The sequence below is a fragment of the Bufo bufo genome, chromosome 3 (genome assembly GCF_905171765.1).
Source record: "Bufo bufo chromosome 3, aBufBuf1.1, whole genome shotgun sequence".
NCBI classification, from domain to species: domain Eukaryota; kingdom Metazoa; phylum Chordata; class Amphibia; order Anura; family Bufonidae; genus Bufo; species Bufo bufo.
Genome location: NC_053391.1, coordinates 118,875,856 through 119,452,571, shown reverse-complemented (window position 1 = coordinate 119,452,571; position 576,716 = coordinate 118,875,856). Strand labels below are relative to the sequence as shown.

Below are 576,716 nucleotides of genomic sequence, written 5' to 3'. Positions count from 1 at the left end.
TGTTGTGATTGATGCCGAATGTGGTCTGGCATTATCTTGTTGAAAAATGCAGGGTCTTCCCTGAAAGAGCTGACGTCTGGATGGGAGCATATGTTGTTCTAGAACCTGAATATATTTTTCTGCATTGATGGTGCCTTTCCAGACATGCAAGCTGCCACTGCCACACGCACTCATGCAACCCCATACCATCAGAGATGCAGGCTTCTGAACTGAGCGTTGATAACAACTTGGGTTGTCCTTGTCCTCTTTGGTCCGGATGACATGGCGTCCCAGATTTCCAAAAAGAACTTCGAATCGTGACTCGTCTGACCACAGAACAGTCTTCCATTTTGCCACACTCCATTTTAAATGATCCCTGGCCCAGTAAAAACGCCTGAGCTTGTGGATCTTGCTTAGAAATGGCTTCTTATTTGCACTGTAGAGTTTCAGCTGGCAACGGTGGATGGCACGGTGGATTGTGTTCACTGACAATGGTTTCTGGAAGTATTCCTGAGCCCATTCTGTGATTTCCTTTACAGTAGCATTCCTGTTTGTGGTGCAGTGTCGTTTAAGGGCCCGGAGATCACGGGCATCCAGTATGGTTTTACGGCCTTGACCCTTACGCACAGAGATTGTTCCAGATTCTCTGAATCTTCGGATGATGTTATGCACTGTTGATGATGATAGATGCAAAGTCTTTGCAATTTTTCGCTGGGTAACACCTTTCTGATATTGCTCCACTATCTTTCTGCGCAACATTGTGGGAATTAGTGATCCTCTACCCATCTTGGCTTCTGAGAGACACTGCCACTCTGAGAAGCTCTTTTTATACCCAATCATGTTGCCAATTGACCTAATTAGTGTTAATTGGTCTTCCAGCTCTTCGTTATGCTCAAATTTACTTTTTCCAGCCTCTTATTGCTACTTGTCCCAACTTTTTTGGGATTTGTTGACACCGTGAAAATTGGAATCAACGTATTTTTTCTTTAAAATTATACATTTACTTGGATTAAACGTTTGATCTGTCATCTACGTTCTATTACAAATAAAATATTGACATTTGCCATCTCCACATCATTGCATTCAGTTTTTATTCACAATTTGTTTAGTGTGCCAACTTTTTGGGAATCCGGTTTGTATGTTTCTATATATCCATATACCCCATCTATCTAAATTCTATTAATTTATCCCATCTATCTATTTATCTATCTATATTTCTATCTACATATCTATGTATCAATTACCTATCTATCTATCTATCTATCTATCTATCTATCTATTCTGTCTATATACAGACATGTCAGGACATGTCCTAATATAAAGTCTATTCATATATCTATCCATCTAATCTATCTGTTATCCATCTATGTATCTAAACAACCATATACCCCATCTATCTAAAATGTATCTATCAATTTATCTACCTATCTATCCATCAATTATCTATCTATCTTTCTAGCTACCTATCTATAGTCTATCTTTCCATCTATCTGTTATCTATCTATCTATCCATTTTATCCAGACAACTGTCTATCTATCCATTTATCTATCCAACTATCTATCTATCTATCCTGCTTTCTGTTATTTATCTATCTATGTATCTATACATCCATATACCCTATCTATCTAAATTCTATCTATCCTTCTATCTATCTATCTATCTATCTATCTATCTATCTATCAATTATCTATCTTTCTATCTACCTATCTATAGTCTATCTATCCATCTACCTGTTTTCTATCTATCAATTATCTATCTTTCTATCTACTTATCTATAGTCTATCTTTCCAGCTATATATTTATAGTGCTTGATATTAAAATTTATATTGCTTGATATTAAATTTATAGTGCTTGATATTAAAATGTTATATTGCTTGATATTACATTTATATTGCTTGATATTCAATTTATATACTGTTGTGCACTGTCACAGATGTCCTAAGACATATCCTAGACAACCAACCTCCAACACTCTGTGTCAATACACACCTTAGTATTTCTCTGTGCCAACCATCCCCACCACTCTGTGGCAATACACACCGCAATGTTGCAAAATTGTATTCATTTAAAATGTTTACACAATACAAATTTTCAAAAATGTTGTACAATATGCTGTAAAAATTTGAAAATGATCAATTTATCTGTATATCTATCTACCCCAATCTAACGTTTCAATAGATAAATATTTTATCTATCTACCTATCAATCCATCTAACTATGTATCCATTTATCTATCTATCTTTCTATCTAGTTCTAACCATCTAGCTACTATAACATGGTGTCACGGGGTTCCGAAGGTGCACTTGGTCCCCCATTTCCCGCAGACCTGTTGCTTAGCTTTGGGAATAGGGATCTGTGCTTGACCTCATTCCCAGGGCGGCTTTGCTGGCTGGCTTCCTGCTCCTAATCTGCCTTGAGCGCCGAGCTGATCACTCGGTGCTCTACTGGTTGGTCTGTCGGTCATGTGACGCTGGCCACGTCACATGACCCTCACTCCCCACTATAAATACAGGCAGCCTGCTGGTCACAGGTTGCCTGTTAATTTCTAGGTTCCTGGCTATCTGTTGGACTACTGAATACTTACCTGATCCTGTTCCCTGACGATCCTCTGCCTGCTCCTCCTGTACTGCGCATCCATCCTGGTATTGTGACCTCGGCTCCCACCTGACTACTCTCTTAGGACTCCTCTTGTACTTCGCTACTCTCCTGGTATTTGACCCCGGCTTCTCCTGACCATTCTTTGCTTAATCCGTTGTACTGCGTAGCTCTCTTGGTTCTGACCCGGTCCGTTCATGTTCCGTATTTTGTCTTGTCTGTCTTCCCTGCACATATCCTAAGTTAGGGACTGCCGTCCAGTTGTCCCCTGTCATCAGGACTCGTGAGGCAAGTAGGCAGGGCCAGGGGTGAAGGTGGAGCGCAGTGGTCACTACCCTTCCCCCTGTGTGTGTGTGGATGTGACCGTTACACATGGCTATCTATCAAACATCTATTTATCTTTCTATCTAACTGTCTGTCTTTCTATCTTTCTTTCTATTATCTATCTTTCTATCTATCTATCCATTTTATCTAACAATTTATCCATTTATCTATCTTTCTATCTATCCATCTATTTAACAATTTATCCATTTTTTTGTCTAGCTACCACATATCTATTTATCTAATTATCTGCCAATCTATTTTAGCTATCTATTTATCTAGCTGCTAATATCTATCTAACGTCCAATCTTTCTATCTATTTTCCTATCAATCTATCCATTTATCTAACAATGTATCCATTTATCTATCTATTTCTAAACATCTAGCTACTATAACATCAATCTATCTATCAAACATCTATTTATCTTTCTATCTATCTAACTGGCTGTCTATCTATCAAATTATCTATCTTTCTTTCTATCTATTATCTATCCATCTTTCTATCTATTATCTGTCTTTCTATCTATTTTATCTATCTATTTATCTAGCTTCTAATATCTATCTAACGTCCAATCTTTCTATCTATTTTCCTATCAATCTATCCGTTTATCTAACAATGTATCCATTTATCTATCTTTCTAGCTATTTCTAACCATCTAGCCATCAAAATGATCAATTTATCCGTATATCTATCTACCCCAATCTAACGTTTCAATAGATAAATATTTTATCTATCTACCTATCAATCTAACAATTTATCCATTTAGCTATCTATCTTTCTATCTATTTCTAACCATCTAGCTACTATAACAGGGCTATCTATCAAACATCTGTCTATTTACCTTTCTATCTATCAAACATCTATTTATTTATCTTTCTATCTATCTAACTGGCTGTCTTTCTATCTTTCTTTATATCTATTATCTATCTTTCTATCCATTTATCTAGCAATTTATCCATTTATCTATCTTTTATCTAGCTACCACATATCTATTTATCTAATTATCTACCAATCTATTTTATCTATCTATTTATATAGCTTCTAATATCGATCTAACGTCCAATCTTTCTATCTATTTTCCTATTAATCTATCCATTTATCTAACAATTTATCCATTTATCTGTCTTTCTATCTATCTTTCTATCAATTTTTCTATCTATCCAGCTATCTAACAATTTATCCATTTATCTATCTATGATCAATTTATCTGTATATCCGTATATCAGACAAACCCCACCACTCTGTCAATACACACAGCAATGTTGCAAAGTTGTATTCATTTGAAATGTTTACACAATTCAAAATTTCAAAGTGCTGTACAATATGCTGTAAAAATTTCAAAATGATCAATTTATCAGTATATCTATCTATATTTCTATCCTTTTATCTATTTATCTTTCTATCAAACATCTATTTATCTTTCTATCTAACCGTCTATCTTTCCACTATCTTTCATATCTATTTATCTATCAATTTATCTGTCTATCTACATATCTAGCTATCTACCTATTTGCCTATTTATCTAACAATTTGTCTAGACATCTATCTATCTATCTATCAATTTATCTATGAACAATCTAACTATCTACCAATCTATCTATTTTATCTATCTATCCATTCTGTCTATCTGTCTTTCTATCTTTCTATCTATTATCTATCTTTCCATTATCTTTCTATCTATAACATATCTATTTATCTATCTATCAATTTATCAATCAACAACCTATCTATCTATACTAACTATTTATCTAGCTTCCAACAGCTATCAATTTATCTATCTATGTATGCATATATCTATGTACAGTACAGACCAAAAGTTTGGACACACCTTCTCATTCAAAGAGTTTTCTTTATTTTCATGACTATGAAGGCATCAAAACTATGAATTAACACATGTGGAATTATATACATAACAAACAAGTGTGAAACAACTGAAAATATGTCATATTCTAGGTTCTTCAAAGTAGCCACCTTTTGCTTAGATTACTGCTTTCCACACTCTTGGCATTCTCTTGATGAGCTTCAAGAGGTAGTCCCCTGAAATGGTCTTCCAACAGTCTTGAAGGAGTTCCCAGAGATGCTTAGCACTTGTTGGCCCTTTTGCCTTCACTCTGCGGTCCAGCTCACCCCAAACCATCTCGATTGGGTTCAGGTCCGGTGACTGTGGAGGCCAGGTCATATGGCGCAGCACCCCATCACTCTCCTTCATGGTCAAATAGCCCTTACTTTCAAAGTTTTCCCAATTTTTCGGCTGACTGACTGACCTTCATTTCTTAAAGTAATGATGGCCACTCGTTTTTCTTTACTTAGCTGCTTTTTTCTTGCCATAATACAAATTCTAACAGTCTATTCAGTAGGACTATCAGCTGTGTATCCACCTGACTTCTCCTCAACGCCACTGATGGTCCCAACCTCATTTATAAGGCAAGAAATCCCACTTATTAAACCTGACAGGGCACACCTGTGAAGTGAAAACCATTTCAGGGGACTACCTCTTGAAGCTCATCAAGAGAATGCCAAAAGTGTGCAGAGCAGTAATCAAAGCAAAAGGTGGCTACTTTGAAGAACCTAGAATATCACATATTTTCAGTTGTTTCACCCTTGCTTGTTATGTATATAATTCCACATGTGTTAATTCATAGTTTTGATGCCTTCAGTGTGAATCTACAATTTTCATAGTCATGAAAATAAAGAAAACTCTTTGAATGAGAAGGTGTGTCCAAACTTTGGTCTGTACTGTATACGTATATCTATTTATAAAGCTTCTAATATCTATCTAAGTTGATCTATTTATCTATGTATACGCATATCTATTTATCAAGCTTCTAATATCTTTCTAACGACATATCTTTCTATCTAGCGATCTATCTATAACACGGCTATCTATCAAACATCTATTTATCTTTCTATCTAACTGTCTATCTTTCCACTATCTTTCTATCACATATCTATTTATCTAACAATTTATCTATCAACAATCTATCTAAATATCTGCCAATTTATTTATCTAGCTTCTAATATCTATCTAACAGCCTATCTTTCTATCTATCTTTCTAAATTTGAAGTACACAGTTTTCCCGAAGCTATTAAATCCCAGCAAGTTATTAAAAGCCTATGAAGCCATTAATAAAAGCGTATGAATCGCACAAATCTCTTAGAATCTTTAAAAGCTCTGGCGATCATTTTGTACAAACACCTTTCTTATTCCAAATTTTTGCACTGCTCTGAATAAGGTTCAACGACTCCATAAGAACCGATAGTGGCTGACTATACATTGTGGACGTATAAACTTGGCAGGTGTTTGTACAAAATGATAGGTAGATAGCTAGATATGTAGATAGATAGATAAATAGATATGTGATAGATAGAAAGATAGTGGAAAGATAGACGGTTAGATAGAAAGATAAATAGATGTTTGATAGAAAGAAAGATAAATAGATAGATTGATAGAAGGATAGAAAGATAGATAGATATACGGATAAATTGATCATTTTTACATTTTTACAGCATATTGTACAACACTTTGAAATTTTGAGTTGTGTAAACATTTCAAATGAATACAACTTTGCACCATTGCTTTGTGTATTGACAGAGTGGTGGGGTTTGTCGGATATACGGATATACGGATAAATTGATCATAGATAAATGGATAAATTGTTAGCTGGATAGATAGAAAGATAGACAGATAAATGGATAAATTGTTAGATAAATGGATAGATTGATAGGAAAATAGATAGAAAGATTGGACTTTAGATAGATATTAGAAGCTATATAAATAGATAGTTAAAATAGATTGGTAGATAATTAGATAAATAGATATGTGGTAGCTAGACAAAAAAAATGCATACATTGTTAGATAGATAGTTAGATAGAAAGATTGATAGAAAGATAGATAAAGGGATAAATTGTTGGAGAAAATTATAGAAAGATAGATAATAGATATAAAGAAAGCTAGAAAGACAGCCAGTTAAATAGATAGAAAGATAAATAGATGTTTGATAGATAGAAAGGTAAATAGACAGATGTTTGATAGATAGCCCTGTTATAGTAGCTAGATGGTTAGAAATAGATAGAAAGGACGGGGCGTGGCCTGGACGTCTGCAGAGATGGCGGCGTGATTCCTGAGCTCCGCTGCTCTTACTCCTAAATCGGGCCAAATTCGCTTACAGCGGCGCGTCACATGGGGAAAAAGTTACCCCTAAAAAAGCCCACTACCCACCCGTTCTCCCGAGGGGAAAGAACCCTGGATACCTACCTTACCCGCGGCTCCCAGCTCCCGTCTTCCCAGAGCGGCCTTCTCCAGCGGTCAGTCACAGGCGCCATTGCAGTGCCGGCGGCTCCTGCCTTCTCTGTCACGGCAGGTGAGCACAGGGACGCGATAGCAGGGGAATCTTCTCTTTGCCCCCTGGCTGTGGATTTTGTGCCGGTTCGGCCCATAGACGCCCCTGACCTGGGCCTGGAGTCCCCTGGCTGGTTACAGGGCTCCCAGTGTATAACCACCAACATGCCGCCCAAAACGGCACCTAAGCAGGCCAGACAGCCTGCGGCTACGCCGGCACGCCGCCGAGAGTGGGGAGACAGCCCTGATATTGAGGCAGACACAGCTTCTGTCCCTTTGCACCCTCCTGAAGAAATAAATGTTTGGAGCCAACGTACAGCTTCTGGGGATGAGAATGGAGATGATCCCCCTTGTGCCTCCCAAGATATGAAATCTCTGCAGCAAGCATTACAGCAGATGCCCACAAAAGAGGATTTTAAAGTAATGGTGGCCGGGATGCATGATGCCTTTAAAGCCGAAATTTCCTCTCTAAGAGTGGACTTTCAGCAAGTGTATGCTCGTGTAGATCAAATTAAATCGGAGCATGATGACACCAGAAGATATGTGTCTAAATTACAGTCTATTATAGCCACTCAATCCCAAGCTATTAAAGAGAATACTAATCATCTGGAAGATCTGGACAACAGAGGACGCCGTAATAATATACGGGTTAGGGGTCTGCTGGAATCGGAATCTGATGAGGACTTGGACATTATATTGAACAAACTGTTTAATCTGATTTTGGCGCCCCAAACACCGCTGGCCATTAAACTTGATAGGGCCCACAGAGCGCTTAGGCCGAAAAATACTACGTCACAACCACGAGATGTGATCTGCTGCCTACATGACTTCCGCCTGAAAGAATCCATTATGGCCAAAGCGCGCACCTTAAGTATGATCTCTTTTAAAGGCTCAAGTGTCCACCTATACCAGGACTTATCTTGGCTGACCCTACAGAAAAGGAGAAACCTTCAACCTCTCTTAGCATGTTTGAAAGATCTCAAAATCCCATACCGTTGGGGCTTTCCCTTTGCCTTGATTGCTACGAAGAATGGCAAGTCCTCTGTATTGCGCACACACGCGGACCTATCCCGTTTTTGTTCCTCTTTGGGCCTTAACACTCCGGTCCTTGATAATTGGGAGATCCCAGACCCTCCCTCAGCTCCTGCTCCATCATGGCACACAGTCCAGCGGAAAAGAAACCGACCTCCATCCGAACTGGGAGCATCTGGATCTCCCCTTCGTGACGCGCCTCCTTGAAAGTTTATTTTTGAGGGATTGAACCCTTCTGAGGCCTTCAGATGACTATTTTTTGAGCAGCAGCTCTTAGAATTAGTGCAATTGTTTTCATTGCATTGTTTCTCTCTTTTTTTTAATCTATTTTGTCTCAGGTATTCCCTGAGTTACCATTCTGGCCTCGCCTGTTATGGCGTCCAGTCAGGTCCCTACCAACAGGATTCTATTTGTTGCCCTCTCTCTTTCCTTCACTCTAGATCTTGAGGTGGGACAGATGTGGGCTTTATTTTTCATTTTTGCTCACGTTATATTGAGTCTTGACTGGGTGATCACACCCATTGTTCAGAATTATATATCATGTTCTTTGTCGTATATGTTGTCCTTTGTCTTTCCCTTTTCCCTTATGTCTCTTCCTCCTAGGTTCCTTATTGATGTTACGCTGAGACGAGTTTCAGTATATGGAGAAGGATGATCATTGAGGGGTCCCTCTCTGGTCATTGGCAAGTATTGTTACACCACATACACTCATGATTAAGTGCATTTCCTTGAACGTTAAAGGTCTCAACTCTAACGCAAAGCGACGTCTAGCTCTCACTGAATGCAAATCTCAAAGGGCAGACGTTGTTTTCCTGCAGGAGACGCATTTTGACAGAGAGGGCTCCTTTAAGTTTGCGGCCAGATCCTATCCTATGAATATATTCAGCCAGTGCTGACACAAAAACTGCTGGGGTTGCTATTCTTTTATCTACTACCTGTCCTATACAAGTTGAATCCACACGGATTGATGGTCATGGTAGATATGTAATACTCCAGGCCTCCCTCCACGGTACCCCACTTATTTTATGCAATATTTATGCCCCAAATTCGAACCAGATCCCATTTCTGAAGAGGGTTTTTCGGGAACTAGAAGAATATTTGCCGGCAGCGCTTGTTATAGGCAGAGATTTTAATGTCGCTTTTTCAGAGTATTGGTATAGATTGACCCTCGGAAACGCACCACCGTCTAGAGCCCAGCGGAAATTATCACGCCTCTTTAGAAAGCTCATTAGACAATAGGCTCTGTATGATCTGTGGAGGGTCATATTCGTTTTATTCCCACCCTCACAGGACTCATACTCGTATAGATTATTTCTTTGGGAATACACCTGCCCTTAGGATGTTGACAGATACTGAATTAGGAAATAGCACGTGGTCATACCACGCGCCAATCTCTGTCACGTTTAATCCAAGGGGTGCTCGTCCTAGAGTATGCCACTGGCGACTTAATGAATCTTTACTAACCAAATTGCCGACTAGACAGGAATTGGGAAGTTCCTTGGAGGAATATTTTGCCTTTAATCAACCCTCGGCCCCGTCTGTAGCTATCCTGTGGGAAGCACATAAGGCCGTTTTCAGAGGCAAGTGTATTAGTGTAAGCACTAGATTGAAAAGGGATTACAATCTCCGTTATAATAACTCCCTTGCCCAATTAAAACAATTAGAAGCCCGTTTAGGGACTCATCGCTCCTGTCACTTGCTACGGCGTATAGTACTCCTCCGTGCTCGATTACGTGAAATGGCTTTTGAAAAAACTGGTAAACTCCTATTGTACTCGCGTCAACGGTTTTATATGTGGGGGAATAAATCTCACACTATCTTAGTCCGTCAGTTGCGGGAGTCAACCGCGACTACTACTCCAATGTCCCTGAGAACGAGCAGTGGAGACATGGTGTACGACCCCAAAGCGATACTTGACCAATTTCAGAAATACTATGCTTCTTTATACTCCCTTACACCACAGACACCCTCCGACCTAGTTGATTGCCAGACACTATTTGACTCTTTTTTGGCTCAGAGTAGTATACCCAAACTATCATCAGAAGCAGGGTCTGTGCTTAATGCCCAGATCACGACTGAGGAGATTCAAGGTGTAATTTCCCAGTTACCTAATGGCAAGTCACCTGGGCCGGATGGGTTACCCTATTCTTACTACAAGACTTTTTCATCTCTTCTCATACCCCATTTATGTAAGCTTTTTAACTCATTCTTACAAGGTACAGCTATACCAGAAACCATGCTTCATTCCCATATAACTCTCATTCCGAAACCGAGAAGAGACCCCCTAGATTGCGCAAATTACCGCCCTATTGCTCTTCTAAATTCTGATTTGAAAATATTCACCAAGCTATTGGCAGATAGGTTGGCGTATTGGCTCCCGCGATTGATACACTGAGATCAGGTTGGCTTTGTGAGGGGCCGTCAGGGTGGGGATAACACGAGAAGACTTATCAATCTGATAGATATTGTCAATAGGAAACATCAACAGGCATTATTATTGAGCCTAGACGCTGAAAAAGCGTTTGATCGCTTAAGCTGGCCGTTTATGTTTTCCACCCTGTGGGCCTTTGGATTCTCTGGTCCCTTTCTCTCAGCCCTCCACTCATTATATAGCCATCCTACAGCGACAATTTAAATTACCATATGCAAACTCAGCTCCTTTCCCGATTAAAAACGGCACCAGGCAGGGATGTCTGCTTTCCCCTCTCCTGTTTGTGCTGTGCATTGAACTCTTAGCCGCAGCAGTCAGGTCCCACCCGGATATTCATGGAATCATGGTTAACCAAGTTGAATATAAGATATCACTATTTGCGGATGATGTTCTGCTTACTTTATCAGACCTACATATTACTCTGCCCAACTTATTTGGTTTGTTAACACTGTATAGTCGGCTTTCCGGATATAAGATTAACTCCTCGAAAACAGAAGCCCTTCCCTTGAACTTACCAGCGGCTGTACTAGCTACGTTAAGGTCTAACTATCGTTTCCGTTGGCAAGATGCTGCCTTGCGTTATTTAGGTGTGAATCTAGCGGCAGCGTATTCTTCTATATACTCCCATAATTTCCCCGCCCTTTTTCAAGAACTTAGGCGTCTGATGGCTAAATGGATGTTTCTTCCCATATCCATGTTTGGCCGCATAGCGGCAGTTAAAATGTCAATTTTGCCAAAACTGCTCTACCTATTTGAGACCCTCCCGGTACATGTACCAAGGACGGAACTACGAGCATTGCAGGCTGGTATATTTAAATTCATATGGAATGGGAAGAGACATAGGATAGCTAGTAGTACCCGTATGGCCCTGAAATCTCAAGGGGGGTTGGCAGTTCCAGACATTACCAAATATTATTGGGCCACGCATCTTAGACGGATACCAGCATGGTCTAAACTCTACGCTTATTCCAGGTGGATGGAAATTGAAAAATTGTGGATTGCTCCGATACATCCTAGCTCTTTGTTGTGGTCCCCAATTCCCCACGTTCAATTACCAGAATTATTAGGACCAATGCTACATACGTACAAAATATGGCAATTTTGTAAACACTGTTTCTCCCTGGTTTCCGAGAAATCCTCCATGACATCTTTTCTGTTTACACCGCTTTTCAATGCTGGATCAAAAGTCTCCTTTTTTAAACCTTGGTTTTCCAAGAAAATGTTTAGGTTTGCGGATATGATTGATTATAGAACACTACAATTACTTTCATTTGATGAGCTTAGAAGTTCTAGGTCACTTACGGAAGTTAGATATCAGTATTTGCAAATCCAGCATTTGTTCACTACATTGTTTCACTCAAAACAGGTATCTGTCCCCACGTCTTTTGAAAAGACATGTAAGCTCTCGGAGTCTACTAAGGGTCTTATATCTGAAATATATGTGCTCCTCTCCTCTCCGGCCTCTCCTGCATCTGTCCGTCATTCATACATGTCTAAGTGGGAATCGCTCTTACACCGTTCTATTTCAGTAGATGATTGGGGGTTAATTTGGCAGAGAGCTGTGATGACGTCAACGTGTGCTATTCATAGAGAGAACACTTACAAAATAATGATGTTTTGGTACCACACCCCACAGTTATTACATAAGTTTAACCCTGATGTTTCGGATCGTTGTTGGAGATGCAACACGGAGGAGGGATCACATATTCATATCTTCTGGGAATGCCAGATTCTAACTCCATTCTGGATTATGGTACAGGAAGTTCTATACAGCTTGTTTGAAATAAGATTTCCCTTAGACCCTTACATATATTTGCTGAATATTCCACACATACCTTTGAAGAAACACCTATTAAAGTTAATGTTATACATCTTGACTGCGGCTAGACGTTTGCTGGCAAGATTCTGGAAAAGGATAGATTGCCCATCACGGGCTGAACTCATAAATAGTGTATTAGAAGTCAGACGCCTCGAACATATGTCGGCTACATTGCTTGCCTCGGTGGATAAATTTGACCGGGTTTGGAAGCAATGGGCCATAGTGTTTGATGTCTCAAACTGAATGAATCTACACCTTACCCTACCCATCCTAACCCTAATGTGTCAAGTCTTTTCATTCCCCTTTGTATGTCCAAATCCTCCTTATAGTAAATTTTGTATAACTCTGCATAGTTAAAGGACTTCTGTCACCCCACTAAAGTCTTTTTTTTTTTTTGGGCTAGTTAAATTACTTATATTGCGACATATGAAAATATAATGGTCTTACTTACTTTGATTCAGCAGTTTCTTCTAAAAACAAAGTTTTATAATATGTAAAATAGGTCTCTACCAGCAAGTAGGGCGGCTACTTGCTGGTAGCAGCTGCAGAAAACCGCCCCCTCGTCGTGTTGATTGACAGGGCCAGCCGGGATCTCCTCCTCCAGCCAGCCCTGTCGGCATTTCAAAAATCGCGAGCCTGTGTTCATTCGGCGCAGGCGCTCTGAGATGAGGAGGCTCGCCTCCTCAGCACTCCCTCAGTGCACCTGCGCCGATGACGTCTTCTATTTCGGTGAGGTCATCGGCGCAGGCGCACTGAGGGAGTTCTGAGGAGGCGAGCCTCCTCATCTCAGAGCGCCTGCGCCGAATGAACACAGGCGCGCGATTTTTGAAATGCCGACAGGGCTGGCCGGAGGAGGAGATCCCGGCTGGCCCTGTCAATCAACACGACGAGGGGGCGGTTTTCTGCAGCTGCTACCAGCAAGTAGCCGCCCTACTTGCTGGTAGAGACCTAATTTACATATTATAAAACTTCGTTTTTAGAAGAAACTGCTGAATCAAAGTAAGTAAGACCATTATATTTTCATATATCGCATTATAAGTAATTTAACTAGCCCAAAAAAAAAAAAATGACTTTAGTGGGGTGACAGAAGCCCTTTAAAGCGAAAAATAGAAACTTTGTTACTTTAGTAGCCTGTAGGCTTTTATTACAGTACTACTCATCTATGACCATTGTGTATGTACTTTCTCAGACTTATCAATGTAGAGATATACATACACAAAAATATGATGTATGCTAATTTTTTCTTTGCTGTTCAAATGACTTCAGTTATATCTTTGTATCAGGAATAATGTACTCCAAAGTCATGCTTTTTTTTTGTATGTACATGTTTATTCTTGGAAAAAATCGTCAATAAAAAGACAATTGATAAAAATAAAAAAAATAGATAGAAAGATAGATAGCTAAATGGATAAATTGTTAGATAGATTGATAGGTAGATAGATAAAATATTTATCTATTGAAACGTTAGATTGGGGTAGGTAGATATATGGATAAATTGATCATTTTGATAGCTAGATGGTTAGAAATAGCTAGAAAGATAGAAAGACAGATAGATAAATGGATACATTCTTAGATAAACAGATAGATTGATAGGAAAATAGATAGAAAGATTGGACGTTAGATAGATATTAGAAGCTAGATAAATAGATAGATAAAATAGATAGAAAGACAGATAATAAATAGAAAGATGGATAGATAATAGATAGAAAGAAAGACAGCCAGTTAGATAGATAGAAAGATAAATAGATGTTTGATAGATAGCCATGTTATAGTAGCTAGATGGTTAGAAATAGATAGAAAGATAGATAGATAAATGGATACATTGTTAGATAAATGGATAGATTGATAGGAAAATAGATAGAAAGATCGGACGTTAGATAGATATTAGCAGCTAGATAAATAGATAAGATAAAATAGATTGGCAGATAATTAGATAAATACATATGTGGTAGCTAGACAAAAAAATGGATACATTGTTAGCTAGATGGATAGATAGAAAGATTGATAGAAAGATAGATAAATCAATAAATTGTTAGATAAAATGGATAGATAGATAGATAGATAATAGATAGAAAGAAAGATAGAAAGCCAGCCAGTTAGATAGATAGAAAGATGTTTGATAAATAGCCATGTTATAGTAGCTAGATGGTTAGAACTAGATAGAAAGATAAATAGCTAAATGGATAAATTGTTAGATGGATTGTTAGGTAGATAGATAAAATATTTATCTATTGAAACGTTAGATTGGGGTAGATAGATATACGGATAAATTGATCATTTTGATATTTTTACAGCATATTGTACAACATTTTAGAAAATTTGTATTGTGTAAACATTTTAAATGAATACAACTTTGCAACATTGCGGTGTGTATTGCCACAGAGTGGTGGGGATGGTTGGCACAGAGAAATACTAAGGTGTGTATTGACACAGAGTGTTGGGGGTTGGTTGTGTAGGATATGTCTTAGGACATCTGTGACAGTGCACAACAGTATATAAATTTAATATCAAGCAATATAAATGTAATATCAAGCAATATAACATTTTAATATCAAGCACTATAAATTTAATATCAAGCAATATAAATTTTAATATCAATCAAGCACTATAAATATAGATAGCTGGAAAGATAGACTATAGATAAGTAGATAGAAAGATAGATAGATAATTGATAGATAGAAAACAGGTAGATTGATAGATAGACTATAGATAGGAAGATAGAAAGATAGATAATTGATAGATAAATAGAAGGATAGATAGAATTTAGATAGATAGGGTATATGGATGTATAGATAGATAGATAGATAGATAACAGATAGATGGATAGATAAATGGATAGATAACAGATAGCTGGATAGATAGATAGACAGTTGTCTGGATAAAATGGATTGATAGATAGATATATGGATAGATAGATAGATAACAGATAGATGGAAAGATAGACTATAGATAGGTAGCTAGAAAGATAGATAGATAATTGATAGATAGATGATAGATAGGTAGATACATTGATAGATACATTTTAGATAGATGTGGTATATGGTTGTTTAGATACATAGATAGATAACAGATAGATGGATAGATATATGAATAGACTTTATATTAGGACATGTCCTGACATATCTGTAGATAGATAGATAGATAATTGATACATAGATATGTAGATAGAAATATAGATAGATAAATAGATAGAATTTAGATAGATGGGGTATATGGATGTATAGAAAGATAGATATATAGATTAATGGATAGATAGATAACAGATAGATGGAAAGCTAGACTATAGATAGGTAGATAGATAATTGATAGATAGAAGGATAGATAGGTAGATAAATTAATAGATAGAATTCAGATAGATGGGGTATATGATAGATAGATAGATAGATAAATGGAAAGATAGATAGCTAGAAAGATATACTATAGATAAGTAGATAGATAGAAAACAGATAGACTATAGATAGGTAGATAGAAAGATAGATAGATAGATAATAGATAAATAGAAGGATAGATAGAATTTAGATAGATGGGGTATATGGATGTATAGATACATAGGTAGATAACAGATAGCTGGATAGATAGATAGTTGGATAGATAACAGATAGATGGATAGATAGATAGATAGACAGTTGTCTGGATAAAATGGATTGCTAGATAGATAACAGAGAGATGGATAGATAGACTATAGAGAGGTAGATAGAAAGATAATTGATAAATAGATAGAAGGATGTATGATGAACTAACCCGTTTGTTTACAAATATCAGGTTTATCGAGGGTTTGATGTCAAAATCTCTAGTTAGCTGTCAGGAAGCTCTCAAACCTCAACATCCTGCTTACAGTAGGCTTTTGTCTTCATTTGTAAACTGCCGGGCATTAGCAATAATCTGAGAAGGATGTCCATGGAGGCTAATATCAAGCACTATATATACATTTAATATCAAGTAATATAAATTTAATATCAAGCAGTATAAATTTTAATATCAAACACTATAAATTTAATATCAAGCCATATAAATTTAATATCAAGCAATATAAAAGGGGCGGGGTATCTGTATAAAAGGGGGCGTGGTACCTGTCACTTTGCAGTTTGACGAAACATATACCCTCTTACTACTCATGTCCATCCAGGTTCCTCATCTGGCCCTGATCCTGCCCATGTCCGCCCACGTCAGCCATCTGGGCCTCATCCTGCCCATGTCCGGCCACGTCAGCCATCTGGGCCTCATCCTGGCCATGTCCGCCAACGTCAGCCACCTGGGCCTCATCCTGGCCATGTCCACCCAGGTTCCTCATCTAGCCCTGATCCTGGCAATGTCCGCCCACGTCAGCCATCTGGACCTCATCCTGGCCATGTCCGCCCAGGTCAATTATATGGCCCTGATCCTGCCCATGTCCAAACAGGTCAATCATATGGGCCTGATCCTGGGCAGGTCCGCCAAGGTTATTCATATGGGCAAGGATCCTTGACAAGAGACCTTTTTGACTTATAATTTTTGAAAATGTTATTATTTATTTAATGTTATTTGTATTTATGTTGTCTAGACAGGGATTGTCTTTGTATTTTGTTTGGGGGGGCAAGGGTTTCAGTAAATACTTTATTGGAAAAAATCACTTGTCTTCAGTAATTTATTGTGAGACAAATTACATTAAACAGGTAAACACATTTCAACATAATAACATAGACACACACAATACTCCTAGTACTATCACTTTAATGATCACTAAACTTGCTTAATTATCAATATTTAAATAAGGTATTAGAAGGTTTTTGGGACCATAGATCAACTAGATTATTGATTTTTAATACAGTCAACTTTTAAAAGCATCTTTATAATTTATATTTAATGTCAATATTTTTATGGCCAAAAACCTCAGCCCGCAAGCCCACGTCAAGGGTCCTCATTCTCTTGAGAGTCCCTGTACTCAACTACAACATAAATTTCATATTCTATCTGAAAAATAAAAAAAAACTAACGAGAACAGAAGAAATCAAACACTGCCACGAATAGCGTCCATCTGCCATGGCAAGGACCCCTCTGGGCTGAAAAAGTAGTCTGCATAGAGTTCCCGAACTGCAATGCCTGCAGTCCAAGGTCGTCTATGCAGGGTCCTATCCAAACCCAAAACTGATGATGTAGGAAATTCTTCCATGTCAACATAAGAGGAAGCCTCGTGAATCCTGGTGAAGTTGTGTAGAACAACACAAGCTTGAATCACCAGGGTAGCATTCTCCGGATCCATTTGTATGGATGACAAAAACACCCTCTACTTGCTAGAGAGTATTCCGAATGCGCACTCAACATACCGACGGGCACGAGTCAACCGGTAGTTGAAAATACGCCCCCTGAGATCCAAACCACGCTTTGGGAAGGGTCGCATAACATTGTAAGTCAATGCAAACCCTTCATCCGCCACGATCACAAATGGAGCCGGGGGACCAGAATATCCGGCCAGTCTTCTGGACTCGGGCAGGGCAAGCAGGTTGGCACGAAGCCGCTCACCCATTCTAGAAGCACTAAAGACGCGAGCATCTGCAGTGCTTCCATAGGCCCCGATATCAACCATTATAAACTGGTAGTTACTGTCAGCAACAGCCATGAGCACTACCGAAAAGTATTGCTTATAATTGAAGATTCAGGACCCTAAGTGAGGAGGCTTCTTCATACGAATGTGCTTGCCATCCATTGCCCCTATGCAGTTTGGAAACTGCGCAGCAAAATTGAAGCCCTCAGCGATTCGAAACCAATCGTCCGCCTTGGGCTGTGGCATCACTGTCTCTCGGAGTTGCTGCCAGATGACATGACAAGTGTGACGCACAATCCGAGAAATCGTTGAGGTTCCCAAAAGAAACTCAAAATGCAGGAATGCAAATGAGTTCCCAGTTGCCAGGAATCTGTAGACAAAAACAAAAGAGGTGACATCATTAATTTGCCCAAAATTAGTCACATCATGAACATGGTTCATATAATGGTTGTAAGTAGACATGCAGTATGTTACACATTCTATGTCCATTTCGTAGACTATCATTTTATCCACAAAATCGTTTAACATCCGATAAATACTTTCAACAATCGGGGTGTGGGCCCAACTCCTACAAGCTATGTTACGCCTATTGTGGTGAACCCATTTCCATGCTGAATGTATGGGAAACGTAGAATGATGTGACCACTCAGCAGGATGATGGCGTTGGCATACACCAAACTTAAAAGCTATAAATACAGGACTACCGTTCATCTTTGCATGTTATTTGTCTGGGAAACAGAAATAAAGGAAATTGACAATGGCAGAAATTAAGAAGGGCCAAAAACTGGTAACTAGAGCTAACATTTACACATGTCTAAGAACAGCCAGTTTAAGAACCATGTTACTCACAAGATAAGCAGTACACATTACTGTTAAAAAATAAATCACTACATATAGCTTACCTCAACGTGACAATGAGCCTTTCCTCAGGAGTAATGCTGCGCCTCATATTGGTGTCCATGAAGGTAAGGACAGTACGTAGAGACAACAGCAAGCAATCAAAGGTAGACACTGACATCCGACAGAACGCAAAGAACTTCTCTGGATCTGGCGAAGATCTGCGTAGAGGGTATGGAAGTGTCCTTTCCTGTACCGTTGGGAAACAATGGGATGGACCCAAAATCTCCTCCTTCTACTCGGTTCATCATCCAAAGGAATGGACCGCTGTCCCCATCGCCGAGAAATAAGCCAGTGCAGTAGGACCTCATCCTCTGAGTCATCCGCCATGGTGAAACCAAGACCCAAACTGAGAAGCAAAGATCAACAAAGCCAAGGAATCAAATTAAACTCTGTACCCTGGAAACACTGCAGAAAATGGCCACCAAACACTGAAATGACCAGCATATATATACCTGTATCCTGGGTGTGGATAGTAAAATTACACAATTTCCTGCTTCAGTTTTTTTTGCGGTTAGCAAAAAAAACGGAAGACACACGGAAACAAAAAACGGAACAACGGATCCACAATTTGCGGACTGCAAAAAAGGGAAAACACACTAAAACACAACGGAAAATAAAAACGGAACAACGGATCCGCAATTTGCGGACCGCAAAACACATACGGTCGTGTGAATGAGGCCTAAACTGTATTTAGCACAGTTAAGTCCTGCAGATCCAGCCAGATTTAATTATGAGAATTCTATTAGTATGGTGTGGAAGTATTGCCTTTTATGAATAACCAATCAAATCATTAGTTTCACTTTCCACCCCTTTGGTGGTGTGCCAGATATGTCTGTGATTATCTGTAATGTTATAAAGATGTATGCTTGCATGGAATAAATTAGAGAGGATTTAATTCAGCAGTGTGTCTGTGTCAGCTCTCTGAGCGGTCAAATTAGAACCCCGACAATCATAGAGGTGGGGGTTTTGCCTCAACAGTAGTGGTACCTCATACAGGGGCATAGGAGCCACTGTTCCTGTGGTCAGTACAAGGACATCCCTTTTGTCTTTGTACACAAAGAGGTATTCCGATTATATAAAGTTATCCTCTATCCACAGGATTGGGAATAAGGCCCCTTTCACACGGGCGAGTATTCCGCGCGGATGCGATGCGTGTTGAACGCATTGCACCTGCACTGAATCCTGACCCATTCATTTCTATGGGGCTGTTCACATGAGAGGTGATTTTCACGTATCACTTGTGCATTGCGTGAAAATCGCAGCATGCTCCTCTTTGTGCGTTTTTCACGTAACGCAGGCCCCATAGAAATGAATGGGGTTGCGTGAAAATCGCAAGCATCAGCAAGCAATTGCAGATGCTGTGCTATTTTCACGCACGGTTGCTAGGAGACGATCGGGATGAAGACCCGATCATTATTATTTTCCCTTATAACATGGTTATAAGGGAAAATAATAGCATTCTGAATACAGAATGCAAAGTACAATAGGGCTGGAGGGGTTAAAAAAATAAATAAATAATTAAACTCACCTTAATCCACTTGCTCGCGCAGCCCGGCTTCTCTTCTGTCTTCTTTTTTGCTGTGTGCAGGACGCAGGACGTCACTCCGGTCATCACATGGTCCGTCACATGATCTTTTACCATGGTGATGGATCATGTGATGACTGGAGTGACGTCACCAAAGGTCCTTTTCCTGCACACAGCAAAAAAGAAGACAGAAGAGATGCCGGCTGCACGAGCAAGTGGATTAAGGTGAGTTTAATTTTATTTTTATTTTTTTTAACCCCTCCAGTGCTATTGTACTATGCATTCTGTATTCAGAATGCTATTATTTGCCCTTATAACCATGTTATAAGGGAAAATAATACAATCTACCCAGCACCTAAGCCAAACTCGAGCTTCTGTGAAGAAGTTCGGGTTTGGGTACCAAACATGCCGATTTGCGAGTGCAAAAAGCATTACAATGTTTTGCACTCGCACGGAAAAATCGCACATGTTCCCGCAACGCACCCGCACCTTTTCCCGCAATGCCCGTGTGAAAGAGGCCTAACTATTAGATCAGTGGAGGTCCTACCGCTAAGACCCCAGGATCACTAAAACGGGGGCCCCCTACCCTGTGCAGCCCCCAAAATGAACAGAGCAGAAGGCCAGCTATGTACAACGCCCCTGGGCCTTCAGCTACAATGAATATCATGATATTAGTGGCGTTCATTTGCATAGTGGTAGCACAGCGCATGCAAACCCTAAGGCTCTGATAAGAAACAACTGAAGACTTGTATACATCAAACTTGGAAACCTTGTTTGAAATGCAGTCATACTTCTAAAGGCCTGGTGCTCGTGTTAGCTGAAGTAGTGTTTGCTTGCCAGAGGCTTATTGTGTGTGCTCCAGCAGCTACGTAAGTAAATATATCAGAAGGGTATTAACCATTAATCAGCTTTAGGCCTCATGCACACGACCGTTGTTTGCTTCCGCGTCCGTTCCGACGATTTTAGCGTTTCAGGTGCGGACCCATTCATTTCTATGGAGCCGTTGAAAATGCGGATAGTGCACCGTTTGCCATCCGCGTCCGTGATCCGTAGTTCAGGTCCATCAAAAAAATATAACCTGTCCTATTATTTCCGCGGAAAACAGTTTGCGGACCCATTCTAGTCAATAGGACCGCTAAAAAACGCGGAGGCACACAAGATTGTCATCCGCGTCTGCTTTATTCCTATCATTTGCATGGCAAACCTGTCTTAGACTTTTTTTTACATTCCTTTATGTCTGGTGGTCCTCCAAAAATAAAGGAACACACACGGAAACAAAAACAAAAACGGATCACGGAACCCCATTTTGCGGAACGGAACACAACAACAGTCGTGTGCATGAGGCCTTAATCACATTTTTTACCATTCTTAATAAATGATCCTTGGCCAATGTTGCATTCCAGATACTGTATGACCTCAAATATTCAACAGCATAGTCCTTGAGTGTGTCCCTGTTTCTTGGCATGGAACATGTTCCTGCCATTTGTATCATATAATAAGGCAGTACACAAGATACCAGAATTAGTCCCGTCCCCCCCCCCATGTGTGGATTTAGGGATTGCGTGCTTCACTGAACTACAGTATTTGCAAACAGTGTTGATTAAAAAAATAAACAACTTTTATGTGTACAGTTCCTGTGCAGACCTATACGTCTCCACCTTTACAGACCACAAAAAAAACCTAGCCCAGATTTACTGGGGTAGATTTATCATCTCTCTTGTGCCAGAAAAGTGGCTTCAAAAAGTTGTTTTTTGACTTAAAGGGAACCTGTCATGTGGATATTTGATTATATTCTAACTAATTATATACAATCATTAACTACTAAAAAGTACCTTAGATGTATTCACTTACTGGTGTGACAGATTGTTACCTCATAATATACACACAAAGATGCCGCATGCTAATGAGCTGATTTGAGTCCAGCGTGATGTCAGTGAGTCCAGCGTATATTTAATTCAGAGCTATAGCCACTCCCCTGCCCACCTGCTGCTGATTCATATGGAAAAAAACTGTCATTCAGCAGTAGGTAGGCGTGGAGAGTCAGGAGATCATGAATATTCAGGACTCATCATTATCAGCTGGAGCTTTTCAATACAAGATGTTGGCAGATTGACTGGGTCAATTAAAGAAAGTGACCCAGCATTTTGCTAAGAGAATCAGTCACTTATTTATGTTGCCCTTAGGACACCATAAAACTGGTGACAGGTTCCCTTTAAGTGCCTCTTTTTACGCCGCCCGCGCCACCTTTCCATAAGGGGGAGTGACAAGGGTAGGAAAGGGGTGCGGGCAGCGGCCCAGACAAATATATCTTCATTTACACCAGTTTTCTGGCGCAAATGAAGCCAGAAATATATGGCAGCTTTGAGCTGTCGTAGATTTCTGTTTAGGTACACGGACTGCCCGAGGATGTGCCTAATTTATGACGAGGTGTGCAGGGGACATCAAGACCAGCGCAGAAAGCACTGATGCTTTCAGTTGTGACCACGGCATCTGAGAGAGGTTTCCCTGGGAGCTGAAATCTTGAAAGCTTTGCTTACATAGAAACATAGAATGTGTTGGCAGATAAGAACCATTTGGCCCATCTAGTCTGCCCAATATACTGAATACTATGAATAGCCCCTGGCCCTATCTTATATGAAGGATGGCCTTATGCCTATCCCATGCATGCTTAAACTCCTTCACTGTATTTGCAGCTACCACTTCTGCAGGAAGGCTATTCCATGCATCTACTACTCTCTCAGTAAAGTAATACTTCCTGATATTACTTTTAAACCTTTGCCCCTCTAATTTAAAACTATGTCCTCTTGTAGCAGTTTTTCTTCTTTTAAATCTTCTCTCCTCTTTTACCTTGTTGATTCCCTTTATGTATTTAAAAGTTTCTATCATATCCCCTCTGTCTCGTCTTTCTTCCAAGCTATACATGTTAAGGTCCTTTAATCTTTCCTGGTAAGTTTTATCCTGCAATCCATGTACCAGTTTAGTAGCTCTTCTCTGAACTCTCTCCAAAGTATCAATATCCTTCTGGAGATATGGTCTCCAGTACTGAGCACAATACTCCAAATGAGGTCTCACTAGTGCTCTGTAGAGCGGCATGAGCACCTCCCTCTTTCTACTGGTAATGCCTCTCCCTATACACCCAAGCATTCTGCTAGCATTTCCTGCTGCTCTATGACATTGTCTGCCTACCTTTAAGTCTTCTGAAATAATGACCCCTAAATCCCTTTCCTCAGATACTGAGGTTAGGACTGTATCACTGATTTTATATTCTGCTCTTGGGTTTTTACGCCCCAGGTGCATTATCTTGTACTTATCAACATTAAATTTTAGTTGCCAGATTTTTGACCATTCCTCTAGTTTTCCTAAATCCTTTTCCATTTGGTGTATCCCTCCAGGAACATCAACCCTGTTACAAATCTTTGTGTCATCAGCAAAAAGACACACCTTACCATCGAGGCCTTCTGCAATTTCGCTGATAAAGATATTAAACAATATGAGTCCCAGAACAGATCCCTGAGGTACCCAACTGGTAACAAGACCTTGGTCTGAATATACTCCATTGACTACAACCCTCTGTTGCCTGTCCCTCAGCCACTGCCTAATCCATTCAACAATATGGGAGTCCAAGCCCAATGACTGCACTTTATTGATAAGCCTTCTATGTGGGACAGTATCAAAAGCCTTACTAAAGTCTAGATAAGCTTACTGTGATAGCCTCGGTCTCTTTGAAGGATCTGAGGCCTCCATAGCAATACCTTCTATGAAGCCATGCCTGCCCAGAAGAAGCCCATAGGAACATAATGGAACTCCCATAGGCTGCAATGGTAATTTATTGCAGTCTATAGGACAAGCACTCTAACAATCTCATGTTCAAGTCCCCTATAGCAGTGTTCCTCAACTCCAGTCGTCAGGCCCATCTTCCAGTCATGATTTGAAAATATCCCACAGAGTGAATACCTGTTGTAAGTCCTAATGTACTGATGCTAATTATATCACCTGCATGCAGTACAATTTTTTTCACATTTAAAAAAAAACGGATGCCAGATGTGCTGCAGAGGATCCGTATTTTTTTTATTTTTATGTTATTCTGATGGATCAAAAGAACTGAAAAATAACAGCGATGTGAACTCTCATCTAATCTGGAAAGGACATGCATTGTCAAAAGCCTGGAGAGCGGCAATCGTGATGATGGTAATGATTAGGTCGGTGGAAACTTTTTAGAGGTACCGGGCCCAACAGTAGGGGACACTAAAGCCTCTTGCACACGAACGCAAGGGCTCCGTGCTGGTGCTGCGGGCCGCATATGGTGGTTCTGCAATACACGGGTCACCAGCCGTGTGCATTCCGCATCACGGATGCTGACCCATTCACTTGATGCGGTGCGGAACGGAAGCACAGAACGGAACCCCACGGAAACACTACGGAGTGCTTCTGTGGTGTTCCGTTGCACAAAAAGATAAAACTTGTTCTATCTTTTTGCGGAACGGATGTATCGCGGACCCCATTCAAGTGAATGGGTCTGCGATCCACATGCGACTGCCCCACGGTCGGTGCTCGTGCTTTAGGCAGGGAAGCTTAGTAGATACTGTAACTAATTTCCGTTAATAGCTAATTAGAGACAATATTCACACCAAGTAGGGACACCACAGGTTAACCCCTTCATGACCTAATAGTACACCCGTACTATTAAAATATAACAATATTAATCTCATACGGTGTAACGGGAAAAAAAAATGGACAATTTTCCACTTTTTGTCACTTCAAGTCCTTAAAAAGTGCTCAAAAAGTCACTGGTGCATAATGGGCTCCGATATTTTCCTGACTGGAATATATTGGCGAAAGTCTCAGCTTTTAATATCTACATTTATGACTTCCCAGTATAGTCAGTAGCATTTTTGGTTGGTGCATTTCCTCTCTGTGTTTCATATGATTATTTGCTACATTCTGTGTAGTTTGCTTCTTGTGGTGCATGTGGACCGCGTCGACATCCTCCATTGTATGCATATTTTGCTGGGGTTAGTAGATTATTGCGGTCCACATGCGGTCGGGCTGCTCCCCCAATGATAGACACGCCACAGTGTCAGGGGCTGAGCAGCTCCTCCAGAATTGCCACTTCATTTCTGTGTTTCTGTATTATTAAAATATGAAAGTATTTTTCCTGTGCAGTGAATGCCATAGCAGAAAAAAATTCACCATTCTTTGGTCACCATATCTCCCAAAAAATTGAATAAAACTGTTAAAAATGTTACAAATAAAAACTATAGTTCATCCTGCAAAAAACAAGACCACATAGAGCTCTGTAGATGGAAATATAAGAATGTTGTGGCTTTCAGAAAACGGTGATGCAATTAAAATTATCTTTTCAAAGGTTTTTATATTTTTTTAATTAGTAAAAAAATGTAACATTATACAAATTTGGTATTGCTGTAATTGTACCGACCTGTCACTTTTTTAGCGCACATTGAACGCTGTAATATCAAAACAAATAATATTTTTTAAAAATCTTGGCAGAATCGTGTTTTTTCCACTTTCACCCCACAAGATTTTTTTTGATAATTTTGTAATACAAGCTATAGTAAAATAAACAGTGTTAAAAAGTACAACTTGTCCTGCAAAAAACAAGTCCTGATACAGATATGAGAATAGAAAATGAAAAACAAATTATAGCTCTTGGAAGGCAGGGAAGCAAAAATCTAAATCTAATATATAAAGCTGAGTGTATGTGTATGTATGTCCGCTAAAAGAATCCGCACCGTCGCATTTACAATCACGAAATTTAGCACACAGGTACATCAGGTGTCCGGGAAGGTTTTAGACCAGGTCTCAGCTCTATAGGACGTACCGTTCCTGAGATATTCCCAAAAAATGCATTAGCCAATAGAAGCTTGGTCACATGACCCTCATCAGCCAATAGAAGCTTGCAGGCCGTTAGCCTCCATATCACAGTTTTACTCCAGGTTTCCATAACAACCCAGCCATTTTTCTTCACTGCTGTAGGTCAGCTTTAAAGGAAATCTGTCAACAGGATAATCGCTATTGAAGTAAAGCCATGGCCTAATAGCACTTAGTACCTTATTTCCAGATGTGCCTTTGTTCCAGCAATAGATGTTTTTATCCTCTGAAAATCCAGTTTAGTTGGTATGCAAATGAGCCAGTAAGGTGCCCACAGTGGCATCACTCTTGCAGGAAGGAGCCCAGACACGCCCCCTGCCACAATGTGTCCACCCTCAAAAGACAAACTTAAAACCCCGCCCCCACAGGTCTCGCTAAACCACGCCCTTGATCCGGTTAGGCCACGCCCCCTTCCACTCCTGAGCCGACGGGGATTTAAAAAAATGAAGGTAAAAAATCAACTTCTGTCAGCTGCAGGGGAGGGAGGGAGGGTGACTTTCTCCCTGCAGGTCACACTCAGACAGCACAGTGCTGCTGTCTTAGAGTGAACTGTTCAAAAGTACACGCCCCTGATCCGTTTAGGCCATGCCTGTCACGAGGGTGTCAAGAACCACGCCTGACTCCGTTATATCCGGGGTCAGGAAGTCGCAGCGGTTGGCTGCACGCTCTATTTAAGATAGGGCTGTTTTCCTTATGGTAGCTTTCTGGGTTTGCTTTGCAAACCCTTTTGGCTCACTCAGGGATCCGTAGCTCCTTCTCCTCAGCTGTTCCTTGTCCAGCACTCCCAACCTCCTTATATTCCCCTCTCACACTTCTCTGGTTGCCAGATATAGAGCTTCCTGCCTGGACTTCTATACTGACCCTCTGGAGCTGTGTTGCTGCATTCTCTGGTAGTTGGTCCAGAACGCTACCCTCCGGATCCCTGTTGGACCTTTGTGGTCTATTGTGGTCGCCCACCTGGGTGTATGTGTTTGTCTGTCCTCTCCCTGGTGTTTCCCTCTTAGTGACAATGGTGCGGACTAGCGATCCCACCGGCCCGTTCACTATCTAGGGCTCATTTTAGGGAAAGCCAGGGTTTAGGCACGTGATCGCCGCACGGGTGAGGAACCCGTCTAGGGACGTCAGGGCAGTCAGGTGCCAGCCGCAAGGTGAGTTAGGGGTCACCACCTTTCCCTCTCCCTTGGGCAGGGCTTTCCCTTTTTCCTCCCTGTGCGTGACGCCGGTCATTACATTATATCTGGCCCTTATTTTGTGTAGGTAAAAAAATAAAAAAAATAAAAAATTTTTTTTTTAGAATCCAGTATGGATCAAATTGCTGCTCTGTCCAAACAATTTCATGGCCTGTCTTTGGAGGTGGCAGGATTGAAGGCGTCGGTCCTCCAGCAACAGCAGCAATTACAACTGACCGCAAGCCCAGCGGTTGCTACTGGTAACCAGGTTGTTGCGGAACCCAAGGTCCCTCTCCCTGACAGATTTTCTGGGGGAAGGGACAAGTTTTTGACATTCCGTGAGGCCTGTAAATTATATTTTAAAGTGCGCCCTTACTCCTCTGGTAATGAAGAACAGCGGGTGGGGGTTGTTATTTCCCTGCTGCAGGGGGACCCGCAGTCCTGGGCGTTCTCTTTACCTACTGATTCCCAGGCTCTTCGGTCAGTGGATGAGTTTTTCGGGGCCTTGGGTCTCATATATGACGACCCTGACCGAGTCGCACTGGCTGAATCAAGATTACGGAGACTCTTACAAGGAGAGCGGCCGGTAGAGGAGTATTGCTCTGAATTCCGTAGGTGGGCTACGGATACCCAATGGAACGACCCGGCTCTCAGGAGTCAGTTCTGCTCTGGGTTATCCGAAAGGGTTAAGGATGCGCTTGCATTATATGAGACCCCCTTTTCCCTTGATGCGGTTATGTCCCTTTCTATCCGAATAGATAGACGCCTTAGGGACAGGTTGAAAAAACCGGAGCAATTGGTAACCCCTCCCAAGCAGCAGTTAGTCTGTACGGACTTAGACGAGCCTATGCAGCTAGGAGGAACTACTCGTCAGGACCGTCCTCCTGAGGCTCGCCGTAGGCGTGGGGTTTGTTTTTTTTGTGGGGAGAGGGGTCATTTCATTAATGTCTGTCCTTCTTTCCTCAGAAACAAAAGACCGTCGGAAAACTACTAACCCCAGGCTGTGTGGAGGATGTCAGCCGGGGGGTATACGTTTCCTCCATACGTACATCACAATTTGTGTTGCCGGCGGTTATTGTTTTTGGTGATAAGACGGAGACTATTTCTTTCTTTCTAGACAGTGGAGCAGGGGTAAATTTGATAGATGCCCATTTTGCCCGCACTATGGGTTTGTCTCTCTGTACGCTACAGAGACCTATTCCCATATTCGCTATTGATTCTGCTCCTCTGTCTCAGAGAAACCTCACCCACATTGTTCATAATTTACACCTTCGGGTAGGGGACCACCATAACGAGATGCTTTCATGTTATGTTCTGGAGGGGCTTCCCACTCCGGTAGTGCTGGGTCTTCCCTGGTTGGTAGCGCACAATCCAGTGGTGGATTGGCAGGCCAGGGAGATATTGGAGTGGAGTGAGCAGTGCAGAGAAAATTGCTCAAATAGCAATTGCTTAGTCGCCTCCATAACTACCCTACCTACATTTATTTCGGATTTTGAGGATGTTTTTTTTGAAAAGGGTTGTCAGAAGTTACCACCTCATTGTCCTTATGATTGCCCGGTTAACCTTATTCCCGGCGCAAAATTACCCAAGACCAGGTTATATAATCTTTTGGGTCCAGAGAGACAAGCCATGAAAGATTATATCTCCGAGAGCTTGGCTAAGGGACACATCAGACCCTCTTCTTCACCCGTGGCTGCAGGGTTTTTCTTCGTTAAAAAGAAAGATGGGGGCCTGCGTCCTTGCCTAGATTTTCGCGAATTAAATCGGATAACCATCCGAGATCCATACCCTCTTCCTCTCATTCCTGACCTGTTTAACCAGATTGCGGGTGCTAGGTGGTTCTCCAAACTTGATCTTAGGGGGGCCTACAATCTGATTCGTATTAAGGAGGGGGATGAGTGGAAGACAGCTTTTAACACCCCTGAGGGGCATTATGAAAATCTAGTTATGCCTTTCGGTCTGACCAATGCTCCTGCAGTTTTTCAACATTTCGTTAATGACATTTTTAGTCATCTAATCGGCAGGTTTGTGGTAATATACCTAGATGATATTTTAATTTATTCGTCTGATCTGAGAACACATGAGGTGCATGTCAAACAAGTACTGCAGGTCCTACGGACGAATAAATTATATGCTAAAATTGAAAAATGTGTCTTCGCCGTTCAGGAGATACAATTCCTAGGTTATTTTTTATCTGCTTCAGGTTTCCGTATGGATCCTAGGAAGGTCCAGGCAATTTTAGATTGGGATCTTCCTGAGAACCTCAAAGCACTACAACGGTTCTTGGGCTTCGCGAATTTCTATAGGAAATTCCTAAAAAATTATTCACTTATTGTAAAACCCCTTACTGACATGACTAGAAAGGGGACTGATTTTTCTAAATGGTCTGACGCCGCTAAAGTTGCTTTTTCCTCTCTAAAAGAGAGGTTTACCTTAGCACCTGTACTAGTCCAACCTGATGTCTCTCAGCCTTTTATTGTTGAAGTTGATGCGTCAGAGGTGGGAGTGGGGGCGGTGCTGTCTCACGGTCCGTCTCCTGGCAAATGGCGTCCTTGTGCTTTCTTTTTTTAAAAACTATCTGCAGCAGAAAAGAACTACGATATTGGCAATAGGGAACTATTAGCTATTAAACTTGCGTTTGAGGAGTGGCGTCACTTTTTAGAGGGGGCAGTCCACCTCGTCACTGTGATTACGGACCACAAAAATCTTTTGTACCTCGAATCAGCTAAGAGTCTCACCCCTAGACAGGCTAGGTGGTCGCTATTTTTTACCAGGTTTAACTTTGTGATTACCTATCGTCCTGGGGCAAAGAATACCAAGGCTGATGCACTATCTCGTTGTTTCCCTGGAGGGGGTAATGTGAGTGATCCGGTGCCCATTCTTCAAAGAGGAGTGGTTGTTTCTGCGGTACACTCTGTTCTGGAGGGGAAGGTGTTAGAGGCCCAGGGGGACGCCCCGGTCTCTTGCCCCTCAGAGAAATTGTTTGTACCGTTGAACCTACGTTTCGAATTATTAAAGGAACATCATAATTCGGCACTTGCTGGGCAACCTTGGAGCTATTGTCTCGTCGTTTTTGGTGGCCAAGGTTGCGTAAGGATGTATTAGATTTTGTGTCTTCTTGTTCTACCTGTGCGCGCGCAAAAGTTTCACATACACGTCCTGCAGGGTCTCTATTACCACTCGTCATTCCCAATAGACCATGGACACATCTGTCAATGGATTTTATCACTGACTTACCTTTGTCTGCGGGTAAAACAGTTATTTTGGTAGTAGTGGACAGGTTTAGCAAAATGGTACACTTCATTGCGTTACCCGCACTACCTAATGCTAAGACTCTTGCTCAGGTATTCGTCAGTGAAATCGTGAAGCTTCACGGGGTCCCCTCCGATGTTGTTTCGGATCGGGGTACCCAGTTTATTTCTAAATTTTGGAAAGCTTTTTGTTCCCGTTTGGGGGTACACTTGTCCTTTTCCTCAGCTTTCCATCCTCAGTCGAATGGACAGACTGAGCGTACCAACCAAAACCTGGAGACATATCTAAGATGTTTTGTGTCTGAAAACCAAGAGTTGTGGTCATCATATTTACCGTTAGCTGAGTTTGCCATAAATAATCGTCGTCAGGAATCCACTGGCAAGTCACCATTTCTTGGTGCATATGGTTTTCATCCCCAATTCTGTACTTTCAAAGAGGGGGGTCTTCTGGGGTTCCCGAAGAGGAACGGTTTTCGTCATCTCTTTCATCGGTATGGCAGAAGGTGCAAGCTAACTTGAAAAATATGGGAGGTAAATACAAATGCATGGCTGATAAGAGACGGTCGCCAGGTCCAGACCTAGGAGTGAATGACTATGTGTGGTTGTTTACTAGGAATATTAAATTGAAGGTTCCCTCTTGGAAACTGGGTCCTAGGTTTATTGGCCCTTAGAAAATTGTAGCCATCATCAACCCCGTGGCTTTTTGCCTGGAGTTACCTCAGACTTCTAAAATCCATAATGTTTTTCATAAGTCGTTACTCCAAAAATATGTTCCACCTCTAGAACCGTCACCGCTGCCACCCCCTCCTGTTGTCGTGGATGGTAATCTAGAATTTCAGATATCCAAAATTGTTAATTCTCGTCGGGTCCGCCGCTCTCTTCAATATCTGGTGCATTGGAGAGGTTACGGTCCCGAGGAAAGAATGTGGGTTCCTGCGTCTGAGGTAAACGCCGACAGGCTAGTTCGGGTTTTTCATGCCTCTCATCCTGAGAGACCTGGTCCTAAGTGTCCGGAGGCCCCTCGTAGAGAGGGGGGTACTGTCACGAGGGTGTCAAGAACCACGCCTGACTCCGTTATACCCGGGGTCAGGAAGTCGCAGTGGTTGGCTGCACGCTCTATGTAAGATAGGGCTGTTTCCTTATGGTAGCTTTCTGGGTTTGCTTTGCAAACCCTTTTGGCTCACTCAGGGATCCGTAGCTCCTTCTCCTCAGCTGTTCCTTGTCCAGCACTCCCAACCTCCTTATATTCCCCTCTCATACTTCTCTGGTTGCCAGATATAGAGCTTCCTGCCTGGACATCTATTCTGACTCTCTGGAGCTGTGTTGCTGCGTTCTCTGGTAGTTGGTCCAGAAGGCTACCCTCCGGATCCCTGTTGGACCTTTGTGGTCTATTGTGGTTGCCCACCTGGGTGTATGTGTTTGTCTGTCCTCTCCCTGGTGTTTCCCTCTTAGTGTCAGTGGTGCGGACTAGCGATCCCACCGGCCCGTTTACTATCTAGGGCTCATTTTAGGGAAAGCCAGGGTTTAGGCACGTGATCGCCGCACGGATGAGGAACCCGTCTAGGGACGTCAGGGCAGTCAGGTGCCAGCCGCAAGGTGAGTTAGGGGTCACCACCTTTCCCTCTCCCTTGGGCAGGGCTTTCCCTTTTTCCTCCCTGTGCGTGACGCCGGTCATTACAATGCCCCCTCCCACTCCTCACTAGACAGAGATTGAAAAAATGAAGTTAAAAATCAACTTCTGTCAGCTACAGGGGTGGGAGGGACGGTGACTTTCTCCCAGCAGCTCACACTCAGACAACACAGTACTGCTGTCTTAAAGTGAGCTGTTCATAAGGACACGCCCCTGATCCAGTTAGGCCACACACCCTCCCACTGCTCAGCCGGCAAGAATTGAAAAAATGAAGTTAAAAATCAACTTCTAGGTCTGGCTGAGCCACACCCCTGATTCGGTTAGGCCACGCCCCCTCCCACTCATCAGCCGACAGGGATTGAAAAATAGAAGTTAAAAATCAACTTCTGTCAGCTGCAGGGGAGGGAGGGAGGGTGACTTTCTCCCTGCAGCTTACACTCATACATTACAGGGCTGCTGTCTTAAAGTGAGCTGTTCAAAAGGACACGCCCCCAATCCAATAAAGGCCACTGTTAAGGGGGCGGGCTCCTGTGGAGATCACTGTCAAGGGGGTGGTGTGCTGTGAAACTCATTGTAAAAGGGGAAGGCTGCTGTAAAGGTCAAAGTTAAGGGGGTGGGCTGCTGTGGAGGTCTAATTTTAAGGGACGGGGCACTGTGGGGGGGGGGGCAGTGTTAAGGGGTGGGGGCTGTAAATGTCACTGTTATAGTGGATAGTGTTGATATCTTTAAACAACACACACAAACATTAAATTAAATAGATTAAATATTCCCGAGCGAAGCCGGGTCCTTCAGCTAGTGAAAAATAAATAATAGGTTGTGTTCAAAAAGGGTTAAAGGGCAGCCCCTGTAAATCTGCTAAAATAACAAAACAAGCAATACTCACCCCATTTCTCCCCACCGCCTCCAGTTAACTCTCTTCTTATTGTGCTGTATTTCCTGTGCTTTCCAGAAATGAATGTGTAATGGAAGGTGAAAAGTGACTATGTTGTGTGGAGGATATCAGAGTGAAATAAAGGACTCATGCACACGGCCGTTGTTTTGGTCCGCATCCGAGCCGCAGTTTTTGAGGCTCGGATGCGGACCTATTTACTTCAATGGGGCCGCAAAAGATGCGGACAGTACTCCGTCCGCATCCGTTGCTCCGTTCCGCGGCTCCGCAAAAAAAATATAACCTGTCCTATTCTTGTCCGTTTTGCAGACAAGAATAGGCAGTTATATCAATGGCTCTCCGTGCCGTTCCGCAAATTGCGGGACACACACGGACGCCATAGGTGTTTTGCGGATCCGCAAAACACACAACGGTCGTGTGCATATAGCCAAAGTGATAAAATGACTCCATGGATGAGTGGAACCCTTTATGTACAGGCCAGTTTTACAGTCATAAATGGTGTCCTTTTGTATCCCCCTTTTGGAACACACTCTGCATCTTTTTGGGGTCCTTGCTGTTTGGGGGAATTCACCAGGGAAACAACACGGGCACCATCACTTCCAGTAGTACCGGGGCCCTTCCCCGTCTTGAAAACGTAGGGCTTTAAGCACCAGCTCTTGAAAATGAAGGAATTATTCTGTCTGACCTGCAAATGGAAATAATGCCGGAGTTATACAGTGCCATCTGTACATTGTGCACCGCCAGCTTTCTGTAGCACACCTTCGTTTCCTGCCTTGCACTGTGCGGCATTAGCACTTGATCTGAAAGATCAACCTCTTCCATATATAAGTATTGTACTCCAGGATGCAATCTGGCTTGGGGGTAGTGGTACCTCATACAGGGGCATAGGAGCCACTGTTCCTGTGGTCAGCACAAGGACATCCCTTTTGTCCTTGTACTTAAAGGAGTATTCTGATTATATAAAGTTATCCTCTATCCACAGGATAGGGAATAACTATTAGATCAGTTGGGGTCCTACCGCTAAGGCCCCATTATCACTAAAACGGGGGCCCCCTACCCTGTGCAACCCCCCCAAAATGACAGAGCAGAAGGCCAGCTATGGGAGTTTCAGACATAGCCAGGTACAACGCCCCTGGGCCTTCAGCTACAATGAATATCATGATATTAGTGGCGTTCATTTGCATGGTGGTAGCACAGCGCATGCAAACCCTCAGGCTCTGATAAGAAGCAACTGAAGACTTGTATACATCAAACTTGTTTAAAATGCAGGCATGCTTCTCAGGGCCTGGTGCTCGTGTTAGCTGAAGTAGTGTTTGCTTGCCAGAGGCTTATTGTGTGTGCTCCAGCAGCCCCTGTGTGTGGATTTAGGGATTGCGTGCGTCTAAGAAACAACTTTTATGTGTACAGCTCCTGTGCAGACCTATACGTCTCCACTTAGACATGCTGGGAGTTATAGTCCTCTCCTGTTATACCTCCTGCAGTAATGTGCTCTGAATTAGGGCCGAGACGATGGATAGGGGAGGGTAGTCATCCGCCTAGGGCGCCACTTCGCCCCATAAAGGAGGGAGCACTCATGGCTGTCCAACTTCACAAGCCTCAGGCCGCTGGGCCTCAAGCCTGTGAGGCATTAGAACAGAGCAAGAAGCCGCAGCTACATCACTGCAACCTCCTGCTCTGGGTCTCACATGATGATCATCACGTGAGACTCGGAGCAGGAGTGGTGAGGTCATTGGGACCGCATGCATCAGAAAGCAGCAACACAAGCTACAGATAAAACTGTGGTCTGCATCGCAGACAGCAGCGGGGGGACGGGAGGGAGGTGAGTTTTTTTAAAAAGTTTTTTTATACTAAATGTCCACACTGCTGGGGGCACCAGGGATGGGGGGAAAGGAGATCATTATACACTCACCTAAAGAATTATTAGGAACACCATACTAATACGGTGTTTGACCCCCTTTTGCCTTCAGAACTGCCTTAATTCTACGTGGCATTGATTCCACAAGGTGCTGATAGCATTCTTTAGAAATGTTGGCCCATATTGATAGGATAGCATCTTGCAGTTGATGGAGATTTGAGGGATGCACATCCAGGGCACGAAGTTCCCGTTCCACCACATCCCAAAGATGCTCTATTGGGTTGAGATCTGGTGACTGTGGGGGCCATTTTAGTACAGTGAACTCATTGTCATGTTCAAGAAACCAATTTGAAATGATTTGAGCTTTGTGACATGGTGCATTATCCTGCTGGAAGTAGCCATCAGAGGATGGATACATGTTCTCATTCTGTTTACGCCAAATTCGGACTCTACCATTTGAATGTCTCAACAGAAATCGAGACTCATCAGACCAGGCAACATTTTTCCAGTCTTCAACAGTCCAATTTTGGTGAGCTCGTGCAAATTGTAGCCTCTTTTTCCTATTTGTAGTGGAGATGAGTGGTACCCGGTGGGGTCTTCTGCTGTTGTAGCCCATCCGCCTCAAGGTTGCGCGTGTTGTGGCTTCACAAATGCTTTGCTGCATACCTCGGTTGTAACGAGTGGTTATTTCAGTCAACGTTGCTCTTCTATCAGCTTGAATCAGTCGGCCCATTCTCCTCTGACCTCTAGCATCTACAAGGCATTTTTGCGCACAGGACTGCCGCATACTGGATGTTTTTCCCTTTTCACACCATTCTTTGTAAACCCTAGAAATGGTTGTGCGTGAAAATCCCAGTAACTGAGCAGATTGTGAAATACTCAGACCGGCCCGTCTGGCACCAACAACCATGCCACGCTCAAAATGGCTTAAATCACCTTTCTTTCCCATTCTGACATTCAGTTTGGAGTTCATGAGATTGTCTTGACCAGGACCACCCCCCGAAATGCATTGAAACAACTGCCATGTGATTGGTTGACTAGATAATTGCATTAATGAGAAATAGAACAGGTGTTCCTAATAATTCTTTAGGTGAGTGTATATACTTGGCACTACTGGGGAGGAATGGAGGAGCATTATATACTGTACATACTGGCACTACGGTGGAACATTATATATATATATATATATATATATATATGGGGGACACTAGTGGGGGACACTACAGGGGGACATTAGAGCCACTGGGAGCATTATGGTTATATTATTACTACCAGGGTACTGTAGGGGCGCTATTATTATTTGATGCAATATGGAGGGCATTGCTACTAATAGGGGCTCTCTTGGGGAGTATCATCACTATTGGGGGCACCATTACTAATGAGGGCAGTCTGGGTGTATAGTATAGTATAGTGTTTGTGGACATGGGGGGGAGCACAACAGGCACAAGTATTGGGGGTAGCTTCAAGGGGTTCTCCAGGTTTTTTCATATTGATGACCTATCCTTACGATAGGTCATCAATATTATATCAGCGGGGGTCTGACACCCGGCACTCCCGACGATCAGCTGTTTGAGGAGACGGTCTGTGCTGTGCGCACGTGCCGTCTCCCTCCTCTCCTCCTGCTCTGCTGCTGTATGTCTATGGGACAGCAGCAGTGAACAGCACGCGCCGTCTCCTCAAACAGCTGATCGGCGGGGGTGTCGGACTGTGTTTTTAGCACATTATTAGAAGGTGTGGAGCCCCCTTTTGATTTTGCCCAGGGCCACATTTTGTGTAAAACCGGCCCTGCATATCACTAACAGCGCAAGAGACCTGTGAAGCCAAAGTCCAGGCAGTGACCATGAACTGTATCTAGAGTTTTGACAACACTATCTCCTGGATTGATGGAATCGATAATTGTCAGACTTTGAAATAAATGCCTGCGGACAGACTACGTGTTTACTGCTTCACAGCTGGGATGAGGTTTCGGTGTGGGTGTGCAGTGCTCTTTTCCTCCATATACCGGTATATCGTTGTGCATTTATGCTAAAAACTTCCACTTTTGTCTCATCTGTCCACAGAACATCTCAGAAGCATTGTGAAAGATCTAGGTGGTCTTGGGCAAACTTGAGATGGGCTGCAATTATTTTTTTTTTTGGACAGCAGTAGCTTCCTTTATGGTGTCCTTCCATTATGCTATGTTTGGAATAAAAAGAACACTGCACACCAACACTGAAAGCTCATTCTAAGGGCTCATGCACACAAACGTATTTTCTTTCCGTGCCCGTTCGGTTTTTTTGGGGGGGACCGTATGCGGAACCATTCACTTCAATGGGTCCGCAAAAAAAACAAGTTACTCTGTGTGCATTCCGTTTCCGTATTTCCGTTCCACAGAAAAATAGAACATTTCCTATTATTGTCTGCATTACGGACAAGGATAGTACTGTTCTGGGCCAGCTGTACCGTGCCGCAAAATACGGAATGCACATGGATATCATCCGTATTTTTTGCGGACCGCAAAATACATACGGTTGTGTGCATGAGCCCTAACTGTGAAACATGGAGGAGGGGGGCATCATGGTTTGGGCCCAGATGCCTTGTGATCACTGGGGGGGACAATAAATTCAAAGGTGCATCAAAACATTTTACAGAAGAATGTAGGGAAGCTGTCCATGACCTGAAGCTGAAGAGATGTTGGGTGATGCAACAAGACAGTGACTCAAAGCACAAAAGAAAATCAACTAAAGAATATTTGAAAAAGATTTGTTGTTTTGAATGGCCAAGTCAAGACCTTAAGGCCTCTTTCACACGAACGATACGGATTAGCTTAGGATGCGTTCAGGGTGCATTCATTGAAACTTGCACCATTTCGCAAGCAAGTTCAGTCAGTTTTGTCTGCAGTTGCATTTGGTGTTTCAGTTTTTTCCGGGGAGGTGCAATCAGTTTTGATGCGTTTTTCACGTGCGCAAAAAAAAAAGAAGAATTACAAACAACATCAACTAGCAACCACCAGTGAAAAACGCATTGCATCAGGATAGCATCCAGGTTACATCCGGAGGCAATGCGTTTTTCACTGAAGCCCTATTCACTTCTATGGGACCAGGGCTGCGTGAAAAACGCAGCATATAGAACATGCTGCGATTCTCACGCAACGCAGAACTGATGCATGAAAAAAAACGCTCATGTATACAGACCCATTGAAATGAATGGGTCAGGATTCAGTGCAGGTGCTATGCGTTCACTTCATGCATCGCACCCGCGTGGAAAACTTGCTCGTGTGAAAGGGGCCTAAAGGGTTATTGCCATCTCAGACATTGGGGGCATATCACTAGGATGTGCCCCCAATGTCTCATAGGTGAGAGTCCCACCTCTGAGACCCGTACCTATGCTTAGAACAGAGCCCGCAAAGTCCTGGAGGGTGCATGCGCAGCCGCCCTGGATTTATTCCTATGAGAGTGCCAAAAATACACAAGCGCTGGCTCGGCTATTTCCGTAAGTCCCATAGAAGTGAATGGACCGGTATCCGCTCTTGCGCGGTGTGCCTCTCATTCAGTTCAATGGGACTTCTGAAAATCGTCACTCTCAGCTATATTGGTTGTTCCCATAGGAATGAATGGAAGACGGGCGCATATGCGTGGTGCGCCTCCTGGGACTTTGTGAGCTCCGACCCGCACCTATCAGACATTGGGAGCACATCCTACTGTTATGCGCCCAATTTCTGAGATGGGTATAACCCTTTAACACTATCGAGATGCTGTGGCATGTCCTGAGGAGCACTGTCCTTGCAGGGCATCCAAGAAAGGTTAATGAGCTGACAGATATTTGTAGGGAGGAATGGTGCTACATTCTTACCAATTAGGGTTGTCACGATACCAAAATTTTGATTTGATTTCGATACCATAAAAAAGTATTGGGATACTCGATACCATGCGGAAAGAATAAAACACAAAAAAGAGATCTAAAGCTTCAGTAGCATCCTGGCTGCCATGGTAACAGATCGGAGCCCCAGGATTTCACTGCTGGGGCTCTGATCGGAAGCTGCCACTGCACCACCAATGAGAACACTGAGGAGGAGGGGAGGGGACCTTGTGGCCTTTGTGCCACCAATGAATATAATTAACATTATTATAATACTGAGGAAGAGGGGAGGGACTGTGGCCACTGTGCCACCAATGCATATAATTAACCCCTAAATACAAATGTGGGTGGTGGGTGCTGGCCGTATTACACAGTCGGCACCCGCCCTCAATGACAAGGCGCAGCGATCCGCTGAACCACGTCAATTAATCCCTCAAGTGCGGCACCTGAGGGCTTAATTGACGCTGTTCGGCAGGATCCCTGTCATTGAGGCCGGATGCCGAATGGTGATACAGCCAGCACCCGCTGCCCACATTTGTATTTAGGGGTTAATTACATTCATTGGTGGCACAGTAGCCACAGTTTTCCCCTCCTCCTCAGTATTATCTTCTCACTGGCGGTCAGTGGCAGCCGCATCACAGTGGGGTGGGATTCCCTCCTCCTCCACTGTGCCGGCTGATGAGAACATGGTGTCCGCTGAGGACGGTGCACACCATGTTCTCTAAGAGATACTAGGCTGCGCAGGAGCGCAACATAGTATCGATAAATAGCAAATCCCGGAAAGAGATCGATCCGGGTGAAAAAGTATTGATTGGGTATTGAAAATTCGATACCCGTGCAACCCTACTCCCAATATTGTAAAAAAATAAAATAAAAATACCTGCAGGGGCACTAAATTACTAAATTGGGGCATTCATATTATTGGGGGGCACTAATGGGTGCATTACTATTACTGGGAGCACTAATGGGGCCATTATTAATTCTGGGGGGCACTAATGGGGGCATTATCAATTCTGGGGGCACTAATTGGGGCATTATTAATTCTGGGGGGCACTAATGGAGGCATTACTATTACTGGGGGCACTAATGGGGCCATTATTAATTCTGGGGGGCACTAATGGAGGCTTTACTATTACTGGGAGCAATAATGGAGGCATTATTAATTCTGGGGGAGCTAATAGGGGCATTATTAATTCTGGGGGGCACTAATGGAGGCTTTACTATTACTGGGGGCACTAATAGGGGCATTATTAATTCTGGGGGGCACTAATGAAGGCTTTCCTATTACGGGGGGCAATAATGGAGGCATTATTAATTCTGGGGGCGCTAATGGGGGCATTATTAATTCTGGGGGGCACTAATGGAGGCATTAATATTATTGGGGGGCACTATTTGGCAGCCACATTACCATACAGCGACTTAACACTCCATGTTAAGACACGCCCCCGAAACCACACCCCTGGGTGAGACTTAAAAGAAACCTGTCAGCTCAAAAACGCATATAAAACCGCCAGCAATACCGCCAGCCTGCTGAATACAGGGAGTGCAGAATTATTAGGCAAGTTGTATTTTTGAGGATTAATTTTATTATTGAACAACAACCATGTTCTCAATGAACCCAAAAAACTCATTAATATCAAAGCTGAATATTTTTGGAAGTAGTTTTTAGTTTGTTTTTAGTTTTAGCTATTTTAGGGGGATATCTGTGTGTGCAGGTGACTATTACTGTGCATAATTATTAGGCAACTTAACAAAAAACAAATATATACCCATTTCAATTATTTATTTTTACCAGTGAAACCAATATAACATCTCAACATTCACAAATATACATTTCTGACATTCAAAAACAAAACAAAAACAAATCAGTGACCAATATAGCCACCTTTCTTTGCAAGGACACTCAAAAGCCTGCCATCCATGGATTCTGTCAGTGTTTTGATCTGTTCACCATCAACATTGCGTGCAGCAGCAACCACAGCCTCCCAGACACTGTTCAGAGAGGTGTACTGTTTTCCCTCCTTGTAAATCTCACATTTGATGATGGACCACAGGTTCTCAATGGGGTTCAGATCAGGTGAACAAGGAGGCCATGTCATTAGATTTTCTTCTTTTATACCCTTTCTTGCCAGCCACGCTGTGGAGTACTTGGACGCGTGTGATGGAGCATTGTCCTGCATGAAAATCATGTTTTTCTTGAAGGATGCAGATATCTTCCTGTACCACTGCTTGAAGAAGGTGTCTTCCAGAAACTGGCAGTAGGACTGGGAGTTGAGCTTGACTCCATCCTCAACCCGAAAAGGCCCCACAAGCTCATCTTTGATGATACCAGCCCAAACCAGTACTCCACCTCCACCTTGCTGGCGTCTGAGTCGGACTGGAGCTCTCTGCCCTTTACCAATCCAGCCACGGGCCCATCCATCTGGCCCATCAAGACTCACTCTCATTTCATCAGTCCATAAAACCTTAGAAAAATCAGTCTTGAGATATTTCTTGGCCCAGTATTGACGTTTCAGCTTGTGTGTCTTGTTCAGTGCTGGTCGTCTTTCAGCCTTTCTTACCTTGGCCATGTCTCTGAGTATTGCACACCTTGTGCTTTTGGGCACTCCAGTGATGTTGCAGCTCTGAAATATGGCCAAACTGGTGGCAAGTGGCATCTTGGCAGCTGCACGTTTGACTTTTCTCAGTTCATGGGCAGTTATTTTGCGCCTTGGTTTTTCCACACGCTTCTTGCGACCCTGTTGACTATTTTGAATGAAACGCTTGATTGTTCGATGATCACGCTTCAGAAGCTTTGCAATTTTAAGAGTGCTGCATCCCTCTGCAAGATATCTCACTATTTTTGACTTTTCTGAGCCTGTCAAGTTCTTCTTTTGACCCATTTTGCCAAAGGAAAGGAAGTTGCCTAATAATTATGCACACCTAATATAGGGTGTTGATGTCATTAGACCACACCCCTTCTCATTACAGAGATGCACATCACCTAATATGCTTAATTGGTAGTAGGCTTTCGAGCCTATACAGCTTGGAGTAAGACAACATGCATAAAGAGGATGATGTGGTCAAAATACTCATTTGCCTAATAATTCTGCACTCCCTGTAGATTTAGAGTTTTGTTTGGCTGTTAACCCTTGATGTGTTGCAGAAAAAATAGATAAAAATTAAAAATCTGCTAAAAAAGTGAAATTTAGAAATTTCATTTAATTCTCGTGGGGCACCTAAAGGGTTAACAAAGTTTGTAAAATCAGTTTTGAAAAGCTTGAGGGGTGTAGTTTCTAAAATGGGGTGATTTCTGGGTGGGTTCTACTATGTAAGCCCCAGAAAGTGACTTCATAACGGAACTGGTCGTGAAAAAATTGGGGTTTGGAAATGTTCTTAAATTTTTTTTAAGATTTGCTTCTAAGCTTCTAACGTCCCAAAAAAATAAAATGTCATTTTCAAAATGATCCAAACATGAAGTAGACATATTTTGGAGTTATTACTATCTATTATAAAAGTAGGGAAATTGAAATTTGCTAATTTGAAAATTTTTCTATTTTTTTTATAATTTTTTATAAATAAAAATGAAATTTTTTGACTCAAATTTACCAGTGTCGTGAAGTACAATATGTGACGAGAAAACAATCTCAGAATGGCCTGGATAAGTAAAAGCGTTTTAAAGTTATCACCACATAAAGTGACACTGGTCAGATTTGCTAAAAATGGCCTGTGTGGAAAGGTGAAAAATGGCTCGCTTCTGAAGGGGTTAACAGCACGAGGTAATGCTGGCAGTTTTATAGTTTTTGAGGTGACAGGTTCTCTTTAACTTGGTCAGTATTTTTTGTTGGGAAAGGCTGCAACCAATCAGATTCCACCTCTCATTTTTCGGAGCTCTTTTGGAAAATGAAAGTTGGAGTCTGATTGGTTGCTACGCAACTATCAGTTCTGATAAATCTTCCCCAGTGGTTACTGTTATGGGGTGTGGTCAGCATGTAGGGACGGGGCTGACCTGTAGTATTTGCGTCTACAACTCTAACAAGATGTGGCCTTTGCCCTGTACGCTGTATCTACAGACTACTCACCTCCCGCCCTCACCACTGTACTTTACCCAATGTCCCTTAGTTTTTACTCCTGTTGTCATGTGATGTGACGAGCCGTGCTGTGATTGGCTGGCGATATGAGAGAGGCGGAGCCAGCTGTCTGGTGTGAGCGGTGACAGGTCTGCATCTGGTCTTGTCAGCGCTGCTCTCCGGACATCATGGCCACGGTCACCCGGCTGCTGGAGTGGGTGTTCTTCTTCTACTTCTTCTCCCACATTCCTATCACGTTGTTGGTTGACCTGCAGGCCGTGCTTCCCGCCAGCTGGTACCCGCAGGAGGTCAGTATCCGGGCGCCCATGTAATACAGCGGGGGCTGTGCTGAGGAAACCAACAGAATGGGGAGCAGCTGCCCATGGCAACCTATCACCTCCAGCTCTCATTGGTCAGCAGCACTCTGGTTGCTATGGACAGTTGCATAATTTTCTATTGCACTTAATGAGGGTCAGTTATCAAAACTGGTGTAAAGGGAAACTGGCTTAGTTGCCCATAGCAACCAATCAGATTCCACCTTTTATTTTCCAGAGCTCCTTAGGAAAATAAAAGGTGGAATCTGGTTACTATCGGCAACCAAAGCAGTTTTCCTTTACACCAGTTTGATAAATATCCCCCAAGGTGTTCAGTTGGCCCCAATAAGTGTCCAGGACAGGGATCAGCAACCTCCGGCACTCCAGCTGTTCTGAAACTACAACTCCCACAATCCTCCTTTCACTTCTACGGGAGTTACAAGAACTGCCGATGTGCATGCTGGGAGTTGTAGTTTCACAGCAGCTGGAGTGCCAAAGGTTGCTGATCCCTGGTCTAGAATGACGCCCATTCACACATTGCGGCTGCGGTTACTTTTTTTCTTGGCACTTGTTACTTCAATAGGAAAAGATCTTCACTATAAGGGGTTTCAATGGGCCCTTTAAGGTGCAAACGCTGCAGGCACCTCACTTGTTTGCTCTTTGAGGCTGTATTCACATGGCACAGATTTGTTGAAGAAATGTCTGCTGTATGTGAATAGGGTTGTTTCTGCAGCATGTGCATGGATTTCTGCAAGCCCCATTCAGATGGAGGATGGGACAGGCGCAGTTCCTTCAGCAGATCTGCCACGTGTGAATTCACCCTTAGTGACCCATATTACGTCCAGAGCGCCATGATTATAATCGGAGGAGGAAGGGCCAGTAATTACTATGCAGTCTGCCCGTGGTTTCCTGTGTGGTTCTTTGCCACCGTAATGTGCGGCAACTAATGGCCTTGATTCAGAATATGAAGTGATGCCTCATGGGGGGAAATCATGCCTACGGCTTAAAACACGCCTGTCAGCAGGATCAACCTTATTAAACCTGCCATACTACCTAGTGGGGTTGATCATGCTGATTAAAATGATTCCTGTCTTGTGAAAATAAGTTGCAGCCTTCCCAAGAAAATATACATTTATTATGCAAGCAGATGAGGGCTTCAGTGCACTGGGGGCGGAGTCTTGCACTGGAAAGCTAAGGTGCACTGACAGGCTAGGCCCCTCCCCTCAGTGCACTAAAGCCCTCATTTGCATACAGAATATAAGTCTTATTTTCTCAGTAATGGCATTACTGAATTTCACAAGACAGGGATTATTTGGATCAGCAGGATCAACCCTACCAGGCAATCAGGGTCGATCCTGCTGATCAGTGATCTTTAATTCTGCCACACTTAATACGTAAAAGCTTTCCGTAGCTGTTTTTAGCATTTTTTTTTTGCCATATGTCTGTATGAACACTTGTTCCATTTTCTGTCCATCAGCTGCTTGATTTGATGAAATGGTACTGTGTCACCTTTAAAGACCACCTGATGTTGAACCCCCCTCCCTGGTTTAAGAGCTTCGTATACTGTGAAGCCATTGTGCAGCTTCCGTTTTTCCCTGTCGCGACATATGCCTTCTTTAAAGGTGAGTAGTGTTCCGTCACGCAGATGTCTTTGTACGTCCTTCCTCTGTCCGCAGCCCGTCTTCATTCATTGTAGATTTTGTTAGATTTAGGGTCCATTCACACATCCGTATGTGTTTTGCGGATCCGCAAAACACGGACACCGGCAATGTGCGTTCCGCATTTTGCGGACCGCACATCGCCAGCACTATAATAGAAATTGCCTAATGCAGACAAGAATAGGACATGTTCTATTTTTTTGGGGAACGGAATTGCGGACCCAGAAGTGTGGATCCGCATTTCTGGATCCAGACAGCACATAGTGTGTCCCCACAGAAATTAATGGGTCTGCAATTCCGCAAAATGCGGAACGGAATTGCGGACGTGTGAATGGAGCCTTAGGCCTCATGCAAAGGCCCGTAGTTTCTGTTCGCATCCGATCCGCATTTTTTGTGGATCGGATGGGGACACATTAACTTCAATGGGGCTGCAAAAGATGGGGACAGCAAACCGTGTCCTGTCTGCATCCACACCACGATTCCGCGGCCCCGCAGAAAAGATAGGACATGTCCTATTCTTGTCCGTTTCTGGTGGCGTGCACTCGGCCATGTTTTGTGGATCCACAATTAGCAGACTGCAAAATGGATACGGTCGTGTGCACGAGGCCTTACGTGGATTCTGCAGCAGTTCACCCTACAATGATGGAGGTGATGCTCCAGAAAAGCTCTGATTTTCTAATCCCAGCATGTCCATGGTACTGGAATTGCTGAAGATTTTCCATCTGGATTTCTGGGCGGAAATTTTGCAGCGAAATTCAGTGGCAGCAAAGTGAATGAGATTTTAACCAATGTCCACGCAGAAATTGACTTGTAATGCGAATTCTCCAATCCACAAAATGTCCCTTCCTGTTGCAGATTTTCCCCATATAGTTCAATGTGGAATTTAAAATCCACGACAAAAGGCAATTGTTGCAGATTTTTGCTGCGGATTACCTACGAATCCACAGAAAAGTCTACGGGTTCGGCGGGGATGATGTGTTGCAGAAGGCTGGGTGACCAGAGGCCGGGAGGGACCAGGCATGCACCAGGGGAGCCAAGGATAGATAAAATAAAAAATCAGCACCAAAATGCAGACTATTGGTTTGGATCTGTCGTGCAGACTTCCCTGCCGCTGTCCCAGATTTGCTGCAGAAACTTTCCTCAGTAAATCCAGTATTCATGAACCTTCTCTTTGTGAAGATTCTCAACTGAAATCACAGATTAAAGGGGACCCGATTCCCCTCCTGACATGTCTGATTTAGTAAGTATTTGCCTTCCCCATGTAGTAACAGTTCTGCTGCATCCATTCTTATGCCGCTAGGTTGTGCCATTCCTCTATTATTTCTACTAGAAATTTATAAATCATTTCCCAGCAGGCTGCAGGGAGGATACAGATGGGTGTTACCAGTTGGGGGGGGGGGGGGTGTCCCTACACAGTCTGACACTGGCAACACTGATTGGATAATGTCAGACTGTGCAAGGACACACCCCCAACTGGTAACACCCATCTGTACCCTCACTGCAGCCTGCTGGGAAATAATTTGTAAACTTCTAGTAGAAATAACAGAGGAATGGCACAAAATAGAGGCTTAGGAATAATATGTCCCAGAATTATTACAAGTGGTTGCTACATCAGGCCCGTCAGGAGAGGGGATAGGTACTCTTTAAATTCATTGCACTTGAAAAGATTAATCCGTGGCAGAAATAAGTCTTGGCTGCAGATTCCTGCCCTGCATTAGCCTTTTGCCAATCCTGACCCCTACATGTTCACAAAGTGCTTTCCTTTGCAATGCTTGTCCCGTCTCCTGCGCTCATTGCAGCCCAGGCCTTCAGGTATAATGATGATAAAGCTTGTCGCTGTTCCCTGTCAGTGAGGACTAATTCTCAGTTTCTGCTCCTTCCATATTTAGGAGGATGTCGCTGGATCAGGATTCCTGCCATTGTCTATTCTTCTCATGTAGCCACTACAGTCTTGCCAATTCTCGCTCACCTTCTTTATGGTGACTTCCCAAAAACAAGCCAAGTGGATTCTCCTACCGCGCAGGAGCGTCTGACTCTAGTGTCTGTATACGCCCCCTACCTGGTGATCCCGGTACTGATCCTGCTCACCATGTTGTTTAGTCCTCAGTATTATAAAGAAGAAAAACGGAAGAGAAAATAAACCAAGATTTTATAACATAAGACGTCTTAATCCATCCTAATTGTAGAGTTAAGTATGGACAGTGACGATGAGTGTCTGGTTATTTTTCATATAAATATTTGTTCATCTTGAGTGTTTTTTATTAATTTTAGGACCACCTTCTGCTCTTCACCTATGTATTACCATCTGGACATTTGTGGCTTAGGGTACTTTCACACTTGCAGCAGAGGAATCCGGCACTGCCTGCCGGATCCGTCAAAACGTATGCCAACTGATGGCATTTTAAGACTGATCAGGATCCTGATCCGTCTTACAAATGCATTGAAATGCCGGATCCGTCTTTCCGGTGTCATCCGGAAAAAACAGATCCGGCATCTATTCTTTTAAAAAAATTTGCGGTCTGCACATGCGCAGACCGGAAGGACGTTTCCGCCATTGCAGTATTTTGAATGCCGGATCCGGCACTAATACATTCCTATGTAAAAAACAAAATGCCGGATCTCCGGCATTCCGGCAAGTGTTCCGGATTTTTGGCCGGAGATAAAACCGTAGCATGCTGCGGTATTATCTCCGTCCTAAACAGTCAAAAAGACTGAACTGAAGACATCCTGATGCATCCTGAACGGATTGCTCTGCATTCAGAATGCATGGGGATAAAACTGATCAGTTCTTTTCCTGTATAGAGCCCCTAGGACGGAACTCTATGCCGGAAAAGAAAAACGCTAGTGTGAAAGTACTCTTATTGATATGATATGCCAAACATCTCCGAAATGCTCTCCACTGCAAATAAAGAGCAAGCTGCGCATGAGCGGCCACCAGAAATGGTCGAGCTGCACCTTTTGGACATTTACAGCGTATCCTATCGGTATGCAATAAATGTCCAGATGGGAGTACCCCGTTAAGATTCATTTACATGGCGCAATCATCAGCACTGTGTGGACCAATACTTATTAGTGCTCTCATTGTTGTCAATGATGGGGTAATGGGGCAGTGATCAGGAATGGGCGTTCATCCGATCATAACCACCCGATGCATAAGTGAGCCTTTAAAAGGTGGAGGAAAAGGGATGTTTAGCAGAAAGGAGCGAGGCATGAAATGTGCCAATATTTTTGGCAGAACAAAATTGGTCTAAAACCAACCAGAAAGTGGCATAAAGTTTGCCAAGTGTTTAAAGATGCACATCCAATGTTAGCAAACCGCAAAAAGTTGAATATGTGCGAAAATATACAAAGAATCACCAAATATTTAAAGACACACATATAATGTAACATTATAATTTATTAGTACAAAATCATACAATACATAGCATATATCATAAAATAGCAGTAATACACAAAAGTGCTATGAGAGAACAGTATATTCAAGTCTCCATTGGATGGGCATTATCCATATATAGTACTTGACAAATAAAGTCAATAACTTCATTCAACTTGTACATAATCATCCATGTTCCTACAGATGGTATTGCACAATTCCAAAAAGGCGATGCCTAAATAAAATTGTATTCAAAAAAGTCCCAACAGGAATTAATCCTGGACAGGCAGATAATTAATACAAACAAAATAAGGCAATGCAAAGGTTACAAATGTGCAAAGTAGAAATAGGAAACAAATACAGACCAGGAGCCTGGAGGCGAGGCGAAACGCGCGTCGGGGTTGGGGTCCATTCACACGTCCGTTGTTTCTTTCCTGATCTGTTCCGTTTTTTGCGGAACAGATCTGGACCCATTCATTTTCAATGGGTCCTGAAAAAATATCAGACATTGAGCTGTCCGATTTTTTTCAGGACCCATTAAAAAAGGAATGGGTCCAGATCTGTTCCGCAAAAAACGGAACAGATCAGGAAAGAAACAACGGACGTGTGAATGGACCCCAACCCCGACGCGCGTTTCGCCTCGCCTCCAGGCTCCTGGTCTGTATTTGTTTCCTATTATGTGCAAGTTGAATGAAGTTATTGACTTTATTTGTCTTTATAATGTATCATCCAGTGTGATTAACATCGAAAGATTTAGCGGTTTTGGCAGACAATCTTATGTGTGTGGGGGCTCTCCACTGACAGATGCACATTTTCGCCAAATCTTTTTGTTCTCCAGGGAGATAAGCCGCTGTCAGAAGTGTCTTGAAGGTTTTCTGCCACAGTCTTATCGCAGCAGAATAACAGGTGAAGGATAAAGATAACAGTTGACTGATAAGTAATTGTTCAATCACACACTTATACCCTTATCTCTGAGGCTTTAGGGCAAACAGGTGGAAGAGAGTTCGGTTCAGATATCATTTACCTCTCTCCCCATTCAGGACATATATATGCTGAGTGTGCATGTTTATAGGGGGATTGGGAGAGATAGGTGTCAGGCAAACTAGTGTTCGGCCAATGTAAAACGTATGGCCAGCATTATACCTCCACAAAACCTGTAAAGGAATAAAGAAAAGAAAAGAAGGCAGATTGCTGTGCATGCTGTGGGAGGGAAGGAGAAGCTGGGGGCGCTTTGTCCTGAAATTGCTTCATACCAGCGAGAGTCTCAGGTAGCAGATATGGAGAGGGATGGATTGAAAATCTCCCCCCCCCCCCCCATACACATGTATATGAGCCACAGTAAAATGAGGAATTACAACCAGAGCAGGGAAAGCTGTTCTTACATTTTTAGTAAGATAATATACCATGAAACCCTGACTAAGGACTCACACCAGTGTATTGTATGGCCTTATTAGCTCGGTATATGGAGGTCCTTAAAGGGGCTGTAATATCATAAAATATATATATTTTTTTTAATGCAACTTCCCAGTTTTATTTATCTCAGACAACCACTTTAATATAAAGCTAATGTTGAGAAATACGACTAATATGGCCGTATTGTTTTAAATATGTATCATGTTGTACCGAAGGCCAGTCAACGGATTAAAGTAAAAATCATATTCAAGTCCAATATAGGAGATAAGACATATCTGTGTTGTGTCTGTTATCTGAATGAGTTCTCAAGATGTCCATTTATGTAAGTAGGAAAGGTAAAAGTGGTAAATTTGCTTCATTCATTGCCAGACCATGAGTTTAGGGGATGTCTGTAGAACATAATCAACATTTCTTACAGATATTAAATTTTACTTTATTTTTTGTTGTTTTATATATTTACAAATGTTGGGAAAAATCACATCATCTTCATACGGTTTAATAAATAAAGGTATTTTTCAAATACTTGGGACATTTGATTCTTGAAATTTACCACTCCTTGTATTTGGTCAGCAGTCTTCATCGGTGCTCAAATTCTAGTCCTAGAGACCTGTAAGAAGACTATTAGTTTGCTGAGGGGTAATTAGCCAAGACTAGTACCGACTGTCAGAACAAGGAGGTTGTGGAGTTGTTAATACCAGTCGTTTCAATCAGTAGTGCAAGCAAAGAAACTTTGTAATATATCTTACTACAGAAATATACCGTATTTTTCGCCCTATAAGACGCACCTAGGTTTTAGAACAATAAGAAAAAAATATTTTTCATTAGACCTCAGGTCAGACCAGCAGTCAGACCCCCAATGTTAATCAGACCTCAGCTCACAGCCCCTATCAGACCCCCAATGTTAATCAGACCCCAATAAGACCTCAGATCAGACCCCAATGTGAATGACCCCCAATTAGACCTCAGATAAGAGCCCCTTGCCTCTCATCAGCCCCCATTTCCTCTCATCAGCCCCATATGAGCCCTCATGCCTCATCAGCCCCATATGAGCCCCCATGCCTCATCAGCCCCATATGAGCCCCCATGCCTCTTAGCAGCCCCATGCCTCTCAGCAGCCCCATGCCTCTCATCAGACCTCATGCCTCATAGCAGCCCCCATGCCACAGAGCACTTAAAATAAAATAAAAAACACTTACCTCTCCTGCTCCCAGACGCCATCGCTCCTCTCTTCCAGCACAATCCTGTTCATCCTGCCTCCAGCTGTTGGGTCACAGAGCGCCCTCACGCTGTGCGCAGCCACTGCACAGCCGGGGACCAGGAAGCTGCGAGTACAGAGCCTTCACCGCTTCCCGGTCCTCCGGTACTAATGGAAGCGCTCATTAGTATTGACCCCATAAGATGTAGGGACATTTTTCCCCCACTTTTGGGGGGGGGGGAAATGCGTCTTATGGGGCGAAAAATACAGTACCTGTTTCTCCATTTACCAGACACACACCTCCTGCACTGATCACTTACTCCCAATTCACTACTAAAATATATCTTCAAAGAAGCAAAGCTGAAAACAGATTTTCAGTGTTACTGAGAGATCAGGTTACAGTTGATGTCCATAGAGGTTTATGGAGGCAGGAGCAGCTGCAGAGAGAGGCACACAGACAGAGAGGCTGCTGCTTTTAGGAAGTATTTTGACTGAGGACTACTGACAATTATAGATGGCGCCTGCACAGGGGAAGACAGTTGATAAAGACAGGATACATGTCACAGAATTAGGTATATGGCTATTCCTCACGTGCACAAACTATGGCCCATACTGAAATTTCACCTGGAAAGGAAGTGTCAATTTAATGAGCACCATGCCCCCCTTTGGCTCTTATCGGGTTCTCTTTGTTAGTGATAGGTGCTGGCATGCCATTGCTGCTATACTCCAGCAGTCACTGGTGGTATCAACACCCAGACTTCTGCCAAAACTACGATTTGATATCAGAAGATAAGAAATATGTTCAAAGTTTAACATACCTTTTAGAGCTGGTCCTGATGACCTTGTGTTAGTTTTGGCAGATTCAGGAGTGGCTGCCACACTAACCTCAACTACTCATGAACAAAGCTTCCAGTTCTCAAATATATTTACACACTCATCGGCCAAAGAACCATTCCTAGGTTCATATGGGCCATCCTTATAGTTTAGAAATGCAACTCGGCAGTTTGGAGCTGCTAAAGATTTCAGTTTAGGTGCTCAGACTGCAGGAGGTTGTGCCTAATTTATGACAAGGAGTGCTCCTCGCCATAAATTAAACGCATCCTCCAGCAGGAAACACTACGAAGCGCTTCCGTGGGTTATGGGGGCCGTGCCTCCGCACTGCAAAAGATAGGACATATCCTATCTTTTGCCATATCTTGCAGATTGCGGACCCATTCAAGTCAATAGGTCTACATCCGCCGTATGAAGTGCACACAGTCGGTACCCGTGCATTGCACTATTTGCGGTCTGCAGCACTGGCACGGAGCCCTTACGGTCGTGTAAATGAGCCCTTAGAGGTACCTCGGAACCGTACCCGAGTTCGGTTCCAAGGTTTTTCACTGTAATAATTAAGTACCAAAGTTATTCTACGAAGTCTTGCGCGACCGCGAATAACGGACTTCACCTCATCGGAGAAGGATCTCAGTACAGCATTTTAACAAATTTTTTAGCAAAGCGATTTCGGATGGAGCGGCGCCCGGGGATAATAGTAAGTGCAGTGAGATCCCCGGGCGCCGCTCTATATCAGCAACAGAGCACCACAGCCTCTTCCTAGGCCTGCGACATCACATTCATCAGTCACATGGTCACAAATTATGGTGCACATATGGCGTGCAGTGCGCGCCATAATTTGCAACTTTGAAATATGTCCCCCAATGTATGAATCCATGTTCACAAATTATCTGCAGGCCACCCTCCTGTGAATAGGAGCCAATTACTGTAAACATTCATTACATATGTCTTTGCAGAGTTAAGCCTGTATTAGACTGGCCAATTGTCGGCCAGTTTATCATTAACGAGCGTTCTCAGGGATGCTCGTTAGCGATGATCAGGCAGTCTAAGGCTGAGTTCACATGGGCGAGTATTCCGCGCGGGTGCAATGCGGGAGGTGAACGCATTGCACCCGCACTGAATCTGGACCCATTCATTTCTATGGGGCTGTGCACATGAGCTGTGATTTTCACGCATCACTTATGCGTTGCGTGAAAATCACAGCATGCTCTATATTGTGCATTTTCCACGCAACACAGGCCCCATAGAAGTGAATGGGGCTGCGTGAAAATCGCAAGCATCCGCAAGCAAGTGCGGATGCAGTGCGATTTTCACGCACGGTTGCTTGGAGACGATCGGGATGGAGACCCGATCATTATTATTTTCCCTTATAACAAGGTTATAAGGGAAAATAATAGCATTCTGAATACAGAATGCATAGTAAAATAGGGCTGGAGGGGTTAAAAAAAAAATAATAATAATTAAACTCACCTTAGTCCACTTGATCGCGGAGCCTGGCATCTCCTTCTGTCTCCTTCTTTGCTGATTGTAGGAACAGGACCTGTGGTGACGTCACTCCGGTCATCACATGATCTTTTACCATGGTGATGGACCATGTGATGACCGGAGTGACGTCACCACAGGTCCTTTTCCTGCAATCAGCAAAGGAGGAGACAGAAGAGAAGCCGGGCTCCACGATCAAGTGGATTAAGGTGAGTTTAATTATTTTTTATATTTTTTTAACCCCTCCAGCCATATTTTACTATGCATTCTGTATTCAGAATGCTATTATTTTCCCTTATAACCATGTTATAAGGGAAAATAATACAATCTACAGAACACCGATCCCAAGCCCGAACTTCTGTGAAGAAGTTCGGGTCTGGGTACCAAACATGCGCGATTTTTCTCACGCGAGTGCAAAACGCATTACAATGTTTTGCACTCGGGCGGAAAAATCGCGCATGTTCCCGCAACGCACCCGCACCTTTTCCCGCAACGCCCGTGTGAACTCAGCCTAATACGGCCGCTGATTACCCGATGAACGAGCAAACTGTGGAGGAGATCGCTGCATGTAATAGTAGCAGTCTCCTCCGCTAGCGAGTGGGCGATTGCCAGGAGGGAACGTTTCCTTCCCGACAATCGCCAGCAGAATTGGGCTGTCAAAGGCTGGGTTCACATCACATTTTTCCCATCTGTTCAACGTATACAAAAAAATTATATGTTAAATGGATGCCTCAGACTGAAGACATACACTGGGATCCGTTCACCAAAGAGTTCCATTTTTTTATTTGACTCTGAGGATATAAGAACGTGGTGTGCTGCGTTTTTGTATCCTTTTTTTTTTCTAACGTATACGTCAAACGGAGGCATAAAACATAATGTGAACCCACCCTAGTACAGCCTTTACAACCTAGTAGAGTCAGGGCCAAATAAATAAAACAAAGAAACAAACAATAACACAGGACAGACAACCAACAGTTAAAACCACAACAACACTAGCACAAAAAGAAATGTATTTAATCTATCACTTTATAAAGTAAAAGCAAATAAAATACTGCCCATAAGGCACTGAATTATAAAATACAATTGCGTCAAAAAGAATATAATAATATATATTTTTCAGGGTTTTTTTTCTTTACAAAAAAACTGTAGAGGCCACAAAATTAAACGCAAAAATTTAAATAACAGTATATCAACTTGTTGACTTCAACGGGTCTTTATTTCACGGTATCCCATAAAGAGAATACCTGCTGCAATTCCTGCTACCCTGTCCATAATTATATAATATACTAGGAGGGATTCATCAAAAGTGGTGCGCGGGAAATCTGGCTTAGTTGCCCATAGCAACCAATCAGATTCCAGCACCTTTGGAAAATGAAAGTAGCAATGTGATTGGTTGCTATAGTCAACTAAGCTATTTTTTTTTGCACCAGTTTGAAAAATCTCCCCCATAGAGTTTCAAGGGGTTGCCCCATTACAGCTTAGGAGACAAGTGTCCGGTCGACAGGAGCCGACTGCTAGGGGCCCTGCAGATCACTAGAACAGGAACCCACATTCCACCATTTAAATGGAGTGATACACATGCATGCTGCTGCTCCATTCAACCATGTGGGACTGCCGGAGAGAGCAGAGTACAAGCGCTCGGCTACCTCTGTCAACCTCATAGAGTTAAATGGAGGGGCAGGGGACCCAGCAGTTATGGGGCATTTATCAAATTGGTGTAAAGTAGAACTGGCTTAGTTGCTCATAGCAACCAATCAGATTCCACCTTTCATTTTTGACAGCTCCTTTAGAAAATGAAAGGTGGAATCTGATTGATTGCTATGGGCAACTAAGCCTGTTCTACTTTACACCAGTTTGATAAATGACCCCATTATTCCCTATACTGTGGTTAGGGGATAAGTTGTTGTAATGGGACAACCCCTTTAATACTAAGGAAATCCTTAAAACATGACCTGCTGGGGAGGAGGATTAGAGGACGAGTGAAGAAAACACTGGTGCAGAGGTCCTGTGTCAGTGAAAGGCTCCATGAAGAAGTAGAGCTATGCATTGCACAAGTAAGAACACCAGTAATAAAGTATGCACACTGTGCTATAAAAAACCAAAACACTTCTAACATCATAATAACTCCAAAAGCAGTACACTAAATGTATGAAGAAGAGGAATGAAACAAGAACAATGGTATACAGGGTAATATTTCACTTGTGTATTCAGTCGGATTTACCCCCTGTTGCCTTGAAATATAAATAATATATGAAATGATATATGAAAAACAGTGCCACTGTTGTCCGTGGGCGGTATTTGGTATTGCAGGTCAGCCTCACACCAGGCTATTCCGCTATGTGTTATGTGGCCCTTCATGCTGATTCAACGGGATATGAAATAGTTGATCATACCAGAAATAAATATCTACTACATCTGTGACCCAATCTAAACACTTCAGCCAAAGAATACAATTGTTAGACTGTGCAAATGTGTGTAGATGAAGGGTCCTGCACCGCATAGTGTACCTGCATTATTGATGTACCCGAACCATTATTGTGCACTGGAATACATGAACAGGGATCCAGATGGCAACTAAATCGGTCACCAGTGTGACCAAACAATACAATGCGGCTCCTAAATTGTTAAGGCTAAGTAGCCACAGGCACCAAAGTGATTTTTTTAGGGTATGAGAGCTTACTGGCAATTACAGAAGACAGTAAAATGCGACACTTAAAAAATTTGGGGGCACATTTATGAAGATCGGGATTTTAGCCGTGGATTCTGCAACCAGGGCATTTAGATTTCCAAATCCGCAGTATACCCTTTCTATTGTGGAAATGTCACAGGTTTTCACCTTTTACAAATCTGCATGTAACACTTCCTCAGATATTCGCGCCTCAATCTGCAACTCTTCCCCGCTCACGCCAGGTCTAAAAGAGGGGGCTTGTTGTGGGAGGGGAAGGGGGGCCCGTCTCATTCATCATTATCTACGCCTGCTTTAGGTATAGAAAATAGTCAGAATTTAAGTCAGCAAGGAAACTGTCTTACATTTAGATTGGCGGTGGATGCGCCAAAGTTATGTAGAGGCTGGGGGGCGTTAGATTGTCTAAAACGCTGGTCTTAATAAATGACCCCCAATGTTTCTGTGTGTCTGCTGTATGAAATGCATGTACATAAAGGCAATGAAATGTCACATACAGTACTATACATAACGTACAGTTATTGGCATCTACTCTTCATCTACAATGAAGCTTCATGTTAATAAATGGAGGCCGGGTTTACATATCCTGATTTGCCTCCCAATCTGACAGTGACAGTCCGATCACAGGCATCTGAATATTACCCGACTGCCAGAAAGGTTTTCACATTCGATCACTGCGGTCATTAGGATACCAGTGGGTCCACAGTGATGGGATGGGTCTCCCCATTTTAGGGATTTCTTTTCCTAGGACAGGAAATGGATGGTCGGCAAATGCAAGGTCTGGGAAGGGGATTAGTGACCTGTATAAATCCTGCCTTAGGCAGGTTCCAATTATTTTAGTATTTTATAAAATGAGTGCATTGTGTGTTATCACACGTGTCGGGCTCCCCTAATACTACAAGATCCAAAGTAGAGAATGAAATACCATGTGCTCACTTTCATGGTAAAAAAAAAAAAAAAAAGAGCCTTTGTGTAAAATCAATTCTGCAACATATTTGCTATTTTTCAGAGATGAATGTCCATGGAGAGTTGATTGAATGTAAATTGGTCCCTACAAGAGGTTCCCAGTCATGGAGTCTGAAGGGCCTTTTAATAAATTTGTCCCCGTAAGGGGAGGAATGGCGATGTCACAAGTGTCTGGGAGAAACAGTCAGTGTCCAATATGTGTCCAGTAGAGAATATCATGAGAAGTCCTAAACATTACTTCTGCAGGATGAATTGGTCTATGAACTCGTTCTGCTCTGCTTCAACTTTGCATAGAGCCTCATATTCTATTCGATACCTGAAATGACAAAAAAGACTAAGAAGTTAGAGAAAATAGTGTATTTCTGAAATAGGTCCACACTCTGATTTGCTTCAAAAATCACAGGAAAAAAATACAAAACATCCTGCACAGTACGATAACTAAAATATGTGGATGTACATGGCTACATTTATAAAAGAAAAATCACGGAAAATAATGTACTCACACAATAGATGGAAATATTATATATAGACTAAGCCGTCACTCTGATATGATAAAATCTGAGACTCGGACAATATATTTTGATCAAAACACATCTGTGCCCGCCTTCCATCGCCAAGGTGGTCTCAGTCATGCAGGACCTACACTAAACCTCTACATTCAGGAGAGCAGACCCTGCACATATAGTGTGCTGCTCCTAGTCACCTCTGTGTGCACCAAGCAACCAATGAGAGGAGGAGGAGCACACACAGATATATGTACCACCCTAATCAAGATGCCTATGGGACAGGTGGGGCAAAAGTGCACAAAAACTGCTGCTCCCAAAGTGGAATAGGGGCGCATTTACACAAGAAGGTGCCACTCCTCCAAGAACAAACTTCAAAAATCACGGGAAAAAGATACAAAACATCCTTCACGATATGATAACTAAATATGTGGATGTACATGGCAACATTTATAAAAGAGAAATCAAGGAAAATAATGCACTCATACAATAGATGCAAATATTATATATAGACTAAGCCATCACTCGATATGATAAAATCGGAGACTCTCAGCCGATATATTTTAATCAAAACACATCTGTGCCCGCCAACCAGCGCCAATGTGGTCTCAGTCAGGTAGGTCCTACTCCAAACCTTTTCTGTGATTTTTCTTTTAGAAATGTAGCCATGCACATCTGCATATTTAGTTATCATATCGTACAGGATGTTTTGTATCTTTTTCCCATGATTTTTTAAGTTTATGTTCTTGAAAGAGTAGTACCTTCATGTGTGAATGGGCTCTTATTTTATTTTGGGAGAAGCATTCTTGTGCAAATTTTTGTCCCGCCTATCCCAGAGGCGACCTTGATTTGGTGGTACATATAGCTGTGCGGACCCCCTCTTCTCATTGGTTGCTTGGAGACTACTTTGGCGCGGGTAGGTGGGCACAGATGTGTTTTGATCAAAATATATTGGCTGAGAATCTCAGATTTTAGCATATCAGAGGCTTAGTCCATATATAATGCTTGCATCTATTGTGTTAGTGCATTATTTTCCGGAATTTTTCTTCCACACTTTGATTTGCTGCAGAGAATATTTCACCAAAAACATCCATTCCATACATACTGTATGAATAGGGTTGTTCCTGCGGAAAGCACATGGATTTCTACAAGCCTCGTTCAGATGAATGGGAGATTTCTGCAACAAAACTGTTGCATGTGAACATACCCTAATAGTTGCAGGAACATACGTAGATCAGCAGTTAAATTTCTCATCATCCAAATTTCCACATATAGAAGACAGTGGTTTGCTTTATACTGCATCAGAATATATTAAAGGGGTTATTCCTAAAAATGAAAATCAGACATCATATAGTATGTGACAATCTCTTTCTAACAAAGCTAGAACCAGCCCTGTACCTCACATGGATCCAGAGATCTCCCCATTCATTGCTCTGCTAGATTTTCTTCAAGCTGGCAGCTTGGGGTGTGTTCTTCCTGCAGAAGCTGGGGGGGAAATGTCCTTCCTGCTGAAGATCTTTCTTAGTAAAGCTGGCCACACATGAGACAAACAAACGTTGGCTGCAATGGCTGATATCTACCCTTTCAGGAGACTGAACAACAACGTGAATGACTGCGATGGATGACTCTTGTCCATCGGCCATGTTGGAAAATTTGGGCTGTCGTTGGCTGAAACTGTATGTTTATGGCATGATCAGCTGAATTCGCCCGATAATTTGAGCTTTGTTTTGGGTCACTGTTTTTTTTTTTTTTTTGTACAGGCAACATACTATGAAATGTGATATCTGAAGGCCATTAAAAGCTTTCAGGCCCCCCACACCTAACATGCACAATGGGATTGGTTGACGCTTCCTTCCCAACAATCTGCTGCTCATTGCATCATTTAAATGCACCTAATATATGAATATATTTTTATACATATCTGTATTTTTCGCTTTATAAGACGCACCTAAGTTTTTGAGGATGAAAATAAGTCGGTGGGTTTTGAACAAATAGTGGTCTGTGGATGACACACTGTTGTGGGGGGGGAATCTGTGGATGACACACTGTTGGTGGGGGGGGGGAATCTGTGGATGACACACTGTTGTGGGGGGGGGGAATCTGTGGATGACACACTGTTGTGGGGGGGGGGGAATCTGTGGATGACACACTGTTGTGGGGGGGGGGGAATCTGTGGATGACACACTGTTGTGGGGGGGGGGGAACTGTGGATGACACGGTTATGAGTGAACTGTGGATGACACGGTTATGAGTGAACTGTGGATGACACGGTTATGAGTGAACTGTGGATGACACGGTTATGAGTGAACTGTGGATGACACGGTTATGAGTGAACTGTGGATGACACGGTTATGAGTGAACTGTGGATGACACGGTTATGAGTGAACTGTGGATGACACGGTTATGAGTGAACTGTGGATGACACGGTTAAGAGTGAACTGTGGATGACACGGTTAAGAGTGAACTGTGGATGACACGGTTAAGAGTGAACTGTGGATGACACGGTTATGAGTGAACTGTGGATGACACGGTTAAGAGTGAACTGTGGATGACACGGTTATGAGTGAACTGTGGATGACACGGTTATGAGTGAACTGTGGATGACACGGTTATGAGTGAACTGTGGATGACACGGTTATGAGTGAACTGTGGATGACACGGTTATGAGTGAACTGTGGATGACACGGTTATGAGTGAACTGTGGATGACACGGTTATGAGTGAACTGTGGATGACACGGTTATGAGTGAACTGTGGATGACACGGTTATGAGTGAACTGTGGATGACACGGTTATGAGTGAACTGTGGATGACACGGTTATGAGTGAACTGTGGATGACACGGTTATGAGTGAACTGTGGATGACACGGTTATGAGTGAACTGTGGATGACACGGTTATGAGTGAACTGTGGATGACACGGTTATGAGTGAACTGTGGATGACACGGTTAAGAGTGAACTGTGGATGACACGGTTATGAGTGAACTGTGGATGACACGGTTATGAGTGAACTGTGGATGACACGGTTATGAGTGAACTGTGGATGACACGGTTATGAGTGAACTGTGGATGACACGGTTATGAGTGAACTGTGGATGACACGGTTATGAGTGAACTGTGGATGACACGGTTATGAGTGAACTGTGGATGACACGGTTATGAGTGAACTGTGGATGACACGGTTATGAGTGAACTGTGGATGACACGGTTATGAGTGAACTGTGGATGACACGGTTATGAGTGAACTGTGGATGACACGGTTATGAGTGAACTGTGGATGACACGGTTATGAGTGAACTGTGGATGACACGGTTATGAGTGAACTGTGGATGACACTGTTATTAGTGTGCATTGGTGTATTCTCAAGGATGAGGGGAGTTATAATCATATTTAATATAAACACAGTCCATTGACTGTTCTGTAATTGGCATATGACTATAACCCCTCTCATCCATAGGAAATCACCCATGTACTGCAGTATATGAGTGGATTCCTATGGATTAGGGGGGTTATAGTCTTATTTAATATAAACACGTGCCAATTACAGAACAGTCCCTGGACAGTGTTTATATTAAATATGACTATAACCCCCCTCATCCATAGAAATCCACTCATATACTGCTGTATATGAGTGGATACCTATGGGTGAGGGGGGGTTATAGTCATATATGACACACATTTATAGCCCCTGAGCTCGACTCACCCAAGGACTAGATCCACAAAATTGCCGTACACAGCAGGAGCAGTGCTGGTACGGCAGGAGATAGGAAGGAGGCTGATTGGTGGAGGTGTGGGTAGCAGGATGCACTCACCACCAATCAGCTGAACGGCGCTGGCTGGCGGCAGTAGAGCGCAGTAAGTAAAGCCGGCAGCCTGCCCAAACGTGGCCTCAGTAGCTCCTTGATAAGTTGGATCTGAGGGCTGGGGGCAGCGGAGCACAGTAAGTGAAGCCGCCAGCCTGTCCACAGTGCGGACTTGTTAAGGAAGCGCGGGCTGGTGGCAGAAGCTTTCAGTGAAGCCGTCAGCCCGCCCAACAGTTTAATGGCAGCTCCTGAGCCACCAAATTTGCGTCATGTTCATTTTATAAGACGCAATGACTTTTTCCCCCCCACTTTGGAGGGGAAAAAAAGTGCATCTTATAAAACTAAAAATACGGTAATTATAACTAGAAATGAGTGAATTTTTCAAAAATTGGATTTGCTGGTTCGCCCAATTTTTTGGGAAACATTCGGTTCGATCCGAATATATTCGTGGTGAATCACATAAAAAAAATGTCTATTTCCTGGCTGCAGAGAGCCTTTATAGTGGTGTAGAACACTGTGCCTTGCAGTAACACGCATAGGGAGTCTTCTTTGGTAGTGAAATAATACTGCGAGTCCGTATGACATGCAGATGACAGGCGTCGCTATTAGAATCATTGCACACTTCACTTATTTGGGCAGTCACAGGGCCAAAACTGACCAAATAACTCAGCCTTACAGGTCGATGTTAGCGCCAATAAGAGGCGCAGTCCTTTTACACCATCGTCAGCTGATTCCACATAGATGTCTACAGAACCTGATCTATTAAACGCAGAGGGTGTCAGCAGTAAAATTGTGTTGACGTCACTGATTATTTTGCCCTTCCTCTGATCCGTCAGAACAATAACCGAATTCAATTATTCTTTCATTGTAGAATTTTTTTATGTGAAACAGGCTTTTTTTGGGAAAATTGATGGATGATTGTAGACCTCCTTTTGCTGTATGGACCGAATTACGTCGTCGTGGGTCCAGCAGCAAACATAATGAAGACGCTGATGACAACACACCAGCAGACTGTGCCTTTACCATCTATTCACAATTAAATCAAGCAGCTTCAGCAAGTTGAAAATATTAATGTTATTAGTGACTGCCAGACCCCTGCACTGATCGGGCGGGCTCAGCTCCTGCACCCGCCTAATCAGCCCGCCGTACATGTACGGTGCTGGTCCTTAAGGGGTTAAATCAAGCAGCTTCAGTAAGCTGAAAATATCCATGTGTGCACACAAGACATGAAAGGAGAGCATCTGCTTTGGAGTCCAAGTCCAGTTTGTAACGATCAGGAGTTCCATCAGAAATGTGCCTAACATTCATGCTCCCTGTGAAAAGCCACAACAAAAGGACTCCGTAGGCATACACAGCAGAGGAAGCAGAAGCTGATTGCCCCAATTTTAATTCAGGAGCAATAAACAGCGGGAAGCAACTAGAGGTGGCTGAACTCCACTGCTCTGTATTTCTTGTGAAGTCAATGTCTCCAACTATGCCCCTCTCGCAATTTACAGCAAATACATTATTTTCATGTCGAGAACCAAGAATTTTGTTGGGCATGTAGTGTATGCAAGCCATGTGCGACCCCTCTCATCACTCTCACGCAGTTCTGCACCTGGTTTGCCAGGGCGAACGGAGTCACATTAAAAGCAACAGTACACTAAAGGCTTTTCTACACATAACATCGGTTCATACAGAACAAAGTCTACAATCACCCATCAATTTTCCCCAAAAAAGCCAGTTTCACATAAAAAATTTCACCACTACGTAATTCGGTCCATAACGCAAAAAGGGCTTTAGAACATAGAACTGCACCGTTGAACCGCAATTAGGCCCTAATTTTTTTCCTCTTGTATACTACACAAAAGGCTTTTTAACATATAAGTGCAATGCAGAACGGCGAATATATTTTTCTTTTGCCACTAATACACAACAAACATGGCTTTAGAATATATAACTGCACCGCACAAGGGCAAATATATTTTTCTTTTTCCACTAATACACGGCAAAAAGGGCTTTATAACATGTAACTGCACTGCACAAGGGCAAATAAGACGTACTGTAGAAATATTTCCTTGTAATAAACCCTGTTAATGGCTGTATCAAACAGCACTTGCATCCCAATAACAAGAACGGTTTGCTGGAATGACAGAGCTGTAAATTGGGAATTTGGATCCCCAGTCAGGCAGCAAGGTGTAATAGGATTGTTCTTATTACCCAGGCTGTAATTTCCCCTACTGAACCCTGTTCTGCTTCAATATTGTGGAATGATTCCTTCCTATCCCGGTCATCCGGCATCTATTCGCTCCGCTGAAGGATTATTTTGAAAGTGTGTAGAAGCCACACGAGGCCTCCAAGCTGCAGATTTATCATGGAGACACCGGATTTTATAATATTACAGTATTATATAAATCACAAAAAAATAAAATATGAAGCCCCATTATCACACGGCTCCCAAGAACGATCAGCTACATCATCATCATCATTGAGTACTGTCTGCACGTCACTGATGTCCTCCTCAACCGTCTCTGGGTCAGGAGCCTGACTGCTCGCAACACCTGCTCTCATGCCACTCGCCCCCTCTAGTAGCTCTTCCTAGCTGAAAAATGGGGCTCAGCCCACAGAATATAAAACTTCTGTGACTGAGGGGACAGAAAAGGACAGAGGCAGGTTAAGGACAGGTGAGGGCACAGGGCCTGCTCCCGGGCCATGCCAACTAAGGGTTGTGTCTGACAAACCCACCGACTCTTGGCTGGGGGTGTCTGATATCACTTGGGAGGAAGTGAATGACGAGTCAACCATTCAAGAACTGCTGGGTTGCTGGTAAAGACACAACCGCTAGCTGACACTGGGAGCTCAGGCCTCTCGCTGCGACCCCTGCTGCCACGCCCCCTTACTCTGCTGCAACCTGTGCCTGCACCAGAAACATTTAGGCCTCTGCCACTCCCCTCTGCAGGGCCTGTCACTTCTCTGTCTGAAATACTGTTAGATCAAATAAACAAATAAAAAGGAAATTTAAACACCCCAAAAAACTAAATTTTCTAACTTTAGCACACAATAGCTAATAAGCCCTTTTTTTTACCAATAACACACGCCAAAAAGGGCTGTAGGACATATAACTGCACCGCTGAGCGGCAAATATATTTTGTATTTTTCCGCTAATATACGCCACAAAAGGCTTTACAACAGATAACTGCACCGCTGAGCGGCAAATATATTTTTGTTTTGCCACTAATACACAGCAAAATTGGCTTTAAAACAGATAACTGCACCGCTGAGCGGCAAATATATTTTTTCTTTTTACGGTAATACACACCACAAAAGGTTTTAAAACATATACGGTAACTGCACCGCTGACCGGCAAATATATTTTTGGTTTGCCACTAATACACTGCAAAAATAGCTTGCAACAGATAACTGCACCGCTGACCGGCAAATATATTTTACTTTTGCCCCTAATACACGACAAAGAGGGCTGTAATTTTAGCACTTCACCACTCAACTGCTAATAAGCCCTTTTCTTCCCACTAATAAAAGCTAAAAAAAAGCTTTAGAACATATAACTGCACCGCACAAGGGCAAATAAGATGTAGAAATATTTCCTTGTAATAAACCCTGTTAATGGCTGTATCAAACAGCACTTGCACCCCAATAACAAGAACGGTTTGCTGGAATTACAGAGCTGTATAATGGCAATTTGGATCCCCAGTCAGTGCCGCAAGGTGTAATAGGACTGTTCCTATTACCAAGGCTGTAACCTCCCCTACTGAACCCTGTTCAACAGAAATGCTGTGGATTGATTCCTCCCTATCCTTTCCCTACACCTTGAATAATATTTCCCTGCACTGGTAAATCGCTTTTTCTGCACAATGAAATCGTTTTTTCTAACACTGTCCCTAGCGCCTGCAGCTGTCTCTCCCTACAATTAGTACACTGGTAAATGGCAGAATCTAAGATGGTTGCCGCTATTATAGGGCTATGACATCACAGGGCAGGCGGGCTGGCTGCTGATTAGCTGCATGCATGTCAGTCTGGGTGATCCCGCCTTACCAGAGTTCCTTTCTCCATGTCCTCACGTGCAGCAGCCATTTTTTGGGAAAAAATGTGATTCGTTACCCCGAATCATGAGTTAGTTCGGCTTTGGTGCGAATCAAATTTTTCCTGAAATTCGGATCGAATTCCACTTCGTCAACTTCGATTCGCTCATCTCTAATTATAACATATAAACAAGAGATCTTGATCAGCAGCCAGCCCATCATGGAACTGCTTGTACAAAAGATCCCACCAGCAACACTACAGGCTAAACTGGCCGACCAGTCTGTTTTTAATACACCTCCCTGTTCCTTGTGAAGAATGGAAAAGGAGCAGCAGAATGCAGCTAATTGTGCCCTACACATGCGATTTGTGCTGACCACTAAAGGTCACTTTACATGGCCCAATGTAGCAAGTGATTTTCTGGAATGAAGCATTCCTTCCGAACAATCACCTGCTTGTCAGTGGAGGAGACCGCTGTACTTACATGCAGCAATCTCCTCCACTGTATGGGGAGGAGTGATCACTAATGTCATCGTTCATCCCCATACAGAATCATTGTTTGCCAGCAGCGGAGGCTGTTTAGACATCACGATCTGCTGCCGGCAAATGACAATTTAGGTGACCGCACAAACGGTCCTATTAACCGATGAACAAGCGTAATCGACAGCACCTTTACACAGGCAGATTATCGCTAACGAGTGTTCCTGCGAACGCTCGTTAGTGATGAGCTGCCCAAACATCGGGCAGTGTAAAGGGCCCTTAAAGGCTATGTACACTTTTGGGGCAATTGTTTTATTTTATTATTGCTTTGCACTCACTCACTTTGTTAAAAATATGAAGCCCTTTTTTGTGTACAGAGCTGAGATGCTCTAGTAGCAGCCCTCGGATTTTCCCTCTTTTCCATTAGTTGGGGAGCTGATGGCTCCTTATCTCTGCTCTCTGACATGATAAACACTCATTATAGCTCAGTTCTTACCTTACTGATAATAATGTGGCTTAAATAAGTGTTTATGTCCTCTCCGTAGTTTAGAGATGAGGTTTATTAGATGACCGGAACAAAGTGAAAGTACTAGTCACACAGTTAGAAAACAGTTAACCCTTTGTCACAGAACAGCTCAATATTTGTAATAAAGGCCAACTGAAAATATAATTTTTAGCCAAAAATTTGTAAAATGCAAACATAAACGAAAATTGCCTCCAAAAGGTGTACATAGCCAACCGGGTTGTTAACATTTTCAGCAGGAGGTATGCCACCGGTCATCACAAACAATTGTTTAGGTGAAATGTACAAATAATGGTCATGCCAAAATGGCTGAAATCGGCCAGTTCAGCTGATTAGGACCTGGCTATGATCAATGACCACAGCTTAGCTGCATGGCCTCATGGATGTCTACTCTTGCCTCAGCATAGACTCAGGCTGCTTGCTGTTCCCTCTCTCCTTTGTGCTCGTACACCTCGGCTCTGCCTGTACAGATTTGCTCTTGTGCATTAGCACAAGCCCAGCACAGGCCAATAAGTTACAAGCAACTAAATAAGGAGCCCGTAGATCCCACCACGAACCAGAAAAGTCCACTGTTTAGTTCATACCTTTCTAGCTGCATCTTCTTCTCAGCTATCAAAGCCTGCAGCTGCTGTTGCTGTGCTTCTCGCTGCTTAGCGATGGATTTTAACAGATTACGAGCGCCGATGGCCTAATGATCAAGAAAACAAATTTACATTAGTCTTCTTAGTCAAGAGGAAAGACAATTGCACATAATGAATCTGTTTTATTATCATCATGTTGTGAGGATTTCTACGTGTCTTAGTTTATTTGTCTAAGAACTATCCTATGACAACTTTATTTTTCTACTGACCGATCAAGCATGTAATAACTTAAGTAGGTAGGTGTCCGATCCCGAGTCCCTTTTCCTGACCATATTGCTGAAGCGGATACCCCTCCACTTTCATAGAAATGACTGGACCAACATTTAGGCCGTATTTTTTTTCACAACTGATCTGCATTTTTTGCAGACTGGATGTGCACCCATTTATTATTTCAATGGGGCCGCAAAAAATGTGGAAAGCACGCCATGGTCTGTCCACATCCATATGTCCGCATGTCTGTCCTGCAAAAAAATAGAACATGTCCTATTTCCGTCCATTTTGTGAACAAAAATAGGCACTTTGACAATGAGGCCCACGGAAATTGGGTGATGCACACGGCTGGTATTCGTATTTTGCGGGCCACAAAGTACATACAGTCGTGTTCATGGGGCCTTACACTGTTTTCCCCACTAACTGTGCCGCAAACTTTCAAGCTATAAACATGGACTACTAGGGGTCCTAGAGGTCAGACTCTATGAAACTGGCTGACCTGTTACATGTGCGCTTAGCAGCTGAAGGCATCGGTGTTGGTCCTATGTTCATATGTGCCCGCATTGCTGAGAAAAGTGAAGTTGTAATACATGCAAATGAGCCTCTAGGAGCAACGGGGGAATTGACATTACTCCCAGAGGCTCTGCTCTCTCTGCAACTGCCGCACCCTCTCCACTCTGATTGTCAGGACCAGAAGTGATGACTTTACACTGTCTGGCCCTGTCAAAGTGCAGAGAGCGTGGCATGTTTTTGGGAGAAATCAGCAGTTTTTCTAATCCTGTACGACTTTTTTTGATTTCTCCCAGCCAGCTGCTTACAGCAGAGGGTTCACGGGCGAGACTCTCCAGGATCCGCTCATTGTGGAGAGAGCTTTCACGAGGATCAGGGTTCTCCACCCTGGATAATCTCTTTAAAGGGAATGTGTCACCACGAAATTGACTGTAAAGCCAGACACAATGCCTTGTAGGGCGAAATCATCTGAATCTAATGATACCTTTTTACTTACAGATCCATTGCTTCATTCTGACGAAAGATTACTTTCAATCCGTATGCAAAAGATCAGTTAGGTGGACCAAGGGTGGGCCCAAGCTACACTGTGCTCCCTTGCTTTTCCTGCCATTCCCCCCCCCCCCTCCTTGATTGGCAGGGCCAGGTGAGCTGATTATGCAGGATTTTGGCCGCATTAAAGGGGTTGTCTCACCTCAGACATTGGTGGCATATCGCTAGTTTATGCCACGAATGTCAGTCTCAAAGAAGTGAATAGAGCGGTGCACTCTGCATTCATTTGTATTGGACTTCCGAAAATAGCTGAGCGAGCTCAGCTACTTTCGGAACTGCCATAGAAGTGAATGGAGAGTGCGCCGTGCACCACACACATTGGTGGCATATTGCTAGGATAGGCCACCAATGTCAGATAGCGGTGGACAAGAGCGTGCCGTGTAAGCGTGGCATCTCGATTCTCTCCTATGGGACTGGCAGTAATAGCCGGGCCAGTGCTTGGCTATTTTCGGAATTCCTATAAAAATGAATCAGGAGCGGCTGCGCATGCGTGGTGCGCTCTCGTTCACTTTGAAGGCCCTGTTCTAGAGATAGGTGAGGGTCCCACCTCTATCTGACATTGGTGGCATATCCCAGCAATAGGCTACCAATGTGTGGGGTGACACAAACTTTTTAATCCATGAGAAGAGGGAGGGGCTGACAGGATGCAGGAAGAGCAAGGGTGCACAGAGTGGCTTGGACCCGCCCTCGGTGCACTTAACTGCTCATTCGCATATTAATGACATGTACTTTTTCTCTAGAATGAAGCAATGGACTGCTAAGTGAAAGGTATCATTCCATTCAGCTGAGCCAGCCCTACAAGGTATCGTGCCTGGTTTATCACTGACTTTCCTGCTGACAGGTTCCCTTTAAGGAGAAAATAACATTATTAAAAACTACGTTTGTGAAGCAGCTGAAGAGAATATTAGATCTGTATTTACACACAACATTATGCGGCCCCTGTATGTAACGCCCGCAGGCTACAGCAGATTAGCTCATGTTTTATTCAAGCACCAAATGCTGAGCGCTTATATCTGTGATTCGGGATCTTCATGCTGACGCTGAGAACAGATTGATAAACCCATATACTTTAAATGCTCACGTTTATGCAGTTCCCCCATATAACGTTTAGAGCGGGTCCAAGCCGGAGTATTGTGTGTTCAATCAAATTACAGCCGTCAGTCTAATGTCGCGTCACAGGGAGAGACCTCACCTTCATCTTTTCATTCTCCGTTTCTTTAGCCAGCTGGTCCACAAGTTCTATTAAACCGCCTACTATTTTCTGAAAATCATCTATTTCTGAAATGCAACAGAAAAGAAAAAGTTAAGGCCGGGTTCACATGTAGCAGAAGAAATCAACCGCAAAAAAAAAAAGGATGTAACGGTGAAAATCTGCAGCTTTTCCGCCCCAAGAATCTGCATGCGGTGGAGTCGACAATTCGCGGTGCGCTCTGATTTTTGGGCAGATTTTTCCACTACAGAAGGAATTTTGAAATCCCTACTTACTTGTAGTGCACTGAAAGTTGCTGTGGATTTACAGTAAAGGATTCGTCACATCCTGACCAACCCTGAAACTATCCATACCGAACAGATATAAGCAGGCACATGCAAGTGGAGGCAGCGTATTTCATGGATCTGACAGGGCTTCCAGGACTTATCATGGATATGTCATCATAGGTCATCAATAGTTAGGGGTTTGTCCGATTTCAGGATCCGCCCAGGCAGATCCTGTGCCCCCACTCTGGTTCTCCCGGCTGGGATCGGTTTACAGATTACTGTTGACAGTACAAGACCACTGCAGCCAATCACTGGCCTCTTTGGTGCACCGCTAAGGTCAGGGATCTGTTTACCCTGCTGCAGCATTGACGTCATGTCAATAATACAAGACCACTGCAGCCAATCACTGGCCTATTCAGTGTACCGCTAAGGTCAATGATTGGATGCTGCAGTCACATGTTGTTGCTAGGACAGCACTGCAGCCAGTCCGGAGAACTAAAGCAGGGGCACAGGATCTGCCAGGTAAGTAATAATTTCATCTTTATTGCGGGCGGATGGCCTGTGTTGTCTGGTTTCTTTCTGAAATCAAACAACCTCTTTAAGTCCAGACAAACCCCTTTAATTGTAATGCAATGGTAAATTGCAGTATCTATTCTGTATGTTTATCTACTTTTGTGATTAAAAAGACCTAGTCACTTCTAGACAACCCTTTCTGAACACACGCTGCCTTTATAGGGGTTCTCTGGGGATGATTTAAAATGGCCACCAGCAACCTAGCATAGAATGTGAGCAGGACCGGTTGCCTTCGCTTGCAGAGTTGCCTAGAGGTGTGAGGGGGCGTGGCCTAACTACACTGCTCTACAATAGATGGTAATGCTGCGTGCCTGCCTACGATATGCCCTCATGGCTGAGCAGCCTGACAGGAACGCTCACCAATATGCAGTATATGTAAGTGCCAGAACGTAATGTGTAGTAAGATCATACCATCTCACCTCCCCCCTCCCCCTGTTCACATTCTAGGACAGGTTGCTGGAGGCCATTTTAAAATCATTCTCAAAGAACCCTTTGCATTCTGAATGGAGAGAAATCCGTTCAGGATGCATCAAGATGTCTTCAGTTCCGGACCGGAATGTTTTTTGGCTGGAGAAAATACCGCAGCATGCTGCGCTTTTTGCTCCGGCCAAAAATCCTGAACCCTTGCCGCAAGGCCGGATCCGGAATTAATGCCCATTGAAAGGCATTAATCCGGATCCGGCCTTAAGCTAAACGTCGCTTCGGCGCATTGCCGGATCCGACGTTTAGCTTTTTCTGAATGGTTACCATGGCTCCCAGGACACTAAAGTCCTGTTTGCCATGGTAAAGTGTAGTGGGGAGTGGGGGAGCAGTATACTTACCGTCCGTGCGGCTCCCCGGGCGCTCCAGAGTGACGTCAGGGCGCCCCACGCGCATGGATCACATGATCGCATGGATCACGTCATGCATGGGGCGCTCTGACGTCATTCTGGAGCGCCCGGGAGCCGCACGGACTGTAAGTATACTGCTCCCCCGCTCCCCACTACTACTATGGCAACCAGGACTTTAATAGCGTCCTGGCTGCCATAGTAACACGGATCCGTCTTCAAATGCTTTCAGTTCACTTGCGTTTTTCCGGATCCGGCGTGTAATTCCGGCAAATGGAGTACACGCCGGATCCGGACAACGCAAGTGTGAAAGAGCCCTTAATTGGGATTTCATGTGATAGACCAACACAAAGTACCAAGTATGTGTGAAGTGAAAAGAAAATGAAATGTGGTATCAAAATGTTTAATAAATAAAAATCTGAAAGTGTGGCGTGCATTTGTTTTCAGCCCCCTGCACTCTGATATCCCTGAATAAAATCCAGTGTGACCCATTGCCTTCAGAAGTCCCCTAATTAGTAAATAGAGTCCACCTGTGTGCAATTTATTCTCAGTATAGCTTTTCTGTGAAGGCCTCAGAGGTTTGTTAGAGAACATTAGCGATCAAACTGCATCATGAAAATAAAGGAACACGCCAGACAGGTCAGGGATAAAGTTGTGGAGAAGTGCAAAGCAGGGTTAGGTTATAAAAAAAAATATCCTAAGCTTACCTTCCTTGAGCGCGACGTTCACTTCCTGGATTCTTTTCCCGGCCGGGCTGCGCTTGCGCAGAAGACTGAAGATTTTCTCCCGGCCGGGCAATTTCCTGAACGCGCACGCCGCCGCGCATGTGCCATGGTGACTTATTCCTGGCCTGTATAGTACAGAGCCGGCGTGCGCGTTCGCGGGATTCGACAGGAGTGGTGGCCGTAACCAGGGGAGACCAAAGACAACATCAGGTAAGAGGGGACTTATTTTCTAAAAAAGGGTGGGAATTGGGTAATAAAATGTATTTAGAAAAATGATTACTGTCAAATCATTAACAGATTTAACAGTGATCATTAAGATGAGAATACCCCTTTAAGGTTGTGGGTGTAACATGAAAAAAATGTGGAAAAGTTCAAGGGGTATGAATACTTTTTCAAGGCACTGTAAAAGGATGTTGATAAAAATGGTTATCTACACTAGATACAGTGTTGCAAACCCTCAGTCCTGAGCAGTATTACATCTGCAAAAAGTTTACTGCCTCAGGACGTAAATGTCTCCATTCATTCACAGATAGCAAGCAGAGTTCTTGAAAAGAATCCTAGAATGTGACTTACTTTCTACAAATTCCCTGCATTCCTCTTTCAGCTCTGTGGTTTGCTGAGAGACATCCGGATCCAAGATGCGGAGCTTGTTGAGCTCATCGAAGTGCAACCCAGCGTCGGATAGCGAGTCTTTAGCCATTGCTGCTGTAAATGAGGAGAAATGAGTGGTCTTCTAGGCACACCGGAGGTCCGACAATCCTCTGCGAGCGCCTGGGCTCAGCCCGATACAATGCATCATGAGTGGGGAGAAATCTGTGCTCCTGCTGTATACAGCTCACAGAGGATTGTCCAATGGATACATTGGTAGAAAACTCATTATGACGTCTTAACGAGGTCATCACAATGTCCGATTGGTGGAGGTCCCACCTCTGGGACCCACATCTATGTGCCCATCTCCAGAACAGGTCCCCGAAAGTAAAAAACAACAAAGGACAGAAAATGAATGGAGGGTGGGCACACATGCGTTGCTGCTCTCCACTCACTTTGGGGGTCCCAAATTTGGGACCTAGACCTTGCTGAGATTGGCGGCATATCCTAGCGATATGCCACCAATGCCTCCGACGAGATAACCCTTTTAAGCCACTGACTATATCATGATGGCTAAACTTTTAAGTCAGTTTTGCGGGAGGCAGCATTACTGTATAATCCAACTTTTTGGAAAGTCCCAGTTAATAAACCCGGCATAAAATCAGTTCGACAACCTAACTATGCCCACTTTCCCAAACTGGAGCGAGTGGTGTAAAAATGCTAAAAGTTGCATCTTTTTGCTCAAATTACCGTAGCCCCCCCCCCAAAAAAAATCACAAAGGTCCTATTTTGAGACTTTTTGAAGCCAGAATTCTTAAGTGCCATGCTTGAAAATTTTGCCCCTAAAGGTTTCCATTCACTGACAGCAAACAAGGATTTTGAAGACAACATGGGACTGAAACATAAGAATATTGGACACTTTTATACTGTAATTAAGCTCTGGTAACTTTGTGAATACCCGGATGTACAGCTGCCTTTATTTCCAGGCTCTCTCAACGGCTGTAGATAAAAGTTGTGTGCCTAGTGTACACAGATAAGACTGGGAATAAAGGGCGGCACAGCCAGCTGTACCCACTGCTGCCAGGGTACACCCTCCACAATCCCTGTGTCTAATTCATACCAAGCCATAGACAGAATCACATGAATGGAATGAAAGAGCTTTTCTCAATACGAAAAACCCCTCTCTATTAGGGCTCATGCACACGACCGTTGCCCGGCTGTGGCCGTATTGCGGCCCGCAATACACGGGCACCGACCGTGTGATCCCCACATCACGGATGCGGACCCATTCACTTGAATGGGTCCACAATCTGGAGCTGCTGTGCATGTTCTATTTTTTTGCGGTGTGGACGGATCACGGACCCATTCAAACCGCAGGTCCGCAAAACACGGGCACTGGCCGTGTGAACTCCGCATCCCAGTGCAGACCCATTGACTTCAGTGGGTCCACGATCTGCAAGATGTGGCGAAAGATAGGACATGTTCTTTCTTTTGCGGTGCAGAGTAACAGACCCAGAAGCCCAAGGAAGGGCTTTCAGGTCTGCACCTCCACACTGCAAAAGAAATGGCATGTCTCAACTTGTCTCGTCCTTCACCACATCTTGCGGATCGTGGACCCACTGAAGTCAATGAGTCGGCACCTTGATGCGGAGTTCACACAACCAGTGCCTGTGTTTTGCGGACCTGAAGTTTGTATCGCTGGAGATCTGACTGCTGAGACCCCCATCGATCACTAGAATGAGGGGAGCTGGAACAAAAAGTTGCAGACAAATCCTACAAATTTTTCGGTCGCACAACATTGTACAACGACAGTTCTGGTTTCGCCGTAACCTAACTGGTGACCAGTGATTCACTGCATTTCTGTAAAAGCTGCATTTGATCAAACCAGATCTGTCGCTAAATACATTGAAAGTCAATGGGTAAGGAATCCGTTTTTTTTAGGAACGGATCCGTCACCATTGACTTACATTGTTTTCAGTGCCGGATCCGTTTTTTCCATTTCTATGACCGGACACAAAACTGCAGCTTGCAGCGGTTTTGTGTCCGGTCACAAAATGGACGCTGCCGTAACGGTCGACATCCTGAACAGATCTCTTTCTATTCAGAATGCATGACAACTAAACGGAAACTTTTTTTTCTGGTTTTGACATCCTCTGCCCGATCCCAATACCAGAAAACAATAATGGGAGTGTGAAACAGGCCTCCGGAATTCTTCCAGTCCAAGACACGTACACATCTGAACAGGGTCGTGTGGGTCTTCCCAAACACCAAGTCACATGTCACGTCACTGCTGAGGCCAGTAATTGACCGCAGTGGCGCACGTGACCCTATCCAGATGTCTACAGACCTGGGACCAGAGACCTTGCGGAGAGGAACCTCTGCACCGGAAGCGGGCAACAGGCGAGTGGACTTCTTTGTTTGGGTAGGGTGCAATACTGGCCAAATGTAACAAGTTCTATAAAGCTGGAATACCCCTTTAAGGCCCATGTACATGGGAAGATTATCAGGCTGATCAGCACTTGTCGCCTGACCCAACGGTCTATGGGGCATATAAATCCCTGCCAGCAAGAAAGTGCTAGTGATCATTCATCCAAGATTCCGAGTGGAACGAAGATCCTCACTCCCAATCACTGCTCTGTGATATCATCCTGTTACAGCCGCTAGCAGGGGCACAACCATAGACCCTATACCAGCCCCCTCCTGCTCATACCTTCTCTTACTGACACGAGGTTACTATGGGACCCCCTTAACATTAGGCAGCAGTTCTCTAGAAATCTGCTGCTGGGACCTGTCTTTGATTGATGATCTGAATAAAGAGATATTCCAATAGTAGACATTTATGTCATAACCACAGGAGTTGCCATAAATGTATGATAGATGTGAGTCCTCCCCCTTGCAGCCGCACCTTTCTCCAATACTGGGGTCCCCCTCGCCTCATCCTACCTGGTCAGGCGGCAGCATCCAGAGTGAAGATGCACAGCTCTCTCCATTCATTTCTATGGGAGTTCTGTGCCACCCAGAGGCTGGACTGGCATCTATGGCACCTCCTGTGCTAAGCTGTGAAGAGTGGCTCAACTGTTTCCTAAAGACAAACATTTCTCCGGAGCATCCACTGAAGACCACCACTGGCAGCAACCCCCTGCCTGAAATGGCTGATAACAAAGAACGCAATCACATAGAGGAGCAGTCAGACTACAGCGTTACCTGATCTCACAGCTGTCCGAAACGATCCACTTCCCTCCTCCGACCCCGGCTGCCACGGAGACAGCCGGCTAGTGTTTACTGACTTCACTTCCTGGTACACACTCCTGGCACCATAGAGATGATGCGGAAGTACTATCGCCCGGCAGCCATCTTATGTGAGGGCACCGTGCCCGTGCTGTATGGTTCTCCTGTCAGACGTCATATTAATAAGCCGAGGCTGGTGGTGTCCTGATATTTACGCCGAGAACACGTTGACAGAACGCTAATGACGGCAGGTTTATTAGAGAAGTGACGCCTCGCCCCAGCGCACAGTGACCCCGAGGGACTTGTGGGACTTGTAGTTTTGTGTGTGCTGATGACGATATGAGGAGAGATAGGTAAGCATTACAGTAGGCGGGGCAATGTTGTATGACAGGACTACAGGTCCCATAGAGCAGCGCGAAGCGACTAGTTCCCTGTTCCAGTGGAGTTACTGGGACAACTGGTGTCGGAAGTGACTTCATTCTTCTGGAAAGAGATGGGAGAAACTCGGGAGAAGTGAGAGAAGAAGCGGCGGCGGCCCGGGGCGTCAGGTGTGTGTCAGGGGCTTTCAGTGCTAGTGAGGAGCAAGAGGGAAGAGAGACGCTGAGACTTGTGGTGCGCAGCTGATGCATGGGAGGGGCTGAGACTCATTTGTGGTGACCACACATAGGGCAGGAGCTGAGACTTGTGGTGCCCACACATCATGGGGTCAGGAGCTGAGACTTGTGGTGCCCACACATCATGGGGTCAGGAGCTGAGACTTGTGGTGCCCACACATCATGGGGTCAGGAGCTGAGACTTGTGGTGCCCACACATCATGGGGTCAGGAGCTGAGACTTGTGGTGCCCACACATCATGGGGTCAGGAGCTGAGACTTGTGGTGCCCACACATCATGGGGGCAGGAGCTGAGACTTGTGGTGTCCACACATCATGGGGTCATGAGCTGAGACTTGTGGTGCCCACACATCATGGGGTCAGGAGCTGAGACTTGTGGTGCCCACACATCAAGGGGTCAGGAGCTGAGACTTGTGGTGCCCACACATCATGGGGTCAGGAGCTGAGACTTGTGTGGTGCCCACACATCATGGGGTCAGGAGCTGAGACTTGTGTGGTGCCCACACATCATGGGGTCAGGAGCTGAGACTTGTGTGGTGCCCACACATCATGGGGTCAGGAGCTGAGACTTGTGTGGTGCCCACACATCATGGGGTCAGGAGCTGAGACTTGTGTGGTGCCCACACATCATGGGGTCAGGAGCTGAGACTTGTGTGGTGCCCACACATCATGGGGTCAGGAGCTGAGACTTGTGTGGTGCCCACACATCATGGGGTCAGGAGCTGAGACTTGTGTGGTGCCCACACATCATGGGGTCAGGAGCTGAGACTTGTGTGGTGCCCACACATCATGGGGTCAGGAGCTGAGACTTGTGTGGTGCCCACACATCATGGGGTCAGGAGCTGAGACTTGTGTGGTGCCCACACATCATGGGGTCAGGAGCTGAGACTTGTGTGGTGCCCACACATCATGGGGTCAGGAGCTGAGACTTGTGTGGTGCCCACACATCGCGGTCGCAGTATGACCCCACTGAAAAACTTTGTATGAAATGTCGCCATGTAGCTGTACCCTAAGGCCTCTTTCACGCGGGCGTTGCGGGAGCATGCACGATTTTTCCGCGCGAGTGCAAAACATTGTAATGCGTTTTGCACTCGCGTGAGAAAAATTGCGCATGTTTGGAATTGGTACCCGAACTTCTTCACAGAAGTTCGGGCTTTGGATCGGTGTTCTGTAGATTGTATTATTTTCCCTCATAACATGGTTATAAGGGAAAATAATAGCATTCTGAATACAGAATGCATAGTACAATAGGGCTGGAGGGGTTAAAAAAATAAATAAAAATAATTAAACTCACCTTAGTCCACTTGCTCGCGCAGCCCGGCTTCTCTTCTGTCTTCTTTGCTGATTGCAGGGAAAGGACCTGTGGTGACGTCACTCCGGTCATCACATGATCCATCACCATGGTAAAAGATCATGTGACGGACCATGTGATGACCAGAGTGACGTCACCACAAGGTCCTTTTCCTGCAATCAGCAAAGAAGGAGACAGAAGAGATGCCGGGCTGCGCGAGCAAGTGGACTAAGGTGAGTTTAATTTTATTTATTTTTTTATTTTATTTTTTTAACCCCTCCAGCCCTATTTTACTATGCATTCTGTATTCAGAATGCTATTATTTTCCCTGATAACCATGTTATCAGGGAAAATAATAATGATCGGGTCCCCATCCCGATCGTCTCCTAGCAACCGTGCGTGAAAATCGGACCGCATCCGCACTTGCTTGCTGATGCTTGCGATTTTCACGCAACCCCATTCAGTTCTATGGGGCCTGCGTTACGTTAAAAACGCACAAAGAGGAGCATGCTGCGATTTTCACGCAACGCACAAGTGATGCGTGAAAATCACCGCCCATGTGAACAGCCCCATAGAAATGAATGGGTCAGGATTCAGTGCGGGTGCAATGCGTTCAACTCACGCATTGCATCCGTGCGGAATACTCGCCCGTGTGAAAGGGGCCTAAGGGTTACAGCAGATCTAGATCAAGCCAGGTCCATCTATCCCGGCTATCACGTAGAAGCCACAACCTAAGGGTATGCCCCCCCTAGACCATCACTGACCCAACTACCAAACTGGTCATACTGGATCATGCTGGAGGCAGCGTAACGTTCACCACGGCATCTCCAGACTATTTCACGTCTGAAACATGTGCTTAGCGTGAAGCTGCTTTCATCTGTTAAGAGAGGAGTCTGCAAACTACAGATCCGTAAAATACCGGGACGGATGTGGTCCATGGGCATCTCGCAATTTTTGCAGGACCCACCGTAAAAAAAAAAGCTTATTCTTGCCCGCAAAACGGAGAATAGATTCCATAATTTGTGGCCAGCACAAATCCATAGAAGTCAATGGGTCTGTGCGCGATCTGCAAAAAAATGAAGATACGAACCGAAAATACGGTCCTAGGGCCATAAGGTCTTTTTCACTGGATTCCTCCTCTGCATTCTCTCATCTTTTTGTTTGTCTTCCGATGTGGATGACCTGGTCCAGCTGACAACCCTCCCATCCCACATTTATGGGTATATCATGCGTTTAAAGGGGTTTTCCTGAGTTTTTTTTTTTTTTTTACTGAAGTTTTTACAAAATTGTTAATGGAAAAAAAAAATGTACATTCCATTTTTGACATCCGTGGACAAAAAAAAAAAAGCTGAAAACTAAGAGAACCCAGTCAGTTTTTGGCTGCCAACGAGTTCTGTATCACTGCTGAAGGAGGCCTCAGTGTTCCCAGAACAGATACCTGGGCACGTTACCATTTCTCTAGAGGGCATGGAAGGATGCACATGCTCCCCTGTGCCCGCAGGAACATCACTGCCAAGCATCGTGAGCTCATTTCCTATAAACTGTGGGACCGGATCTTGTGCTAAAAGTAAGTCCTGGAAATCACAGACTATCTGTCATCCTGTTTCCGTCACCAGTGAACGGCTCTACGTGAGCAGCTCGGATAGCTGGAGGCCATGAACCCAACCACACTTCTGGTGCTGGGAGGAAGCACATGGAGGTTACACAGAATTCACATATCATCCATCCTGTGCTGCTTTACCCCCAGGATATACGAGCGTGTCCATATCTGCCGGGCCATGAAGGATGACAGTCAGTTCTCCATCAGACTCCCAGTTCTTGGGATTAGAGAGTCTCAGATGTCCACGTAAGGCCGCATTCACAGTCAGTGATTTCCATCAGTTATTGAGGCAAGAACAGGAGTGGAGGCTACACAGGCATAAAGTATAATGGAAGGATCTGCACATGTTCTGGGTTTCTGACCCACACCTGGTTTCGGCTCCCAATAACTGACGGAAATCACTGATTAAACACTGACTATGTGAAAGTGGCATAAAGTGCATAAAACTGGTGATACCCAACAGTAACAAAATAGATTGCTGCCTCAGAACCTTTTCCTGTGGCACCACAGGTCTCAGCTCCTGACCCCATGATGTGTGGGCACCACAAGTCTCAGCTCCTGACCCCATGATGTGTGGGCACCACAAGTCTGGGCTCCTGACCCCATGATGTGTGGACACCACAAGTCTCGGCTTCTGACCCCATGATGTGTGGGCACCACAAGTCTCGGCTCCTGACCCCATGATTTGTGGGCACCACAAGTCTCTGCTCCTGACCCCATGATGTGTGGGCACCACAAGTCTCAGCTCCTGACCCCATGATGTGTGGGCACCACAAGTCTCAGCTCCCGACCCCATGATGTGTGGGCACCACAAGTCTCAGCTCCCGACCCCATGATGTGTGGGCACCACAAGTCTCAGCTCCCGACCCCATGATGTGTGGGCACCACAAGTCTCAGCTCCCGACCCCATGATGTGTGGGCACCACAAGTCTCAGCTCCCGACCCCATGATGTGTGGGCACCACAAGTCTCAGCTCCCGACCCCATGATGTGTGGGCACCACAAGTCTCAGCTCCCGACCCCATGATGTGTGGGCACCACAAGTCTCAGCTCCCGACCCCATGATGTGTGGGCACCACAAGTCTCAGCTCCTGACCCCATGATGTGTGGGCACCACAAGTCTCAGCTCCTGACCCCATGATGTGTGGGCACCACAAGTCTCAGCTCCTGTCGCGATCGCGACACTATTGAGATACATTATATGAAATGTCACACGACACATGTTGCCGTGCAGCCATACCTTTTATATACCGTACTGCATTAGTATACGTGAGCCACTTTATCGCAGGCAACCTTTTTTATGACTACTTACAGCCCTCATTTTATTGGTAGAGTATAACATGATTTTTTTATTGTTTATCAGTGCGGTGTTTTTAGGGGATAGTAGAAATGTTTCTTGCATCCTCGGCGCCATTCTTAGGCCTCAGGCACACGACCGTGGTTTGGGTCCGCATCCGAGCCGGCATTTTTGTGGCCAATCCTGTTGAACTTGTGCTCACTACAGTTGACCATTATATGAATATCTCTTCATTTCTATTTCCTTTTCAGGTTTTCGGACCAGTTAGCAGGCGTCTCCTTCCTGCTAAGCAGGGAGTGTCTTCCTCTCGCACCCTCCCACCACGGCGGCACACGTGAAGCCCACTGTGTGCAGAGTCATTGTCTATCTGCAGCGAGAGATGTCCGGCGACACTTGTCTGACGGCTATGTGCCCCGCTTCGGGGGCCAAACCTAAAACCTACAGCTTCAGAGGGGGCTGCCTTGGGAACAAATACGTGCGGCTGAACGTGGGAGGATCTTTGTACTACACCACAGTGCAGGTCCTGACGAGACATGACACTATGCTGAAGGCAATGTTCAGCGGCCGGATGGAGGTTCTGACAGACAAGGAAGGTGAGATCATTTCCATTCAAGTTGGTGGAATCGGTGCCTCTCTGTTCTGTGTGACCAGTCAAGACTGGATTTTACAAAGATGCAAATGTCTAAAAGAGCTCATGCACACGACCGTATGTATTTTGCGGTCCGCCCCAAAAAAAGGATGACAACCATGTGATGTCTGTGTTACATCCGTTTTTCTGCGGATCCATTGTAACAATGCCTGTCCTACTCCGCAAAACTGACAAGAATCAGACATGTTCTATTTTTTTGTGGAGCGCACATAGGGAAACAGAATGCACGCAGAGTCATTTTTCGTTTATTTTGTGGCCCCATTGAAATGGATGCTTCCGCATACGGGCTGCAAAAAAGATGGAACGGAGACGGAAAAAAATATGTTCGTGTGTATGAGCCCTAAGTCTAAATAATGTCTAAAGCATCCCTGATCTGGTTAACTAATGATTCTTCTGGATTTAAAGGGATTTTTCAGGACCTTAGGATAGGTCATCAGTATCAGACTCTTGGGGGTCCAACACCCGGCACCTCCACAATTCAGATGTTTCGGGCAGCCGCAGTGCTGTAAGATAGGCTACTTTCACAATTGCGGTAGCAGGGCTGGCAGGCTGTTCCGGAAGGGGGAAAAGCCTGCCGGATCCATGCTAACGCTAGCTCACCGTGCCACTGGAAGTCCGCTCTGGCCCCATTCACTATAATGGGGGCGGCCGGAGGTCCGGCCGCAGCACATCAAACGAGTTGAGAGGCGGCTGGATAAAAAAACCAACGCATGCTGTAGCTTTTGTCCGGCCGCTTCTCGGCATGTTCGCCGTGCTGCGGCCGGACCTCCGGCAGCACGGTGGGTTAGTGTTAGCACCGATCCGGCAGGCTGTTCCTCCACCAGAACAGCCTGCCAGAAAAGGCTACCTCAAGTGTGAAAGTAGCCTTATGCAGTGTACAGAGCTGTAAGCAGACAGCGCCATACACTGTGCAGAGGCTGTGCTGGGGTACTGCAGCTTAGCTCCCATTAAAGTGCAGTACACCGAAACTGGAAACTGCACAGTGGACAAAGCCTTCTGCTGCCCTCCATCCACTGAATAGTTTCCAGCGCTGTGGCGGCCCTGAAACAACTGATCGGTGGGGGTGCCGGTTGTCGGACCCCTAACAATCTGATATTGATGATCTATACTGTGAATGACTCATCAGGATCCGTAGCTCGGATAATCCCTTTAATTTTAATGCTATGTACTGTTCATAATTGAGAGCTGCGTATAAAGTTTTGGGTTTTTTTTATAGCCAAAAAAAAGACAAAATTGTTTCAAAAACTTGGATTTATATTTGTTAACCAGAAAAATCTATAGAGAATTCTTCACGATGAGATATCTTTTAATCCCAGCAAACCATACTAGACCTGTTCTAGCGAGTTTTATTGCATCCTCTCAATAGCCCCCCCCAAAAAAAAAAAAAAAAGGGGGAGGGGCCTGAAAAGAAAAATGACTTGCTTCAGTAGAATCACGTGATCCCGCTCAGCGAGTTAACAGCTTGGAAATGGGTCACATGACACACACTCCGCAGCAGTGCTCGCTGCCATTATTACAGATGTAGGGGTGTTGCAGTTGAAAGTTAAAGGGGTTCCTTATACATTTGAGCACAAAGAGGCCGCCGTGGCTATCTTGCTTGAAGATCCAGCGTGAAATGTCGCACACAGCGTGAATCACGTTGGCTGGCGTGGTGACATCATACGTCACCGCGCATTAGATTTCACGTGGGATCTTCAAGCAAGATGGCTGTGGTGGCCTCTTCGTGCTCAAATGGTTGAGGTAAGTATGATTATTTTTTATTTTTTTTACCACCATTTCAGGGAAACCCTATTCATTACCACGAAGCATAAGGAAATTCGGCTTCGCGGCAAATAAAATTTCTCCTGAAATTATGACCCGCTACAGCAAAGGTGTCCGGCTGCGGGGCCATATTGTTCCATATTGTTTGAGCTGAGTGAAGGGATTGGGATGAAATTCCATTTTACATAGTACTTAGAACATTATTTTCCCTTTGTGTCTATTCAGAGTGAGCCTAGGTCAGCATGAGATGCATCACACCCATCGGTGGAGCTTTGTATGCCGCCAGCAGAACTGCATGCTCATAATTCTCATAATTTAGTGGATTATTTGTCAGACTCCATTTATCAGAATACAAATCACCAGACCGGGCTCTGTGCGGATATTGAAACAGAAAGGAATAAGAGGAGATTCTAGCACTGTATCCTGCAGAATTGTGATTGCTGCTCTGGGCTATAATACAGACTTACTGCTAATTAAGTAATGTCATAAAAAAAAAAACAACTTAGAATAACATTGTGTAAAAGGTAAAAAAAAAAAAAAGACACGCCCTTTAACCCTTTCATTTCTAAGGCCTCTTTCAGACGGGCGTTGCGGGAAAAGGTGCGGGTGCGTTGCAGGAACATGCGCGATTTTTCCGCGCGAGTGCAAAACATTGTAATGCGTTTTGCACTCGCGTGAGAAAAATCGCGCATGTTTGGTACCCAAACCCGAACTTCTTCACAGAAGTTCGGGCTTGGGATCGGTGTTCTGTAGATTGTATTATTTTCCCTTATAACATGGTTATAAGGGAAAATAATAGCATTCTGAATACAGAATGCAAAGTAAAATAGCGCTGGAGGGGTTAAAAAAATAATAATAATAATTTAACTCACCTTAATCCACTTGATCGCGCATCCGGCATCTCCTTCTGTCTCCTTCTTTACTGATTGTAGGAACAGGACCTGTGGTGACGTCACTCCGGTCATCACATGATCTATCACCATGGTAAAAGATCAAGTGGATTAAGGTGAGTTTAATTATTATTTTTTTTTTTAACCCCTCCAGTGCTATTTTACTATGCATTCTGTATTCAGAATGCTATTATTTTCCCTTATAACCATGTTATAAGGGAAAATAATAATGATCGGGTCTCCATCCCGATCGTCTCCTAGCAACCGTGCGTGAAAATCGCACCGCATCCGCACTTGCTTACGGATGCTTGCGATTTTCACACAACCCCATTCATTTCTATGGGGCCTGCGTTACGTGAAAAACGCACAAAATAGAGGATGCTGCAATTTTCACGCAACGCACAAGTGATGCGTGAAAATCACCGCTCATGTGAACAGCCCCATAGAAATGAATGGGTCGGTATTCAGTGCGGGTGCAATGCGTTCAACTCACGCATCGCATCCGCGCGGAATACTCGCCCGTGTGAAAGGGGCCTAAGTGTGCATGCAATATATCATGCATGACTTCCCGCAAATAGAATCCAAGTGCCCAGAACGTTGGCTTTGAAATGATGCCAGGCTCCATATTTTAGGTGTGATGTTCAGGGCACAGCAGTTATTTGAAGGAAGTTTTACCTTCTGTTTGTGTACAGGAGGGGTGAGAGGGACAAGTGACATTTGCACGTGACAGAAGGAAGGTCACAGCCTGATGCTGTGGCTCTGGGGAAGCACAATACAGGAGCTCTTCTTCATGTTATAAACCCTCCTACCAATCAGAGTAGACATTTTTTAGGGGAGGGTCTTTTTTCCTAATGGGTCGTGAAAAGATGAGCAGGGTCATGTCTAACCTTTCACCTAATCGGCAAACTTGTCAACTCTATGACTCAAATGCTGGCGTCTGGAACATGAAGGTTTTAGGTTTATTTTGGTGAGTATGTGACGATTGGTGCATATGCACAAGTTGCACGTATGAACTCTGCACATCTTGGACTTATAGTTTTACTTTTAGTTGCTGTTGTGCATCTAAGGTTCTGCCTCGGTCAGACTTTTAGCCACAAAATGTTACACTTTGATGCAAAATTGCATGAAGGTGTCTATGATCTATGATTGATAAGTGATGGGTGGCATTTTCACCACATGCCAGGTGTTCACTTTCATAAAATATGAGTGGGGGGTAATATGACTATTTTAAATTCAGACTTAAAGGAAATGTTTCACCAACATTTTTATCTTCCAGTTGAAATCAGATAGTAGCACGTCTCCTTTTTTTAAGGGCTCATTCACACAACCGTATGAATGAGTCCGCATCCGTTCCGCAATTTTGCATAACGGGTACAGACCCATTAATTTCAAAAGACGCGGATAGCACTCCGTGTGCTGTCCGCATCCGTTGTTCCATTCCACGGCCCCACAAAAAAATATAGAGCATGTCCTATTCTTGTCCACAATTGCGGACAAGAATAGGCATTTCTATAATGGGTAGCCCGTTCCGTTCCGAAAATTGCGGAATGCTAATGAGCTGTATCCGTGTGTTGCGGACCTACAATTTGCTGACCGCAAAACACGGAGCGGTCGTGTGAAGGCGGCCTAAATCTGTTTTTATTTAGGCGTCCTCCCCCACAAGAAGACGAGGTTGACCAGGGCAGTCTCACTCCCCTGCATCCCGCCAGCAGAAGGGTCACCTATCCAAGTCCCTCTTCCAGTGTCCTGCCACTACGTTGCCAGTAACCTGAAGAGGTGACCCTGCTGGAGCAGAAGAAGGGTGAAGATGGCGGAAGGACAGATAAGTAATGCCTGCTCCCAGCTTTCAACCCCCACCCGGAAGAGGCACACTCCGGTCTCCTGCGTGACTCGGCCGGCGGGGGGTGATCTTTTTGAGAGGCATTCTGGTTGGGAGGGGGTGGGACCGTGTCTCTGGGCGCCCCGGTCTCCCATTTACCGCATCGGCCCTCCAGAGGGCAGCCAGCTGGCGGAGTGTGGTCGCATTCTCCGGCAGAGAACGATGATGTGCAGGGTTTACAGGACGTGCGACGCTGCAAGGGTTACAGGACGGGCGCGCGCGCTGAGTCAACACTACTAAGCCTGAGGTGGAGTGGATTATCGCGGGACAGGAAGCTCTTAGGCGGGCATCATCCTTCGGCGGCGCTCGTTTTCCTGGCTCTGGTAGGAACTCTTGTCCCTTCTCTCCTCAGGTCACCGTACCCTCTCCAGCCTCGAGGTGTGTTTTTTTATTTTATTTTATTTTTCTCCTGGGTGACAATCATGTCTGATCCCACGGGTGCTCATCCTAAGCTGCCAATAGCTGTCCATTTATGCCTGCTCCATGTGTCAGGCAAAATTCCCTTGTGGGCAACCAGATTCTGTCTGCACTGCTTGTCAGGCATCCAGGCAGGGGCCCCTTCTTCAGCCCGTACTTCTGCCTTCCCCTCTGGTATCTGAGTTCCCGAATTGGGCCAGAACTCTCTCTCAGGCGGTAGAAAACCTCTCTAAAATCTCCCAATCCACCCTATCTATAGTGGGTTGCTTGGATAAGAATCCGCCACCAGCGCAGGCCGCACCTCCCTCGAATGCACCCTCCAGAGCTTCTTGCTCGGGTGACCCCCTCCCCCCCCCCCACCCAGGTCACTTCCCTCTGGTGAACCCGTCAGTACACGGCAATCACAAAAGCATCCTAGAGCAGGACATGTTTCCTCCTCAGACGCATCTCCCTCTCCACCTCGTGTAAGATCTCACTCAGGTTTTTCTTTCCCTGGGGACGTGCCGTCTGAAGGGGAGGTAGGGAATTCTGATTTGGACATGAATACGGAGCAGCCTTCCAAGTTGGCCTCCACTGTAGATAGCCTCATTGCTGCCATCCGTGACATGCGCTTTTCCACCCCTAAAAAGCTGGATGTTTTATATCCATTCCCAGCAGATTGTGTGTCCACGTGGGCGTCCCAGGACTCAGACCGCTCGACCTTTCGCGGCTAAGCAATCCTCAGCCTGAAGGCTCGCCCCCTCCCAACAGGGTGGGGGGCCGCCTCCTCCTCTTCCAGGACGTCTGGCGGACCCACGTCTCAGACGCTTGGGCACTCAAAATTGTATCTTCAGGGTATGCGATCGAGTTCTCGTCCCTCCCCCAAACAGGTTTTTTTCAATCCCGTCCTCCACGGGACCTCAAGCGGGCGGCCACCTTCTCCCAGGCCATTCAGTCCCTCCTGGACCGAGGAGTAATCTCTCCTGTTCCCCCAGCTGAGAGGTTCAAGGGGTTCTACTCCAACCTTTTTGTGGTCCCCAAAAAGGAGGGCTCTGTGCGCCCAATCCTGGACCTCAAACTGCTGAACAGGTTCCTCCGCCTCCAGCGGTTTCAGATGGAATCCCTTCGTTCCGTAATTGCTTCTTTGGAACGGGGGGAATTCCTTACGGCTGTAGATATCCAGGATGCATATCTTCATGTCCCCATCGCGCGGAGCCATCAGCGCTTCCTGAGGTTTGCAATTGGAGACTATCATTACCAGTTTGTCGCCCTTCCATTCGGACTGGCGACTGCGCCTCGGGTCTTCACCAAAATTTTGGCCCCTCTTCTCTCCCTGCTCTGTTCCAGAGGCATCTTCCTTATGCCTTATCTGGAGGACCTCCTCATCAAGGCTCCCTCTTTCGCTCAAGTGTCGAGCAGCGTAGAAATTACGCTGGAAGCCCTTGCACGCTTCGGGTGGCTGGTCAATCTTCAGAAATAATCTCCGACTCCCTCCAGACAACTTGTGTTTCTGGGTATGCTTCTGGACATGGAAGCGGCACAGGTTCGCCTTCCCCCGGACAAGCACCTGGCTTTACATCGCTCCGTGAGATTTCTTCTTAACTGCAGACTCCCGTTCATTCGCCTCTGCATGAAAACGTTAGGGAAGATGGTCGCCTGTTTCGAGGCGATTCCCTTTGCCCAGTTCCTCTCTCGCACGTTCCAGAGAGCGATCCTGTCCTCCTGGGACAAATCATCCGAGAGTCTGGACTGTCCCATCCGCCTCTCTTCTCAGGTGAGATCGTCCCTCTGTTGGTGGCTGTCGGTTCCAGTTCTGGGAAGGTCCTTCCTTCCAATGTCCTGGACGGTTGTTACCACCGACGCCAGTCTGCAAGGTTGGGGAGGAGTCTTTCTTCCCAGGATAGTCCAAGGCACATGGTCTCGGTCGGAGTCCAAGCTTCCAATCAATGTCCTGGAGCTCAGGGTGATTCTTTTATCCCTCCGGCACTGGACCCATCTCCTAAGGGGTCGACCGGTCAGAGTCCAGTCGGACTACGCCACAGCGGTGGCGTACATCAACCACCAGGGGGGAACGCGCAGCTTCGCGGTGATGCAGGAATCTGCCAAGATCTTGCGGTGGGCGGAGGCCCACGTACCGGCAATTTCAGCAATCTACAGTATATCCCGGGTGTAGAGAACTGGACTGCGGACTTCCTCAGCAGGACGACAATAGATCCGGGCGAGTGGTCCCTGCAACCGGAGGTGTTCGAAGCGATCTGTCTGCGTTGGGGTCGCCCCGGACGTGGACTTGAAGGCCTCAATACTCAATCAAAAGCTTCCCACCTTTCTCTCCCGAGCAAGAGATCCGGAAGCTTGCAGGGTGGATGCTCTGATCTCCCCTTGGCAGGGGTTCTCCCTCTAAGTGTTTCCCCCCCCCCTTCCCCCTCCTACCCAGGGTTCTACGGAAGATCAGGATGGAGGGCATTCCGATGATCTTAGTCGCCCCGGTTTGGCCCTGTCGCGCGTGGTACGCCGACCTCGTTCTCCTTCTAGGAGACATACCTTGGTCACTGGCACTCAGAGACTACCTTCTTTCGCATGGTCCGGTCTTCTATCAGCATTTAAAGTCTCTTCGTTTGACAGCATGGCTATTGAAACAGCCATTCTGACGCAAAGAGGTATTTCGGCGGATGTCATCTGCACTACGATTCAGGCCAGGAAGTCTGCATCGTCCAGGATCTATTACAGGACCCAGAGGTCCTTCCTGGGCTTCTATGAAATCCGGAACACCCCCCCCCCACTTCGTTTTTCTCTCCCCACGGTCCTATCCTTTCTACAATCAGGGTTGGACCTTGGTTTAGCCCTTAGTTCTTTGAAGGGTCGGGTGTCGGCACTTTCTATTCTTTTCCAGCGCCCTGTTATCTATACACAGAGGTGATATCTCCTTATCATTACAGGCAGGATTAGAATGATGGATAAGCAGTAACTGCAGTAAAGTCATCTGTACAGATCAAGAAGTGGCGCCAGTTATTAGACACAGTAGCCAGTGCGAAAACTGTAAAATTTTTGGTTTTAGTTTATAAAAAGTGCCATGGAAAATTAAAAACAACATCATCAAAAATTATTTAAAACTATTTTCACATTTACACTAGCAGAGTCCGGCAGGCTGTTGCGGTAGGGGAACCGCCTGCCGGATCCGTACTAACGCTAGCCTATGTGTGCAAACATGCCGAGAGGCAGCCAGACACAAACTACAGCATGCTGCCGCCAGTGTACAAGCGGGTGATTTTCTGCTGATACATTCCCTTTAATTTGTGTTTATCGTAAGTCTCAAATGTCCCAATAGCTGATGTCATTCCCAGACTTCTCTTTTGCAGGCTGGATCCTCATTGACCGTTGTGGAAAACATTTTGGGAGCATTTTAAACTATCTTCGAGACGACACCATTGCTCTTCCAAAGAACAGACATGAGATCAAGGAATTAATGGCAGAAGCCAAGTATTACCTCATCCAGGGCTTAGTAGACAAGTGCCAGGCAGCATTACAGGTGAGGAAGGGGACGCACTTCCCTGTGATCCTTGTCTTTATTTCTTCTAGGATGTGTTTTATGGTAACGAGTGCTCTTAAAATGAGTCTGAGCCATTAATTAGCACCAGTTTTCCACAAAGTTTGACGCTGAGCCGCTCTCTGATGTAAGTCCCGGCTAATAGACACTATAGGTTTAGGTTTGATTTATGTTTTATGAGAGATTGGGATGAAAGCAGTTTTCAGAAGACTGTTAGAACATGAGGGGAATGATTAATTTTAAAAATGATTCATTGATGTTCTGGCTTCCCAGAGGCATTGGTAAGGAGGGCGCCTGTATAGATGTGCAGATGTCTCGTCTTCTATCACCTGGCTGGCACTGGCATCTGACCATTGCTTGTTGGTTATTATTTTAGGCTGACATTATCTGCAATCCACTTGTGGTAGGTGACAGATAATGATGCTGGTTTCTCTAATTCTGTGTTGGTATGCAGTGCTCCAGACTAAAAAAAATACCTAGTAGCCATTGGCTCCTGAACTGAAAAATTTAGGAGCCAAATCAAATTTTTAGTCGCCAAATCGAATCAAAGTTTGGGTATCGTGACAACGCTATGCCGATCAGATCGGCGTAGGGTTGTTTTGATACCAAAATTTTGATTCGCTTTCGTCACCATAGAAAAGTATTGCGATACTCAATACCGCGCAAAAAAAAAAAGCCGCGTGCATTTCGCATTTTATGAAACATTCGGCCCATAATAGAACAGTCCTCTCCTATTTTTTGGGGTGACAAGGTGACTAAAAAATGGCGAATGCTCACCGCATAGGAGATATTTTTTAATAATTTTATAGTTTGAACAGCGCTATGTAATATGTTTATTTATTTATTGTTTATATATTTTATATGTAAAATTGGGAAAGGGGGGATTTAAACTTAATATTTTAGGGTACTTTCACACTAGCGTTTTTCTTTTCCGGCATAGAGTTCCGTCCTAGGGGCTTAATACCGGAAAAGAACTGATCAGGCATATCCCCAAGCATTCTGAATGGAGAGTAATCCGTTCAGGATGCATCAGGATGTCTTCAGTTCAGTCATTTTGACTGATCAGGCTAAAGATAAAACCGCAGCATGCTACGGTTTTATCTCCGGCGAAAAAATCTGAAGATTTGCCTGAATGCCGGATCCAGCATTTTTCCCCATAGGAATGTATTAGTGCCAGATCTGGCATTCAAAATACCGGAATGCACCCGCACAAAATCCGGACCCATTCACTTCTATGGGGCTGTGCACATGAGCGGTGATTTTCACGCATCACTTGTGCGTTGCGTGAAAATCGCAGCATGCTCTATGTTGTGTGTTTTTCACGCAACGCAGGCCCCATAGAAGTTAATGGGGCTGCGTGAAAATCGCAAGCAAGTGCCGTTGCGGTGCGATTTTCACGCATGGTTGCTAGGATGAAAGTCTATTCACTGTATTATTTTCCCTTATAACATGGTTATAAGGGAAAATAATAGCATTCTTTATTACAGAATGCATAGTAGAAGGTCAATATAATAAACATTGGTGGCGCAGTGCGCCCCCCAACACCCCAGTATGATAAACATTGGTGGCGCAGTGCGCTCCCCCAATATAATAAACATTGGTGGCGCAGTGCGCCCCCCCAACACCCCAGTATAATAAACATTGGTGGCGCAGTGCGCCCCCCCCCCCAATATAATAAACATTGGTGGCGCAGTGCACCCCCCCAACACCCCAGTATAATAAACATTGGTGGCGCAGTGCCACAGCCCCTCCCCTCCTCCTCCCGTCTCTCTTCTTATTGGCAGCGGCGGCAGCACCGGGGGGAGGGAGAGACTCCTTCTCCACTGCGCTGCTGAGAAGAACATCGGTGGCGTGGCAGAGAACTATCATCTCCTGTGCCCCGCCGCTGAATTCAGCGGCAGAGCTGCGGTGGCGGGTCTAGTCGCAATTTGTAAATTCTAAGTCGCATTGGCGACCATTTTGGTCGCCATCTGGAGCCCTGGTATGGGTCATTTGTTAAAGGAGAACCCCCTACAAAAATACCGTGATCCTTCTAGATACAATGGTCTTTTCTAGGCCATCGTAAATTGAAACCAGACTCATACAATACATAGAGTGCCTCAGACTCTGGTCCAATCAACATGGCTAGTTCACTGGTAAAGCACCTTTATAGGTTTTTCAGTAGCTCCTCTTTGTTTTGTACTGCCCCCTGTCTGTGCCAAGATGTGCTGCTCCTTTGGACACCACCTGAGCAGTGACTCCATTTTATTTTTCTGGTACATGTATGTATTATGCAAGACCCTGAAGAAGCTCCTGCCCTCAGCATTGAAAGTGATTTCCAGCTTCCAGCATCTATTTCTGCCTGTTTTACTTAGAGGTTGACTCACTTCGGCAAGAGGCATTTATCATGTAGAGGAAGTTAATACAATCTACTTACTAATGTATTGTGATTATCCATATTGCTTTCTTTGCTGTCTGGATTCATTTTTTTCCATCACATTGTACACTGCTTGTTTCCATGGTTACGACCACCCTGTAATCTCTCAGTGGTGGTCGTGCTTGCGCACTGTAGGAAAAAGCACTGGCCTCTCTGGTGGCCGGGACCGTGGAAGCGCACATAGGCCGGTGCTTTTTCCCTATAGTGCACAAGCACAGCCACCACTGATAGATTATGGTAGGGTTGTTTCGGGTATCGACCTTTCGATACCCAGTCGATACTTTTGTTCCGGTATCGATACAATACCGGGATTTGCCTTTTATCGATACTAGGCTGTGCTACTGCACAACCTAGTATCAGAGAACATGAGAGCGCTGCTCTCAGCCCTGCCATGTTCCCAGCCCTCCCCCTGTGCTGCTGCTGCCACCAATAAGAGCGCGGAGGAGGGGAGGGGCTGTGGCCATTGCGCCACCAATGATAACTAACGTTTAATACATTACAAATACAAGCGCCAGAAACACATTGCCGGCACCCAACCTCTGACAGGTTGCCGCACCTGAGGGGGAGGTTTAACTGCCACTGATCGCAGCGCCCTGTCAGAGGTCAGGTGCCGGCAATGTGTTTGTCGCCGGCTGTATTTGTATATTAAACGTTGATTATCATTGCTGGCGCAGTGCACCCCCCTCTAAAGTATTAAAAACATTGGTGGCGCAGTGCCCCCCCTCCACAGTATTAAAATCGTTGGTGGCAACATTTTTCACAGATTTTTGTCCCATGTAGAAAAAAAAAAATCGTTGGTGGCAGTGGCCACAGAGTCCCCTCACCTCCTCATTGGTGGCAGTGGCAGTTGTGATCAGAGCCCTAGCTGTGTAATCCTGGGGCTCCGATCGGTTACCATGGCAGCCAGGACTCCACTAAAGCCGTGGCTGCCATGTTCAGCTCCCTGCTGCTGTGTGCACTATGCACAGGGCAGCAGGGACAGTGTGAAGTCCTATTCACCCTAATAGAGCTCTATCAGGGTGAATAGGACAAGGGATGAAAACATGCCAGGTTCTAGCCCCTGAGGGGGGAAATGGTTATTAAATAAACTGTAAAAAAAAAAAGTTACAAAAATACACCAAAATAGTATAAATCACCCCCTTTCCCAATTTTACATATAAAATATATAAACAATAAATCGCCACGTCCAAAAAGTCCAAAATATAAAAAAAATCTCTTATGCGGTGAACACTGTGTAAAAGAGAAAGAAAGAAAAGAAAAACTGCGCGATTCGGCTTTTTTTTTGTGACCTTGCCCCCCCAAAAATAGGATAGGACTATTCTATTATGGGCCGGACGTTCCATAAAATGCTGAATGCACGCGGCATTTTGGGGCGTTTTTTATTTTTTTCACATGGTATCGAGTATCACAATACTTTTTTATGGTATCGAAACCTAATTAAAATTTTGGTATCGAAGCAACCCTAGATTATAGGGTGGTCGTAACCATGGAAATAAGCAGTGTATAATGTAATGGAGGCAATATGGACAATCACAATACATTAGTAAGTGCCTTGTATTAGCTTTCTCCACATGATAGATGCTATTTGCTGAAATGAGACAACCCCTTTAAGAGCTTGCTTTATATATCTTGGTTATCTGCTTATTTTTCTTTAAACTTTACTTTTTCTTATTCTGTGATGACATTTCTGGCTTTTGGAACCAATTACCAGTTGTACATAGAGTTATGGATACAAGTTACAGTGATCTTATCAACATACAGTGGTCATCCTGGAACCAATTAACATTGCAGCTTGAGCGACCCGTGTACTTGGACTTTTCAGGTTCCCTGGCAACTGACCCCAGCAAGTGACCCGCTGGGGATATCGCAGGGTATCCTTGTAATGCACAGACACCAGCGGTCATAGAGCTGTGTTTCTCAGGGTCCGGCTACACGGTGACTGACGTGTGTTTCAGCAATGCTGAGCAACTTCTTTATTTGTAATGATGTCTCAAAAATTCATCCAAGTTGCATTCGCTGCATATTGCGTGTCACATCTAGACACCGTTGACTATCATTCCAAAAAAATGTTGTGCAATGTTGCTGCGACACGTAGTCGCACGAAATCCTGTCGCTGAATAGCTGTACCCTCCAGGTCCCCCAGGGAACAGGCGGTTGTGACTACTAGGGAAGTGGGGGCTGCATTACCTAAAGTATATGTTGTCACCTGCCTTGACTGATAAGGAATTGTGAGGGCACTTTTTCTGGGGGAGGGGACAGCATGGGACATCATTTTTGCTGCTAGAAGGGAGCAGGGGGAACTACTGTAAATACCATGGAGAGGTATGGGGCAAATCCTCAAAACGCATTAAAAAAAAATGCGTTTTAGGCACTGAAAAATCCCCAACTGGATTCCACACAGATTATTTTTTTTTTTAAGCGTATTTTTCCAAAATCAGTCGTGTGCCACTTTGAGCATGTAACAGAATTTCCCTGACATGGCAGAAGAGATGTGTGACATATTGCACATGACACACAGATTTTATCCAGCTAAGGCCCACCCTCTCCGTTTTCTTCCTGCGCGGCTGGTGTTCCTTCCTCAGTCTGGTGTTCCTTCCTCAGTCTGGCCTAAGTGCTTGGGCTGAAATTTTACTAAGTATTGTACACTACTGGCCCATAAACATTTCTGGTTGCTTTTAAAGGAAAGCTGTCATGCTGAACATGCAGTGCGTTCTTTGGGCAGCAGGTTAGAGAGCAGGAGGAGCTGAGCTGATTATATACTTCTGTGGAAAAAGATTCAGTATAAGAGTCTGCTCCGCTCATCCTTCTCTAGAACATGCTGCCTGCAGCTTAGAAGCCATGTGTCAGGCTGATGTTATCTATAATGTTATTAAATGGGACTCTTGTATTTTTTTCTTATTCTATTATCTGTGACCATGTTTGTACCATGAGTATATTTTATAGAAAGATAATTGTACATTTTGGCATATTCTGTAAGATGTAGCAGGGTTAGCACTCCAGCTCTTAACTCAAATTTCTTAACTTATCGCCTTATCTTGAGACAAAAGCCATTGAAAAGCAATTGAAGGTGTTTGCTTAGATTAGATAACAGAACTCAGAAATCTCAGAAAACAGGAGTGCTAACTCTACTCCATCCGTACAACCCTGGTACAGTATTAAGTGTGTGTGATTTTTGTGGTTAAGATCCTGGTGTCCCTTGTTACTTACACTAGAGAGGTACAATTTCCAGCACATAATGCACCTTGTATTGTACTTTACTTGTGTTGCTAACTTAAAGGGAACCTGTAACTTTGAACATGGAGTCTGAGCTGCAGGCAGCATGTTATAGAGCAGGAGGAGCTGAACAGATTGTTATATAGTTCTATGGGTAAAGATTCAGTAAAACTGGTCATTTATCCATTTAAACACCACTGCAGGCTGCCGTTTTGTGTCCGGTGTGCGAAACTGAATAGCAATGTAAGTCAATAGTGCCAAATCAGTTTTTTTGCGGTAACGAAAAAAACTGATCCGCCACTAGTGTTGATCGAGCATGCTCGGCCGAACACCAGTTCGGCTCGAGCATCTCGATGCTCGGCACATGGCGGTATTCGGCCGAATACCCCATGTGCTCGAGTCTCCTCCCCGCACGTTTGTTGGCTGCTACGCAGCCAATAAACGTGCGGGTAACTACTGCCCTTCACTGTAATGCCGTAGCCATGTTGGTTACTGGCATTACAGTGATTGGCTGGCCTGGAACGCTTCATTGGGAGCTATATAGCACCCAATGACACGTGTTTGTCTCAGTGTTAGGCTACTTTCACACTTGCGTTTGGGGTTCCGCTTGTGAGATCCGTTTGAGGGCTCTCACAAGCGGCCCCGAACGGATCCGTTCATCCCCAATGCATTCTGAATGGATAAGGATCCGTTCAGAATGCATCAGTTTGGCTCCGTTCCGCCTCCATTCCGCTCTGGAGGCGGACACCAAAACGCAGCTTGCAGCGTTTTGGTGTCCGCCTGGCCGTGCGGAGCCAAACGGATCCGTCCTGATTTACAATGCAAGTCAATGGGGACGGATCCGTTTGACGTTGACACAATATGGTGCAATTGCAAACTGATCCGTCCCCCATTGACTTTCAATGTAAAGTCAGGAGTCCCTATTAATATACCATCGGATCAGAGTTTTCTCCAATCCGATGGTATATTTTAACTTGAAGCGTCCCCATCACCATGGGAACGCCTCTGTTAGAATATACCATCGGATTTGAGTTAGATCGTAAAAACTCAGATCCGACAGTATATTCTAACACAGAGGCGTTCCCATAGTGATGGGGACTCTTCAAGTTAGAATATACTAAGAACTGTGGACATAACGGCCCCCTGCTGCCTGGCAGCACCCGATCTCTTACAGGGGGCTGTGATCAGCACAATTAACCCCTCAGGGCCTCCCCTCTCCCCTTCCTAATTAAAATCACCCCCTGTCACGGCTGAGGATGGGGGAAATCCTCAGCCGTGTGAAGCCCGGTGATGTTATGGCTGCTTGGCCATGAAGACAGGATTAGGGAGCAGGTCACCTCCTAAACGCATCCCTAACCTGACCCTGGCTCCTAGCTACATGAGCCAACCTTGATGGTAGGAGGGCCCATGCTCCGGAACCTAAAAGTCCCTGCTAGCCCTCAAGATGACCCTCACCTAGGAGCTGAGTAAGACAAGCCCACTCCTCCTAGACACGGAGGAGCAGGAGTCTCAACGGCCAAGCTGCAGGAAAAGGGGAGACATAAACAGCTCTATGGATATGGCAGGTGAACAAAGAGTTCCACCTACCTGCCACAGCCTTGCTGACTGGATCCCTGTGTTAGCAGGGTGCAGATCACAAACGCATCCCCACACAGGGACCCAGATCCATAGCTGCACAAAATCACATATAAAACATCACACGGACATCACACATAACTGGAAATAACTTAAGCACAATATGGTTATGACATTAAGGTTTATGACCACAGGGGTGGCTCTTACTGGCAGGTAATAAATACATGAGGCTGCTCTCAGCTAAGCATGGCTGAAGCAACCTGAAGGCCTGCAAAAGCAGTGAGGCTTTATAGGCCAAGAAGCCACACCCCACAGTCGGACACACCCAGTGATCACACACACTAGGAAGGGGATTAACCCTTCCAACACCAGGGAAGGGAAAACACCACTTAAAGGGAACGTGCACACAATAACATAAAACACAGTGCACACATCCACACATCACACACAAAACCGCATGCGCAGCGTAGCGAGCTGCATGGCACAGCTCAGCCTGCTACGCTGCCACATACATACTGTTGCCAGCGGCAACCACAGGTGAGGCCAATACCACAGCCCTCACCTGTGATTGAACACCAATGAAAACCGCTGACAACCGCATGCGGTTCAGGAGTCACGGTCATAGCCATGGCCGTGACACTCCCACCCCTCAATGCCCCCCCACCAAAAAAAGACACGTGAGGGACTCAGACAAGGGGATAGGAGAAGGGGACGTCCACTCTCAGTGCCGGTTCTAAAAAGGGGTCGCTGTCAGCTGCATCCTCTCCCGGCTCACACTAGCCAGTCCGACGAGGACTGCAGCCCGCACCAGCAACAAAGAGAAAAGAACCACTGAGAGATGGACGAGGGGACTCTCCACTCACGTCCCCACTCCAGTCGCTGCCAGCAGACACTCCTAACCAGCACGCAGCCAGACCACTTACGGAGTGCTGCCAGCAGACGACCAGAGATGGGAACATGGAGAGGGACGAGGGATCCCCAACACGGACACGGAAGGTAAGGTGGCGGGGAATAAGCCACCAACCGTGCCGTTAACGGAGAACCCCCAGGAACGCTCTCCCTCCGGAGAACGCGCATGCAGGCCACATTGATATGGCACTGCATGCTGCACCCTCTTTCGAAGGTGTGCAACTCGCACACCAAACAAACACCCTAGTGCTATAAAATCAGGGGGACGCCAAACGAGGCAACGGTGAAGGGAAGGCGGAGAAACGCCACTCACCGCGCCGTCAGAGGCGAAACCCCCAGAACGCTCTCCCTCCGAAGAGCGCGCATGTAACCCTTCCGCAGAGGGCGGTACATGCTTCACCCTCTTTCGAGGGAAGCATACTCCCACCCCTCAAAGCCCCTCCCAACAAAAAAGGGGAAGGTTGGTGAGGCTTAGAAACAGTGGGAGGGGGGGAGGGGAAAGACAAACAAAAGGGGACACCAACACGGACAACGGTGAGCGAGGAATGGCGGGGAATGCCACTCACCGCGCCGTAAATGGTGAGCCCCATAACGCTCTCCCTCCGGAGAACGCGCATGCACCCCATCCGTAGACAGCAGTGCATGCTTTACCCTCTTTCGAGGGAGCGCCACGTAAGAAGCGACTGTGGTCATACTGTCACGGCTGAGGATGGGGGAAATCCTCAGCCGTGTGAAGCCCGGTGATGTTATGGCTGCTTGGCCATGAAGACAGGATTAGGGAGCAGGTCACCTCCTAAACGCATCCCTAACCTGACCCTGGCTCCTAGCTACATGAGCCAACCTTGATGGTAGGAGGGCCCATGCTCCGGAACCTAAAAGTCCCTGCTAGCCCTCAAGATGACCCTCACCTAGGAGCTGAGTAAGACAAGCCCACTCCTCCTAGACACGGAGGAGCAGGAGTCTCAACGGCCAAGCTGCAGGAAAAGGGGAGACATAAACAGCTCTATGGATATGGCAGGTGAACAAAGAGTTCCACCTACCTGCCACAGCCTTGCTGACTGGATCCCTGTGTTAGCAGGGTGCAGATCACAAACGCATCCCCACACAGGGACCCAGATCCATAGCTGCACAAAATCACATATAAAACATCACACGGACATCACACATAACTGGAAATAACTTAAGCACAATATGGTTATGACATTAAGGTTTATGACCACAGGGGTGGCTCTTACTGGCAGGTAATAAATACATGAGGCTGCTCTCAGCTAAGCATGGCTGAAGCAACCTGAAGGCCTGCAAAAGCAGTGAGGCTTTATAGGCCAAGAAGCCACACCCCACAGTCGGACACACCCAGTGATCACACACACTAGGAAGGGGATTAACCCTTCCAACACCAGGGAAGGGAAAACACCACTTAAAGGGAACGTGCACACAATAACATAAAACACAGTGCACACATCCACACATCACACACAAAACCGCATGCGCAGCGTAGCGAGCTGCATGGCACAGCTCAGCCTGCTACGCTGCCACATACATACTGTTGCCAGCGGCAACCACAGGTGAGGCCAATACCACAGCCCTCACCTGTGATTGAACACCAATGAAAACCGCTGACAACCGCATGCGGTTCAGGAGTCACGGTCATAGCCATGGCCGTGACACCCCCCATCATTGGTGGCAGCAGAGAGTTCCGATCGGAGTCCCAGTTTAATCGCTGGGGCTCCGATCGGTTACCATGGCAACCAGGACGCTACTGCAGTCCTGGCTGCCATGGTTACTTAGCAATTTTAGAAGCATTATACTTACCTGCGATGTCTGTGGCCGGCCGGGCGCTCCTCCTACTGGTAAGTGAAAGGTCTGTGCTATAAGCAATGCGCCACACAGACCTTTCACTTACCAGTAGGAGGAGCGCCCGGCCGGTCACAGACAGCGCAGGTAAGTATAATGCTTCTAACATTGCTAAGTAACCATGGCAGCCAGGACTGCAGTAGCGTCTTGGCTGCCATGGTAACCGATCGGAGCCCCAGCGATTAAACTGAGACTCAGATCGGAACTCTCCGCTGCCACCAATGATGGGGGGGGGGGGGTGATTTTAATTAGGGGAGGGGAGGCCGCACTGGCCACCAATGAATTTAATACTGGGGAGGGAGGGGAGGCCGCACTGGCCACCAATGAATTTAATACTGGGGAGGGAGGGGGGCCGCACTGGCCACCAATGAATTTAAAACTGGGGAGGGAGGGGGGTCTGGCCCCTGCTGCCTGGCAGCACCTGATCTCTTACAGGGGGCTATGATACGCACAATTAACCCCTCAGGTGAGGCAGCAGGGGGCAGTTATGTACACAGTTCTCAGTATATTCTAACTTGAAGCGTCCCCATCACCATGGGAACGCCTCTGTGTTAGAATATACTGTCGGATCTGAGTTTTCATGATGTGAAAACTCAGATCTGAAAAAGCTGCTTAGGCAGACAGATCCGTTCTGAACGGATGCAAGCGTTTGCATTATAGGTGCGGATCCTTCTGTGCAGATACCAGACGGATCCGCACCGAACGCAAGTGTGAAAGTAGCCTTAGTCAGGGAGAGCTGTGCTGACGAAGGGACAGATAGAGTAGGGAGTGAAATTTCTTTTTTTTTCATTAGAAAAACTTGTCAGAGACCCAAAAGTCCTTTTAAGGACTATTGTTGTGTGTGGCAGCAGCAATATATATTTCTAGCACATTCTGCGCTAAATAGCGTACAATAGTTAGGCCGCTGCAGACAGCAATATTATCTGCGCTACATCTCCTGTGCAACATGTGCGCATCCCAAATATATCAGTGACATCTAGTGTACTTTTTTCGTAGACAGTGTGTGCTGCGGACAGTGACATTAGCTGCGCTACATCTCCTGTTTAACGTTTCCACATCCAAAAAATATCATTGACATCCAGTGTCGTTTTTCCGTAGACTCTGTCCGCTGCGGACATTGACATTACCTGGAGTACATCTCCTGTGTAACATTTCCACATCCAAAATACCTGTGACATTCCCTGTAATTTTATATTAGCCGCTGCTGACATCAGTGACATTATCTGCGGTATATCTCCTGTGTGACGTTTCCACATCCCAAATACCATTTTTTTTGCGCATACATTTACAAATCCTACGCTACTGTACGTGTGACATACTTTCAAGCATATATAACATTTAAAGGGAACCTGTCATCAGCTTTATGCTGACCGTACTGAGGGCAGGATAAAATAGTGACCAAAATGCTGATTTCAGCGGTGTGTCACTCATGAGCTAATAGTAAGTGGTTGCCGAGAACCAGCATCATAATCATTGCAGCCCAGGCCTAGAAAAGAGTCAAATCTAGTTGAGAAGAGTCATGGTTATTCATAATCTCCTGCCCACCTGCTGATGATTGGCAGCTTTCTACTAGACAGAAAGGGAGAAAACGAGGTAGAAGCCTGTCAGTCATCAGCAGGTGGCAGGGAGAACAGGAATTCATAAATAACCATGACTCTTCTCAGGTGGCCGTAACTCTTTTCAAGGCCTGGGCTCCAATGATTATGATGTTGTTTCTCGGCAACCACTTACTATTAGCTGAAATCAGCATTTCTGTCACTACTTTATATTGCCCTCAGTACGGTCAGCATAAAGTTTATGACAGGTTCCCTTTAATATGAAGAAGGCGAGCAGTAAGGGACAGGGAAGTGGCCGTGATGCTGATGGTTCACGCAGAGGCCGTGGGCTTGTTAAAACTGTGCTTGCTGCCAGAGCACAAGAAAAACAATTATCCACGATACCTAGCTTCATGTCCCAGTTTGCAGGGCGGCGCAGGACAATGCTCTCAAAGTCAGAACAGTGTGACCAGGTGGTCGGTTGGATTGCAGCAGATAATGCTTCTAGTCTGTTAAGCACCACCCCGTCTTCCACTAAGTCCAGTCTCAGTAGCCAAGAGTCTGGTCAACACAATTCTCACCCTGATCCTCCTTCCTCCCACCATGGAGAGTCTTGCCAAACAAGTGATCCCACACTCGGATATTTCGAGGAGCTATTTTCAGCACCATTCCTTCATTTGGGCCTCTCGACAAACCTGCTTGAAGAGGGACATGAGATCTTGTGCCCTGATTCCCAAACTGTTGAGCATCCACAGTCACAAGAAGATGACGGTAGGGAACGGCAATTAGTGTTTCACAAGGTGGATGATGATGATGAGACACAGTTGCCAATAAGTCAACGGCAATTAGTGTCTCAAGAGGTTGAGGATGAGACAGTTGTCAATAACTGAGGTTGTTGTTAGGGCAACAAGTCAAGAGGAAGAGCAGAGTGAGGAAGTGGAAGAGGAGGTCGTGGACGATGAAGTCAATAATCCAACCTGGGAAGGTGACAAGCTGAGCGAGGACAGCAGTACAGAGGGGGAGGGATCTGCAGCACCGCAACAGGCTGGAAGAGGCAGTGTGGTGGCAAAAGGGAGAAGGCGGGCCACACTGAACAGGCCCGCAACTGTTCCCTGGAGCACACCCTTGCGGCAATCTCCCTTGCCAAGGTGTAGGTGTTCCGCAGTTTGGCGGTTTTTTGAGGAAAGTGCGGACGACAAAAGAATTGTAATTTGCAACCTGTGCCATACAAAAATGAGCAGGGGAGTGAACACTAGCCACCTCACCACCACCAGCATAATCCGCCACATGGCATCAAAGCATTGTAATAAGTCGGCCGAACGCCTGGGTCCACAATCTGTGTCTGGGGGTCACACCACTGCTTCCTCTTCCCCTGTGTTACGTGCTGGCCAATCCCCTATCGAAGGCGCAGGCCCGGATGCCTCCCGCCCTGCACCTGGACCTTCGCAAGCACCATCACCGACCACATCCACTTCTGTGTCCCAGAGTACAAATTTCCTTACCCCGGGCATTTGAACGCGCAAACGCAAATACCCAGCCACCCACCCACAGGCCATAGCACTAAATGCACAACTTTCCAAATTACTGGCCCTGGCCGTAACTTGGTGGCGGCTTTGGAACTCGGCAAGCTCACACACATCCCATGCCTAGAACACGTCTTTAACTTAGTGCTTCAGCGGTTTCTCAAAACCTACCCCAATTTGCCTGAGCTACTGGTGAAGGTGCGCCGCATGTGTGCCCATTTCTGCAAGTCATCGACAGCTTCTGCTGGTCTGTCAACGTTGCAGCAGCTTTTACAATTGCCAGCTCACCGACTGTTGTGCGACGTGAGCACGCTCTGGAATTGGACGTTCCACATGTTGGCCAGGCTTTGTGAGCAGCAGAGGGCAGTAGTGAAATACCTGCTGCAACATGGTCGTCGCCTTTCCAGTCAGCTTCCGCTCTTCACAAGCGAGGAGTGGGCATGGATGTCTGACCTATGTGAGGTTTTAAGAAACTTTGAGGAATCAACACAGATGGTGAGCGGCGATAACGCTATCATCAACGTCACCATCCCACTTCTGTGTCTGCTCAAACGCTTGCTGCTCACAATTAGGGCCGACGCTTTGCATGTGGAAGAGGTGGAAATGCGGGAAGACATTACACAGGGTGATAGCCAGACCATCCTCAGTTCGTCTTCTCAGCGCAAATTGGATGATGATGAGGAGAAGGAGGAGAAGGAGGAGCAGGAGACGGTTGCCTCCGCTACAGAGGGTAGTATCCATGGAAGTTTAATTCCATCTGTTCAGCGTGGATGGGCAGAAGAGGATGAGGAGATTGAGAGTCATCCTCCTGATGACGACAGTGAAGTCTTGCTTGTTGGGACTCTGGCACACATGGCTGACTTTGTTAGGCTGCCTTTCCTGTGACCCACACGTTTTACGCATTTTGGACAACACCGATTACTGGTTGTTCACCTTTCTCGACCCCTGCTACAAAGATAACTTCTCATCTCTCATTTCTGTGATGGAGAGGACGAGCAAAATGGTGCAATACCAGAAGGTCCTTGTGAAAAAATTGCTCCAAAAATTTCCAGCTGACAACGCTGGCGGCAGAGTACGTAGTTCCTTGGGCAACTGAGGAGGGGAGACTAGGGGAACACAGCAGTTCCAATAGAGGCAGGGCAACACTCTCCAAAGCCTGGGACAGTTTCATGACACCCCACCAGCACCGTTACCCTGGTGCCCGGCCTAGTGTCACAAGGAGGGAAACATTTTGGAAGATGGTGAAGGAGTACATAGAAGACCGTGTCAGCGTCCTCAGTGATCCCTCTGTGCCTTACAACTATTGGGTATCCAAGCTGGACACGTGGCACGAACTGGCGCTCTACGCCTTGGAGGTGCTGGCCTGCCCTGCCGCCAGCATTTTGTCAGAGCGGGTATTTAGTGCTGCTGGGGGCATAATAACGGATAAGCGCATCCGCCTGTCAACTGAAAGCTGACCGGTTGACTCTTATCAAAATAAACAAGGCCTGGATTACCCCTGACTTCTCTACTTCCCCAGAGGAAAGCGGCTGAACATAAAGGCATTTTAAATGTTTTTTGTATAATGTACTGAATACACTGTATTCCCATGCACCCCTTCCTCCACAAAAAAGGGTATATGGTTCACTCTTCCTTTTCTCATCCTCCTCCTACTCTTCCATCATATCAACATGCCTATTAGTCTGCCCTTGCTCCTAATGTTGTAGAGGGTCAACTCACCAGCAGGCCCTCAACCATAATGTTTTACAGGGTCAGCTCACCTGCAGACCCTCGCATATGTTTTACAGGGTCAGCTCACCACTAGGCCATCGCCCATAATTTTTTCAATGATTAGCTAAGCAGCAGGCACTGGCCCATAATTTTTTCAATGGTTAGCTAAGCAGCAGGCACTGGCCCATAATTTTTTCGATGATCAGCAGCAGGCACTTGCCCCTAATGTTTTGAGAGAGTCAGCTCTGCAGCAGACCCTCGCCCCTAATGTTTTAGATGATCAGCTCAGCAGCAGGCCCTTGCTCCTAATGTTTTTGAGGGTCACCAGCAGGCCATCAATCATAATTTTTCAAGGGTGTGTATGATGCCCTCCTTTGTGTGTAATAAAGGGTGTACCGGTATTGGAGTGGCAGTTCCTTGAAAATTTTGGAAGCCCTTTCACTTAGTGCATAGGCTTTGAGTGTAGGAGTCCCACTACCTGAACAATTTACCACAATGTGAATGAGACCCTCCATTATGTCATATACAGGTTGTATCGGAGTGCCTTTTCCTTGTAATTTTTGGCAGCACTTACACTTTATATACAAGTAAATATACAGGCAAGAATGTTTCCTAACAATTTTTCCTCTAAAATCGATTTCATCTTCGGTTTTGTGCGTATTATTGTCAGTCTGTAAAAGTGGCGTACTACTCGGACAGCATTGTTCCCAACAGCGACCTGGGAGTCAACGATGCATCCAGACATCCTCTCCATGCTGTTCCCAAACCATTTTGGTGGGGTTTCCATCAACTTATGACCTTTTCTTATGAACCAGACACTCTCCCCTCTTCAGAGCATGGGGTGCCTGGTTAAATGCTCGGGTTCTCCCATTGACTTCCATTGTGCTCGGTAGAGCACCCGAGCACTTTGGTGCTTGATCAACACTATACGCCACTCATTGACTTAGGCCCCTTTCACACGAGCGAGTATTCCGCGCGGATGCGTTGCGGGAGGTGAACGCATTGCACCCCCACTGAATACCGACCCATTCATTTCTATGGGGCTGTTCACATGAGCGGTGATTTTCACGCATCACTTGTGCGTTGCGTGAAAATCGCAGCATGCTCCTCTTTGTGCGTTTTTCACGTAACGCAGGCCCCATAGAAATGAATGGGGTTGCGTGAAAATCGCAAGCATCCGCAAGCAAGTGCGGAGGCGGTGCGATTTTCACGCACGGTTGCTAGGAGATGATCGGGATGGAGACCCGATCATTATTATTTTCCCTTATAACATGGTTATAAGGGAAAATAATAGCATTCTGAATACAGAATGCATAGTAAAACATCGCTGGAGGGGTTAAAAAAAAATTAAAAAAAATTTAACTCACCTTAGTCCACTTGTTCGCGGCCTGGCATCTCCTTCTGGCTTCATCTAATCTCTGTGCAGCAACAGGACCTTTGGTGACGTTATTCCGGTCATCACATGATCTTTTACCATGGTGATGGATCATGTGATGACCGGAATGACGTCACCAAAGGTCCTGTTGCTGCACAGAGATCAGATGAAGCCAGAAGGAGATGCCGGGCCGCGAACAAGTGGACTAAGGTGAGTTTAAAAAAAAATTATTTTTTTTTAACCCCTCCAGCGATGTTTTACTATGCATTCTGTATTCAGAATGCTATTATTTTCCCTTATAACCATGTTATAAGGGAAAATAATACAATCTACAGAACACCGATCCCAAGCCCGAACTTCTGTGAAGAAGTTCGGGTTTGGGTACCAAACACGCGCGATTTTTCTCACACGAGTGCTAAACGCATTACAATGTTTTGCACTCGTGCGGAAAAATCGCGGGTGTTCCCGTAACGCACCCGCACATTTTCCCGCAACGCCCGTGTGAAAGAGGCCTTATAATGATTTTATTGCCGTATCCGGTTTGTTCAGTTTCGATTTAATACAACCGGATCTAAATGAAACGGATGCATCCAGATATATTAAATGAAACAGAAGTGTTTTATTTCAGGTTTTTAGATCCTGTTCTGGATCTCAAAAATAGCATGTGTGAAAGTAGCCAAAGTCCAGCTTGCAGATTATTTCTTCCATCACTTGAAGGGGATTTGTAATTATAAGTTTACCCTCCTGAGTGCATGAAACTTTTGCAGATGTTATTCCTCCATAGAAAATCTTACCAGAAAGCAGCAGCTGTTTCGAGCAGATTCTCTTTCTCTTGTGCAAACCTATTTCTGTCTGGTTATAGTCCAGGACATCATAGGGTTGTGGGACAGACACGACTGCAGACAATGTAGCAGATTTTCTCTTCTAATTGTCTCTATTTTTCCTTCTTTCAGGATAAGAATGAATCATACGAGGCTGTATGTAATATCCCTATCATCACATCTCAAAAAGAAGAAGAGAAGCTGATTGAATCATCTGCCAAGGTGCATGTTCCTCTGATGCATTGTTCGACTCGGCACTTACATTAGGCTTCTGCTGGTCTCAGGCATAGTAATTCAGTGTTATTCTCTCAGTCCTATTTTTAACAAAGGATGGAGCCTGATGCTCCAATCACTTTTAGGATGATATGACAAGAACTGGTGGATTTTACAGGGGAAAGTACAACAAAATGTTTTCACTGGATGTAATGGATTCCAGGATATGAACACCAGGACGCAAGCCACTGATCTTTAATACAATGATAACCTCAGACTTAGGCCTCATGCACACAGCCATTGCCCGACCGTGGCCATATTGCAGCCCACAAACCCATCACTTGAATGGGTCCGCAATCCGGAGCTGCGGTGCGGAACGGAGGCATGAACCCCACGGAAGCACTAAAGAGTGCTTCCGTGGTGTTTCGGTCTGTGCCTCCGCACTGCAAAAAAATTTAATATGTTCTATTTTTTTTACGGTGCGGACGGATCACGGACCCATTCAAGTTAAATGGATGTTGCCCGTGCATTTGGGACCGCAAATTGTGGCCCCCAATGCACGGAACGGCCGTGTCCATGAGGCGTTACTCAGTTATTGTATTACCCTGGGTCAGTCGTGTGTAAACCCCACCAGTGGGGCACAAGTAGAGGAAAGTAATAGGAAAAGCGCCACCGCTGCCGCTCAGCCTGAATTGTGGAGTAACGGTTGCCAACAAAGAATATGAATGTTTGTTTATTGACCAAAGTTGAAGCTCTTGTAATATATGGTTGTCCAAGGGCAGCACTGCATACCTCCCATAACGTACACATGTCCTTCTGTGGACAGCCCCTTTAAGTAGTTGTCTTAGATGTATCACAAGCTCCGGTAAAGGTTTGGGAGTCCATATAATGGAGCAGAACAATGGATACAAACATCCGTGATCGGCACAAAACTGAAACTAACTGTGCCAGTCAGACCCCATTGACCATAATGGTGTCTGTCGAGTTTCTGTTAGGGAATCTGGTATTGCTGCACAATTTTGTCCAGATTTTCTTGACCGATTCTGTGATGGAGGACACTATCGAAGCATCCAATGCAGATGTGAGCCAACACGTGATTGCATCTAGACCCTTCCATAAAATGCACTAAAATTTGGCACATTTTTGACACATCAAGTTTCAGACCTATTCATGAAGCAAACGTGAGACCAAGAAGAATAGAAACATAGAATGTGTCGGCAGATAAGAACCATTTGGCCCATCTAGTCTGCCCAATATACTGAATACTATGAATAGCCCCTGGCCCTATCTTATATGAAGGATGGCCTTATGCCTATCCCATGCATGCTTAAACTCCTCCACTGTATTTGCAGCTACCACTTCTGCAGGAAGGCTATTCCATGCATCCACTACTCTCTCAGTAAAGTAATACTTCCTGATATTACTTTTAAACCTTTGCCCCTCTAATTTTAAAACTATGTCCTCTTGTAGCAGTTTTTCTTCTTTTAAATATTCTTTCCTCTTTTACCTTGTTGATTCCCTTTATGTATTTAAAAGTTTCTATCATATCCCCTCTGCCTCGTCTTTCTTCAAGCTATACATGTTAAGGTCCTTTAATCTTTCCTGGTAAGTTTTATCCTGCAATCCATGTACCAGTTTAGTAGCTCTTCTCTGAACTCTCTCCAAAGTATCAATATCCTTCTGGAGATATGGTCTCCAGTACTGAGCACAATACTCCAAATGAGGTCTCACTAGTTCTCTGTAGAGCGGCATGAGCACCTCCCTCTTTCTACTGGTAATTCCTCTCCCTATACACCCAAGCGTTCTGCTAGTATTTCCTGCTGCTCTATGACATTGTCTGCCTACCTTTAAGTCTTCTGAAATAATGATCCCTAAATCCCTTTCCTCAGATACTGAGGTTAGGACTGTATCACTGATTTTATATTCTGCTCTTGGGTTTTTACGCCCCAAGTTCCAGATTGACTTGACCATTCCTCTAGCTTTCCTAAATCCTTTCCCATTTGGTGTATCCCTCCAGGATCAACCCTGTTACAAATCTTTGTGTCATCAGCAAAAAGACACACCTTACCACCGAGGCCTTCTGCAATTTCGCTGATAAAGATATTAAACAATATGGGTCCCAAAACAGATCCCTGAGGTACCCCACTGGTAACAAAACCATGGTCTGAATATACTCCATTGACTACAACCCTCTGTTGTCGGTCCCTCAGCCACTGCCTAATCTATTCAACAATATGAGAGTCCAAGCCCAACGACTGCAATTTATTGATAAGCCTTCTATGTGGGACAGTATCAAAAGCCTTACTAAAGTCCAGATAAGGCTACTTTCACACTTGCGTTCAGAGCGGGTCCGTCTCATGTCTGCACAGATGGATCCGCTCCTATAATGCAGACGTTTGGATCCGTTCAGAACGGATCCGTCTGCATTATAGTTTAAAAAAATTCTAAGTGTGAAAGTAGTTCAGACGGATCCGTCCAGACTTTACATTGAAAGTCAATGGGGGACGGATCCGTTTGAAAATTGAGCCATACTGTGTCAACTTCAAACGGATCCGTCCCCATTGACTTACATTGTAAGTCTGGACGGATCCGCTTGCCTCCGCACGGCCAGGCGGACACCCGAACGCTGCAAGCAGCGTTCAGGTGTCCGCTTGCTGAGCGGAGGCTGAACGCTGCCAGACTGATGCATGCTGAGCGGATCCGCATCCACTCAGAATGCATTAGGGCAGTACGGATGCGTTCGGGGCCGCTTGTGAGCCCCTTCAAACGGAGCCCCGAACGCAGGTGTGAAAGTAGCCTAAGCAATGTCTACTGCACCTCCGCCATCTATTATTTTAGTCACCCAATTAAAAAAAAATCAATAAGATTAGTTTGACATGATCTTCAGTCCATGGGATTTTAGATGTTCCACAATCCTCTCCTTAAGTATGGTTTCCATTAATTTCCCCACTATTGATGTCAGGCTTACTGGCCTATAGTTGCCCGATTCCTCCCTACTACCTTTCTTGTGAATGGGCACAACATTTGCTAATTTCCAATCTTTTTTGACGACTCCTGTTACCAGTTAGTTCACCAAGCCAGCATGGCCTAAGATGTGACAATTTGCACTAAATTTTTGCCACAAAGCAAGCCAACCTAAACTGATCTAGTGGTGATTTTAGAGTAGCAAAGGTCAGATATTTTCGAGGCATTTCCCCAGGTCTCGTTGAGTTTCCCAACATACTACTCAGTTTTTACAAAACACCACTTTTTCTCAATCAGATAGTGATCCAACCAGATGCTAGGTGTCCAGGATGTTTGGAGGAGCCTGCTGACCGTATGCACATGATAAGGAAATGTACAAAGGTGAACCTTTTTGAGTTTGTGGTTATTGTATGACATGTTTTGAAACTAATAAAAATGATCTGATTCACAAAGTAAGCCAACCGTTAGGTGGAACAGTTAGACAACTGTCTAGCTATGTTCCAAATTCATCATTTAGACTCAGTCTGCACAGTCTATGGTCCATGTCATGGTCAAAGTTCTTGGTGTGTCTCCAGGTTAATATGTTAATATGTTTCTCAACAGCCCGTGGTCAAGCTCTTGTATAACAGAAGTAACAACAAATACTCGTACACCAGGTAAGGTCACTGATTTACATTTGCGTGTTACTTTTGTTGCATCTGCATATAATTCACACATAGTTATCCTAATGGGTGTAGTAGTTTATCTGATTATGGATTTGAATTTAGTCATTTTGAGCAAGTCTAGTGTTCTTTGATGTGCTAGATTGGCGACCAGATAATATGGGGAATGTCTGATTATATATTTGTCATAGATGGCAGCGTTCCATGTATTAGGCTGTGTTCACGCACTCTGGCTGTCACATGTGACGAAACTCCACCCATCTGCAGTGGCAAATGGCCACATGTTTTGTGGGTAAAGCTCTTACCTTTGACATATGCAGCCCTTGGCTGCCACGTGTGGATGGAGTTTCGTCCATCATGCGGCAGCCACCCTGTGTAAACCAGGTCTTTAAAGCTATGTACACCTTCGGGGGCAATTGTGTTTTTTTTTTTTTGTTTTTTTTTTTATGATTTGTATTTTACTAATTTTGGGCCAAAAAATCATTTTTTTAATTGGTCTTTATAAAAAATATTGAAACGTTCTGTCACAAGGGGATAACTGTTTTTCTAGCTGTGTGAGTCCTACTTTCACTTTGTGCCAGTCATCTAAAAAACCTTATCTCTAAATTACTAAGAGGTCATAAACACTTATGTAAGCCACATTCTTAACAGTAAGATAAAGATTGAGCTATAATAGGTGTTTATAAGGTCAGAAAGCAGAGATAAAAAGCCCGTCAGCTCCCTGCCTGATGTAAGAGAGAAAATTCAGATCCTGCTAATAAAGCATCTCAGCCCTGTACAGAGAAAAGGACTCCATATCTTTAAAAAAGACCAGTTAAAAAATTATTTTTACCTCATAATGAGTACAATGCAATGATAAAAAACAATTGACCCCAAAAATGTCCATAGCCTTTAAGCTCTCCACAAATTACTCAGTCTGATAGGACTGTACTTATATGAGTAATATAGCTAGCAACCTAACGATTGCAATTGTATTTTGCACCGATAACAAGTAGCAAAATGGGGACACCTTGAGGGTGAGACCACACGGGACTAAAGCATAGCCTAAATGTTCTGCTGTCTAATAGCTAAATGGCTGTGACTTTGCAGGAAAACACCTATAAAACAATGTGGCAAAATGTAGTGCAGTTTTGCAAAGTCATATTGTTGTACCATATTATTCAGTGTTTACATTCAGTTTGTACAAAGCACATTTGATATCCAATTCGCAAGTCCAGTTTTATGTATGGATCCTGTAAGCAAACGTACACTGCTCAAAAAAATAAAGGGAACACTTAAACAACACAATGTAACTCCAAGTCAATCACACTTCTGTGAAATCAAACTGTCCACTTAGGAAGCAACACTGAGTGACAATCAATTTCACATGCCGTTGTGCAAATGGGATAGACAACAGGTGGAAATTATAGGCAATTAGCAAGACACCCCCAATAAAGGAGTGGTTCTGCAGGTGGTGACCACAGACCACTTCTCAGTTCCTATGCTTCCTGGCTGATGTTTTGGTCACTTTTGAATGCTGGCGGTGCTTTCACTCTAGTGGCTCAGGTAGTGCAGCTTATCCAGGATGGCACATCAATGCGAGCTGTGGCAAGAAGGTTTGCTGTGTCTGTCAGCGTAGTGTCCAGAGCATGGAGGCGCTACCAGGAGACGGGCCAGTACATCAGGAGACGTGGAGGAGGCCGTAGGAGGGCAACAACCCAGCAGCAGGATCGCTACCTCCGCCTTTGTGCAAGGAGGAACAGGAGGAGCACTGCCAGAGTCCTGCAAAATGACCTCCAGCAGGCCACAAATGTGCATGTGTCTGCTCAAACGGTCAGAAACAGACTCCATGAGGGTGATATGAGGGCCCGACGTCTACAGGTGGGGGTTGTGCTTACAGCCCAACACCGTGCAGGACGTTTGGCATTTGCCAGAGAACACCAAGATTGGCAAATTTGCCACTGGCGCCCTGTGCTCTTCACAGATGAAAGCAGGTTCACACTGAGCACATGTGACAGACGTGACAGAGTCTGGAGACGCAGTGGAGAACGTTCTGCTGCCTGCAACATCCTCCAGCATGACCGGTTTGGCATTGGGTCAGTAATGGTGTGGGGAGGCATTTCTTTGGAGGGCCGCACAGCCCTCCATGTGCTCGCCAGAGGTAGCCTGACTGCCATTAGGTACCGAGATGAGATCCTCAGACCCCTTGTGAGACCATATGCTGGTGCGGTTGGCCCTGGGTTCCTCCTAATGCAAGACAATGCTAGACCTCATGTGGCTGGAGTGTGTCAGCAGTTCCTGCAAGACAAAGGCATTGATGCTATGGACTGGCCCCCCCGTTCCCCAGACCTGAATCCAATTGAGCACATCTGGGACATCATGTCTCGCTCTATCCACCAACGTCGCGTTGCACCACAGACTGTCCAGGAGTTGGCAGATGCTTTAGTCCAGGTCTGGGAGGAGATCCCTCAGGAGACCGTCCGCCACCTCATCAGGAGCATGCACAGGCGTTGTAGGGAGGTCATACAGGCACGTGGAGGCCACACACACTACTGAGCCTCATTTTGACTTGTTTTAAGGACATTACATCAAAGTTGGATCAGCCTGTAGTGTGTTTTTCCACTTTAATTTTGAGTGTGACTCCAAATCCAGACCTCCATGGGTTGAAAAATTTGATTTCCATTTTTAAATTTTTGTGTGATTTTGTTGTCAGCACATTCAACTATGTAAAGAACAAAGTATTTCAGAAGAATATTTAATTAATTCAGATCTAGGATGTGTTATTTTTGTGTTCCCTTTATTTTGTTGAGCAGTGTATTTATCCGAGACCTCAGTGTACCTTCAGTTGATCTATGATTGTGACATTCTGAGGATTTCAAGGCTGTAGATTGAGTGCTCGGAAAATGATCAAAAGTTAAAAATAATGCACTATTTAAAGAAAAAGCACACTGATCTCCATCTTGCGGACGTTGAGGTATTCACGCTTGTCGGTGTTAACGTATTTTATGTGGTGATTATACAGAAAAGAATCTGGCATGTGTGGATACTACTTAACCTTTCCTTAGGAGTGCTAAACCATCTGCATCTTTGACTGATCTTAAAATCTTGAAGGTTTATTCCTATCGCAAACATTTATGGCATATCAACAGCATATGCGATAAATGCCCGATAGTACCTGCACCTATCTTGAGAATGGGGTCCCCCTGAGACTCCTGCACTCCCCCTACCCCCCCATACTACCTATGGTCTTTGCAGCAGCTGTAAATGGTGGAAAGGTGGGCGAGCATCCACGGCTCTCTCAGTTTACTTCTAATGCTTGCTTAGCAATTTTCAGAACTTCCATAGAGTCATTGGAGAGAGCTGTGCATGTGCGACCACCTTATACAGCAGCTGGTGAGGGAGGGTCGAGGGACCCCAGTGATACAGCATGTCTAATAGGTGGGACCCATATGCCACAGATGTCCAAGATATGAATACCCCTTTAAAGGGAAGATGGTAGAATGTAGAATTTGCTTCTTCATTTATACCACGTGTTCATTTTCTCCTTTAAATGAATGTGACTATTATAGCAACTCTGACGACAACCTTCTGAAAAATATTGAGCTGTTTGACAAGCTTTCCCTTCGCTTCAACGGGCGAGTCTTATTTATGAAGGATGTGATTGGAGACGAGATCTGCTGCTGGTCCTTCTACGGTCAGGGGCGGAAGCTGGCAGAGGTCTGCTGCACCTCCATTGTGTATGCCACTGAAAAGAAGCAAACAAAGGTACATTTCCAAACCTGTACGCACTGCCAGCAATGGAATATTTTGTACAGCCGATGAGCCATTGAAGTTTACACATAGATGATGTCGGAGAGTTTTTAGATTGCTGCATATTCAGACATGAATAAGTTTGTTTTAGGCTACAGCTACAGCTCGACTTTACGTAGGAAGACTTTTTTTTCTGTAGTGTAGTCAAAACCTTGAAGGGGTTGGCCAGGATTTTAAGATGCCCTCAGGATAGACCATCAATATCTGATCTACAGAGGTCTGACACCCTGCAACCCGCTGATCAGTTGTTTCAAAGCAGCGGTGCAGTTACAAACTCTGTCCACTAGACAGTGGATGGAGCTGTGTAGTTACAGCACCAGAGCTACCCCGACTGTTGATTGATGGGGTTGTGGTTTTCTGACCCCACCCATCTTGTATGAAAGCGAACCTGTCGCCATGAAAATGCAGTGGATTTGTAGAGCAGGAGCACCCTAGCAGAGTGACATGTAGTTCTGTGGGAAACACTTCAGTATAACTTGCATTTTATTCACCAAAATTTTTGATCATTCTGAGCTTAAGAGTCAAGTGGGCTGTCCTACTGAATGACTAACACCTTTCTTTGTATGAACACTCATACATGCATAGGACCAACAACATGACTCCTAAGCCCAGAACGAGCAGAGATTTAAATATTACAAGTAATGTTTTCCCATACATCCATATATCAATCTGTTTGGCTCCTCTTCTTCTATAACATGCTGTCTCCAGACTGCACTGTATTTTAACGGTGACTTTAAATACTGTTGACTAGTGTTGAGCGAATTGTCGATTTGGTCAAACACTTCGATTTTAAAGAGGACCTTTCACTACTCTACAAACTAAAAACTAACTATATCAGTGGGCAGAGCGGCTATGAGCTGTGCGCTGCAATTGGCCAGCGCTGCAGCAAGGGACACGCCTCATACAAAAAATCAGTCAGAGGGAGCGCAGACACCGGAGCCTATACCGGGCGAACGGAGCGGCGCCCAGGCATACTAGTAAGTGCAGGGGGACCCCTGGGCGCCGCTCTGCCCACTGATATAGTTAGTTTTTAGTTTGTAGAGTAGTGAAAGGTCCTCTTTAAAGGGGTTCTACAGTTTGTTTTAACTAATGATTTATCCTCTGGATAGATCATCAGCTTCTGATCGGCAGGGGTCCGACACCCGGGACCCCCACCGATCAGCTGTTTGAGAAGGCAGCGGCGCTCCAGCACCGCCGCAGCCTTCTCACTGTTTACCGCAGGCCCAGTGACGTCACGACTAGTATCAACTGGCCTGGGCGGGGCTAAGCTCTGTTCACTTGAATGGAGCTTAGCCCCGCCCAGGCCAGTTGATACTATTTGTGACATCAGTGGGCCAGCGGTAAACACTCTGTTCAGCATTAAAATGTTTTGCCTCCGTGGAGCCAAACTTTGTTTCACCTGAAGTTGCACAAAATTAGGAATCCAAAGTCAGGCTTGATACCGGCTGGTACCTCTGTACCAAACCCGACTTCAGATTCCTAATTTTAAATGTTTTTAAATATGCAGAAATAAATACTGAATTAATTGTGTGACTTTGGGTGAAACTAATTTTGCCTACATAGAGGTAATACATTTTAATGCTGTACAGACAGCATTTAAAACCGAAGTCTTTGAACGAATCGACTTTGGATCTTTGATCCAAAGCTCGATTCACTTAAAGGGAACCTGTCACCAGGATTTTGTGTATAGAGCTGAGGACATGGGTTGCTAGATGGCCGCTAGCACATCCGCAATACCCAGTCCCCATAGCTCTGTGTGCTTTTATTGTGTAAAAAACCCGATTTGATACATATGCAAATTTAACCTGAGATGAGTCCTGTCCCTGAGATGAGTAGCAACCCATGTCCTCAGCTCTATACACAAAATCCCGGTGACAGGTTCCATTTAAGCCTACTATGACCTATCGTCCAGCGGCCCTGCTGATCAGTTCTAGAACGACCTCTGCAACCTTCTGCTATTAAGAAGCACAACCCTGTACTGGTTACTATATAAAGGGGAAAAAGCTGCTGCTCACTCCTGACATGTAGCAATAAAAAATGATACATTTCCAGTGACTGCAGAGATTTTGAAGAGATTTTCAAAACATTCCTATGATAAGCGATTTCACAATGATTTTGTGTAGTGAAATATAAAAAGTCTAAGTGTAGCCCTAGCTGCATACTTTTATTCAAAACATGAGGTTTAGGCTACATGCACACGAACGTTGTTTGTTTCCGTGTCCGTTCAGTTTTTTTTGCGGATAGGATGCGGACCCATTCATTTCAATGGGTCCACAAAAAATGTGTGCTGTCCGCATCAGTATGTCCGTTCCGTAACCCCACAAAAAAATAGAACGTCCTATTCTTGTTCGTTTTAGGCATTGTTACAATAAATCAGCAAAAAAAAAAGGATGGCATATGGATGTCATCCGTTTTTTTTTTTTTTTTTTCGGACTGCAAAACCTATACGGTCGTGTGCATGTAGCCTTAACAAGTGGGAAAATCTTGCCCCTGATTTTGCTTAGTCCACAGGTAATATTCTGTGTCTTCTACGCTAACCAGACGCTCATGTGAATGTCTTGTCACTGCACATCGTAGGATTTCAAGGCTGCAGTGCTAAAGATAGTGAACATGGCCACACTGAAATCCAGCAGGTTTGAATTCCTGCTTACTTTCACGTTGCGGTAACTTGCAGGTGGTTGCGATGGGGGCTACCCGACCCTGAAAGCTGCCACATGTAGCCTGCACATTAACGTACGGGCACTCTTCTATCAAGTTATGTCTGCAGCTGTCCACCGCCATTTCTGCAGATCCTCACAGTAGTTATATCTACAGTAATGTATTTCTCTCCCACTAATAAGGTTGAATTTCCTGAAGCGCGGATTTATGAAGAAACCCTGAATGTCCTCCTTTATGAGACCCCACGAGTCCCAGACAACTCTCTACTGGAAGCCACAAGCCGTACACGCAGCCAAGCATCTCACAGTGAAGATGATGAGGGTTTTGAACTCCGAGACCGCGTTCGTCGCATTCATGTGAAAAGATACAGCACGTATGATGACAGACAGCTCGGGCACCAGTCTGCATACAGGGACTGACTCTCTACAGCATGAACGCGGTGAAGTTCTCTTTTGGCTTGTGACTTTTTCTTCTTTTTTTTTTTTAGGCTAAAGTCGTCTTATAGAAGAAAGCTAGTCAGCAATTATAACTTCAAAGACCTGTGTATGACGTTATCCGTCATCCAGTGTAAAGGTCTGATTGCATGACTTCAAATTTTGGATATTGGAGCCAATTCTATTTTTTAGCACAATATTTAATCTAGGAGTCAAATGTCTTACTAGGAAGCTATCCATTATCCACTACAAGGCCTTTCTGCATCCTATGACCTCGAATGGGGTGACTATTACATTTTTGGGGATACGTAAGCTGATCATCTAAGTATCTTTGCTTTCTTCACCTTCAGAAGCAGACATCCAGCATAGGAGGGGAAATGACCAGATTATCCTATTCTGAGTGACTGGTGGCTTAAAGGGGTTCCATAATCAACACTTTAAGTGGCACATTGTTGTTGGTTCGGTAGCTGGGACCCCCACTGCGCACAAGAAATGGGGACCTGTGTGCCCTGTAGGAATAAAGCACAGTCATGGCTTATGTATGCTGAGCTCCATTTAAAGTCTATGGGACTGACTGAGATGGCAAAGCACAGCACTCGGCTATCTTAGTCAGGTCCACAGGCTTTAACTAGAGCAGCAGCATGCATCTGCTACTGCTGCTCCATGGGGCCCTCATTGTGGTGGGGGTCCCAGCGATCAGACACTTAGGTCAACCCTGTTAATCTGTGTTTATTACTGCACTAATAGAAATTGCATCTCCATGCACTAAGCTTGCGTTGACCAGTGTGAAGAAGCCAGGCTGCAGTAGAAACCATGGTGGAGGTAGAGAGCAGCACCCTATGCTAAAAGGTGGCTTTTGCTACTGAGAATGAAGGATTCATGGCTGAATTCAGAATGACTGCATTGTTACCAAGTATGGGGTAAGAGATGGAGCTCATTGAGACGACCACTATGTTTTATTTGTCCTCATGATCACCCCGTCTGATCATACGCCACTTCTCTGCCATGCTGTGCTTGACTTTTAATTTATATTTTAGTATAGGCTTTAAATCAGTAATGTATAGTTAGTGCAGTTTTAGACTAAAATCATTCAGATTTTTTTTAAGTATTTATTATGACTTTGAAGGCAGCACTGGTAAAGTACGGCCCATTATGGAGTCCCGAGATTGACTGCACAGTTGGCCAGATGGGGAATTCCATTTGGATTGAAGACATTGGCCCAGATTTACTAATGTATCTTTGCCAAAATCTGTCTAAAAAGCGGCACAATTTGGCAAATCTAGGGTTTTTAGACAGATTTTTGGCTAATGTGTAGAAACACTGAAAAGATGGGATGTTTGTTTGATATCGCTAATCATTTAATTTGCTGATATTTCTTATGCTAATTCCAAGTGTGGCCTCGTACTGTGCATTTTAATATTTCAGACACAAAATCTAGGGGATCGCTCAAGAGGCAGGTTTAATGGTAAAGGGGTTCTTTTCTGTTTGGACTCTCCTCCCAGTTCGGTGGGGGTCTGACTCTCGGCACCCCATCGATCCACTGTTTGAAGGGGCTTTCAGTGTTGCATGCTGTCAACATTGTAGTAGTGGTGCAATGTACTTACGCCTTCCTGCAGACAGCAGAGACCCCTTCAAACAGTCGATCGGCAGGGGTGTCAGGAGTCGGAACCCCACCAGTCTGAGATCATCAATACCCGAAAACCAGACATTCCCTTTAATATACTTTTTAAAGGGGTCATTCTATGAAAAACGTGTTTGCCTACCCACAGGACAGGCAATAATTGTATGAATGCCGGGACTCCACTGACACTAGAACAGGCGTCCTGAACATCCCATTCAAGCAGAGTTTGAATAGAGCGGCGGTCGTGCGTGCACATTGCTGCTCCATTCATTGTCTATGGAGCAGACAGGACCGAGCACTGAACCCAGTTGTTTTCAGTCAGATCCATGGGTGCTGAATATGATGTAATATAGCAAAAGAAAGCTCCATTGCCACTATGCTGTTCTTGGGTAATATAATTAATTTAAAAACGTCTTAATATTAAGTCTTGCACAATCTTTGCTCATTTGTCACAGGTGACCTATATTTCCTACATTAAAGCAGATTATTTTTTTTTATCTCAGCAGTTGGTCATAAGAAGTAGATCTCTCAGATAAGGCACTAAATGGGGTAGCCCAGGGCCATTTCCATTCTGCCAGCTTGAACACCTATAGGCACCAATAAACGAATTATGCAAGTAATATAGATGAAAACTATACTCAGGCAGGTTTTTATTTTACCGTCTTTTTCACAGTGCGTTTCTGCTGCAGCCACTATGTGAGTAGCTCTGTGTCCAGACTGTGAATTAAGCAGTTCTCTCCCCCAGCAGGCTATTTTCAGAACTTCCATAGAAGGGAATAGAGAGCGCACTGCGCATGCATGGCCACCTCTCCATTCACCTCTATAGGAGTTCCCGAAATAGCCCGAACTCCCATCAAAGCAAATGGAGGGTGGCCACGCTTGCGCAGCGTGCCCCCATTCGTTCTAAAGATAGGTGCGGGTTCCACCTCTGTGGCCCACACCTATCTGACGTCGGTGGCATATCCTAGCGATATGTCGCCAATGTCTCATGAGAGACAACCCTCTTAACATCAATGCTTTTATGTTTTTCCATATTAACTATTTCATCTATCTTTAAAACATAGGAGGGGGTTTATTAAGACTGGCAATGTGTTTGCTGGTGTCAGTTTTTCTTGAGCTGGCTCAAGATGCTCTAGAATTATTAAGGGGCACACATCTCTTAGTAATTATGGCGCCTGCTGTGCTGCCCATGTGCCAGAACTGAACTATAATCCAGCCAGGAGCTAATGTATGGCAGTATTCAGACACACATGTTAAATGAGTAGAGTTGCGGAGGTCCCGCCTGCGGCTCGCCACCTCCCACTCACACCCAACCCACTGTTTGGGAAAGTGGCAAAGCTGCTGGAAAAAGTTAAAAAGTTGCACATAGTGTCGCAAAATGTGATTTGCGCCAACATTTCTGACTTTTCTACATTGGAAGACTGGTGTAGAAGCTTGATAAATCTCCCTCATTGTCCTTAGCTTTTCAGTTTGTATGAGATGGTTATATCTTTACGTTCTGAACATTTACATATGCCTTTAGTCTTCTGCCCTTATCGCTGAGAAGTATAAGAACACTGCAGGTAATTGCCAGGGTCCAGAGATTGTTTTTCATGCTTTGCCTGTACCAGACATCTTTAACTCGTTGGAGATTGGTTTGTCATCCCTATTGTTAAATTGACAGGCTCCAAGGAACCTTGTGCAGGAAAATACTGCTCTATGCTTCCCTTAGTTGTCCCTTCTAGAAAAGTCCTGTTAGAATACATGGGTGCCTAGGATCTCCCCTATAAGGGCTCATGCACACAACTATTTTCTTTCTGTGTCCATTCCGTTTCTTTTGCGGAACCATTCATTTCAATGGGTCCGCAAAACAAAACGGAAGTTATTACGTGTGCATTCCATTTCCGTATGTCTGTATTTCCATTCTACAAAAAAAAAAAAAAAAAAAAAGTCCTATTTATTGTCCGTATTACGGACAAGGATAGGACTGTTCTATTAGGGGGCAGCTGTTCCATTCTGCAAAATACAGAATGCACACGGACATCATCTGTATTTTTTGCGGACCGCAAAATACAGATGATCGTGTGCATGAGCCCTAAGCCACAGTAGACAGCTGCTACACATATTCAAGGTCCACCAGAGTACCAGAAGATCCTCCGGTGGGCCCAAGCTCTGACAATAATGGACCTCTAGTAAAACAGGGCCCTTAAAGGGAACCTGTCACCTCCAAAAATGCATCTACATCCCCCAGCAGTACCTCATAGTAGCCCGCAGCCTGTTAATAATCATATTCTTCATCCTGTTGTCCGATGCTGCATAAGTTCAAAAAACGCTGTTTTATTCTCCATCAGCGCTATAGTGCCGGCCAGCTTCATGTCAAGGTAACCACGCCCCCTCCTCCCCTCTTGCCTGAGAGTGACAGCCTGCAGTTCGGCCGCGATTCCCCAAGTCTCGCACATGCGTATTGCGCCGCTAAAACCCGGCTAACGGCGGCAGCAGGAGATGGAATAGCTCATTATTACAGACCGCCCCACGCATGCGCTAGACTTGAGAAATCGCGGCCGCACTGCAGGCTGTCACTCTCAGGCAAGAGGGGACGGTTAGGGGGTGTGGTTACCTTGACTTGAAGCAAGGAGGCCGCTGGCCCCTTAACTTCAAGCTGGCCGGCACTATAGCGCTGATGGAGAATAAAACTGTTTTTTGAACTTATGCAGCATCGGACAACAGGATGAAACATATGATTATTAACGGGCTGCGGGCTACTATGAGGTACTGCTGGCGGCTGTAGATGCATTTTTGAGGTGACATGTTCCCTTTAAGGTCCTATATACACGGAGGGTGGACCCTTAGAATCATTTCTTCTGGTGGGCCTAAGGGACTTCAGTCCCAAGCTGCACATATTGGATTCGATACATGGTTGTGCCGTCTCCTTCTAGATTTTCCCTACTGAGGCCCACAGATAAGCTGATGGCTACATTCTAGGAAGTGGTTATATAGATGGGATGATCCATTTAAAGGCTTCCTGACTATTAATGCAGAGGATATACAGGTCTCATTATATACGACCTATACTGTAGTTGCACTGCACTGTGTCTGAAAAATTTAGAACTTTTTGCTGGATAAGAGCAGAAGACTAATAGTGCCAGTCATACACCTTTTTACCCACTAGAGGGCAACAAGATCCACAGTAGATTTTTCCTTCAGAGATGCCTACATGATATAGGTGGGCAGCCACTGCCTGCATTACCCTTAGGAAAACCATTTGATGCCACCCAGAATGATGTCTAGCAGGATAAAGCCCCAGCTAGGATGTTGGGTTTGCCACGGATATCTACGTATCAGATGTCAACAAAAGGCATCTTTTCCTGTTGAGTTGTTTAGTGGCATCAGGGTTGATTCTGAAATGCTTCGTGTTGCTTGGCAGTCCTCCAGTAGAAGTAGGCTAACTAGCCAAAGATTAGTATTAACCATCTCATTCTTTGTTGAGACCATTTCATTTTCAATGACTAATTTAATTTTCAGCCAGCTTGCTTTTGTTGCCTTCTAACTTATTTAACCATAGAATGATTTCAGTAATTTATAGGAATTTTGACTGGAAAATAAAACACTAAACTTTTTAATGACAATAAAACATTATTATTACAAATGATGTCTAAGTCTACTTTATTTAATATTATCTTATATTAGTATTCTGATAGATCGCATTATCTAAGTTTAAGTCGGCCACTAGGTAATTGATAGCCATAAAAGTAAGTGTATGTTTGAAGGTCACTTTTTAGATGGATAGAATTGATAGATTAAATAGGTAAAATAATTGGACGTATTTATTAAATAGATGTATTAGATTATTAGAATAGATATGACATAGATAAAAAGCTGACCAATGTAAATACATTGCATTATCTATTACATTATGTGAGTTTGTGTTCTGCATTCTTAATTTTACAGGTAGTCATAGGTAAGGCTCTGCTCACACCGCTAATGTCAGCAGAACATAAAGCTTTAGAACTCCCTGCCTGCCGCCGTTCTCTTAAAATAAAGACTTTTAAAATATGCTAATGAATCTCTAGGTGCTATGAGGGCTACCACGGATCATAACGGAATTTAGAATCCATAACGGGATACTTCAATAACCCGAACTTTAGACGCCGAACTTAAAACACAAGTTCGCTCAACACTAGTTATATCCCCTTCGTCCCCCACTCAGCTCCTCTGGCATGAGCATCTGAGCATTTCATGGGCTTTTTCTGGAGATCCGGTGATGTACTGGGCTCTCCATGGGTAAGCTAGGCGGCGGCTTCTGCCTAGCAGTGAGCCCAGTGATGTCATCAACACTAAAGGCGGGGCTTTAGCTCGGTGAATGAATTTAGTATACATTTCTACATCTTTAAAAACATTTAAAATTACCAATCCGAAGTTGGCTTTGGTACCGACTGGTACTTCCGTACCAGACCTGACTTCAGATTAACAACATTTTAAAATAGCAAAGACGCAGAAGTGATTGCCAAATTCATTCACCGAATCTAGCGCAACTTCGGCTAAAACAAATTTTGCCTCTACGGAGGCAATACATTTTAATGCTGTACAGAGACATCACATCTAAGATCCGAAGCTCGATTCACTCAACCCTAATTATAATAGTAGCCTGCCAATAAGAGTGTTCAATGTGTGAATTGAATTATTACAACTCAAATCACCCTCACCTTAACCCCTTACCGACATCTGCCGTAGAAGTACAGTGGATGTTGGGTCTTTAAAGATGGCGCCTGCTCCGGAATGGACTGAGCGCCATAGCAACTGGGTACCTGCCGTTTCACACAGCAGACACCTAGAGCTAATGTCCGCGATCAGTGGTAAAGAGACATCGAAAGCACGGAAGCGCATGCTTGGCAGGCAGGGACACCGAGCGGAGATTGGGGAAGGCGTTCCACAAAAGTAATAAACCAGAGCTGTACTATGCTTCTAGACTTATTACTTGTATATTCAGGCCAACAGATTGCAGCACTGAATTGTAATATGGCGATCTTTGTATAGGGTAATGGGTAAAATTCCATCACTCTACAAATTGGAATCTAATGATTGCATGTTTGGGTCCACATCGGGGCCTGAAAAAAGTGGGGTGGGGGGGAGTAAAAAAAAGTTCTAAAAAATGATTCAAATGACCCCCTTTTCCTTCGAAATCAAAATAATTTAAAAAAATAAACATCATATACATTGCTGCCATCACAACGCCCAAACTATTAAAATATAAAAAAACTTATCCTATACAGTGAATGGTGTAACGGAAAAAATAAATCAAAATGGCCGATTTACTGTTTGTTCAATACTTCATCTCCTCCAAAAAATTTGTCAAAAAGTCATACATACCCCAAAATGGTATCAAAAATTACAGATCATCCCGCAAAAAATGAGGGCTCACACAGCTCCGTTCGTGGACATGACTATAAAAAAAAGTTATGGGGGTCAGAATATGGCGATGACTAGAAGAAATTATTTCAAACGTTTTTATTATTATAATACAAGCTATACAAATATGGTATCATCATAATGACCTGGAGAATGAAGAGCAGAAGTCAGTTTTACCACATAGTGAACAACTTGTCCCACAAAATCCTCGTAAGGTTATGTGAATGGAAAAATAAAAAAGGTATGGCTCCTGGAAGGCAGGGACTGAAAAGCAAAAACCGAAAATTGTTGCATCAGGAAGGGGTTAATAGCAAGTTTCACAGGTCTGAAGTGTGCATCCTGGTGCCTCCAACAGCTTCCTTATATTCCAATGGGTCCTCCTTAAAGGGGTGGTCTCATCTCTACATTGGTGACATATCGCTAGGACAGTGATGGCCAACCTTGGCACTCCAGCTGTGGCGAAACTACGACTCCCAGCATGCTCTATTTATTTCTACAGAGTTCTGAGAGCAGCCAAGCAAGGGGGGCATCTTGGGAGTTGTAGTTTTACCACAGCTGGAGTACCAAGGTTAGCCATCACTGCGCTAGGAGATTCCACCAGAGGCAGAAAGGTGCAGGCCCCACCACTTACCCACCTTACTGGTGCTGAAAAATGGATGGTAAATCTGCAGTCTATATGTCGTGTGTTTCACCCTAGTGCTTCTATATTCCGGCAGGCTGTTCTCTTTGCATTCCGGCATTGCCGACTGGCGGAGATCTAGCCACAACCCGGCAAATATACCGAGAGTCGGCCGGCTAAAAACCTCTGCTGCCCGTAACAACATTATATTGTACAACATAATATACTGTATATTGTGATTTTAAATGGAGTCTGTCAGCTAATTTTCTCAACTCAAACTGTTTAAATCACCTCATAGCTTATATACACAATTCACAAATAGTACCTTAGTTTCTCATGTTCGCGACTGTGATGCTGAAAAAACGAATTTTGAACTGATATCCTAATTAGCTCACAAGTGCTACTTGTCAACAGCTCTTCGACTGGATAGGGGATAACTATCAGATCGGCGAGGGTCCTACCGCTGGGACCCCCACTGATCACGAGAACGGGGGCCCTGTACCCCCTGCTGCTCCCCTTAAGTGACTGAAGTGGCCGGTCACACATGTGCGTTGCCACTCCATTCATTTCTATGGGAGTTCCGGAGATAGCTGAGTACAGCGCTCAGACCCCCGCCAATCAGATAGTTATCCCGTATTCTGTGGATAGGGGCTAAATTTTACCTACCGGAATAACCCTTTAAGCCAGCCCAGTGTCCTGTTTACTTCACTGTCTCTGCTCCTGAAATCCCGCGCCTGCGCACATCACTGCAGGGCCTGGGCATGTGATATACAATACCCACTGTGGGCAGATGCATCAACAATCGGACTGCGAATGTGCCGTTTGGCGCAAAATTAGATAACCAGAAGAGGGTATTTGTATCACGCAGCACAGGCCCAGCGGTGATGTGCACAGCCCGATGGCTGCCCTGTAAACTAGATGAGATCATCTATTTCTTGGACATCCATCATTTCAGGTCGCGTTCACATGAGCGCTTGTACTCCCATTGTTTTGCTCGGTTAAAATAATGGAAGCGCCAGTTTTATCACATGATGGACGCAAATGACGCCCAAGGGACGTCATCGTCGATAATGGAGTCTGTGGGGTTTCTTTCATGCAACCAAGCATGGACAAAATCGCTAAGCGTTCGAATACAGCTTATAGTCAGAATTTGTCTCTTTTTCCTAATTAGCTAGTTTGTGACATGTCCTAAAGACAGAGCACAGACCCTTACTACATTCAAAGGGGAGACCATGTTAAGTAATTTGTATCCAGCTTTCTGTATCCAAGTATAAACAGTAAGTAAGTAAAGCTATAATATCAGTAACCACAAAAGTCTAAAAAAGACAAACAATACTATGGAAATAAGAAGAAAAATAATTTGTTACAGTAAAATTCCATCTGGGTCTAACTGAATCTAATAAGTGCTACGTTCTGCACAGATCTGTAATAAAACCATGCTGGTAATAACAAGTTTTTTGAAAGCCTGAAGGTAAAGTAATTTATATTTACTTAGCACCATCTTATTCAATATTCTCCTAGAATAAACAGATTGTGCTATCTTTTCAGATTTTGATTTCTGAAATAAAGTGCAACCATCCAGAAAAGAGACGAAACAAACTATGCAAGCAAAAAAGTTGAAGTGACTATATCATAGTTGAAGTTTTTAGACAAAACTGGAAACTATAGTAAAAGCCCTTTTACCCTGGCCAATGATCAAGACAAAAAAAAATTCAGAAGGGCTCATGCACACGACCGTTGGCTGTTTTCCAGTCCGCAAAACACGAATACCAGCCATGTGCATTTTGCATTTTGAGGAACGGAATGGCCGGCCCCTAATAGAACAGTCTTATCTTTGTCCGCAATGTTCTATAATTTTGGGAACAGCATGGAACTCCGTGTGCTGTTCAGATCTTTTGCGGCCCCATTGAAGTGAATGGGTCAGCTTCCGACCCACAAAAAATGCGGTCAACAAACGAGCAAACATTTGTTTGTCAGCAGCACATTGCTCCATGTAAACAGCGTACCTCCCAACAGCCCTGGATCCGGCACACTATCCCATGGTCCCAGGATAGTTGTGGCATGTCCCCATTTCTGAGGACACGGATAAAGTTGAATACAATGGTGAAGTAGGGAGCCGTCAGATCCCTGTGCCAACAATCACTGGACTGTGTGCCCAGCAGGCGCGATTTAATGATGTTTTTCAGGGCTAGTGAGTATTACTTTTTTATTTTATTTTAACTACAGGGGCTTCACTAAGGCAGCACAATTGTGAGGGGGCACTAAGGGGTTCTTCTTGCTGTGAGGGCGTACTAATAGTACTGTTAGTGACCACCCATATGCCTTTTTACGGCGGCATAGACTAGGCGCTGTACGGGTCTCCCATGCATTGGAGACGGGGGCCTCCGCTCTCACATCAAAGCCGGGTTCCTACTCTAATGGCATAGACCGGCAGAAGCACTCATCCAGGCCTTTTAACACCCATGTTCAATGGTGACTGTAGCATCTCTGTCTCCCATTGGGAATGAGATTGTGGAGAGCTGATGTTTTGGCATGGCAGCCTGGGGCCTAATGAAGGCCCCAGGTCTGCCTGCAGTGTATCCCCATCAGGATGCTCCTCTCTGGCTTAGGGGTCGTTCACCTGAACGTCTGAAGCCCTTGCTGTGGACCGCAAATTGCGGTCCACAATGCACAGGCACCGACCGTGGCCCAGCTGCGTGGGGATCGTGGACCCATTCACTTTTCAATTGGGTTCTCGATCCTTCCGTTCTATCTTTTTGCGGTGCGGAGGCACGGAACGGAACCCCAGAAAGCACTCTGTAGTACTGCTGTACAGGGTGTTATATAAAATCTCTTTGTGGAACAGAGTAAATGGTTAAAAAAAAAAAGTAAAAAAACACACTTTTTCCATTTAAAAAAAAGCTTTCCAATAGGAAAAATTGCATAAAATAATAAAATACTCTCCACATATTTGGTACCTCTGCATCTGTAATGACTCTGTACAAATATCATATAATTTATCCTGTATGGTGAACACTAGGGATGAGCGAATCGACTTTGGATGAAACATCCGAAGTTGATTCGCATAAAACTTTGTTCTAATACTGTACGGAGCAGGAGCTCCATACAGTATTAGAATGTTTTGGTACCTTGGAACTGAACCCGATTTCGGAAAATGTTTTTTTACAGTACAAATTAATTTATGAAGTTATTGCGCAAAGTCTCACGAGACTTCGCGAAGCAATAACTTCGGCTCATCGGAGCCAATACATTCTAATACTGTACGGAGCTCCTGCTCCGAACAGTATTAGAACAAAGTTTTATGAGAAGTCGATTTTCATTGAGAAGTCGATTTTCATCCGAAGTCGATTCGCTCATCCCTAGTGAACACTGTAAAAAAAAATTGCCAGAACAGTTTTTTTTGCTCATTTTTGTCACAAAAAAATAGGATAAAAAGTGATCAAAAGGTTATACCAAAATGATGCCAATGAAAACTGCAAGTTGTCCCTCAAAAATCGAACCCTCACGTAGCTCTGTAGAATGAAAAATAAAAATAAGTTATGGGTCTTGGGTTGTGGCAATGCAAAAATATATTTTTTTTTTCTTTATTTTTTTTTCTTTATTGTGCAAAAGTAGTAAAAGTAAAAAAATAAATATGTATTTTGCATCAATGAATGCAGCAAAATTTCTAATGTAAAAACTCAATCGTGGTATTGATGTTTTTCCCATACCCCCCAAAAAGAGTTAAAGAGGGTAAATACCCCCATTTTCACCCAGGCAGCCCCCCTGATATGAGCATTGGAGCATTTCATGCTCCGATGCTCTCCTTTGCCCTGTGCTGAATCACGCAGGGCAAAGGCTTTTTCAGGAGATCCGGTGACGTACCGGCCTCGCCATAGGGACTGCTTCTGCCTAGCAGTGAGCCCGGCTAAGTCACCGGCAACAATGGGCAGGCTTTAGCGCTGCCCTAGCCTGTAAAACAGCTAGGGCACAAAGTTGCCAACCAAAATGTTTCTTTTTTCTTGACGACTTATGACAAAATCACAGACAAGCAACATTTTTTACGGACAAATTGGAAAACTGCAATGAACTATAAAGATTGTAAGTAATACATGTCTACAGCTCAATATACTGATAACTACAAGATTTTACTGATTAGCTGTAAAAGGATGAAAATTATCACCTAAATATTCTAGTCAATTACCACCAGCCTAAAAAAAAATCACGGACACATCTATTTTTTTTACTGACACAGGAAAAGGTTGCCTATTTTTACAGACGGTCTAGAAATTTCTGGACTGTTGACAACCCTGCTAGGGCAGCACTAAAGCCCGCCCATCAGAGTCGGTGACGTCACTGGCAACACTGCTAGGCAGAAGCTTCCGCCTAGTAGTGTCACAAAAAAGCCCTTGCCCTGCGCGATCCAGCGCAGGGCGAGGGACAGCATCAGAGCATGAAATGCTCCGATGTTAATATCAGGGGGGCCAGAGGGGTGAAGATGGGGATATGTCCATGGACAGCTCTGAACCCGGACAACCCCTTTAATACAAATCAGGGGGAGTTCACATTACCATTATTTTTCCGTTAGTCTGATTCGTTAGAAGAACAGAAAAAAAAAAAAACAATGCTGTGCATCAGTTATGCACATTTGGCATCTGTTTGAGCCTGTTCCGCCAGTGAGACGTTATTTCAGATGGAAAAAAAAGTCCACAGAAATGGCTCAAACAGATGTCACAGGATCCATATTTTTCTGTTGTTCTAATGGATCAGAACTCCCCTTAATCAGGAAGTTAAATGTACCCCAAAATGGTGCTATTAAAAACCACAACTTGATATATAGTTGACCGGCACTAGTTACTAGCATGATACCTGGCCATGAAAAGGCCCCTAAACTTGTCTTCAGTGTGCCATAAGACAGATGATCTGTCCCATAAGAACTAAAGCCTTATTAGACTGGCCACTTCCTATGAATGCTTGTTAGCGATGATCTGGCAGTCTAATACTGCCGCGGATTACAATTGGAATCTTTCAACGTGCTTAAAGATCTTTGTTTGCTGTTGGCAGATTGTGCCGTCTAATCATGATCTGCTGCCAGAAAACAACTATACAGCATGGGGATGAGCAATGGCATTACAATCGTTCCTCCCCATGCTGTGGAGGAGATCGCTGCATTTAATAGCAGAAGTCTCCTCTGCTAGGGAGCAGGCGATTTCTGGGAAGAACCGCTTCCTTCCCGACAATCGCCTGCAGAATCGGGCTGTGTAATACAGCCTTTAGTGAAAATGATCTGCCCAGACATAAGGTGTACCTAGCCACAGGTTCCATATACATATTCTTGGAGTTTGACTTTTGTATGTAGAGTACTGATACTATTCATAAGGCTATCGGGGTCATTTATCAAACTGGTGTAAAGTAGAACTGACTTAGTTGCCCTTTCGTTTTGGACAGCTCCTTTGGAAAATGAAAGGTGGAATCTGATTGGCTGCTATGGGCAACTAAGCCAGTTCTACTTTACACCAGTTTGAAAAATGACCCCATATGTTCGTATATCCATCTACAAATTCAGGTATTTGGTTCTCTAAATGCAATGCTTTCTGTCCAGCTGAAAACCGACATTTATGCCGGAAAGCAGGCGGATCCCATTATAGTCAATGGGGATCAGTGGCGGATTACAATAGGGACGTTCGGGTCGGCAGCCCCGGGCCCAGCGCCGCTCCGAACGCCCACATACTGCGGCGGGGCACGGGAGCGCATAGCTCCCTGTCCCCTCGCCGATCACCACTATAGGCTTCAGGCCTTGTAGGCCTGAGGCCTATGCGGTAGCGAAATCCCGGCGCAGGCGTGCGTGATGACGTCATCGCGCGCCTGTGCCGGGACGCAGCACTGTGACGCGCCTGACTCATCCCGCCTTCCTCTGCGAGCAAGCGCCTGGCCCTGGACATAGGTGAGTATTTATCTTTTCATTTTTTGTTCATTTTTTGTTTTTTTATTTCATGTGCCTACTTTGGGGGGGGGCAGTGGTGGGGCAGTGGTGGGGCAGTGGTGGGGTGGGGCAGTGTGGGGGCAAATTGCTGTGTGGGGGCAAATTATTATGAGAGGGACTACACTATGTGGGGGCAAATTGCTATGTGGGGGCAGTGTGGGGGCAAATTATTATGAGAGGGACTACACTATGTGGGGGCAAATTGCTGTGTGGGGGCAAATTATTATGAGAGGGACTACTATGTGGGGGCAAATTACTAGATGGGGCAGTGTGGGGGCAAATTGCTGTGTGGGGGCAAATTATTATGAGAGGGACTACACTATGTGGGGGCAAATTGCTATGTTGGGGCAGTGTGGGGGCAAATTATTATGAGAGGGACTACTATGTGGGGGAAAATTACTAGATGGGGCAGTGTGGGGGCAAATTGCTATGTGGGGGCAGTGTGGGGGCAAATTATTATGGGAGGGACTACTATGTGGGGGAAAATTTCTATATGGGGGCAGTGTGGGGAAACTATTGTGTGGGGGTAATTGCTATGTGGGGGCAGTGTGGGGGCAATTATTATGGGTGGGACTACTATGTGGGGTCAAATTTCTATATGGGGGCAGTGTGGGGGAAACTATTGTGTGGGGGTAATTGCTATGTGGGGACAGTGTGGTGGAAATTACTATGTGGGGGCAGTGTGGTGGAAATTACTATGTGGGGGCAGTGTGGGGCAAATTACTGTGTGGGGGCAAACTACTATATGGGGGCATTTTGGGGAAATTACTGTGTGGGGGCAAATTACTATGGGGTATTACTATGTGGGGTCAGTGTGGTGGAAATTACTATATGGGGGTGTTGCTATTGGGGAGGCACTGTAGGGGCAATTATATTATTTCTGGGGACACTATACAGGGATTATTACCTGGAGCACAATATAGGGTGTTATTATTACTGGGGACATTATAGCTGCTGTGGACACTATAGGAACATTTGGGGTAATTTATCAAACTGGTGTAACGCAGAACTGGCTTAGTTGCCCATAGCAGCCAATCAGATTCCACCTTTCATATTTGACAGCTCTTTTGGAAATCCAGTTCTACTTTACACCAGTTTGATAAATTACGCCAATTATGTCTATTAGGATTACTATTTTTTCAGCAGTAGAGTACCTGGGGCATTGGGGAGCACAACGGGCACAGTATTGGGGGTGGCAGGATGACACTGTGGGGACACCAGGATGAGGAGGTTGATGGAAAAATTGAGAAATCTAACATGTCTGTGTTACAAACTGTAGAGACGAGATGCGGCTGAAAGAATTTGCCATGGCGGTCTGGGTCAAATGGAGGAGAAGAGGAAAGAGAAGGTCTACATGACAGGAGATGTCACTGGATGTAAGAGGTATGTGGTGCTGTATTCTCCTCCATGTCTTTTTTATTACAATTATATGTATTTTAAATTTGGCGACCAAATTTTTCAGTTTAGGACCCAATTTGGGGTATTCTTTTTTTAGTCTGAAGATGTCATATGGCCTAAGAAGAGACTGTGGCGCTCATGAAGCACCGCAGCCTCTTCATACAAAAAAAAAAACTAAACTAAAATGGAGGGGGGGGGGGGCAAGTTGGGTAGACAGCCCCGGGCCTATCATGCACTTAATCCGCCCCTGATGGGGATGCCAAATTCGGTAAACTCCGGTAGTCTTTTTTCTGCCGGAACAGACTACCAGAGTTTGTAAATGGATATGTGAATGTAACCTAAATATATTGGAAATCTTGCATCACAACCTTTTGACTAAGATCAACTGTCTTATCTGTAGCTAACATTAGTAATGGATGGGTACACTAGGGCACAAGGCAGTTTGGATCTAGCAATATAAATGTTTGGTTAAAGGGATTCTCTTGGGCTCTGGTATGATGACCTATACTTGGAACTGGTTATCAATATCAGATTGTAAAATCAGAGAAAGAGATGGTAGGGCACACCAATATTAGGTACCACACGGATGATGGATAAACTGATATTTTATTTTATTATATTATTAGTGATATACTTTTTAACAACCATTCACAAAAATATCATAAAAATATCATAAAAATTCATAAAAAACTTTCTTAAAAAGTACTAATACATATAAGAATTATTAAATAGTATACCTATCATAAATAATACATATGTCAGCAGTAATATATAGCTTCTACACTTTATGCTGATAGTTCAACTATATGTATACCAAAGTGCATTTGAGGAGGTGAATAACGTCCTTCCAAGTGGGTTAATTAACCCAATCAATGCTCCGATATAAGAGAAAAGTTCGTTTGTTTAAATAGAGTCTTTTGAATGGTCACAAATATCTTTGCGACTGTTGCGACTCAATAGTCGCTATCTGTGTTAGAATGTTACACTGTTGCTGGTTTAGTGAAGAAGAGCCGAAGCTGTTTGTACTCACAGTTTATGATATAGTGATGTCGGCTTTTGCTGCGTCACAGGTGGCGTCCCACGAGTGATAGGCAGTGATTACACAGGTACCAGCGTGTACAGATGATGCGGCTTTCAGGATCCTCGGTGTTCTTATATAGCCGTACTGTGTTGGAGATCAGTCAGTTATTCAGCAAGGGTGGACTTTGCCACAAGGCTGACTCTCCGAACGAACAGATATCCGGCTTGTCTCTGCTTGTTCGCAATACAAAATCACCGATCCTTTACTTCTTTTTCTTTGAGCTCTTTCAGTCCTCCGGTGCTGTACTTTATTCCATGGGATAGTTACCAAACGCGTTTCGGAGCTGGCTACGGCTCCTTCATCAGTGGCTAAAATCTCCATGGAAATGACCAACTTTTATATACCTGAACCAGGTGCGGATTAAATTAATCAACTTGGGATCGGAAGTGACATAACACCCTTCTCCGGTCTAAAGTGTAGATATATCCCTTACTAGTTCAATATAAAACCAATAAAAATAAATTAAATATATAAGGCTTAAGTATATCACTTACACACTACAAATTTTAATAATACAAGTTAAAAAGATTCACATATGTCTATATAAACAAACACGCATATAAATACAGCTGCAGCATTTTATATTCTCCATCTTCAATCTGCATATACCGATCTATTTCATACTATTCGTCTATGCTGATAAAGATACAGACCAATAAATACAAATAGTATCAAAAAATGTCAAAAACCGCACCATGTTTGTGCGGTCTTGATATTATATTCTATGCATTGCGGTTTCAATGCGTTTTTTGTTTTAATTCCATATTGTTTCAATATCGATCATTATCAAGCTTATATAGACAATTCAATTCCATAGAATCACTTAAATATAAAACAAATGTATAAAACAGGTGTGTTATATTAAAAATATAAAAATATTTTTATAAATAGATAAAATACTCAATAACTATGTATATCACTAAAATATCACTAAAATCGGACACATAAATATTTTATTAATAATTTTTCCATTTTACTTAATTTTTAATTTTAATTTTAATTTTAATTTTGATTTTAGCTTTAGCTCGGGAGCTTCAACAAGTGGATGTTAGAGGGTGGAGTCCATCACCGGGGGAAGACTCGGAGATATAAAATACTCACGGGTCTCTCCCCGGTCAGGGACTCCCCCCCCCCCCCCCCAAAACATATCTATAAAAATCCATATATTTTGATTTCAGCATTTAATCCTGCTGGTAATAGGGTATTAAAGTCAAAGATGAATCTTGATTCAACCCTTGACATTTTCTTAATGTGGTCTCCACCCCTCCAGTCTGTTTCTATTTTTTCCAAAGCCGAAAAAACCAATCCACTGGGGTCTTGGTTATGTATAAGTTTAAAGTGATTTGACAAAGTATGTTTTACATAGCCTTTCTTTATATTGGAAATATGCTCTGCTATGCGGACTTTCAATTGTCTCTTCGTTCTTCCCACGTATTGTCTCTTACAAGGACATTGTATAACATAAATGACGCTATTGGTGTTGCATGTGAGAAAATCTTTAATTATATGTTGATGACCGTTTGTTGTAGATATCACTGCCGATGTCTTTTTAGGAAATATAGTATTTTTGCACCCCATACATTTTCCACAACGAAAAAAACCTGTAGTATTTGTCCATTTTTGTATTGATGAATCTATTTTATTTTTGTTGGTTTTTGGGATGGTTGGTGCTACCATAAGTGCTAAATTAGGGGCTTTGGTAAAAATGACTTGTGGGAAGTCAGGAATTAATTGGCCTATTATTTTATCTTTATTCAAAAAATGCCAATGTTTATTTAGAATATACCTCACTTTTTTGTGTTGAGTATTAAACGGGACAATTATTCTTATATTTTCATCTTTCTGTTCTTTTATTTTTGTATCAAAGAAGGATTGCCGGTCTAGTTGTCTGACCTTATTTAGTGCGGTTTCCAAAGCCTCTGTTGGATATAGCTTCTCCAAAAACTGATTTTTCATATCTATAGCTTCCTTTTCAAAAACTTCCAATTTTAAACAGTTTCTCCTAATTCTTCTAAATTGTCCTGTAGGTACATTTAAGTGCCATTGTGGCAGATGACAGCTATTATACAGAATATAGCTATTCTTTGATGTTGGCTTCCGAAATGTATTACAGATCAACCTGGACTCCTCTATTTTAATTTCTAGATCTAGGAATTCCACCATTTCTTGACTGGTCTTTCCTGCAAAACGTAGATTATAGTCATTTTTATTTATATCCTCTAAAAATCTATCCAATGATTTCTGGTCATTTTTCCATATAAAAAGGACGTCGTCAATATACCTTTTCCAGAGCACCAGGTCTGTCCCCAGCTTAGGGTCAATAACCTCTCGTTCCCAATTCGCCATAAATAAATTGGCGTAGCTGGGGGCAAACCTGGTGCCCATTGCAGTACCGCATATCTGCAGATATATATTAGAATCAAACCAGAAATAATTATGGTCCAAAATATACTGGGTAACTGTCTGCAAATATTCAATCTGTTCTATGGGTACCTGGCTATTTTGTTGTAGTTGCTGTCCCATAGCTTTTATTCCTTGTTTATGATTTATTACGGTATATAGAGTATGATTCAACTTAAAGGAGAAACGGTATTCAACAATATCCTTTTAAAATATGGGTAATTTTATTAAATGACAAAAAAGACATGTACATAAAACACATAAAACAAACATAAAAGCAGAGACCATACAGAGTGCCATACAGCCTATCCTCATATGCATCAATATGTACTGCTATTAGCTGTGTGAGAGCTATGTGGAAGCATGCAGGTCAGCATATAATTATAGCAGCTGCCTCTGGATGCACTCTCAGCTATCTAGCTAGAACGTATATCAAACATATGGTGCAATTCTACATAGTATGAAGATGGTAATGCGGTGATTCACACCATCATATCAATCTCACGGGTCAATAATAGTTTTTTCAAAGTTCTTACCCTGTATGGAGCGATAAGTGGATGTGGATAGGTGCTGTGTGGCGTGCTCCTCAGCCACACAGCACCTATCCACATCCACTTATCGCTCCATACAGGGTAAGAACTTTGAAAAAACTATTATTGACCCGTGAGATTGATATGATGGTGTGAATCACCGCATTACCATCTTCATACTATGTAGAATTGCACCATATGTTTGATATACGTTCTAGCTAGATAGCTGAGAGTGCATCCAGAGGCAGCTGCTATAATTATATGCTGACCTGCATGCTTCCACATAGCTCTCACACAGCTAATAGCAGTACATATTGATGCATATGAGGATAGGCTGTATGGCACTCTGTATGGTCTCTGCTTTTATGTTTGTTTTATGTGTTTTATGTACATGTCTTTTTTGTCATTTAATAAAATTACCCATATTTTAAAAGGATATTGTTGAATACCGTTTCTCCTTTAAGTTGAATCATATATATATGGTATATCCCTGTTCACAACAGGCTGTGATTATCTAGTTGGATGGTATATAGAGTATATAGAGTCCAATGTTCCTATAATCCATCCAGGATTATATTGTATCTTCTCAACCATATCTATCACTGACGTGGTATCCTTTATATATGATTTAATTGTTTTAACTACTGGCTGCAATAATTTATCTATATAATGTGACAGATTTGCTGTCAATGAACCAATACCGGAAATTATTGGCCGCCCTGGTGGATTTACTGGGTCCTTATGCAATTTGGGGATGCAGTAAAAAACTGGCAATCTGCATTGGCTATTAGTGATATAATGAAATTCTTGTTGGGATAAAATGCCTGATTTATGACCTTGTTCACATAGTGTTACCAATTGTTTGTGGAATTCTACAGTAGGGTCAGTACGTAACCGCTTATACGTTATTGTATCAGACAGCTGCCTTATACATTCTTGATTATACTTGTCTTTATCCCATACCACAATTGCTCCCCCTTTATCTGCCGGGCGTATTATTATTTGTTGATCCTTTTGTAGTTGTTTTATTGCCTGTATTTCGGCTTTTGATAGATTATTATCTCTACTTTGATTTATCTTTATTTTCCTAATGTCAAATTCTACAGCCTGTCTAAAGGCCATCATCTCCTCACCAATTTCTTGGCGTGGGTATTTAGCTGATTTACTTTTCACATCTGTATGTACATACTTTCGGCTTTCTATTAAAGGGCCTCCATTTACTATAGGATTTTTGATGAAATATTTCTTTAAACATAATTTTCTGATGTACTTTTCTATACCAATCATTGTATCAAACTTGTTTAATTGATTTGATGGTGCAAACTTAAGGCCTTTGTTCAATAATTTTATCTGTGAAAGAGTGAGGGGAGTTGTGCTCAAATTTACAATGGCATTTGTGTCATCTAATTGTAGTGGTGATTGTGATTTCTTTCTAGATCCTCTACGTAGTGCCCTTTTTCGTGTCTTTGTGGTTTGTGTTCGTGTCTTTGGGTGTTCTGGTGCTCCTCGTAACGTGCTACTGGTCGGGGTTTGTATTGTTGATGTGTTTTGTGATAGTGATAATCCGGGTTGGTATCCCTGTGTCTCAAATTGTACCGATGTGTTGGTGATTCCATTTGTGTGTGATGTGGCTGTGGTGACCGTCTTGATGTTTTTTGCCGTGATCTTACTTTGTGATGGGGTGGAGTTTGATCTAAAAAATGGTTCTCCGTAAATATCTCATATCTGTTGGAGGTTGGTATGTTATATTCCGCTTGTTCTAAATTATGTATTATATCTCTCTCTGTGGGTGGTTTTGTATGTTGACTATTAGTTCTTTTTTGTATAGGCTTTTTTGGCTCTTTTCTTGCATTTTTGGCATTAAAATTTTTTTTACTTTTTTTTGAAATTATATCATATTCAACTTTGTCTATATTTTTACAAATTCTTTCCTGCCATGATTTATATTCATCATTTTTAGGTAAATTTGTCATAATCACTTTTAATTCCTCAATCTGGACAGTTAGTTGCTCCAAAATTTGAGATCTCCTCTTTATAACCATTTCCATTAATACAATGGATTGTGTGTATAGGAAATCATCCCACTCTTTTTCAAAATCAATATTAAGCAAATCATGTGCTGGGGTTTTGGATAACAACAGTCCAGTTGGTATTATTCCTTGTATGATATATTGTCTAAGAGCTCTAATTTCCCAGCGTTGTCTTAACTGTTTTTGCAGTAAGGTTTCTAATTCCCTAAATGTATCTGCTACAGATTTTTCATTAAGTGAATTTATATGTCCTTCATCATCCTTATCAAACGTGAAGGCTTCCACCTTCAAACGTTTGTTTTCCATGTGGCTCCAAATATCCATTCCTTAAACAACAGGGAGCTCACTCTCAATGGGTGATGGTAAATAATCAATAGTGAATAGATAGAGAGGGCTCACCTGTATATTCAAGAGTGGAACAGGGTGCACCTATCAAGAGGATTCACCCAATCAAAATGGTAAAATCAGAGAAAGAGATGGTAGGGCACACCAATATTAGGTACCACACGGATGATGGATAAACCGATATTTTATTTTATTATATTATTAGTGATATACTTTTTAACAACCATTCACAAAAATATCATAAAAATTCATAAAAAACTTTCTTAAAAAGTACTAATACATATAAGAATTATTAAATGGTATACCTATCATAAATAATACATATGTCAGCAGTAATATATAGCTTCTACACTTTATGCTGATGGTTCAACTATATGTATACCAAAGTGCGTTTGAGGAGGTGAATAACGTCCTTCCAAGTGGGTTAATTAACCCAATCAATGCTCTGATATAAGAGAAAAGTTCGTTTGTTTAAATAGAGTCTTTTGAATGGTCACAAAATGTATGGGGTTGTGGAAAATGTATGGGGTGCAAAAATACTATTTTTCCTAAAAAGACATCGGCAGTGATATCTACAACAAACGGTCATCAACATATAATTAAAGATTTTCTCACATGCAACACCAATAGCGTCATTTATGTTATACAATGTCCTTGTAAGAGACAATACGTGGGAAGAACGAAGAGACAATTGAAAGTCCGCATAGCAGAGCATATTTCCAATATAAAGAAAGGCTATGTAAAACATACTTTGTCAAATCACTTTAAACTTATACATAACCAAGACCCCAGTGGATTGGTTTTTTCGGCTTTGGAAAAAATAGAAACAGACTGGAGGGGTGGAGACCACATTAACCACCTCAGCCCCCAGTGCTTAAACACCCTGAAAGACCAGGCCACTTTTTACACTTCTGACCTACACTACTTTCACCGTTTATTGCTCGGTCATGCAACTTACCACCCAAATGAATTTTACCTCCTTTTCTTCTCACTAATAGAGCTTTCATTTGGTGGTATTTCATTGCTGCTGACATTTTTACTTTTTTTGTTATTAATCGAAATTTAACGATTTTTTTGCAAAAAAATGACATTTTTCACTTTCAGTTGTAAAATTTTGCAAAAAAAACGACATCCATATAGAAATTTTGCTCTAAATTTATAGTTCTACATGTCTTTGATAAAAAAAAAATGTTTCGGTAAAAAAAAAATGGTTTGGGTAAAAGTTATAGCGTTTACAAACTATGGTACAAAAATGTGAATTTCCGCTTTTTGAAGCAGCTCTGACTTTCTGAGCACCTGTCATGTTTCCTGAGGTTCTACAATGCCCAGACAGTACAAACACCCCACAAATGACCCCATTTCTGAAAGTACACACCCTAAGGTATTCGCTGATGGGCATAGTGAGTTCATAGAACTTTTTATTTTTTGTCACAAGTTAGCGGAAAATGATGATTTTTTATTTTTTTTTTTTTTTTACAAAGTCTCATATTCCACTAACTTGTGACAAAAAATAAAAAGTTCTATGAACTCACTATGCCCATCAGCGAATACCTTGGGGTCTCTTCTTTCCAAAATGGGGTCACTTGTGGGGTAGTTATACTGCCCTGGCATTCTAGGGGCCCAAATGTGTGGTAAGGAGTTTGAAATCAAATTCTGTAAAAAATGACCTGTGAAATCCGAAAGGTGCTCTTTGGAATATGGGCCCCTTTGCCCACCTAGGCTGCAAAAAAGTGTCACACATCTGGTATCTCCGTACTCAGGAGAAGGTGGGGAATGTGTTTTGGGGTGTCATTTTATATATACCCATGCTGGGTGAGAGAAATATCTTGGCAAAAGACAACTTTTCCCATTTTTTTATACAAAGTTGTCATTTGACCAAGATATTTATCTCACCCAGCATGGGTATATGTAAAAAGACACCCCAAAACACATTCCTCAACTTCTCCTGAGTACGGGGATACCAGATGTGTGACACTTTTTTGCAGCCTAGGTGGGCAAAGGGGCCCATATTCCAAAGAGCACCTTTCGGATTTCACTCCTCATTTTTTCCTGAATTTGATTTCAAACTCCTTACCACACATTTGGGCCCCTAGAATACCAGGGCAGTATAACTACCCCACAAGTGACCCCATTTTGGAAAGAAGACACCCCAAGGTATTCCGTGAGGGGCATGGCGAGTTCCTAGAATTTTTTATTTTTTGTCACAAGTTAGTGGAAAATGATGATTTTTTTTTTTTTTTTTTTTTTCATACAAAGTCTCATATTCCACAAACTTGTGACAAAAAATAAAAACTTGCATGAACTCACTATGCCCATCAGCGAATACCTTGGGGTCTCTTCTTTCCAAAATGGGGTCACTTGTGGGGTAGTTATACTGCCCTGGCATTCTAGGGGCCCAAATGTGTGGTAAGTAGGTAAATGACCTGTGAAATCCGAAAGGTGCTCTTTGGAATGTGGGCCCCTTTGCCCACCTAGGCTGCAAAAAAGTGTCACACATCTGGTATCTCTGTATTCAGGAGAAGTTGAGGAATGTGTTTTGGGGTGTCTTTTTACATATACCCATGCTGGGTGAGATAAATATCTTGGTCAAATGCCAACTTTGTATAAAAAAATGGGAAAAGTTGTCTTTTGCCAAGATATTTCTCTCACCCAGCATGGGTATATGTAAAATGACACCCCAAAACACATTCCCCAACTTCTCCCGATTACGGAGATATCAGATGTGTGACACTTTTTTGCAGCCTAGGTGGGCAAAGGGGCCCATATTCAAAAGAGCACCTTTCGGATTTCACAGGTCATTTTTTACAGAATTTGATTTCAAACTCCTTACCACACATTTGGGCCCCTAGAATGCCAGGGCAGTATAACTACCCCACAAGTGACCCCATTTTGGAAAGAAGAGACCCCAAGGTATTCGCTGATGGGCATAGTGAGTTCATGGAACTTTTTATTTTTTGTCACAAGTTAGTGGAATATGAGACTTTGTATGAAAAAAAAAAAAAAAAAAAAAAAGCATTTTCCACTAACTTGTGACAAAAAATAAAAAATTCTAGGAACTCGCCATGCCCCTCACGGAATACCTTGGGGTGTCTTCTTTCCAAAATGGGGTCACTTGTGGGGTAGTTATACTGCCCTGGCATTTTCCAGGGGCCCTAATGTGTGGTAAGTAGGTAAATGACCTGTGAAATCCTAAAGGTGCTCTTTGGAATATGGGCCCCTTTGCCCACCTAGGCTGCAAAAAAGTGTCACACATGTGGTATCGCCGTATTCAGGGGAAGTTGGGGAATGTGTTTTGGGGTGTCATTTTACATATACCCATGCTGGGTGAGAGAAATATCTTGGCAAAAGACAACTTTTCCCATTTTTTTATACAAAGTTGGCATTTGACCAAGATATTTCTCTCACCCAGCATGGGTATATGTAAAATGACACCCCAAAACACATTCCCCAACTTCTCCTGAGTACGGCGATACCAGATGTGTGACACTTTTTTGCAGCCTAGATGCGCAAAGGTGCCCAAATTCCTTTTAGGAGGGCATTTTTAGACATTTGGATACCAGACTTCTTCTCACGCTTTGGGGCCCCTAGAATGCCAGGGCAGTATAAATACCCCACATGTGACCCCATTTTGGAAAGAAGACACCCCAAGGTATTCAATGAGGGGCATGGCGAGTTCATAGAAATTTTTTTCTTTTTTTGGCACAAGTTAGCGGAAATTGATATTTTTAATTTTTTTCTCACAAAGTCTCCCGTTCCGCTAACTTGGGACAAAAATTTCAATCTTTCATGGACTCAATATGCCCCTCACGGAATACCTGGGGGTGTCTTCTTTCCGAAATGGGGTCACATGTGGGGTATTTATACTGCCCTGGCATTCTAGGGGCCCTAAAGCGTGAGAAGAAGTCTGGAATATAAATGTCTAAAAAATTTTACGCATTTGGATTCCGTGAGGGGTATGGTGAGTTCATGTGAGATTTTATTTTTTGACACAAGTTAGTGGAATATGAGACTTTGTAAGAAAAAAAAAAAAAATTCCGCTAACTTGGGCCAAAAAAATATCTGAATGGAGCCTTACAGAGGGGTGATCAATGACAGGGGGTTGATCAATGACAGGGGGGTTGATCAATGACAGGGGGGTTGATCAATGACAGGGGGGTTGATCAATGACAGGGGGGTTGATCAATGACAGGGGGGTTGATCAATGACAGGGGGGTGATCAATGACAGGGGGGTGATCAGGGAGTCTATATGGGGTGATAACCACAGTCATTGATCACGCCCGTGTAAGGCTTCATTCAGATGTCCGGATGCGTTTTGCGGATCCGATCCATCTATCAGTGCATCCGTAAAAATCATGCGGACGTCTGAATGGAGCTTTACAGGGGGGTAATCAATGACAGGGGGGTGATCAGGGAGTCTATATGGGGTGATCACCACAGTCATTGATCACGCCCCTGTAAGGCTTCATTCAGACGTCCGGATGCGTTTTGCGGATCCGATCCATCTATCAGTGCATCCGTAAAAATCATGCGGACGTCTGAATGGAGCTTTACAGGGGGGTAATCAATGACAGGGGGGTGATCAGGGAGTCTATATGGGGTGATCACCACAGTCATTGATCATGCCCCTGTAAGGCTTCATTCAGACGTCCGGATGCGTTTTGCGGATCCGATCCATCTATCAGTGCATCCGTAAAAATCATGCGGACATCTGAATGGAGCTTTACAGGGGGGTAATCAATGACAGGGGGGTGATCACCACAGTCATTGATCATGCCCCTGTAAGGCTTCATTCAGACGACCGGATGCGTTTTGCGGATCCGATCCATGTATCAGTGCATCCGTAAAAATCATGCGGACATCTGAATGGAGCTTTACAGGGGGGTGATCAGGGAGTCTATATGGGGTGATCACCACAGTCATTGATCATGCCCCTGTAAGGCTTCATTCAGACGTCCGGATGCGTTTTGCGGATCCGATCCATCTATCAGTGGATCCGTAAAAATCATGCGGACGTCTGAATGGAGCTTTACAGGGGGGTAATCAATGACAGGGGGGTAATCAATGACAGGGGGGTGATCAGGGAGTCTATATGGGGTGATCACCACAGTCATTGATCACGCCCCTGTAAGGCTTCATTCAGACGTCCGGATGCGTTTTGCGGATCCGATCCATCTATCAGTGGATCCGTAAAAATCATGCGGACGTCTGAATGGAGCTTTACAGGGGGTTGATCAATGACAGGGGGGGTAATCAATGACAGGGGGGTGATCAGGGAGTCTAAATGGGGTGATCAGGGGTGATTAGGGGTGATCAGGGGCTAATAAGGGGTTAATAAGTGACGGGGGGGGGGGGGTGTAGTGTAGTGTAGTGGTGCTTGGTGCTACTTTACTGAGCTACCTGTGTCCTCTGGTGGTCGATCCAAACAAAGGGGACCACCAGAGGACCAGGTAGCAGGTATATTAGACGCTGTTATCAAAACAGCGTCTAATATACCTGTTAGGGGTTAAAAAAAACACATCTCCAGCCTGCCAGCGAACGATCGCCGCTGGCAGGCTGGAGATCAACTCTCTTACCTTCCGTTCCTGTGAGCGCGCGCGCCTGTGTGCGCGCGTTCACAGGAAGTCTCGCGTCTCGCGAGATGACGCGTATATGCGTGACTGTGCGCAGGGCTGCCACCTCCGGAACGCGATCCTGCGTTAGGCGGTCCGGAGGTGGTTAAGAAAATGTCAAGGGTTGAATCAAGATTCATCTTTGACTTTAATACCCTATTACCAGCAGGATTAAATGCTGAAATCGAAATATATGGATTTTTATAGATATGTTTTGGGGGGGGGAGTCCCTGACCGGGGAGAGACCCGTGAGTATTTTATATCTCCGAGTCTTCCCCCGGTGATGGACTCCACCCTCTAACATCCACTTGTTGAAGCTCCCCAGCTAAAGCTAAAATCAAAATTAAAATTAAAATTAAAATGAAAAATTAAGTAAAATGGAAAAATTATTAATAAAATATTTATGTGTCCGATTTTAGTGATATTTTAGTGATATACATAGTTATTGAGTATTTTATCTATTTATAAAAATATTTTTATATTTTTTATATTTTTAATATAACACACCTGTTTTATACATTTGTTTTATATTTAAGTGATTCTATGGAATTGAATTGTCTATATAAGCTTGATAATGATCGATATTGAAACAATATGGAATTAAAACAAAAAACGCATTGAAACCGCAATGCATAGAATATAATATCAAGACCGCACAAACATGGTGCGGTTTTTGACATTTTTTGATACTATTTGTATTTATTGGTCTGTATCTTTATCAGCATAGACGAATAGTATGAAATAGATCGGTATATGCAGATTGAAGATGGAGAATATAAAATGCTGCAGCTGTATTTATATGCGTGTTTGTTTATATAGACATATGTGAATCTTTTTAACTTGTATTATTAAAATTTGTAGTGTGTAAGTGATATACTTAAGCCTTATATATTTAATTTATTTTTATTGGTTTTATATTGAACTAGTAAGGGATATATCTACACTTTAGACCGGAGAAGGGTGTTATGTCACTTCCGATCCCAAGTTGATTAATTTAATCCGCACCTGGTTCAGGTATATAAAAGTTGGTCATTTCCATGGAGATTTTAGCCACTGATGAAGGAGCCGTAGCCAGCTCCGAAACGCGTTTGGTAACTATCCCATGGAATAAAGTACAGCACCGGAGGACTGAAAGAGCTCAAAGAAAAAGAAGTAAAGGATCGGTGATTTTGTATTGCGAACAAGCAGAGACAAGCCGGATATCTGTTCGTTCGGAGAGTCAGCCTTGTGGCAAAGTCCACCCTTGCTGAATAACTGACTGATCTCCAACACAGTACGGCTATATAAGAACACCGAGGATCCTGAAAGCCGCATCATCTGTACACGCTGGTACCTGTGTAATCACTGCCTATCACTCGTGGGACGCCACCTGTGACGCAGCAAAAGCCGACATCACTATATCATAAACTGTGAGTACAAACAGCTTCGGCTCTTCTTCACTAAACCAGCAACAGTGTAACATTCTAACACAGATAGCGACTATTGAGTCGCAACAGTCGCAAAGATATTTGTGACCATTCAAAAGACTCTATTTAAACAAACGAACTTTTCTCTTATATCGGAGCATTGATTGGGTTAATTAACCCACTTGGAAGGACGTTATTCACCTCCTCAAATGCACTTTGGTATACATATAGTTGAACTATCAGCATAAAGTGTAGAAGCTATATATTACTGCTGACATATGTATTATTTATGATAGGTATACTATTTAATAATTCTTATATGTATTAGTACTTTTTAAGAAAGTTTTTTATGAATTTTTATGATATTTTTATGATATTTTTGTGAATGGTTGTTAAAAAGTATATCACTAATAATATAATAAAATAAAATATCAGTTTATCCATCATCCGTGTGGTACCTAATATTGGTGTGCCCTACCATCTCTTTCTCTGATTTTACCATTTTATTAGAGGATTGGGTGAATCCTCTTGATAGGTGCACCCTGTTCCACTCTTGAATATACAGGTGAGCCCTCTCTATCTATTCACAATATCAGATTGTGCTGGAACCTGCAGATCTGATATTGATTACCTTCCTAAGATTTGCTGATTGCAGGAGCTTCTGTGTCAGAAACATGCTCCAGAACTTCACAGCTCTCACAGCTCTGGGCACTGGGTATTTTGTTGAGCTGGTTACTGCAGCTTGCAGAGCTGTTATTTGTGTCCCTCAAAATGATCTTGACGGAATCCTTGTCCACTGTCTGCCACTTTTGAGGATAGGTCATCAATATCAAAATCTAGGGCGATATCCTGGTGTACCCTTGGTTTTCACCCTTTAACCCGTATACAGGGATCTAGCCTTTGCTGCATTCCAGCCACCAAGCTGCTACCTCTTGGAATAGTCCTGGTGTGGTTGGCTGCTAAACCACAAGCACTAAGGAATCAGGCAATACACATAGTTAGGAAACAGGCAGATGTCAGGGCAGGCAGGGTTTGTGCAAATCCAAGAAAATGGCCTATAAATGACAGATTTGTACCTATGACACTGGCTGACCTGTTGTATGTGCGCTTGGCAGCTGAAGGCATCTGTGTTGGTCCCATGTTCATATGTGCCCGCATTGCTGAGAAAAAGGATGATTTAGTATATGCAAATGAATGGAGACAAAACGGAACAGCTCTGCCGGATCTCATAATCTAAAAATGTGAACAATATTTCATGAAAAATACTATAAGCATTACATGAGAATAATGTTTTTAATTATTAATTTATGTTGTTTCAATCCACTCTCTCCTGTTTTCACATTTCATATTACCTCAGCTAAGAAAATAACTAAGGAGTCAACGTAAAAAGCCATTCAGTACTGTCATTTTCCTCCAAAGAGAGAATGTTATTACAAGGCAGTATAAAGAATCCATGTCATAACAGGTAAAAGAGAAATCGTGTGGGAGCTTTCTGTCGCATGTCCATCCTTTCAATCATTGTAAGAATATCCATTCACTCTGCTAAGACATAAATAGGACCTATATATATATATATAGATATATATCTATATATAGTGACCCTAATAGATATTGATCGGCACATTAAATTAAATTAAATGTTCATACAAATTGTTCACTCTTTTATTTCAAGAGGTTTTATCATTTCTGTTCTTGTGCTGCTAATGTTGGAGTTCTTGGACTATTGGCTGCAAGATACAAGACATGCTCCTGATCTTATTTGTAGAACAGAGATAAAGCTTTGATAAATGTTGTCTAGCAGAGCCCCAGTGGACCTCGTGCAGGTAAAAGATCACTTCTACGGACACTTGTGGAGGCACTGGGGCTGACAATGTTATGGGGAAACTTTGGTTTACTCTGCCCACATTCAGCCAGGGTCAAGGTAAGTGATAGTTATCCACAAACATGCTCTATGTGTACGTCTACGACTAGTGCCGATCCTGATTGACTATGATACAGGATAGGGCCACATTTGAGTTAGAAGTAATTAGCCTGGCCAGTTATTCCATAGAAACATAAGCTTATAATGGTCTGAAACGATGTGGGCATTTTGTATTTTACCATGGTAACCCCAGGAATTGTGTTGTTGACATTCAAACTAATGAGAACTGGTGATTTTGTAACATCCCAGAGTGTTGTTACCACTTCTGCACCTTGCTACTGTCTTTATTAGTCTAACCTCATGTCATCTTATATATTTATTCCAGGTCCTCCACACTGTGCATTTCTAATGTTATGTAACTATTCATGTAATGTGCCTGGTTCACCTGCAGGCGGCAGCAAACATGGCAGAGCTATATGTAGATAGAATGGAACTTACCATTCCATTCTAACCCCCCTCTGTGGAGAAGTGGGCTAGCCCTATTTCCTGCAGGAAGGGTGGGGACCAGTTTGTTCCAGTGTAGCTTACCCCCTGCTAAGGGAAGGGTGTGCAGAGGCAGGTCTCTGCTGGACGTGCCCACGCCAGCCAGAGCACCTTAATTTCTGCTGGCCATGGAGGCCAAAGCATAAAGCCTCATGAGCCAGGAGGAAAGTTCCCTGGCATAACCTAGAGTCAGACTACAAAGTGAAGTGCAGCATACAGAAGAAGCTGATTTATACAGCCAGCCTGTAGTACAGCAGAGTCAGAGAGAAACAGAGATATAGCAGAGTTGAGTTTGCCTGCCAGTTTAATGCTAAAGCTTGCTGGAACCAAGACAAAGCCTGAAACTGTTTGGAGAAACGTTTATTCAAGTAAAGCTGCCATTGAACTTCATCTCAAGCTCTGGACTCAAGTTATTTCTTCAAATCTCTCAATTATTCCCCCTATTTATTGCTTCGAAGCGAAAGCCTGGGGTCCAGCAGTATCCAGGTAGGAGCACCGTGACACACATAAAGAGACATTTTAGGCCGCAACATACCACTCAGCATTTCCTACAACTGGGACGCGCGTTATATAGAGGGCCCTAGCGGGAGGCCGCCCGTTGCAATTTGATGCTTAAATTATTGACAAATGTATTTCACACCGCTTAATTGAAGTAAAACAGAAGAGGTAGTGCAACAAACAAGTAAGTTGCAGGATGAAAATATGAACACACGAAAAAAAAATGCGTCAGCTCTGGAGGTTGGAACCTTTTATAAATGGGGCGAATAATATCTGTTACTATGAACCATACATGCTGTGCGGTGGAAGGCTACGGACCTGGCCAGGATTGAAGGCTACACAGAATATACCCCAATTTGGCCCAACCATATGCATCAAGAACTAGATAAAGTGTCAGGTATGCAAACATGGGAGGTGTACGGGCTTAAACGTACAGTCAGGTCCATAAATATTGGGACATCGACACAATTCTAACATTTTTGGCTCTATACACCACCACAATGGATTTGAAATGAAACGAACAAGATGTGCTTTAACTGCAGACTGTCAGCTTTAATTTGAGGGTATTTACATCCAAATCAGGTGAACGGTGTAGGAATTACAACAGTTTGCATATGTGCCTCCCACTTGTTAAGGAACCAAAAGAAATGGGACAGAATAATAATCATAAATCAAACTTTCACTTTTTAATACTTGGTTGCAAATCCTTTGCAGTCAATTACAGCCTGAAGTCTGGAACGCATAGACATCACCAGACGCTGGTTTTGATCCCTGGTGATGCTCTGCCAGGCCTCTACTGCAACTGTCTTCAGTTCCTGCTTGTTCTTGGGGCATTTTCCCTTCAGTTTTGTCTTCAGCAAGTGAAATGCATGCTCAACCGGATTCAGGTCAGGTGACTGACTTGGCCATTGCATAATATTCTTCTTCTTTCCCTTAAAAAACTCTTTGGTTGCTTTTGCAGTATGCTTTGGGTCATTGTCCATCTGCACTGTGAAGCGCTGTCCAATGAGTTCTGAAGCATTTGGCTGAATATGAGCAGATAATATTGCCCGAAACACTTCAGAATTCATCCTGCTGCTTTTGTCAGCAGTCACATCATCAATAAATACAAGAGAACCAGTTCCATTTGCAGCCATACATGCCCACGCCATGACACTACCACCACCATGCTTCACTGATGAGGTGGTATGCTTAGGATCATGAGCAGTTCCTATCCTTCTCTATACTCTTCTCTTCCCATCACTCTGGTACAAGTTGATCTTGGTCTCATCTGTCCATATGATGTTGTTCCAGAACTGTGAAGGCTTTTTTAGATGTCGTTTGGCAAACTCTAATCTGGCCTTCCTGTTTTTGAGGCTCACCAATGGTTTACATCTTGTGGTGAACCCTCTGTATTTACGCTGGTGAAGTCTTCTCTTGATTGTTGACTTTGACACACATACACCTACCTCCTGGAGAGTGTTCTTGATCTGGCCAACTGTTGTGAAGGGTGTTTTCTTCACCAGAGAAAGAATTCTTCAGTCATCCACCACAGTTGTTTTCCGTGGTCTTCCGGGTCTTTTGGTGTTGCTGAGTTCACTGATGCGTTCCTTCTTTTTAAGAATGTTCCAAACTGTTGTTTTATCCACGCCTAATCTTTTTGCTATCTCTCTGATGGGTTTGTTTTGTTTTTTTCAGCCTAATGATGGCTTGCTTAACTGATAGTGACAGCTCTTTGGATCTCATCTTGAGAATTTACAGCAACAAATTCCAAATGCAAATAGCACACTTGAAATGAACTCTGGACCTTTTATCTGCTCATTGTATTTGGGATAATGAGGGAATAACACACACCTGGCCATGGAACAGCTGAGAAGCCAATCGTCCCATTACTTTTTGTCCCTTAACAAGTGGGAGGCACATATGCAAACTGTTGTAGTTCCTACACCGTTCACCTGATTTGGATGTAAATACCCTCAAATTAAAGCGATGTCCCAATATTAATGGACCTGACTGTATCACCCAATTTTTTAATAATAGAACTCTTAAGTCGTTCCCACAGTTACTGCAGGGATTTAAACTACCTAAGACATACTGTGAAGAATATGGATTATCATTTATTGGCAGCTCCGATTGTCATTTTATTCACCTTTTGGCATGTACACAGTCAGTGTACATGCAAAATATGTTCTCACCCCCCAGCCATCTGCTGTCAGCTAGCGAGGGAGAAAGCCCCAGGGGTCCAGGCTTCAAGGAGGCCCCAGGTGGATAAAGTCACACCTCAACCAGCCAGTTTCGAGGCAAGCTAATCCCTGCAGGAAAACCCCCAGCAGGGGGTCTCAGCTCTTGCCCAAGATCAATGATACCTCCCAGACATGTTGGCACCTACATTTCATAAGGAATTATGAATCATCCGTCCATCCCAGGCATAATTCGGTTATCTTTTTGCGATCCTGGGGCAAAGCCAAACGTCCATGTGGTCCTGGATTGAGGCTAGGATGCCTGTCAGGGTAGATATACATATCTCCCCACAGAAACCACATAGTGGCACCATGTTTGGACTCTAGTTGTAGCCGGAACCCAGGCAGATCAATTGGGCCCGGAACCATATTCCTGCAACATCTGGGTGACGTAGGTGACGTCAAGCGGTCACGAGGTCTGGTATTCGTCACACAAACTTTTATCTGTACCTGCAAGTGCGACATGCCATACAGACCCAAGAGAAGCAATCCACCATAACACCTGCAGCAAAACACACTATCATCGACCTCACCACCACGCATGGAGGTACTGGTGGTGTAATCTCTCTTCACTATAGGAGTCTTATGGAAGTGCAGTATAAAAAACACCCCCTTATGCTCTATGAGAAATGGAAGAGAGATATTGCTTACTTGACTGAACAGAAGTGAGAGGAAGTGTTACAAGATTTCCCTGAGGTGGCAACAGTGAGGCACATAGGGTCTCTCAATTATATTTGCACCATAGAGTATATAGAACCCTGGTGGCTATGAGAAAAATGGGTTATAGAATAGACGATTTGTGTCCCAGATGTGGGCCGTCGAATGTCGACCTAAGGCTAGTTTTACACTAGCGGCAAGGAACTCCGGCAGGCTGTTCCGGTGGGTGAATAGCCTTTCGGATCCGTGCTGCCGCTAGTGCACGTGTGCCTCCGGACTACTGCTGCGGCCCCATTGACTGTAATGGGGGCGGGCGGAGTTCCGGCAGCAGCACGGCAAACATGCCAAGAGGCGGCTGGAATAAAACTATGACATGTAGTTTGAAAGTAGCCTAATACACTTCATGCATCTCAAGTCACGGGCTACACAATTGCAATGTCACCTTGCATGTATATTGGGATTGTACACTTGGATTATCTTAAAGTGGTTCTCTGGTCCCATAAAGATTTTTTTTTTATATGCCCAGAGTACCCCACCCACTCTATATTTTCACTTTCCTTCCCCTTTTCTCAGCATCACTGCTTCCTGGCAGAATGTTTACATGCAGAACTTCCAGCAGCCTGCCGGAGTTTATCGTATCCTGCATTGCTGGATACTACCTTTTCCCGCTGAAGCCCATTGACTATAACAAAACTGCTTGCAACGGTATTTGTTCGGCTGAATCCCGGCCGGGTCCCATTATAGTCAACAGGGCCTGGAGGTGCTTTAGCCCCTTCGAGCAATGCCGGTTGCCAGGGGCGTAGCTAAAGGCTCATGGGCCCTGGTGCAAGAGTTCAGCTTGGGCCCCCTCCCCCTTAACTCAGCGCTGGTGCACCTAGCTTTTCTGCTGCTCAAGGCAAAAATTAAAACACCCCCCCCCCATGCAAAATTCTCAACCTAACCCCTTCTCTCCAGTCCTACTGTTACAGTGGTTGTCCTCTTTTTACTACTGATGAACTATCCTCAGGATGGGTCATCAATATCAGATCTGTAGGGTCCCCCAGCACCCCCGCCGATCAGCTGTTTGAAGAGAGGGCAGCGCTCTTATGAGAACTGCTTTCTCTGCTTTGTTCACCTGCTCGCCATAGCATTTGCAGTGATGAGCAGGTAAACAGAGCAGAGAAGGCAGCGCTTGTATGAAAAAAAAAGCAGACAACCCCTTTAAAGACATACTTGGAAAACATTACATACAGGGCTACAGAACATACAGGGTAATACAGCGCCACATATGTACCTCTTCCATCCAGTGACTTCTCTTCTCTGATGTAGATATTCTCTTTTCGCTTCTTCTCTCAGACCAGACCGCCATAGTGACTTCTTTCAGCCGTGCCTCGTCTCTGCAGAGTTTAAAGAGGACCGTTCACCGATTCTTACCCTATGAACTAACTATACAGATATGTAGAGCGGCGCCCGGGGATCTCACTGCACTTACTATTATCCCCGGGCGCCGCTCCGTTCTCCCGTTATGCCCTCCGGTATCTCCGCTCACTAAGTTATAGTAGGCGGAGATACCAGTCCCTAAGTTATGGTAGGCGGAGTCTGCCCTAGCGCTGGCCAATCGCAGCGCAGAGCTCACAGCCTGGGAGGTTATTTTCTCCCAGGCTGTGAGCTCTGCAATGCGATTGGCCAGCGCTAGGGCAGACTCCGCCTACCATAACTTAGGGAACGGAGATACCGGAGGACATAGCAGGAGAACGGAGCGGCGCCCGGGGATAATAGTAAGTGCAGTGAGATCCCCGGGCGCCGCTCCACATGTATGTATACTTAGATTATAGGGTAAGAATCGGTGAAAGGTCCTCTTTAACAAACAGACATCTTACTTTCCTACTTTTCCATCATCCTCCTCACCTTCTCAACACCCCATCCTGCCACCTCCATTACTGTGTCCGCTGTGCCCCCAGTGTTATCCTGCAGAAACAGTCCCCCTGACAATACTGGTACCACACAGAGCGTCAGTACAAAAACACCCCTTTATATTGTGCGCCAGTACAAAAAATACCCCTTTCAGATCAGACCCCCATATAAAACCCTAAATGGGACCCCCCATCTCAGACCAAACCCCCTTTAGACCTTTATGTCAAACCCCAGTTTATACCTCAGATTAGACCCCCCTATTAGACCTCCATGTAAGACCCCGACCCAATATCAGACCTCAGATAAGACCCCCATTAGACCTCTAGACCCTCAATCAGACATCTATACCCCCATTAGACCTCTCAAGACCCCCATCAGACCTCCAGAACCCCCCATTAGACCTCTCCAGACCCCCAGTCAGACCTTTAGGCCCCCCATTAGACCTCTCCAGACCCCCAGTCAGACCTCCAGACCCCCCAGTGAGACCACTCCAGACCCCTAATGAGACCTCCAGAACCCCCATTAGACCTCTCCTAGACCCCCTGTGTGACCTCTCCTGACCCCCAGTAAGACCACTTAAGACCCCCAGACTCCCCATTAAACCTGTCCAGACCCCCAATAAGACCTCCATATCAGACCTCAGATCAGACTGTAAAATAATAAAATAACTTACCTCTCCTGTCTCCTGCCGCCACTCTCCCTGTCCTGGCTCTCTTCTCAGGGCCCATGCTGCACAGTCACCTGACCTCCTGCAGCGTCAGGTCAGAGTGCGCTCTGTACGTCCTGACGCTGCAGGGAGCCAGGACACAGCAGCGCAGGACCTGAGAAGAGTAAGCAGGAGGAGGGGTAAGTATAGCGCTCACAGCGCTTCACCCCCGCCTCCTCCTCCTGCATACTAGAGAGCGCTTCCATTATGGAAGCGCTCGCTAGTATTCCCTTTATGAGATGCACTGCATCTTATAAAAGGAAAAGTACAGTACCACTGGGCCCCCCTGGCTTAGGGGTCGAGTCGCAACGACCACTGCGAACCCTATACCTACGCCACTGCCGGATGCCATGAACTCCAGCAAGCTGTTCCTCTACCGGATCATTTTAGTGCTAATGTGAAACTGGCCTAACTAAAGCCTGCATGCCTGTAATGTTTCTAAGGGCTTTTTCCATCTGCCACCCTGTTCCCTCTGCAGTTTTCACACCCCTACATCTCCCCTCTCATCTCCATTTTAGCTAGCCAGAGCAAGCCCTGTGAAACATTATAGTCCAAAGCATGCTGGGCTTGGTTAGCAAACCTAGCAGTAAGCTGCCGAAAACAGGAAATTCTGCTTGTAGATATGCTGCCAGGATGCAGTGATGCTGAGAACAGAGGAAGAAAAGCGCAGGTATAACAGGACAAACATATGTAGTGATTGGGGTACTCTGGGTTGATAAAAAATCATTACAGTATCAGAAAACCCCTTTAAGATATCACAAATGTACCATCCTGTAGAGTAGTCCCCCTTGAAACCTGCAGAACAAGACTACAGCCCTTCTTTCACCTGGTGTTCCGAATTTACAAAGTGGTCACTGTATGGAGAGAAGCCAGACACAACACAATAAGCTTCTCCCTCAAACAGCTTGTGACACATTTATTTTATTTTATTTATTTTATGCACTTTTATAGCACTGGTATATTCTGCAGCGCTTTACAGATATTATCATCCAACTGTCCCCAATGGGGCTCACAATCTAAGGTCCTGATCAGTAGGTCTTTGGAGTGTGGGAGGAAACCCACACAAACATGGGGAGAACATACAAACTTTATGAAAAAGTTATACAAAAAGTAGCCAATCATCTTCATACACATCTTGCGTCAAAACTTTGCCAATCACAATTAAATAGTTAATTCAACATGCACATATTTTAGTTACATGTGTATACATTAATTACGTGAATAAGCTGGAAGTCAGTCCCTTATATGCTTATCTACTACTCCTTACCCCCACCACTAGATACCAGCGCAGACTGGTATTCTTTGGCCTAATCTACCCTTTTGCAGGTGAAAATATATGCATGTAAATCTTTCTGTTAATTTAGAATGAACTTGCAGTTTGAGGTAGCCTAGACTTGTAGCCTGTGCCTTGATTGCAACTTTATATCATTTCACCCCACAGTACATGTCAACGTTTTGCTATTTTAGATTACTAACTGGTGGTCGCTAAGGACCTAATTACGTTTTTGGATCAAGTACTGTTTTTTAATTTAAAATTTTGCTTTTATTATTTTTTATTTAATACAGTTTGTCCTTTATTGTCACTATATAAACATATACTCTCTATAGACTCTTTAAAACTATCAGTGGTGCGGGCCCGCTCAGTCTTATTATTTATGTTATTTTCTATTTTTTATATATGTATCACGGTTATTTCTGGCCTATTAGTTTATCAAGGTTCCTACTTCCATCGCCTATGTAGTTTTTTAGGGTGCTCCTATATTATAGATCATTACCCTGATTCCTAGGGTCAATGATGTAATCTTTACTGTGTTACCACTCGTTGTTGTCACAGCCTCTGCTGCTTGTATGCGCCTCTTATTTCCTATCAACTAGTATTGTTGGCCTGTATTATTCCTATATCTGCTGCCGACTGTGTCTCTTTATACATCCGCTTGTATATTTGAGCTTTACCCGCTTCACACTGTCTAAAACTTAACACTCAGACACCCTGCATCCCGACATGTTTCGCCTTCAGGGGATAATGCAGGTGTGAGTGTTGGGGGCGGAGACCATCTCTTAAAGACTCGTGTTGGATCACATGTTATTATGCACCAGTGACATTCCAATACGTCATCTTTCCTTTTTTCCTTTGCCGCTCCTTCTATTTCCTGATTGGTCACCAGCTGTCAAGGTTTGATGACTCATAGTGGTGCGACGCGACTTCAAGACTTCGCGCATGCGCCTGGACTTACCTATTCTTCCTCGTACCTCCTATTCACATTCTCGCGATGACTTTGTTATATTCGCGCATGTGCGCGGACTTGAACGTTCATTTTTCGTCATCTATACCGTCGCGATGCTTACTACACATATCTCGCGTATGCACGTACACTTTGTAACTTTTTCATCGCTGCTTATCCCCGCTATATCCTAAGTTTACACTGGCGCAGGCGCGAGAACTTTAATCCCTTTACAGGGTTTCTCTCTTTGTATCATCCACTAAGGTATATGTGCCCCATTCTTTTTAATCACTGGGTCCGCTTGGTGATTCTTGTGCATTCATCCTGTACATTTCCTGCCTGCACCGATTCTTCATAGTGCCGCCATTGTTGTATAGTTTTTGAATAGATCTATTCTATGGCTTGACGTCTTTTATGATCACTTTCAGTTTTCTCTTATCGATCATAATTACTTTCTCCCATGGTATATCTATATATATATGGGGGCTTGTTTTTTCTACTTATTGAGAGATTTCCTTGTCTGGCATCGATTTATATATTTTCAATAGGTAACCCTATTGAGTATATTATAGTTTATCTTTATCTTCGATATTTTGAGTTCATTATACTTTTCTATTTTTTATCTCCAGATCTCTGATTGATGGATTGGAACTCCCCCTCTCCAATCGCCCCCACCATGGTAGACGTCCCGCCCCATAGGATGGACACTCTCATCACTCGTCTTGGTAAGTATTTTTATTTTTTATCCTAGTAATTACTTTCAATTGTGTATTTTTAGGATGGTCTTTCCTACATCTATTCTTTTCATGTCTATTTTCTATTGTTATTTATTCTGTTAAGATAACTCTTATATTCTTATTTCTTTTCTTTCCTTTTCTTTTTTCTTTTTACTGTTATATCGTTCTATAGAAATGGTGAGAAGGTAAACCTTTCATTTATTCCAATCGGTGACGGGGATTTTAGCCGGTATATCCACTTAGCCTCCTCCTGTTGCAGTTTATTATCTACATCTCCCTGTCTGGGGCCTGACTTAACCTTCTGTATTCCCCAAATTTCTAAATCTGTTGGATTACCTTTATGATATTTGTTGATGTGTCTTACTAGGGGTGTATCATCATTGGTGTTGAGAGTACTTAGATGTTTGGAAATTCTCCTTCTCAGTTCCGGTATCGTTTTTCCTACATAGATTTTAGGACACCTACATTGTATTGCATAGACTACCCCGGTAGTTTTGCAGTTGATGTATTCTTTGATGGTATATTTTTTCCCATCATGGGGATTTATAAACTCCTTTTTTGGCACCATGTACTTACAAAATACACATCCTCCACATGGGTACGACCCCTGTGTGGATAACCAATTTTTTGTGCATGTCTTTTTTTGAAAGTGACTGTGTACTATTATGTCTTTTAGATTTATTCCCCTCCTGTAGGTTACTGATGGGCTACTGGGTAGTACTTCCTTTAGATCTTTATCTGATCTTAAAATATGCCAATATCTTTTGAGAATCCCATAGACTTTTTGATGTTGATAGTCAAAGGTACCTATACAGCGTATTATTTTTTCATTTTATGGTTCCTTCCTCTTGAACAGGCTATCTCTCTCCATCTTTTTAACTCTATTATAGGCTCTATATAATATCTTTCTAGGGTACCCCCTAGCCAGAAACCTCTGGTATAGTATTTTACATTCCTCTTCGAAGGCTAGCTCGTTGGTACTGTTTCTTTTTGCTCTCAAGTAGTGAGCTACAGGTATGCCTCTTTTCAGGGGTTTTGGGTGACAGCTCTTCCAGTGGAGGAGGCTGTTAATTGCTGTTGCCTTCCTATATATTTCAGTGGTCACTTCTCCATTACTTTCTATATTAATCTTCAGATCAAGAAAGTTGAGACTTTTCTCATGAATCTCCGCTGTGAATTGTAGGCCTACATCATTCTCATTGAGGTCCTTAGTGAATTTTTCAAATTGTGATATAGTGCTGTTCCAGAAAATCAAAACGTCATCTATATACCTGCCCCAATACATTATGTGATCCGTGTGCTGTGAGTTTTGTTCCGTAAATACATATTTGTCTTCCCACCACCCCAAAAATAAATTTGCAAAACTAGGTGCACATACCGTCCCCATCGCGGTACCAGTGGTCTGTTAATAATATTGTCCATTAAATACAAAATAATTGTGTGTGAGGAGAAAACGTAATAATATGATAACAAAATTATTGTGCTCGTGAAACTGTGTACCTTTGGTGTATAAATAATATTCTACCGCCTTTATCCCTAATTCGTGATGTATACTGGTGTATAAGGCCTCGACGTCTAGGCTCGCTATCAGGGTATTATCATTTACATGTATTTCTTGTAGCTTCAAAACTGTATCACTGGTGTCTTTGAGATATGAGGGAAGAGTCTGTACAAATGGTTTTATGATGGCGTCTACATATGTGCTGATACCCTCACATACGTTATTGTTACCTGAAACTATAGGTCTTCCGGGTATGGGTTCTCGTTTTTTGTGGATTTTTGGCAAAGCGTAAAATGTCGCTATGGTCGGATGTGGTTTATACAGGATTTTATATTCTTCTTTAGTGATTAGTTCTTTCCCTCTCGCTTCCATCAGTATCTTTTTTAGATCTTTATTATATCTTTCTGTAGGGTTACTCTCCAGCTTTTTATAGGTGGTATTATCATCCAATAGTCTCATCACCATCCCAATGTACTCCTCTGTATTCATCAGAACTACATTACCCCCCTTATCTGAGGGTTTTATTATAAGATCTTGTCGCTCTGTAATTTCACCAATAGCCCTCCTCTCTTCTGGGGATAAGTTCTCCCCCATCTCATTCTTTTTCTTTTCTATCTTTTCCAGGTCACCTGTCACTAGATTCACAAATGTTTGAATGTTTGCAAGTCTTGCAATTGGTGGAGTATATTTTGATTTGGGACGCATGTTACTGAAGGGGGCGACAGGTCTTATTATCTCGCCTGCTCCTTCCCTATACAGCTCTTCTAGCATCTCCAATGTTTGTTTCTCTCCGCTTCCTGCCCCATTTCAATGGTCGTCCTTCTCCTTAAAGTCCTTTTGTAATGTAAGTTTTCGGGCAAACAGATGGTTGTCTTTCACCCATGTGAAGCAGTCAAATCTTGGAGTTGGGGTATATGATAGTCCCTTCTGTATCAGGGATTCATGCTCTGGTTTTAGTATTACAGAGGACCTGTTTACAATCTGCATTGTTGTTTTGGTCTTTACATTTTCTCACTGTACCCCCATTTGTCTCGGTCCCTGAGTTGTATACCCGACATTAAAAAAGGAACCTGGGTATTGGGTGTCATCATTTGGGGCACATTGGTGTGTGTAAATGATGGAGTTACTGATGTAGAGGTAGGCTGCAAACAGGGCAATGGTATTTGTGAATTTGTATTTGGCCCTTGAATATTTTGGACCCGATATTGACTCTGTTGCCATTCCTGGTTGGTATTCTTAGACTGGGGATTTCTCCTTTGTTGGTATCCCCCCTTAAATCTGGCTTTTCCTCTTTTATTTATTTTGGGGATGCTCCCTTCAGACTCAGATGCTTCAGATTCAGAGATATCTGTATATTGTTTATACTCTATCCTACCACTGTATGATGATTGACTATTGGGTTTGCTGTATATCTGACCTGTCTCAAAGTCTCTCTTGTCCCTGATGTATTTACAGTGCTTCCTCTCCTTCACCTCAGTTTTTAAATTTTCAACGTTCTTTTGTAGCTTAACTTCTAAGGAGCTAAATTCTGTCTGGGACCTTAATTTTTGTATTTCTTGTGTCTCTTTTTCAAACTGGGCTGACACCTTAATTAGCTGTTTCTTCACGTATTCCAAGATATATGCTTGCATACGGAGTGAATTGTCGGTTAATAATTATTCCCAGCCTCTGATGAACTCAGTGTCTTCCTGATGGGAGTTAGGGAAGATGTTTACTCTCATACCCCTGTATACAATTTTTTGTTATAAATATGTTTCCAAACTTGTGATTTCCCAGATGGATCTGATGTATTTTTTATATGTTCTGTTCATTTCTCTAAATGCCTGTGTAGTATCTTGGGTATTGATAGGGAGACTTTCTGTAGAAAAAACCTTGTTCGCTTCCAGGAGGTAATTTTGGCTGTTGGGTTGATTGGACAGAAATCCTGCCATATCACCTTAATGGCTTAACAATAATAACAGTAATTGGGGAGGTCTATAATCTATTGGGATTTGTCCCACTCATTATTTGACACTTTATATCATTTCACCCCACAGTACATGTCAACGTTTTACTATTTTAGATTACTAACTTGTGGTCGCTAGGGACCTAATTACGTTTTTGGATCAAGTACTGTTTTTTAATTTAAAACTTCGCTTTTATTATTTTATTTAATACAGTTTGTCCTTTATTGTCACTATATAAACATATACTCTCTATAGACTCTTTAAAACGCTCAGTCTTATTATTTATGTTATTTTCTATTTTATTATATGTATCACGGTTATTTCTGGCCTATTAGTTTATCAAGGTTCCTACTTCCATCACCTATGTAGTTTTTTAGGGTGCTCCTATATTATAGATCATTACCCTGATTCCTAGGGTCAATGATGTAATCTTTACTGTGTTACCACTCGTTGTTGTCACAGCCTCTGCTGCTTGTATGCGCCTCTTATTTCCTATCAACTAGTATTGTTGGCCTGTATTATTCCTATATCTGCTGCCGACTGTGTCTCTTTATACATCCGCTCGTATATTTGAGCTTTACCCGCTTCACACTGTCTAAAACTTAACACTCAGACACCATGCATCCCGACATGTTTCGCTGTGTAACCAGCGCCTTGACACACAGATAAGATTTTGTATTATTTTATTTACTTTCCTATTCCTACCGTTGAGTCTTAGGGCTCGTTCACACGAATGTGTAAAGCCTGTGCTGTGCACCGCAAATTGCAGTCCGCAATGCACGGGCACCGTCCGTGGGGCAGGCACATGGGGATCGCAGACCCATTCACTTGAATGGGTCCGCGATCCTTCCTTTCTCCAGTGTGGAAGCATGGAACGGAACCCCATAAAGCACTCCGTAGTGTTCCGTTCTTCCGTTCCGCATCCCGGGATTTGCGGACCTATTGAAGTGAATGGGTCCGCATCCTTGATGCGGAATGGCCACGGAACGGTGCCCGTGTACGGTCTGCAATACGGAAACGGGACACCAACGGTCGTGTGAACGAGCCCTTAGTATGAGACCAGAGAACCCCTTAAATACATTTCAGTGGCCTAAGAGGTTTCAAAATGTGCACTCCTGCAGCACATTGCATATTGTGGATAGATTTGCCAGTAGCTCTGCAAAATCCTTCAAGTGTCCACTGTGAAGCACAACTTTAATAGGGTTTTCCCACAAATATGAATGACGGCCTATCGTTAGAATATGTAATGATTTACAGATTGGTGGGTATCTGACCACCTGGGACCTTCATCAGTCACTAGAAGCGGCTACAGCTCTTTCCAAAAATGTTGTAAACAGCACTGTAAGTACCGTATTTATACAGTCCCGATCAAAAGTTTAAGTCCACTTGAAAAATGGCAAAAAAATCATATTTAGCATGGCTGGATCTTAACAAGGTTCCAAGTAGAGCTTTAACATGCAACAAGAAGAAATGAGAGTGAGACAAAACATTTTTGGAGCATTAAATTTAAGGAAAACAACGAATAAACTGAAACAGGCTGTTTTTCAGCTGATCAAAAGTTTAGGACCACATGCCTTTAAAAGGCCAAATCTGTGCAAAGATGTGGATTCATTGTCATTTTCTGTCAGGTAGTCACACATTGTGATGGCAAAGGCAAAAAAACTCTCCCTTTTTGAACGTGGTTGGGATGTTGAACTGCATAAGCAGGGTCTCTCACAGCGAGCCATCGCTGCTGAGGTGGGACGCAGTAAGAATTTCTTAAATGATGGTTATGGAACAAAAAAGTCAAGTGGAAGACCCCAAAAAATTTCATCAGCACTGAGCCGGGGGATCCAATTGGCTGTCCGTCAAGACACTGGACGATCCTCGACCCAAATTAAGGCCCTTACTGGTGCTGACTGCAGCCCCATAACCATCAGACGGCATCTGAGACTGAAGGGCTTCAAAAACCAAAAACATCTTCAAAGACCTCGTCTCCTTGAACACCACTGAACTGCTCGTTTGGACTTTGCAAGAGAGCACCAAACATGGGACATTCAAAGGTGGAAGAAAGTTTTATTCTCTGATGAGAAAAAATTTAACCTTGATGGTCCTGATGGTTTCCAACGTTACTGGCATGACAAGCAGATCCCACCTGAGAGGTTTTCTACGTGCCACAGTGGAGGGGGCGCCATAATGGTCTGGGGTGCTTTTTCCTTCAGTGGAACAATGAAGCTTCAGGAAGTGCAGGGGCGTCAAACGGCCGCTGGCTATGTCCAGATGTTGCAGAGAGCATTCCTCATGACTGAGGGCCCTCGTCTGTGTGGTAACGACTGGGTTTTTCAACAGGACAACGCTACAGTACGCAATGCCCACAGGACAAGGGACTTCTTCCAGGAGAAAAACATCACTCTTTTGGCCCATCCTGCGTGTTCCCCTGATCTAAATCCAATTGAGAACTTTTGGGGATGGATGGCAAGGGAAGTTTACAAAAATGGACAACAGTTCCAGACAGTAGATGGCCTTCGTGCGGCCGTCTTCACCACTTGGAGAAATGTTCCCACTCACCTGATGGAAACGCTTGCATCAAGCATGTCGAAATGAATTTTTGAAGTGATAAACAATAACGGCGGAGCTACTCATTACTGAGTTCATGTTTGGAAGTTGGATTTCTGTTTATGGGGGTTTAGTTTTTTTTTGGAGGTGTGGTCCTAACTTTTGATCAGCTGAAAAACAGCCTGTTTCAGTTTATTCGTTGTTTTCCTTAAATTGAATGCTCAAAAAATGTTTTGTCTCACTCCCATTTCTTCTTGTTGCATGTTGAAGCTCTACTTGGAACCTTGTTAAGATCCAGCCATGCTAAATATGATTTTTTGCCATTTTTCAAGTGGTCTTAAACTTTTGATCAGGACTGTATAACGTTAGAATAAAATCAGAGCTTTGTCCTCATATCAGAAGTCCTGCTCCCCTATTTCAATGCAGTCTCTTCACTGACATTAGGGGTTTACATCCGGAACATGGCCTCTGATGGAGGAACTTACTCATGTAAGGTTATTATAGAATGTCCTCATGTCAGAAGTCCCGACCCCTTGTTTATATACCAGACCCATTCATCAGTGGCTTTCATTGAGTAGCACTGCGCATAGCATAAGAAACTGGTGCATGTGCACAATGTTATTCAAGCGAGGCCACTAATGGATGGGTCTGGTCACGTGTCCCTCCATCAGTGGCCATGTTCTGGACAGGACTGCCATATAGTCATTGAAGAGACTGTATAGAGACAAGGCGGCGCGACCTCCAATATGAGGACATTCTATTATAACATTATAGGAGTAAGTCCCTTGTAGTGTAGCCGACCCCTTAATCAATGTATCTTCTGGTCTGTATTATGACATGTTTAAGATCATTTTGATTTGATTTCCCCTTTAAGGAGGCTCTGTTCAGTTCGACATTAAAGGGGTTGTCTGCTTTAACTATTGACGACCTATTCTCAGGATAGGTCATCAATATCAGATCAGTGGGGGTCCGACTCCCGACACCCCCGCCGATCAGCTGTTTGAAGTGGTGAGCAGTTGTAATTACAAGTATGGTGTCTCCATTCACTTCTATGGGATGTTCAAGTGAATAGGAAAGAGCCATCCCATAGAAGTAGATGGGGACTCACCATACTTGTAATTACACTGCTCTCCACTGCAACTGCTGCAGCGAGCAGGTACTGTAAAAAGGTCAGAGAAGGCAGCACTCATACGAGTGCTGAGGATAGGTCATCAATAGTAAAAAGTGGACAACCCCTTTAAGGCTCCGTTGTGAAGATTTTATTGTTTTTGAAAAATATTGTGTTATAACTTGGCAGACCCCATTATAATTCATTGTAGACCCTTTGACCTGTGCGCTCCATCTGCTGCTGCTTGCTGAGCAGCGCAGATCCAGACTGCGCAGACGCTAACCATATCATTCCACCTGGAAGTGGAGGCACCTATGGCTTCATATTGATAAAAGTACAAATATTTCAACAATGCTGCAAGCTATAAGATAAAGAAATACATAGTTTTATAATCAACCCTACCAGGCAATATGCCTTGTTTAATATGGTTGATCATGCTGACAGAGGCTCTTTAAAGGGGTTGTCTCACTTCAGCAAGAGGCATTTATCATGTAGAGAAAGTTAATACAAGGCCCCCGTGTGGCTTGCTGTATGTGAGACAATCCAAATAGTGAAAGACCGTATATGCAAACATAAATCCACAATACGGAAACAAAATTTGCTGTTACCTATTCCTTCTCATTTTCACATTTACAATCATTCAATCGCACAATTGAAATATCAAGTCATAGAGCAGGTATGTCAACCAAGGAGGGGAGGTGATTTGAAGTGACTGTTATTGCGCAGGGAGGCCTTTTGGATCCATACGTTGGATACGTTATAGCCAAAGGGGCTTAATAGGGATTATGAGGTCATGTGTTTTTAATCTGGTTTTCTATATTTGTTATTTTTTTGCAGACTGCAGTGCCACAAAGTTAGTCTGAATGGGCATGAATCGGGATATGAGGTTTTTTCACCATTAATTGGTGATGTCAGTTCCTGTGTTACTAATGGATTGATGATGTCATGACCATGTGATTGTGATCTATGCCTATAAAATGTGAGAAAGTGTCAGTTGCGGGCGGTGATTGGAACAGGGTGTCCGCTGAAATCATTCAGCGGGCATCCTGTCACAACGCCAGGACGGGTCCCGTGACCTTCCCCCCGTGTCGCCGATCGCCGCAAACCGCAGGTCAATTCAGACCTGCGGTTTGCGGCTTTTACCTTATGCGGCGGCGGTGAGGAGCCATCAGGTCCCCATGCGGCTGTAGGGGGGACCCGATGACATGGAAGGCAGCACGATGCCTTCCTTAGGCATCTGCGCTGCCTTCCGGTGATGAGCCTGTGAGATCCAGCCCCCTGGATCTCACAGGCCGGAAGCTGTATGAGTAATACACACAGTATTACTCATACAGCCAATGCATTCCAATACAGAAGTATTGGAATGCATTGTAAAAGGGATTAGACCCCCAAAAGTTGAAGTCCCAAAGTGGGACAAAAAATAAAGTAAAAAATAAGTTGAAAAAATAAAGTTTTCCCCCAAAAAATTTAAAGTTTCAAGTAAAAATAAACAAAAACGTCATTTTCCCCAAATAAAGTTAAAAAAACTGGTAAAAAATAGGGAAAAAAAAAAAGTTTACATATTAGGTATCGCCACGTCCGTATCGACCGGCTCTATAAACATATCACATGACCTAACCCCTCAGATGAACACCGTAATTTATTTATTTTTTAAACTGTGCTAAATAAACAATTTTTTTGTCACCTTACATCACAAAAAGTACAACAGCAAGCGATCAAAAAGGCGTTTGCCCACCAAAATAGTACCAATCTAACCGTCACCTCATCCCACAAAAAATTAGCCCCTACCTGAGACAATCGCCCAAAAAATAAAAAAAACTATGGCTCAGAATATGGAGACACAAAAACATCATTTTTTTTGTTTCAAAAATGATATTATTGTGTAAAACTTACATAAATAAAAAAAAGTATACATATTGGGTATCACCGCGTCCATATCGACCGGCTCTATAAAAATATCACATGACCTAACCCCTCAGATAAACACCGTAAAAAATTAAAAATTTAAACTGTGCTAAATAAACCATTTTTTGTCACCTTACAACACAAAAAGTGTAATAGCAAGCGATCAAAAAGTCATATGCACCCCAAAATAGTGCCAATCAAACCGTCATCTCATCCCGCAAAAATCATACCCTACCCAAGATAATCACCCAAAAACTGAAAAAAATTATGGCTCCCAGACTATGGAAACACTAAAACATGATTTTTTTTGCTTCAAAAATGAAATCATTGTGTAAAACTTACATAAATAAAAAAAAGCATACATATTAGGTATCGCAGCGTCCGTAATAACTTGCTCTATAAAAATATCACATGACCTAACCCCTCAGGTGAATACCGTAAAAAAAGTAAAAACGGTGTAAAAAAAGCCATTTTTTGTCACCTTACATCACAAAAAGTGTAATAGCAAGCGATCAAAAAGTCATACGCACCCCAAAATAGTGCCAATAAAACCGTCATCTCAATCCCGCAAAAATCATACCCTACCCAAGGTAATCACCCAAAAACTGAAAAAATTATGTCTCTCAGACTATGGAAACACTAAAACATGATTTTTTTTGTTTGAAAAAAGAAATCATTGTGTAAAACTTACATAAATAAAAAAAAAGTATACATATTAGGTATCGCCGCATCCGTGACAACCTGGTCTATAAAAATATCACATGATCTAACCTGTCAGATGAATGTTGTAAATAACAAAAAAAAACTGTGCAGAAAAAGATATTTCTTGTTACCTTGCCTCACAAAAAGTGTAATATAGAGCAACCAAAAATCATATGTACCCTAAACAAGTACCAACAATACTGCCACCCTATCCCGTAGTTTCTAAAATGGGGTCACTTTTTTGAAGTTTCTACTCTAGGGGTGCATCAGGGGGGCTTCAAATGGGACATGGTGTCAAAAAAACAGTCCAGCAAAATCTGCCTTCCAAAAACCGTATGGCATTCCTTTCCTTCTGCGCCCTGCCGTGTGCCCGTACAGCAGTTTACGACCACATATGGGGTGTTTCTGTAAACTACAGAATCAGGGCCATAAATATTGAGTTTTGTTTGGCTTTTAACCCTTGCTTTGTAACTGGAAAAAAATTATTAAAATGGAAAATCTGCCAAAAAAGTGAAATTTTGAAATTGTATCTCTATTTTCCATTAATTCTTGTGGAACACCTAAAGGGTTAACAACGTTTTTGTAAAATCAGTTTTGAATACCTTGAGGGGTGTAGTTTCTTAGATGGGGTCACTTTTATGGAGTTTCTACTCTAGGGGTGCATCAGGGGGCTTCAAATGGGACATGGTGTAAAAAAAAAACAGTCCAGCAAAACCTGCCTTCCAAAAACCGTATGGCATTCCTTTCTTGTGGAACACCTAAAGGGTTAACAAAGTTAGTAAAATCAGTTTTGAATACCTTGCAGGGGTGTAGTTTATAGAATGGGGTCATTTTTGGGTGGTTTCTATTATGTAAGCTTTGCAAAGTGACTTCAGACCTGAACTGGTCCCTAAAAATTGGGTTTTTGAAAATTTAAGAAAAATTTCAAGATTTGCTTCTAAACTTCTAAGCCTTGTAACATCCCCAAAAAATAAAATATCATTCCCAAAATGATCCAAACATGAAGTAGACATATGGGGAAGTAAAGTAATAACTATTTTTGGAGGTATTACTATGTATTATAGAAGTAGATAAATTGAAACTTGGAAATTTGCAATTTTTTTACAAATTTTTGGTAAATTTGGTATTTTTTTTATAAATAAAAATGAATTTTATTTATAAATAAAAATGAATTTTTTTTATAAATAAAAATGATTTTTTTTTTATTTCATTTTACCAGTGTCATGAAGTACAATATGTGACGAAAAAACAATCTCAGAATGGCCTGGATAAGTCAAAGCGTTTTAAAGTTATTAGCACTTAAAGTGACACTGGTCAGATTTGCAAAAAAGTCCTTAAAGGGACACTGACAGGCCAAAACAGCATATATAGTTAGATATATCACATTACAGGTCTTATACAGTCTTTTAAAAGCATATAAGTATCCCCCCTGTCCACCTTATAAAGAGCGAAATATAAAGTTTTATAACCTGCTTCTCCGGTCAGCAATCTGCCCAAGGGGCGGCGTTTCATGTGAAAATGCGCCCAGCCAGCCTTCCCAACTGCCGTTTGAAGCCCCGCCCAGCTCATCAATATTCACTTCGCTGGGCGGCGGCTAGAACTCTCCCCAGTCCCGATCCTGCGCCTGCGCAATTCAATCCTCCGGGCATCGTTCATGCCCAATCTTCTGCGCCCCGCCGTGCCCTTAGATCGCGCCTGCGTACACACACCAGCCTGCGTCTTCGAGGCAGCTGCAGCCTCAGCCATGCACTGTTCAGAGCAGCCCGGAGGATTGAATTGCGCAGGCGCAGGATCGGGACTGGGGAGAGTTCTAGCCGCCGCCCAGCAAAGTGAATATTGATGAGCTGGGCGGGGCTTCAAACGGCAGTTGGGAAGGCTGGCTGGGCGCATTTTCACATGAAACGCCGCCCCTTGGGCAGATTGCTGACCGGAGAAGCAGGTTATAAAACTTTATATATCGCTCTTTATAAGGTGGACAGGGGGGATACTTATATGCTTTTAAAAGACTGTATAAGACCTGTAATGTGATATATCTAACTATATATGCTGTTTTGGCCTGTCAGTGTCCTTTTAAGGTGAAATAGGGCTGTGTCCTTAGGCCTCTTTCACACGAGCGTTGCGGGAAATGGTGCGGGTGCGTTGCGGGAACATGCGCGATTTTTCCGCGCGAGTGCAAAACATTGTAATGCGTTTTGCACGCGCGTGAGAAAAATCGGCATGTTTGGTACCCAAACCCGAACTTCTTCACAGAAGTTCGGGCTTGGGATCGGTGTTCTGTAGATTCTATTATTTTCCCTTATAACATGGTTATAAGGGAAAATAATAGCATTCTGAATACAGAATGCATAGTACAATAGCGCTGGAGGGGTTAAAAAATAAATAATTTAACTCACCTTAATCCACTTGATCGCGCAGCCCGGCTTCTCTTCTGTCTTCTTCTTTGCTGTGTGCAGGAAAAGGACCTGTGGTGACGTCACTCCGGTCATCACATGGTCCATCACATGATCTTTTACCATGGTGATGGATCATGTGATGGACCATGTGATGACCGGAGTGACGTCACCACAGGTCCTTTTCCTGCACACAGCAAAGAAGAAGACAGAAGAGAAGCCGGGCTGCGCGATCAAGTGGATTAAGGTGAGTTAAATTATTATTTATTTATTTTTTAACCCCTCCAGCGCTATTGTACTATGCATTCTGTATTCAGAATGCTATTATTTTCTGTTATAACCATGTTATAAGGGAAAATAATAATGATCGGGTCTCCATCCCGATCGTCTCCTAGCAACCGTGCGTGAAAATCGCATCGCATCCGCACTTGCTTGCAATTTACAATATAGAACATGCTGCGATTTTCACGCAACGCACAAGTGATGCGTGAAAATCACCGCTCGTGTGCACAGCCCCATAGAAATGAATGGGTCCGGATTCAGTGCGGGTGCAATGCGTTCACATCACGCATTGCACCCGCGCGGAATACTCGCCCGTGTGAAAGGGGCCTTAAGGGGTTAAGACTACTGTAAATCCTGGTGACTCTGGTACCGGAGCACAATGTTCTCGGTGTGGGGTACATAATGAGTAATGCTGCATTTGTCACTGATCTACAGATTCCTTTTGTGAAAAGCCACACAATTAATAAAGCCAACATAAGAACATGAAACAATGCTCAAGTCTTGTGAGTCATAAGCGACTGCTCACCTGTGTGTTCTCTCAGTGACTGGTACATATTGCAATAAGGGAAGATCATCATCATCATCAAATGCATCGCGTCTGTCAAGTTGTTGGTCTAGCACTTTATTTGGCACATAAGGTCCGTGTCTTGCACCAAAATTCTAAAAAGTCACGGAAACATCTGTAAATTTAGAGTAGACACCATAAGCGACACACAACAAGCCAAAGATACAGTTAAACAGTTCCTTTTAAAGTAAAAAAATAAATAAAAAATAAACATCAAAAGCGTTATCCAGGTTTTAAAACTGAAGGTCTATCCTTAGGATAGGACATGAATATAAGACTTCTTTAACCTTAAAGTTAAACGTTTCGGCAGAGAACAGCTCTCTGGATACGCATTGCTCGATGTTACTGAGTCTGGTAACCTAAGACAATAGGACACAGGATTACTGTATTTTTTGCCCAATAAGACGCACTTTTCCCCTAAAAGTGTGTGTGGGGGGGAATGACATTGTGTCTTAAATGGTGAGTACTGCTGCTTGCCAGTACGCACCGCTCGCGGTGCTGTGACCTGCGCACAGTGTGAGGACGTAGGCGCACTCTGTGACCTCATGCTGTGCAATGTCGGGTCACAGTGGTGTTCCTTTCCACCCACTGTGTAAGAAGTTGGGTTTAGATATTGAGAACCTATCCTCAGGACAGGTCATCAATATCAGTTCAGTGTGGACCTGACACCACCACCTAGAAGAGCATTTTTTACAATTTTCACCCAATAGTTAGACAGAAAGGTCCTTTGAGTCACTGAAGATGTATGACCAGTTTGGACAACTGTCATTGCCAGTATGGACTAAAACTTATATGGCTGTGTCTGCAAACCGATTGTCCACCAGACGACTGTTTGTTCAACCATCAACCACCTTCAGATAGTTGTCGCGGGCCTTAGCTCTTGATCCTCCCATACACAAGAAACGGGTACCGTATTTTGCGCCCCATAAGACAAAAGTGGGGGGGGTAAATGCCCCTGCGTCTTATGGGGCGAATACTAATCAAGCGCTTCCATTATGGAAGCGCTGATCAGTACCGGTGGACCGGGAAGCGGTGAAAGTGCTATACTCACCTATTCCTGGTCCTCGGCGCTCTGCTGTGAAGGCTGCGCACATGTGAAGGCGCGTTGTGACCTCACACTGTGCGCGCCACACACAGCAGACTGAAGAGGAGGATTATAGAGCGCGGGCGGTGAGGAGCGGCGGCATCCGGAGCAGGAAAGGTACCGGTAAGTGTTTTTTTTATTTTATTTTGTGGCTGATGGAGGTGCTGGGGGCTGAAGAGAGGCATATGGCGGCTGAAGAGAGGCATATGGGGGGCTAAAGAGAGGCATATGGGGGCTGAAGAGAGGCATATGGGGGGCTAAAGAGAGGCATATGGAGGCTGATGAGAGGCATGGGGCTCTTATCTTAGGTCATTCACATTGGGGTCTGAGCTGAGGTCTGATTGGGGGTCTGATCTGAGCTCTTATTGGGGTCTTATTAACACTGGGGTCTGATTGGTGGACTGACCTGAGGTGTAATGAATAATATTTTTTTCTTATTGTCTCCCTCTAAAACCTAGGTGCGTCTTATGGGCCGGATCGTCTTATAGGGCGAAAAATACGGTATATGTCTCTGTCATACACCTTAGCCTATCTCCATTGAGAATAAAGGACCAGGCAAGGCTTCTGCTATCAGGGGAAAGTCAGGAAGCCTCCATACACGTTGCCAAGCGTCCTGGACAGTCCGTAAAATGAGGGAAAAAATGTTGTCTGTGAAAAAAAAATATAGGATTTTTTTGAGGCTAGTTTTGCTTGACCAGATTATATTGGTGGTAACGATGATCATTTCACAGCTCACAGTAAATGCTGGTAATGAGTTTTTATCCGTATATTGCGCTATAGACCTGTATTACTATAATCTTTATCATCCATTATGGATTTCCAATTTACCCGTAAGAAAATGTTGGTTCTCTGTGATTTTTTGGGATAAATTGTACAGAAAAAAGAAAAATTCTGGTCGGCAACCCTGGACAGTCGGCCAATCCTGAGGGTTTTGGCAAACATTCATCAGATATGTAATGATAACTGTGAGGATTGCTGGGGGGTCTCAGAGATTGTGGACCCCCACCTGCCTAATATTACGGCAGGCGGTAGTTATACCCCACAACATTACAGGATGCGAGTACCCCTTTCAGAAGTGTTCAACCCTCCATTGTGACATGAAAAGCAGAGAATTCCCTGCCCCCCATGATCACTCCTCACAGCTGAGACCCTCCGCACTGACAGACACGGGGACCACTGGGAGGCGCTCGCCAGGAGGTTTATACTTTTCATTTATTACACGACCTCCAAGACCCGCACATGTACACGGAGGTAAACGTGTGAGAGGCTAGCCATGACTCCATTAGTGAGGTGAGGATGTCTCGCCTCACAATGGGTATTCCTCCACCCCCCTCCCGCCTTCTTTATTGGCTGGGTTGTCATGGAAACCGCAGAGACGCGGTCACTCCTCAGAGTCATAGCAGCCTGTGCACGGGGGCGGGGCTTAGAGAGAAGGGTAGGAGGGGTTGCCGACCTCCTGACGTCACGGCCAGCTCTGGAGAATGACAGCATCAGCAGCAGCAGTAGGGGGAGCATCAGTGTGAGGAGCAGAGCATCACCCGCGGCTCGGGACCGGGGCAGCCTCAGATCCGTCCTGCTGGCTGAGGATAAAGCATCATCTCCCCCCATCACTGACCTCCCAGCTGCTCCTGCACCATGAGCTGCTCCGATGACAGCACCAAAGAGAAGCTGCTATGGAACGTCAAGAAAGAGGTACATTGTGGACACACGTGTGCGCAGGCTCGGACTGGCCCACAGGGGTACAGGTCAATGCCCCGGTGGGCCCCTAGTATTCCACCCCCTGCACAAGTGGCACATAGCACAGCAGACCTCCTGCACTACATGCATATAGTCAGTGTACAGCTCCTCAGCCCATGTCCATAGAAAACACCTGATGGATTATTAAAGAAACTCCCCAGTTTATTATTATAGACACGATCAGCGCTGAGATGACTTCTGCCACTATCCTCTTTTCCGTACGGTGGGCCCTAGACGCCCCAGTCCGGCGCTGCGCGTGCGGCTGCACATACGTGACACATGCACTTTACTGCAGAGTTAGTTGCTTGCACAGGGATCATACACGTGTCCGAGCGTGTGAATGGTGGGCATTGTCTGCCCAGGACATGGATGTGCGGCTCTCCGACTGCCCGTCCATGACACTTACAGTACGGTAACTAGTGTCCATGGCCATCGGAGCAAATAAGAGGCACCTGCTGTGTGGTGAAGGACCCGTCCTGTCCGCTGGAGGGGGGAAATCTCGGGTTAAAGTGGGACATGTTCATCCGTGTCCTGAGAAATAATGGAAGACCTGTAGCTTCTTGTAATTATTCCTGATGGTATAGAGAGATTCTTGTAAATTATAGGTGTGAACGGTGCCCTGGCGTCAGGCTTTTAAAGAAGGAGCAATCTGGTCCTTCGGGATGATTTTTGCAGTCTTGGTGCTCATGCTGTTTTATTATTGAGATATATATATATACTGTACATATATACTGTGTTATGATATATGTATACTGTAAACGTATAATGTTTTATGATATATACTGTACATGTCTACTGTTTTCTGATAGATATATACATACACTGTACATATACTGTTTTATTATATATATACATTAACTATATACTGTTTTATGATATATATACTGTTTTACTGTAAATATATACTGTTTTATTATATGAATATATATATATATACACACTGTATATTCGCACATTAGCAACATTGGTCAAGATTTACTCTAAGCTAAATGCCTGAACCCCGATGTACGTGCCGCACACCTGTTATGCCTCACTTGGCTTCTGAAAAGGGTTATGGCTCAGAAGTCATGATCTCCTCCCTTTTCATTCAATGGGGAATTCCCATTTCAGCCACTGATGGCATAGCTCGTATGGCATAGCTCTACGAGATATGTCACCAATGTCCGATTAATATCAATATCAGAACGGGGCCCTTGCAGTGAAGGAGACCACACTGCGCATGCGCGGCAGGCTCTCCATTCATCGCTGTGGGAGTTCTGAAAATAGACAAGCCAGCGTACTCGTCTGTTTTCGGAAGCCCCACAGCAGTGAATGGAGAGTGCACTACGCAAGCACGATAGTCCTGGGTGTTCTTCTTCACCTCGGGGGGCCCCATTCTGGAGATAGGAGGTGGGACCCACATCTATTTGACATTGATAGCATATCCTAGAGCAGGGATCACCAACCCCCCGCACTCCAGGTGTTCTGGAACAGCAACTCCCAGAGTGCTCCATTCACTTCTGTGGGAGTTAGAACAGCCATGTTTGCATGCTGGGAGTTGTAGTTTTACAGCAGCTGGGATGCCGAAGGTTGCCGATCCCTGTCCTAGAGATATGCCATCAATGTCTGAGATGGGCCAACCCCTTGAATGGCATGTGCCATTAGTTTTCCACAAAATACTGGTGTAAAGTTAGCCAGATTTATCATTGTGCGCCACTGTGATAAGTTTGTAGTCCTTGCCCATTTAGTCCAATTTTACTCTGTTTAAATTTAGGTCATTAAAGGGATTGTCTGGGCTACAGATATTGATTATCTATCCTCAGGATAGGTCGTCAATATTAGATTGATGGGGGTCCCAAACCATACAGTGTATGGAGGCTCAGGACACGGTGTAGTGTCCGGCACAGGCGCTTTGCACCTCGAGCTCTACTACCCCAGCAGGCCCACTACACAGTGTATGGAGCCTTCTGTTTCCACCCCATAAACTGGAGAGTTTTGGTGGGGGTCAGTGGGGGGACCCCTCCACTCATCTGAAATTGATGACGTATCTTGTAACCCAGACACCCCCTTTAATAATTAAAACTTCTCCATTATCTTTACAGATAGGACTGAGTCTAAAGGGTTTTACCGTAATAGAATTTAAAGAGGACCCGTCACCTCTCCTGTCAGGTCTGTCTTAGTATTAAAGGGGTTTTTCCGTTTCTGTCTGTATTAATGGCCTCTCCTCAGCGTAGGTAATCAATATCAGATCGGCACCCCCGCCGATCAGCTGTTTGGTCAGCTCCTTGCAGCTTACCAAGCACAGCGCCGTCCATTGGATAGTGTCTGTGCTTGGTATTGCAGTTCAGCCCCATTCACCTGAATGCGCAGGTGAACACGATCTCTTCCACCATCGTCGGGGGGTGCCAGGAGTCAGACCCCCACCTGACCTATCCTGAGATATGTCATCAATCTCAGAATCTTGAAAAACCTCTTTATTTGTAATTTGCCAAGAAAGCAGCTCGAGAACGTTTTTTTAAGACCTGTGTTTGTGCTGTTCCTCTGTTATTCCTTCTACCTATGAGTAGATTGACAACTGGGTGTTAGGCTCCATTCAGACGTCCGTAGGGCATTGCGGATCCACAATACACCCGGCCGGCACCCCCATAGAACTGCCTATTCGTGTCCGCAATGGCGGACAAGAACAGGACTTGTTTTATTTTTTTCCGGAGCCGCGGACCGGAAGATCGGGGGCGCGCTCCGGAAATGCGGATGCGAACAGCACATAGTGTGCTCTCCGCATCCATTCCGTCCTCCTAGAGAATGAATGGGTCCACGGTCATGTGGACCCATTATGTGGACGTGTGAATGGAGCCTTATCAGTAGAAGGGGTGCCTCTTGCACAGCCTTACACCCAGGTCTGACAGTGTCACGCTGTGTAGGGGACACACGCCATTTGAGAAGGGGACAGTAACATCCAGTTTCTATTGACTTAGTAATGTGCATTATTGTTATTTCAGGGGAAATGCAAAAAGTTTCCTATAATAGACATGTCAAGAAAAGTGACGGCTTCTTGTTAGTAGCATGTCCGTCAGAAATGTCACTGGTCGAGGTCCCAGCCTTCTTTCGAGAACCATATCCTCCAGTGACATCTCCTGTGACAGCGGAGTCACTGATCTTATGTACGGTGTTTCCTTTACTTCATTGATTTCCAGTGAAATATTGCTGCTTGATCAGTGTCAGGGCCCATTCATTACAGACTCGCTGATCACCTTCTACGTGGACTGTACCACCATAAAGAACAGGAAAGCCCAAATGACGGCAGTGCCGGATCTATCACATGGTGGGCACCAACGGGGCCCAAGGAACCCTTATTGACTTTAATGGGGTACATCAGAATTCTGTTATGAAGTCCGTCATTTAACTGGGAATAATCGGGTGGCATGCTCTGCTCCATTTCCCAGCAAACCTGATAGAATCTGCAGTGGAGGCTCCTAACGGAGATGTGAACAAAGCCTTACATTTGGTCATGTTTTTGTGCTTCGCTGGTTTTGGAAGTTTTTTGGAGGCGATTACGTTCTCATTAACACTTTCTGCAATGCCCAGGCTGTGGGCTCAGGTGGCCAGTCTGTCTCAGAAGTGTGGTCTGCGCCTGAGGCAATTAACCCTTTCCACAAGCAGTAAAGTCTGCTTTAAACGGCCTTGAAAATGCTTGGACTGAGGCATGTCACGCCCTACTATACAAGCCAAGCCGGGGGGGGGGCACCAGCCTTCCTTCAGACAACCTGACTGCCAGTATTTACTATCTTCTTCTCATATATCATCTTTTGGGACTTACAGTGCACAAATATCACATCAGTAAACACTTTAAAGTGGTGAACCTTAGTATTTACCGTTTAAGGGTACTTTCACACTAGCGTTAGAAGAATCCTGCCAGATCTGGTAATCCGTATGCAAACGGATATCTTTTTTTTTTTTTCCGGATACGGATCCGTTAGAATTTTGCATTGAAATACCGGATCCGTCTTTCCGGTATCATCCGGAATAACGGATCCGCTATTTAATTTTTTCAAACCTAGAAAAAACTGTGCATGCGCAGATTGGTAAACCGGATCCGGCGATGGGGCAATTTCTGTAACACTTGGTACCGGATCCGGCATTAATACATTTCAATGGAAATTACTGCCAGATCCGGCAAGTGCGGTAGTGTTTCGGGATTTTGGCTGGAAAAAATACTGCAGCATGCTGCGGTATTTTTTCCAGTCAAATACCGCACAAGGGACGGAACAGCAGACATCGTGATGCATACTGAACGGATTGCTTTCCATTCAGAATGCATTAAGACAAAACAGATGCTTTTTTTCCGGTATTGAGACCCTTTACCAGATTTAAATACCGGAAAAGAATAACACAAGTGTGAAAGTACCATAATAGTTAATTACAATATTAACCCTTTAGCAGTGATCCTCCGGTTCACTGCCCATCGGGTGACTGTGATGACTTGTAGGCAAAGAGACAGGGTCACCAGGGCAGAAAATTCGGAGGCGCAGGCTAGACAGTAGGCTACTGCTATAAACATATTGTATGTAGCCTTACAGCGGGTCTTCAGATAGATTTTACTGGTGGGCACTAGGTACCCCAGTCTGAGAGCTGACGGTTAGGCCCCTTTCACACGGCCGAGATTTCCGTGCAGGTGCAATGCATGAGGTGAACGCATTGTACTCGCACTGAATCCGGACCTATTCATTTCTATGGGGCTGTACACATGAGCGGTGATTTTCACGCATCACTTGTGCGTTGCGTGAAAATCGCAGCATGCTCTATTTTGTGCGTTTTTCACGCAACAAAGTGAATGGGGCTGCGTGAAAATTGAAAGCATCCGCAAGCAAGTGCGGATGTGGTGCGATTTTCACGCACAGTTGCTAGGAGACGATCGGGATGGGGACCCGATCATTATTATTTTCCCTTATAACATGGTTATAAGGGAAAATAATAGCATTCTGAATACAGAATGCTTAGTAAAATAGGGCTGGAGGGGTTAAATGTTTTTTAAAAATAATTTAACTCACCTTAATCCACTTGTTCGCGCAGCCCGGCTTCTCTTCTGTCTTCATCTTTGCTGTGCACAGGAAATGGACCTGTGGTGACATCACTGCGCTCATCACATGGTCCGTTACATGATCCATCACCATGGTGATGGATCATGTAATGGACCATGTGATGAGCACAGTGACGTCATCGACGGTCCTATTGCTCAAAGAAGAAGACAGAAGAGAAGCCGGGCTGCGCGAGCAAGTGGATTAAGGTGAGTTAAATTTTTTATTTTTTTTTTAACCCCTCTAGCGCTATTGTACTAAGCATTCTGTATTAAGAATGCTATTATTCTCCCTTATAACCATGTTATAAGGGAAAATAATAAAATCTACACAACACCTAACCCAAACCCGAACTTCTGTGAAGAAGTCCGGGTTCGGGTTTGTGTACCAAACATGCCGATTTTTCTCACGCGCGTGCAAAACGCATTACAATGTTTTGCACTCGCGCGTAAAAATCACGCATTTTCCCGCAGCGCACCCACATCTTATCCGGCCCTAAAACATGACGCCCGTGTGAAAGAGGCCTTAGAGTCTCACATTCCGCACCCACACCGTTCAGCTGTTTGGTGTAGGTCTGTCACCAGAAGTTGGTGCTGGAACAACACAGCTCTATCAACTAAAGATGGTCTAGCCCGAGGCTGGGCCATCAATTACTAAAGGCTGGACAACCCCCATAATATATGTGATTAATTACATTAATTACACAGACACTAGTCTAAACAGCCATCACATACTTTGACCAGTGCACATGTCCCCCGATCAGATTATTGATCATCACGTTGCTTCTCCAGAGATGACATGTTGCGCTCTTGTTCCTTGTACTCTCGGGCTGTCTTGAGATTTGCAGTCACTCGCTGGCAATCCTTCTCAGAGTGCCTTAGAAAAGATTTAAAATTGTGTCAGACTTCAGTTCTCTTATCTGCAGTTGAATGTAATTGCCGTTCTCACCGGTGGCAGTACGAGTTTTTTTTCTCCTTTCTGGTAATTGTGAAGATTAAATGTAGTTAGCCTTAAAATGCCCTGTGTGACGGCCTGTTTGGTCAGTCACTGTGTGACTTCCAGGCATATTAACTGCTGGCAAACCGAGCGGCATAATAGCTGCAAATACATGATCAGCACTTTCCATTCATTACGTGGTAGGACAGAGGAGAGCTAAGGAGTAAATAACAGGGTGTCATACGGAGACATGGTAGACAGCTATCACGCCTCATGTGAGGGTCCTACATAAGATGTGACTTCTCTCCACCTGATGGGAACAGCAGGGCTCAGCTGTGGGCACCCAAGGGCTTGTACCTAGAATGGATGGGCATCTAGGGGAATCCAGCTCTACCCCTTAAAACCCATGTCCACCAGGTTTGTGCATGTAGTTTTGGAAGCCAGAAGTTGTATCTGTCCTTTGTACTTTCTCTCCTTTCATGATCCTCTCATGATTTTGGCTTTCAAACCAACATGTAGAAACCTGACCTTGTGACCATACCGTCATAGTAAAACAGTCTTATGAAGTGGACCTATCACAATGTGTCATACCGTTGTAGCCACGTCTTCCATGTCTCTGGAGGTGTTTTACTCTTCATCTATCGGTGCCGTTTCGGCACACAATAGCAGCAAATTGTTAGGTGGGTGGTCTCCAGCCTTCAGGGTCAAGGGCTGATGTGATGTTTCATTGACATTGATCACTTGGGACATGATAATTCACTGATATAGGGTGCGAAAACTAACTGCACCGTTAGGGGCCAAAATGGAGGGATTTACATTGCTTAAGAGGAATTCACCATAATAGTATGGTATGTAAATGGACAATGATTGGCCTCATAGAGTCAGTTGTCCAAAGGTTACCAAAATCCATGAATTCAAGGGGTTGTCCCATTACAAACACTTATCCTTTACCCTATAGATAGGGAATATGTGTTTGTAAGGAGACAACCCCACCGATTATAAAAACTCGGGCCCCACATTCCCCCAATGGAATGGACTGGCGGTCCAGCATATGCTCTGCTGCTCCATTTAACTCTATGGGACTGCCAGAGTACAAGCAATAGGCTATCTCTGGCAGTGCCATAGAGCTCAGTGGAACGGTGACTCCATTCAGTCGGGGGAACACAGGGCCCTCTTGTCCTATGGGATAAGTGTAATGGGACAACCCCTTTAAAGAGGGTCTGTCGCCTCCAAAATGAGATTCAAAGTAAGCACACGTAGGGTAGGTGCCCTGAAACATGATCACACATTTCTTATGAAAATCCAATCCTAATGTTTCAATGCACCATGGATGAGGTTGATTCGGTGCACCTGGCATCACTACCAACACTGAAATCACAGGGACTGTCAAAGAAGAGGAGGGGGCACTAAGTGAAGTTACAGAGACAGAGAGATGGTGCACCATGGGTGGGACTGATCCATTCGGTGCACCTGGCTTCCTCTGCATCATCATTACCAGCCCTGAAATAACAGGCATGTCAAAGAAGAGGAGGGGGCACTGAGTGAAGTTACTGGAGGAGAGATGGTGCACCAAATGACCGGCCCTACCCACGGTGCACCGAGGGCCTTATTTTCTTAGAAATAAAAGGAAACATTTCTCAGGATTAGAGGAGTTTTGGAGGCACCTACCCTACATGGCGGTATGCTTAGTTTGAAATTAATTTTGGAGGTGGCAGTCCCTCTAAGGCTTTGGCCACTAATACATTCCTTCGAGTTCACCTCTTACAGTGTAATGTGTGATTCCCGGTTATTCTGGATACGGTGTGTGGATTCCGGTGTCTCTGTGGAATGGTGGGAATGACTGATGTAGATAATTAGTGGTTTACAAAGCTCAGAGCTGGCATGCTCATCGCTATACTCATTGATCATCGTGTCTCTTTGGTTATTGTCTTTCTCTCAATTTCCCAGGTAATTGCAGTACACAAGAAGCTAGTGGAAAGTCTCCCTTCTGGTGAAATATTGGAGGAATCCATTAGGATGACAGCACGGTAATTCTGAGTGCTGGTTGTGTGGTCCTTCTGAGAAAAAGCCATTTATGCCATTATAAGGACTCATCACGTACAGTCACTGTGTAGAAAGAGAGAAAACATATATGTTACTCCAGCCAGCAGAATGCTTTCTCTTACACGTCTTAAAGGAACTAAAAAAAATCTCGATTTTGTCGTGAGTTATGGTAGATTTTTTTTATTCCCTAAAAACCCACTTTTTGGGATGTGCCGTGACAATAACTGTTAGGTTTCTTTTCTATGCACAACAGGAAAGAAACCTCTCAATTATAGTCCGAAGGCAGGGAGAGAGGGGACAGGCCCGCTGCATCCGACTCATCTCTCTGCGGGGTTCCGTATGTCAGTACAGTACTAACTGCCATCACAGATGTGACAGACCACTGAAACCAGTTGGTCTGTCATTACACTATGCTGTGCTCAGTGAGGGCAGCATGGTGCAGGTAACTGGTTCCCTTTAATATTATAATATCCCCAGTTCATGTAATGTGTACAGTATACTGTACATCCCAGTAAACGCATCCCAGCCAGATTTAATCTACGAGACACATTTATTCGCGTCTGCCGTCAGTTTTGTCACAGGCATAAAAGGGGAAAAACTGGAAAGTACAAAGCTTATAAAAGTGTAGCTTATAAAATAAATAAATAACTGAGGTGTACGGTATATACTGGATATGTGTCTGCAGGTTCTCAGAACTGGCCGTCAGTGTAATGTAGAGATTGTGGGGGGCAGAGAATTTTCTGACAAGTTTACAGTCTGCCTGAAATGGCTGATAACAGAGAAGAAAAAAAGTGTCTTTTCTGCTGCAGCTCAGGGGGCGTGTCTCAGCTCTCCCTATCACAGCTCAGGGGGCGTGTCTCAGCTCTCCCTATCACAGCTCAGAGGGCGTGTCTCAGCTCTCCCTATCACAGCTCAGGGGGCGTGTCTCAGCTCTCCCTATCACAGCTCAGGGGGCGTGTCTCAGCTCTCCCTATCACAGCTCAGGGGGCGTGTCTCAGCTCTCCCTATCACAGCTCAGGAGGCAGTTGAAGGATGAAACTGAGCATGTGCGGCCATCTCAGTGAGCAGGACAAAGAAATGAAAATAACAAACAAACAGCAGGTGGCGCTTTACAGATACATTTTATTGAAAAACTTTGTGGCTACGCAAAAAACTTTTTTTTACATGCAATCACAAAAGTAATCAGATACAGGTGCTGGTTTCAAAACTGTAGAATATTTTTAGTGGGACAACCCTTTTTAACAATCAAACTGCTTTTAGCACCGAATAATCGAAAGAAATCCTGCCGATCTGTATGTCAGCTCGATTTCGGCCAGATGGCGAATGCACCACAGGCACAACAGAGGCAGCAATTTGTGAACCCCACTTCAAGATAGGTGGCCGTTTGCCTCCACAATAAAAGCTGATTGCCAGGTGACTCCATAGTTATTCCCTCGATCAGCTGATCAGGGGAAGCACCTGCTAAACAAGAGGTTGTGTAAAATGGGCAATCCCTTTAAAAATTTCATTCATTTCCTTCAGAATCTAGTAAATTTGAACAAATGTCATTAGTGGTTGTCACCCAACTTCCCAGTATCCCCAAATAGTAGAACAACATTCTGACTCTGGAACGGCAAATCAGGCCTTGAAATCACAGGGTGCATCCTGGGTACAACAGAGTGGAGAGTGAAGGTCTGGGGAGCTGGGCCAGAAGCAGGACATGCTGGGACAACAGCACCTGAAATCTGGGATCCCGGACAATTGGTAGCTATGAATTCCTTTAGAATTCATTTAGATTTAGAATTCCTTTAATCCCAAAAATATTCCAAACACTTGACTGTGGTGTTTGGCTTAATGTAGGGGTTCTGGTGAAATTCTTTTAATAATCTGCACAGTAATATATTCCAAAGTACAGTGGTGGACATATTTTTCAGAACTGGCTAACATTAAAGGGGTATTCCAGTTGGTTAAAGTTAGGGGATAACTATTAGACCAGTGGGGATGCTACTACTCTGATCTCCGTTGATCACAAAAACTTCCCTGTACCCTCTGCAGAACGGAGGGGCCAGTCGGGCATGTGCTTGGTTGCATTAATTTCTATGGGAATATGCTGTACTCGACTATCTCCGGAACTCCCATAGAAATTAATGGAGCGGCCATGTAAATGCCCTACTGGCTCCTCCGCTCTCTTCAGGGGGGTACAGAGCCCCACGTTCTTGTGACCAATGGTGGGCCCAGCAGTAGGAGCGCCGCTGCCTTCTCAAACAGCTGATCGGCGGGGGTCCATGCTCCTCTGGAATTCTGGGCAGAAAGGGATGCAGATGAGCTCTTAACAACCTCTGCCTCTATCCTATAAGTCAATGTTTCACACTTTAATTCTTTAATTCCCAGAATTCCAGAGGAGCATGTATGGTCCATAAGTCTCCTCATGTTGATTAAGTAGCTCTCTCCCCAAGGAGAGATATTACCCCCAAAATCTTTACTTGGCCTCTCACCCAGTTACAGTAAGCCAGTACTCTCTGCTCTACACTGATGAGGGGCAATCACCCCGAAACAGCTGTCTGCAGATGAGGTGCTGGCTTATTTAATATCTCAAGGCCTATTTAAAGGGTGGAACATTGACTTCTAGGATAGCTGCCTTACATCTGGTGGCATTAGAGGCAGAGCTTGTTATGGTGCAGTGTATGACATGAATTATGTGAGCGGCACATGTGCAATTTATGACCTGTGTGGCACTTACCTGACGAGTGCTTTGCCTGTCTCTGTTGGGCTTGTCTGGTGTGTGCACTGTACTTGTGTGATCTGCTGTAGCATCCAATCAGGAGACCACTACAGCTGTCACTTGGGACTGAGGGGGTGAAGTATCTCAGAGCAAAGAGCCGCTGTTTCGGGCAGCCATCAGTGCCAACAACTATACAGTCGACAGAGCTGGAAGTAGAAGGTCCCCTCCACCTTCTAGATACCATGGCAGGATACTACAGTTCGCTGAGCTTCAGTATAGCGGCGCAGGAAACTACACAGTGAACAGAGCCTTCTGCTTCCGGCTCCATCCTTTGTATAGTTTTCGGCTGCCTAAAACAATTAATCAGTTGGGGTGTCTGCTGTCAGACCCCTCACTGATCTGATCCTGTTGACCTATCCTGAGGCTACGTCATCATTATCTTCATCCCGGGAAACTCTTTTTAAGGGGCAGAACCTAGCAGAATAAAAGTTCATATTCTCACTGCTCCTGATGATAAAGTCTCCACAAAAGGTATGTTTGTTCTGCTCTCCCCTGGCTCCTTCTAGTGCGGTCAGCAGTTCAGCATGGTCAAAACTGCTGACAGACTGCATTTAAATAAATGTCCACTACAATTCTATATACTGTAAATATACTTTGTCATAAAACGTCCCAAAAAATTGTAACTCAGAAGGCTTATACTCAGCAGAACGTACACTCGGATTCAGCTGGACAGACTGCGCGGCTATCTGCTCTTGTGTTGTCACATAATATTATAACGCATCTGTTAATAGCAGTTTTCATTTCGGAGAAAAGCTCTTTAGCAGCGATGTGTCAACAGCATCTGTTTGTTCAGTCAGTTCTCTGATATCACTGTGACGTGTATGTAGTCTGCAACAATGTTCTTGTCACCTAAGACATTCTGCAGCTCTATTATATGAAAATATGATGACAGATATGTGACAATAATATTTGTATTATTAACAGTATAAAGAAAAAAGTGCTCAAATATGAATGACTGCCATGGACTACATGGTTGTGTCCTGTGCAGACCTTGTTCATGAGATCAGTCACTTCATTCATCCATTCATGCTTTGGGGACATTTTTATTTTATTATTGCATTCTATAAAATTTGGGCTAAAATCATATTTTCAATTTGTCTTTATTACAAATTTTTAACAGTTTTTTTTTTACATCTTTCAACGCATTTGCGGACTAGTAAGCTCTTCTTCACACTCAATCCGTCACAGAACTGCTCCGTCGGCTGGATCTGAAGCCCTTATCTGTACTTTTCCTAACACTCATTATGACTATATTCTTGTATCACCTTAGAAGATTTTAGCTTAAACAGTAAGGTCTCATTCACATTTCCGTTTTTCACTGAGATCCTCTGTTTCTTGGACACCCATCATTTTAGGTCACGTTGACATGAGCGCTTGTGCTCCCCTTGTTCTGCTCAGTTATAGAAGCAGAACAATGAAAACAATGGAAGCACCAGTTTTATTACATGATGGACACAAACGGCGCCCAAGGGACGTCATTGTCTACAATGGAGTCTGTCGGTTTTCTTCTTGCTACCCAGCAAGCATTTTGCAGCTAAACCCTGGCATAGCGCATCGGTAACTGCTGTGCCAGGATTTGGGCAAGATCAGGGGGCACGGGCAGGATCAGCTATCCATACAGGGCTTGCTGCGGCCCCATTCCGCCAGTGCAGTGGACATGTCAGTGGTGTACAAATGTAGTCAATCCAAAGCGCTTAGGCTACTTTAACTTTGATATCCGTCATAGAATCTCAATACCGGAGAAAAACCCTTCCGTTTTTTCCCATTCATTGTCAATGGGGACAAAATGTAACTGAACAGAACGGAGTACACCAGAATGCATTCCATTCTGTTTGGTTGCGTTCCAATACCGGAGAGCAAACCGCAGCAGGGGAGGAAATAGAAAATGGATCCGTCCCCCGTTGACTTTCAATGGTGTTCATGACGGATCCGTCTTGGCTATGTTAAAGATAATACAACCGGATCTGTTCATAACGGATGCAGCCGCTTGTATTATCAGTAACGGAAGCGTTCTCGCTGATTCCTGCCGGATCAGGCAAAAACGCTAGTGTAAAGGTAGCCTTAGGAGAGCCCAAGTTCAGCTGCCTATTTCTTTAGTAAAAAAGGCAAAATCCATTAATAAAGTATATTTCAAAAATTCTTTTTAGGACATTTCCAAAAATTTTTAAGAAATTTGGTTACAAGTTTAGTTACTCGTTAAAGGGGTTGGCCCACTTCAGACTTTGATGGCATATCGTTAAGTTGTGCCATCAAAGTCAGATAGGTGTGCGTCCTACTTTCGAGATCACCTTCTATCTCCAGATTGGTGCCCACAGACAGGAATGCTCACCGCACATGTGCAGGTGCTCTCCATTTATTGCCATAGGCGTTCCGAAAATAGACAAGCAAGCTGAGGAAGAAAAACTTGAACATTTTTAATAAAGTCCAATTAAAAAAAGATTTTTGGCCAAAATGAGTAGAATGCAATATAAAAAATGCCATCAAAGATGTCCATAGCCTTTCGAGCAAGCTCTATTGATGGGTTAGTAATATATCCCTGCTGTGCTTCTGTGGCCTGGCCCTGGAATACATTGAGAGGACTGCAGGGCGCACACACAATGGAGAGGACTTTAGGATGAGTCCTCTCAGTGTTTTCCAGGAAATGTATTTTTGGGCACACAGCAGGGGGTGATTAAGGACATACTGTATAAATTAATGACCTGTGGTCAGCGGCAGAAGTCATGTTGTTGTAGAACTGTACTTTATAGGACTAGCGAGACCTTAGAGATTCCCTTTAATCTTACTAGAGGTAAAACAACAAAAGAAAATACTAAAACACCTATCTGAGCCCTTCAGCCTTGTTTATTACAGTATATGAGATTATTAAATGTAACTACTAATATAACTCTTACCTGACACTTTGGGTGGCGTTTCCAATAGAACAGTAAACAATATTCTTTGATCAACCCATCTAACAGTGTCGCTATCCTAGACCCTAGGTTCTCAACCTGTGGTATTTCTACCTATGTCTCTAGGGGGTGTTTGCACTAATGCAGTGCTTTTAATGTGCAGGACAGGCTATGAACATAGCCTTGTGCAGTAGTGATACTGATGTTAACCACTTTACTACCCTATGCCCCTAGAGATGTTGGCATTAATCCTGTCACTATATTACACCACTAGGCATACTGGCATTAACCACGTCAAAACTTCAGATTAGTAGTAGGAATGCTGGTATTAAGGCGGTATTACATTATTTATATTTTTTTTGTAATTATCTTTTTATTATGCAGAATACAGAGTACAGAAGTAATGTACAAAATTTTACCATTTTTTACATGGATCATCAAAAAAAAAAAAGCTATAGAAATACAATAGTGATCTCAAACATTGAAAGTTAGCCAATACGGCCCAAGTAAGATTGTCAATTTAACAAAGACAGCAGGTATTCGGGTTTTAATGATTACATTTATTTATTTAGATATTAGGAGGTTGAACAATGTTGTCATATACAACTATTTATAATTTTGCCTAGATCCATACAGTAGCCTCTCCCTAAGGCCTCATGCACACGACCGTATTTTTTTGCGGTCAGCAAGACGGGGTTCGGTTTTTTCCGTGATCCGTGACCGTTTTTTCGTCCGTGGGTCTTCCTTGATTTTTGGAGGATCCACGGACATGAAAAAAAAGTCGTTTTGGTGTCCGCCTGGCCGTGCGGAGCCAAACGGATCCGTCCTGAATTACAATGCAAGTCAATGGGGACGGATCCGTTTGACGTTGACACAATATGGTGCAATTTCAAACAGATTCGTCCCCCATTGACTTTCAATGTAAAGTCAGGAGTTAATATACCATCGGATCGGAGTTTTCTCCAATCCGATGGTATATTTTAACTTGAAGCGTCCCCATCACCATGGGAACGCCTCTATGTTAGAATATACTGTCGGATTTGAGTTACATCGTGAAACTCAAATCCGACAGTATATTCTAACACAGAGGCGTTCCCATGGTGATGGGGACGCTTCAGGTTAGAATATACTAAAAGAACTGTGTACATGACTGCCCCCTGCTGCCTGGCAGCACCCGATCTCTTACAGGGGGCCGTGATCAGCACAATTAACCCCTTCAGGTGCTGCCAGGCAGCAGGGGGCAGCCCCCCCCCCCCTGTAGTTAACACATTGGTGGCCAGTGTGGCCGCCCCTCCCCTGTAGTTAACTCATTGGTGGCCAGTGCGGCCGCCCCCCCCCTCCCCTGTAGTTAACTCGTTGGTGGCCAGTGGGCCTTCTCCCCTCCCTCCCCCTCCTAATTAAAATCTCCCCCCTATCATTGGTGGCAGCGGAGAGTACCGATCGGAGTCCCAGTTTAATCGCTGGGGCTCCGATCGGTAACCATGGCAACCAGGACGCTACTGCAGTCCCGGTTGCCATGGTTACTTTACAATTTGTAGAACCATTATACTTACCTGCGAGCTGCGATCTCTGCGTCCGGCCGGGAGCTCCTCCTACTGGTAAGTGACAGGTCCGGCCGGGAGCTCCTCCTACTGGTAAGTGACATGACCTGTCACTTACCAGTAGGAGGAGCTCCCGGCCGGACCTGTCACTTACCAGTAGGAGGAGCTCCCGGCCGGACGCAGAGATCGCAGCTCGCAGGTAAGTATAATGGTTCTACAAATTGCTAAGTAACCATGGCAACCGGGACTGCAGTAGCGTCCTGGTTGCCATGGTTACCGATCGGAGCCCCAGCGATTAAACTGGGACTCCGATCGGTACTCTCCGCTGCCAACCAATGATAGGGGGGAGATTTTGATTAGGTGGGGGAGGGAGGGGAGAAGGCCCACTGGCCACCAACGAGTTAACTAGAGGGGAGGGAGGGGGGGGCCCACTGGCCACCAACGAGTTAACTACAGGGGAGGGAGGGGGGCCGGCCGCACTGGCCACCAATGAGTTAACTACAGGGGAGGGGGGGGGGCCGGCCGCACTGGCCACCAATGAGTTAACTACAGGGGAGGGAGGGGGGGGGCGGCCACACTGGCCACCAATGTGTTAACTACAGGGGGGGGGGGGGGCTGCCCCCTGCTGCCTGGCAGCACCTTCCAGGCAGCAGGGGGCAGTCATGTACACAGTTCTGTTAGTATATTCTAACCTGAAGCGTCCCCATCACCATGGGAACGCCTCTCTGTTAGAATATACTGTCGGTTCTGAGTTTTCACGAAGTGAAAACTCAGCTATGAAAAAGCTTTTATGCAGACGAATCTTCGGATCCGTCTGTATAAAAACTAACCTATGGCCACGGATCACGGACACGGATGCCAATCTTGTGTGCATCCGTGTTCTTTCACGGACCCATTGACTTGAATAGGTACGTGAACCGTTGGCCGTGAAAAAAATAGGACAGGTCATATTTTTTTCACGGCCAGGAAACACGGATCACGGATGCGGCTGCAAAACGGTGCATTTTCCGATTTTTCCACGGACCCATTGAAAGTCAATGGGTCCGCGAAAAAAAACGGAAAACGGCACAACGGCCACGGGTGCACACAACGGTCGTGTGCATGAGGCCTAAAGAAGAGTATTCAGTTACTTCCATTATAATGTCTGGACACATTTAGGTCCCTTTTACACGGGCGTTCCGGATTTGCTCCTGATGCGTCACGTGTGCATTGCGGGAAACCTGCGCGAGTAGGCACACAATTGCAGTCAGTTTTGACTGTGATTGCGTTGCGATATTCAGTTTTTTCCGCGCGAGTGCAATGCGTTTTGCACGCGTGTGAGAAAAAACTGACTGTGGTACCCAGACCCGTACCCGGACATTACTGAAGTTCGGGTTTGGGTTAGGTGTTCTATTCATTTTATTATTTTCCCTTATAACATGGTTATAAAGGAAAATAATAGCATTCCTAATACAGAATGCTTACTAAAATGTGGATTGAGGGGGTTAAAAAAAAATAAAAAATAACTCACCTTATCGAATTGATGGCGCAGCTGGCATCGTCTTCTTGCTTCTTCTTTCAGGACCTGCAAAAGGACCTTTGATGATGTAATCGCGCTCACCACGTGGTGAGCGCGGTGACGTCAGCGCAGGTCCTGCTAAATGGAAATAGAAATCCATGTTATAAGGAAAAATAATACAGTGAATACACTTTAATGGGGTCGAGGGTTGCTCATCCTATCATCTCCTAGCAACCATGCGTGAAAATCGCACCGCATCCGCACTTGCTTGCGGATGCTTGCGATTTTCACGCAGACGCATTCATTTCTATGGGGCCTGCGTTGCGTAAAAAAACGCAGAATATAGAACATGCTGCAATTTTCACGCAACACACAAGTGATGCGTGAAAATCACCGCTCGTCTGAACAGCCCCATTGAAGTGAATGGGTCCGGATTCAGTGGGGGTGCAATGCTTCCACCTCACGCATCGCACCCGCACGGAATTCTCGCCCGTGTGAAAGGGGCCTTAGGCTTTCTGCCCCCAGCGCCATTGCTCTGCAGCTGTATTATGGTGGTATAGATTTGAGGCTTTGATGTATTACTGATATACATTATCAGGCATTTTAAAGTGGCATCATTTGTTGTATTCCCTACTATTGAGTATTTATTTACATGTTTTAATCATGGTATATTAATAAAATATTTATTGATCATAGCGGAACGCTTTATACTCGTATTTATGGGTTGAGATTTATAGTTTTTATATTCAATTATATTATTTGTACTGTTGATAAATTATATGAGGCCCTCACATTAAAAATCAGTTGTACAGCATGAGACGTGAGCAAGATACATTAGGAAAGCAGGGGTGCACCTAGCCTTTCTGCTGCCTGAGGCGAAAACTAAAACGGCGCCCCCCCCCCCCCCCAATGCTAATTTCTTAACCTAACCCCTTTGCCACAATGAAAACGCTCATTGCCCATGGCCCTTCTGCTGCCCGCCTCTTGCCCCTACCTGGTGCTGCCTGAGGCGATTGGCTCACCTGGCCTCATTGGTGGTGCCCTGCCTGTATGAGCTCACAATATACAGGAACATACTAGATACTGGAACCTTTTTCAATTACATTTTTTTGTCATCTGGTTTTATTTTCTGATTGTAGACTTTTTTTATTTTTTATTTCTGTACATGATTATGGCGGCTGCCATCTTGCCTGAGCTACTGTTTTTCTAATATAATAATAAAAAAACAGTCTAAAAATGATCCCTTTGTGGTTACAGATGCTTGCAGATATTTATACATACATGGTGGTATAAGAAGAACCAGCACTATTTAGTCTCTGGATAGGTCATCAGTATTTGATCGCGGACACCCAGCACCCCCACCAATCATCTGTTGGAGAAGGCACCGCCGCTGGCAGTAGCGATGTAGCCTTCTCTCTGCTTACCAAGCACAGCGCCGTACATTGTATAGTGGCTGTACTTGGTATTGCAGCCCAGCCTCATTCACTTCAATGGGGCTGAGCTGTGCCATGTGACCGATGAACTTGATGCAGTGCTACTGCAAGCACCGCTTCCTTCTCAAACAGAGGATAGGACATCCGTAAAAAAAAAACACTTGGAAAACCCCTTTAATATTAAGAATTAATATTGTAGAAGATTTCTGTATTTGATTGTGAACTTTTTTAAATTTAAATCAGACTGATAACTGGCTGACACACATTATGAAAAATATTGACTACCATAGCTTTAAATATTGATGTGCAATGTAAGGCTGCAGCCCAGTGATATGAATGACTGCAGCCCAGTGACACATGCTACTGTACACTACACTGACCCAGTCCTGTCCCTCTACCAGTTAATTAAAGGGGTTCTCCGGGCTTTTAATATTGGTGACCTGTCCTCAGGGTAGGTCATCAATATCCGATCGCCCGGCACCTGTATGAAGAGTGCCATAGACAGCAGCGGTGAGCAGGAAGAGAAAAGGGAGATGGCACATGCACACTGCATGCTCCGTATCCTCATACAGCTGATCGGCGGGGGGTGTCGGGCGTTGGACCCCCGCCGATCTGATGTTGATGACCTTTCTTGAGGATAAGGCTGACAGCCATGCATTATGTGCAAGCCCACTGGCCAGGGCACCACCTGTGGTCACGTGCTCCTCCCCTGTCATGTCCCCTGCCCTGCTGTCTTCTGATCTGTCAAGTACAAAGGTACGTCATAGGTCACGTGAGACGCCGACGTCTTGAGACACGAACAGTCCGGTCACCCGTCACAGACCTCGCTACCTTGGCGTCCTCTGATACAGGACGAAACCGTCTACAATCCGGTATGTGGTATCTTTGAACAGTATCTGGGTCAAGGTAAGACTATCGTTACCTGAGAGCACACAGCACTTTATCTACCAGCAAGTAGTACGCCACAGACCTCGCTACTTTGGCGTTCTCAGATACAAGACGAAATTGTCTATAATTGAGTATGCGGTACTTTTGAGAATTACCTGAGTCTAGGCTATAATACTGCTACTTGAGAACATATAGCATTTTATCCAGCATATTTGGATCAAAACTAAAAAGCCATCTAGATACCCTTTCTTTGCATAGTTTTTTTCAAATCGTGGATTAAAACTACACACTGCATATAAGCGGTTTTTGAGAAGAAGGACATTATACCTACTACTTCTATTCTATTTTCATCTAAGGACTTACATGAAGGACTCTTTTTTCGATATCAATTCAATTGATTGTCATTTGCAGTGTTTTATATTATCTATATTATTGTGCAGTGTCCACTATTGCAGTGATTTATTTTACATTATATTCTATTGTTATTAAATTGTGTGATCACTTCATATTGTATTTATCGTACTTATACATTACTTATTCATATTTAATAGTATTTTATTATATTTTATCGTACCTTATTCTTATTACGCCATACATACAGAGTGCCAGTCCAGTCCATCTATTTATTTCCAATATTTTTCCTGTACGGGTGATACAGTTTTTCTGGACTTGAGCACCTGGCCCTAATCGTATAGGAGTGAGCTATTCCTATTACTTATTTAATTCTGTGTGATTCGTCCAAATCGAATCGCAAAAGTTCCAGGTTCAAATCCGAAGTTTTTGTGAAATTCGAGATTCATTTGATTTGTTTAGAATCGATTCTCTCTTCTCTAGTGGTGACATAGAAAATAAAAAATAACCACCGAAAACTCTTAAAAATATATTAAAAGATGAAAACGTGTCATTTCCTAATGAATCATAACTTTAAGCTGCTGCAGAAGCCTGTTTTCTAGAGACAGAGCTGCACATCCAGAAAAGGCCTGTCCTGGACCACCTGAGCGATGGATTTACAGTCCGAGTGCATTTATAGAACATGCATCTATGTATACTATATGCCGTTTATTTTTGCATTGATTATGATGTGACTTTTGACAAAAGGGACTATGAAAATGATGTGCTACGGTGATCCATCCACTTTTACTTTGTAGTTTCCATCTTGAACCTTCCCCATTTGATATTGCGCATCAAAGTAAGAAAGTGGCAATTTTTTTTCAATTCCTGCCAGATGTATTTTCAAAGGCATGAATTCGTTTCTGAAGAAAGATTGTCAAATTGCAGTAATTTCTATGCAAATAAATCTTTAGGTCATCATCTACCTTCTGTTTGATTTCCTTTGTGTTGCTCCGCTAAGAAGAAGCTTTACTGGATGATTATCCACAGAATATTGTGAAATAATTGACACTATTTCTTTGATTTTCTTTTCCTATTATTTATATTGTGTGACACTATGAAATGAAACACAAACGACGTGTCTGCACACTAGATAGCTCAGTGTATTGTTCCATCTGCCTTTGAGGTTCTATAGAAATACCGTTTTACTAAAAAGCGGTACAGATATAGTGAGATTGATTGGATACAGCATATGCCATGTTTACCTATGTTTTGTCCTGTTGCTGACATAATTTGTCTATTATTTGCCTTAAATAACCTTTTATATACTGTATTGTCTTTAGGCATTGTATATCAGCTGATTAGTAAAAATATCGACACCTTATAATTAGAGACTCAAATCTGGCTTATAAGGGTGGAAGAAATGGCTATTTTCTCCCAAAAACAGCTCCATAGAATGTTACGAGAAAGTAGCCAAGTTTTTCTGATTTTGGAGAACCCCTTTCATTTAAATGTTCCTGAGGCCTAATATCCCTTTTGGGTTTGAGTTTCAGAAGAGAGCAGGGTTGGTTTCACTATATTTAAAAAAAAGTTGGATTAAAGAGGACCCCTCACCTTTCCTGATGTGTGTGTTTTAGTAACTACTTTGTGGTGCCAGTGATCCGTGCTCGCCAGCATCTCCCCTGGAATAACCCACCACCACCGCTCCATTCTGTAGCCTGCTTCCCGCTGATCGCTCTCTTAGGGTGCCTGCTCTCCCTGGCTTTTAAATGGCCAGCATGTATATGAGCTAATCATTCCCCATCCAATGGCAGCATTCTCTGGGGTATATAGGGCTCCTTCCTCCATGGGAAGATACCTGAGCTATAGGTTCCTAGCTTATCTAGTTCTGGAAAGGTGCGCTATTGAATTGTTCTGACCCCTCGTGCCGACCTCTGCCCGTTTACTGTATTGACAATGTGCTGCCTGTCGTGACCTCTACTTGGTTACCATATTGTCTCTGTTCCGCTTGCCCTGACCGATTGCCTGACTACTCTATTGCACAGACTCTGTCATGACTTTGGTTTGTCCCCTGGCCATGCCTTTGCCTGTGCCCTTGGTGCCACACACTGGTGGCACTTGACCCACCCAAGTCAGCAGGCTCTGAACAGAGATTATTCCTAGAGGTAGCGTCTTGGTGGTCCCTGCAGTAAAGTCCAGATCCCTGTACTGTGCAAAAACAGTGGTCCACGTTGACAACCTTCTGTGGATTAACCACCCCCAAGCCAAATACGTTCAGTAGGGACAATTGTTCCATACCCACAGTGTTACATGCTTGTTTTTCTCATTAAATAACAAACTTTCTCAGAAGTCTGTTTTGTGCCATTCCTCTGTAATTCCTCCAAAGAATCTAGATTGAGAGCCCCACTGAGGACAGTGAGTGATCACAGTGTCTGTAAAGCGCTTCAGAATATGTTGGTTCTATAGAAATAAACAAAAATAATATAAATTGAGAACTAGATGTTACCAGCTAGGGTGTGTCCCTACACAGTCTGACCCTGTCCAATCGGTGCCCCCCCCCCCCCCGTGCAGACTGTGTAGCAATTATACCCATTTGTCAGGAGGAATAGTAACACCTAGTTGTCAGTTTATTCATATATATTTGGGAGGAATAACAGAGGAACGATACAACAGAGAATTCTAAGATGATATGCTCTAGAACCCTAATTTTATCGGGGAAAGTCATCACTGAAAAGGACATGTGACAGGTCCTCTTTAAAGAAGACCTGTCCCCACTCCTGACATGCCTGGAGTATCTATTCTTATGACTCTATGTTGTGTCATTCCTTTATTATTTCTACTAGAAGTTATGAATGAAATGCTAGCACCCCCCCCCCCCCCCCAACTGGTTACCACCCCTCTGTACCCTCACTGCAGACTGCTAGCAATTTATTCATAACTTCTAGTAGAAATAATAGAGGAATGGTACAACATAGACCCATAAGAATAGATGCTCCAGAATAGGGCTGAAACGATTCATCAATGTAATTGATGAAATCGAAGCAAAAAAAATCCTCAATGTAGTTTCCCTGTATCAAGGATTCGTTTAAATCACATGACCACGGAGCGTGAGTGAAGCCTCTCACTCACCGCTCCGTGGCCTCCTGACTCTGCACCGCGATGCACTGGACGGGGCCTTGCGTGCACACATCGTCAGCGTGCTGGCTGACGCTGTGTGTGACGTCAGGTCCCTCCCAGTGCATGCTGGGAAGAAGACACGGTCTGTCTCCTGCGGACTCCATGTCAGCGCACTGTCGGTGCCAGGAAAGGTAAGTATAAAGTAGCGGGGGGGTTTGAAGGGGGCACCTGTGATAAAGGGGGCACATGTGATTTGAAGGGGCTGATGACCCTGGGGGACATGGATGGTCATGGCAATGGCATGGAGGGGCTGATGGCGCTGGGCGAGTGGGGGACAGCACGGGGCATGGATGGCATAGAAGGTCTGATGGCGCTGGGTGGGACACATGTCATGGAGGGGCTGATGGCGCTGGGCGAGTGGGGGACAGCACGGGGCATGCATGGCATAGAAGGTCTGATGGCGCTAGGTGGGACACATGGCATGGAGGGGCTGATCTGATGGCACTGGCACTGGGGTCTGATCATGGTGGCATTGGCATGGGGGTCTGATTGCAGGCTTGAGGCATGGGAGGACTGATTTGAGGGCAAGGCTGACTGACTTGGGGGGGGGTCTTATCTGTGGCAGAGATGTGATAGTCTGATTTGGGGGGTGTAGTTTGATCTGATTATCTGTGTTCTGATAAAAAAATATTTTGTTTCTGAAATTCTCATTCCCCCCCCCTCCCGTAAGGTATGACTCAAGTCACTCAACTTTTACTGTGGTACAAAGCAAGAGGCAAGACCTAAAGAAGTATTACTACCACTGTAAGAAATAAAAATATTGTTTTTATAAAGCAATACATTATTTTAAGAAGGTTTTTCTTATTAGAGTACTCGATTAATCATAAAAATAATCGGTAGAATACTCGATTGCTACAATAATCGTTTACTGCAGCCCTACTCCAGAATAGTCATTACATGGGGAATGTATGAAGCTATTAAAACAGGCATGTCAGGAGAGGGGACAGGTCCTCTTTAACTATGTTATACTCTATAGCAGTGATTTCCGATCTTATTCCTGTAGGGAAACCCCTGAAAAATGTTTCCAATCCTGGGGAACCTTTAATGCCATTCATGCCTGGCTGATACAGGGCATATTTCAGCCCCTGTCAGGCCTCTACCTATCAGCAATGTCTGTAGGCACTTTTCTGAAGCAGATGTTTTTGTTGGACACTTTTTGGCTTTGGGTTACAGTTTTTTAGAAAGAAATGATTTGCTAGTTTGATCCTAATTTTCCTTTTCCATGGGATATTTTTTCTTCGTGCACAGATCCTTTAAGTGGGAGAACGATCTTTCTATTCCTCCATGTTTCTAGCATCTCCATTGTCGCCAATCATTTGAAGGGCTCATGGGGAGCAGTATCATGCCCTTTCTCCTGCTCCCGCCATCGCGGTATTCACTTTGCACTGTTCAGTCTATGCTGTTCACCTCCAAAGTATCCAGCAGTCTGATAATATTTAATCTATTCATATAAATTATGCATCTGGCAGACTTGCCCTCTTCAGAACTACCGTACTTGTCTCAAATACAGCTCTGAGTGCGGCCAAAAAGAATTCCACTTTTATTTTTATTTCAGAGAGTTTTTAAAAGGATTCACTGTTAAGATATAAACCGTGTGATTACGGAGTGGCATGAAATATTCAGTGTGGAGAGAACAGAGCTGTTCTGACAATGGGAAGTCAGAGTTAATACAATGAAGAATCTTAGCTTCTGGTTGGGTCAGGGTGCCTAACTAGCCTGTGATTGATCTACAGAAGATATTTATAATGAGTATTGACTAGCAGAGACTAAGTACAGCTCTACATTCAGTACCATGCCAACTATTGCATGGTCACAGACCACCGATCCGTGTGCTATGCTGATACTGATCTATTAACTAGCCAAATAGGTTAAATGGGTTAGGCCTCTTTCACACTTGCGTTGTCCGGATCCGTCGTGCACTCCATTTGCCGGAGGTGCCCGCCGGATCCGTAACACCGCAAGTGAACTGAAAGCATTTGAAGACAAATCCGTCTTCAAAATGCGTTCAGTGTTACTATGGCACCCAGGACGCTATTAAAGTCCTGGCTGCCATAGTAGTAGTGGGGAGCGGGGGAGCAGTATACTTACCGTCCGTGCGGCTCCCGGGGCGCTCCAGAATGACGTCAGAGCGCCCCATGCGCATGGATGACGTGATCCATGCGACACGTCATCCATGCGCGTGGGGTGCCCTGACGTCACTCTGAAGCGCCCCGGGAGCCGCACGGACGGTAAGTATACTGCTCCCCCGCTCCCCACTACACTTTACCATGGCAAACAGGACTTTAGCGTCCTGACAGCCATGGTAACCATTCAGAAAAAGCTAAACGTCGGATCCGGTAATGCGCCGAAACGACGTTTAGCTTAAAGGGTTTCTATCACTTTGTTTCACCTATTTAGCTTTCAGACACTAGCGATCCGCTAGTGTCTGCTTTATCTAACCATCCTAATATAAGAGCTTATTGTCCTGCCGTTTAGCTAAAAAAATAACATATAGATATGCAAATGAGCCTCTAGGTGCTATGGGGGCGTGATTAGCACCTAGAGGCTCCGTCTACCTTAACAAACTGCCGCCGCCCAGCGCGTCCCTCCAGCCCGCCCATCTCCTCCGGAATGCGATGCTCCTCGTATTCGGCGCATGCGCAGTGAATGTCTGATCGCTTCCCTGCTCAGACATCTCCACTGCGCCTGCGCCGATGACGTCATAGTGCTCCGAGGAACAGGCGCAGTGGAGATGTCTGAGCAGGGAAGCGATCAGACATTCACTGCGCATGCGCAGAACAGAGACGCGCACGGAGAGGATCGCTTCAGCTGGAGATGGGCGGGCTGGAGGGACGCGCTGGGCGGCGGCAGTTTGTTAAGGTAGACGGAGCCTCTAGGTGCTAATCACGCCCCCATAGCACCTAGAGGCTCATTTGCATATCTATATAAGTTATTTTTTTAGCTAAACGGCAGGACAATAAGCTCTTATATTAGGATGGTTAGATAAAGCAGACACTAGCGGATCGCTAGTGTCTGAAAGCTAAATAGGTGAAACAAAGTGATAGAAACCCTTTAAGGCCGGATCCGGATTAATGCCTTTCAATGGGCATTAATTCCGGATCCGGCCTTGCGGCAAGTGTTCAGGATTTTTGACCGGAGCAAAAAGCGCAGCATGCTGCACTATTTTCTCCGGCCAAAAAACGTTCCGTTACTGAAGACATCCTGATGCATCCTGAACGGATTTCTCTCCATTCAGAATGCATGGGGATAATCCTGATCAGGATTCTTCCGGCATAGAGCCCCGACGACGGAACTCTATGCCGGAACAGAACAACGCAAGTGTGAAAGAGCCCTTAAATGGAGGCATATAAATGTTTCATTGCAAACAACAGTGTTGGAAATTAAAGGGGAATTCCAGGATTTTGTTATTGAAGATTTTGCAGCGGTGGCCTGCAGTTGCTGCTCTGCTCACCTGTCATGGTGGTACAGACCTACCTCCTGCACCTCTGTTACCAGCAGGTCCAGCTGCCGGGTGTTATATCGTCCTCAACACCAACGGCAGCCTGCTCGCTGGCAAGGTCTATGCTCCCTTGCCTGTAGGGCACGCACGGGCACGCCCTCCAGAGCCAGCGTGCACCCTAATTCACACCAGCCAATGGCTGGTCAGACTGGGGTACTTTAGTTACCTTCCACTGTAAGATGGTGCCTGAGCAATATGTTTCCTAGCTAGCGCACTTGTCGGACGTGGATGAGATAAAAACGGATGAACCTCTTCTGCGGGCGCTGCCAAGGATACCATTCAAATGAAGCGTATAGTTTAAATGGCTTTTATTTGTCTATGCGTTTCAGGGGTGAATAACCCCCTTCATCAGGACATTAAAATGTCCTGATGAAAGGGGGTTATTCACCCCTGAAACGCGTAGACAAATAAAAGCCATTTAAACTATACGCTTCATTTGAATGGTATCCTTGACAGCGCCCGCAGAAGAGGTTCATCTGTTTTTATCTCATCCATGTCCGACTTCTACTCCGGCACCCGTACGTTTTCTAAGCGCAGGCAAGAACCCAGGCTGCAGCCAAGACCCCGTTTGCTGGTCGGGATATACACCAGCAGGAGCCTATACAGCTGTTGTGACTACCTCACAACAGCATCTGGTAAGCGAATCTTTTAAGCATATACAATAATATTGTTAGCAATACCACACATGAGGCGCTGTCCACTCTCTCTTCCTTTTTTCTCTTTTTCTGCAATCCTAGCGCACTTGTACTCTAAGGTATTGGTTCTGTTGTCTGCCCTTGTCTTGACTTTCTGCCTATTTCCTGGTTTATGATTCTCTGCTGCCTGACCTGTGCTTGACCTTTTGCTGCCCGCTCTGACCTCGGACTGTTTACCATGTTGGATGTACTCTGCCCGCCCTGATCTCAGCCTGTTCCTGACTACTATTCTTTGCCTGACCCCTCGGTGCTCTGCACTCACTTTACGACTGACAGGCAGTCTATTAGGCTGCTTGTCTACAGCGATGGTGTGCCCCTCTACACATGCGATTGCCAGTGAAGCAGAGGTCACATATGTTGATGGCCATGTCATTACTACAGCCAGTTAAACAAAGACCGTCAGGGTGCGTATAGCCGCACTTCATGGAGCTAGAGTCTAATGTTCCATTCAGTTTTGGTATATCCTCAGCTACACGAAAAATTCTATTTGCGGTATATAGAAAACTAAAACATTACAGACACTGCACTTACTAATCACTAATATGGTGCCGACACTTGACAGTTGTCGGTATGTAGGTAAATGCTCCACGTGTTGATGTGAAATAAAATTGATTCCCTCACGAATTATGTAAATGTATTGCTTCCATAGGAAAACCAGTACCATAGTAATAGATATTTATGTCATTTCAGTGAACTGATGTGACATATAGAAAATAGTAGTGGGTTGTAGTGGCTCACTCCTTAGTAGTTACAGGGTGGTGCTGCAAGCTCATATAGAGGGAATCACCCCACCCTCTGTTAAAAAGTAAACGTAACAATGGAAAAATGGGCGAGCACTCATACACTTGGCAACCAAATTGACATATGCAGAAAATATTTATTGTTAAATCCCCATAAAATTCAAGTAATAAAAATAATAAAAACAGTGTATTATAGCAATGACATACAAAAACTACAATCACATAAACTATAGTAGATATAATAGTATAGTCGATTGTATTGAATGCTAAAATATATGATAATAAAATATTCGATACTAGTCTATAGTCGATAAATTCACTGATATAAATCACACACCAAAAACTTCAAGTATTGTCCAGGTCTTATATATGCTGTTATTGTGAAGGGGGAGGTAATTCCTCTGTGAATCTATCTCAGATTGGGAAAATGAGTGTCACTTTAAATATTGTAGGTGTATTTCCCCTGGGAACGTAATGTATTCATAAAATGTCCACAGGAATCCTGATAATGTTGGAATAAAAAGTCTCTTATGGTATTTCCTTTTAAAGTCGAGGTAAACTTTAAATCTGTGTTTGGCTTACCGTCTGGTGTCTGCTGTCTCCCTGTTGCTCGAGTGGAGCTTTAAATGTCTGCCGGCTTATTTGATCGCTCCTTCCAACAAGCTGGTTCAAATTTCGTGGGAGTTCCAAAGATCGCGGGAGTTGACACTCTGTTCCGCAATTTCCTTCTGTACAGCTTTTCGACGATAAAAGTAGTTGTTCCTTTACTGTAAAAAATTTTTCTTTCTCTGTATGGCCATACAGTTTTATCGGAGGCTTCTCAATACAGGTACATCACTTGTTTCATCATACGCGTTTCAGGTAGATTCGCTCTCCCTTCCTCAGTGGTCAAGTGTCTGCCTGCCTGGCCTCCATTTTTTATCCATTCCTTAATTACTTCCCAACTCTCAAACACCTGCTGTTCATGCTGTTCCCAATTGGTCAGGAAATCCTTCCACATAATCAGGGGATAATTCTATACAGCATTGAAAATTTTTATTTATTTTTTTCCTTTTCCTACTTTCAGTTTCCATGCGTTTTTTTGCCCAGATGTCCCAATTGGTGTGATATACTGATGTATGAAATATAAACTTAATATCTAATTTCTAACACTTATAAAATCACATTTTAACCACCTCCGGACCGCCTAACGCAGGATCGCGTTCCGGAGGTGGCAGCCCTGCGCACAGTCACGCATATATGCGTCATCTCGCGAGACGCGAGACATCCTGTGAACGCGCGCACACAGGCGCGCGCGCTCACAGGAACGGAAGGTAAGAGAGTTGATCTCCAGCCTGCCAGCGGCGATCGTTCGCTGGCAGGCTGGAGATGTGTTTTTTTTTAACCCCTAACAGGTATATTAGACGCTGTTTTGATAACAGCGTCTAATATACCTGCTACCTGGTCCTCTGGTGGTCCCCTTTGTTTGGATCGACCACCAGAGGACACAGGTAGCTCAGTAAAGTAGCACCAAGCACCACTACACTACACTACACCCCCCCCCCCCCGTCACTTATTAACCCCTTATTAGCCCCTGATCACCCCATATAGACTCCCTGATCACCCCCATGTCATTGATTACCCCCCTGTCATTGATCAACCCCCTGTAAAGCTCCATTCAGACGTCTGCATGATTTTTACGGATCCACTGATAGATGGATCGGATCCGCAAAACGCATCCGGACGTCTGAATGAAGCCTTACAGGGGCGTGATCAATGACTGTGGTGATCACCCCATATAGACTCCCTGATCACCCCCCTGTCATTGATTACCCCCCTGTCATTGATTACCCCCCTGTAAAGCTCCATTCAGACGTCTGCATGATTTTTACGGATCCACTGATAGATGGATCGGATCCGCAAAACGCATCCGGACGTCTGAATGAAGCCTTACAGGGGCATGATCAATGACTGTGGTTATCACCCCATATAGACTCCCTGATCACCCCCCTGTCATTGATTACCCCCCTGTAAAGCTCCATTCAGATGTCCGCATAATTTTTACGGATGCACTGATAGATGGATCGGATCCGCAAAACGCATCCGGACGTCTGAATGAAGCCTTACAGGGGCATGATCAATGACTGTGGTTATCACCCCATATAGACTCCCTGATCACCCCCCTGTCATTGATTACCCCCCTGTAAAGCTCCATTCAGATGTCCGCATGATTTTTACGGATGCACTGATAGATGGATCGGATCCGCAAAACGCATATGGACGTCTGAATGAAGCCTTACAGGGGGGTGATCAATGACTGTGGTGATCACCCCATATAGACTCCCTGATCACCCCCCTGTCATTGATTACACCCCTGTCATTGATCAACCCCCTGTAAAGCTCCATTCAGATGTCCGCATGATTTTTACGGATGCACTGATAGATGGATCGGATCCGCAAAACGCATACGGACGTCTGAATGAAGCCTTACAGGGGCGTGATCAATGACTGTGGTTATCACCCCATATAGACTCCCTGATCACCCCCCTGTCATTGATTACCCCCCTGTCATTGATCAACCCCCTGTAAAGCTCCATTCAGATGTCCGCATGATTTTTACGGATCCACTGATAGATGGATCGGATCCGCAAAACGCATACGGACGTCTGAATGAAGCCTTACAGGGGCGTGATCAATGACTGTGGTTATCACCCCATATAGTCTCCCTGATCACCCCCCTGTCATTGATTACACCCCTGTCATTGATCAACCCCCTGTAAAGCTCCATTCAGATGTTTGCATGATTTTTACGGATCCACTGATAGATGGATCGGATCCGCAAAACGCATACGGACGTCTGAATGAAGCCTTACAGGGGCGTGATCAATGACTGTGGTTATCACCCCATATAGACTCCCTGATCACCCCCCTGTCATTGATTACACCCCTGTCATTGATCAACCCCCTGTAAAGCTCCATTCAGATGTTTGCATGATTTTTACGGATCCACTGATAGATGGATCGGATCCGCAAAACACATACAGGCGTCTCCCTGGAGCCTTCCAGGGGGGGTGATCAATGACTGTGGTGATCACCCCATATAGACTCCCTGATCACCCCCCTGTCATTGATCACTCCCCCTGTCATTGATCACCCCCCTGTCATTGATCACCCTCTGTAAGGCTCCATTCAGACATTTTTTTGGCCCAAGTTAGCGGAATTATTATTTTTTTTTCTTACAAAGTCTCATATTCCACTAACTTGTGTCAAAAAATAAAATCTCACATGAACTCACCATACCCCTCACGGAATCCAAATGCGTAAATTTTTTTAGACATTTATATTCCAGACTTCTTCTCACGCTTTAGGGCCCCTAGAATGCCAGGGCAGTATAAATACCCCACATGTGACCCCATTTCGGAAAGAAGACACCCCCAGGTATTCCGTGAGGGGCATATTGAGTCCATGAAAGATTGAAATTTTTGTCCCAAGTTAGCGGAACGGGAGACTTTGTGAGAAAAAAATTTAAAATATCAATTTCCGCTAACTTGTGCCAAAAAAAAAAAAATTCTATGAACTCGCCATGCCCCTCATTGAATACCTTGGGGTGTCTTCTTTCCAAAATGGGGTCACATGTGGGGTATTTATACTGCCCTGGCATTCTAGGGGCCCCAAAGCGTGAGAAGAAGTCTGGTATCCAAATGTCTAAAAATGCCCTCCTAAAAGGAATTTGGGCACCTTTGCGCATCTAGGCTGCAAAAAAGTGTCACACATCTGGTATCGCCGTACTCAGGAGAAGTTGAGGAATGTGTTTTGGGGTGTCATTTTACATATACCCATGCTGGGTGAGAGAAATATCTTGGTCAAATGCCAACTTTGTATAAAAAAATGGGAAAAGTTGTCTTTTGCCAAGATATTTCTCTCACCCAGCAAGGGTATATGTAAAATGACACCCCAAAACACATTCCCCAACTTCTCCTGAATACGGCGATACCACATGTGTTTTTTTTTTGGAAAGAAGAGACCCCAAGGTATTTGCTGATGGGCATAGTGAGTTCATGGAAGTTTTTATTTTTTGTCACAAGTTAGTGGAATATGAGACTTTGTATGAAAAAAAATAAAAAATAAAAAATCATCATTTTCCACTAACTTGTGACAAAAAATAAAAAATTCTAGGAACTTGCCATGCCCCTCACGGAATACCTTGGGGTGTCTTCTTTCCAAAATGGGGTCACTTGTGGGGTAGTTATACTGCCCTGGCATTCTAGGGGCCCAAATGTGTGGTAAGGAGTTTGAAATCAAATTCTGTAAAAAATGACCTGTGAAATCCGAAAGGTGCTCTTTGGAATGTGGGCCCCTTTGCCCACCTAGGCTGCAAAAAAGTGTCACACATCTGGTATCTCCGTACTCAGGAGAAGTTGGGGAATGTGTTTTGGGGTGTCATTTTACATATACCCATGCTGGGTGAGAGAAATATCTTGGCAAAAGACAACTTTTCCCATTTTTTTATACAAAGTTGGCATTTGACCAAGATATTTATCTCACCCAGCATGGGTATATGTAAAATGACACCCCAAAACACATTCCTCAACTTCTCCTGAATACAGAGATACCAGATGTGTGACACTTTTTTGCAGCCTAGGTGGGCAAAGGGGCCCATATTCCAAAGAGCACCTTTCGGATTTCACAGGTCATTTTTTACAGAATTTGATTTCAAACTCCTTACCACACATTTGGGCCCCTAGAATGCCAGGGCAGTATAACTACCCCACAAGTGACCCCATTTTGGAAAGAAGAGACCCCAAGGTATTTCGTGATGGGCATAGTGAGTTCATAGAAGTTTTTATTTTTTGTCACAAGTTAGTGGAATATGAGACTTTGTAAGAAAAAAAAATAAAAAATCATCATTTTCCGCTAACTTGTGACAAGAAATAAAAAGTTCTATGAACTCACTATGCCCATCAGCGAATACCTTAGGGTGTGTACTTTCCGAAATGGGGTCATTTGTGGGGTGTTTGTACTGTCTGGCCATTGTAGAACCTCAGGGAACATGACAGGTGCTCAGAAAGTCAGAGCTGCTTCAAAAAGCGGAAATTCACATTTTTGTACCATAGTTTGTAAACGCTATAACTTTTACCCAAAGCATTTTTTTTTTTTATCAAAGACATGTAGAACAATAAATTTAGAGCAAAATTTATATATGGATCTCGTTTTTTTTGCAAAATTTTACAACTGAAAGTGAAAAATGTCATTTTTTTGCAAAAAAAATCGTTAAATTTCGATTAATAACAAAAAAAAGTTAAAATGTCAGCAGCAATGAAATACCACCAAATGAAAGCTCTATTAGTGAGAAGAAAAGGAGGTAAAATTCATTTGGGTGGTAAGTTGCATGACCGAGCAATAAACGGTGAAAGTAGTGTAGGTCAGAAGTGTAAAAAGTGGCCTGGTCTTTCAGGGTGTTTAAGCACTGGGGGCTGAGGTGGTTAATGATAAAATATTATTAAACAAATTATTTAGATTAAAATCCGGATATAAAACTATAAATACTCCCCAACATTTTATATCCGGGTTTAAGTCTAAATAATTTGTTTAATAATATCTTATCATTAAAATGTGATTTTATAAGTGTTAGAAATTAGATATTAAGTTTATATTTCATACATCAGTATATCACACCAATTGGGACATCTGGGCAAAAAAACGCATGGAAACTGCAAGTAGGAAAAGGAAAAAAATAAATAAAAATTTTCAATGCTGTATAGAATTATCCCCTGATTATGTGGAAGGATTTCCTGACCAATTGGGAACAGCATGAACAGCAGGTGTTTGAGAGTTGGGAAGTAATTAAGGAATGGATAAAAAATGGAGGCCAGGCAGGCAGACACTTGACCACTGAGGAAGGGAGAGCGAATCTACCCAAAACGCGTATGGTGAAACAAGTGATGTACCTGTATTGAGAAGCCTCCGATAAAACTGTATGGCCATACAGAGAAAGAAATTTTTTTTACAGTAAAGGAACAACTACTTTTATCGTCGAAAAGCTGTACAGAAGGAAATTGCGGAACAGAGTGTCAACTCCCGCGATCTTTGGAACTCCCGCGAAATTTGAACCAGCTTGTTGGAAGGAGCGATCAAATAAGCCGGCAGACATTTAAAGCTCTACTCAAGCAACAGGGAGACAGCAGACACCAGACGGTAAGCTAAATACCGATTTAAAGTTTACCTCGACTTTAAAAGGAAATACCATAAGAGACTTTTTATTCCAACATTATCAGGATTCCTGTGGACATTTTATGAATACATTACGTTCCCAGGGGAAATACACCTACAATATTTAAAGTGACACTCATTTTCCCAATCTGAGATAGATTCACAGAGGAATTACCTCCCCCTTCACAATAACAGCATATATAAGACCTGGACAATACTTGAAGTTTTTGGTGTGTGATTTATATCAGTGAATTTATCGACTATAGACTAGTATCGAATATTTTATTATCATATATTTTAGCATTCAATACAATCGACTATACTATTATATCTACTATAGTAGATTGTAGTTTTTGTATGTCATTGCTATAATACACAGTTTTTATTATTTTTATTACTTGAATTTTATGGGGATTTAACAATAAATATTTTCTGCATATGTCAATTTAGTTGCCAAGTGTATAAGTGCTCGCCCATTTTTCCATTGATGTGACATATACTATATTATTCTGCTTTTCACTCATCTGAAATATCCATTCTGGTTTCTTTCACTCATTATCATTATCATCCTCACTAGTTATCATCCTTATTGTCCCTATTTCTGGACCTGCTTGTATCCTCCACGAGCAGATAAATGTAGGGTCCCTAACGTAGTCCTCCATTGAGACGAAGGATGTGTTGACGCTCAGAAGGATTTTAAAAGACAGGATTGGGAAGAATAAGGGAGGCTTTGAAGTGTGACTTAAAGGGCTATTCCCATCACATACAATGGGGGGCATATCGCTAGGATATGCCTCCATTGTCTGATAGGTGTGGGTCCCACCTCTGCGACTCGCACCTACAAGGAGAACGAAGCGGGGAGAGCTGTGGCTGGAGGACTCCGGATTTCCCGGGGTCCGTCCACCACCAAGCACTGCTCCCCGCTACTCCCATACAAGTAAATGGAAGCGCACCGCGCACATGCGGCCCCTGCTCCCATTAATTTCTATGGGGCAGATGGAAATAGCCGAGCCAGCGCTCGGCTATTTTCGGCAGCCCCATTGAAATTAATGGAGGACAGCTGCGCATGCGCAGTGCGCCCTCCATTCATTTTCCCGCTCCGTTCTTGTTGTAGGTGCAGGTCCCAGACGTGGGACCCGCATCTATCAGACAATGGGGGCATATCCTAGCGATATGCCCCCATTGTATGTGATGGTAAAACCCCTTTAGGGCTAGAGATGTATCCGAGTCCAGCAGAACTCGTAATACTGTCACATGTCACAATCTGCATTATTATAGATTTTTGTTCATTTTTGCACACAGGACATTAGATACCAAGTTTCAAAGATATACAGCAAACCAGTTTTGTGGTGGTTGTGGTCGGAGTAGTAAACAGTCTGGGATATCGTATTCACACTGTATATTGCATATCACCTGTCGAATGCAATTTTAGTTTCATGCACACATTAGGCTGCGCCTGTTATGTGAGCCCCGGATCCACAAAACATGGCACCGGCCATGTGCACCGTGCATTGTGGTGCGGACCCATTGACTTCAATGAGCCTTTGATCCGCAAGATGTGGCCAAAGAAATTACATGTCCTATCTTTTTCAGAGTGAAGGCACGCATCCGGACTCTACCATGTGCTTCTGGGTCCAGCACAATAAAAGGTAGAGCATGTCCTATATTTGGCTGCATCTTGGGAATCGCGGACCCATTGAAGTCAATGGGTCCGCACCGCGATGCAGGGTGCATGCAGCCAGTATTAATGAAAAAAACACGATTTCTTGGTAGCTAAAATCCTCGTCTTTATTCAGGCAATAGAAAATAGTGTACAGGACATCCACCCACTAGTGTAGCAACATTGACGCGTTTCGAACAAGGTTCTTATTCTCAACTGTGAACAGTGTCTTTTCCAAAGATTAAATACTGGTCTGGGAGCACCTGGTTCCACCCCCACCTGGAGGGCGGGGGCATGGAAAAGGTGGAGCCCTCCGCTCCCTAGATAGGGCACTGTTCACATTGCCCTACAATGGGGATGCACTAAGCATCCATATGAAGTCAATAATCTTACATATATAATGTAAAAAATTCCATAACCAAAACAGTGAACATAAATGTAAAATTTCATATGCAAAAATAAAAATACACAGTGTACATATACTGATATAGATTATCATGTATAGGTATATTTAGTAGCATATGCTAATTCCAACATCAATAAATCCTAAGTCTCCGTTATCAATGCCAGTGCTTTGCGGATCCACAGATTGCAGTCTGCAAAATGGGCATGGCCGCCACAAAGTCATGTGAATGCAGCCTTAGTCTAACAGAATATTAAGTAAAACATATTGAAGCAGTTGTTTTACAACAGCTCTACAACTGGCCAAAATAATGGACTTGTCCACTCCTTTTATATTGATGGCTTATCCTCATGATCAGACATCAGTATCTGATCGTCGGGGGGTCTGACACCCCACACCCCCACTGATCAGCTGTTCAAAAGTAGGTGCTGGAACTACACAGCTCTGTCCATTGTGTAGTGGATGAGATACAGCAATTGAAGCAATTTCAAGTCTGCTCTTGGATGACATCTTCTGGTGCAAACACGACCGAGACGTATATATCAGGATAACTTGTGCCGTCCGCATCAGTATGTCTGTTCCGTAGCCCCGCAAAAAAAATAGAACATGTCCTATTCTTGTCCATTTTAGGCATTGTTACAATGGATCCGCAAAAAAAAACAACAGATGGCATATGGATGTCATCCATTTTTTTTTTGCGGATCCGCAACACATACGGTCGTGTGCATGTAGCCTTTCTCTGCTGAAAATCTAGACCTGTGGTCAGCAACCACCGGCACTTCAGCTGTTGCAAAACTACAACTCCAAGCAGGACACCTTCAGAGGCCTTGTGGAGTCCATGGGGGTAATTTACGAACATTTCTACAATTTTTTGGCTTAAAAATGTTGGACGACCCCCTTTTTGAGTGCTCGTATGACAATATTTTGTTGCATGGGCATTTTTGCGCCGCTTTTGACACATAGAAATGCCAAGGGTGTGGCGTGGGCTAGACCAGGGCCGTGAATTCGGCCCTGACAAATTTACCAATATTTTCGCCCCAGAAACAGGCGTAACTTGTGGAGAATAACTACTCCAGGCAGAGGCTAGTCTAGTTTTTGTCACCACGCCTCGTCATAAATTAGGCGCATCTTCCGCCAGCAAAGCCAGCGCAAAAGGGGAGTAAAAGCCCAGCATACAAAGCCGGTCTTTGTAAATGGCCCCCCCATGTCTGGATGGATTAGAGCTGTTTTGCCAGGATGAGGGGCGTATGCACAATATTAGGCAGGAAATTGTAATGTCACTGCTGATCATTGTATAACATGGTTGTAATAAAACTATAAAATAGCTCATTTTAAATACCGCTTTGCACAATAACGTACTACAGATTATCTCAGGACTCGGTTTAACGAGTCGACTGGAAATTAGGCACATATTTTTTGATCAATATAGTTAATTTTCATTAAGTATTAAGCCTGGGAACCTTATAATTTACACAGCCATTACTTAGTCTTTAGGGCATCGTTACGCCTCTTGTTTAATAAAGCAGTGATAATTTCCTATGGCGAAAAAATTTGCTTTGTTTTGTTTTTCTGTACCGTAGCCGCATCGCGCGGCAATTTGTGACTTCATAAATTTACAACCTGGGAAAACCTGAATGAATGTTTATTAGGTGATGAGCACAGACAAAATGTACCCGACTGAGAAATTTATTTGAATGTCACTAATACCATGCTAGGGTGACTAATGTGTAGGTGCTATGGGATATCATGGCGCAGTGATAGGCGTGGAGAGATGATGGGGGAGATTTAGCAAACTGGTGTAAAGTAGAACTGGCTTAGGCTACTTTCACATTAGCGTTTTCATTTCTGCTATTGAGATCCATCTTGGCTTTAGAGTACCTCAAGCTTCGGCTCAGGTTGGATCAAGGCAATGCAAGCCCAGGAGGGGACAAGCAACCATGTATAGACTTCAGAGGTAGGGCCTCTGGGCCTAGCAGAGCAGGCAGTGCTCTGCTAGCCAGCACACAACCTCTCCCTACGGAGGGTAGGCTAGACACTCACTGAAACTAACTAACTCCTCCCTTTCTAGAGAGGGCTGGAAGGGAACAGAAGGTTCCTCTCCAGAGAAACTATCTCTGCCAATTGCTGCCGCCATCTGCTGGTGGACCAGGTAATTGCATGAGCACAACAGTTTCAGGAATAAATATGCACATTATTAGGCTATGATGTTATACATTAGCACATAGGAGATGGTAGCAAGGTGCCAAAAAGAAGTGGTAAAATGGCACTTCGGGACATTACAGATAGATATGAGATAAATAGATAGATAGATAGATAGATAGAGTGCCAATGTGTTGGTAAAGCGATAAGCTGAAGAGATCTGGGCTGCAAATTCTGCATTGACAAGTTGTGGCCAGGAGAAGTCATGATGGTGGTCTGAACTGGATGGAGAAGAACACATGTAAGTTACAAAATGGAAATGTTTATTTTGCCACTGACTGCATCTGATCAGTGCTGTAGTCGCTTGTATGACCTACAGCTGATGATAGGTGGTAGAATTCTGTTTTGTGAAACAACAACTCCCAGCGTAGCTTTAAAACTGTTCAGGCCATATTGGGAGCCATAGTTTCACATTATAGAAAGGGCTAAGCAGAGTATGCAAATGCTATCAGTACTGAACTTTCTAAGCTGGTGCTGTATGTACTGAGGTTAATTCTGGTGCTGTATTTACTATGAGCTTGATGGAGTCTGTTCAGCTCAGTTACTTTTAGTTACAGTATGTACCGGATACAGCACTTCCATTATTTTTATTGTTGTACTCCTGAAACGGAACAGAAGAACAGAATGTGATTACGCTCTTGTGAACCCAGCCTAACAGTAAAGCCTGTATTTGGGGAGGTATAAAAAAGCTGCACTCTTTGCAGTGCACTGTACATCTTTTCCCCTTCTTTTAGTGCATAGCATACACACTTTCCATGCATATGACCACATATAGGTCTATAATTAAGCTGTACGTTTAGTGAGTGTTTGTGAGTAGGTATGTATGTAGAAGTTAATTATATCTATTGTGCAAACTTGGCAACTCTCCTGAAACACATGGGAGACTCCAGAAAAAAGGGAGACCTCCTGAACTCCCAGAGGAGTTAGTAAATTCCCCGAACAGGGCATGGAGGACACACCATGAAAGGGGTGCGGGCATACATGGAAGTAGTAGATTCTCAGGAAAAGTCCTCACTTGAAAAAAATTGGGTAGCACGTTTAGCACAACGCACTCTCCTCCTTTCTGCAGTCCGACTTGTTTATCCTGCAAAGTGTGCGCCATAGTACAGTGCACACTAAACTGAACATTCCCCCTGCTTTACTTTAAAGCAGTGAACAAGACTTACTAAATGCCCTCCAGTTATGTGGTGGAGGAGGGCCTCACGTTAGTTTAGGGTCCCCAATGAATGGAGTGCTCCGTACTTCTGGAGCCCTTAAAGGGGTTGGCCACCAGAAGTATAAAAAACAATAAAGTGCCCCAGACAAATACAAGCTCATGTTGATGAGAGGCTGTGTGGGAGGAGCAGCTACAAAGTGAAAGTAAAAATCCCAGCATGCATCACAGCAAGCAACTTCAGAAGTGCGGTCACATGACATCTCTGCCTGCTTGTGATGCCGTAGTGACAACAGCACCTCAGGTGTCATCTCATCCGTCCTCCAGTCAATCAACATAATGATAGCAATCCTACATTCCCAGCATTGAATAAAGGTTACTGCTTTTCCCACAATGTGATATATACAATACATACATGTGTGTGGGAATGTACATAGGTGTGCAGGGTGTGTGTGTGTATATATATATATATAATATGTGTGTGAAGGTGGAGAGATATCTATCTGTCATCATTTACCGTATCTATTTACATCACTATATCTATCTATATCTGCTGTGGTAATGTGAACCTCAGCTGGGTGAGATAACTGAAATCCAGAAAGCTGCAGTGGTCTTAGTTGGGATGATCCCCTCTTCTACTGGAGGTGTAAACTGGGTCAGGACTCTACCCTCTTAAGGAACAACTTTTAGCAAATGAGGCAGTGGAAAAATGACCCAAGGGTCATTGAAAAGGGTTTAGGCAGAAACCCTTCTGTCCTGTGTGGGGGGCCTGGTTTGATCCTTGCTAAGAGGCCCTTACTTCTCTATGTACGCCACTGGCACGGGGCACACATGCTTGTGTGAATGAGCCCTTAGACTTGAAATGCTAAATAGCAGTCTATAGGAGAAGCAATCTAAAGATTGCATGTTCAGATCCCCTCGGAGGGCTTTTAAATAAGGAGGGCTTTTTAAAATATTAAAATTAAGATCATCCCTCTTTCTCCAAAATAAAGATAAAAATGAATATAAAGTAAAAATATAAATGATATTTGGCTATCACTATTAAAATATGTATCCCATACGGTGAACGGTATAACTGAAAAAAAAATCAAAATGGCCAATTTGACTTTTTTTCATTGCTTCATTGAAAAAAAAAAAGAATAAAAAGTGATCAAAAACCCACTCACCCACACACTCCAAAGTGGTATAAATAATAAAACTAGAGATCACAACACAAAAAATGAACCCTCAGTCATCAATGTAAACATAATTCTAAAACAGAAATGGGGATCAGAATATGGAGATGCAAAGAAAAGAATATATATTTTTTAAATTATCTTTTTCAGTATTAAAAGAAAAAAATTGCAAATGTGGTATCGCTGTAATTACACTGTGGCAGATTTTTTACATTCCACCAAATCTGGATTTTACATGGTACATGATGCCAATAGAAAATATTATTTGTCCCACATAAAAAAAACAAGCCCTTATACAGCTATTTGAATGGAAAATTATAAAAGTTATGACTTCGGGAAGGCCAAAAGTAAAAATTGGAAAATGGCCTGGTCCTAAAGGGGTTAAAGAGGACCTTTCACCGATCCTGACATTGTGAACTAAGTATCATGACATATACAGCGGCGCCCAGGGATCTCACTGCACTTACTATTATCCCTGGGCTCCGTTCTCCCGTTATGTCCTCCAGTATGTTCGGGGACTTGGTTATAGTAGGCGGAGTCTGCCCTTGTTCTGCTGGGCGTCTCCTTGTCCTAGGCTGCAGCGCTGGCCAATCGCAGCGCAGAGCTCACAGCCTGGGAGAAAAAAACTTAGGAGAAGTGCTCACTAACACAGATTAAGGGTCCATTCACACGTCCGTTTTTTCTTTCCTGATCTGTTCAGTTTTTTCTGGAACAGATCTGGACCAGATCTGGACCCATTCATTTTCAATGGGTCCTGGAAAAAAACGGACAGCACAATGTATGCTGTCCGTTTCCGTTGTTCCGTTCCGCATGTCCGTTTAAATATAAAACATGTCCTATTCTTTTCCTGAAAAATCGGATCCTGGTACAATACAAAGTCAATGGATCCGCAAAAAACGGAAGACATACGGATGTCATACCGTATGTCATCCGTTTTATACGGAATCCGTTCCTGGAAATTACATTTAATTTTTATTTATTTTTTTTTCCCTCAAGAAATCCAAACAACTTTATTTGCTTATTGAAATTTATACATGTTTCCGTTTTTTGCGGATCCGCAAAAAACGGATGACATACGGAAACATTTTCAGGAACAACGGATCCGCAAAAAACGGACAGAAAATCGGATTATAGAAAAATACTGACGTGTGAATGTAGCCTTAAACAGATTTGTGAACAATATTTGAGAGTAATGGGTCTTTTGTGTATGTAGAAAATGTTTCAGATCTTTGAGTTCAGCTCATGCAAAATGGGAGCAAAACCAAAAGTGTTGCGTTTATATTTTTGTTCAGTGTATGTGTATATATATATATATATATATATATATATATATATATATATATATAGAAACCAAAAAGAAACACAGCAGCACAAGACCAAAAATAGCGGGTGCAAGTCCTCACAGCCGCAGGCTTAGACGGCTTGACTCCCATATTTTGTATAGCCAGGTGATCTACATAGCATAGTATTCATCATAGTTCAATATAGTGTACAGACACAATAATCATTGTGATAACATAAGAATAAGTTAATTGACCAATATCCAATTCATCAATAGAGTGTTATATCACCTGTGTACATAAAGAAAGTTCATTAAACTTAAAAACAAACTCACACCGGGGTGTATGGATCAGAGCGCCAAAAATCCGCGTCCTCACCGCCAGACTGCGCATGCCCAGAGTACCCGCTACGTCACCGGAGAGACGCCCCCAGGCAAGGAGCCAAGCGTCATCACCATGGAGATGTGTAAACACATGACCAGAGCTCTGGGCATGCGCAGTCTGGCGGTGAGGACGCGGACTTTTTGGCGCTCTGATCCATACACCCCGGTGTGAGTTTGTTTTTAAGTTTAATGAACTTTCTTTATGTACACAGGTGATATAACACTCTATTGATGGATATTGGTCAATTAACTTATTCTTATGTTATCACAATGATTATTGTGTCTGTACACTATATTGAACTATGATGAATACTATGCTATGTAGATCACCTGGCTATACAAAATATGGGAGTCATTATGCACTATATAATGTACTATTTATGCTATTTTTTCTAATATTGAATAATTGTCACTTTTATTGTTTGCAATGTATTGTGGGTATATATACCCTTGTATGACACTATTTGATATGCTTGAGAAAGACCGCATTGAGACGGTTGAAACGTTGCACAGAGGGGAATAAAGAATCCATTTTTATTTCTATTGGAGTGCTGCCTCATCTTTGGAAACTATATATATATATATATATATATATATATATATAAAAGGAAACGTATGGCAGCACCAATTCACACCATAAGAGACGGGTGCTATGTCCAGGGAATTCACTGCTTACCCTTGCATACAGTCGGAAAAGGACAGCAACTCCAGTAGTACAAAAAAGATAATTTATTGGGCCACAGTGGCACAGTGAGGCGATGTTTCGGCTCAAAATCCAGAGCCTTGAGAAAGGCTCTGGATTTTGAGCCGAAACGTCGCCTCACTGTGCCACTGTGGCCCAATAAATTATCTTTTTTGTACTACTGGAGTTACTGTCCTTTTCCGACTATATATATATGTAGAAAAAGAATCCAAGGCAGCACACAGATATCCCTGAAGAAAAAGGGTATTTTATTTACCCATGTGTAGACAGCAACGTTTCAGCTCTCTCTATGGAGCCTTTATCAAGCCTTTTTTTATTCATATATATATATATACATATATATATACACACACACACACACAATGTATATATACAGTGGATAGAAAAAGTCTACACACCCCTGGTTAAAATGTCAGATAAAAGATAAATCATTTCAGAAATTTTTCCACCTTTAACCCCTTAACAACCCAGGACGAGAATGCTCGTCCTAAATCGCCGGCACTTAGCGCTAAAGGACGAGCGTTCTCGCCCTGCAGTCGTTCCTCCCCCCCCCCCCGCGTGCGGTCCCCCGATCAGCAGCAGAGATCCGGCAGTTACTGACAGCCGGATCCCTGCTGCATCCACCAGCATCGGCGATAACGCCGATGCCGGTGGATTAACCCCTCATATGCCGCGGTCAGCGCTGACCACTGCATATGGGAGGTTTGCGCTCCCTCACCTCATACATCGGGTCCCCGCGCTGCTGTTGCGGGGACTCGATGGTTGCCATGGCAGCCCCAAGCCATTCCAAGGCTTAGGGCCTGGCATGTACGGAGGCCTAAGAGGCCCAGGCCCCAGGCTGGGTCTCCTAGGCAACTGTTAGCGTCTTACAGTGTAAAACACTAACAGTTCAATACAGCACAATATTATTTGTTTTGTTTGGCTGAAAAAAATATAAAAATGGAAATCTGCCAAAAAAGTGAAATTTTGAAATTGTATCTCTATTTTCCATTAATTCTTGTGGAACACCTAAAGGGTTAACAACGTTTGTAAAATCAGTTTTGAATACCTTGAGAGATGTAGTTTCTATAATGGGGTAATTTTTGGGTGGTTTCTATTATGTTAGCTTCACAAAGTGACTTCAGACCTGAACTGGTCCTTAAAAAGTTGGTTTTTGAAAATTTCTGAGAAATTTCAAGATTTACTTCTAAACTTCTAAGCCTTGTAACGTCCCCCAAAAATAAAATGTTGCTAACATGAAGTAGACATATGGGAAATTTAAAGTAATAACTATTTTTGTATGTATTAATATGTGTTATAGAAGTAGAGAAATTGAAACTTGAAAATTTGCTAATTTTTCCAATTTTTTGGCAAATTTTGTATTTTTTTATAAATAAAAATGATTTTTTTTTACTCCATTTTACCAGTGTCATGAAGTACGATATGTGACGAAATAAACAATGTCAGAATGGCCTGGATAAGTCAAAGCTTTTTAAAGTTATCACCACATAAAGTGACACTGGTTAGATTTGCAAAAAATGGCCTGGTCCTGAAGGTGAAAATGAGCCCGGTCCTTAAGGGGTTAATGTGACCTATAAACTGTACAACTCAATTGAAAAACAAACTGAAATATTTTAGGAGAAAGGAAGAAAACAAAAATAAAACTAAGATAATGTGGTTGCATAAGTGTGTACACCCTCTTGTAACTGGGGATGTAGCTGTGTTCAGAATTAAGCAATCACATTCAAAATCATGTTAAATAGGAGTCAGCATACACCTGCCATCATTTAAAGTGCCTCAATAAAGTTCAGCTGCTCTAGTTGGTCTTTCCTGAAATTTTCTTAGTCACATCCCACAGCAAAAGCCATGGTCAAGAGAGAGCTTCCAAAACTTTAGAGGGATCTCATTGTTAAAAGGTATCAGTCAGGAGAAGAGTACAAAAGAATTTCCAAGGCATTAGATATACCATGGAACACAGTGATGACAGTCATCATCAAGTGGAGAAAATATTGCACAACAGTGACATTACCAAGAACTGGACGTCCCTCCAAAATTTATGAAAAGACGAGAAGAAAACTGGTCTGGGAGGCTACCAAGAGGTCTACAGCAACATTAAAGGAGCTGAAGGAATATCTGGCAAGTACTGGCTGTGTGGTACATGTGACAACAATCTCCCGTATTCTTCATATGTCTGGGCTATGGAGTAGAATGGCAAGACGAAAGCCTTTTCTTACGAAAAAAAAACATCCAAGCCAGGCTACATTTTGCAAAAACACATCTGAAGTCTCCCAAAAGCATGTGGGAAAAGGTGTTATGGTCTGATGAAACCAAGGTTGAACTTTTTGGTCATAATTCCAAAAGATATGTTTGGCGCAAAAACAACACTGCACATCACCAAAAAAACACCATACCCACAGTGAAGCATGGTGGTGGCAGAATCATGTTTTGGGGCTGTTTTTCTTCAGCTGAAACTGGGGCCTTAGTTAAGCTAGAGGGAATTATGAACAGTTCCAAATACCAGTCAATATTGGCACAAAACCTTCAAGCTTCTGCTAGAAAGCTAAACATGAAGAGGAACTTCATCTTTCAACATGACAACAACCCAAAGCATACATCCAAATCAACAAAGGAATGGCTTAACCAGAAGAAGATTAAAGTGTTGGAATGGCCCAGCCAGAGCCCAGACCTGAATCCGATTAAAAATCTGTAGGGTGATCTGAAGAGGGCTGTGCACAGGAGATGCCCTCGCAATCTGACAGATTTGGAGTGTTTTTGCAAAGAAGAGTGGGCAAATCTTGCCAATTCAAAATGTGCCATGCTGATAGACTCATACCCAAAAAAACTGAGTGCTGTAATAAAATCAAAAGGTGCTTCAACAAAGTATTAGTTTAAGGGTGTGCACACTTATGCAACCATATTATTTTATTTTTTCTTCCCTCTACCTAAACGATTTCAATTTGTTTTCAATTGAGTTGTACAGTTTATAGGTCACATTAAAGGTGGAAAAAGTTCTGAAATGATTTATCTTTGTCTCATTTTTTTTACATCACAGAAACCTGACATTTTAACAGGAGTTATAGACTTTTTATATCCACTATATATATATATATATATATATAATATATAAAGCTGAGTGAATGTGTGTGTGTATGTCCGCTAAAGGAATCCGCACCGTTAGATTTACAATCACGAAATTTGGCACACAGGTACATCAGGTGTCCTGGAAGGTTTTAGAACAGATCTCAGCTCTCTAGGATTTTCCGTTCCTGAGATATTCCCAGAAAATGCATTAGCCAATAGAAGCTTTGTCACATGACCCTTATCAGCCAATAGAAGCTCTCAGGTCCTCCAGCTTCCACATACACAGTTTTACTCTAGGTTTCCATAACAACCCAGCCATTTATCTTCACTGCTGTAGGAGAGCTTTAAAGGAAATCTGTCACCAGGATAATAGTTATTAAAGTAAAGCCATGGGCTAATAGCACTTAGTACCTTATTTCAAGATGTGCCTCTGTTCCAGCAATAGATGTTTTTATCCTCTGAAAACCCAGTTTATTTGGTATGCAATGAGCCAGTAAGGTGCCCAGAGGGGCGTCACTCTTGCAGGAAAGAGCCCAGACACGCCCCCTGCCACAATGTGTCCACCCTCAAAAGACTTAAAACCCCGCCCCCAGGTCCCGCTAAGCCACGCTCCTGATCTGGTTAGGCTACTCCCACTCGTGAGCTGACGGGGATTGAAAAAATGAAGGTAAAAATCAACTTCTGTCAGCTGCAGGGGTGGGAGAAAGGGTAACTTACTCCCTGCAGCTTACACTCAGACAGCACAGTGCTGCTGTCTTAGAGTGAGCTGTTCAAAAAGACACGCCCCCGATCTGGTTAGGCCACGCCCCCTCCCACTCCTCAGCCGACTGAGATTGAAAACATGAAGTTAAAAATCAACTTCTAGGTTGCGCTAAGCCACGCCCCGATCTGGTTAGGCCATGCCCCCTCCACTCCTCAGCCGACAGGGATTGAAAAAATGAAGGTAAAAATCAACTTCTGTCAGCTGCAGGGGTGGGAGGGATGGTGACTTTCTCTCTGCAGCTCACACTCAGACAGTACTGTGCTGCTGTCTTAGAGTGAGATGTTCAAAAGGACACGTCCCCGATCCAGTAAAGACCACTGTTAAGGGGGCGGGCCCCTGTGTAGGTCACTGTCAAGGGGGTGGTATGCTGTGAAAGTCACTGTTAAAGGGGAAGGCTGCTGTAAAGGTCAAAGTTAAGGCGGTGGGCTGCTGTGGAGGTCTAATTTTAGGGGACAGGGCACTATTGGGGGTCAGTGTTAAGGGGTGGGGTGCTGTAGATGTCACTGTTATGGTGGATAGTGTTGATATATTTTATCAACACACACAAACATTAAATGAAATAGATTAAATATACCCGAGCAAAGCCGGGTCCTTCAGCTAGTATATATATGTATATATATATATATATATATATATATATATGTAAAATTCTGAAAAAATATACATATTTTCACTTTTTTCATTATATATATATATATATATATATATACACATACACACATATGTATATACATATATGTGTTATATATACACATATACAGTATAATTATGTATATACTGTAAATATATATATATACTCATGTATATATATTTATATATTGTGTGTTTATCTCTACATCTATATATATATATATTTCATTATATGTTTATATATATTTATAGATATATCATACTTTCCATTGTTTCAGTTAGTAAAATCTAGGCTCTGCCCACTTTTTGTTAGCCCTGCCCACTTTTGGGTCGTTGCAGAGTAAATTTGCTTGGACTGTCTCTGAAAATCAGTGACAGTCCCTGCAAAGTTGAGACAGTGGGCATGATATATGTCAATACCACAGTTCCCTATTTCTTTATACTATACAAATGCCTACTGTATACAGGGGCTCAGGAGGTTTTTATGGCAGGGAACTTCAGGGAAGTGCTTGTCCTCTTTCTTTCTCCACTAGCTGCTGATCTCTTATAGACTCCGAAGTCATCATTGACAGGGACAGCCTGTATATGCTCTGTTTTTACAGGTGAGGGAGAAGAGCGCAGGCGCAGATAGACTGTTGTGAAGCTCCTCCATGTCGCGTGCAGCCATGGACGAATTCGGCTGCAGGGCAGAGCGGCTCAGGGGGCGTGTCTTCAGATAATAGAAAAAACAGGCAGATCTGCTTAATGACATATATTAGGAAATTTACTTTCTCCCTGCCTCCGACACAGTAGTAGCAAATACATGGAGAGTGGCCAACCCCTTTAATCTGTCCCTGGGAGTGGATCATAAAAGGAGAGAAAGTATAAAAGAAAGATACAGCTTCTTTTTTGAATTCACTCCTGGTTTTTGCTTCCAAAACTGCATCAGGAAACTTGACCAAGTGGCCACACCATTAGGCCACTTTGACACTGTGTTTGGCAGTGTTTGATTAGTGATTTTCATCAGTGATTGTGAGCCAAAACCAGATACGGGTCAAAAACACAGTTGCAAATCCTTATATTATGCTTTATCTCTGTGTAGGCTGCACTCCTGGTTTTGGCTCACACAGATAGAAATCACTGACCAAACACTGTGTTTATACATGCTGCTGTCTATATTAAGTTTATTCCTGTGATTACTATAAAATTATGGCAAAATGTAATGCAGTAAACTCAGTAAACCCCACAACATCAATAAGCCCTTAAAGTGTTCCTGAGTTTTCAAAAAGAAGTTTGCATAATGGCTGTGCTTCTTTGTGCAATCATAACTGTGAAGGAAATTTGCCTTTGTTGTGCTTCCTTAATGTCTTTTTCAGCCTAATTATTCCCCTCTTCAGCCGCACAGCTAGATGCATTTCTGTCAGAAGCAAGGAGCTTCTCCTTTCCATGGATTCTGCCAGCACTGTTCTGCTGTATCATCATTTTTCTTACTTCCCTCTATGTTTGTTTTCAGTTCCAGAGCTCACAGAACAGATAATGAGAGGGAGATCACACAGAAAGGCAGGAGTATTGTCACGAGTTGGAGGTCCCAGGAGAGACCACCGCGTCGTCAAGCAATAAACGGAAATTAGGTACAGACACACAAGAGTTTATTGCACAAACAGAAACATGGAAAGCAGCACAGATAAAACATGAGCTCTATGTACCGTCAGCACAGTGGGAGAAAACCCCCACTGCGCCACTGTCTAGTAATACTCCAAAGGGGCGTAACTAAGCAACTCCTGGTTTTCACTAGAGCCCTAGATGGTAGGGTTAGACTTAGCCGCAGGAAGTTGCCAGGGTCCACTCTGGAGCGTGACCTAGACAGTGACAGCAGGAGCGAATGGACAACAGGTACCAGAACGTACCGACGGCACATAGGCAAACATAACAGACAGGTAAATACAAAACAGGGCAAATAATAACACAAGCAGGAGTTCATGCAAGGGAGCAGGAGTGGCAATGAGCAGAGAAGGACTTGCTCCACCAGTAGTAAACTGCATGGCCTTGTTATGCCACTCTGCTGCAAAGGCTTGCTGAACACAGACATCAGAATAAACACAAAGTAACTAAAACATAACTGGCAGAACAGAAAGACAGGAAAAAGGACGCAAATGAACAAGTAGGGAAACTCACAGAGCACAGACAGACAGACACAGATCCCATGGGTCAGCAGCATGGGAGAAAGAGTACAAACCAGGAACAGGACAGACAACACACACCAGGAGAGCTGACACAGAACTGAGGAAACCTCAGCCTTATATACAGGTTCCATGGGTGCAGCAGAGAGACCACACCCATGGAGCAGACAGAGGATTAACTCCTAATAGGAATACAGGGGAGTTAACCCATACAGAACCACTAATACACACAGGAACAGAACTTCAGCGAGGAGCGCCGAACAAGCAAGAACGGAAGGTCACAGCCAGAGATAGTGGCTGTGACAAGTATCCTGTGATCTTCAGAAGCAGTATAAAATAAGTTATTTTACCAGGCTCAGAATCTCTAGCTCTGACATGCCCCCACTTCCATTCTGCCGATTTCTGAATCTGTTACATGGGATGGATCTTTCTTACCTGACCACAGGCAGTGGACTGCAGATTAGGTGGAAAAGAGACCTCTAGTAACCATGACTTTACAGATATTTTTCAGGTGGATGTAGGTAGATTTACGGTGACTCTTTAAGAGGGTTTTCCAGTTATAATGATTTTTATGCAGGTGCCGCAGCCTGCCTGCTAAAATTGAAGATTCATACTAATCTGCCTGCCGCACCGGTCCTCCACACTGCCTGCGTTGCCTCCATCTTCAGGTCCCCACACTCTTTTCTTCCGGTGGTGTGTAGACATGGTTGCTACAACCATTGACTGGCTTCAGTGATGATGTGGCCTCAAGCAGCCCGTCACATCTGAAGCCAGTCATTGGCTGGAGCATGTGATCATGTCCTAGCACCAGATGTAAAAATTGAGAGGACCGGAGGACAGCCCGAAGGACCGGAATGGTAGGGAAGCGGGTAAGTATGAGTCTTCTGTTTCTGGAGTTAGGCTGCAGGCGCTTAATTAAAAAAATAATTATAACCTGAAAACCCCTTTAAGACCAAAGCCAAATGTACACTAAACTGATCAAAGCAAAGGAAGCTTGGCAGATTTTCTCTAAGACCTTATTCACACATTTTGGTCACGATACAATGTTTCTCGCAGTTTTCAAAAAGCTGACTTGCTTCTGTTGCAGTTCTAAAAAGTGGCATTTTTTTCTGTAGAATCTATAAATTTTTTGGTGGATTTGCCACCTAATGTATTAGATCCATGAAGATTGGAATATGACCCATGCTTACATATTCAAGGTGAGCTTGAAAAGATATGGAGTCTGCACGGTGCTTGAGTTTAAGAAGTTGTTGGAGTCATAAGGAACGAGAAACTTTAAATGCTATGTACCTCTTTGGCGGCAATTTTTTTCATTATTGCATTGTATTCATTTTGAGGTAAAAAATTTTTTTTTGTATTGGTCTTTATTAAAAATTTTGAACCACTGTCTTTGTGCAGCCTTGAGTTTATCTAGTAGCAGGATCTAAATTTTCATTCTGTTTGTCAGGCAGCTCAGCTGATGACTCCTTATCTCTCATCTCTGACCTCCTAAACACTCATTATGGCTAAATTCTTATCTTAATGATAATAGGGCTTAAATACCTGTTTATGAACTTTTAGTAATTTAGAGATAAGGTTTGTTAGATGACTGGCACAAAGTGAAAGTAAAAAGAAGATTCACGCAGTTAGACAAACAGTTAACCCTTTGTGACAGTACGACTCAATAGTTTTAATAAAGACCAATTGAAAATATTATTTTTTAGCCCAAAATGAGTAAAATGTAATCCTAAAAAAAATTCCCCCCGAAGGTGTACATAGCCTTTAAATATTCCGTTTTTGTGAGAGGTGGAAGATCTTTTTGTTTAAATTGTGCAATATATCATGTGTATCAGATTGGTGCAAATGTATGCACATGGGTAAAACATTATAAATGGGGTATTTAAGGAGTATTCCCAACTAAGGGTACGGCTAGTGACGAGCAACTAGAAAGTGGGGTAACATTTCATGTAATGATTGGCAGTGGTGTCACAGACATGCTTGATTTTTTTGTCACATGTTGCATACATACATGTCGCTTGCAACTTCTAATCCATTGACTTTAATGAAAGTCGTGTGTGACATGCGACTTGGATGCGTTTTTACAGCAAAATAACAGTTCTAAAATAGTCACGCGACAGCAAGTTGTAGACAAGTCACATGACCTTTCTGCGTCTTGCTGTCACACGACACGTGTTGCCGTATCCTTATCCTCAAGATATGTCACAAACATCTGATGGATGTGGTTCCCACCTTTGGGACCTCCACCCATTTCCTGAATGGGAGTCCCTCAACCTCTGTCCCTTTTGGTCTTTCTTTCCCCTTTTAAATTCTATACTTATTTGGACTCTCTCCTATTGTAAGTATCATTTTATTTGTGTTGTGTTCTATTACAGAAAACATTTTAGAATTTGCAGTTGTATTGTTTGTATCGCTGTTTCTCCTGCATCAGCTATGTGATGTGAAGATGCTAGGTGCTGTAAGCCATTCATAATGTCTGTTTTCACCAGGCGAATGCCTAACCGTATTCTCTGGTTGTGGCTCTTTAAACTTCACCAGTATACTTTCATATTACCCATTCTGCCATCTCACTAAAATGTAATGTTCTTACAAACGATCTGAGGAAATAGTATTATCGTCTTTTATTGGAGTCTTATAATTGAAGTGATTATTGATGTCAGCCTTGAGGAGGCTTATGCAAATGTAGTCGTGAGCATTTGCTGCTGTGTTCCTAGTCATCATTAACAATATGTTTTCCTCAACTGATCCTGTTCATTATTAGTAAATGAACATAAACTTATAAAACAGCATGATGACTCAACGCGCTATAGATCTCCTCATTGCAACACCTCTTATTAACTCAACTTGTATCTATAAGCTGAACGGATTCCTGGATATAATTTTCTCCATATTAATGATCCTTCAAGTTTACTTCTCTACAGCAAGCACCAAGACATATCTTCACTGGATGTGTAATGCGTGAAAACAAATAAAAACTATAATAGGCCCCTAAACAACCTGTCCTTGTGGACATTGAGGCCCCTCAGGCACCAGAGCTGGGTGTGGCTGCTGCCTCTTCTTGTTAAAGGGTTTTGCAGTTTTTTTTGTTGAATTGATGACCTATCCTCTGGATAGGCAGGGCCGTCTTTAATATTGATTGGACCCTGGGCAAAAATTTACTTGGGCCCCCTGGATCCCGCCTTCCCACACCTTAGCAGGCAATCACGCCCTCTACCACAACACACACACAAAAAATCCACACATCTGGTAGAGTACAGTGAATGATTGTAAATACTTCCAGTTCTGAAGACTCCAGCGGCTCAGGATCAGTGCTCTGGGCAGCTGGGCTCAGGCTGGAAGTGGGTACCGCTCTGCAGGAAGGAGACCAGGGCTCGGCTCACCCTAGTGTTCCAGTGCACCCCAGCACCCCACAGTATGCAGTACAGCACCCTATAGTATACAGCACCCCACAGTATGCAGTATAGCACCCTATAGTATACAGCACCACACAGTATGCAGTATAGCACCCCACACTATACAGTACCCCACAGTATATAGTAGAGCAGTATAGCAGTCCACAGTATACAGCACCCCACAGTATACAACACCTCACAGTATACAGTAGAGCAGTATAGCACCTCACCGTATACAGCACCCCAAACTATACACGATACAGCACCCCACACTATACAGCCCCCCACACTATACAGTACAGCAGTATAGCACTCCACACTATATAGCACCCACAGTATACAGTATACAGCCCCCCACAGTATACAGTACAGCAGTATAGCACTCCACAATATACAGCCCCCCACACTATATAGCCCCCCACACTATATAGCCCCCCACACTATACAGGCCCCCCACACTATACAGGCCCCCACACTATACAGGCCCCCACACTATACAGGCCCCCCACACTATACAGGCCCCCCACACTATACAGGCCCCCCCACAGTATACAGGCCCCCACAGTATACAGGCCCCCACACAGTATACAGCCCCTCACACAGTATACAGGCCCCCACACAGTATACAGGCCCCCACATAGTATACAGCCCCCCACACAGTATACTGCCCCCCACACAGTATACAGCCCCCCCACACACACACAGTATACAGCCCCCCCACAGTATACAGCCCCCCCACAGTATACAGCCCCCCCTACACAGTATACAGCCCCCCACAGTATACAGCCCCCCACACTATACAGGCTCCCCACAGTATACAGCCCCCCCACAGTATACCGCCCCCCCACAGTATACCGCCCCCCCCACAGTATACAGCCCCCCCACAGTATACAGGCCCCCCACAATATACAGGCCACCCACAGTATACAGCCCCACACAGTATACAGCCCCACACAGTATACAGCACCCCACTATACAGTAGTTTACAGTATATTAGCATAACAGCCCCTGTCACCTTTTTCTGATATAATCTTCACAAAAAAAGCTCCACAGTTAAGGCAAACTTCTCCTGCAACACTCCTGATAGGACCTTGATGACCTCATAGCCATGTGACCAGTAATATTGCTAGGTTACTGGTCACATGGTGATGATGTCATCTAAGGTCCTAGATCACAGCTAAGGTCCTAGATCACAGCTGACAGCCTGACACCCGGGGCAGTGGCTAGCAGGACTCAAGAGGCAGCTGCCTTGGGGCCCCCAGGAGCAACTGGGCCCGGGGCAGCTACACCTTTTGCCCCGTGGTAAAGACGGCCCTGTGGATAGGTCATCAGTATCTGATCGGTGGAGGTCCGACAGCCAGGAATCCCACTGATCAGCTGTTTGAGAAGGCACCGGTGCTCGCAGTAGCTCTGTGGTGTTCTTTCTGCTGACCTAGCACCGCACCGTCTGCTTGGTATTGCAGTTCAGCCACATTTACTTCAATGAGGCTGAGATGGACCTAGACCTCGTGATCAATGAGTGTGACGTCACATGGCCAAGGCACTGCTACTGCCAGAGCTGGTCCCTTCTGAAACAGCTGAGTCTCTTAACATCCTGAGACCATCTGTATGCAAGTAACCGTGAGTTTTTACCGAACAACTGCTGGTTATTCATTGCATCTCTCTAGGGTCTATCATACATGTAGATGATAGGCTGGTTACTTTTCTATGTTGATACCGTATTATTTTTTACTGTGCTGATGCTGTATCTTCAGTGCAGGCATCAAATATAGGTCATCATACTTACCTGTAATAGATATAAGTTTGGGGTTTTATTATTATTTTATCTGCATATAAATAAAAGTTAATTTTTATTTTATTTTTTTGTTAAGCCAGTAAGGAGGCAATATGGACAATCACAATATTGCCTCCAAAATCAGTCTGTTTGCAAGCTGTCACTTTCTGTTTTCTTTGAGTCCAGTCCTCTGTCAGCTCATATGAAACCTTTATCTCTCATCTCCTGATCTTATAATCACTTAACTCAGTTCTTATCAAACTGATAAAAATATGGCTTAAATAAGTGTTTATGAGGTCAGAAGATCAGAGATAAGAACTACACATGAGCCGTCAGATGACAGGATTCAAACAAAACAGAACGTGACAGCTTGCATACAGACTTATTTGTAACTTCTCTATCTTAGAAATGCAGCGCGCGGGGGTCAACGTCCATGGGATCCCTTTAAGATGAGAAAAATGTTGTGACGCCAGTGCATTGAAGCACCAAGGGCACAGGGCCCCTTTTAGTAATATGGTGAATTGTACCCAGGTGTAGTAATGCCAGAGTGGTGTAGGGTGGACTTAATGTCCCTTAATGGTGTTGAACGTGTCACGGTGCTCCTACTTGGATACACTGGAATCCCAGGCGCGGTCGTGCAAAGCAAATCAAGGGGTAGTGGATGAAAGGGATGATGAAATAAATTGAGTCCACACCTTATGTTGAAGTCGATGACAGCTTTACTTTCATAAACATTCTCCAGAAACAGTCTTCAAACTTTGTCTTGGTCACCAGCAGGCTTTGGCATAAATTCTGGCAGGCAAACACACTCGGGTCTGCTACATCTGTTGCTCTCTGGCACTGCTGTGTTAACAGGATTAAATTGGAATCTTTTCCTTTCTACTGTACTTAACTTTCTGTAGGCTGGTCTGTCTCTAGTTGTATCCAGGGAACTTTACTCCTGGCTTCTGATGCTTTTAACTGTGGCCTTCTATACAGCTGAGCTGATGGTGCTCAAGCTGGACTAAGCAAGGCTCGTCCAGCAGGGATGAGAGCTTGCTCCTTTTCCCTGGCAGGGGTACTCTAGACTTGACGTCTCCCCTAGAAGAGGCAGGTTAGACTAACCTCTAACTAACTAGACTCCTCCCTAGAGGGAGAGAATAGAATGGAAAGAAGGCTCCATTCTATGTAACCTAGCTCTGCCATGCTTTCCACCATCTGCTGGTGAACCAGGCATATTACACTAGAACATAACAATTACATGGAAATATGAATACACATTTTGCAGGATCTGGATATTAATACATGGGATGACATAGGGTCAATCATAGGAGTTAGTGGCTGGGTGCAAAGGTGGGGTAATGCACCTCTGGAGCATTACAGAAATAGCTGAGCATTTTTAAAGGGGTTGTCCGAGTTATTTTTTTTATTCTTTCTATGTTTCTAACTAGGCAAATGTAACAGCTTTCCAATTAACTCACTTTATCTCCAGTGGCTGGTTTCTCAGATTTCACTGAGGGTCACATGACCTGTGATGTCAGCTTCTCTCCCTGCTCAGATAATGTACCTGCACAAGCCTGAAAGATCTGTACTGGCCACGCCCCCCTGCACTGCTGGCTGCTGCTTATTGCGCTCTCCCAGGATTCTTAACCCCTTCAGCTGCACAGACTCAGGGCTGAAGTGTTTACCGTGTAGCTGCAGGCAGTGAGGAGACAAATGCTGGGCACAGGAGCTGAAAGAGAAGTTCTGCAGAGCATTGCAGGTAGGGGGAAGATCGAGTGTGTATTAGCAGTGTTATTGTACACCTAGGACTGTAGTTCTATACATACAACATGCTGCTGAGTCTCCCAGCAGGCAAACATGTCACTCAGGGCAGCACTTGTATTCACTCCCTTAGCAGTGTCATTATACAGCTGGAACTTGTAGTTCTACACATACAACATGCTGCTGAGTCTCCCAGCAGGCAGACCTGTCACTCAGGGCAGTACTTGTATTCACTCCCTTAGCATTGCAGGGGGAGGGGCAGAGATTGTTTTTATTGCAAGTAAACAAAGGGCCAGAGGAGAACCAGGGAAATCATGAAATAGATATTTTTTTGCCTAAAACTTGCTTAGCTTAGGCTACTTTCACACTTGCGGCAGGACGGATCCGACAGGCTGTTCACCCTGTCGGATCAATCCCTCCGCTATTTCGCCGTGCCGCCGCTCCGTCCCCATTGACTATAATGGGGACGGGGGCGGAGCTCCGGCGCAGCACGGCAATGCACGGCGAAATAGCGGAAGGACGGATCCGACAGGGTAAACAGCTTGTCGGATCCGTCCTGCCGCAAGTGTGAAAGTACCCTTAGTTATATATCGCTGACCATCAGATTTACAGTGCTATATCTTTTTTTTCCATAACTCGACCAATTGAAAAAAATGATTTTTAGCCCAAAATGAGTGAAATGCAATCATAAAATAATGCCCCCCCTCCCCGAAGGTGTACATAGCCTTTAAAGGGATGGTCGCACCGAGCATTGGGTAAGGAGCACGCTGTATACTGTTTCACAATATTTGCTGGCTGCAGGCTGTTTTCAAGTAACTGAAAATGCAATTTACAATGTATAATTATGATAGAAACAACCCATTATTTTCTCTTTAATTAAATTAAAAATAGACATGTTGAACATGGCCCCGTTAATGCATGTGTTTGTGTTCAGTCCTGGCGGCCTTACTTAATTGTGATCTTGCTAGCTGCTGTTAGCAGTAGTCTTCATGACAGATGTCGCCATGGCTGGCACAGTATGGGGGCTAGTAATAGATGACAGCACAGTCTAAACCAATGTAGCGGGAGGATGTAGTGGTGACGTCACTGACCAGCACCTGCTTGACCTCCCCATTCCTTAGCAGTGGGCTGGAAAAAGATACAAAGCGGGACGGTGCTGAGTTTTATTTCTTTATTCCACTGTTTGTTGGGGCCCATAATGACTTTCCAGTCGGGAGAGAAGGCAGAGATAATCCCACTGGTTATTGGGTCACCATGACTGTCAAGTCGGGGGAGTGGATGGAAGTAATCCTACTGGTTTTTGGGGAACATAATGACTATGTAGTCATGGGGGAGCGGGCAGAGATAATCCTACTGGTTATTGGGGCCCATAATGACTGGCCAACCATGGGAGAGTGGACAGAGGTAATCCTACTGGGGAGTGGACAGGGATAATCCTATTTGGGAGAGTATAGAGATAATCCCACTGGTTATTGGGGATCATAATGTCTGTAACCATCGTCATGGGGGAGCAGACATAGATACTCCTATTGGTTATTGGGACCCATAATGACTATGTAATCATGGGGGAGTGGACAGAGATAATGCCACTGTTATTGAAGCCCAGAATGACTATCTAGTCTACTTATTGGGCCCACATAATGACTGTCAAGTCGGGGGAGTGGATGGAAGTAATCATACTGCTTTTTGGGGCCCATAATGACTGTAATCATTGGGAAGCAGACAGATACTCCTACTGGTTATTGGGGCCCATAATGACTGGCCAACCATGGGAGAGCGGACAGAGATAATCCTACTGGTTATTGGGGCCCATAATGACTATCCAGTCAGGGGAGAAGGGCAAAGATAATCACACTAGTTATTGGGCCCCCATAATGACTGTCAAGTTGGGGGAGGAGCAGATGGAAATAATCCTACCAGTGTTTGGGGCCCATAATGACTGTTCAACCATGGGGGAACGGACAGAGATAATCTCACTGGTTATTGGGGGCTCATAATGACTGTCCAATGATGGGGGGGGGGGGGGGGGGCAAACAAAGATAGGTTATCAGGGCCCATAAATGTACAGTGAGGGGTGTGGGCCGTCAGTTTAAAGGGGTTGTCCATCCCTTTACAAGTGATTAGCTATCCCAAGGATAAGATTGGCAGGGGTCCAATTGGCTCCACCAATCAGCTGTTCTCCAGCTCCAGAATTCGGTGCCAGAACTACACAGCTCTGTCCGTTGTGCAGTGGACATAGCTGGTTACTGCAGTGCTGCTCCCATTAAAGTGAATGAGAAGACTGCTGCGGTAACCAGCTCTGTCCACTGCACAACGAATAAGGCCAAAACTGCTGCGGGACAGCTGATTGGTGGGCGTCCTAGTTGTCAGACCCATGCCAATAAGATAGTGATGGCCTATCCTGAGGATAGGCTATCACTTGTAAAGGGTTGGACAACCCCTTTAAGGATTCTGTTAGCATCTCTACCATCCTGTTTTCTGGGTTTCTGTTCTGCCTTATTATCAGCAATGTAATTACAGGGAAGCACATGTTGCACTGCAAAACAATTAGACCGAAGCTTACTGGGCTCCAGTCTACTTTCTTTATGTACGCTTGCTAATACCCTGGTAGTGCTTGACCACTACATAATGACTTACCTAATCATAACGTCATCCAGAAGTTAAAGTGCAAGATAATGAGGAAATTAATATGATCTGAAAGAACGGATTGACGTAAAGTCTGTCTGATCAGCATTTGTAATATTGCTCAACTGCATCTGGGGGTTGGCTCTGCAGAGCACAGTACAATCCATGGAAAAACGCACCTTGGACACGCCAGAATATGATTCATTGCCTAAATGCTCCACTTCAGAAAAACAACAAAACATCACACGAACTTGAGCGAAGGCGATACATCTTATCAAGCACAGCGCCCTCCATTGGATAGTGGCTGTGCTTGGTATTGCAGGTCAGCACCATTCACTTGAATGGAACTGAGCTGCGCCTAGGCCACGTGACCGATGAACGTGACGCCACATGATTAGGAGGAGTCTGCATTGCTCACCAGAGCGCCTCACTCTCTTCAAACAGCCGATCGTCAGGGGTGCCAGGAGTCGAACCCCCGCCGATCTGATATTGATGATAGAAACATAGAATGTGTCGGCAGATAAGAACCATTTGGCCCATCTAGTCTGCCCAATCAGTATCAAAATCTCAGACAACCCCTTTAATCCTCAGAAACATTTTCTACATTTTTTAAACCAGCACCTGGATCTGAATACTTTTATAATTGCATGTAATAAAAAATGGAGTATAGCCACTGAGTTATAAAATAAAATGTATCTGTACAGCGCCACCTGCTGGTTGTTCTTTTTCCTTTTTTTTTGTCCGTCTCACTGAGCTGGTCGAACGTGCTCAGTTTAAATCTTCTGTTAGAAGCTGTGGCAGTTACAGGAAGAGAGCTTCAGCAGGAAGGACATGCCCTCTGAGCTGCCAGGCTAAAGATATAATTTAGCAGAGGAATTGGAGCAATAAATGTGGAGATCTCTGGATCCATGTGTAGTACAGGGCTGGTTCTAGCTTTGTTAGAAGGGTATTGTCATGTACTATGTAATGTCTGATTTTCATTTTTGTATCAGTAATGGCATAAACCTTTGAAGTAGTTTTCTCCACATAAACTTTGCCACGTGGGCGTCTCAGTATATGTACTGCAAACTCTGTATTACATGTAATAAAAAAAACTTTAATTTTTATTTCTTTTCTAGGAAGACATTTCCTCACCCATAGCTGTATTAGGGCTAGACTGTATGGACAACCACAACTCCCACCATTATTGTTCAGTCCTATGAAGTGAGGCTCATCCTTCTATATTTTTTCAGTGAAGAGAGGAGAAGGGCTAGTCTGCCATGGCATCTACATTGACCGAAAAGCCATGTTTGTGTTTTGTTAAAGGGGATTCTCAGGACTGTAATATTGATGACTAGAGTTTAGCGGACACCTGGATGTTCGGGTTCGACGGATTCGGCCGAACTTCAGAAAAAAGTTTGAGTTCGGCACCCGAACTTGACCCCGAACCCCATTGAAGTCAATGGGGATCCGAACTTTTGAGCACTAAAATGGCTGTAAAAATGTCATGGAAAGGGCTAGAGGGCTGCAAATGGCATCAAAATGTGGTTAAGAGCATGGCAAGTGCTCTGCAAACAAATGTGGATAGGGAAATGACTTTAAATAACATAAAATACGTAAAAATAAAAAATCATAATCTTGATCTAGGAGGACGAGGTCCATATGGAGTAGGAGGTTGAGGAGGCAGTGGATGTGGCGGTGTAGGTGGAAGTGGAGGAGGAGGAGGTAGCCTACACTGGTTTTTGGTTTTAAATTTATTTATATATTTTTTAATTAGGGTACACCCCAACACATTGGGAAATATAACCTGTGATAACCTCCTCCAGTCGTGCTAAACACACGTTCAGACAATACACTGGCTGCAGGGCAGGCCAGCACCTCCAAGGCGTAAAGGGCAAGCTCAGGCCATGCGCCCAATTTGGAGACCCAGAAGTTGCAGGGGCTGACCCCTGTCAGTCAGTTCGAGTAGGTGTGTGCACACATACTGCCCCACCATGTTGCACGTCCCCGTGATGTTCACGATCCAATCTTCTATGCGCCTACCATGGTGATCATGGGTGGCGGGGAATCAGGGTTCCAGGCCGGAGAGGGAGCGTGAACAAGACAGACCACATCCAAGGAAGGATTAATTTTTTTAAAATTTAAAATTATATAGCAGAAATATGGGACAAAGTATTAAAGCGTAAAAGTGTGACAACTTTTTAAAGTTTAAGCATTGAATGAAAGGATGTGTCGCACATCAATTAATGATGAATTTCTTAAATTTTATTTCCTGTCAACTATGCAGAGTAGGGGTTTCTATCGGGCAAAATGTTAAAAATGTCACCTGACAATGTAATTGACGATTTTTTTAAATTTATGTTCCTGTCACCTATGTAGAGGTGCCCCAGTGACATCCACCATCCATTTGGATATCTTCTCTATCAATTTTCGATGTTCTTTTCTGAGCCTACCATGTTGATCACGGTTATCGGCGAATCAGGGTTCCACGCCGAAGAGGGAGCGTGAGAAAAAGAGACCAAATTTAAGGGAGATAAATTTATAAAACTATTTTTGTATCGAGCGGAAATATGGGAAAAGTTATTGAGGCGCAAATGTGGGACAAATTACAGAAGCGCAAATGTGGGCCAAATGAGTAAAGCGGAAATGTGGGACACATTATTGAAGAGCAAATGTGGTCCAAAAGAGTAAAGCGGAAATGTGGGACACATTATTGAAGCGCAACTGTGGGCCAAAAGAGTAAAGCGGAAATGTGGGACACATTATTGAAGCGAAAATGTGGGCCAAATGAGTAAAGCGGAAATGTGGGACACATTATTGAAGCGCAAATGTTGGCCAAATGAGTAAAGCGGAAATGTAAGACACATTATTGAAGCGCAAATGTGGTACAACTTGTTAAAGTTTAAGCATTGAATGAAAGAAGCATTTCTGAAACTTTATTCCCTGTCACCTATGCAGAGCAGGGGTTTATTCACGTCTAAGATTGTAAAATGTCAACCCAAGAATGTAACAGAAAAATGACAGAAATGTATTAACCTGTCTACTTGGTAGAGCAGGGATCTATGACAGAAAACAATTGTTTATTGTCACCCGAAAATGTAAAAGAAAAATTATTGAAATGTATTAAGCTGTCAACTAGGTAGAGGAGGGGTATATTACACCCAAAAATTTGTGAATTTCACCCGAAAATGTAGCAGACAAATTTTTATTTTTTTTACCTGTCTACTCGGTATAGCAGTGGTACATCACACCCAAAAATTGGTGAATTTCACCCGAAAATGTAACTGACAATTTTTTAATTTTTTTTTACCGGTCTAATAGGTATAGCAGTGGTACATCACACCCAAAAATTGGTGAATTTCACCAGAAAATGTAACTGACAAAGTAGTGAAATTACATAAAATAAAATACGTAGAAATAAAAAAAAATAAAAAATTTGATTTATGAGGTGGAGTTCCATATGGAGAAGGAGTTTGAGGAGGCGGTGGACGTAGCGGTGTAGGTGAAAGCGGTGGTGGAGGAGGACGAGGTAGCCAACACAGGTTTTTGTTTTTAATTTTTTTATTTTTTATTAGGGTACACTCCAAAAGAGTGTGAAATATCCAAAATACAAGAATGAGCAATTGCGCTGCAGTATAACAATGGCTGGTTAAGGCCGGTATACATGTCTATTCTGCGGACAAGTCCTGAGGGATCCATGTCTGGTTCATTTTAATGAACGTGAGCTTGTCCACATTGGCTGTGGACAGGCGGCTGCGCTTGTCTGTGATGACGCCCCCTGCCGTGCTAAACACACGTTCAGATAATACACTGGCTGCAGGGCAGGCCAGCACCTCTAAGGTGTAAAGGGCAAGCTCAGGCCATGTGCCCAATTTGGACACCCAGAAGTTGAAGGAGGCAGACCGGTCATTCAGTACGTGTAGGCGTGTGCACACATACTGCTCCACCATGTTGGTGAAATGCTGCCTCCTGCTAAGACGTGCTGACAAAGCTTTTCCACATTTCGGCCATGCTAACCCTGCCTTCTGAGGTGCTGGCGGTGCCCCAGCTGTGTTGGCGACTTCTTCCTCTGCCTTCGCCTTGTGCTTCCACTGTGCCCCCGCTGTCAGGTGGGAATGCCACCAGCAGCACGTCTACCATCATGCACTTGTACTCGCGCATCTTACGATCACGCTCCAGTGAGGGAATTAAGGACAGTACGTTGTTCTTGTAACGGGGATCCAGCAGCGTGGCCACCCAGTAATCAGCACAAGTTAGAATGTGGGCAACTTGGTGGTCGTTGCGGAGACACTGCAGCATGTAATCGCTCATGTGTGCCAGGCTGCCCAGAGGCAACGAAAAGCTGTCCTCTGTGGGAGGTGTATCGTCTGTGTCCTCTGTATTCCCCCAGCCACGCACCAGTGATGGCCATGAGCTGGTCTGGGTGCCACCTTGCTGTGAACATAGTTCCTCCTCCTCCATCTCCTCATCCTCCACCTCGTCATCCTCCAGAACTGTGCCCTGGCTGGACAATTGTGTACCTGGCGCTTGTGGGTGCAGGAACCCACCCTCGGAGCCACTTGTGAATGACTGGCCGGAAACCCTATGAAATTATCCCTCTTCCTCCTCCTGTGCCACATCCTCTTCCATCATCGCCAGCAGCTTTTTTTCAAGGAGGCATAAAAGTGGGATAGTTATGCTGAGAACGGCGTTATCGCCACTGGTGGAGTACTCGAAACAGCGCAACAAGGAACACAGGTCTCTGACAGGCGAGCAGCAGCAGGGTGAGAACGCCAAAAGCGGGTGGCCCGCACTTTATGCAGCAGCAATGATATATCTGTGTAATTTTTAAGGAATCTCTGCACCACCAAATTCAGCACATGCGCCAGGCAAGGGATGTGCGTCAAACCGGCTAGTCCCAGAGCTGCTACAAGATTTTGCCCATTATCGCACACCACCAGGCCGGGCTTGAGGCTGACTGGCACCAACCACTCATCGGTCTGTTGTTCAAGGCCCGTCCACAGCTCCTGCGCGGTGTGGGGTTTGTCCCCCAAACAGATACGTTTTAAAACTGCCTGCTGTCGTTTACCCCTGGCTGTGCTGAAGTTGGTGGTGAAGGTGTTACGCTGACCGGATGAGGAGTCGGTAGAGGATGAGGAAGCGGAGTAGGAGGAGGAAGCAACAGGAGGCAAACTGAAGCGCGCTGCAATCCTCGGTGGTGGAAGGACATGCGCCAAACTGCTATCCGCCTCAGGCCCAGCCGCCACTGCATTTACCCAGTGTGCTGTTATGGAGATATAACGTCCCTGACCGTGCTTACTGGTCCACGTATCCGTAGTAAGGTGCACCTTGCCACAGATGGCGTTGTGCAGTGCACACCTGATTTTGTCCCCTACTTGGTTGTGCAGGGAAGGGATGGCTCGCCTGGAAAAGTAGTGGCGGCTGGGCACGACGTACTGTGGGACAGTCACTGCCATAAGGCCTTTAAAACTATCCGTCTCCACCAAACGGAATGACAGCATTTCAAAGGTCAGTAATTTAGAAATGCTGGGGATCGTGAGTGGGTAGGGGGGTACTTCCTCTTCCTCTCCAGTGTTTGGGAGATGGAGAGCTGAAGGCTTCCGTGGGACATTGTGGAGATGCTTGGTGACCCAGGTAGTGGTGTTGCTGGAAGATCCTCTGTTTGCGGGGTAGCAGGTGGCACTGTCACTCCAGAGGTGGATGAAGAGGCCGAGACTGCAGCAGAAGAGGAAGCAGGAGGAGCCAGAGACCTTTCTTGGTTTTTGAGGTGTCTACTCCACTGCATCTCGTGCTTGGCACTTAAATGCCTGGTCATGCAGGTTGTGCTCAGGTTGAGAACGTTTTTGCCTCGCATCAGGCTCTGATTGCACAGCGTGCAAACCAACTCGTGTCTTGTCGTCAGCACATTGTCTGAAGAACTGCCACGTCAGGGAACTCCTTGGAGCTGGCTTTGGTGTGCTCGGTCCCTTGCAGCGGTGGGCAGTAGGAGGCGTACTGTCTAGAGGACGGCTGCTCCACTTTTGCACCCTGCTCACTCTTCTGCTGGGCTGGTGGCTTTGTGCGACCACCGCCTCTTCCTCCGAACTACATAGGTCACTCGCATGACCTCAATTCCATGTGGGGTCGAGGACCTCATCGTCCTCCACATCATCTTCCACCCAGTCTTCCCCCTGCCCTCCTTGTCGGTCTGCACACTTTCGAAAGCCCCAGCAGTTGGCACCTGTGTTTCGTCATCATCCAAGATGTGCTGCGATGGTCCTCCCATGTACTCATCTTAAAACATAAGTGGTTGGGCATCGATGCACTAAATCTCTTCCACTTCTGGGGCAGGGCTAGGTGGATGGCCCTGGGAAACCCTGCTAACAGAGTCATAAAAAATCTGAAGAGATTGCTGCATGACTTGGGGCTCAGACTGCTTGGCTGATTTGCAAGGGGGTGAGGTGAAAGACTGATGGACATGGGCTGCAGGTGCCAACTCTGATCTTTCAGCAGGAGACTGGGTAGGAGACAATGTGAAGGAACTGGAGGCACTGTCAGCAACCCAATCTACTATCGCCTGTACTTGTTCAGGCCTCACCATTTGTAGAGTCGCATTAGGCCCGACCAAATACCGCTGCAGGTTTTGTCGCCTACTCGCACTTGAGGAAGGGGTTTCACTTGTGCGTGTAGCTGGCACAGATTGACCACGTCCTCTCCTTGCAACAGGAGCTCCACCAGCAGCACCACGACCTGGGCCAGGTCCCTTATTTGACGCTCTCATATTTCTCAAATTTAGGATCTTGCCCTAAATGGGTGTTTAATTAATAGCAGAATAGAACCACAGTATGTACAGGGTGTATCTCACACACCCTGATCCAGACTAGGCCTCAATTAAATTTGTTGGCCCAAAATGGCTGTATTTCAAATACCTGAATAGAACCACAGTATCTAAAGTGTGTATCTCACAATGACATATTCAGCAAAGGCTGCAAAATAAAAAAAATTTCCCCAAACGGTTGTGTTTATTTAATAACTGAATATGACAGCAGTATATAACCCTGGAATTACAAATGTGCTGATGCTGCAAGGGCAGAAAAATTGTGTATTTTGCCCAAAAAATTGTGTTTTATGAATAGAAGAATATAACCCCTGTATATAAAGGGTGTATCTCACACGCCCTGACCCACACTAGGCCGCAATTAAAGATTTGTGCCCAAAACGGCTGTATTTGAAATAACTGAATATAACCCCTGTATTTAAAGGGTGTATCTCACACGCCCTGACCCACACTAGGCCGCAATTAAAGATTTGTACCCAAAATGGCTGTATTTCAAATAACTGAATATAACCCCTGTATTTAAAGAGTGTATCTCACAATGACATCTGCAGCAAAGGCTGCCAAATAAACTTTTTTTGCCCAAACGGGTGTTGGTCTAATAACTGAATATGACAGCAGTATATAACCCTGGAATTTCAAACGTCTTGATGCTGCAAGGGCAGAAAAATTGTGTATTTTGCCCAAAAAAGGGTGTTTTATGAATATAAGCTTATAACCCCTGTATATAAAGGGTGTATCTCACACGCCCTGACCCAGACTAGGCCGCAATTAAATTTGTTTGCCCAAAACGGCTTTATTTCAAATAACTGAATAGAACACCTGTATATAAAGGGTGTATCTCACACGCCCTGATCCAGACTAGGCCTCAATTAAATTTGCCCAAAATGGCTGTATTTCAAATACCGGAATGGAACCCCTGTATATAAAGGGTGTATTTCACAATGACATCTGCAGCAAAGGCTGCCAAATAAACTTTTTTTGCCCAAACGTGTGTTTGTTTAATAACTGAATATGACAGCAGTATATAACCCTGGAAATTTACACGTGCTGATGCTGCAAGGGCTGTAAAATGGTGTATTTTGGCAAAAAAGTGTGTTTTTAAAAACCCAGAAAATTATGGCTCTATTTTTAGCTTAAATTGCACACTGACTAATCCAGATGTTGTATATTGCCAAAAAAGTGTGTTTTTTTACTAACAGAATATGAAAGCTGTATATATTAAACTTGAATTTCACACTTGCAGATTTGTAAAATAGTGTATTTTGGCAAAAAAGTGTGTTTTTAAAAACGCTGAAAATTATGGCTGTATTTCTAGCTTAAATTGCACACTGACTAATCCAGATGTTGTATATTGCCAAAAAGTGTGTTTTTTTACTAACAGAATATGAAAGCTGTATATATTAAACGTGAATTTCACACTTGCAGATCTGTAAAATGGTGTATTTTGGCAAAAAAGGGTGTTTTGAAAAACCCAGAAAATTATGGCTCTATTTCTAGCTCAAATTGCACACTGACTAATCCAGATGTTGTATATTGCCAAAAAAGTGTGTTTTTTTTTACTGACAGAATATGAAAGCAGTATATAACGGTGGAATTTCACACGTCCAGATGCAGCTAGGGATGTGAAATAGTGTATTTTGGCAAAAAAGTGTGTTTTGAAAAACCCAGAAAATTATGGCTGTATTTCTAGCTTAAATTGCACACTGACTAATCCTGCAAATGCACCAGATGTTGTATATTGCCAAAAAAGGGTGATTTTTTTACAACCAGATTATTATTGCAGTTTTCCAAGATTGGATTTCAATGTCACAAAAGCTCAGATGCAGTGCTGTTGCACTGGGCTCAGGGCAGGATAAAAAAATTGTGCCCTCACCCACACAACACAATGGGTGTAGATCACTGAGTTAGATTCACGTTTTGAGCAAAGATTCTCTCCTATTCTCTCCCTGAAATCACCAGCAGCATCCTCTCCGTACACTAAGCACAGCAGAGTGACGTGCAGCGCTACGTGACTCCAGCTTATATAGAGCCTGGGTCACATGCTACACTGGCCAATCACAGCAATGCCATTAGTAGGCATGGCTGTGATGGCTTCTAAGGGCACAGAGTTAAACGCTTATTGATTGAAATGTTCGGGTCCGGGGTCCAAAAATCTTAAAGTTCGGTACGAACCCGAACTTTACAGTTCAGGTTCGCTCAACCCTATTGAAGACCTATCTTTAGTATAGGTCAGCAATATCAGATTGGTGAGGATCTGACTCCCGCAAGCCCCACCATTCAGCTTGTGAACAGTTTGCTGCTCTCTAAAACCGCTGGTCGGAACAGTACAGCGCCATACACTGGTAGTGTAGTGGCAGCACTGCCTCCGTTCACTTAAAAGGCTTATTCCATTATTGATGTAAAAAATGAAAATCAGACATCACACAATACCTGTCAGTCTCTTTCTAACAAAGTTAGAACCAGCCCTGCACCTCACATGGAACCAGGGCCATTCATTGGTCCAATTACTCTGCTACATTTATTACAGGCCGGCCGCTCAGGGGGTGTGTCCTTTATGGTGTAGCTCAGGCGGTGTGTCCTATCGGCTGTAGCTGTTTTTCTGCAACTGCCACAGCTTCTAACAGAACATATGGCTTGTGACAGTTGAAGATTTGAGCAGGGCACATGTGATCACCTTAGTGAGGTAGTCAAAGTAAAAAGGAAAAGAACAAACAGCAGGTGGCGCTATACAGATACATTTTATTGAGTAACTCAGTAGCTATCCTAAATGTTTAATTACATACAATTACATAAGTATTCAGATCCAGGTGCTGGTTTAAAAAATGTGGAATATTTTTCATTGGACCTTGCCTTTAAATGAAAGCTGTCCTGGGAAAACCCCTTCAATCTACATAAGAAGCCATGATAAACCACAGTGCAGCAAGCCATTTCGTATAATTCCTTTACTCATCATCATATATAAGCGAGTCTGAATTATTTACAACTGATATAGAATCCCAAATTATTATTTTTTGTGGGTCACAGGTAAAAAAACATATATTTTGTACTAGTGAATAAGTGGATGTAATTGACAATGTAAAAATTCCCATATACACATGCAGCAGACCTGTGATTTGTCCTAACTCGTCATGATATGATACCATGTACCTGGTGATTTTCATCAGGGCTCCAAATAATCTTTTAAAGGGGTTCTCCCATGATTGATGTAAAAAATTTGTATTAGACATCACATAGTACACATCACATAGCCTTTCTAAGGCTCCATTCACACGTCCATAGAATCGGTCCGCATCCGTTCCGCAAATTGCATTCATTCTCTATGGGGCAGGAATGGATGTGGCCAGCACAAAGTGTGCTGTCCACATCCGCATTTCCGGAGCGCGCCCCCGATCTTCTGGTCCGCGGCTCTGGAAAAAAATAGAACATGTCTTTTTCTTGTCAGTTCTATGGGGGGTGCCGGCCGGGTGTATTGCGGATCCGCAATTTACGGATCCGCAATACACTACGGACGTGTGAATGGACCCTAACAAAGCTAGAACCAGCCCTGTACCTCAAATAGATCCAGAGATCTCCCCATTCATTGTTCCAATTGTTCTGCTTGCAGCTTCGGGGGCGTGCACTTTTTCAGGGGGCATGTCCTTTCTAATGCAGCTGGTGGCATTTGAAGGATGGAACTGAGGATGTGCTTCCATCTCAGTGAGCAGGACATAGAAATTAGAAGAACAAACCGCAGGTGGCGCTATACAGATAGATTTCAGTGAATAACTCAGTGGCTATACTAAATATTTAACTACATGCAATTACAAAAGCATTCAGAGTCAGGTGCTGGTTTGAAAAATGTTCAATATTTTTCTTGGGACAAACCCTATAGGCTACTTTCACACTAGCGTTTTTGCCTGATCCGACAGGGTCCAGCAAAAACGCTTCCGTTACTGATAATACAACCATCTGCATCCATTCTGAACAGATCTGGTTGTATTATCTGTAACATACCCAAGACGGATCCGTCATGAACTTTATTGAAAGTCAATGGTGGACGGTTCTATTTTCGATTGTGTCAGAGAAAACTAATCCTTTCCCATTGACTTGCATTGTGGGTTATGACGGATCCGTTTTGTTCCGCATCCCAGGACGGAAAGCAAACCGCAGCATGCTGCGGTTTGCTCTCCGGTATGAGAACGGAACGGAATACATTTTGGAGCATTCCGTTCTGTTCAGTTACGTTTTGTCCCCGTTGACAATGAATGGGGACAAAACAGAAGCGTTTTTTTCCGGTATTGAGACCCTATGACGGATCTCAATACCGGAAAATATTAATGCTAGTGTGAAAGTAGCCTTAACCAGTATTCGTTTTGCCGAGCACAAATATACTGTCTAATGACACATTCAGCACTGCTACATCTGCAGTCGTGTCTGTTTCAGGGATTATTTGGGCTTTGTCCTTTCTGTATCTATTGTCATTGCTGAAATAAACATTTAACGTGCCGTGAAGCTGTTTAGTCTATATCAGCTATTTGCGGAAAGTGTTAAATGTGAAGCCCCAAGAGGGCGAGATGCAGTAGATTCCCAGTCTTCTTAATGTCAGCTAATGACAGCTATATCTAGTTAATGAATTCTATCTGATTCCTGTCTGTCCTGGCTTTATATCCGCCGGTGTCTGTTCTGCACCCTTTGGGCATGAAGAAATAAAAAGAAATAACTCATTAGCATTATGTGAAGGATGCTGAGATTAAGTTATGCATGGAAAGCAGCCCAGCCTCCTTCTCCGGAATGGGAAAGCAACCAGAACTGCGATCAAAACCTGGTCCACCTACACAGCATCCACTGGGATTTGTGGACACCTTCCCACTGGTTATTCCTCCTTAAATGCACCCACACAGTAACCAAAAGAGGTCAACTACAGCTAAAAGACAGAAAATATGAGCCACAATGTAACTGCTATGTGTATTCTCAGACACGTACGTATCACAGACAATAATGCTGGCCACAGTAGATAAGTCTTTATCTGGTGCTATATGTAGTTTAATTACAGAGGCAAATCTTAAAGGGACATGGACACCTTTGGGGCAATACTTTTTTTTATTTCTGCATTGTACTCATTTTCAGCAAAAATAATTTTTTCCATATTTTTGTCATTTAACATTTCCAGCCTCTTTCTCTTGACAGCCCTGAGATTCTCTAGTACCAGGCTTTGTGTTCATACTATTTCCCGTTAAGCCTCATTCACATGTCAGTGTTCCACGTACGTGTGCTGTACATGTTCTCCACGGACAGCACATGAACCCATTCATTTTAATGTGTGTATTCACACATCTGTTTTTTACCACGGTCCATGGGTCCGTATTTTTAGCACGGATGCATGCTCTATTTTGTCCATCACAGCCATTATAGTCTATGGGTCAGTGAAAACCACAGATGCAACATAGACATCATCCGTGTTTGACGGATCATTAGGAAGAGATGCTTTGAAAATTATTTGTCAGATGTGCAGGATGGCACATGGACAGCAAAAACCGGACACACGGACATCTTCACGGAGGCATCACTGACCACCTTTTCACGGATTTAAGCACAGACACAGACGTGTGAATGAGGCTTTAGGCAGCTTAGCTGATGGCTCGTATCTCTGATCTGCTGACCCCATAAGCACTCATTATAGCTGAATTCTTATCTTACTGGTAAGACTATGGCTTAAAAAAGTGTTTATGAGCTGTTAGCAGTTCAAAGAAAAGGGATATGCATAGCCAGAAGATAATGGCTCAAAGTGAAAGTGAGATGCTCACAGCTAACCATTTTCTTCATTTCGGCAGTATCAAAATTCAAAGGATAATCCCAGCAGGCGTGCTGGTTTCCAATCTATAGTATGCTTTATTTCATGATCAAAACAACAAAATCACCGGACGCGTTTCGGCCCGCCCAGCCTTCCTCAACTGAGGAAGGCTGGACGGGCCAAAACGCGCCCTGTGATTTTGTTATTCTGATCATGAAATAAAGCATACTATAGTTTGGAAACAAGCACGCCTGCTGGGATTATCCCAAGGTCCTCTTTAAGGCTTCTGCCTCTGGATCCAGCAGAGCTGAAGGTAATCTGGCTGGCTTTGGCAGGGCTCGTCCAGCAGGGACGAGGGCCTGCTTCCTTCCCCTGAGAGGGGTACTCTCAACTGCCTCTAACTAACTAGTCCCTCCCTCTCTTAGAGAGAGCTAGAAGGGAAAGAAGGTTCCATTCTAGATAAGGTAGCTCTGCCAAGCTTGCTGGTGAACCAGGTACATTACACTTCAACAGTCACAAAATAGGAAATAAGAATACACATTTTGCAGGCCCTGGAAATTAATACAGGGGATGATACGTGGCTAACCATAAGAGATAGTGGAGAGGTGTAGAAGGTGGTAATGCCACTCTGGGGCGTTACACCACCCCAGACCCGGCCACTGCTATCACATTCTGCAAATCCATTGGGCTTTCTTTATTAAGAAAAGATTGTCCCAGTGACTGTACAAATTGGCTCATAATATTTTGAAATAGGGATTTAAGAAGTAATGTCAGCTTCCCATTTGGTACTATATAGACAATTAAGTATTAATTTTTTTATTAGATTTTTTTCATTTTTTTATTACAGAAAACTGTGTAGATTCTGGTAAAATGTAAAAAAAAATTGAAAACCAAGAATTTCAAAACCATGATCAATAGCATATAGTTGTTCAATCTGTGCTGCAGTTGGAGCCTTCATGCTTCTTTGAATGCATACATTCACAGGAATTGGGGTCTGTTCCATTACAAAAGCATTAAATGGGTTCCCCGGTTTCCAGATGTTGATGAACTGTCCTCAGGATAGATCGTCAATATCAGAATGCTCAGGGTCCAACACCCAGCACCCATACTGATCAGCTATTCCCTACAGCTGCTGGCACTGGAACTGCCCCTTTGACAGCAGAGCCAGAATTACAGCTCAGTTCAAAGTGTAGCAGTCACGCCCCAGTTACTGCAGCTCAGCTCCCATTAGCTTTGAACAGATTTGTGCTTCCGGCTCACTAGGATATGCCCCCAGTGTCTGATAGGTGCAGGTCCCACCTCTGGGACCAACACCTATCTTTAGAATGGAGCCCGCAAAGTGAAGGAGAGTGCACCATTCTTGTTGCAACCTTCCTCCATTTATTCCTGTGGGAACGCCGAAAATAGCCGAGCTGTGTACTCGACTATTTCCGTCAGCCCCATAGAAGTGAATGGAGTGGTGGCTGCACTTGCACGGTGCATTTCCATTCATTTCAATGGGACTGCCAAAAATATTCAGTGCTTCCATGGGAATGATTGGAGGTTGGCTGCGCATGCGCAGTGCGCCCTCCTTCACTTTGTGGGCTCTATTCTAAGGATAGGTATGGGTCCCAGAGGTGGGACCTGCACATATCAAACATTGAGGGCATATCCTAGCCATATGCCCCCAATGTATGAGGCGCGACAACCCCTTTAATATATGTGTAGAGGTCTAGCACAAGCTTAGTTTAACAATGTGCAAAGCTTCTAAAGCTTACAGTTGGCTTTAAGTTACACTGCCGAGATATTGTTGATGCTTTCTACCTCCATAGCGACTACCTGATAATCTTTTTCTCACTGCTGGTTTAGGTACTTGTGGTTTATACTCAAGCTATCTTTGCTGTACTGGACATTTTCTCCACATGCACTGGCTTTCTGGTGGGCCTGTTCATGATCACAACAGCTAATATGAGCAAAGCAAGCTGCAGGGTAAAACAGGAAGGAATAAAGCAGCAGCCTGGGCCTCTGATGTCTTTCAGAATACTTCAGACTTCCTTTGAAGCTTAGACTACCATCTGTGCCTTAACGGGGTTTTCCAGTTTGCATCAGCATCCTTTAAAATAATCTCTTATGAAGGGAGCTATAGGTTTGTAATGTATTTCTTACCTTTATTGCTCCTATCTTCCATTCCGAGTGGTAGTCACATTACCATGTCCATACAGCTCCTTCTTATTTCCCGTGATGTTGGGTCCATGGGTGTGTGAAAGCAGTGGCAGTGCGGAAGGATTTATTTACATGGTGAAAATGGGTCAGGAAAGTTTAAATTGCCAAAAAAAGCATAGGGAATATGTATATGAGGTAAGCAACTACTTGAGCATTTCTACAAAAAACCGTAGTAATCCTGGGAAATCCCTATAATTGAGAAAAGCTAAAAAAGCAGTCAATGCTGAAAACGTTGGGGTAGCAATGGGGCTTTGAATCAAAGGGATGGTCCACGTTTGACAATCCCTACTTGTTAGAAAACAATAACAATAACCTGACCATAAAGTGACCCCCTGTTGGAAACATAAGCTTTCAACTGTAATCTGTAGTGGAACTGAGCAGTAAGGCCCCTTTCACATGGGCGAGATTTCCGCGCGGGTGCAATGCGTGAGGCGAACGCATTGCACCCGCACTGAATCCGGACCCATTCATTTCAATGGGGCTGTGCACATGAGCGGGGATTTTCACGCATCACTTGTGCGTTGCGTGAAAATCGCAGCATGTTCTATATTGTGCGTTTTTCACGCAACGCAGGCCCCATAAAAGTGAATGGGGCTGCGTGTAAATCGCAAGTATCCGCAAGCAAGTGCGGATGCGGTGCGATTTTCACGATGGTTGCTAGGAGACGATCGGGATGGGGACCCGATCATTATTATTTTCTCTTATAACATGGTTATAAGGGAAAATAACAGCATTCTGAATACAGAATGCATAGTACAATAGGGCTGGAGGGGTTAAAAAAAAAGAAAAAATAATTTAACTCACCTTAATCCACTTGTTCGCGTGGTGATGGATCATGTGATGGACCACGTGATGAGCGCAGTGACGTCATCAAAGGTCCTTTTCCTGTGCACAAGATGAAGACAAGTCCTATTGTACTAAGCATTCTGTATTAAGAATGCTATTATTTTCCCTTATAACCATGTTATAAGGGGAAATAATAAAATCTACACAACACCTAACCCAAACCCGAACTTCTGTGAAGAAGTCCGAGTTCGGGTCTGGGTACCAAACATGCAGATTTTTCTCACGCGCGTGCAAAACGCATTACAATGTTTAAAACTCACGTGGAAAAATCGTGCATGTTCCCACAACGTACCCGCATCTTTTCCCGCAACGCCCGTGTGAAACCAGCCTAAGTGTTCAGTTTCCATGCAGCGCCACCACACGGTAAACTAAGCATTACACGGTGTGTAATGCAGAACAGGTTCTCCAGAGCAAGAGATGCTCTTTGTAACCACTCAGTCCTCTGGTCTCTGGAGATGAGGATTTTTATGGGGGACCCCCTCTGGAGTTTATTAGTCTATTTAGTTCAAGTTGTCCTACATTTGATTGCTTTTAGGCACCTGTTACTAATGGCTATGACGAAAATGGTCAACCTATGAATTACAGCAGGACAAGTGTAAACAACGCTATTATGATACTTTCATGGTACAGTAGACCGCAGGGCATGTGACATCACTGCTACTGGCATCCTCTGGGGATGTATTAATATTGATGACATCATCAGTATTTATGGGAGGCTTTTCTGGTTCATGAGCTGAGCTGATATGATCTCTGAGTACTGATAAGTTTCGGTGAGTGATTATAATTTCCCTGAGGATTGGAGTTGAGTTCTGGCAGCAGATAATACCAGGCAGTTGTTTTTTTTCATCACTTCATGGTCTGATTCCATTGTTTTCTCTGCTGATTTGTTCCTAGTTGTAAAGCTAAGGCCTCTTTCACACGAGCGTGTCCGGATTAGGTCCGGATGTGTCCCGGTGCATTGCGGCAAACCCGCGCTAGTAGGTACTCAATTGCAGTCAGTTTTGACTGCGATTGCGTTCCGTTGTTCAGTTTTTATCGCGCGGGTGTAATGTGTTTTGCACGCGCGTGATAAAAAACTGAATGTGGTACCCAGAACCGAGCTTCTTCACAGAAGTTCAGGTTTCAGTTCAAGGTTGTGTAGGTTGTATTATTTTCCCTTATAACATGGTTATAAGGGAAAATAATAGCATTCTGAATACAGAATGCTTAGTAAAATAGGGCTGGAGGGGTTAAAAAAATAATAATAATAATTTAACTCACCTTAATTCACTTGTTCGTGCAGCCGGCATCTCTTCTGTCTTCATCTGTGAGGAAAAGGACCTTTGATGACGTCACTACGCTCATCACATGGTCATTCACATGATCCATCACCATGGTGATGGGTCATGTGATGCGATTTTCATGCAACCCCATTCATTTCTATGGGGCCTGCGTTACGTGAAAAACGCACAAAGAGGAGCATGCTGCAACGCACAAGTGATGCGTGAAAATCACCGCTCATCTGAACAGCCCCATAGAAATGAATGGGTCCGGATTCAGTGCGGGTGCAATGCGTTCACCTCACGCATCGCACCCGCGCGGAAATCTCGCCCGTGTGAAAGGGGCCTAAAGCTAGGAAAAAAGAATATTTGTGCAGTCTGTAGTAGAGACTTCACCAGTAATATCTCGTAAAGGTTTTTTTTAACTGAAACACACAATTTTGGGCCAATTTTTGGTGATTAAAGGGGACCTGACACCATGATAATGCAGTGCAGTCTGCAGGCCGCAGGTTATAGAGCAGGAGGAGCAGAGCAGATTGATGTATAGTTACATGGAAATGATTCAGTATGGGGTCGTTCCATGAATAATATTCTACATTTTACAAGAAAGTACCTGGATCTGAATACTTTTGTAATTGCATGGAATTAAAAATTTATTATAGCTGCTGAGTTATCCAATAAAATCTCTATGTATAGCACCACCTGCTGTTTGTTCTTTTTCTAATGTCTCTGTCCTGCTCATTTAGATGAGAGCACATGCTCAGTTCCATCCTTCATCTGCCACTAGCTGCAGCAGAAAGGACATGCCCTCTGACTAAGGACATGCACCCTAAGCTTCCAGCCTGAAATAAATCTAGCTGAACAATTGGAGCAATGAATGGGGAGGCCTCTGGATCCATGCGAGATACAGGACTGGTTCTAGCTTGGTTACAAAGAGATTGTCATGTAATAGATTATGTAGGATTTTCATTTTCTACACTAATCATGAGACAACTCCTTTAAACCTCTGCTCTTTTTAGTCTTAGGAGTTATGTGGGCGGCCCTGCTTAGTGACAGACAGCCTTCTCTGTATGCTTCGTCGTTGTTCAAATGACTCCTAAGAGTAAAAAAAGCAGATGTTTAAGTAAATGAATTGCAATTTATACTGAATATATCCCATAAAACTATATTAATCTGCTCAGCTCCTCCTGCTCTATAACATGCTGCCTGCAGATTATACAGCATTTTCACGGTGACAGGTTCCCTTCAAAGTTATTGTGTAAACTGCAGAAAAGTCAGAGAACAAAAGGGTTGTTTTTCAAAAGGGTATAAGCATTACATCACCGGGGGTCTAGCTGCCAGGGCCCCCACTGATCTTGAGAACGTGGGTCCCTATATGGATTGAGTGGCAGGTTGTACAGTACTTGGCATAGCAGTCCCATAGACTTTGAATGGAGTGGTGGTGTGCATTCTCAACCATTGCGGCATTCACATAGGGGACACTGGACCCCCATTCTCATGGTTGGTGGCCGTTCCACTTTCACCAATCAAACAGTTATCCCCTATCCAGTGGATACTGGATAATTTGTTCTAACTGGAATACACCTTAAAATGGGTTTCCCTGAATCAAAACTTATTGGGCCAGATTTATCATGACTCTGACAGCTCACTCCACTTTCACATATGGCTAAAGTCAGTTTTAGCCAAGTCAGATTTATGATCGGCCCTTTAAGACTGTAATAAATGGGGTTTGACGGTAGCAGTTTATCCGTCAGTAAGCAGCTTTACAAAAGTCGCACATCTTTATGAAAAAGTCGCACGTTTTTATGAAAAAGTCGCATGTTCTATTAAAAAGTCTCATCAGATAAGCATGGTCCTCACTGGAGTGAAATTGCGACTTTTTTGCGACTTTATAAATAGTCCCAATAGTAAATCTGTCTAGAGATTCATTTACATAAGAAAACATGCCCACTTTCCAAAAACTGGCGAGCATAGTGCAGAGCAGAAAAAAGTCGCAAATTTGTGCGCAGTTTTAGCGTTTGGGACTTTTTTTGGGACTTTTTCACTCCATTATTCTGACCTGAGCTAATGATAAATCTGGCCCATTGTCTATTCACAGGATAAAAGTTAAGGGGGTAATCAATTTTTTCTGAAATAAGCCTAAATTAGGTACAGTTGGCAGAGCAATGTTTAGTTGCACAGCTATCTGCGACTTTTCCCCGCTCACGCTAGGTCCAAAACTGTGGACGGGTGAGGGGATGGGCTGGCAGGCCCTTCTCATTCAACATTTCCCACGCCTGTTTTAGGCGTAGAAAAAGGTCTAAATGTAAGACCGCTCGGTAGCAGTCTTACATTTCGAGCTGGCACTGGATGGGACGAAGTTATGCATTGGCCAGCACCTCTTCGTAACTTCGGCAGATCCACCGCCATATATAGGGGTTATTAAGACCAGCGTCTAAAACGCCGGTCTTATTAAATGTGCCCCTAAGTGTCTCATTCCTGGGGATTCCACCTCTGGGATGCCCACCAATCACGAGAGCGGGACATGGGGACCCTAACATTTTGTTACATTGAAGGTCCCGAAAATTGTAAGTTGGCCTTGCTTTACATTAATATGCCCCAAATTATATGAGTAGTTATTTGCTATCATAATGAATGATTTTCTATTATAATGAATGCTTCATCTTCTGGACCCTGTGTTGTCCAGGCATCTCATGATCCAGAGCCAGAAGACTAGGACAGGACAAACACCTCCACAGAAGTGTCACTTGGGCGCAAATTCAAAATATGACATAGCGATCACTATACCAGAGATCACTGTCAACTATCATTTACGGTACTGGCCTTTGTGGGACGGCAGACCATTTAGACTCTTCAGGCTCCACAGTCTGCGCATCACTACAACCTCTGTACCCCCTATAGTTTCACCCCTGGATATCCATATTACTAGATACGGATGTCTAAGAGTTTGTCAGAGAACAATCTTAACTTGGGAAAAAAGTTATCTTTAGGAGGCTATTTCCCCTTAGATAAAAACTATGTATGATTATTTTTTTGCCATGTGAGATAGACCATTACGTATATGGCTTTACACAGAATATTCTTAAGTCCTGACAACCTACATGACTAAAATTGTTCTCACAGCTGGTCTGACCGACTTACCTTCATCACTAAACTGAACAAATCATGTGACTGACAGTAATAGGCAGCGGCGTAGGTTTTGTAGGCTCCTTATATATGTTGATTGTGAGTAAATTGTTAGGAGCATGCAGTGCACCTGGCTCGGATCTATAACATGCCGAACGTGCACCTGGCAATTTTATGCAGTTGCCAAAATGAAAACTAACAAAGTTAACATCTAAAGGACATCATGCACTGTCGGGCGCTGCATTACGCTAGTCTTTTGTAATGCTGTTTATATAGTTTGCAGAACTTTGATTAGAAGCAAGAAACTTTTTTTTTTTGCAGTGAGTTGTGTTTTTCTCTTAATACAGCGACCAATTACATAAAAATGTTATGTAATCATAACCCACTACAACAAAGAGCTAGACGGAAGGTGTTAAAAAGTGAAACAATTATTTCAGTAGACCCATTGAATTAACATAAGTATCATATTTCAGTCTGGATTTTTTCTGTTTAGGAAAAGTTTCACTTCATCAGTGGTGAGTTTTTATTGTTTTTACTTTCTACATATTGCAAAAGATACATTCTGTATCATGCTATAACTATATTATTCTGATGTCATGTCATAAAAAATAAATAAATCTGTTTTAGCATATGTTACTGCTGCAGCAGCATTATGCATAAAGCAATGTTTAGTTCCTTCACATTCCACTATTTTCCTTGAGTTTTCCCCTTAGTTACGTCTGTTTTAACCCCTACAATATATGGATCTTCTCAAGATGGATCCTCTGACAGTTCTCTGAGGCCAAAACTGCCTTCCCTCACTTCACATACACACTTGCTGTAGCCAGCAGCTTCCTGCGAGCCAATCAGATTGGAGAACTGAGAGACACACCTCCTCACTCTGAAGGCTTATCCATGCAATGCCCCTCTGTCCTCTGTTTATACTAAAGTGAAGACAGACAAGCCATAGCAACGGTCTTTTAAAGGATAACTGTCACATTTAGACCCTAATTTCAATTTTCATATATGTAGTTACTAATAACATGATATTCCAGAATCAGTTACTATTAGACTGACTTACCCCATATTTAATAAGATTCAGCCCTTAGCAACCAGTCTGTCAGTAATGTGACCCTGCACGCTGCGTGCTCCGTCTATCAACAGATAGACGGACCATGCCTAGCAACCCTATTTTAAGCAGAGGTAAAAGTAGCCAGTATAGGGAACAAAAATGTGGAATTAAGGGGTAATTAAATACACAGTGAAAAGTTGAAATAGGGCCACCAAGGTGATATTAATCACCACAATTCTATACTCCCAAAAAAAATAATATGACGGTTATCCTTTAACTCCTTCAGGACACAGCCTTATTTCACCTTAAGGACCAGGCCATTTTTTGCAAATCTGACCAGTGTCACTTTAAGTGGTAATAACTTTAAAACGCTTTTACTTAGCCAGGCCATTCTGAGATTGTTTTTTCATCACATATTGTACTTCATGACACTGGTAAAATGGAGTAAAAAAAATTAACTTTTATTTATAAAAAAAAACTAAATTTGCCCAAAAATTATAAAAATTGGCAAATTTTCAAGTTTCAATTTCTCTACTTCTATAATACATAGTAATACCTACAAAAATAGTTATTACTTTACATTTCCCATATGTCTACTTCATGTTAGGATCATTTTGGGAATGACATTTTATTTTTGGGGGACGTTACAAGGCTTAGAAGTTTAGAAGTAAATATTGAAATTTCTCATAAATTTTCAAAAAACAACTTTTTAAGGACCAGTTCAGGTCTGAAGTCACTTTGTGAGGCTTACATAATACAAAAAAAAAAAAAAAAAAAAAAAAGGGGGTCAGTCTGCACATACCAAACCGCAGAAGCACATTGCTATGGCAGGGAACAACATTGAAAGACAGAAACATGCAATGCGACAATTAACTGCAATATAGAGTACAAAATTGCATAATAATAACAAGTGCTACACTATAAGTGCGAGATACTTGGCAAATTGTTTTGTACAAAATTATTTGAGCCCGTCTGCCGAGCGTCAAGGCGATCTCTGTTAGACGGGTTCCTACGCTAAATTCTACCTGTTAGGTGCCATGACGGCTACCATACATTTCAGGGAGTGAGGTTCCACATACCTACGATAATTTTACCTGTTAGGTGCCATGATGGCTACCATACACTTCAGGGAGTGTAGGTTACACAGCAGGCCCACTCTACGACATCACCGGCGCCAAATGGCTACCAAGGACTGCAGTGAGAGTCCACAAACTATCCCACTCCTGGTGCCATGGCTTCAGTGAGTGAAGGGGAGCTGCAGTCCTTGGTAGCCATTTGGCGCCGGTGATGTCGTAGAGTGGGCCTGCTGTGTAACCCCATTTCGGAAAGTAGACACCCTAAGGTATTTGCTGATGGGCATAGTGAGTTCATGGAAGTTTTTATTTTTTGTCACAAGTTAGCGGAAAATGTTTTTTTTCTTTTTTTTTTCTTACAAAGTCTCATATTCCACTAACTTGTGACAAAAAATAAAATTTTACATGAACTCACCATACCCCTCACGGAATACCTTGGGGTGTCTTCTTTCTAAAATGGGGTCACTTGTGGGGTATTTATACTGCCCTTGCATTTTAGGGGCCCTAAAGCGTGAGAAGTAGTTTGGAATCCAAATGCGTAAAAAATGCCCTGTGAAATCGTAAAGATTCTCATTGGGCCCCTTTGCGCACCTAGGCTGCAAAAAAGTGTCACACATGTGGTATCGCCGTACTCAGAAGAAGTAGGGCAATGTGTATTTTTACATATACCCATGCTGGGTGAGATAAATATTTCTGTAAAAGACAACTTTTCCCATTTTTTTATACAAAGTTGTCATTTTACAGAGATATTTCCCACACACAGTATTGGTATATGTAAAAATACACCCCAAAACACATTGCCCTATTTCTCCTGATTACGGCGATACCACATGTGTGACACTTTTTTGCAGCCTAGGTGCACAAAGGGGCCCGAATTTCACAGGGCATTTTTTACGCAAATTATATTTTTTTTTGTCACAAGTTAGTGGAATATGAGACTTTGTAAAAAAAAAAAAAAAAAAAAAAAAAAAAAAACATTTTCCGCTAACTTGTGCCAAAAAAAATAATATTCTAGGAACTCGCCATGCCCCTCACGGAATACCTTGGGGTGTCTTCTTACCAAAATAGGGTCACATGTGGGGTATTTATACTGCCCTGGCATTTTAGGGGACCTAAAGCGTGAGAAGAAGTCTGGAATATAAATGTCAAAAAAAAATTACGCATTTGGATTCCGTGAGGGGTATGGTGAGTTCATGTGAGATTTTATTTTTTGTCACAAGTTAGTGGAATATGAGACTTTGTAAGAAAAAACAAAAAAACAAAAAAAAATAAAAAATTTCCGCTAACTTGTGCCAAAAAAAAAAAATCTTCTATGAACTCGCCATGCCCCTCAAAAGTGATCTTTATAGCGCCGCAGCGATTTTACGGTGTTTTTGCAGTGATCAGAAAAAAATAAATTTCTGTCACTGCGGTGGGGCGGACTGAACGCAAGTGTGCGCACAAGATCAGGCCTGATCTGGCGAACACTGCGTTTTTTGTAGAGCCTATAGAACATGTCCTATTCTTGTCCGCAATTGCGGACAAGAAAAGGCATTTTCTATATAGTTCTGGCAATGTGCAGATCCGCAAAATGCGGAAAGCACATTGCCGGTGTCCGTGTTTTGCGGATCCGCGGTGTCCGTGTTTTGCGGGTCCGCGGATCTGCAAAACACATACGGACGTCTGAATGGAGCCTTACAGGGGGGTGATCAATGACAGGGGGTTGATCAGGGGTTAATAAGGGGTTAATAAGTGACAGGGGGGGGTGTAGTGTAGTGTGGTGATTGGTGCTACGTACAGAGCTGCCTGTGTCCTCTGGTGGTCGATCCAAGGAAAAGGGACCACCAGAGGACCAGGTAGCAGGTATATCAGACGCTGTTAACAAAACAGCGTCTGATATACCCTTCAGGGGTTAAAAAAAATCGCATCTACAGCCTGCCAGCGAATGATCGCCGCTGGCAGGCTGTAGGTCAGTTTGTTTACCTTCCGATCCTGTAAACGCGTGCTCCTGTGTGTGCGCGTTCACAGGAAATCTCGCGTCTCGCGAGATGACGCGCCGATGCGTCAATGAGGAACAAACCGCCTGCCCGCAGGACCCATCCCTGCGTTAGGCAGTCGGGAGATGGTTAATATTTTTTTCCCAGTTACAAAGCAAGGGTTAACAGCCAAACAAAACTCAATATTTATGGCCCTGATTCTGTAGTTTACAGAAATACCCCATATGTGGTCGTAAACTGCTGTACGGGCACACGGCAGGGTGAAGAAGGAAAGGAATGCCATACGGTTTTTTTGAAGGCAGATTTTTTTGGACTGGTTTTTTGACACCATGTCCCATTTGAAGCCCCCCTGATGCACCCCTAGAGTAGAAACTCCAAAAAAGTGACCCCATTTTAGAAACTACGGGATAGGGTGGAAGTTTTGTTGGTACTAGTTTAGGGTACATATGAATTTTGGTTGCTCTATCTAAAATCAGCTGCTGTTTTGACACCGTTTTTTTTTGTTTTTTTTACGGTGTTCACCTGGGGGGTTAGGTCATGTGATATTTTTATAGAGCAGGTTATTACGGACGCGGCGATACCTAATATTTATACTTTTTTTTTATTTATGGAAGTTTTACACAATAATATCATTTTTGAAACAAAAAAAATATCATGTTTTAGTGTCTCCATAGTCTGAGAGCCATAGTTTTTTCAGTTTTTGGGCGATTATCTTAGGTAGGGTCTCATTTTTTGCGGGATGAGATGTCGGTTTGATTGGCACTATTTTGGGGAGCATATGACTTTTTGATCGCTTGCTCTTACACTTTTTGTGATGTAAGATGACAAAAAATGGCTTTGTTTACACCGTTTTTATTTTATTTTTTTAACGGTGCTCACCTGAGGGGTTAGGTCATGTGATATTTTTATATAGCAGGTCGATACGGACCCGGCGATACCTAATATGTATTCTTTTTTTAATTTACTTAAGTTTTACACAATAACAGCTTTTTTAAAACAAAAAAAATTATGTTTTAGTGTCTCTATATTCTGAGCCATAGTTTTTTTATTTTTTGGGCGATTGACTTAGTTAGGGTCTCACTTTTTTGCGGGATGAGGTGACGGTTAGATTGGTAATATTTTGGTGGGCATACGCCTTTTTGATCGCTTACTGTTGTACTTTTTGTGATGTAAGGTGACAAAAAAATGGTTTATTTAGCAGTTTTTTTTTTTACGGTGTTCATCTGAGGGGTTAGGTCATGTGATACGTTTATAGAGTCGGTCGATACGGACGCGGCGATACCTAATATGTCAACTTTTTCCCCCTATTCTTTACCAATTTATTTTTTTTTTATTTGGGGAAAATGAATTTTTTGTTTATTTTTAATTGAAACTTTTAATTTTTTCCAACTTTTTTTTTACTTTTTTTTGTCCGACTTTGGTATTTCAACGTTTAGGGGTCTAATCCCTTTTACAATGCATTCCAATACTTCTGTATTGGAATGCATTGGCTGTATGAGTAATACTGTGTGTATTACTCATAAAGCTTCCGGCCTGTGAGATCCAGGGGGCTGGATCTCACAGGCACGTCACAGGAAGGCAGTGGCGATGCCTCAGGAAGGCATCGCGCTGTCTTCCATGCCATCGGGTCCCCCCTAGAGCCGCATGGGGACCCGATAGCACCGCAACAGTGAAAAGCCGCAAACCGCAGGTCTGAATTGACCTGCGATTTGCTGCGATCGCCGACACGGGGGGTTCACGGGACCCCCCCTTGCATTTAGCCAAGGTGCCTGCTCAATGCACCGCGGTGATCGGAAATACACAGGACGTACCCGTACGCCCTGTGTCCTTAAAGAGGACCTTTAGCCTGTATAAACTATGTGAACTGAGTATGCTGCCATATAGAGCGGCGCCTGGGGATCTCACTGCACCTACTATTATCCCCGGGCGCCGCTCCGTTCTCCCGTTATAGGCTCCGGTACCTTTGCTTTTTAAGTTATAGTAGGCGGGTCTTCCCTTGTCCTGTGGGCGTCTCCTTCTCCTAGGCTGCAGCGCTGGCCAATCGCAGCGCACAGCTCACAGCCTGAGAGGTTTTTTTCTCCCAGGCTGTGAGCTGTGCGCTGCGATTGGCCAGCACTGCAGCCTAGGAGAAGGAGACGCCCACAGGACAAGGGAAGACCCGCCTACTATAACTTAAAAAGCAAAGGTACCGGAGCCTATAACGGGAGAACGGAGCGGCGCCCGGGGATAATAGTAGGTGCAGTGAGATCCCCGGGCGCCGCTCTATATGGCAGCATACTCAGTTCACATAGTTTATACAGGTGAAAGGTCCTCTTTAAGTACCACGACATCAGGGCGTACCGGTATGCCCTGTGTCCTGAACAGGTTAAGGGACTGGTTGAAAGGGACAGACGACATTAATGAAAGCTGTTATAATAAGGTAAATACAGATCTTTTGACAATCATTGACAGACTAACTCAGGTATACATGCCTAGCTCTAATAAACTAGCAAATAAAAAAAATATGAGTTATGCTTTAAAAGGCTTTCCTTAAAATCAAAACTTCTGTGGATAGGTGATAAGTGTCTGATCACAGGGGGTCCCCTGCCGATCACTAGGGCAAGGGTCTCGTGTCCCTTGGTTGGTGTCTGATCAGTTTGGGTCCCAACGATCAGACACTTATCCTTCTATCCTGTGGATAGGTCGTAAATTTTAATTCTAGGAAATCCCCTTTAACTGTACATCAATCTTATGTATCACTATATAACTCTGTTGCTCTATATATCATTCTTCAGTAGGATGCCTGTTTGTCTGTAAAGGGATTATTTGGTTTCTGGCAAAAGTTGCTCAACGACCGTAACATAAAAAGTTAAACAGCTTCTCTATGTCAACCAGCAGGACATGAGAGTAAGATATTAAAGATTCAGAGAGGGAGACTGATGACTTAGAAAGGGGTAGAGAGGAGGAAGGGCAGGGATGTGATCATGTATATGTGTATGTAGGTGTCACAGCCAGACAGCTGAGAAGCGCTCACAGGAGCTTCTCAGATCCTCCTCCTTGAATTTCTTTGTTTTGGTTTAGTTTCTCATCTCGTTAGTCTATCTCAGCTGTCATGCAGTTGGACTGATTGCTACCCTTTAAGTTCCTCCCCATAATGCGGTAGTGTGCGGCTGATACAACTTCCTGGAGTGTGTGTGCATGCTGTTCCCAGTTCCCAGTTCCCAGTCGTCAGTCGTCTGCAAGATAAGTGCTGTTTATGTATTTATGATTTTGTCTTTTCTGGATCCAGGTGACCCTGACTCCCTCCGTGTCAGTGTAGGGAGCCGGTGGTCATGTCCCTTCACTATTGTAGGGTCTTCAGGTAATAGATAGCCGAGGAACGTGGATATGCGGCCATCCACCTTTGGGGTGTTCGCATAGGCTGAGCAGTGAGGGAGAGCGGCAGGTCTATTGCAGGGGTCTCCCTTTGTTCCTTAGTTGTGGATCCAGAGAGACATTGTTTATATGGTATTGTCTTGTTTCCTGTACACCATCCGTGACATTATCAGCCGCCCAAAACCGTCTCAAGCATGGATCCGGTTTCACTTTTGGCTGAACGCTTTCAGGGTCTTTCTTTGGAGGTAGCTGATCTCCGTAAGACTTTTTCTCCGTTTCAAGTGACCGGTTCAGCTTGCGTTCATGGAGTTTGTGCTGAGCCTAAGATCTCGCTCCCGGATACGTTCTCCGGGGGTAGTGAGAATTTTGTGCGTTTTAGAGAGGCTTGCAAACTCCATTTTCACCTTCTTCCCCATTCTTCTGGTGATGAAGAACGGAGGGTGGGGATCATTATATCGCTGCTCAGGGGTAACGCTCAGTCCTGGGCCTTTTCGCTGCCGGAGGGGGCACGGCCCCTTCGTTCAGTGGATGAATTCTTTTTAGCCCTGGGTCAGATATATGATGATCCGGATCGTATTGCTCTGGCTGAGTCTAGACTACGTCTGTTATGCCAGGGTAAACAATCCGCAGAGATATACTGTTCAGAATTTCGGAGATGGGCAGCAGATACGGGTTGGAATGATGCTGCACTCCGAAGTCAATTTTGCTATGGTCTTTCAGAGGGATTGAAAGATGCATTTGCCTTTCATGAAAGACCTACCTCCTTGGATTCTGCTATGTCTCAGGCTGTTCGTATTGACAGGCGTCTTAGAGAGAGAGGAGAGATCTCTCCTTCCTGTCATACTCAGTCCCGGGACAGTGCAGCGGTCTCATTCTGTGCACAGGGGTCTCAGTCGCTGTCAGCCCCTTCTGAGCAGGAGTCCATGCAGCTGGGGTTGATTGCCTCTGACAATAGAAGATTCAGCCCGCAGGGGAGGGTTTGTTTTTGTTGTGGAGGTATAAATCATCTGGCAAATGTTTGTCCCTCTAGGAGATTCAGGCAGTTTTCTGGGAGTAATAAAGAGACAAAAAGGAAAAAATCTTTTAAAAATGTTCCATCTGTTACTATTGGCAGGGTTGAGGCGGAAATTGAAGGTTTTCCGTTTGCTTGTAGTTCCCGTTTTGTCCTGCCTGCTAGGGTGGCGCTAGAGAGCAAGAGCATTTTTTGTGAGATTTTTGTGGATAGTGGAGCAGCTGTCAACCTCATTGATAATCAATTTGCAATAACTCATGGTTTCCAGGTATGCACTTTGGGAAAGGATATTCCTGTTTTTGCTATTGATTCAGCTCCACTTTCTCAGAAATCATTAAAGGGCATAGTTCACAATATCCGTTTAATTGTGAGTGATGCTCATGTTGAGGATGTGTCATGTTTCGTCCTTAGCGGTTTGCCTACTCCTCTAGTGTTGGGGCTACCCTGGCTCACTAAACATAACCCCACCATTGATTGGCAAGCGAGGCAAATAAATGGTTGGAGTAACTTTTGCAGAGAGAATTGCCTCATAACATCTGTTTCTGAGGTTTCTACTAAGACTGTACCACCTTTCCTCTCTGAATTTTTGGATGTCTTCTCTGAGAGTGGAGTTCAGGGTTTACCTCCGCACAGGGAGTATGATTGCCCTATTAATCTCATCCCAGGCGCCAAGCTGCCTAAATCTCGTTTATACAATCTCTCCCAACCTGAGAGGGTCGCTATGCGGGCTTATATCTCTGAGAGTCTGAGAAAAGGACACATACGACCCTCGAAGTCACCTGTTGCCGCTGGTTTTTTCTTTGTTAAGAAAAAAGATGGTTCTTTAAGACCTTGTCTGTATTTCAGGGAGCTGAACAGTATCACTATTCGTGATCCTTATCCGCTTCCTCTGATCCCGGACCTGTTTAACCAGGTTGTTGGGGCTAAAGTCTTTTCCAAATTAGATCTAAGAGGGGCATACAACCTGGTCAGGGTCAGAGAAGGAGACGAATGGAAGACGGCCTTTAATACCCCTGAGGGCCATTTTGAGAATTTGGTTATGCCTTTTGGTTTGATGAATGCCCCAGCCGTTTTTCAGCATTTCGTCAACAGCATTTTTTATCATTTAATGGGAAAATTTGTATTAGTGTATTTGGATGACATTTTGATTTTTTCTCCTGATTTCAAGACTCATAAGGAACACTTACGTCAGGTCTTGCTCATCCTGCGGGAGAATAAATTATACGCGAAACTGGAAAAATGTGTGTTTGCGGTTCCAGAAATCCAATTTCTGGGGTTTCTTGTCTCCGCTTCTGGTTTTCGCATTGGACCCCGAGAAGGTCCGCGCTGTGCTTGAGTGGGAGCTTCCTGAGAATCAGAAGGCGCTGATGCGTTTTTTGGGCTTTGCCAATTATTACAGGAAATTTATTTTGAATTATTCCTCTGTTGTTAAACCACTCACTGATATGACCAGAAATGGGGTAGATTTTTCTTCCTGGTCGGTAGAGGCGCGTAAGGCCTTTTCTAATATCAAGGAGAGTTTTGCTTCCGCTCCCATCCTAGTACAACCTGATATTTCGTTACCCTTCATAGTTGAGGTTGATGCTTCTGAGGTAGGGGTGGGTGCGGTCTTGTCTCAGGGTTCCTCTCCTGCCAAATGGCAACCGTGTGCCTTTTTCTCAAAGAAACTCTCCTCTGCAGAGAGAAATTATGATGTGGGAGATAGGGAATTGTTGGCCATCAAGTTGGCTTTTGAGGAATGGCGCCATTGGCTAGAGGGAGCCAGACACCCTATTACCGTGTTTACTGACCATAAAAATCTGGCCTACTTGGAGTCAGCCAAGCGTCTGAACCCGAGACAGGCCAGATGGTCTTTGTTCTTTTCAAGGTTTAATTTTGTTGTTACGTTCCGCCCTGGGGTTAAGAATGTGAAGGCAGATGCCCTGTCACGTTGTTTTCCGGGAGGTGGGAATTTTGAAGACCCGGGTCCCATTTTGGCTGAAGGTGTGGTGGTCTCTGCTCTTTTTCCTGAATTGGAGGCAGAGGTGCAGGCAGCCCAGTCAGAAGCTCCTGATCTTTGTCCTCCTGGGAGGTTGTTTGTGCCTCTCGCTTTGAGACACAAGATTTTTAAAGAACACCACGACACAGTCCTTGCTGGGCACCCGGGGGCAAGAGCCACACTGGATCTCATCGCTCGGAGATTCTGGTGGCCTGCGCTTCGTAAGTCGGTTGAGGGTTTTGTGGCAGCTTGCGAGACTTGCGCTCGTGCCAAGGTCCCTCATTCACGGCCATCAGGTCCTCTCCTTCCTTTGCCCATTCCTTCCCGTCCTTGGACACATCTGTCCATGGACTTCATAACGGACTTGCCTCGTTCCTCGGGGAAGTCTGTGATTCTGGTGGTGGTGGACCGTTTTAGCAAAATGGTGCATTTTATCCCTTTTCCTGGTTTGCCCAATGCTAAGACGCTGGCGCAGGCATTTATTGACCACATTGTCAAATTGCATGGGATTCCTTCAGACATAGTCTCTGATAGGGGCACGCAGTTTGTTTCCAGATTCTGGAAGGCTTTCTGTTCTCGCTTGGGGGTTCGGTTGTCATTCTCTTCTGCTTTCCATCCGCAGTCGAATGGCCAGACAGAGCGCGCCAATCAGAATCTGGAGACATATCTGCGCTGTTTTGTGGCGGAGAATCAGGAGGATTGGTGTTCTTTTTTGTCCCTTGCTGAGTTTGCTTTAAATAACCGTCGTCAGGAGTCCTCTGATAAGTCACCATTTTTTGGTGCATATGGGTTCCATCCGCAGTTTGGGACTTTCTCAGGAGAGGGCTCTTCTGGTTTGCCTGATGAGGACAGATTCTCCTCGTCTTTGTCATTTATTTGGCAAAAGATTCAGGATAATCTAAAGAGCATGAGTGAGAGATATAAGCGTGTGGCGGATAAGAGACGTGTGCCTGGTCCGGACCTGAATGTTGGTGATCTGGTGTGGTTGTCTACCAAGAATATCAAATTGAAGGTTCCCTCCTGGAAGTTGGGTCCTAGGTTTATTGGGCCTTACAAGATCCTGTCTGTCATCAATCCTGTTGCCTACCGTCTTGATCTTCCTCAGACTTGGAAGATCCATAATGTTTTTCATAAGTCCTTATTGAAACCTTATGTTCAACCTATTGTACCCTCACCATTGCCTCCTCCTCCGATTATGGTTGATGGAAATCTTGAATTTCAGGTCTCTAGTATTGTGGATTCTCGTCTTGTCCGCGGTTCCCTCCAGTACCTCGTTCATTGGGAGGGTTATGGTCCTGAGGAGAGGATGTGGGTCCCAGTGACGGACATTAAGGCCTCTCGTCTCATCAGGGCTTTCCATAGGTCCCATCCTGAGAAGGTGGGCTCTGAGTGTCCGGAGTCCACTCCTAGAGGGAGGGGTACTGTCACAGCCAGACAGCTGAGAAGCGCTCACAGGAGCTTCTCAGATCCTCCTCCTTGAATTTCTTTGTTTTGGTTTAGTTTCTCATCTCGTTAGTCTATCTCAGCTGTCATGCAGTTGGACTGATTGCTACCCTTTAAGTTCCTCCCCATAATGCGGTAGTGTGCGGCTGATACAACTTCCTGGAGTGTGTGTGCATGCTGTTCCCAGTTCCCAGTCGTCAGTCGTCTGCAAGAGAAGTGCTGTTTATGTATTTATGATTTTGTCTTTTCTGGATCCAGGTGACCCTGACTCCCTCCGTGTCAGTGTAGGGAGCCGGTGGTCGTGTCCCTTCACTATTGTAGGGTCTTCAGGTAATAGATAGCCGAGGAACGTGGATATGCGGCCATCCACCTTTGGGGTGTTCGCATAGGCTGAGCAGTGAGGGAGAGCGGCAGGTCTATTGCAGGGGTCTCCCTTTGTTCCTTAGTTGTGGATCCAGAGAGACATTGTTTATATGGTATTGTCTTGTTTCCTGTACACCATCCGTGACAGTAGGGTGGCAGTATACAGTATGTATAAGGGTGTCTGTCTTACCAAGACAGCTCTCCAAAATGCCAGTGTGTCAGGAATTTACCCCTTCCTGTACGGGGATTGTTGACATGCTGGGCCTGTCATTGTGACTGGAAACCAAGCCAATCAGGTTTCTGTCTCTGCGTCCAATCCTGGATCTAGGCAGGGGATTTAAGCCATCTGTTCCATATCATTATTGCCTGTGATTGTGTTTGTCTTCTCTAGGCTCTGTACGGTGTGACTTATTACAGACTTCTCTAGTTTTAGTTTTTATATTATTCTTGAGGCTGCCAATTCTGCTTACATCTGAACTCCTGGTAATTAACTTGGTCTAGTCTCTGGATTTAACCTCTCATGTACTGCATTCCTCACTCTCCTGATTTTTGGCAAGCTCCGCAGACGTATCCTGGGTCCCTAGCAGCCATGTCCATCCTGCCTCATGGCAGACTCTTGTGAATATCTAGGGGTAGCCCTAGTTTCATACTACCCTGAGAGGTTTCGAAAGGCTTTCGCAACAGTTTTTGGGTTAATTGGCAGTGGTATGAACGGCGACTATAGTACTCCCAAATACACTGGTTCCAACTTTCTGTCTCCGCTATCAGAAAAAAAAAACTGATCTGGAATGCAAACTGCTGTCATATGTAATACTGTACAAGCTAACCAAAAAGGAACATTCATGAGACCTCGTAAATTTAAAAAGGGATCCATGATGTCTCTTTGTTACCTTATCCGAGGGCAGCGTGACAACATTAGGGGGGAGAGAGGAGATGCTGAGCTTGGATATGTAGTTTTGTATGTAATATTTTCTTGTAGAAAGCTTTTTAAATGCAACCAGGACTCATAGAGAAAACGTATGAGTCCTGCTTCCCTGCTCACTGCTAATTGACAGCTTGCTCTTTATGCAGACACTGTGTTGGTGGAGGAAGCTGGACTCATAGGCTTTCTCTAGGAGTCCCGGCTGCATTTAAATAAGCCATTTACTATTGGGGAATGTTGGTCGGCTTTACATTAATGTGTGTAGCCAGCTTATTATCAATTCAGGCTGCTGAAAAGTTTTTTTATGTGTGTTCAAAAAAATGAACAAAACTGGAGATGTGTTCTGAGAAGCGTCATGTAAGTATTATTGCTTTGAAGAGCTGCCAGTGATACTTGGATATTTTGCAGCTAAAACTGTGGCATCTTTTTTGTCATTAATTATTCAGCTAATGGAGTGATACTATGCGTGTTCTGTTCATCTGGAGCCAACAAAACTTTTGGCAGATCACTCATGTTCATTTGTTAAGTTGTTCATCTTCTGTTTTGCCTTATGTAAGAAAACACTTTGGTGACAGATGAAATATTGCTTTTAATATTCTTGATGCTGTAATAATCTTTGTCTGGCTGTACCTGATTAACCTCACAGTGAAGGTGATGGTTGTTGAACATGAGTCTTCAATGGCCTACTTATAAGTAGTATCCCACCACGAACTTCGTCCCTTCTGTGGCAGCTGTGGGGCCAACGGAAAGAGGTCAGCCTTTTCAAAACTGACGGTGTGAACCTGTACTGGATTGTCATGGTTAATAGACACCATAGACTTAGCAAACACAGGAGAGTGGTCATGTTTTCTCTCCACTCCTACTGTACTAGGGATGGAGGCAGAGGGGATGCAACAAACACTCACATGTGAGTATCATGAATCACAGGTCTCTATTTAAATATTTTTTATTGGACTCCCATGTTCTCCTACAATACAACATTACTTGGAAATGGTTACACTCTTGTGTTTTGCCAGTCGATGTATATGTTAGTCAGGTATGTCATAAGCATCCGTTAATAATGCTTAGGGTCTTCAGCTGGGCGCTCCTTCCATCTTTGTGTCCTGTAGTGACCCCTACAATGCACTTTTTCACAAATTCTAATGTGTAAGATCTTTAACGGAGTCATATGGGAATTTCATATTAATTGCCTATCCTCGGGATAGGTTATCAATATCAGATCGGTGGGGGTCCACATCCCAGCACCTTGCCAATCAGCTGTTAGAAGAGGCCGCAGCACTCCATGAGTGATTGCCTCTGCCGACAGGCGGCCCAGGCCCGAGGATGACAGATATGAGCGGATAGATTGAAGATGAGCTCCTGAGTCCTGGGTTGGGGGGAATTGCAAGTTATACAATGATTGATAGTACGATCTATAGGCTTCAGCTATCTTTTGGGGCAAGGTTACACGTAGGCCAGAACTGTCGGAAAGAAAGGGGACATAGGAGTGTGCCCTGGTCTTACACAGTGCCCTCGCTAGGGCCCTGCCAGGTTCATTCCTGTATTCACGTGTCTGTGGCATTTAACTAAGGCCTCTTTCACACTTGCGTTGTTGGGATCCGGCATGCACTTCCGTTGCCGGAGGTGCCTGCCGGATCCAGAAAAACGCAAGTGTACTGAAAGCATTTGAAGACGGAACCGTCTTCCAAATGCTTTCAGTGTTACTATGGCACCCAGGACGCTATTAAAGTCCTGGTTGCCATAGTAGGAGCGGGGAGCGGGGGAGCGGTATACTTACAGTCCGTGCGGCTCCCGGGGCGCTCCAGAATGACGTCAGAGCGCCCCATGCGCATGGATGACGTGATCCATGCGATCACGTGATCCATGCGCTTGGGGCGCCCTGACGTCACTCTGGAGCGCCCGGGGAGCCGCACGGACGGTAAGTACACTGCTCCCCCGCTCCCCGCTACACTTACCATGGCTGTCAGGACTTTAGCGACCCGGCAGCCATGGTAACCACTCTGAAAAAGCTAAATGTCGGCTCCGGCAATGCGCCGAAACGACGTTTAGCTTAAGGCCGGATCCGGATCAATGCCTTCCAATGGGCATTAATTCCGGATCCGGCCTTGCGGCAAGTGTTCCGGATTTTTGGCCGGAGCAAAAAGCGCAGCATGCTGCGGTATTTTCTCCGGCCAACAAACGTTCCGTACCGGAACTGAAGACATCCTGATGCATCCTGAACGGATTACTCTCCATTCAGAATGCATTAGGATAATCCTGATCAGGATTCTTCCGGCATAGAGCCCCGACGACGGAACTCTATGCCGGAAGACAATAACGCAGGTGTGAAAGAGCCCTAAGGTCGCTTTCACTCTAGACATGCACAAGGAGTGGACCTGTTCTCTTAATTGTGTCAGTTCAGCACCCAGGTGTCTGTCCAGGGTAGACTTGTGGAGTTGTTCCAGGCTGTGCATTCTGGAGATGAGTCCAGTTAACACTGCCGTCCGCTCTTTTTTAATTTATATTTAATATAGCATTTGTGTGCCTCTCATTCAGTAAGGGGGTCACAGTCTGGAGTGGTGTTGAGTAGGAAGTAGTCAATCAAGTCTTTCCGAATCTCCATTGGGACCTGCGAGTCCTACAATAGGGAGTCATTCAAATGCCAGTGTCACGCTCTGGCATGAACGGTTGGTATTGTGAGTGTTATTGATATTAAGGCATTATCGGAAAAGGTAATGGGATCGATCTGTGCCCCAATTAGCTGTTCCAACCTGGAGTGGTGTACAAGGAAGTAATGCAATCTGGAATATGAGATGTGGTGATTAGAGTAAAATGTGTAGTCTCGATCTGTCGGATATAGAACAAGACAAAAACACAGAAATATAGTGGCAATACTGGAGGAGCGGCTCAACCCCTAACACTGTAGCGTGTTTTACATTGGGGGAGCAGCCCCACCGCATGTGGACCGCAGCAAACGACTATCCCCAGCAAAAAATGCATACGGTGGAGGATGTCGGCGCGGACCACATGCACCACAAGAGCATCCTACACAAAATGGAGCATTGTGCGGATGTAAATACAATCATATAAATCACAGAAAAAATGCACCAAACGGATATGCCACTGACTATACTGGCTAGTCATAAATGCAGATATTAAAAGCTGAGACTTTCGCCAATATATTCCTGTCAGGAAAATATCGGAGCCCATCATTGCACCACGTCACGGTCACTCAGCATGGCAAAGGGTCCTACCACCACGCTACCCATGGTGTGAACACGGTCTGAAGGCGATGTAATCCAGCTCGCAGCCAGGCTTCCACACAAACGCCTAGCAGGACAACTAGTGCAATGTGAACAAAGCCAAGACTGCAAGCCACGCCCATATCAGACCCTGTGATGGAGGTCACCAGGTGCAAAAGAGTGTTTGAATGCCAGGTAACGGCACATACACTACATATAGAACAAGACAAAAACACAGCGTGGTGGTAGGACCCTTTGCCATGCTGAGTGACCGTGACGTGGTGCAATGATGGGCTCCGATATTTTCCTGACAGGAATATATTGGCGAAAGTCTCAGCTTTTAATATCTGCATTTATGACTAGCCAGTATAGTCAGTGGCATATCCGTTTGGTGCATTTTTTCTGTGATTTATATGATTGTATTTACATCCGCACAATGCTCCATTTTGTGTAGGATGCTCTTGTGGTGCATGTGGTCCGCGCCGACATCCTCCACCGTATGCATTTTTTGCTGGGGATAGTCGTTTGCTGCGGTCCACATGCGGTGGGGCTGCTCCCCCAATGTAAAACACGATACAGTGTTAGGGGTTGAGCCGCTCCTCCAGTATTGCCACTATATTTCTGTGTTTTTGTCTTGTTCTATATGTAGTGTATGTGCCGTTACCTGGCATTCAAACACTCTTTTGCACCTGGTGACCTCCATCACAGGGTCTGATATGGGCGTGGCTTGCAGTCTTGGCTTTGTTCACATTGCACTAGTTGTCCTGCTAGGCGTTTGTGTGGAAGCCTGGCTGCGAGCTGGATTACATCGCCTTCAGACCGTGTTCACACCATGGGTAGCGTGGTGGTAGGACCCTTTGCCATGCTGAGTGACCGTGACGTGGTGCAATGATGGGCTCCGATATTTTCCTGACAGGAATATATTGGCGAAAGTCTCAGCTTTTAATATCTGCATTTATGACTAGCCAGTATAGTCAGTGGCATATCCGTTTGGTGCATTTTTTCTGTGATTTATTCGATCTGTCGGATGTAAAATACGCCAGGAATCCACTGGTTGGTGGGCATGAAGGAGTTCCCTTAGTCTGGACTGTGTGGAGTGAGGTAGGTATAATTGACCCTTAGAGGAGTCAATAGCGGGATCTAAAGTAAAGGTTAAGGTCTCCCTCTAGGACCAGGACACCGTCCGTGAATTCTTCCAGAGCCGCCAGTGTTCTGTCTAGAAACCGGACCTGTCCTGTATTTGGAGCATATATTGTTGCTAAAATAGTCACCGTGCCAGCCAGCTTACCTTTCGCGAAGATGAATCTACCCGCCCCATCAACGCGGGTGTCGATCGGTTCCCAAGAAACAGAGTTGGAAATGAGGATGGACACTCCCTTAGTCTTGGATTATGGGGAGGTTCAGTGGTACTCATGGGGAAACCAGGCGTGGGTGAGAGACCGGATTCCGTCCGAACTAAAATGCATCTCCTGTATAAATGCGATATGCGCTCTTTTCCACAAAAGTCTGAGAAGGGGGGACCTTTTTTCGGGAATTTTCAGGCCCTGGACAGTAAGAGAATCTATTAGTAGATCTGACAAGGAAGAGGAGAGTGGAAGGTAAGAGAGGGAGGGAAGTGACAGAAGAGGATGAAAAGGGAAAGAAGAGGTCTCTGCAGTAAACCTAGAAGTGAGATGAAACTATTTAACTGTGTTTCGTCCAACCCTGCTGTAGTAACCACCAGGGGGGCGAGAAACACAGTGCCCTAGTAGGGGAAAGTGGAACGGCTAGTCGATTAAAGAGGAGCGTCAGAGGGACACCCTTGGTCCAAGCTTAAACTAGAACTATCAACTGGGGGAAACCCTAGGCAGTTGGATGAATGTAGAGAAAGAGAGGGGGGGGGGGGGGACACAGCAAGATCAAGGAAGAGAGAAGTCCAATTTCCCAGTTACTACTACAAGTCCTCCCCCCCCCAAGAAAAGAGGGGATTAGAACTCAGGAAGGGTCCCCGGCTGACTTTTGTTACATTTGTTATGGTGCCCCCTAGTGTTATTTTGATTCACTTGCAGAATGACCTCCTAATATGTTCAGGGTGGTGGTCTCACATACCGAAGTAGCTCTGCCCAAATAAGTGGCCTCTTCACAATGGGGGCTACCCCTTAACCACAATGAAATGGTTACTGGATTGAATTATAAAATATTATGTTCTGCATTTTATGGCCAGTAGATATTAAAATGCTTGGTTAGGTATTTTGTGTAGATGTTCCAGAGGAGGGTCCTTTCCAGAGGATGAATGTGCTTGGCGGAAATCAAATAAGGCCAGCACAGTAAATCATTCTGAAAATCTCAAGGCGCCAAATCCACTGATAATAAATTAACTAAATGGTCAGTTCCTAGAGCAAGGGTGGTCAAGTACTTTTGTAAGGGCCCATTCACACAATTGTAAGGGCTTCATGCCTATGTTGCGGAACGCAAACAGCCATTGACTTGAATGAGTTCGCAATCTGAAAAAGATAGGACACAACCGGAGGCATGGATTGGAAACACCCAGAAGCACTTCCTTGTCCTATCTTTTGTCATATTCTGCGTATTGCGAACCCATTGAAGACAATGGGTCCACACCGCTATTTGCCGTCGCAGCACGAGCACGGCGACCATACGGTCATGTGAATGAGCCCTAAAGGTCCATCTGGGTCTGCTGTGGAGTGATGGGCAGAGCTGAGAAATGTAAGGAGGGACAACACCAATGGCATGTAGCGTGCTACGGCAATTTCTTTTTTGACAAAAAGCCATGCCCCATTCCCATCCAATCCACTTGGTAAAAATGCACCTCACAATAGTAATGCCCCTCAGTGCCCCCCAGACAGTATGATGCCCCTTTAGCGCCCTTTTATCTTTTAGTGTCCCTCACACAGTATGGTACCCCATAGTGCCTCCCCACACAGTATGATGCCCCTTAGTGCCCCTCACAGTAGGATGTCCCCTAAGTGACCCCCCTCATATCAGGGTGATCCCTTGGTGTCCCTGACACAGTATGATGCCCCTTAGTGCCCCCTCACAGCAGGATGATCCTCTGGTGCCCTCACACTGTATTAATTCCCTTAAGTGCCCCCCACACCGCTTAAGTGCCCCCTCACACAGAATGATGCCATCTAAGTGCCCACACAGTATATCTCCTTAAGGGCTCATACACATGACCGTATGTATTTTGCGGTCCTTAACGCCCAGCACCGTACATGTGCGGCGCACTGATCGGGCGGGTGCAGGAGCTGCGCCCGCCCAATACACGGCAGAAGTCTGCTGTATGCGCCGGCATCAGTGAAATCACCGATGCCGGCGCATTAACCCCTGCAGGGAGAAAGCAGCCATCGGGTCCCCATTGAAGTCCCAGAGTAGGACAAAAAAATGTTAAAAAAATATTTAAAAAATACATTTTTGGGAAAAAAATTAAAGTTTCAAGTAAAAAAAAAAGAAGTTTTTTTTCCCCAAAATAAAGTAAATAAATTGTAAAAAATAGGGAAAAATAGAAAAGTAGACATATTAGGGATCGCCGTATCCGTATCGACCGTCTCTATAAAAATATAACATGACCTAACCCCTTAGGTGAACACCGTCAAAAAATTTTTATAAAAACTTTTGTCACCTTACATCACTAAAAGTGCAACACCAAGCGATCAAAAAAGCATATGCCCCCCCAAATCATACCAATCTAACCGTAACCTCTTCCCGCAAAAAATGAGCCCCTACCTAAAACAATCGCCCAGAAAAAATAATATATATGGCTCTCAGACTATGGACACACTAAAACATGATTTTTCAAAAATGCTTTTATTGTGTTAAATGTAAAAAAATAAATAAAAAAGGTAGACATGTTAGGTATCGCCGGGTTTGTAACAGCCTGCTCTATAAAAATACCACATGACCTAACCCCTTGAGTGAACACCGTAAAAAAATAAAATAAAAAGGGTTTCAAAAAAGCAATTTTTTGTCACCTTACATCATAAAAAGTGTAATAGCAAGTGATCAAAAAGTCATATGCACCTCAAATTAGTGGCAATCAAACTGTCATCTCATCCCGCAAAAAAGATACCCTACCTAAGACAATCGCCCAAAAATCTGAAAAAACTATGGCTTTCATACTATGCAGACACTAAAGCATGATTTTATTTATAAAAAAAAATGCTGTTATTGTGTAAAACATAAATAAATAAATAAAATATACAAATTTGGTATCGCCGCGTCTGTAACAACTTGCTCTATAAAAATACCACATGATCTAACCTGTCAGATGAAGATTGTAAATAACAAAAAATGAAAACGGTGCCAAAACGGCTATTTTTTGTTATCTTGTCTCACAAAAAATGTAATATAGAGCAACCAAAAATCATATGTACCCTAAAATAGTACCAACAAAACTGCCACCTTATCCCGTAGTTTACAAAATTGGGTCATGTTTATGGCGTTTCTACTCTAGGGGTGCATCAGGGTGTCTTCAAATGTGACATGGCAGCTTAAAATTATCCCAGTGAAATCTGCTTTCCAAAAACCTTATGGCGTTCCTTTCCTTCTGCGCAATGCCGTGTGCCTGTACAGCAGTTTACGACCACATATGGGATGTTTCTGTAAACTACAGAATCAGGGCAATAAATAGTGAGTTTTCTTTGGCTGTTAACCCTTGCTTTGTTAGTGAAAATTTTTTGATTACAATGGAAAATCTGCCAAAAAAGTGAAATTCTGAAATTTCATCTCCATTTTCCATTAATTCTTGTGGAACACCTAAAGGGTTAACAAAGTTTGTAAAATCAGTTTTGAATACCTTGATGGGTGTAGTTTCTAAATTGGGGACACTTTTTTGGAGTTTCTACTCTAGGGGCGCATCAGGAGGTCTTCAAATGAGACATGGCAGCTTAAAATTATCCCAGTGGAATCTGCTTTCCAAAAACCATATGGCGTTCCTTTTCTTCTGAGCAATACCGTGTGCCCGTCCACAGTTTACAACCACATATGGGGTGTTTCTGTAAATTACAGAATCAGGGCAATAAATATTGGGTTTTTGTTTGGCTGTTAACCCTTGCTCTGTTAGTGGGAAAAAAATGTTATTAAAATGGAAAATCTGCCAAAAAAGTGAAATTCTGAAATTTCATCTCCATTTTCCATTAATCCTTGTGGAACACCTAAAAGGTTAACACAGTTTGTAAAATCAGTTTTGAATACCTTGAGGGGTGTCCTCAAAAAGTGGGTTTTGTAAATTGTTTAAAAAATTTTTCAAGATTTGCTTCCAAACTTCTAAGCTTTCTAACGTCCCCCAGCCCCCCAACCATCCCCCCCCCCCCCCCCCCCCAATTTTTCTTTTTTTTTCTTTTCTTATCCCTTCTGTTATTGGGGCTAAATTACCCGTTCCTTCTCCCATAGCTGATGGGTTTGTCTCTACAGTACCGCCCCTCTGTTCTCATGTTGCCTGCACAAATTCCCACGCTTGTCAATGGACTTAGGTTTCTTCTCATTTCCTGCGCCTTACCTGCGCATGCTCGGGAACTTAGAATCACGGCTTGTTTTTATTGTCACTGCGCATAAGCTGGGACTTGGTGATGCTGACTAGGGCTTCTTACTACTGTTGACCATATTACTTTGATGCTACTTATTACATTTACATTCATGATTTGAATGTGAATACATGATTCGGAATATGACATAAATAGATACATGAATTTCATAATTATAATTGTAACAATATTGCGGTGAGACATGAGCTAATATAATCATGAAAAAGAATGATTGTTACCTGATCAGGAGCTATTAGTAATTTAAATGCTAATAAGTTCATCTAGAATGAGGTGGATTCACCACTCGGCACGCGGCAGGTGGCCACGCTCGCTATACTCATAGATTTCATTATTATTAAGGATATATGGCAGCATTTATTAGATTTCCAAGTCTTCAACTTCAATGGAATTCACACTGTTTTCTGCCGTGGGGGGGGGGGATGGATTTTCTGTCTGTAACTTTAGGGGGTAATTGAAGTAAATGGCATGTATACATCAGACACATTCTTGTAATGATATTAAAAGGTATTTGGAGAATGAACAGGGTTTTCATGGTGATAAATTCCTAATACGAGGTCTTTATTATCATAAAGGGTATTGATCACCGACACTCAGGTCATCAGTGTCAGATCAGTCAATATCCCGACTCCTCTGCCGATCAGCTCTTTGAAAGGGGCGCAGAGCTCAGATGGCTGAACCACTTTAAACTCAAAAGAGATAAACTTAAAGATGAAGGCTAACTCTGTTTTAAAAATCATTTCATTGTTTAAAGGGAATCTGTCTGAAATCCATCCCAATAAGGCCTCTTTCACACTGGCTTGTGCGCCCCGTTGCCGTATTGCGGATCCGCAATACACGGGTGCCGTTCCGTGGGCATTCTGCATCACGGATGCAGACCCATTGAATGGGTCCGCAAATCCAGAGATGCGAAATGGTGTGGAATGGAACCACTACGGAGTGCTTCCGTGGGGTTTCGTCCCGTACTTCTGTTCCGCAGAAAGATAGAACATGTCCTATCTTTTTGCGGAATGGCCGGATCGCGGACCCATTAAAGTGAATGGGTCCGCGATCCGCTGCGGCTGCCGCACGGTCTGTGCTCGTGCATTGCGGCCTGCAAAATGCGGGCCTTAACACAGCAACGGGGCGCACACGCCAGTGTGAAAGAGGCCTTAGGCTAGGTCTACACGACGACATTTTGTCGCACCAATGTCGCGCAACAATTTTTATAATGGTAGTCTATGGTGTCGCACTGCGACATGCTGCGACATGCTGCGACAGTCGCAAAAAATCCATTTGAGAAGGATTTTTCTGCGACTGTCGCGCCGCAGCATGTCGTATGTCGCAGTGCGACACCATAGACTACCATTATAAAAATTGTCGCGCGACACATGTCGTCGTGTAGACCTAGCCTAAAACCTGTTTGTGTCTGATGAGCCTTTGCCAGCTGAATCTAATGTTCTTCCTCCCATGTCAATCTGTGGACTTAGTGCAAGTGAAACCCATATGTTAAATAATCTCTGGGTGCAACAAGGGCGTTGACGTTGCCCGCTCATTTTCTACATGCTGCCTCTTTGACTGACAGGTCCAGCAGTGTAGACTTATTCATGCCTGGCCGGGAAGTCAGCTCACACGCAGTACAGAGATGAAGTTCACTGCCATTTATTGTAGAGCAGTGTAGTGAGGCCCCCAAGCTCTTAACCTCCCCCCCTCCCCCTCAGCAAGTGAAGGCAACTAGTCCTACTCACATTCTAGGACAGGCTGCTGGTGGCCATTTTAAACCCCTTCAACTATTGTAAAATGCTTCAACGTTTGTCCCATGAAACATATTAGAAATGTTTCAAACCTGAACTGGGATCTGAACACTTTTGTAATTGTATGCAACTAAACGTTGCTGCTTGTTCTTTTCCTTATTTCTCTGTCCACGTTGGTAACCTCGTTGAGGTGGTGGCACATACTTAGTTTCATACTTCAACTGCCACAAGCCAGATTTACTGTTAGAAGCTGCTGTGACCGTTACAGGAACAGAGCTGCAGCAAAAAGGCGTTCCTAAATAAGGACACGCCCCCTGAGCTGCCAGCCTGAAAACAGATCTAGCAGAGCAAATCAAGCAATGAATGAGTAAAGCACTGGATCCATGTGAGCGTCAGGGCTGGTTCTAGCTTTTTACTTTTATCATCAGCCCTTTCAAGGTGGTCAGCTCCGAATCACTTCCAAAGTAAGCCTATGGCCTTGTAGGGTACAGGCACCAAATCATACCTTTCTTTTAAAAATCCGTGCCTGAAGTCAAAAGAAATCATTCTTTTAAGGCCTCATGCACACAACCGTTGTTGTGTTCCGTATCTGTTGTTCCGTTTTCCGTGATTTTCTCCGGACCCGTTGACTTTCAATGGGTCCGTTGAAAACTCGGCTAATGCACCGTTTGTCATCCGCGTCCGTGATCCGTGGTTCCAGTCTGTCAAAAAATATAACCTGTCCTATTTTTTTCACGGAAAACGGTTCGCGGACCCATTCAAGACAATGGGACCGTGAAAAAACGCGGAGGCACACAAGATTGTCATCCGCGTCCGCGCGTCCACGTCCGTTTTTTTCCTATCATTTGCATGGCCAACTTGACTTAGACTTTTTTTTTACTTTCCTTCATGTCTGGTGATCCTCCAAAAATAAAGGAAGACACACGGAAACAAAAACGGAAACGGATCACGGAACAACGGAAGCACATTTTGCGGAACGGAACACAACAACTGTCGTCTGCATGAGGCCTTATTCTGATGCTAAATCAGATTCAGGTGCTAAATCAGATTCAGGTGCACCGTGGTCAGGGCGACGTCACTTGGTGCACCATGGCTCCACTACTATCACCACCCAGCATTTCCCCCTCGTGGTTGATTGACACAGTATTAGGCCTTACCTGCATCATGCACCTGCACGGATTGGTCTAAGATTGGCCAAAAACAGCACAGTGAATACAGGCGAGGTCAGAAGCCAAGGCTGTTCCAACTGGCGCAGGCACGAGATTTCAGAGCCAGGGACGATGACCCAAGGGAAGCCAAACGCTGTCAATCAAACATAAGGGGAGGTGATGGACAGCGGTCCTGGCGGAGTGATGGGACAGAAGACTTATCAATAAACTGCAGTCATTGAGCATGGACTCCCATATTGTTGAGTGGATTAGGCAGTGGCTGAGTGACAGACAACAGAGGGTTGTAGTCAATGGAGAACATTCAAAACAAGGTAATGTTACCAGTGGGGTTCCACAGGGATCTGTACTGGGACCGATTTTGTTTAATATCTTCATAAGTGATATTGCAAAAGGCCTCGCTGGTAAGGTTTGTCTTTTTGCTGATGACACAAAGATATGTAACAGGGTTGATGTTCCTGGAGGGAAACGCCAAATGGAAAAGGATTTAGGAAAACTAGAAGAATGGTCAGAACTCTGGAAACTGAAATTGAATGTGGATAAGTGCAAGATAATGCACCTGGGGCGTAAAAACCCAAGGGCAGAATATAGAATATTTGACACAGTCCTGACCTCAGTATCTGAGGAAAGGGATTTAGGAGTAATTATTTCAGAAGACTTAAAGGTGGGAAGACAATGTAATAGAGCAGCACGAAATGCCAGCAGAATGCTTGGATGTATAGGGAGAGGTATAAGCAGTAGAAAGAGTGAAGTGCTTATGCCGCTGTACAGAACACTGGTGAGACCTCACTTGGAGTATTGTGCGCAGTACTGGAGGCCATATCTCCAGAAGGATATAAATACTCTAGAGAGAGTTCAGAGAAGAGCTACTAAACTAGTACATGGATTGCAGGATAAAACTTACCAGGAAAGGTTAAAGGACCTTAACATGTATAGCTTGGAAGAAAGAAGAGACAGAGGGGATATGATAGAAACTTTTAAATACATAAAGGGAATCAACTCGGTAAAGGAAGAGAGCATATTTAAAAGAAGAAAAACTACCACAAGAGGACACAGTTTTAAATTAGAGGGGCAAAGGTTTAAAAGTAATATAAGGAAGTATTACTTTACTGAAAGAGTAGTGGATGCATGGAATAGCCTTCCTGCAGAAGTGGTAGCTGCAAATACAGTGAAGGGGTTTAAGCATGCATGGGATAGGCATAAGGCCATCCTTCATATAAGATAGGGCCGGGGGCTATCCATAGTATTCAGTATATTGGGCAGACTAGATGGGCCAAATGGTTCTTATCTGCCGACACATTCTATGTTTCTATGTTGTATGCTAACCTGAATACTAATGTGCATCAGAGTGGAAAGAACGATTTCTCATGAATTCAAGCAGGGATTTTCAAAAGAAAGGTATATTTATCGTTCGGTGCGTGTAGCCTGCCAGGCAGAATGCTTATTCTGGATGGTTGAGAGCTGACAGACCTCCTTTAAACGACTGTATTGTCCAACACGGTCAGCTCTGTAGATTAAAGGGATTAGCCCACAAAAAGTATTCAGCTTTTTTCACAACAGCACCTGGATCCGAATACTTTTATAATTGCATGCAATTAAAAGTGTATTATAGCCAGTGATGGTCAGTTCGCAGTGTTCACCAGCGAACACATGCGAGCTGCCATCTTGACTCACCCGTCCGGCGATGCACAGGTAAGCCCTTACCTATGCCTGTGCCGGGAGCCGGTATGAAATCAAACGCAGTCACAGGGAGCAGGCAGCTCCGAGAACAGCCGCCGGGGGCCTTCATCGGGCTGTTCTCGGAACTGCCTGCTCCCGGCGACTGCGTTTGATTTCATACCGGCTCCCCACACAGACACAGGTAAGGGTTTAGGCTACCTTCACACTAGCGTTGTTTGAATCCGGCGTTCAATTCCGTCACGGAACTTTCCTCCCGGATCCGGAAAAACGCGTGAAAACTGATTACATTTGAATCCTGATCAGGATTTTGATCACAATGAAAAAATGCATTGGAAAAAACGGATCCGCCATTTATGGACTTTAACTTTTTTTTCAAATTTTTCGGGTTTAACATGCAAAAGCCGGATCCGGTTTGACGGAACACACGGCGCCGGATCCGGCATTAATGCAAGTCAATGGGGAAAATGCTGGATCCGGCCTTCAGTCAAAGTGTTCAGGATTTTTGGCCGGAGGTAAAAATACAACATGCTACGGTTTTCCGAAAAGCCTGATCAGTCAAAGAGACTGAACTGAAGACATCCTGATGCATCCTGAACGGAATGCTCTCCATTCAGAATGCATGGGGATAAAACTGATCAGTTCTTCTCCGGATTTGAGCCCCTAGGACGGAACTCAGCGCCGGAAAAGAAAAACGCTAGTGTGAAAGTACCCTTACCTGTGCATCGCCGGACGGGTGAGTCTACCTTCCTAAAGATGGCAGCCCGCATGTGCGAACTGGCCATCAATGATTATAGCTACTGAGTTATTTAATCAAATGTATCCGTATAGCGCCACCTGCTGTTTTCTCTTTTTTTTTTTATTTCTCTATACACCTGGGTGAGGTGGTCACACATGCCTACTTCCATCTTTCAACTGCAACCAGCTGCAGAAGGAGGACCCCTCCCCCCAAGAACATGACATGCCCAATTGACTGCTTAACTGCCAGCCTCAATGAATTTGGAGATCTCTGGATCCATGCGAGGTGCAGGGCTGGTTCTAGCTTTGTTATGCACCATATGATGTCTGATTTTCAGTTTTTTACATTAATCATTAATTCCTAGCTTTTAGACTAACCTGTTGCTCAGTCAGAGCTCCGTGGACGCACCTACTGCGCCGTCTGTACCTGAGCTTCAGTTTTGCCCTGATAAACAATGCAGGGTATGAAAGCATTATATGAAGTGCTTTTCTTTCACACAATTACTTGTCAACTGCCTAATAGTTAACTCAAATTATTGGTTAGAAGTTTGCGTCTATCTGTGCATGAAACGATTAACTTATAAATAGATAGCGCTAAAAATAAAGAAAAAACAAAGAACTTTATTGAAATAACAATAAAATGACCTATAAGATGGCTATCTGCCTCCTATGTTCTTTTTCAATATGGGGGGGTGGTGGGAAGGCTCCGCCGGACCACTGATCCCACAGTCCTGCCGCATGGAGTGCATTCAGTGGTACCGCTGCTGTGGCTCCCACCTTTCTGAGGGTAGAGATAGATTGCGCATACAGACACACATATAGCTAACTGCCAACACTTGCACAATGTGATGCCCTAAGTCTAGGGAACACAATTCACTTTGCTCACTTGGATCAGCGGCAATGTGGCATACTATCTAGCGTAGAATAATACTTATGGTGGCTCACCCATTAAACAGCTGGAATTGAGGTGCTTTATTATACGAAGCTTCACCCAAAAGCTAAACAGGCGCAATTAATGGTAGATTAATTAACAAGCAGTGATGGCCAGTTTGCAGTGTTCGCCGACGAACACATGTGATCTGCCATCTTTATTCCCAAGCCCGGCGATGCAGAGGTAAGTCCTTACCTGTGCCTGCGCCGCGAGCCGCTCTGAAACACATGCGGTCACCGGGTTCGTGGGCGAACACTGCGAACTGGCCATCACTGTTAACAAGCACTCTCAACATTTGTATCGAGCACAGTGCTTGTGGAGGCTGTTCCCTGGACATGGCGTCCCACGTGTTTGCTGGATTTGCGTCTTTCTTTGGTTTTTAGGTTGCTGTTATCTCCAAGAGAATATTATCGCTGTTTAAGGCCCCATTCACACGTCCGCAAAAGGGTCCGCACCTGTTCCGCAATTTTGCGGACCCATTCCATTCACTCTATGGGCCCGGAAGTGAAGCAGAGAGCACACTATGTGCTCTCCGCTTCCGCGGAGCGAGGCCCCGAATAGGACAAGAATAGGCCGGGTGTGTTGCGGATCCGCAATTTGGGGGTCCCCAACACACCACGGACGTGTGAATGAATCCTCCGTTTCCATTTTTCCGTTCCGTTGAAGATAGAACATGTTCCATTATTGCCCGCAAATCATGTTCCGTGGCTCCATTCAAGTCAATGGGTCCGCAAAAAAAAGGAACACATACGGAATGTACTCCGTATGTCTTCCGTATCCGTTCCGTTTTTGCGGAACCATCTATTGAAAATTTTATGCCCAGCCCAATTTTTTCTATGTAATTACTGTATACTGTATATGCCATACGGAAAAACGGAACAGAAACAGAAACAGAATAAAACGGATCCATGAAAAACGGACCGTAAAACACTGAAAAAGCCATATGGTCGTGTGCAGGAGGCCTAATGCAGACTTGGGTTCTGCAGATTTCTTGCTTCTGATTCTGGATATATTTAGTAGCATATATTGTTGTGAAGTAAATGTAACCTAAGAACAATATATGCTATTAAATGTATCGAGACACAGAATCAGAAGCAAGAAATCTGCAGAACCCAAGTCTGCATTAAACAGCGATACTATTATCTTGGAGGTAACAGCAACCTGACAACCAAAGAAAGACGCAAATCCAGCAACCACGTGGGACGCCAAGTCCGGGGAACAGCCTCCACAAGCACTGTGCTCGATACAGAGAAGCGGCCCCAGCACTAACTGCTCCCGCTACAGCCAACGAAGTGGTAACGTAGCTACATAGTAGCAATATTTAACTCATGTTTGAACTGGAAATAATTGTTTGATACATGAAGTGCATATGCTAAACAAAGAAGTTACAATATAGAATCAGTTTAAAGGCACGCTTTCATAATTGAGCACATACAATCAAAAAGTATCACCTGAATTCATATGTATGTAGATAAAATTGATTCAACATATATACTATGAACTAACAAAGACAATTGGAGACTATTACCTATCAAGTCACATCCTATTTTTTCTGTTTCATATGACTTCATACGTACTCAAGTCACCAACACCGTTTGGATTGCTTTGGGATTCACATTATTATTATTATTATTATTATTATTATTATTATTTATTTATTTATTTATTTTTTTTGGTGGATCACAAAAATAAGAATTTTGGACTATATACAGATTTTTGTATTTTTGTCTTTCTATATTTTTTATATTTCTTACACTGTTGGACTTTATACTTTTTGGATGTAATTGACATTGCATAACATTTTGGATTTATTTTGGACTTATGAATTATTATTGTGGATTTACAAATAATCATGTAGCTAGAACATCTTTTATTCCAGTATCATGAGCTAACAGATATAATCAGGAAATTAAATTGAGTTTTAATTGTTTTATCAAATTTTATATGAAATCATGTGGTGTTATGTCTATAACTGAATGAGAGTGGTATAATTTGATGAAATATTGGGGACAATACACTATTGGTGTCCTCTTGTTTGAATCCTATTGGACCATCCCTATACAATTTTTATTTTTACCATTAAAATATTTGGCTTTTTAATGCAACTTCAAATGTTGAGAGTGTTTATTAATTAATCTACCATACTATCTAGCCTGTTACTGCCCTATCTTTCATCCCTATCATATGCCCTCAGTACAAGACGCGGCTACATCTGTTTCTCATCTCCCTTCCTACTCAACGTGTTTCCTTACTGGACCAGCAATTCATCAGGAGTCAGCGTGGAGGTGAAACGAAGTAACTAAATAGAACAAAGTGCTGTGCGCCTCTGATATGGGGCACACAGCAGTACGTAGCAAACGGGACTGTGAAGGCCGTAGCGCGGCCGCCACATGCCGCTCCTTATATCAAGATAGCCACCCCCTCTGGGTGGAGCCTAGCAACGGACCGTCCATTGAACGGGGAGGCATGTCATAATACTTCTCCCTCCCTTGTATTTCGTTACAGCAATGTACCAGAGGGTAAGCAAAAATACAAATTTACAAAGTGATCTAAGGCGGCTGCTAAATGCCCTAAATAGGGACAAAGCGCCATAAACAGTGAGGTTATAAAATCAGTGCTCTCAGTCTTGATCACCTGACAGCCATCACATCACCCAATGAATCAAAGGTGTAATACATATTTCCCTTACAAAAAGAAAAAAAATATATATGGAGGATATTACTATAAACACAATGTCTCGCACCTAAAAATGGGCACATAAATACAGCTGGGCACATAAATACAGCTGGGCACAAAACAATACGTGGGCAAGACAAAGAGGGAGTTCAGAAGACGGATAGGGGAACACCTATCCAATATTGCTAAACAGGATGATACCCCGATAGCACAACACGTGGTGAAATATCATTCAGGGAGATCTGATTGCATCAGTTTCCAGGGGATTGAACATGGGAAGCCGTCCCCAAGAGGGGGGGACATGGATAACCTTTTACTGTGGAAAGAGGCAGAATAGACTTTCAGGCTTCAAACTGTCAAACTAAATGGGTTGAATGAGTTTATTTCATACACCATTTATATACCGTAAGTACTAGACATTAAGCCCGTTGCAATAACGGGCGCTAGAACAGTAGTGCATAAACATTAGTAGGAACAGTCTATATTATATGGCAAGGGGACGGCTGGCACTGACTGGTGGCACTGACTGGTGGTGTTGAGACTTCTGGCAGCGACTGGTGGCTGAGACTGCTGGCACTGTGACTGGTGGCTCTGGCTGGTGGCTGGGACGGCTGGCACTATGACTAGTGGCTGAGACTGCTGGCACTGTGACTGGTGGCTGTGTTGGCTGGCACTGACTGGTGGCTGAGACTGCTGACAGCGGCTGCTGTCTGTGGCTGAGAGTGCTGGGACTGTGCGGATCTGTGATGCACGGACAGTAATGGCGGCGCTCCGACGTGGAGAGCACACCATGACCTGCGAGCGGCGGCAGTGATTGGCTGGCTCACAGAAGGTGTGGGTGGTGCGCCGTGTGATGATTGGTGGGGGCTCTGGTGTGGGTGGTGAGGGCGAACTGAAATGGCCCTCCTACCTGCTTGCCGGCACGATGCTGTGGGCGGTGCGGCGGGGCAACCAATCAGGACACAGCGCTCCACACGCATCGCCCAGAGCATCGCGCCGGCAAGAAGGTCGGAGGGCCATTTCAGTTCGCCTGCACCACATGCACATGCCCAGTGCAAAACTGGTGACACACACACGGACACAGCGCACTCACACAGGGATTTTATTATTATAGATTGCAATCAGATATGGTGAGGGTATATAGTCATCTATCGCGCAGCACTTTGTTCTATTTAGTTACTTTGTTTCACCTCCACGGTGACTCCTGATGAATTGCTGGCAAGATCCAGCAAGGAAACGCGTTGAGTAGGAAGGGAGATGAGAAACAGATGTAGCCGCGTCTTGTACTGAGGGCAATTGATAAGGATGAAAGATTCGGCAGTAACAGGCTAGATAGTATGCCACATTGCCGCTGATCCAAGTGAGCAAGGGGAATTGTGTTCCCTAGACTTAGGGCATCATATTGTGCAAGTGTTGGCAGTTAGCTATATGTGTGTCTGTATGCGGTGGGAGCCACAGCAGCGGTACCACTGAATGCACTCCTTGCTCATTCGGCAGGACTGTGGGATCAGTGGTCCGGCGGAGCCTTCCCACCCCCCCCCCCCCCCCCCCCTTATATTGAAAAAGAACATAGGAGGCAGATAGCCATCTTATAGGTCATTTTATTGTTATTTGAATAAAGTTATTTTCTTTATTTTTAGCGCTATCTATTTATAAGTTAATCGTTAACTGCATAATACTTTTATTTATCTGTGATCTTGAACTTAAAGGGAACCTGTCATCAACTTTGTGCTGCCCATACTAACGACAGAATAAAGTAGAGACAGGTGAGTTGATTTCAGCGGTCTGTCATTTATAAGTAAAAAGTAAGTAGTTGCCGAGAACCAACATCACAATCATTGCAGACTGGGCCTGGAAAAGAGTCACGGCCACCTGAGAAGAGTCCTGGTTATTCACGAATTCCTGCTCTCCCTGCCACCTGCTGATGACTGACACTGAGTTTTCTCTCTTTCTCTATAGGAGAGAACTGCCAATCATCAGCAGATGGTCAGGAGAGCAGGAGCTCATGAATAACCATGACTCTTCTCAGGTAGATTTGACTCTTTTCAAGGCCTGGGCTGCAATGATTATGATGCTGGTTCTCAGCAACCACTTACTTTTAGCTCATGAGTGACACACCGCTGACATCAGCATTTCTGTCACTAATTTATGCTGCCCTCAGTACGGTCAGCATAAAGTTGATGACAGGTTTCCTTTAAGCTTCACCATTAAATCAAGGCCAGACAGCTTTAGTAAGATTCAGAATGTTTTAATATTTTTATTTTATATGGTTCTTGACAGGATGCAGCTGGAAAAAGTGATAAAACGGTCTGTAAAAATGTGCTTGTTAACATTTGCATTGCAGACACTAATTGGGGCCTTCATAGCACGCAGGACATTTTTTTTTCACGAGTGGATTCACAAACTGACCCCATTATAGTTAATGGGCTCTGTTCTGTGCCATTTGGTTCAGTTATTTGTATTATTTTTGTTGTTCTGCTCAGGGCAGAACAATAGAAATGACTAGTGATGATGTGAACAAGCCTTAGCATGGCTAAAAACGGCATTGATGGGAAAAAGATCTTCAGCCAACAAATGCCTAGTGGAGCCAACTCTCTAATCTCGTGATCCCAGCATGGCCGCGGCTGCAGCTCCCCGTCGCACGAATCAAAATATCCGGCGATGGGGGAGGCAGCCAAAAGCAGGCCTCTACGGGTACAAGCCTCCCTAGCATCGCAGGTGACGCTAGGGAGGCTCGTCTCTGTCGTGGCCTGCTATTGGCTGCCCACCCCATTGCTGGATGTTTTGATCCGTGCGACAGGGAGATGCAGCAGCGGCCGTGCGGGGATCAGGAACAATGAGGGAGCCGGGGAGTGAGGTAAGTACAATCTGTGTGAGGGGCCTAGGTATTAAGGGGGCATTTTTGGGGTTGGATAACCCATTGCTCTGGAGGACCTGTCACGTCTGTGCCTTAAATGGACAACCCATGGATTTCAGTTGGAATTGCATACTTTATCTCTCCTGCAGAGGGGGGTTCAGCGGAATTTAACAGTCGCTACTAGGTACCCCTGCAGATTACATATGACGCCTTGTGATCTTTTTTTTAAAGGGACCATGCTAACATTCAGAGATTGTATAGAATAGGCAACCCTTTAATATCATGTAATTTCATGGATTTTATTTCTGAGGTTACTGCTGAGGAATATAATGAAAGTATTAATGTGAAACAAATATTTTGAATTTTTTCCTTCATATTAAGTCTGTTTTTTTTTAAAAACGGCAATTGGGTTTAAATAATAAATATTTGATACCAGAATGTTCTATAATTCCAGATCTAATTAACTCTGTGTTTCTGTAACTCTGTGTTCTGTGTTTCTTCACTTTCTCATATGGCAATTATTACCAGTGAAGCTCATTTTCAGCTTGTCCTTATGTGTGGGTGGAGAAATATGTTTGTATGAAAGCACTGTTTAGATGTTCTGTTTTAATCCTTGGGGCAAAGTGATGATCCAAATAATATCTATTTTTCTAAAAAAAAAAAAAAAAGTATCTGAAATCTGTACTTTAAAAGGAGTTTAACTGTTTGTAGAACTTTGAAATCGATGGCCTATCCTTAGAATAAGTTAGCAATATTACATTAATGGGGACCTAACGTCTGGTACCCCCATTAACCAACTGGCTGAAGAGGCTGTGGTGCTCCAACAAGCTGTGCATCCCCTTAAATTTTTACTAGGCATAGCATAATACATTTTATATTGAATGGCATTGAGCTGCAATTTCAAGCACAACAACTACTAAGTGCTGCAGGGTAACCACCAGTAGTAGCCTCTTTTTGAGTGGCTACTGACCCACCGGGATCAAGAGACACTGGTGCAGAAAACTGAGGGATCAGGCAAAACTGGAGTCAGGGACTGGCTGAGGTTAGGGAAGGCAGAGTACATGCAATCCGATAAACAGTCCGAGATCAGGGCACGCAGCTCCGGGTTTTTACGGAAATCAGGCCAAAGTCAAGGCAGGCAGCAAAGGATCAAAATCCAGGAAACAGGCAGAAGTCAGTATATGGACAAACTAATGTAAACAGCAGACCTTTGCAGGAACTAGCAAACTGGAACTTATTGCACAGGCACCCTTCTACAGAGGAAGGTGGATAAAAAGTACCCCTGGGTGACGGCCATAGGCTGGGGAAGATTTAGATGTGCGTGCTGGTCCTTTAAGAGCTGGAGGAAGCATACACAGTGTCTTTGTGTGCGGCATGGGAAACTGAACAAGCTGGATCTGACACCAAAAACCATGTAAGTCAATGGTGTTGAATACAGCTCCTTTTGACTTAAAATGGTTTTAGTGCTGGATCCAATTCACATTCACTATAATACAACCGGATCCGTTCTGAACGGATGCAGCCAGTTGTATTTTTAGGACACAAGCGTTTTGCTGTGGGGTTTTGAGATCCTTTGCCGGATGTCAAAACCGTAAGGATTGGCTGTTCCAATACACACTAAAAAGAGGACAAAAAAAGCTGTCTTTTTTTTATTTATTTTTTATTTCAGTGTAGCTCCCTTATCTCAGTTATCAAAGCGACCGAGCATATAACTGAATGGGATCCAACTCTAAAAGAGATAGCATTAAGGAAACCCATTAAAAGCGTTCTCCGGGTTCAGAGCTGAACCCGGACTTACCTCCATTTTCAACCCCCCTGACTTGAGCATCGGAACAGTTCATGCTCCGATGCTCTCCTTTGCCCTGCACTAAATCGCGCAGGGCAAAGGCATTCTTTGGAGATCCGGTGACGTACCGGGCTCTCCATGGGGCTGCCAGGAAGCCCGGTGATGTCACCGGCACTGATGGGCAGGCTTTAGCGCTGCCCTAGCCTTTAAAACGGCTAGGGCAGCACTAAAGCACGCCCATCAGAGCCGGTGACGTCACCGAACACACTGCCGGGCGGAAGCTTCCGCCCGGCAGTGTGTGATTGTAAACAAAAGAGCCCTTGCCCTGCGCGATTTAGCACAGGGAGAAGGAGAGCATCGGAGCATGAACTGTTCCAATGGTCAAGTCAGGGGGGCTGCCGGGGTGAAATTATGGGTATGTCTGGATTCAGCTCTGAACCTGGACAACCCCTTTAATGCATTTAAGAGATGTAAGATCCAGCGACCACTTGATAAGAACCAGGTTTACACAAGAAACCAGAGCATGGAGATGAAATTTTATTCTGAGGGGAATTTTAACTGCAGTTAATGCATTTACTTCAAATATCTATTGACAACTTTTCCCCTCAATATGGGGTGAATAAAACACGATTAATCAACTAATAACGTGTAGAACAACATTTGTTCTCTATGTTATTTTGTGTCCATATACCGGTTTTTTTTTATATAGGAAAAGCAATACCGGTGTTTGTAAGATTCAGAGAACAGTTGAGGGGTTGCCATAGCGATAAGACATATACACTGAGGTTTTCTGCTATTGAACACATCGGTATTCGGTAGATGGTGATAGGCATAACTCTGTATTGAGGCAGGATGAATACTGCACCCTGAGGCCTTAATAATTGCAATGATCGGAGTCCCTTTTTGTAAATATTATGTTATACTGTTACGTTTGTTGTAATATTTGTAAATACTGCCTGATACATTGTAATTATTATGTAATTGTTTTTAGGTAAGCACTATTTAAGTAATGTATGGGATAACATAGGGCAGAGCGCCCATGTTACGTCATTTTGCTTGTGGGCCATGAAGAAGCAACATTAGACGCAAAACAGCCATTGCTTAGTGGATTTACTTCTCAGCCAATATCATGAAGCTTTTTATACAGGAGTGCCGCAGTTATCTTTTTACTTGGTGCAGAGCACCTCTCCACGAGGTTCTATGGGTGAGATCTTTATGATTTATGCATGGTCAACATTGCTCTTGCCATTTCCAGCTTTTGTTGCTTCACAGTAATGCTGTACCTACCAGTAATACGTTACCAGCGTTATATACATCACTCAAAAACTCTGATGGGCTCCTGGCTGTTCATTACTTCCTTTCCATGATGGACCTGGATGGTAGTCTATATGGGTATACACTAAAATCCCTCGGGTTTACACTCAGACAATCCTTCTACCTTCAGCTCCTCCAGACCATGGCATGTGCACCCTCATATGCAAATCTTTTCCTGGGCAGAGTGTGGCACAATGATTGAAAAGTTTCAGTTTTGGAGCCCGCTTAGTTACTATATACTAATATCAAGTCACACAGAATTAATTCTAGAAGTTCTTGGAGTTCTTCAATAACAAAAGCCTCATCATGAAGCTCACATTCAAGGCTGGCCAGAGTAAGGGTGGGTTCACATCTGCGTTCTGTATTCCGTTATGGCTTTTCATTATAACATGGTTATAACCAGGGCTGTGGAGTCGGAGTCGGAGTCGAGGATTCGGACTCGGGGGAAATTTTGGGTACCTGGAGTCGGAGTCGGCAAACAATGCACCGACTCCGACTCCTACTAAATTTAGATTGGAATAAATAAAAAAAAGCAAGTTTAAATGTCCCAATTCACAAAAAGTTATAATTAATGACTTCTCTACTGTAAGAATAAAGACCAATGCATGCAGTGCCTCACGTAACCGCAAAACGAACACGTTAAGTGACCGTGAAGAAGCATGCTTTTCATGTGCTTCACTATATGGCACGCAACGCACAATTAGGAGCTGCAATACTTATACTTTCCATAGTGTTGTGTTCTGCTTTTACAGGGAACGCAGCGTCCATGTGTAACCTAGCCTCTCACTGATAAGGGATTAAATAAATATGTTTTTTGCAGGACTAGAGAGTGAGACACTTGTATAAGTGAAGGGAATGGAGGGCCAATAGTTCAAGACTGAAGCTGTAAACCATTGGAAAAACTGCTATCATTTAGCTAAGGCTATAAAAACTTGTAAACTCCTATTGTTAGCTTAAACTTTAAACATGACTATGGGATTCTCCTAGGAAAATCATGTTTTAGAATAAATGCCCCTTCCTGGATCCTCCCACTGCCCTATCTTCAGCAGCAGATAAGCACACAAAGGAGAAAGCAGCTTCCCAGCCAGTAGTCCTGTGGTAGGTTGCGTTTCTTTCCCTCAAGGAATGTATAAAATACATTTGCATATTAATACAGAGGAGTCGGAGTCGGAAGTACATAAAACTGAGGAGTCGGAGTCGGAACATTTATCTACCGACTCCACAGCCCTGGTTATAACGGAAAATAACGGAATCCATAAGACGGAAAGGACAGATCCGTTATACTCCATAGACTTGTATTATGACAGAATGAAAAACGGAAGCCTTTAAAAGGCATTCCGTCTTCAAAGAAGTCTATGGGAATCATAACGGATCCGTCCCGTTTCCGTTTTACAGAATGGAGAAAAAAGTCCTGTCGACAGGACTTTTTTTTCCGTCTGGCATAACGGGAACAAGACGGATCCGTTATGATTCCCATAGACTTCTATGAAGACGGAATGCCTCTTAAAGGTTTCCGTTTTGACTTCTGTCTTATGGATTCCGTTGTTTTCCGTTATAACCATGTTATAACGGAAAGCCATAACGGAATCCAGAATGCAGATGTGAACCCACCCTAACATGGATTTCTTGGATATCCATTTTCAGGTGGACATCTGGGCGCATATACTGTACAGAAATCTATAGCGCATCTATAAAGTTAAAGTTATCTATAAAGCACATCTATAAATGTGTAAAAGCTTATTAATAAAATCCTGGTTTGCCATTGTCTCACAATGAGAATGTCCTAATATCAAGTCTTTTGAAATTCAAGCCCAAGGTCTGAATTGTCAGTTTAAGGAGCGTAGCGATAGTGATGATTCCATTAGCAATGGATTCCTGCGAGGAAAGAACAGGAGAAGTCCTGACCTCGTGACTCCGAAAATCAGTCGGAACTCAGTATGAGATTTACTTCCACTTTCATCTCACATTGGCTTGATATGATGAAGGCATTGGAGAAACAATGGTGGGTCTTTGTGACAGATGACACCCTGCAAAAATTCTTACCTCCTCATCCTGCCATCGCATATCACAGGACACAAAACATGAAGGACCTTTTGCTGTATAGCCATTATCACAACACTTGCTGACAGCTTTCAGAACACAAAAAGGTTAAAAATATATATAAAATTCACTCATGCAATTTTGTGCAATGTAATCTGAGTGGTCTTTTATGCATCTTGGGGGCTATGAACATGGCCGTTTTTTAATGGCAAGTGACCCCATTTAAATCAACGGGCCGTTATTAACAGCCATTTAGACTGGAGTACACCCATTTAATGGTCATTAAAATGGGTATACTAGTGTAAAAAATAGCCTTTTTGGGGGTAAAATAAAATAAATAAGTTACTTACCTTATCAGCAGTGATCACTTAATGCAGAAGGACCAAGGCTCCCAGCATGATGACGTCACCATGCGGAACTGAGGGGGCACTAATGGGGGCATTATTAATACTGGGAGCCAGTAATGGTGCATTTTGTTTTATACTGGAGCCACTAATGGGGGCATTAATAATCCTGGGGGGGCACTAATAGTGGAATTGTTTATACTGGGGCACTATAGGAACCATTATTCACACTGGGGGCATTATAGGGGGCATTATTCATACTTGGGGGCACTATGGGAGCCATGTGATGTCCAGGCGGCAATATGAAGGACATTATGTATACTGTGAGAGCACTGCAGGGGTTGGGATGTTAAAAAAAACCCGGTAAAATTCATCCGTTTTTTAACGGCTATTAAAAACAGATGCAAAACAGCTGTTATGGATGCACACATGGATGCAAAATGTCCATAAAAAACTGATAGTGTGTCATGTAAATGTAGCCTCAAAGGGGATCCAGAGCGATGTGGGTGCCGGGGACTGGGTAAGTATAATGTATCCGAGGGGCATGGGGGGGGGGGGGGTCATTATAGGGGTAACCCCTTTAACCTCACTTCCTGGAAACTCCCTAGAATGTACGCTATAGTTTCAAAGAAAATTACACACATGAAACCTAGCGAGGCCATCCTAGTAAATTTATAACCATTATACAATATGGCCTGATAACTTGATTACTGTGATATATAATTCTATAATTGATTTGTTAATTTGTCATTGAAAGCTCGAATTACAGTCATTGGTTTCTGTTCACCATGAAGCGTTAAAAACAACTCTGCGCTTCACACTGCGCTTTTGTTTACTGGGTTCAAAACTGATTAATAATTTACCTAAGAAGCCCTCCTAAAGCAGACTGCAGCATAGCTGGACATAATAGGAAGAATACCATCAGACCAAGAAGAACTGGGTTGCATTTTAAAATAATAGGGGCCTTTGAAGTCTGCAGAGGTGCAAATTAACCTAATAGGAGTATGTGGCAGAGCGTCTGGAGGTCAATGTAACCTTTATTAGTCTATCAGTATAATATTATTTGTAGTATGAATTACACGCTCTAATAGGAGTGTACATTCTTGGCTTGCTTCCTAAAGAAGAAAGGTAATTCAAGTGGTTTGTATGTCGTCTTCTAAAGTCTGTGCTATGGTTGCTTAAATAGAAGTTATTGGCCATCTGACTTTAGAAAAGATAAAATATTCACCTTTGATTTTATTGAAAGCATTTAAAGAGATCTTCCCATCTCGACATTTATGGTGTAATGATAGGATATACCTTAAATGGTGCAGGCCCCACCTCTAGGACTTGCTTTTCTCCCAAGAACGGGACCCGCCGTAAACGAAGAGCACACCGCGTCCTCTCCATTGTGTATGAGGAGCTCCTGAAGACAGGCATCGGCATTGTGAACTCTGCATATTGACATCAATGGGTCCATGATCCGCAAGATATGGCGAAAGAGAGGACATGTTCTATGTTTTGCGGCACGGACCTGGAAGCCTATGGAAGGGCTACCGGGTCCGTGCCTCCGTGTGAATGTAGCCTAAGGCCTTTCAAAGCACCAATATCATAGGAATCTCGCTTAGTATAAGCTCCCAAGCTTTTGTCCTTCCAGATATTACCAGTTTCCTGGTGACTCTTGACAAATGCTACCTCTTCTGGATGAATTAAATCACGAGGAATCTAAGAAAGGTTGTCATTTGCATTTGTAGATGGTTACTGTCTTGGAAATTCTTGAATAAGTTGATACAATATGGTTTGACTATGCTCATGTTTACTCCACGGAACCACATACTCGATCCTGCCTGATCCCAGTTACCAGCCACTGGACTACTTGCCCAGTTGACTAGAGCAACCACAAATCCAACAAATCCTATTGTGTCTGGTTCCACTCCTCCCATGCCATGGATTCAGTCACTGCATTAGCTATGGGCACCTCAATTCTGACACCAGACACCTGTTGTAACTCCAATTTACATTTTGCTATGAACACCTTTGGGAGCAATTTTTTATGATTCCATATTACTCATTTTGGGCTAAAATAGATTTTTTTTTTTAACCTTTTGGGGACATAGGGCATACAGGACCGGGATCGCCTGTACGCCCTGTGTATTTCCGATCACCACCGCGGCGATCGGAACTGGATGCCTACTGAAATCAATCAGCAGGCACCCTTGGACAATGCCGAGGGGGGTCCTGTGACCCCCCATCCCACCGTCTCGGCGATCTCTGCGGATTAACCCCTTCTATGCCGCTGAATGCGGCATAGAAGGGGTTTGAATGAGCCCATCGAGTCCCCGCGCTGCTGTGGTGGGGATTCGATGTCTCAGAAGGCAGCCCAATGCCGTGCAGAGGCTGCCCAATGCCTTGCACAGCATCGGAACCTGCCTTCTACGGGAGCCGAGGAGATCCAGCCTCAGGCTGGGTCTCCTAGGCAACATGTTAGTGTATGACTCAGTGTCATACACTTACAGGCAATGCATTACAATACAGATGTATTGTAATGCATTGCAGAGGGGATCAGACCCCCAAAAGTGCTCGTAAAACTCAGATCCGATGGTATATTCTAACCCCAGGCAAGCGTCCCCGTCACCATGGGAACGCCTGGGGGTTAGAATATACCATCGGATCTTCTGAGTTACTCAGCTGCAAAACAAGCACTGGCTCTGCTTGGCCCCGGGCCAGCTCGGGGCCCCAACCAGCTCGGGGCCCCAAGCAATTGCTTGTTTTGCCTGTCTGTTAGCGACGGGCCTGGACCCACAATAGGAAGCCTCAGGCGACCCCCGGAAAGGGCCGATCGACCCCCAAAGGGGTCGCGACCCCTAGGTTGAGAACCGCTGCCTTAGGTGAATAGTGTAAAAAAAAAACGGTGTAAAAAAAGCCATTTTTTATCACCTTACATCACAAAAAGTGTAATAGCAAGCAACCAAAAAGTCATACGCACCCCAAAATAGTGCCAATCAAACCGTCGTCTCATCCCGCAAAAATCATACCTTACCTAAGATAATCGCCCAAAAACTGAAAAAACTATGGCTCTCAGACTATGGAGACACTAAAACATGATTTTTTTTGTCTCAAAAATGAAATTATTGTGTAAAACTTACATAAATAAAAAAGTAGACATATTAGGTTTCGCCGCGTCCTTAATAACCTGCTCTATAAAAATATCACATAACCTAACCCCTCAGGTGAATACTGTAAAAAAAAAAAAAAATTTAACGCTGTAAAAAAAGCCATTTTTTGTCACCTTGCATCACAAAAAGTATAATAGCAAGCGATCAAAAAGTCATACGCACCACAAAATAGTACCAATCAAACCGTCATCTCATCCCGAAAAAAATGAGCCCCTACACAAGACAGTCACCCAAAAAATAAATAAAACTACGGCTTTCAGAATGTGGAGACACTAACATTTATTATTATTTTTTTTTTAAATGCTTTGTTATGTAAAACTGAAACAATCAAAAAAAGTTGTCATATTTGGTATTGTCGCATCCATGACAACCTGCTCTATAAAAATACCACATAATCTAACCTGTCAGGTGAATGTTGTAAATAACAAAAAATAAAAACGTTGCCTCACAAAAAATGTAATATAGAGCAACCAAAAATCATATGTACCCTAAAATAGTACGAACAAAACTGCCAACTTATCCCGTAGTTTCCAAAATGGGGTAACTTTTTGGGAATTTCTACTTTAGGGGTGCATCAGGGGGGCTTCAAATGGGACATGGTCCAGCAAAATCTGCCTTCCAAAAACCGTATGGCATTCCTTTCCTTCTGCGCCCTGCCGTGTGCCCGTACAGCAGTTTACGACCACATATGGGGTGTTTCTGTAAACTACAGAATCAGGGCCATAAATATTGAGTTTTGTTTGGCTGTTAACCCTTGCTTTGTAACTGGAAAAAATGGATTCAAATGGAAAATCTGCCAAAAAAGTGAAATTTTGAAATGTTATCTCTATTTTCAATTAATTCTTGTGGAACACCTAAAGGGTTAACAAAGTTTGTAAAATCTGTTTTGAATACCTTGAGGGGTGTAGTTTGTAAAATGGGGTCATTTTTGGGTGGTTTCTATTATGTAAGCCTCACAAAGTGACTTCAAACCTGAACTGGTCCTGAAAAAGTGGGTTTTAGAAATTTTCTGAAAAATTTCAAGATTTGCTTCTAAACTTCTAAGCCTTGTAACGTCCCCAAAAAATAAAATGGCATTCACAAAATGATCCAAACATGAAGTAGACATATGGGGAATGTAAAGTAATAACTATTTTTGGAGGTATTGCTATCTATTATAAAAGTAGAGAAATGTAAATGTAGAAATTTGCTAATTTTTCAAAATTTTTGGTAAATTTGAAATTTTTTTATAAAATAAAATTATATTTTTTTACTCAATTTTACCACTGTCATGAAGTACAATATGTGACGAGAAAACAATCTCAGAATGGCCTGCATAAGTAAAAGCGTTTTAAAGTTATCACCACATAAATTGACACGTCAGATTTGCAAAAAATGGCCTGGTCCTTAAGGTGGAAAATGAGCCCGGTCCTTAAATAGGACCTTTCACTACAATAAAAAATCTAAACTAAGTATACAGACATGGAGAGCGGCACCCAGGGATCTCCCTGCACTTACTATTATCCCTGGGTGCCGCTCCGTTCTCCCGGTATAGGCTCCGGTATCTTCATATTTTCGGCTCAACTGGGTGGCGCCTGCCGGCGTCTCCTTCTCCCAGGCTGTAGCGCTGGCCAATCGCAGCGTTCAGCTCATAGCCTGAGAGGGTTTTTTTTCTCCCAGGCTATGAGCTGAGCGCTGCGATTGGCCAGCACTGGGAGAAGGAGACGCCGGCAGGCTCCACCCAGTTGCGCCGAAAATCTGAAGATACTGGAGCCTATACCAGGAGAACGGAGCGGCGCCCAGGGATAATAGTAAGTGCAGGGAGATCCCTGGGCGCCGCTCTCCATGTCTGTATGCTTAGTTCAGATTTTTTATTGTAGTGAAAGGTCCTCTTTAAGGGGTTAAGTTGAACAATTTTTGTGCTGCAGGGTTACGTTTCAGCCTAGCTGCATCTTGGTTTCAGTTTCACGCTGAGCCATCATGTTCCTGTTCTGAGGCCATGCAAGCCCTTATCTCTGAACACCTTACCGCTCTTAAACAATCAGTTTGAAAAGATTCTAGCTATGATGAGTGTTTATGATCTGTCAAGAGTTCAGAGATAAGGGCCAAACATGGTTAAACTGTTAAACTGAAACCAAGATTCTCTGCAGCTAGGCTAAAATTTAACCCTGTAGAACAAAAAACACCATTTCAAGAATTAAAAAAAAAAAAAAAAAAGATTTCTAGCCCAAAACGAGTAAAGTGCAATCAAAAAAAAAATTGCCTGTAAAGGTGTTTATGGCCTTTAAATTTCATGGGCTTTGTGGCCAATCTCATTTTTGCCCTGCTCTGTTTAAAAAAAAAAAAAAAAAGGGGTGAGGGTACTTTCACACTAGTGTTAGAAGAAATCGGCAGGCAGTTCTGTTGACTGAACTGCCTGCCGGATCCGGAAATCTGTATGCAAGCGGATATCTTTTTTTTCCAGATCCGGTAGACTTATGCATTGAAATACCGGATCCGTCTTTCCGGTATCATCCAGAATATTGGATCCGGTGTTTCAATTTTTCAAAGCTAGAAAGAACTGGACATGCGCACACCGGAAAACCGGATCCGGCAATACGGCAATTGGTATCGGATCCGGCATTAATACATCTCTATGGACATTAATGCCGGATCCGGCAAGTGCGGTACTGTTCCGGGATTTTGTCCTGAAAAAAACGTGCAGCATGCTGCGGTATTTTGTCCGGTCAAATACCGTACAAGGGACGGAACGAAAGACATCCTAATGCATTCTGAACGGATTGCTTTCCATTCAGAATGCATTGGGACAAAACAGATTTTTTTCCAGTATAGAGACCCTTTACCGGATTTCAGTACCAGAAAAGAATATCGCTAGTGTGAAAGTACCCTGAGCTCAGCCTAAATGAACAAAATTAGATCACAAAAGGGGGCTTGCACAAACATTTGTGAGTTTTCTATGCCAGTTCGGATGTACAAATTCGGATAAATTCCCCCTATGTTTTCATACAGTGCTCCAGAATCTACAGCTTGCTGGTTTATTTGTCATGTATATAATTATTCAGTGCGCTGCCTAACCTTTTCCTATAAAGGGCATGGAACTAAACTGATCATATTGGCACCGTTGGGTCTGCGCTCCACTCTTGGGTAATATACATTGAACAGAATGAACAGCTGTCTGACGGTTGTCCATTTAGGAAATAAGTTTGCCAGTATGAAGGTCATTTCACTTTTGTACAATACATTCAGTCTGTTTTTATTTGGAAGATAAAATAAGTTGACAATGAACAGAATACAAAAGGTTACATGGGCCTTCAGATGTCAAAGGCATAGCGCAAAAACAAGTCCAGTATCTGCTCTGTTATTAATAGGCTGGTTGGAATGCCTTCCATATCCTGAGGATCTCGTGTAGTAAGAGTCAAAAAATATCTTATGGAATATGAAAACTCAGAAAAGTGTAATTTTCTATAATAATTCAGTAATCATTTCTGCCATACAGAGAAACATTGTGGTATAGTCCTTGCTAATACAGGGACATCCAAGTCTTAGGCCTCTTTCACACGGGCGTCGCGTGTGAGGGCCGGACAAGATGCGGGTGCGTTGCAGGAAAATGCGCGATTTTTCAGCGCGAGTGCAAAGCGTTTTGATGCGTTTTGCACGCGCGTGAGAAAAATCGTCATGTTTGGTACCCAGACCCGAACCCGGACTTCTTCACAGAAGTTCGGGTTTTTGATCGATGTTGTGTAGATTTAAATATTTTCCCTTATAACATGGTTATAAGGGAAAATAATAGCATTCTTAATACAGAATGCTTAGTAAAATGTCCATTAAGGGGTTAAAAATAATAAACAAATTTAACTCACCCCATCCACTTGATCTCCTCTTCTTTCTACTTTCTTCAGTACCTGGCTAAAGGACCTTTGATTACGTCACTGCGCTCATCACATGGCCCATCACCATGGTAATGGACCATGTGATGAGCGCAGTGACGTCATCACAGGTCCTTTTCATCAAAAAAGAAAGAAGATATGCCAGGCGTTCAAGTGGATTATGGTGAGTTTATTAATAGTTTTTTATTTTTTTAACCCCTCCATCACTATTTTACTAAGCATACTGTATTAAGAATGCTATTATTTTCCCTTATAACCATTTTATAAGGGAAAATAATAAAGATCGGGTCCCCATCCCGATCGTCTCCTAGCAACCATGCGTGAAAATCGCACCGCATCCCCACTTGCTTGCGAATGCTTGCGATTTTCACGAGGCCCTATTCACTTCTATGGGGCCTGCGTTGCGTGAAAAACGCACAATAAAGAGCTTGCTGCGATGTGTGAAAGGGGCCTTAGTGTTTGTACATACCGTATGCTATGAGGCTAGCTCTTAGTGGAAAGGCTACTCCTCCTGCCAGATCCTCCCTCTCCATCTTGAATGAAAAGGCCAGGTAAGATGACTAAGCAGGAACCTGGCCCTGTCGATCAAGGAGAGAGCTGGCAGAGGAAGCAGGAGCTGGCAGAGGAAGCAGGAGGAGCAAGGGTGCACACACTGGTTTCAGCCCGCCCTCGGTGCACTTAACTGCTCATCTGCATATGGATTAAAATAACTTTTTCTCCAGAATGAAGCAACGGATCACTCTGTGAAAAGGTATTATTACATTCAGCTGAGCTAGCCCAATAAGCAGGGGTGGATTAAGGCTAACATGCCTAAAAAAAAAAGATGCAGATTCTGCTTCAGGATTCCGCATGTTTTTTGTTTTTTTTTAGCACCATTTTTTATTTAGACTAGAGTTGAGCGAACTAAATCCAACTAAGTGGAATTCGATCCGAATTTCAGGATAAATTTGATTTGCATAGAAGCCGAATTTCCTCGTGCTTCGTGGTAGTGAATTGATTTAACCTGGAATAGTGTAAAAAACTAAACAAAATCATACGGTAGTTACCTCCTCCATTTGCTCACAACGGGCATGCCGCCGCCATCTTGATTGAAGATCTCGGCCGAATCCCTGCGTGGTGACGTGACCAAATACAGGTGGTAAATATGATAGAATTTTTTGCTAATTTTTTACTGTTTTTACTCTCAGCAGCCGCGATCGCAGCTCCCTGTCTTTGCACCCGCTACTTGCAAAAAAATGCCCTTTGTGACAAAGTAATTCGTCATGAAGCTATTTTTTTTGTAAAATTCGAAAAGCCGAATAGAATTTTCCAAAACTTCAGTCATCTCTAATTCCGACACATTTTCTTTAACATGTTTTTTGTTATGTTTTTCTTTTATCCTAATAGAACCAGGCTTACTACATATGTGTGTATGCGTCTATCTGTATGCACAGTATCTATACTGTATATGCAGATATGTACACAGTCATACCATACATGTGCGCAATTCTGTGTGTATATATATATAGATATATATATATATGTAATCTAAATAGATAGTCTACTACATTGGGAACATTTAGTTATCACTTAAAGTGTAGGCGTTGCACTTTAACTTGATGAGGGGCTGGGTATGGAGCTTATAAACACGGTGGGCGGTCTGGGTGGCCATGAGCCCCTCAGGTGACTCCGGCCCTGGGCGACCGTCCGTATTACAATTCGCCATTGCCTACAAGGCATTGTGCCTGGTTTAACAGTGAACTTCCTGTTGACAGACTCCCTTTAATTAGTTTTACTAATGATATATACTTATATATTTATGTGATATATGGATATTCTTTGATGCACTTAACTCACATTTTACAGGAACGTGCATATTCTGTAATTTAATACTTTTTGACAGAAAGCCCCAGCTGTGTACTGCTAAGCAAGAAGATCATCCCTTATTCATAAATCACGACTTCTGTATACTGGGATGTGATATATTTTGCAGGCTTGTGGTGTGGGAATTTCTGGATATGGCACTTTTATTTCATTGGACAAAACATACCTAAATGAGATAAATCTCCCCTTGTCCTTTGCCATACTGCTGCTGGCATTCAGCTCCTCGGCGCCTGATTTACATACTTATATATTTATGTATTGAAATGCCATGCATCTTCTAACTCGTCTTGTGAACTAATGAAGGAGATGGGCTCTGCCTCATTCTGCAGCCAGAATCCAGATGCAAGACCGTGCTGTATATGGCAAAGCGAAGATCTCTGTTCCCCATCACCCATGTGTACATCAGGCAGAATTAATGAGTGGCATTGTTTTTCACGTATTTTGGTTGCTGGCTTCTGCCTTATGGTCTGATGCAATCATTATTAGTTGCTGACATCAGGAAGACACAGACAATAGAGCTTTGAGGAGGGCTTGCCTATGTTTTGTTGTCCTGGAAAGTGCCTACAGTACCCAAGAAGATTTGTTGGGTTACAGAATAACGTACAAAAGGCCAACTTTTTAGATATATTATTGACTAATTTTTGTCGACGTGGGAGGGAAAATCTATTCGAAAAGGCTCAGAGTGGGATAAAGAAATAAAAGAAGGAATACTCAACAATCCTCTGCCGCTCCTCCTCCAACCTGTACTGCTGTCCACTTCCTGGACCCGGTGTAGTAGGCCAAATTAACCCCTTCCCAGATTAAACCCAGGTATAGTTTGGCCCAGGCCAGAGTATACCCCGGGGATTAACTGTCCTAGGCCAAACTATACCCCGGGGTGTAAAATAGCCTAGGCCAAACAATACCCCTCCAGTCCAGACTATGCCCGGGGGATAAACTCTATACCCGGAGGTGTGAAATAGTCTAGGCCAGACTATATCCCTTCAGGCCATAAAGTTATCACTTCACTGGTTTTCTCACCCTGTCTCTAATTTGTTGAAAAGTGTGCAGATCTAGGCCAGGCTATATCCCTCCAGGCAGGAAATACCTGAAGATGCCTGCTCAGCCAATCACTGGTTAAGGCGTGTCACCTCTGGAGGCAGTGATTGGCTGAGCAGGCACTTTCTGTCTGATGAACAGGAAGTGGAGAGCAGCTGGGGACCAGGTAAGTCCCAGAAGGGGAGCAGCGGGGGATCGGTGAAGATGAGTATCCTTTCTAAAAAAAAAAAATTAATTGGTAAAAAAAACTCATCCACAGACAACCCCTTTAAGGGCATTGCTAATACAAAGCAAACACATATTATACAGTAGTTCGTTAAATAATCTAAATGAAATGATGTAATGAGTTCTATCTGAAACATTCACATTGGGAAATCATGACACTTATCCAAGTCAGTGGATCATAATGTCAATTAAGTGGAGCTATTTGTAAAAGCTGCTGGAGTAAATGTCAAGTCCTGCGCTTATTTCCCAGGAGAGAGCACGTTCTCTTGACCGTGGTTCTGTTATACAGCATTAAATTCTTAGTTTGACACATTTCTACAGCTTTAAATTAACTTATAGCTTATTACTGATTTTTGTTGCTGCGTGACATTTGACAGACCATTATTTTAATTAATTAAACTGCAGCAAAAATCCGTATCGATACCACAGATTTAACCCATAAAATGTCTGCTGTCTCTATAAGTTGTGGCCGTTACTGGTGAGAGATGGCATTGTACTTACCTTATATGTTTCAGCTATATGCACGGAAAACCTACTGACATTTAAGCTGCATTTACTTACTGTATACTGTAGCCTATGCAAATCAAAAATAGGGCTCTTCACTATAATGTGTGTGGTGCAAGATGGCTGTCGTATATATGGTTTACCTATGCGGTCCATCTACTTCAGTGCTAGCTATGATCCCCTTATACTAGGCCTCTACTTCACCTTCAGCTTTGTAAGCTGTCATATTTGCATCTCCGCATGCATTTGCAGTACTCAAGACCTGAGGGTATCTGCAAATATTGTATTATGTATTGTTACGTTGTGTTTAGGCGGTGTATTCCAGCATAAGAGGTGTAGTTGGCAATGGTTGGCAGTAACAGGGCTAACCACCCTGTTCCTTCCCTCTTGGTAGGAGTGGGCTGGCCCTACTTCCTGCCAGGAGGGGGAGTTCCAGATTAAAAAGTGTGAAGGAAGGAAGCAAATGATTTATCCCCCACTTCAAGAGACTGATAAGATTCACCTGTGCGACCCTTACTCCAGGAAGATTGCTAGGGTCAAGATACAGCTTTCCCAAAAGCTACAGTGCATGAAATCAACAGAGTGACCTGCAAGATTCAGCTTCACAGATCCTGCTGCCAGTGAGGGAAAACAGGTCAGACACCCATCACCTAGAATAACCAGCAGGCCATACTATCTTTAAACCTGTATTTGACAGTCGACAGATACACCCACAGGTGTATCCATAACCAGCCATCATACCTCCTCATCTGGTGCCAGAAATTGTACTTTGTACTTAATACAGCTGGATATTATAAGTTATATCTTGCACTAAGTAAAGAAAGCCTGTTATACTTTAACTCTGGCCTGCTTCTTCAAACCATCTTTCCACTGCACCCACTGAATTCAGCTGAGCTATACCTACAAGACATTGTACCTGGTTTATCAGTGAATTTCCTGCTGATAGATTCCCTTCAATAAATATGTTGTATAATGGAGACTAAAAGAGCATGCCCCCTGGCGCATTCTTGAAATGCTGTTAGTAACATTTAAGGCCCTAGGAGAGCTAAGGACCCTCAAGAAATATTTCATAAATAAGTACATCACCTAAGGCAAGTCTCTGCTTTCTTGTGTTCCCCGAACTTCTGTATTATGAGACTTCATTCTCATCACTTTATGTAAGAAATATCAGGGGGAATGTATCATGGTGGAAATATTTGAAGTCAGTTTTTGCTTGAGTCTGCGTTGGAGTATTTTATGGCACATTTATCAAATGTGTCATGTTACTTGATACAGTAAATTTGTCTTATCCTTAGACCTAACACTTTTGTCTAGAGAAGCTACTCCGGTTTTCCTACTCCACCTTCCTCCTGGAGTGAGATTGCAACTTTTTAGCGACTTTAAAAAAAATAAATCTAGACTGAAACTCATTAACGTAGCTAACCACAGCCACTTTTCCATCCACATTACAAAACTGGAGTAAGGCCCCTTTCACACGAGTGAGTATTCCGCGCGGATGCCATGCGTGAGGTGAACGCATTGCACCCTCACTGAATCATGACCCATTTATTTCTATGGGGCTGTGCACACGAGCGGTGATTTTCACGAATCACTTGTGCGTTGCGTGAAAATCGCAGCATGTTCTATATTCAGCGTGATAAAAAAAAAAAAATGCGGATGCGGTGCGGTTGCTAGGTGACGATCGGGATGGGGACCCGATCATTATTATTTCCCCTTATAACATGTTTATAAGGGGAAATAATAGCATTCTGAATAGCGAATGCTTAGTAAAATAGGGCTGGGGAAAAAATTAACTCACCTTAATCCACTTGTTTGCGCAGCCGGCATCTCTTCTGTCTTTAACTGTGAGCAATAGGACCTTTTGATGACGTCACTACGCTCATCACATGATCCATCACCATGGTGATGGATCATGTGATGGACCATGTGATGAACGCAGTGACGTCATCAAAGGTCCTATTGCTCACAGTTAAAGACAGAAGAGATGCCGGCTGCGCGAACAAGTGGATTAAGGTGAGTTAAATTTTTTATTTTTTTAACCCCTCCAGCCCTATTTTACTATGCATTCGGTATGCAGAAATCTATTATTTTCCCTTATAACCATGTTATAAGGGGAAATAATACAATCTACACTACAACTAACCCAAACCTGAACTTCTGTAAAGAAGTTCGGGTCTGGGTACCACAGTCGGTTTTTTATCACGCGCGTGCAAAACACATTGCACCTGCGCGATAAAAACTGAACATCGGAATACAGTTGCGTTCCTACTCGCGCGGGTTTGCCGCAATGCACCGGGACGCATCCGGACCTAATCCGGACACGCTCGTGTGAAAGAGGCCTAAGTGGTGTAAAAATGCAAAGTTGCAAAAGGTTTTGCAAATGAGTGCAAAAAAAGTCTCAAAATTTTGTGCAATTTGAGTGCAAAAAGTCGCAAAAGCCCTATTTTTGCAACTTTTTGACGACAGAATTCTAGAGTGAAGGTATGATAAATCAGGGGCAGTGTTTCTTGAATCGGCCATACCATAGATCGTTTAGATAGGATTCATCAAGAGTTCAACGCTACAAGAATAGATATCTTTAGGTACGAGAAATCCCTAGGGGCAGACACCTTATTTATAGACGTGTGTTGGATCTAAAAATGTTCATTGTAGCCTAGGAATAAGTTGATAAATGTGAAAGTGTGTGAGATGTCACACTGCATGACATCACGAGAGTGAGAACCATTTGTAATGTCAATGCCACGTCACTGGCTTTAAAGCCACAAGCTGCTCTTCTCATACACATACTGTATTGTGCTGACACGCTGGGGGAGATTTATCAAAACTGGTATAAAGGCCCAGAGAAACCAATCAGATTCCACTTTTCATCTTGCAAGGGAGCTGTGAAAAATGAAAGGTGGATTCTGATTGGTTGCTATGGGCAACTAAGCCAGTTTTCATTTATACCAGTTTTGATAAATCTCCCCCATTGTCCCATTTGTTTTCTCGGCTGACATGCCATTTGTCTTCGTATTCTTCCTAGGCGAGGATGGACACTATATGGATACTAGGCGGGAATCAATATTAGGGAAGATTTGCAAAAGCTAGTTCAGTCATTAGAGGATCTCATTATTTCTACTCCTTTTTTTTTTTTTTACTGAACCTGAAAAATAAGAGACAACTAAAGAAAAAGCCATACACAGATTGTGGACAGTGAGGCACCACTTTTGGAAGGTAGCAGCTCTGGACAACCCTTTGAATTGAGATTTCCTTTAAAGGGAACCTGTCACCATGTTCTGACACCCTGATAGTTCCCAGCGATCGATCCATAATCTTCTCAGGACTAACCTGTCCTATTTTATCGCCCTATAAGCCTTTCCTGCATCTTATGCTAATTAGTAGAAAAGAGTCATATCTTGCATGGTTGACCAGAGAAGAGTCATATTTTCTCAGAGTCAAGCGCCTAAGAAACGCCCCATGGATAAAATCTCGCGCATGCGCAGTATTCATTTCGGGCAGAACTACGTTGTGTAAGTATCGCAACGCTACTATGTGATGTACGTAGTGCCCTCCGTCATGCGCACTCCTTATTTACTTCCGCACGTAGTGGCGTGAGGGAGAGAGGACATACACTAAGCTAGCTGATTGGTCTTTCATTAAAAGGGCAAGTGAGCATGTGCGCGATTTCGGACGAGATTACAAGCAGTGAGGGCAGAAATAGGCTGTCAATCAAAGTCTAGGGGGAGGGAAATAGGCTATGATGGTGTGAGGGGAAGGAATTAGTTATGCTAATTAGCATAATGGCTGGAAAGCATTATATGGCGATAAAATAGGACAGGTTAGTCCTGAGAAGATTATGGATCGATCGCTGGGAACTATCTGGAGCTGTTTGGTAGCCATAAATCTGCTGACAGAGTCCCTTTAACACTACTATGGGATGAAAATAATAAAGACACGATTTTAGTGTTTTAGGTTGGCATGACTTTTACATTTCATTTTAGATGTATTTGTGACTTTTTTGCTTTCATCTCCATTTGACTCATCTCTAATGTACCCCAGAGATATTTTAAGAAAAATATGAATACTTTGTTGTAAGCATTATCTTGTAGTTATATCGTGGCAGATGAGTCACGGGAAACCATTTTGATCTGTGATTCACTTATTTCATTGATGCTCTTACAAGTGAGGGTCAGGATTAGTCTCACGACATGTCCTCTTGACGTCGGTCCTCGTGGATGATCCCTCCTGCTATGATTAATAGTAGACGGCTGTATGAGGAAACGTGACTCTGCTCCTTTTGTCATAAGTCATTTTCACAGGATACAATGAAGAAAAGGAAGGATCTACATCCATATCTATTACTGTCTTTTCTTGAAAGCAGTTCTGGTCAGTTCTGAACGAAGCTCCGCTCTTCATAATGCTGCCACGTGCTATGATTCATAAGGAAATTTCATAAAATAAGTTATATCTAAGCACACAGTCCATGCTTTATACTTTAGAAAGGGGAATCTATCATATATTTAAAATAGATTTGTTTAGGATATATATACACTGAGCAAAAATATAAACGCAACACTTTTGGTTTTGCTCCCATCTTGCATGAGCTGAACTCAAAGATCTGAAACATTCTCTACATACACAAAAGGCCCATTACTCTCAAATATTGTTCATAAATCTGTCTAAATCTGTGTTAGTGAGCACTTCTCCTTTGCCGAGATAATCCATCCTATCTGGTGTGGCCACTATTTGCCTCACGCAGTGCAACACATCTCCATCGCATATAGTTGATCAGGTTGCTGATTGTGGCCTGTGGAAGGTTGGTCCACTCCTCTTCAATATCTGTGCGAAGTTACAGAATATTGGCAGGAACTGGAACACGCTGTCGTATACGCTGATCCAGAGCATCCCAAACATGCTCAATGGGTGACATGTCTGGTGAGTATGCTGGCCATGCAAGAACTGGGATGTTTTCAGCTTCTAGGAATTGTACAGATCCTTGCAATATGGGGCTCTGCATTATCATGCTGCAACATGAGGTGATGGTCGTGGATGAATGGCACAACAATGGGCCTCAGGATCTCGTCACGGTATCTCTGTGCATTCAAAATGCCATCAATAAAATGCACCTATGTTTATTGTCCATAACATACTCCTGCCCATACCATAACTCTACCGCCACCATGGGCAACTCGATCCACAACGTTGACGTCTGCAAACCGCTCACCCACACGACGCCACACACGCTGTCTGCCATCTGCTCTGAACTGTGAAAACTGGGACTCATCCGTGAACAGAACGCCTCTCCAACGTGCCAGACGCCATCGAATGTGAGCATTTGCCCACTCAAGTCGGTTACGATGACAAACTGCAGTCAGGTCCAGACCCCCATGAGGACGACGAGCATGCAGATGAGCTTCCCTAAGACGGTTTCTGACAGTTTGTGCAGAAATTCTTTGGTTATGCAAACCGATTATTGCTGCAGCTGTCCGGGTGGCTGGTCTCAGACGATCATGGAGGTGAACATGCTGGATGTGGAGGTCGTGGGCTGGTGTGGTTACACGTGGTCTGCGGTTGTGAGGCCAGTTGGATGTACTGCCAAATTCTCTGAAACGCCTTTGAAGATGGCTTATGGTAGAGAAATGAACATTCATTGCACGGGCAACAGCTCTGGTAGACATTCCTGCAGTCAGCATGCCAATTGCACGCTCCCTCAAACGTTTCGACATTTGTGGCATTGTGCTGTGTGATCAAACTGCACATTTCAGAGTGGCCTTTTATTGTGGGCAGTCTAAGGCACACCTGTGCAATATTCATGCTGTCTAATCAGCAGCTTGATATGCCACACCTGTGAGGTGGGATGGATTATCTCAGCAAAGGAGAAGTGCTCACTAACACAGATTTAGACAGATTTGTGAGCAATATTTGAGAGTAATGGGTCTTTTGTGTATGTAGAAAATGTTTCAGATCTTTGAGCTCATGCAAAATGGGAGCAAAACCGAAAGTGTTGCGTTTATATTTTTGCTCAGTGTATTTTCCATTTGAAGCTGTAAAAGTTTTGAAAAAGTTAGGACATTCGTCCTTTACTGTTTTTTTGACGATCTTATCAGATTATTTGTTGCATCACTCTGGCTACAACCTGACTCCAGCTTGTTTGTATTGAAGTTAATTTTTATTTATTTTTATAAAGAGTCATATCTTACTTGTGTGACCAGAGAAGAGTCATATTTTCAAGCTCTGACTCATCTCAGGTTAATTTGCATACGTATCAAATCGTTTTTTTTACACAATAAAAGCACACAGAGCTATGGGGACTGGATATTGCGGATGGGCTAGCGGCGATCTAGCAACCCATGTCCTCAGCTCTATACACAAAATCCAGATGACAGGTTCCCTTTAAAGATCGGGCCTATTTTTATTTTTGCATTATGGATTTTTCCTCCCCACGTTCCAAAAGCCATAGCTATTTTATTGTTCATATAGCCATATGCGGGCAAATTTTTTTTGTCTTGTGTTGGAAAACAAATTCTTTGTGGGGTAAAATAAAAAAATAAAAAAACATGACGTCCGTATTCTACAGCTCAATACAATTGTGGAGATGTCAAACCTGTATAGTTTTTTTTATTTTGCTTAACCCCTTCATGCCCGATGACGTACATGTATGTCATCGGTCCAGTCTTTAAACATGGCGCCCGATCGCGTGCGCTGCGGGTGGCCGCCTGCTTCTTAGGCCCCTTTTACACGAGCGAGTATTCCGCGCGGGTGCAATGCATGATGCGAACGCATTGCGCCCGCAAGGAATCCAGACCCATTAGTTTCAATGGGGCTTTGTACTTGTGCGTTGGTTTTCACGCATCACTTGTGCGTTGAGTGAAAATCGCAGCATGTTCTATATTCTGCGATTTTCACGCAACGCTGGCCCCATAGAAGTGAAAGGAGCTGCGTGAAAATCGCATCGCATCCACAAGCAAGTGCGGATGCGATGCGTTTTTCATGGATGGTTGCTAAGAGATGTTGTTTGTAAACATTCCGTTTTTTATCACACGCGTGCAAAACGCATTAAATTGCATTGCACCCGTGCGATAAAAACTGAACAACTGAATGCGATCGCAAACAAAACTGAATGACCTAATCCGGACACGCATATATTTTTATATTTTTATACTATGGGCGTTTTCGCACATCGTTGCGATGTGCGAGTTTAAAAAAATAAATAAATAAAAAAACCTAATAATTAAAATCAAACCCCCCTTTTCCCAAAACAAAAATAAAAGAACTAAAAAAAAATTACAAATACACATCATGGGTGCAACACCCATGATGTGTATTTTTTAATTTTTTTAGTTCTTTTATTTTTGTTTTGGGAAAAGGGGGGTTTGATTTTAATTATTAGGTTTTTTTATTTATTTATTTTTTTAAACTCGCACATCGCAACGATGTGCGAAAACGCCCATAGTATAAAAATATAAAAATATATTCCCCATAAGGCAAACAGCAAAACGGAAAAAAGCGTCCAAATGACCGATTCACCGTTTTTGGTCGCTTCATTTTCTACAAAAATTTTTAATAAAAAGTGAGCAAAAAGTCTTACACACCCCAGAATGGTATCAATAAAAAGTTCAGATCGCCCCGCAAAAAATGAGCCCCCATACAGCTCCATACACATAATTACAAAAAAGTTATAGGGGTCAAAATATGGCGACAAAAAAAATAAAACAGATTTTTTTCCCCACTTTTTAATTTTTTTATCACTATCAAAACGCAAGAAAAACTATACATATAAAGGTATCGCCGGATTCGTACTGACCTTTTTCCCGCTTCCCACTACATGATATGCAATATTAAATGGTGGTGTTGGAAAGTACAACTTGTCTCGCAAAAAACAAGCCCTCATATGGCTATGTGAACAGACAAATAAAAAAGTTATGGCTCTGGGACGGCAGGGAGCGCAAAACAAAAATGCAAAAAAAAAAATGGGGGTGAAAGGGTTACCGTATTTATCGGCGTATAACACGCACAGGCGTATAACACGCACCTTCATTTTAAGGGAAATTTCAGGAAAAGATTTTTTTTCAAATAAAGAACTTTGAAGCAAAATAAGGGTAGCTCAGAACTTTTTTTTATTAATATTATTACCACTTATAAGGTAAATAATGTAAAAGGACAGTAAAAGCAACTGTTGATCTGTGGATGGCACTGTTATGGGGTGGGGGATCTGTGGATGGTGCTGTTATGGGGGATCTGTGGATGGCATTGTTATGGGGTGGGAGATCTGTGGATGGCATTGTTATGGGGTGGGAGATCTGTGGATGGCATTGTTATTGGGTGGGATATCTGTGGATGGTACTGCTATGGGGTGGGAGATCTGTGGATGGTACTGCTATGGGGTGGGGGGATCTGTGGATGGAACTGTTATGGGGGGGATCTGTGGATGACACTGCTATATGTCATCCACAGATCCCCCTCATAACAGTGTCCCCCAATACACCGGCCCTCTGCTCACCGAAGTATTTATAAACGTGAATCCTTATCCTGTTATTAAGTTGAACTAACGCTGCGCTCTCCCATGTTCCCATGTCCCCCTGTATCCCCACAGCACTTACGATTCACACGCTCCCATAGCAGGCAGAGCGGACGGCAGCAGTAACGTCACTCACTGACGTTGTGCGTCTGCTCCGCCTGCTTCATTCATAAAGTGGGCGGAGCAGGCGCTCGACGTCAATGAGTGACGTTACTGCTGCCGTCCGCTCTGCCTGCTATTGAAGCTTAAGTAAGTGCTATGGGGATACAGGGGGGACATGGGAACATGGGAGAGGGCAGCTTAATAACAGGATAAGGATTCACGTTTATAAATACTTTGGTGAGCGGCGGGGCCCGGTGTAAGAGTACAGTGACTGCACCGGGCCCCGCCCCTAGTTACGGACTCCAGCCCCTCCTCTCTCCCGGCTCATACAGCGCAGTCTGTGATGCTGCATCTTTACCGGGCCGCAATGAATATCGGCGTATAACACGCATACATCATTTGCCCCCTATTTTCAGGGGGAAAAAGTGCGTGTTATACGCCGATAAATACGGTAATTAAAAAAAAAAAATTAGATTTTTTTTTCTTTGCATCGCCATGTTCTGACAGCCATAACCTTTTTATATTTCGATATACAGAGCTGTATCAGGACTTAGTTTTTGCGTAATGATCTGTAGTATTTATTGGTACCATTATTGTGTTATGAACAACTTGTTGATAGCTTTTATTCAAGCACGATTGGCTCAACCCTAGTTGTGGCCTCATTGCAGCTTACCAAGCACAGTGCCGTCCATTGGATAGTGGCTATGGTTGGTATTGCCGCTCAGATCCATTCACTTGAACGGTACTATGATACACCTAGGCCATGTGACCGATTAACGTGACATCACAAGCTTAGGAAGAGGCTGACAGAAGTGCCGCAGTCTCTTCAAACAGCTGATCAGTGGAGGTGCTGGCCGTCGGACCCCCACCCATCAGATACTAAAGACCTATCCTGAGGATAGGTCATCAGTATTAAAATCTCGAACAACCGCTTTGAGACTGTTATCGCTCAAGTTTTGCAGGTTGGTTTTTCAGTAGTGGGAAGAAGCCTATTTCAGTAGTGGGAAGAAGGTCAGTGTAATTATAAGGTTGTTAAGTGTGGTGGGGCGTCATCTTGACAAGATAGAGTGTGCAGAACCAAGATGTAAATCTGCCTGTTACAAAGATCAAGATGAGTCATTGTCTGTTACATTAAAGAGCTCATATATTTCAAGCCCTTGTAGATTTATTGCAGATAATGGAGGGTTAGTCTTCTGACCTGAAATGAACACAGAATGACCCCGTGTAGTCAACCATCCATCCAGATGTACATAGCGCTTTCTGTACATTTACAGATGAGTATTTCACAGGTGCTTTTCCAGTGGCATAATTTAAATTAAAATTGGAACTAAATAATAGAGAGGACTTATGTTACCGATCCCCCCGCCGCTGCTGTTTGGCCGCTCTTCGGTTTCTGCTCCTCTCCACTTCCTGTTCTTGGGCTCAGCAATCCAAAAATGGCTGCCAACCACTGGCTGCAGCGGTGTCCCGCCTCATTCTCCATTTCTGGCATGTCGGACCCGAGAACAGGAAGTGGAGAGGAGTGGTGGTTTGCAGCAGGGCGTCAGTGCGGTGTAAAAGAAGGAGAGCAGCGCACATCGGTGGGACCGTTTTACAGATCGTTTAAATCTGCTGGTGGAAAGGCTCACCAGGATGGGTTGCACCTGGAGAGCAATGCCCAATTGTACAGCGGATTATGGTGGCTGGTGCAGCCAAGCTTGTCCCCTCAGGACAAACGGTGCCAGGGTGAAGAATGTGGAAGAATTCAGGTGAGCAGCGGCGCAACCAGGAAGGTCCAGGCGTGGAGATGAGTATAAACTTTTATTTCTACAGTAAATGTTTCTACAGATAAGAGAGAAAAACATTGAATGAATAAATAAAAGTTTATACTCGCCTCCAAGCCTGGACCTTCCTGGTTGCGCTGCTGCTCACCCAAATTCTTCTACATCAGTGAGGTGTACCCATTATTAAAGGGGTTATCCAACCCCTATAATGCCCCCCAAAATGCCCGGGCCCCTAATACTGGTCATACTTACTCCACTGCCCAGCACCCGCATCACTTCTAATGCCCGTGCGGCCGGGGAGCAGCCAATAGCACGCCGCGACGGGTATGAGCCTTCCTAGCATCGTGGGCCTGCTATTGGCTGCCCCAACCCATAACCCCCCCCCCCCCCCCCTCGCCGCATGTTTTGATCTGCGTGACGGGGTGTGCATCAGAAGCAACGCGGGTGCTGGGGAAAGTATGACCAGTATGAGGGGCCCGGGATTTGGGGGGCATTATAGGGGTTGGATAACCCCTTTAATTAAAATGATGCCACTGGAATACCCCTTTAACTCCTCATAATAATTTGATAGGTTCAAATCAAACTAGCCATGAAATGGAGATGTCAACCACTGAGTAGACCTGTTGCGTTCTCTACATTCTTAAATTAATTAGTGTTAATGAAATCTAAGTCTTCAAGGTTAAATGGAGTCTGTCACCAGGAAAACCATCTTTGCTAAACCACGCACAATGCCTTCTAGGGCTAGATCATTGATCCATTGGTTCATTATGGCTAAAAAGGACTTTTAATACGTATACAAATGAGCAGGTAAGTGCACCAAGGGTTTGCCTCAGCAAACACCCTTGAACCTCCTCTGCTTCTTCCAGTCCCTCCCTCTCCTTGATTGACAGGACCAAGTGGGAAGACTATGCAGGAACCTGGCCCTGTCAATCGAGAAGTTGAGGGAAAGTCTGGCAGAGAAACCAGAGCGGCTTGGACCAACCCTCAGTGCACTTAAAATTCACATTAAGGCCTCTTTCACATTGCGGCCCGCAAAATGGGCCGCAATACAAGAGCACAGTCCGTGGGGCAGCCGCAGCGGATCGCGGACCCAACATTCACTTAAATGGGTCCACGATCCGGCCGTTACGCAAAAAGATAGGACATGTTTTATCTTTTTCCGGAACGGAAGTACGGGATGAAACCCCACGGAAGCACTCCGTAGTGCCAGTGTGAAAGAGGCCTAAAGGTACTTTTTCTCCAGAATGAAGCAATGGATATGTAAGTAAAAGCTATCATTGCATTCATCTGAGCTAGCCCTACAAGACACTGTGCCTGGTTTAACATTGAATCTCCTGCTGGTAGGTTCCCTTTAATTGTTTATACTTACCATCCAGTCTTCTCATGATGAGAGTGGACAAAGCAAGGAAATTCTCCTTATGTAGTTAAACATAACTAGCAGATGTCAGATGGTACAACAGCACCGTATATAGCAAACACAAAAATGCAGATTTATTTATTGATTTATGATCTCAATACATTTACCTGACATTAGTGACATTACATTGAGTTTTGTTATAGAGAAACTTAGCTCCATTACTTATGTTATGAGACGCGTAGATTCCACATCATGACAAGGTCTGACATTAAAAACCATTTGGAGAACTGAGAAAAAATATATCTAAATATTGTATTAAGGGGGAATATAAGGTTGTAAAGCTGAGAGCGCTCTCACATGGAGATACGACAGCTCTCCGCAAGTGTGAAAACAAAGACTAGCAAACTCACACTGTGGAAAACATCTTGGTGGGATGGAAGAACAGTATGGCTAAAACTGGCTGCAACACATTAACTCGAAGACTGTGAAAACATACAGTAAATGCAGGCGAGCAATCACAGATGTGTATTAATCTACTGCACAAATACACATTATATATACAGTATATACTTGAAGAATGAGGCAGCACTCCAATGAAGGAAAAAAGGGTTAGTACCTTGAGTAGCCTAGTTTTATTTATTGATAGATAATCTTCACTGCAAAGCTTAACAGATATATATGCATATATATATATATATATATATATATATACACACCATATATATGTGTATATATATATATATTGTAAGAAGGTACCTGGAATCATAGTGGATGGAAGGTATGTGTCACCGAGGTTCCGGGCCTCGATGAAGTAAGAGCCGGTATGTTATGTGTCAGCAGCAGCGATTGCTAATTGACACCTTGAGATTTAGCATGGCTGTCATAGCTGATCCGGGACGGCTCTTACTGGGAGTAGTCAAAATGCTGGGTGGGTGACTACTCCCCATGTTCCAGGCCGGGTTTTGCTAGGCATAAAATCCAGCCAGCACTGCCAGGTGTGTGGATTTACCTCCCTCTGACAGTGGAGCTCAGGAGTCTGTGTGCTGTGAACTGAGGGCTGTGCTGGGATTTGAGGTTTGAGCCGGGCGGGAGGACTCAGGCCCCTCTAAAGGCGAACAGGCCGCCTATGGACTTGATGAGGCTGAACTGCTAACAGGGTGTGAATTAACACCCAGGAGAAAAGGTGACTTTTATTGTTTATGGACTTTCCTTGTGTGTGAACAAACACCAAGCCACCTGCGTTTTGTGATACACATTATCTGCATTTTGTTATACACCATTGTGTGAATAAACACCGCTGTTTGAGTCAAGAACTGTGTACTTTGTCTCTATACTGCATCCGCTAGTCCTAACTATCAGAGCTAATCCCCACAATATATATATAGAAACAACTGCAGCACTAGATTTTGGGTGGAATCCCTTCAAGACCATTGGCAAATAGTCCAGCGATATACACTTGAAGAATGAGGCAGCACATCAATGAAGGAAGGAGAGGGGCGATGGACCTGCTTTATTACCCCAGAAGGCAACCTTTCAGCCCACCTCAGTTGGGCCTTTCTCAACCTTTATGCTGGACTGAAAGGTTGCGTTTTGGGGTAATAAAGCAGGTCCATCGCCCTTCTGTCTAAGCTGTGTGCCATAGGTTCACCACTTGTGTTCTATGGTAAAGGACATATCAATAAAACATCTAAGTGTACATATTATCATAATGTTTTCTCTATGTATACAGATAGATACTGTATATATATATATATATATATATATATATATACACACACACACGCAAGAGATGGTAGATCTGTTCTCTCTAGGATTGTGTGACCATAAGGAGCCATGTTGGGGGTATATTCATTGCACAATATCTGCAGATTTTTTGCACACAATATTGTGCATAAAAGCTGCAGCATAATACAGTAGCAGAATAGTAGATGAAATTTTCAAACTCTCATGTACACGGCGCCAAAATGTTCTTTGCAGAAATTGATCTACTGTTCAGATTTTGGAGTCCGCAGCATTTCAATTGTTTGTGCGGATTTTCAGTGCAGATATCACCCTTTTCAATTCATAAAGTGAGATCTGAGGCAAATCCACGTCAGAATCGTCAAGAAACACATGCAGATTTTGTTGCACATTTGCTGTGGAAATGCAGCAAAAACCACAGCAAAATCCATGTAGAAAATCTGCATAAAGGACACCGCTGTGTGCCTATACCGTTGTAGTCCTCGTCAGCCGAGGAGATCCTGACTGTGTTCCACAGGTGGGATCACGAGAAGACAGGAGGGCTTTCCTCCTTCGGCCTCATTCTGTGGTTGCCAGGAAACACAACTGGTTAGAGTGTGACCGCACGCCTGTCAGGGAGGGAAGGAGGACAGAAAATCAATCTATGATTACTGTATTGACGCCTGGGATTTTATGTGTAATATATGATACTACACAGACATCTGTCATCAGCAGTTAGATAGGGAAAGGCTTTCTACAGCGTGGCACGGGTCTGACATCTGACTGAAACGTCTGCCTAGTGTTCACTTCAGATTTCTGTGGGTAGAAAACAGTGTAAACTGTATCATGTTTTCATGAGGCCAGTGCACTTTAAGGCAACTTTGAACATGGCGCCTGAGCTGCAGGCAGCATATTATAGAGCAGGAGGAGCGGAGCAGACTGATATATAGTTTTATGGCAAAAGATTCGGTATATACTTTATACATTTATATCTGTGCTCATTCTGGGCTTTGAGGTCAAGATGGTGGTCCTATCAGTGATTGACCACCTTCCCTCTATAACTGTGTATACAGAGATAGCTGTCAATCACTTATAGGACTGTCTCCTTGACATCAAAGCCCAGAATTAGGAGTAATATAAATTAATACAAAATAAGTCTTACAAATTTTTTTTTTCCCTCATAAAACTATATATCTCTGCTCTTTTTGAGCTTAGGTCCTATTCTGTGATTGACAGTTAACGGTGCATGAATCTGCATACCAAGATAGCTGTCAGCCATTGAAAGGAGCACCCACATGACTCCTAAGATAAAAAAAAAGCAGTGATTTAAATGATTGTCATAGTGACAGCTTCCCTTTAAACAGGTGCTTCTATGAGAAACTCCCAAAGGGTTAACTTAGTGGGGGATAATGAAATAAGGGTCGGGAGGGAGTCTGATGCCTCTGGTGGCTTGGACGTCTGGGGCGTGCATTGGTGGAAGGACACACCGCAGGAGTCTTTCCTCTACTCCCCGTAGCTGACAGAGCTGCTAACAGGTCTTTCCTGATTCTGCATCATATGAGTAGGCTCCACCTTGTACAGTCTCCCCAAAACTCTCTCATTGTGCTCCTTAGTGGCAATCATCTTGGCCATCCTATAGATTTCCAAGTTTTTGACATTGATGACCTATCCTCAGGAGGGTCCAACACCTGGCACCCCCGCCGATTAGCTGTGGCTCTCTGGTGAGTTCCGCGGCCTCCTCGCAGCTTACCAATCACAGCGACGTCCATTGTATACCAGCTGTGCTTGGTATTGCAGCTCAGCTTCTCCTCCTAGGCCATATGACCAATGAACGTGACATCGCAGGCCCTTCAAACAGCTGATCCGCAGGGGGTGCCGGTAGTCAGACCCTCAGTGATCAGATATTGAGGATCTACCCATCTATAGCAAAGTCTTGGAAAACCCCTTTAAAGTTGACACATTAAAGTGGGGGGGGGTTCGGGGTTAATATAAGCGATTTTGGTCTGTCACCCTTTCTGTAGACATTGGGCATCAGTCATACATATGCCACAGGCGGAGCTGAATTTGGGTTGGTACGTCTACATTTTCAGGTTGCTTACAACTGGATAAAGACATGATTTGTTATTCATAAATGTAACTGGGTCCAGTATGCAGAAAACACAGCGTCCATCTGTTCTCCAAGGTCACCCAGTGCACTTCTGATGTCACAGTGGCGACTGGTGTAATTACGCTGAATGGCATCCGGAAGATGTCATTATATTGTAGATTGAGTTTGCCTCATGGATGTAATGAATATATCAGGTCCCTGTAGTCGATAATTAGCATAATACGTTTCCCTACTGTATGGTCAGGATGTATTTCTTAACGGTGATCACTACACAGCGCTATGGAAATGATAGCCATATAAACTGTGACATACAGATGTAGCAGAGCTGAAAATGTCGTATATAATATAGGTTTCATTTGTGCACTGAAATAATTCATCGTTCATGTTGATTTACTATAGAACACGAAAGGAACACTTCTGTTAGAATGCTAATGCTTTCATTTGAAACATTTTTCTTTTAATTTTAATATTTTTTTCTTTTTTATTTCGACAGTACTGTGCCATTAAAAATTACGTACAAAATACCATCCTTCTGTAGCAGTCAGGGAGATAAAACTCCTATACAGACAGGTGACCCATTATTATTTTGCTGCTGCTGCTGCGAGGGGAAAATGTTATCTGTAATGGCTCATTTAGACCGCCGTGGTGTTTTTGCGGTCCGCAAATTGCAGATCCGCAAAACACGGATACCTCCCATGTGTGTTCTGCATGTGGCCGGCACTATGATAGAAATACCTCTAATCTTTTTTTTATCTACCCATGCTCTATCTTTTTTTGTGGGGCCCGAACGGAACTACGGATGTGGACAGCATCTTTTGCGGCCCCATTGAAATGAATGGGTCCGCACCCGTTCTGCAAAATTGCGGAACGGATGCGGACTGATTCATACGGTCGTCTGAATGAGCCCTTAGTAAGATAGTAGATTAGTAGAATTAGGGTAACAATGTGACAGCTACAGGTGAAACTCGAAAAATTTGAATATCGTGCAAAAGTCCATTTATTTCAGTAATGCAAATTAAAAGGAATTACATTAATTCAGCTTAAAATTAGAATTTTATGAAAAGGTTCAATATGCTAGGCTCAAAGTGTCACACTCTAGTCAGCTAATTAGTCCATACCCCCTGAGCAAAGGGGACCTCAAAATTGTGACTTTGGGGTTTCATAAGCTGTAAGCCATAATCATCCAAATTATACCAAATAAAGGCTTGAAATATCTCGCTTTGCATGTAATGAGTCTATCTCATATGTTAGTTTCACCTTTTAAGTTGCATTACTGAAATAAATGAACTTTGCACGATATTCTAATTTTTCGAGTTTCACCTGTATATTGTTTTATTTATAGGCCTAGATAATGGTGTGTACAGATACACATTTTGGAAGATACTACTGAAAATCAATAGTAGTCATCATTTATTTTAAAAGAAACATGTGTTATGTGTATGTACTCTCATGTACGGTATCAAAAAAGCTGAATATTTGTATTATAATTCACCTCTGGAACAAGAAGTCCACGTTACTGTGCAAGGTCAGTTTTTCCAGTCCTGCAGATGTTATCTGTGTGATGCTTAATGAAGGTGGACATATAAGTCTGGAGTGTAACCTCACGTGTGATCTGTGATATGTTTTCACAGGTGAAACAGATAATGGAAGAGGCTGTAACCCGGAAATTTGTCCATGAAGACAGCAGTCACATAATTGCGCTATGTGGTAAGAACTGTCCTCACACTGAACAGCTTAGGTGTCAGCATTACTGAGTTAGCTTCCCCAAGGAACTGATGTAAACCTGGGCCCTGGATTTCATATATAATACATATAGCTTCATATTTAAGGTGCATTTCTCAAGAAGAGCAGGAGCTCTTTAAGCCTTTTATATTTAATAATAGGTTAACGTTTTTTTTTTACACTGATGACCTATCCGCAGTACTGTATCTGATCGGTGGGGGTCTGACACCCAGAAACCATGCCGATCAGCTGTTTGAAGAGGCTGCGGTGCTCTGGTGAACGCTGCATCCTCCTCAAGCTTACCCAGCTCAGCGCCGTACATTGGCTAGCGGCTGGGCTCGGTTATCGCAGCTCTGCCCCTTTATACTTGAATGGGACTGAACTGCGTCTAGGCCACGTAACCGAAGAAAGTGAAGTCACATGGCCTAGAGTAAGCTGCAAGAATTTTATGGTGCACCTCAAGATAGGTCACCAGTATCTGATTGGCGAAGGGTATGACACCTGAGACCCCCGCCGATCAGATACTGGTGACCTATCCTGAGGATAGGTCATCAGTATAAAATACTTGAAAACCCCCTTTAAAGCCTAATTCTTCCACAGAACCCCTTTAGCAAACATTACCCCCAGGCCTATGCTTTTTCGGCATTCTATCACTTATTTTAGGCATGTGTCATTTCAAGGACTTGAAGCCACCTTCCATAACTGTTCCTGGCTTCAAAGAATGGAGCCTCCCTGCCCTGTTCTTCCTGGTCCCTATGTGAATTATTGTCTGTGACCACAATCAGGTCTATTAAGACATCCGATTCCGCAGTCACTGAGACCGGAAGTAATATCATTTTATTGACAGATGTAGACTCAAGGGGAAAATCATTTGGATCAAATGGCGGTTGGTAGAGAAAATTAAGTAGAGCACAGAAATGTTTTATTGCAAACTAATACTGGCAATGAAAATTGTTACCCTAACATACTAAGCTTCAATGAACTCTGATAATGTTTATGGTTCTTCAGTAATCTCTAGAAACCCTCTGCACAAGCTGTGCTGCCACTCAAGCTGTGCTGCCACTCAAGCTGTGCTGCCACTCAAGCTGTGCTGCCACTCAAGCTGTGCTGCCACTCACCCTGTGCTGCCACTCACCCTGTGCTGCCACTCAAGCTGTGCTGCCACTCAACCTCTGATTCCCTCATGAGACTCTTAGATCATGTCTTCCTCCTTCTATAGCATTTCTTCATGATAACTCCCACTCTCATACCCTCAGTTGTTTTCCTAAAAGGTTGCCTATTTGACAACATTATAGCTGCTTACTTATTCCACTGCCTCTTATATATACTCCTATTTTGCTGCAAATAGTAAGTGCCTATAGTCATCGCTTTTACTTAAAGGGCATCTGTCAGCAGATTTGTACCAATGAAACTGTTTGACCTGTTACATGTGCACTTGGCAGCTGAAGGTATCTGTGTTGGTCCCATGTCCATATGTGCCCGCATTGCTGAGAAAAATTATGTTTTAATATATGCAAATGAGCCTCTAGGAGCAATGGGGGCGTTGCTTCCTGGAGACTCAGCTCTCTCTGCGACAGCTGCGCCCTCTGCACTTTGATTGACTGGGCCAGGCAGTCGTGATCGCGTTTACACTGCTCGGCCCTGTCAATCAAAGTGCAGAGGCCATGGCAGTTGCTGAGAGAGCTGAGCCTCTAGGTGTAATGGCAATGCCCCCGTTGCTCCTAGAGCCTTATTTGCATATATTAAAACTGAATTTTTCTCAGCAATGCGGGCACATATGAACATGGGACCAACACAGATGCCTTCAGGTCAGCCAGCATCATAGGTACAAATCTGCTGACAGATGCCCTTTAATGTACAGTTGCAAGAAAAAGTTAGGGAACCCTTTGGGATTATCTGGATTTCTACATTGATTACTAATGAAATGTGGTCTGATTCTTATTTATAGTCATCTAAGTGAATTTCTGATTTCACCAAGGGTTAATTGGCAAAAGGTGAGATTGGAAGTGTGGGTTTCAGAGGTGCACTTCCCATTAAACAAAGGCACACAAAGCTAGGTTACTTACAAATCTGTTCTTTTCAGGTAAGATTGGTTAGTGTGAACCATGCCTTGATACAAACAGCTTCCATATAACCTCAGAAGTCATGTTGTAGGGAAGCTTAAAAAGGACCTGGGTGAACATTTGTACATGGTTAGACAAATCGTCTACAAAAATGGAGAAAATTCAGAACTGGACTGGTCGACCTGTTAAGAGTACTCCAAGAGTGCAACATGCAGTCGGGAAAAAGGTGAGAGCAAATGACATACAGAAAAAATTCTGTGCATGTGTCCACTGAATAGGTATGGTGTTTATAGAACCACCAAGGAAGCTGTCTCTGTCCAAAAAAAATGTGGATATCTAAAGTATGCCCGTGATCACCTGGATGTTCCAGAAAAGCTTCTGAGGAAATGTTCTGCATATAGACGAGGCAAAATTTTTACTTTTTAGCGCTAAAGCACAATGCTGTGTTTGTAGGTAAAAGAACACTGCAGACCAACACCAAAATCTCTTCCCCAAAATCATCAACTGTGAGACATGGTGGAGGTAACATCAGGGTTTGGGACTGCTTTGCTGCCTCAGGACCTTGAGAGAATAATGAATTCTATGGTGTTTCAGAACACGTTACAGAAGACTTTAAGGGCCGATGTCCATGACCTCAAGCAGATGAGAGGTTGGGTGATGTAACAAAACAATGACCAAGAGCTTACAAGTAAATCGACTTAAGGATGGTTAATAAAAAAAATTGTGCTTTGGAATAGCCAGGTCATAGCCTAACAAGACGCGCATGACCTTAAAGGGAATCTGTCACTAGCATATTAGCAAAAAATTTCGGATGCAGGGAGAGGAGGATCGGGGGTGTTTGCCGCAGAGCGCGGCGCTGGGGGGGGAGAGCACTTAGCCTCGCCTCTGGGAGGCGATTTAGGCGATCTTGGAGGAGTTCTTAGTTTTCAAATTTAGGCGGGCAGGGCACTTCAGAGGGGCATTCCTGGGCACCGTGGACAAAGAATAACGCCCATCTGGCTCCTTACAGCTTCATTTGAATATCATAAAAAGCGTTTTTTTGAAGAAATGACAAGACACAGAATAAAAAGAACAAGACATATGGAAATAAGGTACTTTATTACACATGGATTCATTAAAAACATTTTTTGCTAATATGCTAGTGACAGATTCTCTTTAAGACAGCAGTGCACGCAAGGCATCCCAGAAATATTGATGAACCGAACACACCTTTGCAGGGAGGAATGGTCCAAAATTTCCCCTCAGTGTACAAATCATAGCAGCTACAGGAAATGTTTGGTGAAGGTGATTGTTGTTAAAGGAGGACCTACAGGTTATTAAATTCAAGGGTTCACTTATTTTTTTTCTTCCTCCCTTTGTCTACTCAGTGTGCTTAATAAAATACAGGAACGGTTCATCTGTTTGTGTCTTATTAGTTTAGATCGTTTTTGTCTTTAATTGTGCTTTGTATATCAATCAGACCACATTATATTAGTAATCAATGAAGAATTCCAGATAATTCCGAAGGGTTCATTTACATTTCTGTAGGATCAGTCTACATTCTGTTATCATTTTCTGTTGTTGTTTTTATGTTGTTGAGCTCAGTTTGACATTGTCTTTAGGTAATGTGGTGCTGCTGCTAGGCTTATGGTAATTCAGCACCACGGACAGCTCATATACTGTGGCGGCCACTGAAAGGGAATCTGTCAGGTCCAGCAAGCCCTACTAAGTACAGTACCACATGCTTAGTATTGCTGATGCTGACTTCAGATCACCTGCTGTGTACCCACAAATCAATATATTCCAGGACCAGTTTTCGAGTGCATAGTGGAGGAATCGGGGTGAGTGTGGACATACTGTATAAACTTTTGTACAGCAGAGGATGATATAGGAAAAAAAAATCTTGCCATTTCTGCCTGTCTGATCTTATTTTATAGATGTCCTATAACTGTAGTCCAGTATTTTTTATAGATTTTACTCACTCATATAGTGCTATGTTATTCCTCAGCACTTTATCATTATCACTCGCTGTCCCCAGTGGAGCTCACAATCTATTTTCCCTATCATTATGTCTTTGGAGTGTTGGAGGAAGCCCACGCAAACACGGGGGGAACATACACTCTCCATGCAGATGATGTCTTTGCTCAGATTTGAACCTAGGATTCCAGCCTACGGTAGCTCCCTGTGGCAAATCTGTTTTGATTTTCAGTTGCGGTGGGTTACGTCCTGCATTGGAGCCTTGGACGTAGGAAGTGTCATTGGTAAAAACAAGAGGCGTGGTTAGTGTCACATGTCCTGCTGATGTCAGGACACATCTCACTGCCCTAAGGCATGATGGGACACATGACAAACCAGGAAGTAGGATTCAAGCATGGGGGATAAGAGAAAACTGAAAAAGAGGTTAATAAAAAAAATTAAAAAAAAAAACAATGTCAGGAGCAATGTCAGCTAGAGTAATGGATGAAAATACACTTTACATTGAAAAGTACTTTATGGCACAACCATAGTAAAACTATGTACATTTGGTATCACTGTAATTGTAATGACCTGCAGAATAAATGTAATTTGTAATGTTTACTGCCCAGTGAATGCCGTAAATACCAGTCCTATAAAGCAATGGCGGAATTGCATTTATTTTACCCCATTATTAATTTTTTTCAGCTTCCTAATACAGTATATGGGATATTAAATAGTTCAGTTAAAGGGTTTCTATCACTTCGTTTCACCTATTTAGCTTTCAGACACTAGCGATCCGCTAGTGTCTGCTTTATCTAACCATCCTAATATAAGAGCTTATTGTCCTGCCCGTTTAGCTAAAAAAATAACTTATATAGATATGCAAATGAGCCTCTAGGTGCTATGGGGGCGTCATTAGCACCTAGAGGCTCCGTCTACCTTAACAAACTGCCGCCGCCCAGCGCGTCCCTCCAGCCCGCCCATCTCCTCCGGAATGCGATGCTCCTCGTATTCGGCGCATGCGCAGTGAATGTCTGATCGCTTCCCTGCTCAGACATCTCCACTGCGCCTGTTCCTCGGAGCACTATGACGTCATCGGCGCAGGCGCAGTGGAGATGTCTGAGCAGGGAAGCGATCAGACATTCACTGCGCATGCGCAGAACAGAGACGCGCACGGAGAGGATCGCTTCAGCTGGAGATAGGCGGGCTGGAGGGACGAGCTGGGCGGCGGCAGTTTGTTAAGGTAGACGGAGCCTCTAGGTGCTAATGACGCCCCCATAGCACCTAGAGGCTCATTTGCATATCTATATAAGTTATTTTTTTAGCTAAACGGCAGGACAATAAGCTCTTATATTAGGATGGTTAGATAAAGCAGACACTAGCGGATCGCTAGTGTCTGAAAGCTAAATAGGTGAAACGAAGTGATAGAAACCCTTTAAAAGGAAAATTTGTCCTGCAAAAAACCAGCCATCATACAGCTATGTGAATGGAAAAGTAAAAAAAGTTCTGACTCTTGAATGGCAGGGTTGAGAAAATGAAAAAAGTGAAAATTGGCCTGATTAAAGTCATTTATAGCAATAATATTTTACACGACAAATGAAGCAACTTTACGAAGCAGACAATTAAAGAGAACCTGTCCTCCGCTCCTAACACGTATGTTCAAGGCTACTTTCACACTAGAGTTTCTCTTTTCCGGTATTGAGATCCGTCATTGGTTCTCAATACCGGAAAAAAACGCTTCCGTTTTGTCCCCATTCATTGTCAATGGGAACAAAACGTAACTGAACAGAACGGAATGCTCCAAAATGCATTCCGTTTCGCTCTCATACAGGAGAGCAAACCGCAGCATGCTACGGTTTGCTTTCCGTCCTGGGATGCGGAGCAAAACGGATCCGTCATGACCCACAATGCAAGTCAACGGGGACGGATCCGTTTTCTCTGACACAATAGAAAACGGATCCGTCCTCCGTTGACTTTCAATGGTGTTCATGACGGATTCGTCTTGGCTATGTTAAAGATAATACAACCGGATCCGCTCATAACGGATGCAGACGGTTGTATTATCAGGAACGGAAGCGTTTTTGCTGAATCCTGCCGGAATCAGCAAAAACTCTAGGGTGAAAGTAGCTTAAGTAATACTTTTATTCTCCATTAAATAACAATTCTGGAGCACTTTTGGCTTAGAACTTTGTGATGTGCTGTTTCTCTGTTATCCCTCCTAGAAATCTACAGTATAAATAAATCGCCAACTGGGTGTTACCATTCCGTCTGGCACAACACCCAGTTGCCAATGCATGTGTACAGTAGGCAAGATGACTGAAAAGAAACCAATCAAGAAGGAGAGAGAGGGGCTGGTGGAGGAAGCTGGAGGAGCAAGGTTGCACAGAGTGACTTGAGCCCGCCTCTTGTGCACCGAGTTGCTCATTTGCATATGGATTTCTGCAGAATGTAACGACGGATCGCTAAGTGAAAGGTATCATTATATTCAGCCCTACAAGGCATCGTGCCTGTTTTAACTGTGGCAGACTCCCTTTAATATAACGTGCATGAGCAGAACAGATTACACTGAGATCTAACTTTATGAAGAAGTTTTCAATGGCAAATCTGATAACAACAACTAAGAGCTAAATGGTTACCCCACTGATTGTAGGAAATGAGAATATAATATGGTTCAGTTACGTGATCATTAGGAGCATTTGGTAGGTCACCATACATGCTTCAGTTATCAAGATAAATCATTATGCTGTATGGGAGCCGCTTAAGGCCATGCACGCTCTTATTAGACGCGCTGTGCTGTATGTGCACTGACCTGCCGTCTGTGTAATCCAGCTATTAATGGCAGTAGTGGGCCAGTCATTAGAGGGTCTTCCACGAAAGGGCAGAGACACCAGAGGGGCTTTATTCCTATTACTTTGTCCTTTGGAGGATTGATATTCTCTACATGAAAGGATGCTTGAGAGGTTAGCAGATTCCTGATCTCTTCCGCCCGCTAATCCGTCTTTCATACCCTAATTAATATGACTCAGGCAGTGCTTTTAGCAGCACGGTACATTGTGTACCTGCATCTTAGCCTGCACAACAAAGGTCTAATCAGCCTGAAAAAACACACAATGGGAGCAAAAAACAATAAAATTGGACATATTTCTTTCAGACCCGTTTCCATGTGGACAATAAACGGATGTATTTTCGGTCATTGACTCAGTACCTGCTGCAGTTTCCTGTGTGACTATAGAGCCATCATTTTTTTTGGACATCATTCACTTCTCAGCAAATGAGGTTTGGTTATTTCACACTGGCGAGAATTCCGCGCAGGTGTAAGGCGTGAGGTGAACGCATTGCACCCGCACTGAATCCGGACCTATTCACTTCAATGGGGCTGTGCAGATGAGCGGTGATTTTCACGCATCACTTGTGTGTTGCGTGAAAATCGCAAACATCCGCAAGCAAGGATCTTCTATCCTCATTCAGCAGGACCTGCGCTGACGTCACCGCGCTCACCACGTTCACGATTACGTCATCAAAGTTTTTTTTTGCAGGTCCTGAAAGAAGAAGAGAACAAGAGGATGAGGTGAGTAAATGTTTTTTATTTTTTAACCCGTCAATCGACATTTTACTAAGCATTCTGTATTAGGAATGCTATTATTTTCCATTATAACCATGTTATACGGGGAAAATAATAAAATATACAGAACACCGAACCCAAATCCCGAACTTCAGTGAAGAAGTCCGGGTTCGGGTCTGGGTACCACAGTCAGTTTTTTATCAAGCGCGTGCAAAACGCATTGCACCCGCGCGATAAAAACTGAATAACGCAACGCAAATCGCAGTTAAAACTGACTGAAATTGCTTGCGCACTCTCGCGGGTTTCCCGCAATGCACACGCGACGCATCCGGAGCAAATCCGGGACACCCGTGTGAAAGAGGCCTAAGGCTACGATCACACGACCGTATGAATGGGTCCGCATCCGTTTTGCAATTTTGCAGAACGGGTGCGTACCCATTCATTTCAATGGGGCTGCAAAAGATGCTGACAGCACACCGTATGCTGTCCACATCCGTTCTGCGGCCCCGCAAAAAATATAGAGAATGTCCTTTTCTTGTCCACAATCGGACAAGAATAGGCATTTTCTATATAGCTCCGACCCTGTATCTGTGTTTTGCGGATCCGCAAAACACGGCATGGAAGTGTGAAAGTACCCTAAACGTATGCTGTTTTATCATGGTATACAGTGTCAGCGCTGCGATAGACTTTGGAGGTGCCGGAATATTACGGAAGTCTCATGTACTGTGCTGTACTAGCGTTAATGGGCTGCTGGGTTTCACTGCCTGCGGGTGCTGGCAGTGGGCACCATGTAGTGCTGCTCCAAATTAGTGTAGGGACCCCACTTTAAAGAGGACACTATGCCTGGAATGGGCCTGTGCATTTTGATCAAAAAGTATATAAAGCGCCCCATGCTCATTTTTATAATTGATGTCTAGCAGTAGGTCAATGCACGGCGTTTTCTCTACAGTTTGGCTGTATATACAAATCCTATCCCGGAAATATGCTAATTTCTTTTTTTACACAATAAAATCTGTTAGCTAATCCAAATATATCACAACTGTAGAAAAAAAAGGATTGGGTCCTGATCTATCATGGCATCACTCCAGAATTCTGGCTTTTGGGGCTTTTGCGACTTTGGTGGTTAGCTATGTTAATGAGTTTCACTCCAGATTTATCACTGAGACTTTTTTTAAAAGTTGCAGTCACGCTCCAGTAGGAAAAGTGTTGGGTTTATGGATGAGACAAATTTATCAAACATGCAGCATTTGATACATAAATGTGGTATAAAGTACGCCAACGCACGCTCAAGCAAAACTGACTTCAAATATTCCTCCCCATGGAGAGAAAATCCACATTTTATGCTAACCAACACTTCTAAAAATGAACAGAACTCTTAGAGCACATTTTGATCAAACTGTATATGCCCATTTGCCACTTCATGGTGACCTTTTATAAGTGGGTCCCCACTGTATGTGGTGCATTAGTGCATGATGACCGCCGCTCTCAGCACAGCACATACAGGGGACCCAGCAGCCCAACAGCACACCTGCTGCCAGGCTTGGCCCCTTGGCTTTGGGTATTACCATCCCACAGGCGCAGCACCACGGCAGCAACAGCGCTGCTCCATGAGAACAGATCATGCTCCGATGCTCTCCTTTTTCTGGGGATCTGGAGATCTACCGGGCTCCCCATGGGTAAAGCTAGGCGGAGGCTTCTGCCTAGCAATGAGCCCCGTGACGTCTCTGGCACTAATGGGCATGCTTTAGTGCTGCCCTAGCCTTTAACTGATCGTAGGGTGATAGGGCAAGATTTATTATGCTCAGAAAAAAGGACCAGTAATAGGCGCATCAAATACGGTAAGTTAGTAACTTAAAGGGGTTCTGCAGTTCTTTTAAACTGATGATCTATCCTCTGGACAGGCTTTTCACCGACCAGAACATGCTGCCGGAGTTCCTTGCCGCTAGTGTGAAAGTACCCTAACAAACATGTGATTGAAGCCTAATGCTAGCTCAAAGTTAGATTTTATTTTACTGTTTTTAATTTAGTTTTTTTTGGCTCCTGCATTCTCGGGTCCGCAATGTTTTTATTTTCCAGTTCACATAGCCTTATAAGGGCTTGTTTTTGAGAGACAAGTTGTGCTTTCTAATGGTACCTTTTTATATTGCATATTATATAGTAGGAAGCTGAAAAAAAACAAAATGAGGCAGAATTGTAATTGCCATCATTTTATAGGTTTCCCTTTTACGGCGTTCCCTGTGCGGTAAAACTGACCTGAAACCTAACTTCAATTTATGGGTCAGTATGACAGAGATCAAATTTTTATAGCTTTTCGTGTGATTTAAAGCTAAGGCTATACAGTGGCAGTGTCGCGCAACATTTCATATAAGCTATATCAGTGGATTTGCAGTGCGACACGTGAATGTGTCTCACGCGACTTCAATATAAGTTGCGCACGACACAACTCACCTGTGACTTGGCTGTGTTTTCACAGTTAAATCCAGACATCCCAACCTGCAAAAACTAATTTCAGGGAGGTGCACTTCTCATTTCAGGGAGGTTTTCTTTTTTTTTCTTTCACAAACTTTTTATTATATTTTCCAAACATATGCAGTATCTGCACACTTTGCTCTATGGTGTGGAGGACTGGGCTCATCACCCTGCCCCAAATTATCATATTTATGTATATGATTAAAGGGATTCTGTCACCACCTATAAGCCCTGTGAGCTAAACATATGCTCATGTCCAGGGTAGCATTCTGATTTCTAAGGTGGCCTTATAAAAGCTATTTGTGGCTTTATTCTGCGGAAAAACAGGTTTTACTAACCTGTCAATCATTGAATTAAGGTGCCCAAGCAGGGGAGGTCTGTGGATGCATGGTGCCCGGCCGCACGCATCGCCGTTCGTGCCCAGTGCCGCCTTCTACTTCTCAGTGCCGCCTCTCCCTCCCTCCCCCTCCTCCCGCTTTGAGATCCTGCGCGTGCGCACAGGCTCAGCCTGATGCGCCGTTGCGGACTGCTGGCATCGGCTTCTTCTTGCACTGTGCGCACGCGCCAAGAAGGGGACACTGCTACAGGTTGGCGGAAAGGTTTACTGCGAGTAAACTAGAGATGGGAAGTTCGGATCTTTCACATGAATCGGTTCATTTGAATCAGTTCATTCAAATGAACCGATTCATGAATCGAATCTTCGGGTCATTCACTGAGCTGACAAGAAGCAAGTGAACCGAAGCTTAGGTTGCTCAATGCGCATGCGCGGATGCTTCGATTCTCTTGCTGACTCGCTGAGTCGGCTCTTGGTCTGAGTCAGGAAGTTTATTCTTTAAAACCCTGTGTGTAATTATCTACCCCACTGTAGGAAAAAAACAAGCATCCAGGGGGAGTGAATTTAACACTGGGGTAAATAATATAATTAAAATGGAGGGTTAAATGTGTAAATGTATTTTAAAAAAAATAGTTATATAGCTACTGAATGAGACAGAAGAAGGGATGCCTTTAACATATATATCTCTCCTTGAGAAGCCAATTTGACCCTAAAGGGTTAATTCAACCCTTAATCTAAACTCTGTCCTGTCACTTCTCTTATCTCTCTGCTCTGCTATCAGTAAACCTTTCCGGGATATATTGTTTCACATGCGGGCGTCAGGGAAACTCCCTGAACGTCCGGGAGACTTGAGATCCCTGGTTAAATCCCACCTCTAAAATAGTTATGTGATAACAATTTGCAGATAAGTTGCATGTATTTTTGTGTTGCGTGACTTTTCTGTGATGTTGTAGTGTGACACATGTCACAGTGTAGGCCTAGCCTAATACTTAAAAAAAATTTTTTTTAAAAACTTTATTTTTTTTCTTTGCATCACCATATTCTGAGCCCCCACCTTTTTATATTTACATCTACAGAGCTGTTTAAGGGCTAATTTTGCAGGTGTTTATGACTTTTTAATCACTTTTTGTTCGATTTTTTGGTGAGGTGAAGCGACCATTATGACATTCACTATACAGGATAAATATGTTTATATTTTAATAGTTTGGGTGTTTTGGGAAGCAAATGATCTTTATTTTTGTTATTGCGTATTTAGGTTTATTTTTATTATGGGGAAAGGAGGGTGATTTTAATTTTTCATTATTTTTGTTATATATATTTTTGTACACATTTTAAGTCCCCTTAAGGGACTTTAACAAGTGATTGTTAGTTAGCTTGTCCCATACACTGCAATGATTTAGCACTTCAGTCTATGGGAGTTTTGCTATGCTCCTATGGAGCACTGCCACCTGCAGGCCTCCATAGAAACTACCTCTGTAATAGGCTAAGATTCTTAAGAGGGACCTAGGCTATTACAAGTAATGAACGACTCCCCCACCTCAAAGTTGACAATGGCATCTCATGGGTTAAATATCTGCAATCACTTTTATTGCGGATCACAGACATTAGCCCCACGTGTCTGCTGCATGAAATGGCAGAAACCTAACCCACGGTGCAAACTGCTGTCTGGAGTGGACGCCATTTACATGTATAGTGGAGGTCAAAGAAACAGCCCTAGTGTTAGGGGTCATTGATTAGAACAAATCTAATTCTTTCAAAAATCTGCTTTCCTGAGCAGTGATGGGCTGACCCCTCTTTTCAAGAAACATTCTGCCCCCTAATTTACAGGGCCAGACACCTTGCCTGGCCCTGTCAATCTCATGCATATGCTGCGCTATTGTTTTGAGTAGTGGCGCAAGCACAGAGGTTCCGCTGCAGCTACCTTTGCATGCGCCATTTACATCTATGCAGCCCCTTACTTCTCAAGAAGACTGATTTTTGACTTAAATCGATTCATACAAATTGGTTGGCTCATCTCTACGCTGGAATAAGAAATAACACCAGAAACGATGCGTGTGTAATCCCTGCCTCCTCAGCAGTAGGAGGGACGCAGTGCAGCTGCTTGCCTAGAGTGTTGCTTTAAACTAATGTTGGCCATCTGATAATGTGTAAGGCACCTCCCGACTCTGACATCTGCTTTTAGGGGAGATAACGATTGGGAAATTGAATTTCAACTTGACAGATCCTTTTGTTCTTGGGGAGATAAGGTGCCATCAATGGAGCCTGCCCCCAAGATGGTGCATTAGTATAAGGGCTCGTTTATACGAACGTTTTTTGCGTTCCGTATACGGGCCATTTTTTTTGTTCCATATACGATTCGTGTACGGAACCATGCATTTCAATGGTTCCGCAAAAAAAACGGAATGTACTCCATATGCATTCCGTTTCTGTTCCGTTCAAAGATAGAACATGTCCTATTATTGCCCGCAAATCACGTTCCGTGGCTCCATTCAAGTCAATGAGTCCGCAAAAAAAAACGGAACACATACGGAATGTACTCTGTATGTCTTCCGTATCCGATCCGTTTTTGCGGAACCATCTATTGAAAATTTTATGCCCAGCCCAATCTTTTCTATGTAGTTACTGTATACGCCATATGGAAAAACGTAACTGAAAAACGTGATGGAACCAGAAACACTACTGAAACAAAAACTGAAAAACGGATCCGTTAAAAACAGCCCGCAAAACACAGAAAAAAATGTGTTGTGGACAAATAGCTCACCCCTCTGGCAAACCTGGAATGGGTGCTCTAGCCTCAGTTGGATCACTCAATCAAACAAAGCAAGTATACATAATATAGTATGAGACTGGCACTCCCACGTAGGAGTATTAATAATGCTTTCTGAAATGTTGACAATATTTATTATATCACATGAGACAGGAAATATACGAGCTAAATAATGCTGCAGCAGATAAATAAATAAAAACATTTATTAAAATGTTGGAAATAAAACATTCAATAAAATATCCAATAAAAATGACAAAAAAATGTCCAAAAAAGAGAGGGGCCGGGGGGATAAATCCTTGAATGAAAAATGGAATGCACAGTTGTGAGCAAGTCCGCCCACGCTAGAGTGCGATATTTTCAATTTGTATATTCCATATGCCTATATCAGTCTCTTGACTATGTGGCAGGTTCATTCCTTTGGTATAAACAACACGTATCCGATATTTGCTTTAGTAGATATAGAAAAGAAAAGTCAGATTTTACTTACAGTGTCCTTACACCGTCCATGGTTTGGATGTTCGGCGTCTCACCTTGTTCGTACGCTGCCGCTCTTTCTCGGTCGGTGTGCCGTAATCTCAAATCTGGTCACGTGACCTTAGCTAGTGCTCGCGAGAGGTGGACTTGTGCTCACCCAATTCAGGTAGTCGATGATGCAGACTTTCTTTTTATTCTTCTGGAGCGCTCCAATTTCTATGTCGGAATATTTACACATAAGTTTTCAATAAGGATATCCTGTTGGGAATCTGTTGAATAGCACCAAACGCGTTTCGGGAATCTCTTTCCCCTTCCTCAGTAGTCGATTCCCAAACAAACTTTGATCCATTTTATACCTTTTTCCAGAAGGGTGCAAAACCTGGTATGGAATTATTAGGATTGCAATCTTATAATTATTGTGCGTTTTCCATGCGTTTTTTTAGTAGTGTTGCGTTTTTTGAATATGTTGTGCCCAATATTCTCCTTTTACCAGTCCATGAAGGAAATTTTCAAATATGGTTGCTTTTCTTTTAAAATCAATCATGATTTTGGTCACATCAAAAATATCATTTAATATGAGTATAGATCATTCTGATGGCTACAAAGTGTCCGTTTAGTCATTATTATACAATAAATATACATAGAGAATCATCTGATTTGTCTGACAATCATATGTGTTCTAACACAAATATATAGATGGTGATACAAAAGACAGCGCTGCATCAATGGATGGATATTTTCATTCTGTGTGTAATCTAATCAGATTAAGTGATGTGTAAAAAATTGTGACAATTAATTAAAAATAACAAGTTCTCTTAACATACTCTAGTGATATGGTGATTATGTAACATAAAAAATTTCATTGTGTATGTCAATGTATCTTCTAGTGTGTCCTATATCCAATGTGACCACTAAATATCAAATACCACAAAAAAGGTGATGGCAATGTTTCTGTGTGACACCCTTCTATTCATATTGTATGGAGGGCGTGCCCATCACAGAGGGAGGATCGCAGTGCTGATAGACAGCCAGACATGTGATCCTCCATCTGTTGAGGGTCACACCCCCAGATGTCTAGAGGAATGCAAAAATTTCCAATTCTGCATTAAGGCCTGCCGGGATCAAGCTCCCAAATTCATAGATTTTCATTGATTCTGCTCTTGACATAGTTTCAATATGTTTCCCTCCTCACCAATGCCTGTCAATTCTTTCTAGAGCGGTAAATGTTAACCCCTTACAGTCTTTGTTATGGGCCTCCTTAAAATGTCTGCACAGAGAGTGTTTCATATATCCATTTTTGATATTCGTCAGATGTTCCGAGATTCTTGTTTTCAGGGCCCTTTTGGTCCGGCCAATGTACTGTTTACGGCACGGACATTGTATCATATAAATTACACTAGTAGAGTTGCATGTCAGAAAATGTTTGATCTCTACCAAAAAAGAGTTTTGGGTTGAAGTCACTTGAATAGTTTTTTTAGGAAATACTGTACTTTTACAGCCATGACATTTCCCACACCTATAGATGCCGTTAAGGCCAATCCAATTGTGCATTATAGTCTGTTCTTTATTTTTATGTTTAATCGATGGTGCTACCTTGATACCCAAGTTAGATGCTTTGGTGTATGTTATTTGAGGTACCGTTGGTACCAAAGGCCCTAAGAGTTTGGTGCCAATGGCGTTTAATTATTGATTCAATTTGTTTATATTGTATACAATATGGTAGAATCAATCTAAAGTTTGTGTTGTTTGGTGTAGTTTGTTGTAATTTTGGTACAAAAAAAGATGTTCTAGGTATATTCCTTACTTTCTCTAATGCTTCCTCTACAGTTTTAGGTGGATATTGTTTCTCTAGAAATGTTTATTTCATAGCAGACACTTCATTCTCGAATTGTGAGTCTTCCGTACAGTTGCGTTTTAAACGCCAAAACTGGCCGAAAGGGACATAAGGAGCCAATTGGGCAAATGACAACTGGAATATAAGATGAATCCATTTGGATACGTGGTTACAACCATTAGTAAGAAATACGACATCTTACCTAAAAGACACGACACAGATTATCCAAATATTGGAGAAGTTGGAAATCAATTCAAGTTGGATCATGGCAACCCTGGACATACAGTCAGTTTATACCATAATAGATCATAATCAAGGGACCTCTGCCTTAAGAGCTATATAAGAATCCCAAGAAAATTATAAACAACAACAGATTGATTTCATATTAGAAGGGGTTAAACATATCCTCGAACATAATTATTTCTATTTTGAAGGACAATATTATCTACAAATAAGAGGTACTGCGATGGGCACCAGGTTGGCCCCCAGCTATGCGAATCTGTTCCTAGCACATTGGGAGCGTCAACATATTGACCCACAGCGTGGGGGCAACCTGGTGCTCTGGCAAAGGTACATTGATGATGTCCTATTAATATGGAAAGGAAAAAAAGAAGAACTTGCAACATTCATAACCAACTTGAACAAAAACACATATAATTTAGTGTTCACAACCAATGAAAACAAAGAGGAAATAGAATATTTAGATCTTCTAATTACTCAGAGAGACAATAAATATGTCTGTAGTACATATCACAAACCCACAGCAAGAAATGGATTCATCTTATATTCCAGTTGTCATTTGCCCAATTGGCTCCTTAGTGTCACTTTCGGCCAGTTTCGGTGTTTAAAACGCAACTGTACGGAAGACTCACAATTCGAGAATGAAGTGTCTGCTATGAAAGAAAAATTTCTAAAGATACAATATCCACCTAAAACTGTAGAGGAAACATTAGAGAAAATAAGGAATATACCTAGAACATCTTCTTTTTTTGTACCAAAATTACAACAAACTACACCAAACAACACAAACTTTAGATTGATTCTACCATATTGTATACAATATAAACAAATTGAATCAATCATTAAACGCCATTGGCACCATATCCTACAGGACAAACTCTTAGGGCCTTTGGTACCAACGGTACCTCAAATAACATACACCAAGGCATCTAACTTGGGTATCAAGGTAGCACCATCGATTAAACATAAAAATAAAGAACAGACTATAATGCACAATTGGATTGGCCTTAAGGGCTTCTATAGGTGTGGGAAATGTCGTGGCTGTAAAAGTACAGTATTTCCTAAAAAAACTATTCAAGTGACTTCAACCCAAAACTCTTTTTCGGTAGAGATCAAACATTTTCTGACATGCAACTCTACTAGTGTAATTTATATGATACAATGTCCGTGCCATAAACAGTACATTGGCCGGACCAAAAGGGCCCTGAAAACAAGAATCTCAGAACATCTGACGAATATCAAAAATGGATATATGAAACACTCTCTGTGCAGACATTTTAAGGAGGCCCATAACAAAGACTGTAAGGGGTTAACATTTACCGCTCTAGAAAGAATTGACAGGCATTGGCGAGGAGGGAAACATATTGAAACTATGTCTAGAGCAGAATCAAGGAAAATCTATGAATTTGGGAGCTTGATCCCGGCAGGCCTTAATGCAGAATTGGAAATTTTTGCATTCCTCTAGACATCGAGGTGTGTGCCCCTCAACAGATGGAGGATCGCATGTCTGTCTGTCTATCAGCACTGCGATCCTCCCTCTGTGATGGGCACGCCCTCCATACAATATGAATAGAAGGGTGTCACACAGAAACATTGCCATCACCTTTTTTGTGGTATTAGATATTTAGTGGTCACATTGGCTATAGGACACACTAGAAGATACATTGACATACACAATGAAATGTTTTATGTTACATAATCACCATATCACTAGAGTATGTTAAGAGAACTTGTTATTTTTAATTAATTGTCACAATTTTTTACACATCACTTAATCTGATTAGATTACACACAGAATGAAAATATCCATCCATTGATGCAGCGCTGTCTTTTGCCATCAGGATAATCTATACTCATATTAAATTATATTTTTGATCTGACCCAAATCATGATGGATTTTAAAAGAAAAGCAACCATATTTGAAAATTTCCTTCATGGACTGGTAAAAGGAGAATATTGGGCACAACATATCCAAAAAACGCAACACTACAAAAAAAAAACGCATGGAAAACGCACAATAATTATAAGATTGCAATCCTAATAATTCCATACCAGGTTTTGCGCCCTTCTGGAAAAAGGTATAAAATGGATCAAAGTTTGTTTGGGAATCTACCACTGAGGAAGGGGAAAGAGATCCCCGAAAACGCGTTTGGTGCTATTCAACAGATTCCCAACAGGATATCCTTATTGAAAATGTATGTGTTAATATTCCGACATAGAAATTGGAGCGCTCCAGAAGAATAAAAAGAAAGTCTGCATCATCGACTACCTGAATTGGGTGAGCACAAGTCCACCTCTCGCGAGCACTAGCTAAGGTCACGTGGCCAGATTTGAGATTACGGCACACCGACCGAGAAAGAGCGGCAGCGTACGAACAAGGTGAGACGCCGAACATCCAAACCATGGACGGTGTAAGTAGACTGTAAGTAAAATCTGACTTTTCTTTTCTATATCTACTAAAGCAAATATCGGATACGTGTTATTTATACCAAAGGAACGAACCTGCCACATAGTCAAGAGACTGATATAGGCATATGGAATATACAAATTGAAAATATCGCACTCTAGCGTGGGTGGACTTGCTCACAACTGTGCATTCCATTTTTCATTCAAGGATTTATCCCCCCCCCTCTCTTTTTTAAACATTTTTTGGACATTTTTATTGGATATTTTATTGAATGTTTTATTTCCAACATTTTAATTATTTATTTATTTATCTGCTGCAGCATTATTTAGCTCGTTTATTTCCTGTCTCATGTGATATAATAAATATTGTCAACATTTCAGAAAGCATTATTAATACTCCTACGTGGGAGTGCCCGTCCCATACTATATTAAAACACTGAAAAAGCCATACGGTCATGTGAACAAGCCCTAAGAGGGAGGTCGAGAGAGCCAGCTGTCAGCTGAATGACTGACAGTTACCGACTCCATCCATTACAGAAATCGATGGAGCTGTATATTTCCGGAGCTGATTTCTAGAGCCGGAGGTACAAGGTAACAGCTGATTGCGGGAGTGAAGTGTTGAATATATTCATCATTATTAAAGGGGTTGTCTCACTTCAGCAAGTGGCATTTATCACATCGACAAAGTTAAAGGGGTTCTCCGCCTTTTTCTTATTGATGATCTATCCTTTGGATTAGTCATCAACATCTGATTGGCGGGGTCCAACAGCCGGGAGCCCCGCTTATCAGCTGTTTCAGAAGGCAGCTGCTTTTGCAGTAGCGCTGCAGAGTTCTCACTGCTTTGTACAAGCTAGTGACGTCAGGACTATGTCACGTGGCCTGGGCGCAGCTCAGCCCATTCACTCAAACAGCTGATGTTGGACCCCCTCCAATCAGATGCTGGTGACCTATCCAAAGAATTGATCATCAGTAAGAAAAGGGCAGGGAACCGTTTTAATACGAGGCTCTTACTCCCGTATTCATTGTCCATATTTGCTACCTTTGCTGGCTTCATTAATTTTTCCATCACATTATATACTGCTCATTTCCAGGGTGTCATGGTCTTACCTTCTTGCTGTTCTCCTTCGTTTGACATGTGCTGGCGGCCATCTTGGTTTCTGGGTTTCTTGTAGCCTTCCACCCTGCGGCTCCTCCTTCCCACTGGGAGGAGCTGGATGCCTAGCTCATATATATAGGAGGTCTGTGGCTTCAGTTCCTTGCTTGGTCCTCCTGTGTTCACATGCTTCTAAGACTGCTGCTGCTTCTGGTTCCTGATCCTGGCTTCGTCTGACTACCCTGCTGGTTCCTGATCCTGGCTTCGTCTGACTACCCTGCTGGTTCCTGATCCTGGCTTCGTCTGACTACCCTTCTGGTTCCTGACCCCTGGCCTCTCAAAGACTCTGCTTCGGTTTCACCATCCGTTTGGACTTTTGCTTTACAGCTTTATTTTCAATAAAGCCTTCTTATTTTCACTTATCTCTTGTTGTACGTCTGGTTCATGGTTCCGTGACATTAGGACCAAGCCATGAATTCTGACGGTACAGGGCCATCCTCGCTACCCATGCTGGTTGCCAGACTTGATCAGCAGGATCACCTGTTGGGTCGGTTCGCTGTGGCGTTGCTAACCCTGCTTGAACGCACGGCTCATTTCGCTCCCGTTGCCGATGGGTCGGTTGTCGCTCCTACTGCCGCTCCGGTTGTTGCGCCAGAGTCTACCCCGACACCTGTTGTTGCGCCTGCGGTGTTTCGGGGTATGACCGGTTCTGCCCCTCTTCCACAGCGCTTTGGGGGAGAGCCAACTCAGTGCCGAGGTTTCCTTAACCAGGTGGGCATTTATTTCGAGTTGCTGCCACATGCCTTTCCTACTGAGAGATCAAAGGTGGGCTTCTTGATCTCGCTGCTCTCGGACAAGGCCTTGGCCTGGGCCAGCCCTTTATGGGAGAACAACAATCCGGTGGTTGCCGAGTTTTCCGGTTTTGTTGCTTCTCTTCGGAAGGTATTCGATGTGCCGGCTCGTGCTGCCTCTGCTGCGAAGCTCCTTATGTCCATCAGACAGGGTTCACGATCCGTAGCGAATACGCCATTGAGTTTCGTACCCTGGCAGCAGAGGTGGGCTGGAATAATGAGGCTCTGGTCGCTGCTTTCTCTCATGGTCTCTCGGATGCCTTGAAGGATGAGGTTGCAGCTAAGGACCTACCAGTGGAGCTCGAGTCTCTTATTTCTTTCCTGATTTTGATTGACACCAGACTCAGGGAGAGACCTTCCTTTAAGGAGAGCCTGCGGAGGTCTTCTAACAGATTGGCGCCTACGTTTGCTGTCCCACCCGTGCCTCCCTCTCCTCCCACGCCTCCTGGGGATGACTTGTCTGGGGGTGAACCCATGCAGCTGGGGTTTGCTCGCCTGTCCGAGGGGGAGAGGGTACTCCGGAGACGCGAGGGCCGATGCATGTACTGTGGTCTCGGTGGGCATTTTCGGTTGGCATGTCCGAACCGTCCGGGAAAACGCTCGCACCTGAGATCCTGTCGGGGGCAGATCTTGGGTGGAGTCTCCTCGTCCCCGGTTTCCCGTGTTGACAAACCACTGATCACTGTTGTCCTCTCCTGGGTCGGGGGCTCGGTGACGACCCAGGCGTTGGTGGACTCTGGTGCTGGTGGTTTGTTCATTGATAGTGTGTTCGCTGCCGCCAATTCCATTCCTCTGCAGGCTCGAGGTTCCCCACTGGCTCTTGAGGCGATAGACGGCAGACCCCTTCTGCCGCCACACGTGACTCATGAGACCCTTCCAGTGGGGATAGCCATTGGTGCCGTTCACAGAGAGTCGGTCTGCCTCCAGGTTATTTCGTCTCCACACTACTCGGTGTCTTGGGGTACCCCTGGCTCCAGAAGCATAATCCGACTTTCGATTGGAGATCGGCCGAGATCCTCTCGTGGTCACCGCAGTGTGGGGCTAGTTGCATCCATGGGTCTGTCAAGTTGCTGTGTACTTCCTCGGACTCTCTGTTGCCTCCTGAATACGAGGAGTACCGGGATGTATTCGATAAGGTGCGCGCGGTTGCCCTACCTCCGCACCGCCCATACGATTGTGCCATAGAGTTACAACCTGATGCCGTTCCTCCTCGTGGCAAAGTCTATCCACTGTCGGTAGCGGAGAATGAGGCCATGGAGGAGTACGTGAGGGAGGCGCTTTCACGCGGACACATTCGCAAATCCTCGTCCCCGGCAGGGGCTGGATTTTTCTTTGTGAAAAAGAAGGGCGGTGAGTTGAGGCCTTGCATCGATTACAGGGGTCTCAATCGCATCACGATCAAGAACGCTTACCCGATACCCTTGATTTCCGAGCTGTTCGATCGCCTTAAAGGGGCCACGGTCTTTACCAAACTCGACCTGAGGGCGGCATATAACCTGGTAAGGATCAAGGCGGGCGATGAGTGGAAGACCGCGTTAACACCAGGACCGGTCATTATGAATCCTTGGTTATGCCCTTTGGGTTGTGCAATGCGCCCGCAGTCTTTCAGGAATTCATCAACGATGTTTTCCGTGACCTGTTGCAGCAGTGTGTGGTGGTCTATTTGGATGACATCTTGGTATATTCTGAATCCATGGAGGCCCACATTCTGGATGTCAGACGAGTGTTGCAACGGTTACGAGAGAACAAGCTGTTCGGTAAGCTTGAGAAATGCAAATTTCACCGATCCCAGGTAACCTTCTTAGGTTACATCATTTCCGCTGAGGGGTTCTCCATGGATCCTGAGAAGGTTTCGGCTGTCTTACAGTGGCCCCAGCCCAGTGGTCTTCGTTCCCTGCAGCGCTTTTTGGGCTTCGCCAATTATTATCGGAAGTTCATCAGGGACTTTTCCATGCTGGCCAAGCCTCTCACGGATCTGACCAGGAAGGGCAGTAATTCCCAGGTCTGGCCGCTCGAGGCCATCCGAGCTTTTGAGGCCCTAAGGTCCGCTTTTGTGTCGGCTCCGATTCTGTCGCATCCCAACCCTGGGTTGCCCTTTGTCCTCGAGGTGGACGCGTCTGAGACGGGAGTAGGTGCCCTTCTGTCTCAGCGTAGAACACCAGAGGGTCCTCTGCTTCCTTGTGGGTTTTACTCCCGGAAACTGTCTTCCGCGGAGTGCAACTATCAGATTGGTGACAGGGAGTTATTGGCCATCGTGCAGGCCCTTAAAGAATGGAGGCACTTGCCCGAGGGTTCGGTGGTTCCGGTTCTCATCCTGACGGACCATAAGAATCTGACCTACCTTTCTGAGGCCAAGAGATTGACACCACGTCAGGCCAGATGGGCTCTGTTCTTGTCACGTTTTAATTACGTGGTCTCCTACCTACCCGGTTCCAAGAACATCAGGGCGGATGCCCTATCACGGCAGTACTCCGAGCTGTCCAGGGAGGAGTCGATTCCGACTTCGGTCATACCTCCGAATCAGATCCTGGCCGCCATTCGCACCAGCCTGACCTCTCCCCTGGGTGAGCAGATTTTGGCGGCTCAATCTGGTGCTCCCTCTGGGAGACCCAACGGCAGATGTTTTGTGCCTGAGGAGTTGCGCACTCGGTTGTTGCGAACCTACCATAACTCCAAGACCGCGGGGCATCCTGGAAAGAATCAGCTGTCCTGGGCTGTTTCACGTCTGTTCTGGTGCCTTCCCTACGTTCCGACATCGCCGCATATGTAGCGGCATGCTCCGTTTGTGCCCAGAGTAAGTCCCCTCGGCACCTTCCGTTGGGCCTTCTGCAACCCATAGCCACCGGGGAGCGCCCATGGTCACACCTGGGGATGGATTTCATTGTGGACCTCCCTGCATCCCGAGGCCATACGGTCATTCTCATGATTGTGGATCGGTTTTCCAAAATGTGCCACTGTGTTCCTCTCAAGAAGTTACCCTCTGCACAAGAGTTGGCCACGATTTTTGCCAGGGAGGTCTTCCGGTTGCACGGTTTGCCCAAGGAGATTGTGTCGGATCGGGGGAGTCAGTTTGTGTCCAGGTTCTGGCGCGCCTTTTGCTCCCAGTTGGGGATTCATCTCTCCTTCTCCTCGGCCTACCACCCTCAGTCCAATGGGGCCGCAGAACGATCCAATCAGGCCTTGGAGCAATTCCTTCGTTGCTATGTCTCCGATCACCAAGACAATTGGGTTGACCTCCTGCCTTGGGCTGAGTTTGCCAGGAACACGGCGGTGAACTCTTCCTCTGGGACGTCTCCCTTCATGGCCAATTATGGGTTCCAACCTGCCGTGTTACCGGAGGTATTCTCTCCCCAGGATATTCCGGCTGTGGAGGATCACCTTTCCGTCCTACGTGCTTCTTGGGTACAGATCCAGAAGTCCCTTGAGGCCTCTGCGCAGCGCCAGAGACTCCAGGCTGATCGCAGACGAGCGCCTGCTCCTTCCTACCAGGTCGGAGACCGTGTATGGTTGTCCACCCGCAACCTCAACCTTCGAGTGCCCACTCCCAAGCTGGCGCCTCGCTTTGTTGGTCCCTTCCGAGTGCTTCGCAGGGTAAACCCGGTAGCCTATGCCCTTGCGCTTCCTCCTGGCATGCGGATCTCTAACGTGTTTCATGTCTCCCTGTTGAAGCCACTGGTATGTAATCGTTTCACTTCCTCGGTTCCTCGGCCTCGTCCGGTCCGAGTGGGCAATCGTGAGGAGTATGAGGTGAGCAATATCCTGGACTCACGCCTGGTCCGCGGTCGGGTGCAGTTTTTGGTCCATTGGCGTGGTTATGGTCCAGAGGAGCGTTCCTGGGTTCCCTCCGCAGATGTCCATGCTCCTGCCTTGCTCCGAGCCTTCCACGCACGCTTCCCTCAGAAACCGTTTTTTGCTCCGCGGAGGAGGGGCCCTTGAGGGGGAGGTACTGTCATGGTCTTACCTTCTTGCTGTTCTCCTTCGTTTGACATGTGCTGGCGGCCATCTTGGTTTCTGGGTTTCTTGTAGCCTTCCACCCTGCGGCTCCTCCTTCCCACTGGGAGGAGCTGGATGCCTAGCTCATATATATAGGAGGTCTGTGGCTTCAGTTCCTTGCTTGGTCCTCCTGTGTTCACATGCTTCTAAGACTGCTGCTGCTTCTGGTTCCTGATCCTGGCTTCGTCTGACTACCCTGCTGGTTCCTGATCCTGGCTTCGTCTGACTACCCTGCTGGTTCCTGATCCTGGCTTCGTCTGACTACCCTTCTGGTTCCTGACCCCTGGCCTCTCAAAGACTCTGCTTCGGTTTCACCATCCGTTTGGACTTTTGCTTTACAGCTTTATTTTCAATAAAGCCTTCTTATTTTCACTTATCTCTTGTTGTACGTCTGGTTCATGGTTCCGTGACACAGGGGCAATCCAACAGTGGTGGTCGTGCTTGCATACTATAAGAAAAAGCACCGCCCTTATAGGTGGCCAGGATCGTGGCAGTGCTCATAGGTACGCATGCGCAGCAACTCCCGTCCCGGCCACCTCGTATCTGCACTGCTGTAACCCCTGGATATATGAATAAATCAAGCCAGCATAGGGGGCAATATGGGCAATAACAATACATTAGAAAGTGACTTGTATTAACTTTCTCTACATGATAAATGACATTTGCTGAATTGAGACAACCTCTTTAATGTCCCAGAGTACCCCTCTAATGGTCAATTAAAGTGAATTTCAGATACGTTCATCTGACGATGCAGATGAAAAATACATTTGTCACATTTGTCAAATGTGCCATGCTTGAAAAAGTGAAATCATGCTTTGAAAAAATAACATACACTGCAACAAGGGAAAATGGAGTCTGGGTTTGGCGAAAATACCATAATCATGAGGCGTCAGGTTTCTCCTTTCGCTCAGAAGAAATGAATTATGGCAAGACTGTCACAGAGAAGAGCAGACTATGTGCCTAAAGGTCTGCGGGATCTGAATCTGTCTTCTCAGCCATGTTTATTAAAAAGCCTGGTGGCGCTGTGTGATCTGCTTGTCATGTCTGCTTGTATAAAAGCTGCTGGCCTGATGAGTGTATTGCTATGTTCAGACTGTCGGGATAAACCAGTAGTATTTATACAGAACCGGGCACATTCTCTACTATGCAGCAGTATAAAGGGAAAGACTACCTTGGGGGAGATTCATTATAGTTCTATGCCAGTTCTCTGGTGTAGAAAAGTCGCAAAATTCTACAAAATGTACTCATTTTTAGCATTTTCCAACATCCTCACCACATTCCAAAAACTGTACAGGACATGGGTGAGAAGAGGCGGGCAGTGGACGTGATCTCTGTAGCCTGATTCACCAGAAAAACTGGTGCACGTTACACCAGAAATTACAGCACTGGTATAACGTGTGGCCGCCCAACAGGTGGGTGCCTCTTAACCCTTTCAGGACCATTTTACATTCCCCATATGTTTACTTAATGTATGGATCATTTTGTTGATGCCATCTTATTTTTTGGCGACGTTAGAAGGCTTAGAAGTTTAGAAGCAAATCTTGAAATTTTTCAGAACATTTCCAAAACCCACTTTTTAAGGGCCAGTTCAGGTCTGAAGTCACTTTGTGAGGCTTAAATAATAAAAACAACCCAAAAATGACCCCATTTTAGAAACTACACCCCTTTGTTAACTTTGTTAACGCTTTAGGTGTTCCACAAGAATTAATGGAAAATGGAGATGAAATTTTAGAATTTCACTTTTTTGGCAGATTTTCCATTTTAATAAAAAATTTGCCGCTAACAAAGCAAGGGTTAACAGCCAATCAAAACTCAATATTTATTGCCATGATTCTGTAGTTTACAGAAACACCCCATATGTGGTCATAAACTGCTGTACGGGCACACGGCAGGGCGCAGAAGGAAAGGAACGTCATATGGTTTTTGGAAGGCAGATTTTGCTGGACTGGTTTTTTGACACCATGTCCCATTTGAAACCCCCCTGATGCACCCCTAGAGTATAAACTCCCAAAAAGTGACCCCATTTTGGAAACTACAGGATAAGGTGGCAGTTTTGTTGGTACTGTTTTAGGGTACATATGATTTTTGGTTGCTCTATATTACACTTTTTGTGAGGCAAGGTAACAAGAAATAGCTGTTTTGGCACCGTTTTTATTTTTTGTTATTTACAATGTTCATTTGACAAGTTAGATCATTTTTATAGAGTAGGTTGTTACGAATGCGACAATGCCAGATATGTATACTTTTTTTGGTTGTTTGTTTCAGTTTTACATAATAAAGCACTTTTGAAAAAAATCATGTTTTAGGGCGATTGTCTTAGGTAGGGTCTCATTTTTTAGCGGTATGAGATGACGGTTTGATTGGTACTATTTTAGGGTGCAAATAACTTTTTGATCGCTTGGTATTACACTTTTTGTGATGTAAGGTGACAAAAAATGCCTTTTTTGACACCCTTTTTTTATTTTTTACGGTGTTCACATGAGGGGTTAGGTCATTGATATTTTTATACAGCAGGTTCTTACGGACACGGCGATACCTAATATGTATACTTTTTATTTATTTATGTAAGTTCTACACAATGATATCATTTTTTTAAACAAAAAAAATCATGTTTTAATGTCTCCATAGTCTGAGAGCCATATTTTTATTTATTTTTTGAGCGATTGTCTTAGGTAGGTGCTCATTTTTTGCGGAATGAGATGACGGTTTGATTGGTATGGTTTTTGCATATGACTTTTTGATCGCTTACTATTACACTTTTTGTGATGTAAGGTGACAAAAAATGGCTTTTTTTACACCGTTTTTATTTTTAATTTTTTTACAGCGTTCACCTGAGGGGTTAGTTCATGTGATATTTTTATACAGCAGGATCTTACGGATGCGACGATACCTAATTTGTATACTTTTTTTTATTTATTTAAGTTTTACACAATAACAGCATTTTTGAAACAAAAAAAATCATGTTTTAGTGTCTCCATATTCTGAGAGCCATGTTTTTTTTTATTCTTTGGGAGGTTGCCTTAGGTAGAGGCTCATTTTTTGCGGGATGAGGTGACGGTTAGATTGGTACTATTTTGGGGGAATACGCCTTTTTGATCGCTTTGTGTTTCACTTTTAGTGATGTGAGGTGAAAACATTTTTAGCACAGTTTTTATTAAATTTTTTTGATGGTTGTAGGAGGGCGCAAGGGTCCATCATTGACGGAAGGTACATGTCACCGAGGTTCCTGGCCTCGGTGAGATAAGAACCGGTAATTTTGTGTGTCAGCGGCAGCTAGTGCTCGCTGACACTGTTTTACTTAGTGTGGCTGTAAAGCCAATCCGGGCCGGTTCTTATTGGGAGCAGCCAAAGAGCAGGGTGGGTGGCTGTTCCCCATGTCCAGGCCAGGTTTTTGGCTGGGGTTTAAAAAGCCAGCCAGCAGCTCAGCTGGGTGTGGCATGTTCCTCCAAGTGAGAGTGGAGCTGGGAAAGCTCTGTGGTTTTGGGAGCTGCATGAGCGCCGCCTGCTGGGAGTCAGGCGCCCTAAAGCCTGCCAGGTGATTTATGTTATTTTTGGGAGCTCTTGCGGTGTGAACTAACACCAGGACTCTGTAAATCATTGTTTTTTCTTTTCTGCCTTTTTGTGTGAATAAACACTGGACTTTTGTTTTTCAAACCTGGTCTTGCCTCTGTATTGCGCCCGCTTACCCTGCCTACCAGAGCAAATCCCTACAATTGGAGGCTTGGAGTGGGCAAGCGCAGTGAGGCTGGCGTGATTGACGAAATATTTTTGGTTTGTACACGGTCATTTATGAAACATGCTAGGTTTAAACCTGTGTCACATGACAAAATGGAGGCTGTTGTGAAGGCCCTCATGGAGGCTAATCTGCAGCAGCAAGAGACCAACCGGTTACTGCTACAACACGTGATGACTTTGCAAACAGCAGGAGCAACCCCAAGCGTCCACGATGCCTGGAAAGCAGTTCGTGCAGCGATCCCTAAGATGACACCCACAGATGACATTGAAACATACCTGGCGATGTATGAGAAAGTGGCCACCAGGGAAAGGCTGCCCCCGGACCAGTGGGCTGAGGTCGTTGCTCTTTTCCTGGCATCAGAGTCTCAGCGCGTGTACTTCGATTTTCCGGACGACCAAGCGGCCGACTACCCAAAGATAAAGGGGGAGATTTTGGCAAGACTGAGGGTGAATGTGATGGTTTGGGCCCAGGGGGTGCATCAGTGGGAGTTCAACCCGGCTGAACCCGTGAGACCCCAGTATTATAACCTGCTCAACCTGTTGCAAAAGTGGCTACAACCTGACGTGCTGAGCCCCACTGCTATGCTGGACCGGTTGCTAGCAGACAGGTTCTGGAGGGCTCTGCCACCCCCTCTCCAGCAATGGATTGGTCAGGTCTCTCCAGGTAATGAGCTGGAGATGGTCGACCTGGTGGAGCGCTATGAGGCTACCCGGAACTTACAGGGGGGTTCTTTTGGGAGGGGGCACTCAAATCCCGTGTCCCTCCGCCCCGGACCCGGCGACTGGTGCCCAACAAACCTGCTCGGGATGTAATCCCTGTTGACCCTGCTCCAATAATCTGCTAGCGGTGTCGGGAGCCTGGCCATGTTCGAGTTGACTGTCCACATATGGGGGAACCCATGGACACAAACTATGGCTTCTGTCAGCCATTGTATGCCACGAAACTATGTGCAGTGGGTGCTCCGGAGTCTCTGAACCACATGTGCCAGGTTGAGGTGGGAGACACTCCAGCGGAGGCTCTGTTGGACTCACGGAGTCTGGTGACCCTGGTAAGGGCTTCCCTGGTACGCTCCACTGAGTATACTGGCCGTAAAGTAGAGGTCATGTGTATACATGGGGACTTAAAAGACTACCCTACTGGTATGGTGTCTCTGTCCACGGTTTCTGGCAGGTGGACCCACGATGTGGCTGTTGCAACCAACCTTCACTATGAACTTATAATAGGGAGAGACTTCCCAGGTTTCCCGGCACTGTGGCCAGCTACAAGAGTGACTGATAGCCATGTGACAGGGGTAACCCTAGAAGAGTGGCCCGGCTCAGGGGCGAGACCAGAACCCTGGGAACCTGAGTCCGAAGGGCCAGCGATAGGGGTGACCGCCACTTCGGTGGAAGAGGGGGAAACAACCCCGCTAAGTGTAATGGTGGGAGACATGGAGGACTTGCCGCCGGTGACTGAGCTGGTGGACCTCAATGTCTCCGGAGATAATTTTGGTACTGCACAACACCGGGATCCAACCTTATCCCGGGCCTGGGAAAATGTACTAATAATAGATGGTGAACCACAACAACCAGGGGCAGAGTCGGTGTTCCCCCGTTTTGTGGTTCATCAGGATATGTTGTATCGGGTAAATCAGCTGCGAGGTGAATCCATTGAACAGTTGGTGGTGCCCCAAGCTTATCGCAAACTCGTGTTAGAGTTAGCCCACCAGCATGTTCTCGGGGGTCATCTGGGAATGCAGAAAACACAGGACCGGATACTACAACAGTTTTACTGGCCCAGTGTGTTTAAAGAGGTAGACGAGTTCTGTAAGTCTTGCCCGACCTGTCAGGCAACTAGCCCCCAGCACCTTTTTCGCAGTCCCTTGGTGCCTCTCCCAATCATCGAGGTGCCGTTTGAGTGAATCGCTATGGACCTAGTAGGCCCAGTACCGAAGTCCGTTAGGGGACATCAACACATCTTGGTTGTCCTTGATTACGCCACTCGGTACCCGGAGGCAGTGCCACTGCGACATACATCGGCGAGACTTATAGCTAAAGAGCTAATGGAAATGTGCGGTTACCTAAAGAGGTCCTGACTGACCAGGGGACCCTGTTTATGTCCAAGGTCATGAGGGAACTCTGTAAGTTACTGCGTATTAAACAGTTACGGACGTCCGTGTACCATCCACAAACGGACGGACTGGTTGAAAGGTTTAACAAAACTCTAAAAACCATGTTAAAAAGGGTGGTGTCCAAAGATGGAAAGGATTGGGACCTTCTTCTGCCCGCATCCTCCACCAATTGTAGGGATTTGCTCTGGTAGGCAGGGTAAGCGGACGCAATACAGAGGCAAGACCACGGTTGAAAAACAAAAGTCCAGTGTTTATTCACACAGAAAAGGCAGAAAAGAAAAAACAATGCTTTACAGAGTCCTGGTGTTAGTTCACACCGCAAGAGCTCCCAAAAATAACATAAATCACCTGGCAGGCTTTAGGGCGCCTGACTCCCAGCAGGTGGCTCTCATGCAGCTCCCAAAAACACAGAGCTTTCCCAGCTCCACTCTCACTTGGAGGAACATACCACACCCAGCTGAGCTGCTGGCTGGCTTTTTAAACCCCAGCCCAAAACCTGGCCTGGACGTGGGGAACAGCCACCCACCCTTCTCTTTGGCTGCTCCCAATAAGAACCAGCCCGGATTGGCTTTACAGCCACACTTAGTAAAACAGTGTCAGCGAGCACTGCCGCTGACACACAAAATTACCGTTTCTTATCTCACCGAGGCCAGGAACCTCGGTGACATGTACCTTCCGTCAATGATGGACCCTTGCGCCCTCCTACACGGTGTTTACCTGAGGGATTAGGTCATGTGGTATTTTTATAGAGAAGATCATTACGGACGTGGCAATACCTAACATGTATACTTTTTTTATTTTTTATTTAAGTTTTACACACCAATATCTTTTTTGGAACAAAAAAAAAATATCATGTTTTAGTGTCTCCATAGTCTGAGAGCCATATTTTTTTTAATTTTTTGGGCGATTGTCTTAGGTAGGGTATCATTTTTGCGGGATGAGATGATGGTTTGATTGACACTATTTTGGGGGACATATGCCTTTTTGATTGCTTGGTATTGCACTTTTAGTAATGTAAGGAGACAAAACAATGTTTCTTTTAGCACAGTTTTTATTTTTTATTTTTTTACGGTGTTCATCTGAGGGGTTAGGTCATGTGATATTTTTATAGAGCCGGTTGATACGGACGCGGCGATACCTAATATGTCTACTTTTCTTTTTTTCCCAATTTTTTTTTTAAAAAAATGTTTTACTTTATTTTGGCAAAAGGACCCTTCAACTTTTGGGAGTCTAATCCCCTTTACAATGCTTTACAATACTTCTGTATTGTAAAACATTGGCTGTAAGTGTATTACTGAATGTAATATACTTCAGCCTGCTTGCCTGTGAGATCCAGGCGGCTGGATCTCACAGGCTGTCACGGAAGGCAGCCACGATGCCTAAGGAAGGCATCGGTCTGCCTTCCCTGCTATCGGGTCCCCGTCACAGATTCTCCTTCGCTGCACGGATATCACACGTGCCGTGGTCAACGCTAATCGCGGCACATAAAGGTTTAATGCCGGCGCATACAGCAGGGGTCCTGCTATCAGTGACTGCCGGACCCCTGCCGTGAAGGAGGGGTTCCTCAGAAATTAACAAAATAAAATTACTGAAAATACTTATAAATTACTTTCTAAATAATATATTCCCAAATACCTTAAATTAGTTGTAATGGCTTATTTTGTCTGGGGAGCAATCATCAGGAAAAATAAAACGGCTGCCGTCCTATTAGTACCGATAAAATCTGTCCTAATCACACAGGAGGACAAGTTACTTTACAACACTGAGCTAGAGCCGCCTCATCCTCCTCTCTGCTTGTCAGGGATTATGATCCTGAATACAGCTGATAAGATCTTTAGCTGAATCTCTGTAGGAATGGAGTTCATGAAGAGACATGAAGTACAGAGAGGACGGACAGGACAGGTAATATGGGGCTTTGGTAATGGAGACCAGAAGTGCTGCTGCTCATTACCACATCCTTACCTCCTCTCTGTACTTCATGTCTCCTCATGAACTCCATTCCTACAGAGATTCATCTGAAGATCTTATCATCTGTATTCAGGATCATATTCCCTGACAAGCAGAGCAGAGAGAGGAGGATGAGGCAGCTCTTTAGCTCAGTGTTCTGAAGTTACTTGTCCTGCTGTGTGATTAGGACAGGTTTTGTGTATACTAATAGGACGTGGCCATTTTATTTCCTTGATTGTTTACAAATGAGCTATTATAACTAATGAAAGGTATTTGGTAATATATCTATATTAAAGTAATATTTAAGTGTTTTAGTAATTTTTATTAATTCCCGGAGAACCCCTTTGATAACTGTGCTGCATCTCACGCCAGACAAATTACTGTATTAGTGGTCTTACTAAAACTCCCCCTTTGTGCATGTTTTTCTATCTTCTGACATGTTATAGGGTTGTAGAAACCACACCAATTGTAAGAATAAAGGGACTTACAGTACTCGTCTGAGCTCTTTCCTCCTTGGCAATATAACTTTCCAGTCTTATTGACTCCACTGAACCTCACACCCACATCTCCAGGTGACAAGTTTGCCTAATTAGGCCCTGTCAGCTTTCCTGCCACGTCTTGTATTTCACATGTAGTACGAATGATGGAACACTTTTCATAAAACTCAGTATTGTGGTGTTCCTCAGTTATTCCTCCTGGAAATGGATGCATATATTGTATATTGTGTGTTACCGTTCTCCCTGTTGATAGGATTCGTCATACCCTGACACTGTCAGCACTGATTGGACAATGTCATCAGGTGTAGGGACATGCTGTATTAGAAAGGGGAACGGAAATATCCAATTTTCTATCTATTGATGCAATTTATTCTTCTTTAGCATCTTCTATAATGTTCTTCTTAAGAATCTCTCAGCTTAAAGATAGAATAGAAGCCGGTTAGGCCTCATGCACACTAACGTTGTTTGTTTCCGTGTCTGTTCCATTTTTTTTGCGGATAGGTTGCAGACCCATTCATTTCACCATGTGCTGTCCACATCAGTATGTCCGTTCCGTAGACCTGCAAAAAAAAATAGAACATGTCCTATTCTTGTCTGTTTAAGGCATTGTTACAATGGATCCGCAAAAAAAAATGGATGGCATACAGATGTCACCCGTTTTTTTTTTTTTGCGGAGCCGCAATTTGCGGACCGCAAAACACATACGCTTGTGTGCATGTAGCCTTAAATGCAGGAATATGGGCCCAGAATCCTGTAGATGGCGTAAGCTTATACCGACTGCCTAGACCGGCACCAGATTTATCACAGAGGCTCAGGCTGGAAGATAAATCTGGTTAAGGGATAGACACTTTTCACTGACTCTATATCAACTAGTGCTTGGCAGATTTTTACGCCGGAATTGTGGCACAATTTTTGATGAAAAGAGTCACATCTTAAGTCACACCCCTTCCCACCTTAAGCCACACTCCTTTCCTGTGAAGCCCTCATCTTCCCGCTAAGCCCCACCCCATTTTTTAGAAAGTTGGAAACCATGTAGAAACCCAAGTTGTGCAAAATTGTGCAAATGTGCAATCACTTTTTAGACCGACGCAAACATTAATAAAACTGTCCTATTGGTCTGTAGTTGGGTAATATATCAAATGTTCTGGGCGAGATATAGGATCATGGACCAGATTTGGCCTTAGAAACAACCAAAATAGGTGTTCTAGAGAAAAAACTGGCTTTAATACACAGCATATGCCTCATAGAAACAAAGAATTATTTCTGAAATGTCTGCAACTGAAATTCAGCTGAGCATGAATTTTGTAACGCTCCAACGGGTGTAGACCCGCTGTGCCACTTATCGGTTTGGCTTTGGGCCAAACTTGGGAGCGGCATCTAAGTGTTCCCCTGGTCTTCACCCTTTATCCCGCTCCAGGATGCGGAAGCTGGTCTTAGCTGCAGGGGAGACACCAGGTCGATACCGCAAGAATGGTCCCGGCTAAGTGGCAGCTGGCCGAGCAGGCCAGAACGCCCCGGTGGAAGCACTGGGGATACAGGCAGGTGGAGCGAGCTGTCGCTGGATGGAAGAAGCGCAGCAGCAGAGTCAGATGAAGCAGAGCTGAGTTGGTAAAACAGCAGTGCTGAATAGCTCAGGTGCAGCAGGTGTAACAAGCTGAACAGCAGACAGAGTTGTCGTCGACAATCCGAATTATACACTTGAGAGCAGCGAGGTACAGGAGGATCAGGCAGAGACGAGGTCAGGATACAGGCTAAGGTCGGAAGCAGGATATCAACACAGGAACAACGAGCTGGAACCTGAAAACTACAATATTGCTCAGGCATCACAGGAAGGGGGAAGCACCCTTATAAAGGTGGTGCCTGGCCAGGATTGGAGAGAAGGCGGAATCAGGGGCGTGCACGAACCCTTAAAGAAACAGGACGCGTGTGGCTCCTACAAGGTGCAACTGAAGCTGTCGCTGCCCGCGACAGTGCAGAAAAAGCGGGTCCGGAGCCTGCAGCGGAGAAGAGGAGCCTTGTGTGCAGTTCAACTGAGGTACATAGCAGGATGCGCTGCATGCTAGCGGCTGCCAGCTGCCATTGTTACAAATGTACCCTAACAGTGCTAAAATGCACGGCCCGATTGAGCTTCATTGCCACCACATTCAGGATCCTATTTATGGTCATGGACATGAGGCCTGAAGAGCGCAAACATCACCTTTGTCCCAGTTCACACAGTCCTGTTTATTTTCTGATTGGTGATGAGTGAATCTGGTTCCTCCTGCTTTGGACAAACCAGATTCGTTCAACTCAGTAACTGAATTTCGTTAAAATCCCTACGTCTGTACACGCAGTAAAATGTATTGGCTCCGATGAGGCTGTTTAGGCTACTTACACATCTGCATTTTCCTTTCGGGTCTTGAGATCCGACACAGGCTATCAAAACAGGAGAAAAATGCTTCAGTTTTGTCCCCATTTATTGTCAATGGGGGCAAAACTGAACAAACCGGAACGGGGTGCATCAGAATACATTCCGTTCCGGTTTGTTGCGTTCTGTGACCGGACACAAAACCTCTGCAAGCATCAGTTTTGTGCCCGGCATGGGAAACTGAACAAGCTGGATCAGTCATCAAAAACCATATACGTCAATGGTGACGGATCCGTTTTTTGCAGACACGAAGTAAACGGATCGGGCACTCATTGACTTACAATAGTTTTAGTGCCGGTTTCTTCATTTTTGATATGAGACTACTTTCACATCTGCGCTTTCCCTTTCCACTATTAAGATCCATCATAGGGTCTCAATAGCGGGGGGAAAACGCTTCAGCCCCATTCATTGTCGATGGTGACAAAACTGAACTGAAGGGAACAAAGTGCACCAGAATGCATTCCGTTCCGTTTTATTGCGTTCCCATCACACACACAAATGCACTGCAAACAGCGTTTTTGAGTGCGTCCAGGGATGCGGAGCAAGACAGATCTGTCATGACTCACAATGTAAGTCAATGGTGACGGATCCGTTTTCTCTGACACAAAATATCTGTTCATAACGGATGCAGGCGGTTGTATTATCATGACGGAAGCGTTTTTGATGATCCATGACGGATCCAGGAAAAACGGTGGTGTGAAAGTAGCCTAATGCAACCTGATCCATTCTGAACGGATGCATTTTGCTGTGGTTTTGAGATCCCCTTACGGATCTCAAAACCGGACAGCATAAACGCATATGTGAAAGTAGCCTTTCAGAGGGCCGCCATTATGGCAAGACTGTGAGTAGCGGCGGATTGCTAATGATTATTGCGCTCACACGAATTCAGGTTTGTATTTGTTATGAAATACATTTATGCATGTGCCGCCACTCACAGTAACAAGGTATGCATGTTAAAGATGGCCGATAATGGCGGCCATCTTTAAACAGCCTCATCAGAGCCACTACATTTTACTGTATGTACAGACATAGGGATTTTAATGAAATTCAGTTATTGAGCTGAACTAACCGTGTTAGTCCTAAGCAAGAGGAACCAGCTTCGCTCTTCACAACTTCCGATGTATTTGTTGGTGGGTAGTTGTACGGCGAGAAGTAACCATGTGGCTCTGCAGTCATGTTCTGTACTGTATCCAATAACAACTAAATGACGCAGAAAATCTCACAATACTTTACTTGTTTCCAATTAAAACAGTGATAATAGCTTTCACAGCGAGCAGCTGTACGTCTCAAGGTTAAAAGTGAAGGTCGCATATTGTGTTAATTTGAATGTCCCCTAGTCTCAGTATCAGGATGATGGGGATATGAATAGGCTATTTGTATTTTGTGAAATAATGATTAGTGTACAGCCGCACGGTGCGGCGATGCCACGATTGTGACCGCGCTGTTAACTCATTAGAACCAAATTATTTATTCGGTGTTCATTGTTAAAGGCTGCACATTTACCGTGAGAAAGCAGCTCAGTCCTAATCAGTTATTAAGATCCCGCTATGATTTGCATGGCTGTGCAGTACTTACAGGGGCGGATTGGCCATACACCCTACAGGGAAATTTCCCGGTGGGCCGATGCCCAGGGGGCTGCCCAAGTCCTTCTTATGACCGCCAGCCAGGTACATAAAGATCTGATACTCTCAGCAGTAATTAATGTAGGAGCACCAGCAGCCACAGGGGCCCTCCTAAATTCAACTGTATCACCATCCTCAGGATGAATATATGGTTTCATACTAAGGCAGTATTTTGTGCTCTATTGTGGTATTTGGTTCTGCTGGGGCGGCATTTTGTTCTGCACTATGGTATTGATGTCCTGTCTACTTCTGTTGTCCCGGCCTACGTGTTTTGGCCCTGCCTACTTGTGTTGACCCACCTTCTGTCAATTTGGACCTGTCCGCAACATGGGGCCACTTTTAGGTTGTTTCCAGGGCCACATTAAGTTTCCAGTCCGTCCCTGAGTACTTAGCCGTGACTTGGTCGCACCGTGTGGCCCAGTGGCATAACTAGAAATGACTGGACCCCACAGCAACTTCTTCACAACCCTCTCCTCCTGTGCGACCTCCACTCCTGTGACTAGTCAAGATCACTCTCTCAGACGAGGCCCAGCCGCCGCTCCGTCCGTTTCCTACAGTCACTGTATATAATGTAATTGTATAATACTGTTGATGAGGCCCTGACAATACAATCTTTTAGTCCTCCTCCTGGATGGGCCCCTTCTGAGTTTGGGCCCCAAAGCAGCCGCTTCCCCTTATTCCCCTATAGCTGCGCCCCTGGTGTGGCCGTATCTTTACAAAGCACTGGTGATCGGCTTTGGCCAGTTATTCTTGCAATGCAAAATACTTGCAATACAGGAGAATTTCCTCAATCTGCACATCACAGTGTCCATGCAAACTGATTGTTAGGGCTCATGCAGACGAACGTAAGGGCTCCGTGCCCATATTGTGGACCACAAATGGCGGGCTGACTGGAATGGGTCTGCGATCCACAATATACGGCCAAAGATAGGACATGTCTTATCTTTTGCGGAATGGAGGCACGAATTGGAAGCCCACTATGAAGTGCTTCCGTGGGCTTTCAGGTCTGTGCCTCCTCAGTGCAACAAAGATATGTCCTATCTTTTTTAGTATTTGTATTTGTGGACCCATTAAAGTCAGTGGGTCCATGTCCGCACCATGGAGTGCACATTGCCAGTGCCCGTGAATTGCGGACCACTATTTGTGGTCCATAGCACAGGCACAGAGCCTTTACGTTTGTCTGAATGAGCCCTTAACTGAATGCAAAAGAACTCCACATATGGACCATATTCCAGCATATTTAAAGGGGTTATCTGGGAATTAATATTGATGACCTATCGTTAGGATAGGTTATCCTTCCAAGTCAATGAGGCTGCAATAGCAAGCACAGCCGCTATACGATGTACGGTGCTGTGCTTAGTAAGCACCCGGGAGGTCGCCGCCACACTCACCTTAGCTCCAGTGAGTGCCGCAGCTTCCCGAAACAGCTGGTTGGTGGGGGTGCCGGGACTTGGACCCCCACCAATGTGATATTAATGACCTATTCTGTGGATAGGTCATCAATATTATTTCCCAGATAACCCCTTTTAACTGTAAGACCTGTTTCATACGCCCCTATGAGTGATGATGTCCATGACAAAATGATCAGTGTTTCATCCATGAAGATGTCTGTGAAGGGTCGGTTGTCTGTTTTTTACCCTCCATGTGTCATCTACAGTACAGACCAAAAGTTTGGACACACCTTCTCATTCAAAGAGTTTTTTTTATTTTCATGACTATGAAGGCATCAAAACTATGAATTAACACATGTGGAATTATATACATAACAAACAAGTGTGAAACAACTGAAAATATGTCATATTCTAGGTTTTTCATAGTAGCCACCTTTTGCTTTGATTACTGCTTTGCACACTCTTGGCATTCTCTTGATGAGCTTCAAGAGGTAGTCCCCTGAAATGGTTTTCCAACAGTCTTGAAGGAGTTCCCAGAGATGCTTAGCACTTGTTGGCCCTTTTGCCTTCACTCACCCCAAACCATCTCGATTGGGTTCAGGTCCGGTGACTGTGGAGGCCAGGTCATCTGGCGCAGCACCCCATCACTGTCCTTCATGGTCAAATAGCCCTTACTTTCAAAGTTTTCCCAATTTTTCGGCTGACTGACTGACCTTCATTTCTTAAAGTAATGATGGCCACTCGTTTTTCTTTACTTAGCTGCTTTTTTCTTGCCATAATACAAATTCTAACAGTCTATTCAGTAGGACTATCAGCTGTGTATCCACCTGACTTCTCCTCAACGCAACTGATGGTCCCAACCCCATTTATAAGGCAAGAAATCCCACTTATTAAACCTGACAGGGCACACCTCTTTAAGCTCATCAGGGGACTACCTCTTTAAGCTCATCAAGAGAATGCCAAGAGTGTGCAAAGCAGTAATCAAAGCAAAAGGTGGCTACTTTGAAGAACCTAGAATATGACATATTTTCCGTTGTTTCACACTTGTTTGTTATGTATATAATTCCACATTTGTTAATTCATAGTTTTGATGCCTTCAGTGTGAATCTACAATTTTCATAGTCATGAAAATAAAGAAAACTCTTTGAATGAGAAGGTGTGTCCAAACTTTTGGTCTGTACTGTATATCCACCCATCCAGAGCATCTCCTTCCAATGGTCAGGCAGTTTTCATGTTAACCTGCACAGGAAATAATTCTGTACAAGAAAATGCAAAAGCTAATTTTTCAATTTTTACCCAGAATTTGGTTTTAACAGCACAAAAGTCTGCCATGCCAATAAATATTCTGCTACAATTTTGATGAGATAAAATTGTTTCTTTCATAGACATTAAGTAATGTGATTCCCTACAGTGGGGTCGTGCTAAGGATCACAGCAGTGAACTTCAGACTAAGGCCTCATGCACACGACCGTTGTTTTATTCCGTGTCCGTTGTGCCGTTTTTCGTGATTTTCTGCGGACCCATTGACTTTCAATGGGTCTGTTGAAAACTCGGCTAATGCACCGTTTGTCATCCGCGTCCGTGATCCATGGTTCCAGTCCGTCCAAAAAATATAACCTGTCCTATTATTTTCGCGGAAAACGGTTTGCGGACCCATTCAAGTCAATAGGACCGCTAAAAAACACGGAGGCACACAAGATTGTCGTCCACGTCCGTTTTTTTTTTCCCTATCATTTGCATGGCAAACCTGTCTTAGATTTTTTTTACTTTCCTTCATGTCTGGTGATCCTCCAAAAATAAAGGAAGACACACGGAAACAAAAACGGAAGCGGATCACGGAACAACGGAACCCCATTTTGCGGAACGGAACACAACAACGGTCGTGTGCATGAGGCCTAACGATGACATTATTTATTTCACCTCAATTCAAATTATCTATTTTTGACCTGAACCAAAGTTCCTATGTGTAGCAAAAATGACCACAGTACACGGACTCTTGGACTATAATGGGCGTGTTTGGTCTGCATCACGGACCAAAGTTGTGCATGTCTCCATGATTTTTTCACTGACCCACGGTCAGTAAATAAAATACTGATGCATGAACTGACACATTAAAATAAATGGGCATGTGTGCTCTCCGTGGAACATTTCGGCAGCTAACGTCATTGAAAAGCGGAAATGTGAACGAGGCCTTAGGTTCCTCATCGCGTCAGTAGGAGCCATATATAGCAGTATACCGATGACCTCCCTTAGTGGTGGAAATAGGCAGCTGAGATTTTTCCAAATATATCTAATGGGGAACAGAATATATTCTCTGTACTTAAGACATTTTGTTGTAGAAAAAATACCACAGTTAAATATAACATTTCTTTTAAAAAATTTGAATAATGAAAAACTCAGTCTGCCACTTATGTACAAGAGGAACCAGGTGGTAAGACTGAGCTACTGAGCATGTATGACCGGATGGACGTTCTGAGAGGGAATCAAAAGAACACCAGGAGATCCCATAACAAGCATGTAACACAGATGGATACAAAAATTATAGAAAAATTGTTATGGCTTCTTAACATAACCCCTTTACCATAGAATTTTTATCTGAGTGAATAGGTTTTTAAAATAATACTGTAAAGGGCCCTTTACATGGAATGAGAATCGCACAGATTATCGCTAAAGAGCGTTCATAGTAACGCTCATTAGCGATGATCGGGCGGTGTAACTGTACCCCCGATTACCCGATGAACGAGCAAAACACTTGTTAATGGGGTAATCGGATCGTTTGTGCACACAAAAAAATTATCATTTACCGGCAGCAGATTGTGCCGGCAAACAGCGAGTCCTTATGGGGAAGAGCAATGGCAATAGCAATTGCTCCTCCCCATACTCTGGAGGAGATCGCTCCATGTAAATGCACCAGTCTCCTCCGCTAGTCATCAGCAGATTGTCGGGAAGGAACGCTTCCTTCCTGACAATCTGCTATAATATCGTCCCGTGTAAATGGACCTTAAGTCTTACTCACCTTACTGATCATGGACATGGGACAACCCTTTAATGCTTTAGTAAGAAGTGCTAAATCCTTTATGCTCTTGATTTTTTATGGTGGGTTTATTTTAAGCTGTGTATTTTCTTTATTGTGTACTGGTGACTGGTTGTCAGTAATTTTCCATTTACAGCATCTCGTGATTTTTATATTAGATACACATAAATGCTGACTGCTGTCATAAAGATGTCTTCCTTTCTGTAAAGTGTGTAGGCTTTCTTTATACTTATTGACAATATTTTCTTGCTGTCATTACTACTGCAACTAGAAAGTAAAATAGAACATCCCACTTACCTGAAATGTGTGCCACAACCAAAAGTATCCAAATTAGCTCTTTCCAAGCAAGAAAAGAAAGCTGTCCCCTTACCTATAAATCATCGTCCAACTGTTTAAACAGGCCTTGAGACATAAATGGAGATTATAGCTAAGCCAGTACCTCATCTGCAGACATCTGTTTTATGGTGATTTTCCCTCAAGTATGCAGAGCTTAGAGAACTGGCTGGGTGAGAAGTAAGCATGATGATATAGTCAAATATGTGAAGAACAGACTTTGAAAACTACGAAATTTGGAAAAACTACAGAAAACCTGTTGTAGCGTTTATTACCAGTCATACATATTATAGTATCACTTTATACCTCATTAACTAATATACATAAAATAACAGATAACAGTAGTAAAATATCTGGAGCTCTGTAGAGATTGATTTGTAGGTGGTATGGAAGAAAATATTTGTAACCAAATAAAAATATTTTTTGACCAAGTGCGAATCAAAGGACGGAAGGTATGTAGAAGAGAATAAAGGGCTAGCCGACTGCCTTAATGAATACTTCTGTTCAGTTTTTACAAAAGAAAAAGGAGAAGGACCTCCACTAGAAAGAATGACTAATAAATCGTTTGATGCATGTATCTTTACAGAGGAAGATGTTCTAAGTTTGCTGTCTAAGGTGAAGAAAAATAAGTCACAGGGGCCTGATGAGATACACCCAAAATTATTAAAAGAGCTTAGTGGTGAGCTGGCAAAACCGTTAACAGATTTATTTAACCAATCATTAGTAACAGGAGTCGTCCCGGAAGATTGGAAATTGGCTAATGTCGTGCCCATTCACAAGAAAGGTAGTAGGGAGGAATCGAGCAACTATAGACCAGTGAGTCTGACATCAATAGTAGGCAAATTAATGGAAACCCTATTAAAGGATAGGATTGTGGAACATCTAAAATCCCATGGATTGCAAGATGAAAAACAACATGGGTTTACTTCAGGGAGATCATGTCAAACAAATCTTATAGATTTTTTTGACTGGGTGAATAAAATAATAGACGGTGGAGGTGCAGTAGACATCGCATATCTAGATTTTAGTAAGGCTTTTGACACTGTCCCACATAGAAGACTTATCAATAAACTGCAGTTATTGAGCATGGACTCCCATATTGTTGAGTGGATTAGGCAGTGGCTGAGTGACAGACAACAGAGGGTGGTAGTCAATGGAGAACATTCAAAACAAGGTCATGTTACCAGTGGGGTTCCACAGGGATCTGTACTGGGACCGATTTTGTTTAATATCTTCATAAGTGATATTGCAAAAAGCCTCGCTGGTAAGGTTTGTCTTTTTGCTGATGACACAAAGATAGGTAACAGGGTTGATGTTCCTGGAGGGAAACGCCAAATGGAAAAGGATTTAGGAAAACTAGAAGAATGGTCAGAACTCTGGAAACTGAAATTTAATGTGGATAAGTGCAAGATAATGCACCTGGGGCGTAAAAACCCAAGGGCAGAATATAGAATATTTGACACAGTCCTGACCTCAGTATCTGAGGAAAGGGATTTAGGAGTAATTATTTCAGAAGACTTAAAGGTGGGAAGACAATGTAATAGAGCAGCACGAAATGCCAGCAGAATGCTTGGATGTATAGGGAGAGGTATAAGCAGTAGAAAGAGTGAAGTGCTTATGCCGCTGTACAGAACACTGGTGAGACCTCACTTGGAGTATTGTGCGCAGTACTGGAGGCCATATCTCCAGAAGGATATAGATACTCTAGAGAGAGTTCAGAGAAGAGCTACTAAACTAGTACATGGATTGCAGGATAAAACTTACCAGGAAAGGTTAAAGGACCTTAATATGTATAGCTTGGAAGAAAGAAGAGACAGAGGGGATATGATAGAAACTTTTAAATACATAAAGGGAATCAACTCGGTAAAGGAAGAGAGCATATTTAAAAGAAGAAAAACTACCACAAGAGGACACAGTTTTAAATTAGAGGGGCAAAGGTTTAAAAGTAATATAAGGAAGCATTACTTTACTGAGAGAGTAGTGGATGCATGGAATAGCCTTCCTGCAGAAGTGGTAGCTGCAAATACAGTGAAGGGGTTTAAGCATGCATGGGATAGGCACAAGGCCATCCTTCATATAAGATAGGGCCGGGGGCTATCCATAGTATTCAGTATATTGGGCAGACTAGATGGGCCAAATGGTTCTTATCTGCCGACACATTCTATGTTTCTATGAATCACCGTAGAGTAATTTGCACTGTGGGAATTAATATATAGATGGCAATCTGTACAGTGCGTATTAATAGCCACTGCACAGTGTCATACCTATTTTATAACAGGGTATAATAAAAATCTACAGTATGTCAGCTTTATATTGAGGACCTCCAATCTATATGCAATTAAAAGCTACTTCATAAACCTGTAAATACTATAAATAAGCAAGACGTATAACTGTCCTTACTGTCTGCAGCATTTTCTACAGGATTCTGACATAGTCTTGTAGAAATAGGTGATCAGTGAGTAAGTCACAGACAACCCCTTCAAGGTTCAAACACCGAAAAGAGGTAAATGCATTCTTTACTGTTGTGGCTTCTTTGTTCTGGTTATAAGGGAGTGCTTTGGCTATTGAACCCCCACCATAACTCAAGGCTGACAACCAGGTACTGTAATCATGGCACAAGGTAGAAAGTGGACAAGCTCTGTAGTCTTGAAACAGTGGCACTGAACAGGTACTTTAATTTGGAGACTGATTGAAGACATTTTGTTTATGCGCATTGAAGCAAGGTGTACCTTCTACCGTGGTGTGGCTTCATATGCACATGCTCCCAATGAAGCTGAAGATGAGTCCCGGATTAATCTCCAGTAAATTCTAACTTTTTTCTAGATAATCGCATAAAGGACACGTTTTGCTGGGGTATCATTAAAAAGCTAAACCCCAGCTTCATAAAAGCATGGTGATAGTTTACCCCCAAAGCAAAAAGACATGTTCCCTTTAGAACAATAGGTTTTTATTGTTTTTTTTAAGAATACAATAAAGAAAGAAATGAGTATCCATCAATATTCTTACATTGAAGCATTCACAAATAAACCATTCGAGTCTCTTTGACATTTCGCATTTAAGTCTAGTTTTCACCGACTAATAAGTAAATATGTGAGAAGTTGTCATATTATTGGAGGTAGAAAACCTGCTGCATTACCTGTAAGCTCTAATTGCACATTTGCTGCAGCAAAACTCCATCAATCAGAGTATTTGGAAGTCAATGCAAAACATATCATCAAAGAATAAAGAAGAACAAAAGAACAACTTAATAAACTACGCTGTTCACTCTCAGCTACATGAGAAGGACGCAAGATACTTTACTTTCTTGGAATAACCGCATAGGTGGAGGACAACCATGTTTTCCAAGAAGTCTCAATTTTGGGGTAGGTATGGTTCATATAGGCCAACATTTTCTCATATGCACATGACGTAATCACCATTATTATCACTTCTTGTAGGGAGGGGATGGTAGCGTTCTTCCAATATCTTGTTAATACCAGTTTAGTAGATAGCAGAACATGGCCTATAATGTTACGGAGGTGAGCTGGGTAATCCATGATATTGTGGAACAATAGGGCCTGTTCAGGGGAAGGAGTAATACTTCTCCCCACGATAGAGAATAAGAGGTCAAAGCTTCCCTTCCATAAATGTTGAGAGATAGGGCATGACCAAAGGATATGCAGAAGGGATCCCCTACCACCACAACCTCTCCAGCATAAGTGGGAAGTACCGGGATATATGTGTCTCAGTCTGTCGGGTGTAAGGTACCATCTAAGCATTGTTTTGAGATACACAAGTAAAAGTTTTAGATATAAAAGAAAGTGAAGAGGACCAGCTGGAAACAGAGAATTCCCTACTCAGTTCCTTTTCCCATGAAATAAATGGAGTAGATTTCACAAATACTTGTTTAGAGCTGAGGATAGCATATAAAGGCCGTAAGCCAGTTGATGTATACTCTGTTGTATTCCAGAGGTCAATAACCTCTTCACATGATGATATCTGCAAGGCATCTCTAGTATGAAAGAGTTGGCAGATTCTAAGGTATATATAAAAATCTTTATGGGATATAGAGTACTGGTCATGTAAGGAGGAAAACTTTTTCAACTGGTGTCCTTCAAAAAGGAGTGCTACTGAAAAGAGACCTTTGGACGCCCATGCTTCCACCTCCAGATCAGAGACAAAAAAGGCTACTGTCTCTAATGGGACATAGGTCCTAGTCGAAAAATGTACTTTAGGAGCTTTGGAATGAAAGGTTCTCCAAGCTGAGATGGAGAAAGAGGAAAGCTTGGGAGAGTTCCAAGAGAGAGCGATGGGTCGAGGGCTGCTATAAGTAAAGCCTTTAGGTTATGTCTAGGAGAAATGGCTGTCTCCATATGAATCCAATAGTGTTGTAGATCACCTCTCCACCACTCTCTCAGGAAACTCAAGTGAGTAGCAATATAATAATCATAGATATTAGGGAGGCCTAAACCCCCTGCTTTCATGTATTTATTCAATGATTTGTAGGCAATACGTGGACGTTTGGGGGTCCAGATAAAGGTATTAAGTAGCTTATTAATGCCATGAAAAAAAACGAGGACGGGATACATACACTGCGTGCAGAATTATTAGGCAAATGAGTATTTTGACCACATCATCCTCTTTATGCATGTTGTCTTACTCCAAGCTGTATAGGCTCGAAAGCCTACTACCAATTAAGCATATTAGGTGATGTGCATTTCTGTAATGAGAAGGGGTGTGGTCTAATGACATCAACACCCTATATTAGGTGTGCATAATTATTAGGCAACTTCCTTTCCTTTGGCAAAATGGGTCAAAAGAAGGACTTGACAGGCTCAGAAAAGTCAAAAATAGTGAGATATCTTGCAGAGGGATGCAGCACTCCTAAAATTGCAAAGCTTCTGAAGCGTGATCATCGAACAATCAAGCGTTTCATTCAAAATAGTCAACAGGGTCGCAAGAAGCGTGTGGAAAAACCAAGGCGCAAAATAACTGCCCATGAACTGAGAAAAGTCAAGCATGCAGCTGCCAAGATGCCACTTGCCACCAGTTTGGCCATATTTTAGAGCTGCAACATCACTGGAGTGCCCAAAAGCACAAGGTGTGCAATACTCAGAGACATGGCCAAGGTAAGAAAGGCTGAAAGACGACCACCACTGAACAAGACACACAAGCTGAAACGTCAAGACTGGGCCAAGAAATATCTCAAGACTGATTTTTCTAAGGTTTTATGGACTGATGAAATGAGAGTGAGTCTTGATGGGCCAGATGGATGGGCCCGTGGCTGGATTGGTAAAGGGCAGAGAGCTCCAGTCCGACTCAGACGCCAGCAAGGTGGAGGTGGAGTACTGGTTTGGGCTGGTATCATCAAAGATGAGCTTGTGGGGCCTTTTCGGGTTGAGGATGGAGTCAAGCTCAACTCCCAGTCCTACTGCCAGTTTCGGGAAGACACCTTCTTCAAGCAGTGGTACAGGAAGAAGTCTGCATCCTTCAAGAAAAACTTGATTTTCATGCAGGACAATGCTCAATCACACGCGTCCAAGTACTCCACAGCGTGGCTGGCAAGAAAGGGTATAAAAGAAGAAAATCTAATGACATGGCCTCCTTGTTCACCTGATCTGAACCCCATTGAGAACCTGTGGTCCATCATCAAATGTGAGATTTACAAGGAGGGAAAACAGTACACCTCTCTGAACAGTGTCTGGGAGGCTGTGGTTGCTGCTGCACGCAATGTTGATGGTGAACAGATCAAAACACTGACAGAATCCATGGATGGCAGGCTTTTGAGTGTCCTTGCAAAGAAAGGTGGCTATATTGGTCACTGATTTGTTTTTGTTTTGTTTTTGAATGTCAGAAATGTATATTTGTGAATGTTGAGATGTTATATTGGTTTCACTGGTAAAAATAAATAATTGAAATGGGTATATATTTGTTTTTTGTTAAGTTGCCTAATAATTATGCACAGTAATAGTCACCTGCACACACAGATATCCCCCTAAAATAGCTAAAACTAAAAACAAACTAAAAACTACTTCCAAAAATATTCAGCTTTGATATTAATGAGTTTTTTGGGTTCATTGAGAACATGGTTGTTGTTCAATAATAAAATTAATCCTCAAAAATACAACTTGCCTAATAATTCTGCACTCCCTGTATAGGCACTGTCCTAAAAGTATATAAGATTTTTGGAAGAGTTAGCATCTAAAATGTTGCTATGCGACCCACCCAAGATATTTCTTGTTTATTGAACTGGAGCAGATCCTTCCCCACTACCTCAAGCAAGGGGAGATAGTTAAGGCGGTATAGGAGCTTGATTTTATTAGTAACCTTGGTACCTAAATACTGAACACATTCTGTTTGCCAGCTTATAAAAGGAGTATTTCCCTTCTTTTGGATGATTTCCATCACCGCAGGTAAGGAAAGTTCTGGTGAACTGAGTGTCAAAATGACATCATCAGCATACAATGAAAGTTTATGCGACCTTCCCCCAATATCAATACCTTTGACCTCTTCAGAGTTACGGATAGCCTGGGCTAGGGGTTTAATGGAAATATAGTTAAATATAAGAGGGGAAAGAGGGCATCCCTGTCGGCTACCATTGGTGATTGTGAATGGAGATGACAGCATTATTTACATATACACGGTTACTATATAGTGCTTTCACTGCACCTAAGAAGGGGCCACACAAACCCATTGTTTGAAGCACAGAGAAGGCAAAAGACCAGTTAATACGATCAAATGCCTTTTCGGCATCTAGGGTGACCAGCACTGCTCCCAATCCTGACCTCTCAATCTGGTCAACTATGTTCATAACCCGCCATGTGTTACCAATTATTTGTCTGCCTCTGATCAATCCAGATTTGTCACAATCTATTAGCTAGGATAGAATGGGCGCTAAACGGGTGGCTAAGGCTTTGGCATAGATTTTTAGGTCTGTATTTAGTAGGGAAATGGGCCTAAAGTTTTGCGGAGTGTCTGGTGGTTTCCCTGGTTTCGGCATGGTAACTATAACTGGTTTCGGCATGGTAACTCCGATGGGAAGGATCCGGCATGGTAACTCCGATGGGAAGGATCCGCTAGAAAACCCTTTCTGTAATGCCTCCTGCATGAAGGGAAGGAGGATATCTATAAAGGTCTTATAATAACTATTAGAAGGGCTTTCTGGTTGGGAAGAGAGTCTTATTTTCTTAAGCTCATTTGTAGAGAGAGGGGTACTCAATAGATCTAATTGTTCAGCTGAGATATGTGGAAGGTTGAGACTACTCAGGAAGGCCTTAATGTCTGTCAGGGAGTTGTAGGGGGCATTTGGGGAGGGGTCTAAAAGAGAAGAATAGTATTCCATAAAGCTGTCATCTATACCCTAGGGATCCATAATCATCAAGTTATCTTTAGAGGGTCGTATGTAAGTAATCCTAGACTTAATCGTCTGAGATTTCACGCGCTGAGCTAACAGTCTACCTACTTTATTATTTTGAGAGTAGTATTTAGCTTTAACCTTTTGTAGGTTTTGTTCATATCTATAAAGGAGGCAATCTTTAAGTTGGAGTCTGAGGTCTTTTAAATGATCTGAAAATACAGGGGTGGATTTATTCTTATTCTCCATGTCCTTAATAGAGGCCAATAGCTCCGAAATTCTTATTATCTCTGGCTTTCCTTGCAGTATGGCTCAGTTTAATAAAAACCCCTCTAATGAACGCCTTATGGGCGGTCCACAGTATTAACGGACAAGAAACTCAACCCACATTATATTGGAAGAATTCACGTAGGGCAGCCTCAAGGTCAGCTTTATATGTTGGTTGAGACAATAGGAATGTACACTGCTCAAAAAAATAAAGGGAACACTTAAACAACACAATGTAACTTCAAGTCAATCACACTTCTGTGAAATCAGACTATCCACTTAGGAAGCAACACTGAGTGACAATCAATTTCATATGCTGTTGTGCAAATGGGATAGACAACAGGTGGAAATTATAGGCAATTAGCAAGACACCCCCAATAAAGGAGTGGTTCTGCAGGTGGTGACCACAGACCACTTCTCAGTTCCTATGCTTCCTGGCTGATGTTTTGGTCACTTTTGAATGCTGGCGGTGCTTTCACTCTAGTGGTAGCATGAGACGGAGTCTACAACCCACACAAGTGGCTCAGGTAGTGCAGCTTATCCAGGATGGCACATCAATGCGAGCTGTGGCAAGAAGGTTTGCTGTGTCTGTCAGCGTAGTGTCCAGAGCATGGAGGCGCTACCAGGAGACAGGCCAATACATCAGGAGACGTGGAGGAGGCCGTAGGAGGGCAACAACCCAGCAGCAGGACCGCTACCTCCACCTTTGTGCAAGGAGGAACAGGAGGAGCACTGCTAGAGCCCTGCAAAATGACCTCCAGCAGGCCACAAATGTGCATGTGTCTGCTCAAACGGTCAGAAACAGACTCCATGAGGGTGATATGAGGGCCTGATGTCCACAGGTGGGGGTGGTGCTTACAGCCCAACACCGTGCAGGACGTTTGGCATTTGCCAGAGAACACCAAGATTGGCAAATTCGCCACTGGCGCCCTGTGCTCTTCACAGATGCACATGTGACAGACTTGACAGAGTCTGGAGACGCCATGGAGAATGTTCTGCTGCCTGCAACATTCTCCAGCATGACCGGTTTGGCATTGGGTCAGTAATGGTGTGGGGTGGCATTTCTTTGGAGGGCCGCACAGTCCTCCATGTGCTCGCCAGAGGTAGCCTGACTGCCATTAGGTACCGAGATGAGATCCTCAGACTCCTTGTGAGACCATATGCTGGTGCGGTTGGCCCTAGGTTCCTCCTAATGCAAGACAATGCTAGACCTCATCTGGTTGGAGTGTGTCAGCAGTTCCTGCAAGATGAAGGCATTGATGCTTTGGACTGGCCCGCCCGTTCCCCAGACCTGAATCCAATTGAGCACATCTGGGACATCATGTCTCGCTCTATCCACCAACGTCACGTTGCACCACAGACTGTCCAGGAGTTGGCAGATGCTTTAGTCCAGGTCTGGGAGGAGATCCCTCAGGAGACTGTCCGCCACCTCATCAGGAGCATGCACAGACGTTGTAGGAAGGTCATACAGGCACGTGGAGGCCACACACACTACTGAGCCTCATTTTGACTTGTTTTAAGGACATTACATCAAAGTTGGATCAGCCTGTAGTGTGTTTTTCCACTTTAATTTTGAGTGTGACTCCAAATCCAGACCTCCATCGGTTGAAAAATTTGATTTCCATTTTTTTATTTTTGTGTGATTTTGTTGTCAGCACATTCAACTATGTAAAGAACAAAGTATTTCAGAAGAATATTTAATTAATTCAGATCTAGGATGTGTTATTTTTGTGTTCCCTTTATTTTTTTGAGCAGTGTATTACTACGCCAAAGGGAAGCATGTGGGGTTGCATACGATTCCTGTAATGACAGCGTGATAGTTGCGTGGTCAGACCATTTGATTAAACAAAAATATTATTTCAGTTCTGTATTAGGAATGTCCTCCGGAATGCTCCGGAATTTGATATTATTCCTACGGGGTCTGTCCACAAGGTCATTGATTTTAGCTTTAATTCTCTGTAGATCCTCAGAGAGATCATTGTGGTCATCTACTAGATTATTATGAGAGGATACAAATTCTCCCATCTTGTTTTCTATATGGGAGACTCTGGGTAGTAATCGTTGAATGGTAGATTTGATTGGGCCTAGCCAGGACTGTAAGTCCGCATGAAGTGATTTGCTTACCTTCAGTAGCATATCTTTAATAAGGGTGCCCGAGGCAGGTTGGTTAGAGGCCTGGAATTGTTCCAGATTTGGAGCTAAATAGGTGGGTTCTGAAGGGGTGAAGTGCTCTCTCACCTTCTGAGGGGACACCGAAGGCTCCTGGAGTCGCGGTATGTGCTTTTCTGGGCTGCCTGTGGAGAACAAACATGGCGTCTGCCACGTCGGTGAGCGCTCCTCTGCAGGGCCGGGGCCTTGTCCTTCTGGCCGCTGCTTGCCTTGTTTAGCCGGCCTTTGTTTCCTCCCCTCCATAGCTGGATGAGTTGAGGGCACCTCGGGGCTCTGCTTTGCATCTGGAACCTCTGCGGGGGAGACTGCACTGGGAAGTGCATTGTTCGGCGGGGAAGCTGAGCCGTGAGAGCCATGCAGGGACGCCGGGGAGGGGGGAAGGCCGGACTCCTCTCTCTGTCTTTCCCGGTCAAAATAAATGTTTAATTTGCCCTGCTGCTGCCTGGTTCTCTTTCCTCAGGTCATCATGCGGAGAGGTGATGAGTAGGACCACTTTAAACTTCTTCTATGAAGACTGTAGGCAATTTTAATGTCGCTGGGTGCAGGAGCTCTTGCTTCAAGCGGCCATTAGCTTCGGCTGCCAAGCCACGCCCCTCGACATGTTCCCTTTAGGATGTATACAAAATGTACACTGATGCCTTCATCTTGTGTCAAGTAACTGTACTCATGGCCCATCTACTAAATAAAATAGTTTAAATCCTTTTCTACCAAGCTCTTCACAGTGCTGCACCACCTCCGTCATCTCCGTCTACTACCCTTATTGTGCTCTCCATTCTGCCAGTGATCTAAAACTAACGTCTACCATAACTTAAACCTCACATTCCTGACTCAAAGACGTTACTTGAGTTGCACCAGTTCTCTATAATGTGATACTTTGGACAATCAGATTAATTCCCAATATTCAGTTGTTTTGTTGTGGATTCTAGGATCCGAGAATAAATAGGCTTAAACATTATCCAAGTGAATAAAAGATTTACTGAACAGTGATATACAAACAGTCCCTTAACCTCACGTCACTTCTTGGGAAACCCCTACGTTGCTGGCTAGCACCCAATATGGTGAGACAAAGACAGGGTGGCATTCTTAAAGGCTATTACATGTAGGTATCTATGTCTTCAGTTCCCTACTAGGATGTGCACAGAATGTTCCAGTATATTACAGTCCTCATGTCAAAACGAATCAGTTAGGAATGTAATATAGTTCAGAGCTATCCTAGGTCTTGGTATCTGTGAACTGCTGTGAATAGTCTTAAAGTGGAAAAAACACTAAATGAACCCTTACATACACACCAGTTTTAACCCCTTCAGGGCCTTTGTTTTTTTTCTGTTCACCTTGTAGGTGTATGTATACTTGTTTTTGTGGGACAAGTTGTATTTTCTAATATCATCATTTAATATTGCATAAGAAGTAGTGAGAAGCTGGTAAAAAGCAATTCTGTCACAGTTTTATGGGTTTTGTTTTTACCATGTTCATTATTTGTTAAAGGGTTTCTATCACTTCATATGACATAATTAGCTGGCAGACACTAGCGATCTGCTAGTGTCTGCTCTGGTCAACCATCCTACTATAATCACTTGTGGGGCAGCGGTTTAGCTAAAAAACTAACTTTTATAAATATGCTAATGAGCCTCTAGGTGCTATGTGGGCGTCATTAGCACCTAGAGGCTCCGTCTACCTTCATACACAGCCGCCGCCCAGCACGTCCCTCCAGCCCGCCCATGTCCTCCTCCGTGTGACGCAGCGGCCGAATTCTCGCGCATGCGCCGTGCGCGGCTGTATTCGGCGCATTAGAGATGTCTGAGCTCGGAGCGGTCAGACATTCAATGCGCATGCGCGGCTGTATAGAGGCTCATTAGCATATTTATAAAAGTTAGTTTTTTAGCAAAACCGCTGCCCCACAAGTGATTATAGTAGGATGGTTGGCCAGAGCAGACACTAGCAGATCGCTAGTGTCTGACAGCTAATTATGTCATATGAAGTGATAGAAACCCTTTAAAACTGACCTGTCACCTTCATTCTCCTGGTCAGTATGATTGCAGCAATACCAATTTTTTTATATTTTATTTTTTTATGTTTTAATATTTAAAAAACTTAAAACTTTGAAAAAAATTATTTTTGTTTCTCATAATTGCCATATTCTGATCCATAACTTGTTTATAGTTATGTCTATGGAACTGAGTGAGGAACAAATTTTTGCAGGGCGATCTGAAGTTTTTTATTGATCTCATTTTGGAGTGCGTGTGTCTTTTTTGACCATTTTTATTTTTGGATAGGAGATGAAGCAAGCAATGAAAAAAATGAATCCGCAATTTGGATTCTACCCCCCCCCCCCCTCCCTCCATGATGAATACATTTATATTTTAATAGTATGGGCGTTTTGGGACATAATGATACCTATGATCTTTATTTTTTTTATTTTTTATATTTAATATGGGTAAAGGGGGATGATTTGAATTTTTATATATATTTTTTTATATTTTTAAAAAAACCTTTTCAAAAGGACTTGAACATGCAATCTTCTCCCATAGACTGCAACATATTACCATTGCAGCCAGTGAGAGAGTCAGTGTGTTCTGCAGTGCTCCATAGTAACATCGCTGTGGCAGGCATCGAAGCATCTAGCAGGCTCGAGGCTACCACAGCGAACAAACAGCTCCCTCAATCATAGTGCAGGGAAGCCGTTCGGGCCTTGGGAGAGCAGCCTCCCCTTGGGGAAAAGCCTCTGAGATGCTGTGGTGACAATTGACCAATGCATTAGAGGGATTAAGTGTCTGTGATCGGTGTTATCCCTGATCCGGGTGTCTGCTGTGTGAAACAGCAGAAACAGGCAGCTATGTAGCAGGCACCATATTTAAATATTGTACTTCCGTCGTACATGTATAGCGGAGGTACAGAAGGGGCTAAGCATGCCCAAAAAACATCTTTTTAGGGTGACACATTTCCTATTCTGACTTTTGTCCATCTATTCCCCTGTTAAATTATTCCTTAGGACCTGATTCCTTCATGCAACACTGTCCCTCTTTGGCCTCTTTCACACGAGGGTGATGGATTAAGTCCGAATGCGTTCCGGATGTGTTCAGTTAAAAACGTGCAATTTTGCAAGCAAGTTCAGTCAGTTTTGTATGCGATTGCGTTCAGTTGTTCCGTTTTTTCCGTGCAAGCATTTTGATGCATTTTTCACGCATGTGATAAAAAACTGAAGGTTTACAAACAACCATCAGTAAAAAACGCATCGCATTTGCTTGCGGATGTAATGTGTTTCTCATGCAGCCCCATTCACTTCTGTGGGGCCAGGGCTGCGTGAAAAACGCTGAATATAGAGCATGCTGCGATTTTCACGCACCGCACAAGTGATGCGTGAAAAACAACGCACATGTACACAGCCCCATTGAAATGAATGGGTCAGGATTCAGTGCTGGTGCAATGCGTTCACGTCACGCATTGTACCCGCACGGAAAACTCGCTCATGTAAAAGTGGCCTTACTCCATGTATTTAAACGCGCTTTATACTGTATCAGAACTATATAAAAACAAAATGAGTACATCCAAAATGAAGATGAAAGTTATCAGCTTGGCTCATAAATAATCCAGTGAGGTTCTTCCTCCTTTATTGCATGTCTAATTTTTTAAGTGACCTGAAATTGCCATTGGAGAGCATGAGATTGTAATGCAAATATTAAATTACCAATAGTCCCCATTAGACACTGATTTATAAATTAGTAATGTGAGACTTAATGTAATAGTTCATGAAGTAATTATTACAATCCCATTATTTTTTGTAATACATTAAATATTGATGTGCAATCTATTATAAGCTATTATGTCTCTCCAAGGCATTATATCACCTGGGTGCTTTGCTGGCAATGCTTTTGGATAGACAGGAAAGGTAGATTCTTCAGTCACAACCTTGCACAGGTATTCAGATCCAGCACATATTGATTAGTTTATCTGATGGTCCTAAGGACTTTTTCACACGGGCGAGTATTCCGTGCGGATGCGATGCGTGAGGTGAACGCATTGCACCCGCACTGAATACCGACCCATTAATTTCTATGGGGCTGTTCAAATGAGCAGTGATTTTCACGCATCACTTATGCGTTGCGTGAAAATCGCACCATGCTCTATATTCTGCGTTTTTCACGCAACACAGGCCCCATAAAAGTGAATGGGGTTGCGTGAAAATCGCAAGCAAGTGCAGATGCGGTGCGATTTTCACGCACGGTTGCTAGGAGACGATCGGGATGGAGACCCGATCATTATTATTTTCCCTTATAACATGGTTATAAGGGAAAATAATAGCATTCTGAATACAGAATGCATAGTAAAATAGCGCTGGAGGGGTTAAAAAAAATAATAATAATTGAACTCACCTTAGTCCACTTGATCGCGTAGCCGGCATCTCCTTCTGTCTCCTTTGTTGAATAGGACCTGTGGTGAGCATTAATTACAGGAACAGGACCTGTGATGACGTCACTCCGGTCATCACATGGTACGTCACATGATCTTTTACCATGCTGATGGATCATGTGATGACCGGAGTGACGTCATCAAAGGTCCTGTAACTGTACTTAATGCTCACCACGGGTCCTATTCAACAAAGGAGACAGAAGGAGATGCCGGCTACGCGATCAAGTGGATTAAGGTGAGTTAAATTATTATTATTTTTTTAAAGGGCTTCTGTCACCCCACTAAAGTCATATTTTTTTTTTGGGCTAGTTAAATTACTTATATTGCGATATATGAAAATATAATGGTCTTACTTACTTTGATTCAGCAGTTTCTTCTAAAAACGAAGTTTTATAATATGTAAATTAGGTCTCTACCAGCAAGTAGGGCGGCTACTTGCTGGTAGCAGCTGCAGAAAACCGCCCCCTCGTCGTGTTGATTGACAGGGCCAGCCGGGATCTCCTCCTCCGGCCAGCCCTGTCGGCATTTCAAAAATCGCGCGCCTGTGTTCATTCGGCGCAGGCACTCTGAGATGAGGAGGCTCGCCTCCTCAGCACTCCCTCAGTGCGCCTGCGCCGATGACGTCTTCTATTTCGGTGATGTCATTGGCGCAGGGGTGGGGTGACAGAAGCCCTTTAACCCCTCCAGCGCTATTTTACTATGCATTCTGTATTCAGAATGCTATTATTTTCCCTTATAACCATGTTATAAGGGAAAATAATACAATATACAGAACACCGATCCCAAGCCTGGGTACCAAACATGCGCGATTTTTCGCACGCGGAAAAATCGCGGGTGTTCCCGCAACGCACCCGCACATTTTCCTGCAACGCCCGTGTGAAACCAGCTTTAGGGTTGAAAAAGCAGCAGAGGACCACAATGCATGTGAATATTGCTTGCCATGGCAGTGCTTAATAGGAGATATTACATATTCTGTTAATAGAATAACATAGTACATTATACAGATAACATTGCATTGTAGAGAATGTCATGGGTTTGAGTGGTAAGGGCATGTGCTCTAAAACACAAAAATATAGTAAAGTAGGTTTATAAGTTGTCTTTTTATGTCACGTTATTAAACATTCATTTTAACCATTTCTTCATTAAATGTCTTTTTTTGGGGAAAGCCAGATAAATGGTTGCATTTATGGCATCTACATAGCTGTCCGAGAGGACTAGTTAGAAAATCTGTCTAGGTATAAAGTTATGCATTCCCCACTCCAGTCTTATAACTGAAGAGCCTGGGAAAGCTGCATGAGAACCCCTTTGAAAAGAGCTACAGAGGTCCGATTGGTTATCAAGTCTTTCTAGAAGCAAATATATCTAGCTGAATAAAATAGAATATCATATGAATCTTGAGAATGAAGATGCTGCAAGCTTGCTGTAGCACAGTGTGCCCTTCAAAGTGTTACCTGAACAGTGGAGCTCCCTGCGGTGCAGAGAACGCCAGCACGGCCCCATTTACTTGAATCAAACTTTGCTGCAGTTCCCTGCACGCCAGATGTCTAGGAGCTCCTCCGTACAAGGAAAACTTTGAAGGAGATGCAACACCAAAGCTGGATTTACACGGTTTGATTTTCAGGCTGATTATCAGGAACGAATGTTCGTATGAGCGCTCATTCGCAATAATCGGCCCGTGTAAAGATGTCACAGATCACCCAGTGAATGAGCAAAACGCTCGTTCATTGGGTGAAGTGATCTTTCTTGCGGACACTCAGTAGTCATTTCTAGGCTGCAGATCTGCTGCGCAGAAACAATGAATTTGTATGCGAATGAGCCGATGGCTGTAGCCATCACTCGTCCCCATACAGTGGAGGTGATTGCTACATGTAAATGCAGCTCTTCACCTCCATGAGCAACCAGTTATTAGGAAGGAAAAGAGCTGGACCATAAAAGTCGAGCAGGCTTGTGAACGACAAAGGGTGCAGAGGCACAACCAGGCGTGATATTAATCCTGTTTTATTTATAGACGACGCGCTTCGGGGTGCGTGACCCCTTTATCAAGTCTAAAAAAAGTATATAAAAAAGAGAAATGGAGGGTAGAAGATAGGCGTAGTATACACTTGTACGTATGTGTACGCACAAGTGAGGCATAATCCGCTCATAATTGAATAAATGAATGAGCAGGAGAGTTAAAAGAGTAATACTAATACATATACACACATGGAACATAAATAAATAAATAGATTAAAAGTACATTGATGATTCACTGTTCAAATAACTAAGAAGCGAGTAGATGATAAAAAACAGCTTAGGCAACAATAAATAAATATAAAATATGTGTATAATTAAATACAGTGTGTAAAATAATAATATAGTATATAATAACAAATCTAAATGAATGGCCCGGATGTGTGTATGTGTGTGTATATATATGCACACGCACGGCAGCGCACATATACATACCTTTCCTTCACACATGTCCTCTCATTTACGGATACACCTCCTAGAACATCAAGCACACTTAATAACGACACCACAAGCGTGTATCTATGATATATACTATGTCCTACTACGGAGACGTCCGGCCCATTCATTTAGATTTGTTATTATATACTATATTATTATTTTACACACTGTATTTAATCATACACATATTTTATATTTATTTATTGTTGCCTAAGCTGTTTTTTTTGTCACCTACTCACTTCTTAGTTATTTGAACAGTGAATCATCAATGTACTTAGTTTTAATCTATTTATTTATGTTCCATGTGTGTATATGTATTAGTATTACTCTTTTAACTCTCCTGCTCATTTATTTATTCAATTATGAGCGGATTATGCCTCACTTGTGCGTACACATACGTACAAGTGTATACTACGCCTATCTTCTACCCTCCATTTCTCTTTTTCATATACTTTTTTAGACTTAATAAAGGGGTCATGCACCCCGAAAGGCGTCGTCTATAAATAAAACAGGATTAATATCACGCCTGGTTGTGGCTCTGCACCCTCTGTCGTCCACAAGCCTGCTCAACTTTTATGGTCCAGCTCTTCTTCTACACAATATTTACCTGACCGGCGACTTGGCTCCCGCGTAAGGTCATCAGACGAGTTTGGCTGCACCAACCAGTAATCTTCTTGTTTGGCCTTAATTGTGGTTGCACCCAGTTTGGTGCAACCGAAAAAGGTGAGCACATTACCATCACCATAAACATCCTCTCCTTGTCAACGCAGAGGATCAGTGGTCAAGTGCCCCGCAGGGACACATCACCGCTGAGACCAGTGAATGGCTGCAGTGGTCAATATGAGCATGGACAGGACGTCATCGGTTCTGGTCTGCCATAGTGCAGCAGCGAGAGGAACAAGAGCCTTGGCACTGGAATACAGCAGCATTCAGTAGGTAAGTGGGTCTTTTTCTTTGTTTTACACAGTATCTCCTTGCGGACTAATTTTTTGTTGGGGTCGGACAACCCCTTAAAACTTTGGATTGGAAGCCAACTGTTGCCCCGCATTGTCCATATCCTGAATCTTTGACTCTTATGGAGATTTTCAATCTCTCAAATCAAACAAGCAACTTGCCAGGGGCAGACTTGACATAGACTCTACAGGGAAAGGCCTCCTCATGGCCGCTGGCGGGGTACATAAAGATCTGATTCTCTTAGCATTATTCATGTAGGAGCATCAGGAACTTATGCACCTGGCCAGTGGCTGCAGATGCCCTCCTGAATTCAACTGTATTGCCGTCCTTAGGACGATTATACAGTTGCACAATGTGCTGCAGGCAGCAGTATTTGTGCTGCACTGTGGTATCTGGTTCTGCTGGGGCGGTATTTTGTCCTGCACTACAGTATTGTTTGCTCCACCTACGTCTCTTGTTCCCACCTACTTGTGTTGTCCTACCTTCTGTCAGATTGGACCCACCTAAAACACAGGGTCAATTATAGATAACCATAGTGGTCTTCAGCTGTAGGATACTGGCTTCAGATTCAACATTCTGTATGTGCATATCTCCCGCGCTTTAATCAACAACCATGGTGAGTGATCGGGGAAGCCCGGAGTCTTAACTTCCAGACAGCATTAAAGTCACTGTAGACAACATGCTATGTTGTTTTAGCAGAGCTGGCAGCACTTAAGGGAGGTGAAGACACAAATGTAATAATATCAGCTCACGCTTAGTGTCATCAATTAGCGCTGTTTACTTCTGGAATCTGGTGGAATTCCCAGTTGCCTTTTGGAAAGGTGGGCAATGCTGCGCGCTGTAAGCAAATTACTCTCATAACTCTTCCTGCAAGTATGGACAGGAGCAATAAAGATGGATCGACTCCTTCTGCACAGCATAAGAAAAGAGGGCTTATCATTAGACGGTTATCAGGGGAGAAAAACAGAACTGGATCGCACATCCACAATGCTATGCTTAGATCTAATTAAACTCGCTCCTTAGCGCCATATTAAAGTGTACAGCCCCCCATACTGCATGCTGTACCAGAGGCATTAGTGTACATTTTGATCAAAAGGCATAAGCCCACTCACCACGTCAAGGTCGCCTCTTTGAGTGGGACCTACTCTGACAAGGTGCAGCACAGTGCGGTGACAAAGCGGCACTGCCCTAGTAGGCGGCAGGACCCAGGAGTCAAACAGCAACCCTGGTGTCCGACAATGCCACCCATGGTCCTGGGTCCCACCAACCGACCAGCACAGCGCCACAAAAACAAAGGCCACACGCAGTACTGAACCATGTGAACAGTTGTCTAACACAACATGTCCATTGCTATCAGGAGCTACAGGTCAGTGACCACTAATATGCAGACTGCTGTGAAATTAAAACCACCTGTGCCGAATGGGAGGAGTGCTGATACCAGTAATAAAGAAGAAAGATTCAAGGGCAGTGCCGCTTTGTCACCGCACTGTGCTGCGCCTTTTGGTCAGAGTAGGTACCACTCAAAGAGGCGACCTTGACGTGGTGAGTGGGCTTATGCCTTTTGATCAAAATGTACACTAATGCCTCTGGTACAGCATGCAGTATGGGGGGCTGTACACTTCAATATGGCGCTAAGAAGCGAGTTTAATTAGATCTAAGCATAGCATTGTGGATGTGCGATCCAGTTCTGTTTTTCTCCCCCTGACATATGTTATCATTTGACTGCACCTCCATTATATCTGCTATTCCCATCCTCCTAGCTGATAATCCCGTACAAACATACAGTATATAGCTTCAAAACCATGAGTTTCTGATAAATGAGCATTAAAACAAGTATCAGTATATACAGTATACAATAGTTAAAGGGGAATATTCTATATTTTTCAAACCAGCACCTGGAACTGAATATTTTTTAAATTGCATGTCATTAAAAATTCAGTATAGCCACTGAGTTATTCTCTGAAATCTATCTGTATAGCGCCACCTGCTGTTTGCTCTTTTTCTCAATTCTCTGTCCAGCTCACTGAGGCTGACATACATGCTCAGTTCCATCCTTCAACTGCCAACAACTGGACCCCCTGAGATGCCAGCTTGAAATAAATCTAGCAGAGCAATTGCAGTAATGAACGTGGAGATCTCTGGATCCATGTGAGGTACAGGACTGGTTCTAGCTTTGTTAGAAAGAGACTGCGGGGATATATTGTCATTCATCAAGCTACCATTGGAATCCAGGGACAAAATAAAGAATTTATTGAATTTTGTAGAAATTGGCAGTTTATGAGTTGGGAACATCAACATTATTAACAGGGTTCATGTTAATAAGGGGAATAATAAAGGCTGAAAATGAATGGCTGGCTGATAATGATTCCCAAAACCTCTCCATGCCCAGAATGCGGCACTGAAGAGGACATGGAGGGATCCCTAGTGTCATACCGCCAGTGCTGAACTGAAGTGAAAGGGTACGGGCCATCGATATGTGATCGTTGGGGATCTAAGGATAGGCCATAGCGTAAAAATCTTGGAAAACCCCTATAAAATTGGAAGTTGCTTAGTGGTCTCTTTGAACTTTTCTTTTACACCTACAGTGGTCTTGGGGGGAGGGTTGAAAACTGGTTTACTGAAGCTTATTGATCTAATTCTAAATTAAATTTAGTCTCTCAGTTTAGTAAATATAATACAAACTAGTGAAACTAGTGTCAGTTGGAGATCAGAGTGGTGGTCACATGACACAGCTGAGGATCAGAAGGGAGGTTATAACTCACAGATACGGTCACTGGTAAGGAGATTACCTTCACTACAAATGACATCATGTACCTTTCTAACAGGTCAAAGTATAAAAACTTTTGTGGGAGTGCGTCTTTAAAATAAGTTCATTTTGTACAGCTCGAGCAATGAACTTCATACAGCGGCATGTAATGTAGTAAATCCATTTGTCTGAAAGCATCGTTTTCTTAATTGCCTCTAGATTCATGGTAGCATTGCGCCATCAGTCCCTTTTCAGTCAATTCCTGACCTCATTTAAAAGCCTTACATTATTCTGTTTCCAAGGATTTTGAGGCAATGAAAAAACATCTTTACTGCAAATTGAGGATCTATGTGCGTTACACTAGGGAGGCGTCAAGAGACATGATGTTGTTTTAATATTTAAAGCCATATGTTCTCTTTTGAGACTGCCACACACATTATTTGCAGTTGTCAGGTCCAGGGCCAATGCCAAGACAGTTTTCTGCAAATATTCTTGGGAATTTCTTTATAAACATTGATGCATATCTCTATGGCAGAAGTGACAAATGCATGGAGAAATATAAGCAGCAGTTCATGTTTATGGCCTGCAGTAACTGGCACAGTTCAATCCTATGTGCAGACTTTAAGGGGGTCATTTACTATCCAGAAATACGTCTAGGCGTATTTCTGGCACAGATTGCAATCTGTATCTTTTCCCTGCTCACGCCAGGTCTAAAAAAGGCAGCATGGAAGGGTCAGCAGGCCTTGGCCGTCCATCATTTTCTACGCCTGTTTCAGCAAGGAAGCTGTCTTACATTTAGACCGGCGCTGGATGCGCCAAAGTTATGTACAGGCCAGCTCCTCTACATAACTTTGGCGGACCCAACGCCAGCTAAAGGGGCTATTAGGGCCGGTCTTAATAAATGACCCCCTAAATTTATTCATTCAGGGGGTCAATTATGAAGCTGAAATATGCCTATATTAGACTAACTGGTGTGCTGCAATCTGCGACTTCTCCCCGCTCACCCAGGTCTAAAAAAGTGCGCAGGGAAGGGGATGGGCCGGCAGACCCGTCTCATTTGCCAATTTCTACGCCTGTTTCAGGCATAGAAACAGGTCTAAAGGTAAGACTGCTAGGAAGCGGTCTTACATTTAGAAGCGGCGCTGGATCTGCCGAAGTTATAAAGAGCCAAGGCCTCTTCATAATGCTGGCGGATCCACCGACAGATATAGGGCTTATTAACGGTGTCTAAAACGCCGGTCTTAATAAATGACCCCCTAAGTTTCTAAGATAGAGTTCAGGATTCAAATTTGGAGGGATTTCTCCCCCTTTATTCCACGGGCGGACAAACCATATTTGCTTCCTGTGCCACTGCACACTTCCCCAGAAGGTAGCGGGCATCACTGGTACCTAAAAAGCTGCTGCCTGTTAGACTACATGTAATGGACCATTTCCTGTCTGTTTACTCCGGCCTAAATAAGTATGATTTCTATATGTTTTACTTTGAACTGATATCAGAGCAGAAGGGTCTCAGAGTAATAGACTAAAGAAAGGGGTGTAATTACAGGTAAGGCTACTTTCACACCTGCGTTCGGTGCGGATCCATCTTGTATCTGCACAGACGTATCCGCACCGATATTGCAAACGCTTGTATCCCTTCATAACGGATCCGTTTGCATTATTCATTCAAAAGAAAGTCTACGTCAAAAGGGATCTGTCTTGACTTACATTAACCACCTCAGCCCCCAGTGCTTAAACACCCTGAAAGACCAGGCCACTTTTTACACTTCTGACCTACACTACTTTCACCGTTTATTGCTCGGTCATGCAACTTACCACCCAAATGAATTTTACCTCCTTTTCTTCTCACTAATAGAGCTTTCATTTGGTGGTATTTCATTGCTGCTGACATTTTTACTTTTTTTGTTATTAATCGAAATTTAACGATTTTTTTGCAAAAAAATGACATTTTTCACTTTCAGTTGTAAAATTTTGCAAAAAAAACGACATCCATATAGAAATTTTGCTCTAAATTTATAGTTCTACATGTCTTTGATAAAAAAAAAATGTTTGGGTAAAAAAAAAATGGTTTGGGTAAAAGTTATAGCGTTTACAAACTATGGTACAAAAATGTGAATTTCCGCTTTTTGAAGCAGCTCTGACTTTCTGAGCACCTGTCATGTTTCCTGAGGTTCTACAATGCCCAGACAGTACAAACACCCCACAAATGACCCCATTTCTGAAAGTACACACCCTAAGGTATTCGCTGATGGGCATAGTGAGTTCATAGAACTTTTTATTTTTTGTCACAAGTTAGCGGAAAATGATGATTTTTTTTTTTTTTTTTTTTTTTCCTTACAAAGTCTCATATTCCACTAACTTGTGACAAAAAATAAAAACTTCTATGAACTCACTATGCCCATCAGCGAATACCTTGGGGTCTCTTCTTTCCAAAATGGGGTCACTTGTGGGGTAGTTATACTGCCCTGGCATTCTAGGGGCCCAAATGTGTGGTAAGGAGTTTGAAATCAAATTCTGTAAAAAATGACCTGTGAAATCCGAAAGGTGCTCTTTGGAATATGGGCCCCTTTGCCCACCTAGGCTGCAAAAAAGTGTCACACATCTGGTATCTCCGTACTCAGGAGAAGGTGGGGAATGTGTTTTGGGGTGTCATTTTATATATACCCATGCTGGGTGAGAGAAATATCTTGGCAAAAGACAACTTTTCCCATTTTTTTATACAAAGTTGTCATTTGACCAAGATATTTATCTCACCCAGCATGGGTATATGTAAAAAGACACCCCAAAACACATTCCTCAACTTCTCCTGAGTACGGGGATACCAGATGTGTGACACTTTTTTGCAGCCTAGGTGGGCAAAGGGGCCCATATTCCAAAGAGCACCTTTCGGATTTCACTCCTCATTTTTTCCTGAATTTGATTTCAAACTCCTTACCACACATTTGGGCCCCTAGAATACCAGGGCAGTATAACTACCCCACAAGTGACCCCATTTTGGAAAGAAGACACCCCAAGGTATTCCGTGAGGGGCATGGCGAGTTCCTAGAATTTTTTATTTTTTGTCACAAGTTAGTGGAAAATGATGATTTTTTTTTTTTTTTTTTTTTTTTCATACAAAGTCTCATATTCCACAAACTTGTGACAAAAAATAAAAACTTCCATGAACTCACTATGCCCATCAGCGAATACCTTGGGGTCTCTTCTTTCCAAAATGGGGTCACTTGTGGGGTAGTTATACTGCCCTGGCATTCTAGGGGCCCAAATGTGTGGTAAGTAGGTAAATGACCTGTGAAATCCGAAAGGTGCTCTTTGGAATGTGGGCCCCTTTGCCCACCTAGGCTGCAAAAAAGTGTCACACATCTGGTATCTCTGTATTCAGGAGAAGTTGAGGAATGTGTTTTGGGGTGTCTTTTTACATATACCCATGCTGGGTGAGATAAATATCTTGGTCAAATGCCAACTTTGTATAAAAAAATGGGAAAAGTTGTCTTTTGCCAAGATATTTCTCTCACCCAGCATGGGTATATGTAAAATGACACCCCAAAACACATTCCCCAACTTCTCCCGATTACGGAGATACCAGATGTGTGACACTTTTTTGCAGCCGAGGTGGGCAAAGGGGCCCATATTCAAAAGAGCACCTTTCGGATTTCACAGGTCATTTTTTACAGAATTTGATTTCAAACTCCTTACCACACATTTGGGCCCCTAGAATGCCAGGGCAGTATAACTACCCCACAAGTGACCCCATTTTGGAAAGAAGAGACCCCAAGGTATTCGCTGATGGGCAAAGTGAGTTCATGGAAGTTTTTATTTTTTGTCACAAGTTAGTGGAATATGAGACTTTGTATGAAAAAAAAAAAAAAAAAAAAAATAAGCATTTTCCACTAACTTGTGACAAAAAATAAAAAATTCTAGGAACTCGCCATGCCCCTCACGGAATACCTTGGGGTGTCTTCTTTCCAAAATGGGGTCACTTGTGGGGTAGTTATACTGCCCTGGCATTTTCCAGGGGCCCTAATGTGTGGTAAGTAGGTAAATGACCTGTGAAATCCTAAAGGTGCTCTTTGGAATATGGGCCCCTTTGCCCACCTAGGCTGCAAAAAAGTGTCACACATGTGGTATCGCCGTATTCAGGAGAAGTTGGGGAATGTGTTTTGGGGTGTCATTTTACATATACCCATGCTGGGTGAGAGAAATATCTTGGCAAAAGACAACTTTTCCCATTTTTTTATACAAAGTTGGCATTTGACCAAGATATTTCTCTCACCCAGCATGGGTATATGTAAAATGACACCCCAAAACACATTCCCCAACTTCTCCTGAGTACGGCGATACCAGATGTGTGACACTTTTTTGCAGCCTAGATGCGCAAAGGTGCCCAAATTCCTTTTAGGAGGGCATTTTTAGACATTTGGATACCAGACTTCTTCTCACGCTTTGGGGCCCCTAGAATGCCAGGGCAGTATAAATACCCCACATGTGACCCCATTTTGGAAAGAAGACACCCCAAGGTATTCAATGAGGGGCATGGCGAGTTCATAGAAATTTTTTTTTTTTGGCACAAGTTAGCGGAAATTGATATTTTTAATTTTTTTCTCACAAAGTCTCCCGTTCCGCTAACTTGGGACAAAAATTTCAATCTTTCATGGACTCAATATGCCCCTCACGGAATACCTGGGGGTGTCTTCTTTCCGAAATGGGGTCACATGTGGGGTATTTATACTGCCCTGGCATTCTAGGGGCCCTAAAGCGTGAGAAGAAGTCTGGAATATAAATGTCTAAAAAATTTTACGCATTTGGATTCCGTGAGGGGTATGGGGAGTTCATGTGAGATTTTATTTTTTGACACAAGTTAGTGGAATATGAGACTTTGTAAGAAAAAAAAAAAAAAATTCTGCTAACTTGGGCCAAAAAAATATCTGAATGGAGCCTTACAGAGGGGTGCTAAATGACAGGGGGGTGATAAATGACAGGGGGGTGATCAATGACAGGGGGGTGATCAATGACAGGGGGGTGATCAATGACAGGGGGGTGATCAGGGAGTCTATATGGGGTGATAACCACAGTCATTGATCACGCCCGTGTAAGGCTTCATTCAGACGTCCGGATGCGTTTTGCGGATCCGATCCATCTATCAGTGCATCCGTAAAAATCATGCGGACATCTGAATGGAGCTTTACAGGGGGGTAATCAGGGAGTCTATATGGGGTGATCACCACAGTCATTGATCATGCCCCTGTAAGGCTTCATTCAGACGTCCGGATGCGTTTTGCGGATCCGATCCATCTATCAGTGCATCCGTAAAAATCATGCGGACATCTGAATGGAGCTTTACAGGGGGGTAATCAATGACAGGGGGGTAATCAATGACAGGGGGGTGATCAGGGAGTCTATATGGGGTGATCACCACAGTCATTGATCATGCCCCTGTAAGGCTTCATTCAGACGTCCGGATGCGTTTTGCGGATCCGATCCATCTATCAGTGCATCCGTAAAAATCATGCGGACATCTGAATGGAGCTTTACAGGGGGGGTAATCAATGACAGGGGGGTGATCACCACAGTCATTGATCATGCCCCTGTAAGGCTTCATTCAGACGACCGGATGCGTTTTGCGGATCCGATCCATGTATCAGTGCATCCGTAAAAATCATGCGGACATCTGAATGGAGCTTTACAGGGGGGTAATCAATGACAGGGGGGTAATCAATGACAGGGGGGTGATCAGGGAGTCTATATGGGGTGATCACCACAGTCATTGATCATGCCCCTGTAAGGCTTCATTCAGACGTCCGGATGCGTTTTGCGGATCCGATCCATCTATCAGTGGATCCGTAAAAATCATGCGGACGTCTGAATGGAGCTTTACAGGGGGTTGATCAATGACAGGGGGGTAATCAATGACAGGGGGGTGATCAGGGAGTCTATATGGGGTGATCAGGGGTGATTAGGGGTGATCAGGGGCTAATAAGGGGTTAATAAGTGATGGGGGGGGGGTGTAGTGTAGTGTAGTGGTGCTTGGTGCTACTTTACTGAGCTACCTGTGTCCTCTGGTGGTCGATCCAAACAAAGGGGACCACCAGAGGACCAGGTAGCAGGTATATTAGACGCTGTTATCAAAACAGCGTCTAATATACCTGTTAGGGGTTAAAAAAAACACATCTCCAGCCTGCCAGCGAACGATCGCCGCTGGCAGGCTGGAGATCAACTCTCTTACCTTCCGTTCCTGTGAGCGCGCGCGCCTGTGTGCGCGCGTTCACAGGAAATCTCGCGTCTCGCGAGATGACGCGTATATGCGTGACTGTGCGCAGCGCTGCCACCTCCGGAACGCGATCCTGCGTTAGGCGGTCCGGAGGTGGTTAAAAGTCAATGGGGGACGGATCCGTTTTCAATTGCACCATATTGTGTCAGTAAAAACGGATCCGTCCCCATTGACTTACATTGTGTGTCAGGACGGATCTGTTTGGCTCCGCATCGTCAGACGGACACCAAAACACTGCAAGCTGCGTTTTAGTGTTCGCCTCAAAAGCGGAACGGAGACCAAACGCAGCCAAATTAATGCATTCTGAACGGATCCTTATCCATTCAGAATGCATTGGGGCTGAACTGATCCGTTTTGGACCGCTTGTGAGAGCCTTGAAACGGATCTCACAGGCGGGCCCAGAAACGCCAGTGTGAAAGTAGCCTAATCTGTCACCAGAAATTTCAGGCACAATTTTGATGTATGTCATATATGAAAATAGCCATCTCACAATGGCAGAAAACAATAAAATTGTTTGAGGCTTTCACCTAATATTGCTAAAAAAAATAACTTCTTCTTGGTAAGAAAACGTTAAAAGATAAATATCGTATTTGTCATGAAAAAAGACTCAACGTCTCTTTAACAATGTAAAAAAAATTTAGAGCTGCAAAAATATCAGAAAAGTTCTACTAATGTCTATTTTTCCGCCACTTCCATCCTTCTATTTTCTATATGTTTCAGACCTGGTCTTTCTTCACAACTGTACACCCAAGAGCATTTTAGTGTCTTCTTTATACTATTGCAGCTAGCACCAGCATTTGGCATGTAGTATTTAAAGCTGTCCATATGACATATGCAACGGGCCCATTAAGCCACGCCTGGGGTATCCCTTGCACCTTAGGAGGTTTCTACAAAATATGTCCCTCTTATAGAGCAAGTAAACGTGACGCCAGCTGCGGTTAAGCAGCGGAAGGACAGGGGTCCCTTTGTAGATGGTAATATTGGTACCCAGGCCAGAGGTAGGATTGCCAGAGTGGTGCAGGGTGGCCTACAATCTCTGTAGATGTTATATACACGTGTCACGGTGTTCCTACCTGGATATCCGTGGATCCCAGACGTGATGTGGTCTGAAGCAGTGCAAAAGGAGGTAGTTGAACTTGGATGATGAAGAAATAGAATAAATGTAGTCCAGACTTGTAGTAACGTTGAACAGTTGATTTTACTTGGCATAAATTGGTAATTCAAACAGCTTCCAAACAATATCTTGGTCATCAGCAGGTATTGGCTTAACTTTAGCAGGCAAATACTTATCTGCAACAATCTCAGCTCTGCTATGCGGTAGCTCTCTCAACTCTGCTATGCTTGGCTGGATAAATAGGAAACTCTTCCTCTTCTGCTGGAACTTAAGTTAGCTGAAGTCAGTCTCTTACTTATAATCCTAGGAACTTCTTGTCCTGGCGTTGGAGCACCTCAAGCTCTAGCTTCAGCTTGGATGAAGGCAATGCAAGCCGAGGAGGGGACAAGCAACCATGTAGATATCGCAGGCAGGGCCTGCAGGCCTAGCAGAGCAGGCAGTGCTCTGCTAGCCGACACACAACCTCTCCATAAGGAGGATTGACTAGACACTCACTTCTAAGTAACCAAACTCCTCCCTCTCTAGAGAGGGCTAGAAGAGAACAAGGAGGTTCCTCTCCAGGGAAGCTAATACTGCCAATGTTACTGCCATCTGCTGGTAGACCAGGCAATTACATGAACATAACCAGTTTCAGGAATAAATATGCACATTAGGCGATGAAACAAAATACATTAGATGCTATACATTAGCACATAGTAGACGCTAGCAAGGTGCCAAAAGAAGTGGTAATGGCACTCCGGGACATTACACATATACAATATGATTTTGCTGAATTGTAAGATAGACTATAGAAAACAGTAATGTAACTAGCCATTTCATACAATCAGCTTTTCTGTCTGCATTGGCACTAGTATAACAGAAAAGGACTTACACCTAATTGCCTTTTATAGCATCCGATATTTGGGACCATGATGTGCTTGAAGGCACAACATTCAGACTTCTTGACTGGGCAGTCCTACCATGTGCTAGAGATCTGACAACCTTTCTGTGTTACCCAAATTTATCTTGAGGAATAACACATGATGCAGAAATAGCTGCCCATTAATAATGTGATGCTGGTCATGTGAATTTACTACTAGAATGGCCTATCTCCTTAATAAGGTCCTGTCATCTCACCTAACATGTCTGTTTTTAGTAAATGCTCGTTTTCCCTGTGAAATAACAATCGTGGTGCATCTTTTATTAGAACTCACTGTTGTGCCAATTGTGTTATTCCTCCTGGAATAAATTGCTCATGTAATAAATTGACAACTGGGTGGTACCATTCCTATTCTCTGATACTGTCAGCACTGACTGAACAGTGTGAGACTGTGTAGGGACTATTGTGGGTCTGTACTTGTAGGCGGGGACAACAGTGATACCACAAAGGCTTCAACAGGTTAAAAGAACAAATAATACTTTATCTTGGTCCAAAACGGCATCAGTGGCATCGAAATTCAGCTGTCAACTTTGAGCACTCCACATGCATTGCACATAAACCACAAAAAGGAAATAACTTGCCGATCTGGGCATTAACTAAACATGGTCATCAATTCACCTAGGTAGTTTTACCAAACTCTGGGAGATCAGGCTTTACACAGCCACCAGGTCAACCAGCTCCCAGGCATTGACACTGAATGAGCATTTCAGCCCTGTATTTATTCCCACAGTAACAAACACAGCAGCTACACCTGGCTTTGCCTCAGGCTACAGGGAAGTTGTGTACTGGAGTGGGGAGGTAATGGCAAATCTCACTACCAACACCTATCTATTTATAAAAATACAACCTATAACACACTTTAAAGAAAAGTGCCTTAGCAAACTACAATTTGCTGAAACAGCACATCTTTTCTGGATTCATTTTACCCCATCCATTAACATTCTGGGTGAGATATACACCAAACCTCATGTTATAGGACAGGGGTGCACAACTTTTTCTGGTTGAGGGTCACATTGTCAGCCTGAACCAATTACAAGGGCCTAAAATAAAACTTAAAGGGGTATTACCAACTGAAATACTATATTTATGGCATATTGAACATACAGTATATATCATAAATGTTTACTTGCACTTCTTGTACTCCCATCTAATGGGAGAATACATGAAAGATACATGTGAGCAACTACAAGACATAGACATACATGTCTGTTACCAGATGGTTGGGGGTCGCACAGAATGGTATCGAGGGCCGCATGTGGCCCCCTGGGTCACAGGTTGTGCACCCCTATGATAGGACATACCCCTAACATCCAGTTGTCAAGGTATTCATAAATTTCTAGGAGGAATAACAGGAATGACACAACACAGAATTGTAAGAAAAGGTGCTCCACACTTGTTACTTCATGGGTGATGATGAACGCATTTACTGAATCGGACAAGTTAAAGACAACATGTCCACTTTAATTTATCTGAACATGAAAAGCCAATTTCACCCTTAATATGAAGATTTGTACTTTATTATGAAAAAATCATTTCTATTAGTGTTCGCAAATAGATTTGACGTGTGGATTCCCATTACATTTCAAATCAGTTATGGCATAACTTAACGACTAAGCTACTGTACCTTCAGCCTTAAATGCTCATTTCACATGATTTTATGTTCTTGACTACCATTTTAGGCATTTACCAGCTTTAGCGACTTTGAAGCTTTAGCAGTGTGCCATATAAAGTCTAATCTATGGGCATTATAACAGCAGAAAATCCCTCAGTCCATGAGGTCCAGCTGGGAAAAGTGTGATCCTCCAATCGTTATGGCAGGAAGAAGAAAAAATTTTGGTAACCAAAACACATTGGGTACAAAAGCAAAAATGAAAAATTTAAATCAAACTCATCTAGGCACAAACATTGCGAATGACGTAGCACAGCAGCATGTAGGCTAGGTGATGGTCAGATGCTAAGGAATAGTATGTAAAACCGCAGGGACAGAAAACTTTCTTCTTCCTCCCACATTGCACACATATTCCTGTACAGAAAATATCATGTACACAGCTACAGACTAAGCTCATTAGGGTTGAAGCAAAGGAATCGGTTCTCCTGCCTGCAAAAAGCCTGTCGTAGATTATATGTACAGTAGCTGCATTTGTGGGGTCTCTCCTTTCCAGGGCAGGGCTGATGCCTTTTAAAGACGTCCCACACTGATGCAGGACGCCTTTTTGGAAAACACTGCAAAACTTTTCTAATTGAAAACAATAGGATCAGTTTTGTCATCAATTTTCATCCAACTTTTATATAAAAAGCTGGAGGAAGTGGAGCTTACATGAACAAGGCCTCGTACAGATCAGGAACATTCCTCGCTGAGTATTTTGCATCAATATGTAAAAACAGTTGTTTCATTGAAAAAGGATGCATATTGATTTAAAATTTAAGAAGTTTATCAAATTTCTTAAAGGGGTTCTCCGGGAATTTATTATTGATGGCCTATCCTCAGGATAGATCATCAATATGATTTTGTCAGGGGTCCGACTCCCGACAAGCCCACCGATCAGCTGTTTGATGAAGCCAAGGTTCTCACTGGAGCTCTGGTGAGTGCCACGGCCTCCTCACAGCTTACCATGCACAGTGCGTCCATTTGATAGCATCTGTGGTTGGAATCACAGCTCAGCCCCATTCACTTGAATGGGACCGAGTTGCATCTAGGCCTTGTGACCGATGAACATGACGTCATATGGCCTAGGAAGAGGCCTAAGTGCTTACAGAGTGCCGCGGCCTCTTCATACAGCTGATCGGCGGGGCTGCTGAGAGTTGAACCCCCACTGATCTCACATTGGTGACCTATTCTGATGAAAAATCCTATAAGTTTATCTATTGTTAAGAAAATTATACCTTTGACAGACAGAATGTGTCTCTTAACACCAGTTATTTTTTAGAGGATGCTACATGACAGACACCGATTCCCGGGGTAGAGTCCTATGTACCATGTGTGCGTCAAACAGAGAGAAGAGATGCATTGCAGACAACTGAAGAGAATCAGTAGAAGTAGCCAAATGGCCAGATAGTGGAAATAATGCAGGACCTGTGAGAGGACAGCTGCAGCCCTCCAACCTGTGGGTAGTCTACTACAGGGCAGTAAGAGTCTATATGTGGGTTGTATCATCCCAGATCAGTTGGGTCGCTAAATTGAATCAGAAAGTCAAGAGACTGCAGGAAGTGACCAGTGACATGTGTCTGCAGAGGAGTTCAGCAAAAAGCAGGAGGCACCTGGTTTCCCAACCTAGTAACATCAGAGACTATTGGGGTCACTTATCAAACTGGTCTAAAGTAGAACTGCAACCAATCAGATTCCACCTTTCATTTTTGACAGCTCCTGTGGAAAATGGAAGGTGGATTCTGATTGGTTGCTATGGGCAACTGAACCAGTTCTACTTTACACCAGTTTGATAAATGACCCCATATGTTGTTATGATAAAGTTAAGAGATTGTTTTCAGTGAAGAACGCCAGGTACTTGTCAAGGAGACAAATACTTCTGCACCCCAGTGCATACTTAATGGCGTGTTCACACCATCAATAGGCATGGTGTGAAATAAAGGATGTGCCGGATTCGCCGCATAACGGAACTGAATGGAGCCGAACAGACCCCATTGACTATAATGGTGTCCGTTCGGTCTGCATTTTTAGGCCTCTTGCACACGACCGTGGTTTGGTTCCGCATCCGAGCCGCATTTTTTGCGGCTTGGGTGCGGACCTATTCACTTCAAAGGGGCCGCAAAAGATGCGGACAGCACTCGGTGTGCTGTCTGCATCCGTTGCTCCGTTCCGTGGCCCCGCAAAAATTATAGATCATGTCCTATTCTTGTCCGTTTTGTGGACAAGAATAGGCAATTCTATAATGGGCTGTCTGTTCCGTTCTGCAAATTGCGGAAGGCACACAGGCGGCATTCGTGTTTTGCGGATCCGCAATTTGCGGCCCGCAAAAAACGGAACGGTCGTGTGCATGAGGCCTTACCAGAAGAAAAGTACTGCATGCAGGATATTTTGATCAACTCTTTTTGGCAGAGATGAACAGTCCTTGGAGACTGGTCCTAAACCTGTGCTAGTTATTTTACTGTTGCCGTCTGTTTTACTGGAGTGTTGAATTGTAACCCGTTAAAGAGTTGTGCAGCGATAAGTAAAGGATTCCTGTTTTGTGGTGGTTGCAACATTTCCTAAGACATTCCCAACCAGTTCCACCATATTGCGTTAAGGTTTCACGCCTCATTTATCTGTTTTTATGTGTTCACCCCATTTATGTTTGGATGAGGGCCAGATTTACAGAGTAGCCACAAACCTATTTGCACCCTTGATGTAATTGTGCCTTCTAGAGGTAAAATTGGTGAAAAAAGGGGAAGGCTACAGGGGATGTTCAATAATATATTGTTGTCCCATTCAAGTGGATGATTAGTGGATGTAATTGTGAAGAGGAGGCAGTGATGGTATGAATGGCGGAGGTGCCGGGAATCACCCCTAATGATCAGGTATTGATAACCTGTCCTGAGAATAGGTCATCAATAAGTGCCAGCTGTACAATCCCTTTAAAGGGCTTCTGTCACCCCACTAAACTCTTTTTTTTTGTGTGTGCTTATAATCCCTATCCTGCCATATTGCCATACATTATGTTATTAATCATTTTCGTTCAGTAGATATGTAAAAAAACGTACTTTTATAATATGCTAATTACCTGTCTACCAGCAAGTAGGGCTGGTAGACAGGTAATTATAAGGATAGTAAATTAGTTTAGTGGGGTGACAGAAGCCCTTTAAGATCGGTATTTAAACCACTGGTCTTAATAAATGTCACCTCTGTGTTCCTTCAATACGGCATTGCATTTACCCCTAGAGCCAAAATCTCAGCCACAGGCCTCTTTCACACTACCGTTTTATTTTTTTCGTTTTGCGGGCCGTTTTTTGCGTTCCGTCAATGGTTCCACAAAAAAACGGATTGTACTCCGTATGCATTCCGTTTCCCTGTTCCGTTGAAAGATAGAACATGTCCTATTATTGCCTGCAAATCACGTTCCAAGGCTCCATTCAAGTCAATGGGTCTGCCAAAGAAATGCATCCGTATGTCTTCCGTATCCGTTCCGTTTTTGCGAAACCATCTATTGAAAATGTTATGCCCAGCCCATTTTTTTTCTATGTAATTACTGTATATGCCATACGGGAAAACGGAACGGAAACGGAAACACAACGGAAACAAAAAAATGGAACAACGGACCGCAAAACACTGAAATAGCCATACGGTAGTGTGAAAGAGGCCACACAGAAATATCTATGGAGCCACAGCAGTCTGCACTGCTTTATGGATGCGTGTAGTACATCTGTGTGCATGACCCCCTAATCTAGGTAGCCATTTTTCATGTCAGAATGAGGCCCCATGCACACAACCGTATTTTTCATCTGTGTCCGATCTGCATAATATGCAGATCGCACACAGACCCATTCATTTCTATAGGTCCACAAAAAAAAAAACGGACAGAACACGGAAGTCATCCGTTTTCTCTCCGCATCCATGCATGCCTGTTCTATTCTTGTCAATTTTGCAGACAAGAATAGGCTTTATTTTTTGCAGGGGGTCCCATGAAAATTGTGGGATGCACATAGACCACATCCATATTTTGCAGATCCGCTATTTTCAGACCGGAAAACACATACGGTCGTGTTCAGGAGCCTAAAAGTAAGAAATAATCCAAAGTTGTAAAACGGCTTAAAACTGTGAACTGGTTTAATAACTGTTTCATTCATAAGACTGGACGAGAGCAACTTTCAGAAGGTCGTCCAGGCAGTATCCAGAACTACTCGTAGGTGTCCTTGTCCCAGTGACTATAAGCCATCTTGGAGCGAGTGCTCTTATCACAGGGAGCGATGTGTGAACATGCAGCCACCCACGAACCAGACCCGATACTGCACAAGGCGTAATCATCATCTCAGCTGTCTATATGGAGAGCGTGAATGTTGGTTCTTTCAGAAAGGTCTTTAGAATGGAAATGAGTCTTCACGTTTCTCTCCAACCCTTGTGAATAATTAACACTCAATCTGCTCTGCCATCCCTGAAGATTGCGGCTCCATTAATTCCGCAACAACAAAGCTAGGTAATTTAGTCTATTTAGCTAAGCCTGCAATGACTGGAGTAGGTTAACTTACTTCTTAGGGTTTCCAGTGTAAAAAAAGAAATAAAACAATTGTCATTTCGCTAGACAACAGTTTCCATTTTGCTGTCTATCCACCACTGAGAAATGTGCTGTATGATATTACCTTACTGTATAATACAATACAAAGCAGTCTATTGAACGGAGATGGAGGCATTCATCATCCAGCCTTGGGTTAGTCACATATCCCATGATGCTGAGATAGGTATACAGTGTGAAGGCTGAAGGCACGCTATGTCTCTGCCAACATCAACCTCTGTGTAGACCAAACATATGCCAAAGAGTGTCCTTTTGATATATGTTTGGACTGTATGTGACATTTGTACTGTACCATGTCTGTTTTCGCAACTAGTTGCATTCCCAATGTAAGAATGATTCTGGAGCATCTATTCCAGTGACTTCATGTTGTGCCATTCCTTTATTATTCCTGCTAGGAGTTATCAATAAATCCCTAGCAGTTTGCCGTGAAGGTCCAGCTGGAAGTTACCAGTTGGGGGTGTGTCCTTGCACACTTTAACATTATCCAATCAGTGACTGTGCAGGGTCACACCTCCAACTGGTATCACCCATGTGGACCTTCCTTTTATTTTCTTGTATTAGCTAAACATGTGATTACATTTTAGGCAAATTTTATGTAGCAGTTAAGAAAAAACTCTAGCATAACTGTATATCAACTTTGATAAGTTTTTCTTGGGTTAAAGGGGTTTTCTGAGACTTTAAAGGGGTTATCCAAGGTCCATAATGCCCCCCCCATATGCCGGGCCCCTCACAGAGGTTGTACTCACCTCACTCTCCAGCACTCGCGTCGATTCTTATACCAGCACGGCCACCGCTGCATCTCCCAGTCGTGCGGATGAAAACATCCAGGGTGGTGTCAGCCAATAGCAGGCAGGCTCGATCTGATCGCGGCCTGCTATTGGCTACAACCTTCCCCCCGACGCCAGATGTTTTCATCCGTTCAACGTGGAGCTGCAGCGGCTGCCGTGTCGGTATGACAAGCAACGCGGGTGCCTGGGAGCGAGGTAAGTGCAACCTTTGTGAGGGGCCCGGGCAGTACGTGATCTGTGGGGGTCTGACACCCAGGACTCCCGCCGATCAGCCGTTCAAGAAGGCAGCGGTGCTCGCAATAGCCTGTCCTAGGCCATGTGACATCATGTTCATCGGTCGCGTGGCCTAGGCACAGCTCAGAAGTTGATGGGTCTGAGCTGCGATACCAAGCACAGCGGCTATACAATGTATGGCACTGTGCTTGGTGAGCACGGAAAAGGCCGCAGTGCTCACAGGAGTGCCGATGCCTTCTCAAACTTGATCGGTGGGGATCCCGGGTGTCGGACCCCCACAATCAGATACTGATGACCTATCCAGAGGATAGGTCATCAGTAATTAAAGTCTTGGAAAACCCTTTTAAGGCCTCATGCACACGACTGTTGTTGTGTTCCGTTCCGCAAAATGGGGTGACGTTGTTCCGTGATCCGTTTCCGTGTGTCTTTATTTTTGGAGGACCACCAGACATAAAGGAATGTAAAAAAAAGTCTAAGACAGGTTTGCCATGCAAATGATAGGAATAAAACGGACGCGGACGCGCAGACACGGATGACAATCTTGTGTGCCTCCGCGTTTTTTAGCGGTCCCATTGACTTGAATGGGTCCGCGAACTGTTTTCCGCGGACAAGAATAGGACAGGTTATATTTTTTTGACGGACTGGAACCACGGATCACGGATGCGGATGGCAAACGGTGCACTATCCGCATTTTCAACGGCTCCATAGAAATTAATGGGTCAGCATCTGAAACACTAAAATCGGCGGAACGGATGCGGAGACAAACAACGGTCGTGTGCATGAGGCCTAACAACCATAACAAGAATAGTGTTTCACCTCCATTTTCGAGAAAGTTTGTATGGAAAATGCAGCATTCAGTACTGACATCAGCATCTAACCAGAATAGATTTCCCGCATGCTGCCGCGTCGATTAGTCTAATATTGTTAACAAACGTATTTTCCCAAGTAACACAAGCAATGAGTCATACACGCCATAATTCAGAAATGTAAAGACGCACATTTATTTCTAGAATTGTATTTCATGTTCGGGTGACGGCTTCTCCTCCTTACATAATGTAAATGTGTTTTACTGCTTGTGCTTCATTATTGTGTGATGTCTTCTGCCCGGTAAATTCTTCTTACTTTGCATTACATTCAGGGTTTCCAATATTACACTGTGAAAAATATCATCAGCTTTTATTAGTCTAATTTCCTGCAGAGTTTGCAAAGACAACTTTTATCTGTATCTGTAGCTATATTTCAAACTATTAGGGCACCTTTTTATGAGTCACCGGTTCTGTCTTGCTTTTTGCTGCTTTTTTTTGCCACAGCAAAACCGCATTGCAGTTTACAAAATGGGCATGTTTTGTCCCCATTAAGGCCCCTTTCACATGGGCGAGATTTCCGCGCGGGTGCAATGCGTGAGGTGAACGCATTGCACCCGCACTGAATCCGGACCCATTCATTTCTATGGGGCTGTGCACATGAGCGGTGATTTTCACGCATCACTTTTGCGTTACGTGAAAATTGCAGCATGTTCTATATTGTGCGTTTTTCACGCAACGCAGGCCCCATAGAAGTGAATGGGGCTGCGTGAAAATCGCAAGCAAGTGCGGACGCGGTGCGATTTTCACGCATGGTTGCTAGGAGACGATCGGGATGGGGACCCGATCTTTATTATTTTCCCTTATAACATGGTTGTAATGGAAAATAATAGCATTCTGAATACAGAATGCTTAGTACAATAGGGCTGGAGGGGTTAAAAAAAAATAAAAAAATTTAACTCACCTTTATCCACTTGTTCGCGCAGCCGGCATCTATTCTGTCTTCTTCTTTGAGTAATAGGACCTTTGATGACGTCACTACGCTCATCACATGGTCCGTCACATGATCCATCACCATGGTAAAAGATCATGTGATGGACCATGTGATGAGCGCAGTGACATCATCAAAGGTCCTATTCCTCAAAGAAGAAGACAGAAGAGATGCCCAAGTGGATTAAGGTGAGTTACATTTTTTTTATTTTTTTTTTAACCCCTCCAGCCCTATTGTACTAAGCATTCTGTATTAAGAATGCTATTATTTTCCCTTATAACCATGTTATAAGGGGAAAAAATACAATCTACACAACCTTGAACCCAAACCTGAACTTCTGTGAAGAAGTTCGGGTCTGGGTACCACATTCAGTTTTTTATCACATGCGTGCAAAACATATTGCACCCGTGCGATAAAAACTGAACAACGGAATGCAATGGCAGTCAAAACTGACTGCAATTGGGTACCTACTCGCGCGGGTTTGCCGCAACGCATCCGGACCTTATCCGGACACCCTTGTGTGAAAGAGGCCTAAAGGGCATCTGTCAGCAGCTTTGTACCTATGACACTGGCTGACCTGTTACATGTCTGGCAGCTGAAGACATCTGTGTTGGTCCCATGTTCATATGTTCCCGCATTACTAAGAAAAATTATGTTTTAATATATGCAAATGAGCCTCTAGGAGCAACGGGGGCATTGCCAATACTCCTAGAAGCTCTGCTCTCTCTACAACTGCCCCACCCTCTCCACTGTGATTGACAGGGACAGACATGATCTCATTTAAACTGCCTGCTCCTGTCAATCAAAGTGGAGAGGGCATGGCTGTTGCAGAGAGAACAGAGCCTCTAGGTGTAACGGCAACGCCCCCATTGCTCCTAGAGGCTCATTTGCATATTATAAAACATTCTTTTTTTCAGCAATGCGGGCACATATGAACAAGGGACCAACACAGATGCCTTCAGCTGCCAAGTGCACACGTAACAGGTCAACCAGTTTCATAGGTACAAATCTGCTGACAGATGCCCTTTAAGGTAATCATGGAGAAAAAGTGCTACAAAGACAACTCTCAGGCTACATGCACACGACCGTTGTCTGTTTTGTGGTCCGCAAACTGGGGATCCGCAAAGCACGGAGGGCGTCCGTGTGCGTTCCGCAATTTGCAGAACGGCACGGACAGCCTTTAATATAACTGCCTATTCTTGTCCGCAAAGCACGGACAAGAATAGGACAGGTTATATTTTTTTGGCGGACCACGGAATGGCGCAACGGATGCGGACAGCACACAGAGTGCTGTCCGCATCTTTTGCCGCCCCATTGAAGTGAATGGGTCTGCATCCGAGCCTCCAAAACTGTGGCTCGGATGCGGACCAGAACAACGGCTGTGTGCATGAGGCCTTAGGCTAAATGCACATGATCAGGATTGCGTGTGGATTTTCTGCGCAGGTTTCCATGTTATAAGGGGAAAAAATACAATCTACATGGCATATACAGTATACAGTAATTACATAGAAAAAATTAGACTGGGCATAACATTTTCAATAGATGGTTCCGCAAAAACGGAATTTCCGTATGTGTTCAGTTTTTTTTGCGGACCCATTGACTTGAAAGGAGCCACGGAACGTGATTTGCGGGCAATAATAGGACATGTTCTATCTTTCAACGGAACGGAAAAACTGAAATACGGAAACGGAATGCATACGGAGTACATTCCATTTTTTTTTGCGGACCCATTGAAATGAATGGTTCCGTATACGGACCGTATACGGAACGCAAAAAACGGCCCGCAAAACGGAGAAAAAAACGGTAGTGTGAAAGAGGCCTTACAGTGAACTCACATGGGGATTTTTTTTGTAGACATTTTTGCAACTCAAAATCAGTTCCATTCATCTGATTGGGGTTTGGTGGCAAGCCCCATTAAGATTAAGGGCTGTTTCACACGACCGAGTCCATTGCGGGAATCACGCTCCGTGTGTGAGTGTGATCCTCCGCTCTGGATTGCAGGAGTGCACGGCATTATCATGATTTATAATGCTATGTGTCTCTGCATGGCCTTTTTTCCACAGAATCATAGTGACATAAAGCTGTCAGTATGAGGCCTCATGCACACGACGTTTTTTTTTTGCGGTCCGCAAAAATGGGTTCCGTAGTTCCGTGATCCGTGTCCGTTTTTTCTTCCGTGGGTCTTCCTTGATTTTTGGAGGATCCACGGACATGAAGGAAAAAGTCGTTTTGGTGTCCGCCTGGCTGTGCGGAGCCAAGCGGATCCGTCCTGACTTACAATGCACGTCAATGGGGACGGATCCGTTTGACGTTGACACAATATGGTGCAATTGCAAACGGATCCGTCCCCCATTGACTTTCAATGTAAAGTCAGGAGTCCCTATTATACCATCGGATCGGAGTTTTCTCCAATCTGATGGTATATTTTAACTTGAAGCGTCCCCATCACCATGGGAATGCCTCTATGTTAAAATATACCATCAGATTTGAGTTATATCGTGAAAACTCAGATCCGACAGTATATTCTAACACAGAGGCGTTCCCATAGTGATGGGGACGCTTCAAGTTAGAATATACTAAGAACTGTGTACATGACTGCCCCCTGCTGCCGGGCAGCACCCGATCTCTTACAGGGGGCTATGATACGCACAATTAACCCCTCAGGTGCGGACAGCTCCTTTGGAAAATAAAAGGTGGAATCTGATTGGTTCCTATGGTCAACTAAGCCAGTTCTACTTTACACCAGTTTGATAAATGGCCCCCTATATGTCGTATCTTAGACCACAACTATTCCCGCTAAGACACACTCCTTTTCTTGCTAAGCCATGCCTCATTCATGAGATAGGTGCAGTGGATCTTACTGAAACTAGATGCACCAAATTTTGATGCAGTTTAAAACAGCTTCTAGGTGTAGTCCCATTAGCAAATGGGGCCCAGTGTGAGGTCTGATAGGTTTTCTGTATTGTCAAGTACAGTTAGGAACTCACTTCTGTGTTTGGTTGGGAGAATGTATAGCATATCCTGCTGACATGCCATACATTGCTGAAATAGGCACGCTCAGGCTCGGACTTGGCCACAGGGGAACAGGGGAATCCCCCGGTGGGCCCCTGAGAAAGGTAGGCCCCCAGTCCGACCAGCACAGAATCTCAAATAACATACACTACTCAAAAAAATAAAGGGAACACAAAAATAACACATTCTAGATCTGAGTTAATTAAATATTCTTCTGAAATACTTTGTTCTTTACATAGTTGAATGTGCTGACAACAAAATCACACAAAAATAAAAAAATGGAAATAAAATTTTTCAACCCATGGAGGTCTGGATTTGGAGTCACACTCAAAATTAAAGTGGAAAAACACACTACAGGCTGATCTAACTTTGATGCAATGTCCTTAAAACAAGTCAAAATGAGGCTCAGTAGTGTGTGTGGCCTCCACGTGCCTGTATGACCTCCCTACAACTCCTGTGCATGCTCCTGATGAGGTGGCGGACGGTCTCCTGAGGGATCTCCTCCCAGACCTGGACTAAAGCATCTGTCAACTCCTGGACAGTCTGTGGTGCAACGTGACGTTGGTGGATAGAGCGAGACATGATGTCTCAGATGTGCTCAATTGGATTCAGGTCTGGGGAACGGGCGGGCCAGTCCATAGCATCAATGCCTTCGTCTTGCAGGAACTGCTGAAACACTCCAGCCACATGAGGTCTAGCATTGTCTTGCATTAGGAGGAATCCAGGGCCAACCGCACCAGAATATGGTCTCACAAGGGGTCTGAGGATCTCATCTCGGTACCTAATGGCAGTCAGGCTACCTCTGGCGAGCACATGGAGGGCTGTGCGGCCCTCCAAAGAAATGCCACCCCACACCATTACTGACCCAATGCCAAACCGGTCATGCTGGAGGATGTTGCAGGCAGCAGAACGTTCTCCACGGTGTCTCCAGACTCTGTCACGTCTGTCACATGTGCTCAGTGTGAACCTGCTTTCATCTGTGAAGAGCACAGGGCGCCAGTGGCGAATTTGCCAATCTTGGTGTTCTCTGGCAAATGCCAAACGTCCTGCACGGTGTTGGGCTGTAAGCACAACCCCCACCTGTGGATGTCGGGCCCTCATATCACCCTCATGGAGTCTGTTTCTGACCGTTTGAGCAGACACATGCACATTTGTGGCCTGCTGGAGGTCATTTTGCATGGCTCTGGCAGTCCTCCTCCTGTTCCTCCTTGCACAAAGGTGGAGGTAGCGGTCCTGCTGCTGGGTTGTTGCCCTCCTACGGCCTCCTCCACGTCTCCTGATGTACTGGCCTGTCTGCTGGTAGCGCCTCCATGCTCTGGACACTATGCTGACAGACACAGCAAACCTTCTTGCCACAGCTCGCATTGATGTGCCATCCTGGATAAGCTGCACTACCTGAGCCACTTGTGTGGGTTGTAGACTCCGTCTCATGCTACCACTAGAGTGAAAGCACCGCCAGCATTCAAAAGTGACCAAAACATCAGCCAGAAAGCATAGGAGAAGTGGTCTGTGGTCACCACCTGCAGAACCACTCCTTTATTGGGGGTGTCTTGCTAATTGCCTATAATTTCCACCTGTTGTCTATCCCATTTGCACAGCAGCATGTGAAATTGATTGTCACTCAGTGGACAGTTTTATTGTGATTGACTTGGAGTTAGTGTGATTGACTTGGAGTTACATTGTGTTGTTTAAGTGTTCCCTTTATTTTTTTGAGCAGTGTATATCATCAATATAAAAAACTGGGTAGAATATGCAGTTTATTATTATAGACGCATCCGAAGGTTAAGACTGCCTCTAGGAATAGAGGCAGGCCAGCCAGTATCCTATCCTTGGGGCCGATCTTCTTTTGAAGTTGTTGCAGAAACCCCCATAATCATCTTATAGCATCTTGTTGCTGTCTGCCTCTATGTGGGCAGGTAATATTTGCATGTCGCTGTACAGTGGACCCCCAGAATGAATATTACTGGTGGGCCCTAAGCATCCCAGTCCGACACTGGGCACGCTCCATTATGGAACAGCTCACCTACCTAAACCAAAAATGAGTTACCAGTAAAAGTTTCTGATGAAGCTGGGATCAGCCCATGACAATAAGTGATTGATCTCCTCCTCTTTTCTCCCCTTCTCAGCTAGGTGACTACTGCACATATCACAGAGCATGCTCACTACATTCTCCATTCTAAGTCAATGAGTCATTTTCTGTATTCGTTTTCTTATGTCCGGGTACCTGCTTTCTGCGGTCATTGTTGTAGCGGCCCAGGCAAAATGTCTGCCTTCATCACCATGCAAAGAAAATAGAAAAAATGTACAATCAGAAAATATAGAAACATATTACAAACATAAATAAATTAACTTAGCAAAAAAAAAAAGGAAGATGGTACATTGCTTTCAAGTTCAATATCAAATCAGCGGGGTGCGACACCCCTGCCAATCAGCTGTTTGAGGAGACCGCGGCACTCCCGTGAGCGCCTGTGGCTTCCTCTCAGCTTACCAAGGACAGCGCCGTCCATTGGATAGTGGCTGTGCTTCGTATTGCAGCTGAGCCTCATTCACTTGTCTAGGCCATGTGACCCATGAACGTGACATCACTGGCCTAGAAAGAGGCTGCAGCGGCCACCGAAGCGCCATTGCCCCTTCAACCAGCTGATCAGCAGGAGTGACAGGAGTCAGACCTCTGCTGATGTGATATTGGTGACCTGAGAATACGCCATCAATATCAAAATCTCAGACAACCACTTTAAATAAGGCTCCGTCATCAATAGCTCTACCTAAGTTATGCTGTAAGCCGTACTTGATACGTTTTATTAAAATTTCATAATTATTCTAACAATATTACTCCATTTTTTAACTTAACGAGTTAGAACCCAGTGCGATTATTTTAGAATGGGAGTTCATTTTCCCCTTTAAAAGAGATGGGCTATTAAAATGTCATGTTAAATTCTGCACATTTCTGAGTTTAGATGAGATGTACTGGCTTATTCCATCCACTTCTGGGAGACATCAAATAAATTGTAAAGGAGTGTCCCTAGTTCAGGCTGGATGGGAAACAATTGGATAAATCGCAGACGGCTTTGACCTGTGGTCCCTGTGTAATACAGTCTTAATTGCAGCGCTCTGATTAATATGCCCTGCTAATTATCACTGTCAGCCTCCATATAGGCCCAGACAGCACTGATCTCCCAGGAAGAGCATTAACATGCCTCACAGCTGTGATTATGGCTCTGCTACTGTAGCTCTGCTAGATTTAAATGCCTTTGCGGGCCTGTTATTTCACTGCAGTTCCATAATGCCGTAAAAGGTACATGTAACATTTAGTATGCAAATTATTCAGTGCTATAGGAAAAGATTGATGTGCCTTTGCCGTTTGTTAATTTCAAATATAGAGAAACCGTTGTATAAAATGCATTTAAGGCTACTTTCACACCAGCATTTTTTGCGGATCCGTCATGGATCTGCGAAAGCGCTTCCGTTACAATAATACAACCGCATGCATCCGTCATGAACAGACTCCGGTTGTATTATGTCTTATATAGCCAAGACGGATCCCTCATGAACACCATTGAAAGTCAGTGGGGGACGGATCAGTTTTCTAATGTGTCAGAGAAAACAGATCCGTCCCTATTGACTAAGGCCTCCTGCACACGACCGTTTTTTCACCCCGTTTACTGGCTGTTTTTTGCGTTCAGTATACGGAACCATTCATTTCAATGGTTCCGCAAAAAAAACGGAATGTACTCCGTATGCATTCCGTTTCCGTATTTCCGTTTTTCCGTTCCGTTCTAACATAGAACATGTCCTATTATTGCCCGCAAATCACATTCCGTGGCTCCATTCAAGTCAATGGGTCCGCAAAAAAAACGGAACACATACGGAAATGCATCTGTATGTCTTCCGTTTCCGTTCCGTTTTTTGCTGAACCATCTATTGAAAATGTTATGCCCAGCCCAATTTTATCTATGTAATTACTGTATACTGTATATGCCATACAGAAAAACGGAATGGAAAAACGGAACAGAAACAAAAAACGGAACAACGGATCCGTGAAAAACGGACTGCAAAACACTGAAAAAGCCATACGGTCGTGTGCAATAGGCTTTAGGCTACAGTCACACGTCCGTGGTGTGTTGCAGACCCGCAAATTGCGGGTCCGCAACACACCAGCCCGTCACCCCCATAGAAATGCCTATTCTTGTCCGCAAGCTGCGTACAAGAATAGGACATGCTCTATCTTTTTGCGGAGCTGCGGAGCCAAAATCGGGGCCGCGCTCCGCAATTGCGGCTGCAGACAGCACACTGTGTGCTGTCCGCATCCATTCCGTCCCCATAGAGAATGAATGGGTCCGCACCCATTCCGCAAAATTGCGGAAAGGATGCGGACCCATTTTGCGGACGTGTGAATGGAGCCTAACATTGTGTGTCAGGAGGGATCCGTCTTGCTCCGTGCCACATCGCGGACAGAAAAACGCTGCTTGCAACCAAACAGAACGGAATGCATTTTGGTGCATTCCGTTTTGTTCAGTTCCGTTTTGTCCCCATTGACAATGAATGGGGACAAAACGGAAGCGTTTTCCCCCCGCTGTTGAGATCCTATGACGGATCTCAATAGCGGAAAGGGAAAACGCTAGTGAGAAAGTAGCCTAAGCTGGCAAAAAGTCACAACGTGCAACTGATTCCACGTTGCGTGAAGTTTTGCATGAATTTTTGCAATAGACATAAATTCATGTGACAATTGCAGAAACTTGCTAATTTTTTTGTGTCACTCCAACTCACTGGAAAAAAAATATACTGGTAAGTGCATGTGATTTCTAAGTTTGCCTATGGGGGGAAGTATTTAAAGCTACCATTGTCGTACAGACATTTGTTGCAGATCCCCTAGGCTTGGATTCATGCGCATTTGCATCCATCTGGTAATCTGACAACCACAGTGCAGAATAAATGACCGCTGATTGGCTGGATTTACGGAAACTTCAGAGAGAAAAAGCCAAGGTGGTCCTGGAGACAAAGGGGCTCTTCGGGATTTAACAATTGATGATCTTTCCTTAGGATAGGTGATCAGTGTCAGATTGGTGGGCTTTGGACACTCTGCTACCCCGCTGACCAGCTGTTACGGAATAGCTCCTGTGCTGAAAATAGGTGCTGGAACTATGCAGCCCTGTCATTGTATAGCGGAGGGATGGAGCTGTGTAGGACCAGTGCCGGAGCTACATCCAAACAGCAGATTGTGGGAGTGTGGGGTGTCAGAATCACTGCCGATTTGATATTGTGATCACAGGCATAGGTCATCAATTGTTAAATCCTGGAGGAACCCTTTAATGGAACCCTTTAAAGGGTTTCTGTCACCCTGCAAAACTCATATTTTTTTTTTTGGATAGTTAGATTGCTCATAGTGCGATATAGCAGAATATAATGCTCTTACTTACTTTCATGCGGCCGATTCTTTATAAAACGAACTTTTATAATATGTAAATGAGGGCTCTACCAGCAAGTAGGGCGTCTACTTGCTGGTAGCTGCTGCAGCAATCCGCCCCCTCGCCGTGTTGATTGACAGGGCCAGCCGTGATCTCCTCCTCCGGCCGGCCCTGTCAGTAATTCAAAAATCGCGCGCCTCGCGTCATTCGGCGCAGGCGCTCTGAGATGAGGAGGCTCGTCTCCTCAGCACTCCCTCAGTGCGCCTGCGCCGATGACGTCTTCTCTTTCGGTGATGCTACCGTCAAACCACATTTATTACAGTCTTAAAGGGCCGATCATAAATCTGACTTGGCTAAAACTGACTTTAGCCATATGTGAAAGTGGAGTGAGCTGTCAGAGTAATGATAAATCTGGCCCACAGTTCTGATGATCGTCATGGGAAAGAGAATTATGGATTCTAATACATGCTGTAACTCAGGATAAATACATCCTGAGCTGTATTTATAAAACAGCTCAACTTTTCTGTGTAACTGTCACACTTGCGTTGTTAATTCCGATATTGAGATCTGGCAGAGGAGATCGATTTTGATCTAGCACATCAGGATGCATCCGTTCCAGGATGCATACGGTTGTGTGAAATCAAAACAGAAAAAAACGGACCAGTTAATAAAAACATTGAAAGTCAATGGGTGACGGACCCATTGTTTTAGGCTACGAAAAAAATTGATCTGTCACCATTGACTTACATTATTTTCAGTGCCGGATCAATTTTTTCCCATTTTTTTATGAGTGGACACAAAACTGCAGCTTGCAGCGGTTTTGTATCCGGTCACAAAATGGAATTATGCCGGAAGGGAAGGCATCCTGATGCAGAACAGAAACAGAACAGAAACTACTTTCACACTACACTTTCACACTAGCGATAATATTTTCCGGTATTGAGATCCGTCATAGGTTCTCCATACCAGAAAAAAACACTTCTGTTTTGTTCACATTCATTGTAAATGGGGACAAAACAACTGAACAGAACGCTCCAAAATGTATTCCGTTCCGTTCTCATACCGGAGAGCAAACTGCAGCGGTTTGCTGGGACTCCAGAATGGGGAATTTCCCATCTTAGGAGTCCCTGTTCTGACTCCATATATAGAGTCAGTGTTATGCACATGAAAGAAGTATTCCCAAGCCTTGTCATTATGCTTAGGGTCACCTTATGTATATAAATCTAATTTAGACTTTATTTTTGAAATGTCTGTGTGGGGATTTGAACTCACAACCTTCTACATTAAGGGTAAGAACCTTAACCACTGGGCTATAGAGCTTGATAGCAGTGCTGAAAAACCTCATAGAAGTTTCTCTTGTATAATACAAGAAAAACTTGTATGCAGTTTTTAACAGAATAGAAACTTCTATGATGTTTTTCAGCACTGATATAGCATTGAGCACTATAGCCCAGTGGTTAATATTTTTGCCCTTAATGTAGAAGGTTGTGAGTTCAAATCCCTACAGAAACTTTTTAAAAATAGAGGCTAAATAAAAAACTTAAATACACAGGGTGTTCCCAACAGTGAAAAATTTGATTTTATTGACAAGAAAATGGAGCAAAATTTTAAATATGATCAAATAACACCCACACCAATTTTCTTAACTTGTGTAACCCGTATTCAAGTATTTAAGTTTTAAAATGTTTCTGTGGGGATTCAAAATCACAACCTTCGACAGTACAGGTATAAACCTTAACCACTGGGCTATAGAGCTCAATGCTTAATCAATGCTGAAAAACCTCATAGAAGTTTCTCTTGTATAATACAAGAGAAACTTCTATGGGGTTTTTCAGCACTGACTTAGCATTGAGCTCTATAGCCCAATAGTTAAGGTTCTGGCCCTTAATGTAGACGGTTGTGAGTTCAAAACCCTACTGAAAATTTTGAAAAAAAGAGGCTAAATAGAATTTAAATACACAGGGTGTTCCCAACAGTGAAACATTTGATTTTATTGAGCAAGACGTAAAATATGATCAAATAACACCCGTATTAACCCACGCCAACCTTTTTAACTTGTGTAACCAGTATTTTTTGTTGGGAAAGGTGGCTACCCTAACAGTTCCCCCCACTCAGCACCTCTATAGGCCCGCTCACTGCAGCAAGCTAAGCCTCATCAGGACTCACTTCGTAAAAAAATATTTTTTTTTCTTTTCATCGCGATATTCTGACCGTCATAACTTGTTTTATAGTTATGTCCACGGAGATGTGTGGGGGCTAATTTTTTGTAGGATAATAGTATGGGTGCTTTCGCATGCGGCGATGCCCATAATTCAATTTTTAGTTTCTTTTTATTTTGGGGAATGGGGGTGATTAAAATTTTTATGTTTTTTTTATATTTTTAAAACTTTTTTTTACATTTTTTTTTCTTTTTGTTAAGTCCCCCAAGCAGACCACAACTTACAATCATCAGTTGTAACTTGCTCCATTATTCTGTATAGAAATCACTTTATCACAGTTCAGTGCTGCCATCTAGTGGCCTGAACTGGGTTATACTAACAATGAGCCCGGAAGCCGAGTACAGGCTGCGACTCATTTTTAGATCAGGGTGCTTTCCCTGATCTCCTCTGGGGGAAAGCGCACCTGAAGAGGAATCTCGCGCTTCCGGTTTTTCACACTCTCAGATGCCGTGAGTAAGGGGAACTCATTGCTGTGAGGGGAGGGGGCATGTGGCGTATTCTGGGGCCATGAGGGTGAAGAACTGTGTGAGGAGCTTTACAGGGTGTAAATCTGTGAGGGAGCGCAGGAAATCGACAGAATGTAACTGTCTTGTTAGTAAATTATTACAAGATTTGGGGCCCCACTTTTGATTTTGCCCAGGGCCACATTTTGTCTAAAACCGGCCCTGCATGTGGTTTCAGGCGATCAGGATGAAGCAACACCACCTAGGACAGAAAAATGAAACTATGTCAGATACAGACACAGATGTAATATTATCGAGTTCTCGGTGCTTGCAAGGTGTTGATGAAGTCTTCTGACTGTCCTGTAGGTTCACTGATAAAGAACGTGTGCAAAGGCTGCTTACTGCTTCTCTCAAGCAGCCATTATAGCAGCATCTATGTCTCAGACGTAGACCTTACCTTAATAATACTTGACATGGACAATAACCTTGTGCCACTGCTATCCTGACTTGCTAGAACAGCTGTCACTTCCCATTGATTTCCAGTTGCAGATGTGCTCAAAGTCAAACCATGCTACGTGGATGAACCATTCTGAATGGAGAGATATAAAAGATGATCTACTCTTAAATATTAATATATCTGAATGTTTAGCCTGGAGGATCCTTTAGTTATAAAATCAAATGGGCTTTGTTTTAGTCACTGCGAAAATGTTTAGTGGTGGATTTTTTTATTTTTTTTTAATGCAATTCCCATGCCAACCTTATTATAGCACACAGCCAGAAAATACCGTACACTATTCAATAGTTTTTGCTTTTTCCATCACAATAAAGGTAATATATAAATCGCGTGCATAGCTAATAATACAATAAAAGTCCTATTGCTACATTTATCTTTAACCGTTTGACATCACTACATGGACTAGTGTCCTGACAACCACCCACCGACAATCTTATAAGAAGTGACATCTCCCATGAAGTCACCTGTAGAGCGATGTCACATCCTAGCACGGTGGCTCAGTGATTAGCACTAATGCCTTGCAGCGCGGGGGCCCTGGGTTTGAATCTGACCAAGGACAACCTCTGCATGGAGTTTGTATGTTCTTCCCGTGCTTGTGTGGGTTTCCTCCCACACTCCAAAGACATACTGATAGGGAACTTAGATTGTGACCCCATTGGGGACAGTGAGATGCTCATGTCTGTAAAGTGCTGTGGAATATAGTAGTGCATAAAATAAATATAAAAGTGGTGCATTAGGGCTTAGATACAGGCTACCCCTGCTCTACAGCTAAATCTCAGGTTTAGCATTCACTTTTTAGTCAATTACTTGAGATGGCACGATTCACCCCACATGTGATGTCATCCCCTGTGACAGACACAGCAGGCAGTGTCAGTGTCCATTATGATGTCATCACAATTGTAAAATCAGTTCAGCACCACTTGTGACATCATCACTTACCATATTGCTTCCTGTGACATCATCAGCCATTCTGCTTAAATACACCAACAGTGTGAATGACAAAGCTAATTATGATGTCACCACTGTCATTATCTGATGTCCTAGTGCCCTACAAGGTACTCACCAGCCAATGGAGGGGGGGATTTATCATAGGCAAGCGTTTTACATTGGTCTATGATATCCCCTGAGCTGAGGGAGGATGTGCCTGATTTATGATGAGGCGCACAACTTGTAATAAATTAGGAGCATCCTCCTCCAGTAGTCTGTGCGCCTAAAGTGCACCTAATCTATGCCAGCTGGGAGGTATAGTACCGTAAATTTCAATCTTTTTTTTTACACCACAAAACTGGCATAAAAGAAGATAAATATGCCAGGCCTGTTGGCCGTGCCCCCTTCTTTGGAAAGCCTGTAGGCATCCAGATGGCAGCACTGCATTGGAATATACGGATTCTTGTGTTCTGTAATGGCCAACATTCCATTACTTAAAGGGGTTATCCCATGACTAATGTAAAAAATGGAAATCAGACATCATATAGTACATGGCAATCTCTTTCTAACAAAGCTAGAACCAGCCCTGTACCTCACGTGGATCAAGAGATCTCCCCATTCATTGCTCTGCTAGATTGATATCAACCTGAAAGCTCAAGGGGAGCGTCTTTTCTGCTGCAGCTAAGGGGGCGTGTCTCAGCTCTCCCAATCACAGCTCAGGAGGCAGTTAAAGGATTAAACTGAGCATGTGCGGCCATCTCAGTGAGCAGGTCAAAGAAAGAAAAAACAAACAGCAGGTGGCGCTTTACACATACAGTTTATTGAATAACTCAGTGGCTATGCTAAATTTTGCAACATGCAATTATAAAAGTATTCAGATCCAGGTGCTGGTTTAAAAACTCTAGAATATTTTTCGTGGAACAACCCCTTTAATACAAATGGCTAAATGCTTATACTAATGACTGCATGTTGCAGTCCCCTTGGGGGCCAAAAAAACATTTAAAAAGTTTTAAAAGTAAAAAAAATATATATATATATATATATATATATATATATATATATATACGGTATATAAACATTGAAATCACCCCCTCTCCCCAAAAAAATTTAATAAAATAAACAATAAAAAAGTAAAGATCATAGGTATCACCACTCCCAAAAATGCCCGTACTACTAAAATATAAAAATATCCCATATGGTGAAAAAATAAAAATAAAAATGGTCGATTCACATTTTTTTTCATCGCTTCATCTACCCAAAAATTTAATAAAAAATGATCAAAAAGACATAAATGCCCCAGATCACCCCAGTGACAGATTTCTCCCAGAAAACTATTTGAACATTTTTTAACTATATCCATCTTTGATCTGAAACCTAACATAGTAGAATTACAATATTTGCAGTATTTTGTATACATTTTCAGAAGACACTAGTGGTTTCCTTTGAGGTGTAGAATTGGAGCTCTTATGTGTAGGACTTTTTACCTGTAGTTTTTGGGTTTCTATTTTGATTTCTTGTGTTTTGTAGTTAGACCCAGAGATATAGACAATGATATCTCAAATGACCACAAACCACATATTGAGGTTTGCATTTACCCCAGCACAGATTAATGAGAAAGCATTTGACATTAGCAGAGGTGTAATTAGGGTGGCCAGACATCCGGTTTATATACATTTCTGGTCCTTCGTCCGATGCAAGGCCAGGAGGAATGGCCAGAAGTCCTCCTTTTTTGTGGTTAAGCTGACAGCCGGCGGCCTCCGGCTCAGACACAGGAGTCAGGGCCTGGCAGCACGTCTAGATCACAGTGTACTGTATCGTGACTTCACAACGTCTTAAGCGATGTAGCTGCTGCACGCAGCAACGGCCAATTCTGTTTTTTACAGGCGGAACAGAGGAGCGTGGGACGTGGAGAGACCGCGGGTGCCGCTGCTGCCACACTTGCCCAGTCTCTATCTACAGAGTCTGTACAGACTACAGTACAGTGTACACACAGTCAGTCAGACACTAACCCGACTGTTGGAACCACCCTCGCCAGCCAGGTCCAGGCAGCAGCACTCTCAGGCACTCAGCTCAGCCAGCCTCCCTGGACGCAGCCAGCAGCCAGTCCACACTGAGCCCAGCCTGCCTCCCTGGACGCAGCCAGCCCACACTGAGCCCAGCCTGCCTCCAGTGTTCAGGCTGCTTTCAGCAAGTTGATTCAGGCTGAGCCAGCACAGCAGCCAACCCACACAGAGAGTCCACTAGGAATTAGGCCCAGGTATTACTACTAGTTGCCATCTGGCCTTGGTATCTTTTGTATATGATTATGTATATGAGCTGGTATAAGTTATACATCTGTCCTCTTCTGGTACCAGAAGATGTATAACTTATACCAGCTGTACATATATAATTATATGCAGAAGATATTTAGGTTATACCAGCATGGTCACTATATACAAGAAGATGTTATACCGTATAACACATTCTTGAATATAGTGATATGGAGCATGCTGGTATAACCTGGGCATCTCCTGTATATAATTCTATATGTACAGCTGATATAATACAGGAAGATTTAGACTAGCACATTCATATTCATAGTCACAGGTGCATATCCATAAAGCAAACATGGTTGATAAAAAAATAATGGCTGCACATTTTTACACTTACGGAAGCCACCTTGACGCCTGGTAGATGGGCCTGACACAAGTTTGATCAAAATGTGCGCAAAGAGTTTCCTTTTTTTTTAATTTATAGTAGGTATAATACTACTTTAATTTAGAATGATCCCTATTCTCAGCTTTATTGTTTGTAAGTATAAAGTTGTGCAGCCATTATTTTTTTTTAATCTACATCTGGTATAAATTATACATCTTCTTGTATATGGTAATATGGAGCAAGCTGGTATAACCTGGGTATTTCCTGTATATAATTACATATGTACAGCTGGTATAACCTGGGTATCTCCTGTATATAATTACATATGTACAGCTGGTATAACCTGGGTATCTCCTGTATATATCATTATATATGTACAGCTGGTATAACCTGGGTATCTCCTGTATATATCATTATATATGTACAGCTGGTATAACCTGGGTATCTCCTGTATACTGTATATCATTATATATGTACAGCTGATATAAGTTATACATCTTCACTTATACAGTGATATAGAGCATGCTGGTATAACCTGGGCATTTCCTGTATATAATTATATATGTACAGCCGGTATAAGTTATATATCTTCTTGTATACAGTGATATGGAGCATGCTGGTATAACCTGGGTATCTCCTGTATATAATAATATATGTACAGCTAGTATAAGTTATACATCTTCTTGAATACAGTGATATGGAGCATGCTGGTATAACCTGGGCATCTCCTGCATATAATTATATATGTACACCTGGTATAAGTTATACATCTTCTTGTATACAGTGATATGGAGCATGCTGGTATAACCTGGGTATCTCCTGTATATAATAATATATGTACAGCTAGTATAAGTTATACATCTTCGTGTATACAGTGATATATGGACCATGCTGGTATAACCTGGGCATTTCCTGTATATAATTATATATGTCAGCTGGTATAAGTTATACATCTTTGTGTATACACTGATATTGACCATGCTGGTATAACCTGGGCATTTCCTGTATATAATTATATATGTACAGCTGGTATAAGTTATACATCTTCTTGTATATAGTGATATGGACCATGCTGGTATAACCTAGGTATCTCCTGTATATAATTATATATGTACAGCTGGTATAAGTTATACATCTTTGTGTATACAGTGATATGGACCATGCTGGTAGAATTAAACATGCTGAACTATTTTGCACCACTGTCCCGCTACGATGTCCTCCTTTTCGGGGTTCTGCAAGAGGCCACCCTAGGTGTAATGTAGTTTATGTTCAGTGTTGAAATATTTATGCCAAAATGATTGTGTGGAGTATTAAATCAAGTCCACGGTAAGCTACAATCAATACAAATAAATACGTACAATTTGTATGGCAGCATTAGATCTTAAACTTGCTGAGTAAAAAGCCAGCCAAGCAATAAAATATTTAACCACCTCACATCCGCCCATAGAATATAAACGTCCTATGGGTGGATGTTTAACTCTGAATGGACGTTCTGGAGATGGTAGCTGCACGCTACTCACAGACCTCGATCAGCCCTGCACTGTAAGTAAGAACCGTCCGTAAGAATATTCACTATAAAAATACCACATGACCTAACCCCTCAGGTGAACACCGCAAAAAAAAATAAAAAAATTGTGTCAAAAGCCATTTTCTGTCACCTTACATCACAAAAAGTGTAACAGCAAGCGATCAAAAAGTCATATGCACCCCAAAATAGTACCAAACAGTCATCTCACCCTGCAAAAATTATACCCTACCTAATTGACAATTGCCCAGAAAATAAAAAAAAACTATGGCTCTCAGACTATGGAGACACTAAAATTATTTTTTTTGGTTTCAAAAATGATTATTAAGTTTTACACAATAATAATAAATATGTATAAATATTAGGTATCGCCGCGTCCGTAAGAACCTGCTGTCTAAAAATATCACATTACCTAACCCCTCAGGAGAACACCGTAAAAAAATAAAATAAAATTAATAGTGTGTCAAAAAAGCCATTTTGTCACCTTACATCACAAAAAGTGTAATACCAAGCGATCAAAATGTCATATGCATCCTAAAATAGTACCAATTAAACAGTCATCTCATCCCGCAAAAAAAAAATAAACCCTTCGTAAGACAATTGCCCAAAAAAAAAAAAAAGACTTTCAGACAATGGAGACACTAAAACATGATTTTTTTTGTTTAAAAAATGATATTATGGAAAACTTAAATAAAAAAAAGTATACATATTATACAGTAGAGAAATTGAAATTTGGAAATTTGCTAATTTTTCCAAATTTTGGGAAAATTTGGTATTTTTTTATAATTAAAAATGAAATTTTTTGACTCCATTTTACCACTGTCATGAAGTACAATATGTGACGAGAAAACAATCTCAGAATGGCCTGGATAAGTAAAAGCGTTTTAAAGTTATTACCACATAAAGTGACATGTCAGATGTGAAGTGGTTAAATGCAACTGGACCATTTCTTCCATCCTTCGCTGATTCATTTTACAATATACAGTATCTTTATAGTTGTTTGAAGCTCCTTTTTTTTTAAAGGCTCTGTTCACATCATTCCTAATCAGCAAATCTTGAAAAAACATTTTTTAAAAAAGTATACCGCACAGTGTGCAATATTTTGTTTTTGCGGTGGTCCATTTTATAAAAAAAACACAGCAGACTGTTCTTTCCGATACAGTAAAATGAAGACATACTGTACAATACATGCCATATCAGACAGGTCTCCAAATCCCCTGCATACAGATACAGTTAGTAGGATAAAATTCATGCTGCCTTCATCCGCCGCTTGGAAGGCTACTACTCTTTCTACATTAATAGAGTTGTTCAGAATTTTTATAATGATGGCCTATCCTCAGGATAGTCCATCAATATTATATGGCCGCTGGTCTGACACCTCCTACTCTCAGCAATCAACTGTTTTTGAGTAGCTTCTGTGTCGGAAGTTGGCGCCAAAACTGCACAGCTCCTTCTTTGTTCAGTGGACAGAGCTGGTAACTGCAGCCCTGCTCCCATTAAAGTGAATAAAAATAGCACTGCAATTACCATTTCTGTTACAAGGTAACAGCTGAACGGCGGCAGTGCAGGGTGTCAGACCCCCACCAATCTGATATTGATGGCCAATACTGAGGATAGGTCATCAATGTCAAAACCCTGCATAATCACGTTAAACCCAACAATATGACAGTATGCAGAAATCTTCTAAACAGACAGACTTTGAATTTAAACTTCTTGAACTAGAGTTTCCTTCACTTTAGGCCTCATGCACACTGCCTTCGCCTTTTTGTGGTCCGCAAACCACGGATCTGCAAAATGTGGATACTGGCCGTATGCATCCTGCAGGCCCTGTTGTAGAAATGTCTATTCTTGCCCGCAAAACAGACGGCCACGCGGATGTGGACAGCACACGGATGACATAGAAATTGATGGGTCCGTGGAGATCCGCAAAAAAATGCTGATCAGGCGCAGACTGAAAATACGATTGTGTGCATGAGGACTTACCTTGATGTGACTACCCTGGTCCTGTTTGTCATCTCGTAGAACCTTCCTGCAGGTGGCCTGTGCTGCACTCTCTTAGCCTCTTGAGTTACATGTCAATGAATAACTAGATCTTGTATAACTGAAATATCTTCCCAAATTTTGAAATGTTGGTTTAATGAGTAGTTTCAACGTTATTTACTGTACCTTTCTCTCTGATTGTCTAATACGTTAATAAAATTAATTATATCACCACACTGGATAAATCTGTGGCGATATCTGATTACACCCAAATAATTATCAGATTCGTTTTGTAAACTGGGATTACTTTAAAACATAACATTTACTAAATCATTTAAAATAATGGTTTCTGTAAGGTGATGGACAACAACAATATCTCCAATATACCACTTCAAATGCATGAAAAAAGGGGTGGATCTTACCCCATTCTGTGGGATCCACATTCAATGGAGAAATTTCCTGGTCTTGAATAGTACCAGGAACCGGTGTGACCAGGGTGCTTGCGTCCGTATTGGCACTGCAGATAACTCCTAATAGGCCCTATTCTGCCTTTCCTGCCTCATTAGGGGTCAGGGGCTACAAGCAGCGCCTACCTATCACACATGGAGCACCCGCCCCGACAGGGGCGACCCCACACCGAACCTTTCCCTCAGTATGGGTCTAGTGTTCTATATGGCCCTAATTACAAAGCCCTACATGCCATGTTTCTGTCTTTCTTTTGAGACATCATCAGGGGACTTCACACATGTATTCAAGGGCAGTAAAGATCAAGGTGGTTTTGGCCTCGTGTCTTCACTCAGGATATTCAGTTGTTCCTATCCATGCTGTACAATGGGAAGTGTCCCATGACAGCCAGTGTCTCACCACAAACAGCAATGATGCTCACCCAAATCATTGCTGTTTGTGGTGAGACACTGGCTGTCATGGGACACTTCCCATTGTACAGCATGGATAGGAACAACTGAATATCCTGAGTGAAGACACGAGGCCAAAACCACCTTGATCTTTACTGCCCTTGAATACATGTGTGAAGTCCCCTGATGATGTCTCAAAAGAAAGACAGAAACATGGCATGTAGGGCTTTGTAATTAGGGCCATATAGAACACTAGACCCATACTGAGGGAAAGGTTCGGTGTGGGGTCGCCCCTGTCGGGGCGGGTGCTCCATGTGTGATAGGTAGGCGCTGCTTGTAGCCCCTGACCCCTAATGAGGCAGGAAAGGCAGAATAGGGCCTATTAGGAGTTATCTGCAGTGCCAATACGGACGCAAGCACCCTGGTCACACCGGTTCCTGGTACTATTCAAGACCAGGAAATTTCTCCATTGAATGTGGATCCCACAGAATGGGGTAAGATCCACCCCTTTTTTCATGCATTTGAAGTGGTATATTGGAGATATTGTTGTTGTCCATCACCTTACAGAAACCATTATTTTAAATGATTTAGTAAATGTTATGTTTTAAAGTAATCCCAGTTTACAAAACGAATCTGATAATTGTCTAATACGTTATAAAGTTACGCTCAGGATTTAACGGCAAATGACTGAGGCCGGGATATGCCATTACAAGCCAGTGCATGCGCAGTGAAGCGAAGTCTAGCTGCCTCGGCTTCTTATGCAGAGAGGGCTTGTGCTGGATGCCACCAGGGCTGGCTTGTACTGACTTATCCTAGCCTGTGAGATGTCAATCAAAGTTGGAGGCAGCAGCATCACCTCCATGACTCCTTACTGGTAGGTTTCATGCAGCAATTAATAAAAGGTATAAAGACATTTTCAGAAAATGAAGCGGCAGCAGTAAAAGTTTGTGGTAGCGCTTTAGGGGGCATAATTTGTCCTGACAGGTTCCTTTGAATTTGACTAAGAAGAGGGTTGAATATCACAAGCGTGGCAAGGCCCCTAGACATTATCAGAGAAGGCTTATCCATTAAAAAAGTTTTTTTAGACATGTTACAATTCTGACTTTGCTTGCTTATCAGGTGTGGTAGAAGCATGCCTCCTGCACCTCCTGAAGAGAAGGGCGGCTGGATTCTTGAGGAGTGATAAAGTTGCGGCTTTATTCATGAAGGTTGCCAAGACGTGTGCCACTGCTGCAGACATATGCAAGAAAGTGCAAGACCTACAACAGCAGGTGGAAGGCAGGTGAGCAACAATCTGTATTATTAAATCTGCTCAAAGTAGAGGTAGACACAGATTTACTAGGTATACGAACCCGTGGATTATTATTATTATCATCCTTCAAATATCTCTCAAAGACCTTACCGTATATCATCTGTGATCAAGTGTTATGTAAGATCGTTATGGCATCCCCCCTTTCCAACATATGGACACTGACCTCACTGCACTGCACATGGTATTCTGGCAAAAAAAAAATATAGAACTGAAAATCCAGTATACATGATGGCAAAATGGGTAAAACAAATGTAAGGCATGTATATAACAGTCAAAAAATAATACAGTCAAAAAAGTCTTCCATAATTTTTATCACTATCAATTCTATCAATATTAACCAGCCTATCAAGTGAACAACAAAGCTGACATACTGTTATTCCAATTCTACACCTACTAATATCATGAGGATTGCCCTTCAGATATCTTCTCACAGCAGCTGTAAACAATGGATTCCCTATCTATGTAAGAGTTAGCATTTTCTTGATTGTTACAGAAGGACAGTGTTTTGTATTTAATTTTCAATGGCGTAGTACTAAATGAAAAGGAAACTTTCGTATACTGAAGTTTCTGATTGCTGATATTTGACACCCGGGACCCACACCGATCAGCTGTTTGAGAAGGCCATGGTGCTCCTGTGAGTGCTCCTCCTTACAGTTTACCCTAGGCCAGTGACGTTACTTTCAGGACAGCTGCTATACATTTTCACGGTACGGCGCTGTGCTTGGTTAGCTGTGAGGAGGCGGTGGCGGTCACTGGAGCGCCGCAATCTCCTCAAACAGCTAATTGGTGTTGGACCCTCCCTGATCAGATGCTGATGACCTATCCTGAGGGTAGGTCATCAATATAAAAAAAAGTCGGAAAACCCTGTTAATAGAAATATTTTTTTTGTGAATATTACATTTTAAAAATACCACTTTCTGACATAAGAGTCCTTTTAAGAAGCTTAAAAGGGTTTTCCAGCTCAAAGTATGAAACATGCAGACCCTCAATCTTTATCAGACCATAATGTTCATCAGAACTCAGATCAGACCCCCCAATCTTCATCAGCCCCCCAATCTTTGTCTGACACCTAAATCAGACCCCCAATCTTCATCATACCTTACATCAGACCTCTAGTCCTCATCAGACCTCACATCAGACCCCTAATCTTCATCAGACCTCAGATCAGACCCCCAATGTTCATCAGACCCCAAATTTGACCTCCAATTCTCATCAGACCCCCAATTTTCATCAGACCTTAGTTTAGATCCCAATCTTCATCAGACCCCCAAATCTTACCGCCAGTTTTTTCATCAGACCTCAGATGAGACAAAAATAAATAAATAAAACAACTTACCTCTTCTGCTGTGGATAGCGCCGCCACTCGGGAGAGCCAGCTCACCCTTCCTGCTGCGCTGTACTGTGACCTGACGTTGTACAGCATAAGGTCATAGTGGATGCTCCCAATCACTACATCCTGACTCTGTACGCTGTAAAAACACAGCACAGCGCAGGTCCGGAGAAGACCAAGGAGCGGTGAGCGATACCAGTGCCAGCAGCACTACACTCACCGCTCCTGGTCCTACTGTACTAATAAGCGCTTCCATAATGGAAATTACCATTAGTATTCGCTTTATAAGATGCACTTCCATTTTCCCCACACTTTTAGGGGAAAGAAGTGCGTTTTATAAAATGAAAAATACGGTATATTTGCGGAATGTGGTTCTGTGCAGTAAGTATAGCTTAATTCACTCCATGTCTGTTGTGCACAGTTTATATCAAAAAACCACGGCACTCTATAGCTGCTTTTAAGTTGCTTGTTTTATTTCATTATATATCTTTTTTCATTTTTATATATCCATCCAAAAATAAGCCACTGGCCAACGTTTCGGTCTAGTCTTAGACCTTGTTCACGGCCTTAGGCCTCTTTCACACGGGCGTTGCGGGAAAATGTGCGGGTGCGTTACGGGAACACCCGCGATTTTTCCGCGCGAGTGCAAAACATTGTAATGCGTTTTGCACTCGCGTGAGAAAAATCGCGCATGTTTGGTACCCAAACCCGAACTTCTTCACAGAAGTTCGGGCTTGGGATTGGTGTTCTGTAAATAGTATTATTTTCCCTTATAACATGGTTAAAAGGGAAAATAATAGCATTCTGAATACAGAATGCATAGTACAATAGCGCTGGAGGGGTTAAAAAAATAAAAAATAAATTTTTAACTCACCTTAGTCCACCTGTTCGCGGCCCGGCATCTCCTTCTGGCTTCATCTGATCTCTGTGCAGCAACAGGACCTGTGGTGACGTCATTCCGGTCATCACATGGTACGTCACATGATCTTTTACCATGGTGATGGATCATGTGATGACCGGAGTGACGTCATCAAAGGTCCTTGAACTATAATTAATGCTCACCACAGGTCCTATTCAGTAAAGGGGACAGAAGGAGATGCCGACATCGCGATCAAGTGGATTAAGGTGAGTTAAATGATTTTTTATTTTTTTTTAACCTCTCCAGCGCTGTTTTACTTTGCATTCTGTATTCAGAATGCTATTATTTTCCCTTATAACCATGTTATAAGGGAAAATAATACAGTGAATAGACTGTCACCTAGCAACCATGCGTGAAAATCGCACCGCATCCGCACTTGCTTGCGGATGCTTGCGATTTTCACGCAACCCCATTCACTTCTATGGGGCCTGCGTTGCGTGAAAAACGCACAAAGAGGAGCATGCTGCGATTTTCACGCAACGCACAAGTGATGCGTGAAAATCACCGCTCATGTGAACAGCCACATAGAAATGAATGGGTCGGTATTCAGTGCGGGTGCAATGCGTTCAACTCACGCATCGCATCCGCGCGGAATACTCGCCCGTGTAAAAGGGGCCTTAGACTGCATAGTAAGGAGTCCCAGAGACTCCTTACTATGCAGACTAAGGCCGTGAACAAGGTCTAAGACTAGACCGAAACGTTGGCCAGTGGCTTATTTTTGGATGGATATATAAAAATGAAAAAAGATATATAATGAAATAAAACAAGCAACTTAAAAGCAGCTATAGAGTGCCGTGGTTTTTTGATATTAATTATATGCACCTTTACCACTGAGCACCGCCAACTATATAAAGGAGGGCCGCTCAACCACCTTTTCTCAATGTTGTGCACAGTTAGCGCTTATACCCTGGTAACTTCTCAGCGTGAAAAGATCAATATCCGCCCACACCGTACAGTGATTAGAGGTGCAATATTATATTTCCACATCTTACCCATGATAGCATTTCAATTACCCTCATGTTATTCTGCGACCTCGCTTCCTAGTAGTTTTCATGGAATCACCCATGAATATTTTCTCAGAGTAGCTAAGTGAAACGTATTTGTTAAGTGCAGTGGTGCTATGTCCTTTGCTACAGTCATAAATGGAATGACAAAAGTGCCAGTTCCGACATTGTGACACCAATGAGTAAATGACACAAACACAGGATCACAGCCGGCTTTAATAAGAGCGACCCGTGAGGTGTGACCGTACTCCACGCTTTCTAGTTTATTTCCCTCTTGTGTTACAGAAAAGTGCTGCTCATTTCAAGTTAGCAATATGTTAGTTCTGCTAATTAATCACCGAGATCTCACATGGCTTAGTGCTGTGTAAAGCAGAGGAACTCTGTAGTAAGGCTAAGGGTCTGGGTCCTTAAAGGGAGTCTGTCACCACATACCTCTATAGTAATCCAAATGACTTTTATGATGCTGATTCAGCTACAGTTTTCCATATCCCGATTGGTGGCCCCATTCCAGAGATTGATGTTTTTATTATATGCAAATGAACTGTTTGGTGCACGAGGACCTCACCATTGCACCTTGTTGCACCTAATGCTCCGCTCTCCCTTTAGCCGTTGGCTGCCCCCCCCCCCAGCTTTGAGTAAGAGGACCAGGCAGGGGAGATGTAATCTCGTCTGGCTCTGTGTTTTTGTGTATGCCTGCACTTTGGGAATTGCCGCACATGCAGTACTGACCTGATGTTTGCCAGGTTTGAAATCATCTTCACTACGCAACCCTGGCAAACATCAGGGCTGTACTATATGTGCATCGATTCCTGAAGGGCCAACACACAAGCGAGAAGTCAGAGTCAGGCGAGATTACTTCTCCATCGCCTGGTCCTGTCACTCAGAGCGAATGGGTGTGGCCAACAGCCATAGGAAGCAGAGCTTTAGGTGCAACAGTGACGCCCTCATTGCACCAAGCATGTGATATGCATATACAGCAACCCAGTGGGAAGGCGTAAGGCGGAGAGTGGTGGCTGCAGCGAGGATGGGGGTAGTAGTACTTATAGTGGCACTCCTTTTCCAGCTCTCCCTGGACCAGTGCACAGTGAAAAGAGAGGCGCACCCCTTCTTCCCCTTGGAGCACAACCTAAATTTGGTGTCTCCTGCCTGATGGTAGTTTGGGTTCCCCTAATGTTGGAAGATTTGAAGAAAGGTGCAAGTCAGGTAAACAGGCCAAGGGTCCATGTTGACCACATTTTATGAGGTTGGTTTAGCAGCAAAGTTCAAACAGACATCCTCACTGTAGTAATCACAGGTCTTATCATGTCTGGACTGGCAAATCTTACACGTCAAACTTCCAATATAATCCTTACTTTCGCTCTTTGATCCAGCCACAGGGGTGCAACATCAGTTTATCTTCTTCTCAAAATGCGGCACTGCAAATACCCAACTGCGGGATTTAGTTCTTTAACATATCCACAGTCTGCCTCCAAAGTATGCCTGGGTGGGTCCCTCAAGCTTCTTACTCTCCCAGACAAGTGAGCTACGGATGGAGTCAAAAAGCTTTACGCTGGTTATGTCCACAGTCTTTTTATCATGCACCTCCTCTCAGTGGCTGATACACTCCAGTATGTGTCCCACTTGCTTCCTCAGAGGCTGATACAAGGCTGTGTCTTACTTTAGTTCCCTTCTGTCGGCCACTTTATTCCCAGGGCTTCTTCTTACTTCCTCTCCTCCCACTGTCTCACACTACTGTGACCTAGCTGTAGCAAACGACCCCCTATGGGGAGAGTAGAGCCGCCCCACCTAGCAATTGTCTCCATGGTCCTGTTAAGCCCATCTGCAGCTTTTTGAAGGAAAACCTAGCACACATTTAATTAACCCCTTAGACAGTGGGCCATCAGCACTGCAGCAGGTTAAGGGGTAGATACAACAAGAGATGACTACAGAACAGCCACTGTTAGGTTTTTATTAGGCTTTCTTTTCCAATATAGATAGTGAAGTGGAAAATTAAATATAACCGCCAAAGGTCCTAAAAATATGTTTAACATAACAGCTTAATTAAAAAAGTTTGGTCAAGCCTTGCAATAGCCTAAAATAAAAAAAATTATGTTATACTCACCCTTTTGTCCAGCTCCAGTTCTCTACGCCACTGGTCCTCCTACTGCTGTTTTGTTTACCAGCATTTCAGTATATGGCATATGACCACTGCAGCCAATCACTATCCTCAGTGGTCTACTGCTGCAGACAGTGATTGGCTGCAGAGATCACATGCTCTATACAGGCACATCTGGCTGCAATATGTAAATTGAAGGACAGTCCTGCATGTGTGCTCTTTGTACTTTTACCTGAATTAATTCTAGGAGAATAATTTAAGCAATAGGCACCACTACTGACATTTTTTTAGTGGTCTTATGTCAGATGGTTTTGTCTGTACTACTTTCTGTTGGCTCCATCCTCAATGCGCCTGCGCCGATGACGTCACATCTACACCCGGCGCAGGCGCATTGAGGAGCGAGCGGCCGAGTGAGTGGCCGCCTCTCAGTGCGCCTGCGCAGATTGAATATAGGTACGGCCGCGGCGCAGGCGCAAGATATTGAATCAAAACAGGCAGGGCCAGCGGAGAAAGATCCCGTCCGCTGGCCCTGTCAATCAACAAGCAGAGGGGGCGTCATTACCATCGGAGGATGCGGCTGCTACCAGCAAGTAGCCGCCCTACTTGCTGGTAGCAAGGTAATTTACATATTAAAAATATTGATTTTTAAGAAATTCTACTGAACCAAAATCATTAATTAGATTATGTATGAGGAGATCGCAGTGTAGGGATTATTAGTAAAGAAAAAAAAAAAAAACGGTTTAATGGGGTGACAGAAACCCTTTAACACACCGCCGAATGCGCCGGTGAACTAGTCAAGACTCTTTTAGATGTTGCAGTTTTATACCCAATTGTTACAAATTGTTGTAATACTTCTTAGAAATGTTCAGTGTATTAATATAAATACATATTATCTATCAAACTTTTCAGCTTAAACTTGTAGAAGTGGAAATTAGAAGTGTGGAAAAATGTGTTTTGCTAAAAATAAAAAGAACTGACCCAATATCATGACTAGTTCAATGAGACAAGCCGCGGGAAGTTGGCTAATCTCTGTGCATGGTATTCACTAACATTTAATTAACAAGGAAACATAACTTCAAAGAGCAAAAAGTATTAAGGTTTCCAAGACTTGGCCGACCAGTGCGGTTCTGTGAAGTTAATGAGCTGATACTATCGTGACGATTAGCAAATTGACCAAATGTGTAAAAAATTCATTAGCAGAGTCTTCTTGACAACCTACCTGCAATTATTTTGCGTTGCAAAGTTATTAAGCAGCCACGATCTGGGTTGCACAAGGCAGTTAACACTTTTAAGAATTTCAGTTTATGAGACCTGCAATTGCATGTAGCTAGAAACGTATATGGCTGCGTGCACACTTTTGTGAATTATTATTTATTCTTGTATCTACTGTTATCTACTATTGTCTATAATTTGTAGTCACTTATATAGCGCTTACGCCTTCCCCAGCAAAGTACTGAGATTAGCGCCATGCGCATCAGACCCTGTCCCCATTGGGGCTCACAATCGAAATTCCAACCTGATCTTTCTGTATGTTTTTGGTGTACGGGAGGAAAATCAGAGCATCCAGTGGAAACCCATGCAAGCATATAAAGGACATACAAACTCCATGCAGATGCCCTTGGTCTGATCTAAAAAATAATGACTGTTAACCACTGAGCCTCAATGCTGCCCTTACTTTCTGCATAGGCACTGCCAACATATCCATAGTGCCCCTTTGGACCTGTGTATGATCAGCATGGATATATTCTTTTTTCCCCCCAATGTATTATTGGGCACCCTTGTCACACTGCTAGGCTCTGCCCCGTCACACCGTGAAGCCCCACATCCAGCTTAGGCTAAGTATACATCTGTGGTCGTGGTTCCGTTAAGAGCCTCTGTCGCAGATTCTGGCAAAATTGCTGGTATTCAGGACAGACCAGAAGGAGTCCATAACTGTGACTGTATCCAGTGGACTTCAGCAGTGTCTGGCATATTCCAGATCCAGCAGTGCTTGCTTTGTGCAAGAAGTAAAGCCTGCCCCTGTCCTTGCACAGACATACAGTAAAAAAACTTTTCTTACTATTGGGTCTAGTGGACGACAGCCCCTTCATTCTAGCTATTGAAGGGGGTCTCATGGAACACCTGCTAATACATTTAGAAAGCAACTAACAATGTATTTTGCTGCATTCTAACCAGTTGTCTTCCCTGTTCTTGTCTCTTCTCAGCCCTGATCATGTCTCTCAAAATACTGACCTAGGATGACTTTTAGTCTAGTCTTTTAAGGGTGTATAGCACCTGTCGATTTTTCAGCAGATGATCGCTAACAAGAATTCATAGTGACGCTCGTTAGCTATCATCAGACAGTCTAATACTACAGCCAATTGCCCGATGAACGAGCAAAAACTCATTCATCGGGCAATTGGAATCTTTAAAAAAATCATTGTTTGCAGGCGGCAGATCATGGTGTCTATTTACAATCTGCTGCTGGCAAACAATCACTCATTCAGTATAGGGAAGAACGATGGCATAATGATCGCTCCTCCATATACTGAGGAGGAGATCGCTGCATGTAATACCAGCAGTTTCCTCTCCCAGCGAGCAGGCAATTGCCGGGAAGGAACGCTTCCCTCCCAACAATCGCCTGTTAAATCGGGCTGTGTAATGCAGCTTTTACTCTAACGTTCTCCATGATACTTGAATAAATTGCTCAGGATGGCATGTACAAATTCAGAAACAGAGAGAGACCTTCCAGTCAAGATGAGCACACAGCAGACTTTTCTTCCAGTGCCAGGGCTCTTCTTCCTGTACTTGGCTCCAATTTAAAACTATGTCCCAAAAATTTGTCTGCGCCAAAAATCTGTTTAAAATTTTGCACAATTAGGCACACTTTTTTCTCACTTGCACAAGTTGCAGGGATTAGTGTTAAGGGGCAGAGCTTTGCAGGAAAGGAGGTTGGGCCTAAGATGCTCCATTTTGCACCAAAACTGTGCCACAATTCTGGCGTAAAAATCTTTATCATAGTAATCCAGACAATAGTTGGTATAGAGTCAGAGAAAAGTGTCTATCCCTGCACCAGATTTATATCCAGCCTGAGTCCCTGTGATAAATCTGGTGCAGGGACAGACAGCCGGTCTAAGTTTACTCCATCTACAGGATTAGTCAATCTGGGCGTATGTTTTTTTTCTGAAACGCTGCAATGAAAAATATTGCTTTTTAGATGGGGGCGCCTATTGGGATTTCATGCTGTCAGGCAACACAAACCTTTAAAAAGCGAGTTTACAGGCAAACTCCAGCTATTACCAGAGCTTCCCTTTCAATAATTGTAGTAATTCTTAGGTATTTGTATGTAGAGCACAAGGAAACTTCTGCATCTCTAATGCGATATTACTTAAAAGACATATGAAATGGCAGAGAACCAAACTCCGACTTCTATACTGGGAAAGCCAGAAACTACTATTTATCACCAGTGTATAGTGATGCATTGGTAATGTCACTGGTGCACTCATTGAAACCCGCTTTCTGAGAAGTGTCGGATACCAAAAAGAAATGGGAAAACTGCAGTGTTTTAGAATTAATTGGTAACTGTGAACTAAGACAGAAAAGATGATGGAAAATAGCTATCTGTAGCTGACACCCAGTTGATCTCCACAGTTCTTCCAAAGGAAATAGAGGCATTTCTACTGTAAACTATACAGAATTAGTAACATAAGCAGAATATAGTTTTAATCAGCCATCATTCTAAATTGAGCGAGCCGAAACTGGCGAGGCCTAGCTTTGTGATCACAAAGAAAAATCTTTGTACTGAGGATGATGAGTGATGCAGTACAATTATATATCAGGCACAATTTTGAGCTATTTCACACAGCTTTCTTTGTATACACCCACAAACTTAAATGTATTTTATTGGGATTTTATGTGATAGACCAAAACAAAGTATGTGTGGACTGAAAAGAAAATGATACATGGTTTTCAAAATTTTTAATAAATAAAAATCTGAAAAGTGTGCCATGCATTTGTATTCAGCCCCCTGGACTCTGATACCCCCTAAATAAAATCCTGTGTGACCAATTGCCTTCAGAAGTCACTTAATTAGTAAATAGAGTTCACCTTTGTGTAATTTAGTATCAGTAGAACTACGGCTGTTTTGTTAGTGAACATTAGTGATCACAAAGAATCATGAAAACCACACACCAGACAGGTCAGGGATAAAGGTGTTGAAAAAGTGTAAGGGTACTTTCACACTAGCGTTTTTCTTTACCGGCATTGAGTTCCGTCACAGGGGCTCAATACCGGAAAAAAACTGATCAGTTTTATCCTAATGCATTCTGAATGGAGAGCATTCCATTCAGGATGCATCAGTTCAGTCCCTCTTACGTTTTTTGGCCGGAGAAAATACCGGCCAAAAATCCTGAACACTTGCCGGAATGCCGGATCCAGCATTAATTTCCATTGAAATGCAGTAATGCCGGATCCGCCCCCAAGTGTTCGTTTATCCGGATGACACCGGAGAGACGGATCCGGTATTTCAATGCATTTGTCAGACGTATCCGTCTGACAAATGCCACCCGTTTGTGTCCGGATTGCCGGATCCGGCAGGCAATCTTCTGCCGCAAGCGTGAAAGTACCCTCAAACAGGGTTAGGTTATTAAAAAATATCCCAAGCTCTGAACATCTCACGGAGCGCTGTTCAATCCATCATCCAAAAATGGAAGGAGTATGGCACAACAGCAAACCTACCAAGACCATGGCCGTCCAACTAAACTGACAGCCCAGGCAAGGAGAGCACTAATTAGAGAACCAGCTCTGGAGGAGCTACAGAGAGCCACAGCTCAGGTGGGAGAATCTGGCCACAAGACAACTATTAGTCCTGCACACCACAAATCTGGCCTTTATGGAAGAGGGGCAAGCAGAAATCCATTTCTGAAAGCAAGCCATAAGAAATCCAGTTTGCCACAAGCCATGAAGGGAACACAACAAACATGTGGAAGAAGGTGCTCTGGTCAGATGAGACCAAAGTAGAACTTTTTGGCCTAAATGGAAAACGCTCTGTGTGGCGGAAAACTAACACTGCACATCACCCTGAACACACCATCCCACCGTGAAACATGGTAGTGGCAGCATCATGCTGTGGGGATGCTTTTCTTCAGCAGGGACAGGGAAGCTGGTCAGAATTTATAGGAAGATGGATGGAGCTAAATACAGGGCAATCCTAGAGGAAAACCTGTTAGAGGCTGCAAAAGACTTAAGACTGGGGCAGAGATTTACCTTCCAGCAGGACAACGAACCTAAACTTCCCTCCAGGGCTACAATGGAATTGTTTAGATCAAAGCATATTGATGTGTTAGAATGGCCCAGTCAAAGTCCAAACATAAATCCCATTAGGAATCTGTGGCAAGACTTGAAAAGTGATGTTCACAGATGTTCTCCATCCAATCTGACTGAGCTTCAGCTATTTTGCAAAGAAGAATGGGCAAAAATTTCAGCTTCTAAATGTGCAAAGCTGATAGAGACATACTCCAAAATACTTGCAGCTGTAATTGCAGCAAAAGGTGTCCCTACAAAGTATTGACTCAGTGAGTCTGAATACAAATGAACACCACACTTTGCAGATTTGTATTTATTAAAAAAATGTAAAACCATATATGATTTTCTTTTTACTTCACACATACTTGCTACTTTGTGTTGGTCTATCACATAAAATCCCAATAAAATACATTTAAGTTTGTGGGTGTAACGTGAAAAAATGTTGAAAAGTTCAAGGGGTATGAATACTTTTTCAAGGCACTGTAAGCAGCAATGATGGTGGTAGTAGTTCCTGAGTCTCACTCTAAAGATACTTTGCAATCCTGCTAAATTGACCACAGGTGTGTAATACTCTTACAATCAGTACTGCAACCCCCACTGCATGATGCAGGTCTTCAAAAAAGACGGCCAATCCATTATAGAAGTATGGTGGGTACTGAAATAATATACCCTCTTCACCAGCAGCAAAGTCCATAGCCACAAATAAGCATTACCTTTGCTAACATGCACAGTTCCATGTGATCTTAGATAGTCTATAGATTCTTTGTTTCCTTCTCTTAGAGGTCTTAGTGTGTTTGGATAGAGAACCTCTTGTAGTAGGCCTCACACTGCACAGACAAATGCTCCTCACACTTCAGCTGCTGAGGCAATCAGACTACACTAAACCCTCCCTCAGAGGGGAAGGTCCAGCCTTCCCTCTGCTGAATAGGGCACAATAACTAAGCTGTGCCACCTATATACATCTCTTGGTATCACATGCTAATGCGAGGAAAGTACATTAACCCTTTTAACAGCAAATTAACCCTTTGCAGTAGTCATCTGGAGCACTCCAGGTATAAAAGCAAAATCCAGTCCAAAAGTAGGGATTGTGTGTTACCTTGAATCAATATCAGGAGAGGTGCCACATTATGATTTTTGCTTTAAGCCACCTGTCCTCTATGTTGCATCTGAATAGTGTAGCAGCAGTCCGGATCAACCAGTGTCTTGGGTTTGCTCTCCAGGTGACAGATGGAGCAGGCAGAGGTTGGGGACAAGTCATAAGGCAGAGTTGTAGTGAGCTGTAGTAGAAATTTAAGAAAGCGGTCTTGTCAGTAGGTTGCCAGGAACTGTAAGTATACCTGTGTAGCACCAAAATAGGCTAGTCACCATCAGACCGGATACAGAAGAGGAGCTCTGGAGAGATGTTCTGGAATATAAAGAGCTGAAATAAAGCTTACAGCCAGTGTCTGGTCACTAGTTCACTCTAAATAGGTGAGCAATTTACCTATTCAGGTGTGAATACTGAGAATCACTGGATGTATTAATTAGTATACAGCAAGTTCATTTTTAGGCTATAAGGTAGCATATTCAGGACTAAGCCTTCAATAGATACCCAGATTTCAACAAATACCAAATACAGACCGTGGACAAAAGTGGTTCTGTTCCTAGATGTTAAAGGGAAGTCTCATTGAAATGATCGGGAAGTGCACCGCACAGTCGTGGCCACCACTCCATTCACTTCTATGGGGCTGACGGAAATAGCCATACCAGTGCTCAAATATTTTTGGCCCTCCTTCATTTTGCAAGCTCCATTCTAAAGGTAGGTGCAGGTCCCAGAGGTGGAACCCACACCTATTAGACATCAGAGGCATATCCTAGCAATATGCCCCAAATGTATGCGATGATACATCCCCTTTAAGCAGGTCTTTTCTATTCTCCTGGACAACCCATTTAAGCAATAATGGTTATTGCCTGTAGTAGCATTTTCAACATGCCTCACACCTTTTCCAGCCATTGGAACAGACAGTGGTCTCTGTGAGCATACAATAATCATTACCAAAGTTCTCTACTAGTCTTGTCAGGCATGCCTTCTGTTGACCTATAAAATATGGATATGAACACCTGCAGCATCCTCAAAAAGTGCATGGAAATAATCACATCAGACATGCTCCAATGCATTGTTAGGGCTCCTAGGATTTGTAGGGTTAAAGTGTTGTGCTGGTTAATTTGGACCCCTGGAATATTCCATTAGTACTCATGAATACTCCACCTATAGACTTGGAAGTGTTTGTTGTACTCCTTTAAAGCAGCGTTGCTTAGGTCTCCAGTTTGAATTTTAGCACATGGTAGGCCTATGACATGCTTCATGTCTAGTCTTGCCACTGGTTCCTACTTTCTATTGAGTGCAAAACTTAAACAGGTTTGTCATGTCTTCTAGAAAATTGGTTTTAAATTCTATTACAGAGATGCTGAACAAGGCTGTCAAGCTGAGTTTCCATTTACCCAAGAATACATCATTAGCTTTTATACCTGGACATTCGCACTGTGGGGATTCACTACCCTAGAGATGTAGAACAGATGTATTTTCTTGTGTCGTATGCTTTACTGAAATAACTGTCAGGTAAAAAGTAAAGGAAATTCTAAAAGTCTACTATAGAACAGTGACAGCTAACATCTTGCCAAGATGTGCCCCCATCTTGAGTCTTGTCACCTGCAGATCTCGGCAGCTGTCTACCTGCCACATCTATGACTACTATGGCATCATTCTCTAGATGCTTGTTTTACTGGATTGTGTGATGTTTTCTTATGACAAGGGAAGTTAGCATGTGGTCTTTTTAACTCCCATCGATGTTAACTTAAACATTGGCCCTGGAGTGTCCTTCACTTTCTATTAGACCCAGGGTAGATGCCATCTTCAACTACATGTTATGTCTTGACAGAGCAAATCTCACTTTACATCACACCCACAGGTTTTTCTTATTGCCTGGGCAGCTGCCAAAAGTTGCTCAACATTCACTTAGCTGTAGAAGCTAAAACCGCTATAGTTATGACAGTTAGGTCCTTTTCACACGTCAGTGAATCATAAACGTGTGCAGGCCATGGTCTCCACGGACAGCACACATATCTATTTACTTTAATGTGTGTATTAACACATCAGTTTTTTTCCATGAACCGTGGGTCTGTGGTTATACCATGGAAGCATGCCTACTTTTGTCTGTGTTTATTGATCCCTCACGCATATTATAGTCTATGGGTTCATGAAAACCACGGATCCAACACGAATTGCATTCACGTTTAGTCCGTGGTTTTCACGGATCTCTGCGAGACTATGCTCTGGAAATTAATTTCCAGCCCAGTATTGTACGTGGAATACAGAAGACACCTGAAGGGCAAAAAACAGACAACACAGACCAAAATCTTTACAGATGAACCACTGACATCTTGTCACAGAGGTCAACGTGGAAATGCAAAGAAGGACTTAGAAAGTGACTTTCAGTGAAGATTCACAAAGAGTCCCATGACTTCAAGCCAGCCACTTTATTGTATATATTCTTAGAGCCAACAGTTAAAGACTATGGACACCATTGTATAGATTTTATTTTAATGTTTTAATCTATTATGTGATAAAAACACTTTAATAATCAGTCGTTGTTAACAATTTAACATGGTTTTGCATCTGCAGCTTTCATGTGTTAGTGGGCGATTTACAGGAGCGCAAGGTCCGACTCAAAGCAATCTCCCAGTAACCTCCAGCATGTGACCATGCATACAATGGGAGGAGGCAGAGAGTTCTGAGCCCCACCCAAGACTGGCTGATATAGCCCGGGCCTCACATTTGCACCAGAATGCTGCCTGTGGATGGAAATAAAGGCACATTCAGACTAGAAGTTTCTACACCTGTAAAAATTCAAAATACAAACTACAAATTAGCGTGGTATTAAAAATCAGGAATTGCTCTACCCCATATGCAGTGGTGCATCTATACCGGGGGGGGGGGGGGGGGGGGGCAGATCCTGCACTTGTGGCCCATTTGCTAATGGCAATCCCCAGCAAAAATGCATACAATGGAGGATGCCTGCTGCGGACCACAAGTACCACAATGGACATCCTACACAGGATAGCAATTGTGTGGATGTGATAAGCAGTCAAAATAACATAACAAAAACAAAGACAGGTGCACTCTGCGGTCTTACTAACCCTCGTACTGGTGTAAAATTGAGAATTAGCCAACATATCCTGCTTGGAGGACATGTCTGAGCCCGAGCACCGCGCCAAGGTTTCTCAAGTATCTCGGGACCTAACGCTAAACCTACCTGGGCCGTATGGGCAATACCAGGATGTTATAATCAGTCAAAATAACATAACAAAAACAAAGACAGGTGCACTCTGCGGGCTTACTAACCCTCGTACTGGTGTAAAATTGAGAATTAGCCAACATATCCTACTGTGGAGGACATGTCTGAGCCCGAGCCAAGGTTTCTCAAGTAGCTCGGGACCTAACGATAAACCTACCTGGGCCGCATAGGCAATACCAGGAGCCAGTGGGCGAATTACAGGCGCGCAAGGTCCGTCTCAAAGCAATCTCCCAGTAACCTCCAGCATGTGACCATGCATACAATGGGAGGAGGCAGAGAGCTCTGAGCCCCACCCAAGACTGGCTGATATAGCCCGGGCCTCACATGTGCACCAGAATGCTGCCTGTGGATGAAAATAAAGGCACACTCATACGGCCCAGGTAGGTTTAGCGTAAGGTCCCGAGCTACTTGAGAAACCTTGGTGCGGTGCTCGGGCTCAGACATGTCCTCCAAGCAGGATATGTTGGCTAATTCTCAATTTTACACCAGTACGAGGGTTAGTAAGACCGCAGAGTGAACCTGTCTTTGTTTTTGTTATGTTATTTTTCATGTGTTACAATACACAGCAAGCTGCTCAATGCCATTTACAGAAAATTTCGTCACACAGACTCTTGTCTTCAGTCTCTCTTGTCTCCTCTCCTGAACACTCATTTAAGCAGGGCTCTGATCAAAACTGCACCCCATGCATGTGAATAGGGTTTGGTTGAAATATTTTATTGTCCGTGAAGTATGGGACTTGAAGATGCAGCAAGAAAAAGCAAATAATTGATGTAATTAAGATCTGATGATGTTTGCTTTCAAGAAATGTCAGAACAGAGCCCTTGGTGAATAAACTGCTGTAGTTAACTTCTCTTATTCTCTTAGATGACTTGTAAAATGTAACATTTGTAAAGACTGTTCTGTTTTATAACTACAGTTGAATCACATATGCATAGGGACATAATCATCACCCCTTAAAGAGGTTTTCCGGGAGTATGATATGGCTAAGTGATAAAGTACATGGGAGATATACTATATTGGACTGTAGTATTCAGGTTCAATAGCCGTATTGGCACTTTGCAATAAATATGTGGGTTTTGGGTTACAGTTTGGGCACCCAGTCTGTAAAAGGTTTGCCATCACTGGTATAGGGGCTGTACTTGGTATTGCAGTTCAGGCCTATTCAATTGAATCAAAGTAATCTGGAGTCCAGTGGCCTCTTCAAACAGCTGATCAGTGGAAGTGTCAGGAGTCGGACCTTCAATGATCATATATTGATGACCTTTTCTGGTGATAAGACATCAGTATCCTAGTCCCGGAAAAACCCTTTAATAAATACAGCATTAGCAGTCAAATACACTGCTCAAAAAAATAAAGGGAACACAAAAATAACACATCCTAGATCTGAATTAATTAAATATTCTTCTGAAATACTTTGTTCTTTACATAGTTGAATGTGCTGACAACAAAATCACACAAAAATTTAAAAATGAAAATCAAATTTTTCAACCCATGGAGGTCTGGATTTGGAGTCACACTCAAAATTAAAGTGGAAAAACACACTACAGGCTGATCCAACTTTGATGTAATGTCCTTGAAAGAAGTCAAAATGAGGCTCAGTAGTGTGTGTGGCCTCCACGTGCCTGTATGACTTCCCTACAACGCATGTGCATGCTCCTGATGAGGTGGCGGACGGTCTCCTGAGGGATCTCCTCCTAGACCTGGACTAAAGCATCTGCCAACTCCTGGACAGTCTGTGGTGCAACGTGACGTTGGTGGATAGAGCGAGACATGATGTCCCAGATGTGCTCAATTGGATTCAAGTCTGGGGAACGGGCGGGCCAGTCCATAGCATCAATGCCTTCGTCTTGCAGGAACTGCTGACACACTCCAGCCACATGAGGTCTAGCATTGTCTTGCATTAGGAGGAACCCAGGGCCAACCGCACCAGCATATGGTCTCACAAGGGGTCTGAGGATCTCATCTCGGTACCTAATGGCAGTCAGGCTACCTCTGGTGAGCACATGGAGGGCTGTGCGGCCCTCCAAAGAAATGCCACCCCACACCATTACTGACCCAATGCCTAACCGGTCATGCTGGAGGATGTTGCAGGCAGCAGAACGTTCTCCACGGCATCTCCAGACTCTGTCACGTCTGTCACATGTGCTCAGTGTGAACCTGCTTTCATCTGTGAAGAGCACAGGGCACCAGTGGCGAATTTGCCAATCTTGGTGTTCTCTGGCAAATGCCAAACGTCCTGCATGGTGTTGGGCTGTAAGCACAACCCCCACCTGTGGATGTCGGGCCCTCATATCACCCTCTTGGAGTCTGTTTCTGACCGTTTGAGCAGACACATGCACATTTGTGGCCTGCTGGAGGTCATTTTGCAGGGCTCTGGCAGTGCTCCTCCTGTTCCTCCTTGCACAAAGGCGGAGGTAGCGGTCCTGCTGCTGGGTTGTTGCCCTCCTACGGCCTCCTCCACGTCTCCTGATGTACTGGCCTGTCTCCTGGTAGCGCCTCTATGCTCTGGACACTATGCTGACAGACACAGCAAACCTTCTTGCCACAGCTCGCATTGATGTGCCATCCTGGATAAGCTGCACTATCTGAGCCACTTGTGTGGGTTGTAGACTCCGTCTCATACTACCACTAGAGTGAAAGCACCGCCAGCATTCAAAAGTGACCAAAACATCAGCCAGGAAGCATAGGAACTGAGAAGTGGTCTGTGGTTACCACCTGCAGAACCACTCCTTTATTGTGGGTGTCTTGCTAATTGCCTATAACTTCCAACTGTTGTCTATCCCATTTGCACAACAGCATGTGAAATTGATTGTCACTCAGTGTTGCTTCCTAAGTGGACAGTTTGATTTCACAGAAGTGTGATTGACTTGGAGTTACATTGTGTTGTTTAAGTGTTCCCTTTATTTTTTTGAGCAGTGTATAATTAGATGGGAAAAACCAACAATTCGACCTTAGTTTTCACATTTTAAATTTTGCGGCGATTCTAAATACGGTAGCATGTTACTTTTATTTTGTGGGTCAATACAATTAGAGCGAGACCAAATTTCTATGTATTTTTTATTTTTGTTTTCATTTTCCTACCTTAGCATAATACGGTTACGTCCCCACAGAACATAAAGAGAGCAAAAATCTGCATGAGTTTTAATTTCACCGTATGCATTACAAAGGATGAAATCAATGGTGGAAACCCACAGCATAAATTGACATGCTGCTGGTTTCAAATGCACACTGCATGTCAATGTAGGAAACCGACACAGATTTTATTTGCATGTAAACGGTTAACTGGCCTGGATTGGCGTTATTGCCAATCCAGGCCATTGCAGCAGGGTAGCAGCTGTATATTTAAGCTATAAAAGCAGGATGACTTATTTTGACAAATTGCCTGCCATCCAGGCTGTTCTGACCTAGTTTTTAGGAGGTGTTGGGAGCAGTAGTTACGTGAGGGCACAAACACGTGGTGAACAGGCTTTGGACATTCCAGACAGACCACCACTACAGAGGATCGTTTGATCCACCAACAAGCACGAGCAACTCACACAGTTGTCCACTAACCAGACACAGGTGCCTTCATTACACACCCCTGACTCTGCCCAGACTATTTCCAGGCTCTTAGCAGAAGTAATTTCGGTGTCATGGTTCCCATTACATGTCCTGCTATTGACAGCCAGTCATTGTCACCTTTGTTTGCGGTGGTGTCATGAAGAAGAAAGCTGGACTGTTATGGACTGGAACCATATCATCTTTATCAATGAATCCAGATTCTGTTTGGGAGCCCAGCTGCAACATCTGTGGGCAAATGTGCCGCAGGATACCATATGGGACCTGTATGCCTCCATGCTGAACCGTATCTCACCTTGTTACCAGGCTAGAGGTGCCCAACAGGGAACTGGAGCCGCCTTTCAATTCTACAGTTTTTCCTTTCGCGCTAATAGAAAGTTTTAATTCCATTCCAACAATTCTTTCTTGAATCTTAAAACGGCGTAGTCATAACAGGTGGACATTCACTGTGCGGTCTCATGTAGGTGATCTTCTGGGCTTTATGGTTCAGGTTTCTCAACTTTTCTGTCTCACAATCACTGCTAAATAGAATTTTTTATTTTTTTTCATTGGCCTCACAAGCAGTATTCTGAGGCATATAATGCTTTAAGATGTCCCTGTGGCATCAGATAACCAGCAAAAGTGACCTTGCAGCTGTCAGTGAAGGTCAGAAAAGAATTCCACACATGATACATGATGTTTTATAATTCCCTGTGGACACATTTATTTTAGCATTAGATCATACAGGACATTGAGAACCACATTTTTATGTAAAGTTAGTGAACCTAAATATAGGCTAAACATTTTATATATTGTTCATAGCATTGCTGTCCCCTTACAAAAAGGAATATCTTAGTGAATGTATGCCTTTTAACACCTTTTCACTTGATTCACATCTGCAGTGAAATTCTGTTCTGGTATAGGAACAGAAAAATGGAATTCCCGGGTCTGGCATATGCTGGATTCCACCAGTGCCCAGTGGTGCCCATTGACTATAATCGGTTTCCCGTATAGATTCTAGCATTCTGCTGGACAAAACACTGCTACAGCAACCGTACCTGTATTTATTTTATGCCAGAATCTACAATGGAGCCGCCACTGCAGCTGCGACCCTAGTCTGACTGCATATTCTTATTGTCATATTATTATTGCACTGAATGTGTAAACTGTATACAGTATGCTCCTAAGCTCCCTCTAGTGGTGGCTACAGGAAGCGAGAATATTATCATTTAACTTTACATTTATGCTCCCTGGCATATATATTACAGTGATTTTCTGTGTTGCATCAGCCTCCTTTACAATAATCATTCACAAAGGTAGCTGTAATTTTGTAATGTATTTCTTTTACCTTTATTGCTCTTATCTTCCATTCTCGGCTGTGGTCCCATGACCATGTGCATGCAGCTCTTTCTTATTTCCTGTGATGTTATGTTCACGGGTGTGTCAGTGATAGGGGAGTGTCTATGTAACTAGCTGGGTAGGAGGAGCTATAATGTAGCTGGGTGTGGTTAAAGGCGGTGCTGAAGCAGTGATAGAGGAAGGAGAAGTGCATCATGGGTTTGGTTGGGTACAGCAACAGGAAGTGCTACATACAGGAAGGGATACAAATCAGAATGATTTGTTCGCATGGTGAAAATAGGTCAGAGTCCAAATTGAATGAAAAAGCCTTATGAAGATGTAAATGAGGTAAGGAACTACAGGAGCATATCTGTTAAACACCGTACTAATCTTGGAAAACCCCTTTAAGAAATCAGCAGAAAAGCATCAGTATGTTTAGATAAGGATTTTCGGTGATGTGAGCGGATTATGTGACATCTTTTGCTAGGCCTGTTGACATTTTTCCTGATGAGATCTTTGGCAGTGTGTGATAAATATTGTTTGAGGTCAGTGGTTTCTATCTCATTCATAGTATGATATTATATTTGTCATGTGGTCAAATACCATTATGATTTTGTGCCATTTCTTTGAGGCTAACCAATTCTATATCCTCCAGTTGCTATGTATACATTAGTGCCTGGCAATCTCCAGCCATGTACAGCCCGAGACTTCATGGCCAGGCATGAGTACGGCTACACTGCGGTTGGGGATGGGGAGGTGGAGCTCAAGCCAAGTGAGCGGACCCTTGGGTGCAGCAAGATGCAACAGCAATGCCTTCGTTGCACCCAGGAGATGGCTGGTTTTAGCTACAGGTACCTGGTGACAGATTCCTTTTAACTCCAAGACCATCACTGCAGCTATGGAGAGCCCCCCTTTCCCTTTATAGTATCTCAATGAGAGTATCACAGATTACACTATAATAGCAGTGACCTTCTTTGGACATCTTTATCTAAGCCCATCAAGAGAATAATAGAGCTGTGATACTGTAACCCTAATTCTACACCTTCTATTATCATGAGGATTACCCTTCAGATGACATTTTTCCACCACAGCAGCAGTCAACTGACAATGGATTACCTATCTAAATAGGAGGTTTTATCATTTGTGCTGACTACTACGAGAACAATATTTTGTATTTAATCTTCAATAGCATTGTACTGCTGAAATGAAAAAGTAAAAACAGCCAACAATTCTAAAAATAAAATGTGTTTTCTATGAATACTAAGTTTAAAAAATACCTCTTTCTGATTGAAGTTTACTTTTAAATTAATGGGCTAATGACTTGCTTGCACACTCTGTTTGAGACCACTGCTTTGTCCTGTCCGCAGTGCATCAGCTGGTGACAATCCTGAACTGTGACAATGAAGGAAAATATATATTTCTATAGCTGTCCTGGTATTGGGAGGTTTTCATTACATTCCCATATAATATGGAAAGTACCTTTATTGGGATGCTTATGAATCTTCACAATAAGGCCCCTTGCATGCGACCATATCAGTTGTGTGCAAAATATGGAAGTGGTCAGTGTTGCATTTGTATTTTTTGCGGATCTGTTGACTGCAATGGTCCACGTTCCACATTTTGTAGACATTTGCAGAATGAATATACTGATGCAGAAAGTACATAGACCACATCCATATTTTGCGGACCGCAGAAGGGACAAGGTCGTATGAGCGGGGCATAATTGCTATTCCTTCCAACAAATATAAGACTCGCCCCTCTTGGTTTGCTCACTGTTTAGGGGTCTCTTAAAAATGCTAGTTTTGCATAGTAGGGTGACGTATTAGATCTGTGTCTCCAGATATAGTGAGAAGACTGAAGTACTTCCTGGAAATTCTTTGAAAAATATTGAGAAAAATAAGGCACAATAAATTTTATCAAAGTACAAAAAAATGCATTTCTTTCACAGTATGGTGGTACCTTTACATTAGTAAATTACACCTGATAGTACTGCCGACAAGATTTATCAGTGTGACTTAAGTTAAAAGTAAAGAGTATATTCATCAAAGAGACATCTGGCACCCTATGGAGATGGAACCGCAATCCCAGCAGATGACGCTCGTAGGATTAACATGTCCCTATGTGACTCCTGCTGCTAAGTTCAGTGGGATTCCATAAATGTTCAAAACAGTGACATTAATAAAGCTTCAAGATTTATTATAAACTCTGCGGGACATAATTAAAGTTATTGCTAGAAATGATTTGTGAGTGACACTATTTATTATTCACTTTCCATTTCTTTTCTTGGAAATGTGGTGGACAACCAGATGAATTGTGAGGGCCCTAAATAATGACAAGGTCTTCCAAGATCTGTTCTTGTTATATGCAAAATCTAGACAAAATATAGAAGCATGGACCACAGGAACTTAAAACATACATAGGTATATGTACTTTAACACTAAATGTATCACAGAGTAGAGTAGACTATAACGCTATATTTACTGTTAAAAAATGAAACAAGAAAACCCAATGGAAATCTGATGGAGCCATTACCAGTAGTCCAGTAGTGATTTATTTTGCTGTAGGTGCTGAGGGCCCAGTGCTCAGTGGGGGCAGTATGGGTGTTTTTTATATATTATTTAAATTAAATAAACACATTTCCATTTTCAGACAATTTGTGTTATTTTTTTCGTGTTGTCGGCTCCATATTTATGATATTATTTTTTTGGCAGTACTTTATATTGGGGCTGATGCTGTATTGAGTTGCAGCCGGATGGGGGGTTTACATTCTGCTGTCGACGTTGGTATACTTTTCAAAAATAAGGAACCAAAATTGCCTGTGCTACAAACACTCCAGAGTTGAATTTTAACTGGGAGAAGTCACCATGATGTTCTGGGCTTGGCGGAGAAGTTGTGAAAAGTGAACAACTATAATCAGAGAAGATATCAGCCACTGAATGTCATTATTATTCTGCCTCTGACTGCATCTGATCAGTGATGGTTGTAAAGCCAACGCCACAACAGATATGTATGTTCGGCTCGACTCTCAAGTCTGAATATTATAATGTAAATCATTTTATTTTGGCAGACATATTTGCAAGGTTATTTATTTGGTATATTGAAGTCCAATATGCCTTGATCCCTCTTTCCCTTTTCATGTTCTCTCAGGACGGGCCCCCATACACATGAGATCGACAGCCAATCCCATCAATATTTGGCCGACTTTTCTCTCATGTGTATGGTCTACTTAAATTTCTGTTTAAATTCCAAAGCTGGTGGTTTGGGGTTTATGGTTCTTCAGTAAGGCAACAACGAAGTGCTTTGCAAATTATTAGCATGTTAGACCTGATCAACATGACATGCTGTTGTCCACCTTCCAGTTTCCTCTTCATTATCTGTAGTTACCTGGTCTCACAGAAATGTGAAAGCACACCCGGCATTGTGCAACATGTGCACTTTCATACTATACCCAAAGTGGAAAGGGATGAGATAATTTCTTGAAATTTGTTTTGAGGTGAAATTGCTTGTCCAATTTGACTTTGGTAAAAATAAATTCAACCCCAATTGCAAGAGTCGGATTGCCTCTCACTCTGCCTCTGTCTCTGTCGATTCTCGAAGGGCAAATAAAAAAAAATTCCTCTGAACTTGAACTTTTTGAAAAATTGGGGTCTAATACCAATTTTTTTATTGATTTGCTCATCTCTAAAAATGACATTAGGAAAGTAGACAAGAGCTCCACCCTGTACTGTGTTACATGTAGTCATCTTAATCAGACAATTATAGTGGTAGAGCAAATGAAGATAAATGATAAAACTCGTAATTATTGACTGTCATTTGCATGCAGCTGAGAGAATCATTGATTTTGATGGTAAAATTGGTAAAAATACTCTAAATGCCGTAGCAGCATTTACATCTATACAGGGTATTGTAACAAACTCAAGTTGTGATGGAATATGTTGGAATTGATGCCAAATTAAAAATTTTTACTATCATCTGGCCAAATAAAATAAAGGGAGCATTAGAAGTTTCTTGTGTTCTTTTCATACATCATGTATGGAAAATGTAGGCCAAGATAATGAAGCCTTTCAGATTTGTTCTGTGCATGTGGTGCTGCTGCAACTTTTATGAAATTAATTTCTTGATCTTACCAGTTCCCCTTCTGTTAGATCACGGTGCAGACTTGTTTAGTGTCCCTCTCGTGGATTACAATACAGCTCTATCTCGTTCTGCATGTGCTCCATGTTGACACGTTAGCCAATCTTGAAAGCGGGCAACTGATGGTTGTGTACTCCATGCTGGTTTCGTAGTTGTGTACCAGACATTCCAATATAAGAAACATATATATTTAATGTAAACTATTGCTATGTTACCAGTTTTGTTATGTATGTGTACCTTTTTAAAGGCCTCATTAAGTATGGCAATGGCTGCTTCTATGGTTTATATAAACATTCTGTGCATTTTCTATTGTTATAAAATATTAAAATCTCTCCCATCTGGAAAAAAAGGATGAGTAACTTGAAACCACATTTTCCTCCAGTGTATACTGAAAAAGCTCAGTTACTTAATTGATGTGGACTGAAAGCCAGAAATGTGTGCACAGGGACTCATCCGTGAGTAATTTTGTGTCTGCAGCTCTGATGTTCCCTATAATATTTCCTCACAGTAGGGGATTTGTCAAATGTACTGCAGACTGCCATAAAATTGGTATCAGTCAGTTTTTTTCCTTCTTCTATTTTAATTCTAAAAGCATCCACATATTAAGGAGGGTTACTCTAAAGCTTCATAACAAACAGTTGCCTATATCCCTGCCATGTGAACTGGCAGCTATCATGGGCTCGTCAATTGATTTGTGATGTTCCAGCTGTAAAATATGGTTGAGTTGAATCCAACTGCCAACTGGCAGCAAAATGTACAAAATTAGTACAGTTGAAAAAAATGATATGTCCATCAAGTTCAACCAAGGAATGGGAGGGGAAGTGGATGAAGGGTAGAGAGGTAGGAAGCAAGAAGTCTGCACATTTTGAAGCCTTACCCTGTTACTGCTGTGACCACATCCAGAGGTGACTATTTCACAAATTCACAGTGAAATAGAGGCAGTGCCCCTTGTCTTTTGAGGGGATTGTATACCATATTTTTGATACGCGCTATTTATATATTTATACAAGTTAATCATGGGCCCCTTTAGATGCCTCTTCTTAAGACTAAGTAAATGTCCTGATAGCTAAGACCCTTTATTCCTCTTCAGATTAGTTGCTCTTTTTTGTACTTTTTCCAGCTCCAGGGCATCCTTTCTATGGATTAGTGCCCAGAATTCAACTGCATATTCCAGATGAGGCCGCACCAAAGCTTTATAAAGTGGTAATATTATGTCCCTGTCCTGTGAGTCCATGTTGCTTTTGATACATGACAATATTCTGCTGGCCTTAGAAGTAGCTGATTGGCACTGCATGCTGTTATTTAGTCTAGGATCTACAAGTACACCTAAATCCTTTGCTCCTAGTTCCACTCCACCCAGGACATATGATGCATGTAAATTATTTTTACCCAGATGCATAACTTTACATTTATCCACATTAAACCTGATTTGCCATGCAGATGCTCAAACACTTAGAAAGTTCAAGTCAGCTTGTAGTTTATGGACATAGACCTCCCTTTACCTATTAAATTCCTATGAGGGACAGTATCAAATGCCTCTCCAAAGTCCAAGAACACGACATCCACAGCGGCTCCTCTGTCCAGGCTTCTACTCACCTCCAAATCAGGTTATTTTTCTGTCCTTGGTGAATCCATGCTTGTTATCACTTAATGTTATTTACCATAACTTAATGTTATTTTTGGTCACATTATCACATACTCCTGCATATAGTCCCTCAAGAGCCCCTCAAACATTTTTCCCACAATATAGTTGACAAAGACCTAAAAACTTTCTTGAAATCTCTAAAAATTGTGAACAGCAATAACTGAACTGAGTTCTTGAAGAACTCTTGTGTCTAATCTATCTAGACCTAGATCCTTATCATATCAACATTCAGCCAAGGCAGCACCATTTAGTAGCTCTGTTTTTTCTTGATCCCCCAGTGGCCATCTTTCCATTACTATTATTTAGAGGGCCTACAATGCATTCAGAAAGTCTCCAGACCCCTTCATTTTTTTTCATATTTTGTTATTTGTTATTTTTGTTGCGGCCTTGTGCTAAAATAAAATTTAATTTTCCCCCATTAATCTGCACTCAATACGCCATAATGGTGAAGCAAAACAGAATTTTAGATTTTTGTGTTAATTTATGAAAAAGGAAAAATAAAATGTTGCCACTTATAATTTAGCTCTGGAGACCTCTCATTTCTCTTGATCCTCTTTGAGATGTTTCTACATCTTTATTGGAGTCCACATGTTGTAAATTCAGTTGATTGGACATGATTTGAAAAGGTACACCCCTGTCTATATAAAGTCTCACAGCTGACAATGTAGAGCAAAAGGTAAGCTATGAGGAGGAAAGAACTGGCTGTAGGGCTCAGAGACAGGATTGTGTGGAGGCACAGATCTGGAGAAGGATCCAAAAAATTTCTGCTGCATTGAAAGGTCCCAAGAGCACATTAGCTTCCATAATTCCTAAATGGAACAACCAGGACTTTTCCTGGGACCCCATGGCCATGTACATTGGTCACATGGCCTAGTTGCAGCTCCTCCGAAGTCAATAGGGCTGAGCTGCAATACCAAGCATAGCCACTATGCAATGTATGGCGCTGTGCTTGGAGAGCTGTTAGGAGCTGGCTGCGCTCACCAGAGCTTCGGTGAACATAGCAGCTCCCTGAAACAGCTGATCGACAGGGTTTCCAGCACTCAGACCCGCGCTGATGTGATAATAATGACATGTCCTGAGGATAAGTGATCATTTATCTTTCCCTGGATGACCCCTAACAGCTTTCCCTGTGTAACTGTCCATATAGACGTAACTGAATCACTGACTAGGTCCACACTCTGGACTAATATAACCAGAAGGAGTAGGAAATCGCTAAATAAATGAATAGATATACTGAAATTGTCCTCAGAAAGCCATATATAATTATGTGCTCAGCTCCTCCTGCTCTATTTCATGCTGCTGACACTACTGCATATTAAACACGACAGGTTCGCTTTAAGTGTGTCTGTCCTTAATTTTATTTTCTACTGAACTTTTAATGTTTCACTTCAACTTTTAAACTAAATTAAATTATCGCCAGACACTCCAAAATTCTAATTGATCTCTTTCATTAACCACTGACATGATGTATCTATACAAATAAAGTTTGAGCCAGTGGAATATGGTTTATAACAAAAGATGATTAATGCTAACTTTCCAAATGTGGCTAGACATTGTTAATATACTTTCCCGTCTAATGTGAGAGGATATTGAAATAAATGAATGTGTAGTGTGAAAGTAATGCCTTATTAGTTTAGAAATCAATCTTGATGGAGGCTGGATGTAGCGGTCACTGTGCGGAAATAAGTAATGGTTATGAATCCATATTTGCAGTTCTATTAAGACTTTAGTACATTTATTGAAATTCGGTGAAACCATGCAAAATAATGAGCTTGGCCGGTGAAAAGATAAAGTCCTCCTTAATATATTTGTTACAGGAAATGTATTAGTCATTGAAATAACTACATTAGGTCCTTAATATTAATGAGACAGAACTGTGCTTTTTAAATGGGTACAGGTTAGTGGTATAACATGAAAAAAGCCAAGATTGCAGAATAATGCAGATATTTTTATTTACTCATGCACAGCGTCTCAGCCCTGATTACTGGAAGAAGTATGATAACGAAGTCAGTGAATATTCAGTGTACTATATAGCAGCATTACATCAATTGAGAGATTAAAGTGTACCTCCAGTGATCCACCTCAGAATGTCTTACTATATGCACCTCAGTATGTAAATTCACTTTTCCAATCCTGAATTAAAAAGTAAGCGCTGGAATAGCTTCTGTCTTGGACGTAGCGGCATGACATAGGACGCAGGCGTGCCACGTGCCCGCCCCCCCCCCCTCCCCCACCTTCTTGCGTTTGAGCACTGGTCCCTTGAGGCTGGCCACCTCTGTACCTGCCTGCTGAGTAAGATATGTGGGACCAGGACCGTACCTTCGGACTACCGCTTGCCGCCTGTCTGATTTACCATCTGATAGAAAGAGAGCCCAAGCGGATGCGGTGAGCGGGAAATTCTGGAGCCTTGTGGAGGTTTGGCAGTGGATATCTTGCTCGAAACGGAGGCCTCGACACCGGAGTGACCCCACTCGTACACTCACCTTGATTGCATGACTATCTGCCTCGGGAGTGTGGAGGAATGCTCAAAATTTGGGTTGACCACGCAAGATTCCTCGAGATTAAGAGCATAACCGCTAAACATTTTCTCATCCGGATGAGTATACCGCACCGTTTGTGACTATCTGTTATAGTGTGAGCCTGTGTTTTTTGTATCCTGTGGGTCCGCTTGGCCAGCTGGCCCAGTAATACATCTTTGACGGTCATGTCGGGGGCTGGAGGTGGACGCAGCGATCTGAGTGTATGACCCTGTATCGTATTGACTGGGGCCTGGCGAGAACTCAAGTCCTCCTTTCTCTTTGGTTGTGTGGTTCAGGCCCTTCTCAATTGAGCTGCATGAACTATCAGTATTAACTGAATTAATCATACTAACTGTACTGAGGCGCAGTATGTTGTGCAATGGTGGAAAAAGAAGACTGGCAGTTCCCAGTTACTCACCCCTTGTTTAATGCCATATATACACTGTTTTTGGAGACTTATACTGATTTGTGGGCAGAGAGCCACCGCCGGGCCTGAGGAGCTGGGAGAGTTCTGGCCCGGTTGATTGACTGTTGTGTTCCAATTGTCCTGCCGAAGGTGGCTTGACCCTTTATTGAGGACACTGTGGCGCCCTTTAATGCTTGTATATCTTTGAGGCTGAGAAGATACAATCTCATTGAGTGTTAACTATTCATTATCTCATTGGAAAAGGGCTTGTGATCCAGTCTGATCATTATGTGCCATTATCGCTAACATACAAATTTGTTGTCCAGCAGATTGGTACTGCGTAATTACGGTCACTGTCCTCCCTCGGCGTTGGTCGGACCACGCTGTGAATGTGACTGCTCTTGCCAGTTTGCTTGGGTATTTGGGCAGGTTGACCCTGTATGGAGGAAACCTGCTTTGGTTAGAAAACTAACTTTCTATATCTAACAACGCTCAATCGGTTACATTAATTTGCAATCTGTTTACTGGTTTTGCCCTCGAGGAACTGTGAAGAATGATACCCTTGGTTGAACAGGGTTCTATTTAAAGGGATTCTGTCATCAGAAATGAGCCCTATAAGCTAAACATATGGCGATGTCCCTTGTAAAACACTGAATCCTAAAGTGAGCTTATCAAATGCCCCTGTGGCTCTATATTCATAAAAAAGAGGTTTATATCACCTGTCAATCACTTAAAAATGTGTCCAAGGGGACGTCTCATGGTGAAAGGTGCCCGGCCGTTTAGTGCCGGTATAGTGTTCCTTCCCTGTGCTGGCATCAGCCTCAGGGAAAGAACTGTGCATGCGCGAGCTCGCGCATCGCGAGACTACGGCTATCTATCGTTGATGAAAGGAGGAGACATAGGCGGTGCTGGGCTCCTTCACAGGTGGGCGTGGCTGGGCACGGCTGGGCACAAGGAAGGTTAGTCACCTGAGGTAGGCGGATCGAATGAAAGGGATTTCAGCTCAGAAGGCGGCGCTGGGCACCTAAACGGCCGGGCACCTTTCACCATGAGACGTCCCCTTGGACACATTTTTAAGTGATTGACAGGTGATATAAACCGCTTTTTTATGAATATAGAGCCACAGGGGCATTTGATAAACTCACTTTAGGATTCAGTGTTTTACAAGGGACATCGCCATATGTTTAGATTACAGGGCTCATTTCTGATGACAGAATCCCTTTAAGGACAGTACACACCACGGATACTGTTGAGATTTTTTTAATACTGTTAACCGTATATTGTTTGTCTCTTCTAGTATTTAACTTGCTTAGAACCATTTATACTTACCTTATGCTTTGCATTTTATGACTTTGTCAGGTCTATATTTTAAAATTGTATTTAAGTCTGGGTGTAAACGGAAACGAGCAGTTGGAAACGGGTACATTTGGGCAATATGCCACCCAAATCATACAGTAGAAGTTCGGGTGGGACTGCGTCACCAAAAGGGAATAGGGCGGACAGCCCTCAAACCAAACTGGAGAAATACCTTAAATCCCCCCTTGCCAAGACTAAAGGGATGCAGAAGGCTCTAGCCCAGACAGAGGGCAGGGAGGACACAGGGGTAGGGGAACCCAGTATTAATGAAGGTCCAATAGTCACATGGAAATAATAGATAGGAAACTAGAAGACATACTGAAGGCTATAAAATCCACCAATCAAGCCTTAGGCTCCTTAACTGTTACGGTAGCCGCTCTGCAGTCCGATATATCCCTAATAAAAGATGATATGTCCAAAATATGGTCCCGAGTTAAAGATACCGAATCTGATATTGCTGAGACAAAAACAGAATTGAGTAAAATGAAAAAGAAGGTAGTGGAGATGGAGACGGAGCACAAAATGATAAGGGATAAACTCATAGATCTGGAAGACAGATCTAGAAGAGGAAATCTCAGATTCATAGGTTATCCAGAAGGGGTAGAAGATAAAGATGGAGGTTTTATCCAGAAATGGCTAACAGACTCGCTAGGCATAGAACATCTCTCTCCGCTTTTTACAGTGGAACGCGCCCATAGGATCCCTGGTAAAACAAAAAATCTAGCTGGCGGTCCCCCTCGGGCTTTGTTGGCGAAAATGCTCTGTACAAAAGACAGAGATCTAGTGATGAGACGCAAGAGAGAAATTGTAGAAATATTACATAATGGTAACAGGATTGAAATCTATCCAGATTTCTCCAAAGCTACACAAAAGAAACGAAAAGTGTACAGGGATATAAAAAAAATGGCTAACACGAGCTACTATCAAATATGCCATGTTATACCCAGCTAAACTGAGGATCATATACAAAGATTCAGCATTGTTTTTCTCTAATCCAGCGGAGGCGCTGGGGTGGATAGACTCCAGGGGCATTGGAGTTGGGGCTGACGTACTTGAGACAAAGTTCTTACTTTAATTAATCATGCCCGGGCATGGAGAGTGTGTGTGTGTGGGGGGGGGGGGGCTTGGTGTTATGTAAGAGGTTTACGAGGAGTGTTTTCTCCCGTGAACCAAGAAGGGGGATGGGGGTGGGGGGTGCGTCATCGTCAGTGGACTTAACCGGATAGCTATAAAATCTATGACAAATCGGGTTCCTCCAATACTTATTTCACATGTCACATAGTTATTACATGGAATATGCGGGGTATGGCGGACAAGATAAAAAAAAAGAGTAATCTATGGCTTAGTGGCGAAACATCTCCCCGCTATAGTAGGGTTGCTCGAAACATACCTTACTCCCGAAAAAATTGTTTTCCATAGGAAAGAATGGGCTCAGCATTAATACCATTCTTGCCGTTCGGCCTTTTCACGAGGGGTCAGTGTTTACATCCATAGAAACGTTGAGTATGAACCCCTAGACTAGCTTATAGATCTGGAAGGTAGGTTTATTTTCTTATACTGCCGCTGGAATCAAGTGAAATGTATTCTAGCCTTTATATTTATCCCCCCTCCATTCTCTTCATATGTTCTTATTAAACTAGCCGAATATATTAGTCATAGAGATAAATGCCCTGTCTTGGTTATGGGAGATTTCAATTGTGTTCTAAATAAGGAAAAAGACAGTGTGGGAGAGTGTCCTCCTCTCCCCAAGTTAATGTAATAACTGGAACCACCTCCATCCTGTATCGGATTTGCCAGGAGATGTCCTTATTTGACATCTGGCGTTGCTTATATGGAGACAAATCTGCCTACTCCTGCTATAGTAAATCATATAAGGCTGTGTCCCCAAGAGATCTAGCTTTAGCTAACATAGATTTTTTAGACATGATTAAAAAGATGACCTATGAAGCGCATGGGATTTCTGATCATTCACCAGTATTGCTCTCAATCGAAACGCCTGGTCCTAGGAACTTACCTAGAGTGTTTAGACTCAATCCTTATTGGATTCAAGTAATAGGTGATCAGGAGAGTATTGGAAGAGAAATCTCAGACTTTTGGGAGCGGAATATTGGCTCTGCCCATATTCACTTTGTTTGGGATGCTTTTAAAGCATTCTTGCAAGGGCTATATTGGGCAAAAAAATAAGGAAAAGAAAGCGTCCTTTTGTAAAACTGAGAAATCTCTGGAGACTAGAGGCAGAAATTCATAAAAATAATGGCGTGGATAGGCAACAATGGCTAACTGAAGCCTGGGAAAAATTACAACACCATCTACGGTATTTCAGAAAGCCCAACATAAAATCTTCTTCTCTGGGCAAAAAGTATTTTGTGAAACAGGAAATCCTGGTAGATTACTATCATCTATGATATCAAATCTACGGGGGCACAATAAAATCAGATGCCTTAGATTAAGAAATAGGAATATAACCTATAATCAAGATATCATTCAACTTGAATTCTCCAAACATTTCTCAGCTTTGTACCAGTCAGAACTGAATGAGAAGGAGGATAGAATAGGACCCTATTTAGACGGTATTGTGTCCCCAAAGCTTTCTAAACGGGATAGGACTATATTAAATAACCCTATTTCTCTTACTGAACTACAGGAGGCATTAAAGAGCATTAAGGGGAATTCTGCTCTCGGCAGAGATGGACTGCCATTTGAGATTTACAGATGTTACGGGGATAAGATTCTACTAGTCTTGCTACGGGTACTAAATGCCTCTTGGAATTCAGGCAGCCTTCCCTTGTCGTTTATGGAAGCCTTGATCACTCTCATTTAAAAAAAAAGATAAGGACGGTATGGAGGTTGGCTCCTACTGCCCAATTTTATTATTAAACACTGACTATAAAATTCTTGCAAAACTTTTGGCCAAGACTTAAAAAGGTGATACATAAATTGGTCCATCCTGACCAGACAGGCTTCATCCCTAGACGACAGTCAAGATCTAATATCCGCAGAGTATTTGCTAATATTCAGTATGGGGAGGGGGAGGACCGCTTCATCCTGTCACTGGATGCGGCGAAAGCTTTTGACAGGGTGGAGTGGCCCTTCCTTTGGTGGGTAATGGAGAGGATGAAATTAGAGATCAATTTTTTTTAAATGGGCTCATATGCTCTACCATCGCCCTACGGCCAGCATTAACATCAATGGAACAAGCTCGGAGGCAATCTACCTACATTGTGGTACCAGGCAGGGATGCCCTCTGTCCCCACTGTTATTTGCTCTCTTTATGGAACCTTTAGCTTGCAATATCAGGGCGGCAAAGACCATTAAAGGATTTGGAGGTAAAGGGATAGGGGACAAGATCTGTTTATATGCGGACAATATCATTATTTTTCTGAAATCAGGATGGAATGGCCTATCCTCGGTGATTGAAATTATCAACGATTATGGATCCCTGTCAGGGTATAAGATCAACTGGGAGAAATCCGTACTCCTTTCTCTGAACCGAACAGCACCTGATGATGTAACTAAAGTACGGTGCTCTCGACCACTGATTTTATAGAATATCTTGGAATTAAGATTAGCGCCAACCTACAGAGTTTTTATATGCTTAACGAATATTCTAAAAAACGAATATATAGCAATATAGCGAATATTATGTAATAATTATGTAGTAAGTCAGTGATAATATCTGACACTGGAAAATCTGGGTAATAACTCAGTGTAGATCGCAAGTTATTACCCAGCTTTCCCAGTGTCAGATATCATCCTAGTGTAGATCACGAATATTCTAATTGCGAATATTCTAATCGTGAATTTTCCATGCAAAAGGCTACACTAATAAGCTTGTCATAAGACTCAGTCTAATATTCTTGTCAGAAAACTAAACCAATAGAGGGCACAAAAATTTGAAAGGTTGTTGAATATTATGTTAGGACAATCGGAAAACTTTTTGTCGCCCTAATGATATTGATCTAGGTGTGCAGGTCCACCCAAGCCATCCAACAGATGTAAAGTAACTTTGAGGTTTACTGGTTCTCAGTCAGAGGAGAGCTGGTTTGGAATATCTCATAGTGTACAAGGCTGCCATTGTAAGGTATGCTGACTGTCATCTGTCTCATGGATAGATTGTTGGCTTCCACATACCTGGCTTTTGGCATACTGCCTTTGTGTGGTTGTCTATTGTATGTTGTACATAATAGGAGTCTAAGACGCATCCAGCTATCCTCTTAATGCTATTTCCAAACCATTTTGATGGGGTTTCCATCAATGTATAACCTCTTTTTATGAACCAGACACCCTCTTCTCTACCGAGCAGGGGGTGCCTGGTTGTCTCCTATTGACTTCCATTATACTCGAGTGCCCGGCTGAGCACACCAATATAGCAATTTGAATACGCTCGCTCATCACTACATACATCGACTGTACTAAACTCCTTTATCCTTATCCAAGATGTTTAGAGATAAAAATGATAGATGTCTGAAATGCCATGGAGAAGCAGCAAGCTATTGCCACCTACTCTGGAACTGTCCATATATTCAGAATTTCTGTCAACAGATGCGGTATATGCTGAATTAGGAAGCAACACACCACAAAGATTGACACCACATAGAACAATCAATATTTGGCTTACTCCCCAACAGTATTAAATCTAAACAAGATAAATGTAGATGGATAGTGGGGCTCCAATTAGCAAGAGTCCTGATGGTAAGCAAGTGGGGCTCTAAAAGAAACCCCGAAATTATGGAATGGAGAACTCTGATGAATAGGTCAATGATATATGAACGCATTGCCCATCCGGACTAGCTGTCTAGGTTGGGAGTTCCACCGACGATGACCCCGGGGTTGTTTTAGGGGGATATGGGGGGGGGGGGAATATAAATGCAAATTTTTGATAATATGTAGAACAATTGATATCTATAATATTTAATATTATCATTTAGAATTGTTTAAGCTATTTATTTTTTTTATATCTGATTTACTAAAAAAACAAAAAAGTAAGCGCTGTTTGCTATTTACACACACTCCATTTCAATATTCATTTTACTAAAGGCTGGAGTAGGAGAAGACTTGAATAGCAGTCCTTTAATTGATCCCTGCTGAGAGAGACACAGGGAGTAAGACATAGATATTGTAATGGTCAGTGAATGGTGGATGTGAACCCACTGAGACAGCTAATTGGTTTGGCTTTGGGATAGACCTAAGGGCGTTATCCTGGTTTTCATCCTTTAAACCCTATACAGGGATCTGGCATTCGCTGCAGGAGAGCCACCAGGCTGCTACCTCTTGAAATAATCCCTGTGTAGTTGGCAGCTGACCCACGGGGGTCAGAGACACCGGTTCATAGCACAGAGGGAACAGGCAATACTCGTAGTCAGGAAACAGGCTGAAGTTAGGGCATGTAAAGTTTGTGTGAATCCGTAAAAAAGTCCAAGTTTGGGGCAGTCAGCTAAGGGCCAGTACGGTAGACAGGCATCAGAAGGTCAGTGTCGATAAACACAAGTTCAGTACCTAGACAGACAGAATAAGTACACCTTCACTAGGACTAACAAGTTGGAATACCTATTGTTTAGACATCCTCCACTACGGGAAATTGCCTTAACTACCCTGAGGCGGCCAGTCATAAGCTGGGGAAGATTAGGGTGCACACTCTGGCCTATTAAGTGCTGGCGAACATACAGAGGACACAAAAGAGGAAGCCATGGCCTGCAGCACGAGAGGATCCACTGGACTCCACCAGCTGGGTCCGCTGGATCCTGTGAGGCAGCAGCAGCATGGCAATAGAACTTGCTAGCTAATAAAGTCCTGTGATTACAGCAGAATCAGCACTGATTCAAGCAAGACTCTTGAGCATGAGAGAAAGGGAGGAGGAATAGCAAAGATAACGTGAGCTATTAGGCTTTTAGAGCTAGTGACCGGTGAGCAGGCTTCAGCTTCAGTGTACAGGAGGATTTAACAGCATTGTGAAGTTTATATTATTCATTGGAAGCATACTTCTAAGTACTTAAAGGGAACCTGTCAGCACATTTCATGCTGCCCTAATCAAAGGCAGCATGAAACGCTGACAGACACCCTCAGGACAATGAATTGTATTTTACAGTGAAATGATGTGGTGTTTCAAACATAGTTTCAAAAAGTGCAAGGTGTCAGAAGAAGTGGCTGCTGGGTTTCCCCTCTCTGGCTTCCGCCATCCATTCTGGATTGATTTACAGGTCTTCCCTATTTCCAGGGAGAATTTCTCTGAAATGTCAGAGTGATTCATAGTAGAGCGTACTTCGTTACAATGGGGTAGCCTGACAGTATTTTTTGCCGCCTAATATTGTGAATTAACTGATACAAATACAGTGTTGTATAAATATAAAGTACATACAGTATGCCTGTATGCCAAATTATTAAGGGAAGTCTGTCAACAGTTTTGACCATGCTAAACTCCTACCCACACTAGGTAGAAGCTGGGGAGTGCAATACAAACATACCTTGTGTAAAGCTTTTAACACCAGGAGTAATGTGAATATGAAGATTTATTCTGCCAGGTTTTTCTTTTACAAGTGCTCTGGAGGTGGAACTGCTCTGTGAAGTGCTAAATCCATTGACCTCTCCTTTGCTGTGAATTACACCTGTAGCATTCAACCAGGAGGTCACTACAGCTGTCACTCAGAGCAGAGGGGAGGGAGTGTGAAGCAGCTCAACGAATAGAGCATCGCGCAGTTCTGTCTCCAATGCATTTGCAGGAGCAGATCCCTAGGATAGGTCAACAATATTAGATTGGCGTGGTCCACCTCCAGAGACCCTCACCAATAATTTTTTTCTGTGGTAGCATGGGTGCTATAATTACACAAAACTGCCCTCAATGACGTTAATGTGTAATGTTTAAAAAATATGTATTTTTAAATGTATTGTTTTTATTTGCAAATGTACGCTATAATAAAGTTTTAGAATGGATTCCCTGTTTTGTTTTGATATACAATATGTATATCTTGGATACCAAGGTGACTATGGTGACGGCAATGGTTTTCTTTATTATATACTTGAATTTTATAATACTGTATATATATTGTAGGAAGGCGCAAGGGGCCGTCATTGATGGAAGGTATGTGTCACCGAGATTACTGGCTCGGTGAGGTAAGAGCCGGTAGTTTTAAGTGTCAGCGGCAGCTAGTGCTGACTGACACTGTTTGTTGTTAGTATGGCTGTAAAGCCGATCTGGGCCGGCTCTTACTGGGAGTAGTTAAAGTGCTGGGTGGGTGGCTTCTCCCCACGTTCCAGGCCGGGTCTTTTATGGCCTATATAAAACCCAGAAAATGCAAAAACCCATGCTGTTCTGTGAATAAATCACCACTGGATTTACTACACTGGCGAGTGCTGCGGATTTTTGCATTTTCTAGACGTTGGGACCATAAGCCAAGATCCCCATCTGCGTGCACCACCTCTACCTTAAAGGTACCGTTAATGGCCTTTCCTATCATGGGACCAGTAGTGCTGCCAAAATCTCTATGTATACTATATAAAACCCAGCCAGCAGTCTCAGCTGGGTGTGGTTTATCCTCTATCTGACAGAGAAGCTGGGGAGTCTCTGTGTTTTGGGACCTGTGAATTTGTGCTATGTCTGGAAACAGGCCCCTAAAGCCTGCTGTGGACTGCGGGTGGAAAACTGCTAACCAGGTGAAGGTTTTGTTCTATGGACATTGCATGGTGTGAACAAACACCAAGACTGTGAACGGTCATTTTGTTTTTCTTTATGTGTGAATAAACACCGAACTGTTTAAGTTAAAGGGTTTCTACCACCAGAAATACTGTTATGTAGTTGACTGATATAGCGATGCGCTAATGTCAGCACTACATAACAGTATGTTTCTAACATTAGTCCCTGCAGCCGTTTTTGTAAAAAAAAAAGCACTTTTATAGATATGCTAATGAGCCTCTAGGTGCTATGTGGGCGTCATTAGCACCTAGAGGGCTCCGTCCACTAACCATTTCAGCCGCCCATCGCGTCCCCCCAGCCCGCCCCGCTCCTGTTGATTGACGTGAAACTTCTCAGTATCTCGTACCAATTCCCGCGCCTGCGCAGTGCGCTTCTGTATTCTCCCGGCGCCGGCTTCCTCACTGCGCCTGCGCCAACTACGTTACAATGAGGAAGCCGGCACCAGGAGCGCGGCATTCACTCACTGCGCCTGCGCCGAATACAGAAGCGCACGGCGCAGGCGCGGGAATTGGTACGAGATACTGAGAAGTTTCACGTCAATCAACAGGAGCGGGGCGGGCCCACATAGCACCTAGAGGCTCATTAGCATATCTATAAAAGTGCTTTTTTTAACAAAAAATTTTTGGGTGGTAGAAACCCTTTAAAGACTTTGTGATTGCCTCTATACTGCCTCTGCTAGCCTGTCTACCAGAGCAAAACCCCACAATATATATATTTTTTTCACTTTTTACTTAATATATCCCCTTGAAAGACCTCTGAGGGACATTAAGTCTGTATAATTTTTTTTTTATTTTGCGGTCTTCCCCTGAAATCCATTGGAGCCCATGAAAAACTGCTCCTTGTTCTGTCACAAGTCATTGGCTGCTCAGGGTCTGCTGAGCCCTGCTATCCCCAGGGGACCAGGGAACCCGACTATCACGTGTCTGCTATGGCAAATAGAGTAGGCGGCGGCATTGCTGTTTGTTCTATTCACTGCATAGCGCTCATTGAGCACTGAAAAAAGCAGTGGTTATAAACTTCTTCTGTCTTCTAGAGGGTGGTAGAGCTTTGAACCCACACCATACATTTAGAATGGTGCAAGTTTAAAGCCCAAAACCACACATCATATACTGTATGTACAGTGTGTGGTCATAAACAGGTTAATACACAGCATAGGATTATGATATTCATTGACTCACTTCAGTTTTGAATGTGTCACATCATAATCATTTGAGAGCCACTATGGTACATTAGCTGTTTTAAATGGGAAAGATAATAGACACTAAAAAAGTCTAAGGAAAATGTTTTAGTCTCCTTAATGGTATCAAAATCAGAATGTTATGGTATGCCACTATTATTATGTAATTATGCTGTAGATCTACAATATACCCTGCAGGTTAGTCCAAGTACAGTAATGGTGGTATGTTCCTAGATTATAATGGAAGCGATCAGATGGTATTGTGTGATCTTCAGGAAGTGAACCATAAATGATAATAGAATTAGCATAAGTAGTAAATAAAATGGGTTCTCTAGTTCTTGACTGTCCTCATTTATGCCTTATTCACACAGTCAGTGTTCGGTCAAAAAAGTCCATCAGTGATTTTGAGCCAAAACCAGGTGCGGCTCTAAAAATATAACAAGAGCAGCTCTTTCCCTTATACCTTATGTCTGTGGAGGCTTCAATCCTGGATTTGGCTCACCATCACTGATAGAAATCACTGAGCAAAACACTTATGTGTGAATAAGGCATTAGACTTGTGAGATGATTATAAATGTGAGGGCCACCAAACCAATAATTTAAATCAGGCCCTGAATCATTTTGGCATATTTTAAACAGTTACAATTGGATCATGAAGGGATTAGGTCCTGGGCGGTGGCTAGGACATAATCATAGGCTTCAGTCAGAGAGCCAGTGAGGACCAACAGAAGACAACCACATTTGTAGTTGGCAGAACATGTCACTTCCTACTAGGGTCTATCACTTTTTGTGTTTTTTTTTACCCTATCATTTCAAGCTATCTTCCTTATATATCATATGACAGAAGAGGATACTTTGCAACTGCATATAGACAAAGCATGGGCATTCAGAATAATTTGCTTTGGTGGGTTCAAGATACCTCAGTGTGACCACATTGTAGTAGGAGATTAGATGCGAAAGGAGACTGTTACTCTAGATTATGTGCTATTTAGGGACTAATGGTGGCTGAGTGGTTAGCACTGTATCTCAACCCCCTGCATCACTGTGCTCCTGGGTTCAAATTCAGCCAAGGGCATCATCAGTATGACGTTTGTATCTTCTTCCCATTATTACATGAGATTCCTCCAGGTACTTTGGTTTCCTACCACACTCCAAAAATATGCGGAAAAAAATCCTTCCCTACTCCAAATATGACAATTGTGTAGATTATGACCGTAAGAATAGCAAAAATGTATTTAAAAAAAAATAGTGTGGATTATTTTGTACAGTGGATTTAGTAGGACAACTTTTTATAATGGATATGAAAGAAAATAAGGGGGGGAAGGGGTTATCCCATGATTGATGTAAAAAATTAAAAATCTAGTACATGACCATCTCTAACAAAGCTACAACCAGCCCTGTACCTCACATGGATCCAGAGCTCGCCTCATGCATTACTGCAATTGTTCTGCCAAATATGTTTGAAGCAGGCAGCTTAGGGAACATGTTCCTTCTCAGAGGGCTTGTCCTGTCTGCAGCAGCTGTTGGCACTTGAAGGATGGAACTGAGCAAGTGCTTCCATCGCAATGAGCACGACATAGAAATTAGAAAAAGAGCAAACAGCAGGTGGCGCTATACAGATTTTTAAATTACATGCAATTACAAAAGTATTCAGGTCCAGATGCTGGCTTGAAAACTGTAGATTATTTTTCATGGAACAACCCGTTAAAGTATGGTATGTGTTAGTGGTTAATGACATTGAAATAAGCCATAAGAATGTATATATTGTATCTACAGTGTAAAACATTAACGTATTTGAATATCTGCTTCTCCTAGGAAGAATTTCTCTAATGGCCAGGATTCCTTGAAAAGACAATGCTCCACCACAAGCAGGACGGTCACACTCACCCCACAGGCTCTTAAGCACATATGGGTCCGGACCGCACTGATAGAGAAAGTGCTGGATAAAATTGTACAGTATATTGTAGATAACAGCAGGTAAGATAACTGGTAGAGAGCTGAACATTGTATTAAAGGAATCAGGAAAAAAAGCTTAGGCTAGTTTCACACTAGCGTTAAACCGTTCTGTAGAGGAACAGCCTGCCGGAGTTCATCGTATCTAGCACAGATGGATACTACCTTTCCCCGCAGGAGCCCATTGACTATAATAGGGCCCATCGGGGATCTGGCCACTAATGCCAGAATTCGGCTGGACAAAAAACACTGCTGAATCTTGGCATTAGTGCCGGAAACAGGCTGGGTCCCCGAAGGGCCCCATTATACTCAATGGGGCCTGGCGGTGGTGCGGCAGTTTCCAGCTGTGCCTGCCAGAACAGTTTCTAGTGCTAAACTAGCCCTAGCTGCTATTGTACATAGGATCAGAAATGAAGAATTACTTACTGATGACAAGCAGTGGTTTTAATTTAATCATTTTTCATTTTAACCACTTCCCATTTGGGTCATTTGCCCCCTTCCTGACCAGGCCTAATTTTGCAAATCTGACATATTTCACTTTATGTGGTGATAACTTTGGAACGCCTTTACTTATCCAAGTCATTCAGAGATAGTTTTCTCATGACACATTGTACAATTTTCTAAATTTCAATTTCTCTGCTTTTAAAACAGAAAGTGATACCTCATAAAATATTTATTACTTAACATTCCCCATATGTCTACTTTATGTTGGCATAATTTTGGAAATGTCATTAAATATTTTTAGGACGTTAGAAGGCTTAGAAGTTTAGAAGCAATTCTTCAAATTTTTAAGAAAATTGCCAAAACCCACTTTTTAAGGACCAGTTCAGGTCTGAAGTCACTTTGTGGGGCCTACATAGTGGATACCCCCATATATGAGCCCATTGTAGAAACTACACCCCTCAAGTTACTTAAAACCGATTTTACAAACTTTGTTAACCCTTTAGGCGTTCCACAAGCGTTAAAGGAAAATAGAGATCAAATTTTTAAATTTCACTTTTTTGGCAGATTTTCCATTTTAATCCATTTTTTTCTTTAACACATCGATGGTTAACAGCCAAACAAAACTCAATATTTATTACCCAGATTCTGCGGTTCACAGAAACACCCCTCATGTGGTCGTAAACTGCTGTATGGGCACACGGCAGGGCGCAGAACAAAAGGAACTCCACATGGTTTTTAGATGCCATGTCCCATTTGAAGCCCCCCTGATGCACCCTTACAGTAGAAACTCCCAAGAAGTGACCCCATTTTGGAAACTAGGGGATAAGGTGCCAGTTTTATTGGTACTATTTTTGGGTACATATGATTTTTTGATCATTCATTATAACACTTTATGGGGCAAGGTGACCAAAAAATTGGTTGTTTTAGCACAGTTTTTATTTATTAATTTTTACAGCGTTCACCTGAGGGGTTCGGTCAAGTGACATTTTTATAGAGCAGATCGTTACGGATGTGGCGATACCTAATATGTATACTTTTTCTTATTTATTTAAGTTTTACACAATAATAGCATTTTTGAAACAAAAAAAATTATGTTTTAGTGTCTCCATGTTCTGAGAGTTATAGTTTTTTTTATTTTTTGAGAGATTTTCTTATGTAGGGGCGCATTTTTTGCGGGATGAGTTGACGGTTTTATTGGTACCATTTTTTGCGACATACGCCTTTTTGATCACTTGGTGTTGCACTTTTTGTGATGTAAGGTGACAAAAATAGCTTTTTTTGACAGTTATTTTTTTAATTTTTTATGGTGTTTATCGGACTGAGTCGATCATGTGATATATTTATAGAGCGGACCGTCACGGACGCGGCAATACCAAATATGTCTATTTTATTTTTTCTATTTTTAATATTTTTTTTTTAATCCTTACTTGGGTAATTTTTTACATGTGAAACCTTATTTTTTTTTTAACACTTTATTTTTTATTTTTTTATTTTACACTTTCCGTCCCCCATAAGGTCATACAAGACCTCTGGGGGACATTTACTTCACTTATTTTATTTTTTTTCACTTTTGATTTCTCCTGTAACTAGGGCTGACATAGTAGCCCCAATTACAGGAGAAATGCCCCCCCCCCCCCCCCCAGAGAGGCTGTACAGCGCAATACAGTGCTGCACAGCCTCAGAGCAGGGCTGATCGAGGTCTCTGAAAGACCTCACACAGCTCCTGCACTCTCCGGTCCCGGCGATCACATGACTGCCGGGCCGGAACAGGAAGCGGTGTATACAGCGATCTAGAAGGCAGGGACACCTGGGCACTGTCCCTGCCTTCTCTAAGGGTTGCCCTGCTGTCACTGAGAGCGGGCAACCCGATCAGCAGCTGCACGATTAGTGTGCAGCTGCAATTTCCGAATGGACGTTCAGGAACGTCCATTCAGAAATAAAGAACCACCTCCCGGACGTTTTTAGTCTATGGGCAGACGGGAGGTGGTTAATTACACTGTTGAAAAAAGAGACTTCTACTGCTACTTCTACCCCTTCCTTGCTGCTCCCAGGTGGCATCCTGGGGGCATAATTCTACTCTGAAACACACACCCCACACTAGGGCTGGATTACAGACTTACTGAGGACCCCCATCGCCACTGTTACAAGACACAGTATAAGACTAAAAATACTAATATTTTATAACAAAGAGGGGAAGTACCACTCAGCTCTTTTTACAAAAGCTATGTTTGTCCTGGTCTCCCTGACCCCCTACCTAGCATGGGCAAAACTGCTGACAGAGCCCCTTTAAGGCTACATGTATGTACACGTGCAGCACGGTAGGTGAGCAGAAGGGGAATGTTATTCTGAATTATAGTACTGCAGACTAATATGCCATTGTGGGATTGTGGTAAGCCAGTTGGTTCCTGCTTGTAATGGCTGCTATTAGTGGATGTTATCCAGCATCTGTCCTCTTTGCAGGATGACTCATAATTTCTGAATAAAGCATAAAAAGACACAACAAAACTGTTTTAATTTTCCTCACGTCATATTTTTCCACATTGTCACCATTTTCAGCAGTAGTTCAAATACTGAACAAACATTAAAGTGACCTGAAACCAGTGCTGACCAATAACATGAAGAAAAAACAGCACCACGATCACTAGCTGCACACATGGACAGGGTAGCCTGGTATTCCGCGCACTCCCACGTCACACACAGCGGTGCCACCCCACTCTTTTCTTTCCTCGTGTTATTAAAAACAGCAGTTTTTATAATACACTTTATGAAATGAATATCCATACAGTATATAAAAGTGGAGGTGATGTGGAGTATGAGGATATACAGTATATACATAGTGGAGGTGATGGCGGACAGGGAGGGTGTACAGTATATACAAAATGGAAGTAATACAGAGAGTAAGGGTATATAATCAAACCTGAATTGAATTTTGAGTGATTCGCTTATCTCTTTTCACTACATTAATTTTGGTTTAGAAAACCTAAACCGTCTGTATAGACTGTCTCTCTCTATATCTTGGAGACCATCTAGTTTTTACAATATTGGAGGGCGCGTTTATTAACTATTTAATCCAAATGTCCTCTCTGGTGGTGTGGCAGTGGAACTGAACGCTTTCTGACAGGTTCTTCAGTTGAATGCAGTCAATCACTGGAGGTCCAAGCCGTGGAGCAAGCACCCTGTGATCCATTTATCACCAAGGGGCCCTTCTCGTAAAAAAGGATTGTCCAAAGTGGCCAACTCTTCTAGGGAACAAAGTTACTCATTGATTGAAGTTCTTTGCCTCAATCAGTCATGTAAAAGCAGACTCTCATATTGAACAAGTGGACCAGTGTGTTAGAGGGGATGTGCTTACACGGTCACCCATGTCAGATTCCATTGCTATGCAAAGGGGGAGCCCTATGCAAAATCTGAAGTAATATTGCATGCAAAACAAATTTCAAGAATTCTAAATCTAAATTTCAGGAATTCTAAATCTAAATGGAACTTATCATCATGAAAATTAAGTGTAACCTGCAGGCAGAATGTTATAGAGCAGAAGGAGCTGAGCAGATTGATATATAGTTGCATGGTAAGCTATTCAGTAAAACTTGTCATTTATACAGTTAAATTCCTGCACATTCTGGGCTTTGAAGTCCAGGAGACGGTCCTATCAGTGATTGACAGCTGTCTCTGTATACACAGTCATAGAGGGAAGGTTGTCAGAGACAGCTGTCAGTCACTGATAGGACCGTCTCCTAGACTTCAAAGCCCACAATGTGCAGGAATTTAACTGTATAAATGACAAGTTTTACTTAAACTATATATCAATCTGCTCAGCTCCTCCTGCTCTATAACATGATGCCTGCTGCTGAGACTCCATGTTTGTGACAGGTTGTCCCCTGCTTCTACATTTTCTAATTTACTATTTATTTTTCTAACATATGAAGTTGCTTTTGTAATTGAAGATTGATTCCAATGAAAAGAAACAAGCAATGAAAACCATTTTTCATTTTGAGCTCATAATACTAGCTCCGCCAGATCCATATAACTTCCTGTAAATGGCTTAACAGGAATTATTCACTTATGGATTTAAATGTTAATCCTCTTTTAGCAAGAGAATATTATCCAAGAAATGGAGCCTTTTAATACATTCACTAAAAATGCAAGTTAACAATATATTTGAACGTGGGTTTTCATGTATGAAAACAGGTTGCCGAGCCTAACAGTGTCATTTTTTCTTAGAAAAAGTATTATTAAAGGTACTTTCACACTTCCGTTAAACTTTTCCGGCATAGAGTTCCGTCCTAGGAGCTCAATACCGGAAAAGAACTGATCAGTTTTATCCTAATGCACTCTGAATGGAGAGTAATCCGTTCAGGATGCATCAGGATGTCTTCAGTTCTGTCACTGTACGTTTTTTGGACGGAGAAAATACCACAGCATGCTGGGGTATTTTCTCCGTCCAAAATTCCAGAACACTTGCCGGAATGCCGGCATTATTTTCCATTGAAATGCATTAATGCCGGATCTGGCCCCAAGTGTTCCGGAAAAACGGATCTGGTTTTGCGGTCTGCGCATGCGCAGACCTTTAAAAATGTGAAAAAGATAAATACCAGATCCGTTTTTCCGGATGACAACAGGAGAGATGCATCCGGTATTGCAATGCATTTGTGAGACGGACCGGCATCTGGATCCGTCTACAAATGGTATCCGTTTGCATACAGATCGCCGGAACTGCCTGCCGGAATCCAACAATGCAAGTGTGAAAGTACCCTTAAATGGAAACAGTTCAGTCACGAATGAATATATTGACTGAATTACGATTACAGCAGCACGGTTTGTACACTGTGACAACTTTTGGCTGTTATCTATATGAAGCACATTTTGACACAAAAACAAATGTTTCTGAATTCACTCCACCATTGCAGTAGTTTTAGGCCAGTTTCACACCTGCAGCTGTCATCTCCGACAGGCTGTCCCAGCATAGAATGCCAGGAATTAGCCAGACAAAAACCGTTGCGTGCAGCAGTTTTTGCCTGGCCGATTCCAGTATTTGCCGGCTAGCCAGAACTTTGCTCGACCCCATTATAGGCAATGGGGTCCGGGTGGCGGAAACTAAGATCATACACGTAAGATTAAAGTTGTCCGAAATGGTGTATTTTGACCATTCCTTCCGACTGTCGTTCAAAGACTAGCGAAAACGATGGCCGATGGCAGACTCTTCTTTGCCGAAAATGTAATCCGCCATGCTGGAAAACTTTATCCGTTCATCGCCTGAAACTGCATGTTGATGGCATGATCAGCTAAATTCAGCCGACCGCTTGCCATTGTGCTCAAGTACTAGGGAGTCAGTTTTTATTTAAAAAATTACTCCCTGCTCGGCCAGTTTAGTTGGTGGGATCGTTTGTACAAAAAATCCCATGGCTGACTGATTTGCTGCATTATCTCAGATGTATGGCCAACTGTAGGCCCTGTTCATACATTCAGGATTTAATGAGGATTTAGGCTATGGCCTGGCGGTGTGGCTGGCCACGCGATTTTGCAGCTGCACCGTCAAGTCAAACCGTACCCTAATATCATATATATAAAATCCACATCCAGCGCAAGCGAATTGGGTATACAGTAAATGGATCCTTGCTGGACTGCAGGGAAAAATCATCCACAAGAAGAATGAGTGTGTTCAGTCTTTGCATGAATTTCACACAGAAAAGCCTGGAACGAGGTTAATCCTTGTGCGGATCCACTGGTACATCTGCCACACATCAGCATCAGAGTTTCAAGTGGACGTGCCAATCATGTGACCACTAAGCTCTGTTGAGAGTAGTAGTCAGGAGGAAGTGATGTATCATGTTGCCTAGCTAATATAAGAGAAATAGGTGCTTATACATTTTGATTCAGCAGCTCTATAAAGTGTATATATTCATCACGCCTGATATGCTGTAAGGTGTCATCCTTAGAAAATGGTGAGATGACTAGTTTTAATAAAAATAAGGGTTGTCCAGGATTTAAAAAAATAAATAAATTATTTTTTTTCTTTGGAATCAGTGTTGTCCACTGGAGGTGATTGGTGTTGCAGGCAAGCCCTATTCACATGAATGGGTATCAACTGCACTACCAGACACTGCCCAGGAACAAGAGAGGAGCTTTTCCTGGAATCAAAATAAGACCCTTTTTTCTAATCCGGGACAACCCCATTAAATATAACTTTGTTGAAAGAGATTTTTAAGAGATTTTCACTTTCTTTCTTATAACCTCATGTCATGTATGGCTCATCTTTCTCTATTGGTCAAGCACATACATATTCGATAGAATTGTGAAGCAATAATCTACTGTTAGTAATAATGTTCATCATCTTCCTCTCCACAGTAAATATTATGAAAAAGAAGCTCTAATGTCCGATCCCGTTTGTGGTCCAATCCTGGCAGTTCTTCTAGGTGAGGCTATGAAACCAAGAATGTGGTATAGCAATACTTACTGCTAATGCTTACTTTAAAAGGCATGAATGAGAATAATTAAAGGTTATGAAGCTCCATATTGGAAGCGGTTTATTATAAAGGTTTTGTATTAAGAATCATTAAAGGAGTTTCTGGGATTTTAATATTGATGGCCTATCCTCAGGATAGGTCATCAATATCTTATCGGTGAGGGTCCAACTCCCAATACCACTGCCGATCAGCTGTTTGAAGAAGCCTCGGTGCTCCAGTGAGCATTGTCCTCTCCTTATACCTGTAGATTACCAAGCAAATCGCTGTACATGGTATAGGGGCTGTGCTTGGTATTGCACCCCAGGCCTAGACCACCTGACTTATGAACGTGATGTCACAGGCCTAAGAAGAACCACAGCACTCAGGAATATATGTATAACTTAGCGTTTCTTTACTTATCCATCCAGCAATTTAACTAAACGCGGCCAGCTTTCCAGTCTAATCCCTGGATCTCTCTGCTGGAGGAAGTTATATTGGCGGGATCCAGGGATTAGACCGAAATGCTGGCTGCATTTTGTGAAATTGCTGGATGGATAAGTAAAAAAATGCTAAGTTATACATACTGTATATTCCTGAGTTCCATGGTTATTTCAGTTAGAAGTTAAGGAATTCTTCCTACCACAGAGCACCAGTTCACAATCCTAGTTAGGCCTCATGCACATGACCGTTTTTGTGGTCTGCATCCGAGCCGTATTTTTTTTGGACCCATCCGTTGCACCGTTCCGTGGCCCCGCAAAAAAAATATAACCTGTCCTATTCTTGTCCGTTTTGTGGACAAGAATAGGCATTTCTACAATGGGCCGCCCGTTCCGTTCCGCAAATTTGCGGAAGGCACATGGGCGGCTTCCATTTTTTGCGGATCCGCGGTTTGCGGACCGCAAAAAACGGCTTGGTCGTGTGCATGAGGCCTTAGGGTGCCTCTTAGAAAGAGCAGCTGATCGTCAGGGGTGTTGGACAACCCCTATAATGATAAAAAAAAAAAAAGTGCTCATATCAGTAAATAAAAAATACATTTTATTAGTCCTTCTTAAAATAAGAGTGCTATGACAGTATCCAGCGTTTGACGTGCTCTATACCACGTCTGATATCTAGTTGCACTTTTCCAGCCATACCAGACTACCCACGGGGTGTGTTTGTAATCTGTAACCGTCCGGACACACTGTAGTATATTTTTAACTCAAATTACATTTCAGATTAAGACTTATTTTAGATGCATGTGAGCATTAAAAATGTTTGGATGATTGGTTGGGTGGAAGTTATAGCTCAATGTATACAGGGAGTGCAGAATTATTAGGCAAGTTGTATTTTTGAGGATTAATTTTATTATTGAACAACAACCATGTTCTCAATGAACCCAAAAAACTCATTAATATCAAAGCTGAATATTTTTGGAAGTAGTTTTTAGTTTGTTTTTAGTTTTAGCTATTTTAGGGGGATATCTGTGTGTGCAGGTGACTATTACTGTGCATAATTATTAGGCAACTTAACAAAAAACAAATATATGCCCATTTCAATTATTTATTTTTACCAGTGAAACCAATATAACATCTCAACATTCACAAATATACATTTCTGACATTCAAAAACAAAACAAAAACAAATCAGTGACCAATATAGCCACCTTTCTTTGCAAGGACACTCAAAAGCCTGCCATCCATGGATTCTGTCAGTGTTTTGATCTGTTCACCATCAACATTGCGTGCAGCAGCAACCACAGCCTCCCAGACACTGTTCAGAGAGGTGTACTGTTTTCCCTCCTTGTAAATCTCACATTTGATGATGGACCACAGGTTCTCAATGGGGTTCAGATCAGGTGAACAAGGAGGCCATGTCATTAGATTTTCTTCTTTTATACCCTTTCTTGCCAGCCACGCTGTGGAGTACTTGGACGCGTGTGATGGAGCATTGTCCTGCATGAAAATCATGTTTTTCTTGAAGGATGCAGACTTCTTCCTGTACCACTGCTTCAAGAAGGTGTCTTCCAGAAACTGGCAGTAGGACTGGGAGTTGAGCTTGACTCCATCCTCAACCCGAAAAGGCCCCACAAGCTCATCTTTGATGATACCAGCCCAAACCAGTACTCCACCTCCACCTTGCTGGCGTCTGAGTCGGACTGGAGCTCTCTGCCCTTTACCAATCCAGCCACGGGCCCATCCATCTGGCCCATCAAGACTCACTCTCATTTCATCAGTCCATAAAACCTTAGAAAAATCTGTCTTGAGATATTTCTTGGCCCAGTCTTGACGTTTCAGCTTGTGTGTCTTGTTCAGTGGTGGTCGTCTTTCAGCCTTTCTTACCTTGGCCATGTCTCTGAGTATTGCACACCTTGTGCTTTTGGGCACTCCAGTGATGTTGCAGCTCTGAAATATGGCCAAACTGGTGGCAAGTGGCATCTTGGCAGCTGCACGCTTGACTTTTCTCAGTTCATGGGCAGTTATTTTGCGCCTTGGTTTTTCCACACGCTTCTTGCGACCCTGTTGACTATTTTGAATGAAACGCTTGATTGTTCGATGATCATGCTTCAGAAGCTTTGCAATTTTAAGAGTGCTGCATCCCTCTGCAAGATATCTCACTATTTTTGACTTTTCTGAGCCTGTCAAGTCCTTCTTTTGACCCATTTTGCCAAAGGAAAGGAAGTTGCCTAATAATTATGCACACCTAATATAGGGTGTTGATGTCATTAGACCACACCCCTTCTCATTACAGAGATGCACATCACCTAATATGCTTAATTGGTAGTAGGCTTTCGAGCCTATACAGCTTGGAGTAAGACAACATGCATAAAGAGGATGATGTGGTCAAAATACTCATTTGCCTAATAATTCTGCACGAAGTGTATGAGTTTCATAAGAATAGGGCTTAAATGAGTGTTTGTGAGTTGTCAGGAGTTCAAGGAGAAGGGCTACACATGAGCCGTCAGAGCAGCTTTCTGATGAGACTCAACGTAAAAAGAGCGCAATAGTCAGCAAATACACAGAAACAGGCAGCTGTACAAGGAAACCGGCTGAAAATGTTTAATAAAGGCTAAATTAAATTTTTTTGGTTCCAAAAGTAGAATGCAATAATAAAGAAAAAGTGTCCCCAAAGATGTCTTTAACTTCCTTCGTTATTTGGTCTTTTAGCATTGTGGACAGCTGCGTTTGACTTTCTCAGTCCGACCAGTCACTGCAACCAGAGAGGGAAAGGGGATGAGTGACTTAGAACAGAACACATTATACCGATAGGTGCCGTTTTGTGGGCCTCTTTATTTTAGGCCTTTCAAGGCAACAATAGACCTGTCAATAATTCTACATCTACTATGAATAATGATTAACTTGCAGATATCATCTTCCCCTCACAGCAGCAGTAAACTGATAATGAGCTACTTATCTATAAAGGAGATTGCATCATATGTGTTGGCTGCTGCAGAAAGGAAATGTTTTGTCTTTAATTTGCAATGTCCCTTTAAATAATAAAAATAATATATATTGCGATACATATAATATACGTATAGCTTTGTCATCTGTGAAGAGAAAGGCTGTAAATAATTGGGTCATTTTTGGCACTGATAGCGCCCCCTCTTGGGTCAGTCTGTAGGAGGACTGCACATAAAATACATACATTTGCTCTCCGCTTTTCTTCTCTCGCTTGCTTGTATGACATTGCGGAGCAGATCTACAAGCAGGAAGTACATACACAGCTAATGTTCCTCCCCAGGCTGCATTATCCGAAGGTTGACGGAATGTCATTAAGCATATAGCCATCATTTAAAATGCATAAATGATCATTTGACATTAGCGTGGCATTTCCACTGCCTGCTGCAGTACCTGCCTGCATCTGAAATAGAGAAATACAGCTAAACTAATGTAATTTCCCTAAAGCAGTGAGCTGCAGATGTGATTTTCTTCTTTCTTTGCTTTACAGTGGGTCCTTGTGCATTTGAATACACAAAGCTAAAAACCGCCGACCATTACTGGACCGATCCCTCTGCTGATGAGCTTGTACAGAGGCACAGGATCCATGGAGCTTACACTCGCCAAGACTCCAGTCCTTGCAAGCGGCCAGCTCTTGGTGTATGTAATTAGACTGACTAATATGTAGTATGTATGGAAATGTGACAACCTGTTAAAGCGGTTTTCCGGGCTAAGCAAAGTATAGGTCATCAATATCAGATCGGTAGGGGTCCGACACCCGGCACCCCCCACGGATCAGCTGTCTGAGGAGATGGCGCACGCAGTGTGGATGTGCCATCTCCCTTCTCTCTTCCTGCTCACCGCTGCTGTCTATGGCATAGAAAGCAACAGCGGAGAGGAAGAGAAGGGGGACGGCACGTGTGCACTGTGCGCGCCATCTCCTCATACAGCTGATCCATGGGGGTGCCGGCGGTCGGTCCCCCGCCGATCTGATATTGATGATCTATCCTGTGGATTGGTCATCAATAGTAGAAGCCCGGACACCCCATTAAGAAGGATTGAAAAGTTTACATAGACCTGACCAAATACAAAACCAACCAGTGCTATTCCCTCAGCTGCACTTTCACAGACTGTCTATGGAGTTCTAAATATATTAGTATTAGCCCCAAGGTACCCAGTCTTTTCTTGCTTGTGAATTTTGGTATTTTAGACAATGATTAAAGGGGTTTTCTGAGATATTTCAAGGTTCATCAGTATCTGATCGGTTAAGGTCCGACACCTGGGACCCCTCCTATAAGTTGTTTGATAAGGCAGCGGCACTTGCAGTAGCGCCGCTGCCTTCTCTCAGCTTACCAGGCACAGTGCCGTACATTGTATAGCAGTTGTGCTTGGTTCATTGGTCACAGTCCCTAGGTGCAGCTCAGCCCCATTGAAGTGAAAAAGAGGATAAGTCATCAATTAAAATATCTTGGGGAAAAAAATTGGTAAAGAGGAGCTGTCACCTCTCCCACTATATCTGTTATAGTAACTGCTTGCATTACCCTTGTAATAACTATTCGGGAGCATCTATTCTTATAACTATGTTGTGCCACTTATCTGTTATTCCCACTAGAGGTTTATGAATGAATTGCCAGCAGTGTGCAATAATGGTCCATGTGGGTGTTACCAACTGGGTATGTGTCCCTGCACAGTCTGAAACTGGCAGCACTGATTGGATGAAGTCAACCTGTGCAGGGACACTCCCTAACTGGGAACACCCAGAAGGACCTTCACTGCAAGCTCCTGCCAATTTATTCATAACCTTCGAGTAGGAATAATAGAATTGTTACTACATGGAGAATGCAAGTAGTGGCTAAAACAAAATTGTCATGTCACATTTCTCCCCCTCCATGTCAAATCACCCCCCTATGTCACATCAGCCCTCCATGTCACAATTCTCCCCCTCCATGTCACATTTCCCCCCCTCCATGTCACATTTCTCCCCCTCCTTTTCTACATAATCCCCTCTGTCACATCACCCCCATGTCACATTTCTCCCCCATGTCACATTTCTCCCCCTCCATGTCAGATTTCTCCCCCTCCATGTCACATTTCTCCCCCTCCATGTCACATTTCTCCCCCTCCATGTCCATTTCTCCCTCCATGTCCATTTCCCCCCTCCATGTCACATTTATCCCCCTCCTTTTTACATAATCCCCTTTGTCACATCATCCCCATGTCAGATTTCTCCCCCCATGTCAGATTTCTCCCCCTCCATGTCACATTTCTCCCCCTCAAGGCCTCAATGTCACATTTTTCCCCTCCACGTCAAATCACCTATGTCACATCAACCCTCCATGTCACATTTCTCCCCCTCCATCCATGTCACATGACCCCCTTTGTGTCACATCATGATCACATCATTACCCCCTATTGTGTCACATTTCAGTCCCCCCATGGTACATCATCGGCCCTGGCCCCATCCCCATGTCACAGACTACAGACATTGTCCCCCCTCCCATAATGTCACGGTCACCATCCCCCCCCCTCCATTTATGCCGTACACTCTGGCGCTAGTGCGCTCATCAGTGATCACCTGCCCACCTGTCCTGCTGTTACGGCAATCTGGATGTGTGTGAGTCAGACTCACTGACACAGTCAGCTCCAGTCCCTGCTGCCGCCCGCCGCGCCACTTGCCAGTCACCCCCCCTGGCCTGACCCTGTGACCGTGCTGCCGGGCCCGTGCCGCTCTGTGAGTGAGGGCCGGGGCCACACGGCGCACGCAGGTTGGGGCGGGCGGCAGTGCTGCGGCGCAACTCACAAGTAAGTGATTTAAGAAAAAAAAAAAAGAGGGTTCATTTTTCCACCCTCCCCCAGGGTGCGCCTTAAGGCAGCCGCTTGGTCTGCCTTATGGTAGCGCCGGCCCTGCTTAAGAGCCACTGTTTGGGAAACAGTGGAGTAAAAATGAACGTGGCAGCCTCAATTGTCAGCAGGGTCAACCCTATCAAACCAGGCATGGTGGGGTTCACCCTGCTGATTAGAACAATGCCGGTCTTGTTGAAATTCAGTTGTTCCTTTTCCAAGAAAACATTCTTGCATTTCTTAATGCAAATGGTGGCATCAGTGCATCGGGGGGAAGGGAGGCGGCCGGGGGCGGTGACCCGGGGGGGTGACCCTAACCCCTATAAAAAGCAAGAACTGCCACAAGCTTTAGTGTTCCCCCCGATTCCGCTCTTTTTATTTAAACATATATTTAGAACTCCACGTACAGTATACTATTACTGTCTATGTTTTTTAGTTATAATATTTGGATTCTCAGACATCTGTCACTTGTGTGATAATCATCTCATGACATGAGTGATGGCCTGTGGCAATGAGGTCGAGTTGTGATGTTGGTACATAGATGAGACCAATGTTATAAAGATTAAAAAAGATGCAAGAGCGTTATATCTATAAAACCAAATTCTAGCTGCTGCTGTGCTCGGGCTGAGAGCTGCCTATAGCCAGTGGACTTACAGCAGTCCTCTAGAACAGTTAGGCAGGCAGCTACATAAAATAAGAAAAAATGTCAACATTTTGCAGATGATCAATGGTCCATAGAAGCCAAAACTACTTAGAATAATACACTAGTTTATCATACACGGAGTTACTGTCAGGATATTGCAGCACTTTGGTATTTACATTATGCCTAATAGATTGGGGTTAGTATAGTCATTTTTTATGCGGTAATGTATTTCATGGGCTTGGGTTCTATGTAAATTGAAAATTGAGCTGCGCTGAATGCAATAGTCAGTCTCCATCCTTATAATTCATTATAGACTTCCGTTTAACGTCCGTTTTTTGTGGTCAATATGCTGTTTTGCTGGAATTTTATGCACTGCGGGGATACTGTACATCTCATTGAAATCTGTAGAAAATATAAAACATGCTTGTTTTTGCATTTTTGGGGCATTGTGGAGCTATCCATGGTTATGAAAGAGCTCTGAATTTCCATTCACTCTCATGGAGTAAAAATGAATGTGACAGCCTCAATTGTCAGCAGGGTCAACCCTATCAAACCAGGCATGGTGGGGTTCACCCTGCTGATTAGAACAATGCCGGTCTTGTTACAATTCAGTTGTTCCTTTTCCAAGAAAACATTCTTGCATTTCTTAATGCAAATGGTGGCATCAGTGCATCGGGGGGAAGGGAGGTGGCCGGGGGCAGTGACCCGGGGAGGTGACCCTAACCCCTATAAAAAGCAAGAACTGCCACAAGCTTTAGTGTTCCCCCCGATTCCGCTCTTTTTTTTTGCATTTAAATGGCTTCTTCCATGGTGTACTTTACGTAACGAAGGAGTCAGTCCGATCTCGAAAGAGTATTCTACATCCAGCCCATCTGCATGTTCTCTCTGCAGCAGGGTTGCCAAACAGAATTTTTTCTTTTTTTCTGGACAACTTATCCCCAAATCACAGGCAGCCTGCATTTTTTACGGACAAATTGGAAAACCATAAGGAATGATAAAGATTATAGTAATACAGGTCTAAAGCTCAATATACTGATAGGAACTCATTACCAGCATTTACTGTGAGCTGTGAAATTATGGTAAGTACCGTTAGTCTCATAAAATCACGGACACATCTATTTTTTTTCCACGGACACGGGAAAAAAGTTGTCTATTTTTACGGACTGTCCATAAATTTCTGGATTGTTGGTAACCCTGCTCTGCAGAGCTGCCAGCGATCCCTTTCCTCCTCTTCAGCATCTTCTTCCATATTAGCAGGTCACTGCATCACTTTAGGGTATGCCGTTATTAGCTGATCAGCCTGGGTCCAACCACTGGGAGCCCCACCCATAAAAAGAACAAAGGGGTAGAGTACCTCAGGAAAATTGGTTCAAAATTTAGCAAAATAAGAACTCTCCAGGTGATAGTGGGCAGATTTAGGATACTTTCACACTTGCGGCAGAGTGATCCGGCATGCAGTTCCGTCGCCAACTGCATGCAAGCAAACTGCAAGCAAACGGACAGCATTTGTAGAGGGATCCGGATCCATCTCACAAATGCATTGCAAGAACGGATCCGTCTCTCAGTTTGTCATACGGACAAACGCATCCGTTTCTATTCCCCCCCCCCCCCCCACACATTTTTAAAGGTCTGCGCATGCGCAGACCGGAAGGACAGATACGACATTGCACTAATACATTTCAATGTAAATTAATGCAACTGATCTGGAATTTTGGACGGAGATAATACCGCAGCATGCTGCAGTATTTCCTCTGTCCACGGATCCGCAAAACACGGACACCGGCAATGTGCGTTCCGCATTTTGCGGACCGCACATCGCCGTCACCATAATAGAAAATGCCTAATCTTGTCCGCAATTGCGGACAAGAATAGAACATGTTCTATTTTTTTCGGGAGCCGCGGACCGGAAAATCGGCGGCGCGCTCCTGAAATGCGGATGCGGAGAGCACATAGTGTGCTCTCTGCAACCATTCAGTCCCCATAGAGAATAAATGGGTCCGCACCCGTTCCGCAATTATTACGGATATGTGAATGGAGCCTTAGTCTTTCCTACTTCTTGTAGCTAGGCATTCCATAATGTAACCACACAAAGGGTAGGCAAAACAGACAGTCTTCTATGGTGCTACCGGTGGAGGGGGCACCTATACATTTTTAATTTCTACGGCCAATCTGATTATGTGTTTCAATGCCTGATTATAGTGTATGACCCAGTTGTACATATTATTGACATCATACACACAAACATAAAATGCATGGCCTGCAGAGCCAGATTTGAATGTTACTGGGTTTGCTGGTTTATATCTGTCCTTCAAACAGCTGTAGTACAGATGAGAAAAAATAAAAACAAATAAGAGTGTGTCGGTCAAACAGATTACCTCTTCTGAAAGTTTATCAGTAAGAGGATCATGAATGAAGGGCACGGAAGGGCGCCAGAAATAGAGAAATAGAAGGAATAAAGGTATTCAATATATTTATTTGTGTTATGGAGGATTAGGCAAAGGATGTAGGAGAGAGGGGGATCGTGCAGGCTGCCAGGGTAGGTTGGTGTGAAGTATAGGCACTATCACATTTAGTGAAATAGAAAGCAGGAAAAAATACAACCTTAGCCACCGGAAAAAGAAAGAAGGTGTCCGGCGCCACGCACCCCTAAATGTATAATGTATAATATTATACATTTAGGGGTGCGTGGCGCCGGACACCTTCTTTCTTTTTCCGGTGGCTAAGGTTGTATTTTTTCCTGCTTTCTACTTCAAACAGCTACCACATATTCAAACCCCTGCCTTGGGCACCAGGAGAGGTTGTTCCATTGCTGATAGAGATGCCTGTCCTCTATACACAGCTCATACTACCTACTAGTTAATTTTAGTTAAAAAAAAAAACTTTTATGAAGTCAAATAAATTGCCTATTTCCTGCTGTTCATTTGAATCATGGGCTATGTCGTTTTTTACTCAGTCTAAATTTTTCTGAAGTAATTGAAATGACTGGGAACCTTCGTTTACATCTATAAATAATGTTCAAAGCTAAAAATATGATTTCACATAAAGCAGAAACAAATAGCTCCATCTTCACCGATCCAGCAGCTGCCGCGGCACGCTAACTTCACAAGCCATATGTTCTGACCTATGCTGAAATTTGCCTTTTTTTGAAAAGCAAATACCATTAAGAAAACATTCTTCACAAGTCGAATGAGGCAAGAGTATGAGTCACACAAATGTATTTATGGAGTATAGAAGGGTGAGCGCTGGTATCAGGGATGTATTAGATGTATCATAGAAACAAATGTTCCCTTCTTTTGAGGAATTTGCTAAATATTCTGCCAGTTCTGTGCTGACAGATCTGCTGGCTCTAGGCTCTTTCTTTGTTCACTAGTGTTCAGCAAACAAAATGGTTCTTTAAAGGGGTATTCCAGCACAAGTAGCATGTTGTTCCATGGTCTGCAAATGGTTAAAAAATAAATGATGCTTCACCTCAGCCAGTGATCTTATACTCACCTTGCCGGTCCCCCACCCGCTGCTGGTTCTCCGATGGTGCCTGAGTTCCCCCTGCGCCCCACTTCCTGTTCCTGTTTTCAACACAGCAGGAAACGGTAGAGAATCCCACTCAGCCAATCACTGGTTGAGGCAGCAGATAGTTGTTGTTTTTTTAACCATTTGCAAGCCTTGGAACATTATAAAATAGGTTCAGACACGCTGATATCAGCGGTGTGTCACTCATGAGCTAAAAGTAAGTGGTTGCCAAGAACCAGCATCACAATCATTGCAACCCAGGCCTTGAAAAGTGACAGTTATTCATAATCTCCTGCTCTCTCCACCCATCTGCTGATGACTGATAGTTCTCTTCTAGGGAGAAAATTAAGGAGAAGACTTTCAATCATTAGCAGATGGGTGGGGAGTTTTAGCAAATGGTTGGCTTATAGATACTGTACCAATGCAGAATGTGAACACCAGATGACTGCCCAAGCGGTAAGGCCCAAGCCAAATATACACTGACAGAAAGTAAAGTAAAATAGGTCAACTGAATGTGACTGAGATGATACAATTGACAAAGTATAAACTGCTAGTGATGCTTGGTCAATGATCACACTACCAAGGTGGTGCACCCTTTATTTTGAGTACTTCAGCCATCATTAGTATCAAGGCAGAACCTGTTTTAATCACTGAACACAGTTGTGTGGCATTGGTGGCCGCATTAGAGTTTGCAGGATGGCTGGAGAGCACCCTATGCTATCATGCATAGTGCGGAGACACACAGAACCAACACCAAGTGTCATGGCGAGGGGTGCTATTAGCTACCACGGCCATTCCCATCTGGTATTCATGTAGGGAACATTGACCAGCCTTCAGTATGTCCAGGATATTGTAGAACTAGTCCTACTGCCTTTTTTGACTCAGTTAGTCGACATGGGGTTGCCACATGATAGCGCCCACCGACACACTGTACGCACTACACAACATGCTCTTCAGGGTAACCAGCATCTCCCCTGGCCAACACAAGCGCCAGATCTCTTCCCCATTAAGAATGTCTGGAACTGTATGGGCCGATGGATCTCCAATGCACAGCAGCTAACAACCACCTTGGCTGAACTTCAGGTCCAGGTTGAAAGGGCTTGGAATGACATACCATAGTAGAATATACAGCATCTGTATGATCATTACCATACCTGTATGGCAGCAAGGGGGGAGGACACCCAGTATTAATGTGTTTCAACATACACCCTGCTGCAGAACCCAAAATAAAGAGTGCACCACCTTGGTTGTGGTATTACTGTATTGACCAAGCACCACTAGCAGTCTCAGCTTAGCTGCATTGTTTGTTATTTTACTTTCCAGTAGTGTAGTATGTGCAAGGTAATTTGGATAGGAAATCTCTGGGGTTCCATAAATATTCCAGCAAATTACTACAGAAAGGTATCTTGTGTAGGACAATAAAGACCCAGCAATGTAATGATTTTTTCCCTCCATTATTTGTTACTGTGTTTTGTAAAAATGATCAGAAAAAAAAGTTAAGAACAATATTGATTTTTTTTCTTGTTTTTCAACAGATCAAAAAGCGCCATTCCAGTGGTAGTATGTCAGAAGATAAGTTTGCAGCCTCTGCTAGAGAATACGTTGAGTCACTTCACCAAAACTCCAGAATACATCTTCTCTATGGAAAAAACAATGTCCTAGTCCAACCAGTATGTGATTATTTAATTGCTTTACTAATCTCACAGTATATGGGCTTCTTGATTTTCAGTTTCCAATTTGACAGCGAGATGCTGGCCAAAGACCACCACATTCATGTCTGTCCAGAAAAGCCCTCACTGTCTCCACCAGTAATTCAGAGACATAGGCTCTTACTGGTTTTGATGTTAAACCAGTTTAACTAACTGAAACGCACTTGCTGCACACGCAGTGATGGCTTAGCAGTTTACCTCACTTTCACTCGCTTGTGATGTCATGAAGAGTGACCACCGTTTCCTTGATTGAACCACATTTATGATGTCACAGAAGCTTGTCAGACTTCAGTTGCTATATGTATATATGTGATGTCACAGCAGTTTCCTGAGAGAAACAGAGTTTTGATTTCACAGTAGCTTACCTGACTGAAATCCGTTTGTGATGTCAATGGAGCTTCTTAACTGACGTGATGTCTCAGCAGCTTGTAAGGCAAAAGCATGGTGGTTATGCCACAGCAGCTTACCTCACTGAAATCCACTGATGATGTCACAGTATATTTCATGATTGACACACGTAATGTCACAGCATTTAAGTGACAGAAACACAGTTATGATGTCACAGTAGCTTACTGTTTTCATTTGAATTCAAATGATTTGAGAATTAATAAGTTTATGCAGGCTAAGTGAATAAATATACTTACTAAGTGTGATTAAATATAAGATAACAGAGACAAATCACATACAGTATAATAATAAATAAACATCACTAGCTTAAATATGCAATATGAGGAAGGGATCCGTTCGGCCATGCTATTACACATCGCTGCGTACCACATTATAACACATGACTGTCACAGATAGTGAGGGAAGGGAAGCAAACAAAACACAACAAAATTACACAAAACAGCAGGCTAGGCCCCCACAGCTAGTAAAAAGGGAAAGGTCGCCACCTGATAGTCCCTGAGCCTTTCCCTGGCTGCTACCAACATGAACAAATATCGATGGTAGAAGTGTTCATGCACTCGAACCTAAGCCCTGCTGCAACTGATAAAAACCCTCAGCTAGGGAGCAGGAGAAAAGACAACCGGTTCCTTGCACCAGATGAAGGAACCTGTGTCTACCTAAGGCCTAGCCCGTACAAACAACAGAAAGGAAGGAAGGAGGACTTATCTGAAGACAAACTGGGAGCAGGAGATCCACAAAACACCAGCAGCGAACTCCAGGATAAACTATAAACCGCAAGGGCTATAGTGAGAGGCAGGTATAAATAGCATCACTAACAAACTAATCAGCAGAACCTGTGAGAGTTGGGATCCTGCCCAAAGCCACAACAAAGGAATTTGTCAGATAGAATCACGTACAGCAAGTCTGACAGATCTTCTCATATCACTCACAGGACAGGGTGTGATAGTACCCCCCCCCCCCCCCTCTACGGGTGACCTCCGGGCACCCAGGACCAACTTTATCCGGGTGTGCCCTGTGAAAGGTATTCACAAGGTGGCTAGCATTGACATCGGAAGCCGGAACCCACATTCTTTCCTCAGGACCGTATCCCCTCCAATGCACCAGGTACTGAAGGGAACCCCGAAGAACCCACAAGTTGAGTATTCTGGAGATCTACCAAGACAGGAGGAGGAGGAGGCAAAGGGGATGGTTCAGCAGGTTCAACATACTGCTTCAACAAGGACCTGTGAAACACATTATGGATCTTCCAGGCCTGTGGAAGTTCCAGACGAAACGCCACCGGATTAAACATGGCCGAGATTTTGTAAGGCCCAATAAATCTTGGGCCCAACTTCCAAGAGGGTACTTTCAACTTAATGTTCTTAGTGGACAACCACACCAAATCACCCACACACAGGTCCGGACCAGTCATACATCTCTTGTCAGCCATCCGTTTATATCTTTCGCCCATCTTTTTCAAATTAACCTGAATCTTCCGCCAGATAGAAGACAACGAAGAAGAGAATCTCTCCTCTTCAGGTATACCAGAAGATTCAGTCCCAGAAAAAGTACCAAACTGAGGGTGAAAACCATATGCGCCAAAAAATGGTGACTTATCAGTTTACTCCTGTCTACAGTTATTCAAGGTAAACTCAGCCAAGGAGAAAAACGAAGACCATTCTTCCTGATTCTCAGCGACAAAACACCTCAAATAAGTTTCCAGGTTCTTGTTAGTGCGCTCAGTTTGTCCATTCGACTGAGGATGGAAAGCCGAAGAGAAAGACAACTGAATACCCAGACGAGTACAAAACGCCTTCCAAAACCTGGAAACAAATTGTGTCCCCCTATACGACAACACATCAGAGGGGATGCCGTGTAATTTCACGATGTTATCAATAAACACCTGAGCGAGAGTTTTAGCATTGGGCAAACCTGATAATGGTACAAAGTGAGCCATCTTACTGAAGCGGTCCACCACCACCAAAATCACAGCTTTCCCAGAGGAACTTGGTAAATCAGTGATAAAGTCCATGGACAAATGCGTCCAAGGACGAGATGGAATGGACAACGGAAGAAGAGATCCTGATGGCCGAGTGTGAGCTACCTTAGGGCGTGCACAGGTCTCACAAGCTGCTACATAGCCCTCAACACATTTACGCAAACCTAGCCACCAGAATCTCCGGGAAATAAGATCCACCGTGGATCTACTCCCAGGGTCTCCCGCAAGGACAGTATCATGATGTTCCTTGAACACCTTGTGTCGCAGTTCTGAAGGAACAAACAACTTCCCTTTAGGACAGGAATCAGGTGCCTCACCTTGAGCCCCAAACACTTCCGCCTGCAGCTCGGGATAAAGAGCGGATATCACCACCCCATCAGCCAAAATCGGAGCGGGATCCTCCGAATCCCCCCCCCCCCAGGAAAGCTGTGTGACAAAGCATACGCTTTTATGTTTTTGATCCCAGGACGATAAGTGACCACAAAATTAAACCTGGTAAAGAACAATGACCATCTGGCCTGCCTAGAGTTCAGACGCTTAGCTGATTGCAGGTAAGCCAGATTCTTATGGTCAGTAATTACCGTAATCGAATGAATCGCTCCTTCTAGCCAATGACGCCATTCCTCAAAGGCCGATTTGATGGCCAACAACTCTCTATTCCCAACAACTTAGTGGATACCCCAGAAATAGATGCGCCGAGACATACAAAAATCACTCCAATTACTGATTTGTCTAGTTTGCCAGTCAATGGTCGGATTATGTTTGGTCAACCACGGTAAACCCAGAACCAGCGGAGCAGGCAAACCTTTAAGAACAAAACAAGAAATAGATTCAACATGAGAATCACCCACCCTCAAATGAATATCCTGCTCAATATGAATAAAACTTTTTTGCCAGAGAGGAGCGGAATCTATAGCAAACACTGATATCTCTTTGCTTAATGCACTAGTTCTAAAACCATGACTGAACAAATTGATAATCAACAAGATTAACCACTGCGCCACTATCAACAAATACTTCTAATTCGATATTTTAAGAGTCTAGTGCCACCATGGCAGGCAGGGGGAATCACGTACTGCAGGTAGAATACACATATACCTGTTCTGACTCCTCATTCACGCTACAAACAGTAAGGGAACTTGTTTTTTTGAAAGCACCCTCCTTTTGTTTTTTGATACCATTATGAGGCTTAAAGGGAACCTGTCACCGGGATTTTGTGTATAGAGCTGAGGACATGGGTTGCTAGATGGCCGCTAGCACATCCGCAATACCCAGTCCCCATAGCGCTGTGTGCTTTTATTGTATAAAAAAAACGATTTGATACATATGCAAATGAACCTGAGATGAGTCCTGTCCCTGACTCATCTCAGGGACAGGACTCATCTCAGGTTCATTTGCATATGTATCAAATCGGTTTTTTTACACAATAAAAGCACACAGAGCTATGGGGACTGGGTATTGCGGATGTGCTAGCGGCCATCTAGCAACCCATGTCCTCAGCTCTATACACAAAATCCCGGTGACAGGTTCCCTTTAATAAAAGGACACATATTAACGAAATGTCCTTCTTTACCACAGAAATAACACAGTCTTCTCTGCACTCTAGAGTTCCTATTACCAAGGCAAGAAGAGACCTGACCTAACTGCATAGGTTCCTCTCCAGTCCCAGGTTCAAGTGTCACTGTACCCAGAGTGACAGGAGGGACCGGTTCCCCAAATGACAGTGCCTCCTGGCTGAGGTGAACCCTGCACCTCTCCCTCAGGCGTCTATCAATCCTTACAGCTAGAGCCATAGCAGCCTCCAAGGAATCAGGATTTTCATGAAATGCAAGGGCGTCTTTTAGTTTCTCAGATAGCCCGTGACAGAACTGACTACGGAGTGCAGGGTCATTCCACCCCGAGTCAGTCGCCCATCTTCTAAAATCAGCACAATATGACTCAGCCGTATGTTCCCCCTGACAAAAGCTAGGCAGCTTAGATTCGGCCAGAGAGACGCGGTTCGGGTCATTATAAATCAGGCTCAGGGCTCTGAAAAACTCGTCCACCAATCAGAGGAACTGCGAACCAATCGGCAGAGAAAAAGCCCAGGACTGAGCATCACCATTCAGCAGAGAAATGATAATTCCCACTCTTTGATTTTCGTCTCCAGATGAAATCGGACGCAGACGAAAATATAATTTACAAGACTCCCTGAACCGAATAAAGTTATCACTTCCCCCGGAAAACCTATCTGGGAGAGCGACCTTTGGTTCAAAGCTGACCTGGTTCCCACCAGCGGCACCAGACGCCGGAAGAACGTAACCAGGCAATGCGGACAATTAAGACAATGTAGCCTGATAAAAGTGACAGGCAAAAATTAACTAAAAGACTACGAAAGACTATGAGGAAGCAAAAAGAGCTACTTTAAACTACGTAAGCCTGATAAACGTGACAGGCAAATATCAGTTTAACAACGTGATCCTGAAGAACGTGGCGGGTAAAGGAATGCTTTTCCGCAACGTAACTGAAATTTTTTTTGTTTTGTTTTTATATATATAAATTGCGCGTGTGTGCATCATGACCTGGAGAGTATAAACAAAATGACAAAATGTTCTGAAATATTGAGTGGTAGGAACTTTCAATTGGTTGCTAGGGATGATTGCTAAGCTCATACGGAGATATCGCTGCCTACTCCAGAAAAACTATGTTCTGAATATTCGCAAAAAAAAAACAACATGCCGAGACACGTGACCCACCTGCGTGGTCCAGATGATGGTGCCTACAGCCTACATTTATTGTATCTGTTGCCCTCATGCCCTTGCCGAGTGACCTGAACCTCCTGTCGCACTAAATGCACGGTGCCCTGAACACTGACCAATGACCAACACCCCAGGGTGTACAAGAAATAGGGCAAATCAATACTTACATCCTACCTAGAATGAACTTCCAAGTGGAGTCCCCACTAATATATGTGTGTAACCAGAGTTATACACCTCAGCCCCACCACCGCTGTGCATCATGCATGTCCTGAGATGTGTCTCTGAGATCACTACTCAGGAATGTAGTCTTATCAGCACAATGGGGGATGGGTACTACATTATAAATAATTACAAGGAATATCCTTACACAGAATACTAAAAGTAATATAAAAGAGAAAAAATAAAAGGGGACAGAACCAATCGGTACTTAAAATACCCTTACAATACACTTACGCTGAAACCCATATAACTGTTACAGATGCTTTGATGACTGATCCTCCCATGTGATATCACAGCAAGCTGCATGAGTGACACACAGTTCTGACATCACAGCAGATGACTCTGCTTACCTGCCAGTTGTTCAGTCACAGGACCTTGCCTGACTCAAAGCCCCTTGTGATGTCACAAAAGTTTACCTGACTAAAACCCACTTGTGATGTCACAGCAGCTTACCTGACTGAAACTCCCCTGTGATCTCACAGCAGCTCACCTACCCAAAACCCACTTGTGATGTCACAGCAGCTTAACTGACTGAAAATCCCTTGTGATGTCACAGTAACTTACTTGACTGAAAGCCTCTTTTGATGTCACAACAGTTTACCTGACTAAAACCCATTTGTGATGTCATAGTAACATACCTGACAGAACCCCTCTTGTGATGTCACAGCCGTTTATGCGTGTCGGGCCCATCTACCAACGTCAAGGTGACTTCTGCAAATGGGTACCTAAATACTAACCAAACTGCTTCTCCTGTGCCTAATTTAAGCCTACAATGTTCAAGCCGGTGTAGGAAACAGCTATATTTATACTTTGCTCAGAAGCCTTGGTAGATGGGAGGAGTGCTTTTATAAAAAGAGGCAACTACCCTCCAAATACATTGCAAGGATATTTTGTAGTACAGTAACTTACTTGACTGAAAGCCCCTTGTGATGTCACAGCAGCTTACCCGAAAACCCCCTTGTGATGTCACAGCAGTTTAACAGATGGAAACCCTCTCGTGATGACACATACACATAACTGTTTGAAACTCACTTGTTATGTCAGCAAGCTTACCCTACAGAAAAACATTTGTAATGTCACAACTTCCTACCAGACTGTATCTCAGTAGCTTAGCCATGGGCGTACACCTACCACAGTCATGTCAGTAGGATGCTAGCCATAGACATCCTCATTCATTGCATCCAGAATACCCTCACTGCTGTACCAGTCAACCAGTAATTGTGAAACATGTATGGAAATGAACAAAGTCCCTTACATGTGATTTAAAAGGAGAGAGCACTAGTATTTTTTTAAAGTGGTACTGGCCCCCGCTTTTGTCTGAAGGCCTAAGTACAGCTGCCAAGTTTGCACATGTAGTATGACAACCTGTAGTCACTGTGAGGGTCATTTATCATTTAAGGTTGTTTTTATCTCAGGTTTAAGTCTGACTTTGCTTTGTGTGCCACATTAATAATATATGTAGAGTGAGTGTAATGTGGTTTACATGTTTAGGTGCAGGGGCGTTGCTAGAGTCTGAAGAGATCCGGGGCACGAGCCCACGTGAAGCCACATCCTCATCACCACCGGGGGGGCCCTTCACAGTAGTTATTAACCCCTTTCAGCAGTCCCCCCTTCAGTGAATGGGGGACTGCTGAATGGGGTTAATAACTTCTGTGAAGGGCCTAGCCATCTGGGCAACCCCATAGATCATCCATAACAGTGTCATCCACAGATCCCCCATAAGTGTCATCCACAGATCCCCCATAAGTGTCATCCACAGATCCCCCATAAGTGTCATCCACGGATCCCCCATAAGTGTCATCCACAGATCCCCCATAAATGTCATCCACAGATCCCCCATAAGTGTCATCCACAGATCCCCCATAAGTGTCATCCACAGATCCCCCATAAGTGTCATCCACAGATCCCCCATAAGTGTCATCCACAGATCCCCCATAAGTGTCATCCACAGATCCCCCATAAGTGTCATCCACAGATCCCCCATAAGTGTCATCCACAGATCCCCCATAAGTGTCATCCACAGATCCCCCATAACTATCATCCACAAATCCCCATAAGTGTCATCCACAGATCCCCATCAGTGTCATCCACAGATCCCCATCAGTGTCATCCACAGATCCCCATCAGTGTCATCCACAGATCCCCATCAGTGTCATCCACAGATCCCCCCTAAATGTCATCCACAGATCCCTCCTAAATGTCATCCACAGATCCCCCATAAGTCATCCACAGATCCCCCATACGTCATCCACAGATCCCCATAAGTATCATCCACAGATCCCCCATAAGTGTCATCCACAGATCCCCCATAAATGTCATCCACAGATCCCCCATAAGTGTCATCCACCACAGATCCCCATAAATGTCATCCACAGATCCCCCTAAGTGTCATCCACAGATCACCCTAAGTGTCATCCACCACAGATCCCCATAAATGTCATCCACAGATCCCCCATAAGTGTCATCCACAGATCCCCCATAAATGTCATCCACAGATCCCCCTAAGTGTCATCCACAGATCCCCTCCCCGCCCAGCGCCGCCTCCTAGCTAATTTATTAACTTCACTTGCCTCTGTGTAATCTCGCACAGGCGCACTGGCAGAGGCATCGTCGAACGAGGTGCACTGAAAGACGGCGCATGCGCACTTCGCTCGATGATGCCTCTGCAAGTGCGCCTGTGCGAGATTACACAGAGGCAAGTGAAATAAATAAATTAGCTAGGAGGCGGAGCCGCGGGCCAACGCCGACCCTGCATTCGGGGCACTGGACAAAACATCCGGGGCTCCAGCCCCGGATGTTTTGACCTTACGACGCCCCTGTTTAGGTGTAAAAGTACACCAGGGGTTTGCCTGATGTGGGTTGCAACTTTTTTGCGACTTTTGCAAAAGTGGCACATAGTAAATGAGCCATAATACAGGTCTAACCTCACTTTTAGCTCTTAAACATAGACCACTGTGAAAAGTGGCGAGGATCACAAAATGTCACAAAAATGTCACTGTTGCTATGGAAATGTTGCAGTTGCCATGACCTTGTCACTTTTTTACACCACAAAACTGACATATCTGATTTCATAAATTACCCCCTGTGTGTGTATCTATCTATCTATCTATTTATCTATTACTGAATTCAGGTTTTATTTTGTTATTTAACTTACATTTGACATCTCTGGTTAGAAAGAAGATATGGAAGCTATTCCTGGATATCTGTCTCTGCACCAGAGTGGCGAAAACTTAACATTAAAGTGGACGCCAAACCAGTTGTTAAATGGAACATTAGGAGACTCCGAACTTGAAAAAAGGTGATGTTTTTATTCTTCATAGTACTCGTCTTTGTTCCCATTAAATCACATCATATCTTCTGAGCCCAGGGTCCATTTGAAATAGCTGCAGTCACTTACACCCCCCACTCCCTCTTTCTGATAAAATAAAAATTGCAAAGGGTTTTATAGTCAAAATGTCTTGATAAACTTGGGAATTCATTTTTCCTTCGATGATAGCAATCCGTCCAGGCCCTGACGCAGCAAAGCAGCCCCAAACCATGATGCCCCCACCACCATACTTCACAGTTGGGATGAGGTTTTGATGTTGGTGTGCTGTGCCTCTTTTTCTCCACACATAGTGTTGTGTGTTTCTTCCAAACAACTCAACTTTGGTTTCATCTGTCCACAGAATATTTTGCCAGTACTGCTGTGGAACATCCAGGTGCTCTTGTGCAAACTGTAAACGTGCAGCAATGTTTTTTTTGGACAGCAGTGGCTTCCTCTGTGGTATCCTCCCATGAAATTCATTCTTGTTTAGTGTTTTACGTATCGTAGATTCGCTAACAGGGATGTTAGAATATGCCAGATACTTTTGTAAGTCTTTAGCTGACACTCTAGGATTCTTCCTCACCTTATTGAGCAGTCTGAACTTTCTCCATTTATAGACAATTTGTCTTATCGTGGACTGATGAACAGCAAGGCTTTTGGAGATACTTTTAGAACCCTTTTCAGCTTTATGCAAGTCAACAATTCTTAATCGTAGGTCTTCTGAGAGCTCTTTTGTGTGAGGCATCATTCACATCAGGCAATGCTTCTTGTGAAAAGCAAACCCAGAACTGGTGCGTGTTTTTTATAGGACAGGGCAGCTGTAACCAACACCTCCAATCTCATCTCATTGATTGGACTCCAGTTGGCTGACACCTCACTCCAATTAGCTCTTGGAGATGTCATTAGTCTAGGGGTTCACATACTTTTTCCACCTGCACTGTGAATGTTTACATGGTGTGTTCAATAAAAACATGGTAACATTTAATTATTTGTGTGTTATTCGTTTAAGCAGACTGTGATTGTCTATTGTTGTGACTTAGATGAAGATCAGATCACATTTTATGACCGATTTGTGCAGAAATCCATATCATTCCAAAGGTTCACATACTTTTTCTTGCAACTGTATATACACTGAACAAAAATATAAACGCAACACTTTTGGTTTTGCTCCTATTTTGCATGAGCTGAACTCGAAGATCTGAAACATTTTCTACATACACAAAAGACCCATTACTCTCAAATATTGTTCACAAACCTGTGCAATATTCATGCTGTCTAATCAACACCTTGATATGCCACACCTGTGAGGTGGGATGGATTATCTCGGCAAAGGAGAAGTGCTCACTAAGGCTGGGTTCACACTTGAGCGTTTTACAGCGCGTTCAAACGCACTGTAAAACGCTCAACACATGAAAACCAATGCTTCCCTACGGCCCTGGTTCTCACTTGAGCGTTTTACAGCGCGTTTGAACGCGCTGAAAAACGCCCTACGCTCAAACAAGTTCTTGAGCTTCTTTGGGGCGTTTTGTCGCGCGTTTGCAGCCATAGGACACTGCTGTTAATCACACAAACGCGCGTAATACGCGCGTTGACTATGGACAAAAACGCGCGACACAAACGCGCGTTAAACGCGCATATCAAATATGCTCAGGTCTGAACCCAGCCTAACACAGATTTAGACAGATTTGTGAACAATATTCGAGAGTAATGGGCCTTTTGTGTATGTAGAAAAATGTTTCAGATCTTTGAGTTCAGCTCATGCAAGATGGGAGCAAAACCGAAAGTGTTGTGTTTATATTTCTGTTCAGTGTATATATATATATATATATATATATATATATATATGTACACACATATATATACTACCAATGACAACATCTGCATGTACTTTTTATGGGGGGAACAATTCTAAGTTTTGTTATGGGGCCCCATGATTTCTATGAACACCCCTGTTATTAGCCCCTGGGTGTAACGTGGAAGTAGCTCCAGAGCCAGAACTACAGAACTCGTCCATTGTATGTACAAATTTTGTAGTTCTGGCTCTAGAGCAACTGTAGAACTGCCGTATCCCCAATCAGATATTGAAGGCCTATATAAAACACAACAGATATATTTGCTGTGTCCAAAAACATTTGCCTAGTTGCACATATTTCCAAATGTCTTTTGTTTGTTCTGTGCAAGCTGATTCCAATAGCAGCACAGGACTAGGATATTTTGCTCAAACATTAGGAGGGAAGAGATCTCTTCCTCAAAAATTAAAGGGTTTTTCCAATCTTATAAAGTGATGGCAAGCACAACTTGGTTCTCAGGATTGGTGGGAATTCAGAGGTCGGACCCACCCCAGTCATAAAGTGAATGCTAGAATATGCCATTATTTTTAGTCTTAGTGACTTAATATGAACAGTGAAATAATTGGCTTTGTTATACAGTGTATCTATTATCATAAGTTTTGGGTAGAGCGAACATCAAATGCTTAGTTCATACTTAAACAGTATTAGTGGAATTAGAGGCACTGGTGCATTCGGCAGCTATATTTTTGTGTGGGTGAGCACAATGTCCTCAGAAAGATGAATAAACCCAGATCAAAAATGCATGTGTTTTTTAAGCATTTTGCGGCACTACTGTACACCTCTTTATGTAGATGCAGTACCCCAATGCTGGCTTACTGTAAATGGTTAACTGATGTAATGTTATATTGCTATAAATGTTGTGATTTGTAATACTTATGTACTGAATAGCATTGTATAGAAAACTACTGGTTAAAAGTTTGGCTAATTCTGTTAGGTTTCCAGGATATGGACCTGGGTCTGCCCCCTGGTTAGGTATTTGAGTCTTAGTGGTGCTACAGTGAAGACCTAAATGTACATGCTCCTCAGGGTTTGCCTCAAGTTCAGAGAACCTTCATGTCTACAACTTCTACAGCTGAGGAAACTATTCTATCATCACAAATGCTCCAGAGAGAAGTAAATTAGAAGGCCAGATTTTACAAGTCAGTCAGCAAGGTATTATGCACATTTATGGCAGAGAGACCTTACTGCAGTGAGAGAAAATATTACTAATACACCCTTCCACACTACAAGATGGTTTGGCCAACCGTATCTTAAATTTGCCCCGTTCAAGCCCGGGACCTACAGAAACTGTTAACCAGAACCTCATTGTCTACCTACGCTCCTGTTCAGAGGCTTTAGAGAGCCAGAGAGAAGGAGTACTACAACCTCCATCATTGCTGCTGTTTATACGCTGCAATGTGTAAGGGGTGGTATTGTAGAAGGATTGCACTGTGTTATGTTACTGCTGAATGTACTATAACTCCTATTCTACATTTTAGTGAAGAGAGACTTATTTCCACCACTTCTACCCTTGCCTTGCCCCCAGACAAATACCTAACACCAAGGGCACCCCAGCCACCACCATCCAGAAGCCCAAACTTCAGGGAGTGCCCCGAGGGAAGAAAGGTTGTGCTCCTCCTGTCACTGCATGGCCCTAGGGAGCCATTACCACTACTCCCTTCCTCCACTCACTCCTCCTGGGCAGCTGAATAGGCATGCATTGATTTTCTCCTTTCTAGGGGAGACTACCTCTGTAATATGGGAGGTAGTATAGCCACCGGGGAACATTACATAATGTTTTGCCACTGTACAGACTCCATGCATACATAGATAAAGAATATCATCTGGGCTTTCATCAGAATCATGGTGAACCTCCGCTGCCGTACTAGCTTCTTAGAGACAGTCAGAAGACCTACACACAATTTCCAATCGATAAAGCCGAGGGAAAAATGTTAACTTGGCATTTTATTTTTGTAAATTGGGTTAAAGAACCCTCATAGCTTAAAGCACAATGAACAAAACAATTGTAATGTCATTACTTAGTCCTTTTAACATCACCTTGATTAATGGCCACCTTGAGATCATTTATACAGATTTACCTTTGGTTACTTTGCAGACATGAACAAATTGTGGATGCAAAGAACATAAATGACTATGTAGTCATAACCACAAAACCTCCCTCCATCTTTAAGGGGTTTTCTCACCTCAGACATGAGTGGCATATCGCTAGGATATGCCACCAAAGATGGGACCCACACCTATCTCTAGAACGAGACCCCTGAAGTGAACAGAGAAACAGCTGCACATGCACAGCTGCCCTCCAGTCTTTTCTATGGGAGTTCTGAAAATAGCCGAGTGCTGGCAGTGGAATGGATGAGTGGGCCCAGAGAATGCCACAAAATGGATGACTTAGCACAGGTCACCAATATCAGAGCGGTGGGGTCCAACTCATGGCACCCTCTGCTGATCAGCCATTGGAAGGGGTAGCGGCGCTTGTGTGAGTGCTACTACCTCTTGAAAATGACCTGTGCGTTCTCTCACCTGTAGAGGTGGCGTGGTGTAATTACAACTCCTCTACATAGGAGGAATTAGGCAATAGCGCTCACACAAGCTCCGCTACCCCTTTAAACAGTTGATTGGCAGGGTTACTGGGAGTTGGATGCCGCCAATCTGATATTGATGGCCTATGCTGAAGATGGATCATCGATATTAACCCATTGCACAACCTGTTAAATGTATCGGCTCTACCAACTTTTTCTTCTTTTCTTCTTCCTGCAGTGTATTCTGGGACTATGCCCTGATAGTGCCAATAAGTCAGATAGTCTGTATCCATTGTCACCATCGGCGTAAGTATAAGCATTACACCATGGCATTAACTTACATTAATACATGTGACTAGACAACTCAGCTACCATCATCTGTATCATCATAAGCAGGCTCGGACTGGCCCACAGGGGTACAGGGGAATCCCCCGGTGGGCCCTTGAGCAAGGTGGGCCCCTAGTCTCCCACCCCCTACACAAGTGGCACATAACACAGTAGACTTACTGCACTACATACATATATTCAATGTACAGCACCTCAACCAGTCTATGTTCATATAAAAAGCTTGTTAAATTATTTATTATTTTTGAATGTATCCATATGGTGGGCCCCCAAAATAAATTTTACTGGTGGGCCCTAGGTACCCCTGTCCGACACTGATCATAAGTACTAACAATTTATAACCAAATTTCCTTATCTGAAATATATAGTCTTTGCATTAAAAGGGTTTTCTGAGTGTTGTATACTGATGACTTATCCTCAGGATAGGTCATCAGTGTCTGATCAGTGGGTGTCTGACTCCTGGCACCCCCGCCCATCTGCTGTTTGAAGAGACCAAAGACCAAACCCAAGGAGCAGCATGGCCTCTTCTTAGATAAGTGACATCATGTCCATCAGTCACATAACCTAGGCGCAGCTCAGACCCATTTAAGTGAATGGGTCTGAGTTGCAATACCAAGCACAGCCACTATCCAATGGATGGCACTGTGCTTGGTAAGCTGCACGGAGGCTGTGGTGCTCACCGGAGTACCGCAGCCCTTTCAAACAGCTGATTGGCGGGGGTGCAGGGAGTCGGACCCCCTCTGATCAGATACTGGTCACCTGTCCTAAGATCATTTATAAATACCCAGAAGACCTTTTAGGGTTCATACCATACATGCTTCATTCTTCACTTTTCATAATTGTTGGTTTACACTTCTTGCTTTTGGATTGATTTCGTACACAGCAGAGAGTAAAGGCGTTCTTGTTCTAGTCAGCCAGGATGGAATTCAGAGACCACCACTCCACTTTCCTCCTGGTGGTCATCTTCTTGCTTTCCTCTCCTGTCTTGAAAATGGCCTTCTACCCAGAGGACAGTTAGAGCCTCCACTATGGTCCCAGAGGGGTAAGGTAGGTTTCAGACATTTTTTTCTCTTTTCTTTTTCTTTTAAGGGGAAGGTTTTTCCTATATTTTTCTTCCAGTTAAAACCAGATAATGGCATACTGTATCTCCTTTTTTATTTTTTTATTTCGATTTTTATTCTATTTCCTGAACATGATTATGGGGGCTGCGATCTGAGCTGTTGTTAACATTTAGAGATACGCTTTACAGCAGCCACCATGGGCTATAGACACAATGGACAGGAGCTGACTCATGGACTTCCATGAGAGAGTTGTCTATGCATGTTCTGCGACCTGTGCAGAGGACAGGAGGGAGTAGATAAGTTGTTGTATCACCTATTGTGAATGGTGGATCCTGTGCTACCTATATATACTATATAGATCTAAAAAAAATCCTGCCTGTGATGAGAATGAGGTAACTGCAGTAAAGTGATCTGTACAGATGAAAATGTTGTGCCTATTATTCGGCTTAGTGGCTGCAGGATTTTAGGATTAAATAGATAGATATAAGATAGATAATAGATAAAATAGATATAACATAGATATGAGATAGATGGATAATAGTTATGAGATAAATAGATGGAAAATATTTTAATCTTTTGATAAACATATGTAAATAGTTTTTTTTTCTATATTTCTAGGGAAAAGTATTTCCAAAGCTAAGAAAAAGAAACAGCTCTAACAAGTCAGTAGACTTTGATGACAACGTGGTTGAAGAAGTGACGGCAGATTATGTCTTCAGAATCATATATGCTGGGCACAGGCATGACAACAGTAAGTGACATCTGTTACAGTAATCGTACACCTTCAGTAGTGATCGCAGTCCATTCCTCTTCATTGACTTACACTATAATGGCTCCTGGGGCCATATTATATAAATGTGACATGGTGATATGGGTTGATTAGGATAATAAATCTGAATAATAAGAGGAATCATAGATTTTTGTTAATAACTGTCCTTGTGCAATGAATGATGTAGTAATATCTCTCCTTGACGTTCCTTGTGAGGCAATATACCAGACTATAATTGATTGTATTTCCATGTGTAATCTCCTATCTGCGGCATAAGCCGTCCAGACAAGCTTTCGGTAATGTTATTCATGCTGTTAGTCTTCCCACTATGTTTATAGCTTCTCAGGGTTTTTTTCCAGTGCATTCCCAGTAAAGTATTTCCAGGAACCATCTCAGGTAATACCACAGCTAATGTTTACTGGCAGTACAAATCCACCTCAGTCATGTCAATGGGAGACAAGTGCACCGGAGGGGTGTAAAAGAGCCCAGATGTGCGATCTGCATGTTTATTCTGTTCATCCTCCTAGGAAACATTTCCTAGGTGACACATTGATCGAACTGGTGTAAAGTGGAACTTTTATAACCAGTACTTAGAATAGAAGACAGTAGTTAAAGGGCATCTGTCAGCAGATTTGTGCCATGGAACTGTCTGACCTGTTGCACTTGGTATCTGTGTTGGTCCCATGTTTGATAAAATACAGCGCAGCTCATAAACCACCAATGGAAGTGCCAGTATTCAAAGGCATACTGAAAGTGTCTTATCAATGCCATCGGTCATCCGGGCTCCCACCGCCGTCAGTGTCTTTATATCCTGGATATTATAAAAAATGACCTGACAGTGAAATACCGCAGATATTCCAGTAAACACGCTTTTTTATTATACTTACAAAATGAAGAACAAATAAATGCAGATAAAATCATATGAAGTAGGTCTAGTATCTCCACCTGCCCGACCCGGGTTTTGCTCTCACTTGCTTTTAGAATATCCAGGATATAAAGACACTGACTGCGGTGGGAGCCCGGATTTCAAACCCAGTGACCGATCGCATCGATAAGGGCACTTCCATTGGTGGTTTATGAGCGGCGCAGTCTTTTTTATAAAAATTTAGGACTAAGGGCCCATGCGCACGACGGTATGCCCTCCCAGACATACGGTCCGTGAGCAGGCCATATGTCCCGGAGCGGCATACATCGTGTGCATAATCATATGAGTGCAGGACAGTAGTCCCGCAGGCGGCCCCCGATGTGCACAGTATCTTAGTAACCTATGATGCTGTGGGCTCTCCTGCGCACGATGTATGCCGCTCCGGGACATATGGCCTGCTCACAGTGGGCATACGGTCGTGTGCATGAGCCCTAAGTGTGAACTTGACTTCACCACAGACCTGCTGCGCTCCAAGCAAGATTGCGGTTTGAGACTTTTGTTTGATTGGTTTTCTAATCAATTTTATTTGCATAAGTTTGTGTTGGTCCCATGTTCCATTCTGCCTGCATTGCTGAGAAAAATGAAGTTTTAATATATGCAAATGAGTCTCTAGGAGCAACGGGGGCGTTGCCATTACACCTAGAGGCTCTGCTCTCTCTGCAACTGCCGCGTTCTCTGCACTTCGATTGACAGGGCCAAGCAGTGAAAACGTCATCACATCTGCCCCTGTCAATTGAAGTGCACAGGGTGTGGCAGTTGCAGAGAGAGCAGAGCCTCTAGGTGTAATGGAAACGCCCCCGTTGCTCCTAGAGGCTCATTTGCATATATTGAAACTTAATTTTTCTCAGCAATGCGGGCACATTTGAACATGGGACCAACACAGAGCCCTTTAGCTGCCAAGCGCACATGTAACAGGTCAGCCAGTGTCATAGGTACAAATCTGCTGACAGATGCCCTTTAAAGAGGAGCTGTCAGGTGATGTCTGCTGCCCTGTCTTGGCAGGATATGATAGAAGGAGAGAAGCTGAGCTCTGTGATATATATACGTTTTATATGATTTGGTGCAGTATCTCTAGAGCTGTCAATCACTGTATGTGGGTGGAGTTATCAGGACTCTCACTGTCTCTCCGAGGAGTCCTGTCGGCATTTACTCTGCTTTTTATTTAGAACTCATGCTCCAAATCATATAAACCTTTATATCACAGAACTCAGCTTCTCTCCATCTGTCATACCCTGCTCTCAAATCGGGCAGAAAATAAATCACTAGACAGGTTCCCTCTAAATAGAATGACAATTGTTTATTGATTGTTATGTATGTTTAGTTATCTTATAGAAAGAGTCTGTGAAAGCTTTGCCTGATTTAAAGAGTACCCGTCAGTGCTCCTGATTTGTCGATTTTAGTAAATAATTGTATTCCCTGTGAAATAACCATTATAGAGCAAATTTTCTTAGACCTCTGCACTGTGCAGTTCCCCTATTATTCCTTCTATTCATTTGACTAAACTGACAACTGCTGCCAGTTGGGGAGAGGGGGGCCCCTACGTACATTGACGCCGTCCAATCAGTGCTGATTATTGTGAGGCTGTAGAGACATTACGGCAAGAGGAATGTTAGCACCCAGTTGTCATTTTATTCATAAATATTCAGAGGGAATAACAGAGGAACAGCACAGTGCAAAATAATGAGAAAACAGACATGTCAGGAGAGCTAGCAGGTCCTCTATAAGACCATTGTACTGTAAATACAGCAGATATTTCAGTGCAGATTTCCGCAGTACCTGCCAAATCTCAGTTACACGCTGCAGAGATCTTCTGAACAGAAATGAACCTGAGCTGCAGATTTTTTGATTTGCATCATGTCAATTTCTGATGCAGATTTCCATATCACAAGCTGTAGAAAATTCGTAGCAAAATCCATAGTTCTACACGTGAATTTTACTGTGGATTTGCCGTGGGGGTGGCAGCTACCCTTAGGCTAGGTCTACACCACGACATTTCTCGCGCAACATGTTGTCGCACCAATGTCGCGCGACAATTTTTATAATGGCAACATGCAACATGCTGCAACTGCGACGCAACAGTCGCAGAAAATCCATTTGAGATGGATTTTTCTGCGATTGTCGCAGTCGCAGCATGTTGCAGTGCGACACCATAGACTGCCATTATAAAAATTGTCGCGCGACATTGGTGCGACAAAATGTTGCAGTGTAGTTGTGCCCTATCTGTCGCGCGACTTATTGTTGCGCAACAAATGTCGTCGTGTAGACCTAGCCTTAAAGGTCCTCACTATGTACAATATGAAAAGCAACTGTCTAAAAGCATACCCAGAGGCCGAGGTTCAGCCAGCGATTGAGAATTTTCAATAATACACAGCAAATCTCAGTGAAAGGAATGTTTTCTATTAAAGGGGTTGTCTCACTTCAGCAAATAGCATTTATTATGTAGAGGAAGCTAATACAAGCCACTTACTAATGTATTGTGATTCTCCATATTGCCTCCTTTGCTGGCTGGATTCATTTTTCCATCACATTATACACTGCTCGTTTCCATGGTTAAGACCACCCTGCAATCCATCAGTGGTGGCCGTGCTGCTCATTATAATAAAAATCACTACCCTATGTGCAGTCCCAAGGTCCCAACCACCAGAAAGGCCAGCATTTTTTCCTACAGTGTGTAAGCACGACCACCACTGATGGATTGCAGGGTGGTCGTAACCATGGAAACGAGCAGTGTATAATGTGATGGAAAAATGAATCCAGCCAACAAAGGAAGCAATATGGACAATCACAATACATTAGTAAGTGGCTTGTATTATCTTCCTCTACATGATAAATGCTATTTGTTGAAGTGGTACAGCCGCTTTAAGTCTACAGTAGGAATAAGAGAATCGATTCTAATGATCAAGTTGTCTTATTAGCATGAGTTCTTCACCTGTGAGGAAGAACCACCTACCTGTCTGTTGATTGACAGGGCTGGACATCTTACCCGGCCCAGACAATCTCGTGTCCACACTGCTGCTCTGGGTAGCAGCGCAAGCGCTGAGGCTCTTCTACAGCTTCAGGGACAGTGGCTGTTCACGTGCTGCTATTCGGAAGCGTAGATGCGCATGCGCAGTCGCTGGTAGATAATCCCAGTGCCAGTGCCAACAAAGCAGAGAAACTCCCTACCCTCCAATGGTCCCGACACACAAGGAGTATTCTCACACTTGCCAAGGGTTTGCCATCCCCAAAATAGACAATAAGTGGAGTAAGGCCTCATGCACACGACCGTTGTTTTGGTCCGCATCTGAGCCGCAGTATTTGCGGCTTGGATGCGGACCAATTCACTTCAATGGGGCCGCAAAAGATGCGGACAGCACTCCGTGTGCTGTCCTTATCCGTTGCTCCGTTCCGTGGTCCGCAAAAAAATATAACCCGTCCTATTCTTGTCTGTTTTGCGGACAAGAATAGGCAGCTATATTAATGGCTGTCCGCGCTGTTACGCAAATTGCGGACCGCAAAACACACAACGGTCGTGTGCATGAGGTCTTAGCTAAAGGAAATTTACTAGGGTCCCTTTATACCAAAAATCCCTGGAATGGTATATTATGACAAGAAGAGATCAATTACTAAATATTTTTTTATTTAGTAATATTAGTATATATTTATATATTTTCCTATATGATAACTTCTTATCCATTTGTATAAACCATCGTCAGCTATGGATATGAAGAGAAAATCCTTTCCAGTAGGATGCAGTCATTTTACAGAGGGATTCATTTACTCGGCGGCTGCTGGAAGCTGGCTGACCTGGCTCATTGCCATTTTACAATATTATTAGGTCTCAAAGGAGAGGAGAAACATTGACAAGACAGGAAAGTTCTGTGTTCCAGGGCGGGAGTCCACAGGTCAAGATTAAACGAAATGAATGCATGTCTAGAAGTTTGTAGTGGTGATATAAAATGCCATCTCGTATAGCCATGGCTATTAACCCTGTCCTCCACAGGTTTCCTTTCTATGTTGTTAAGTATATTAGAGTGTCTGTCTCACACCACGTTCAATGATTATTTTCCTTTATTTTACAGTTTGTGACAGGGGTTCTGCAAGGGGGGCCACAAACAATATCTCTGTCCCCCGAGTCAGTCCTAACTGTGATTACACCACACACCGTAGCCACTACTAATACTACTAAATAGTGATGGAATATTACATCCATACCGTTCCTAAACAAACTGTACAAAGATCAGTATTACCCCTACACAGTGACCATCCAGTGGTAGATATTAGTTATAACCAATTACTTACAGCTGATGTCTCCAATTGGAATTGTTCACTGTCCCCTTTTTTTCCATCTGGCCCAGACTACCTTGACAAATTCTTCCATCTACAACATGTGTCTGTGTAATTGTGGAAATCTGTGCCCACCGCTGCTCTTCTCTCCCGGGCGGGCATGGGCACTGTGGTAGTCACTCCCCTTCACTTAGGCCACTAGCGTCTTCAGTGTCCCCTGCAGGCTGTGGTCTCCAGGCCTGTCTTTAGGATGTGCGTGCTATCTGGCTTTTTAAGGGCACCCTAGCTGCCTACAGCCAATGGCTGGCCAAACCTATGTATTTAAGATTCCCTCCCCAGTGGGAGGGTGCATGAGCTTTAGGTTTCCTAGTCTCTAGTAACCAGCAAGAATGTTTTTTTTTCTGTCTGACAACCTGTGTACCATACTCCAGCCCAACTACTGATTCTGACTCTAAGCCACCTGCCCTGACCTCGGACTTGTCTCATGCATATGCTTGTACACTGCCTGCCCTGACCTAGACTCCTCTCCAGACTAAGCATTTTGCCTGACCCCTCCATGCTTTGCACTAGTGTCTTTGACCTTTGATGGTCAGCTGCCAACCGAACCAGAACTATCTTAATAGGTAGCAGCCTGGTAGCTTACCCACAGCAAAGTCCAGATCCCTGTATAGGGGTTAAAGGGTGAATACCAGGGGACTGCCAAGAAGACACACTTAGAGTTAGACTTAGCCAAACCAGTTAGTTGGTGCAGTGGTTCCACACCCACTATGGGTGACATGACTATGAAGGAACCTGGCCCTGTCAATCAAGGGAGGGGGGTTGGCAGAGGAGTGGTTTGGGCCCGCCCTCGTTGCACTTAACTGTGCATTTGCTTATGGATTCAAAGCATTTTATCTCTAGAATGGAGCAACAGATCACTAAGTAAATGTGTCATTACATTCATCTGAATTAGCCCTCCAGTCTACTTGGTTTACCATTTCGCTGCCAGGGGTGTGTGGACATTTTGCACCTCTGGTAGCCAGATCGCTTTTCACAGTTTTCACATGTACAAATACAACCTAAATTATGAAATAAATAAAAATCATACTAACCCCCCCCCCCCCCCCCCCCATACCATATTCTGAAATTAAATACCAGCACATTGTCAAAATGCCACTCAGAAATGTATGCACACAGACACCTTTATGCAATAAAAATTGCAAAAAAGTTAATATTACTGGGTAAAAGTGGAACTCAAGCATAAAGTTATATTCACCACACCTGGAAAGACCAAAAATCTGGTTTTAAGCTGAAAATATTAAGAAGGTAACAACCTATCAAATTGCAGGAATTGCAGTCCTTACAAAGTAAGTGCACCCCAAAAAAAACTATATATTTCCTGAAAACAGACAACCTGATGGTTGCAGTTGCCTTGACAGACTGTTGGCAACCATGTCCACTTTCATGCAACTTTGTGACAAACAGGAATTATTTAAAAAAAAATCAAAAATCTTCATTTTCTGAGAGCTCAAAACCTACTGAGGAAGATTTACCAAAACTGGTGTAACGTAGAACTGGCTTAGTTTCCCGTAGCAACCAATCAGATTCCACCTTTCATTTCACAGAGCTCTTTTGGAAAATGAAAGGTGGAATCTGATTGGTTGTTATGGACAACTAAGGCAGTGTTTGTTCACACCACCTTTGATAAATCTTCTCCGCTGTGTATAAAAATACAACCTATAATTGATACACACAACCACTTTCATACAGCTTTGCAGTAATAATTATTAGCAAGAATTGGACAAAAATGTCATATATGCAACTATAACGTGTACTCAAGCAGAGTGTTTGTGAAAAATAAAATATAGTCTGCAAAAAACTGTAAGATGTGAGGAGTTCATACTAACCAGTCATTTCTCCATTTAATGCAGCATGTATTACTGAAATTCAAAAACTGCAGGAATGCAATAACCACCTTTTTTGCATGAAAGTATTATAAATTATGCAATATACAGGTTCCCTTCCCCTATGCAAACTGTAATCCTAATTAATAATGATAAATCCCTGAACCTCATATAATGCATTAACTGGGACTGCTTTGACAGGAACAGTATGGGGGCTTTATTACTCCCATATTATGTACACAATCAAACCATATGGAGAAATGAAGGAGGGCGGCACTCACCAGCGTCACTGAATAGTTGCTTTATTCATAGGTAGCGATGGACAGGACGCCAAGAGCTTCACACAGGTGAGATAGCGACGGCCGTTTCGCGCTGAACGCGCTTCGTCAAGCTGTTACGTCAGAGCGCAAATGCGCTCCACCTTTAAGCACAGAGTCGATGCATCACCTGGGTGACCAGTGACGCTGCCCTGATGCTTCCCAAAATAAACCATACAGACAAGGAAGAAAAACATACAAAACATTAATGCATGGCAAAAGGACAATTGCGGAGGTGCTATTATTATAGGAACATACTGAGGTAAATTCTATCATTAAGGCCCAATTCTTCCGCCGCTTGGGTACGGAGAATCCACCTGGCCTCCCGTTGTAAAAGGAGCCGGTGTCTATCGCCCCCGTGCGGCGGAGCCTGTACCACCTCAAGTCCTGAAACAGAACCCATATCTCATACCCATATCGTTCATGTTCAAGTACCGGACAAACTCCTCACACTGTTCCTTAGTTCCGGACCAAACAATAAAGACGTCATCAACAAAGCGTAAAAAAAACTTTTAGATGCTGCAAAAAAGGGTTTGACACGAAAAACACAAATCTGTCTTCCAGTCTTGCAAGGTACATATTAGCAAATGTGGCATCATGAGGGATGCGGGTGTAGAGGCTCTCCACATCCAGGGACACCAACTGATACTCTGCTTGCCAATCTACTTCCCCCAGGGACAACAAAAAATCATTGGTGTCCCTGAGATAGGCAGGGGCGCTGGGAAGTAACGGTCTGAGGAGCCAATCGATATATTTTGATAAAGGTTCAGTCACTGAGCCAATCCCCGAGACGATGGGACGCCCCAGGGGCTGGCTCAGCGACTTGTGAATCTTGGGAAGGAAATACCAGCAGGGTCTAGAGGGGAATGTGGGTACGAGTTTGTCCACCATGTTATCGCCCGGAAACCTCTGGCCATGTAACCGCGAACAAAATACTCAAGCTGACACCTGATGTCTACAGTGGGGTCCCCCTGTATCACTTCATAGGTGTCACCATCCCTGAGTTGCTTGAGGGCTTCATTGATATAATACTCCCTCGACATTAGAACCACATTGCCCCCCTTGTCCGCCGGTTTCACTATAATTTCATCCTGTGCACTAAGCCAGTTTAGAGCTTGTCGCTCCTCACTACTGACATTATCCTGTGCTCTAGGGTACATAACACCTTTGAATAAAGCAACTATTCAGTGACGCTGGTGAGTGCCGCCCTCCTTCATTTCTCCATATGGTTTGATCGATAGTATCTTATTTCTTTGAGGGCTGAGCACCGCTGACAGCGTGTGTAGGAGACTGAGCGGTGATTGATTCCCATACGCCGGGATCTAGCGGTGGATTCTGAGTGGCGCTCCCCGTCTCATTGTTGGCAATCATGTACACAATACCTGAACCTCCTGCAGTTCATCAGAAAATGAATTCAAGTGCCATAACACTGGTTCTGATGAACTGCAGGAGGTCTGGGTGTTGCATCCATAATACGGGCACAAAAAAGATCTGCACTAGGGCTCATGCACACGAAAGTATTTTCTTTCCATGTCCGTCCGTTTTTGTGGACCGTATAAAAATACGTGTGCATTCAGTATGTCCATTCTGCAAAGAAATAGAACATGTCCTATTATTGTCCTATTTTTTGTGGAATCGTTATTTGCGGACTGCAAAATAGATACGGTCGTGTGCATGAGCGCTTACACTGTCTGAAAAGCCGCTAAATACTGTTGTTTAAAAGAAGAAAAAACTACTGTAATTGAAAATGATTATGGCAACAATCACTTTAGTGAAATTGTGTTTTCTGAATGATGATAACTTTTTTCCACCTGTCACAAATATATCAGATATTTCTCTGTAGTGATAATCGATGTTGCTATTAGCACTTTCCCACGGTCCCCTCCCTTCTCCATGCTGGCTGCCATCTCAGCTGGAAGCAGTGGCAGGCTGCTTTCTGCTGGCTGTGTATCTCAGACTGTGTAAGAGCTAGCTTTAAAAAAAAGACCAAATTGGAGGCTTTAGACGCAATATATATTGCAAGTCAGAGCACTTAGGAATGAAAGCTGCAGGTACTTTCATCGTATATGTGATGGTAAGCTTATAATTTATGAGATACAAAATGTGACTACTATTTTTCATGATGCCCCTCCTGTCATTTACATCACGTTTAAAGGACAGCTGCGAACAACTGTAATCATCGGATTTGTTACTCACATGTATATATTCGTTAGTTAAATCAATTTTATGTCAAGTAGTACTGCAAATAAGGACTCCAGATCGGTAATATCCCTCCACACAGTGCTCAAAGCTGTGTTGGACTGCTGAGGTTGCACATAGAATGGCAAGGACTCATAAACTAGGTGCAGACGATTTCTTAAAGAGGACCCTTCACCACTCCTAACATGTCTGTTTTAAAAAGCTTCATGTATTCCCCATGTAGTAACAATTCTGAAGCATCTATTCTTATGGCTCTATGTTGTGCCATTCCTTTATTATTTCTACCAGAAGTTATGAATGAATATCTAGCAGTCTGCAGTAAGGGTACAGAAGAGAGGTAATCAGTTGTGTACATGCACAGACTTACTCTATCCAATCAGTGCCTCTATTTTTAACCTGTGCAGGTACACCCCCCCCAACTTGTTACCACCCCTCTGTACCCTTACTGCAGACTGCTAGAAGTTCATTCATAACTTCTGGTAGAAGTAATAAAGGAATGGCTCAACATAGAACCATAAGAATGCATGTTCCAGAATTGTTATTACATGGGGAATGCATGAAGCTATTAAAACAGGCATGTCAGGAGAGGTGACAGGGCCTCTTTAAGAACTAGACCCAGCAAACATATACAGTAATGAGAAAAGCAAAGTACATCCTCTTTGAATTATATGGTTTTATTTATAAGGACATACTAAGAAAAAAAACATCTGATTCTTTGATGTTCTTAAAGGCTATGTACACCTTTGGGGACAATTTTAGCATGATTGCACTTTAGCCATTTTGAGCTAAAAGTCATTTTTTTCAATTGGTCTTTATTAAAAATATTGAGCCATTCTGTCACAAATGGTTAACAGTTTTTCTAGCTGTGTGAATGTTACTTTCACTTTGTGTCAGTATTCTAATAACCCTTATTTCTAAATTACTAAAATGTCATAAACACCTATTAAAGCCACATTCTTATCAGTAAGATAAGAATTGAGCTTTCATGAGTGTTTATAAGGTCAGAGATCAGAGATCAGGAGTCAGTTAGCTCCCTGCCTGACAGAGCAGAGAAAATACAAATCCTGCTAGTAGCTAAACTCGAAGATGTGAAGGGAAAACGGCTCATCATTGTTAATAAAGACCAATTGAAAAAAATTATTTTTTAGCTCAAAATGAGTACCAAAGGTGTACATAGCTTTTAAGATTAGTTAAGCACAGTCTAAGATGAACAACACATGTAGCTATGTGTGAAAAATTAAGTACACCTTATACTTACTGCTTCCATAGAAATTAAGATAGCAGCCAGGTGCTGCTGATCAAATGCCCTGGAGGAATTCATCATCAGCAAGTGTGTATTTTTCAGATCTCAGTATTTCAACATCATCAGCACTTCAAGATGTTTGTCCACTGTACACATTTTCCATTCATGTAATCAGATCAGCTTTAAGTGTTTGATCAATGGGACTCTCACAGTCATGATAATAGCAGCCCCATGTTCCCCACTTGCAGGAGAGAGGAGTTGACAAATGCCCATTCATCCTTCATTATAGTGAACTCGAGGTATGGAAGCAGCTGAGCCCACCTATTCTGCTCAATCTTTATCTACAGTATATACCTCCATAAACTATAATGGGGGCTGATAACATGTGTGCATTGTAGACAGGGAGTTCTGTACACTAAATGCATTGTACAACCCTTGGATAGAGTCCAGGGGAGCATCTATGGCTTCAATAATATGGTAAGCCGATCGCCACTTGTCTACACATTGCTAAGTAGGAATTGTGGACACAGAGGGTGGCTGACTGATATTGTATAAGACATTATTGTAAAGTAATGTGATATTACATGTGCATAAACTAAATTGATGATAAAATAGTGAAAAATAACATCATGTTAAGCCTCTGTTGTGTTTTTCCACTTTTTTTTTCCTCACCATTATTTCGTTAAAGCAGTTACTATTAACTACCACCACTTAGCAGCCAGTCGTTCTGTCTCTGTTGATGATGACGAGGAAGAAGAAGATAGGCTTCACGCCATGCTATCCATGATCTCCTCTCGGAACCTCACAGCTCCTAAAATGATGAAAGGTTTTTATCCTTCTTCCCTCCTAAACCTCCCCACATCTTGCTATAAAGAGGCAATGTTTCCTATATAAAAAGACAATTGTGGTGGCATTATCGGGCACACAGAACATAATGTGGCACTGAACAGCCGTTTCCTCTGCACTGCTTATAATACTGCATTACAGGGCATATCAGTTAATGAGCAGTTTATCTTCCATGTATAGGAAAAGTACAGTGATCGGTACAAGAGTGTGTCATTTTTACATGCAGTTGATATATAGTTACAACTCACATAAAAAGTTGTGTAACATTACATTTTATTACTGTATTAGATACATTGTATTCATCCACAGCTGCATCATATATTGTAGCCCAGAGCTGAATTCCCAATTCTGCTGATTATTACTGCCACTAGTCAAAACAAACACATAAGGGCTCATGCACACGACCGTATGTATTTTGCGGTCCGCAAAAAAACGGATCAGCAAAAAAAAAAAAACGGAACGGACATGGAAAGAAAATACGTTTATGTGCCTGATCCCTAACAGACACATCCTTGGGTTGGCTGAGCCCTGTAAAATGCACTGCTCTCTGCTGCATGGCCTTCTGGGAGAGTTGGTTTTTATCTAGATTAGGTACAGGTATCTAGATTAGGTAGGGTTTGGTATTAAGATTAGCCTTGAAGAATGCAAACCATGCTTTATACATAGAGTAGACTGAGCCAGGAGGCAATATTTGAGGATTTCAGTTCTGAGGTTTTTGAAATTGTGAAGCAATTACATGGAGATACACTATGAGCCTATGGAATATTTCTATTGGCACCATATTATGAAACTGTACGAAATGGTTCCATAATACCGCCATTTGTATTATCTAAATTCTGAAGTCTATAAAAAAAAAAAAAACTACTAAACAAATATATAGTTGCTGAAACTGAAGTTTTGAAAACATTTATGTTAGAATATTCAACATTGATTTCCAAATGATTCAAAAGCGTACATGTTTTCATACAAGTAAGGCCTCTTTCACACGACGGTATGTCTTTTTCAGTGTTTTGCGGTCCGTTTTAAACGGATCCGTTGTTCCGTTTTTTGTTTCCGTTGTGTTTCCGTTTCCGTTCCGTTTTTCCGTATGGCAAATACAGTATACAGTAATTTCATAGAAAAAATTGGGCTGGGCATAACATTTTCAATAGATGGATCCGCAAAAAACGGAACGGATACGGAAGACATACGGATGCATTTCCGTATGCATTCCGTTTTTTTGCGGACCCATAGACTTTAATGGAGCAACGGAACGTGATTTGCGGCCAAATATAGGACATGTTCTATCTTTAAACGGAACGGAAAAACGGAAATACGGAAACGGAATGCATACGGAACACATTCCGTTTTTTTTGCGGAACCATTGAAATGAATGGTTCCGTATACGGACCGTATACGGACCGCAAAAAACGGCCCGCAAAACGAAAAAAAAAAACGGCCGTGTGAAAGAGGCCTAAGGGTGGGTTCCCATTTGCGTTCTGGATTCCGTTATGGCTTTCCGGAATCCATAAGATAGAATGACGGATCCGTTATGCTGCCCATAGACTTGTATTATGACGGAATGCAAAACGGAAGCCTTTAAAAGGCATTCCATCTTATAGAAGTCTATGGAAAGCATAACGGATCCGTCCCGTTTCTGTTATTCAGAACGGAGAAAAAAGTCCTGTCGACAGGACTTTGTTTTCCGTCTTGCATAACGGGAACCAGATGGATCCGTTATGATTCCCATAGACTTCTATAAGACGGAATTCCATTATTTTCCATTATTTTCTGTTATAACCATGTTATAACGGAAAGCCATAATGGAATCCAGAACTCAGATGTGAACCCACCCTTATTGCAATGGAAGACCAATACAGTTTATTATTTGCAAATCTTGGAAAATATTTTGACATTTTAAACATGTACAGGAATGTAATAAATCAGATATTAATTCATTTTAAATAAACGCATGCATAATGACCAACATCTAACATGTACTTAGTTATTTTAGACACTGCAGTTAATTGTGCATGACCTTGATCCCATACCCAAACGGTTGTGTTATTCCTAGCCAGAAGTGCAGCAGAGTTAGGGTGCATTCACACGACTAAGTGTTTTGCCGTCCGCAAATTGCAGATACGCAAAACACGGATACCAGCCGTGTGCGTTCCGCAATTTGCGGACTGAACATGGGCAGCGCTATAGAGAGAATGCCTAAGCTTGTCCGCGGTTGCGGACAAGAATAGGACATGCTCTATCTTTTTTGCGGGGTCACAGAACGGAACAACGGATGCGGATAGCACGGTGTGCTGTCCGCATCTTTTGCGGCCCAATTGAAATTAATGGGTCCGCACCCGTTCCGCAAATTTGCGGAACGGATGCGGATCCATTTATACGGTCGTGTGAATAAACCCTAACATGAATAAGATAAAAAAAATAATATTAATATAAATAAATAAACGTTGTATAACCCTATGTATGGACCAATTTACGGTTTATATTGATTCCAATTATTATACTACACTTATATTTCTATGATTTATTATCCATGTATTGTATTAAACTTCAGCTGGAAACTAAATGTTTTATTTAGTTATGCTTTAAAGGGTTGTGCAGTGCAAAGATATTGATGACCTATCCTAAAGGGCCTTTTATACGGGCTGAGAATCCTAAAGATAATCGCTAACGAGCGTTCATAAGACTGCTCGTTAGCTATTATCTGGCGGTGTAAATGTATCGCTGATTAACCAGTGAACAAGCAAAACGTTCATTAGGTAATCCGATCACTTATGCACACACAGAAATCGTCGTTTGCCGGCAGCAGATCGTGTAATCACGATCTGCTGCTGGCAAACAACGAGTCAGTATGGGGAAGAGCGATGGCATTAGCGACCACTCCTCCCCATACTGTGGAGGAGATCGCTGCATGTAAATGCAGCATTCTCCTCCACCAGCATGAATCAGATTGTCGGGAAGGAAAGCTTCCTTCCCGACAATCTGCTGCTCTGTCGTTCCATGTAAAGGGACCTTAAGGATAGGTCATTAGTATCAGATCGGCAGGGGTCCGACTCCCGGCACCTCTGCCGATCAGCTTTTTGAAGAGGTAGCAGCGCTTGTTTAAAGCTCTGCTTCCGCTTTAAAATTACCTGTGCGCCATCTGCAACGGGCGCCTCCCCCTAGGACCCACTATGTCGCGCATCCCAGGTGTAGGATATACAGAGTGGCCTAAAATGTCTGTTTATGTGTGTCATGGTTCTCCTACCTGAGTATGGCTGGACCCCAGGCTTTGGCTCCGAAGCAAAAAATAGGGGGAATAATTGAGGGATTTGAAGAAATAACTTGAGTCCAGACCTTGAGATGAAGTTCAATGGCAGCTTTACTTGAATAAATGTTTCTCCAAAACAGTTTCAGGCTTTGTCTTGGTTCCAGCAAGCTTTAGCATTAAAACTAGCAGGCAAACTCCACTCTGCTATATCTGTTTCTCTCTGGCTCTGCTGTACTGACAGGCTGGCTGTATAACTCAGCTTCTTCCGTATGCTGCACTTCACTTTGTAGTCTGACTCTAGGTTATGCCAGGAAACTTTCCTCCGGGCTCCTGAGGCTTCAAGCTTTGGCCTCCATGGCCAGCAAAGCTTACGGTGCTCTGGCTGGCGTGAGCACGTCCAGCAAAGACATGCCTCTGCACACCCTTCCCCTAAATGGGGGTAAACTAGACTGACTAGAACTTGTGCCCCACCCTTCCTGCAGGAAGTAGGACTCGCCCACCTCTCTCCAGATGGAGAGGTTAGAATGGAATGGTAAGTTCCATTCTATCTAAGGACATCTCTGCCGTGTTTGCTGCCACCTGCTGGTGAACCAGACACATTACATGAACAGTTACATAACATTAGAAATGCACAGTGTGGAGGATCTGGAATAAATACATAAGATGACATTCAGGTTAGACCAATAAAAGCAGTAGCAAAGTGCAGAAATGGTAACACCACTCTGGGGGTGTTACACATCTTCTTTGTAGAAAAGGACTAGGACAAGCAGGTGTAACTTCCCTTGACTGAGAAATGCAGATGTAATTAACAAGCGATACAAAGCACAGATAATTCTAGTGGATGCAGCGCTTGCATGAGCAACACTACCTCTTCAAACTGTTGATCAACGGGGCTGCCAAGAGTCGGACCCCCGCCGATCTGATATTGATGGTCTATCTTGACCATAGGTCATTGATATTGTTGCACTGCTCAACCCCTTTAAAGCATGCCAATGAAAAGAGAGGACATAGGTATAAATATGTATAAGAGGATTAAAGGATAACTGTCGTAATATTTTTTTTTTGGAGTATTGGATTGTGGTGATTAATATCACCTTGGTGGCCCTATTTCAACTTTTCACTGTGTATTTAATTACCCCTTAATTCCACATTTTTGTTCCCTGTACTGGCTACTTTTACCTGTGCTTAAAATAGGGTTGCTAGGCATGGTCCGTCTATCTGTTCATAGACAGAGCACGCAGCATGCAGGCTCACATTACTGACAGCCAGGGACTGTAAGTAAATGATTAAAGCCAGGTCCTCCCCAGCAGCTGATAACAGTGCCTGGGCTGTGTGCACTTCTCCCTGTCCCTGCGCTTGGCAGACGCTCCCTTACTCAGCAGAGCTGGAGAATGCAGAGTTGAAGCAGTGCAGACCAGGGAAGGAAGATCTGCCGTCTGCTCAGTGTATAAATGAGAGCAACATGTGGTAAGAGGACCCCTTTGTGCTGCAGGAGATGAACCCTTTAGGGGGGAGAGCTCTGGTTACTGACACTTTTGGGGGGCTATTGTTACTGGCTAGTGAGGGCAGGCGGGATTAGCATCAGGGTGAGGGCAGTGGCGGCCATCTTAACTGAATAGTGAAATTGCAGTTTTATGCAGACTGGTTGCTAAGGGCTGAATCTTATTAAATATGGGGTAAGTCAGTCTAATAGTAACTGATTCTGGAATATCATGTTATTAGTAACTGCATATATGAAAATTGAAATTAGGGTCTAAATGTGACAGTTATCCTTTAAACCGATAATATAAATCCCTTAAAGCAACTATATAAAAGTGAACATAAAAAGCAAGTGTACATTTTATCTCTGTTCTGACATGTTTTATGATGTGACATGCCTTGTCAACTCAAAGCTAAATAAATAGGACAATATCATGAAAAGAACTTCCCCAAATATCAATTCACAAATTTCACAAGATTTTACAGAACAGCAGGGAGGATGCATTTAAGAGCAATTAGATCAGACTGGGTTACGGTTGCCACTTTTTTTCCATCTCTATATGCGAAATTAACTGATAGACGATTTTTGTTATTGGTCTTGTAGTTGCTTGTGGTTTATATTCATTTCTGATAGCTATAAGGTAAATCAGCTCCCCTTGCGCTGACTTACTACTGGGCTTGTTGGCATTGTTAGCACTGAGGGATATACAGAGCTGCAGTGTAAATCAGATTGTAGGGGCAGAGGGAAAGTCTAAATGCATCCTTTGTAATCAGAAATTAAAATTACTGGGCCCACCATGGCTGGATCACGGTTGTTAAAAGCTAGACAAATATTCATTACGTTGGACACAAGTATGAGATTATTGTTCACAGGTCCTTTTGATTTCGACACTATCTGACAACCATCTAGTGCAGCACGAGGGCAGCACCACTGTCCCTTGGTGTCTGCTGACAGGGAAACAAGAATTGAGTATGTTGGAAAATGACATACAAAATCCTGGATGCGAAGTGGTGGTGGCCCCTGAGCGATTGCCCTTTTACCATTCCTAGAATGCAGGTTGGGGTCTCTGATCATAGCCCAGAGGTGAAAAGCTGTCTTTAGCTGTAAATAGATAGCAGATGTACTCCGCACAAACAGCTGTAAATGGAAAAAGAACGTTTGCAGTTTTCTAGTATTGAGAATTTATTAGTTGTTGAGATGGAATGTGCATGCAGCAGGGAGACTACACCGACCCATGTGTGGCTGTGCAGTCTACTTTTAGCAATGTGATTTATTTTCAAAACCTTAAAGCACATCTCTCGGCAGATTTGTACCTATGTAACTGGCTGACCTGTTACATGTGCACTTGGCAGCTGAAGGCATCTGTGTTGGTCCCATGTTCATATGTGGCTGCAATACTGAGAAAAATAAAGTTTTAATATATGCAAATGAGCCTCTAGGAGCAACAGGGGCGTTGCCGTTACACCTAGAGGCTCAGCTCTCTCTGCATCTGCCGCGCCCTCTGCACTTTAATAGACAGGACCAGGCAGTGTAAACATCATCACGTCTGGCCCTGTCAATTGAAGTGCAAAGGGCACAGCAGTTGTAGAGAAAACAGAGCCTCCAGGTGTAACAGCAACGCCTCCATTGCTCCTAGAGGCTCATTTGCATATATTAAAATTTCATTTTTCTCAGCAATATGAACATGGGACCAACACAGATGCCTTCAGCTGCCAAGTGCACACGTAACAGGTCAGCCAGTGTCATAGGTACAAATCTGCTGCCAAATGTTTAAAAAATAAAATAAAATACCTATAGAAAGAGGTGAGATTGCAACTCCACAAACGCTTCTCTTCTGGTGTATAAAGAAATAGAAATGAATAACTGGGATTATTTGCAAATGCATTGTGTCCTGCCTCCCGATAATGACATCACTGTTGTTCCAGGGTTTGCTTGCCCTTGTCTGCTGGTGTTTGCAACATGCTCGACCTTTGCATGTGGCCAATTTTGCAGCTATCCAAATAAATGATGAATGGAACATAATGAGGATGCTGTTCACTTATAATTCTTCAACGACTCCGGTACCTTTCATCTGGATCTTTAGGTTCTGTGGGGTTCTGATTTTCCATTTTGTAATCTGATATTCATATCAATAATTTCATCTTCTCCATGTAATTACTTTTTTTTTATTATTATTATTCTTATGATTTTTTATTTTATTTTTACTCGGGCCCGTGAAAAATAACCTAATTAATGGTAATATCATAATCCAAACAATTGCAGCAGATGGCTGGGGGAATCTACTTTTATACTTTAATTGATATAGAAATAAATGCAATACAATTTTGGCCATCCAACTCCCTCCCTGAAGAATTAAGGTGAAGAGCATTTTTTCATTAAAATTTGGCTTTCCTTGGCAGTTTTTATTTCTATATTTCTTTTTTTTTTTATTAATGTGGCATGTTCTTGCATTGCTGTGAATTCATTTTGCCTGCCTATATAAAACCCTTTCCCCTCTGACAAAAAAAAAAAGTAATACCCACCAGTGGGGAATGTAAATTTTTAGAAATTTCCCAACAGATTTTTTTTCCATCACTTGGAATATAATATAATTCTGACAGAGTTTAAGACACGAAGGGGGGAAGGGGTGACCTCCACTTACATCTATTTATTGCTTTTGCTGATTAACCAAATCTTTTCATTGCACCTTGGTTTTTTTGATGCATGAACCACCTATATCTCCCCCCATATGGTCTTTGTAATGTTTCTCCTGCACTTGTATGGATTTTTTTTATTATTATTTGCTTGTGGTGAGGTCTGCAATTTGGACCTTTTACCATGGCTTCCTCCCCTGCTGAAATGAATGGCCTAATTCCTTTTCTACATTATGCTATTATTTGCCCCCTATGGAGGCGAAATGTTTGGTGATCTGGTTTATGTTGGTGACTTAATTCATGTCATGGGGAGAGCTGAAAGGCCTTAATCATTAAAGTTATGTTTTATATGCAAACATGTTAAAAAATGTGTCCTTTTAGGATTGAAGAGAGTCTGTCACCAGCGACCTCCCTCTCAAACTGTTTGCATAGACACATAGCTGGGGTTCATCTAATTAAAACGAGATTTTTCTTTTGTTGATCCGAGGCTCCATTCCCGAGTTATGATATTTTTTCCTAATATGCAAAGTAGGTGCTTGGTTCAAAAAAGGGAGTCACCATTGCTTTCATTGCACCCAAGTTCCGCTCCTTTCGGTGGGCAGTGCTTTGCCACTGCCTTGCCCTGTCAATCAGCGCAGTAAGGGAGAGGCAGAAATGAGCAAAGCTTGGGTGCAATGACAGCAACAGTGATGCCCTCGTTGCACCAAACATCTAATTGCATTTTAGGGAAAAAGCATCAAAACTCAGGAACAGAGTCTCGGATTACTAAAGGAAGAATAACGTTTTATTAAGGTGAACTACAGTTATGTGTCTATGCAAATAGTTGGATGAGGAGGTCACTGGTGACAGATTCCCTTTGCGGACCATGGCTACATTGTACTTTATTACATTTGGCATCTGAGGCATAGCCCATTGAAGGTATGCAGCCCTTTGCTCTTAGGAGTAAGACAATTTAAATCTAAAACCTGAAGGACATGGGCATCACCACTCATAGAGTATATTGATGAAACTCAATCACATGAGAGCCAAATTTGGAGAAACACATCTACAGTTGTAGGACAGTAGACAATGTACTGTGACCAAACAGTGCTCACTCCAAGTCAGAGCTCTGATATATGATATGAGACATGTACCTGGGTTCGTTGGATATGGCTTCTTGACTGTAAATAAGAATGTTCTCTTTCACTGGCAGAGATCTCAAAAATGGTAACTTTTTTTTTAAGTATAAACTTATTTCAAAGTATAAAAAATCTTGGATATTTTACATACCAACTACCTTCTTTTGAGTTTATTGTCTACAGTGACTTAAAGTGGCACTGTACTTTCAGAAAACTTATGATATGTCATAGTGACACATCAAAAGTTTTGATTGGTGAGGTCTGAGCACTGAGACCCCACGCCGATCACTAGAAGGAGGAGAGAGAAATGCTCGTCCGACAACTACTTCTTAAGACTCTACCATAAATGTGTCTACAAGTTGTCTGAACTTGCATAATTATTTCAATGGGGTGAAGGAGAATAATCCTCTGCCAGTCACTTCAGGCATTAGAAGTTGGGAGGTCCAATACGCATTCGATTTTCCAACTATCCTTCATAATTGGCAGGTTCAGCTGAAGTTTTTTATGTATGAGCAGCTTAACTGTTTGTATGTGAAGCCTCCGACCCACCAATGCAACTTATTAATTGTTCTTTAGACAGTACCATGCTAACTAATGTTGAATTCTCACAGTTTCTGCCTTTAATGTTTTTTGTTTTTTTTGCAGCGAGCTATGGCCACTTAGGCATTCCTTGTGCAGCAGCCATGAAATGTAGTATTACATGGTGGCCATTCAAAAGGACAAATTTAGTCCACCAGAACATCTTGGCTCTCCATTCTCTTTCAGGGGAATCATGAGCAGGGGTGGGGAGGGAGGACTCTATGATGTCCATCTGCTCATAGGGCCTATTACAGTCAGGAGGTGTCTCCATATGTCATTATGGACTAAAAAAGCATATCGCTTAGCGCTCACAAACACATAGTCCATCAAAAAAAAAAACTGCAGTCTTCTCTAAGCAACACTCATGGGTCAACAGTATAGCTGAGAAAAATAAGAGGCAAGTTACTGACAGGTACAAATGGCAGATACATCATTATTGAATGTAAGGCCGTGTTCAATAACCAGGAGCTTTTCTGAACATTATTTGTATTGGATTCATCCTGTCCTGTGTTTGATTGATATATCTCTCCAGACTCCAGAGATGTGATAGAGATGCAAGGATTTGGTGCTAATCTTTTGCCCTGGCAGCTTAATGAATATTGCAGTCAGGGATCGTCGTGTCTGTCCTGCTCCACGGGAAGCTCTCCGTATGATCTTTCCAGCTGCTGTACCTGCGTCCACGACAGGTGAGACTTCCCTTAGTGCCTGACATTGATGATGTAGTGTGATTATAGTTTATACGGTTGTGATTATAGAACTTTACTGAATCTACATGGCTGACATTTTTTTAAATAAATGTTTTAATAAAGAATACATTCTGATTTTATAGTGGTTAATTAGTTAGCTTTTTTTTCCTATATGAAAATGAACTGAAATAACATAATTAAGATATAAATATCATATTTCCTGTGTTCGTGGCATGGCACACATTATTGTTCCGGATTCCTAGGGTAACATAGTTTTTAAGGCTAAAAAAAGACATCTGTGCATCCAGTTCAGTCTGTTATCCTGCAAGTTGATCCAGAGGAAGGCAAAAAACCCAGTGAGGTAGAAGCCAGCTTATCTCATTTTAGGGGAAACAATTACTTCCCGACTGCAATCAGGCAATCAGAATGATTCCCTGGAATGGGATCCACCATCTTGTGCTGAACAAACCAACACCTCAGAGACGCAGAGCACGTACCGGACATCTGCCAAGAGCGGGACAGGGCATCGGGCGGGCAGTCGAGCGCCATCCGTAACAGAGAGAGAATTATCTTGCCATATCTGATACCATAACATTTCCAACTTGGGGAATGTGTTTACCAACCTGTTCAACGGCAATCCCCACAATAGCTTTAATGTAGAGACTGTAGACTATAAGAACATCAGCTTCATAGTATGGGACGTGGGTGGTCAGGACAAGTTCAGACCCCTTGGCGCCACTACTTCCAGAACACACAAGGACTGATCTTTATGGTGGACAGCAATGATCTGGAGCAAGTGAACAAGGCCATGGAGGAGCTGATGAGGATGCTGGCAGAGGATGAGCTCTGAGATGCCGTCTTGCTACTCTTTCCTAACTAACAGGATCTGCCCACCGCTATGAACACAGCAGAAATCACAGACAAGTTAGGACTTCACTCCCTCCACTACAGGAACTGGTACACCAGAAATTTATGGAAATATGGCGACCGTGGATGGTTCATGTGGGACACTTCCACTCGATGAATACCTAACACATTTCTTGTTACTATTACATATGATCTTCTTCTATCCCATAGAGTTAGGAGATGACTCAGCCCATGCTTTGTCACTTTGCACTAGATTCCGAGTTTATTTGCTTCACAGTCACACCTCATTGCCTGCCTTGAAACTCCCTGCTGATACCAGTCTGCTCACTTTGATGCAGCGAGCATTATGAAATCTTCATACCCTCCTTTTTTACCCTTCCTACCCCGTTTATCACTTTTCCCTTGTCTTCCCACCTCCTTTTATCCCTTCTGTTGCTCCATATTGAACATGTTAAAACTGTGGCCTTGAGTGGAAATGTCCTCAATGCTCTGGAAATTGTATTTGTAAAGCTAGGATTCATCCGTGTTAGCCATTTATTTCTGTGCTGTCATGGCCTTTTGTTGTAACATTTACTTGTTTTCTTTAATGAAAAGAGATTTAAAAAAAATAATAACTCCTTGGATAGATTACCCTTCTCCAGAAATCTAGTAACTATAACCTGTAATATTATTACACTGCAGAAATACATCCAGGCCCCTCTTTAACTCTTTTAGTGAACTCACCATCACGACCTCCTCAGGCAGAGAGTTCCATAGTCTCACTGCTCTTACTGTAAAGAATCCTCTTCTATGTTTGTGTACAAACCTTCTTTCCTCCAGACGCAGAGGATGTCCCCTCGTCACAGTCACAGTCCTGGGGATAAATAGATGACGGGATAGATCTCTGTACTGACCCCTGATATATTATACATACAGTTGCAAGAAAAAGTATGTGAACCCTTTGGAATGGTATGGATTTCTGCACAAATTGGTCATAAAATGTCATCTGATCTTCATCTAAGTCACAACAATAGACAATCACAGTCTGCTTAAACTAATAACACACGAATAATTAAATGTTACCATGTTTTTATTGAACACACCATGTAAATATTCACAGTGCAGGTGGAAAAAGTATGTGAACCCTTAGACTAATGACATCTCCAATAGCTAATTGGAGTGAGGTGTCAGCCAACTGGAGTCCAATCAATGAGATGAGATTGGAGATGTTGGTTACAGCTGCCCTGCCCTATAAAAAACACACACCAGTTCTGGGTTTGCTTTTCACAAGTAGCATTGCCTGATGGGAATGATGCCTCGCACAAAAGAGCTCTCAGAAGACCTACGATTAAGAATTGTTGACTTACATAAAGCTGGAAAGGGTTATAAAAGTATCTCCAAAAACCTTGCTGTTCATCAGTCCACGGTAAGACAAATTGTCTATAAATGCAGAAAGTTCAGCACTGCTGCTACTCTCCCTAGGAGTGGCCGTCCTGTAAAGATGACTGCAAGAGCACAGCGCAGACTGCTCAATGAGGTGAAGAAAAATCCTAGTGTTAGCTAAAGTCTTACAAAAGTCTCTGGCATATGCTAACATCCCTGTTAGCGAATCTACGATATGTAAAACACTAAACAAGAATGGATTTCATGGGAGGATACCACAGAGGAAGCCACTGCTGTCCAAAAAAAACATTGCTACACGTTTACAGTTTGCACAAGAGCACCTGGATGTTCCACAGCAGTACTGGCAAAATATTCTGTGGACAGATTAAACTAAAGTTGAGTTTTTTGGAAAAAACACACAACACTATGTGTGGAGAAAAAGAGGCACAGCACACCAACATCAAAACCTCATCCCAACTGTGAAGTATGGTGGTGGGGGCATCATGGTTTGGGGCTGCATCAGGGCCTGGACGGATTGCTAACGTCGAAGGAAAAATGAATTCCCAAGTTTATCAAGACCTTTTGCAGGAGAACTTAAGGCCATCTGTCCACCAGCTCAAGCTCAACAGAAGATGGGTGTTGCAACAGGACAACGACCCAAAGCATAGAAGTAAAACAACAACAGAATGTCTTAAACAGAAGAAAATACGCCTTCTGGAGTGGCCCAGTCAGAGTCCTGACCTCCACCCGATTGAGATGCTGTGGCATGACCTCAAGAAAGCGATTCACACCAGACATCCCAAGAATATTGCTCAACTGAAACAGTTCTGTAAAGAGGAATGGTCAAGAATTACTCCTGACCGTTGTGCACGTCTGATCTGCAACTACAGGAAACGTTTGGTTGAAGTTATTGCTGCCAAAGGAGGTTCCACCAGTTATTAAATCCAAGGGTTCACATACTTTTTCCACCTGCACTGTGAATGTTTACATGGTGTGTTCAATAAAAACATGGTAACATGTAATTATTTGTGTGTTATTAGTTTAAGCAGACTGTGATTGTCTATTGTTGTGACTTAGATGAAGATCAGATCACATTTTATGACCAATTTGTGCAGAAATCCATACCATTCCAAAGAGATCACATACTTTTTCTTGCAACTGTAGTTATTAGAAAACTATGACAGGGCAGTACAGAGATCTCTCTTATGTTCTATTTATACCCAGGACTGGGACCGTGACAAGGGGACATCCTCTATGTAGAATAGCACTGTGCATAAAGACCCCAGAAAAGCCTTCTGGTAAGCTCACATCTTACAGCTATGTTCTAGGCAGCCACATTGCCTCTAAGCACTGCCATACAGACCTGGTACACCTGCATTAGGCCTGTCGATGGCAAAAGTACCATAATTCCTGTAGTTCTTTACTACAGGAAGAGAACCACAGTATGTGCAGTGTTTTAATTCGGTCTGTACGATGTCAGGACACAGAACAACGCAGCACCCGGAGAAGACCAGGGACTAATACCAACGATAGCAGCGCTACACTCACCGCTCCCTGATCCTACTGTAATAATGAGTGCTTCCATAATGGAAGCACTTAGTAGTATTCGCTTTATAAGACGCACTGTCTTGTAAAATTAAAAATATGGTATTTTACCATTTAGGAGCACTATATGTAGAAAACATAAAAAAAATCCCAGCAATTCCTATCGTCCTCCTCGTAATCCTATCATGTCTAATTGCAGTGAAAACTAACAAACATGCCCTATTATCTCACCCCTCTCCACAATCATGAGCAAATTGTGCAGAGTATGGAAGTTATCCCCAATCCATAGGATAGGGGTTAACTAACTGATCAGTGGGGCCTGGCTGCTGGAACCCCTGCTAGAACAAGGAGATAGAAGTTCTCATACAGAGCACTCTCTCATCGCTGAAGGCGACGGGCTCAATATAAAGTCTATGAGACCATCTCCAGTCTGTCTCCTCCAGTGAGGAGTGAACACTCTGTGTGAGTACGTCTATCTCCTTGTTCTGGTGACTACAGGGACACGTTAAGAATTTTTTTCAGAAACAAATGCCTAAGAACAGGTCATATTCTTGGTCTATGGCAGTGATGGCTAACCTCCGGCACTCCAGATGTGGTGAAACTACGAATCCAAGCATGCTCCATTGATTTCTATGGAGTTCTGAGAGTGGGAGTTGTAGTTCTTAGAAGTTGTAGTTTTACCACCGCTGGAGTGCCAGAAGTCCACGCCATCACAGGTCTATGGTAACAATTGAGACTGGTTCAATGTCACTCCAAGTGTTTCTGTGCTGCAGGTACTCTTATTCTTACTATGGTTCATTGCATATGTTATGAATATGAGACCTGAAACTGTTTTACCTCAGGCAACGGAAAACGTGTGAATAATGTGCTCACGTATATATAATTTTGTGGTTTTTAGACGATTGTCCAACATGTAAACAGAGTCCTAGCAAAGTTCATCTAAGAGTTTATTCACATGTTGCAGTTGTGTTTCCACCACAATCTTCCCAAAATCATGGAAAGTTAAAGCATTTTGCTGCTATTTTCAAACATTTACACCCAAAACAGTGACCTGATTGTGACATGTGAATAAACCCTTAGGCTAATTTCACACTAGCAAGTTTTAGGTCCAGATGCGTTGCGTTTTTTGAACGTACAGCATCCGGACTGAATCCTGACCAGTTTATTTCAATGGCTCTGTGTACATGAGCGTTGTTTTTCATCATCTTTGTGTTCAGGATAAATCGCAGCATGTTCTATATAGTCCGTTTTTCATGCAGCCCTTGACCCATAGAAATGAATGGGACTGTGTGAAATACGGAAGGGATCTGGTTGCAATACGTTTTTCACTGATGGTTGCTCGGAAATGTGGATTGTTATTCTTCAGTTTTTCTTCAAGCGTGTTAAAGATGCATGTAAAGCGCATGCGATCCGGAAAAAACTGAAACACTGAATGCAATCTCAGAAAAAAACTAATTGAACTTGCTTGAAAACAATCAATTTTTCACTGAACAAACCCTGACTTTTTCCTTATTGCTCGTGTGAAAGAGGCCTTAGAGTTTATACTTGGCAGATCAGATACAGCCGGCACTGACATTTATTTCTGTCCACAGGGCACCACTAAAGTTATTGTGTGAAAACATGAAAAGACAGATTGTTTCCAGAGCTTTCTATGGATGTAAGTCAATATCAGGTTTTTTTTTGTTGGTTGTATGATCAAGGCCATCAAAGACAACCCTGAGGCTCCGGCTTTGCATAGTATAGAGGTTTGCTGTAGAAATTTTGCCCTTTAGGATGATGAAACTTCCAATCAACCAAATATTTACCAACCAGAAATAGTAATGTAGCAGAGCTAAGTATGTGGTACAGTTTGCAAAGGAAATAGTAGACAAGCAAGCCAAGTGAAACGGGGTCACTCAAAAGTCAAACAGTTCAAAGGGAAAATAATTAAATATTGTTCACTGTCTCTGTTGGCCAAATGGCCACATGGACTGCCTGGCATCTCTGCCAGCCCTGTCTCAAGACTTTTTGAAGCAGTGACTGGAGGGAAGAAAAGATGGTACTGTAGAGTGGATCGGTAAGTGCATGACTAGCAAATAGTGTTAGTCAGGTAAGCTGCTGACACATCACAATTGGTTTTCTATTAGGTATGTTGCTGTGATTTCACAGGCAGGTTTCAAGCAGATAAGCTGCTGTGACATCACAAGTGAGTTTCCTTCAAGTTAGGTGTTGCAATATCATGGGTGTGTTTCCATCAGGTTAGCCGTTGTGACATCACAAGTGAGTTTCCATTAAGTTAGGTGCTGTGACATCACAAGTGAGTTTCCATCAAGTTAGGTGCTGTGACATCACAAGTGAGTTTCCATTAAGTTAGGTGCTGTGACATCACAAGTGAGTTTCCATCAAGTTAGGTGCTGTGACATCACAAGTGAGTTTCCATCAGGTTAGGTGCAGTGACATCGAAAGTGTGTTTCCATCAAGTTAGCTGTTGTGACATCACAAGTGTGTTTCCATCAGGTAAGCTGCTATGACATCACAAGTGTGTTTCCATCAGGATAGCTGTTGTGACATCACAAGTGAGTTTCCATCAAGTTAGCTTCTATGACATCACACATGTGTTTCCATCAGGCTAGCTGCTGTGACATCACAAGTGCGTTTCCATCAGGTTAGCTGTTGTGACATCACAGGTGTGTTTCCATCAGGTTAGCTACTGTGACATCACAACTGTGTTTCCATCAGGTTAGCTCCTATGGCATAACAAGTTTATTTCCATCAGGTTAGCTTCTGTAACATCACAGGTATGTTTCCATGAGGTTAGCTTCTGTGACATCACAGGTGTGTTTCCATGAGGTTAGCTGCTGTGGCATCACAAGTGTGTTCCCATGAGATTAGCTGCTATGACATCACAAATGTGTTTCCATCAGGTAAGCTGCTGTTACATCACAAGTGAGTTTCTATCAAGTTAGCTCCTGTGACATCACAGCTATTCAGTCATATAAGCTATAGTGACAATAGTGAGCTTTAATCAGGTAAGCTCAGGGGTGAACATACCATATGCACAACCAAATTAGGAATTGGAAATTGAGGCTTCAATATGTTGTTCTTGCTCAGGTGCCCTCCTATTTTGTTGTACTGCTTGGATCCAGTTTCTTCTCATCTCTCAATACATTAGTTTGACATTCATAGCAGTCTGACGCATGAAATTACCTTCTTTCCACAAAACAATAATAGACTGACGTGTTTCTAGAAGCCATCTCATTATGACCATTTGTGAAGCCAGAATTGGACTTTACAATAGAAAGAAGTGCATTACATATTTTCCAGAATATGTGAAACCCAAAGAAAGAGAACACAGCTTAAACCCATTATTCTATATAAAATAAAGCAATTATAATTGTCTATATTACAAATAGTGAGCATAGTGAGCATTTAACCCCTTCAGGACTGTCCCTGTACATATCCTGCAGAAGTCCGGGGTTTAAAAATGGTGCCTGCTCCTGAGTACCTATACATAGCCGATGGGTTTCTGCTGTTTTAAACAGCTGACACCTGGGATGATAACACAGATCACAGACATTTAACCCCATCAGATGCCATGGTTAGTTGTGACTACAGCATCTGAGGTGGCTTGCAGAGCTCACAAGCCAGAACAACTTCCCGGAGCTGAGATCGGAGAAGACATTTATATTATTACACTCCAGAAATACATCCAGGCCCCTCTTGAACTCTTTTAGTGAGCTCACCATCACCACCTCCTCAGGCAGAGTTTCATAGTCTCACTGCTCTTACCGTAAAGAATCCTCTTCTATGTTTGTGTACAAACCTTCTTTCCTCCAGATGCAGAGGATGTCCCCTCGTCACAGTCACAGTCCTGGGGATAAATAGATGATGGGAGAAATCTCTGTACTGACCCCTGATATATTTATACATAGTAATTAGGTCTCCCCTCAGTCATCTTTTTTTTCTAAAGTGAATAACCATAATTTGGATAATCTTTCAGGGTACTGTAGTCCACCCATTCCAGTTATTACTTTAGTTGCCCTCCTCTGAATCCTCTCCAGCTCTGTTATGTCTGCCTTGTTCACAGGAGCCCAGAACTGTAGACAGTACTCCATGTGTGGTCTGACCAGTGATTTGTAAAGTGGCAGGACTATGTTCTCATCACGGGCATCTATGCCCCTTTTGATGCAACCCATTATCTTATTGGCCTTGGCAGCAGTTGCCTGACACTGGTTTATACAGCTTAGTTTTCCATTCACTAAAATTCCTAGGTCCTTTTCCATGTCACCCAGTGTTTTACCATTTAGTATGTACTGTGACTTGCATTATTCCTTCCCATATGCATAACCTTACATTTGTCAGTTTTAAACCTCATCTGCCACTTCTCTGCCCAAGTCTACTATGTATTCAGATCCATCTGCAGCCGTATACTGTCCTCTTCCGTGTTAATTACCTTACACAGTTTAGTGTCAAGTGCAAAAATTGATATTTTACTGTGCAAGCCTTCTATAAGATCATTAATAATTACATTGAAGAGAATAGAGCCCAATACTGACCCCTGTGTTACCCCACGAGTGACAGTGACCCAATCTGAGTGTGCACCGTTAATAACCACCCTCTGTTTTCTATCACTCAGCCAGTTACTTACCCACATGCAGATATTGTCTCCCAGTCCAAGCATTCTCATTTTATATACTAACCTTTTATGTGGTACAGTGTCAAATGCTTTGGAGAAGTCCAGATATAGCACATCCATTGATTCGCCACGGTCAAGTCTAGAACTTATCTCCTCATAGAAACTGATTAAATTAGTTTAACATGACCGATCCCTCATGAAGCCATACTAATATGGCATTTTTTGCTTATTGTCATTGAGGTACTCCAAGATAGTATCTCTTAGAAAACCTTCAAACAGTTTACCCACGACAGATGTTAAACTTAGTGGCCTATAGTTTCCGAGCTCTGTTTTTGGACCCTTTTTGAATACCCTGTTTCCCCGAAAATAAGACAGTGTCTTATATTAATTTTTGCTCCCAAAGGTTCGCTAGGTCTTATTTTCAGGGGATATCTTATTTTTCCATGAAGAAAAATATGGTACACATTTATTGTTGAACAAAAAAAAAGGAAATCAGGGTGGGGAGGGGGATCACTTAAAATGACACAGGGGGATCAGAAGGGGGAATCAAAATGGTACAGGAGAATCAGAGGTGGGGGATTACTATAGCATTTTAGTACCCCCTTCTGATCCTCCTGTGTCATTTTGATTCCCCCCTCTGATCCCCCTGTGCCATTTTAAATGATCCCCCTGTGCCATTTTAAATGATCCCCCTCCCCACCCTGATACCCCTGTGTCATTTTGATTCCCCCCTCTGATCACCCTGTGTCATTTTAATTACCGTTTTTAGTCTGCCCCCCCATCTTCACCAGACATCCCCCACCTTCCATCAGATATTCCCCCCCTACCTGTCACCCCGTCCCCTGTGTGTCCGTGCCAGCCAATTTGTGAGACTCCATCAGGGCAGAGCGAGCTGCGAGCGGAAGAAGGCGGCAGCTTGTCCTGGCGGCGGCTGCGGCCAGTCAGTGAGCTCCTTACATTCTGGGGTGGCTTGCTTTATAATCGGGGAGGCATTATGTCGAGCCGATGCTTTATAATCGGGGAGGCCTTATTTTCGGGGGATGCTTTATTATTGGGGAGGCCTTATTTTCGGGGGGGATGCCTTATATTACAGCGATAGGCAAAACTAGAGGTAGGTCTTATTTTTGGGGGATGTCTTATTTTCGGGGAAACAGGGTATTGGCACCACATTTGCTATGTGCCAATCCTGTGGAACACTGCCTGTCATTATAAAGTCCTTAAATATCAGAAATAAGGGTCTGGCTATTACATTACTTAATTTTCTTAGGATATGGGAGTGTATGCCATCTGGTCCCAGCAATTTGTCTATTTTAATCTTTTTAAAACGCCGCTGTACTTCTTACTGGGTCAGACAGGGAACTTTTAATGGGGAATATATTTTTGTTTGTTGTTTAGGTTGGAGCGGTTTTCAAATTGAATGTTAAACAATCATTGTTAAAACAATGTGGCCTTTGGCCGCTCTACATGTTGCATCTGAGTTGCAGTTTTTGCAGCGCCAAGCAAAATATTATACCTAAGTTTATTTTTTCAACGTATAAAGCCCCTTACTTCCTGCCAAGTAAAAAAAAAATCTTAGATAACCCGTTTGATTAGTTAATATATGGGAAACTCTATGGGGGATATTTATTAAGACCAACTTGCAGGATAACAGGCCGAACTGGATGGACAAATGTCTTTTTTCGGCCTTATATACTATGTTACTATGTATAACACGACAGTCTTAATTTATCCCTCACTGGCATCAGATGCACCACATAATAAGAGGCGCATATCTGTTAATAATTGTGGTCTATCTGTCCATGTGCTAAAATAGAAGTCTACACCAGCAAAGGATCTCTAGTTTCTAGTTTCCTGGCATAGATTATATAATAGATGTGCCGGGCCAGCTGGCGCCACACCTGCACCACTCCCCACCCCACTCTGCCTACTGTTTGGAAAAGTAGCAAGTATAGCAAGGTAGGTGACAAGTAATCTGGATACAGCCCTCACATTGGTTCTTATACACCGTTCTCAGGCTGTACATCTACTCTATGATCAGAGTAGGTGCCATCACTGGATCAATGCACCCTGGCTAGGTCACTCACTGGCCCATCTTATTGTAGCACCATATATTGCTGACCAGTGTGTTAAATATCATCAGTTACTATTTGCCATGAAGAAAAATTGTAACACCGACCCCCCCCACACACACACACACCCACCACCACCAGCAGCACCATCTGTGAGTGTCAAGTTGACAGACTGTCATTGTGTACTAAGACCTGCAGTTCTACAAAATCTGTAAAGGCAAAGGTTGACTGACCTGAGACAGACCTTCCTAGAATTTGCCATAGGAATCTGGGCCAAAGCTAGTGTTGCTAGTAGTTGTAGTCCTACAGTAAAGGGCTGTCCAGCCCTGAACCAAACTAAACTATCAATAAGTATGCAGAGAGTACAGAGACTAGTCAGACAGATGGGCTGTGGGAGTCTCAAAGCAGAACTTCTTTGCCATCACAGCTATCAACCAAGCCGCTGCTCTATCAAATCACATTGACTTCATAGCCCCAGGAAGATTCTAGATCCTGAACAGGCTTTGCTCTGATGCAGGAGAGTAAATAGGACCTATGGGGGCCCGCACTACCATGACCACCTTCAGTAGCATGAATATGAGAGGGATAATGCAGTCAGTGATGTCACTGTACGGCAATAATGCTTATAGTGATATAAATAATGCAAAAATAATGCGCTCTTTTGTCCCCCTTAGTTATTGGGGCCCCAAAGCAGCTGTCAGCCTGCTACCCTGATAGTTACTCCCATGCTCCGATTCTATGAGGTTCTGCAGCAGCTGATAACCCTAACTCCCCACCATATATTTAAGCTGTTCCCATTTGTCTCACTGGTCCAGTACATGGGTCCAAGTGTTGTTCATTTTTGGCAGTTACCAGTTAGGGCTCATGCACAGGGCTGTAGCTTCAGTACATAGAAACATAGAAACATAGAATGTGTCGGCAGATAAGAACCATTTGGCCCATCCAGTCTGCCCAATATACTAAATACTATGGATAGCCCCTGGCCCTATCTTATATGAAGGATGGCCTTATGCCTATCCCATGCATGCTTAAACTCCTCCACTGTATTTGCAGCTACCACTTCTGCAGGAAGGCTATTCCATGCATCCACTACTCTCTCAGTAAAGTAATACTTCCTGATATTACTTTTAAACCTTTGCCCCTCTAATTTAAAACTATGTCCTCTTGTAGCAGTTTTTCTTCTTTTAAATATTCTCTCCTCTTTTACCTTCCAATCCACATTTTGCATCCAATCCACATTTTTTGCAGATCGGATGTGGACCAATTCATCTAAGTGGGGCCACAAAAAGAGTCTGTAAGTCCGTTCTGTAGCCCTGTAGAAAAATAAAACATGTACTATTATTGTCCGTTCTGCAGACAAGGATAGGACATTTCTGCAGGAGGAACAAAACATGGCAGCAGGCTATAAGCCGGTATCTGCAATTTACGGACCGCAAAAACAGATATGGTTGTGTGCAGGAGCCCTTAGCTGTGACCCACCATCAGTTAAATTCTACGACATATAAACATATTTCACGCTCCACACTTGCTGTTCTTTGAAATCCCCCAAATTCCACGATCCATGTGTCTCTGCTGTCCCTTCCTATAGGCTGACTGACCACATTATGGAAGTCCAGTAGTGGACTCCCTTTGGTTCAGTTGGCTGCTCCTACAAACTTCATCCCAGACAGGAGCGTGGAGGAGCTGTAAGTGATAGCTATTGGATTGAATTTGTAGTAGTCCAGTCTATTACATAATGGTTTATTTAAGAACCCCCTCCACATATGTGCCCCTTTTTAGAAGTAAAATTTCAATATTTTTTAATGGCCAACAAATTATCCTATTTAATATTTTAGCGCCCATGAACTTTCATTTACATCTGGGTAAACAAGTAAAATAAAGCTTTAGTGTGCACTAATTTAAAAAGGAGCTGTCACCTCTCATGACATACTTTTCCCCCATGAAATAATAATTCTATAGCATCTTTCCATATAACTCTATGTTGTGCCATTCCTCTAATATACAGTACCTGCTAGAAGCTCCTGAACGCATTGCCAGCAGTCTGCTATAACGTTGCAGCTGGCTGTTACCAGTTAGGGGGGTGTGTCCCTGCAGTCTGACATTGGCAGCGCTGGTTGGCTAGTGTCAGACTGTGCAGGGACACACCCCCTAACTGGTAACAGCCAGCTGCCCCTTTATTGCAGACCTTCTTTGCAACCTGCTGGCAATTCGTTCATAACTTCTAGCAGGAATAAAAGAGTATTGGCACAACATAGAGTCATATGAAAAGATGCTGCAGAATTGTTACTAAAACAGACATGTCAGGAGAGGTGACGGGGTCTTCTTAATTATCAAGTACTCGGCATCATGTTCTTAGGTTTCTTCCTGTGCTTCTTCTCTGCAGGGCTTGCATACTGTCGCCATTTGTCTACGGTACGAACACATCTCTCGGCCCTTGTCCATCACTCAATAATTCCACCTGACAAACCCACTGATGCATCTGGTGGCTTAACCAAAGAAGTGTGGAGCAAATATCAGAAGGACATGAAGGTAAATTATGTCTACCTTACATTACAGTTCTTTGTCTCCACTTTCATATAAATAAATAATGATTTAATTACTGTATAGATGAAAACTTCTGCAGTTCCTCCTCATTTTCCAGATTTGGTTGGTGACAGAACACTCGTGGATACAGTTGTATCTAGTCTAGGCAGCACTCGGTGAGCTCCATACATCAGCAGCTGCTGCACACATCTTTACCATACAATGTTTCAGTCTAGAGTCCAGACTGCTTAGCTCGACTGTACTGGTATTTCAGGGTTTCACTTAAAGGGGTTATCCAAGATAATAAAAAATGGGGACAGCAGCAAATGTCATAGAATAACAAAAAAAGGCATTCTCACCACCTTCTCCCCCGCTGCCTCACCCATTTTTCCCATTAGTGTTTGTTTCTTGACTGCAGCAGTGACGTCCCGTACAAACCATCCTGTAGTCAATCAGGGGCCTCAGCAGTCACATCCTGTATATATGATTGGCTGCATGGTGACCTGGTATGCACGGAATGTCACTGCTACTGCCAGGAAGATGACATCAGCGCCGCAGGACCAGAGCGCAACACTGGAAGTGGCATGGGAGAAAAGGCATGAGTACGACATTTTTGTTATTAGTGACCATGGCATCTAAGCAGTTAGACAGAGGGATGGATAACCCAAGCAGTTGTCCTGACACCTAGGCCTACCATGTTAGGACTTATATAACAGGGTACCAGTAAAATCACAGGACACTGCTATACAGAGATATTGCAGTGTATTGCACAAGTGAACAAGCAATTTCATGTTCAAGCTCCCTAAGAGGACTAAACATTTTTTTTTTAAATGTTAAAATGCAAAAAAAACATAAAAAATACAAATCTTAAAAATAAAATAAAAACCTTTTCCATATTTATTATATTTAAAATAAAATACAATACAAAATAATTGGCATCACCTTAACTTTGAATGGAAGCAGCGCTGAAGTAGCAAGGCATGACCGCTACCAGTGGATAGAGTTGTGTAGTTCTAGTGCCTGGCACTGCAGCGGTGTCAGGGGTCGGAGGCTCGTCGATGTAATATTGATAACCTCTCCTACAGATAGGTCATCAATACATAAATCTCAGAGAACTCCTTCAAGCACACATGGGTATGCCTGCATGTGTATTGTATATAAGATATGTCCACTTCTCACATACAGCTAATACAGAATATATTTAAAGGGAAACGGTGTGTCACACATCAGTTAAAGGTAAGTGGTTGCCGAGAACCAGCATCATAATAATCGCAGCCCAGGCCTTGAAAAGAGTCAAATCTACCTGAGAAGAGTAATGGTTATTATAATCTCCAGCTCTCTCACCCATCTGCTGATGACTGGCAGTTCTCTCCTAGACAGAAAACTAAGGAGAAGCCTGTCAATCATCAGCAGGTGGGCAGGGAGAACAGGAATTCATGAATAACCATGACTCTTCTCAGGTAGCCGGGACTCTTTTCCAGATGTAGTCTGCAACGATTGTGATGTTGGTTCTTGGCAACCACTTCGTTTTAACTTCTAAATGACAGACCGCTGAAATCAACTCACCCGTTAGTATTGGCAACATAAAGTTGATGACAGGTTCCCTTTAAATGTGTATTCTGGTTTTGTGATGTTGATGACCTATCCTCAGGACGGGTCATTAATTGCAGATTGGTGGAGGTCCGACTCTCAGCACCCCCGCTGATCACCTGCTTGAAGGGGCTGTGGCGCTTGTACAAGAGCTGCATCCTCCTCACTGTTTACCTGCACGCCAGGTGATCGGGAGGGTGCCAAGGGTCAGCCCTACACCAATGTGAATTTGATGACCTCTACCTAGGATAGGTCGTCAGTTTCATGAAACTGTAATACCCCTTTAAAAGGAGTTCATTATTAGGCAAATGAATTTCTAATTATGATCAACCAGTTTATGGGATTTTACCTGATAATTTGCCCCTCCGTTATTGATTCAATACCCCCAGTACGTGATAATATAACAATGTGTGTTCTCTCTTGGCCAGTACAAACTGTCAAGGGCGTCCATGTGTCAGCATTTCCTGCCTCTTAGAAACACAATCTGTGGGGCCTCACATTGACTTTGCTTTGAAATCTCTAAACATTGTACATAGACTTTTTTCGCAGTTCCATTTCCAAGATAAAAATCTAAACTTCAGCACTTTTTCCCAGTTGCACACAGGTCATAAATCATTCTGTGCTTTACACTCCTTTTCTGACTAGATGAATTTGCCACATTATTATATTGTTGCTGGCTGTGTAATTTTGTTTTAAAAAATCTGTTATGGATAGGATAGGCCATCACTATCAGATTGGTGTGGGTCCAACACCCCAGTGATCAACTGCTGGGTGGAGCCCTGACCACTGAAACAAACACAGTGGATAGGGTCGGAAGCCTACAGCGCCGTACACAGTGTAGTGGCCATTCTCAGGTATTGCAGCTCAGCTCTCAATCTCTACTATGGGGGCTGAGCTGCAGTACTTCTGGGAATATAAACTGTTTTAGAGCTAAGTTGAAATACTAGCAACAGCTTACTGTATGGACAACAGGAGCAGACTCCATTCTCAATGGTGCTCACACGATTTAACCTCATTTTGTATTAGATTATCCAGGATTCCATAGGGTATATGTTGAAAATGCTCTCCTCTGTGTCCCCCTCAATGAAAAGAGTGGTATGACTTATACAGATATTCCTTGTTTTTCCTCTTGTCTCTACATATCCCGAGATGTGTGGCTTTAGATGACCAGTTTTGAAAACAAATATGATTTTGTGATACTCTGTCAGGAGTTGTTTATCATATATGTGTCTATGTGTGGCCACTCAGTGGTTGTGACATGAATTGCAGCTTGTTCCGTGTTTTAGTAGCATTTCATGATAATGTATTGATTTTATATTATCAGAAATTTAAGTCTTTAAAGGGGTTGTTCCATGAAAAATATTGTACAATTTTTCAAACCAGCACCTGGATCTGAATACTTTTGTAATTGCATGTAATTAAAGATTTTGTATAGCCACTGAGCTATTCAATATAATGTATCTGTATAGCGCCACCTGTCCTTTGTTCTTTTTCTGCTGTTCCTGCTCACTGAGATGGCCGCACATGCTCAGTTTCATTCTTCCACTGCATCCTGAGCTGTGATAGGTAGAGCATGGACGCGCCCCCTTAGCTCCAGCAGAAAGGACACTCCCCTTGATATAAATCTAGCAGAGCAATGAATGAATGATCTCTGGATCCATGTGAGGTACAGGGCTGGTTCTAGCTTTGTTAGAAAGAGATTGTCATGTACTATATGATGTCTGATCTTCATTGTTTATATTATTCATGGGATAACCCCTTTACTGAAATTTGCAAAAAGTTAAGGCTGGACATATTGTAGGAAATATAGGAGTTTTGGACTGGCACCTACTGCAATAGGACTAAAGGAGGGATGGTCTGTCACATTTGAGAGCTGAGAATGAGATGGTCTGCACCCTGTGTGAATAAAGTATGGTATGGCCCACCAGGAGACCATCGGTAAGTCTGCTGCACTAGATGCTTGGTAAATGCCTTGAACAGAAAAAGATCTCTAATATAAAAAAGGTTCTATATGAGCCCAGGAGTATGCTTAGGTAGGAATACACTCAAGGTACTTTGTTTTATATCTCAGAATTACAAAGAACTGGAGCTGCTGAGGCTGGTGTATTATGGAGGAGTGGAACATGATATTCGCAAAGAAGTGTGGCCTTTTCTACTTGGGCATTACAAGTTTGGCATGACTAAGAAAGAAATGGACCGAGTGAGTTTTTTTTCCCATTCTTCATAGCTTATAAAACTGTTGTACGGTACATCTTAATGAATAACTTCACCTCATAGGGACCCCCTAGTTTGTTACTTAACAACGCTGCATTTTTTTCCATTTTATCTCTTGATTCCATCATCATATGAGTATGAGGCTTGTTTTTTGTGGGGTGAGTATTTTTTTACTGGTCATGTTAAAGTATATTTAATGTATTTTAATCTGATTTAAAAATGTATTTTAATAGTTTTTTTTTAATTGTATTTTAATATTGTTTTTTGAGGATGATAGCATCAAAAATCAAAACGGTTCAGACATTGTTTCTTGGGTTTTGTTTTTAAGCTGTTTATCATGGAATATAAGTGACATAACTTTATTGTGCAGGTCTTACACCAATACCAAATGTATACAGTTTTTTTTTTTTTTTTCTACTTTTGCACAATTAAAACTTTTTCTTGAATTTTTTTAATAACGTTTTTTTTTTTCTGTTGATGGAGCTGTATTAGGGCTTGTTTCTTGCGGGATGAGTTAGTTTCCATGGATGCTATTTTGGAGTATATGACTTTTTGAACATCTTTTATTACATTTTTGGGGGATGGAATAAACAAAAAAAAACAGTAATTCTAGAATTTTTGTATTATTTCGGACGCAATTAGTTTATTTTTTTCCCATAAGTAAACATTTGCAAGTGAAAAGGCTATCTTAAAATTTTTTTTTACTTCTTAAATTTTTTTTTCCATGTCTCACTAGGGGACATGCATTCTTCTGATAGCTCATATAATACACTGGAATACTTCTGTATTTCATAGTATTTTGTCATTTAACCTAATAACTGACATATTCCTATTCAGCCCTGCTATACACATTTTTATACCACTCACTCCAGAAGTGAAAAGTGCGTGGGAAAGTGGCCATGGTTAGCTTTTTGAGTTGATTTCAAGGGGTTCTCTGAGAATAATGACTTTTTATTGCCCGCAGTCTGCCTCCGCAAAGAGAAGATTCATACTTACCCGCTTGCGCTGCTCTTGTCCTCCACACTGGCTTCCGCATGTCCATGTTCCAGTCCCCAGACTTTTTACATCCGGCGCATCATGGGCATGGTCACATTCCCCTCTGCAGTCACTAACTGGCTTCAGCAGTGATGTGGGCACAATCAGCAAAATCACCACTGAGGCCAGTTATTGACTGCAGTGGAGTATGTGACCATGCCCATGACGTGCCGGATGTATACAGTCTGGGGACTGTAACATGGAAATGCGGGAGCCAGCACAGAGGATCGGAGCATTGGGGAGCAGGTAAATATGAATATTCTATTTAAGGAGGAAGTCTGCAGGCATTAGATAGAAACTATTTATTCCCAGAGAACCCCATTCAGTCAGATCTAATCTTATTCCAGTAGAAAGTTTAGTGACACCTCAAGACAGCTGTTAGACTTAAAGGCTATGTACACTTTTGGAGGCAATTTTTGTTTATGATGGCATTTTACTCAGTTTGGGCTACAAAATCATATTTAAAAAATATTGAGCCATTCTGTCACAAAGGATTAACTGTTTTTCTAGCTGTGTACATCCTACTTTCACTTTGTGCGGTCTTCTAAACTACTAAGAGGATATAAACACTTATTTAAGCAACATTCTTATCACTAAGATAAGAACTGAGCTATAATGAGTGTTTAATGTCAGAGAGCAGAGATAAGGAGTCCATCAGCTCCCCAAATGATGGAAAAGAGAAAATCCACAGGCAGTTACTAGAGCATCTGAGCTATGTACACACAAAAGAATTCCATATGTTTAATAAAGACCAATTGAAAAAAAGCTCAAAATAACTACAATACAATAATAAATAAAAAATGCCCCCAAAGGTATACATAGCCTTTAAAGATGCACTGGATTTGTCAAATCTACTAATTTCATAAATGTGGCTCCTTCAAAACGAACTTTAAAAAATTCCCTGATTTTATATCCCCCCCCCCATGTTTTTCTAACTAATGTACACTTTGGCAGTTGCAAAGCAGCCTCATAAAAGGTTCATGTACATCTCAGCAAGACAATCCCTATATTAAGTTGAAGTCTTGGAAAACCTTCTCTGTGGGAAGTTGCAGCTGCCCTTCACTATCAAATGAATTGCTTGATCATGTAGTTTCACACCAGCATTAAAACAATCTGGCAGTGGCAGAGGAACAGCCTGCCGGAGTTCATAGTATCTGCCATAGACAGGGCCGGAGCACTGTCAGACTCCATTGACTATAATGCTTGCATCAGTTTTTGTCCGTCCAGATCCCCACCAGGTGCCATTACAGTCAATGTGTTCTGTCAGGGAAAGGCAGTATCCGGCTACGCCTCTGCCAGATCAACCTGTCGGATAGTTTTAATGCTGGTGTGAAACTAGACTAATGCATGGATGGCTAATTTGGCGAGATAAACGGGAAACAAGGCGCTCATAGGGTAGTAGTTTCTGGTAGATAGTGTTAGATAGAGTACTGTATCAGTAATTACACTCACCTTCTGGTGTTTGTGCTTGTATCAGCACAACACTTGCAAAGGCGGCAGGGGGGGGGGGGGGGGGAGTAAAAATTAGATCCAGATGAGGTATGCTGCCGGTATCTTTCTCAATCCTTGGAGTCGCCAGTACTCCAGAGGAGTGATATAGAATGCTGTATAAGGGCTGTGTACTAGCTTGTACACACTGTGATACCTTTTGGCGCAAAACCACAATAGCGAAAGTCGTCTTTTTAGAATCATTTATTTGTTCAGGTGACAACGCGTTTCGGAGTAAAAATACTCCTTTGTCAAGTCTTAAGGGCCGGGCATACACGATTGGCAGGGCTGGTCCAATTGCTGATGCCGGGTCCTGTCCTTGTGTAGCGCAGCTGCACTAATGCATGGATGGGTCAGATTCACGGTGAGGGGGCATATAAAGGTCTTGTCTCGGTTACATATCTAATTTGATATATTCCTATGGACTGCATCCATTTTGCAACAAAAAGTGATGCTACAAAAGTTCTGTGCGTAGCCCCAGCCTAAGTCCGACTGGCATACAATTACTAATTTTATAATTATCATTGCAAAAGCTATCACATACAACATTCTTTTTAGATCCGATTTTTATAATCACTGCTATTTTATTCAGTTATTGGATTGAAAAACTGTTTCTGTTCTTAACCAAAGGTTGATGAAGCCATCGCTTCTAGGTACCAAAAAGTGATGGCAGAGTGGAAAGCCATCGAGGTGATAGTCAAGCAGCGGGAGAAGGAATCCCACTCGGCCATTTATGCCAAGCTATCATCTGGTAGTAGTATCGACAGCCACGTTCAACGTCTGATTCACCGGGACTCTACCATTAGTAATGATGTAAGACACTGTATAACTATAGAATGGATTAACATTGTATTTCTTCAGGACTTTTTAATCCAGCATATGATGTGTGTAAGGCCTGGAAATCACTAGATCTACTGGCATCAGTAATGTTTTGGCATATGTACATAACAAACATTCCTATAAAATGTAAATTGTCCCTGGTAAAAGTTTGCAATGAATGAGTCTGTATGGGGATGAACGATCGTAGTAGCGATGATAGGAAATGACCAGTTGGTTCCCAATCATCGCCCTGAGTGTCAGCCCATGGACATGGATGCTTAGCCCTATTTGCAGTGTCAGACTGGCCCACCAGTTGTAACAAGGCCTCAAGGGTTCACAAGAAGTCAATGCAATTTTGAGATGGCTTGTTACCTAATCACTTGACATTAAGTTCTTATGGATGACATGCACATGTTCAGTATAGATGGAGGATGAGGGCGGAGAAAGATTTCGTCTGGTGGGCCCAAGAAACCCAGTCTGAGTTTGTCTATTATCATAACTAGCTCTAAAAATCTCTCTTTAATCCCTACTTCACATCTAATAATATTTATGTATTTACAGGTTTTTATGTCTACAGAAGATATAGATGTGACAGACAGAGATCTGAAATGTCGGAACGATAAAAATTCTTCAGTCACCATTGTAGCTGGTACTCCATCTGCCATGGTGGCAGCTGAACCACAGCAGTCAGTGGAGTTTGACTCTCCAGATTCTGGTCTTCCGTCTTCTCGAAATTACTCTGTGACCTCTGGGATCCTTTCCAGCATTGATGATCAGCAAAGTATATGCTTCGAGGAAGAAGAATCAAGCACAGAGTCTGATAGGACAGAAATGAGTTTAGGTCCACGAAAAACCAAGGGAGTTCTCAAGATGCAGGACTCTATATGTGAAGAGCAGCTATGTTCCCAGCTAGAGTATTTAAATAATTCTGAAGACATCTCATCCATGTGCCCTACGTCGTATACAGTAAGTGGTGCTAGACATGCTCCGCTAAAGTGGCCAGTTTGATTTGCTATTAATACTGCAATTGTCATATTTGTATAGATTGTAGTCAGTGTTGTGGTGTATTTTTTAAGGTTGTGCTCTCTCTATTAGATAGAATTGTTGGACACTATTGCCTTAAACTTACATCGAATTGATAAAGACGTCCAGCGATGTGATAGGAATTACTGGTACTTCACTCCGGATAATTTAGAAAAGCTTCGAAACATCATGTGCAGGTACATAACTCCTGGGCATCTTCATCTTTTTATATTTATCATGTAAAATCTTTATTTTTTTTTTAACCTATAAGAAAAAATACAGTTCCTTTGGGAATACTAGTAAATAGTAAACATTTTATACCATAATTGAGAACAGCCATATTTTTGTAATCCTGTGCAACCCCATTATCATAAAAAGTAATACTCCTGTTAGTCAGGACCCGCCTATAACATATTTCAAGCATGTCTCAGGAAATTATTAACATACAGCACGTCTTTTAAAGAGGACCTTTCGTGCGATTTTATTAAGGGAGATATATACCTGTACTTGCGGGGTTCCCCCTGCTGATGCTGCCACCCTGCTTGATTTTTTAAAATATGCCTCCTATGCCCCGCTGTGCCCTGCCGGATTTCTCCAACTCAGTATGCTCTGCGCTTCCATTGGACAGCGCTACAGCCAGGGGAGAAGGAGACGCTAACGGAGAAAGTATCAATCTCCTCCTCATTGCTTTGATGCTCAGTATTAGCATACTGAGCAGGAGAAATCTGGCGGGGCATAGGAGGCATATTTTATAGGCATATCAAGCTGGGTGGCAGCATCACCGGGGGGGGGGTACCCTGCAAGTACAGGTATATATCTCCCTTAATAAAATCGCATGAAGGGTCCTCTTTAAGACATTTCAGTTTTAGCCTGTTCATCCTCATCAGCACACAGCACAATTCTCAGCATTGTCAGTTTGATAACTCACTAAAACACATACATTTTGATATCTCATGTGCTTAAGACGTACCTGAGTTAAAAAAATAAAAAAAAAGTTTACATAATAGCTGCTTCTTTGTGCAATCATAACTGTGAAGGAGCAGTAATGTTTGGGCTTTACAAATGGTTTTTTTCAGCCATACTTTTCCCTGTTTCAGCTGCACTACTAGATGCATTTCACTCAGAAGCAGTGAGTGTCTCACCTTCTGCCAGCAATGTACTGTTATGATATTCTATTCTTTACTTCCCACTATGTTTGTTTTTAGCTCTGGAGCCCAGAGAACATATAAGAAGGGATAAATAACACATTAATCACACATAAAGACAGGGTGCTCCTGTGATGTTCAGAGACAGTGTAGAAGCAGTTGTTTTATCAGGCTCACAATCTCAGCTAGCTCTGACATATCCCACTTCCTCTGAGTCGTCTGTTACTCGGGACGGATCTTACCTAACAAAAGGCAGTGGACTGCAAATTAGGTAGAAGTGAGACCAATAGTGGCCATGACTTTACAGCTTTTTTTTAGATGGATGCAGACATATTTTTTAAATAAAGTGATTTAGAAATTTGCCAGTTGCACCATTCTCTATTCAATTACATTTTATGAAAGTACAGTGACTCTTTAAATCTCCCAGAAAGCATTGTTGAAATTACAGTAAAGCGACCCCCTGGTTAAAAAAAAAAAAAGTCACAATAACTGGGGAACGAACAGAACACTTACATGGTGCCCTCCAGGGTTGCCAACCTTGTCGTGAGTTATTTCTGGACAACTGAGGCAAAATTCACGGACAGCCAACATTTTTTACAGTCACATTCCCCACCTCCTTATTTAGCACATACCCACAAAACACCTCACCCCAAAACACAGGTAGTACATGGGATGCCCCCAGAGCCCTCTATCAGAACCAAAAATTCACCGCCATCTATTTACTTCTACATCTGCATACATATATAGGGCGCTCTTACATCTATATATTGTACACATACATACTGCTCCTCCCTCTGTATACACACAGAGTGCAGTATATTGAGGCAGGAGCAGTATTTTGGTGTATACATAGGAACAGCATTCATACTATAACTATATAAAAGGTATAAGCAGTACAGGCTGCAGTATATAGACAAGTAAATACTAGCATATTATCATCAATCAGTCTTCAACTGCAAGACAGCGCAGACAGCAACTTGCAAGATTGGGCGGACAGTGACCTGCAAAATGGGACGGACAGCTAGCTGCAAGATGGTGCGGAAAGTGACCTGCAAGATGGGACGGACAGCGACCTGCAAGATAGGGCACACAGCGACATATCACCTGCAGCCCCTTTGAAATACACACCGCCACTCCATTCATTTCTATGGGAGCGCCAGAGATAGTCGAGCGCTGTACTCTGGTGCTCCCACAGAAATTAAAATAGTTGCGGCACACATTTCTGACCAGCCTCTCCGTCCATTTCAAGAAGGCTCAACAGGGTATGGGGCCCCCAGTTCTTGTGATTAGTGGGGGTCCCAGCAGTAGGATCCCCACCAATCTGATAGTTATCCCCTATCCTATGGATATGGCATAACTTATTATAACCGTAATACCCCTTTATCCTTCACAGCAGAAATGCTAGATCACTACAGATGTTTTGGGACTATAGCTCCCAAGCATGTCCTACAAGTAGTTTGGAATCATCTGCAGAGTTAGGTGATTCTGCAGTCATGTGGTAATAGACCTATGAGGTGAAGCAGTCCAGTGTGTAGAGGATTACCTGAGGCACAACAGCAGGTTGATGAGGCAGAAGCGGCCTCTGACTGGGATGGAGGAGCAGTAAGTAAACATCACAAAGAAGTCTGACCAACGCTTCACAACACAACACTCCTCACACCTCCTACTGCCTGCACCACCATCACAGCTCACTATACACCTCTCCTGCTCCGCTGAATACCCGCTCTGCTGCATGCCCGCTCCGCCGCACGCCCACACCCTCTCCCAGTCTAGAGGAGAGCCGGTTACTTCTGGTGTCAGACTGCACAGGAAAGCAGCCGACACGGGAAAGATAGCTGTGCTTTCATTGGTCGCTGGTGGAACTCCTTATCCTGACCTCCTCCACTTCTGATCTCCAGCACAGTGGCCAACGGCTTCTCCATCTCTCTGCACTGTGCATCAGGGGTTTGTGGCACAGAATCACGGACAGTTTTTTTTTCCTGCCAGACGCTATGGATGGCCGAAGAAAGACTCAGTTTTTGCGGACTGTGAGTAAATTTACGGACGGTTGGCAACCCTGGTGCCCTCATTTTCAGCTGCAGATCCGCCAATTCCTGTGCTCCTCTTCTGCCATCCAAGACGGCTGCACAGCTTCTCAGACCAGGTAGTGCATACTGTGCACCAGTACCCCAGTGAACTTCCTGTCCAGGTCTGCTCTTGGATTGGCCAGCACTGTTCACATGAGCAGTGCTGGCCAATCCAAGGGCAGCAGGAAGTGTCTTGTGCTTCCAAATGCACAGAAGGCATCAGGTAGTCTGATAAGTGGATCGGCCATTTTGGACGGCAGAAGAGGAACCCAGAAATTAGTGGATCTGAAGCTTAAAAGACGAAAAGGAGGGCATTAAGTAAGTGTTCTGTTTGTTTCCCAGTCAATATGATTTTTTTTTTTCTTGAGCTGGAAGGTTACTTTAATGCCAATAGTACACAAACGTGACATTAACATTAGAATACTTCAGAAAGCCTGACATACAAACTCTTGACACAGTTTTTGTACTTTTTGGTCTTTTTTTTTTTGCATTGTCAGTCTGTATCTTGAAAATGTATTTTGTGGCTTATTTTATGCAAGATGATACACAGGCATAAAATAAGGTTTTTACCAGTTTTTTGGAACATAGATATTAGTCAGAGCGAAGGGTTATTGTAGTGCCAGTGTGGAAAATAACTAATAATAACTGGATCCTGCTGCTTTTTATCTCTCATACAGCTATGTGTGGGAGCACCTGGATGTAGGTTATGTTCAAGGAATGTGTGACTTGCTGGCTCCATTAATGGTGGTTTTAGATAATGGTAAGTAAATTGTGCTAAAGACACCTAATGTGTAAGCTAGCCACATGCCATGAAACAAAATGTGTGAGGCATTTGAAAGAATGCTAAAATCCAAAAGTAAGAAAAATTATCTGAGGAATACTGACCACAAAATCATTCTTTTCTTTGAAGTGTACCAAAACTTTTAAATCTACTTTATTAAAGAGGACCTGTCACCGCACCTGACATGCCTGTTTTAAAAGGCTTCATGCATTCCCCATGTTATAACAGTTCTGGAGCATCTATTCTTATATCTCTATGTTGTGCCATTCCTTTATTATTTCTACCAGAAGTTATATGTGAACTGCTAGCAGTCTGCAGTAAGGGTACCGAGGGTGGTAACCAGTTGGGGGGGGGGGGGGGGTGTACATGCACAGACTGACTCTATCCAATCAGTGCCTCTATTTTTAACCTGTGCAGGTACACACCGCCAACTTGTTACCACCCCTCTGTACCCTTACTGCAGACTGCTAGAAGTTCATTCATAACTTCTGGTAGATGTAATAAAGGAATGGCTCAACATAGAACCATAAGAATAGATGTTCCAGAATTGTTATTACATTGGGAATGCATAGAAACATAGAAACATAGAATGTGTCGGCAGATAAGAACCATTTGGCCCATCTAGTCTGCCCAATATACTGAATACTATGGATAGCCCCCGGCCCTTATCTTATATGAAGGATGGCCTTATGCCTATCCCATGCATGCTTAAACCCCTTCACTGTATTTGCAGCTACCACTTCTGCAGGAAGGCTATTCCATGCATCCACTACTCTCTCAGTAAAGTAATACTTCCTTATATTACTTTTAAACCTTTGCCCCTCTAATTTAAAACTGTGTCCTCTTGTGGTAGTTTTTCTTCTTTTAAATATGCTCTCCTCCTTTACCGAGTTGATTCCCTTTATGTATTTAAAAGTTTCTATCATATCCCCTCTGTCTCTTCTTTCTTCCAAGCTATACATATTAAGGTCCTTTAACCTTTCCTGGTAAGTTTTATCCTGCAATCCATGTACTAGTTTAGTAGCTCTTCTCTGAACTCTCTCTAGAGTATCTATATCCTTCTGGAGATATGGCCTCCAGTACTGCGCACAATACTCCAAGTGAGGTCTCACCAGTGTTCTGTACAGCGGCATAAGCACTTCACTCTTTCTACTGCTTATACCTCTCCCTATACATCCAAGCATTCTGCTGGCATTTCGTGCTGCTCTATTACATTGTCTTCCCACCTTTAAGTCTTCTGAAATAATTACTCCTAAATCCCTTTCCTCAGATACTGAGGTCAGGACTGTGTCAAATATTCTATATTCTGCCCTTGGGTTTTTACGCCCCAGGTGCATTATCTTGCACTTATCCACATTAAATTTCAGTTTCCAGAGATCTGACCATTCTTCTAGTTTTCCTAAATCCTTTTCCATTTGGCGTTTCCCTCCAGGAACATCAACCCTATTACATATCTTTGTGTCATCAGCAAAAAGACAAACCTTACCATCGAGGGCTTTTGCAATATCACTTATGAAGATATTAAACAAAATCGGTCCCAGTACAGATCCCTGTGGAACCCCACTGGTAACATGACCTTGTTTTGAATGTTCTCCATTGACTACAACCCTCTGTTGTCTGTCACTCAGCCACTGCCTAATCCACTCAACAATATGGGAGTCCATGCTCAATGACTGCAGTTTATTGATAAGTCTTCTATGTGGGACAGTGTCAAAAGCCTTACTAAAATCTAGATATGCGATGTCTACTGCACCTCCACCGTCTATTATTTTAGTCACCCAGTCAAAAAAATCTATAAGATTTGTTTGACATGATCTCCCTGAAGTAAACCCATGTTGTTTTTCATCTTGCAATCCATGGGATTTTAGATGTTCCACAATCCTATCCTTTAATAGGGTTTCCATTAATTTGCCTACTATTGATGTCAGACTCACTGGTCTATAGTTGCTCGATTCCTCCCTACTACCTTTCTTGTGAATGGGCACGACATTTGCCAATTTCCAATCTTCCGGGACGACTCCTGTTACTAATGATTGGTTAAATAAATCTGTTAACGGTTTTGCCAGCTCACCAATAAGCTCTTTTAATAATTTTGGGTGTATCTCATCAGGCCCCTGTGACTTATTTGTCTTCACCTTAGACAGCAAACTTAGAACATCTTCCTCTGTAAAGATACATGCATCCAACGATTTATTAGTCATTCTTTCTAGTGGAGGTCCTTCTCCTTTTTCTTTTGTAAAAACTGAACAGAAGTATTCATTAAGGCAGTCGGCTAGCCCTTTATTCTCTTCTACAAACTTTCCGTCCTTTGTTTTTAATTTAGTTATTCCTTGTTTTAATTTCCTTTTTTCATTTATATATCTGAAGAATGTCTTATCCCCTTTTTTCATAGACTGAGCTAGTTTTTCTTCGGCCTGCGCTTTAGAAGTTCTTATAACTTGCTTGGCCTCTCTCTGCCTAATCTTGTAGATTTCCTTATCTTCATTGCTCTGGGTTTTTTTATAATTACAAAATGCTAGCTTTTTATTTTTAATGATTTGGGCCACTTCTGCTGAGTACCACAGTGGTCTCCTCCTTTTTTTGCTTTTACTGACAAGTCTAATGCAATTTTCTGTTGCCTTCAATAATGCACCTTGAAGCTATTAAAACAGGCATGTCAGGAGGGGTGAAAGGTCCTCTTTAAAACTATTCTAAATATCATAAAATGATTTCTTGTAATACACTTGTTTTTTTCACATTTTCCTTACTACTGTACATAGGCATTAAAGTTCAGGTGCCTATAACGCTTTGAAATCTGTACACTTGTACACCGCTAACAAGTCAGCGGTGTACGGGTATATGGATTCCACTATAGGGCTGCTGTGAGCGATGTACAGGCAGGAGCATACATCGCTACTCCTGCTTGTGCCCGTTCCGCTCTGAAGCTTGGCATAGCATGTCCGATGTTAGGCTTTCTGTGCTAGTTGAATACCCAATCTCCTTATAGTCTGTTGATGGTTAAAGGGGTTATTGGGGTGGGATAAGGGCCAGAATGGGTTAAATATAAAAAATAATCCATGCTCACCTCAATGATCCCCCACCTGATGCTGCCCTTTACTTCCTGGCTCTGCTCAGCCGCTGGCTGAGGCAGGTCACCGGTGTGGCCAGTGACTGGCTGAGCAGGTATTTACCGCTATTTCCTGGGTGGACAGCATCAGAATAGCACTGGTGGGGGATCAGTGAGGTATTGCTTGTTTTTTATATTTTTAACCCATTCTGGACCTTTTAAATAAACAAAGTTATCTCCCTCGGACAACCCCTTTCACATCAGAAATCATGATGCATTATTTTTGGCTATACTGGTAGCGGCAATATGCCAGAATTATCCGATCCTTTTTGCTGCAGCATTGTAGCAAATTTCACCCTTTGAATTGGAAAAGGTGAAATGTATTACCAAATCTCACAATGTTTAGAACATTTTTTTTAAATCCATGTTGGAAAATGCATAATACCAGTGTACATTTTTAATAGGAGGTCAGTATATGTGTTCTGAGCGTCCATGTGTCATGTAGGTAGTAACTACTGATATATTCTGTCTATAGATTTAATGGCGTACAGCTGTTTTACCCAACTCATGAAGAGAATGAGTCAAAACTTTCCAAATGGAGGTGCCATGGACACACACTTTGCAAACATGAGATCTTTGATTCAGGTGAGTGATATGTTCCCCCTAGATATAAAGTTACAGTTATCATGCACACCACCATATTTTGCATCCGTCTCTGATCCGCATTTTTGGTGGATAGCACACAGACCCATTCATTTCTTTCGGTCTGCGGGAAAAAAAAAACCATGCATATGTCCATTCTGCAAATTATAGAAAATGTCCTATTCTTGTCTGTTTTGTGGACAAGAATAGTCATTTTTAGTGATGGAATTAAGAAAAATGCGGATTGCACATGGATTTGTGGTTTGCGGACCCCAATAAGGACATGGTCGTGTAAGTGAGGCCTTAGAAATCCTAATTTGTTGTACCTTGAGATAACAGGACATGGTTAATATTTGACCTACATATACAGGTGAATGCAACCTCAGCATCAATTTCAGCTGAAGAGAGGATGATTGCAGTGTTCTTCAGTGAAATTACTGACAAGACCAGAAAAATATCTGCCACCGTATTCACCAACTTATCTCATATGTCTACCCTTCTGATAAATTAATAAAGTAGTTAATGTCTCCTTCCAAGCAACCACACATTTTACTGAAGAGGATATGTAGTAGGAGTGCTTCTTTGTAGTAATATGGCATGTGGATAGTGTTTGTTCAGTTTGGAATAACCCCTTCAATATGCAGTTGGTCTGCTTTGCTGCTTTTAAAATCTTCTGGGAAGTCTTCCATTAGAGTTTGGAACATGGATATAGCATTCACAACAAGTCAGATGTTGGTAATAAGACATGGCTTGTATATACATCCTTATGATAGGCCATTAGTTTTTGATTGTGGCGGTTCGACCAGAAAAACTTCTGCCGATCAGCACAATGGAGGGGCCCTAGCTCTCGTTTGAGCACGACCTCCGCCTTGTTGTGTGTTAGCCCATGTAAGCAATGAAGGCCATGTGGCTCCCTTTTATTTTGATCTAGAGGGGCCACCACAGTCAATCATCTACGAAAGCAACTTTCACACAGTCGGTGTTTGATGGGTGATTTTCAAAAAAATAACGCACCCAGGTAGAAATGTCGGATTGCTGCAAAACTCAGGCAGGTATGTAATGATTACAGGTGTGGTCTGATTAGACAATGAGGCTTCCCACAAGAGGGCATAATAGTGCTTCCCTTGTTATCCTATAAAAAGTCTCTCAGAGGCAACTTTTGGATAGTGTACCTCTTCGTAGGAGATCATTGTCTGCTAGACATGCGTCTTATACACACTTTGAGAGGGAGCACATCATAGGATTAAGTTGAAGCAGGCTGGTCATTTCCAAGAATTGCCTGGCATCTAGGCTGTCCTGACCTACATGTTAAGGAATGTTGGGAGCAGTAGTTATGTGAGGGCAAGAGTAGAGAGGATTGTTTGATCCACTGACCAGCACTCCCACAGTTTTGTTGTTCACCATCAAGACACAGGTAGCACCTCTGTCTCTGCCCAGACCATTTCCATGCCCTTAGCAGAAGGAAATTTGGTGTCACGGCGCCCATTAAGTGTCATGCCACTGACAGTCGCCTTTGTTTGCAGTAGTGTCGTGAACGAGAAATCTGGACTGCTGCAGGCTGGAACTGTATCGTATTTAGCTACAAGTCCAGGTTGTGTTTGGGATCTCCTTCATATTGGAGTGTGGAGAGCGCTTCAATCCTGCTTTTGCTGTGGAGCGACACACTGCCCCAACTGCTGGTGTGATGATCTGGGGAGCCATCACAAACTAAAGTCTGCCACCCCTAAAAGTGATACGAGGGACACTAACATCTCAGTGATATGTGCAAGACATTATGTAGCCACATGTGCTGCCTGTCCTGGCAGGGCTTCCAGCTGGCCTTTTTTTTTTTTTAAACAAGATAGTGCTTTGCCACACACAGGCAAGGGTTGCCCAAAATGTCTCCTAGGGATTGCAATAATGCCTTGGCTTGTTCGGGGCTAGATTTATCACCAGTCAAGCATTTATGGGACCAGCTTGGACACCAGCTTCGGCATCTTACGAGTGTGCAGGATCTACAGGCCAGCTGCAACATCTGTGGGCAAATGTGCCATAGGATGCCATGCGGAATCTGTATGCCTCCATGCTCAACCGTATCTCATCTTGTATCTAGGTTAGAGGTGCCCAACAGAGAACTAGAACCGCCTTTCAATTTTACAGTTTTTCCCAATATATCACCATTACATTCTCACATGGAAAGTTTCATTTGATTCCAACAACTCCTTCTTGGTGCGGTATTTTTTGTCAATGAGTGTCTTTCAGTTCCCTGTCCCAGTACACACGGACAGCCCGACTCCACTGTTGGCACTGTGTAACAGCGCTCAGCGCCATCATACTCAGCTTGTAAATTAATTTGCTTCTAGCACAGAGATTGAGTGATTACGTTTTTTTTTTTGTAATCTTTTAACAGGAGGAAAAACATGGCATGAACAGAGCCCATTACAACTCCTATATAGGAGCCAGATACAGATCAACCCACTAGTAGTAGCAGCAGGCAGCCAAGAGTTTTACAAAAATGCTTTGAAAAAACAAACAAAAAAAACTTGCACCATTATTCAGAATGCAGAAAAATATAATCTAATACCATTATCCTAAAAGAACAACTCGGTTATTAGGCCTAATCATCTCTGAAAATATTATGAAGTTTTCCATAGCTCTAATAGTATTCATGATTACGGTTTTATTATTAAGGCTTTATGAACATAATCTGAGAAAACTTAATTTGTTTTCATGGTAACACTAATTTTAATCAGAGCTGCTGGAATCATTAGTGTGCACTGTTCTCATACACTATGCAAAATCTGAAAGGTAAATTGCAATGACAATAAATCCCATGTCCCATATCAGGTTTGCTCAGGTGAGCCATAGTAATGAAACATAATGCAGTTATTTGCACAATTTGTGTTTCCAAGAATCATTTTTTTTGTGTGTAAACAAACATTACTTCCCTTCCCCCTCCGAAGGCCATTTTAATACTTTGGGAATACTATAAAGTTATCGCATGCAAATACTCAAGTTGAGATTCTTCTCCATGGACCTGATATTACAAATCTAAATTTTACCCAACAGAGCTCTAAAGCCTACTTTCAGTTCCTTTTTATAGTTTCCCCAATAAACTTATCCTTTTGCTCTAAAATTTGAATCATTTACATATACACAACTGAGTCCTATTATTTTGACCACCAGCTAATATCCAGAGTAATCACTATGTACAGCACGGACAGCAGCTAGATAGGCTAGGAGTGACTTAGTAAGGTCCTGGTAGGTTGTCACAGGTATCTGGGGCCAAGATGACTGCAGTGCATCCCACAGCTGCTGGATGCTGGATGGGGCATGGGGAAGGATCCATAGAGCGAACATGACGATCGAGGTGGTCCCACAGATACTTAATGGGTTCAAGTCTGGGGAATTAGGGGGCCAGGGTAGTACATGGAAGTCTTAGTCATGCTCTTGGACATTTCTAGCCGTGTGACATGTTGCATTGTCTTGCTGGAAGTTCCCATCCTCCCAAGGGGAGACAATCTGCATGCATAGGTGTATGTGCTGTGCAAGGATGTATTCATATACAAATTGGTTGATTGTGCCTTCCACGTAGATGAGTGGGCCCAGAGAATGCCACAAAAACATTCTCTAGACCATAACGCTGCCACCACCAGCTTGTGTTCTTCCACCAGTGGTTGCAGGGTATTTGATATTTACTACCTGACACGCCAATGTCCATCCATTCAACAAGGCAGAAAACATGAGTCATCGGAGAAGCCAACCCTTTGCCAATCAGTGGAGATCCAATTCCGATAATGCCGTGAAAATTGAAGCCTTTTCTGCAGATGCAGAGGTGCAGTGATCATCCATCTGCTTTGGAGCCCCATACGCAGTAGGGTTCTCTGAAGTATTGTCTTAGACACACGTCTGGTAGCCTCCTGGTTCATTTTGGTGGTGAGTTGTCCTCACTATAACGTGTCGGTCTACCCTTGTGCACTTTTGTAGCCGACATTCACCTGTCACATCAATGGTACGTGGTGCTCCGCAGTTTCCACGTTATTTATTTACAATGGTGCCATTTGTCCACTCAATACACATTCACCACATCAGCATACAAACAGTTCACAAACTGTACAGTTTTAGAAATCCTGCCACCTTTGGCCTGAAAGCCAATAATCATCCATTTTAGCAACTCAACAATAAATCGCCTCTTTTACCCATAACAGCCATGAAGGATATATGTGCAGACAGCCTGACGCACACCTTATATACCCACCAAGGCAGATCACCACATATGACTTCCTTCATCAGCTATGTGCTCCAGACATCAAAAGTAGGCAGTGGTCCTAATAATGTGACTCCACTGTATATTATCACAGCTCTAAGTTGTACTTGCATAAAACCCCATTAAGTATTGTGTGGTGTTTTAAGCATTTTTTATGCATTTGTGTTGCAAAAATGAGAGCTTCAGATGTTAGGGTAGATTCACATTTGCGGCAGATAAATCCAGTAGTCTGTTTTGGCAGAGGAGTAGACTACCCAAGTTACCATATTCTGCATAGCCAGACACTGCCAGATTTCTCCAACAGAAAGTCAGCATTTATTCCGGAAACCTGCCAGATCTCCGTCAGATCCCATTATAGTGAAAAGAGATTCGTTAATTTCTAACGATAATTTGTTTTCCCTTAGTCCTAACAGCAGCACAGATGGGGTTAACTACCTCCCGTGGACTGGTAGGACCGGCAAAATTTTAATGAGCCCAAGAACCAATAATAAAGATTTACACCCCTACAAAAGGAGGGGACACCCCCCAGCCCACTGTGTTTATAGCAAGAAAGTTTACTAGGGTGGGATATTTGTGGGCTGCTGTTAGGACTAAGGGAAAACAAATTATCGTTATAAATTAACGATTCCCTTACGTCCTACCAGCAGCACAGATGGGGAGATAGCAAGAAGAAACCCCTAGGGAGGGCCTTCATGCCTCGCAGAGCTAAGAATAGCCTCCCAAAGGCCGAGAACTCCGCTACCCTGGCGTCTAGTCTGTAGTGAGAGATGAAAGTGGATTCAGAGCTCCAGGAGGCAGCTTTACAGATCATGTCCAGAGGAAGGAGACTTCTTTCTGCAAAAGAAGTAGAGATGGCCCTTGTGATGGCCTCCTTGATACAGCGACTAATCGAAACCTTGGACGCCTTGCGGCCTTTAGACTTACCGGCAAACAGGAGAAAGAGGTTCTTATCTTTCCTGAATTCCCTGGATCTATCCACGTAGATCTGGAGGCATCTCGAGATATCCAAAGGATGTTTGACAGGATCACTGGAGGAGGTAGATGGAGAAAATAAGACTGCCAAAGAAATAACCTGGTTAATATTCTGGAATGATGGCACCTTAGGCCTGAAATATGGAAGAAATCTCAGGAGAACCCGGTCTTAAAGAAAGATGGTATAGGGTTCTAAGGCCGAGAAAGCTTGAAGCTCCGAGACTCTCTTGGCTGAGGTTACCGCCAGTAAGAAGACCAACTTCAAAGTCACAAACTTCAAGTCTACCTCCTCCAAAGGCTCAAAGGGGGGAGATGCTAGTCCCCTGAGCACGACTGATAAGTCCCACTGAGGAATGGGCTTCAGTACTGTAGACCTCAATCTTTCGGCTCCTTTAAGGAATCGTTTGATGAGTGGGTCCGGAGAATAGGGCCTGTTGAGACAGGCCGAAATGGCAGCAATTTGGACCTTCCAAGCAGATAGAGCAAGGCCTCTGTCAAGGCCGTCTTGCAGGAATTGAAGTAACACAGAGAGGGGCGGATTTGCAAACGCCACCTGGTTCGAAGCACACCATGACGAGAAGATTCTCATGATCCTGGAGTAGGCTTTCTTGGTTGATTCTGCTCTTGAATGAGATAATGTTCTCAGGACCGACTCAGAAAGCCCTTCTATTCTGGGAAGGGACTGATCAACCTCCAGGCTGTCAGGTTGAACCTGTGCAGATCTGGGCAGAGGTGAGTGTCCCACGACACCAGGGTCTGCTGTGGGGGGAGCCTCCAATAATGTCCCCGACTCATCTGAATGAGTTGGGTAAACCAGGATCTCTTGGGCCAAAACGGTATGATGAGCTGGGTAAACCAGGATCTCTTGGGCCAAAACGGTATGATGGCTATCACCGAGGCCTGATCCTGATGGATTTTCATCATACCCTCGGTATCATGGAAAAAGGAGGGAAGATGTAAGCCAGCCTGAACCTCCACTGTATCGACAGAGCATCTATCGCTAGGGGGTTGTGCTCCCTGTAAAAGGAGCAGAACCTCTCCACGTTGGCGTTGAACCTTGTTGCCATGAGATCCACTTCTGGCAAACCCCACCTGAGGACTATCTGCCTGAATATCTCCGGATGTAGGGACCATTCCATCGTCGGCAGACCGCGACTATATTGCAAGAACCCCGAATGTGGGTGGCAGACAGGTGGGAAAGGTTTGACTCTGCCCACCGAAGAATTACCCCGATCTCCGAAAGGAGGGGTAGAGTTCTTGTGCCTCCCTGCTTGTTGATGTAGAGGACTGCAGTCATGTTGTCTGACTGTACTTTCACCGCCAAACCCCTAATTCGGGGGGCGAAGTGAAGGAGGGCTAGCCGGATGGCTCGAATCTCGCGGAGACTGGAAGAAAGTAGCCGCTCCTAAGGAGACCAAGTCCCCTGAACTGGGGAATTGTCTAGGTGAGCGCCCCAGCCTACTTGGGACATGTCTGTTGTCAATAAAACGGGTTCTGTAGTTCCGTGATCCGTGTCCGTTTTTTCTTCCGTGGGTCTTCCTTGATTTTTGGAGGATCCACGGACATGAAGGAAAGTAAAAAAAAGTCGTTTTGGTGTCCGCCTGGCCGTGCGGAGCCAAACGGATCCGTCCTGACTTACAATGCAAGTCAATGGGGACGGATCCGTTTGACATTGACACAATATGGTGCAATTGCAAACGGATCCGTCCCCCATTGACTTTCAATGTAAAGTCAGGAGTCCCTATTATACCATCGGATCAGAGTTTTCTCCAATCCGATGGTATATTTTAACTTGAAGCGTCCCCATCACCATGGGAACGCCTCTATGTTAAAATATACCATCGGATTTGAGTTATATCGTGAAAACTCGAGTCCGACAGTATATTTTTACACAGAGGCATTCCCATAGTGATGGGGACGCTTCAAGTTAGAATATACTACGAACTGTGTACATGACTGCCCCCTGCTGCCTGGCAGCACCCGATCTCTTACAGGGGGCTGTGATCAGCACAATTAACCCCTCAGGTGCCGCACCTGAGGGGTTAATTGTGCGTATTATAGCCCCCTGTAAGAGATCAGGTGCTGCCAGGCAGAAGGGGGAGACCCCCCTCCCTCCCCAGTTTTAAATTTATTGGTGGCCAGTGCAGCCCCCCCTCCCTTCCCTGTATTAAATTCATTGGTGGCCAGTGCGGCCCCCCCTCCCTCCCCTGTATTTAATTCATTGGTGGCCAGTGCGGCCTCCCCTCTCCCCCCCCCTCCTAATTAAAATCCCCCTCCCCCATCATTGTTGGCAGCGGAGAGTTCCGATCGGAGTCCCAGTTTAATCGCTGGGACTCCGATCGGTTACCATGGCAACCATGGTTACTTAGCAATTTTAGAAGCATTATACTTATCTGCGATGTCTGTGACCGGCCGGGTGCTCCTCCTACTGGTAAGTGACAGGTCTGTGCTATAAGCAATGCGCCGCACAGACCTTTCACTTACCAGTAGGAAGAGCGCCCGGCCGGTCACAGACAGCGAAGGTAAGTATAATGCTTCTAAAATTGCTAAGTAACCATGGCAGCCAGGACTGCAGTAGCGTCCTGGTTGCCATGGTTATCGATCGGAGTCCCAGCGATTAAACTGGGACTCCGATTGGAACTCTCCGCTGCCACCAATGATGGGGGGGGATTTTAATTAGGAGGGGGGGGAGAGGGGAGGCCGCACTGGCCACCAATGAATTAAATACTGGGGAGGGGGGGAGGGGGGCTGCACTGGCCACCAATGAATTAAATACAGGCGAGGGAGGGGGGGGGGCTGCACTGGCCACCAATGAATTAAATACTGGGGAGGGAGGGAGTGGGGGCCACACTGGCCACCAATGAAATAAATACTGGGGAGGGAGGGAGGGGGGGCCACACTGGCCACCAATGAATGTAATACAGGGGAGGGAGGGGGGGGGGCCGCACTGGCCACCAATGAATTTAAAACTGCGGAGGGAGGGGGGGGCCGCACTGGCCACCAATGAATTTAAAACTGCGGAGGGAGGGGGGTCTGCCCCCTTCTGCCTGGCAGCACCTGATCTCTTACAGGGGGCTATGATACGCACAATTAACCCCTTAGGTGCAGCACCTGAGGGGTTAATTGTGCGGATCACAGCCCCCTGTAAGAGATCGGGTGCTGCCAGGCAGCAGGGGGCAGTCATGTACACAATTCTTAGTATATTCTAACTTGAAGCGTCCCCATCACTATGGGAATGCCTCTGTGTTAGAATATACTGTCGGATCTGAGTTTTCACGAAGTGAAAACTCAGATCTGTAAAAGCTTTTATGCAGACGGATCTGCGGAGTAGCCACGGACACGGATCATGGACGCGGATGACAATCTTGTGTGCATCCGTGTTTTTTCACGGACCCATTGACTTGAATGGGTCCGTGAACCGTTGTCCGTCAAAAAAATAGGACAGGTCATATTTTTTTGATGGACAGGAAACACGGATCACGGACGCGGATGAACAACGGTGCACTTTCCGAGTTTTCAACGGACCCATTGAAAGTCAATAGGTCCGCAGAAAATCACGGAAAACGGAACAACGGACACGGATGTACACAACGGTTGTGTGCATGAGGCCTAAGGCTTATAGTTATGTGAAAAAGTAAGGGAATCCTCATATAAGGCTACTTGCACACAAATGTTTAAGTAAAGGCCTATTTAACACCTATTAAAGTCTATGGGGCTATTCACATGGCTGTTTTTTTAACAGCCAGTGAATATCGGCCTTCAAAAAATAGAACATGTCCTTAATTTGGGCATTTTCACGGCCAGATGAACCCCATTGAGAGCAATGGGACAGTTTTTAACTACTGCTTATACAGGAGTGCACCCACCATCCAATTGCACGTGACTGCCACTCCTCTCTTGATTGTGAAGGACCTGGCGAAGGACCTGCAATAAACAGGATGACCTCATCACACACAGGGAGTGCGTGGTGACGTAATCACGCTTAGCACAGGTCCTTCACAATTAAGAGAGGAGTGACTGCCCTTGTGCTTGCAAAAGGATGAGGTGAATGATTTTTACTTTTTCTGCTAAAAAAAAACATTACAGCTGAGGACCACTATTATAGGCCACTATAGGGGAAGGTTATTACTGCTGGGCACTACTATGAGGGACATTATTACTGCTAGATGCCACTATGGGGGACATTATTACAGCTGGGTACCACTATGGGGGACATTATGGGCCTCTATGGGGGGCATTATTACTGCCAGGGCCACTATAGGGAACATTATTACAGCTGGGGGAAATTATGGGCCACTTCAGGGGACATTATTACTGCTGGGGCCACTATTTGGGACATTATATATACTGCAGGGGTCGAGATTTTATTCAAAGCCAAGGAAATTAAAAATGGACAGACGGCCAGAAAATAGATGCACAAATGATTAAAAAATGGTAGTGTGTACGTTTTTAATGGCCTTTTTTTTCATTTTCTTTTTTTGCATGTAGTCTAAAGTTGAACAAATGTGGACATATAAATATTCAATCTATATTTAAACAGTAAATAAAGATCGAACCCATTGACTTTGCTCTAATTTATTTAACAAATAATTTTTGTGGGAAAAGTGCCGGCAGCTACTGGCTCAAAAAATTGGGTATTGCAGAAACAACCTCCAGCTGGGTTTTATATTTATAAGCTTCTATAATTCGACTCTTTCCTGCTCCTCCATGATATTTTTAGCTCTATGATGTTTGAAGGTTTTTTCAGCAAATTTACTCATTTTACCTTTGCCCTGTAGTCTGCATCTTTTCTGGAAAGATTCATACTAACCTTCTCCACGCTGCTCCAGGCCAACACACTGGCTCCTGTTCCTTCATCTTCAGGTCCCCGGCTTTTTTTTAACTTCCAGCTGGGTATGGACATGGTGACGCACACCACTGTAGCCAATGACTGCCTCCAAGCGACACATCACTGATGAAGCCAGTTGTTGGCTGCAGCGGCACAGGCAACCATGTAGAGACAGAGCAGAAGGAGGTAGTGCAGATGACAAAGCAACTGCTCTACGTCTGAAGGCAAAAAAAACACATTAGTTTGTTATCTTTTATAGAATGGTAATGTCATATATGCTTACTGAGAATATCATGTAGATAATATCATGTAGACAAGAAGTTAATTTGTTGATTTATTTTTTTATTTTTTTCAGATTTTGGACTCCGAGCTCTTTGAACTCATGCATCAGAATGGGGACTACACACATTTCTACTTCTGTTATCGTTGGTTTCTTCTTGATTTCAAAAGAGGTATCCGTAATCTCATTAGTCACTGCCGAACACTCTCTATCAATTTTTTTTTCTGTCGTTACATTCTTTCTAGGGCAGCATTGAGACTCAGTGGTTAGCATTGTTGCCTTGTGGCACTGAGGTCCTGGGTTTGAATCCACCCAAGGCCAACATCTGGATGGAGTTTGCATGTTCTCCCTATGTTTGCTCATACAGATAGGTTCATTCAGAATTAAGATTATGAGCCCCAGTGGTGATGATGAGTGGTAACAAATTCTGTACATTGCTGCAGAATATGTAATATGCTATGTAAATATTTAACAATATAAGGGGGAATTTCCTGTATTATTTGTCTATGTTGTATGCCATTTATGTGCAAAAGTGTATGACTTTTTGAAAAGTGGGTGGGAAAGGGGACATAATTAGCTATGTTAATTGGGTGTACGTCAGATTTATGAGCTGCGACTTTTTAAAAAGGTAAAAAAAAAAGGCACAATATTATTCCTGGACAAAAGTGTTATTAGTAATAATGTGATAAATTTATCAATCAAACAAAGTTTGATACATTTAGAACAGATTAGATCAATGCAGACTCAAGAAAAAGAACCTTTATAATTTCCCAAATAGATTTTTGACATGATAAGCCCTTTTTAATGGCACTGGAAGCTTTCTTGGTAGTTCTCCAGGCTTGCTTATAAAGTAAGGTCATGAGCAGGAGACCCCACGCTATGAGATCCAAATGCCACATGTGGGTAGGGGCTTTCTAGTCGAGACAACTGTGGTTTTATTTGGAAGCAGGTAGAACATGACCCCATTAGCCACAACTGGAGACATCACCATATGTTTCCTAATGTTGGCTGTTTTCTTAGTAAATCAAAATTTTACTGCTGTTTCCAGTGATTTAATGTCTCCTAAATATTTTTTTGTAAAATGTAAGTTCTGTGATTTATCTTATGTGTTCTTTTTGGCAGAATTGTTGTATGAAGATGTATTCGCTGTTTGGGAAGTTATATGGGCAGCCAGACTCATTTCCTCAGAGCATTTTGTATTGTTCATTGCTCTTGCTCTTGTGCAAGTTTACAGAGAGATTGTACGGGACAACAACATGGATTTTACAGATATCATCAAGTTTTTTAATGGTAAGCACTGTATGTTAATGGTCTTGAACAAATTAAAAGCCATTGTAGTTCATCAATATTAGATTACCGTATTTTGCCCTATAAGACGCACCGGCCCATAACACACCTAGGTTTTAGAGGAGGAAAACAGGAAAACAAAATGTCATCAGACCTCAACTAAGTCCTCCAATGTTAATCAGACCTTAGATCAGACCTCCAATGTTAATAAGACCCCCAAACAGACCTCAGCTCAGACCCCCAATGATAATTATACCCACAATCAGACCTCAGATCAGACCCTCAATGTTAATAATAATAAGTCCCTATTCAGGCCACATATCAGACCATCTATGTTAATAAGACCCCCAATCAGACCACCAATGTTAATCAGACCTTAGATCAGACAAAAAAAAAATACATCAACTCACCTCTCCTGTTCATGATGCTACTTCCGCTCATGAGATCCCACGCTTTTCCTGCTGCACTGTGCTGTGACACGATGTCACACAGTATGCAGTCACAGAGCGCTCCAAAGTCCTCATGCTGTGCGCACATCACAGCACAGTGTGCGGAGCTCAGCAGGAGAAGACCAGGGAGTGGTGAGTAGAGCCAGCACAAGGAGCACTGCTTTCACCGCTCCCTGATCCTACTGTACTAATGAGCACTTCCATAATGGAAGCGCTTATTAGTATTCACCCTATAAGACACACTGATGTTTTCCCCACACTTTGGGGGGGAAAGTGCATCTTATAAGGCAAAAATACGTTACATTAGTATTATATTAATAGTACACTTTAACATTTTGTGGTGCTGTAAATACAGTATGTATCTGCTAGAGAAGTTCTCCCACCCTACTCCCCATATCCACCGGATTTGCCCTTAATGCCTGATAGATGCAGGTTCCACCTCCGGAACCATCACCTGTTGGGAGAGCAGGGATCCTGGGACCCATGTTTAATGCAGTCACTATAGAGTCCAATAGAAACATTGCCACTTTTGCGGCTTCTGTGGGGGGCATCTGATCACTTCTTGTTCATCTCTTTCTATAACTCCAATGTAGTTCAATATATAATTGGGCAAATCTGGAGAACGTGGACCACATGAGATCCTACTCTCCTGTCATAAATGCTTAAACGGAACCTGTCACTGGGATTTTGTGTATAGAGCTGAGGACGTGGGTTGCTAAAACCCCACTAGCACATCCACAATATCCAGTCCCCATAGCTCTGTGTGCTTTTATTGTGTAAAAAAAAAACGATTTGATACATATGCAAATTAACATAAAAGAGTCATATCTTACTTGTGTGACCAGAGAAGAGTCATATTTTCAAGCTGTGACTCATCTCAGGTTAATTTGCATATGTATTAAATCGGTTTTTATACACAATAAAAGCACACAGAGCTATGGGGACTGGGTATTATTGCGGATGTGCTAGCGGCCATCTAGCAACCCATGTCCTCAGCTCTATACACAAAATCCTGGTGACAGGTTCCCTTTAAGATGGAAATACTCCTTTGCGTTACATTAAACTACATATGAAAATGTTGTGGAAGCCAAAATGTATAACAATGAGTTTGGTATTTTTGCACTAGCATCTTTGCAGTGCTGGAGTCCGCTCATTGGAAACTGTGCACTAAGGAGTCCTCATATTCATGAGTTCCCGGCTTTCTTCACCCCCGCCACTGATTAACAGGTCTTTTCTTATATTAATCAGTGGCAGGAAGAGCTGGGAATTCATGAATTTGAGGACTCCTTGGCAAGCTATTAGGAGTTGGACTTGTGTCAATACAAACTTGTGCTGGAGCTGCTCAATACTGCTTTTAATAAAATGACTAGGTCAGGTCAAGTAAGTGATCCAGCATTTTGTTGTGGCTATTTGTCACCAGTTTATGCTGCCTCAAATAAAACCGATCACACATTCCCTTTGAGCATGTATAATTGTATTAAAAATATTTGTCAATTGCTCAATAAAAATCCTAAGATGAGAGTAACCAAGTGGCAGATTGGCTAAAAAAATTCTGATACTTTTTGACAGCATTGTACCTGCATTGATTTAAAAAAAAATTCATTCATTGGTGAATGAACCAATAATGGTAATTTACAGAGGACAAGTGTAAGCAGCTCTAAAGTAAAATTTTGCTTCTTGCTTTGGCAGAAATGGCCGAACACCATGATGCGCAGCTCATTCTGAGGATAGCCCGGGAACTAGTTCACAAGGTTCAAACGCTGATTGAAAACAAATGAGAAACTTAGATATTTATTTGAAGACCATCAAAAGCAGGATTATCATCTACAGGTGCTTAAATGGCCTTCAACTGTGTCCAGCAGCAGCAGAACCCATCTTCTCTTAACCTGTATATCACTGTCAATCTTTTCAGGATGTCTTAAATTTCTTACAGCAGAAAAAAAACTCTTATCGGTTCAAATAAAGCGATGATCAGTAAATAGTCACATATCTAACCAGGCCCCTATTTATGTGAAAACTAGAAAAAGATACCAGACTTTGAGCACCCTTGGTTTCCATGCTGCTGTAATAGTGGGAGTATATCCTTGTCTTCTGAGACTGAAATCTTACTCTTTGTTTGCCAAGGAATTTTTGAAATCTTCACCTTTCAGTTGAACTTCCTCGGAGGACAGACGCCAGCCATATGAAGCCCTTTACAAATTCTGTTAAGTTAGATATGTTCTGTATTTTGTTCCGCATGAAGATGTGTCTTTATAATCCACTGTGATTACCATGAAGGGCTGTTTAGAAAAACACCCAGGCATGTGATGGGCTGTGTAGTCTACAACTAACAGATTCTCTACATACCGATCGCCAGACCAAGAAAATCTCAGTGGTACATTAGCTCTGAGTACAGCTCCCCTCATCCTTTGTCTACAGGATGGCCCAATTTGAAGTCAAGGACATGAGAAAAATATGGGATTGATGCCTTTGCCATGTGTCAAAGGTTTGGTTAGAAGTGACCAAGGGATATGCTTTCACAAGAGCTTTTGGTTATTTTCATAAAATCTGAACGAGTTAATGAACTTTTTTTGTAACAGTAAGAACTGAATGACCTATATATATATATATAGAGAGAGAGAGAGAAAGAGAGAGAGAAAGAGAGAGTCACAAGTTGTATTCGTTCTCAGGTGGTGTACACATGGAAGATGCTAGATGACCAGCAACACCTCCACGTAAAGCAGCTCGCATTAACAATAACAAATTAGCCAATTTATTTTTGACATTATCAGGCTGCACCTTATGGATGTCAGCAGATTTGTACCTATGACACTGGCTGACCTGTTACATGTGCACTTGGCAGCTGAAGGCATCTGTGTTGGTCCCACGTTCATATGTTCCCACATTGCTGAGAAAAATGATGTTTTAATATATGCAAATGATCCTCTAGGAGCAATGGGGGCGTTGCCGTTACACCTAAAGGCACCAAAAATGATAAAAAGCAGAGTGGACGCAGCATGCATGTGGAACCTGCGCTCCCTGAATTTTATGGTGGCCGTTATGGCACATAACAGGTAGCATTTAGTGTTAGGTTCCCGTCTTACAGAGATCGCCTTGACGTGTGGCAGACGGGCCCAAATTATTATACTTTATTTGGTTTGCAGAGTGCTGTTGCATTGTATTTTTTTGTTTGTTTTTCTAGCAATGGCAGCATGCACCTGCGCATTGGGATGTGCTGACTGACCCCCTTTTTTCTTTGCCGTTACACCTAAAGGCTCTGCTTTTTCTGCGACTGCTGCCACCTCTGCACTTTGATTGACAAGACCAGGAATGATGACATTTACAATGCCTGGCCCTGTCTATCAAAGTGCAGAGAGAGCAGAGCCTCTAGGTGTAATGGCAACACCTCCATTGCTCCTAGAGCCTAATTTACATATATTAAAACATTATTTTTCTCAGCAATGCGGGCACATATGAACATGGGACTAACACAGATACCTTCAGCTGCCAAGTGCACATGTAACAGGTCAGTCAGTGTCATAGGTACAAATCTGCTGACAGATGCCCTTTAATTAGAGGGTAACCTTTGTGTAACCTATGGCTTAACTGGAGTACCCGGACGTTTTATTGTAGCTACTTCTGTATTATGTTATTAAAGAGACTGCAGTATTATTGAGTGGGGAAACCATGGTGCATGGTGGATGCATGTATGTTCTGTGTAAGTGTACGGATTCTTCTGTATTTTGCTACCCGTTCATTATTATCTCATGATAACTTTGCTTTTACCAGTGCGCATATTGAGGAGGTTACAGCTATATCAAAATCTTCCACAATTGGAAAAATAAGCCACAATAGAAAATCAAGCTGATTATTTTCCTCTCCCATGCATATAAATGATATACTGTAATTGCAGTCCCAATGTGTAGTGATTTATTTGACCATTCAGTCCAGGCCAAAGTGAATTTTTGCAGGTTTTAGCATCCTTTAAGTTTCTCCTCTGGATGTAGTTTCTGTATGTACGTGACTAGATATGATGGTTATAGGTGCTGCATTTTATGCAAGCCTCCGAGAGGAAAGTGATATTTACCAGCTCATGGTGAATGCTGCAGCATTTGCCTCCATATTCATTCATAGAAAATGTCATTGCAATAGGCTGGTAGCAGGGGCGTAACTATAGGGAAGCAGGGGAAGCGGCTGCTTTGGGGCCCTGACCCAGAAGGGGCCCATCCAGGAGAAGGAGGACTACAACATTTTGTCAGGGCCCCCTCAACAGTATTGCACAATGAAATTATTTGCAGTGGCAGTATAGACAGTGTAGAAAACGGATTGAAAAGATGCCGGTCTAAGAGAGCGATCCTTACTAGCCACAGGAATTAGGGCGGCATGAAAGGAAGGGGTTGTGAAAAAATTACTGGGGGAGGGGGCCCCATTCAAAAATTTGCTGTGGGGCCCAGTCATTTCTAGCTACGCCACTGGCTGGTAGTACAGTTTACATACAACAAGGACACTATTTCTATGTTTATCACCTGTATCTGGATTGTCTTCATGCCTTTTTTGCTATATATACAGTAAGGTAGATCCCTTTTTAGATTGTAGGTTTTTCTGTCTTCCACCTTTAGGGTACAGCCACACGTCAGGTTTCCTAATGCAGTTTTAGAAGCCCAAACCAGGAGTGAATTCAAAACAATGCAAGAAGTTGTATATGTCCTTTATACTTTTTCTACTTTTATGATACCCTCCAGACTTTAGCTTCCAATACTCCATGCAGAAACCTGTGGTCAACCTCTTATACATTCTGGAGAAATAGGTGCGTTGAGCTTGTCCTTTTGTTATAAAAAAAAATAATTGAAAATTGAGTCTAGTTGCACCCTAGCGTTAGAGATCGGGCAGGCCGCCTGGCCCCATTCACCATAACTATAATTGCCGTCACAGCCTGCCAAATCTCTAATGTTAGTGTGCAACTAGCTTAAAGGGGTTGTCTACTTAGGATAAACCCTGCCCATAACTTTTTAGGGTACCTGGACATCACAGAACTGGATTCTTCACTTGAGACCCCCTATTTGTTAGGCTACAATGGAGAATTAATACAGAGAGAAGTGTTATAGGACTCAACAGATCCATGTATTACATGGTTGGCCATGTTTTTCATGGGTGACTTGTATTACTAAATTTCCCCAGTAAATGCACTACAGCCTCCCTCTCTCCTGGGGAGCAGGCTCTCTTGTGATCAGATAATCGTGGAGGACCTGTTCAGGATAAGGTCTTGTCCAAGATGGACAACCCTTTTGTAAAAACAGAAATTTGTCAACAATTTGCTTGACCTGTGAGGCCAGAAGTAGCAACTGTGGATAACTCTCTAATAAGCAGCTTCTTTATCCCTTCCGAGCTGTAAGTTTTGTATAGTTAGGGAAGTATATCATGATTACGCACCCACATTTCCTTTATGTTCATATAGCATATCAATAACCACAAAAATATCACAGCCGCAGTATATTTTTATGAATGACCGTGCTTATCTGTACAGTGTTGTATTTTGAATTTGACAAATTAGTTCACGATAGAAGATAAGATTGGTAAATAGGATTTTGATGATAATTTTCATATAAAAACGCCTTACATGAATGTATATATAGAATGTCCCTTTGTTGTCTTTATATGGTATACTTGGCGAATGACCTTTATTGTAAAGATATCAACATTAACAAGTAGCAAAATTATTTTTATTCTTCTTAAGAAACCTCATAACTATAAACCAAAATGTATTAGAGACTAATACCCCCCCCCCCCCCCCCCCCAACCAGTGCTATTGAGTGCTAGTGACGGTCACCAGGGAGGTCATAGTATTACTTAAACTTTCCACTAGGATCAAAGAGGCACCACTATCAGTTAATGGTCAGGTTTTCCCTTTTAGTGGTTATCTCTGATAAACTTAGTTACTTTAATTTATGTCATAATTAAGGTATAAAAATACTGATTAAAATTGAGTATTATTATGGCAATGGCCTAAAGTTTTTTTTTTTTTTTTGCTTCAACATCCTTTACAATGATAATTTATGAAGGTAGCCCATTCTGGGCTGTGGTCACATGATCATATCCATGCAGCTCTTATCTGCTGGGATGGCATGTCCATGGGAAAGTCAGTTATAGGGGAGTGTCCATGTAACTAGCTGGGGGGAAGGAGCTATAAACTAAATGGGTGTGGTTAGAGTGCTGGAGCTGTGGCAGGGCGAGGAGAAGTGCATCATGGGATGGTTTGGATACAGCAACATGAAGTGCTACATACAGGAGGGAAACAAACCAGAGTCCAAATTGAAAAACAAAAAACATGGGAAAGATGTACATGAGGTGAGCAACTACATGAGCATATCAGTTAAACCCATAGTAATCCCAGAAAACCCATTTGAAGAGGAAATCCTCCCAAATTTACTTAAATATTATAGATATAAGTGGATCAGCTATAACATTGAATCCATATTGTGTAGGCCCCCTTCATACAGATAAAACAGCTCTGACGTCTAAAGGCATGGACTCCACAAAACCGTTGGTGTCCTGTGGCATCTAGTATCTCCATAGATTTTTTTTTCTAGCACGTCCATGCAGAGGTATACTTGGTTTACAACAATGTAAGGTGGTACGTGTTAAAGTAACAACCACATGATTACCAGGATTCAAGGTTTCATGAAGAACATTGTCCAGAGGCTTGCTTTCTTCCCAGAGTGCATCCTGATGCCATCTCTTCCCCAGGTAAATGAGACACAAACACCCAACCTTCTACAGAATGTTAAAGAAAACATAATTCAACAAGACACCTACTTCCATTGCTGCATGGTCCAGGTCTTCTCACGTGTCCAGTGCAGGTACTATTAGCTGTATACTGGTGCCAGCATGAGCACAGTGACCGGTCTGCAGCTACAAACCCCTTTGCTGCAACCTTTGATACCCTGTGTCTTTTGCCACCTTTCTATCATGGCCAACATGTTCACTGCAATTTATACTAAAGTATCTCTTGTGTGATAAGATGAGATAGGTTAGCCTTCACTGTCCTCGTGTGCCCATCACCCCATCATTGGTTCACTGGTTTCCCTTCCTTGGACCACTTTTTGGTAGGTATTAACTACTGCATTCTGAGAACACCCCAGTCATCATTTGGCCCAAGCTAAAATCACTCAGATCCTTACCTTTTCAATTTTCCCTGGTTACACCACATCAACCTCCAGGACTGAATGTTCACTTGCTGCCTAATATACCCCACCCCTTGACGGGTGCCTTTGTCATCTGTCATTGGTTTCAGTATTAAAGATGTTCGTCTACGTGAGAAGATCACATCTGTGGAAGCTATAAAATTAGACCTCCATTCCAAACTCATTCAGCTCTAGAAATCCTGACACAACATGGTTGAACCTTCCTCAAGCTGAAATGTCACTATGTAATCGTAGGTATACAATGTCCACCCCTGCTCGACCTATTCGTAGCTTATATTAGTTTCTTTGTAGCAATATGAAATGTCAAGTATATTAATTTAGGCAACTGTAACTTGCTTAGAAGTTATTTATTACTGGTATTTGCCATTAGCTCCTGTAGTAAATTCTTCTTTCCCTTTAGACTCTTCTTGCAATTCTAAATGTCACCAAGCTATTATATTGCCTTACTGAGACCTGGCCCTACATAACTGGTGTTAAACGGATGACATTCTGCTTTTATAATTACGGAATACTGAAATTATAATGCCATACGGTAACAATCAGAAAATACCAGCCATGCACGCCCTCCCACACATCAGTCTCTTCACCAGCTAAGCTGATTTTGTACAGTGAAACGCTACCTGCCTTCAGGCTGATCACTCATGATAATGTCATTTATCAGTGAAGGCCATTCCCTTTTCCATGTTCCTGAGCAGTGCTTTAGCTGTGGGGGATGATCAGATTGCATCACAACAGGACCCCTTATCCTCCGCCATCCCTGTCATAAGAGCGAGAAAAAAAACTAGCCGTGGTGGAGATACATTTACACGTATTACTATATGAGAAGCGCTCACCTAGTGCTCTCACTCCTCGCTGTAGGAGATGGAAGTGAGATGGCCTTCAGACTTTCTATTGAGTCCGTCTCGCTTCCTCTACTGCAGCGAGGAGAGAGAGCACTATGTGAAAGCTTCTCTCTCCTCATTCTAGCAACTGGTGAGGGTCTCCGCACTCGGACCACACCGAATAATACCTCTTTGATATATCATTATGACATAAGTGACCCTGCTTTAGAAAACAATGATAAAACAAGAACATAAGACACATCTCCTGTAACCTTGCATGATTACAGTTATTACAAATCTGTTAATTATAAGGTATGTAGAGGGTTAAAAAGGTTTTGTGGAACATATATATTTTTAAGCCTATCAGTTGAGGTGGAATCAGTATGAAAATGTGCCCTTTAGTCTCCAAGCCACCTATGGGACAACCCATTTCTAAAGTTATGGTCCCTTTGATGAAGAGTTTAGAGGATACATGTCGAGATGGGGGAGGGGGCGCATCCCTTTGTAAACAGTTTGGAAGATAATGAAATACCGTAATGATGATATAATGTTCCTTAGATGGTGGTGAGGCCCATGGAGTGTTGGTGTGACCCGTGGGTTGGTGGTGTGGCCCTTGAACCCAGACCACTGCTGTGAAGCACCTTCCTCTCTTCCAGCGCACTTCTGTGATGTTTATAGACAGACTCACTTCGGAACAGATTATTTTTCTAAAAATCACACAATGGTTTTCGAATATTGAGATTTAATCATATAGTTTTCATAAGAACATCGGTATATTGTATATTCATGGAAATGTCTTTCCCACTGCTGTGCCAATCTGTGGGCACAATACCCTGGATAACTGTACAATGTTGTGAGCTATTTTTTTTTTACCTTAATTTTGTCTTGGAGACAAATGTTACCATTCCTCGAGCACTGCCACGTACCAATCAGATATATTTATCTTTCAGAGTAAAATAAGAATAAAACATGGTTGGACCTTTTGTGAATAAATGCATTGTGTGTCTTATTTATTGAGTTAATGATATTTTTTATGCAAGTTAATAATATGTAGTAATTTAAAGGGGAGGGGGTCTCATCTTCTGCTTGAAGGTTGGTTTTTCCATACGACAGATACGTGTGCAAGGAGCTGCACACAGAATCCCTGTAACGCTCTACCATGGAGCTGTAGGCACTCCATGTGCCAAGTTATGATGCTTTGAAGGGCTCTATATTAAAGGGGCTATCCCATGATTAATTAAAAAATGTAATTCAGATATGTTATAGTACATGGCAATCTCTTTAAAAAAAAAATAATAATAATAAAGCCAGCTCTGTACCTCACATAGATCCAGAGATCTGTCTTATCATTGCCCCAATTGCTCTGCTAGATTTATTTCAAGTTCAGAGGCATGTCCTTTCTATAGCTCTGTCTGTTAGGGCTCATGCACACGAACGAACGTATTTTCTTTCCGTGTCCGTTCCATTTTTTTGGCGGACTGTATGCAGAACCACTCATTTCAGTGGGTCCACAAAAAAACGGAAGTTACTCTGTGCATTCCGTTTGTACATTCCGCAAAGAGATAGAACATGTCCTATTGTTGTCCGCATCATGAACAATGATGGGACTGTTCTATTAGGGGCCAGCTGTTCCGTTCTGCAAAATACGGAATGCATAAGGATGTTATATGTATTATTTGCGGATCCGTGTTTTGCGGACCGCAAAATACATACAGTCGTGTGCATGAGCCCTAACTGTCACAGCTTCTAACAGACGATATGGTAGGTATCAGTTGAAGGATGGAACTGAGCATGTGCGTCCACTTCAGAGAGGTAGACAGAGAATTATGAGAGAGAACAAATACCAAGAGGCACTATACAGATACATTTTATTGAATTCACTTGCTATACTAAATTTTGTATCACATGCAATTATAAATATTCAGATCCATGTTTGAAAAATGTAGAATATTTTTATTGGGACAACCCCTTTAAGGAGATATTTTCTGAAAGAAGCAATCCTTCTATGAAGAATACCTCAATAATAAAGCGAAGCACAGACATAATGTTCACATGCCTCTGTATGAAATGAAAGGTATCTATAGAGTGTGTATGTAGGTATGATAATGTTCAATGCAATCGAAAGCTGAAGTATTAAAAACCCATTTACAATGAAGTACAACACTCATCCTATAAAAGCTGAAAATGAAATGGCTACTTTACATTATAATGTGCATTTTTATATACACTCACCTAAAGAATTATTAGGAACACCATACTAATACGGTGTTGGGCCCCCTTTTGCCTTCAGAACTGCCTTAATTCTACGTGGCATTGATTCAACAAGGTGCTGATAGCATTCTTTAGAAATGTTGGCCCATATTGATAGGATAGCATCTTGCAGTTTATGGAGATTTGAGGAATGCACATCCAGGGCACGAAGCTCCCGTTCCACCACATCCCAAAGATGCTCTATTGGGTTGAGATCTGGTGACTGTGGGGGCCATTTTAGTACAGTGAACTCATTGTCATGTTCAAGAAACCAATTTGAAATGATTGGAGCTTTGTGACATGGTGCATTATCCTGCTGGAAGTAGCCAGAGGATGGATACATGTTCTCATTCTGTTTACACCAAATTCGGACTCTACCATTTGAATGTCTCAACAGAAATCGAGACTCATCAGACCAGGCAACATTTTTCCAGTCTTCAACAGTCCAATTTTGGTGAGCTCGTGCAAATTGTAGCCTCTTTTTCCTATTTGTAGTGGAGATGAGTGGTACCCGGTGGGGTCTTCTGCTGTTGTAGCCCATCCGCCTCAAGGTTGTGCGTGTTGTGGCTTCACAAATGCTTTGCTGCATACCTCGGTTGTAACGAGTGGTTATTTCAGTCAACGTTGCTCTTCTATCAGCTTGAATCAGTCGGCCCATTCTCCTCTAGCATCCACAAGGCATTTTTGCCCACAGGACTGCCGCATACTGGATGTTTTGTCCCTTTTCACACCATTCTTTGTAAACCCTAGAAATGGTTGTGCGTGAAAATCCCAGTAACTGAGCAGATTGTGAAATACTCAGAGCGGCCCGTCTGGCACCAACAACCATGCCACGCTCAAAATTGCTTAAATCACCTTTCTTTGCCATTCTGACATTCAGTTTGGAGTTCAGGAGATTGTCTTGACCAGGACCACACCCCTAAATGCATTGAAGCAACTGCCATGTGATTGGTTGACTAGATAATTGCATTAATGAGAAATAGAACAGGTGTTCCTAATAATTCTTTAGGTGAGTGTATGTGTATATATATATATATATATATGAGATCAGGGATAATATTTCATTAGCCTTATAATCTACTCTAGGAGATTGTCAAGCCACTTACTCCACACGTGACTTGGATGAGACTGAAAGGCGTTACTCAGCTTTCCTTGCTTACTCTACTTAACCTTTTGAATAAGGCTAAAAATGAGTTAGTGCACCAAAAATCTAGTCCACACACCCACACAACATGCTGCCACCACCCGTTATGGTCATTCTGTAATGCACAAGTGCACAGAGGCACACACTGCTCTCTCTAGCATCAAACAGGTTCACTTTCAGCACACTGGCATTCAAACACAGCAAAGTGATATTTTACTCTTAGAAGGGGGTAATTTAAATTTAAAGGGCCTTTCCTGTATTGATATTGCTGGGCTATTCACAGGATAAGCCACCAATATCAGATGGGCAGGGGTCCAAAACCCTGCACACCCACCCATCAGCTGTTTAGGAGTAGCTCCGATGCCAGAAATAGATGCCAAAATTACAGAGCTCCATCCATTGTGTAAGTGGTATTCACCCTTTAACCCCTGTACAGGGATGTGGAATTCGCTGTGTGATGGCAACCAGACGTCTACCTCCTGGAATAGTCCAGGTGAAGTTGGCAGCTGACACACACGGGTCAAAGACGTTAGTGCAAAGCACTAGAGGCACAGGCAAGACACGAATTCGGAACCAGGCATAATAAAGGCAAGAGTCAAAACATGGAGCACTGGTAGGCGAACAGACTACAGGAACCCAGACATACAGACTTCAGGAACCCATTAATACATAGCAGATACATGTGCAGAAACAGCTAGATGGACTTCAGGACCCCATTCAAACATAGAAGATACATGTGCATAAACAGCAACATGAACTTTAGAAACCCATTTAGACATAGCAGATACATGTGCAGAAACTAAGGGTACTTTCACACTTGCGTCAAAGTTTTCCGGTATTGAGTTCCATCCTAGGGGCTCAATACTGGAAAAAGTTTTATCCTAATGCATTCTGAATGGAAAGCAATCCATTCAGGATGCATCAGGATGTCTTCAGTTCAATCCTTTTACGGTATTTGGACGGAGAAAAAAACGCAGCATGCTGCATTTTTCTCTCCGGCCACAAATCCTGAACACTTGCCGGAATGCTGGATCTGGCATTTTAAAAAAATAAATAAAAATACCGGATCCATTTTTTTTATGACACTGGAGAGACAGATCCGGTATTGCAATGCATTTGGTGAGACGGATCCGCATCCATACAAATTGCCGGATAAGTTCTGGCGACGGAGCAATGCAAGTGTGAAAGTACCCTTAGCAAGGTGGACAAGGCACAGAACTCTAGGACACAGTTCAGACATAGCAAGTCCAGATGCAGAAACATGGAAAGACTGATCAGACAAGATCTAGAACTTAGAAATTCATCAGCATAGAGAGAATCTAGACACAGACGGAATGTACAAAGATCCAACAGAATCTGACATTGTAGGACACAAACTCAGGACATATAGAGCAGACTAAGGCCTCATGCACACGACCGTATTTTGTTAGTGCCCGATCCGTTTTTTTTGCGGATAGGATGCGGACCCATTCATTTCAATGGGTCCGCAAAAGAAGCGGACAGCACACCGTGTGCTGTCCGCATCAGTATGTCCGTTCCGTTGCTCCGCAAAAAAAAAAATAGTGCATGTCCTATTTTTTTCTAGTTTGCGGACAGGGATAGGCATTATTACAATGGATCCGCAAAAAAAAAAAATGGATGCCATACGGAACGTCATTCGTTTTTTTTTGCGGATCCGCAATTTGCGGACCACAAAACACATACGGTCGTTTGCATGTAGCCTTAAACTCAATAGTCAAACAAGTGCAGACACACAGAGCAGGAAGATTAACGTTGGCCTCACTAAGCTGAGGCGAGATACAGTACAAGCACACTGGCACTAATTCACACTCACAAGAAACCAAAGCCAGGACTCATAGAGCACAAAAGCACAAATTCAAACCCATAAGAAGCAGATGCCTGAGCACACGGTACAATAGCAACAAGTGTGACAGTAATATACAAAATATTTGTTAAAATAACAATGACTACATTTACTTACGTTTTTTTGATCGCCCCCCTCCTACCTCAGAGAGAAAAATTGATCATGACAGCATTGATGAAGAATGACAAATTTCATGTAAAATTAAAAGCAGATGATTACATTAAGACTGAAGACAGTTTCCCATTGAACTGCATGGAGGGAAGACAGGGATTTGAACCTATATGCACATTTAAAAGGGAACCTGTCACCGTGAAAATGCTGAATAATCCGCAGGCAGCCTGTGACAGAGCAGGAGGAGCTGAGCAGATTGATATATAATTTAATGGGAAAAGACCTGTCACGGCTGAGGATGGGGAAAACCCTCAGCTGTGCGATGCTCAGAAATGTCCGGTCGCTACTCGGCCAGGGCAACAGCATTAGGGAGCAGGTCACCTCCTATTGCGTCCCTAGCACTGACCCTGTCTCCTGTCCACATGAGCCGACCCTGATGGTGGGAGGACTCATACACTGGAACCTAATAGTCCCTGGAAGCCCTCAGGACAGCCCTGAACTAGGAGGAGGGTAAGACTACCTATTCCTTCTAGGCACGGAGGAATAGGGGTCTCACTGGCCAAGCAGCAGGGAGAAGGGGAACAAGAACAGCCTATGAATATGACAGGTGAACCTAACTGTTCCACACTAACCTGCCACAGCCTTGCTGACTGGAACCTGTGCTCAGGAACGCTGTCCACACAAACATAGACAAACAGCACACACATAAGCACACAGAGGAACCAGGACATTCATAGCTGCAATAACAACCAAAAGCATAGGACATAAACTAAACATCAGGGATAAGGCTTTTATGACCGGAAGGGTGGCCCTTACTGGAAGGATGGTAACCAGCAGGAGGATGTCTCCAGCAGCATGGCTGAAGCACCCTCTGACTACTGCCTTCCACTGAGGCTTTATAGAGGCAAGTAGCCACACCCACAGTCAGACACACCCAGTGCACACACACACTAGGAAGGAGGTTAACCCTTCCAACACCAGGGAAGGGAAAACACCACTTAAAGGGGACGTGCACACAATAACATAAAACCAAGTGCACACAATAACATAAAACCAAGTGCACACATACACACATCACACGAAACCGCATGCACAACATAGCAAGCTGCAATGACACAGCTCAGACTGCTATGCTGCCACATACATACTGTTGCCAGCGGCAACCACAGGTGAGGCAAAAACCACAGCCCTCACCTGTGATTGACAACCAAACTAAACCGCTGACAACCGCATGCGGTTCAGGAGTCACGGTCATAGCTATGGCCGTGACACTACCCAATATAACCTTTATCCTCAATTATTAAAATTCCTGCACGTTGTGGGCATTGAAGTCCAGGAGACGGTCCTATCAGTGATTGACAACCTTCCCTCTAGGACTATGTATACAGAGACAGCTGTCAGTCACTGATAGGACCGTCTCCTGGACTTCAAAGCCCAGAATGGGCAGGAATTTTAATGAATGAGATGCAATTTGTACTCGATCTTTTACCATTAAATTATATATCAGTCTGCTCAGCTCCTCCTGCTCTATAACATGCTGCCTGCAGCTGAGACATCATGTTCAACGTGACAGGTTCCCTTTAAAAAGGTTGATCCTGTGCTTTATGTAAAAGGATGATGGCGCTGTGGTGTTCCACGCAGTGGCGGATTATAATAGAGTCATTTGCGTTGGTAGCCCCGGACGCCGACCCGAACGCCCACATACTGCGGTGGGGCACGGGAGCGAATAGTTCCCTGCCCCGCCGCCGATCACCGCCATAGGCTTCAAGCCTAGTAGCAGGCCTATGCTGTAGTGAAATCCAGGTGCAGGCGTGCGTGATGACGTCATCGCACGCCTGTGTCGGGAGGGACGCAGGACAATGAAGAATGCGCACCTGCCTCACCATGCCGCCACAGGTAAGTATTAACTTTTAATTTTTTTTGGTTTCTGTGTGTGCGAACATTGGGGGGCAGAGGAGGACATGGGTCAGTGTGGTAGCAAATCAGTTTTGGGGGGGGGGGGGTAGATTATTAAATGGGGCAAATCACTTTTTGTGGGGGCAGATTATTACTTGGGGCAAATTACTTCATGGGGCAGTGTGGGGGTAAATCACTTCAGGGGATGCAGTGTGGGGGAAAATTCTTCATGGTGGGCAGTGTGGGGCCAAATTAATTCATTGGTGCAGTGTGGGGGCAAAATACTTAAGGGGGTGCTGTGTGAGGGCAAATTACATCATGGTGCAGTGTGGGGGCAAATTACATCATGGGGCAGTGTGGGGGCAAATTACTTCAGGGGGTGCAGCGTGGTGGCAAATTACTTCATGGGGGTGCAGTGTGGGGGCAAATAACTTCATGGGGGTGCAGTGTGGGGGCAAATTACTTTATGGGCGCCAGTGTGGGGACAAATTATTTCATGGGAGTGCAGTGTGGGGGCAAATTAATTAATTGGTGCAGTGTGGGGGCAAAATACTTAAGGGGGTGCAGTGTGGGGGCAAATTACTTAATGGGGCAGTGTGGGGGCAAATTACTTCATGGGGTGCAGTGTGGGGCAAAATACTTCATGGGGTGCAGTGTGGGGGCAAATTACTATATGGGGCAGTGTAGGGGAAATTACTATATGGGGCGGTGTAGGGGAAATTACTATATGGGGTAGTGTGAGGGAAATTACTATATGGGGTAGTGTGAGGGAAATTACTATATGGGGCAGTGTGTGGGAAATTACTATATGGGGTAGTGTGGGGGAAATTACTATATGGGGCAGTGTGGGGGAAATTACTATATGGGGTAGTGTGGGGGAAATTACTATATGGGGCAGTGGTGGGGGAAATTACTATATGGGGCAGTGTGGGGGAAATTACTATATGGGGCAGTGTGGGGGAAATTACTATATGGGCAGTGTGGGGGAAATTACTATATGGGGCAGTGTAGGGGAAATTACTATATGGGGTAGTGTGAGGGAAATTACTATATGGGGGCAGTGTGTGGGGAAATTACTATATGGGGGCAGTGTGGGGGAAATTACTATATGGGGGCAGTGAGGGGGAAGTTACTATATGGAGCAGTGTGGGGGAAATTACTATATGGGGCAGTGTGGGGGAAATTACTATATGGGGTAGTGTGGGAGAAATTACGTTTCTATTAGGGGACATTATTCTAGGGGATACTATACAGGCATTATTACCTGGAGCACAATATAGGGTGTTATTATTACTGGGGGCACTCTAGGGGACATTATAATTTCTGTAGACACTCAAGGGACCTTTGGGGTAATTTATCAAACTGGTGTAAAGTAGAACTGGGTTAGTTACCCATAGCAACAGATTTCACCTTTCATTTTTCACAGCTCCTTTGGAAAATCAAAGGTGTAATCTGATTGGTTGCTATGGGCACCAGTTGTACTTTACACCAGTTTGATAAATTACCCCAATTATGAGAAATCTAACATGTCTGTGTAACAAACTCTGTAGAGACAAGATGCGGTTGAACGAATTAGTCATGGATGTCTGGGTCAAACGGAGGAGAAGAGGAAAGAGAAGATCTACAGGACAGGAGATGTCACTGGATGTAACAGGTATGTGACGTTGTATTCCCCTATATGTAGAGCTGGCTCACTACTGTGACCTGCGTCTCATCTTCTCCTCCAAGTATTTTTTTTTATCATAATCGTATGTATTTTAAATTTGGCAACAAAAATTTTCATTTGTCACCTGCAGTCCTATGTAACAGCCCAGATAACAGTGATAACTTTCTGTGTGCAGATAATGTAGTAGATGTTCCATGCAGTCCTATGCAATACCTCACAATAGTTCACTGTGTTATGTGGGGTGTTACATAGGACTGCAGGTAACATCTATGACATCTGTACTCAGAGAGTTATGAAATGGTGGGGGTCAGACTCCTGGTACCCCCACCAATCAGCTGTTTGAGGAGATCGCGATGTTCCAATGAGCGCCGCAGCCTCTTTGCTCCTTACCAAGCACAGCTCTGTCCATTTGATAGCACTGTGCTTGATATTACAGCTCAGACCCAATCACTGGGGACAGAGCTGCACCTAGCCATGTGAACGTTTTCATATGGCCTAGGAAGAGACTTTGGTGCTTACGAAGCACCGCAGCCTCTTCATACAGAAAAAAAAGTTGGGTAGACAGCCCCGGGCCTATCATGCACTTAATCCGCCCCTGGTTCCACGTCAGGTTCCAGGCAGAAGCCGGGATTCTAATCTGATTTGAAACAAGTGAATGAAATTCTCCCTAGACATTTCTTTGACAAATGCTAAATCCAACCTATAGTAGGACGGCCTATGGATAGCAGTACTTACCATGAACTTATTTCCAGTAGTTTTAGTATTTAGCCCGGTCTACACATTAACTTGGAAAAGACAAAATTTGATATCACCAAATGCTATTTGAAATATTACATTTCTCTCAGTGTTTGTGACTGTGACAGGAAAATACCCTGGTGGGCTAAAGCCCAGTGGGCTGCCCAAGCCCTTACTGCCACTGGCTGGGGACACAGGCATCACAGGAAGCAGGCTGGAAAACAGTTGTGGCTTGCGCCACAACCTGGAACGGCACTTAGGTATTTTATTATTTTTCTTCTTTCCCTGGCCACTTGGGGAGCACACTACTAGGGCACTATAGGGATCATTACTATCGGAAGTCCAGGCACCACAGAGGGACAGCTTCTGGGGCAGTAGATTGTGCTACACTGTGGTATTTGGTTCTACTGGGGCGGTGTTTTGCGCTGTACTATGGTATTGCTGACCCTGCCTACTTGTGTTGGCCCTGCCTACTTATCTACTGTCCACTTATGTTTGTCCCACCTACTTGTGTTGCCTCGCCTTCTGTCAGTTTAGACCTGCCTACAGCATGGGGCAAGTTTTAGTTTTTTTCCAGGGCCACTTTTAGTTCCCAGTCCGTCCCTGATAATCACCATGATTTTGCTAGTTACAGTTGTCAGAAAATGACTTTTTTTTTAACCATTTTATTTGTGAAATGCATTTTTTTCGAGATGTTCAGTGTTTGGGTTTCAATAATCTAAATGAAAATTGACTCTGAAATCATCCTCATTGCAGTTTCCATATTTTCCACTAGATGGCAGCACAACCTGCATTTACACGTTTGCAAGAGCATAGCTCTGCTGTTAAAAAATAGTAGTCTTCATTTTTTTAGCCCCAGCATATTCCGCAGTACTGCACAACTGGAGAAGCAACAAAGTAACGTGACAAGTAATTAAAATGGATGAACAAAAAATGAGACAGAAGGCGAGAAGTCCCTGCCCATAAGAGCTTACAATCTAAATGAAATGTGAGGCAGGACACAATAGGTACATGGGGTAATTTACTAAGACCGGCGTTTCGTACACCAGTCTGAGTCCAATCTGCACTAGGTGAGATTCAACACATTTTAATTGATGGCCTCATGATAGGCCATCATTAGTTGATTGGCAGAGGCTCCAACGCGCCGCAACCCCAACGATCAGTTGTTCTGTCAGAAGCCAGCGTCGTACCTAAAACATTGTAGTGGACAGTGCTCGAAACTGCAGCGCTGCTTCCGTCCACTCCACAGAATCCTGAAGGAAATCCAAAAAGAGGACAACTACAGTCAGGTCCATATATATTGGGACATCAACACAATTCTAACATTTTTGGCTCTATACACCACCACAATGGATTTGAAAACAAGATGTGCTTTAACTGCAGCTGACTGTCAGCTTTAATTTGAGGGTATTTACATCCAAATCAGGTGAACGGTGCAGGAATTGCAACAGTTTGCATATGTGCCTCCCACTTGTTACGGAACCAAAAGTAATGGGACATATGGTTTCTTAGCTGTTCCATCGCCAGGTGTGTGTTATTACCTCATTATCCCAATTACAATGAGCAGATAAAAGGTCCAGAGTTAATTTCAAGTGTGCTATTTGCATTTGGAATCTGTTGCTGTCAACTCTCAAGATGAGATCCAAAGAGCTGTCACTATCAGTGAAGCAAGCCATCATTAGGCTGAAAAAACAAAACAAACCCATCAGAGAGATAGCAAAAACATTAGGCGAGGCCAAAACAACTGTTTGGAACATTCCTAAAAAGAAGAAACGCACCTGTGAGCTCAGCAACACCAAAAGACCCGGAAGACTGCGAAAACAGCTTGTGGTGGTTGACCGAAGAATTCTTTCCATGGTGAAGAAAACACCCTTCACAACAGTTGGCCAGATCAAGAACACTCTCCAGGAGGTAGGTGTATGTGTGTCAAAGTCAACAATCAAGAGAAGACTTCACCAGAGTAAATACAGAGGGTTTACCACAATATTGAAACCATTGGTGAGCCTCAAAAACAGGAAGGCCATTAGAGTTTGCCAAACGACATCTAAAAGAGCCTTCACAGTTCTGGAACAACATCCTATGGACAGATGAGACCAAGATCAACTTGTACCAGAGTGATGGGAAGAGAAGAGTGTGGAGAAGGAAAGTAACTGCTTATGATCCTAAGCATACCACCTCATCAGTGAAGCATGGTGGTGGTAGTGTCATGGCGTGGGCATGTATGGCTGCCAATGGAACTGGTTCTCTTGTATTTATTGATGATGTGACTGCTGACAAAAGCAGCAGGATGAATTGTGAAGTGTTTCGGGCAATATTATCTGCTCATATTCAGCCAAATGCTTCAGAACTCATTGGACAGCGCTTCACAGTGCAGATGGACAATGACCCAAAGCATACTGCAAAAGCAACCAAAGAGTTTTTTAAGGGAAAGAAGTGGAATGTTATGCAATGGCCAAGTCAATCACCTGACCTGAATCCGATTGAGCATGCATTTCACTTGCTGAAGACAAAACTGAAGGGAAAATGCCCCAAGAACAAGCAGGAACTGAAGACAGTTGCAGTAGAGGCCTGGCAGAGCATCACCAGGGATGAAACCCAGCGTCTGGTGACGTCTATGTGTTCCAGACTTCAGGCTGTAATTGACTGCAAAGGATTTTAAACCAAGTATTAAAAAGTGAAAGTTTGATTTATGATTATTATTCTGTCCTATTACTTTTGGTTCCCTAACAAGTGGGAGGCACATATGCAAACTGTTGTAATTCCTACACCGTTCACCTGAATTGGATGTAAATACCCTCAAATTAAAGCTGACAGTCTGCAGTTAAAGCACATCCTGTTCGTCTCATTTCAAATCCATTGTGTTGGTGTATGGAGCCAAAAATGCTAGAATTGTGTCGATGTCCCAATATTTATGGACCTGACTGTATATACTGTAATTGGATTAAAATTCAGCGGATGTTCCTGTCACTTGTACCACACAGCATTTGAGCTGCTAGATGATACGGTCAATAGACCAGATGACCGCTGGAGGCATCACTTCCATAGAGTTTAAGGTTTCTAACAGCATACAAAACCAAAGTACAAAGACCACACATGCAATACAAAAACATCTTTATTTTGTCAATTATTTCACATAAATAGCAAGAGAAATAAAAAGCCATGCAGACAAGTGCTGAGAAGGTGAACCCCCAACAATTAGGTCCCCATGCATATCTCACTTAGACATGTATAATTGTAGTAGGTCAAAGTAAAGAGAATTAATAAGTTGCACCACAGAGCCATTGGTTTTTTCTGTAGGGGGCCCACCTCTGCTTCCCACTGCTCCCTGCTTCCCACTGGACAGTCTTTTAGTACCAGATCCAATATAGGCCGATAATGTAGGGAAATTACTCCAGACGAGCATTGCCGCCGGTCTATTAGCCCAACAACTTTGTTCTGGTAAAGAATGCTTATGATGCCATTATCGTGATCAGCCCGGAAGGCATGGCGAAACTGCAGATACCTATAAAAATCAGGAGAAGACAATGCATAATCTGTCTGAAGCTGCTCAAAGGTTTTCAGCACTGGACTCTAGTAAGGCCCCTTCGTCGCCATCCCACCATACCCTGCAGAGAGTACAAATGCAGTGACCAAGAGGTGTCCCATATCGAGGTATACTGTGTGACCCCTTTTATATCTTGTAATTCCCTCACTTTATGCAGGAGAAG

General features: G+C 43.3%; 4 protein-coding genes and 2 long non-coding RNA genes across 9 annotated transcripts; 4 read left to right on the top strand and 2 right to left on the bottom strand.

Annotated features, from left to right (window-relative positions):
- Positions 1-43,145: 43,145 nt before the first annotated feature.
- On the top strand, positions 43,146-47,160 carry TMEM97 (transmembrane protein 97). The gene is made up of 3 exons (XM_040423506.1): positions 43,146-43,341; positions 44,825-44,969; positions 46,895-47,160. Exons 1-3 carry the CDS (start codon positions 43,222-43,224, stop codon positions 47,143-47,145), a joined length of 516 nt encoding a protein of 171 aa, XP_040279440.1. The 5' UTR covers positions 43,146-43,221; the 3' UTR covers positions 47,146-47,160.
- A 7,043-nt stretch (positions 47,161-54,203) lies between these two features.
- Positions 54,204-56,514, top strand: LOC120994728. Its single transcript, XR_005777461.1, has 2 exons — positions 54,204-55,965; positions 56,168-56,514. It is a non-coding gene; the product is annotated as an uncharacterized LOC120994728 (long non-coding RNA).
- Positions 56,191-75,718, bottom strand: IFT20 (intraflagellar transport 20). 2 transcript variants are annotated; one of them, XM_040423508.1, is made up of 5 exons: positions 75,577-75,716; positions 72,358-72,486; positions 69,376-69,461; positions 66,858-66,961; positions 56,191-57,264 (listed from the first exon to the last, which is right to left on the bottom strand). In XM_040423508.1, exons 2-5 carry the CDS (start codon positions 72,482-72,484, stop codon positions 57,183-57,185), a joined length of 399 nt encoding a protein of 132 aa, XP_040279442.1. In that variant the 5' UTR covers positions 72,485-72,486; positions 75,577-75,716; the 3' UTR covers positions 56,191-57,182. The 2 variants fall into 2 exon arrangements, with proteins under 2 accessions (XP_040279442.1, XP_040279441.1); XM_040423507.1 differs by having other exon boundaries at positions 56,194-57,264; positions 72,358-72,489; positions 75,577-75,718.
- Positions 75,719-76,022: 304 nt separating this feature from the next.
- On the top strand, positions 76,023-117,751 carry TNFAIP1 (TNF alpha induced protein 1). Of its 2 annotated transcripts, XM_040423504.1 has the most exons (8): positions 76,023-76,148; positions 80,652-80,993; positions 89,332-89,501; positions 106,583-106,672; positions 109,925-110,008; positions 110,231-110,283; positions 113,838-114,033; positions 116,919-117,751. In XM_040423504.1, the coding sequence occupies exons 2-8, from the start codon at positions 80,780-80,782 to the stop codon at positions 117,153-117,155; spliced, it is 1,044 nt and encodes a 347-aa protein (XP_040279438.1). In that variant the 5' UTR covers positions 76,023-76,148; positions 80,652-80,779; the 3' UTR covers positions 117,156-117,751. The 2 variants fall into 2 exon arrangements, with proteins under 2 accessions (XP_040279438.1, XP_040279439.1); XM_040423505.1 differs by lacking the exon at positions 109,925-110,008.
- Positions 117,752-172,448: 54,697 nt separating this feature from the next.
- On the top strand, positions 172,449-558,192 carry SGSM2 (small G protein signaling modulator 2). 2 transcript variants are annotated; one of them, XM_040423503.1, is made up of 24 exons: positions 172,449-172,603; positions 318,441-318,516; positions 417,924-418,086; positions 458,696-458,857; positions 465,623-465,690; positions 469,645-469,793; positions 477,660-477,794; positions 486,350-486,474; positions 491,091-491,158; positions 492,081-492,244; positions 492,877-493,009; positions 504,552-504,686; positions 514,296-514,449; positions 519,816-519,880; positions 527,291-527,436; positions 531,092-531,220; positions 534,388-534,570; positions 535,138-535,542; positions 535,672-535,796; positions 539,488-539,570; positions 543,173-543,282; positions 553,681-553,777; positions 554,728-554,895; positions 557,031-558,192. In XM_040423503.1, the coding sequence occupies exons 1-24, from the start codon at positions 172,547-172,549 to the stop codon at positions 557,117-557,119; spliced, it is 3,189 nt and encodes a 1,062-aa protein (XP_040279437.1). In that variant the 5' UTR covers positions 172,449-172,546; the 3' UTR covers positions 557,120-558,192. The 2 variants fall into 2 exon arrangements, with proteins under 2 accessions (XP_040279437.1, XP_040279435.1); XM_040423501.1 differs by lacking the exon at positions 504,552-504,686.
- LOC120994724 lies at positions 364,675-389,411 on the bottom strand. Its single transcript, XR_005777460.1, has 4 exons — positions 389,231-389,411; positions 371,057-371,063; positions 369,899-369,903; positions 364,675-364,687 (listed from the first exon to the last, which is right to left on the bottom strand). It is a non-coding gene; the product is annotated as an uncharacterized LOC120994724 (long non-coding RNA).
- Positions 558,193-576,716: the final 18,524 nt, after the last annotated feature.

What these genes read in the sequence shown, in the direction of transcription:
- TMEM97 (XM_040423506.1), top strand. Translation starts at nt 43,222, where the DNA reads ATGGCCACGGTCACCCGGCTGCTGGAGTGGGTGTTCTTCTTCTACTTC. An exon ending in CCAGCTGGTACCCGCAGGAG is followed by an intron (nt 43,342 to 44,824) that starts GTCAGTATCCGG and finishes TCTGTCCATCAG; the next exon opens with CTGCTTGATTTGATGAAATG. An exon ending in GACATATGCCTTCTTTAAAG is followed by an intron (nt 44,970 to 46,894) that starts GTGAGTAGTGTT and finishes TTCCATATTTAG; the next exon opens with GAGGATGTCGCTGGATCAGG.
- IFT20 (XM_040423507.1), bottom strand. Translation starts at nt 72,484, where the DNA reads ATGGCTAAAGACTCGCTATCCGACGCTGGGTTGCACTTCGATGAGCTC. An exon ending in ATGCAGGGAATTTGTAGAAA is followed by an intron (nt 69,462 to 72,357) that starts GTAAGTCACATT and finishes GTTGCATTTCAG; the next exon opens with AAATAGATGATTTTCAGAAA. An exon ending in AAGAAGATGCAGCTAGAAAG is followed by an intron (nt 57,265 to 66,857) that starts GTATGAACTAAA and finishes TTGTCATTTCAG; the next exon opens with GTATCGAATAGAATATGAGG.
- TNFAIP1 (XM_040423504.1), top strand. Translation starts at nt 80,780, where the DNA reads ATGTCCGGCGACACTTGTCTGACGGCTATGTGCCCCGCTTCGGGGGCC. An exon ending in AGTGCCAGGCAGCATTACAG is followed by an intron (nt 89,502 to 106,582) that starts GTGAGGAAGGGG and finishes TCCTTCTTTCAG; the next exon opens with GATAAGAATGAATCATACGA. An exon ending in CTGAAAAGAAGCAAACAAAG is followed by an intron (nt 114,034 to 116,918) that starts GTACATTTCCAA and finishes CCCACTAATAAG; the next exon opens with GTTGAATTTCCTGAAGCGCG.
- SGSM2 (XM_040423503.1), top strand. Translation starts at nt 172,547, where the DNA reads ATGAGCTGCTCCGATGACAGCACCAAAGAGAAGCTGCTATGGAACGTC. An exon ending in GCAAGCGGCCAGCTCTTGGT is followed by an intron (nt 469,794 to 477,659) that starts GTATGTAATTAG and finishes GTTTTTCAACAG; the next exon opens with ATCAAAAAGCGCCATTCCAG. An exon ending in AATGGTGGTTTTAGATAATG is followed by an intron (nt 539,571 to 543,172) that starts GTAAGTAAATTG and finishes TTCTGTCTATAG; the next exon opens with ATTTAATGGCGTACAGCTGT.